This window comes from Pinus tabuliformis, chromosome 4_2 (genome assembly GCF_031772625.1).
Source record: "Pinus tabuliformis cultivar Carrire ecotype Pingquan chromosome 4_2, CPIR1, whole genome shotgun sequence".
In the NCBI taxonomy this organism is placed as follows: domain Eukaryota; kingdom Viridiplantae; phylum Streptophyta; class Pinopsida; order Pinales; family Pinaceae; genus Pinus; species Pinus tabuliformis.
This window is the reverse complement of record NC_142304.1, coordinates 979,923,175-980,499,890: the sequence shown is the minus strand read 5'-3', so window position 1 is coordinate 980,499,890 and position 576,716 is coordinate 979,923,175. Positions and strand designations below refer to the sequence as shown.

General features: G+C 39.3%; 1 protein-coding gene and 1 pseudogene across 3 annotated transcripts; both read left to right on the top strand.

Annotated features, from left to right (window-relative positions):
* The first annotated feature begins 134,901 nt into the window (after nt 1–134,901).
* Nucleotides 134,902–508,543, top strand: LOC149172951 (coilin-like). Of its 3 annotated transcripts, XM_089424466.1 has the most exons (14): nt 134,902–135,373; nt 169,141–169,205; nt 216,397–216,681; nt 249,993–250,310; nt 251,414–251,731; nt 293,332–293,404; nt 351,755–351,829; nt 352,135–352,294; nt 365,971–366,002; nt 438,060–438,260; nt 438,767–438,838; nt 438,945–439,097; nt 439,198–439,489; nt 507,927–508,543. In XM_089424466.1, the coding sequence occupies exons 1-14, from the start codon at nt 135,173–135,175 to the stop codon at nt 508,232–508,234; spliced, it is 2,553 nt and encodes an 850-aa protein (XP_089280592.1). In that variant the 5' UTR covers nt 134,902–135,172; the 3' UTR covers nt 508,235–508,543. The 3 variants fall into 3 exon arrangements, with proteins under 3 accessions (XP_089280592.1, XP_089280593.1, XP_089280594.1); XM_089424467.1 differs by lacking the exon at nt 251,414–251,731; XM_089424468.1 differs by lacking the exons at nt 249,993–250,310; nt 251,414–251,731.
* Nucleotides 176,688–201,084, top strand: LOC149172952 (developmentally-regulated G protein 3 pseudogene; annotated as a pseudogene).
* Nucleotides 508,544–576,716: the final 68,173 nt, after the last annotated feature.

Sequence of the window (576,716 nt, the reverse complement as noted above, 5' to 3'; positions counted from 1 at the left end):
TAATACCTTTTGTTTAATAAATCTTTAACTGTGGTCACTCATAGGGTGATTATCAGATCATGTGTGATGCTTTATTCTGCTTTTACTGCATTGTCTAATAAATTTCTGATATATTGGTTAAAGTTCAATGCATGATAAATTGGGTAAATCAAAATTTCTCTGCATATACGTTGGTTGCCTTAAGTACAGTCGTGTATACACGCTAGTTCACTTAGCTGAAGTAGCGTATACAAATCTGTTTAGAAAATTAAATTATTGATCTGATAATACTAATTCACCCCCCCCCAATATTATTTCCAACAATTGGTATCAGAGCAGGTCCTTCGGAAGAAGCTTGATCGCTTGAAGGGAGATCCATCATCATGAGTAATCAAGAAAGCATGTGATCCATCAGACCGCCAATCTTTAATGGGAGAAACTTTTTTTATTAGAAGATAAGAACCACAACCTATCTACAATCTCTTGGAACAGATGTCTGGGAAATCATGGAAGGAGGATATACATTTCCATTAGCAATTCCTACAGATACGGCAGGTAAAAAGCAATATGAAACCATTGCTAGGGCTTTCAATACATTATTGGGAAGTCTATCACAATCAGATTTTGTCAAAGTTGTGCAGCTCAAATCAGCCAAAGAAATATGGGACAAAATCATTCTAAGCTACGAAGGAGACTCTCAAGTAAAACGTGCTAAACTGCAAACTCTCAAAATTCAACATGAAACTCTTAAGATGCACAATGATGAAAGTATAGCTAGTTATTTCTTACGTATAGATGAGGTTGTTAATTGCATGAAGAATCTGGGTGAATAGATAATGGAAGTTACGTTAGTTGAGAAAGTTTTAAGATCCTTGTCTGTGAAATTTGAATCAAAAGTATCTGCCATAGAAGAAAAACAAGATCTACAGACTATCACTGTGACACAGCTTCACGGAATCTTAACTTCCTTTGAGATGAGAAAAGGAGGCCCATCAGGTATGAGAGAAGCCACATTTAAAGCTTCAGCAAAAGGAAAGGAAGAACTCAATGAATCAGGACATATTTCAGAAGAAGAAGATGAAGTAAACTTTGTCAAGAAACTTCAACAGGGTTCCAGAAGATTTAGAGGTAAACTTATTAAGTTATGGTATGTCCTATGCTTATAACAGTTTACTTATTTTTCTTATTATATTCCCCAGATTAGCAATCACATGTACATAAATTAAAGTGCAGATAGAACATTAAACGATCGACAGAAAACAAGCCAAGACAAGAGACACAAGATGTGGCGGCTAGCCAGGGACAAACCCCACAATGTGTGGGGAAACCCTTTGATCAAATCTTCTTTTATCTTCAATAATTCAGTAGAGAGAAATAGTACAATAAATCTGATTCATATCAGTAGTAGCAAACCCTATATCAGCAGCATCAGCATTAGCAGCTTCATTATCAAACTAGGGCGGACGATATCTCACAAACCGACCGTCGGATTGACTTCATTCAACGACCAAAACTTGCGGCTTCCAGAGGAGGTTCAGATCAACCTATAACGCAGTTCAGATGAGGAGATCTTCTAGGCCACATAGGTCAATCTTTACTTCTGCAGTTGCAGCTTTAGTTTCAGTAGTTTCCAGCTTCAAACTAGGGTAGTCGATATCTTGCAAACCGTTCGTCGGATTGACTTCATTCCACCACCAAAAGTTGCTGCTTTCAAAGGAGATCCAAATGGACTTACAACATAGTTCCAAAGAGGAGATCTTCTAGGCCATGCAGGTCAATCTTTGCTTCTGCAATTGCAGCTTCAGGTTCAACAGCTTCCAGCTTCACATGTGTGAGAGAGAGACCCATTTCTGCGCAGTAGAGAAGAGACTCATTTCTGTGCAGTAGACAGAGAGAGAGATGTGATGAGAAGAGTGAGTGCAAATGAGGAAAATTCCTCTTATATTTATACACAACGTTGGTGTTTGAATAGATGCGATTGTTGGGCTTCTGAGCCTACATGGGTTGTAGGTCGGCTTGATAATAATTCCATAATCAAAATAAATTCATATCTCCATGAATACTTATCAGAATTGGATGATATTTATATCAATCCTACACCTCTTGACGAGAGGAATCTAATAAAAATATTATCAGCCATGAATAAAATGATCCACATGAAGTTTTTCCCTGGTTGCCAATTTTAACACTCCCTCTCAACCAGGGAGAAATTCATCTGCAATCTATCTATCAGTCGTTACTATTTATCCATCAAATTCACTGCCCTGTACAGCCTGACCCTTGCCCTGCTCTGCTCTATTCTGCCTATTCTGCTTTGTCTTGTTCTGCCCTGTACTGATCGGTACTGTTTTGCTCTATTCTGCTCTGCTCTTACATTGTTCTGTTCTGCTCTGCTTTTGTCCGAATTATGAAGAAGAAGAAATGATCGAGGATGTATCATACTGAATCAAAGTCAGTCTCAGAGTATGTACCACTGGTTCCAGTCCAGTCTCAACCAACCCAAAGTCAGCTTCATAGTGAGTACAACTCCACTGGTCCTAGATCAGTATCATCCTCCACTGACTCAAAGTCAATCTCAGAGTGCGTACCACTGGTCCAAGACCAGTCTCAACCAACCCGAAGTTAGCTTCATAGTAAGTACCACTCCTACCACTGGTCCCAGACCAGTATCGTAGTCTCAGAGAGTGTACCACTGGTCCCAGACCAGTCTCAACCAACCCGAAGTCAGCATCGTAGTATGTACCACTCTCACTAGTCCCATACCAGTACTGCACTGACACAAAGTCAATGTCGAAGTATGTACCACTGGTCCCAGACCAGTCTCAACTGACCCGAAGTCAGCGTCATAGTATGGTACAACTCCTACCACTGGTCCCAAACTAGTATCGCAGTCTTAGAGAGTGTACCACTGGTCCCAGACCAGTCTCAACTGACCCGAAGTCAGCGTCATAGTATGTACCACTCTCACTGGTCCCAGACCAGTACTGCACTGACACGAAGTCAGTCTCAGAGTATGTACCACTGGTCCCAGACCAGTCTCAACCGACCTGAAGTCAGTGTCATAGTATGGTACAACTCCTACCACTAGTCCCAGACCAGTATCATTGATCCCATATCAATGGAGGTCATCCTAGCATAGGGAGTACGTTAGATACAACGATGCGTCCATCGGTACTACTATGGTCCCTAACTTCATTTCCCTGCTCATTGATCAGATGAGAGGTACTTCCCATGAGTCCCAGACTGCATGGGTAAGATGCCTCGACAGGAGAACTAATCAATCCTATCCTCACAGAAGAACACATCAATCCTACTACAATCGCCATGGAGAACACATCAATCTAGGCCACCATGGAGAACACATCAATCCAGGCCTCACAAGAGAACACATCAATCCTACTACAATCGCCATGGAGAACACATCAATCCAGGCCTCACAGGAGAACACATCAATCCTGCTACAATCGCCATGGAGAACACATCAATCCAGGCCTCATAGGAGAACACATCAATCCTGCGACACAGGAGAGCGAATCATCCTGTTCCACAAGAGAGTGAATCATCTTGTCCCACAAGAGAGTGAGTCATCTTGTTCCAGTGCACACCACCATGGGAGGGTGAGTCACCCTATGGTCGTATGTTTCTCCAGTAAGAACTGCAAGCCCTCAGAGCTCCCAGAGCTCAATGTATGCAACATGCAGGACCCTTGTACAAGGTTTTCTTGACGACTCCAAGTCGTTTGGGAAAATCACAAATTAGATCTTTCCTCAGGGCTTTGACAAAGTGTATCAACCTGTACATCATCTTAATGCGATGGAGCCTCCTTGTTCATCGACTTACCATATCCCAAATGATGTCTATTTGTTGGAGCAATCGACAAATACGAGATTCCTCAATAATCGAATCCCACCTCTGGTTGTTACAGAGAATTACAATGGTATGTGTTCAAACAGCTCACTGAAGAGCTTCCCCAACCAAGCAGCTTCATACAAGATCATACTTGTAGATATGTATATGGTCTTGGCGGTGCTTATGGCAACCGACTTCTGCTTCTTACTCATCCATTATATCGAAGCAAAATCCAAAGAGAAATAGCACTAAAAAGTGCTCCAATGATCCTCCACACTACCTGCCTAATTAGCATTTGAATAATCATGCAGTTTCATATTTCTGGTAGTGTATCTAAATCCATTAATAATTGTGCCATGAAGATATCTTAGAATATTCTTGGCATCAATGTAGTGAGGCTCAACCAAATATGAGCTCACAGTGCTAACTGCAAAACATATGTTTGGACGGAGGTTCGCCAAGAACATCAACGTGAATGAGTTTTTTGAAACTCAGAGGCATTTCCCAAATCTGGTCCGACATCACTACCATATAACTTCTAAAAGTTAAGATCCTTGAGGTAGTCACAGGCTTGCAGTCCATCATACCAAATCTTTCCAATATCTTTACCACATATTTTCCTTGAGATAGGAAAATTTCCCTTGGCTTCTGCCATACTTCAAGTCCTTGGTCCTTCATTTCAAATTCAGAAGCCAACTCCCTCTTACATTTGTGAATGAGAGGGTCTGCACTTGTTAGAAAGAGGTCATCCACATATAGCACCAGTATCAGAGGCTTGTCATCTTCAACCTTAAAGTAAAGGTTAGGATCGACTTCACTCCTAGTGAATCCTAGCTTCATCAAGTAGTTGTCGATCCTCTCATACCATGCTCGGGGTGCTTGCTTCAACCCATAGAGAGCCTTCTTCAACCTGCATACATGAGATTTTCAATCATAAATCTCAAATCCTTTGGGTTGCTCCATGTAGACCTCTTCTTTGATAGAACCGTGCAAGAACGTGGTCTTGACATCCATCTAATGTAGGTTCCATCCTTGTGAAGCCGCAAGGGCTATGATCGAGCAGATGGTCGTATATATGGCAACGGGTGCAAATATCACATCATAATCTATACCTTCCTTCTGGGAGAAACCACGAGCAACAAAACAAGCCTTATACTTTTCCGTACTTTCATTTGTTGCATGCTTTATCTTGTAAAGCCATTTAGAAGTGACAATGGTCTTGTCCTAGGGTCTGGGAAGTATTCTCCATAATAGACTTATATTCTTTGGTCATAGCATCCTTCCATACTTGATGCTTGACGACAACTGAGAATGATGGAGGCTCATTTTGTATGATCGTGCTCATGATGGTCAAGTATCCCTGATACCTATTAGGTTTCTTACTTTCACAGAAGGTTCCTCGGGGTGCAGCATGTCCTTCAACATCATCAAGTATCCCCCTAAGCCATGAAGGCCTCTTCCTAGAAGAGGAAGGCTCATGTGGATCCATGGGTTCTTCTACATCAAGCATTGATTCATCATCCTTTTCTTTCGGTTCCCTGGTGTCGGCTTCTTGAGAGCTCCTCAAAGTCAGAAGATTGTTCACCTTGCTGAGAGCCATTTCTTCATCAAAGGTGACATCATGACTAATTACGACTTCCCTTTGACCGGCTACATAGATTCTATAGCCTTTAGTATTTTCACCATAGCCCACGAAAATTCCCTTCTTTCCAGATGCACCCAATTTATTTCTTTTCTCTTTTGGCAAATGAAAATATACAGGGATTCCAAAAATTCTAAAATGAGAAACATCTGGTTTCTTACCGGTGAACTTTTCTTCAGGAGTCTTGGAACCCAATGCTATACAGTAGTGTTTGTAGTTTCAGCCCATAGAAACTTCAGAAGTCTTTGATCATGTAGCATGGCCCGGACAGCTTCCACAATCGTGTGGTTCTTCCTTCCTGTCACACCATTCTGCTCAGGAGTACGTGGTGTAGTATTCTCCCTCTTAATGCCAGCCTCAGATATGCCTGAGTGAACCAACTGTAATATATTGGAGGTCTTGCTTTGGCTTGAGGGGAATGGTCCCCTTTTGAGCTTTCCTTCGGCACATCCCGGACATACACCTTCTTTCTCTACTTGGAATTTGGGCATCCCTGTTACCATCTGTCTTACATCGGGTAGAGCTTTGTAATGAAGGTGGGCAAACCTCCGATGCCAAAGTTCGGACTGAAGAATTGTGTCATAAGACATGACACCTAGCGGACTTCCATCGACCTGATATAATGAATCAACACTAAACCCAAGAGTAAAGGCATCTTTAACATTATTTTTCCATATGCATACCTTGCCATTGCTGAAGGTTACCTTGTAGCCTTTATCTTCCATTTTCGAGATGGAAACTAAGTTCTTTTTGAGGTCAGGTGCATTTAATACATCTTAGACTTTCTAGCCTTCTTGAATGGTTGTACCCTTCCTCGATCCCCAGCTCTCCTCTTACCTTTGCTGTTGAATTTGTCATTCCTTTGATTTGTCATCAAAGGGATTTTGATCATCATCCCGGTGTGAGTCCTTTCTATCAAGGCACTCCCTTGCATAGTGACCCGCTTTATCGCATATGTAACATCATCCTTTTCTTCCACCCTTAGTTCCAACCTTTCCTTTTGATTTAGTCCCGAAATTATTTCTTTTCTTAGCATGAGAAGAAAAGGTAGCAGGAGGACCTTTAGGCATGGGCATTTCTTGCTCTTCTACCCTTGTTTCTTCTTGAATGCATCTAGCCGTTAATTCCTCGAAACCAAGAATTACATTATAGTTCAGAAGAGTAGTCTTGAACATGTACCATTCGGATGGTAATCCTCCAAGAGTCGTGAGTGCCATTTCCTAGTCTATCATAGATTTCCTTGGAGGTGTCCAGTTCAGAGATGTAGGCCACCAAGTGCTTGTCGATAGAGTCTCGGATGATCTTCTATTTTGACTTCTTCAGTTTTCCATTTGTTCCATGCAGCAGTGGATGCATTTGATGGAGGCTCAACAATATTGCCTCTTACATGGTCCAGCACTCCTGGATCTTCTAGGGTTAGATCGATAGACATCTTCCATGCGTGATAGTCATCTTTCTCATGGAGCTTGTCTTCAGCAGGAAAGAGTGTTGAGGACCCCATAGTTCTTTTAGGATAGCCTTGCCAATCTTCTCTTCGGTGATTGCTCTTGCTCTTGCTCGGGATTTGTCTTCACCTCAGCTTTGATACCATGTTAAGTTATGGTATGTTCTATGCTTATAACAGTTTACTTCTTTTTCTTATTTTATTCCACAGATTAGCAATCACATGTACATAAAGTAAAGTGCAGATAGAACATTAAACGATCGACAAAAAACAAGCCAAGACAAGAGACACAAGATGTGGTGGCTAGCCAGGGACAAACCCCACAATGTGTGGGGAAACCCTTTGATAAAATATTCTTTTATCTTCAATAATTCAGCAGAGAGAAATATTACAATAAATCTGATTCATATCAGTAGTAGCAAACCCTAGATCAGCGGGAACAGCATTAGCGGCTTCATTATCAAACTAGGGCAGACGATATCTCACAAACCGACTGTCGGATTGACTTCATTCCACCACCAAAAGTTGAAGCTTCCAGAGGAGGTTCAGATAAACCTACAGCATAGTTCAGATGAGGATATATTCTAGGCCACGTAGGTCAATCTTTACTTCTGCAGTTGTAGCTTCAGTTTCAGCAGTTTCCTGCTTCAAACTAGGGCAGTCGATATCTTGCAAACCGTTCGTCGGATTGACTTCATTCCACCACCAAAATTTGTAGCTTTCAGAGGAGATCCAGATGGACCTACAAAGTAGTTCTAATAGGAGATCTTCTAGGCCACGCAGGTCAACCTTTGCTTCTGAAGTTGCAGCTTCAGGTTCAATAGCTTCCAGCTTCACTTGTGTGAGAGAGAGACCCATTTCTGCGCAATAGAGAAGAGACTCATTTCTGCGCAGTAGACAGAGAGAGACATGTGATGAGAAGAGTGAGTGCAAATGAGGAAAATTCCTCTTATATTTATACACAACGTTGGTGTTTGAATAGATGCGACTGTTGGGCTTCTGAGCCTACATGAGTTGTAGGTCGGCTTGATAATAATTCCATAATCAAAATAAATTCATATCTCCATGAATACTTATCGGAATCGGATGATATTTGTATCAATCCTACACCTCTCGATGAGAGGAATCTAATAAAAATATTATCAGCCATGAATAAATTGATCCACATGAAGTTTTGCCCTGGTTGCCAATTTTAACAAAACTACCTTTCAAATGTTTTGCTTGTGGTAGAGTTTGTCATTATGCTACCAAATGTCCTGATAAAGATAAATATGATAAAGGGAAGGAATTTGCAAAATGGAATAGAAAACAAAGTGTAAGTAAAAAGAGTTACTATACTCATGAAGATAGCGATGGTTTATCAAATAGTGATGAAGATGAAAATAGTAATGACTATAGACTTCTAATGGCTTATGAAGATGATAATTTTTGGGATGCTTTAGAAGAAGATGACCTTAATGAAGAAATCTCTAAACTCAAAATCTGTTTAGAAGAAAAGAATATGATTATAGATACCTTGACATACCAACTTGCTGAAAGAGAAAAACACAATGAAAAACTAGAATGTGAAATTGTGGGTCTAAGAAAGGATCTTGAGAAAACAAAAGCTCTCAATCTTAGATTTGCTAAAGGATCGGAAACCTTAAATGAAATTATCAAAGTGCAGCGTTTTCCTTTGATAAAGACAGGTCTTGGATATGCTGAAGAAGCATCTCAATCACAGAAGTCGTCAACCTCCACTAAAAGCTATCTTGATGCAGCAAAGAACAGTGAACAGTATGAAAATCGTCAACAAAGGCATAAAGCAGATCACCAGGTAAATTAGGCTCAATTTACTTCAAGGATGAACAGACTCCACAACCAACCTTAGGTAAATCATACTCAATTTGCTTCAAAGATGAATATCAATAGAAACTACAATCACCAAGTCAATAGATTCGATAATCACAAGAACTTCTTTAATGGTTATTGTTTCTCATGTCATAATTTTGGACACAAAGCTGCTCAATGTGTTGCTTACAAGACCATCATGACTAGAGAAGCACGAAATCAAAGGAATGTGACAGGGATCAAGAAAAGTTCCTATAATAACTTTTCTCTTCTTGAAAATGAAATAGAATGCTCAATCTGTAACAACTTTGACCATGAAGAATATGAATGCAGGAGTAAATTTCGGCAAATATCTCAAAAGGAGCAAACTCCATTAAATCCCAAACTATGGAGAAAGAAAGAACCGCAAACAGAAAGATGTGGTATAGCCTTGTATGCAGAAGGATAAGAAAATCAGTGATACATCGATAGTGGATGCTCAAAACACATGACAGGTGACAAAGAAAAACTTCACTCATATAATGCCTTAGAAAAGGAAAATAATGTCTCATTTGGAAATGACACTCCTGCTAAGAAAAGGAAAATAATGTCTCATTTGGAAACGACACTCCTGCTGTCATAAAAGGTAAAGGCTCTGTTTTCTTGAAATTAAAGGTTAAAGCTGGGAATGTTACATATCTTGATGGTCTAAAGCATAACCTGTTGAGTGTCAGTCAAATGTGTGATCAAGGAAATTAAGTGGTGTTTTGATCAAATGGATGTGTTGTTCGTGAGCTTGATACAGGAAAAACCGTGACCAAATGTACAAGAACTCCAAACAACCTATACATACTTAAGGGAGGACAATAACAGTGCTATCTAAGAAAAAATGATGAAAACTGGCTATGGCACAGAAGATTGGGATATCTAAGCATTTCTCGAATAAGAAAAGCATGCAGATTCCAGGTTGTTCGTGATCTTCTAGATATCAGCATTCCTGAAAATACAATATGCAAACCATGTCAATTCAGTAAGCAAACCAGATCTCACTTCATTAAAAAAGAAGGATCAGCTAGTAAACCTCTTGAACTTGTTCATATTGATTTATGAGGACCATCAAGGAAAAAGTCACCTCGTGGAGAAGAATACTTTACATTGTTCATTGATGATTTTTCCAGAATGTGTTGGATAGGTCTTCTAAAGCATAAAGATGAAGCATTTGAAAAATTCAAAGCCTTCAAAGCTTTGGTTGAAAATGAATCAGATAAAATCAAATGCATTAGATCTGATCGAGGAGGGGAATTTACCTCGGATGAATTCTTTGACTTTTGTGAACAACATAGAATAAAAAGGTAGCTCTGCACTGCAAGGACTCCTCAGCAAAATGGAGTGGTAGAAAGAATGAACATAATTGTTCAACAAATGGCTCAAGCTAAGCTAGATGAATCTGGAACTCCTGCAACCTTCTAGGGTGAAGTTGCATTTGCCACCATCACTACTCTCAACCAAGAAAATGTTCGAGTAAACAGCACTCAAACTCCACATGAACTTTGGTATGGCAAGACTCCTACTGTAAAATACTTTAAAGTTTTTGGAAGCAAATTTTACATCAAAAGGACTGACGAAAAACTTGGTAAGTTTGAACCCAGAGTAGATGAAGGTATTCTTGTTGGTTACTCTTCCCGAAGTAAAGGATATAAATGTTATAATAAAAGACTTGGGAAAATTATTGAAATTATTGATGTTGTAGTTGATGAAGCATGCAAAAATCCAAAACAGATAAAAACCAAAGATTATGACAATGAAGAAGATGGGGATTATTTTCCCACATCAAATCAGAGGGATTCTGAAGAAGAAACCAATGAAGCACTATAAGAAGAGATAACAGTAGAAGAAAAGACTTCGTCCAAGTATGCTTAAAAAAATCATCCAGAAACTCAAATTTTAGGGGAAAAAGAGGCAGGTGTACAAACTAGAAGAACTATTACAAAAACCTCAAGCTATCTAGCATTACTATATTCCACCGAACCTCAAAATGTAAATGAAGCATGCAAAGATGAATGTTGGGTCAAGGCCATGAATGAAGAACTTGAGCAAATTGAAAAGAATAATACTTTGGAATTAGTTCCTAGACCTCATGATAAGAATATCATAGGAACTAAATGGATATTCAAAAACAAGTTGAACGAAAATGGAGAAGTTACTAGAAACAAGGCCAGACTTGTTTGTAAAGGATATGCTCAACAAGAAGGTATAGATTTTGAAGAAACTTTTGCACCTGTTGCTAGACTTCAAACCATAAAGATGTTTCTTGCTCTTTCTAGTTTTCAGAAATTCAAAGTATACCAAATGGATGTAAAGTTTGCCTTCCTTAATTGTAATATTCCTAACCCAGAATATTCCTCAAACCCCAGCAAAAACTCCAACCAAATATGTGCAAATGATATAATAACCCAAAAGTGATAAAATAACAGTGGAACGGCGTATAATAATGTAAACTGGGAATATAAGCAGATCCACAAGAAATGCAGTGAGAAATTCTAAGCCATTTTATTATATTAAGCAATAAATGACTACAAGAGGTGATTAGACATATGGTACCTTGACTTGCACAAGGCAAGTGAAGAAATACTCTCAGAATGACGAATGGCCTCTCTACGTGGACGCTACTACTGCTGCTAGAAAACAAATGATGATTTGGGGCTGCTCCCCTCCTCAGAAAAAGCTGAAACTCTGGATTCAGGCTCTACTCAAGAAACCCAAAAAGCTTTCCTGGAATGGCCTCACACTGATCTGCGTCCTAGCTGCTGGAAAACTGTCGTGCTACTACTGCTGCTAGAAATCGAATGAGGATTTGGGGCTGCTCCCCTCCTCAGAAAAGGCTGAAACTCTGGAATCGGACTCTACTCAAAAAACCCAGAAAAACCCAAAAATATTTTCTGAAATGGCCGACCCCCGAAAATCACCCCCTTGGGATTCTGCGCAATTCCTCAAAAACGTTGATGAAACTGCTGCTGAAATGCTAATGAAACTGCTGCTAAAATGCTGATGAAACTACTGCTAGAATGCTAATGGAAATACCTTGCCCGAGCAGGCACTCGAAGTCCCCCGAGGCTAAGGGTGAGATCTTCGAACGGAGACACTCAATGCACTAAACAATGCTGCAGACTAGCTAAATAGCTAGCGTGCTCTAAGTCGAAATGACTATCACAAATGCTCATAACTAGATTGATCAAAATGAGGGGGCTCCTCTCTCCTTTATAGATTTTGCCTCAGTCAATCCCAAGGCTTACCTCCTCCTGTGTGATTCCTCTCTTGCCACGTGTTTCTTCCCTCCTGTGTAGTCCCTCCATGTGTCTGTGTGGGCTCCATTTTTGCTTACCCCTTTGGCCCCCATTGCCTCCCCTCTAAGTCACAACGTTGTGCTACTAGGAAGTGACTTTTTATTCTAAAATTGAGTTATGTCCCATGTCCTCACTTTTTTTTTATTTACAAATAACTATAGAAGGCAAAAATTGAACAAAATTGAATATTCCAATTAGCCATGGCTAATTAGGAATATTACAGTCTCCCCCGGAAAAATGTTGCTTGTCCTTAAGCAACTAAAGTGATGGATGTTGCAAGATCTTCTCACTCTCCCAAGTGGCATCCTCATCCGGCAAATTCTTCCACCTCACCAAGAATTCCCGAACCGTCCTGCTCCGCAATTGCCTCTCCCTCGTATCAATGATAGCCTCCGGCTGCAATATCAAATGCGCCTCATCATCCATGGGTGGTAGCTTATCTATCACTCTCACCTGCTGCCCCAGTCCCTTCTTCAGGCATGATACATGAAAAATGTTATGAATCTTGCTGCCTTGGGGCAACTCCAACTCATATGCAACCTGTCCAATCTTGCGTATCACCCTATATGGCCCATAAAAGTGGGGCTTGAGCTTCTCAACCCCCTTCTGCTTCAGTGACGACTGTCGGTATGGCTATAATCGTAGGTAGACCATGTCCCCTACCTCTCCACCGACCCTTGTCGGCATACAGCTTCTGTTGGTTCTACATTGTAGCCATGTTATCCTTGAGAGCTCGGAGGATATCCTGACTCTCTTGGATCCAAATCTTGGCTCTAGGAGCCTTGCTATCACCAAACATCATGTCAGCAAAAGATAAAGGATGATACCCATATAAGGCATAGAATGGTGACATACCAATGGACATGTGATGTGAAGTATTGTAGCAGTACTCCCCTAGATGCAGCCACTTCAGCCATGCTCGCTGCTGCCCACTGACATAGTTACGCAAATAGCCCTCCAGCCACTTGTTAACTATCTTTGTCTACCCATCCGTCTGTGGGTGATAATTGGTACTCGATGTCAACTCCGTCCCCACCAACCAGAAAAGCTCTTGCCAAAACCCGCCCATGAAATGGCTATCCCTGTCACTGACGATGGTCTTAGGAAAACGTGTAGCTTGAAGATCTCTCTGAAGAACAGCTCGACCACCTGTGCTGCTGTATAGTGTGCGGATATGGAAAAAAAATGTGCATACTTTGTTAGTCGATCAACGAAGATAAAGATACAATCCTTTCCCTATACCATGGTCAACCCTGTGATGAAGTCCATCGAAATACTCTCCCATTTCCCCTCCGGAATGGGAAGAGGCTGCAATAAACCCGTGGGATGGCTCATCTCTCCCTTGTTCCTCTGGCAAACATTGCACTCCTGGATGTGTTGGAGTACGTCCTCCTTAAGGCCCTTCCATGAGAATCTCTCTCTAATGACCCTGTAGGTTTTGGTAAACCCTTGATGTCCTGCCAAAGGTGAATCATGTGATGCCCAGAGTATCTCTTCTTGAGCTGATACCCCTCAGTCAAGAAGATCTGGTCCCTGTAATAGATGATCTCATCGACCACCCTGTACCTGTCATCTGCCACCTGCCCATCCAGAACCTCACATGCAAACCTGTCCTTGGAGTACTCTACTAAGAGTCGAGCCCTCCAATCTGTATCCAAGCTCATAAGAGACAATGTGGCTGGTCTACGTGAAAGGGCATCTGCTACCATGTTGTTCTTACCCTTGACATACTCAATGTCAAAGTCATATGCTTGGATCTTACTGATCCACTTCTGCTGCCTCTCCTGTAGCTGCTTCTGCTCCAAAAAGAACTTGAGGCTGTTGTGATCAGTCCTCACCCTGTAGTCGATGCACATCCTCAATGTACCGTCCTTCTTTTTCACCAACACCATAGAAGAAGCAAAAGGACTTGTGCTCGGTCGAATGTGCCCAAGAGCTAGCAACTCCTGGATAGCCCACTCAATCTCATCTCGATAGGCCTTGGGGTGCCTATAGGGGGTGGTGATCACTACCTGGATGCCTTGCTCAAGCTCGATAGTGTGCTCAAACCCCAGGTCCGGTGGATTTCCTAGCGGAATCTCCCCAAACACTATGGCATACCGGTCAAGGATGGATTGTATCTCTGGATGTATCGTTCGCCCTGTAGTCCCTACCTTTGATGCATGCAACTCTACTACCCACTCTATGTCTCCCTTTCGGAAGACTGCCTCCATCCGATGAGCCGAAACAGTCTGAGGTGGATATCTGTGTTGTCCCCGTATCTTCTCATGCCTCCCTGTCTTCTCATCATCCCACTCCATCTCGAGGGTCTTCCAATCTGTAGTGACCTTCCCTAGAGTGATAAGCCACTAAACACCCAGTATCATGTTGGTGTTCGGAATATCGACCACGAAAAAGTGGTCAGTTAATGTGTAGGTGCCCATCGTCACTGAAAGCTCTGGAACATGACTAGCACACGTCATGGTCTGATCTCCTGGGACCAAGACTGAAAACCCATCAAAGCTCTCTGTCTGTATACCTCTCCGCTCAACCATCTGTGCATCGATGAAGTTGTGGGTGGCCCCACTGTCAACCAAAACTAATACGCGCTGGCCACGTATTGTCCCTCATACGCGTAGTGTCAGATACTTGGGAACTCCTTGCAACGCTACAAGGGCCCCTCCCGTGGGTGCAAAAGATGCACCACCTGCTGCTGGTGGTGGAGGTGGAAAAGGTCCCTGTATAGCATGGTTATCTCCTGCCTCCACATCCTCCTCGTCATCTTCTTCTCCACTACTCTCGGAGAATACCTAAATAAAATGTGCTTTGCTAGTAGCACATCTATGTCCTCATGCCCATGGCTCCTAACAGGTGAAGCACAACCGCTGCTTCTTTAGCTCCCTCCTGTCATCGTCGTCAAGTTGTATTCGTCCTGGATTCCTCTTTGGAGGAGGAATCCTCACATCCTTCCCCTTAGACTGAAAAGTTTGTCTCTGGGGGTAAGGTGTCTGGGTCTTGGGGAAGACATCGTGTAAGTCTCGGGTCTTGTTGATAGCATCCTGGAGTGTGGCTGGTTTAGTGGATTGGACTAAACCCCGAAGTGGCTCTGATAACCCCTCAACATACATATAGACCCTCTATGCCATGGATAGGTCTGACACCATCACAGAGACCCTCAAGAAATCTAGAATGTAGATCTCTGGGCTTCTTGTCTGTTTGAGCCTTGTTAGCTCAAAAAAATGCTGCTCTGGATCCCTCCGATCAAATCGCTCCATCAGTCTCCTGGTAAACTTGGCATATGCCGTCATTGTGGAGTACCCTAGTGTAACCATCCCATGAAACCACCAATCCTGGGCCTCACCATCCAAATGCAATGTTTCCAACTTGATGGCCTATGTCTCCGACATCTAGTTAAGCTGGAAATAAATGTCCATCTTCTCCACCCAAGACTTTGCCGAACTGTTTGATGAACCATCAAATGTAAGCAAGTGGAATCTACTCGGTGCAGGTGGGTGTCACCATCATGGTAATGTCGGTACCCTCTATAATGGTCCCGGGGTTTACTATCCCGCTGGAGATGAACAAAATCTCTAAATTATAGGGCTTCCCTAAACTCCTGCCCATAGGCCTAGTACTCTGCAAAATAATCACCCATATGTCTGGGCTCTGCCTCTTGCTAGGCTATGGCCCCCATGTTGGCTCCTAAGAAAGTGGGCATGGTAGAGCGTATAGGGGCATGTGAGGCCACCTGCTGTGCAGTATCACGCTGCTCTGGAAAATGGTGGGACGCACCTGATCCCTCACCAATCTGAAAAACTCGTGGGCTCTCACGTTGTCTGGCCTCTACTGCCGTGAATCTCTGCCCCATCACCTCAATCTGCCTTGATAGATCCTGCACTTATTTGAGGAGAATATTTATGCAAATCTCTTCTCGTCATCATCTGCCATCCGATCCTCCTGCTCTGCGTCCACCACAGGCTCCTCCTGTTCTGCATCCACCACCATAACATAGTCTCCCTCTCTGTAGGTATTCTTCAACCTATGCCCAGTGTCTCTGTATCTCCTACCTCTGTAACAGATATAGGGTTTTTCCCCCGGTGTCATAGATTGCTAGCTCCACAGGCTGAGCCAGATTTATGCTCTGATACCACTGTAATATTCCTAACCCAGAATATTCCTCAAACCCCAGCAAAAACTCCAACCAAATATGTGCAAATGATATAATAACCCAAAAGTGATAAAATAACAGTGGAACAGCATATAATAATGTAAACCGGGAATATAAGCAGATACACAAGAAATGCAGCAAGAAATGCTAAGCCATTTTATTATACTGAGCAATAAATGAGTACAAGAGGTGATTAGACAGATGGCACCTCAACTTGCACAAGGCAAGTGAAGAAATACTCTCAGAATGACAAGAATGGCCTCTCTGCATAGATGTTGTTGTTGTGTTATTGCTGCTGCTAGAACACAAATGATGATTTGGGGCTGATCCCCTCCTCAGAAAAAGCTGAAACTCTGGATTTATGCTCTACTCAAGAAACCCAGAAAAACCCAGAAAGCTTTCCTGGAATGGCCTCACACTGATCTGCGTCCCAGCTGCTAGAAAATTGTTGTGTTGTTGTTGCTACTAGAAATCGAATGAGGATTTGGGGCTGTTCCCCTCCTCATAAAAGGCTGAAACTCTGGAATCAAACTCTACTCAAAAAACCCAGAAAAACCCAGAAAGATTTTCTAAAATGGCCAACCCCCGAAAATCACCCCCTTGGGGTTCTGCGTAGTTCCTCAAAGACGCTGATGAAACTGCTGATGAAATGCTGATGAAACTGTTGTTGAAATGTTGATGAAACTATTGCTGGAATGCCAATGGAAATACCTTGCTCGAGCAGGCACTCGAAGTCCCCCGGGGCTAAGAGTGAGATCTCCGAACGGAGACACTCAATGCACTAAACAATGTTGCAGACTAGCTAAACAACTAGCGTGCTCTAAGTCGAAATGACTATCACAAATGCTCATAACCAGATTGATCATAATGAGGGGGCTCCTCTCTCCTTTATAGCTTTTGCCTCTCTCAATCCCAAGGCTCACCTCCTCCTGCGTGATTCCTCTCTTGCCACGTGTTTCTTCCCTCCTGCGCAGTCCCTCCATGTGTCTATGTGGGCTCCATTTCTGCTTCCCCCTTTGGCCCCCCTTGGCTCCCCTCTAAGTCACAACGTTGTGCTACTAGGAAGTGACTTTTTATTCTAAAAATGAGTTATGTACCCCATCCTCACTTTTTTTTTTATTTACAAATAACTGTAGAATGCAAAAATTGAACAAAATTGAATATTCCAATTAGCCATGGCTAATTAGGAATATCACATGAATATCACATTAATGGAGACTTAGAAGAAAAAGTCTATATTGAACAACCAGAAGGATTCATTCTTGGAAATGATGCAAAACTTGTATGCAAATTCAAAAAGGCTCTCTATGGTCTAAAACAGGCTCCAAGGGCCTGGTATTACCGTCTTGACAAATATCTCTACCAACAGGGTTTTTCAAAGGGGTCAGTAGATAGCAATCTATATACAAAGATTGACACTGATAAATTGCTAATAATTGTTGTTTATGTTGATGATATCATTTTTGGTAGCAATGAAGAATCCATGAGTCAAAATTTTTCTTCAGTAATGCAGCAAGAATTTGAAATGTCCTTGCTTGGTGAACTTACCTATTTTCATGGTCTACAAGTTCAAAAAATAAAGATGGTATTTTTCTTTCACAAACCAAATATCTCAAACAGATCTTGAAAAAGTATGGCATGGAAGATTCTAAACCAGTATGTACCCCAATGGTAACAGGATGCAGTCTCAGCTCAAATGATGAATCAATAGCAGTACATCAACCAACTTACAAATCCATGATTGGCAGTCTACTTTATCTAACAAGTAACCGACCTGACATCACGCATGCAGTAGGAATATTTGGAAGATTCCAATCAAATCCAAAGTAATCACACCTTCAGGCAATCAAAAGGATTTTCAAATATCTTCAAGGAACACATAACTTTGGTTTATGGTATCCTAGAGATACAAATCTTACTCTTCATGCATATACAGATGTAGATTGGGCAGGAAGTGTTGATGATAGAAAAGGCACTAGTGGTGGTGCATTCTATATGGGTTCCAGGTTAGTGTCTTGGTTCAGCAAGAAACAAAGTTCAATTGCATTATCTACAGCTGAAGTAAAATATGTGGCTACTGCATCTTGTTTCACACAACTAATTTGGATGATGCAAACCTTACAAGACATTCAGATCACATGTACTCCACCCATCTCCATTCTATGTGATAATACAAGTTCCATCGGTATTTCAAAGAATCCATTCATGCACTCCAAGACCAAGCACATACCCATCAAATGTCATTTTCTACATGAACAAGTGCTTGAACAAAAGGTCAAATTGGAGTATGTTCCCTCCAAAGAATAGGTTGCTGATATATTCACTAAACCACTACCCAGAGAGACATTTGAATATCTCAGACAAAAGCTGGGAGTAGTTGCTACATCATCTTGATGTTAAATTCTATTTTTCAGAGAGAGGTTGTTATACACGAGTTTCATGAAGCGTAGTCGTGTACATACGCAGTTTTATGTGGGCATAGTCGTGCATATGTTGGTTTGAGGAAAAGTAGTGGGCCTGACTCAAAAAAAAGGGGTCTGCTATGGCTTTGTCAATTATCCGCTTTGTTTGATGATGGTTACAATCTGCTAATAACATGTAAAAACATATTGGTCCTCATAAAGTTGTTGATAACTTGATGTATATCTGATTGATGATGATGCTTTGATATCTCTTACTGACATATGCAATGATCAGATCTGACAGTGAACAGGTGGAACAGGTTCAGGGGGAGAACATGCTATGCTTCTAATAAAGCATTGTTGGCATTATGTTTAGAAGTCTTTGGTACCTAATCAGTGATGATGAGTTCTTACTTTATGATGATAGGTTGATACTCACATATGTTGATTATCATGGTTGATGATGTTCCCTAGTGATGATATAATGAAGGTTCTTGTGGAAAGATCATGCAGTTCTTGATAATGATGTCTATGGTGTTTTCACATACATATGATATGATGAGAATGATTTTGTGCTACCACTTAGAGATATGACATATGCTTAGTTGATTCATGGAAGGTTATGATAAGGCTCTTTCTACTAAGGAAACAAAGCAAGTTGATCTTGATGAGATCAAGAGGATGAGTTGATATATGTCGACATACTTTGACACAGGTTGATGATATTTTGGGAACTAATGATGGACATATACAGGTTGCTGGTCTGGATGTTGTTGACAGATGTTGCTGATGGTGCAGATCATATGATAGTTGCTGATGACTATCATGGTCTTTTTTAGATATTTGGTCTCTGTTATATATGTCATGCATATCATTTAATGTAAAGGTCATGAAAATACCTAATTTGTAACCCCACTATGCATGGGATGGATGATGTAATGTTTCTTGTTTTTTTCATGTATAAACAATTTGGTATATCCCCACTTGGTTGGGAGATGGATGTATGTATGAGTCATTGGTGATAGGAAGGTCATTGGTGATGTATGTATAGAGTTAAGTTATTCTTTTAGAAAATATTTTTGCAGAATTTGCTTGTGCTCAGGGGGAGCATGGACTCCGTCATGGGAGCTCAATCAGTACACTTCAGCATATAAGAGAATTCAGCATGTACTCAAGGGGAGCATGACCCTTTGCCCTTGATGTAAAAGGGGGAGAGTGACTTGGTGTTGTTAATGCCATCAAGTCCAAAGGGGGAGATTTTTGGCATTACGATACAGGTATTGTCCTCGATGGCAACTCACTCAGATGAAAGATCATAGTACAATAGGTTAACAGCAAAGAATTACAGATCAGTCTACACAGAATGAAGAAAGAGAGGTATACGCAGGTTCACCTTGACCAAGGTGCGTATACACATAGGTTCACTGACCACAAGTAGCGTATACGTACACACGCACTTTCACAAAAGGAAAAGCGTGTATACCTTGGAAAAACTAAGTTTTTGGTCCATGGTATTTTGATCCATGGTATTGGTCCAAGGTATTTGGTCCGAGGTATTGACCCTAGTTATTGGTCCTAAGTGGTTTCGGTCCATGGTATTGAGAAAGGCCTAAAACTATAAAAGGATGGGAAGATCATTAGGCCAAGGTGTCCAAGTATCAAATATCTAATGAAGTGTGAGATCTATTATGCAGGTTATTGGCTTATGGTGTTGTGCTTGATCTGAGACAGGGATGAACCTTAGCGGTTGAAGGAGGATAAGATCTAATGATGGATCGAGATCTTAAGGCTTGAAATGAACTATCTTTATATGGTTTGATCATGTTTATTCTAGATCTATATACTGACGCATGTGTTGTTCTGTAAATATTATGATCATGGTATAATTGAAGTCTGGAATAGTTGCAGAATTATAAATTAATATTTGCAAATGTATACACTGGTTGGCTTTGAGAAAAGTGCGTATACACGCAGGTTCGACACATGGAAGTAGCATATACCTTATAAAATATGTTTCAGTTGTTTCTATTTACTGTTGCAGAATTCTGGGTTCTAGTTTGGGTTCTGGTTACTGCATTCTGGTGACAGTATTCTGAATGATCAGATTGATGGGTTGTTAAAGTGATTAATTGATTCGGTTGTGGTTGGTTTAGAAAGTGATTGGTTGATGCAGATGTATTTGATGATTGAATTACAGTTATGATGTTGTTGATGGATCTAGTCTGAAAATTTATGAAATGTGGTCCTTAGAGGAAGAAAGAAGGTCATAGCCTTATGTAGGTCGCAACCTACATACTAGTAAACATATCGGCTAGTACAAGAGTTAGGGGGTTGTAGCTCCCTTCTAGTAGAAGCTGGAGAATGAGAGAAGGTTGTAACCTTCTGCAGGTAGAAGCCTGCGTATTGGTATAAGTCTGCACCAATACAAATTGTAAACAAATTTTCTTATTATTAAAAGAAGACAGAGACGATAGCAGCAGGTGGTTTTCACCCACATTGGGTTTCCACCTTATATCTTGGTGTTCATGTGTGTTGCTTATGTGTGATGCTTTATTCTACTTTTACTGCACTGTCTAATAAATTTATGATATACTGGTTAAAGTTCAATGCATGATAAATTGGGTAAATCAAAAGTTCTCTGCATATACGTTGGTTGCCTTAAGTACAGTCACGTATACATGCTAGTTCACTTAGCTGAAGTAGCGTATACAAATATGTTTGGAAAATTAAATTATTGATCTGATAATACTGATTCACCACCCCCCCCCCCTCTCAGTATTATTTCCAACAGATTATGATTTACAGTGACAATAAGAGTTGCATCAAACTTTCTGAAAAAAAAAATAGTTTTCATGATCAGTCCAATCATATTAATATCTGGTATCATCATCTTCAAGATTGTGTGCACAGGAGAATTATGTTGTTGGAGTACAATCCCACGGAGGAGCGGGGTGCAGATATTTTGACAAAGGCATTGTTGATCCAGGTGGATATTGGTGGCCACCTGCCAAGTCCACCTGGACCCCCACCATTGTCTTTCTCAGCATTTTCAGTTTCCTTAATTGTAGCACAACTTACTATTTTTAGCAGTTTTTCGGGTCCTGAACTTCCGGAGCCGTTTTGAGGCCCTAAACGACGTTTTTTGGGGAATCCAGGGACAGCACGAGTCCATGGAATGGACTCGTGTTGCCCGTTCCAACAATGATAGTGCTCAGATAGATCTTTCTAATGAGCTATTGTGCGCGTCAAACGGAGATCATATGCCAAAGTTACGACCCCGGGAAGTTGATGTACCAACTTACCCCCAAACGGGGCCCACAGTTTGGTGTTTCATCTCCTAGGGTTAGGTTTTGGAATGTTAAGGGTTTTTCCATTGTTTCTCAACAATAAATAGGCCTTCGAGCCTCATTGTAACACAGTTCAGAGGCATGTAGCCATCACATCTCTTCTCAGAGATAAGCTACCATCGCCCTAGCTAGTTTATTGCCATTTCTGTTTGTAAGCATATTTCAGTATTTTCCATTAATGAAATGAAGTATTATTTCCGCTGCATCTTCGTGTATATGGTTATCTCTGTAATTTGTTGCGTTCCTGTTTAAATCCGGATCAGTGGTATCAGAGCGGTCTGCTTTTTCTCTGTTTTTCTTTGCATGTCCCCAACAAGGTCGGGATATAAGGAGTTAGGGCTTGAACTGGTTGAACCTTTGCAAGACCAGCCTCGCAAATCCCGACGGCCTCCCATGGCGGACGAGAAGAAAGACGAGGGGGCAGGAGATCCCATCAAAATCTTGCTCGAAGAAGCGCTCGAGCGACAACGGAACGCAATGATGGACAGCTTTGCGCAGATCCTTCAGCGGCTACCCAGAAGCGGCGCATCGGCTTCCAGTAGCTCCTCTGGAAACGCCAGACCCTTTAAGGTACAAGTTAATTTTGAAATCCCCATATTCGAGGGTCAGATAGACGCCGATGCCGTAGATAAATGGTTAAATCTGCTAGAGGGTTATTTTTCTGTTCATGAATTTTCGAGTCGGGAAAAGATTGTTTTTTCTCTTCTCAAAGCAGCCCCCCACGTCAAGGACTGGTGGGAAACCTACTGCGAGCAGAAGGATGAAAGCACTGGCTCACTATTTTCAGCCGCACCCACCTGGGATTCGTTCCGGGATGCCATCAAGGAGCAGTACTACCCTGTCGGAAGCTATGAGGATGAATACATAAAGTGGACCACGCTGCGGCAGGGAAGGGACCAAGACGTGCCGGAGTTCACCAATCTTTTCCATACCCTTCGCACAAAGTTGGGTATCAAGGATTCAGAGCAACATTTGATACTCAAATACCGTGGCTGCCTGCACAAGTACATCCAGGAAGAAATATAGTTCCTAAACATCCCCTCGCTCGGCGCAGCATACCGGTATGCCGTCAAGGTCGAGCAGAAGTTTAAACAAAAGAAGCGAGACTTTGGATCTGCGAATCCAAAGCAGGGGAAAGGTGCCCCTAAACCACAGAACAAAGGACAAAGCCAAGGCGGGACAGCCCAAGACAACCAGCCGAAGCTGCAAGCAAAGAGCAACGCCGCGAAGCCGAGAAAGGACACTGGAAAATGGTGCGAGTTCCATAAGAGCTCCACTCACAACACAAGTGAGTGTCGGGCCAAGCAGTCACTGGTGGCTGAGCTAAAGGTTTCAGAATCAGATGCATGTTCCGACTCTGAGTCAGAACCCGATAAGGGGTATGAAAAAGGGAAGCAGATCATTGATGCGGATCCCAGCGCCACTGTTGCTACCGCAAAGATCCAGAAAAATGAACCCGAAGATCCAGAGGAGGAGGAGCGTCTCTTCCACTCCCAGATGTGGGTAAAGGGCTCCCCAATACAGTTCATTGTTGATAGCGGGAGTCAAAAGAACCTCATTTCGGCAGAGGTCGTGAAGCGGTTGGGCTTACCGACCACAGCACATCCACAACCATACACCATTGGGTGGCTTCACCAAGGGCGAGATCTTCGCGTGAGCCAGCAGTGTCGCCTTCCATACAACATCAAGCCCTTCACGGATGAGGTATTGTGTGACATTGCTCCCCTTGAAGTTTGTGATGTATTACTAAGACAACCATACTTGTGGAAGCGACATGCTGTGTATGAATCAAGGCCCCGTGCTGTTATTATTACATTGGGAAATAAGTTGTTCAGGATACCAGAGGTAGCACCACCTGCCGCCATCTCTTTGATTACTGCAAAACAATGCAGTAAGATCATTTCCAAAACCAGGAAATTTGTTTTCCTGATGATACGCCCTCAAGGGAAGAAGAAGACAGTGGTCGCGGCCTCCAAACGGGGTCCCTCTGCACGGCAGCTACAGATGGACAAGATTGTGGAGGAGTACGAAGACATCTTCACCTCCCCGGCAGGGGTTCCTCTGCACTGTCAAGTCAAGCACTCCATCGATCTGACCCCAGGTGCGCCGCTACCCAATGGACCAATTTATCGGCGCTCCGTTCTGGAGAACAATGAAATCAAGAGGCAGATTCAGGAGCTCCTGCAGAAAGGTCACATCCGTCCGAGTTCTTCACCCTGTGGGAGCCCGATAGTGTTGGTACAGAAGAAGGATGGGACGTGGAGACTCTGTATTGACTATCGGGCGCTGAACAAGATCACTGTCCGTAATAGGTACCCGATCCCACGGATTGATGACCTCCTAGACCAACTAAAGGGGGCGAAATATTTCAGCAAGATCGATCTGAAGTCAGGATATCACCAGGTACCAATTGAACCCTCAGATGTGTGGAAGACTGCCTTCAAATCCAAGGAGGGCCTCTTCGAATGGTTGGTCATGCCTTTCGGATTGACGAATGCTCCTGCAACCTTTATGAGGCTAATGGATGACATCTTGCGGCCATTCACCAACTCCTTTGTAGTAGTATACTTGGATGACATTCTGATCTTCAGCCAGAGTTGGGAAGAGCACCTCCACCACATCCGACAGGTTCTCCAAACACTGCGGCAACACAAGCTATGTGCCAATTTGGAGAAATGCACTTTTGGCATGACCGAGGTTCAGTATCTGGGATACATCATTGATGAACAGGGGGTGCATGTCGATCCAGCCAAGGTCCAAGTCATTCGGGATTGGCCCTCTCCAACCACTCTAACAGAGCTCCGCAGCTTTCTAGGTCTTGCCAACTTCTATCGCAGGTTTGTGTTGGGATTTTCTCATATTTCTTGGCCCTTGAGTCAAGTCACCAAGGGTGGGGCGAAAGCAAAATTCTTTTGGTCTGAATCTCAACAGAAGGCATTCAGGGAGTTGAAGGATCGCCTCTGCACGGCACCAGTGCTCGCGTTACCAGATTTACAACAACCATTTGAGGTCGAGACAGATGCCTCTGACTATGCTATTGGGGCAGTCCTTACTCAACATGGACATCCAGTGGCATATCACAGTGAAACACTTTCAGACACAGTCCGGAAGTACCCCACTTATGATAAAGAGATGTATTCCATTGTACAGGCCTGCCGACAATGGAAGCATTACATTTTGGGGAAGGAAACGGTCATCCACACAGACCACCGACCTCTGCAGTTCATACAGACCCAAGGGAAATTGCAGAATGATCGCCATCAGAAGTGGTCTACATACCTGCAACAGTTTCACTTGAATATCAAGTATAAAAAGGGCAGCACCAATAATGTTGCAGATTGCCTCAGTCGACCACCGATCATGGCGCTAACCACCATGCTCAACTCTTGCGGGCACGAGACTTTGATTGGCCACTTCTCTACAAAAGCGACCCAGAATTCGGCCACACATACCAGACACTCTTGGAGGGTCGGCAGGTTGCAGATTTTCACCTCCAGGATGCCCTATTATGCCACCTCGGTCACCTTTGTGTTCCTTCAAGCGAGCGTGCCAAGATGATTTGGGAAGCACACTACAGTCAGGCTGCTGGGCATTTCGGGGTCGAGAAAACAGTGGCAGTACTGCAAAACTATTTCTATTGGCCGAATCTTCGACAGGATGTTGGGAAGTACATCTGATCATGTACTGCCTGTGCCATTGCCAAACCGACCATTAAGAAGCAAGGCCTCTATACCCCGTTGCCTACCCCTAGTCGACCTTGGGAATCCATCTCCATGGATTACATGTCAGGCCTTCCTTCCACTAAGCATGGAAATGACTGTGTTTTTGTGGTCGTCGACAGGTTCTCAAAGATGGCCATTATGATGGCCTGCAAGAAGAATATCACAGCAGAAGCCACTGCTAAACTCTTCTTTGAACGAGTGTGGGTGCACTTTGGGATCCCACAGTCTATCATCTCAGATCGGGACAGTCGGTTTCTCAGCACCTTTTGGTCCAGTCTCTGGTCAATGCTGGACACCAAACTCACGAAGTCCACAGCCTTCCATCCTCAAACTGATGGCCAGACAGAGGTTGTCAATAGGATGATTGTGCACATTCTGCGCATGTATAACTCAAAGCATCCACGCACATGGGACGAGAGCCTCCCCTACGTTCAGCACAGCTACAACCGAGCTCTTCACAGCTCCACTGGCCATAGCCCTTTTCAGGTGGGTTTGGGATTCCAGCCACTATGCCCCATTGATGTGGCCATGCCACTTGCAGCTACTCACATGAATTCAGCTCATGTCCAGTCCGAAACAGATAAGGCCACCAGCTTCATTGAGCGCATCCAACATATTCGCCAGCAGGTCCATGACATTCTTGAGAAATCAAATGCCAAGTACAAGCAGCGACATGATCAACATCGGGTGCCACACAAGTTTCAGGTGGGCGACAAAGTCTGGTTGCATTTGCAAAAGGAACGCCTTACTGGAGCCTATCGGAAATTGAGACCACTCCGATATGGTCCTTACACCATTACTAAGGCTATGGGAGACAATGCATTTGAGCTCAGCATTCCCCCATTCCTTGGCCTGCACCCAGTATTTAATGTGGACCACCTTCGGCCATACTTTCCACCATTGCTAGACACATCTGACATTGCAGAACAGCTCAAACCCACAGAATTAAATCCAGATTGCATGGAACAAGCTGCAACTGATCGGATCATGGACACACAGATCAAGAACACTCGCCAACAGAATATCCAACTGTATCGAGTTGTCCAAGCGGGCCAACTCCTTCAGCAGGGCAAGTGGCTCACCAGGGAACAAGTTCAGCAGAAGTTTCCTCATCTCATGGAGGAGCTCAACGCAATGGGGACCATTGCTTCCTAAGGGGGGAGGAATGATCCAGGTGGATATTGGTGGCCACCTGCCAAGTCCACCTGGACCCCCACCATTGTCTTTCTCAGCATTTTCAGTTTCCTTAATTGTAGCACAACTTACTATTTTTAGCAGTTTTTCGGGTCCTGAACTTCCGGAGCCGTTTTGAGGCCCTAAACGACGTTTTTTGGGGAATGGACTCGTGTCTCCCGTTCCAGCAATGATAGTGCTCGGATAGATCTTTCTAATGAGCTATTGTACGCGTCAAACGGAGATCATATGCCAACGTTACGACCCCGGGAAGTTGATGTACCAACTTACCCCCAAACGGGGCCCACAGTTTGGCGTTTCATATCCTAGGGTTAGGTTTTGGAATGTTAAGGGTTTTTCCATTGTTTCTCAACAATAAATAGGCCTTCGAGCCTCATTGTAACACAGTTCAGAGGCATGTAGCCATCACATCTCTTCTCAGAGGTAAGCTACCATCGCCCTAGCTAGTTTATTGCCATTTCTGTTTGTAAGCATATTTCAGTATTTTCCATTAATGAAATGAAGTATTACTTCCGCTGCATCTTTGTGTATATGGTTATCTTTGTAATTTGTTGCGTTCCTGTTTAAATTTGGATCAATTGTCAAGATGCAAATTCAAGTTTCACAGAGGAAGGATCGAAGTAGCAAATAATCCCTTTTTTATGGAGAGGGAGTGTTACAAATAGCAACAAGAAATTCCAATTTAATTTGTCCTTAAATTAAATTGTGAATTAAATCGAAATTCTATTCTCATAACAACTTGTAATAGTTAACTAAGTTAAATTGACTTAGTTGACTTAGGAAATTCGAGTTGGAATTCTATATAGAATGTAGAGTGATCCCTAAATTTTAGGAACCCAAGTTGAGTTCTTTTGAGTTGTAATTAGATAGCTCAGTCTAACTAAGTTATAATTGTTGAATTGAGACTTCTGTGATCCATAACAGTTATAAGAAGAGCTTCGGCGTAAATCACATATAGAAAGACCTTTGTCGACGCGTTTCGAACCAGCAAGTGTGGCTCATCGTCAGGACAAGTTGAAGAAACAGATCCAGCTTTGCATGTTAAATAGTCTGAGCAGGGCCTCCAACAGCTATCTAGATCAACGGCTAGCTTTGACTTAGGGACAATCAAAAAGTCAAATTGATTATCTAAAGGAAGATAGTTAATGACCAAACCTATATATAGATATATAATTATATAAATGGAATAATTTTAGAAGGGGTTTACGTTATTAATTAGTTATAAATGTATAATTTAATAATTAATTTTTTTTTAATGGGAATTAGTTAAATTGAAGACCCAAAAAAATAGCTAATAATATATATATTCGTTAATAGATAAATAAATAAATCGATAAAAATATATATAAAATTAAAAATAATAATAATATATATAAATTAGTTACGAAAAAAATAATAATAAAAAATAATAATAAGAAAGTAAAAATGATAATAATACTAATATATATTTCCTAATAAATCAATAAATCATAAATAATAACAATATATAAAAATGAGTTACGAAAAAATAATACAATAGATAATAATAATAATAATATATATTCGTTAATAGATAAATTAATTAATTAATTAAAATATATATATAAATTAGTTACGAAAAACCAATAAAATAAATAAATAAATAATAATAATAATAATAATAATAAATATTTGTTATGACTATAAATACCAATATCAATCAGGGAAAAGGGAGCGACTCAACAATAAAAATAAGCAAATAAATAAATAATAATAATATTAATATTGTATATTCGTTAATAGATAAATAAATTAATTAATTAAAATATATATTAAAATATATATAAAAATAATATAAAATAAATAAATAAATAGTAATAATAATAAAACTAAGTAAATAAATATTAGTTATGAAAATAAATACCACTATCGATCAGGGGAAAAAGGAGCGACAAAAATAAACAGGAGAAGGACTGGAAAGAGTCCAGAGCAAGAAGGACAAACCTAAGGAGATAGGAAGGCTCCAGGGGAACGACGAAAGCGAAAAAGACGAAAGAGGGGGGGGAGACTAAGATGAAAGGGCAGGGATCCAACATCTAATTATCTTCCAGCCATCATCTCTATTGAGATTGTTAGGCCTTTTTTCGATCTCAATAGCTTCCCTAAGTTTACGATGATGGAACTAGGCAACTTTGGCAATAACCTTAGCCTCCTCAATACAAACGTGATGCTTGATCTTATCCACATGCTCTGCTAGCACTGAAGACTTGGTTCTCCCATGTCTTAGGTCAGGTGCATGTTCACTAATCCTCTGATGGATGAAGCGCCCTGTTTCCCCGATGTAGGGGGTCCCACAAGAACAAGGGATCAAGTAGACACCCTTTATGTCCTTGGGGTTAACAGGATCTTTAACCGATCGGAGGGAATTAGGAATAGTTTTGAGGGGTCTAAATGTAGAGGGAATATCATACCTCTTAAGGATCCGAGCAATCTTGTCTGTGGTTCCTTGGACATATGGAAGGTGGACACCTAGTCGACGCTCCTTAGGTTCTTTCCTAATAACTACATTTCTAGATGCTTTAAGGAAAGCCTTCTGACCTAGGCGCCTACTATATCCATTTTCCACAAAGACATCAAGGAGATGAGATCTCTCCTTATCAAAGCTCTCATTATCAGAAATCCTGAGGGCACGAGTTGCGAGGGTGTTAAGGACACCCATCTTCTAAGCAGGGAAATGATGGGAATCGGCATGAAGATACTGCTCAATATGCGTTTTCTTCCGGAACACAGAGTGGGAGAGATAGTCACCCTTATTCTTAGAAATAAGAATATCTAGGAAAGGGAGGCAACCATCGACCTCTTTCTCCATGGTGAACTTAATGGCAGAGCACTGACTGTTGAGGTGATTGAAGAAGTAATCTAGCTCCTCTTGGCCATGGGACCATATGACGTTAATGTCATCCACATACCTTTTCCAAAGCTTCGGAAGGAGACGAGCCGAGGCTAAAGCTTTGGCTTCGAAATCTTCCAAAAAAATTCGCAACAATCGGGGAAAGGGGGGAGCACATGGCAACACCACAGGTCTGCTCAAAGAATTCACCCTCGAAACAGAAGAAAGTGGAAGTGAGACAGATCTCAACCAGATGCGCGGTATCGGGATCTGTTAGGTGATAGATCACTTCCAAGGCCTCCTTTATAGGGATGCAAGTATAAAGAGAGACCACATCAAAGCTGACGAGAATGTCCTCAGGGTCAAGCCTAATATCCTTAAGCTCCTTAATGAAGGAAGCAAAGTCTTTAACGAAGGACTCAGTGCGGCCGACAAGGGGCTTAAGTTTAAGGGCAAGGAACTTAGCAAGAAGGTAGGTTGGACCACCTATGGTGTTGACGATAGGCCTCAGAGGGGCCCCTTCCTTGTGGATCTTAGGTAACCCATAGATCCTAGGAGTAACGGGACTGCTCTCAATGAGTTTGTGGCACAGGGAACCCACCGAGCTACTAGACTTGATGGCGAGAGCCACTGTCCTAGAAATCTTCTTCAGAGGGTTCTTGGGAAGTTTTTTATAACTACCACTATTGTGAAGATGATCTAACATCTTCTTACGGTAATCATCCTTGTTAAGGATGACCGTAGCCCCTCCTTTATCAGCCTTCAGAACGACAATATCTTCGTTCTGATTTAAGGATTTCAGGGCAGAGAATTCCTCATTGCTGAGGTTCTTCCGAGGGGGCTTAGCCTTTCTAAGGACGACAGCACAATCCTGCCTAATAGTGTCCTTGATATTATCCGGAAGATCTCTAATCCCGTATTCTACGTCGCAAATAATGTCATCCACCGGGATGCTTCTAGGGGCAAGGGCAAAGTTTAAACCCTTGCTTAAAAGGCTAAAAACAGAAGGGGAGAAAGAAAAACTAGAAAGGTTAACAACCTTATTATTCCGAGAAGAAGGGGGAGGAATAACCGGGTCCACATTCAAAACCTCATTGTTATCAAAATCCTTGTTATTGTTAAGAAAATCTTTATCATCATGGAATAAAATATTATTATTAGAATCACTTAAACTGTTATCCGAACCAATATTATTCATACTATTAATAGAACAAATATTATTCATACTATTATTATTATTCTCATGTATAACATTACAAATATTGTAATTCTTACTATTATTACTATTCTTATTGTTATTATCCTTATATGAATAATTACTAATATTATTATTCTTATTGTTAATAAGAGTCATATTATTATCCTCATGTATGATATTACATTCACTATTAATAATATTATTATAATCATTTTTATTACAATTAAATAACTCATTGTTATTATTATATAAACCGTTAATAATATTGTTATAATTATATGCCTCATTATTATTAATATCTATACTATTGTTGATATTACGATTCTCATAATTCTTACTCAAACTATCGTCCATACTATTAGTATTCTCCATATTTACGATATTACTATTATATAAATCGTTATTAATAATCATATTACTATTATAATCAATATTACTATACCTATATGACTTATTAAAAATACCGTTATCGTTATTATTATAATGGTTATAATTATTAAACGCAGGATTATTACAGCCACCGGAAGGAATGACTCTGCGGACAGATGGCTCCCTGCACACGGAAAGATGCAAACGCCCAGGCATGCTCGAAGGCGAACTTTCATTACGGCTGGCAATGCCACAACACCGGTCATTGGAGCCCTTGCTGGCAGACGACCTCTTGCATGCTGACTGATGAAAACGATCAGGTTTATTCGAAGGCGAACCTCCCCTCCGGTTAGCAACGCCACTGCACCTGTTACCCGAGCATTGAGGTGGATCATACTCACTCGAAGGCGAGACAGAACCATCCCTCCGGTCAGCCACGCTACCATTCCGGGCAATCGAGCAGTGAAGCAGATCCAGCGAAGGAAAAACTGAAAATTCACTCCGGTCAGCAGCGTTATCTCTCCGGGCAATCGGAGAGCAGCGTGGGAAGCTCTGCAACAAACCCTGATCTTGAGAGGGAGAGACAAAACCTTCTCGGTCTGCAGCACTACCATTGCGTTTATGATGAACCGGAGAACCTGAGGGAGCCGCGCACTCAGGAACCATAGTGCAACCAACTTGCTTGCAGCCATGGAAACCTGAACCGTCGAACGAACAATCTCAGACGAGCCAGATTTCTGGATGACAGGCTGATCCGGAGAAACAGGGGGATAAGCCACGCGAGAATCGCATGAAGGATCCGCTTCGCAAACTGAAGAAGGGGCAGGCCCAACACTGCCAACAGAAGGAGAGCAATACGAAACGGAATGAGCAGGCTGCCTGGGATGAGGCGAAGGAACAACAGAGCGCTCCCCAGAGGTCCATTGACCTGCTACGGGAGAGGAGAAAGACACCCAAGAACGGAGGGCCGATTTTTGACCAGCAGAAATGCGGCTCATGGAAAAATCATCCGCTGATTCACCACCAGTAGATTTCCGAGCTAAACTCTGAAACTTCGCAGCTTGCTTTTGTCCCCTGATCTCCTCCAAACGCAATGATTTTAATGCAGAACATGCGTCTATTCTGGCCCACAGGGAGGGGGAGATCAAGTTCGAAAGCTCCAAGTGCAAACCCAGAAGATCATGAGAGAAACGACAGAGGTCTCTCCTGACCCTGTTAATTTCAGATCTCAAAAGCGCAAGGCTGGCTTTTACGAACACCCCATGGTTAGAAGGAGTGTGAAGGCGATGGCTGATCTGAGCGAAGAACGGGATAACTACTGAATCTCTGCACCTCTTCAGAAAAGCTAGATCTGTCTTCAACTTCGAGACCTGCAAGCGTGCCCGTTCAAAATGATGAACCTTAGATGTAATGGCCTTACCATGCAGGGAGTCAATTGTTGAATTGAGACTTTTGTGATCCATAACAGTTATAAGAAGAGCTTCGGCGTAAATCACATATAGAAAGACCTTTGTCGACGCGTTTCGAACCAGCAAGTGTGGCTCATCGTCAGGACAAGTTGAAGAAACAGATCCAGCTTTGCATGTTAAATAGTCTGAGCAGGGCCTCCAACAGCTATCTAGATCAACGGCTAGCTTTGACTTAGGGACAGTCAAAAAGTCAAATTGATTATCTAAAGGAAGATAGTCAATGACCAAACCTATATATAGATATATAATTATATAAATGGAATAATTTTAGAAGGGGTTTACGTTATAATTAGTTAAAAATGTATAATTTAATAAATTTATTTTTTTATTTTTATTTTTTTTAAATGGGAATTAGTTAAATTAAAGACCCAAAAAAAAAATAACAATAATATATATTCGTTAATAGATAAATAAATAAATCGATAGAAATATATATAAAATTAAAAATAATAATAATATATATATATTAGTTACGAAAAAAAATAATAAATTGTAAGCAAAACTTCGGCGAAAATCACATGATGAAAGACCTTTGTCGACGTGTTTCGAACCAACCAGTGTGGTTCATTGTTAGGACGATGAACCACACTGGTTGGTTCGAAACGCGTCGACAAAGGTCTTTCCTCATGTGATTTTCGCCGAAGTTCTACTTACAACTATTATGGATCACAAAAGCCTCGATTCAATAAATAATAATAAAATAAATAATAATAAGAAAGTAAAAATGTTAATAATACTAATATATATTTGCTAATAAATAAATAAATTATAAATAATAACAATATATAAAAATGAGTTACGAAAAAATAATACAATAGATAATAATAATAATAATAATAATAATATATATTCGTTAATAGATAAATTAATTAATTAATTAAAATATATAATAAAATCTATATAAAAATAATAATGATATATACAAATTAGTTACGAAAAACCAATAAAATAAATAAATAAATAAATAATAATAATAATAAATAAATAAATATTTGTTATGACTATAAATACCAATATCAATCAGGGAAAAGGGAGCGACTCAACAATAAAAATAAGCAAATAAATAAATAATATTAATATTAATATTGTATATTCGTTAATAGATAAATAAATTAATTAATTAAAATATATATATAAATAATATAAAATAAATAAATAAATAGTAATAATAAAACTAAGTAAATAAATATTAGTTATGATAATAAATACCAATATCGACCAGGGAAAAAAGGAGCGACAAAAATAAACAAGAGAAGGACTGGAAAGAGCCCAGAGCAAGAAGGACAAACCCAAGGAGATAAGAAGGCTCCAGGGAAACGACGAAAGCGAAAAAGACGAAAGGGGGGGGGGGGGGGGGGGGGGGATACTAAGATGAAAGGGCAGGGATCCAACATCTACTGATCATCCAGTCGTCATCTCTATTGAGATTGTTAGGCCTTTTTTCGATCTCAATAGCTTCCCTGAGTTTACGATGATGGAACTAGGCAACTTTGGCAACAACCTTAGCCTCCTCAATACAAACGTGATGCTTGGTCTTATCCACATGCTCTGCTAGCACTGAAGACTTGGTTCTCCCATGTCTTAGGTCAGCTACATGTTCACTAATCCTCTGATGGATGGAGCGCCCTGTTTCCCCGATGTAGGGGGTCCCACAAGAACAAGGGATCAAGTAGACACCCTTCATGTCCTTGGGGTTAACAGGATCAAGGATCTTTAACCGATCGGAGGGAATTACGAATAGTTTTTAGGGGTCTAAATGTAGAGGGAATATCATACCTCTTAAGGATCCTAGCATTCTTGTCTGTGGTTCCTTGGACATATGGAAGGTGGACACCAGAACGAAGATATTGTCGTTCTGAAGGCTGATAAAGGAGGGGCTACGGTCATCCTTAACAAGGATGATTACCGTAAGAAGATGTTAGATCATCTTCACAATAGTGGCAGTTATAAAAAACTGCCCAAGAACCCTCTGAAGAAGATTTCTAGGATAGTGGCTCTCTCCATCAAGTCTAGTAGCTCGGTGGGTTACCAGTGCCACAAACTCATTGAGAGCAGTCCCATTACTCCTAGGATCTATGGGTTACCTAAGATCCACAAGGAAGGGGCCCCTCTGAGGCCTATCGTCAACACCATAGGTGGTCCAACCTACCTTCTTGCTAAGTTCCTTGCCCTTAAACTTAAGCCCCTTGTCGGCCGCACTGAGTCCTTCGTTAAAGACTCTGCTTCCTTCATTAAGGAGCTTAAGGATATTAGGCTTGACCCTCAGGAAATTCTCGTCAGCTTTGATGTGGTCTCTCTTTATACTTGCATCCCTATAAAGGAGGCCTTGGAAGTGATCTATCACCTAACAGATCCCAATACCGCACATCTGGTTGAGATCTGTCTCACTTCCACTTTCTTCTGTTTCGAGGGTGAATTCTTTGAGCAGACTTGTGGTGTTGCCATGGGCTCCCCCCTTTCCCCGATTGTTGCGAATCTTTTTATGGAAGATTTCGAAGCCAAAGCTTTAGCCTCGGCTCGTCTCCTTCCGAAGCTTTGGAAAAGGTATGTGGATGACACTAACGTCATATGGTCCCATGGCCAAGAGGAGCTAGATCACTTCTTCAATCACCTCAACAGTCAGTCCTCTGCCATTAAGTTCACCATGGAGAAAGAGGTCGATGGTTGCCTCCCTTTCCTAGATATTCTTATTTCTAAGAATAAGGACGGCTATCTCTCCCACTCTGTGTTCCGGAAGAAAATTCATACTGAGCAATATCTTCATGCCGATTCCCATCATTTCCCTGCTCAGAAGATGGGTGTCCTTAACACCCTCGCTACTCGTGCCCTCAGGATTTCTGATAATGAGAGCTTTGATAAGGAGAGATCCCATCTCCTTGATGTCTTTGTGGAAAATGGATATAGTAGGCGCCTAGGTCAGAAGGCTTTCCTTAAAGCATCTAGAAATGCAATTATTAGGAAAGAACCTAAGGAGCGCCGACTAGGTGTCCACCTTCCATATGTCCAAGGAAACACAGACAAGATTGCTCGGATCCTTAAGAGGTATGATATTCCCTCTACATTTAGACCCCTCAAAATTATTCCTAATTCCCTCCGATCGGTTAAAGATCCTGTTAACCCCAAGGACATGAAGGGTGTCTACTTGATCCCTTGTTCTTGTGGGACCCCCCACATCAGGGAAACAGGGCGCTCCATCCATTAGAGGATTAGTGAACATGCAGCTGACCTAAGACATGGGAGAACCAAGTCTTCAGTGCTAGCAGAGCATGTGGATAAGATCAAGCATCACGTTTGTATTGAGGAGGCTAAGGTTGTTGCCAAAGTTGCCCAGTTCCATCATCGTAAACTCGGGGAAGCTATTGAGATCGAAAAAACGTCTAACAATCTCAATAGAGATGACGGTTGGAAGATCAGTAGTTGTTGGATCCCTGCCCTTTCATCTTAGTCTCCCCCCCCCTCTTTCGTCTTTTTTGCTTTCGTCGTTCCCCTGGAGCCTTCCTATCTCCTTAGGTTTGTCCTTCTTGCTCTCGACTCTTTCCAGTCCTTCTCTTGTTTATTTTTGTCGCTCCTTTTTTCCCTGATCGATATTGGTATTTATTATCATAACTAATATTTATTTACTTAGTTTTATTATTATTACTATTTATTTATTTATTTATTTTATTTTTTTTATATTATTTTTATATATTTTTTAATTTATTTATTTATTTATCTGTTAACGAATATACAATATTAATATTATTATTATTTATTTATTTGCTTATTTTTATTGTTGAGTCGCTCCCTTTTCCCTGATTGATATTGGTATTTATAGTCATAACAAATATTTATTTTTTATTATTATTATTATTATTATTATTAATTATTATTATTTATTTATTTATTTTATTGGTTTTTCGTAACTAATTTATATATATCATTATTATTTTATATATATTTTATTATATATTTTAATTTATTTATTTATTTAACGAATATATATTATTATTATTATTATTATCTATTGTATTATTTTTTCGTAACTCATTTTTATATATTGTTATTATTTAAAATTTATTTATTTATTAGCAAATATATATTAGTATTATTATCATTTTTACTTTCTTATTATTATTTATTTTATTATTTTTTTCGTAACTAATTTATATATATTATTATTATTTTTAATTTTATATATATTTTTATCGATTTATTTATTTATCTATTAACGAATATATATTATTATTATTTATTTTTTGGGTCTTCAATTTAACTAATTCCTATTAAAAAAAAATTATTAAATTATACATTTTTAACTAATTAATAACGTAAACCCCTTCTAAAATTATTCCATTTATATAATTATATATCTATATATAGGTTTGGTCATTAACTATCTTCCTTTAGATAATCAATTTGACTTTTTGACTGTCCCTAAGTCAAAGCTAGCTGTTGATCTAGATAGCTGTTGGAGGCCCTGCTTAGACTATTTAACATGCAAAGCTGGATCTGTTTCTTCAACTTGTCTTGACGATGAGCCACACTTGCTGGTTCGAAACGCGTCGACAAAGGTCTTTCTATAAGTTATAATCAGTTAAACTAGTTATAATTGTTGGAAGAACTAGTAGGAGGTCTAGTAGTGGGGTAGTGCACCAGCGCATCCTCAATGCCACACTAGTTAACTGAAGATCACTCATAAATAACTCATGCATGACCGAATTGAGATTAGAGTTCAGGGACAATGTACTATCAGTGGTATAATTTTCCGAGTTGTACAAATAGTGCATGCAATCAGTTTAGGGCTTATGGATGGATTGTGCAGTTATGGAGAGTGGATTTCCCAATTAAATACAAGCTAATTCTCTCATGAATTTCGCAAGGAAGTAGGGGCTTGGCAAGTAGCAGAATTGGCTAAGGGTTGGCTTGAGCTAGCTTGTGAAACAGAGAGATAGATTGTACTTGTGTAGGAATTGTTTGAGTTGAACAAGCATTGTATTTTATTCTCAAGTCTTTTGGTTAATGCAATATAGATATTCAGGGTTTTCAACAGTTGCTTTCCCCAGAGAAATATTGTGTTATGTGTGATTGATATTCTTCCTTTTATGCTTATTGTTTTCATAGATCAATTTTGGTTTATGCTGAAGAGCAGAGTAGATTTTTGTCTTATGTTTTAGCATATCACATAAGTTATTGAATCTACAAGTATAAATCTACAACAATAATGATTATAATTATGCCTTCATTCAATCTCATTAGGCAATTGGAATTGCATGACCTACTAGGGCTAAATTTAGTAGTCGCTATTGTTAACTAAGAGAGTTGAGTTAACACAAAGTCAAACTACTTAACTAAACTCATATCTATCTCTATTTTAGAACTAGAAATCATTTAACTGGCATACACTAGAGTTAACTTCACTACATAGCTAATTTTAGCCATCAACTAGTCCACAACTCACTGCATGCCATCTAATTCGAATTAACTAACTATAACTAAATGATAGGCCACATCACACATGTTAACTAAAAGTTAACTCAGGCAACTATGAGACTGAATTCAAATTAGAATCTTTGACTAAGGCACAAGTCAAAGAAGCCATTCCTTGATACATTTTGATTAACACAATGGGGGGCACATTGGCTCAACCCAACAGGTCATCTTACTATGATCAAATTTGTTCTAGCTTCTCTCCCCCTTTATCAATTCTATGCTATGTTGGGCCTTGTCAGGATTTACTCCTCTATGAATCAAGAAATCCAAATATTCTTATGGTAAGGGAGGAATTCCAATTACAAGAAATTCCATATAGTTAATTGGAAAACTATGTGAATTCAAAAATATCCAAGTCGTCTAGGAATAAGAGACCCATCTATCACGAATTTAGTAATGGGAACCAACCTAGCTTCATGGTTGGTTTGTGGCTCATCTAGTTGGTAGAAACAAGTAATACATCAAAAATTCCTTAGTGGTGTAAGAAAATCATGCATTTCTATACACCCCCCATCGCGGTACCATTAAGGGAGGCTCTCAAATTTGGAGGTTGATATCATTTGTAATTCTGTTAATTATCTCCAAGCTCACATGGATCCATGGAAATGGAAAACTGATTAATTTTTGGTTTCATAGAATTACGAGACATCATCCATTGAAACAACATGTTTCCTTTATTCCTCTCTATGAGTGGATGGTTTCCCTAAAGAAAGGTACCATGTGGGACATTTTGAACTCTTCTCAAGATGTATCATGATCTAACTAGAAGTTTCATGGTATCCCTCCTAAACTTGTTTCCTTTATTAATGAGTTGGTTGCCTCTCTCTCAGGACAAACCCTCTCTCATAGATTTGATGTAGATGAGCATAAATGGGGTTTGTCTTTATATTCTTTCAAAGATGGATATTTATCTTCCTTAAAGGCATTCCCCAAAAGGGAAAAATATGGTATTCAGATTCTTAAATGAAAAAAAAAACATTTTCTACTGGTCTTTAGCACCAATAAAATTCTAACAACATAAAATCTTAGTAAAACGGGAATAATTGACCCATTGAGGTGTGAGCTCTATAGCTCATTTGAGGAAAGTATTTATCGTTTATTCTTATAGTGCCCTTTTTCCAAGTAAGTGTGGCATTTGGCCCTGCAACATCTAAATCATTAAGCCAGTTAGTCCCTCAACATTCATGGCCTCCTAGGGGACTGAGAAAAATGTTACTTAGCTAGCTTTAATGGTAAATATATCTTCATAAGAGTTTGAATTGGACTCCTAAAATTCATTTGTTGGAAGATCTAGTCAACAAGAAATAAATCTATATTTGAGGAAAGATTAGATCAACGCAAAATAGCAGGGTCAACCATGACATTATTAAGGGAGTCTTTCAATTATAAAATCTACGGATGCCAAAAATTTAGATCCTATGGAATCAGAACAGTGGATGGTGCTTGGTATCTAGTTAGATCCTTACTCAACCTCTTCAATGCCAAAAAATTGATATTTAAGGCTCCCCTCAGAGGATTTTACAAAATGGCTCTCCTCGTAGAGAAAATATATCATTTCTTTTAATGCAGCATCCAAAAATAATCCAAAGGTGGAAAGATTTTGGAAGGGTGATATTTCACCCGAAAGAATAAAATGAGCAGACTTGCTCTTGGGGATTGGGTATGCTTCTAATAACCAAGCAAAGGCATAACCTTTATTTCAAGGGCTTAGTTGGGCATCCACGATGGGCATAAGCAACTTTATTGTTATGGGATATTTTATGATTATCCTTCATCATTCCATGGAAGGATCTTATCCTAGGGATATCAAGCTCAAAATAATATTCAAAAGAAAATTCCACCTTATCGAAAAGGTCTTTATTCACTCAATGTTCCATATTCTGAGAGTCAACATCACAAAGGCAAATGAGCTAGCTAAACAAGGGGAAAATCTAGCTAAGTGAACGTTATAATTAATGGGATCATTACTCAAATAAACATTCCCTAAATTATGTATTTATGGCAAATTAAATCTCATCTTCCCTTAGTACATGTGGCACAAACATACACTAGCATGGATAACTCATTTATTATGTACTTGATCTTGGAATTATCCACACTTAGCACTTGCAAGGGTATGTCTTTGTCAATGGATTCGTTTTTGTCTTTGATTTTTATCGTACATGGTTCAAGGAAGGACATGATAGTCTGAGAGGGTACTTGTGTGAGATTTTAGTGCTCCTCCTTGTTTGGAAAAGTTGTTGATGCTCTCACTTGAGGAGAAACCCATCAACACACTTCCAATTTGGCTCTCCTAGCATGGGATGACATGGAATTATGGTTTATGACGGTTTTAATGACAATAGATGGAAGTTGAGATCAAATTATGGTGGAAATTTGAAGTACATGGAGTCTGTCTCATGGTATTTGTCAACCTAGTTTCTTGAAGTTAATACATGCCATGAGAGACCTCTGCTTGTGACCCATGAGAGAGGTTATTTTCTTTAGGGGATTAGATTTATCTTTGTTGGATTGAGCATACTTTATGGGTTTCCCTTGCACAACAATTCTTGTATGTTGGGGGTTCTTTGGCCTTTGAGGCTCTTACAAGGGTTTTGAAATGACATGGAATCTAAGTAGGTGTAAGACACCCTAAGCTTTATAGGGAGGTTTTCCATGTTTCACATATTATTTTCTTCTCCTTATTTTATCCTTTGCGCTATGTTTTTTATGCCTTGTGTATGCTCTATTTTCATTGGACTATGTATGCATCGTTTTCGTTGGTATGTGTATGTAGTCAGTGCATAAGTATTAACGGTTTGGTCGCTCTAGCTTTTGAGGCACCTTTAGGGGGGTTACATTTGATTGAAGATTCAACTAATACAAGGTCGAAGGGTGGAATAGAGAGTGGCATAGCATGGGTCATCTTTGCTCCTTTTGAACTGTATGCCCATATTTGCATAATTTTGAGTTTTGCATGCTTTTCTCTATATCAATATTTGTGTTGGTGATCTGATAATGAGACCTAAGACAATTATCAAGGTATTACAGACTCAAGTGCATGGGTTTGCCTATGTTATTTTATGCAATAGATCGACAAGATTGTGAAATACACAGACAATGAAGCAGTAAAGAAGCATAATAGACAACATACATAAACATAGCAAATTTAATAAGGAGTTCACCCAATATTCCTGGGCTACATCTCTTGGTCCAGCCTTCAGTGATGACCTCTCTATTATCTCTTCAAACAGAGTTTTACAACAATATGAGCTCAATTTGAGACTCAACACACAACAGATACAACAGCAAGAGTTTGCTTGAACCTCTCAAGCCTCTCTGAGTACACAGACTCTCTCAATCACTCTCTGCCTCTATCTTTGCTATGTCTCGGCACTGCCTTCCATACAGCTTGCTCAATTTGCTCTCTGTATATGGCTTTAAAGCCAATCTACTCTGCCCGTTCATTTCCACTTCTCGGCTCTCTGTCTCCCGGCCTCTGTCCGCTCGAATCCCTCTTCAAGTGTTAAACAATCATTGCATAACGCATTAAGGGGAGGTGGCCACCTATTCTGCAATAGATGAGTGCATCAGGCATTTGAAATCCCTGAAACGGTCGTTCTCTATTTACACAGAGAAATACATTTAAATTGTGAAAATCCACCAAAACATTGTTCATCCAGACTTCAAATATTCTGAATCCGCCTTATAACTCCTATTGAATCCGCCTATATATCGATATAGTATATCCACCATTGATCTGGGAGATCCAGATACAACAGTCGTGTTTCATTTCGAGTGGCTCTTTCATACGAGGGTTAACCACCTGATGAGGGTAGTTTTCTCTCTCCTTAGCTTGGACACGTGGCGGCCATCGTATGGGATTGGGCGGAGCCCAGCCCAAACCACTTACCACCCTTAGCCCGCCCGAAATCCCGCTCATATCATGATTTCCCTTTGTATTGAAAATACATTAAAAAACATTGAAATTACCACTTATCGAACTTGAAATCATATGTAACAGTATTAATAAACCCTTTCGATTCTGTAACATCACATCGGCGCATTTTCTTTGGTTTTTAGTTTATTCAACGAAAATGCGATTTACAAAGGAAAACTCTGTTTCTCAGATCTCAAATCATATCACACATCATTTATAATTGTAATTGGGTCTGGCAATCACATCGCATACATGTGAATGCCCCGCTCCATTGTGTTTCTCTGATTGCGATATTGCGATGCGATTAATCGCAATCACATATCACTCATGCCCCGGGCCATTGTAAGCGCTCTTTGTATTTTCCGATAGCGATCCTGCGATGCAACATGGGTTGTCGATCTACGAGCTTCATCAACGGTCCTCATTGACCCCGCCAATCATTATCACAACATTTGTATAGTCTCTGCTAATATCTGATGATTGCCACTGCTGATTGTGATTCGCCGATCAAATCTGGATCGTTGATCGGCCAGATCTGACGGCTACTGTGCATTCACTATTCAAGCCTCTGCTACTCTATTTTTCAACGTTTTCTTTGTGTTTTTGGCTCCCGATAGTGTTTTCTGTTGTTTTGTGAAGGTTTGATTATGCGATACTTTTGATCTTTTAGAGGATTTTTGAAGACTTAGAGGGTAAATGGATCGATTTTGGATCACGCCTTCCCACTGAAAAAGGATTTTGGACCACCAAAAGTTGGTTTTCAAGCATCGCTCAAGTGAGGATACAGCTTCCTCACTTTCCCAATCTCTATCCATTTTTCACTGCTGGGTTTTGAACCTTTGAGTCCAATTCTTAGGTACTCAACATCCCCTCTACACGTAGTCCTCACCTTCCTGTCCAGAACTGTATCTTCCTGCAATTCATTGAGATATTCAGGCAACAAATCATCAATAGAAGGCAATTAATTTTTCTCTTCGGGATCTTCAATTAATGAAGGTTCAAACAGTCTTAAAATTTATGCATTTATCACTGAATAGATGTGCATGTATGCTAACAAGTCAAGGCGGAAAGCGTTCTCACCAATTTTCTAAAGTATCTTGAAAGGCCCATACCTTATTGGCTTCAGCTTCTTTCCTTCACCTTGCATTCTGTCTTTGTTGATATACAGCCAGACTTGATCACCAACTTGGAAGCTATGCTCCATCCGATGCTTATCATGCCTTGCCTTGTACTTGGCTTGGCTCTTTCCAGTTTTTCCCGCACTGCCTGGTGAATTTATTGGATCTGTTCAATGAGCCTAGTTGCTTTGTCCACATCGTTGTGTCCATCAACCGCTATATATTTTTCAAAGACAAAATCCAAGGGAGACCTTGGTATAAAACCAAAACAAGTCTCAAAAGGAGATCTCTATGTAGAAGAATGCTTAGCACGGTTGTAAGCATGTTGCACATAACATAAATGTTCATCCCAAAGCTTGGGATGCTTGCTGCAATAACCCCTGAGCAACTGGATCATTGTCCTATTGACCACCTCTGTTTGGCCATTTGTTTGTGGATGAAAGGTTGTGCTCTTCTTCAGTCTGGTGTCCATCAATTCCCACAGACTTGACCAAAACTTCCCAACAAATCGAGAGTCTCGATCAGATATAATGGAAGTGGATAACCCAAAATGCACGCAGACATGCTGAAAGAACAACTTTGTTGTTTGTTTAGCTGTAATCTGCTTGTTACAAGGTATTAAAATACACATTTTACTGAACCTATCCACAATAACATATAAATAGTCATGACCTTTTCTAGATTTTGGAAATCCCCCAACAAAGTCCATGGAAACACTTTCCCAAGGACAAGAAGGAACCCTTTTACATATCTAGAAACTGTTTCATGCATTTTTTGCCAATAGCAGAATCTCTGTAGTTGTGTAACTGTTTTACTTACACCAAAATGACCTGATATCAGAGAAGTATGTGCTTCCCAATCCAATTCTTCTACTTTTTTGCCATTACATAAAGTTGCATATACGTCTTTAAAATCTATATCTTGAGCATATTGTTCAATGTAGCTTTCATGCATTACTGAGTTATGCTTAAGTATAGTAGATGCATTTATGATTGGTCTAGACAACATATCTGCAACTTTATTGTGTATGCCTTTCTTATATCTGATGACTAGATGAAACTTTTGTAGGAAACCCATCCACCTATAGTGTCTTGATTGTTGCAATTTAGTTTGTGAGTGAAAATACTGAAGTGGTTGATGATCAGTGTGTATAACTATCTCTTTGCCCATTAAGTATTGTTTCCACCTTTTCACACTATGTACTAATGCATACAATTCCTTATCATATGTGGGATAATTAACTATTGTAGAATTAAATGTCTCAAAATGATAGCATATGGGTTTTACCATGTTGCATCAACACTGCTCCCATGGCATAGTCATTGGCATCTGTTTCAATCTCAAATGGTCTTTGAAGATCTAACAATGCTAGTATTGGTGTTGTACTAATTTTTTCTTTCAAGGTGTCAAAGGCTTTCTGTTGTTTGCCTCTCCACTGAAACACCTTTATCAATCGTGTCAAAGCATGTAAGGGAGACGCAATTGAGGAAAAGTTAGCAATAAACTTTCTCCAATATTGTGCTACTCCTAGGAAGCTTCTAACTTCTGTAGCAGATTTGGGTTTAGGCCAGTTTATAATGACTTCAGCCTTAGAGGGATCTATCTTCAATTCACCACCCCCTACAATATGACCCAAATAATTCAAATATTTTTTTCCAAATTCACACTTTGATAACTTAACATAGAGATTTTTTTTTTCAAAACAACTAGAGTCTGCTTTACATGCTTCAAATGTTCTTCCCATGTTTTACTGAAAACAAGAATTTCATCTAAATATATTGTTGGAGAGGTAAATCCCCTCTACGGATAGAGGCGATCCCTACTAGCCCAGAATGGGTCTAGCAACAATCAATCAATGCTACTGTGCAAGTTCCTAATTGCAATTAAAAGAGAGGTAAAGAACACCTACTTGGATTCCAATGCTATTGTTTGATGAAGAGATGCCGCTCTCGCTCCTTCGCTCTGGCTGGTCACGATCCTCCACGATCTTCGTGAATAGATACCTGCACACACGAAGAGAAAGACAAACACAAGCGTGAAATCTAATAAAAGCAATTATACATCAGTCAGAAAGGATGTAATTCACATTAACCATTACAAAGACAAATGAGAATGGAACCATAACAGTAGTCATCTATTATTAAATCAATAACAGAGAAAGGTACAACCAATGTTCTAACGCTGAGTCCTTCTCTTGAGGGTCAAGCCAGCAAGTCTCTTAAGCATTCACCCTTGGAAGTAGATTCTCCCAACACAAAAGCTCTCTCTCACACAAGCAATACTCACAACCTTCCTTAAGCTTCCTCTAGCAAAACCACACTTGTCACACCAACTACCTACTAACAGCAGCAATCCAAGCACTATGAATTCCACACTATCCAAACTAGCTGCTCACGGCAATGGTGGAGGTTTAAATAGGAGAAGGAGTCTCCTTGAATGGTGGGAGGACAAGCTTATCTTCAAGGAAGGTGGTTCCAAATGACGAACAGACATGCCATAGAAGGGAGGGTGACACGCACAAGGCCAACAACCAAGTCTGGAACCATCTGGAAGGCTGGCTGTTGGAACAAATTCGCCCAAACTGGATCAGCGCGGGTGTAACACTAAATTGGCGCGCTGGCAGCGCATCACAGTAACAGAGAAGGTTGTGTTAGTGCGGCTTAATATTATCATAGGATGCGCTGGCGCATAAAATTCGACCAGCGCGGGAAACCCGTGTGCTTCTGCGCTGGCAGCGCATCAGTTACACTATAAGCCGCCTGTCAGCGCAGTTATTTTAATAACAGACGCACTGATGCAATAAACTTTGGCAAAGTGGGTCTTTTGGCCAGTTTAGAGAGCATGAGCATGGTGCATTTGATTTCATGGGACAGTAGGGAGGCTGACAGGGAGACAGTGACAAATTACCGCGTAACATATACAATTACAAAATCATCAATTAAAGGCCTGAATACATCATTCATAGCTCTCATGAAAGTGGCAGGGGCATTAGTTAAGCCAAAAGGCATAACTAGCCACTCATATAGCCCTTGCTTTGTTTTGAAAGCAGTCTTCCATGCATCTTTTTCTGCTACTTTGCCCTTATGGTAGCCACTACGCAAGTCCAACTTGGAAAAGTAAACAACCTCTTTCAGCTGATCCAATAGATCATCAATGCGAGAAAGGGGATAACAATTCTTTTTCATTATTTTATTCAGTGCGCTGTGATCAATGCACATCCTCCACGAACCATCTTTATTTCTCACCAACACGATTGGAGATCTGCATGGTGATGTGCTTGGTCTTATGAACCCTTTCTCGAGAAGCTCTTGTACCTGCTTATTGATCTCTACATTCTCTAAAGCGGATAACATGTACATTCCGATGTTAAGCAATGTAGCATCTTGCTACAAATGAATATCATGTACAATTTCCCTTTTTGGTGGCAGACCTTTAGGTTCTTGAAATAAGATATTATATTCTGACACAAGTTTTTCTAAATCAACTTTCTGTTTAGCATCACAGCCCTCAAATACATTGGTTTTATCAGGTTTCTTTTCCTTTACAACCATCAGTAAAAAATTCTTGCATGAATTTACAATTCTTTTCATCTGCCCTGAGTTTATGAGAGTATAATTATTCTTGAGTTTATGAGCCCTTACAATATATTCTATTCCATCTTTGGTGAGTTGATACTTATTTTCAGTTCTATAGAAAATGGCTTTTCTATCATACAAGTAAGGACTTCCTAAAACAATTCCACATTTATCCAAGGGAACGATATCTAACTCAACCTCATCTACAAATGTTGACCCAAAAGAAAACCTAAGTATACATTGTCTACTCACTTGTAGCTTTGCTTTATCACATATCCAACCTAATGGATATGGCTTCTTGTGAGGTGTGGTTAGTAATCCCAGATTCTTTACAATTGCTTCAGAAATCAAGTTTACTTGTCAGCCACTAACAAATAAAATATCAATCTTTTGATGCTTGGAAATAACTCTAATATGAAAAAGCTCATGTCTTTTCCTCTCATTTTCTTCATTATCAATAGTTTGTGTAGAATTACTAGTAGATGCTTCAGAATTTTTACCTTTTATACCTGTAGCTATGATTATTGTTTCATCACCTGAGTCTGACCCCAAATCCTTCTATATAGAAGCAGCATTCTTCTTCTTCTTGCCATCGAACTTCTTGGGTTTCAGCTCCGAATGCAAAGACTAGCAATGTTCATCATCATTTCCATCCTTCTTGCAGTGAGTGCATGAAGGTTTGGCCTTTTGTACAGCATTTGCCTTCCTCTCTTTCCATTTCTACTTCCTCTTTTCCTTGTTCTTGCTTATAGTGGGTTTTGATGATCCCCCAATCTCTGGGTTCACATTCTTGCCTCTAGCCTCTAGAAGTGTAGCCTGAACAGATACCTCATCTATGCTAGTAGGGTTAAACATGAGAATGGTGTGCCTTAAATAACTATGCAGACCACCTATATACTTTAGCAAAGTTTCAAGTGAGTCTAAAGAAATGCCTAGAATCAAAGCTCTTTTTCTAAATTCCTGGGTATAGCTTTGTACACTTTTCCCTTTTAATTGGCGAAGAGTTTGCCAACTTATCATAGCTTGCTACATATAAGCTAGTGGATAGAATTGTTTTTTAATGACAGAAACAAATTCACTACATGCATAAAGAATTATACCATGCTTCTTCAAATCAACTTGTGTCCTGCCTTCCCACCAGACTAAGGCAATTCCTCCAAGGCAAAGGCTGGCCAGCTGAATTTTACCCCTGTTTGAATCAATGTTATGCACCCTGTAATACACATCAATCTGTCTAATCCAGTTATCTAGCTTTTATGCATTTAATTCTCCATCAGATATTGGCAAATCAAATTTTACATCTAACTTAATCAAAGATGTTTTCTTCTTTTTATTTTCAGGGCTATCAGGAGGTGTGGATAGAGGAGGCTCTTTTCCTTTCCCCTTGCCTTCAGAATGGCCATCTAGAAGAGTTTCCTCGGTTCCTTTGTCTTGTTTGGAGGTTGAAGTATCTTTACCTCGACCTTTCTTAAATTCTCGATACATCTCTTCTACCATGGCTCTCATGGTCATGAAACTGACCATGAACTGAGAGTCTGATTTCAAGGGAATTTCTTTTGTCATTTTCCTCCTAGGATAGATTCTACCAATTTCTGGGTTAGCCTCAACCAATTCTCCTTCTCCTAATTTGAACTTTGACCTAGTTAGCATGCAACAATCTAACACAAGCTTGTCTAACCTTAGCAACCTAAAGCTCTAATACCACTTGATCTGATAATGAGACCTAAGACAATTATTAAGGTATTACAGACATGTGCATGGGTTTTCCTATGTTATTTTATGCAATGGATCAATAAGATTGCAAAATACACAGACAATGAAGTAGTAAAGAAGCATAATAGACAACACACATAAACACAGCACATTTAATAAGGATTTCACCCAATACTCCTGGGCTACATCTCCTGGTCCAACTTTCAGTGGTGACCTCTCTATTATGTCTTCAAACACAATTTTACAACAGTATGAATTCAATTTGAGACTCAACACATAACAGATACAACAGCAAGAGTTTGCTTGAACCTCTAAAGCCTCTCTAAGTACACAGACTCTCTCAATCACTCTCTGTCTCTATCTTTGCTCTGTCTCAACACTGCCTTCCATACAACTTACTCAATTTGCTCTCTGTCTGTGGCTTTAAAGCCAATCTGCTCTGCCCGTTCATTTCTGCTTCTCGGCTCTCTGTCTCCCGACCTCTGTCCACTTGAATCCCTCTTCTAGCATTAAACAATCATTGCATAACACATTAAGGGGAGGTGGCCACCTATTCTGCAACGGATGAGTGCATCAGGCCTTTGAAATTCCTGAAACGATCGTTCTCTATTTACATAGAGAAATACATTTAAATTGTGATAATCCGCCAAAACACTATTCATCTGGACTTCAAATATTCTGAACTCGCCTTATAACTCCTATCGAATCCACCTGTATATCGATACAGTATCTCCACCGTTGATCTAAGAGATCCAGATCCAACGGTCGTGGTTCATTTCGGGTGGCTCTTTCATATGAGGGTTAGCCGCCCAATGAGGGTGGTTTTCTCTCTCCTCAACCTCGACACGTGGCAACCATTGTATGGGATCGGGCGGAGCCCGACCCAAACCACTTACTGCCCTTGCCCGCCCAAAATCCCGCTCTATCGTGATTTCCATTTGTATTCTAAATACATTTAAAAACATTGAAATTCCTGCTTATCGGAATTGAAATCATATGTAACAGAATTAATAAACCCTTTCAGGTCCGTAATATTGCATCAACGCATTTTCTTTGGTTTTTCATTTATTCAACGAAAATGCGATTAACAAAGGTAAACTTTGTTTCCCGAATCTCAAATCATATCAAACATCATTTATAATTGTTATCGGGTCTGACAATCACATCTCATACAGTGTATGCCCCACTCCATTGTGTTTCTCTGATTGCAATATCACGATGCGATTAATCGCAATCGCATATCACTCATGCCCCGGGCCTTTGTAAGCGCTCTTTGTATTTGCCGATAGCGATCCTGTTATCCAACGTGGGTCGTCGATCTGCACGCTTGATCGACAATCCTCGTTGACCTCGCCGATCTCTATCGCAACATTTGTATAGTCTCTGCCGATATCCACCGATTACCACTACCAATTGTGATTTGTCGATCAGATCTGGACCGTTGATTGGCCAAATCACTAAACTAGATATTAAAATCAACCAAATGGAGCATGAGATGGTTGTCTTGCGAACCTAGATTGAGGACATGAATCATAGATTAAGCTGGAATAAACCTTTGCATCTGGGAACTCAGTTTGTGTTAGCTTCAAGTACATCCCATATTTGAATTTAACAAATCCTACTCAGCAAGTTGACCCTCACCATGGGGAGGGAAATAAACTTCTATGACTTTGTGAATGAAATGTAAATTTTGTCAGCTTTGGGAGTTTTTTAGTTAATATATAAATGGAACAATGCATGGACCAAAGTCCTCTTGAATAGGTACAATCTAGATCTAAAAAGGACAATAAAATAATTCATCTTTTTGACCTACTATCCAATTTTTTATCAGGCTTTGATATATGTATATTTCATGTATTTGTTGTGACCCCAACACAATGTTTCAATACCAGTTAAAAAATTAATGGATGTAATCATTTTTCAATTACATTTTAGGGTTACACGAGAAGAAATGTATTCATGAATTATTCACTAAAATGGAACAATGATGAATTATAACTTGATCCATATTAGTTTGCAACGCCATTTTTCAATCAATAAACATGAAAATAGAGTTCATGGCCTATAACATCTACATGGATGGTTGCATTGGAATTTTGATTTCACTTAACATGCGTTTGTCAATGATTAGTATAGGGCATGTGATAGGTTTTTTTATGTTCCTAACTTAGCTTTTATTTTAATTAGTTGCTTAGCATATGCAATTATCTTTTTGTTACAAAGAATAAATTTGATTTCATTATTTCTCTACACATCTTGTTTTTGTTACCATCATAGATTAGTTTTCTATTTGGTACATGTTAGTATAAGTCTTTTCAGCCTTCCTCCAGTGATCAAATATGCTCTTACAAAGTGGTCTCAGAGTTTCCAAGTCAAATTTTGTCATTTCAAAGAGTTTTCAAGCAAAATTTGGTCACTAGGCATTAGGTCTAGGGTTTGCCTTAACTCCTTCTAAAGTTGTCAAAATGTCGGTCCATGTCACCATTCAGCTGAGCCTATCATCATTCAGAGGGTTGTCATTATTATGTCAGTGTCGAATGAGTCATTTTACACCTTATTCATGCTTCAGTTGTGCCTAGGTAAGGTCATTTCCCTCTCCTAGGGTTTTGAAAGCTAATATCTCTTGGACGGTCAAATCGTCGGCAAAACTTGTTTCCTGATGTTCATACACCTTCCCCTATCCTTAAAGTACCTTATAAAACACTTCCCATCCCTTAGATCCGCTAAAATCCTCATTTTTGCACAAACCCTAGTTTCTAGCTACAACTTGGCAATTTTCTAGGTTTGGCCTGTGTTTTGCCCTTTTAGACCCCTTCCACTCACTCAATCTCTGAGATTCCACTTTCCCCTACTTCCTAACATCCCTCCCTACTCCCAAAAATGTCCTCAAGAATTTAGAAGCGCCCTATCCCCTTCATTTCGCTTCATTTCGACAAAATTCCTTGTTTCACACATCGGGACAAGTTTCACTCAAATGATGTTTTAGAGCAATCCAAGATGAATTTGGGGAAACTGAGAGAGGTTTTTGTCCAAAACATGCCAAGGAAGAAAAACCTCCTTATTCTTTTGCACAGGTGTCATGGTTTGAGAGAAATGTCAAGAATACCGTTGCCTCAGGAGAATCAAAGACACCTCTGAAGTGACCTTGGGAAAATCAAGTTTTCTCCTAGATTGGTGGGCCAAATGATTTGCTTGATGGGTAAAATGATAACTATACACAAATATATTTCCAATGAGCTATCATGGGCTAAATTTGGGGTTGAGGAAGGCATTCAAAAGTTGACTGCAACAGCACTCTTCCTTGAGGCAGCCTCATTTGGCACTTTTTGACCAGTCTTGGGAGATTTAATTTTTGACAGGTCAAATCAACTCCAAATTGAAAAATTCAAATTGGGTTGGAAATTAGACTCAAATAAATTTCCAACGAGCTATTGTGCGCCCAATTCCGACACCGGCAAGGCCTCCAAAAGCCTCCTGCAAAAGCGCGACCCGTTGGGTGGTGCGCGACCCGTTGAGAGCTCTTCTGCAGTTCAAAAAATCAACATGCGCGACCCGTTGGGAGGGGCGCGACCTGCTGAGGATTTCTCCACAGAAACTTGCCAGTAAGCTGCCAAATGACCCCAAATCTCTTCAAGGTTGCAGGTAGGCCTCTGATTATCAAAGTATTTTGCTTGATAGAGAAAAATGAGCATGGGAAATGTGTTTTAATGCCATCAAGTTGAAATGAGAAGTTCATGTATATTTGCTTTAAAAATGTCAAAATGAAAGTAGAGATAGGGTTTTGTTTTGATGCTCTCAAGGTTATCCCTTTCACCCCCTGAGGTTGTTCATGAGGAGGGAAGGCCATCACAGTAGCATGATATTCTCGAGACCAGACATGTCAGCTCTCCTCCATTGGTCACTTATCAGAGAGGCCCGAGGGCCTTATTTGCAGCAGCTAGGCGAGTACTATCTCCACAGCAGGTGGAAGGGGTCTCGCCTTCATCACCAGCTCAGCGAGTGTTATCTCCACATCAGGTGGAAGGGGCCTCGCTTTCTTCACCAGCACAGGTACTACAGAGGGGTAAAGAGCCCATGATTCATGAGGGTCCGGTGATTGATCTTGAGGCCAGTTCTCCTAGCCGAGAGGCAAAGGAGATCATTCAGCATCTCAGGGCTGAAAATGATGCTTTTCAGAAGAGACTTTAGGGTACCCAATGGACTATCACTTACCTAGAGCAGCGGAACACACAGCTAGAGGAGGAGAAGGCACTTGATGAGCTATGGAGGATTCGTAGCGACCGAGTCTTGAACCGTAGGAGGCCCGGTGATCCATTGCCTGCTGACCGAGAGTCACTGCTCATTCAGGAGAATGCCCACTTGGAGAGGTTGTTGGCTAAGGCCAACCAAGAGAAAAAGCTGTTGAGAAACATGAAGAATCACTATTGGGCAAGAATGCATGTATGCAAAGCCAAGATGAAAATGTTCCAAAGGAGGTTGTCCGAGGCTCTTAGGCGGAGGAAGAAGACCAATCCACTCCGTATCTTGGCTGAGGCATCCCTCAAAGATCATGGCACTCACTAGCATCAGCTACAACACAAATCCCAAAAAATTTTGAAAATTTTGGAATTTTTTGGAAATTTACAGGTTTTGGCTTCTCAACGGGTCTCACCCCGGTGAGACCCTTTGTCATCGTAGCTCCGTTTTGCAAAAACTCAACATTTCTAGATTTTTCATGCGAAGTTACACATGCCTATGGATGGACTTGAGTTTTTATGGGGATTTGGGCCTCCAGAAGGTCAAAATACAGGCAAAATTTGACTTTCTGCCCCTTTTTTGAGTTGCAGAAGCAGTCTTGGGAGAATTGACTTTTGACTAGGCAAATGACCTCCAAATCCAAAAATTCTAGTTGTGTTGGAAAGTAGACTCAGAGACCTTTCCAACGAGCTATCCTGCACCTAATTCTGACACCGCGAAGGCCTCCAAACAGAGCTCCAAATGCGCGACCCGTTGAGGAAATGTGTGCGACTCGTTGAGGAAACTTTGCCAGATTTGACCAGTTCAGCCCAGAAAACGCAGTTTGGCTCCAGTTTGACTTTTTGAGGTGGATGGTGGTCCTCTTGGATGTAATTGTGACACTTTTTGGATATTTTTACTCTTGTTTAACTCTTCTAGAAGATTCTTGCATGTAAAGGGTAAAAATTGAATGTATGAACTGGTTTCCAAGTTTATAGAGGCAAGTTGTTTTGACTGCCTATTTTCTAGTGCTTAGTTTAGAAGTGGTTCAAACAGCTCCTGGGATAGTGAGATCGACCCATGGAGGCAGGGAAAGAGGTTAGATCATCTATATTATTTACTTTCTTGCTCATTTTCATGGTTGGACTCTTGAGGGAGAAGCTATCATTGTATTATCACTTGTATCTCTGCAATTTTTGGCTAAGGAAGACCAGGGTTTTGCAGTCATCTTTGGGATTCTTGTGGACTCATGTCTTGATGGTGTGTTTTTTCAGGTTCTTGTAAGCTTTTTTATGTGATTCATTTCCTTTCTTTACTGCTACACATTTAACAAATGAAGTGTTAAAGTATGAATTCATGCTAGCCATGCTTTGCTTTTAAATTTGTTTAATTTCAATGTTTTCTTCTGTCTAAAGAGAATTCAAAGTGATTGTTTGCTCTCTTTAGCTCCTCATCTTTCATTCCTCACCATTCATTTCAGTTAAAGGCATCAATACAGGCTCCTACCTCGCCCCAAAGACCCCTCTACAGAAACTGTGTCAAATCCTCGCACCCTAAATTGCAGCTCCTCAATTTGCCACCAAAAACCCCAAAAATCCCCAAATCAACCTTTATAATCAGTTTACTAGCCTAATATCATTGTTACCTTGTTGGTCATCTCATCCTATTGAAATATCTACCGAGTTTGACCGGAGAGAGCCTTCTCCTGCCCCGTAGGGCTAGCTACGAGGTTGAATGGTTTGATGTAGCTTTGAGGTTTGCCTTTCTCAGCCTGAGGTGAAATTTCAAGTGCTAACAGTACATACACCTGCTTGTGCTCTTAGGAATTTTCAATTTTGATTATTAGGTTACTTATGATTTGACCTAATTGAGTTTTCCTTGATCTAATGAAGGATGTCCATGCATGAGCAAGGTTGTTGGAGTGCCAAAAGAGAAATCATCTGACTCAATTCATGAGCTTGTTTTTCATAACCACAAGTTTGGTATGTTGTAATTCAAACCAGGAAATGTTCAAACATGTATATATTTATTTATTAAAATATTTGTATTTTTTCATAGTGTTTATTTAATGGAACAGAAGTGTAGAGTTGGAAGTAGATTTAAAAGATTACTATTAGATATGCCTTTTAATGAATATGTTACTACTCAACCTTTGGAAAAATAAAAGAGAATACACTACCTTTCGGATATGGTGTCAAAACATATAAAATTTAACAAGAATTACCACTATGGCCATAACCACAAATCATGGATTAAAACTTCAATTCATTGCAATTTAGAGATTTTCAATTCAAAATTGGCATTATTATTTTGACGATAGAATAATGACGATCTCAAACTTTAGTGAAGCTAAGCAGAGTAAGATCGAGGTATATTAAAGACAAAGATAAGAATGTGTTTTTAGTTCAAATTTATAACTTAGTCCCACTTTGTCTTCTAAACCCAATTTATTGAGACTTAAGACTATGAAATAGAGAAATGTGGTGTTAGGGGAAATTTGATTTCAACAAGAAAAATTGAAACTTACAATATCTTAGCCAATTGTTGAAACTTTGCTAGAAAAACATGACTTCCGGATTTTGCACAAAAACGAGCCCTTTCCCTAAATTTTGCATGAACATTTAGTTTCTTTTTTGTGCATGTTTAAAGAAAATTATGTACATAGCTTGCTTTTATTTTTGGAATAACGCTTTTGTTGATAACATGCATGAATGGCTTGCCATTGAAAATTATTTTATTTCTTTAAATTATTTGTGGCTTTCAATAATATCATGAACCTATAATATGATTTTCTTATTGAACTTTGAGTTTTTAAGTTGTTTCTAATTTTGTAAGAGTATTTTGTCTGTCCTTTCATCATCCTACATCTAATATCTCCAATTTTTTCTAAAGTTTATTAACTTATTGCACACTCATAAGTCATCATCACTTGTTGTGCATCTCTTTTGTTTAAAAAGAGAGGAACAAATTATGAAAACATTTTACAAAAATCACTTGATAATGCTCATATCAATGGTGGAACTTAGAACTATCTAGGTGATCGAGTTCCTTTATGACACTAAATCTCAAGTTGTCAATTAATGAACTAGTTGGCCAAAAGGGCTCCATTCACTTACATTAATATTGACTAGCCTTGTGGATGGGAACAGTCTAAACAATCACACATAAGTTATACATGTCTACCGACAAACATAAGGAAAAGGGAGTTGTGCTTGTCATTACTCAAAAGGAGAACAAAGTGTTTTCTTATTGTTCATTTGGAAATTCTACTCAAGCATGTATTCAATGGTCAAATGGAGAAAGAGAGGGCAATCAAAATTATTGTAAATTTAAATATAATGAAGTCCTCTTGGAGAAAAGGGATGAAATTATGAAAGGACAAATAATATAATTTGGAAGGTCAAGAACATGAGAGGATAAATTTCTTGATTAAAATTGAAACTTTGACATGGGCACAAGGTTGAGAGTAGTGATTTTGTAAATGGCCATAAATGCTAGAAATTGAAAGGAGAAAGTGTCTTTTTCACTTTGGGAAATTCGTAATGAAGATAAGCCACCTTTGGCTAAGCATTTTGTAGAGAGATTTAATTCTTACGTTTCACATGACATGGACTATTCATGTGTATTTGTCAAGTATTGGGGTTATTGTAAGAATGACCTTTACATTGTATGTTATTCTCATGCTAGAGATTACATTTTTTATTTTTATTTTTCTAAAAAGTGTTTGTTTAAGCTTGTAGGCATAGATCCATGATTAGTTTCTTAATATTAAACGTGTTCTAGGTTTTGCAACTATTTACCCATATTCCTACTTTTACTTTCGTAGTCAACTTATTGATGGGTGTAATGGCAGAGACATGCTTGGCTTTGTGTTTGCTTCATTAGTTCTATTAGTGTGTATGGATGCTTGTAATTGCATTCATGCATTTTAGATTAGTTTCCTTTTGATCAAATTATAAAACCCCAATCAGTGGGTCAAGTTGTAATTAGTAAACCTTAAATAATTAATGACTATCAGGCCAAAATTCAAATGGGTTCCCTAAGCTGAATGGAGAGCATTCTAATTAAAACTTCTCACCAGTATGATCCATTTATTGTTAGGTAGGAAATTTTAGCCATTAACAAGCAACAACATAAACACACACCCTCACGTCAATGTCCCACAACATAAATGCACTCCCTCACCCTGTACCCACTTGAGAGGTGAGGCTACACACTTTTGTTGTTCATGGCCTCACACCCCCACACCCATCGTCATAGAAGGTGAAGGTGTGAATTTGCATTTGTCACACCCTCAACACCCACCCTCCCTGGGATTAAGGTGTGCACTTGTGTTGTTGCCACCCTCATACCCTCAAACTTAGGGAGGGTGGATGGTCATGGGCGAGGGTATGAGAAACACAAATTCATACCCTTGCCCATTTCTTTTGTGAGGGGGTTGCACTTAGAGGTAAGGGAGTACATTTTTTTTGTCCACATTGTTACACTCCCTAACTCAATCTCAGTGAAATTCACACCTCAGCACTAAACATCCAACCTACATAAGTGCGGGGGTGGACATTTGTGTTGTTGCAACCCACTCTCACAGGGGGTGGGGGTGTAAGCAGTGAAAATACACACCCTCACCCTCCCTCAAGAGTGAGGATATACATTCGTGTTGTTGCCACCCAGTCACTGTGGAGGTAAAGGTGTGAGGAACACAAACAAACACTGTTAGGTCCCTATAATACTAGTGTATCCCCCTTATTGTTATTGTTAGTATAGCCCCCTTATTGTTATTGTTAGTATAGCCCCCTTATTGCTATTTTTAGGCCCCATATAAGCCCACTATTGTTATTGTCGTGCCCTTACATTATTATTGTGGTGTGCGCTCTGACTATATTGTGAACCCTTAAACTCCTATATATAGAAAGGAGGTCTTGTCATTTGTGTCATCCAATAATTGTTAATTTATGTGATTTAAAGGAGGTTTACCCATCAAAGAGGTTGATTTCCAAGTCATTTATCTATCTTTTCTTCTATTTTGTGATCTGGTTACATAGCATTTGGTATCAGAGCTTTGGATTCTAAGGTTTCGTTTTTTAAAACCGGTCATCTTGGAATTTTTGCTATTACGTTTTTTCTACAAGGCTTTAGAAGCTGAAATTTCGACCACATGGATTTGAAATATCAGTGAACTTCATGTAGATATTTCATATCTTTGTTTTTATATTTTATGAGATATCGCATAAAGAAGTTAGGGTTTTTGTAGGCTCCAGAATTCAATCTCAAATGGGTGACCTAGGGAAAATCATTATAACTTTCTCTTTGAGCATTGGATTTGAATTTCATAAGAATTAACCAATATTGCACATAATGTAGTTTTTCATATATCATTTTTAGGGCCGAAGGTCAAAACAATGACAGTGGCATTATGTACAATTTCGCTCTACTAAACTAGTCTATAATCAAGTCATCATGGGAGATTGAAATTAACTTGTTCTTAAAGAATCCAATCTCAGTTTGACTTGTGGAGTTGGAAATAAGACTCAAAGGGCCACCATAGGACAAACTTTCATACCTTGGAGATCCGAAATTACAGAGATACAACCATTTCAATGTCGACCTCCTAAAAAGAAAGAAAAATGTGTGTATTTTTAAACATCTTGCATAACTTTTGTTTGAAAAATTAGTTTGGAGTTATTCAAAGGGCATAGTGAAGCATAGATATCATTTTTTGATTCCAAAATTCCTCGAAACAAAAAAAATGGACACGCCTAGTAAGAAATCAGAAAGCTCTACTATGATCCATGAAGAAGAGGAATAAATACAACATGATATATGAAAATTATGAGACCAAGTGCAACAAATTTCACACTCACAAAAAGTAACCAAAAATGAAATAGAAGCTAAGATGGATGGTTTAGAAGCAAAAATAAAAGGCAACATGGAAGGCTTTAAGGATGTTTTAAAAGCATATATGGGAGTTTTAAAGTAGATATGGATGCGATGAATGCCAAATTCGAAAGGTTGACAAAGTTGCTGCAAGAAAGTCTTCCCAATGGTGACAAGGTAATCCATGAAAATCATGATGAGGAAAAAATGAATATGAATTATGATTTTAGAGACTCCAATGTTGGGTTTAATACCCACCACATTCCAAAGATCAACATGAGGAAGTTTGATGGCAAGGATCTGATAACATGGATACTACACATGGAGCAATTCTTTGATTTACATGATGTGTCGCACACACAAAAGGTACGCATTGCATCTTTCTATTTAGAACAAAATCAATTTGTTTGGTATCTATGACTTTATTCTCATAAATCAATTGTCACTTGGATAATTTTTGCGGAATTATCGATAGCACATTATGAGGATACAAAGAGCAATACCTTCTTTAGCCAAATAAATCTCAAACAAAAGGGTTCAATGGAAGAGCACATTCAAGACATCCAATGATTGCATAGCAAGGTAAATGATATTCCAGAGGAGCATAGAATTGATGTCTTCATAAGCACTTTAAAGGATAACATCCAACATGAGATTCGCCTTTGGGAACCTGATTCATTGGAGAAAGCATTCAAGGTGGCAAGAAAAGTTGAAATAAAAATCATGGCAACAAGGAATTCTACCACTCACAACTATAAAGATGGAAGTGTTGTTGCTCCTAGCCTGCCACAACCTACAAGGTTGACACCACAACAACTAGAGGAAAAAAGAGAAAAAGGGATTTGTTACAGTTGTGATAGCAAATACACTAAGGGTTTTTTGTAGCGGCTACAACCACCGTCCAAAATTTTGGCCTCCACCCAATTTCAGAGCCTCCCTTGAGAGTTTCACATGATGACTACACACACTTGAGTTCACTCTGTGAGCTCATGTTAGTCTTTGAATCCACCCTACTTGTTCATTTCATCCAAGTTTTTGCATGTTGATATCAATTTCATGCTTGCGACCATGTTCTGGTCATGCTCAAGGTCTTCACTTTGTGTGTACATGTTGTGTTCATTATGAAAACATCTATCGCACTCACACACAGAGTCACATTCACTGTCGCGCAAGCGTCATCACGGTCAACCAACAATCAATCACAAGTGTTGCGCTTGTCACTTACACCGTCGGTTAGTCATTCCGAACATGTGTGTCTGGATGATTTGATTCGTCTCGTCGTCGATTCATGTAAGTGTGTGTGTTATGAAACCAGCTCACAATAAGATAGAAAAGAGAGATAAATGCCTTATAATTTAGCCTCTTCGAGGGGGAAACCTCCTTTACATTACACAAATGAACAATTCTTGGATGATACAAATGAAAAGACCTCCTTTCAATATATAGAAGTCTAAGGGGTCATAATATAAGCAGAGCCGACATAACAATAATAATGTAAGGGCACAACAATAACAATAGTGGGCTTCTATGGGGCACAATAATAACAATAAGGTTTCTACATGGGAACAACAATATAGTAAGGGGGTTGAACTAATAACAATAAGGGGTTACACTAGTATTATAGGGACCTAACATGCCCCTCTCCTTCAAAAGGTGTTGTCCTCAATGCTTGAGTAGTTTTGGATGCTTTTGTATAAAATTATCATCCTTCCATGTGGAATCTTTAGCGGGTAAGTTCTTCCACTTGATGAGATACACTGAAATTTATCGTTTTCGCGGCTATCAATTTCTTGTTTCTGGGACTGCTTCAGGTTCCAATATGATTTTTCCTTCCTCGTCAAGTTCTAGCAATATTATTAGAACTGGGATCTTCTGTAACTTTTGAATCAGTTGCCACACTTCTTCGTCCTTCTTCCATTCATCCCTTGCTTCATTTATCCAATCTGGTTGGATAATAGAAGTAACACAAAACAATGCTTCCACATCCTCATCCTTTCTTGAGAGTGCATCTACAACAACATTTTGCTTCCCTTTTTTGTAGAGGATTTCAAAGTCATAACCCAAAATATTTGTGACCCATTGTTTCTGTTCTTCTGAAGATAACCTTTATTCTTAAAAGTATTTGAGACTATCATGATCCATTTTTATCTTGAAGTGTCTTCCCATCAGGTAAGGTCGCCATTTCTTAAGTGCAAGTAGTATTTCCAACATTTCCTTCTCATAAATATCTTGCTTGAGGGACATGTGTTTGTATGGATTTAGCCATAAAAATACCCAATCGCCTACATCAAAACTTCTTTCACTGCGATGTTGATTTCCCTGTTGTTTCATTCAATTCTGTAACAAAGTGGCATTATCGTTTAAAAGTTGGAGAACTTGTTGTTGATGCTCAATGTGATCTTTCACTACTTGAACCTTTTTCTTCTTGATATGTCCTTCTATATTGAGGGTTTGAGGAATGGTAATTTCTGCCAATGCATCACAAGATATGTTCAGATTCATTTCTTGATGCTCGATGTGATATTTCACTTCTTGAACATTTTTCTTCTTGATATGTCCTTCTATCTTGAGAGTTTGAGGAGTGGTAATTATTGCCAATGCTTTACAAGATATGGTCAGATTCATTTCTTCTTTCTCTGGGGTCGGTTCCTAGTGTATGTCCTCTTCTTTTGGCATTTCTTGATCCTTTTCTTCCTCCTCTTCACAATCAATGTAAAATAATTTCTTCTCAACACACTTATGACCTTTAATGTATTTGTTATCACAGTCGTAACAAAGCCCTTTTGCTCTTTTTTCTTCCAATTTTTGTGGTGTCAACCTTCTAGGTTGTGGACGGCTAGGAGAAACAACACTTCCATCTTTATAGTTGTGATGGGTAGACTTCCTTGTTGCCATAATTTTGCTTTCCACTTTTCTTGCCAACCTGAATGCCTTCTCCAATGAATCAGGTTTCCAAAGACGAACCTCATGTTGAATGTTATCCCTTAAAGTCCCTATGGAGACATCAATCCTTTGCTTCTCTGGAATATCATTTTCCCTATATTCAATTTTTGAAAGTCCTCAATGTGCTTTACCATTGAACACTTTTGTTTGAGATTTATTAATTGGCTAAAGAAGGTGTTTCTCTTTGTATCCTCATAATGTGCTATCATTTCCTCTGTGAAAATTAACCACGTAACAAGTGGTTTACGAGAACAAAGCCCTTTATACCATAAAAATTGATTTGGTTCTAAATATGAAGATGAAATATGTACCTTTTGTAGTAGTTGCACCTCATGTAGATCAAAATAATGCTCCATCTGTAGTATCCAATTTACCGGATCCTTGCCATCAAACTTCCTCATATCGCCTTTTCTTGATTTAAGGAGCTCGATCTTGAAACGATTGTAACTCTGTAATTTCATATCTCCAAGTTTTGAATTGCGTCTTATAATAACACTCTGAGTCCTCTTACTAACCCCGCAAGTCTAATCAAGATTAGATTCTGCAAGGAAGAGTTATGTTGAATCTCCTAAGGTGACATGATTATATAATGTTTCAGTAGAGCGAATGTGTATGACGTGCCACATGTCACTGTTTCAATCTTCGGATCTAAAAAATATACAAAGAAAACTGTAGTATGTCATCTTTCTATAACTTCTTACGAAATTTTAATCTAGTGCTCAGAGAGAAAGTTATGACGATTTTCCCAAGATCACTTATTTACAATGTAATTCGAGAGTCTGCAAAAACCCTAACTTCCTCAGATTATATCTCCGAAAATATAGCGATACAGATCTGAAATTCGGATCTAAGCTTCACCAATATTTCAGCTCAAATGGGTTTTAATTTTAGAATCTAAAACTTCGTAGAAAACAAATAAGAGCGAAAATTCCACAATGACCTGTTTGAGATGGAATTTTGGAGCTTGCAAAAAACCATAAATTCCTCAGATCATATCTCTGAAAATATAGTGAGATAAGATCTAAAATTCGGACCCTAAGTTAAGACCGATTTATTCTCAAATGGGTTTTTTTTAAAGCTTCTGAAACTTTGTAGAGAAAACGTTATAGTGAAAATTCCACGATGACCTATTTGGAGCAGCGAAACCCTAGAATCCAAAGCTCTGATACCAAATGATATGAAACCAACTCACAATAAGATAGAAAAGAGAGATAAACACCTTAGAATTCAGCCTCATCGAGGGGGAAACCTCCTTTACATTACACAAATGAAAAATTCTTGGATGATACACATGACAAGACCTCCTTTCTATATATAGGAGTATAAGGGATCATAATATAATCAAAGCCGACATAACAATAATAATGTAAGGGCACAAAAATAACAATAGTGGGCTTCTATGGGGCACAATAATAACAATATGGTTAATACATGGGCACAACATTATAATAAGGGGGTTGCACTAATAACAATAAGGGGTTACACTAGTAGTATAGGGACCTAACAGTGTGTTTGCAAGATCACATATGCATCTTTAACTCGTTCACACACTTAGTCATTTTGTTGTAGTTCTGACGACTGGACTCCCCTCTAATAGCTAGACCATCATCCCTCCATCAACTCGATCAAATGTCACCCAAAACAGCGTAGAAGCACCAAGCAAGTCATTTCAAGTTGCGCTTCCTGCAAGCAAATCAATCAGCCTTCATGCTGGTTAACTGGAGTGTTTGACCTGGCGCTACCCGAGGACTGACTCCCCTAAAAAATTGTGAAGAGGCTGCAGACCTTGCCCGCTCCGCTGGCTGAGAAAATTGTGTAAATAGGCCAGACAAACACCCAGTACCCATCCCTGTCTCCCACAAAAAATTGCACAGTTTTTCCATCTAAGCCTCCTGATAGTCGGCCAACTGTTCACCAACAAAATTGTGCAATTTTCATGAACAAGCCCTTTGTTGCCCAGCAGTCTGCTCAGCTCAGAAACTGCGCAGAGGTGATCAGCAGGCCAGCCTCCCAGCATCAACCTAGTTTTTCCCGCCAACAGCTCCTGGAAGCCGACTGACAGTTCCCCTTAGGAATTGCGTAGTTTTTGTTGCCAGTGGCTAAGAAACTAATTTTCAGTTCCCTCCAGCAATTGTGCAATTTTTCTACCAGTGTCCCGACAGCCACATGCCATTTCCCTCCAGGAATTGTGCAGTTTTGGCTGCCAAGCTCCCACTACCCGCTCGTTCGGAAATTACGCAAGTTTTGGCTGCCAAGCTCCCACTTCCCACTCGTTCCGAAAATTGCACAGATTTGGTCTTCCCAACCTTCCCGCAGCCCGAACTGTTCCTCTCAAAAAACTACACATTTTTTCCCTCTATCTGAACCAGACCCCACGAACAGTCACTGTCGCTCCAAATTTCCCATCTTCATCACTCGGTGAATCTTGCGCAGTTTTCATTAGCAGTGCCCAGAGCCTCCATCCCGCCTTGCAACCTTGTTACATCTCCCGCTCACCTACATCCGAAATGATCATGTATCATGGTAGACTAGGAGATTTTTGGATTTGATGTCGTCTCGTCATAAGTGACTGCAGGTACATGTACACAAACAAACATGGTGCAATGACAAGTAGGATGAACGAAGGGAGCACATGCAGAAGGACAGGTTCACCAACGAACAAACAAGCGATGCATCCGAAGAAATGAGATCGCAAACTGATGATCATGCAAAGATGTGTTCGCGGACAGATGGACGACCAAACATGCAAGATGTGCTCACGGATGGATGGACGGATGAACATGCACCTTTCATGAACAGACGAACATGCACCTTTCGCGAACAAATGAACTTGTCAAGCCTTTTAACATACAAGTAAGGAGCAATGTGCAAAAGCAACATCAATCGAACCAACGACCATCGAAGACTCCGCGCACTTTGCCATGCAGAGGTGAAGTTGTGACACACCATGAGGACATCCATAACTTAGCAACACTGCAGCTCGACATGCACACCAGCAATAGCACGAATGTACCAGCAATGTCATGTCAAGTCATGTCATGAGTCATGTCATCCACATCTCTACTATGGGCCTTACTGTCAATCAATGTAATGTAACATGGAATTCCAAGAGACCCACTTGTCGTAAAAAGAGTCATGTAAATTCGAAAAGTCATGGAAATCAAACAGTCATGAGGGTAGTCAAATAGACACAAGGTTAAGTTTCACCCGTGGCTATAAATACCCCCTCATTTGTACATACAAAGTACTTTTCACCTCAACTCCTCCCACATAGCATTGAGAGTCTGTAACATTTTCTTTTAGGAGTAAGTAGTGGCTCTAACCCCCTGCCCACGGGGTTATTGATGTATGGTGTAACGATGTGTCTTGGAACTTTCGCTTAATTCAAAATCCTACTAATAGGCCAACATGTCTTCACACATGTATTGTAATTGTTGTAAGACTAATCTTGAACACTTGTAATGCACGTTGCTTTAACTTGTGTTTAACACTTGAACTCATTCACTTGTTGTAATACATAATCTATTAATGAAAATGTGTTGTATATGACATTAACGCTATCATGCACGTGGTGGATACCTCCCCAGACATCAGATAGGCCTTTCACATAAAACTGGCTATAACAATCATTGCACTCACGCGGACTCGTCCACTGAGTGTTGTACATGTTATCTTACCTTGTGTTTTGTGACTGTCACATCTATGTGGATTGTTCCTACAGAAGTTGTGCATGTCCTGTTGTTTTGTGTGTTCCTAGCAAAGTTGGGGCTTCCTCCCGACCGACTTGGGACTCACTCCCACCCTCTCCCTCTACAGTGAAAGAACCATTGACACAAGTGACACTAGAAATCACCAAGCACACGAACCTAGTTCTTGAAGACAAAGGAGACCACTCTCCTGTGTTGACAAGAAAGAGTTGAGGGAAATCTTTAAGGTAATGGAAATCAGGCCATCATACCAGATGGGACTCCCACACCAAATGGTGTGAGGTATAGTTGGGACTTCATACTGGGGTGATCCCATGAATGTTAGCGGGTCGAGCACCATCAACAGGGTCATAAGTGTGTTGAGAAGATATTATTTTACATAGAATGTGAAGGGGAGGAAGAGAAGGAATAATAAACATCACAAGAACATGATCTACATCGGGAACCAACCCCAAAGAAAGAAGAAATGACTCCGACCATATCTTGTAATGCATTCGCAGGAATTTCCACTCCTAAAACTCTCAAGGTACAAGGATATATCAAGAAAAAAAGGTAATATTGTCGATCAACTCTCGTAGTACCCATAATTTTATCCATTGTAAGATAGCCAAGGAATTGAATTTCTTTCTATGTCCAACACCGGAGTGTCAAGTGATGGTTGCAAATGGAGGAAATATAAATTGCCTAGGGAAGTGTTATAATATCAATCTAACCATGGGAGAATATGTATTGAATAGTCCAATGCTTTCCATTCCAATGTGCGGTGTTGCTTTTGTATTACAAGTCCAATGGATGCAATAATTTGGGGCGACAGCTTTTAAATTTAAATAACTTTCCCTGAAACTTTCTTCGAAGGAAAGGAAATTGAAATAAGAGGCATTGCAGGGAAACCAGGGAACATAATCAACTCTAATGGCATGACAAAGATTTTTAAGAAATAACAATAAGGGATAATTGCACAATTATGCTCACTAGATGTTCAAATATCGAAATCATCAATTTCTCCACATCTCCAATGAACCTTGGACAATCACAAGAACATGATCTACATTAGGAACCAACCCTAGAGAAAGAAGAAATGACTCCGGCCATGTCTTGTAATGTATTCGGAAGAATTTCCACTCCTCAAACTCTCAAGATAGAAGAATATATCAAGAAAAAAAAGGTAATAGTGTTAATCAACCCTCGTAGTACCCATAAATTTATCCATTGTAAGATAGCCAAGGAATTGAATTTCTTTCTATGTCCAACACCAGAGTGTCAAGTGATGGTTGCAAATGGAGGAAATATAAATTGCCCAGGGAAGTGTCATAATATCAATCTAACCATGGGAGAATATGTATTGAATAGTCCAATTCTTTCCATTCCAAAGTGTGGTGTTGCTTTTGTATTATGAGTCCAATGGTTACAATAATTTGGGGCGATAGCTTTTAATTTTCAATAACTTTTCTTGAAACTTTCTTGGAAGGAAAGGAAATTGGAATAAGGGGCATTGCAGGGAAACCGGGGAACATAATCAACTCTAATGGCATGACAAAGAATTTGAAGAAATAACAATGAGGCATAATTGCACAATTATGCTCACTAGATGTTCAAACATCAAAATCATCAATTTCTCCACATCTCCAAAGAATCTTGGACAATCATTCCATGATATTTGAGACTCCCAAAGGCCTGCCACCTATTCGTGATCATGATCATGTTATGTACTTTATTCCAGGAAGCGTTCCTCCAAACATCAGACCTTATAGATATCCTTATGCCGAAAAAAGTGAAATTGAACGTATGGTTGCAGAAATGCTACACGTTGGTATAATTCAACCTAACCAAAGTTCTTTCTCTGCTCCAATAGTATTGGTGCACAAGAAAGATGGATCATGGCATATGTGTCTAAATTATAGGTGGATTAACAAGCTCATTATTAATATCAATTTCCCATTCTTGTTATTGATAAATTGTTGGATGAATTACATGGAACAATTTACTTCACCAAGCTAGATCTTCGTTTAAGATAACATCAAATTAGAATGAATACTGAAGACATTCCTAAAATAACTTTAAAAAGTCATTAAGGTCATTATGAATTTTTGGTCATTCTTTTTGGCCTTACTAATGCACCTTCCACGTTTCAAGGTTTGATGAATTCCATTTTCAAAACCTTCCTTAGAAAAACTGTGTTAGTATTTTTTTATGATATACTAATCTACAACAAGTATTGGAAGTGTCATGTTCAACATGTTGACAGGGTGCTCAAACTATTGGAAGAGAAACAATTATATGCAAAAACCTCCAAATATTTTTTGGAGTAAAGGAGGTGGAATATTTGAGTCATATTGTATCTCATGAGGGTGTTAAGGTAGACCCTAACAAAATTAAATCCATTGGGTGGAAATCCCCACAACCCTAAAGCATTTTCGAGGATTTCTCGGGTTGACAAGGTATTTGTCACAAGTTTGTTAATAAATATGGGAGAATAGCAATGTCTCTAACAACATTACTGAAGAAAGATGCATTTTCTTGGACTCCGGAAGCAACTAAGTCCTTTGAACATCTTAAAGAGAAAATGTACTAAGCACCAGTCTTAGCTACACCAAACTTCACAAAAACCTTTATTGTGGAATGCGATGACTCCAAAAATGGAATTGGTTTTGTTTTAATGCAAGAAGGAAAACCCATTGCTTTTGAAAATCATCCAATCAAGGGAAAGTATTTACACAAACCTATTTATGAGAAGGAAATTTTGGTAATACTACATGCACTAAAGCAATGGTGACTTTACCTAATGGGAAGACACTTCAAGGTAAAAACAAAACATGATAGTATTAAATACTTTTTGGAACAAAGATTGTCTTCATAAGAGTAGAAAAAATGGCTCACAAATATGTTGGGTTACAACTTTGAAATCATCTACAAAAAGGGAAGAAAAAAGTTGTTACAAATGCACTCCCAAGACAGGATGAGGACGTGGAAGCATTGCTATGTGCCATTTATATTATCTAACCTGATTGGATAACTAAAGCAAGGAATAAATGGAAGAATGATGAAGAAGTGTGGACACTCATTCAAAATTTGTTGCAAGGTCCCAGTACATCTGATACATTTATTTGGAAAAATGATTCATTATGCTACAAAGATCACTTATATCTATGTAAGAATTCTCAACTCAAACAAAAGATTCTTTTGGAATTGCACACCTCTCCCTTAGGAGGGCACTCACGATTTTCAAAAACTTACCATAATGTCAAGAAGGAATTTTTTTGGATGGTTTTAAATATGATATTCAAAAGTTTGTGGTACAATGTTTGATTTGCAAAAAAAAAAAAAGTTGAGAGAATTAAGACCCCAGGTCTGTTACAACCTTTAGTCATTCCAAGTCAGCATTGGGAGGAGGTCTCAGTGGATTTGATCACCGGTTTACCCAAGTCCAAAGGAAAGAGTGCCATCATGGTGGTAGTTCATAGACTTACAAAGCATGCACACTTTTGTGCATTATCTCATCCTTTTAAAGTAAGTACAGTTGCTAATGCATTTATGGAAACAATTCAAAAGCTATATGGAAACCCAATGGTTCTTGTAAGCAATAGAGATCCCATTTTCACTAGAAATTTTTGGATTGAATTATGTTCTTGTCTTGGTACTCAATTAGCTCATAGCTCATCTTATCATCCTCAATCTTACAGGCAAACTAGGATAGTGAACAAATGTTTGGAAGTAATATCTTCATTGCTTTGTATCTCATAAATAAACATAATGGGTCAAGTTGTTACCTTTGGTTGAATGGTGGTATAACACTTCCTTCCATACTACAACAAAAATGACCCCATTTATGGCACTTTATGGATATCACCCTCCGTCCATCATGTTAGTATCCTATAGTCATAGTAGTCAGAAAATAACTTTTGTCTTTCAAATTATTTGTCAAATGTATAAATGTTTGCTATGATCTCGTGGAAGATCATGCTTGAGGTCTTAGGTGGAGTAAAAATTTTATTAGTCATTGTAAATATGCCAATATGTTTCAAGATTTACAAAGGTAGTATTTTTATCCCAAGGGGTCAAGTTAGCTAGGCCTAGGGGTCAACTTAGTTAGGTATAGGGGTCAAGTTAGCTAGGAATTTTAAGTTCAAACTGTAATTATAGACATCAAAATTTTCTCTCAGCCACCTTGTGAGGTTATTTACATTGTTTTCTTCATACAATATTTCTCAGATCTCCATTATTCCCATTAGAAGTTCGTTGGTAGATGTGTTTGGTTCTTGCACAAAGGAGGCAGGGGAGGTGTTGCACTTTCTTACAGGTGTTGCATTTTTTGTTGTAGGTGGAGGTTTGAGAGATGGAAGCTTTGTATAATGAAAGAGGGTTTCTAAGAAGGAAGTTGATGTTGTCCAGGCATTTTCACACATGCTGAAGTCATCAAGCAACCCACAGATTGACCGGAGATACTTCAACCATGGAGCGTTGCACTTATGCGCTACGTTTTCACACAATCAATGTATTTTCACCATATATCCTAAAACATATACCTATTTTCCATGAAATTTGTATACGAAATGTATGGAGGTAAGATTAATAAACCCACTTAATTTTAGGTCAAAATGCATCAAGGTTTCTGAGATACGAGGCACCAAAATATAAAACCATTTTTGGATTTTATCGATATCCGTGAGTCAGATTTGGCTCCAATTTTTTGTGGAGAAGGGTAATAATGATATTAAATTTCTGTCAAAAATGCAGCTCAACATGACCTATTGTTTAGGAGATATTAAATAAATATCAGTCATTATCCTTCTCTACTGCATTTTGGGTGTGGATATGACTGCTTAGTATTTTTCTATGAAGAAAGGCTTGAATGAGGTATGTGATATGATAATTATAGTTCTAGTATCATCATCAGTTTGTGAATATTTATTACAAACATCTTCACCACTTAAACCATAGAAATGAAAATGGCACTGCTCTTTTGTAGCAAGCGCAGTATTTTTTCCCACTGGAGGTTTTATCATATTTTGAGGTATTTTATGGTAAAGATGAGTTTTTTCTGGGGAAGGTGACCATGTACAGGTTCATTTTCATGTTTTGGAGACATTAATAAATTCAGAAACTGACCACAAGTACCTAAACCATCAAGCACTGTGTTTATGCCTTGCTGAAGAAATTGCATTGCATTTCTAGACAGAGTTTTGTTTGAACAACTTATCTTGGTCAAAACACCATGTAATTTTTTTTTAAAGTGTTAGTAATTGTAATAACTCCACCAGTAACACATGAACTCATTTTGAGGCTAAGAAGTCAAAAATAGGTCAATTTTGGTGGAGTTTGCAAAAACCCAGCAAGGACTTGCTGCACTTTTTATGTAGTCTTTGCTATGATAAGGTAGTGGAATTTTGAAGTTTTGATTGCAATAAGAGGAGTTATATGAATTTTGCAACACTTATATTGAAGCCTCCAACATTTATCCCACAAGAAAGTCATCATATGTTCATAATTTTGAAGGCGTTGCGAAAGGTGATCGTTTTGTTGTGAAAGTGGGGGTTAGTCAATAAGGAGGTCTGCAAGCACTATGAAGCCCATCTCAGAGGTTCTGAACCATCACAAATACACTTTAAAGACACCCATTTTATCCATTTTGTTAGAGGAGGGTTGCAACCGTACAGAACATGGAGGGATACTTCAACTTGCTACAAAATTGGTTGATGCACTACGAAACTAGACAGTCATCACCATTTCACTTCATATTTTGAATTTTTGGTTTCTAGAAGTAGTTTGGACCATGTGGATAGGTGTAATATTGTTTTAGGAGGTGTATTTAATGTTTATTTGCAAATATTCCAAGTTGGTGATGTTTTAGGCATAGATTGGTTGTAAGTAAAACCACTCCTATTTTTAAGTATATGGATATATCTAGTTAGAAGTTTGTTTTCTTCAATAATTTCGACCACCTAGAGTGGGATATCCAACCCCATGATGTATATAGAGATGAAAAACATAGTAAATGATTTTTTTGGTCATATTAAAGAGAAACAAATTTTATGCACAATATTTTTTGAAAGGTTTGCGAATGAATGAATGAAAGACAGAAGGTGATTTTCAGGGATTCCTGCTTCTCTATTATTGTAAGTTTGTTTTATGTATTTAAATCTCCTTGTCTTCTTGCTTGGAAAAACCAGATTTTTAACTCAAAATTCATCTTAATTGTGCTCTGATTTTAGTTTTCCCAAGTAATTTGTGTTTTCCTCTTAAAACAACATTCGTTATTTATCTATAGCTTGATATTCTTTGTTTGGTTTCCATTTTTTCTCACACTCACCCTCCTACAATGAATTAATTCCATCACCAAGACTGCCTACCTTTCCCGTGTGGAAAAACCCTTTCTCTTTTCCTCTTATCACTGGGAAAATAATAAATTTGACATGAATCCATGCCCAATGGACCTATCTCCTTTCTTAATAGCAAACCTTTGAAAAATAGACCTTATTGAGCACCATACCTAGCCTAATATCATACTAGTTGAACAACCTAAGTGAGAGAGCCCTCTCCAAGGCTAGAAGGGCCAGATTCTAGCCTAAAAGTGGTATGTGGTTACCTATGTTATCCTTTTTCAGCCTAAAGGAAATTACAAAGTGCTAACACATCACATCATCTTTACGAGAGAATTCTTAGGTTTAAACAGTGGAAGATCACATCGAGCATCAACAACAAGTTCCTCGACTCTTAAAGGATAACCTCACTTTGGCACAAAATTGAATGAAACAACACACAGATCAACATTGCAGTGAAAGAAGTTTTGGACGTAGGCGACTGGGTATTTTTACGGCTCCAACCATACAAACAAATGTCCCTCAAGCAAGCTAAGAAGGATAATAAATTATCACCCAAGTACTATGGTACTTACAAGGTGTTGCAAAAGATTGGTACTATGGAATACAAATTAGAGTTGTCTGCATCTTCTCGACTATGCCCAGTTTTCCATGTTTCATGCTTAAATAAGGTTATCAGTGACAAGTTCTCAGTTCAAACAATATTGCCAGAACTTGACAAAGAAGGAAAAATCATATTGGAGCCTAAATCAGTCATGGAAATAAGAACCTGAAAGATACGGAATCGATCATTTTCAGAGTATCTCATTAAGTGGGAGAACTTGCCTGTAGAAGATTCCACATGGGAGGATGAAATTTTTATACAGAAGCATCCAAAACTACTCAAGCGTTGAGGACAACACTTTTTTTGAAGGAGAGGGGCATGTTAGGTCCCTATAATACTAGTGTAGTCCCTTTATTGTTATTTTTAGTATATCCCCCTCATTGTTATTGCTAATGTAGCCCCCATATTGTTGTTGTTGTGCCCTATAGAAACCCACTATTGTTATTATTGTGCCCTTACATTATTATTGTGTTGTAGGCTCTAATTATATTATGACCCCTTAGACTCATATATACAGAAAGGAGGTTTTCCCATTTGTATCATGCAAGAATTGTTCATTTATGTGATGTAAAGGAGGTTGCATCTCGAAGAGGATGATTTTCAAGTTGTTCATCTATCTTTTCTTGTGTTTTGTGATATGGTTGCATAACACACACCCCCTCTCATAAGAATTTGTGTTGTTTCCACCCACTGTCAAGTGGGTGGAGTGTGTGAGTAGTGCAAATGCATACCCTCACTCTCCCCTGGGTGTGAGAGAGACTTGCACTTGTGTTTTTTCCATCCATTCTCATAGGGAGTGAGGGTGTGAGTAGAAAAAATGTTCAATTTCACCCCTCTTAGGAGGGTGAGGGTGTGAATTTAACCACCCTCGAGGGAATTGAGGGTGTTCAGACACTGTCAGCCCTATGGAGGTTGGCAATAACACAATTTTTTACACACCCTCACCCCTTTATGAGGGTGGAAACAACACATTTATTTGCACACCCTCACTCCCATCCACTTAATGGATGAGAGTGTGCATTTCTGTTGTTACGAAAGTGCACACCCTTTGTAACAACCCCAATTAAAAATACATGTAATAAAATTAATAAAGGCAAAAAATAAGACCAAGGTCACGGAACATGTATTCCAAGCTGAATGTTGGGAAAACACATTGTGATGGGGATCACTCATGATTAATTTATGGCTATGGAAATTGGCAAAGGCAAAGAGACATTAATTGACATTTATTTATGAAAATAATGGAAAATAGGAGGAAAGGAAGGTGAAAGGTGTAACAACCATGGGTTAAAAATCCATGTAATAAAGTTAATAAAGGCAAAAGAAGACCAAGGTCATGGGACATGTATTCCAAGGTGAATGTTGCAAAAGCATCCTAATGGGTGTTCATTTGGTTTATTATGGCTAAGGGGAAATTGGCAAAGGCAATGGTAAAGGCTTTGGAAAGGCAAGAGGCATTAATTGGCATTTCAATTATGAAAATAATGTAAGTTAGGAGAAAAGGAAGGTGAAAGGTCACAGGTTGCATGTGAGAAGGAAAATGAAGGGAAAATAATGGAAACTGAAGAAAATAGAGGTCTTATTGATAAAAAGGCTTATGAGGATCAGTTCACGACCTTTTTTCGGTTTAGATTTGGAGCTCTCTCTCTATTCTCTCTACTCTCACATACTCTTGCACACTTAGATCAATCTTAGAGCACTCTGGCATTGGAACAAGGAAAGCAAAGGGAAGCAAGGATCAAGTAAGGAAAAGGTTGGATCAAGCGGCTACAACGGGATTACTTGCAGGTATCAAGTTGCATGTATGATTTCCTTATTAGTTTTAGCATGCATGGTACATTCATGTGTGTATTTGGTTCCCTTATTGCCATTGGCATAAGTTGTTCCAGGTGTGGAAGTGGTTTTCAGCCTTGCCTTTCCATTTCCGGATAGCCATGGTGTGATGGGGTCTTCTCTTATTTGGTTGATCTAGATTATCGGATGGTTTCGAAACTAAGTGGGGTGGTCTTAGGAAAAATCATAAGGCCTAGGAATCACTAGACCCGTAAAGGTGGGATTACGGTAAAGCCTAGTTGTGTATACCCTCGTTGGGCCTAGGAATCCTCGGTCAGCAAATGGCAGGATATATGATAAAGCCTAAAGGGTGGAGAAAGATAAATTACTCACAGTTTAAGTGGAGAGATCCAAAGGCATCCATGCTTGTATAGGCCTAATGATCCCTGGACTAGTGTATGGTGGGATTGTGGTAAAGCCTGGTAGTGTATGTTTCTTGTTTGGGCCTAGGAATCCCTTGGCTAGATATATGGCAAAGGTTGGTTATATTGGTGTTTATGTCAGGCCTAGAAATCCCAGACTGGTTTGGTGGGATATGCGGTAAATCCTGAGAAGCATGGTCGATTTTGTTGTGAGTCCCATATTGGAATATGGCAAGGGGGTGATTGGCTAAAAGAAAGATTTGTTTCAACCCAATCTATGGTTGGGTGGTACATGGAAGTCCTTAACTTGGTTGGATTTGCATATGTTAATAAGAGCTCTTTTCCTCTTGTGTATTATGTGTAAATGTGCTTGTATTATGTGATTATAATTGTTGTTCTATCATTATTACTATTTTGGTTATATGTTGGTTATAAGCATGGTTTTATGACATACTTGAGTTATGGCCCTCATCATGTTTTGATTAGTAAATGAATGGTTAATGAATGCATGACCTAATAGATGATATTTCAACTATTATGAGAGGACATCAGACCTTCTTGACGATTCTCAGATAAGTATGAGATCCCTATGCTCAAATGTGTAGTTATGACCTGTACATTCATGTTCATGATGTGTTGGACGAAATGTCTGCCATGATTAAGATGAGTAAGGTCATGTCCTTGTTCAAGTTTTGCATTTGAGGCCTTGTCTTCTTGTTATTTATCATTTCTGATAATTTTGTCAAGTTCTGGGTCGAGGCCTGAGTCCTAGCTCTGAAAAGGTGGCTCAGAATTCAAAGTCACTAGCACATAACTACCTAGAAAAGACTGCAGTCACATGGAGGCCTTGCTATGGGAGCGAGTTGAGGGTTTCAAACACATGGAGGGCTTGTCATGGGAGTGACTGGGGGTCTAGTTTGTTGAAAAATAACTAGGTTCGGTCTTCATAATGACATGTGTAATTGTGATTTTATGTAATTGATGAAAAGAAGAAAAATAAAATCATTATTGTAATGCTTGTCTCATGGGTTTCATGAGCAAGAAATTTTATTTTTAGTATGACTCCCATTGTGAGTCCTTAGGATTGGTGATAGAGTCAAACTGAGTCAATTTCATGTATGAAGGACCCTTCTTGAGCATGTTACATCTTGTAAGAGTCATTTAATAAGTATGCAATCCCTCTAAGACCAAGCACAAAAGCTCTCTTTGAAATCAGCTATAAAATGGAGTATATAACCTACTTAATGGACATGTCAGCTCACCTGCACTCAAGTCAGCGCATTATGCTAGGAAAAAGCTATTTATTATCAGCTCAGATTCCATTCTAGACACATATTTTCGGTCTTCGGTTTGAAGTACAATAGAAAGTGTGAGAAAGAGAATTAGTAGCCTCTCATCCAACATTGGAAGAAGGAAGGAAATATGAACTAGTTTGGAACTGTTTTTGGTTATTTGTACTCACACATGTGACTAATATTAAGGGCTTTGTAGTAGGGTTTACACATTCAACAAATAAGTCAAGAAGAAGGTATTCATACCAGCATACATGCTAGCCGAAGTCACAAAATAAGTCTCCTAGTCAAGCGAAAAAGAGAGTTATCTCCAAATAGCCCACATGTGTAAATTTGCAAGGGTAATGATAGGACAAGAGTTCCAGTTCTATGGAAGAGACCGAAAACTCTATAAGTACAGATAGTTTGACTTGTGTTGACTATAGAAGGAGGAAAGTGCTACAAGGTTGTTTCAAGAAGGATCTCATCAAGGAAGGTTTGTGGCTTGGTCTTGGAGTGGAATTTAGTTCAAGGGTCTTAATCTTGGTATTCATCAATTGGAATCTCTATAAGAAGAATTTGTTCGGGTTTTCCTCTCAAAGAGTGAGATGTTTTGGACCTGGCTGATAGCTTGTATTCTGTGTCTCTTATCTCTTTATGGTTTATGCATTGGTAGTTGTTTGATAAGGAATAACACTAATAACCTAAGTAAAAGAAGATCTTAGTCTAAAAGAAGTAAAAATCACTCACAATCAATTACTAATAGAAGATAAATCACTTAATATTTATGACCTAGATTTCTAAACATGGTATCAAATCAAAGGTGACAAATTCAAGGAAGGTCATCTTATCAAGGGACACTCAAGGATAAAATCTCGAGGAATGCATAAAAGAAAATATCATCTTTAAGACAAGATCTACAAAGGAATCATTATAACCCTAAATCGAAGAAGGAGTCTACAAAGAAGTCTTGGGATCCTCATCAAGAAAAGAAGGGCAACTTGAAGAGATCTACGAATCAAGGTCCTTACCATTGGAGACATCACCAATAAGTCATCATTCATCTTCATCAAAGGATCCAAAGAGTTCTCACTCTCTGTTGGATCAAGGATCACTCTTGAAGAAAAATACCTTTATCAAGGAGAAGTTTTATACTCTCTATATCATCATAAATGTCAAGGAAGCAACAAGGAGAAAGGAGAATCCTATCAAGTAAGTATATGACCTTATATGAATCTATCAAAATGTATTTTTGCACGGAAAGCAACAAATTGGTTGGGCTTCAAACTATCTTGCATGGAAGAAAAGGACAGATTCTAAATCTCATTGAAAATTAAGTCATGGATCGTGTCAAAGGATATATCACCAATCCAGGAGAATAAGATGCTCAAGAACTTGCAAAGTATATGAAAGGGGAAATTAGGGCTCAAAGCATTCGGTTACTCCTTATTGTTATTAGTACAACCCCCTTATTATATTGTTGTACCCATGTCGTCCCCATATTGTTATTCTTGTGCCCCATAGAAGCCCACTATTGTTATTATTGTTCCCTTACATTATTAATGTTATGTCGGCTCTGATTATATTATGACCCCTTAGAATCATATATATAGAAAGGAGGTCTTGTCATTTGTATCATCCATGAATTGTTCATTTGTGTAATGTAAAGGAGGTTGCCCCCTCGAAGAGGCTTATTTCTAAGGCGTTGATCTATCTTTTCTATCTTTTTGTGAGCTAGTTTCATAACATTTGGTATCAGAGCTTTGGATTCTCGGGTTTCATTGCTCCAAATAGGCCATCGTGGCATTTTCGCTATAACTTGTTTTCTGTGACACATAAAAAAATAAAAAATAAAAGAAAAAAAAAACCATTTGAGAAGAACTCACTTGAACCTCGGGTCCAATTTCAGAGCTTGTCTCGCTATATTTTCGGAGATATGATCTAAGGAAGTTAGGGTTTTTGCAAGCTCTAGAATTTCAAATAAAACAAGCCATCGTGGGATTTTCGCTATAATTATTTCACTAAGAAGTTTCAAAAGCTAAACCAAAAACCCATTTGAGAAGAAATCGGTCTTAACCTTAGCTCCGAATTCAGATCTTGTATCACTATAGTTGCAGAGATATAGTCTGAGGAAGTTAGGGTTTTTGCAGATCCCTGAATTACATTCCAAACAGGTGACCTTGGGAAACTCGTCATAACTGTCTCTCTGAGCATCAAATTGAAATTTAGTAAGAAGTTACAGAACCAGGACAGAATTTAGTTTCTTGTGTATATTTTTCAAATCCAAAGGTCAAAATAGTGACATGTGGCACTTCATACAAGTTCGCTCTTCTGAAAAGGTATATAATCAGGTCATCTTGGGAGATTGTGGATAACTCTTTCTTGGAGAATCCAATTTTGATCAGACTAGTGGCATTGGAAAGAGGACAGAGAGGGCTACTGCAAGTTGCAATTTCGGAAATAGAAGAGCCGAAATTACGGAGTTACAGTTATTTCAAGATCGAGCTCCTAAAATCAAGAAAAATCGAGATGAGGAAGTTTAATGGCAAGGATCCGGTAAATTGGATACTACATATGGAGAAATATTTTGATCTACATGGCATACCACTGTTACAAAAGGTATGTATTGCATCTTCATATTTAAAACAAGATCAATTTTATGGTATAAAGGGCTTTGTTATCGTAATCCACTTGTTACGCGGTCAATTTTCACAGAGGAAATTATAGCACATTATGAGGATACAAAGAGCAACACCTTCTTTAGAGAAACACCACAACAATTGGAAGAAAAAAGAGAAAAAGGGCTTTGTTACAAAGTGGAAAAAAAAATTATGGCAACAAGGAAGTCTACTCCTCACAACTATCAAGATGGAAGTGTTGTTTCTACTAGCCTTCCACAACCTACAAGGGTTACACCACAACAATTGGAAGAAAAAAAGAGAAAAAGGGCTTTGTTACAATTGTGATAAAAAATGCATTAAAGATCATAAGTTTACTGAGAAGAAATTATTTTACATTGGTTGTGGAGAGGAGGAAGAAAAGGATCAAGAAACATCAAAAGAAGAGTATATACAACAGGAACCAACCTCGGAGAAAGAAGAAATGAATCCGACCACATCTTGTAAACCATTGGAAATAATTACTACTCCTCAAACTCTTAAGATAGAAGGACACATCAAGAAGAAAAAGGTTCAAAAACTGAAGGACCACATCAAGAAATAAGAAATGAATCTGACCATATCTTGTAGTGCATTGGCCGGAATTACCACTCCTCAAAGTATCAAGATAGAAGGACATATCAATAAGAAAAATATTCAAGAAGTGAAAGATCACATCTAGCATCAAGAAATGAATCTCACTGTATCTTGTAAAGCATTGGAAGAAATTACCACTACTCAAAATCTCAAGATAGAAGGATATATCAAGAAGAAAAAGGTTCAAGCAGTGAAAGGTCACATCGAGCATCAACAACAAGTTCTCCAACTTTTAAAGGATAACGCCACTTTGGTGCAGAATCGAATGAAACAATAGGTAGATCAACATTGCAAAGATTTTTTTTTTGATGTAGGTGATTAGGTATTTTTACGACTACATCTCAAGCAAGCTATTTATTAGAAGGAAATGTTGGCAATACTACATGTACTTAAGAAATGGTGATGTTACCCAATGAGAAGACACTTCAAGGTAAAAATGGATCATGATAGTCTTAAATACTTTTTAAAACAAATATTATCTTTAGAAGAACATAAAAAATGGGTCACAAATATGTTGGGTTATGACTTTGACATCATCTACAGAAAAGGGAAGAAAATTTTTGTTGCAGATGCACTTTCAAGAAAGGATGAGGATGTGGTAGCATTGTTTTATGATATTTTTATTATCCAACCAGATTGGATAAACAAAGCAAGGGATGAATGAAAGAAGGACAAAGAAGTGTGGCCACTCATTCAAAAGTTGCAGAATATCCCAATTCAAACAATATTGCTAGAACTTGAAGAGGAAGGAAAAATCATTTTGGAACCTGGAACAATCACAGAAACAAGAACCCGACAGCTACGAAATCGATCAGTTTCAGAGTATCTCATCAACTGGAAAAACTTACCAGTTGAAGATTCCACATGGGAGGACAAGAATTCTATACAGAAGCATCAAGAACTACTCAAGCGTTGAGGAGAACACTTTTTGGAGGAGAGGGGCATGTTAGGCCCCAATACTACCAGTGTAACCCCTTATTGTTATTAGTACAACCCCCTTATTATATTATTGTATCCATGTGGTCCCCATATTGTTATTATTGTGCCCCATAGAAGCCCACTATTGTTATTTTTGTTCCCTTACATTATTATTGTTATGTCAGCTCTGATTATATTATGACCCCTTAGACTCCTATATATAGAAAGGAGGTCTTGTCATTTGTATCATCCAAGAATTGTTCATTCGTGTAATGTAAAGGAGGTTTCCCCCTCGAAGAGACTTATTTCTAAGGCATTGATCTATCTTTTCTATCTTTTTTATCCTTTTTTTTGAGATCGTTTCATAACAGATTCTCATTTAATCCATCAAATATCTTCTCATCCCATATGTATCTAAACTCAAAACTTCAAAAGAAATCTATAACAAACTCGTAGAGTTGTATTCTGTAAGCACTATTGGAGAAGTCATCTCATGAAGACAGTAACTCTACAAGTTGAATATGTCTAGGGAAGACGGAATAACCTCATACTTTATGAGGATAAATGAGATCCGGGATCAATTACAAGATCTAGGAGAAGTCATGTCTAATAGTGAAATAATTACAATTGTATTAAATGCACTACCGGAGGAGTGGAGTAACTTTACTTCAAATATTCATGGGAAGAAAGAAGCTACTCCATTCCAGTATCTATGGTAACTATGTAAGATTAAATAATCTAGAGTAAAGGCCAAATCTGATGTGGGGGAAACTGAGCAAAATCAAGTTTATGTTGCAATGACAAAAAGAAAGAGAAAATTTCGAAAGTTTGGTTCTTGGAAAAGCAAAGGGACATATATAAAATTCAATGTTATGGGTGTGAGAAATATGGACACTACAAAAGATATTGTCCGAATGTCAAGAAGGACAACAAAAGAGGAAGAGAATCCCATGTCACCAAAGAAGTAGAGGAAGTTAAAAAGAATAAGTCCAAGAAAGAGGAAGTAAGCGATCTCTATTATAAAGATAGTATTCCTCACCTAAGTTCTTTTCAAATTCCTAAGCCTTCTATTGTAATATATGGCTATCATGATTCACTAAATGGGATGCATCAAGGCATCATAGAAGCATTGAAAGCAAGAGCTCGGGACATCATCGTAGAGAAGCATGAAAGATGGTTAGAATCTATGGAAGTCAAGGATATAAGTCTTGGGAATCTCATTGGGAACATAAGTGGAAAGGTCATCTAGTACAAGTTTTATCATACATATGTCAAAAGGAAACATATGTTGATGGGGATACTCTTGATCCTCAAGATTCTCTGCTGGAATCTTCCTCGAAAGGTTCATTGATCATGAGGAAAGGCAAGTGTTTCATCAAGAATTCCAAACTTGTGGAATTCATGGGATGGTGGTATGATGACATAAAAGGGAAGCAAATCAAGGGATTGGGGCTCTTTCAATCAAGGAAGTTTTTGTAGGAATTCTGGATGACCCAAAGAAAAAATGAGGTATGTATGCTTACATTTGATATTATGAAAGTCAAGTCATATGGTTGCAGGTAAGATGGATCAATGCTCTATCTTGGGAGCATGATTAAAATAAAGGATCTTGATCTGAAAATGGGGCACTTAGGCTTCTTTGTCTAATTTACAAGAACCTTTCCCACTTCCAAAGCTTAAATATTCCCAAGTCTTTATGATTAACCAATTGCGGAATTAATAAATGCTTGAAAATATAGGTGTATGTTTATGGTTGTTTTAAACTGTTTATGTGTTGTAAATTTTGTTGTTTATGATGATATAACATACATATAACAATAAACAATGCAGCCATAAAACAAACAAATAAGACAGAAATTTAATTAGGAGTTCACCCAAAACTCTTGGGCTATGTCTCTATGAGTCTGGTCAACTTAGCTAGGCTCTCTGGGATTATGGAAAAGTCCTTTTACAAGCTCTTGGCTCAAATCCACTATTTTACACAGAAAAATGGGCTCAGGACACCATATCTCCTTGGCTCTTGAAGCTTTCCACTTTCTGGCTCTCGGCATTCGCTCTGGCTCTTGGCTCTGGCTCTGGCTCTGGCTCGTGGCTCTGGCTTTCCACTTGACCTCCAAGTGACTCCCTCGGCTTCTCTTCACGTTTGCTTTTTTCTCTTTCTGCCTCTTTTTCTTCTGCCCCTCTCCCAATTGAGGTCTCTACCTCCTTTAAGGCACTGTTTTTGGCTTTTCGGCTACCTCAAGTGTTTCTTTGCGATTCATTATCCCTCTGCGGCTCTACGGCTTCTATGCTCCATGTCAGTTAGACTGGCCTTCTAGCTCTGCAGCTCCGTGGCTTCAAAATGAATCATTTCCTATAGAAACGCCTGCTTGCAGCGTGGAATGATGAACAAGAGCGGTTACAGAGGTTTCGGGGCCTTTTCATAGGCAAAAACCTGAAAACTGAGAAAAATCCATTACACAGAGTTTTATGAAAAATACACTATCAGACGTGAAATTTGGACGTTAAATTCCATTCAATCGCCCCTAAAATCCCTATCGGGTCCGTCATTAGGCAGTATATCGCATCGCATCAGTTTATTAGACAAAATCCCAAATACACGGGAAAACGATGAAAAACCCAACAAAATTCTTTTTATTAGACTTAAAATTATATTGGAATCGCCCTAAAATCACCTCACGTCCACCTTTGGCCGTTATCACACTCCCCACCGTCGATATGGGTGATCTCTGATCAACGGTTGATATTCGATCTCGGGTGATTTAGGAGAAGGGATGTTACCCGCCCAAAAAAGCGGTTTTCCTCTCTCCTCTGCCAGCCACGTTTCGACCAGTGTGTGGGCTCGGGCGAAGCCAGCCCAATATCGCTTTCCGCCTAAGGCCCTCCCGAAATCCCACCTTTGTGGAACTCAAATATCATGCAATGTGTTTATAATTCCCTTTCAGGTCCGCTTTATCGCTTCGGGCAAACTCCTTTGTATTTCAGCTTTTACACCAAAAAGCGTTAATACACAGAAAGTCCCTATATGGCGGAGCTCAAAACTTATCGAACCGCACCAATAAAGTCCCTCGGGTCCGACGTTATCACCCCTTTTACATCGCTCGTCGCATAGGCCCAAGGGTTTGTCCCTTGTCTCATGCCATCACCGATGTTGATCCGCCGATATCGACGATTAGAATATCATATTGCTCGGGGTCCCGCCATCGAACACAGGCCTATCTCCGACCCGATATGTCGGGGATCAACAATCAAGGGTTTCTCCCCTTTCTGCTTAAGTCCGTCTTTTGGACCTCCTCCAATGCGATTTCCATTTATAAGGGTTTTTTTCCCATTTTAGGGGATTTTGCCTCTTTATCCAAAGAATCAAGGGCATCTTCTTTCTAAGAGAACTTCTACATTCTAAGTTCATTTTTGCCCATTCAAGTTGCAGTAGATTCAGAAGGAAAAGATCTCTGTAATGGGGCTATTTCCAGGAACTTCCCTGTACTTTCATTTTCCTCTGTGAGGAACATTTAGACTTAGGAGTCTATCAAAAATCCATTTTGGATCACGCCTTCCCACTAAAAGAACTTTTGGTCTCCAAAATATTGATATACTGATCTGAATAGTAAATGAGAGTAGCAGCACCCTCTTCTTTCAGCCTCCATACACTTGCCTTGCATAGTGCCTCTGAACCAAAGCCTTTGACCACTTTCCTTCCTGGATATGTTGGTCCTCTTGGGAAGAACTGCCTTCCTCCTTGCTTTCCTGTAGAACTCCTGCTGAGATGGTCATAGAAGGTAGTTTGGACTTCTATTCCATGATCATTGATCCAAGGTGGCTCAAACAAATGTGAAGTACACCTGCTCCACAAAATTTTCATTTGTGCCTATTTGAAAAGCTGTCAACAACCATTGTAAACAACAACAAAAATACAGACAACAACTGGATGGTCTAACTCCTGCTTCAACAAAAGAAACATATTTCACATCTTGTGAACACCTCCATGTCTTACATTTGCATACAAATGATGGACTAGACAACAAGCCCACAAAACATGCCTTTAAAACAAATGACCCTTCAAGTCAAGCATGTAGAAGAAAAGACCAACAAGACTCTTTTTCAAAAGATGAAACACTTCATCATTATCTCCATCTTGGAGACCAAGTTAACTTCTCCCAAGTCAACATTGCATCACATGCATGTCAAAGCAATCAACCCTACAAGTTAATTACACATACATGTTCAAAAACAAGGAAAACATCAATATCCCTGTGTCCATGCACATCATGCTCATGCATGTATTTCATCCTTCAACTTTCACTTAAGTACATTGTACTTTCGAAGCTGAAATGAAATATAATGTTGCAGCAATAAAGTGAGCCTCCTACTCAACTTCACCTTCTTCGTAAAATCCTGCAACTTGTATCTCATCAACAAAGAAATGCAAATATATGCATCAATAGACATGCAACCTTATTTGGATAAGAACTCTAACGATTTCTCACCAATCCCTTTCAAAGGTACTACCTTTGCCTGCACATCAGCATCAACATGTGAATCATCCTGAGACATATCATTCATGGAATCTTCCTTCCCATTTCTACCATCTTCTTTTTCCACTTTCTTCAGCTTTTGTGGAAGCATTGCTGGATTCAAAGTCCAACATATTTCAGAAAGATGCCCTTGCTTATGGTAGTGAGTGCAACACATGTGCATCCTCTTGACAACATGATTTTCCTTGTCCAATGGACCTTTGGCTTCTTGCTTATTTCCCTTCAATAGTTTCCTGTATGTGGCCATTCTCTTCCAACATCTAGAAACATGATGGTTATCCAAACCACAAAAGGAACATGCAATTCTTTTCCCATATCTATGAGGAAATTTATCATGCTTTGCTAAATCAAAAGGAAGATGATTAGAACCAGATTTATACCTGTCTCTTTCACCTTTATTGCCTTCATGAGGAGTTGAAGCAAATGAAGAAGTGGCTCCCTTTGGAACAATATCAATCTCTTCAAGGCTGTCAGAGTTTCCGCAACTCTCTGGTTCAAGTGTGTGCTTCTGAACACCTGCATCCTGCAAATGATGTTTCAAGCTATTACATTCCTCCTGAATACAATCTTCACACTTTGCAATACAACTCCTTCTTGGAGCTGTTTCAATGGCCTTCATGGCAACTTTAGGACTCTCTCCATAAGACTGTCCATAGCCAAGACCCAAATACTTATGCCTTTCCTCAAACATTATTGGCTCAACAATACCTTGTGCATGTCTACCCAAGCCTTTTACTTCATAGCCCATCTTGGACATTAGCTTGGAACCTATGCCTCTAGTATGTTTTTCAAAAGAACCAATATAAGCCTTCTTAGAAGATTTTGAAGACGGACTGGAATGGTTTACCTCTTCTTCAAGTTGATACTTGACCAAGGCTTCTTTGGCAACAAAGAGTTGTGACTCCAACTCATGCATCCTTTTCAGGTTCATATTTGCAATATGAAGTTGCCTCTCCATTTCCTTCAATTTGTCAGAAAGCAACTGCTTCCTTCATGGAATTCAACTACTCTCTAAGTATGTTGCTCTTCCTTCCATCCTCATACATTTCTCTCACCATGTCCATCATGGTGGACAAGTCTTGCTTCATGTCTTCATCAAAGACTCTTGTGATGGAGGAATTTGAGGATACACTTGTAGAAGTTGTCATTATGCAAAAATGAACAAAGAACTTCAAACAAGATTATAAAGAACTTATTCAGCAGCCTTTTCCAACAAACCTCTTGTGCTCAAGGATTGCCTTGAGGTCCTCTGGGATAAGAAGAATGCCTTCAATCCTTCTTCCTTCTTGTCCTTCCTGGACTGAGCTATCAATATCTTTCCCTTCACCTTTGCAAACTCAAACAATAGTTAGTCTGCAACAAGCATACATTCAATCAGACAATCAATCTTTGACTGCCCAAACACCTTTCAAACAAGCAATCTTTGCTCTGTCAATCAAGCATTCTAACATAACCTTCTTTGAAGGTGGGTTAATCAATCTAAAGATCTGATACCACCGGATCTGAAAATGGGTCACTTAGGCTTCTTTGTCTAATTTACAAGAACCTCTCCCACTTCCAAAGCTTAAATATTCCCAAGTCTTTATGATTAAGCAATTGGGGAATTAATAAGTGCTTGAAAATATAGGTGTATGCTTATGGTTGTTTTAAACTGTTTATGTGCTGTAAATTCTATTTTTTATGATGATATAACATACATATAATAGTAAACAATGCAGCCATAAAACAAACACATAAGACAACAATTTAATTAGGAATTCACCCAAAACTCTTGGGCTACGTCTCCGTGAGCTCTACTCAACTCAGTTAGGCTCTCTGGGATTATGGCAATGTCCTTTTACAAGCTCTTGGCTCAACTCCATTGTTTTACATAGAAATAATGGGCTCAGAACACCATCTCTCCCTGGCTCTTGAAGCTCTCGACTTTCTGGCTCTCGGATCTGGCTCTGGCTCTTGGCTTTGGCTCTAGCTTTGGCTCTTGGCTCTGGCTCATGGCTCTGGCTTTCTGTAACTTACATCTCTCTAGATTTTCATTTGACCTCCAAGTGAATCCCTCGGCTACTCTGCACGTTCGCTTTTTGCTCTTTCTGCCTCTTTTTCTTTTGCCCCTCTCCCAATTGAGCTATTTGCCTCCTTTGAGGTACTGTTTTTGGATTTTCGACTACCTCAGCTGTTTCTTTGTGATTAATTATCCCTCTCCGGCTTCTCTGCTCCCTGTCAATTAGACTGGCCATCTGGCTCTGCAGCTCTGTGGCTTCAAAATGCATCATTACCTGTAAAAATGCCTGCTTGCAGCATGGCATGATGAATAGGAGTGGTTACAAAGGTTTCAAGGCCGTTTCATAGGCAAAAACCTGAAAACTGAGAAAAATCCATTACACAAGGTTTTTTGGAAAATACATTATCGGACGTGAAATCCCATTCACTAGCCCCTAAAATCCCTATCGGGTCCACCATTAGGCAGTATATCGCATTGCACTAGTGTATTGGACAAAATCCCAAATACACGGGAAAATGATGAAAAACCCGACAAAATTCTTTTTATCGGACTTCAAATTATATTGGAATTGCCCTAAAATCGCCTCGCGTGCGCCTTTGGCCGCTATCGCAATCCCCACCTTCGATCTGGGTGATCTCCGATCAACGGTCGATATCCGATCTCGAGCAGCTTAGGAGTAGGTAGGTTACCCGCCCAAAAAGGTAGTTTTCCTCTTTCCTCTGCCAGCGACGTGTTGACCAGTGTGTGGGCTTGGGCGAAGCTAGCCCAATACTGCTTTCCACTTGAGGCCCGCCCGAAATCTCGCCTTTGCGAAACTCAAATATCATGCGCCATGTTTATAATTCCCTTTCGGTTCCGCTTTATCGCTTCGGGCAAATTCCTTTGTATTTCGGCTTTTACACCGAAACGCGCTAATACACAGAATGTCCCTTTATGGCGGAACTGAAAACTTATCGAACCGTGCCTATAAAGTCCCTCAGGTCCAGCGTTATCACCCCCTTTACATCGTTGTGATGCGACATTGCGATGTGATGTATCGCAATCGCTCGTTGCATAGGGTCGCGGGTGTTGGCATTATCATTCTGGTATGGCTCTATGTTACAGGTGTTATACTTGATGGCAACTCTCTTAAAGTGGCAATGCTCTGTTCAGGCTCTCAAAATGTTGGAAAATAAGAGGTACACAGGTACACCGTACAAAAGCTGTGGACCCGCAGGAATATCATAGATAAAGTGCGTACATACCCGCAGGTTACCCGTTCATGAGGTGCGGACCCCCAGTTCACTCACTTCAAGGCAGAGAAGCGCGCTCACGTGGGGTTTCTTATATTTGGCCCGTGGTATTTAGCCCGCCGTTCTTAATTCTATGGTTTTGGCCCGTGGTATAGGATCTAATTTAGCCCCGGTTTGGATCCCTTGTATTGGTTATTGATGGTTTTGTCCCATGGTGTGAATAAGGGCTTGACTATAAATAGGGAAGGAGATCACTTGGCTAAGGTATCTTTTGCAAATTGAATATCTTAAGATCTGAAATATTGGGTTATCAGTTTAAAAGCTTGATCTATATAAAAGTGAAGTTGAAAGTGAATCTATGAAGTGTGATCTCTCGGGCGCATGATCAGATCTGGGCATCTGACTATCTGTGGTACACTGGTGGACTGCCAATTTGGCCCTAATCAGAGGTTCGCAGGTAATTAACTGTGCAAGTGCGGGGGTACGCACAGCAGAGGAAGGCGCAGTGCGTGGGTACGCACAACAGAGGAAGGCGCAGTGCGTGGGTACGCAGAGCAGAAGAAGGCGCAGTGCGTGGGTACGCAGCGCGATAGAAGGTTCAGGTGCGGAGGCACAGTAAAGATACGCGGCGCGACAGAAGCCGCAGGTGCGGAGCTACAGTAGAGGTACGTGGTGCGATAGAAGCCGCAGGTGCGGAGCTACAGTATATGTACGCGGCGCGACAGAAGGTGCAGGTGCGTAGATACGCAGTGCAGCAGAAGGCTCTCTGCGGGTATACGCAGGGGAGCAGAAGGTGAAGTGCGGAGCCACGCAGGCCAGATAAAGAAAAACTGCGGATCTGTCTTAAAAACATTTGTTGATTATCTTTTATCTATTGCTGCAGAGTTCTGGGTTTATATTTCTGGTACTGTCTTTCTGTTTACAGCATTCTGAGAAGTTGGGTGACTCTTGGTTGATTGTATAAGGAGTTTGGGTAATTTGCAAATTTATGAAAAGTGGTCCTTGAAAGAAAAGAAGTAGGGGGTTGTAGCTCCCTTCCAGGAGAGACTGGAAAACGAGAGAGAGTTGTAGCTCTCTGCAGGTTGCAGCCTGCGTACTGGTAAAGGACTGCACCAGTACAAAACCATTGTAAAAGGAGTTTCTAATTTGAAAGAAGATAGAGACATATTGCAGCAGGTGGTTTTCACCCACATTGGGTTTCCACCTTATATCTGGTGTTCTTTGGTGTGACTATTTGTTTTTCTTGTTCATGCTCATTATTTTATGGTACTGACATGCAAAAATAATTCAAAGTATAAATAAGGAAGAACTTGATAATACTGATTCACCCCCCCCCCCTCTCAGTATTATTTCCAACAATTGGTATCAGAGCAGGTCCTTCAGAGAAGCTTGATCGCTTGAAGGAAGATCACTCATCATGAGCAACTACGAGAGGGAAGCATCAATCAGGCCACCAATTTTTGATGGGACAAACTTCAATTATTGGAAGGTAAGAGTTACTGCCTATCTTCAATCTCTTGGTACAGAAGTTTGGGATATCATAGATATAGGCTACACTTTTCCTTCAGCTACTCCTACAGATTCGGCCGAAAAGAAGAAATATGAAACAAATGCTAAAGCAGTCAATACTCTGCTAGGATGCTTATCTCAAACAGAATTCGTGAAGGTTATGCAATATAAATCTGCAAAAGAAATATGGGACAAGATTGTCTTGAGCTACGAAGGAGATGAACAGGTAAAGCATGCTAAACTTCAAACCCTCAGGATTCAGTATGAGAATCTCAGAATGTATAATGATGAAAGTGTGGCTAACTATTTCCTTCGGGCAGACGAGATTGTTAGTTGCATGAAAAACTTGGGTGAAGAAATAAAAGAGGCTATTGTGGTTGAAAAAGTTCTAAGATCATTGTCCCCCAAGTTTGAATCTAAAGTGTCTGCAATAGAAGAAAAGGAAAATCTACGAACTCTTACTATGTCTCAGCTACACGGAATCCTAAATGCCTATGAAATGAGAAAGGGAGGTCCATCAGACAGAAGAGAAGCTGCTTTCAAGGCTTCAGGTAAAGGAGACTACTATGAAGCAAGTCACGTGCCAGAAGAAGAAGAAGAAGAATCAAATTTTGTCAGAAATCTTCAACGAGGTACTGGAAGGTTCAGAGGTAAGTTACCTTTTAAATGCTTTGCTTGTGGAAGAGTAGGTCATTATGCTGCGAAATGTCCTCATAAGGATAAGATTGACAAAGGGAAGGAACTTGCTAGATGGAACAAGAAACAGAATGCAAATAAGAAAAGCTACTACACTCATGAAGATAGTGATGGTCTATCAAATAGTGATGAAGATGAACGAGGTAATGACTATAAACTTTTAATGGCATTTGAAGATGATGATTACATGGATGCTATAGATGTGGATAGCTTTTGTGAAGAAATTTCTAGACTCAAGACATGTATAGAAGAAAAGAATAGGATCATTGATACCCTACAACTTCAAATTGATGAAAAAGAAAAATATCTTGAAAAGTTAGAAGGTGAAATTGTTGGTCTTAGAAAAGAGATTGAGAAAACAAAGGCTATTAATCTTAAGTTTGTCAAAGGATCTGAAACTCTGGATGAGATCATCAATGTACAATGTTCTCCTCTAAACAAGACAGGTCTGGGCTATAATGGAGAAACTTCTCAAGCATCCACCTCAAGAAGTTATCTTGTTGCAGCAAGAAGGAATGAGCAAAAGCACAATGGAGATCACCAAGAAAAGCAGGGACGAATTGCAAACAAAGACTATCAGGGGCAATCCGTCTTAAGGGTGAACAAAAGATACAACCAGCCACAGGTAAAATATTCTCAATTTGGTTCAAGAATGGATGACAATAGAAATTACAATCGTTTGGCCAGTAGATTTGATAACCGCAGAAGTTTATTCAATGGACAATGTTTCTCTTGCCATAACTTTGGTCACAAAGCAGCTCAATGTGTTGCATATAAAACAATCATGACTAGAGAAGCTCAAAAACAAAGAAGTATGACCGGGATTACAAAAAGGACCTATAACAACTTTTTGGCTCTTGAAAATGAAGTTGAATGTTCTATTTGCAATAACTTTGGTCATGAAGATTCTGAATGCAGGAGCAGGTTTCAGCAGACAAAGGAACAAGCCTCAAGCACCAAAACATGGAGAATAAAGGAACCACAAACAGAAAGATGTGGGATAGCATTTTATGCAGAGGGATAGGAAAATATATGGTACATTGACAGTGGATGTTCGAAGCATATGACAGGTGATAAAGAAAAACTTGAATCATATTCTGCTTTAGAAAAGGGAAAGAAAGTTTCTTTTGGAAATGATACTCCTACAACTATAAAAGGAAAAGGCACTGCTCAGTTAAAAGAAAAAGTCAAAGTTGGAAATGTTTTGTATGTTGATGGATTGAAGCATAATCTTCTGAGTGTCAGCTAGATGTGTGATCAAGGAACCGAGGTGATATTTAGATCAAATAGATGTCTTGTTCATGATCTTGATACAGGTAAAACAGTGATCAAAGGTGAAAGAACTCCAAATAATCTATACATATTTGAAGAAGGACAACAACAATGCTATCTAAGCAAGGATGATGAACACTGGTTATGGCACCGGAGGTTGGGGCATCTAAGCTTTTCACAAATAAGGAAAGCATGCAAATATCAGGCAGTTCGTGGTCTTCCAGATATCAAAATTCCAGACAACACCATATGCAAATCATGTCAGTTTGGAAAGCAAACCAGAACTAACTTTCCGGAGAAGGAAGGATCAGCTAGCATGCCTCTTGAGCTAGTACATACAGATGTATGTGGTCCATTTAGGAAAAGGACACCTCGAGGAGAAGAATACTTGATATTATTCATTGACGATTTCTCCAGGTTTGTCTGGTTAGGACTTATGAAGCATAAAGATGAAGCATTCGAAAAATTCAAATCTTTTAAAGCCTTGGTTGAAAATGAATCAGGATACAAAATTAAGTTCCTCAGATCCGACAGAGGTGGGGAGTTTACCTCAAATGAATTTTTCGATTTCTGTGAAGAACATGGGATAAGAAGAGAATTCTCTACAGCTAGAACTCCTCAGCAAAATGGAGTGGTGGAAAGAATGAACAGAACAGTCCAACAAATGGCTCGTGCTATGCTTGATGAGACTGGAACTCCCGCAACTTTCTGGGGTGAAGCAGCATATGTTGCGGTTGTTATTCTCAACAAAACAAATGTCCGGGTGAACAGCACTCAAACCCCTCATGAGCCCTGGTATGGTGACACTCCTTCGGTAAAGCACTTCAAAATCTTTGGGAGCAAATGCTATATTAAGAATACTGATGAGCAACTTGGCAAACTTGAACCTAGAGCAGATGAAGGCATTCTTCTTGGTTATTCTCCACACAGCAAAGCATACAAGTGCTACAATAAAAGACTTGGAAGAATTGTTGACAGCATTGATGTAGTGGTTGATGAGAAGGGATACATTCCTAGGCAAGTAAATCACCAAGATATCGAAGAAGATGAAGACTACCCTCAAAGACAGAATGATGAAGAAGAAGAACCTCAAGAAGAACCAAAGGAGCAGATAAGGATAGAAGAGAAGACTCCATCCAGATATGTTCAGAAGAATCATCCAGAATCTCAGATTTTAGGGCAGAAAGAAGCAGGTGTACAAACAAGAAGAACAATTGCAGAAGCTTCAAGCTATTTGGCATTACTGTCTTCCACTAAACCACAAAATGTGAAAGAGGCATGCAAAGATGAATGTTGGGTCAAAGCAATGGATGAAGAACTTGAGCAGATCGAAAAGAACAACACTTGGGAGTTAGTTCCTGGACCAAAGGATAAGAATGTTATAGGGACAAAATGGGTCTTCAAAAATAAATTGAATGAAAATGGAGAAGTAATTAGAAACAAGGCCAGACTTGTTTGTAAAGGGTATGCGCAGCAAGAAGGAATAGATTTTGAAGAAGCTTTTGCTCCTGTTGCAAGACTTGAGGCCATCTGAATGTTCCTTGCTCTCTCAAGCTTTCAAAACTTCAAAGTCTTTCAAATGGACGTGAAATCAGCCTTTCTGAATGGAGACTTGGAAGAAGAAGTATACATTGAGCAGCCAGATGGTTTCATTCTTGGAAATGATCCAAATCTTGTATGCAGATTGAAAAAGGCTCTCTATGGTCTCAAACAAGCTCCAAGGGCTTGGTACTATCGATTGGACAAATATCTTCATCAACAAGGTTTTTCAAAAGGATCAGCAGATAGAAATCTTTACATAAAAGTTGAAAACGACAAATTGCTAATACTTGTTGTGTATGTAGATGACATTATTTTTGGCAGCAATGAAGAAGCTATGAGTCAAAGCTTTACCTTGGTAATGCAGAAAGGATTCGAAATGTCCTTACTGGGAGAACTGACATATTTTCTTGGTTTGCAAATCCAACAAAAAGAAGGAGGAGTCTTTTTGTCTCAAACCAAGTATCTCAAGCAGATTTTGAAGAAATATGGCATGGAAGATGCAAAACCAGTATGTACACCCATGGTCACAGGATGTAGCCTCAGTGCAAATGATGAATCAGCAGCAGTGCATCCACCAACTTACAGATCTATGATTGGAAGTCTACTTTATTTGACAGGTACCCGACCAGACATCATGCATGCAGTGGGAATAGTTGGAAGATTTCAAGCAAATCCAAAGGAAACTCATCTTCAGGCAGTGAAGAGAATCTTTAAATATCTTCAAGGGACTCAAAATTATGGCTTATGGTATCCTAGAGATACAGATCTCACACTTCATGCTTATACAGATGCAGATTGGGCAGGAAGCGTGGATGACAGGAAGAGCACAAGTGGTGGTGCATTCTTTATGGGTTCCAGATTAGTATCTTGGTTCAGCAAGAAACAGAGTTCGATTGCCTTGTTTACAGCTGAAGCAGAATATGTTGCTGCTGCATCTTGCTGCACTCAACTCCTTTGGATGATGCAGATCTTGCAGGATTTTAATCACTTGTACACCACCTATCTCCATCTTATGTGATAACACAAGTGCAATCAGCATTTCAAAGAACCCAGTCATGCATTCAAAGACCAAGCACATACCGATCAAGTATCATTTTATCCGGGAACAAGTACTTGAACAAAAGGTCAAGTTGGAGTATGTTCCTTCTAAGGAACAAGTTGCTGATATACTCACCAAACCATTGCCCAGGGAGACCTTTGAATACCTCAGGCAAAAGCTGGGGGTTGTTGATGCATCATCATGTTGTTGAATCTCTTCTGATTGATGGTTGTACGCAAGGTTCATCTGGGGTATATGTGTACATTTGCTGGGTTGCGGATTGGTCGAAGATCGAATGGCACAAGTTCAGGGGGAGCATATAATGCATTGTTGGCATTATGGAGAAAGTACATCATGGATGCTGGTCTGAATATTGTTGCAATATGTCTCTATCTCTTTCATGGTCATTTATGGTGTTTGGAGGATTATGGTTCTTCTTTGCAAATCTGAGCATGTTCTTAGGGGGAGCATAACCCTTTGCCCTTGATGTCAAAGGGGGAGATTGTGAAGATCTTGAGGTTGCCATCAAGTCCAAAGGGGGAGATTGTTGGCATTATGATTCTGGTATGGCTCTATGGCAACTCTCTTAAAGTGGCAATGCTCTGTTCAGGCTCTCAAAATGTTGGAAAATAAGAGGTACACAGGTACACCGTACAAAAGTTGTGTACATACCCGCAGGTTACCCGTTCATGAGGTGCGGACCCCCAGTTCACTCACTTCAATGCAGAGAAGCGCGCTCACGTGGGGTTTCTTATATTTGGCCCGTGGTATTTAGCCCGCCGTTCTTAATTCTATGGTTTTGGCCCGTGGTATAGGATCTAATTTAGCCCCGGTTTGGATCCCTTGTATTGGTTATTGATGGTTTTGTCCCATGGTGTGAATAAGGGCTTGACTATAAATAGGGAAGGAGATCACTTGGCTAAGGTATCTTTTGCAAATTGAATATCTTAAGATCTGAAATATTGGGTTATCGGTTTAAAAGCTTGATCTATATAAAAGTGAAGTTGAAAGTGAATCTATGAAGTGTGATCTCTCGGGCGCATGATCAGATCTGGGCATCTGACTATCTGTGGTACACTGGTGGACTGCCAATTTGGCCCTAATCAGAGGTTCGCAGGTAATTAACTGTGCAAGTGCGGGGGTACGCACAGCAGAGGAAGGCGCAGTGCGTGGGTACGCACAGCAGAAGAAGGCGCAGTGCGTGGGTACGCAGAGCAGAAGAAGGCGCAGTGCGTGGGTACGCAGCGCGATAGAAGGTTCAGGTGCGGAGGCACAGTAAAGATACGCGACGTGACAGAAGCCACAGGTGCGGAGCTACAGTAGAGGTACGCGGCGCGATAGAAGCCGCAGGTGCGGAGCTACAGTATATGTACGCGGCGCGAAAGAAGGTGCAGGTGCGTAGATACGCAGTGCAGCAGAAAGCTCTTTGCGGGTATACCCAGGGGAGCAGAAGGTGAAGTGCGGAGCCACGTAGGCCATATAAAGAAAAATTGGGGATCTGTCTTAAAAACATTTGTTGATTATCTTTTATCTATTGCTGCAGAATTCTGGGTTTATATTTCTGGTACTGTCTTTCTGTTTACAGCATTCTGAGAAGTTGGGTGACTCATGGTTGATTGTATAAGGAGTTTGGGTAATTTGCATGTACTTGATAATTATTCTTGGATCCAGTTTGAAAATTTATGAAAAGTGGTCCTTGAAAGAAAAGAAGTAGGGGGTTGTAGCTCCCTTCCAGGAGAGACTGGAAAACGAGAGAGAGTTGTAGCTCTCTGCAGGTTGCAGCCTGCGTAATGGTAAAGGACTGCACCAGTACAAAACCATTGTAAAAGGAGTTTCCAATTTGAAAGAAGATAGAGACATATTGCAGCAGGTGGTTTTCACCCACATTGGGTTTCCACCTTATATCTGGTGTTCTTTAGTGTGACTATCTGTTTTTCTTGTTCATGCTCATTATTTTATGGTACTGACATGCAAAAATAATTCAAAGTATAAATAAGGAAGAACTTGATAATACTGATTCACCCCCCCCTCTCAGTATTATTTCCAACAGCGGGTCCATCCTTTGTCCCATGCCATCGCCGATGTTGATCCGCCAATATCAGTGATCGGAATATCATATTGCCCAGGTCCCGCCATCGAACACAGGCCTATCTCCGACCTGATATGTCAGGGATCGACAATCGGGGGTTTCTCCCCTTTCTACTTAAGTCCGTCTTTTGGACCTTCTCCAATGCGATTTCCACTTATAAGGGTTTTTTTGCCCATTTTAGGGGATTTTGCCTCCTTTTCCAAAGAACCAAGGGCATCTTCTTTATGCGATAACTTCTACATTCTAAGTCCATTTTTGCCCATTCAAGTTGCAGTAGATTCAGAAGGAAAAGATCTCTGCAATGGGGCTATTTCTAGGAACTTCCATGGACTTTCATTTTCCTCTGTGAGGAACACTTAGACTTAGGAGTCTATCAAAAATCCATTTTGGAGCAGATCTCCTCCCTCAAGGGAATGTGGGAATGCATGGGCCACACATTCACTAGATGAAATCAACATAATATGTCCTCATATAAAGTATGAGGTGGTTGACAACAATTGAGGAACTTTCATTGGAAGCTCTTTGGAATGTTATGTGTAAAAAAAATGAAGGAAGAAATCATGGAATATGAAAGCATGGTAAAGGAAATAAACATCTGGAAGACCAAGAATATTTCACTAAGATATCTCCAAGAAATATATGAAGACTCTAACGGAGTTTGAAAAAGAAATGACCCTTGATAATAGATATCTTTGGGAGATGTGTCAATATGTATGCCAGATGCTATTGCAAACTAAAAAGTGCCATGATGAAAGACCATCACAAAGGTAATGTTGATTTTAATGTTTATTCCTTTATTTTTTTGAATATCTGGATGGGTTTATCCAGTGCTTTCAAGGGAAGATCTATGGATGTCTTCCACCACCGACACACATGTAGTAGTATGAAATATCCTTAAGTAAACATGGCATGAAGAAAGTAGCATGGCATAAAGGAAGGCCGAATATGGATTGATGGATCACTTTCCTATGATGACATGGCGTACTCATGGATGAAAGTGATGAATGGTCAGTGCCCTATGTAGAACTCCCAAACATGAAGACTCATAGATAACAAAATGAAGTTAATGACATAGTGAAGAGGAGTTCTTTAAGCAGTTGGTTGTCCCATTATCTCCACCTTAGGAGTTGTTGTAGGTCCCTAATTAAGAGGAAGCCTAGAAACAAGTTTCTTACTTGGAAAAAACTTGAAAATTCCTAAGCCAAGAGGGAGCTTAGGTACATTCCTTTCGTAGGAATGAGTACTTTCCTTTATTGGCATAGATATGACCTCCCTAATTAAGAGGGAGAGATAGACACATCATTCTTGTCTTCACTTGGGAAGACAAAATGGAGGATTGGGTAAACATTTGGCATCTGATGCTCTTTGAGGATGTATTAGGGTATTTAAGATAAGAGTAGTCATTGAGGACCAATATTCTAATCAAAATAAAGGATCTCCTCCATCGAGGGAATGTAGGAATGCATGGGTCACACATTCACTAGATTAAATCAACATAATATGTCCTCATATCAAGTATGAGGTGGTTGACAACAATTGAGGAACTCTAATTGGAAGCTCTTTGGAATGTTACATGTAAAAAAAATGAAGGAAGAAATCATGGAATATGAAAGCATGGTAAAGGCAATAAACATCTGGAAGGCCAAGAAGATTTGACTAGGATATCTCCATGAAAGATATGAAGACTCTGATGGAGTTTGAAAAAGAAAGGACCATTGACAATATATATCTTTGGGAGATGTGTCAATATGTATGCAACATGCTAATGCAAACTAAGAGATGCCATGATGAAAGACCATAACAAAGGTAATGTTGATTTTAATGTTTATTCCTTTATTTTTTTGAATATCTGGATGGGTTTATGCAGGGATGCTAAGGGAAGATTTGTGGATGTCTTCCACCATAGAGGCACATGTAGTAGGATGAAAGATCCTTAAGTAAACATGGCATGAAGAAAGCAGCATGGCATGAAGGAAGGCCGGATATGGATTGAGGGATCACTTTCCGATGATGACATGGCTGACTCATGGATGAAATTGATGAATGGTCGATGCCCTATGTAGAATTCCTAAACATGAAGACTCATAGATAACGAAACGAAGTTAATGACATAGTGAAGAGGAGTTCTTCAAGTAGTTGGTTGTCCCATTATCTCCACCTCAGGAGTTGTTGTAGGTCACTAATTAAGAGGGAGCCTAGAAACAAGTTTCTTACTTGGAAAAAACTTGGAAATTTTTAAGCCAAAAGGGAGCTTAGGTACATTCCTTTTGTAGGAATGAGTACATTCCTTTATTGGAATAGATATGACCTCCCTAATTAAGAGGGAGAGATAGACACATCATTATTGTCTTCACTTGGGAAGACAAAATGGAGGATTGGGTAAACATTTGGCATTTGATGCTCTTTGAGGATGTATTAGGGTATCTAAGATAAGAGTAGTCATTGAGGACCAATATTCTTTAAGGAATGGGAATCCAAGATAAGGATAGTCCTGGTGGAACACACCCTGAGAACCTGGGTGGGGTATTTTTTGAGAGAGACAATGATGAGGGTGTCTTTACATCATTGGTCTCGACAACATTGTGCTCTGGTCTTGTGGAGAGATAGAGTTGCTAGTCAAGGCCTTGATATGCAACAATGCTGGTTGATATGATGTTGTACAGATGGGTTACCAATTCGACTCTTATTATGACAAATTCTTTAGATTGAGAATGACCAAATACCAATAAGAATATGAGTTGCCTTTAGTGAGACTTTTTGGAAGCTTTTCCAATGGGTTTTTCCAATCTAATTTCTCTAAAATCCAACATGAATTTATTGAAATCACAAGCTTGATGGGTAACCCCTACATAGTAAAAGTTATGTAGGGGATTTTTAGGGCGTTGAATCCATAAATACAGTGAAAAAACCAATTTAAATAACACAAATCAAGATTTAACCTCAAAATTTTCAGCTAGATTCTAGCACCGGAAAGTCCAAAAAGTCGCACTAAAGACAACTCCTTAAGAATACCTCCTTAGTTAAGAGGGAGTGTTGAAAAGTAACTAGGTTCACTCTTCATAATGACACGTGTAATTGTGATCTTATGTAATTGATGGAAAGAAGAAAAATAAAATTATTATTGTAATGCTTGTCTCATGGGTTTCATGAGCAAGAAATTTTATTTTTAGTGTGACTCCCATTGTGAGTCCTTCGGATTGGTCATAAAGTCAAATTGATTCAATGTCATGTATGAAGGATCCCTCTTGAGCATGTGATCCGGATTTAAACAGGAACACAACAAATTACAGAGATAACCATAAACACAAAGATGCAGCGAAAATAATACTTCATTTCATTAATGTAAAATAATGAGATATGCTTACAAACAGAAGATGGAAATAAATAGCTAGGGCAATGGTAGCTTATCTCTGAGAAGAGATGTGGTGGCTACATGCCTCTGAACTATGTTACAATGAGGCTCGAAGGCCTATTTATTGTTGAGAAACAATGGAAAACCCTTAACATCCCAAAACCTAACCCTAGAAGATGAAACACCAAATTGTGTGCCCCGTTTGGGTAAATTGGTACATCAATTTCCCGAGGTCATAGCTTTGGCATATGATCTATGTTTCACACATACAATAGCTTGTTAGAAAGATCTATTCGAGAACTACCACTTTAGGGCCTCAAAACGGCTTTGGAAGTTTAGGACCCGAAAAACTACTAAAAATAGTAAATTGTGCTACAATTTAGGAAGAAAAAAAAAGAGACAGTTGTGGGGGTCCAAATGGGATAGGTGGGTGGCCACCAACATCCACCTATACCATTCCTCCCCCCTTAGGAAGCAATGGTCCCCATTGCGTTGAGTTTCTCCCTAAGATGAGGAAGATTCTACTGAGTTGGGTCTCTCGTGAGCTGTTCTACAATCTCTGATGTGTCCAGAAGTGGTGGGAAGCATGGTCGACGACAGTCCACATTGAACACTCGGTGCAAGTGAAGGAATGGAGGAATGTTGTGCTTCAAAGCATTGTTTCTCGTAGCCTTGGTACTGATGTAATGACCATGTCGGAGTGGTTTGAGTTTCTGATGGGTTCTGGTAAGGCGTTCTCTCTGCAGATGTAAACAAACTTTGTCGCCCACCTGAAACTTGTGTGGTACCCCTGTGGGTGAGGAGAAGTTGTTCCTGAGTTCTGTCATGACTGTATCCCTTTGTGGCTGCTTCTGCATGGAGGAACCCTTTGCGACGGTCATGGATGTAGCAATGATCTTCCCCTTACTTTGGGAGCGAACCAGACATAAAATGAATTTCCTAGTTTGGGAGATGAGCTTGCTGCCTTTCTTGGCAGTGATCAAAGAGGTGGCGACGGGTGGGGCTACCTCTAGTATCTTGTATAATGAATTATCCAAAGAAATAATGACAGCTCGAGGCCTTGACTCATACACAGCATGTCAACTCCACAAGTATGGCTGGCCTAATAGTACATCGCAAACATCCAGAGGTGTAACATCACATAATACCTCGTCTGCGAAGGGCTTGATACTGTAGGGAAGGCGGCACTGCTGGCGAACTTTGAGATCTCTTCCTTCGTGAAGCCACTTGATACTGTACGACTGCGGGTGTGGTGTAGTCAGTAGGCCTAACCACTTCACGAACTCTACTGAAACGAGGTTCTTTTGGCTACCACTATCGACAATGAATTGCAGCGATGAACCCTTCACCCACATCTGTGAGTGGAAAAGACGCTCCCCCTCCTTTGGGTCTTCGGGCTCATTCTTATGGATCTTGGTGGTGGCAACAGTGACGTTGGGCTCCGCATCAATGATCTGCTTCCCTTTTCCATTCCCCTTGTCAGGTTCTGACTCGGGGTCGGAACATGCATCTGATTCTGAAGCCTTCAACTCGGCCACCAGCAACTGCTTGGTCTGACACTCACTTGTGTTATGAGTGGGACTCTTGTGGAACTCACACCACTTTCCTATGTCCTTCTTTGGCTTCGTGATGTTGTTCTTTTCTTGCAACTTTGATGGGTTGTCTTGGGTCACCCCGCCTTGGCTTTGTTGTTTGGGATTCGGATCTGCAGATCCAAAATCTCACTTCTTATGTTTGAACTTTTTCTCGATTTTGACAGTGTATCAGAACGCTGTGCAGAGCGAGAAGATGTTCAGGAACTCCATCTCTTCCTGGATGTATCTGTGTAGGCAGTCGCGGTATTTGAGTACCAGATGCAGATCAGAATCTTTGATACCCAACTGTGTGTGAAGGGTATGAAAAATGTTTGTGAACTCTGGCACATCTTGGTCCCTTCCCTGCCGCAGTGTGGTCCACATTATGTATTTGTCCTCGTATCTTTTGACAGGGTAGTACTACTCCTTGATGGCATCCCAGAATGAATCCTAAGTGGGTGCGACTGAAAATAGTGAGCATGTGCTTTCATTGTTATGCTCGCAGTAGGTTTCCCACCAGTCCTTGACATGGGGGGCTGCTTCATGAAGAGCGAAAACAATCTTTTCCCGACTTGAAAATTCATGAACAGAAAAATATCCTTCTATCAAATTTAACCATTTATCTACGGCATATGCATTTATTTGAACATCGAAAATGGGGATTTCAAAATTAACTTGTACCTTAAACAGTGTGGCATTTTTCAGAGTAGCTCTTGGAAGCCAATGCATCGCCTCTGGGTAGCCACTGAAGGATCTACGCAAAGCTATCCATCATCGCGTTCTTTTTCCGCTCGAGGGCTTCTTCGAGCAAGATTTTGATAGGATCTCCTGCCCCCTCGTCTTTCTTCTCATCTGCCATGGGAGGTCATCGGGATTTGCGAGGCTGGTCTTGCAAAGGTTCGACAAGTTCAAGCCCTAACTACTTATATCCCGACCTTACTGGGGACATGCAAAGAAAAAGCAGACCGCTCCGATACCACTGATTCGAATTTAAATAGGAATGCAACAAATTACAGAGATAACCATAAAGACAAAGATGCAGCGGAAATAATACTTCATTTCATTAATGTAAAATACTGAGATATGCTTACAAATAGAAAATGGAAATAAACAGCTAGGGCGATGGTAGCTAATCTCTGAGAAGAGATGTGGTGGCTACTTGCCTCTGAACTGTGTTACAATGAGGCTCGAAGGCCTATTTATTGTTGAGAAACAATGGAAAACCCTTAACATCCCAAAACCTAACCCTAGAAGATGAAACGCCAAATTGTGGGCCCCGTTTGGGTAAATTGGTAGATCAATTTCCCGGGGTTGTAACTTTGGCATACAATCTCCGTTTGATGCGTACAATAGCTCGTTAGAAAGATCTATTCGAGAACTACCAATTGGGGAAGGGAAACATCAATCCATGGACACATGTTGCCCCCGGATTTCCCAAAAAATGTCGTTTAGGGCCTCGAAACGGCTCTGAAAGTTCAGGACCAAAAAAACTGCTAAAAATAGTAAATTGTGCTACAATTTAGGAAACTAAAAAAAACTTAAAGAGACAGTTGTGGGGGTCCAAATGGGATAGGTGGGTGGCCACCAACATCCACCTGGATCAGCATGTTACATCTTGTATGAGTCATTTAATAAGTACGTAAGCCCTCCAAGACCAAGCACAAAACCTCTCCTTGAAGTCGGTTGCAAAATGGACTATATAACCTACTTAATGGACATGTCGGCTCACCTGCACTCATGTCGGCTCATTATGCTAGGAAACAACTATTTATTGGCAGCTTATATTCCATTATAGACACATATTTCTAGTCTTGGGTCTGAAGCACAATAGAAAGTGTGAGAAATATAATTAGTATCCTCTCATCTAGCATGGGAAGAAGGAAGGAAATACGAACTAGTTTGGCATTGTTTTTGGTTATTCGTACTCACACGTGTGAATGATATTAAGGGCTCTGTAATAGGGTTTACATAATCAACAAATAAGTCAAGAAGAACATCTTCATACCAACATATATGCTAGTCGAACTCACAAGATTAAGTCTCTTAGTCAAGCGAAGAAGAGAGATATCTCCAAACAACCCACATATGTAAATTGCAGGGGTACTGATAGGACGAGAGTTGCAGATATGTGGAAGATACTGAAAATTCTAGAAGTACAGATAATTTGACTTGCATTGAATATAGGAGGAAAGTGCTACAAGGTTGTTTCAAGAAGTATCTCATCAAGGAAGGTTTGTGGCTTGGTCTTGGAGTGGCAGATATGTCAAGGGTCTTGGTCTTGGTATTAGTCAATTGAAATCTCTATAAGAAGAATTTGTTCGGATTTTCCTCTCAAAGAGTGAGAGGTTTTGGCCATGGCTGATAACCTATATTCTGTGTCTCTTGTCTCTTTGTAGTTTATGCATTGGTAGTTGTTTGATGAAGAATAACACTAATAACCTAAGTGAAAAAAGATCCTAATCTAAAAGAAGTAAAAACCACTAGCAAGCAGTTACTAATAGAAGAGAAATCACTTAATCTTTATGCCTTAGATTTCTAAACATAGTTCAATTAAAAAGCAAGTTAACTTGGGGGTTGGGCACCTAAAGTGGCTGGTTAGCCCTTGGGGGTCATGTAGCTCATGAGGAAGGTCAATTTGGTTTTTGATTTACCAATTCCACTTCGTTAACTATACATGGGGAGTTGAATCATATCATAATAACTCTTCGTCACATGTTTACTCGGTGGACTAATTAGCTTGGGTAAATGTGGAAGGAGAGTGTTACAGAGTGGTATCAGAGCATGGTTCACCCTTAGACTCGATGGGCAGAATGTGGTTTTCATGCATACATGTCAGTTGCATATGTGTTCATTATACTTGTGGTGTATGTGTTTGTTATGTATAAATGGTGGTAGTCATTGTTACAATTATGTTGTCATGTAGAAGTTGACGATGTTGTTGTTGGGATGTGTTTGTCATGAATGCATGTCAATTGAATATGGATTTTTTGTGTATGTTTGTTGTCTATGTGGATGTATGCATGGATTGTCATGGTTATAGTTGTTTTTCATGAGGTCATGACTGAGATGATGTTGATATATTGTTATGATTATGATTATACATGTATCATGCTAATCTGGTTGATCTTGCAGATGAGATATCCTCCCTTGAACTATATAGAGGTATGTTGATTATGTTTATATTTAGATGATATGGTAAACTTGCAGGAGGAAGATCAAAGATGACTAGCAAGATGGTAGACTATAGTTCCTGAGATTCTCCCTATAGATCCGATGAGAAACATGGTGATATGCACTCTCCTGATATAGCAAACACTTTGAGAATTTTGAAGGAATAAATAAGAAGTTGCAAGGTAGATAATGATAGGATCATTCAGGCACAGGAGAAACAAGCAAAGGTTAATGCAGTCATCCTTCAAAGTTTGTCATGTTTGCAGAAACAAGGAGCGCTTTGGATCAGTCACAGACAAGAGGACAAGAGTAATGGGGCATATAGTAGTCGGTCCCATAGTGGGCACAGGTCGGATAGGGATGACATGATAAGAGATGGCATATTATTGGATACACGTGCTAAATGAGGCAGTGGACATGGGATTTACTCTAGTTTTGGTTCCAACAGGTATCATGGTCATCATCGTTATCATCCTTATAGGAGAAGCAACAAAGGATATTTGTTGGATGAGTTCAAGAAAGACAAGCCACCTACATTTGATGGAGAAATTCTTTAACTACTCTAGTCTACGTCCTAGCTATCCTAATCTATACTGCAGATATTAAACATCATATATGAATTCCAAGTCTAAATGAATCAATTATTGGTTCATATAAGAACAAGGTTGCATTAATACTTAATTACAACCCAATCATTCCCACAGGAATACACATTCCATTTATGGAAGAGGAGCTTGCAACTGAGGTCTAACAGAGTTTTGAGTCAGCAACCTTTCATGTTTTAACCATCATATTGAATCACATTCAAGTAACCAGGCGTAACCATGAACTGTAAGTTATCAATATGCACAATACGAATATACATTTGCATTTATACCAATGACAACCTTCTGATCAAAACACATGATAAAAGAGGAAAATCCATCTAAAAACACAAGCTCTTTATTGAGCTACATAGTCTTTCTTTATTCCTAATAATCAAAGCTGTCCTTCCCAAACCCAAAGGCCCCTTCTCATCTTCGGAGGTAATACTTATGCAAAAGCCTGTGACTCTCGGTATTTCTTGCCTCTTCATCTCCCCCCCTTGTTTTCGATATACAAATTGAGTATACAGAGATAAGATCGTCAGCGTAACTGCTGACATGTAGAAGGCATATCTGCTGGAGCGCTTCATCCCCTGAGGAAGTGAACAAATGTTAATAAAAAGGGTGAATGTGTGTCGCCTCCTCATGATTAAAACCGGGACAACTTCGCTTTCAGAATGCACAGGCAACGCGTGGGATTCCGACCCGGAATGCCTAAGGCCGGATCTTTAAACATAATGCTTTTGCATACATGAATCTTTGAATCCACTCCTGCATCCTTTACTTCTCACCTGTAGAGATAATTATCATTAGCTTCATGATTGTGAACAATATAACAAAAATATTCAAACAAAACATAAACACTGCCTTCATTAACTTTTATAAAACTACGGGAAACAAGTGTGAAAGGAACGGATTTACGCATGAAACACATGTAACACACAATTTTCCCGCTTAATCCATAGGCTTGCCATGGTTTTCGATGGCTTCACTTAATCACAATCGGGTATCGGCCCCTCCGTGGGTCACAATACCCATGCCTTCCACTTCCCTGATGTGCAATTGCACTATCGAGACTCCACATGCGCGACTTTTACACTAAAAACCCGCTCCCTTTATTATATTGGGAATTTTGGAAAACACGAGAATACAAAGAAAATCCCGCTCCGATCACTTAGGCCAAACCTCAAATTTTATGTATCGGGGCCTATAAATATCGTCGGGTCTGGCATATCACATATCGCAATATGCACAAGCTTGGGGCTCTGCCGATTGCGATATGCAATATGGTCCTGGACCCGGAAAAGAATAAATAAATAAATAAATTTTATATATATATATATATATATATATATATATATATATCTATATATCTATATATCTATATATATATATATATATATATATATATATATCATATTTGATAAGCTCGGCGGGTCCGCCATATCGTCGCGCACATTGTGTATAAGGCCCGGGCTCCGCCGATATGCGATATGGCCCCAGACTCGATATACGTATAAAGTATGGTTAATAATGTCGTTGGGTCCAAAATATAGTGACACACATTATATATAAGCCTTAGACCTTGGCCGATACGATATGCGACGGGGCTTTTGACCCGATATATATATATATATATATATATATATATATATATATATATATATATATATATATATATATATATATATATATATATATATATATATATATATATATATATATATATATCGGGTCAAAAGCCCCGTCGCATATCGTATCGGCCAAGGTCTAAGGCTTATATATAATGTGTGTCACTATATTTTGGACCCAACGACATTATTAACCATACTTTATACGTATATCGAGTCTGGGGCCATATCGCATATCGGCGGAGCCCGGTATATATATATATATATATATATATCTATATATATATATCTATATATCTATATATATATATATATATATATATATATATATATATATATATACATATATACATATATATATATATATATATATATGTATGTATGTATATATATATATATGTATGTATGTATATATATTGTGGTTTATAATGCCATCGGCTCTGGTGCCTTATGGTATGCGTTATGTGCAAGGTTGAGTGCGATAAGCAAAAAAGGGATGATTTATGCATGTTTGTGAAGTCTTTCATTGCACAGAGTTAAAATGGAAATGAGGTGTGATAGAAGGTTTTGTGTGTTAAGTACACAAATGACTATAGTGAGGGTGGGGTGATTATGCGTGCGGGCATAAATGTACTATGGATGCTTATGAGGATTTGAAAAGTCCTGATGAAGGGAATGAATGAAGGGCTAGACTGGGTCATGAATGAACCATGCAGCCAAGATTTATTCAAGGGGCTCAACCATTAGGAATTGAAAATTTGACTTGCCATAGAGTTAAAATCACTGGGATGAAACAGATCATTTTTTTTAACAAGATCGGGTACTTTTATATTATAAAAAGAAGTAGGACTAGGTCCTAGTACATTTCATAGGCAAAAGGTTTATTTTGGAGGTGCAAAATGGGAGCGCAGTCCCTACCTCGACATAAAAGCCTTTGTTTCTAGCAAACTGATGGAAAAGATACTTATATTGACGAACATACTGACCAAGAAGCAAACAGAAAGTACAAAACATAGGAGGATGAGAAACAAGATGATCACCAAAATTGGTTAACAGATTCCTCAGGGTATTGGCCCTTCTTTTTGCTGTAACGAGAGGAGGTTTCCCCCTACTCACTTTGATTCAGAGAATTTATGTAATCCACAGCATCCTCGAGATGTTTGCACTTATCTTTCAAATCTTCGATCTCTACTCTTTGTTTCTCTATCTCCATTTGTTTATAGTTATTCACACTCTTCATTTCTCAGCGAAGGTCTTTAAGTGTTTGGATGAAACGGCCGATCATGAATCTATTGGCATGACACAGGGCACAACTGTCATGTTTCTCTACCTTTTCTAAAGGAATACAAGACATTTTGATGGGCCTCGTAGCTGTGCAACTCTTCTAATCACTAGTCGTTTGTTGGATGTCTATGTGCTTGTTGTTGGGGTGGTTTGCGCAACTTTTTCTATGAGCTCTATTTTTTCTTCTTTCAAAGATCCTTTTGGTATACCAGTTATTCTGGGATCTCTCACTGATGCTATGATAGAACCAAATATTCTTCTGAGAAGATATCAGGCACCAACAGAAGCTGATACTAAAACAAAAAAAGTAGCTAGGAAAGTGAAGGGGAGTCGTGCGATGACAGGGCGAATAAGAAGCCCAGGTCTTTTGGTGTAGATAAGGAGCAGATAAATTTAGAAAGGCAAGGATACGGGCTAGGACCGAGAGGAGAATAGAATGGATGGCAATCAGTTGGGAGCGGGACAGAGTTACAAAAGAAATATAAAAAGACAGAGAGGAGAAGTAGGAGAGCTGCCGGAGGGTGAGGCACAAGATATCGACAGTCTGTAATCTTCTCACAGTGAAGAAGCTACGAGTAAGAACTAACTGCACAACAGGAAGAGTGCTATCAGTTAAATCACTAGTGAAAGAAATAACCTTACTCTTACCTCCTTTCGAATCCTGCAAGTTGTAGTTACTACAATCATATCTAGCCATTCCTACTTCCTAAGCCTGAGAGTCTGCGCGCTTAGAGAGCTCTCTCACCATTGCTGCATAATGAGTTATCCGCTAGTGAATCCTACTATCTGAGTGCTGCTTATAAGCTCGATTGAGCACACTCTTCTCGTGACTTTGATCAAAGTTCTCGGAAGTGTCCTCCCCAATAACATCATTACACAACTGACTGATCAGGACAGTGAGGGCGCCTCTGCTATTGATTTGACTAATACCAAAATTGTGTTGATCCCTGGGATGGATTTTCCTCCAAAACGAATCCCTGTGCAAATCATTCTTCCTGCTGAGGATTTTCCACACTGCTCTAGGAGGATAAGCTGAGATATTTTTGTCAGTCATGTGATGGGAAATCGCATGTTGATTGTGCGTATGAACTGTTGCCTCCATTTGTTTTATTTGATTAACAATACTTTGAACCTTAATCCCGTCCAAAAGAGATGATAAATCAAGGGATAGATTTTTCATATATCTCTTGGTTTTCTTTTACTAACCCGGTCCTCCTATTCACTGCCTTGTTGGCAAGCGAATCAGCTTCTTGGTTGTGAGCTCTTAAAACATGCTTAAAGATGATATTTCCCAGAAATTTGATATTGTCTAATATTCTTTGTCTTATTTTGTTTAGAGCCTGATTTTTAAATTCTCCACCTGTTTCCATAGCAGCAATAATTATTGTTGAGTCGCTAATAATGATGGGGTCTTTTACCTGGAGTTTTTTAAGGATGTTGGTGCCTAATAATAGACTATAAGCCTCCGCCTTATTATTTGTCATAATCCCAAGCCCCCATTCATAGGAGGAGATGACTTCGCCTTTCTGATCATAAATTACCCCGCCAACCCCTGCTCTGCCAGGATTATTCTTTGAAGCACCATCAAAGCAGAGAATGTATTTGTTTTGGTTTTTGATCCAATTCTCTATCTCCTTTTCATTTCCCTGGAGCTTCCAGCCTCTAGCTCTTCCTCCTATCTTTACTAACGATTGATTCCTTACAGAGAAATCCAAGAGGATTTTATTATACCACACCTTTTCTTCATGCTGCCAACTATTTTGATCCACACTTAGCACACCATTGGCGCTAATCATCTCCACAACTAGCCCCCAAGTTTTGGCTAAGATGGACCCTGAGTTTGGTTTTTGACCTTTGAAGATGCAATTGTTCCTTGCAAGCCAAATTTGCCAGCAGAGGGCAGAGGGAAGACACTTCCAAATGTGGATTATGGCGGATTTATTTTGCTTTGCGTATGGATAACTTTACTCCCAATTCTTATTTAATGTTGAAAGTTGATCAAAAGTATCACTGGTCATCTCCAGAGGACTTGTGACTTGTTTCCAGCAGTACCTTGCAATGGTACAATTTAAGAAGAGATGTTAAGTGCTTTCTTCATATTTTTGACATAAAACACACATGGAGGGCCCTTGGATACCTTTTTTCCTGAGATTTTCCGCTGTGAGGATCTTACCTTTCAGAAGAGTCCAAGCAAAAAATTTGATTTTAGGGAGACATTCATTCTTCCAGACAGCTAGCCAGAGACTCCAGTTATCATGGTTGTTGTTGTTTTGAAGAAAATTATAGCTAGATTTCACTGTGAACTTTCCTCCACTTGGGTCCCAAACATAGCTATCTTGGATCCTTTTGTCTATAGGGGTAGCTCCAGCATGAATAATCTTCATCTCATCCCACTGGTTTTTCAATCTATTTGGGAGAGGCAGCTCTCTCCAAGCAGTACATCTATTTTGGTCCCACTATGAAATAGAGTAAAGAGAGGTTATGCCTTTGTCAACCATCCATTCTTTTAGACTTCTCAAGTGATGGCATTGATTCAAGGGAGCTGTACCCATGATTCTATCATTCCAAATGGCAGTGTCTTTCCCATTCCCCGGATTCTTCAAAATATGATCTTTGATTTGAGGGATAATTTTTTTATGAGTTTCCACACTTGGGTGCACGGACGATCTGAGATCATTTCAGTGAGGATCTTTGAATGCTGGCCATTGAGGTATTTTTTTAACAGAGCTTCTACCCACCAGTGGTCTTTCTCATTTAGCATTCACCAAACGAGCTTGATGCCAAGAGCCTTATTTGTCAAGCTCGGAATCCTGATAGAGATTCCTCCTTTTTTGAAGGGGAGGGTCACTTGATCCCAGCGAACAAGGCTGAATTTTTTTGAGTCTTGTTTCCCTCCTTGCCAAAGAAAGCCTCTCGTGATTAACTCCATTTGTTTATGTATGCTAGCAGGTGCCAAGATTATGGCATACTGGTAGATAGGTAAGGTTGAGAGGAGAGCTTTGATTAGAATAGTTCTACCTGCTAGGTTTAACCACATCGTCCCCCAGCTTTGAAGTTTCCCTCTCATCTTTTCGATTTGTTTATTCCAAACCTCTGTCTTAACCCCTTCTTTTGCCAGTGGTAACCCAAGATAAATGAAGTGGCCCCATTTCCGCTGAACCGGAATATCCATGATTTGAGAAATCCTCTGCATTATATTTATTGAAACATTCCAAGTGTATATTCTGCATTTTTTGTTATTTAGCAGCCCTCCTGAGATAGCAAGGAAGGCATCTAAGACTTTCTTAAACCTCCTAGTAACAATACTAGAGGCTCCACCAATGAGAAGAGTATCGTCCACAAAAAGCGAATGATTGATTTCTTTAACCCCTCTGGCTATGCTAATGCCAGTGATTTCTCTTTTTTTTCTTTGGATTTCAAGTTGAATACTTAAAGTTTCCGCCATAAGGATGTAGAGGAACGGTGAGAGCGGGCATCCTTGTCTCAAACCCCTAGTGCTGCGAAAATAACGAGTAGGCCTCCCATTGATCAATGAGGTTGTCCAAGGATTTGTGATGCACTCCATTATAATATTGATGAACTTGATGGAGATTCCAAACTTTTGGAGAACTGGCACAAGATAATAATGGTTAACTCTATCAAAATCATTGGCCATATCCAGCTTTATGACCATACCTTTTTCATTTCTGTGGATGCTGCTATGAATGGCTTCCTGAACAAGAATTACATTATCAATTATCTGCCTTTTGGGGACAAGTCCGCCTTGGTTTTCAGAGATGATACTAGGCAGAATTTTTTTCAGTCTATTTGCCAAAATTTTTGTAATGATTTTATAGGAGGAGTTACATAAAGAAATGGGCCTAAATCTATCAAAAGAGATAGGATTTGGCTCTTTTGGGATGAGTGCCAAGTGAGAGGCTTTAGTGTTTTCTCCCATTTTGTTTTTTTTGAAAACATTTTTGATCATTCTAACAAAATATTTTTTTATTATGTCCCAATGATTCTTGTAGAAAGCAATGGTGAAACCATCTGGCCCAGGAGCTTTGTCCGGGTGCATGCTCCAAGTTGCCTCTCTTATTTCCCCCTCTGTAACCTCCTTCTCAAGTTCAATGTTTTGTTGTCCATTGATTTTGCTGCTGATTTGCTGAAGGAAATCAACGTTGTCCGCTTGTTGGTCCCCTACTGTTAGGAGGTTTTTATAGTAGTTATGGGCTGCTTCTTTAATTTCCTCCCTCTCCTTTATTTCCTTTCCTTCAACTTGGATCTTGTCTATTTGATTGCCCACTCTTCTTATCTTAAGATTGTTGTGGAAAAAGGAGGTATTTTTGTCCCCCTCTTTTAACCAAAGACATCTAGAATTTTGCCTCAATTCCTCCTTCTCTTGTCTATTTTGTTTGTAAAGCTCCAAAAAAATTTCTTTTTCATGAGCATGCTCTTGCTCGGTGATTTGTTGATTCTCATTTTCCTTGCTCCATTTCTCAAGTTTCTTTTGTAGCTCAACTTTTTTATTTTTCTCTTTAAGAGCGTTCTCTCTTGCCCAAATTTTTATTTTTGCTCTTAAATTTTTAAGTTTGGTTTCCTAAACAAAATGTGGGGAGCCTATGACATCTGTTTCGCAACTTTCCTTTATAATCTTGCTGAAATCTTCCTTGTCATCCCAAATTTTGTTATATATAAAAGGGATTGGCCCATAGTTCTCCATTCTATCCAAAATCAAAACCACCAGCTTGTGGTTGGAGGCTGAAGCGTGCATTATCTTGCCTTTGATGGACGGGAATCCTGTTGCTATATTCTCTTGAATCAGAATCCTATCAAGTCTTTCCTTTATATTTTGTGCTCCTATTCTTATATTACTCCAAGTGAATTTCCCATTACTTGGAGGTATGTCTAGAAGTTTGTGTTCTTCTATAAGATCTTCCAGGGCTACTCTAGAAGGATCATTGAAATAGTTTCCTCCCAACTTCTCTTCTATGTTTCGAATCAAGTTTAGATCACCTCCTATAACTAAATTGCTTCTTTGGCATTCTTGTGCTTCTTCTTTTACTGATTCCCAACATAGTGCTTTGTCTCTGTAATGATTTGGAGAGTAAATATTTATAAAGGTATACTCTTCATTTGTGCTTTTGTTTTTTAGATCTATCCTAACCCACCAATCGTTGAGTTTTTGTTTGATGAGTTCCCATTTCCATTTGTTCCATAACATGCCAATACTACCTGAGGCTCCAATGGAGTTTGTAGTTGTTCCTTCAAAACTTTTTTGATTCTTCATCAATTTTTGAAAATCTTGAGTGCTCACTTTGGTCTCTTGGATCATAAGAATGTCTGGTTGTTCCTGCTTTATTAAGTCTCGTGCTACATTGATTTTGAGAGCGGAGCCCAAACCCCTGCTATTCCAAGAGACCAAAATCATTATTTACTCGATTTATGATGAGCTTCGGCCTTCTCCTTCTGCTGATTTTTTTCCCCGCTTCCCTTTTGTTTGCCCAGGAAAGAATCCATTGGTTGTTGGGTGCCAATAGCCATTTCCTTTACTGCTACCTCATCTCTAATTTCTTTGTTGGATTTCCTTCTTGCTTTTTTTTGGCTGCTCCGAAGTGTTGTTGGATTCTTTGACTTTATTTCTTGTGAGGATTCGATCTATGGTGGGTGGGGGGGATGACAAGCTTTGAATGGGGGATGTGATGATGGCTAGAGTTTTGTCTTGAGTGGGGGAACGTGGGGATGTTGGTTCTTCTTCCAGAAGTTCGAATGGGTTAGGCGTCGAGCATACTGGCGGTACCTTGTTTAAGGAAGGAATAGAGGTTGTGGCAATATTTTCATGAGGTTGTGTGGGGTTGGGGGCAACTTGTTTGTTGTTAGTTTTCTTCCTCTTTACTTGTTCCCAAGTGTCTTCGTGTGCTTCTACATTCTCAACGATCTCTACTTCTTTTATTTTGCTGCATCTATTTGAAAAATGACCATATTCATGACATACCTTGCATTTGAATGGGATTTGCTCGTAGTCCAACTGCTGAATGTGAGTCCACTGATCCACCTTGATTTTTATTGCCTCCGGCAGCCCTTTCCCCAATTCCACTTCCACGCAAACTCTGGCACAAGCATGCATATTATCTTTTGTTTCGCATATGTCTATATACTTGCCAACCGCATTTCCAATTGCTTTGACTGAATCGTCGCTCCAAAAATGAAGGGGGAGGTGTGGCAATCTGACCCAGACCGGCACAGCACTTGGGACGTCCATCTCGGGGTCGAAATCTAGAGACCATTTGTTCAAATACAAGCCTCTTGAATCCATAAAGTATGGTCCATTTCTGAATATTAGATTCTGGTCTTCTTTGGTTTCGAATAGAAACGTGTAATATCCCCTTCCACAGAACCTGATAGCTATTTTCCCTTGTATAATGGCGCTCCAGTTTCTCTCCACCCATTTTTGGACCGCTCTAGGGGAGGGCCACAACCCTGTAAATTGACCAACCAGTCCTCTTTCAGATAAAGAAATTGTAGCTTTCCTAGGGAGACTTGGAGGTAAAGAGATCTCTGGTATGTCTACCAATTTTTTTACAAATTTGCTTGCTGTTGGCCTGGCTTTTGGAGCTCCATTCTCGGAGATTAGTGATGCAAAAGCTGCTTCTTGATCCTCAAAGCCTTGCTGAGAAAAAGAGTCTTCCCCTGCCAAGAGAGGCATGATGAAGAGAGGCCCTGCAGCAGGAGGCTGCCAAGGAAAAGAACGGGGGCAAGAGGCTACCCAGACTGTCGAGAATCCACTCTAGAGGGCCGATGTCAGGCTTGAAAAGGCCTAGCAGCAGGAGGCTACCAGGTGGGGGAGCTGCAAGAGGCAGCGAAAGCAGGGGGCGGCTAGGTCAAACCTGTGCGCGCTCTCTCACTCTTTGAATCTTTGAAATAGATCATTAGGAGAGATGAAAGATTAGATTTCTAAGGGACCTATTCAAAATTGCTACCAAGGAAATTTTTAATAGGGTGGTGGTTGTGGCCACAGCAAATGGCGAACCGCTGGGTGAACCAGTTATCTCTGTTTCCAAATAAACCTTGGATCAATAACACATCAGGGTATTAAGATAAACTTGAAATGTAAACTGTACAGATGGATAGGCATGGGTTCCACTTCAACATTAATTGCTTCAGGTGGGATAAAGACAAATAGCTTCTACTGACTGATGGGGCTTTGACAAGCATTCTCCAATGGTAGCATTATGGGATTCATTGACCTTTCCTTTACCTATTTCCAACTTTCAAAATCCTTTTAGGGCCATCACTGGTCTGCCAATACTGTTTTAGGTGTGTACCTCAGCTCTTTATGTAGATATGTTTATCTGCACTTTGTATAAGAATTTCAGTGCTATATTTCATATGATTGAGTGGGGCGCAGTCATGGATCATGCCATATTTTTAAACCACTTAACCAAAGTTGGGCTTGTTGTGTCAACCGGTACTCTGAGCCCAGCACCAGTCCCTACTCTAACCGGCTTCCCAAACAACCTGTTCTTCCAGATTGGCACAAGGACTTGATATTTCATTTTCTTTTAAATAAGTCCTTCTAGTTTCAAGCACAAGGACTAGAGCACAATTGGATTTTCCATAGGGTTTATGATAGTGAGCTTAGCCCATGAAAGGAGGTATACTTGTAGATGACAGATATTGGGGAATTTAGTGTGGTGGATGGGACCAATGGAGAATAATTGCAAACCTTACAGGCAAGTATGGTCTAGCTCTGAATGGAATTTACAGTCCAGCTGTAGTTACACATTTTTGTTTTATAAAGATGCCCCTGCATGCTCCAGATATCCAGGTTATCAACGGGTCTTACCAGTTCTTAACAGATGCCAAGGAGTGGCTTTGATTTGAACTCCACAGCTCATTTTCGAGCTCTCGTGGGCTTATTGAAAATTTGTTTGATTTGCAAGATAATGATGGGTTTAGAAACAACAGAATTGTTAGTAGGTTAATGAGGAAAGGAAAGGCTGAATGTGGTGAATGAGGGCAAATCTGAGAGGTAAAACGAGGCTGGAGGACTGAAATCAGTTGGCTGAGAAAGGACTGTGATTCAAAACAACAGGAAAATAAACTTTGTAGAAAACAAAAGGAAATGACAGAAATACAATTAAACTAACAGCAAAATGAAATGAACTCTAACCTACTTAGGAGGTAACCACCATGCGGTGGCTACTAGAAGTATCTTTTCAGATGCTGGCCATTAACAGGGATTTTTTCAGTCTCTCCCTGTAACGTTTTCAACCTGTAAGTTCCTTGACCAATTTTTTCAAGAACATGGAATGGGCCCAGCCATAAGTGTTGGAATTTCGTGTGTTTGCCTTTTGGCTCACCCAACTTGTCCCATTTCAGGATTAACTCCCCTACTTGGAAATCTTTATTTCCTGCCAGATGATTATCAAACCAATTTTTTACAATCATTTGGTGATTTTTGAATTTAATTCTAGCTCTATCTCTTAATTCCTCTAGCCTCATTAGTTGGTTGATCCTTTCTTGAAGCAAGGCTGACAGGGTTCCTCTTGAAGCTTGGGAGAGCTGTAAGGAGGGAAGGGTAACCTTTGGAGGCAAGATGGCTTCCTTTCCATAAAAGAGGAAGTATGGGGAGTTTCCTAAGGCCACTTTAGGGGTGACCCTATCAGCCTAAAGGGCATTTGTTAGGGCGTTGTGCCAATTCCTCTGGTTGTCAACGACGGACTTACAGATTATGTGGATAAGGTTTTTATTTGAAGACTCTGCAACTTTGTTTTCCTGGGGGTAATAGTTTGTTGCATACCTTATGTGGATTGATTTATCAATAGTAAAGTCAGTCAATTTCAGTGATGAAAAGTAAGAAGCATTATCAAATATGAGAGCGTCAGGGATGCCATACCTATTGATAATGAATTTCCCGATGAATGATATTACCTCATCTTCGTTCACCTTCCGAAGTGGGATGGCTTCGGTCCATCTGGTGAAGTAAGCGGTCGTTGTGAGTATATACTTATGTTGTTGTGAAGAGTTTGGAGTGATCTCGCCTATGACGTCTAGGCCCCATTGTTGGAACGGTCGATAAATCATAACAGGCCTAAGGGGAACATCAGGCTTTCTTTCTCGTCCTGAGGCAGTTTGACACACCTTACATTTGCGAGTGTGGGTATGCGAGTCTCTGAACACTGTGGGCCAATAATACCTAGCTCTTAATATTTTATGAGCAGTGGTCTCTCCGCCATAGTGACCACCTGCTAGGCCGTTGTGCATTTCTTTCAATACATGGTCGGCCTCATCCTTCTCCAAAAACCTCAGCCAGACTCCATCATGATATTTTGTTGTTGTTGTTGTATAAGATGCTGTTGGCCAAATGATACTGATTAGATTTCAATCTGAGTGCTCTCGTCTGTGATGTATCCATGTGTTCAGGACACGATCCCCGCACTAGATAGAAGCGTATGTCATAGTACCACGACTCAGGATCCAAAAAGGCTTCCGACGTTTCTCGCTCATACATCAGTGCTTCATTGCTCCATAAGGGCTCCACCTTGAGTTCCATTTGTGCAAATTGCATGCTCAACGTTTCTGGTTCTTTGGACGCCCCTTCTTTGTCCGTCAAGGCTTCTACCGCTAGCCTGCAAAGTCCTGCCCTTGAACTATCTGTGTCGGCTTTATCTCGAGGTCGAACTCTTGAAGGGCAGTTATCCAATTCCCTCTTCATTCACCCATCGCCTTCTGCACGAAGAGGGCTCATACAGCAGGATGCGGAATGATTATTTTGGTCCTGGACTTTAGTAAATAAGGGTGGAAATGCTTTACAGCCTTGAAAACTGCATAACCCTATTTCTCCACGTTTGGGTAGTTGAGTTCTGCCCCTTGGAGATTAGAGCTCATATATGAAATAGGGACTTCGTTGCTTTTGTTGTTTTTCTGAGTGAGTATTGCGGCATATGAAACATCAGAATCAAAAGTGTACAAGAAGAATTCCTTGTCGAAATCAGGGTTGACCAATGCAGGGGCTTCAGCTATGGCTTCCTTGATTCGCTGAAATGCTTTCTTGGATTCATCACTCCATTTATACACAACGTCTTTCTTCATAATCAGCTGCATGGGGCACACTATTTTCACGAAGCCTGAGACAAATTTTCTAATGAAATTAATCCTCCCAAAGAAATATTGCATGGCTTTCTTATTGGCAGGAGGTTGTATTCTCATGATGGTATCTATTCTTTCGGGATCAATAAAAATCCCTTCTTTAGAGAGGATATGATCCAGTATTTTCCCCTCTGTGACTACAAAGATGATTTTCTTGGGGTTCAATGAAATTCCATACCTTCGGCATCTTTTGAAAATCTGTCTCAAGTGATAGATATGATCCCTTCGGTGATATGAATACACAATGATGTCATCCATGTAGACCACTACTGATCTATTAATCAACCCTCGGAAAGCTATGTCCATATCTCTCTGGAATGTGGCGCCCGCATTGATGAGTAAAAGGCATTTTACAATATGTGTAGGTGCCCCATTTAGTGTTGAAGTTTGTTTTAATCTGATCCCCATGAGATACCAATACTTGATTATATCCTGAAAACCCATCTAATAGGGACAACATTTCAGATCCAGAAATGCACTCAAGGATGTGTTCCATAGAAGGGACAGGATAGATCCTTTTGAGATGCTTTGTTCAGGTTTTTGAAATCAATACACAGCCTGATGTCTCCATTTTTCTTTCTTACTGGCATGAGATTGGCTACCTAGCGGGTGTGTCTAACTAGGAAGATGATTTTGGCATCCAATATTTTGTTTAATTCTTTATTCACCAATGGTTCTAGGCTTGGATGTATCTTACGCAACTTTTTTTGGTAGGGCCTGGCCTCCTTTTCCAAAGGGATTACATGCTACATAACACTGGTATCAAAGGTCTTTAGGTCTTCATATGTCCACGCAAAGACATCCTTATAGTCTTTAAATAGCTTGACAAATGCAGCCTTTTCTTGTGGAGAGCACCCAAGGCCCAGATTGACATTTTTCGGGTCTTCTTTGGTCCCAAGGTTAACCGTTTCATACTTCATGGACGAGCTATGCGTTTTGCAGTTAGTTGGTTTCTTGAATTTATCATGCAAGTCATACAAGTGCTCCATCTTAAAAACTGATTTGGGAATCACATTGGGCTGATCCTTTTCCTCATCTTCCCTCTCGTCCATAAGCCTATTGTGTTATCTCTTGTCAATAACTGCATTCTTGAATGTCTCCTCACAATGCATGAACTCAAGGATTTTCTCATCATCTTTGAACACCTACCAATTTGAGATGTTATCAGGCACAGATGGTTTGAAAATCAATTCAACATAACATTTATTCTTCTTTAATCTGAAATCAGGCAAAAGTTTAGCAGCCATACTAGCCATCAAATCAACATCTTGGTTTTGCCTTTGAGGTATGTATGTGATATTAAAATAATAAAAACTATCAATTAAGTTCCATGCCTTATATTGGTACCTTACCAGGTGTGGTGAATTGCAATGTATCCTTTTCCTTACCTGATCCACGATTATCTATGAGTCACCAAAAACTTTAAGATTTTTTACATTCATATCAATGGCTTTCTTCAGGCCTTGCAGCAAGCCTTCATATTCTGTTGTATTGTTGGTGCATGCAAACTCCAACCGGTTGGCCATCAAATGTTGGTTCCCTTGTGGGTCAATGAGAATACTCCTAGCACCTGCACCTTCAAGGCAGTTAGAGCCATCAAAATAGAGTGTCCAGAAAATATAATCTAATGTTACATCAATTGAACTACTATTTAAGCAATTAGTCTTATCATCTACTATAATACATGACAGTTCATCAGTTGGATTATGGGAGGGAATTTCCAACTGTGTGTATGTCAAAGTTTCTTCAACTGTTTCTGCATGGAATTCTCCAAAACAAGTTTCTATGGCACAAACATTGAAACTATAATTCCCAAGGATGGAGTTGGTAAACATTACAGGCTCATTAGGACCATTCAGTTCTGTTACCACATACTTCATGTATCTTTCTCGATCAACCCTCAACATATCACCTTTTCCCTTCTAAGGCAACAAGAGATGGGACCAATCAATTAAGAAATATCCATTGAGTTTTGTTGACCAATCCGGATTAAGCAACATTCTGTAGGCCTCGGGTATATCGACTACCACTATATCAATGACTTGTGTGTAATGTGGTTTAGCAACTATCCGAATCAACACATCTTTCAATTCTCCAATTACTTTCACATTTGTCTTGTCCAATTGCATAATTCGAGTCCCGGTTTTCTCAAGTATTGCATGTAGTCTTTTAGCAACATCATAAGGCATCACAGTGGACGAGGCATCGAAATCTACCAGGCAATTGTGTACGTTCATGTTGAGGATTTCAAATTTGATAAGGAAAGGTGGGGTCATAGATTTTGATTTTCTCCTTATCATGGCTGCACTGACATCTTGGGGGTTTCAATTCATTTTGGACAGAGTGGCTTCCATAGCTGATGGAATTTGGGATGCAATGGAGGTGTTAACAGGTCTGGACACCGACTTCTTGGCTTGGCTGCTTAGGACGGTGGGAGTTTTGGAATTTCTCTCATTCATAACTTTCAAGAGAAAATCTCTTTGCTGCGTTAATTTCAGCAAATTGAAGTATGTGATATTCGCCCTAGATTTCTTAAGATCATACACAATATTGTAATCAATGTTATAAACAGGATAGGGCAGAGTAAACATACCAGTTTTTCCATTCTTAGGTGGGGGTTTACCATCTTGAGTAGCCTTCGTTGCAGTGGGAGATGCATTTTCTTTCTCTAGAGGGTTTGCCAAAGGGGTATTCTTGGATTGACCACTGGGTCTACTATTCTCAACAGGAACATTGGGAGCAGGTGCCTTCACAGGGCGGACATCTTTCTTGGTCTAATCTACAAGCTTCATCACACCTGCAAGTGGCCCTTTTCTTCGTGTGTGGATTTCATTAGTGTGGATTTCTGCCATACTGTCTCCTTGGTCATAATTGTTCTCATTTGTATAGAAATCCCACAGTACGTTGATTTGGGATTCTTCTTCCAAGGGCTTTTCTACTTGGTATTCTTCCTCATCTTCTTGTTCTGGCTCTAGCTCCATTATACGTTCTTCTTGGTTGAGAAGCGATCTGATAAGAGCCAGCTCTTCTGTGTTTAAATTCCCTTCATTGGGTGTAGCAGGCAGTGCAAGTGGACCATGGTTGTCTTCTGTCTTCTTACAATAGAAAGGTTTGAAGGGTTTTCTATTGTTATACTCTCCTCCATTCCCGCTCATACTCTCTCCAGAATTCATTTTCATATCGATGACTGTATTTGTCAGCTTCTTAATGATCCGATGCAAATCTACTACATTTGTGGTATCGTTTTCCTTACCTTCAGCCCCTTTGTTATCTCTCCCATTATTCTTCTTGGATGCTTGAGAGGCTTTATTTTCTCCGGTTGTAGGGTGGCATGTTGTGAGACTGAGCATTTCATTCTCGACTTTTACTGCTTCATCGATAGCACCTTGTAAGGTTTGTGCGCTACTCCTTTTGACCCACATTGCAGTAGGGACAGGGAGAGCAATGATGTAGAATTCCATGAGCACCTCTTCTGTAGGTCTGGCGGTGGCTGGGATTCTGTTGAATAAGGTGTTGAACCAGATATTAAAATCTTTAACCTTTTCTTTGGTTTCCATTTTCAAACGGGATAGTTCTAGGACTAAGGCAGCTTGTCATCGCCATACTTATCTAAAAACCCCTGTTGAAAGGCAACCCACGAGGTGATCGATCCAGTTCTCAAGCTAAAGTACCATGTGAAAGTGGCACCAGTCAGGGTAAAAGGGAATAGGTGACAACCTATATCTTCATCAGCTACCCCCAGTATGCGCACAACTAGGGAAGAACGAATTGATATGGTTTTCAACGGTGTCTCCCCGCTCAGGGTCGAATTTAGGCAGTACCTTTTCTACATTCTTGGGTAAGGGATGTTGCTACCCAGGTATAGCCATGACATCCTAAGCGAGCCAGGGAGGCAGTGCTCTCGAAGGAGGTGGGAGTTGGTTTCCACCTGGTGGAGGAACATTAGCCATATCAAGGATAGGGATGTTCTGGTTGAGGGCTTCTTCGTTAGGATTTTCCAAATCAGGCCAGGGATTGCCTTCAGACGGGGAATCCTCAGGGATTTCTTCCCAAGGAGAGTTGATACTCTGCAAAGAATCAAGCACAATATCTTCAAGAGAAGGGGTTGCAGACGTTTCTTCGTTTATGTGATAGACCCTTGGCTTTCTTTTTGCTATCGGAGGTAATGACTGAAAGATAGGGAGCTGTGATAGGGAACGAGCATAAGCCCGAGTAAGTCTTCTGACTGGTTGTTCCTGAGTGACAGGATACTCCCACAATGTCTCTTCTTCAAAATGAGGCTTTTCTGAAAGGGAGGAGGGGTGTTTTCGACCTTCACAATCCATGTATTAATCTTCTTGAATCCATACGTGGCACTTATAGATGAAATCTTGAAAAGCTGTGGATGACGGTTCAGGCCCTCCTTCTAGCGCCAATTTGTTGACATGGCAAATGTTCGTTATGCCAACAAGGGGAACTAACCCGATCACATACCCCAAGTAGGCCTACTTTCGTTTGGGATGGCTAGTTCCAACAAGTTTTAAGGGACCCCGTGAACTGTAATAGAGGTTGAAAGATTGCTTCTAGGAAGAAGGCTTCAATTAAATCAACTGACTAAAATAGCTAACCACTCTGTATTAAGTCCTATCTACACTTCCTTTAACTACTCTAGTTTATGTCCTAACTATCCTAATCTATATTGCATGAGCATGACAAAGGGATATTAAACATCATATATGAATTCAAAGTCTAAATGAATCAATTACTGGTTCATATAAGAACAAGGCTGCATTAATACTTAATTACAACCCAATCATTCCTACAGGAATACACATTCCATTTATGGAAGAGGAGCTTGCAACTGATGTCCAACAGAGTTTTGAGTCAGCAACCTTTCATGTTTTAGCCATGATATTGAATCACATTCAAGTAACCGGGCATAACCATGAATTGTAAGTTATCAATATGCACAATACAAATATACATTTGCATTTATACTAGCGACAACATTCTGATCAAAACATGTGATAAAAGAGGAAAATCCATCTAAAAACATAGGCTCTTTATTGAGCTAAACAATCGTTCTTTATTCATAACAATCAAAGTTGTCCTTCCCAAACCCAAAAGTCCCTTCTCATCTTCGGAGGCAATGGTTATGCAAAAGCATGTGACTCTCGGTCTTTCTTGCCTCTTCATCTCCCTCCCTTGTTTTCGATATATAAATCGAGTATACATAAATAGGATCGCCAGCGTAACCGCTGACACGTAGAAGGCATATCTACTGGAGCACTTCATCTCCCGAGGAAGTGAACAGATGTTGATAAAAAGGGTGACTGCGTGTCGCCTCCCCATGACGAAAACCGGGACAACTTCGCTTTCGGAATGCACAGGCAACGCGTGGGATTTAGACTTGGAACACCTAAGGCCGAATCTTTAAACACAATGCTTTTGCATGCATGACTCTTCGAATCCACTCCTACATCCTTTACTTCTTGCCTATAGAGATAATTATCATTAGCTTCATGATTATGAACAATATAACAAGAAATGTTCAAACAAAACATAAACGCTGCCTTCATTAACTTTTATAAAACTACGGGGAACAAGTGTGAAAGGAACGAATTTACACACAAAACACCTGCAACACACAATTTTCCCACTTAATCCATAGGCTTGGCACAATTTTCACTTAATCGAAATCGGGTATCGGCGTACCCATGCCTTCCACGTCCCCAATCTGTGATTGCACTATCGGGACTCCACAGGCGCGCCTTTTACACTAAAAGCCTGCTCCCTTTGTTATATCAGGAATTTTGGAAAACACGGGAATACAAAGAAAATCCCACTCCGATCACTTAGGCTAGACCTCAAATTTTTTGTATCGGGGCCGGCATATCGCATATCGCAATATACACAAGCCCGGGCTTCGCCAATTGTGATATGCGATATGGTCATTGACCCATATATATATATATATATATATATATATATATATATATATATATATATATATATATATATATATATACACACACATATATATACATATACATATATATATATATATATATACACACACATATATATACATATACATATATATATATATATATATATATATATATATATATATATATATATATATATATATACACACACATATATATACATATACATATATATATATATATATATATATATATATATATATATATATATATATATATATATATATATATATATATATAGATATCTATATATATCATATTTGATAAGCTTGGAGGGTCCGCCATATCGCCGCACACATTGTGTATAAGGCCTGGGATCCACCGATATGCGATATGGCCCCGGACCCGACATACGTACAAAGTATGGTTAATAGTGTCATCGGGTCTGGAATATAGTGGCGCACCTTATATATAAACCTTAGACCTTGGCCGATTGCGATGTGCGACAAGGCTTCAGACCCGATATATATATATATATATATATATATATATATATATATATATATATATATATATATATATATATATATATATATATTGTGGTTTATAATGTCGTAGGGTCTGGTGCCTTACGGTATGCGTTATGTGCCAAGGTTGAGTGCAATAAGCGTAAAAAGGATGATTTATGCATGTTTGTGAAGTCTTTCATTGCAAAGAGTTAAAATGGAAATGAGGTGTGATAGAAGGTTTTGTGTGTTAAGTACACAAACGACTATAGTGAGGGTGGGGTGATTATGCATGCGGGCATAAACGTACTATGGATGCTTATGGGGATCTGAATAGTCCTGATGAAGCGAATGAATGAAGGGCTAGACTGGGTCATGAATGAACCATGCAGTTGAGATTTATTCAAGGGGCTAAACCATTATGAATTGAAAATTTGACTTGTCATAGAGTTAAAATCACTGGGATGAAACAGATCATTCAGAGAGATGAAAGATCAAATTTCTAGGGGACCCATTCAAAATTGCTACCAGGGCAAGTTTTAATAGGGTGGTGGTTGTGGCCACAACAATTTCATGTGAGAAGGAAAATGAAGGAAAAATAATGGAAACTGAAGAAAATAAAGGCCTCATTGATAAAAAAGGCTTATGAGGATCAGTTCACAACCTTTTTTAGTTCAGTTTTGGATCTCTCTCTATTCTCTTTACTCTCACATACTCTTGCACACTTAGAGCAATCTTGGAGCACTCTAGCATTGGAACAAGGAAATAAAAGGAAGGGTAAGGAAAGCAAAGGGAAGCAAAGATCAAGAAATGAAAAGGTTGGATCAAGCGGCTACAATGAGATTACTTGTAAGTATCGAGTTGCATGAATGATTTCCTTTTTAGTTTTGGCATGCATGGTACATGCATGCGTGTATTTGATTCCCTTGTTGTCATTAGCATGGGTTTTGCCAGGTGTGACAATGGTTTTTAGCCTTGCCATGCCATTTTTGGATAAACATGGTGTGGCAGGGTCTTCTCTTACTTGGTTGAGATGGATTGTCAGATGGTTTCGAAACTCAGTGGGGTGGTATTAGGAAAGATCACAAGGCCTAAGAGTCCATGGATCGGTAAAGGTGGGATTGTTGTAAAGCCTGGTTGTGTATACCCTCGTTGAGCCTAGGAATCTTGACCGATAAATGGTGAGATATATGGTAAACCCTAGGGGGTGGAGACAGACAAATTCCTCACAATTTATGTGGAGAGATCCAAAGGAATCCATGCTTGTATATGCCTAATAATCCCTGGACCGATGTATGGTGGGATTTTGGTAAAGCTTGGTAGTGTATGTTTCTTGTTTGAGCCAAGGAATCCCTTGGTGGGATATATGGTAAAGCCTAATTGTATTGGTGCTTGCTTCAGGCTTAAAAATCCCTGACGTGTTTGAAGAGATATGCGATAAAGCCTGAGAAGCATCGTCGATTTTGTTGTGAGTCTATGCTTGCAATATGGCATGGGGGTGATTGGCTAAAAGAAATATTTAGTTCAGCCCAATCTATGGTCAAGTGGTATGTGAAATTCCCTGACTTGGTTGGATTTTCATATGTTAATAAAAAATCTTTTCCTCTTGTGTATTATGTGTAAATGTGCTTGTTATTATGTGATTATAATGGTTTGTTATATCATTATTACTATTATGGTTATATGTTGGTTATAAGCATGGTTTGATGACAAATTTGAGTTATGGCTCTCATCATGTTTTGATTAGTAAATGAATGCATGACCTAATAGATGATATTGTAGCTATTATGAGAGGGAATCAAACATTCTTGACAATTCTCAGATAAGTATGAGATCCCTATGCTCAAATGTGTATTTAAGACATGCACATCTCATGTTCATGATGTTCTTGATGAAATTCCTGCCCTGGTTAGGATGAGGCAAGTCAGGTCCTTGATCAAGTTTTGCATTTGAGGCTTTGTCTTCTTGTTATTTATCATTTTTGATAATTTCATCAAGTTATGGGCAGAGGCCTGAGTCCTAGCCCTGAAAACGTGGCTCAGAATTCGGGGTCACTGGCACAAATTTGCCTGGAAAATTCTACAGTTGCATGGAGGCCTTGTTGTTTGAGCGACTGGAGGGTTTCAGTCACATGGAGGTCTTGCCATGGGAGAAACTAGGGGTCTAGTTAAGTTAAAAAGCAAGTTAACTTAGGGATTGGGTACCTGGAGTGGTTGGTTATCCCCCAGGGATCTTATAGATCTTGAGGAAGGTTAGTTTAGTTTTTGGTGTGTCGATTCCACTTCGTTAACTGTACATGGGGAGTTGAATCATATCATAGTAACCCTTCGTCACATGTTTACCCCGATGAACCGGTTAGATTGGGTAAATGTGAGAGTAGGGTGTTACAAAAGGTCACATAATTGCATGTTAGGAAAATTGAAGGAAAAATAGAGGAAAATGAAGAAAACAGAGGCCTCAAATAAAGGGATTTTGAGGACCAGTTCACAACCTTTTTTCAGTTTTATCTTGGAGTGATCTCTCTCTATTCTCTCTCACACACACTCTTGCACACTTAGAGTTTTCTTGGAGCATTCTTGGAGCACACTGGATTTCGAAAAGAAGGCAAAGGAAAAGTAGTAAAGTGAAAGGGGACAATGAGATCAACAACTAATTTGGGTTGCTTTGCATGTACCAAAATGAATATATGTTTACTAGCTAGTTTGGGATGCATGGTGTATGCATGTGGTTATTTGGTTATGATCAATCATTGGCATAGAGAATTGTCTGGATTGACAATGGTTTTGCCTAGCCTTGCCATTTCCTGGATAGCCATGGTGTTGTGGGTTTTCCCATTTGTTTTTATGATCAATGCTCCTTATGGTTGTGGGTTGAGTTATTAGTTCCTGGAGCCTTGGTTGTACAAATGCTTTGGAAGCCCTAGAACAACTTGGGTTGAATTACTAGTCTTGGAAGCCTTGGTTGGACAAACACTCTGGAACCCTTGGTGGTTGAGTTACTAGTCCTAGAGCCTTGGTTGGAAAAACAATCTGGAGCCCTGCGAGAGTTGTGGGTTGAGTTACTAACCCTAGAGTTGGGTTGGAATAAATGCTCTAAAGCCCTATACAACTTTGGTATAGACTGTGATTAGTGGTGTTCGACTGTGAGGTGGAATCATTGGTTGTGGGTTAAGGCATTTTGACCTTTGGAAGTGATCCGAACTTAAATAGGAACACAACAAATCATAGATATAACCATAAATACAAAGATGCAATAGAAATAACGCTTCATTTCATTAATATCAAATAACTGAAATATCCTTACAAACATAAATGGAACTGAACTAGCTCAGGCGATGGTAGCTTATCTCTAACAAGAGATGTGACATCTACATGCCTCTGAATTGTGTTACAATGAGGCTTGAAGGCCTATTTATTATTGAGAAACAATGTAGAACCCTAAACATCCAAAAAGCTAACCTTAGGAGATGAAGCGGCAAAACTGTGGGCCCTGTTTGGGTAAATTTGTACATCAATTTTGGCATACGATCTCCATTTGGCTATCATAATACTTTGTTTCGAAGATCTCTAAGAGTAGTCTGAAAACGAACTAATAAAATGGTTTGGGACTTTTTTGGTCTCTTTGTTTTCCCTAAAAATGTCTATTAGTTCGTCAAAATGGATCTGGAAGTTTAGGACCCGAAAAACTGCAAAATTAGTAAGTTGTGCAATAATTAAGGAAATTGAAAAGGAACAATGGTGGGGGTCCAAGTGGAATAGGCAGGTGGCCACCAATATCCACTTGTATTAGTCCTCCCCCCTTAGGAAGCAATGGTCTCCATTGCGTTGAGTGCCTCCATGAGATGGGGAAACTTCTGCTGAACTTGGTCCCAGGTGAGCCACTTGCCTTGGTGTAGGAGTTGGCCAACTTTGACAACCCGATACAGTTGGATCTTCTACTAGTGAGCATTCTTGATCTGCGTGTCCATGATTTGATTAGTTGTGGCTTGTTCCATGCGGTCTGGGTTTAACTATGTTGGTGTGAGTTGTTCTACAATTTCAGATGTGTCCAACAATGGTGGAAAGTATGGCCGAAGGCAGTCTACATTGAACACTAGGTGAAGACCAAGGAATGGTGGAATGTTGAGTTCGAAGTCATTGTCCCCTAAGCCTCGGTGATGGTGTATGTTCCATATTAGAGCGGGCGAAGCTTGCGATGGGGTCCAACGAGGCTCTCCTTCTGCAAATGTAGCCAAAGTTTGTCGCCCACCTAGAACTTGTGCAGGACCCGATGTTGATCATGGGGATGCTTGTACTTAGCATTGGCTTTGTCCAATATATCATGGACTTACTAGCGGACGTGTTGAATGCCCTTGATGAAGTTGTTAGCCTTGTCAACTTCATACTAGACGTGAGTCGAATTTTCCTGAGTAGCTACAAATGGTATGACCACACCAATGGGACATAATGGATGAAATCCCTGCCCTACCTAAAAGGGGTTGTGCCCCTTTGAGCTGTGGAGAGCTCTGTTGTATCTATGCCAGACATAGGGGAGGCTTTCATCCCATGTGCGTGGATACTCCAAGTTATACATGTGCATAATGTGTACGATCATCATGTTGATGACCTCTATTTGGCCATCAGTTTGGGGATGGAAAGTTGTGGACTTAGTAAGTTTGGTATCCAAAATTGAACAGAGACTTGACCAAAATGCACTTAGGAATTTGTTGTCCCGATCTGAGACAATGGACTATGGGATCCTTAAGTGTACCCACACTCACTCAAAGAAGAGCTTAGTAGTGGCCTTTGTTGTGGTACTCTTCCTACAGGCCGCCATAATGTCCATCTTAGAGAATCTGTCGATGAGCACGAAAGCGCAGTCGTTGTCATGTTTAGAAGAAGAAAGGCCCGACATGTAATCCATGGAGATGGATTCCCAAGGTTCACTAGGAGTAGGAAGAAGAGTATATAGGCCTTGCTTCTTGATGGTTGATTTGGAAATGACACAGGCATTGCAGGATTTAATGTACCTCCCAACATCTTGATGAAGGTTCGGCCAATAAAAATACTTCTACAATATTGCCACTATTTTCTCTACTCTGAAATGTCCAGTGACCCAACTATAGTGTGCCTCCCAAATCATCTTTGCACGCTCGCTTGAAGGAACATAAATGTGTCCCAGGTAGCATAATAGTGCATACTAGAGGTGAAAATTTGGAACTTTCTTACCTTCCAGGAGTGTCTGGTATGTACTACCAAATTCTGGATCGTTGTTGTAAAGATGCGTCCACACCGCAGTCTCATGCCCATAGGAGTTGAGCACAATGATCAATGCCATGAATGGTGGTTAGATGATGTAGTATGGAAAATTATTGGTGCTGCCCTTATTGTACTTAATGTTCAAATGGAATTGTCGTAGGTATGTGGACCATTTATGATGGCGATCGTTCTACAACTTCCCTTGTCTCTGTATGAACTGCAGGGGTTGGTGGTCTGTGTGGATGATCGTTTCTTTCTCCATAATGTAATGCTTCCATTTACGACAAACCTGCACAATGGAATGCATTTCTTTGTCATAGGTGGGATAGTTTCAGACTATGTCTGAAAGTGTCTCACTGTGGTAAGCCATTGGATGCCCCTACTAAGTAAGAATTGCACTAATAGCATAGTTGAAGGCATCTGTCTCAATCTCAAATGGTTGTTGCAGGTATGGTAATATGAGCACTAGTGTTGGGTTTCAGACCAAAATAAATTTGCTTTTGCTCCGCCCTTGTGGCTCGACTTAAAGGCCAAGTGATATGACAAAACCCCAATATGAACCCGTGTTATAAATTGGCAAGGCCCGTAAAGCTGCAGAGCTCTGTTAGAGTGGTTGGGGCTGGCCAATCCCAAATGACTTGTATCTTAGCTGGGTTCACGTGCACACCCTGCTCATCAATGATGTACCCCATATATTGAACTTGGGTAATGCCAAAAGTGAATTTCTCCATATTGGCACACAACTTGTGTTGTTGCAGGGTTTAAAGCACTTGTTGAATATGGTGGAGGTGCTCTTCCCAACTATGGATGAAGATCAAGATGTCATCTAAATACACCACCACAAATTCATTGGTTAAGGGTCACAAGATTTCGTCCATCAACCTCATGAAGGTTGCGGGGGCATTCATTAACTTGAAAGGCATGACCAACCATTTGAAAAATCCCTCCTTCGATTTGAAGGTAGTCTTACACACATCGAAGTGTTCGATAAGCACCTGGTGATAATCGGACTTCGAGTCAATCTTAGAAATATTTGGCCCCCTTGAGCTGGTCCAGAAGGTCATCAATCCATGGGATTAGGTACCTATTCCAGACAATGATCTTGTTTAGTGCCCAATAGTCAATACAAAGTCTCTAGGTCCCGTCCTTCTTCTACACCAATACAATCGGGCCCCCATAGGGTGATGAGCTTGGCATAATGTGCCCTTTCTGCAACAACTCCTTAATTTTCCTCTTGATCTCATCGTTCTCTAGAACAAAGCATCGATATATTGGTCCATTGGGTAGCGGCACGCCTAGGGTCAGATCGATGGAGTGCTTGACCTGACAATGCAAAGGTACCCCCGTAGGTGAGGCAAAAATATCCATGTACTCCTCCACGATCTTGTCCATCTGTTGCTGCTGTGTGAAGGAGCCCTGTATTGAAGTTGTGGCCATAATCTTCTTCTTGCCCTAAGGGTAAATCATAAGGAAAACAAATTTCTTGGTCCTTTGCAGAGATTAAAGAGATGGCAGTAGGCGGGGCTACCTCTGGTATCCTGTAGAACTTGTTTCCCAAAGTAATAATCACAGAGCGAGGTCTAGACTCATATACAACATGTCGCTTCCACAAGTACGGTTGTCCTAATAATACATCACAAACCTCAAGAGGAGCAACATCACACAATACCTCATTCATGAAGGGCTTGATGCTGTAGGGAAGGCGACATTGTTGGCTGGCGCAAAGATCTCGTCCTTAGTGAATCCACCCAATGGTGTACGACTGTGGATGTGTTATAGTTGGTAGACCCAACCGCTTCACAACCTCTGCTGAAATGAGGTTCTTTTGGCTCCCGCTGTTGACAATGAATTGCAATGGAGAATCCTTCACTCACATTTATGAGTGGAAGAGGCGTTCCCCCTCCTATGGATCTTCAGGCTCGTTCTTCTAAATCTTGGCAGTGGCCATAGTGGCACTGGGATCCGCGTCAATCATCTGTTTCCCTTTGTCAGATTTTGACTCAGAGTCAGAACATGTGTTTGATTGAGAAGCCTTTAGCTCGACCACCAGTGGCTGGTTGGCTCGAGACTCACTTGTGTTGTGAGTGGAGCTCTTATGGAATTCACACCATTTTCCCATGTACTTTTCATCTTCGAGCTATTGTTCTTTGCTTGGGGCTTCAGCAGGTTGTCCTGGGTCGCCCTGCCTTGGCTTTGTCCTTTGATCTGCAGTTTGGGGGCGCCTTTCCGTTCCAAAGTATTGCTTCTTCTGTTTAAACTTTTGCTCGGTCTTGACAACATATTGGTACATCATTCCGAGCGAGGAGATGTCCAAGAACTCCATCTCTTCGTGGATGTATATGTGTATAGTTCCGGTACTCGAGTACCGAATGTCGCTCAAAATCCTTGATATGCAACTTTGTTCGAAGTTTATGAAAAACATTGGTAAACTTGGACACGTCTTGGTCCCTTCCTTGTTGAAGCATGGTCCACTTTATGTATTTATCCTCATAGCTCCCTAAAGGGTAGTAATGCTCCTTGATGGCATCTTGGAATGAATACTAAGTGGGTACGACTGAAAATAGTGAGGGTGTACTTTTTTCCTTCTTCTCATAATAGGTTTCCCACTAGTCATTGACGTGGGGGGAGGCTATGAGAAGTGCAAAAGTAATATTTTCCCAGCTGGAAAAATCATGAACAAAAAATTATTCTTCTAACAGATTTAACCATTTATCTATGACATCCACATCTGTTTGGCCTTCAAAGATGGGGATGTCAAATTTAGCTTGTACGTTAAAGGGTGCAGCACTTCCAGAGTGGCCTCTGGAAGAAGATGTGTCACCTTTGGGTAGCCACTAAAGGATCTGGGAGAAGTTGTCCATCATCGCATTCCTCTATCGCTCAAGGCCTTCTTCGAGCAATATTTTGAAAGGATCTCTTGCCCCTCATCTTTCTTATCTTTCGCCATTGGAGGTCGTCGGGATTTTTGAGGCTGGTCTTGCAAAGGTTCAACAAGTTTGATCCCTAACTCCTTATATCCCGACCTCGTTGGGGACATGCAAAGAAAAACAGAGAAAGAGCAGATCGTTGTGATACCACTAATCCGAACTTAAATAGGAATGCAACAAATCACATATATAACCATAAATATAGAGATGCAACAAAAATAACACTTCATTTCATTAATATCAAATAACTGAAATATGCTTACAAACAGAAATGGAAATGAACTGGCTTGGACAATGGTAGCTTATCTCTGTGAAGAGATGTGGCGGCTACATGCCTATGAACTATGTTACAATGAGGCTCAAAGAACTATTAATTATTGAGAAACAATGGAAAACCCTAACACATCCAAAACCTAACCCTAGGAGATGAAGCACCAAAAATGAGGGCCCCGTTTCGGTAAATTGGTACATCAACTACCCGGGGTCGTAACTTTGGCAAACAATCTCTGTTTGTCTATCATAACATCTCATTTCAAAGCTCTCAAAGAGGAGGCCGAAAACAAACTAGTAAACTAGTTTGAGACTTTTCTGCTCTCCATTTTCCCTAAAAACATCTTTTAGTCCCTCAAAATGGCCCCGGAAGTTTAAGACCCAAAACACTGCCAAAAATAGTAAGTTGTGCTACAATTAAGGAAACTGAAGAGAAACAACGGTGGGGGTCCAAGTGGAATAGGTGGGTGGCCACCAATATCTACTTGGATCAGGAAGCCCTGGTTTGGTTATGTTTGGTTTATTCCATGAGATCCCACATTCATGCTTGGAATATGGCGCAGGGGTGATTAGCTGAAGGAAAGATTTGATTCAAGCCAGTGTATGGTCGGGTGGTACGGGGGCGTCCCTGATTTGGAGGATTTTTCATATGTTAATAAGAGTTATTTCCTCTTGTATTTCATGAGTATTTATACTTGTTATTATGTAGCTTTGATGGTTGTTCTATCATTGTTATTAGTCTGATTATATGCTGGTCATAAGTATGGTTTTATGACAAACTTTAGTTATGGCCCTCATCATGTTTTGATTAGTAAATGAATGGTTAATGAATGTATGATCTAATAGATGATAATGCAACTATTGTGAGAGGGCATTAGACCTTCTTGATGATTCTTAGATAAATACGAGATCCTTATTGTTTACATATGTAATTATGAGCTGTAGATTACATGTTCATGATCTGTTTGATGACATGTATGTCATGGTTAGGTCTGATTAGGTCAATTTTTTGTCTAAGTTTAGTATGGAAGGCCTTGTCTTTGTGTCATTTATTGTTATGGAAAGTTTCATTAAGTTTTGGGTAGTGGTCTGGAGACTAACCTTGAAAAAGTGGCTCATATGTTGCTGTCGCAAGCAAAAAACTAGGAGAAAAGGACTGCAGTCTCTACCTTGCAGGCTTATGCATGTGACTGGAGGGTTACGACTGAATTTCTACAGTGTTGTGCCAACGTTTGGGAGTCCAGCTCACTGAAAAAAAAGTTTAACTCAAGGTTTGGGCACTAGGAAGGGTGGTTTAGCCCTTAGGGGTCCTGTAGCACTTGAGGGAAGTCATTAAAGTTTTGGTGTGTCGATTCCACTTCCTTAACTACACCTAGGAGGTTGAGTCATATCATAGTAACTCCTCATCACATATTTACCCTCGTAAACCAATGAACTTGGGTAAGTGTGGGAGGAGGTGGTTACACCTCACCCCTCAACCTCTACACATCCATTGCTCACTATTTATGTTTCATCATTTATCCTAGTTTTTCATGAGCATCAGAAAATATCTCTTTATCTACAAAATTTGAGTAACAAACATAACTACAAAATGATTAATTAATACTAATATGTAAAAGATACTAATATATTTTACCTCTAATTATCATTCAAATAAATGTAAATCAAGCAAACAATATAAATAACTCTAATTTACACAACTATCAAACTAACACATTTTACTTATATTTATTCCAAACAAATTGCAATAAACACCTATAATACATTTGCATATTATAGGTACTAAAAGGTATAAATTACAAACAAAAATTAATAAATTGGATAAATATAAATTACAAAGCCATGAGTTGGATAAATATAAATTACAAAACCATGAACTCTAACAAAATCACGGCAAAAAGTAATAGATTAAATAAATATTAAGTATATAATCAAATCCATCCACTAAAAACTAATGGGTTATTAAGTTATAGAATTAATATAAAATAATTATATATATTAAAGATTTAATAAATGAAAATATATGTAGATAAAAAACCCATTAAACATTATAATAATAAATAAATAATATATATGAAGATGTCCATTTATAACTTAAATTAAAAAATTATTAATAAATAAATGAAGTGCCTTAGCGGGGTTTTTTTAATGGTGCAATCATAAGTATATTTTAAACAAAAAGAAATTACAATCTTGTTAGAAATATATTTAACAAATAAAACATTAATACTTAAATATATTTGACATATAAAATAAAACTAAAAATTATGCTATTTTTAAAATCAACTTAGATCCATCTTAACTCTAAATGTACCGAGTGTAGAGAACAATTAAATCTCTTGACATATATTTTTTTAAGCAAAAAAAATCAAATCTCTCCATACTATTCAGTAAATAAAAATAAAAATAGATATAAACCTTTTTATCTCCCAAAAAAAAAACAATTAAATCTAAATTTAAGATATCTTTTTAAATATTAAACTTAAAAACTTAAGTTAACCTAGTCACCAAAATGTCCAAATACCTCCTCTTTTATTCATATATGAAATTGTTCCAATGTACCACAGCTTCTCGAGGATGGGCCTCAATACCCTTTTACATTGTGATGTGAAAACCATTTTGAAATTCAAATTGCAGAGGAAACCGTGGCAATAAAAATTCCTGGAAACTATAGACGGTTGGGACGCAAAGCTACAGAATTCATTCATGTGCCCAGAATTCATTCGGAGATGCGAAGTGTTTGTACGAGAATTTATATGAAGGGTTTTGTTTAATCTCACACTCGGCGTTATTGAACCAAAAGAGCAGCAATGGATGACGCAGCCGCAGTTCGGAGGATCCGTTTGATATTCGAAGATCAAAATATGATAAGCAGGAGGCAGAGATCAGAGGGATTGGAGCAATGCTGGATGATTGTGAAGCCGTACTTGAAGACTATAGCTGACATTGCAGTTGATATTTCTTTTACATTCCAGCTTCATCGCAGTTGCCCTCATGGCATTTTGCTTTCGGTAAGGGTTTCTTTCCTAAAGAAACTTCCGTTGTTTATATCTTATATGTCTTGATCATGCAGGTCACAAGTTAATTTAGACAGGAGTTAACTGCAAAATGCTCCGTCATAGCTCCATAGAAATGCATATGTTGAAAATTGTTGCCAATGGCTGAAGCTTTGCAAAGTATTGTCAAGCAAATTGGATTTTAAATTTTCTTGATTAGAATTCAGATTCAGGTGGACAACTTAATGTCTAGTTAATTTTCATTCAGTGGTTAGCACCTTTGAATAATAGTCTTGAAATTTGAAGGATTATATTTAAAAGGCTAAATTGAATTAAACTTAGACCTGGGTTTATTAGCGTGTACAACAACGAGGCCGAAGCATTAGCTCTGCATCGAGGCTTTTCCATCTTGTCTGAAAAATGAAAAATGAGTTAAGAGAGTTTCCATAGTGGGGTATTTCATAATTCTCATCAGATCCTTCTATTTTATTCGACTTCTAACGAGCCTCAAGCCTTGCTGGGTTGTTCAAAGGATCCTTGAAGTCACACAGGAATTCAAGACTATTGAATACTTCCACGTCTTTCTTGGGCAAAATATATTGGTGGATGCGCAAGAAAATTGCGGGGTTCGATTAGAGTAAGGTGTTCGAGAGGTGAATGGAGGGGCCACGTTTTGCCACCCCAAGTTTTAACGAAGTCCATTATGCGATGCATCCGCTCAACACATGTCTTAGCATGCAAGACCGATGGAACGAAGAATTACTACTCTGGGATATCTCCGTTGGTCCCCGCCATCTCCCGGAAGCATTTGCCTTAGTGAACAGTACGAGGGAATCAAGGAGTGAATACGAGATATGGTCGACTCAGCCTTAGGAACTACAGGTTTTGTCAGCCCTTTATGGAGATTTCCGTTTCATTTTTGATCGTTGGTTGTGGAGGAGCTGCCATTATCAGTTAACTCTGTCATTGGCGTTGTCTCCCTTGTCCTAGTTGTAGTGGTGGATTTAGCAAAACTGGTAACTCTCTGCTTCCTTGTATTTTCGATGTTTGGCGTCTTGTTTGGTGGTTTGATTGACAATGGTTTTATTTATTTGGCTCCTAGGTATTGGGACAGTGGGAGTGGTATCTTGTGGGTGGCCTGGACTGTTCTTGCTGGCTGCCTTAGTCTTTCTGTTCTGCAATGTCAGGTAGGTGCATCGTCACTCTGGTTGGGTTGAGTCATCGTGATGGCACAATGTTGTTGCTGTTGGGGTTGATGTGTGCTTTTTGAATTGGAAGGATTACATTGTGGGTTGAAAAGGTTCGAGAAACAGAATGTGAAATTGTAGTGTAGGATGATGAATTGGAAAATAAGATGGAACAAATGGAAAGACAAATTTGCCCAGAATACTTAGAAAAGAAACAGGGCTTGGGCCATTTGTGTTGTTGATAGAACTAATAATATATTAGAGGTTGATGCCTTGATGGAAATCTATAGAGGGAAACACATGGAGCTTTGTTTGTAGGTTTAGGCTGTATAGATGCAGATTAGTTGGATAGTAGCTCATGTTGGTCTTCCTTTGGAAATTACCATAGCTCCTTTGTTGAAGGTGGGAGTCCCCTCCCTTCAATTAGCCTTGGAGGGTAATTGGCACTTTAAACTTTAGTGTCCCTCGATGCTAAAATTGGAATATGGTGTAGGTGCTCTTAACCCTGCTGCTGATTTTGAGGAGGGGTGTTAATTTTAGTTAACAATGGTATGTTCTACGCTTAGCACAATTACTTCAATGTCCTTTAGGAGCCCAATGACAATTTCCAACAGCAATCATATTAACTATTAATCACATTGATAGTAATTGTAGATAGAACATGAAATAACAATATGTAGAAGACAAGCCAAGAGAAGAGGACACTAGATTTGGCGGATGCTAGGGAAAAACCCCAAGATGGGAAAAATCCTTTGATCAATTCTTCTTATTATTATATCAAATGTTCAAGAGAGAGAGAGAGAGTACAAAAAGTCAAAATTGACTTGCCAAATCAAAGTCAAAACAACCCTGTCAAATCTGCAGTCAAATGCAGTCAAATTCAGCCCTAACCAGAAAGTAAAAAATGGTCAATGCAGCCAAACTTGGCCTTATGGAGTGGTCAAAGTCAGCCCAAAACAGTCACAAAGTCAGTGGTCAAACTTGGTCAAATTCTGCCTTGAAAGTCTGTGGTCAACCTGCAATTTATCTCTGCGGTCAAAGTGCTCAGATCACCTCGGTTTTTGTGTCGAATAGTAAGGCCTGCCCAAAAGAAAATTTCCCAAAAGTTTGAACTCAAATTCTGCCCAGAAAGTCAAAGTCAGTGCTGGTCAAACTGCAGGAGAGTTCTGAAATTTTCGGCCCTGTAATTCTGTCCTGAAATTCGTCCTCCTTGCCACATGTGTGAGAGAAAAGATATGCCCGATAGCTGTACGAACCAATGAGAGAAAGAGAGAGAAGAATGTGTGAGGTGAGATGATGCCAAATGAGGTTTGAGGTCATTTATATTTATACAAGTCGTTGGGTCTCAAGGGACATGTCCATTGGGCTTCATGAGCCTACATGATGATGTGGCCGACCTTGACAATTTGCACATGTGTGGGCATAAATTCAAAAACACATTTTTGCTTGTCCAAATTTGACGATTTTTAGGTTCATTTTGGCCCTCTTGAAAAGAGAAATTCAATGCAATCATCGTCTCCATCAAATGAGTTATCCAATAGTGGAATTTGGCTCTAGTTGCCAATTTTAACACTCCCTCTCAACTAGGGAGAATTTCGCTTGCCAATCCATCATGCCATCCTGTCATCATGTAGCATCTCTGCATCTCATCTCAACTCTGCTGAACAATGATGTAATAGTGAAGAAGAATTGATCGAGAGTGAGTCACAAGACCTTGCTACTCTCCACTGACAAAAGTTAGTCCAGGGTAGAACCCCAATCAGATTTGATCCCAGATCAAGTTGTCGAATGTCATGCATCCTAGACATAAGGAGTACAGCGATACACGATGCGTCCATCTGTAGTGCTATGGTCCCTATCCACTTTTCCCAACTCATTGGCCAGATGAGAGGTACTTTCCATGAGTCCCAGACTACATGGGTAGGATGTATGCTGGGACATCTGCAAGAGAAGGTGAACCACTCATCCCATGCATATATCATCAATCGTAGGGGAAGGTGAACCATTCACCTTACTCACATGTCAACCATCATGGGGTATAACAAGGGAAGGTGAACCACTTACCCTGTACACAACGCACCTATGAGGGAAGGTGAACCACTCACCATATAGTCGCTCATAGCTCCAAGAAGTACCCCAAGCCCCTAGGAGCTCCTAGAGCTCAATGTCCAACTCAAGTGGGACCCTCATGGGAGGGTTCTTCCACGAATCCAAGTCTCTCTTTGAAGGCTAAGAATTTGACCTTCCCTGAGGGCTTTGTGAGGATGTCTGCAACCTGCTCATTAGTCTTGATGTGTTGGAGCCTTATTGCTCCTCATTGTACCATATACTAGATAAAGTGGTACCTGATATCAATGTGCTTGGAGTGGTCGTGGAACAGGAGATTCTCTGAAAGGCGAATCCCACTCTGGTTGTCATAGTAGATCACGATGCTATCCAACACGTGCTCAAATAGCTCACTAAATCGCTTCCTCAACCAAACAACCTCACAACAGGCCATGCTAGTTGCAATGTATTCGGCGTCAGTGGTGCTTAGAGCAATCGATTTTTTCTTCCTGCTCATCCAAGAAATTGAAGCAGACCCCAATGCGAAGCAACATCCAGACGTGCTCTTGCGATCCACCACACTGCCAGCCCAGTCAACATCAGTATATCCATGTAGCTTCAAATTCCCGACAGTGTATCTTAGACCATAGTTGATTGTGCCACAAAGATATCTCTAGAGATTCTTAGCAACAATCCAATGTATGTAATGAGGCTCAACCATAAATTGTCTCAACGTATTCCCAACGAACCATATGTCTGGTTGGGAGTTTACCAAGAACATCAGGATCCCCACAAGTTGTCTATATTCGGAAGGATTTTCCAATTCGGGCCCAACAACACTTTCGCATAGCTTCTTGAAGTTGAGTTCCATCGGAGTAGACACAGACTTGCAATCCACCGCCCCGGATCTCTCTAGCAACTTCACAATGTATTTTCCTTGAGAAAAGAAAATCTCACCTGGTCATCTACATTATAAGGTTATCCCTACTCTTAATCAATTTGTTCATGGCATCTCCAATATGAAGTCAGATCAAGAAGGTGTGTGCAAGGGTTGCTCTTTGGGAAAACATAGAAGAAAGCCATTTCCGAATAGTGAAACTAGGTCTAAAGAGATATTAGACCTCATTCATTTTGATGTGTGTGGGCCCATGTCTGACAAATCACTTGGAGGTCATCTCTACTATGTAACATACATTGATGACCATTCTAGAAAGACATGGCTCTACCTTCTCAAAACAAAAGATGAAGTATTTGAAAAGTTAAGGAGTTTAGATCCGAAGTGGAAACCCTAACTGAAAGAAAGATAAAACTCTAAGGTATTACATGGTGGTTTCCCCTGTGCCCCCCATGCGAGTGTTAACCCACGGTAGTCTCGGGAGGCCCTGGAATTGTGCTGTTCAAAAGTGGTTTCTTGTTAAATGATGGTCCCATGGTGGTCTCGACATTTCCCACAATCTCGCTGGGTTGTAGATCCATTCATTTCTGCGATCATGACATTCAAAAGTGGTTGTTCGTTAAATGAAGGCCCCACACAAGGAAAGGCCGAGAATATTTATTGAAAATTTTGGGTGGATGAAGGAAATTTGGGGTTGCAATTGTAAGGAATAATTCGACATCAACCTCCATCCTCTATGGAGATTAGTTGACACCACCCAATATTGATGATATTGCCCAATTCAAGCCTTAAAATATGGTAGAAAAATCTTAACATTTAATCAATGATTTTGATTTTCAGTGAAGGGTAAATTTTTGCTAAGGCCGCAACAAAGGAGTTCAACAATCAACACCACCAACATTGGGGTACATATAGGGCTTTGTGCTCTTGATTAAATACCAATCACATATCCTCATATGTGATATAATCCATTGAAATGCCACGATCCCATCGATCTTGAAATTTTGAAAATCGTTGAGTTTGTTGAATCTTGAATGGGACAAGTAATTTTATTTTCTTCATATCAAGTCTGATGAGGTTGGAAGTTTGGAACCACTCTCAAACATCTAGAAACAATTAATGGTAATGTTAAAATTTTACTTTAAGAATTTAATATTATCATTAGGGAGTGTTCACGGTGCGCCTAGGGAGCGTTTGGGGAGCATGTACGGGACCATGGTTTGACACTTGGGAGTGTGATGGTTCCAAATTTCTAGGGAGCATGAAAATCAAGGCATAAGCGTGGCTCTGTTTGGGAGTTTGCTTTGAGGGGCCTTCCTATAACGCTCTTGCTCAGAGCAAGGTTTTGGGGTTTAGAGAAGGGTGGGTGGGATGCATTCTACAAGATTAGTCCATACTCAACATCCAAGGTTGAAGGTGGCAAATACCTAAAGAAAGTTATGAGTCAAATTTTCATCCCTAGTCTTCGATTTCCTTTGATTGTAACCCCTAAAAAGTTACACCACAGTTCTGTTGACTACTTTTGTTTGTCCAGCTATGGAATGTTGTAGATTTCTTCAACTTAGTGTCCATCTTCTCTTAAAGCCTAGTCCAAAAGACATTGAGAAATCTGGTATCCCTATTTGAAATGATGCTCCTTGGTATCCCAAAGTGCATGTAGACCTGTTCAAGGAATTTTGGAAATTTAAATCATAAATTATAAATGATATATGAAAAATTATAATTTCTATAATTTTATTATAATCAATAAAAATAAAAATTCACAGCAATATTCCATTTGAGAAATCTCTATCCCTATTTGAGAAATTTGGTATCCTTATTTGAGATGTTTCTCCTTGGTATCCCAAAGTGCACCCAAACCTGTTCAAAGAATTTTGGAAATTTAAATCATAAAATTATAAATTAGATATATGAAAAATTATAATTTCAATAAAAAAAATTCACAGCAGTATTCCATTTGAGAAATCTGGTATCCCTATTTATTATAATCAATAAAAATAAAAGTTCACAACTATATTCCATTTGAGAAATCAGGTATCCCTATTTGAGATGATGCTCCTTAGTATCCCAAAGTGCACCCAGACCGATTCAAAGAATTTTGGAAATTTAAATCATAAAATTATAAATAAGATATATGAAAATTATAATGTCAATAAATTTTATTATAATCAATAAAAATATATTTGAGAAATATGGTATCCCTATTTGAGTAATCTTGTAACCCTATTTGAGATGATGCTCCTTCCTATCCCAAAGTGCGTCCAAACCGGTTCAAAGAATTTTGGAAATTTAAATCATAAAATTATAAATTAGATATATGAGAAATTATAATCTCAATAATTTTGTTATAATCAATAAAAATTAAAATTCACAACAATATTCCATTTGAGAAATCTGGTATCCCTATTTGAGAAATCTAGTATCTTGTTGAACTTGTCATCTGCCACAAATAAATAGCCATGCCCCTTCTGAGTTATTGGTAAACTACCCACAAAATCTTTGGAAATGTTTTTCCAAGGTTGAGAGGGTGTAGGTAAGGGATTCTATAGGCCTTGTTTTCTATTTCTGGGCTTGCTAGTACAACATAGTATGCATCCTCTAATACACTATGCTACATCTTATTGCATTCGGGGCTAATGCACAACTTTGTAAGTTAACAACTATGTTCCCGACACTAAAATGTCCTACAACCTTGGAGGTGTGAACCTTTCTGATAAGCTACAATCTTCCACCTTTAGGAACACGAAGCTTGTATAACTTCTATAATAACCTATTTTGGAGATGCTAGTTTGCCTTAAAGTCAATTTCTTCTGCATGAATTTCTCCTTGCAGCTACTGAAACACCTCTTTGAAGTCCTCATCTGTTGTGTAATCCTCTTCTATGCATCGTGGGTGAAAGGCTCCATGTGCACACAGGTTTCTAATGCTGTAATCTTAGAAGTGGGTGGCCTTGAAAGAATGTCTCCCATCTTATTGGAGTCTCCATTCTTGTACTTGATGACTAGATGAAATTGCTACAAAAACCACGTCCACTTGTAATATCTGGTTTGCTTAAGCTTATTCTAGGCTTTCAAATACTACTGTGGTTGCTGATCTATGTGGATAATGATCTCCTTGCCCATCAGATAATGCCTTACTTCTTCACAACTTGCACTAGGGCATGGAGTTCCTTATCATAAGTAGGGTAGTTTAAGACCCCCTTGTTGTCGCTGGGATCAACGCCCTCCAAAATTTTGCTCACACTTGAATTTTGGAGCCTACTGATGATCTTATGATTTGTCGCTCTATGGCTACTCCATGATCGTTCGATGTCTTGCAAAGTGTTCAAATCTTCTTCCTAGTTTTAAACTATCAAGTCACTTGCACACACATACTCAGTCTTCGATGAGTTCTTGAGTACACTCCCTTTATGCAAGCTTGAATAGGCATAACACCATCCATCAAGACGGTGCTTGTGCGGTGTTAAACTCATGTCGACAGTCAGCGTGCACTTTCTTTGACAATCTTCCTCACTTTGGTTGCCATTGTACTTATACTTCAGTGAGTTTCTCAATTGTCGCTTTTGTGTGCCTCTGTGTTCACAAGTGTCGCTTCACTTTCGCGGCTATCACTCTTGCTTATTGTTGTCTTAACAAGTGTCATACTCATGTTATCTTCACTCTAGCACGTGTTGCCTTCAATTTATTTAGCTTTTGCAAGTGTTGCTTTGCTATCATTGCAAGGTGTTATTGTGTTCATGAGTCCCGTGCATTCCCCTGGCCATTGCATCAATGGCATTCATGTGTGTAATCCATGTTTGAGTTGTGATTGGATGCATTTCTCTCTTACTCTATTAGTCTTACACTTAGCCATTATGAGGCCCTTTCTTGGTCCTACTGTTTAGCGCAATTTGTAGAGGCATTAGCCTTATTACTAGGTAATGAGTAGCCTATTCATGAGCCCCATTGACATATCTTTTCTATCCATACTTGTGCACTAAGTATTTTCTAAGGTCTCCTCCCTCTCATAGTGCATTAGTACTTTCACGGATAAGTGGTCTAGCCTTTTGCTGCCTTCTTCATTGAAAAAGCGCACTCCAAAAGAACAAGGACCCTCTCTCCTCTAAAAAGTGCACTTTGGACAAACAAGGACCTTCTTGCCCTCAAAAGCGCATTTTGAGAGAACAAGCGCACTCCTTCGACTCGAATATTTGGGCTCTCCTTGAGTGCATGGCACACTCACGAGGCATGAACCTTCTCCTAGAGCGCATGGCGCACTCATGAAGCGCGATGCCTTAGAGCGCATGGCACAATCACAAAGCACGAAGCTTCATCCTTCCCTTTGAGCACATGGCGCAATCACGAAGCCTGAATACTTCACTTGAGCGCACTCCTTTGACACGAAGAACTGTGCCTTCATTGACCCCATAAGCGCATCCTGAAGGCTTGTGTGTTTCCCCTTCGTCTTTTTGGCATGCACCCTTGTGTCCTCCTTGAGCGCATGAGCGCACCACGAAGGCTTGAATGTTTTCCCTTCTTCCCTTCGGCATGCACCAGTGCGCCTTCCTTGTCCTTGAGTGCATAAGCGCAACTTGAAGGCCTGAAGGCCCGAAGCTTCACTCCTTTGTCTCTTCGGAGTGTGCCCTTGCGCCCTCTTAGTATTTTTGAGCGGATGAGCGAACCTTGAAGGCCTGAAGGCCCGAAGCTTCACTCCTTTGTCTCTTCGGAGTGCGCCCTTGCGCCCTCTTAGTCTCTTTGAGCACATGAGCGCAACTTGAAGGCCTGCAGGCTTGAAGCCTCACTCCTTCGTCTCTTCAAAGTGCGCCCTTGCGCCCCTTGATGCCCTCTCTTACTTGCTTGAGCGCACAAGCGCACCTTGAAGGCCTCTTGTGAGCCTTTATGAGTTTGACTGCGCCCTCTTAATCAAGCCTTCTTCTTTTAAGTTTTAACTCTCTCAAAGGCCTATTATGAGCAGATCATTCCATGACCTAGGTAGTGATAAAATAGATCTTTTTAGACTGATTTCTCCTCGTCATGAATGATTTTCATTGGCAAGAGTACCTTCCTAGCTTGACAAGGTGATGCTCAAGTGCAGATCACAAGGAGAAAGCATAAAGAAACACCTGCAGAGAAGAAACACCAAAGATAGCTGTCATGGAGAGATGGAGCAGATCATGGACCGAAACAGAAAGAAGATATTGCATGATGACTCAGAGGATTCCAATGTTGATCCAAGACCCTTTGGAGGGTGAAGATAAGCAACAAAGTGGATCCTTCATGAAGATGAAGCATAGATTAGATCTATCATCAAGAATGCAAGATGAAGCAACAAGGAAGACAACTTGGCATTGCCACCTCATCATGAAGTCCATGTCATCATTGTCAAGTTGTAACTTGTACAAGTGTCATCATAGTGGTCAATGTATGTCCATGTGTCATGCCACATCATCATGTGGAATGTAATGATGTATTCTCAAGAAAAGGACAAAATGTAATGTGTGGAAGTCCAAGAGTCATGTGGAACATGAAGAGTCACTTAGTCATATATGGACAAAATGTCTTTAGGAGAAGTCCAAAAGTCATTTAGAAGTTCAAGAGTTGCATAGAAGTCCAAAGGTCATAATTGAAGTCCAAGAGTCATGAGGGTAACTCAAGAGTCATGGGGATATGAAAGGTCATCCCCCTTGTTATAAAAGCAACCTCATAACTCAAGCAAAGGGCTTTTGGAGGCTTAAGCTTTAGAGTGCTAGTCTTGGCTTCTTTACTTGTTGTGGGAGAGAGAACTATTTTTTGGAGAAGCAAGAAGTGACTTAATGTTCCACTATTGTAACTAGTGTCTCACTATTATAACTGTGTACTTGGATCTTTCACCCTATAATTGAAGCTCAATCCAACACATTTTCATGGATGTATTGTGAATGTTTTAGGACTATTCTTGAGATGTTCACGGTATATGTTGTGTTCATATGTACCAAGGAAATTGAACTATTTCCGTGGCCTTGGTGCTTATCTTGTTGAAGGTGTGTTGTATGTGGTTTAATGATCGTTTTGTCTATGTGAACTACTTCGCTATATAACTAACAAATCTTTCTTTTCTCGTGTGCCTCTCTTAGGTTAGTACTAATACTTCCTTCTAGAGGCTCACTTTTGTCTCCCTTCTTGTGAAAGTCTCCTTTTACACATTACAATCGGTGTTTCACAATGTCGACTTGCTTGTTTAAGTTTTATGTATATAGTCTCTTATGTTATTCATTGAAACCAAGGCGAACCTTACAATTATGGTGGCCGGGCTAATACTCCGGATGGGGCTCCTACTCCAAACGGTGTGAGGTCTAATTGGGTTTTCACATCGGGGAGACCCCTTGTATCTTGGCGGTATCTAGCACCGTCAACATTTTGGTGCTAGAAGGAGGGCCAAATAACAAGTTGTGCCCTTTGAGTATGTGTTGAATCTCTTATCTTTAATTGCTCATTCTCAAATCATAATCTCGAAGTGTTTTTCTAACCTATATCCTGGTAAACTTTCAATCTTTGCAGAGTTTTTTCATGTCTTGTCTCAATTCAGGTTTGATGGCAAGGGTGGTACCTTTTTTTCCAAACACATAAATGATTTTCTTGGGCTTTGTAAATATCTTGAAGTCAATGATGAAAATGTTATGTGTATTCTATTCACCCTCACTCTTTTCATACCTTACCATCTGCTTCCATTCATTCTTTTCGTCAATTTCTTAAGGAGCCTCATCAAGCTTTTGATAGATATGATAATCTAGATGTTTATAAAAGAATTAATCGACTTAGAATGGAGCCTAATGAATCATTTGATGATTTTGCTGGTAGATTTCTTCACTTATGTTATGAGTTTCCTGAAGAAGATATGGATTGGGATTTCTTTAAGCGAAAGTTTGAACGTTTGGTTCGGATTTCTTTGAATCAGTGTGAATCTAAACCCCTAGATGTTCCTCTTTCCCCAACTTTTGTAAACTGTGAGACACCTCTAATCTCAGAGGAGGAACCTATTGTTCCTTGCCCTCCTTTTCCAGTATCGATTTGGGTGCCTCCTCGTGACAATGTTGAAGTTGGGAAATCCAGAAATTGAATTCTTGATCCATCTCCTCAATCTTCTTCCGCTTTCCATGGTTTAGATCCAATGGAGGAAACCTTGGAATGGTTCATGAAGCCTCATGTAAAGGTTCATACTTCCATTCCTCAGGATGATATTTACACTCATAACTCTAGTCTTTAATCTAATTTTGATCCTTGTTATCCTTTATCTTCTTTTTCTCATAATCCCTTGCCCCCTGATACGTTTGATCAATCTCTTCCAAATCCAATTAGTGATCGGTTGCAAGGTAGTCATGTTTCATAGGTAGAGGAACAACAAGATGAGGATTCTTTCGATCTTTCTTCTTTTTTTCTTTTTCTTTTCAGAATCCTCCATGTGAAGATAATGTTCACCCATCCTTTTGTCGATTTTTGAATCTAGCAATCTCGATGATGAATCAAATAAAGCCAATTTGCTTAATCAGTCTGAAGTCTTGGACAACCTTCATTCTGTTAATTCTGACTTTGTTGTTGTATATAATGGTGGTTGCCCAAGTTCACCTTTTGATCTTTTGGTCTCTCAAGAAGACTTTGTTTTGAGATATTTAGATCTTGAATCTAATTTGGTTAAAGAAGATGTTTTTATTGAAAGTTCCTCTTCACCTCACTATCCCTTGTGTTCCACCTTTTGTAAGGCATTAACTTGTGATGGGGATACTCCATCTAATGATTTGGATTCCGAATTGACACAAGGTAGTGAGGTCATCCATGAGGAAGATGAAGGTAAGAAACTTATTAAGTATCCATTCCATTCTTTATCATTTATAGTCTTGCATGAGGAGAATTCCTTAGTTCAAATTGCTCATGATATTTATCCAATCTACCCATCCTTGGATGCTCAATTAGAAGAATCTTATTACTCGAGTAATTTGTTTGCCGAATATATAAAGTTTAATCTAATTAGTAATGTAGATGGCTTCCAACTTGATACTAGTGATCTTGTTGCAATCATTGATGGCAGTTCTCCAAATACCATGCATAATTTGATTCAATCTTCAAAATGCAATTCTACAATTCTTGAAAGTCTCGGGACTCACCAAGGAGTCGAGGCACTTCAACTTCTGTTGATAGTTATGTTAGATGCTCGTGACTTTGGTAAGGGCCCCGAACCAAATCAGATTTGGATATTCTCGCAAAATTCTTTTCTTTGCCTGGTCTCATTGGATGTAAATCTAATGTTCCACCAAGTTTTTGGGACGTGGGGACGAGGAAGTGAGGATACGCAGGAGCATCCTATGCAAAAGCTCCCTACCAATTTTTAGGAAATGTAGGGGGATGTTGGGGTCTTAAAAACTTATAAATATGGAATATATTGTTAATTTTGGGTATGTTCTATGCTTAGAGCAATTTCTTTCAATTTTCACCATTAGCTCAATATCTTTTTTAGATTAGCAATCACATCAGCATTATAGTAAATTGCAGATAGAACATAAACATAAATCAGAAGACAAGCCAAGACAAGAGGACACAAGATGTGGCGCTAGACAGGGACAAACCCCAATGTGGGGAAACTCTTGATCAATTCTTCTTATATGTTCTTCAATAGTTCAATAGAGAGAGAGAGATAGTACATTTACAACAGAAGTCAACACTTTGACTTAGCTAAATAAGAGCATAGATCATCTCTAATAAGATGATACATGAGGTAGCTGAACTAAGTTGAAGACATGCTGTTTTAACTGATTCTCCATGGTGACTCCATTGCCTTGCTGCACCTATCATTGTGCTGCTCATCATCATGCTACACCTCACTGTGCTGCACCCATCATCACTATGTTGCATCTCATCATGCTTCATTAATCATGACTGTACCCATCACTGTACTGAATCATGTACCATTGCTGTCCCATGTGCCATTGCTGCACCATGTTGCCACACTTCTGTCCCATGTGCTTGCTGCACCATGCTGCCACACGACTGCCCATGTGCTTGCTGCACCATGTTGCCACACTGCTGTCCCATGTGCTTGCTCCACCACGCTGCCACACTGTTGTCCATGTGCTTGCTACTGCTATGTGGCATTGCTGCTCCTATGTGGCATTGCTGCATCATGTAGCCATTGCTGCTGTCCCACTGTTAGCACTGTTGTGCCTGCACTTCTGGTTAGGGCATGTACCACTTCCCTTAACCCAACATACAGTTAGCAAGACTAGCCCTCTAGTGTTGCAGCCAACCTTGGAGAGGCTCCTCCTATGCCACGTTGTCCTCTTAAGGGTCTGTCCACCTCAACGCAGCCCTAGAATAACTCCAACAACTTGCTATGGCCTGCGACCTAACTTTGCTGTAACTTTCAACCTCCTTAACGTGCCCAAACAGTTACTAAAATTCAATCATTTTGCTCCTCCTCTACTTGGCCTAGCAGCTTGCCCTTTCGGCCCTAGATACAACCTCTTTCAGCGTTAAAGACAGTCACCAAACTCGGCCACTTATAATAGACCTCTTCCATGCTGTTCCTTGACCCTTTCTGTTTGCTGTTAGGGCTTGTATTGAGCCTCCTCCTAGACTGCATCTAGGGCATATTATAACACCAGCTTGTGGCACTTGTTGTACTGCGGCTAGGGCTTGTAGAGACCTCCTCTAAACAACGTATAGGTTTTCCTTAGACAACCTATAGAAGGCTTCTCCTAGCAGCGTAGATAAACCCTCCTTCCAACACTCGGTCACCTGAAGCTGACCTCCAACGTCCCTTCAAACCCTCGCTGGCCTGTCTTCCTTACTGCGGCTAGGACAACTTGTTTAGCCTTTCCTCTCGCGTCTAGGGCTTCATCCTCCTAGATTTCTCTTCCACTAAAACCCAAAGCGAGTGGAGAGAAATCAAGAGTGAAGTGTGTGTGAAATGACTCTCAAGTCATCTCCTTTTATACTAAAACGTTGAGCACATGTGGGGGTTATTTGGTTGCTAGCCGACCTTGACGAATTGGCCCATAACACAAATAAATTCATATCTCCATGAATAGTTATCGGAATCGAATGATCTTTAGATCAATCCTATACCTCTCGATGAGAGGGATCCAAGAAAAATATTAGTTGCCGTAAATAAGATGACCCACATGGAGTTTGGCCCTAGTTGCCAATTTTAACACTCCCTCTCAACTAGGGAGAACTCCATCCACTGATCCATCTGCCAGACTGTACTATCTCTGCCATCAGTGCATTGCATTGCTCTACTGAACCATGAAGAAGAATAATTGATCGAGAATGTCTCATACCATTCTCTACTGACCCGAAGTTAGTCCCATATGAAGAGAGTGTGTCATACCACTCTTATTGATCCCAGATTAGTTCCAAAAGAGAGTGAATTATGTCACTCTTACTGACCCAAAGTCAGTTCTAATTGATCCCAGATCAATATCAAAAGAGAGTGTCTCAAACTACTCATACTAACCCGAAGTTAGTTTCATTGATCCCAGATCAATATCAAGAGAGTGTCTCAAACCACTCATATTGATCCAAGATCAGTTCCAAGAGTGAGTGAGCTATATCACTCTTACTGACTCGAAGCTAGTTTCAATTGATCCCAGATCAATGGAGGTCATCCTAGCATAGGGAGTACGGTAGATACAACAATGCGTCCATTGATAGTACTACTGTGGCCCCTAACCCCATTTCCCTACTCATTGACCAAATGAGAGGTACTTCCCATGGGTCCCAGACTGCATGGGTAGGATGCCTCGACCGGAGAACCACTCATCCTGTCCATAAGTCGCCACGGGGTATCACAGGGGAAGGCTGAACCATTCATCTTGTACACAACACATCATTAGGGGAGGGTGAGTCGCCTTATGGTCGCTTGTTGCTCCAAGAAGTACCCCAAGTCCCCCGGAGTTCCCATAGCTCATTGCATGCATCATATAGGACCCTCATTAGAGGGTCTCTCAATGACTCCAAGTCGTTTTGGAAAGTCACAAATTTGACCTTTCCTCGGGGCTTCGATAGAATGTTTGTGACTTGCACATCAGTCCCAATGCAATGGAGCCTTCTTGCTCATCGATGTACCATATCCCAGATAAGGTAGTACTTGATGTCTATATGTTGGAGCAATCATAGAATATGGGATTCCTCAATAATCGAATCCCCCTTTGGTTGACATAGAAGATCACGGTGGTATCCATCATGTGTCAAAGAACTCACTGAAGAGCTTTCGCAACCAGGCAGATTCACACGAGGTCATACTCGTAGCTATGTATTCGGTCTCAACTTCCTACTCATCCAGGATATCGAAGCAGAACCCTAAGAGAACCAGCACTCATAAGTGCTCTTGCGATCCTCCACACTACCTGCCCAGTCAGCATTCGAATAATCATGCAGCTTCACATTTTCGGCAGTGTATGTCAATCCATGAGAGATTGTGCACCGAAGATACCTTAGAAGATTCTTGGCACCAATCCAGTGAGGCTTAACCATATATGAGCTCAACACGCTAACTGCAAAACATATGTACAGACGAAAGTTCACCAAGAACATCAATGCGAATGAGTTTATGAAACTCAGAGGCATTTCCCAAATCTGGTCCGGCATCACTACCGCATAACTTCTGAAAGTTAAGCTCCATTGAGGTAGTCACGGGCTTGTAGTTCACCATTCCAACTCTGGAATCCAACTCCCTCTTACTTTTGCAAATGAGAGGGTCTGCACTTGTCAGAAAGAGGTCGTCCTCATAAGGTGCCAGTATGAGAGGTCTATCATCCACAACCTTCAAGCAAAGGTTTGGATTGACTTCAATCCTAGTGAATCTCAGCTTCTTCAGACAACTATAAATCCTCTCATATTAAGCCCGTGGTGTTTTGCCTCAAGCCATAAAGGGCTTTCTTCCACCTGCATACATGAGATTCCCGATCATGAATCTCATGAGGGGAATGGTCCCCTTGTAATATTTTCCTTCGGTACATCTCAGACATGTACCTTCATGCTCTTTTTGAATTCAGGCATCCCTGTCACCATCTGACTCACATCAGGTAGGGCCCCATAAAGTAGACCTTCGGTGCTATAGATGAGATGTGTCAACTGACATGGTCCCCAATGGACTTCCTGCAAATTGATACAAATTGCCAACCTTGAACCCATGAGTAAAAGCATCTTTGAAAATTCTATTTTCAAACATGTACCTTTCCATCTATGAATGCCACCTTGAAACCTTTGATTTCCATTGCCGAAATGGACACCAGGTTCTTCTTGTGATCAGGTACATAAAAGAGATTCTTGTAAATGAATCAAGTTACCCTCATTCAATTGAGGGGTAACATTCCCTACACCCTTTCCGGGATAGGTGGCATTGAGTCCAAGTATAATCCCATGATTGTTTCCATCTCTACAAAATTAGGGCACCCTTCTATTCGATGAAGTGCCTTGAAGCACTACAATCAATAAGCCAGATTCCCAAAGAGTCTGGAGGAGAGGGCCAATATAAGATCATGTTGCTTTATCTTACCAAAGACAACATTTGATTCTTCATAACTGGAGTTCCTTGCTTTCTCTGAAGAGTCGACCGTTTCCTTGATGACTTGCATTACCTGTCATTCCTCTGATCATTGAAGATGTCCTTGGAATGATTGTTATCCTCACCAAGTGATGTATCCCTACCATTCAGACACTCCTTCGCATAATCGCTGAACTTATTACAAACAAGGCATCTGCCTTTTCTTCTACCCTTAGATCTGGTCTTCCCAGTGAAGTGATCTTTAGGTAGGCCATCAGAAGCTTTCGCTGCGCCACTTGGATAATATTCTCTACTTCGACTTCACCCTTGGTGAATTTGAAGAGGGATGAGGAATCCATTGATCCTTTTGTCCTTTCCCAAATGTCTTCAGCGATTGCTCTTTCTCTCTTGCCTGGGCTTTGACTTCACCTCAGCTCTGATACCATGTTAATTCGAGGTATGTTCTATGCTTAGAGCAATTTATTTCAATTTTCACAGTTAGCTCAATATCTTTTCCAGATTAGCAATCACATCAGCATTATAGTAAATTACAGATAGAACATAAACATAAATCGCAGAAGACCAGCCAAGACAAGAGGACACAAGATGTGGCGCTAGCCAGAGACAAACCCCAATGTGGGGAAACCCTTGATCAATTCTTCTTATATGTTCTTCAATATTTTAGTAGAGAGAGAGAGAGAGATAGTACATTTACAAAAGAAGTCAACACTTTGACTTATCTAAATAAGAGCATAGATCATCTCTAATAAGATGATACATGAGGTAGCTGAACTAAGTTTAAGACATGCTGCTTCAACTGATTCTCCAAGGTGACTTCGCCACCTTGCTGCACCTATCATTGTGTTGCTCCTCATCATCATGCTGCACCCATCATCACTATGCTGCATCTCATCATGCTTCATTAATCATGATTGTACCCATCACTGTACTGCCTCATGTACCATTGCTGCAACATGCTGCCACACTGCTGTCCCATGTGCTTGTTGCACCATGCGCCACACTGCTATCCCATGTGCTTGCTGCACCATGATGCCACCTGTCCCATGTTCTTACTGCACCATGCTGCCACACTGCTGTCCATGTGCTTGCTGCACCATGCTGCCACACGACTGTTCCATGTGCTTGCTGTACCATGCTGCCACATTGCTGTCCATGTGCTTGTTGCTGCCATGTGGCATTGCTACTCCTACGTGGCATTGCTGCACCATGTTGCGATTGCTGCTGTCCCATTGTTAGCACTACTGTGCCTGCACTTTTGGTTAGGGCATGTACCACTACCCTTAACCCAACGTACAGTCAGCAAGACTAGCCCTCTAGTGCTGCGACCAACCTTGGAGAGGCTCCTCCTATGCCACGTTGTCCTCTTAAGGGTCTGTCCACCTCAACGCAGCCCTAAAATAACTCCAACGGGTTGCTATGGCCTGCGGCCTAGCTTGCTGTAGCTTTCAACCTCCTCAACGTGCCCAAATAGTCACTCAAATTCCAACGTTTTGCTTCTCCTCTACTTGGCCTAGCAACTTGCCCTTTCGGCCCTAGATACAACCTCTTTTAGCCTTAAGACAGTCACCAAACTCGGCCTCTTGTAGCAGACCTCTTCCACACTGTTCCTTGACCCTTTCTGTTTGCGGTTAGGGCTTGTATTGAGCCTCCTCCTTGACTGCGTCTAGGGCATATTATAACACCAGCTTGTGGCACTTGTTGGACTGCGGCTAGGGCTTGTAGAGACCTCCTCTAAACAACGTATAGGTTTTCCTTAGACAACTTATAGAAGGCTTCCCCTAGTAGCATAGATAAAGCCTCCTTCCAGCACTCGGTCACCTGAAGTTGATCTCCAACGTCCCTTCAAACCCTCGTTGGCCTGTCTTCCTTACTGCGGCTAGGACAACTTGTTTAGCCTTCTTTCCTCTTGCGTCTAGGGCTTCATCCTCCTAGGTTTCTTTTCCACTAAAACCCAAAGCAAGTGGAGAGAAATCAATAGTGAAGTTTGTGTGAAATGACTCTCAAGTCATCTCCTTTTATACTAAAACGTTGAGCACATGTGGGGGTTATTTGGTTGTTGGCTGACTTTGACGAATTGTCCCATAACACAAATAAATTCATATCTCCATGAATACTTATCGAAATTGGATGATCTTTAGATCAATCCTATACCTCTCAATGAGAGGGATCCAAGAAAAATACCAGCTGCCGTAAATAAGATGACCCACATGGAGTTTGGCCCTAGTTGCAATTTTAACATATACGATATGTCATTGAAATTTTATAATGTAACTGTCTTTATCATTATATAATATGTAACACTTACACCGTGAAGGATAAATGATAAATCGATGAATCATATAACTGAAACAAATTTAAAACGAAAAACATGATATCATATAATCATACATCATACATCATACATCATACATGAAGTTTGTAACTGTATGGTATAACTACTAACAATGTACAATGAAAATAAATGTTTAAAGTTTTAAACCATATTGAAGTTCCAATTATGAATACTGAATATTGAAATAAAAGTCAACTCTGATACACCAAGAGTCCAACTGTGATACATCAGGTGTCTTCCTATGCTCAAGACGTAGGGCACTGTGCACAACAACTAACTTCTCAGCTCTTCTAGAGGTAAGCTTGTTTCCTCTTGATAGAGTGGATGAAGCTATATGTGGACGAGTTCGTCTTGCTGCGGAGGAACTAGCAATCTGAGACAACAAACACATAGCTAGATGTTTGAGCTTTGGAGCACCATCCCCATGCTTCCTCCACCAACCAATCGGGTCATCATGGGCTAGATCTATGCGATCTGCCCGAGCACCACCTATGTTGAAGGGGCCACTAAGATATGCAAGTTGAACAAACTATCTTCGAAATTTTTCCCCCTCCTCCTCACTGTACATCTTCACAATTACATCTAGGAAGTCATTCTTTACCTCAGGATCATCAATAGGAGGCACTCTCCCAGGCCTTTCAACATAAATACCATTTTGGGTTTAATGCATATGCTGCCATGTGCAAAGATGTGTTCATGCGATCCCACCTACGTTGAATGATGGGTCGAATTTGGGATGAATAGAACTCTAATGAGGGCTCCCTTTGCTGAATAACTTCCTTCACACAACCCAACATGCTATCAAAGGTCTCATAGATTTCTTCAAGACTAGGTGCATTTGAATCAATGCAATGAATGACCTCCACAATAGGGGCCAAGAATGACACCAAATAAGAAAAATCTGCCCACCAATCATTGTCCAACACCTGAAGCCCGACCTTCTTCCCCGAGTCTGTCTTTGATTCTGACCACCTTCCCCACTCTGGACTCACAACCAAGGATTGTAGTGGTGCTTGTACCTTTAGCATCCTCTCCAATAAGAGAAAATAGCTAGCATATCTAGTATCGGTGGGCTTGAAGAATTCCTTTCCTGTGTGAGCCCTATACATGGCCAAGGAGGTGTGGTGGTTGTAGATAAACATCTGCACATCTCTAGCAGCTGCCACCAAGTCTGATATCCACCGAATTTTTCAATGCGTTACTAAGTGCATGCACACAAGAAGGAATCCAAAAAAATATGTTGATACTTGCTTTGAATCAATAATCCAACTGATCTGCATACTGCTGTTGCATCTGTCACAACCTGCACCACACTATTAGCCCCAACATCCTCTATAGCTTCTCAAAGAAGCTTAAATTGGAAAGATGCATCCTTGCGCTTTCCATAACAGTGAACAACTTTAAGAAAGAACGAACCTTTTGCAGATGTCACTATGATGTTGATTAGTGGGCATTTTCGGATGTCAACCCATCCATCCATAACAATAGAGCAACCAAACCTCAACCTTGTTTGTCTCATTCTCTCTTTTTGCACATTAATTTTGGACACTTGTCTATCTAAAATTGTTGTTCTTAGCTTATGTTCTTCGGGTGGTACATATGAAGGCCCTATTTTTGCATTTGCTTGGACCATTTCCTTGTAATAATGAGAATGAACAACATGGAAGGGAATTCCATTAGCAAAGATAAATTTTCCAAGTGCATCATCTGTGTCATCTCGATCTAGAACATTGTACATCCTAGACACTGTAGCACCCATTGCACAAGAATGAGATGCACTAGTAGAACCCTTTGTCTTTTTTGATGAAGCACTGGATGGAGGCATATTTGTGCATGGATCAACATTTTTGCTAGAAAACAATCCTTTTCCATTGGCTGCCCTTTCTAGCCTCCAAAGTTGCTCTCTTTGAGCTGGATTCAGGTTCTTTGAGGGACACATATTGACTCCTTTACCTGTAATAGCCAAAATATGTTGCTTCACCCTGGTATAGTTGCCAACAAAGTGATGCCCACAAATATTGCAGACCCAATCACATGAGCCACCACCAACTTTTGGATTTTTTTTGGAAGTTTGGTTACATAGATTAGAATTGGTTTTAGAGGATTAAATTTTCCCTTCGCAAATTTTGCCGGATCTCTTGGTGGGCCTTCAGAATCTACACCATGCAAAGGCCTATTCTGATTTCTTGCCCTTCTGTGATTGCTTTCAATTTCGTCTTGTGCATCATGTTGCTGTCGTTGTTCCTAGAATAACTCTGACTCATAGTTGTAACTTGTAGGCTGCAACAAGGGTTTTAAGTTTTAACTTTTCAATTTTGAAATTTGAATTGATTTAAAAATTAAAACAATAAAATTATAAATATTAAATTTTAATAAAACTTTTATGCAAAATTTGAAAATTACACAGTGATTCAGTATTCCTAGTGATTACTAGAACTACAGGAGTAACTGAAGTTTGAAAATTTAAAGATAAAAATTAAAAAATTTACATAGTTGAGAGTGTTTACTTAATGTGCTAAGTAATGGCTTTGTAAGTTTGTAAGCAGTCGTTTGTGTTCACCATTTAGTGGCAGCAGAGCAACTGCTAGCAACAACGACGATCGAGAGCAGTAGCAGCCACGACAACAGAGGTCAATGGGCAGCAGGAGTCGATGGGTGAGGGTCGCAACAGTAGAGGTTGATGGGGTTAATGGGCAAAGGTCGACTAAGAGGGCAATAAGGGTCGATGGGCAAGGGTCGCGACAACAGAGTTTGATGGGGTCAAGGCGACAGAGGTCGATTGGAGTCTGAGAGCAGCTGCGTCAGTGATCAATTGAAGTTTGAGAGTAGTCTTCGATGGTCGATTGAAATCTGAGAGTAAAGGTCGACTAAAGTTTGAAGTCGAGTGCGTCTTCGATGGTTGAACGTGGCGGTTCACCGAGTGATGGTCGAGTGCGTCATCGTTGGTTGATGGGGGATGGTGCAGTGGTTCATGGATGATGACTTCCAAGTTCCAATGATATCATGAAAGTTGAAACAATGAAATTAAACCCTTCTTGATGTTCTTAAGAATTAGAATTAGATTTTTCTTTTGTTTTTTAAAAATTGTGATTATGTCTAAGGAAATGATCCCAAACGACCCCTTTTGCCTAGGAAACGACCCCATTTTGAGGAATCGACCCTTTATAATTTTCCGCATGTACCCTGTTTTTTGGGAGCGCAGGGAAACTATCCCCAGTCAACCCCAGGTCCCCGGAGCACAAGGGAGCCAAGAATCATGACCCCCAGGTGGGGGGACGCGACCTCGTGGAACACTATGTAAATCCCTTCTTGAAAGATGTTTGGTACTATGAACATAGTTTTTCTAACTTTCAAGATTTGGTCTTCGATCGGATTGAAGGTTTTATTTCAATTGATTTATCTTCATGGAAATCTCTTATATCAAACTCAGGTTTGGAATGTATACCTTTCATGGATGAGCAAAGCTGTGAAGTTGATCATTCTAAAAATTATCTTTGGCCGAAGGATTCATACCTGTCACATTCTTTTGAAAGTAATCAACTCCTAATCCTTCTTGTGAATATTCTGATACTGATTATTTTCTTCATGGCACTAGATATCCTCTTTAGTGTCAATAAATGTTGGTGCTATTTGTTGAATCGATTTCAAACTGATTTATCTTCATCCTCCATTGACCGAGAACCTTGCGCCTTAATCGATTTATCTGATCATGACAACTGCCATTCAATTGATCATTTTCCCACTAATATATCCTATGATGGTTGTTGTACATCAATTGATATTTATGGTTTATCATCTCAAAATTTAGACACTTGTCAAGTAGTTGAGGCACTTCAGCCTCCGTTGATGGTTATGTTAAGTCCTCACTATCTTGACAAGCTTTCTGAATATGATCAAGTTTATTTTCCCTTCCAAGATTCTCATCCTGATTCCACACCATTAAGTGAAAATTCTTTCTCTCAAGGGTTTCAAGATCATCAAGAGTGTTGAGAAATCTAGGGCATTAGCATTAGGTGATTTCTCTTCTATTAGTGATTGTTTTGAATGCGTTTTACTTGTTTAGATTAGGATCTTCTTCTTCTTTAGATTATTAGTGTTCTTCATCAAACAATAACCAATGCATGAACATAAATAGGCAAGAGACAGAATGTAGACTATGAGCCAGGGCCAAAACCTCTTACTCTTTAAGAGGAAAACCCGCAGAAATTCTTCTTATAGAGATTCCAATTGATGAATACTAAGACCAAGACCCTTGACCTAGTTGCCTCTCCAAGATCAAGACACAAGTCCCCTTCCATCATTTTGTTTATTCTTTTTTGGTTCCTTCTACTTCAGACTTCACACCATATGAGATTACTGTAGTCATGAGATGACATTGAACTGAGATCACCGTAGGGATAAAAACCTCTTCTTTAACAGTAGCACCGAATCATAGCTACATTGGGACCTTCTTCATGAGTGGCACCGAGACCTTCATGAGATAGTGGGGAGACATCACTGTAATATCACCGAAACTTCTCTCGCTGTATCGAAATTGAGATTCACTCTTAACTGTGAGACAATACCGAATTTGTTTGCTGCAATTTAGTACCCTGATTTGAGTTCCTTTACCAAAACATTTTTCTGCATTCCTATCTAAGCTTGCTTTTGTGTTTGACCTATGAAAATCTCAGAGATATCCAGACCTTCTCACTGTGCCAAAGATCCGAAATTGTCTTCTGTTCTACCCATCCAAAAAACTTAGAGATACATGCGAATCTCTCTGACTATGGAATAGGCTGAGGTGGATATATATATAGTAGTTTGTTTGTATATATAAGCCGACTTGAACTAATGAATAGGTGTGTCTCCATAATGAGGAGCCGACAAGAGTTTGTCACCTTGTTTAGAAGCCGACATGAAGAGAGGATTTTGTGCTTGTCGTTCGAGGGCTATATAGACTCATATATAATTGACACATGCCCAAGAAGGGCTCTTCATACATGACATTGACTCTTTGACTCTAATGACACATCCTAAGGCTCTCAATGGGAGCCAACTAGATAAAAGCTCTCACTCATGAAACCCATGAAACCCATGAAACAAGGCATTACAAAAATAATTTTAGTCTCTTCTTTTCATCATTTACAAAGATCATAATTACGTGTCATTATGAAGACCGAACCTAGTTACATTTTACAACACTCCCTCTTAACTAGGGAGGTATTCATAATGGTACTTGGTCATTCTCAAACTGAAGAATTTCCCATAAGAAGATTCAGATTGTTAACCCATCTGTCTAGCATCATATTCATCAACATTGTTACATAGCAAGGCCTTAACTAACAACTCTATCCACATGATCAGAGCACAATGCTGGCGAGATCAATGATCCATAGACACCAAAATCATTGCCTCTCAAGGTACATACTCCACCCAGGTGTTCATAGAGTATGACCTTCCATTGGACTATTCTTATTTTGGGTAACTACTCAAAGAATATTGGTCCATGACTACTTTTGCCTTGAATGCCCTACCACATTCTCAAAGAGTATCGAATGCCAGATGGTTACCCAATCCTCCATCCTTTCTTCCCAAGTGAAGACAAGAATTGAGTGTCTATCTCTTCCTCTCAATTAGGGAGGACATATCAATTCCAAGTATGGAATTTTCTAATTCCTACGAAAGGAATGTACCTAAGATTGCTCTTGGATTAGGAATTTCAGGCTCCTTAATTTGGGACCTACGACAACTCCTCAACCAACTCCTCCGATGTCATGAATTTCTTTGTCAAGGAGTCTTTCTCTTTCGTAGCTTCTTTATAGGGCACATACCATTCATCACTTTCATCCATGCGTCAGTCATGTCGTTATTCCTTTCACCAGAAAGTGATCCATTGGTTTTCATTTGACTTTGCTTCATGTCATGCTGCCTTCTTCATTTCCTTTGGAAGGATCTAACATTCTTCTACATGGTCCTTGGGGAAGACATCTATAGTTCTTCCTTCAGCAGTCCTGCATAAGCCCATCTAGTTATTTGTTCAAAAATAAAGAAATGAACACTTAAATCAAAATTAACTTTGTGATGGTCTTTCATCATCACATCTTCCAGTGTGCATCAACATCCTGCATATATGTTGACATATCTCCCAAAGATATCCATTGTCAAGGGTCTCCATCTTTTTCAGAGTTTCATTAGTCTTCATATCTTTCCAGGAAATTTCCTAGTCAAATCTTCTTGGTCTTGCGGATGTTGATTGCCTTTAGCATGGTTGCATATCTCACGATCTCTTCCTTCCTTTCTTCACATATTTCGTTCTTAGGAGCTTCCAATCAGAGCTCCTCAATTGCAGTCAACCACCTCATACTTCATATGAGGACATATTATGTTGATTTCATCTAGTGTGACCTATGCCTTCCTTCATCCTTTTAGAGGACAAGATCCTTTTCCCTTGATCATGCTTCTCAAGATAGAAGTAGTGATCCATGTTACCTGCAACCATACAACATGGCATTATAGTATTGAATACAAGCATACATACCTCATTTAACTTTAGGTCATCTAGGCTTCTTTCAACAACTTCCTTGATTGACAAGATCATCAACCCCTTGATCTGCTTCATCTCTTATGTCATCATACCATCATCGCATGAATTCCACAAGTTGGAGTTCCTGATGAAACACTTGCTTCCACTCTAGATTAGTGAATCTTCCGATGAGGATTCCATCAAAGAATCTTGATGATCTCACATATCCTTATTCAACAAATATTTCCCTTTTCTCTTATGTATGATGAGACTTGGCCTGAATGACTTCTTCCTCTGATCTTTCAATGAGGTCACCAAGAGCTATATCCTTCAAAGTTGACTATCATACATCCTACATGTTTCTTATGGTGATGTCATGAGCTCTTACTACTAATGCTTTTCCTCTTTCTTTGATTTCCTTCTTTCAACTTCTTCGGTGAAATGGACTTCTTTTCTATTCTTCTTGTTATTGCCCTGCTTGAGTTTAGGACGTTCTTTCCTGTAATGCTCATAGTATTGAATCTTAGCTATGTTTTTCTTTCCTTTCGATCAAATGTCTGAATCCTTTCTTCAACACTTTTGCCCACAATTTGTCATCTCCTATCTTTCATAGAAACCACAAGTTGTTGAAGGGCTTCTTATCCTCACAGACATTTGTTACCTTGTTCATTAATTAGAGTATGAAGATTATCTCATCCCAAATCTTGCAACTTAGATCTTATGATGACAACCTTTTATCTTTTGATACCTTCAATCTGTGTAGATCAAATCTAAGTGATATGACTTGCTTTATTGCATCTTCAGATAGTTCTACGTGATTATCATATAAATCTCTTTGATGTCTCCAATATTGCTAAAGAATCCCTTTCCATGTATTCAGAGGAGACATTTTCATTGATATGTTCAATGACTTCACTATCTTCGATGACTATGTTTATCATCCTTTTTCCATGCAAGGAATTTCGATGACCCAACTAACTAATAGATATCCTTGCAAAAACGAAGTCATTTTACCAAATTTGATTATAGAATAAAAGATACTTACTTGACAAGTGAAGATGAAATCTTCAACTTGATCACTTTGATGGTGGATGAAGAAGATGTACTAGTGCGCCTTTTGGATGTTATTCTTCTAGATAAAAGGCCTTTCTTCAATAAAGGAGATTGCTCCTTTAATGATGTCAATGCCTTTAGATCTAGCTTCCTTTGTTGATGGTGATTGATCAGGATGTTTTGATGCTTCCTCGGATTATCTTCTTCAAGGATAAGGATGAGATCCTTACTGCAATGATAGGGAGCTTGCCTTATAGCTTTTTAAGATAAAGATACTTTGACTTCTTTGGTGGTAAATGAGTGTAGATCATAAATGCTTCTAGAGTTTTGACTTTCTCCAAGATGATGTGATCTTCGTCTTTAAAGTACCTCGAGCTATCTTGCTTTGTCGATAACTTGATGAGGGCCTTTGTGGTCTTTTAATAATGAATCAAAGGATCCAAACTTTTGCTGGTGTAGACTACTTCATCAATCTTGTCGATCTAGGGTTTGATTCTTCAATGAGATCTTGAACTTTCGCTTTGATATCCTGCGACTTGCTTTGATGCCTTTCTTGAAACTCGATCCTTGAGTGTCTCTCTGATTGCATGCCCTTTTCTTAACTTTGACACCTTAGCTCTGATTCCATGTTGAGAAATCTAGGGCATTAACGTTAGGTGATTTCTCTTCTATTAGTGACTGCTTGTGAATGCCTTTTACTTGTTTATATTAGGATCTTCTTCTTTAGATTATTAGTGTTCTTCATCAAATAGTAACCAATGCATGAACATAAATAGACGATACACAGACTGTAGGCTATGAGTGAGGGCTAAAACCTCTCACTCTTTGAGAGGAAAACGCACACAAATTCTTCTTATAGAGATTCCAATTGACGAATACCAAGACCAAGACCCTTGACCTAGTTTCCTCTCCAATATCAAGGCACAAGTCCCCTTATGTCTTCTTGTTTATTCTCTTTCCGTTCATTGTACTTTAGACTTCGCACCATATGAGATCACTGTAGTCATGAAATGACATTGAACTGAAATCACTGTAGGGATACAAACCTCTTCTTCAACAGTAGCACCGAATAATAACTACATTGAGACCTTCTTCATGAGTGGCACTGAGACCTTCATGAGATAGTGGGGAGACATCACTGATCACCGACACTTCTCTTGCTTTATTGAGATTGTGATTCACTCTTGATTGTGAGACAATATCGAATTTGTCTGTTGCAATTTAGTACCCTTATCTGAGCTCCTTTATTGAAACATTTTTCTTCATTCCTCTCCGAGATTGCTTCTGTGTTTGACCTCTGAAAATTTGAGAGATATCCGAACCTTCTCACTGTGCCAAAGATCCGAAATTGTCTTCTGTTATACCCATCCGAAAAACGTAGAGATATATGTGAATTTTTCTCTGACTATGGAATAGGCCGAGGTGGGTATATACAGTAGTTTGCTTGTATATATAAACAGAGTCGGCATGAGTTTTTCACCTTGTTTTGAAGCCGACATGAAGAGAAGACTTTGTGCTTGTTGTTGGAGGGCTATATATACTCATATATAATTGACACATGCCCAAAAATGGCTCTTCATACATGACATTGACTTTGACTCTAATGATACATCCTAAGGCTCTTAATGGGTGCCAACTAGATAAAAACTCTTGCTCATGAAACCCATGAAGCAAGGCATTACAAAAATTATTTTAGTCTCTTCTTTTCATCATTTACAAAGATCATAATTACATGTCACTATGAAGACCGAACCTAGTTACATTTTACAACAAAGAGGAATGTTTTGAATTTCATGATCCAATCTATCACCAGTTAGAAGCATCTTACTAAGCAAGCCCATTTGCTAAAAACAAGTTCTGATCTCTCTTGATGTTTTGCTAAGGATGAGAATACAAGTGCAGATATATTCACGAGGAGCCATCAAGGTTTGTTTGTTTATGATTTTCATTGAGAAGGTAAGATGGCAGGTCGGGTAAAGTCAAGTGATATGACACATCTTTCTTCCTTTAAGGAAGACCTTCAATGTTTTGTGCAAGATTTTCAAGCTTCCGTCTTTTTTGTTGCACATTATTATATATCGGTTGTAATTGCTCTTATCTTTGTGTTTTCAGGTTGGGAACAACAACGGTGGTTTCATTGGAAAGATCATTACACTTAGCCCTAACCTTCTAACTGATTAGGTTAGGAGTAGGCTTAGTTGTATTTAGTTTCCCTTGCATCACATCCACCCTCTATCCTGCTCTCCATTGAGTCTTTGCATTTGCTTGTTTTCTTGTTGTATACTTTGCATGTTGTTTTATGTTCCGCCTCCATTTGCTTGGTTCTTTTGGTTTTGTTTCGTTGTTTTGTCATGTATTTTCTTTTTGTTTGTTCAATAAGACTTTGCATGAAAGATGCTCCTGTTTGGCTCAAAAGATAATGTGGCAGAAACTTGAAAAGGGCAATTGTGATGACGAATAATGCTTGGGTAATTTGTTACCTCTTCTCTATCTTGGGTTTGTATATCTTTAAAGTCCATGATGTCTGAATGGAAAATGTGATCCACTCAAACGGAAAGCCTTTGGTCAAACTATAAAACCCGTATCTATTCTAGGATCCTCATTCCTCAACTCGGTATTGTAAGTAAATAGTGATTTTCTTACTGATCCAGTGAAGTCGAGAAAGGATAAAGGGAAAATGTAAAGCGAGCAAACCAATATCGGAGGTTATCTAAATACTTGTCTGAAGGGGCAACCTCCTCTGCTCTCAATAAGTGGGGATCCCTCTTCTTCCCATTGAAAATAATAAGTTCCGAAGCACAATCCTATTAAATAAATAAATAAAGGGTGAAAGAAGAGAAAGGTTCCTATGCAGGGAGGTGAAGTAAGTGACTTCGTTGAGGTATTGTCCAGGCTTGCTGGCAGCGAAGTAACGCTTGTGCTCTTGTAGTGACTCCCGGGTATTGTCCAGGCTTGCTGGTAGCGGAGAAATCCCAGAGATGAAACTCATACTCTGAATATCTTAAACTCGCATGCATATATTTCCCTTTCCTAGACCGAAACAATTGTGATTTGGCAGGCCTTGATATGTGCTTAATTGAGTAAGGGAATGGAGGGGACTATATCTCTAACTGGGTTAAGTAGGGAATCCAAGGTAATCCGCAAGATGAATCAATACTTCCTGAAAGACTGAGACCTTACACTTAGAGAATTAAACCTAAACAGAGAAGTTGGAGTTCTACCAGTGTGTCACTAAGTGTTGTCGCTGCAATCAACACCCTCCAAAATTTTGCTATTCCACACTTGAATTTTGGAGCCCATTGAGGATCTTATGATATGTCTCTCTATCGATACTCCATGATCGTTCGATGTTTTGCAAAGTGTTCAAATCTTCTTCCTAGTTTGAAACTATCAAGTCACTTGCACACACATGCTCAGTCTTTGATGAGTTCTTGAGGACACTTCCTTTATGCAAGTTTGAAAAGGCATAGCAATGTCTATCAAGACAGTGCTTGCGGTGTTCAACTCATGTCGACAGTCAGTGCGCACTTTCATTGACAATCTTCCTCACTTTGGTTTCCGTTGTACTTATACTTCGGTGAGTTTCTCAACTGTCACCTTTGCGCGCCTCTGTGTTCACAAGTGTCGCTTTCACTTTCGAGGTTGTTGTCTTAATAAGTGTCATACTCATGTTATCTTCACTCTAGCATGTGTTGCCTTCAATTTCTTTAGATTTTGCAAGTGTCGCTTTGCTATTATTTCAAGATGTGATTGTTGTTCATGAGTCCTGTGCATTCCCTAGGCTTGCACCAATGGCATTCATGTGTGATGCATTTCTCTCTTTTACTCTATTGGTCTCACACTTAGCCATTTTGAAGCTCTTTCTTGGTTCTATTGTTCAGCGCAAGTTGTAGAGGCATTAGCCTTCTTACTAGGTAATGAGTGCAGCCTATTCACGAGTCCCATTGAGGTATCTTTTCCTTCCATACTTGTGCATTAAGGCTTTTCTAAGGTCTCCTCCTCATAGTGCATTAGTACTTTCGCGGATAAGTGATCTAGCCTTTTGCTTCCTCCCATAGTGGAAAAGCGCACTCTAGAAGAACAAGGACCTTCTCTCCTCTAAAATGCGCACTCTAGATAAACAAGGACCTTCTTGCCCTGAAAAAGGCACTCTGAGAGAATGAGTGCACTTCGGGACTATGAGCGCACTTTAGGACTATGAGCACACTTCTTCGACTCGAAGAATTGTGCCCTCCTTGAGCGCATGGCGCACTCATGAAGCATGAAGCTTCATTCTTTTATTAGAGCACATGGTGCACTCACGAACCACAAAGCCTTAGAGCACATTGTGCAATCACGAAGCACAAAGCTTCATCCTTCCCTTTGACAACCCTTTTTTTTCAAGAAAAAACCATTATATTCAATATTTCAAGTGTGAAATCAGATTATACATCTAACTTTCTTTAAGAGACTCTATAGCAAGTACCTGTGACTTAAGTACTGCATCATCCATCCTATATCTACCTTATATACAGTCTTCTTTGGTTCCAAACAAGCAACCTTTACATAAATACAACAGATCCTATCAGATCTTCTTCAGCATAAACAACATCGAAATGAAACAAACGGACATCACATCTTTTCTTTCAGCTTCAGTAATTAATATAGTGAACATTCCAGAACAGATATCTGGACTAATGCCTTAAATTTCTGAACGGATAAAGACCCTTTCTGCATAGACACTGCTTCTTCGGATAGCTGATCAATGCTTGTGTTTAATTATTTGTACATGCGAGCAAAATAAATATTACCAAAATGTAATATAATTATGTCAAGAAAAGTGAACGGACTGAATTAAAGAAACATGAGTTATCACTAGGCTAATATTAATACCTTAGTAATAATTCACATGTGGTGGGCTATTAGAGGAGAGTAGACTGACCTACTGTGAGAGTACTAAATTACTATAAATATGAAAATATAAGACCTTATTTCACATCATTTCACCATAACTTTTTCTTGAATATGTTCCCTGCCATTTCTTTATACTTCAATCTTCCAATTTCAATACAAATCAATGGATGAGAAATTATTTTAATGGATAAATTTGAATAACTTTTGTGATTGCATGTGATGTCACATGTATGATATAGAACCTATGATTTTGGGGTCCATTGTGAAGATCTATGCGCTGGTGTAGATAGAATTCAATTCTATTTTCTAAAAAAAAAATACAATACTTGAGCACCTTTAATCCTTTTCAGGGATGTTTTTTAAGAACAGTATTAGTATTGCAACTATTGTAACAAAGTATTCCTTGCCCTCTCATTTATATCAAAAAATTATTATTCATGTTCGTAACAAAGAAGATTATCGAGTTAAATGCATCATCATAAGCCTTATTTCGGGCATTAGAATTTGAGATCATATACTAAATTAACTCCATGTCCATTGATCATTTCTTAGTAATTACCAAAGCGAGTTTTTGTAAGGAATCTTGTATAGTAATTGACGTATGCTCGTATGATATTGATGATAAGGTTGCTATGTATACTATTGATTGTATTTGAGCAAGCTTGTCAAGACAAACCTCTGAGATATAGTTGTTTGGTAGTGGTTGAGATAGCCATGAAAAGCCTTAGTCAATTATGTTAAATGAGTGATGATAGATGTGACAAGTTGGTGGAGCCAAAATTAGTGAGCTAAGACCATTTCAGTCTTTATCTAACGAAGAATGGCGATTAATTGGCACTAAATGTCTGAGTTGCATTTGTTTAGGAGGCTTTTTTATGGCCATACTCTATCCTCTCATTTGAGGTATCTGGTGGGATGGATAGTTCACCAATTTCCTACAATTGTTTCATATTTTGACCTACATATTCATTTTTTGAATAGATTCTAGTCTTTCCTAATTATATCTTCGAATACAGAAAGCATAAGATAACTTGAATTGCTTTAGTTCATTTTTTGAATTTACTGTCCTAGTCGTTAACACATAATGTTTTAGTTCTCTTTTGTGTGGAAGAATGAGTTTAAATAACAATTTTTAGCATTTGATCAATGCTGAAGATCATTTATGATTTGATCAAATTTCATTTGTTTATTTTTTTAAGGAATTGACTATTTTAAAGTTTGCTTCATTTATATTCTCAAGCAAGAACTAATACTTGAGTTATACCTCACAAAATGACATGTCGGCAGAAAGTCTTTTCTAGGTTTTAACCTTGTATAGATAATACCTGCAAACAAATTCTTAAAACTAACACAAAAGATACAATGGCAATCACATAAAATATACACAAAGATTTTTTCTCTTGGAACCGAAAACCGGGAAAACCACATTGATTTTTCATTATGTTCCTTTACAATGTTACAATACATTATATACATGCCATAACATTCATAAACACCCAATCCATTAACCCTGGATTACAATAGAACTGTAGAACCTTTGACCGGATCTATAAAACCATGCACAAAACTACGATGCGTTCGAAAACCGCTTGTTGTAAACTGCTGAAAACAGATGCAAAATAATGCAGAAAGCAAATTTAACCATGCACAAAACTACCATGCGTTCGAAAACCACTTCTTGTAAACTGCTGAAAACAGATGCAAAATAATGCAGAAAGCAAATTTATTTAGAGGAGGAAATAAAATTACTAACAACAATAAAACACATTAAACATCCAAACATAGCACCATGTTTGCCTTAGGGAAACTTCAACTCTGGGCAAAAACCCAGCTAACGAAATTCCATTAGATCCCTTGGCCAAACCCTAGTCAAGCCGACCAAATGAGCCTTTACGGCTCACTTTCCTTGACCCATTACAATAGAGTTCCTCCCAGACTTTTAAAGGCTTCATTACATGAATTCCATGGGCACAAAACTATGAGCAATGAAAGAACCATGGGCCCAAAACCACTATTGTTGACTTTGTCAACTTTGACTCTTTCCTCGAGTCAAGTTTACATAACAACTTTTCTTAACTATTTTGGTTTTAATCTTTATCTCATTATAGAAGGTCATCATGATGTAATTATTATGTTAACATAGTTTAGATTTAATTCTGTTGATTTATAAAATGAAACTAATAGTCCATTTACTACAAAGAATGAGATTTTAGAATAATTTGTATTATGATGTTAGATATATGCACTTGGCTTTTGACTTTGTATTTCCATTGAATTTATCTTTATTTTTTTTACCCCATGTGCAATAATTTGGTATTTTATGATTTTGACGAAAATCCTTATTGCTTGTTGTAGATGGAGGGATTCACCTTGCCATCCTCTCAACCTACATGTATTTTGAAGGACAAAGATATTGTTAGGTAATGTTTTTTTCGTGGAATAAATTACTTGTAACTTTAAAAGAAATTTTTTTAGTTTTTATTCTAATAACTTTGACAAATGTTATAATAATTTCAAATGAATGTTTTTGTTACTAATATGTTGAATATATAAAATGGGTTTGCTAGGAGATCTTATAATTTTCATGACAACACCATTGGAAGACCAATGAGGCACAAGTCGCAAAGCCTTGTAGGCCATGTGGATGATGATGTATATGGTATCATAGGCCTTTTGATGGTCAGCCATGCTTGGTGCCTTTAGTCTCCACTCTCAATTCCTTTTGTCTTGGATAGGATTGGAGGCCTTGAGATGGATCAACTGGGACACATGGGTTATGGGAGCCATTTGTTTTATATGGGTGATCACATTATTTAGGGCTTGTTTTGCCCATGGTTAAGCGCACCTATGTCTTTCCCACATGGTCATGTGTCATAGAGTTTGTATGCATCTCCTTGGTCATGGTACGGTCTCATGGTTCACAACATAATTTATGTTTCTCAAGACACTTCATGGATACCAATGCATCGGGCCCCTGGGTCCAAAATTTGATAAGGGCTCATTTTGACGAGCATGATGAATACTTGACATGCGATGTTGAAGTTTTTGCAAAAGAAAGATATTCCAAGCAAAATTCAACCTCCAAAAGGGAATGTGGGCATAGTATTCCACAACAAAAACTGGCAAAGCATACTTTATGTTGCATGTTCTATATTTTACATTGCACATGGTGCATGGAGCCTCCTATCACTAATATAAACCACCTAGAGCTTAAAAGAAGCAAAATGTTGGACTTCTAAGGCCCATGCAAGCCAAATTGACCTCTTCTAGCCAACACGTGGGAGTAGGAGAGATGGTCAAATGGCAACGTCCTAATTCAAAGATAGTAAGAAAATGACTCCTTGGCATCTCTGAGATGAAAAGTGCCCTTTCCAAGCAAAATCTTGGCCAAATCACCCAAGGTGTTGCTAGTTAAGGAGACACTCACACGTGTGGGGGTCAAACTAGCCCTTGGGTCAAAGAACAATCAAAAGTTGGAATGTTGGGGCTACTTTCCTCCTAGTCATTGCCTATTCAACCCACATGTGGGATTCCAAGCCATAATATTGCCATAAACGAATTCTTTTTATGTTGATTTTTTTCCTAGTCAAATAATTATTATTTTGGGGAGAGGGATCTGTTAGCCATTACAAAGTATATAAGGCTAAATTCTCTGCCCAAATAGGTTGTTGTTGAACTATAAATCATTATGCATTTTAATAAAATTTTCTTTCTAGTGGAAATATTGTTCCAATTTTTTTTTTTTTTTCTCTTTTAGCTAATGTTGTAAGAGACCTTCATAGAATAGATACAAGTTTTGTAGGTTATTGCAAGGCTACTCCATGGATACATTGAGGGACAAAGTCGTTAGATGGAAGGAGATGTCAAGGCATTAGACTTCATTTCCTCTTGTTGGTATAAAGTGTTTGTCAGGCCCAATTGCCAGACAAATCCTTATCACGGGTTCCTTCAATAAGGGAGCAGTGTCATTTTCTGCCATAGTTGACCTAGTGGTTGGAGACTTCTCTCGAAGTGGGATCTTTTTGTTGATTTTTTTGTAGCATCGAGAGCAGTGTCATTTTTTTGAAGGCTTGACTAGCGTTGACTAAGCTGGGATTTTGACAAGGTTTGATTGGTGAATAGACTTGGATTTTGGCATGGAATTCTAGATGGCTCTCTTTATGATCTTACTGTCATTGGATTACTGTTGAGATCTTTTGTGTATATTTGCTTAATGATATATGTGACATAAGATGACTTGATTGGAAATCATTGGAAGTAATTATTAGATCCGAAGATTTGTTTCTATTGTGCATTATTGTATAAAATTCAACTTTAGTCAGCGCAAGAGACAAATGTTCAACAACTTCTATTTCTCATGTCTCAAATTGGAAGACAAGGAAGCTAATCTAGAACCAGAAGGAGCTAAGGAGAAAGCCTCAAGTTGTGTTGAGAAATCTAGCGGCAACTAGATTAGGTGATTTCTCTTATTTTGATAACTACTTGTGATGTATTTTTACTTAACTTGATTAGCTTTTTATTTCACTCGATTATTATTATGTTTTTATCATCAAAGAACTACCAAACTATGAAGATCAAATAGATAAGAGGACACAAAAATGTAGGCTACAAGCTAGGGCCAAAACCTCTCCTCTTGAGGGGAAAAACCACAAGAATTCTTCTCTTCTTATAGAATGTTCATATGACGAATTCAAGACATAACACCCTTGTCAAAGACTCGTCCAAGACCAAGTCCAACTTCTCCTTCTTCATGAACTTTTCCAACTACTTTGACCTAGCAATTTCTAGCATTATGATGTCCCCATCCCCATAACAAAGTCTGCTAGCCTAAAGTGGTTCCAATAGGCTAAAGCAGGGAAATATTTAATAAGGGGACTTAATTTGCCTATGGAAACTTTATAAAGTGAAAAAAGAAGAAAGGGTGATATTTCCTAGGCAAGTTAGAAGTCACTTAACTTTATAAAGTGAAATATCATAAAGTGACTTTATAAAAGCGAACTTAAAAAAGTAAAATAGAAGGAAAGGTGAAAGGCAAACCCAAACTCATAAAAGAAGGAAAATGAGGATACTCTCCTCATTCGTGCTTCTTGGTGAGTTTGGAGAAAGAGCTCTTGGAGAGAGTTGGAAGGAGAAACTTAGGGTTTGGAACCCTAGCCTCCATAGCAGACTTCAGTGTTGCAACGAGACACTCTAGTTTGGGTTTTGAGAGTGAAATCACTTAGATTTCACGATTGCGCTCAATGTAGAACAATATTTCCGAAAATAGTTAAGGTATTCATGTGTTATCAGTTGATTTTAGAAGTTTACTTGGTATTTTCTATATCATTTTGCAGGCGGATGAATGGCCATGAAATGTGAGCCTTGGGAATCGAATTTCAAGATTAAACAAAGGTTGAGTTTATACTGGAGGGTTGTCGAATTTCAAGATTAAACAATGGTTCGATTTCACCATTTGAAGGCAGTTCGAGTACCCAACTAAGAGCCATTCCTTTCTTAGGTGTTGAACGAGTCTCTTTGCCTTTTGAACAACGTATTGGTAACAAACTTGGGTTAAGTAATTGGGGGGGCCTACCTAATGTCATAACCAGGTAGTGTGTACATCTTCTGGGCTGCATATAAATGTCTGAGTCAAGCATATCACTAGTGGGGTCTATTTCCTGTGGTAACTAGATCCCACACTCAGTTGCTGGACGTGAGCGCCTCTACCTTGTACATGGGTGTTGATAGTCAAATTTTTGGATGGTTTGTGTACCCTATCTGATACCTTGGAGTCGATTTTCAAAGTGGAGGCAACTACAACTCTTAGACAAGACATGCTACTTATGGCTGGACGCGATACCCTTTCTGTGCCCTCTCTTCACGCCTAGAGCTATGTGTCATTCCAAAGAAAGGTTCTGTGTGGCTTTTGAATTCAAAGGCCGAGATTTGGAATAGATTAAGGGCATATCAAATCCCACTGTTATTAGAAAGTCAGTGCTGTCCGTTCATGTAGTCGGGCTTGAGCTAGCTGGAACGTGATATCTCCTGCAGTGGCCAGTGACTTGACATTATATCAGGTTCTATCTCTTCATGTATTACACTTTCCTAAGAAGATTTGATAAATGATATTAGTGGACTGATATATAAATAGTTGTTGGGTTTGTAATATGAAAGTTTAAGGCTTAAGATATAGCCAGTCTAGCTTGTGTTGATGAATATCTCTAAATATTTATTTTTCTGAGTTAATATATGGAACAATGACTAGATTGATGCGTGGTCTTAATTTTGTCCTCATTATGTATGGCATTTTAGATGGAGAAAATAAATTAATATGTACAACAAAAGGCCCACAAATTGTTTGAAGAAATACTTCATTGAAAAGCTCGCCATAAAACTCAGAAATTTACTTGTCACTTGGCACTTTTCCAAGTTTGGAATTTTACAACAGTTTTGACCCAACAACTTCTAGCAACTTTGACCCAACAATTTCCAACAGCATGGACCCAACAACTCCCACTGACTTCCGGCAACTTCGACCTAGTGACTTCCAGCAACTTCAACCCAGTGACTTCCAACAACTTCGACCCAACAACTTCCAACAACTTCGACCCAACAACTTCCATCAACTTCGACCCAACAACTTCCAGCAACTTCGACCCAACAACTTCCAACAACTTCGACCCAACAACTTCCAACAACTTTAGGCTAGCAGCTACTTTAGAAACCCTAACAAGAGAGAGAAAGAGGTCCAAAACTCCGATCTTACTTATCTTCTTCTTTTTCTTGATTTTCGTCCTTTTCCAACTTCTTTCTTGAGGAGATCAAACTTCTTCTTGCTTGAATGAATTGTTCTACCAAATGAATTCGAGATTCCCTTATATATAGGCTTCTTATGAGGCCGAATTACTGTCCCTGAGGTTGACTTGATCCTTCTTGTAGGCCGACTTGTTTGACAAGGTCTTGGAGGGTCTTTATGACACTTTTGACTATACAAAAAAATTTCTTTACAAGATACAACATTCCCAAAGGGGTCTTACATGTATGACAATGATTCTTTTGACTTCATAATTCTATGACAAACCTAGAAGCACTAAATGGGTGCTTGACCTACAAATATATTTATCTTGAGCATGAAACCCATGCATCAAGAATGACAATAATGAATTTATTTTCTCTTTAATATCAAATTTATAAAATCATGATTACAATAGACATTATGAAGACCGAACCTAGTTACACATTGCAACAAGTTCTTAGTTTTCCTCCTAAGTATCTTAGTTCTCAAGTTGGGATCGTGTTTGTCTATTCTTATATATTGATTGTGGAAAAGTTGATCTTGAGATTTCATGTTTTTTCCTCCCTTACATTTTGAACCTTATTGGTCCTATTCCCAAAGACGTTTGCCTAAATATGTATGCTTGAAGTCTAGAAAAGAACTATGAAATGGAGAATAAGGTAGCAAAGACTGTAATGGAGGAGATGCAGAGGCATTGTTATTTGTTTTGTAAAAGCCAAAATCTATTGGAGTTGAAGTACACAGATAGGACAATGAAATACCACTCAATATGGAGAATTGTCAAATGGCAATAATTCTGAGAGAAAGAATACCATAACATTTGAGAGTTTGTCCTTTGTTGGATGAAGAAGGAAGAGGCCACCAAATTTTGAAAAACAGGGCCAAAAGGCCACAGATTAGTGGACGTAAGTAGGCAGAAAGGCTTGAAGCCCGGAGACAGAAGTTAGAGAAGGCCGCAACCTGTTTTGAGGCTAGGCCCCAGGCCTAGAAAAAGGATGAAAGGCCTCAGACCCTTGAGAAGCAGGGCTGAAGTGCCTCAAGTCAGCTAAGAGACTAGTGTACGTAAGAATGAGGTTGCTGTTCAGGAAGGTGGTTTGCTGAGTATGTAAAGGATCTAATCCTCTATGGATAACACAACTAAAAGATTGTAGAGGAAGGTTGATTGGCAAAGAAGGTAGTTTGTGGACAACTCTGTGAGATTAAATAATAGTGACATTGATTGTGATAAAAAAGGAAGTTACTTTAGAGCCAAAGGGAGTTGAGGAGAAGCTTCCCTCACCTACTTTTATACAAGAAAGGAGATTCTCATGTTCACAAGTTGTTACCTATATCATGATTTTGATGTGATTATACTTATTCACAAATGGTCAGTGCTCTTCAAAGGTTTGAGATGTCGTGATAACATCTTGTGATGAATCAGAGAAATAATTATTTCAAGAGACAATGATTGATTCTGTAACTATAACGCGTATAATTTGCACATGACAAGTTTGATGAAGTTGCAAAGGGTATCAATAGGTGCCCTTATGCTTGTGTGGTACAACAGATTAAAATCCTAGGGTTTGTAAGATAAAACCCTAGAGCAAGACCTAGAGTGTTAGATGCAAGTGGAGTTGGTGTGATGTTTGCTTGATTTATCTCCTTGATAGCATGAGGATAACTTGGTATTGATGCTATCTTGAATTTTAGCCTTTGGTGTGGATAGGTAATTCGATGAGTCCACAAGATGAAGAAACCTTACATCTTATGCATAAAAAGGAAAGCAACATGCATCAATAAATGATGTTGAGGACGAGGATGGGCATCCACCTCAGAAGAAGACAAGAAATCGAAGTTTAATGATATTGCAGATCAAGAGGGAGTCGACAATTATGTACAACTCTCAGTAGTTTAATCAAAAGATAAGTAATTCATATCCTTCTCCCTTGATTCTTATTATTATTTTATTCCTTAGTCAACCTCTTGTCGTTGTATTATTTTTTTTGCTTGGTTATAATTGTTTCTTCCACGACCTCCTAAATAAGGTTTGCAGGTACATCGTGAAGGTTGCCAAGGCAATGATTCTAGTAGCATAAGGAAAAACAAAGCAAAGTTTGTGACAAGAGGGTTCTCCAAGTAAGAGGGAGCAACTATGATAGAAGGAATATATTACCAATTCAATAGAAGGAATTGCTTACAAATTTAGCAAAGGATTTGTGTGATAGAGGGAGCAACAGTGGCAGGAGGATTTGCTTCCGTGACAGAGGGAGCGACCAAGACTATCACAAGAAAACCTGCTTCAGTGTTAGGAGTTTGGCCTCGAAGATTGAAATGAAGAATTTTGGCAAATGCACTATTTCATGGGATTGAAGATTCATATTTATTGAATCCCACGATGTATAGGCAGTTGATTAGATTCATGAAGTACTTGGTTAACACCGAACTAGATATTCACTTTGTAGTGAATGCCCTAAAGCAGTTTATGGTTGAGTCGGCACACATACAGTGGATAACAACAAAACATATGGTACCTATATTGTACAATTGGATGTGGTTTGAGATGTCTCATGAGGTGAAGTGCATCTTTGTAGGAATATAACAAGTCATGAAGCAATGAGGCATCAGAAGGCAGAAGGACACGACTGGGTCTCTTCATTCAAGACATGATGCAAAGAGGAGCATTAGAGATCTACTACATATCCACAAATGAGTATATTGTGGACAAAGATGAGCTTAGTTTGATGTTGAATGTTCCCCTCATTGGAAGGGAATTATGAGGTCTTTTGCAGGATTGAGATGACCATCTCTAGAGTGTCCTCCCAGTTGAAGCTGGTAAACTAGGGTGTTTCTAGATTACTAGGAATTTGGAGCTTCCTCTTCAGTTGGACCTGAGAAATTTTGTACTGATAAATTATATAAGAAAAGTGTTTGGTGGTTTTTCTCCCATAAGGGTTTCCAACTAAATATTTCTTGTGCACTATTCTTGTGATGTGTTGATGATTCTTGTTTTGGTTTATTGCTAATGCTTTGAAAATTATTAATTAACTAATTGCAAGTGAAACACTGATTCACTCGCCTCTCAATATTTCCAACAATTGGTATCAGAGCAGGTTCCTTCACAAGTAGTCTAACCACTAGAAGGGAGATCATGGATTGCACAAAGAATGGAGTTCCAATATTTAATGGACAAAACTATGCACTTTGGAGTGGAAGGATGAAAGCATATGTGCAAGCACAAGGATATGATGTTTGGCACTCTGTAATGACTAGATATAAAGAACCCTTGACTCCTCCAACAGATGATGCAGGTAAGAAGCTTTATGATAGTAATGCTAAAGCTAGGAATGTTATTTTGAATGGCCTAACAAAGTTGATGTATGTTAAAGTAATGCATTGCACATTTGCAAAAGAAATTTGGGATAAGCTTGAAAATATATATGAAGGGGAAAAAAAAGGTCAAGGAGGCTAAGCTTTAAACCTTAAGAGGAAAACTTGAGAAGTTGAAAATGAATGAAGATGAAAATATTGCAGCTTATTTTCTCTAGGTTGATGAAGTAGTAAACACCATACAAGGATTAGGAGAACCAATGGAAAACAAGATGGTTGTTCGAAAGATACTGAGATCACTTTCGATGAGATTTGATGCTAAAGTATCAGTGCTAGAAGAAAGATCGAACTTAGAAAATGTCAACATGGACGAGCTGCATGGAATACTTACAACCTACGAAATGAGAATAGAGCAGGAGAATCCATCTAAGAGAGAAGCAATTTTTACTGCATCTAAGAAGACAGGGAATTGAAAATGTTTACTGCAAATATTTGTTAGAATTGAAAATTTAAGTTGTGTAGTTTACACAATCCAAGTGCCTAAGGGGAATTTCAGGGCATTGTATCCATTTATGCATTCAAAAATGCAATTTAAACAATGAAAAATTACACATGACATATATATATATATATATATATATATATATATATATATATTTGTATATATATATACACACATATATATATATATATATACATATATAGATCCATCTTAACCACCGATTTATGAAGTATAAGAGGGATTAGGTCTCTTGAAGTGCAAACCTTTTTTCAAGTTTTACACTTTAAAAGAGGTTTGTATGTCAAGATATTTGATCCCTCTTGGTGCTTGGTAGATCTGTGGTTAAGATGGATCTAAATTGGTAAGTCCCTATTTGAAACTTGTTGGATATTTTCCACCTTCACCTTTAGAAGAGGTCTAGAATGTTAAGACATGGGCAACATGAACTTTGGCAGATTGAATTGAAATGATAGCTTCTATCTAAGGCTAAATGGTAGTCCAAGGAGAAGGTAGAGGAAAAATTTCCCCATCTCATTCAGTAAAAGCTTTTGGGGGCCAAAAGCCTCCTAAAATGGGGAGGTATGATCCAGATTGGGTCGATATACTATTTGTCATCCATCTTGATGCCACTAAATTAGCTTGCAGGGTCATTGTTTTGGCATTCCTAATTTCGAAAATTTAGGGTGAAAAACTTTAGGAGCCATTTTGAGGCCTTAAATGACCACTTTTTGTGGTCCCAACTTTACTATGGACCTAGATTCCTTAATATACACACTAATACTTTTCCAATAATGCAAGAATCACCTCAATTAGTGTTTGTTTGAGAAAGTTATACCTCCTGGAAGTTGGCTTATCTTAATTGACCACCATAGTTTGAGAGGATGCCATGTCAGCGCTTGTTACTCATGGAAATGGGGCTAGCCACATGGGAATTATGAAGAAGCCTCTAGAAGGGTCTAGTTGTAACTCATATTAAGGGTTGAATGAGCCAGATGTTGTTAAAGAATCAAGGGCAATTAGATGTAGTGTGATTCTTCTTGACTTGATAACAATTTGTGGAGTCTTTTTACATTTTCTTGATAGCTTAATCTTCTTCTTCTTATTAATGCATGTGTGTGTACTTCATCAAACTGCTACCAAAAACATAAGAACAAGAACACAAGATGTTGGCTTTCTGCTAGGGCCAAAACCTCTCTTCTCTTGAGAGGAAAACCCTTTGGTAAATTTCTTTTATTGAAGCTTCTTATTGATCAATGCCAAACCCTAGACCCTTGACAAGAATATCCTCCAAGCACAAGTCAAGTCCTTCTTCCTTCCTGCACTTTGTTCCCCATCACTTTGTCCTTTTTCTTCCGGCACTTCGTTCTTCTTTCAACTGTTGGTAGACCTTGTTATACTTGCTCTAAAGGAGACACCTTTGATGAGACCCTTTCCTTGTGATGATCCCTTCCTTCTTTATTGACCACATGAGCTCCTTCTTCAAGGTGTAGGTGTAGACTTGATATGATTGCCCCACAACCCTAAATTCTCGCATGTGTGGTGGTTTACTTGATGTTGTAGGCTCTTTTTCTCCTTCACTTGGGTGCCCTTCTTCTTCGCTTGATTGGGAGGCCTTATAGGGCTAGTTTACTAGCCCAAATAGTGAGGTATATCAACTGTGAGTTTTTGATGTTATGACTACATGGAACCTTCCTTTTTTCCTCGCACGTGTCACTATGGCTACCCTAGAAATGGTCCTTTTAGGCTCGGTTGTGTACCCTTCTTCTTCGCTGCACTTGGAGACCCTTTCTTCGTCCTTCGTTCACCCTTTTCTTGGCTTCTACCTTCGCTGATTTCAGAGATGGATTGCGTTGTCTTTTGAGGAGTGGACAACCTCTATATATAGAGGACTGTCCCTCCTTTAGGTCGACTTGAGGCTCACGTGACATATATAATTCAGATTGCTTCTTTGGTGGTGTCGTTGCATGGAGGAGATTTGTTGACTTTGCTCGGAGGTATTCTTTTAACTCTAATACATAAAATATACATGATGTAACATGCCCTTACGGTCTTCCATAATTTATTTTGACTCTTTGACTCACCTATAACACTTTAACATGTGCTAGACCTATTTCAATGAGCAAGAAACTCATTGAGATATTATAAAAATAATATTTCTTTTCTTGAATAAATACAAATATCAAAAGTACAATTATGAAGACCGAACCTGTTATATTTCCTTCAACAGATGTAGCCCCTAGTTGGTTATTTGGCAATGTTATAATCCGGTTGCTAGGAGGATAAGGGATTCCATTGTGCATTTTTGATCCATAGATAGGTAGGGTAGTTGTGTGTGTGTGAGAGAGAGAGAGAGAGAGAGAGAGATGGTTTATGTAGCAACCCACAAGTATGTTTATGTTATTTATGTTCATAACACCCTTGGAAAATATTCTAAACAATGGTTAGAAAGAATATAGATGCATAAGGACTTTCAATAATTTCCAACAAATGAAAATGAGAGGCACCCTTCATATATTGATAATGAAGCTCCTCAACACAAGGTGTAAATACACCGTGCTAGCTCAAACCATGAGGGAAAACCATTAGTTCAAGTGAAAAGCATGAGCAAACTATAATAAGTGGGCAAAATCCACGCTCATTATCCTCGAATACAAGAGTCCCTTACAAAAAGTGGTCAAATGTGCAACAAAGGGTCACACGTGTGGTCTAGAGGGGCTAGGACAAGTGCTCCTTTTCTAAAATATGCCAACATCTAAGAGATGAATGAAGAAATGATCAACAATTGGCCCAAATACTAGGGCACTCCTCCAACTAACTCCCAAAAGTGTGAATATGATCATCTCAAGATGTAACAAACTGCACATGCATGACATCTTGCCACACGTGGGACACCCAAGGTAAGCATTCAATGTCTCATTGCACTTGTGGCTCCTCAACTAGGGAATGTGGTCAATGCCACATCACTTGCAACAAATTTAACAACTTGTGACCACTTCCTAGAAGTCCTTAAGCATCTCAAACAAGCTCCCACGCGTGGTCCAAGGTGGAATAATTATGTTTGCAATTGAGTGAAGGTGTCCAACTGGGTTAGGGGGCCGTATTTGTAGGCCCATATGGAAATTGTTAAGATGTGGCATCAGTATCATTGCTTGATGCATTGTCTTGGATTCCAATGTGAGGCACATATGCTAATGAAGTACACATGGATCCGAAGAAAAATGACATAGATCCCAATGTCAATAGATATTGCCAAATACAAGTATATGGATCCCAATGTAGTGCCACAGATCTTAAGGCATGGTGCATGGATCCCAATGGAAGGAGCCCACTTGTAGTGTTGCGTCCAACTTCTTGGTGAACCAATAGGTGGTGTATTTGTATGTGTCATGTCCTAGGAAAAAGTGTATTTCCCAAGTCCCTAAGTAAAAGGTAGGTGATGTGATGAATAAATATGGAAGGGGGAAGGGGGAAGGGGAAAGGTTCATGTGATGACCCTCAAAGTCATATGATATGATATATAGGTCTTATAACTTTGATTAACTAACTTTGAAGAGCTAGGAATTTATTTATATAGGCTTTAGGAGGGAGGTTACCATTGGCCTCACAGTGAGGTGGCATTGCTCAATTTTTACATTTTTGGCTTTTAACTTTATTGGCTCACGACCTCTAACCTTTTTGGCTTTAACGGCTTCAGATTTCTTCATTCAAAGCCTTTTTGGTCATCTTTGGCAAGTCAAACATGAATGGAAAAGTCCTTTAATGGAAGGCATGGAGTGAAAAGGGGAAGGTAGAAAGTGTTAAGTATAGTTAGGATGTGGAAGACCCTTCCTCAACTAATGTCTGAGTAGTACAAATTGACCTAGAGTTAACAATACTTCTAAAGGAATATTATGCCCCCCATGGTACGAGAAGGCAAATGGTGAATCCTACAATATTATGAAGTGTTGTTGGATCTCATTTAGTGTTTACCACTTTGATGGCATGACTTAGAAGATATAACACCACATCCAAGTAGGAAACCAATGCATGGAACATCGAACAGAGCATACTAAAAACAAAATGTACCATCCATAAGTGCATTTGTCAAATTGAGAAGGAAGGGTGGTGTTGATGGTGCTGGATGCCACCAACATTCTAGGGCCAGAATGTTGACGGTGCTAGATACCACCAACATACAGGGGATCTCCCCAATATAAGGTCCCAACTAGACCTCGCACTGTTTGGTGTAGCAGTCCCATCCAGAATATGAATTGACTACCGTTTACTTAAAGATATGCCTTGGCTTTAACTGTTAGAATGAGAGAGAAGCGCAAATGTCCTTTTGAATGAGAAAGCGAGTGCGCCTTGTGAATGTTCAATTGCAGATGTATCAAGGTTCTCTTACTGCAGAGGGGAAAATAAAGTGAGCCTCTAAGAGAGAAGTAATAATACTACCCTAATGGAGACACACATGAAAGAGAAAGGCTCGTCTGACATCAAGCGAAATAGTTCACATAGATGCGACGATCATTATAAACATAACAACACATTTCTAATAAGTAAGCACCGAAGTCACCAAAATAGTTCAATTACTCCAATATGTATGAAAGCAAACATGAACCATAAACATTCAAAGAATAGTCTTAGAAACATTCACAATCCATGTGTGAAAATGTGTTGGCCTGGAAGGCTTTGATATTAAGCAAAAGTCCCAAGATACATAAATACAATGAACACCACTAGCTCCAATAGTGGAGCATTAGAGCCACTACTTGCTCCCCAAAAGTACTAACTCTATCTCTCTAATGCCTTGTGGGAGAAGCCAAGGTTAAAAGTCCTTTACATGAGAAATGAGGATCTATTTATAACTTGAGGCATGACCTTTCATATCCTCATGACTCTTGAATTTCCAACTTCTAGTGACTTTTGGACTTCTACAAACTTTGAAATTCCAAATGACTTTTGGAATCACACATGACTTTTGATATTTACGTGTCTTTTGGACTTCCATGACTCTTTAGTTCATACACAACTCTTGGACTTCCACTTATTTGTCTTTACAATGATTACAACAATACATCATGACTTCCACATCATCATGTGATGAGAACGTGACATGTCACTATCTTTGATGACTGGGACTAATAGTGACTAATGACATGGACTTCTTCAGTGGTGACATGGTTGCCACTTGTATCTTTGTTCTTCAAACAACTTCGATCATTGATGTCTCTACCCTCCAAAGGGTATTTGATGTAATGGAGTGTTCGGGGTGCTTTGGTCATCAAGATCCAAGTGCGTTCTTCGTTCTTTCCATGCTTCCTTTGTTTGTTCTCTTTGCCTAATCTTCCTCATATGTGCTTGCCATGTTCTTGGAATACCTGTATCTGCAATCACTCATGACAAGCAACCGTCGCCCTAGAAATCTCCTATTCTACCATGTTTTATGCAAATTTTCTGTTTATGCCTTTTTAATGCACTCAAGAGGGGCAAAAGGAGGCTTTATGGCTTCGACATGCGTTCATGCGTTCAAGAGGGGGCGACAGTCAAGGTAGGGCGCATGGCGCAAGTCTGAAGGACATAGGGGAAGGCTTCGGGCTTACCAAGTGCGATGTCCACTCAAGGGAGAGATGGAGGGCGCAAGGCGCACTCTTGAAGGCTGAGAGGAGGAGACTTAGGGTCTTAAGGGTGTGCTCAAGAGGCCTAGAAGGAAGCATGACGCAAGTCTGAAGGTTGAAGGGATGGGCTTCGTGCCTTCGGGGTGTGCTCATGCACTCAAAGGGTCAGGAAGGCGCATGGCGCATTGGGGAAGGTTGAAGGGTGAAGCTTAAGGCCTTCAGGGTATGCCTATGCACTCAAGAAGGGTGCACTTCTTCGAGTTGAAGGAGTGCGCTCAAAGGAAGACTTAGTCTCTTGAAGGGCGTAGTTCGAAACATGGAAGGGGAAAGAGGCTTAAGGAGTGCGCCTTGCACTCTTGGAGGGCGCATGATGCATTTCCGAACAATGGATGATTCCCCATCAAGGCTTCAGAGTGCGCCCTTACAATGTTGGCAGCATTCAACACCGTCAGTAGGTGGAGCATCTGATATACCATAACTAAGGACAATCATATATATGAAGGAGAAATTGAGAGAACTATTTGAATCTGAAGGGATTGAGTAAGAAAACTTCTGCAATTAGCAACATAAGACCCCTGAGGTCCCTTGGTGGATAATAGGGCATACAAAAAGGTTTAATTTTTTTTGCGACAATGATATCATCAAAATTGCGTGCTTCCATAATCTATCAAAATTGGCACTTCTTTCTTTATGGTTCCTTTGAGTTTTAGGATCTTAGGTTCCATTTTTCTTGTTTTTGTAGCAAACAAGATCAAAGGTTTTTTGTTTTGTTTCTGGAGTCCTAGAGATTATTGATGTTTTTATGTTTAGGTGGAGTTTATTTAGCTATAGGTTCTTTTATGTCTTCTTTTGGGCCTATAGGTTTCTTTTGTAGCAACACTTCTTCTTTCTTTTGAGGTTGCTTAGTGCATGTGATTGTAGCTAATGTTATTTTGAGTGTGGTTTTGTCATCATCAAAATCCAGACTATCTTCTTCATAAAAAATCTTTACTTCTTTTCCATCTATGATGTTGCAAAGTTATAATTGGTTTGATATGCCTTTGTGGTCATATGACCAATTTTCCTACACATTTGCGACAACTATTGTCCTTATCTATGAATCTCAAATTCTCATGTTTGTTGCCCTCGCTTTGTTGTGTAATGGCTAGAATTTTCTTCATCCAAAACATGGTGTTGATTTGGATAGTTTAGGTTGTTACGGTGAACCATGAAGGTAGGGTTCATGTTCCCCATTGTCACCTCTTTCATTAGTCTCATAGAACCTTGATAGTTGTTTTGTTAGTTTATTTTCAACCAGTGTGTTTTCTTTCTAACATCATCTATAGGGATAATATTGTACATATCTATATTGGTCCTTGTAACATGTTTTAGTCTATCTATGTAAGATTGTTTCGATTGCTTTCTTGTTAAACTTGGTAGTCAGCACTCATGTTGCCAAAATTTTGCATTCATGGGCATTCTTGTCAACAACACTCTATGACATAACTAGGTTATTTTTGGAAACATTTATTTTTCCTTGATATTTTGAAATTTAAAAATAAAAAATTTCAAATGTGTCCTAGTTAAAAGGAAACATTAATTATTTCTGATTTTTGTCACATTAACGAATTATATGCAAGCCCATTGACATGCATAGAAGGGATTTTAATTTTTGATGTTGCCTTGTACGGTTTGTAGTTCAAAGTAATAATCTTCTTTGTTCATCCATATTGTGATTTCACTTGTTTCATTGCCCTCTTCACATTTCCATTTTAATCCTTGGATAACCTTATGACAAACTGGGGAGAATAAATGGTTGGGCATTAAGTCATGTGTAAACTAGTGTTGATGGAAAATTTGATTGTGGGGTTGTTGGGTTGTTGGGGTGTACTTATTTGAGTTAGATGTGTTTGTAGGGGTAAATGTTGAGTTAGGTGATGGATTTTTATTTGCCACTGATTGTGCCGAGAGAGTTTGTATGGGATTTCTCACACCTTGAATTGAATTCTTGGTATTTGTTATTTTATTTTCAGCCAATGACATCAGGGATAAAAGACATCAAGTGCATACATCTAATTCGAGACACAATGTGTAGATTTATCAAGTGAGCTACAAGAATGTCAAGGAGAAAGCTTTATTGTTTAAAAACTGAGGTAGAAAAATATCAAGAGAACGGTTAGGTATCACAAATTCAAGATGTCGAGAAGGAAATCAACAAAAACTTATCAAAAAAAGATAAAGAAAATTCTCAAGTAAGGAACTTTAATCAATGGTTGCTTGAACAAATCAAATGTTAAAAATATGAGAAAATTTGGAGAATCAAGATCTTAAAAATAAATTTGATGAGTTAGAATGATGGAGAATTTTTTTGTCTAAGGAATGTGTTGTAGCCACTACAACAACACCCAAAATTTCAAATCTATATATATGTAAATTTCAAGCCCACCTATGCTGTTCAATGTCTTAACACATGTGGCCTAAGCTTTCGGATCCTGATTCTTCTTCATCATTAGGGTTTTCAACATTTTCATCCAATCAATTTCGCAAAAGGTCCTTTGGTATTGCTTCTCTAATCATGATTTCATATTTGAAAGTTACATTGTTTTAAGAAGCTGTAAGTACTATTCTTATACATGTCCTATATGTTTAGGTCTTGGGTGAAGCTGTGATTTGACCATAAGACTCACTCCATTAGAAGCAATTCTTAATTGAAAGTTGACACTACCAGGAGAGCGACATTTGAATATACATCAGGGTTCACTAGTGATCCATTTACAACATTGCAAAATGTCCCAAGCTTCGAGAGAGTTGTTTATGAGGCATTGTTGTAGGGAGACAAAATGGCAACAAAGAAACCCATTTTATCCATTGCAGAAGATGGGCATCAATGAATTTAAATACAATGCTGTAGCAGGATCATTCATCGTTGTTTTACCAAGGTTTTGTTTCCATGTTATATACCCGAGCCTCGACAACTGCGTCGTTGTAAATTGTAGCTTCCCAAAATGATAGAATTTTAGGTTCCTTCCATAATCTTATGGCTTGACTACATTGAACAAGGGACTTACAGCAATGTGTATAAAGCTCGTGATCTTGATAATGGGAAAATTGTTGCACTGGAGAATGTATGTTTTGACAATTTTCTATTGAAAGTATGCGATTTATGGTACATGAAATACTGGTTTTATGCAATCTTGATCATCCAAACATTGTCAAATTGGAAGCTGGTTACTTCAAAGTGTTATGCCCATAGTTGTTCCTGCTGGCAAGAAAGCACATATTGTGGTTAAAGGCCATAATCTGACGAGTTCAACCTCAAAGATTCTTTGTTCCTTTTAAGGGAACCACATAATCCAAGAAGCTTAAAATGAATACGTACAAGATATTGGTTTTCCATTCCTTGATGGAAGCGATGATTTTGAGGGATGCACACAGGTCCTGTGTCAGAGTTCTTTCTAGTCCTCAGAGAATGTCATTGGCAGCTGCTTCATTGAGGTTGAAGGCCGTGATATGAGTGGCAATTTCTTTGTAGTCATAGTGGTAGAAGAAAATGTTTGCGCTGAAATTCGCACACTAGAGAGGCATATTGATATGCCTTTTAATAGCAATCAAGATGTCACAAGCCAAAATCATGATTTACAACTGAAGATAAAGACACAAGCAATAAAATTCTTTCATCTCAATTGAACCTTGGCATCTCATGCCTGATTAGATTTTCACCTATTCGGTTCAAATGGTTTGTTGAGTATGGAACTGAAGACTGGTGCCCAGTAGTGTGGAAACCTTTGGACATTCTATTCAGTAGCAATGTAAACAATGCTAATTAGTTGGCCATCACCATGCTGAGTGAAGTTGGTATTCTACATATAGCCGTGTGTAGAAATTGCAGGGCAACAATGGAGTTTCTATCTATTGTCCAAAGGCCACCGTTCTTAAATTGAAATGGTTCACAAAAAAATTGTAAAAAATGTGATGCCTGAACATGTTAGCCTTGACATTCTCGAGCATTTGTCTCAGAAACAAAGCAACATAAGAGTGCCAGTTTTTGCACCACGTTCAACTTCACAAATGTGAAAGAGAGTGCAATAGCATCATACACCAGAGTAGAGAGATAAAATTGTTTGCATTGAGGCCCTTATGGATGGTGTTATTCCAGCAAGAGGAATTTGTGGAGGAAGAATCTGCAACATTAGTGAATGAACACATGTTGTTAAAAGACAAATATGAAAATCACCCCTAGGTGACAAGCAAACATCAAGCAAAATCCTTAATGGAGGACCTTGAGAGGTATCAATACTGTTATTGCATAATTTAGCAGGTGTCCTAGTAGGGGTTCCAAAGGGACTACTAATGGATCAAGTGGCAACAATGGGGCAAGGAGCCACTGTCACCTCAGTCAATGTCCCTTCCTCTTTACGGAATTTTAGCAAAATGTCCTGGTATAGGGAAATCACTAGAATGATGGGATCAATAACGATGCACAATGTGATTTCCAGTGCCCATTCAAAGGAGAGGCTCAGATAGGTTGCTTGCATTAGAAGAAAAAGAACGGCTCTCTAAGAAACGCATGAGGGAAGGATGACCTCAAGTTTAGGAATATTAAAAAATGATCAATGCCTAAGATCAAAACATCCAAAATCCCTCACTTGTGATTGATGTGTTTATACTAGGGTTCAAAGTGTGGCAAGGATGGCTCATTCAATGGAAAAATTCAATTAAAGTGTGAGCTTTGGGAGAAGCTATGGTGACATTCCACGAAGCCCCTTGAGAGACATATATAAGAGACTAAGGGTTGAGAGATATACCTTGGTAAAGGCTCATCCAATGATCACCCATAATTAAAAGAAAAGTTTTTGAATGATGAACTACAAAATGCAAACCTTCAAGAAATCCCCAAGTCAAAGGAGCTTCAAGGGTTCCCTCTTGGTGTGATAGCTAGGGCATCAATTTATTTGAAATTCCTCCTTTAGAATTCGTTCAAAATTGGATGATGCTTAGAGGAGACATAAATGAAGAAACTTGTCCGAACGAAATCATGAAATTTTTCCTCCCTAAAATTTCGCACCAAGCGCTAGAAAATATCCTTATCCTTAGGGGACAAAGAAAAGAGGAAGAAAAGACGTGAAAGAATGATATTTAAGTAAGTTAATGTGATCACCAAGGATCTAGGACCAATGCCTAGTCTATTGGGAGAATGGAGTCAGGAATGAGATTGATTTAGGGTTTTGTACTATCAAGGAGCCTAATTGCAGCTTCACATGCCCTAATGAAGCAACTATCCAACTACAACAAGGATTTATACTTAGACTTGTCAAATAATGGAGTTTTAGGGTTAAGTTTTCAAAGACAACCCCTAGGAACATTCACTTTTTCGTGCCCCACAAATAACACATGCAATAGATAAAGACTACCAAAGTGATACAATATTTTCGCATAATTTAGAGCACAAGCAACATCATGATGCAATATTCCATACATTAAACATATAATGAAGATTTCACTTAAAAGTGAAACTTACATGTTAGAAAAAGTACATCCATCCATCACAATTGCAAGAGAGAAGCTCCAAAATAGAATAGCATTAACCCAAACATCAAAATGCTTTAAAGAATCTCCAATTCGTCCTTCAGTAGCTATAGCGAAATTCTAGAAGAAAAAATGATCCAAATCCAACTGATGATCAGTTACAAATGAGGCCTCGCTTGTATTTATATGAGCGTTTAATATTTCAATGGGTCTAATTAGCCTAACAAACCCCTAAAAGTGTCTCTAATGTGCAAAATAACACCTTAATTGGTGACAAGGCCACCAAATAGCTCCATAACATGAAAAATAAGCCTCTCAGGAGGGCCGAAATATTAATACAATAGCCAGGAGGGTTGTTGGAAGGCCTAGTGAATTCAAACATGTGCCAAAATGGATGGAGGGGCTCCAAAAATAGTGATGAAGGAGGTGGCCCCTTGATCTCCAAGCAAATCACCTATGGTGAGCCCAAGTGGCTATGGGGGCACAAAAACATCCTCATGGTTCTCCAAGGGATCAAACAAGCCTGTATCCCATCTGTAAGGGCTGGAACAATGATGCAAGCCATCCCTTTGTCTCCTTTGTCTCCCATGGTGAGACACATCTTCATTTGGGCCCTGGAACAACTGCCAAGTGTGTAGCCGACTGGGCAAGGTGGTCTAGGTACATCATCATCGTTAAATAAATGGAACACGAGCGAGCATTGAGTGGAGTTGAATGGTCCCATGATGTGGCTATTTTCTCTTTGCTATAGTGGAGGCCCATGGCTCTCTACGCTCACCCTACAAATGCCAATATGACCCTCTAGAGGGCTTGGACCCCGTACAGGGAGACCAAACCCCAAGATGAAGAACCACCTGCAATCCTGTATATGATCCAATGTGTCTCCTCACCTTCCAGTACAACAAGTCATCAATGAAATTGAGTGAATGAGCTTACAAATCATGGAACCAAGTGGACATTTCATAGTGGCATGCCCTTCCATAATGGGCTTTACAACATAGAAGTGTCTCCAAGTTCAAGAAGGAGGTTAATCAAGGACCCTATTAAGTGGTTTCAACTTCTAAGGGAGTGACAGGGACGTGGTACATCCCTTAAGTGGCAGTTGTCCCGATATATAATGATGGAATGGAGTGGGACGTCAGGGGAAGGCTCCAAGCCACATGCCATAGTACAAGGGTAGCCATGACGAGGGAAGCCGACACTTGGGTGTATGAATGTAGGAGAGAGAAATTGTGGTACATAAGTCACCTTGACCTTTGTTTTTCCACCCTTCTTCATATGCCTTTTTCCTTTTATTGATTTTTCTTATAGATAACTCCTCGAGGCTCCAGGGGATGAGAGCATGATGTGAATGATGTACTAGTGAATACCAGTGTTGTTAAAATCGCGATAAAATCGCGATTTTTTCACCTTTCCGCATAAAACGCGATTTTTATCCCAAAAAATCGCCGGATTTTTTTTATAGCGATTTTTTTCGAAAAAATCACCGAGGGCGCGGGCAACGGGCTTTTAATAGGGAAAAATGAATTTTTTTTATGTCATTTGACTGTCGCCGCGCGGAGGAGGAGAAGAGCTGAAGGAGAAGAGCTGAAGGGTTTGGGTCGACTTTGGGAGCGAATCCAAGTGTTTTTAGGAGAAATCCAAGACAAGATCACCAATTTGTCCATGAAAACGGTATGTAGATTAATTTCTTTTTGTTTTGCTTCTTTAAAAACTTTGTTTTTCATTGTCTTTAAAGAATTTTTTGTAATTTTTCATTGATTTGGGATGGGTAATTTGTTATGACTATGAGAACCAATTTTTTATTTTTATTTTTTCATTTTTTTTAAACATTGTTTATGTTTTTTGAATTTTCATTGTTTTTTGGCATTTGCCATTGGCATTTGGTTGGGTAACTTGGGTTTGGAAATTGGGATTTTGGAAATAATTAACTTGTAATTTTGTAAATGCTAAATTGTAATTTGTATTATGTAATCCTAAATTCCTATTTCCTAATCCTTATTTTTCCATAGGTTTGCAAATTCAAAATTCAAAAACAAACATGCCAAGGAAATTGGATCCTTTCTGGGAATTGGTGAACCTAAAGCTCCGAATGATAGACAAAACTTGAATTGCAAGTTGTGTGGAAAGGAGATAAGCGGGGGGTGTACAGGTTGAAGTTCCACCTTGCACAAATCCCTGGACGTGATGTGGGGCCCTGTATAAATACAAATCCTGAAATTATCCAAAGAGCCATGAGAGCATTGGGAGAATCAGAGCACACTAGAGAGGCCAAAGAAGAACTCAAAAGGCAACTAAAAAGGTCAGCTGAAGGAAGTGGGCCAAGTGGCACTGGTTCTACTGCAGCGTCAGTCAATCCGGTAGCTGCATCATCATTTTTTGTTCCTCGAACCACACCTGGTTCACAACCAACTATCGGTTCAATGCTAAAAAGAACTGAAAAAGAACAAGCTGATAGGTTGATGGCAAAATTTCTCCTCTGGAGTGATATTCCTTTCAGCATTGTAAGGAATAATCCATTTTTCCAACCTATTGTTGATGCTATTGCCAGTGTTGGCCCGGGGTACAAAATCGCTTCTCTTCATGATTTCAGAGGCCGGATTCTTCAAGAGGAAAAGCGTGACTGCACCCAAAGATTGGAGGATTTTAGGGCATCATGGGCACAAACAGGATGCACTGTTATGTCAGATGGTTGGACTAACCAAAAGGGGAGAACCCTTATAAACTTCTTGGTTAGTTGTCCCAAGGGGACTATGTTTATCAAATCTATTGATGCAACTCATCAAATCAAAGATGCAAGAACTTTATGTGATTTGCTGGATGTGTTTATTTTGGAGGTGGGTGCAGAAAATGTTGTCCAAGTCATAACGGACAATGCTGCAAATTATGTTGCTGCTGGTAGAATGCTTATGGACAGGCATCCTACTTTATTTTGGACACCTTGTGCTGCCCATTGTATTGATTTGATGTTAGAGGACATAGGGAAAATTCCCTTTGTCAAAGATATTGTTGACTCATCAAAAAGCATCACAAAATTTATTTACAATCACACATCTGTGCTTAGCTTGATGAGAAAATGCACCAACAACAAAGAGTTGGTGCGCCCCGCCATTACACGGTTTGCAACGAGTTTCATATCTCTTCAATCCCTCTTGAATTCTATGTGGGATTTGAAGAGAATGTTTCTTTCAGAGGAGTGGCGTGCTTCGTCAATGAGCCGCAAACTAGAAGGAGAGGCCGTGTGCAGACTAGTTTCATACCAGAAAGACTTCTGGGCGGGAGTGCAGGAGGTGTGCGCTGTTACTGAACCTTTGGTAAAGGTTCTTCGGTTGGTTGATGGTGAGAAGCCCGCAATGGGCTATTTGTATGAAGCCATGGACAGGGCCAAAGAAGCCATTCGGTCCTACTATGATGATAAGGGAGATGATGGGTTTCAGAGACAACTCCTTCTATGGGAAGTGATTGATGAGCGATGGAACAACACACTCCATCGTCCCATTCATGTTGCTGGGCTTTTCCTGAACCCTGCATTTTCTTATGCATGTGGGTTTGATTTTGATGCTGAGATCGTGGATGGATTATTAACCTGTGTCCAGAAGATGGTGAGATCTCCAGAACAACGTATAGAGATCTCTAAACAAATTGAGACATATAAGATGTCAGGTGGCACATTTGGCTTTGAGATGGCTGTCACTGATAGGACGATTAAAATGCCAGGTATTTTTTAGTTTGTACTTTGTAACTTTGTTTCAAATTTCATTGTCTCTTCAAATTCCATTTTTTTCTTATGTTTATTTAAAATTTTATTTGTAATTTTGTTGTAGACGCATGGTGGAAGATGTATGCTGGCAGAGTACCCCTTTTGCAAAAGCTTGCCGTACGCATCCTCAGCCAAACATGCAGCTCCTCGGGATGTGAGCGCAATTGGAGTGTATTTGAAAAAATACACAACAAGAAGCGCAATAGGTTAACAACTTAACACTTAAACATTTAAAATATTGCAAATTTCCAAATAAATTTTTGAATTCATTAAACAATATTTTTTTTATAATATTAATTATTAATTATTATTTCATGAACTTTGTACAGGTTGGAGTCCCATAGACTTAATGACATGGTCTATGTCTACTACAATCTTCGATTGTGGGTGAGGCAACTAGAGAAGACACCTGATATGGATGCCATCTCATTGGATGGGATTGACACCACTGTTGAATGGAGGGTTGAGACCGAGAGGCCTCTCATGGATCCCACTAATGATTGGTTAGTGCAGGATGAGGGGGAGGAGGAGGAGGAGGAGGAGGAGGAGCAGGAGCAGGAGCAGGAGGAGGAGGAGTTGGAGGAGCAGGAGGAGGTGACACCGCCTACCCGGGCTACCACTACCACCAGTAGAGGACGTGGTCTCCGTCTACCTACAGTAGTTGCTACTTCTACTTCTTCAGCTTCTAGAGCACGTCAGACTCCACTGCCATTTCCACCAGCACAGGCACCAACATCTTCATCTAGGGGGAAAGGGAAAGCAGTGACATTTTCTCGCAAGAGCGGCAGAGGAAATCAATAGGATTAGAGTCTTAGACTTTCATTTTATTGTATATGACATTATGACATGATGAGATACATTATCATATTTTTTGTTGATATTTTGAGGCTGAGTTGGGACTCAGGACTTACTATTCAGGACATGATTCAATGTTATGTGTGATTTTAGCGCTAGAAATGATATTAAACATCTTATATATTAGTTTTTTTATCATATTTATGTGTCAATGTATTTATTTTATGTTGTAGATGGTTTAGATATTAAAAAAATTGAAAAAAAATGAAAAAAAATGAATATTTTTGTGCCAAACGTTTTTTTCTCGCTTTTTTCCCGCTTTTTTCCCGGCGCCGATTAAATCCCGCTCGCGCTTTTAACAACATTGGTGAATTCCCCCACTTAAGGTTGGGTAGTTCATCGCCCAATAGGGCTTGGGACAATCATGGGTTCCTTAATGATGTAGGGGGCTCATATAGGGACTCTAGGAACGAGGTTGATGGCCATAATGAGAGAGGGTAGAGCTCATGTTTGCTTTTTCCCACGTGCTAAATTTATATGTCCTAACCATGTTTTGCATCTTATGGTATATTTCTTGTTGGGAGTGGCCGAATTATGCTTTTTACTTTTTTTTAGCTGCATCAACCTTCGAGGCATCGTTCCAGGCCTGACCCAAAGTGTGGACAAGGGGAGGGGGAGGTTAACTCCTTGTGGACCTAATGGATAAATGTGGACCTGGATGGGAAATATGGTGAAAGGGGTTATAATGTGGTGGTATGTGGTGTCGGGAAACGGGACCAGGCAACCAAAGTCGAGATTTCCCATGTAATGCCATTCCTAAATATAGTAGCAAGTAAAGGAGATCCCACGGGACTAGGATACACGGTTAACCAACAAGTTGGACAAAGGAGACGAGAATGACTTCATCATAGGGAGTTTCAAGTCACAAGTGTGGGAGACAGCGCAGAGGCAACACAGAAGGGCTCACACTGGGGTTTGGACGACCAGTTTGCTGAAGGCAATTCGTGCCAGAGATTGCCTGTAGGAGAAGGAAAATTCCTTAAGTATTTCACGTAGATTTGCTTGCTGTGGATTGCCAGTTTTAGGCATCCAGATTGTACTCAATTTTCACTGCTGCATAATAATAAAACCCTCATCTGCTGCGTCGGTTTTCCCAAGTTGGGTTTTTTCAGGGACTTTTGTCCAAAACCAATTGTGTTATTTTTAGGTGGTGTGTGCTAGCATTTCTCAGTTTCCAGCACATTATTTTTTCGCGGTATTTTATTTGTGAACATTGCAGTGTATTTATTTTGATATTTGCCTAGCAGATAAATTGTTAATTAATTAACAATTAGGAGAAACAATATCAATTGCTGCAATAGGATTCCAGTTTGGAATTTTCACATGGTATCAGAGCGCAGTTGATCAGCCGAAGAGCTTAGAAACAAAAGAGAAGGAATTTCATTGCTCACTGTGGGAAGCAGGCCGAAATTCCCAAGGGCAATGCAGTAATTCTGCTAAGAGGCCGAGTTACTTGTGGAGGTTCGATTTTTCTAAGTGGGGCAGAAAAATTCGATCGTACTAGATCGATTGATTCCAGAGGCAGATAGAGCAACTAAGATTTTTCGTGAGCAGATCTCTAGATATATGCTGTGGTTTTGGTAGCAGTTGGCTAGAGCAGAGCCAATATCGGGGTGGAAGAGAGAAGAGCACACACAAAGGGAAAATTTTCCTCAGGGAACTTCTAGTCTCAAGAAGTTCGACTTTCCTTGCAGATCGACAGTGGTTGTGAGCAGAACTTCTCACTCTAGAAGGGAGTGCGAATAACAGAGTAGCAGTTGAGCGGAAGGAAAGAGAAAGTTTTCGACAGATTGTTGAGATGGCCACTGGTGGGCTGTCGTGATCAGGACAGGTTGGATGGAGCTTCCAACTACGTCATCTTCCTTCTAGATGAATATGGCCTAAAAGCCTATATTGGTGCAGTGGTAGCAGTTCCCACGAATGCAGATCAGCTAAAAGAGTACAAAAAGGAGATGACATAGGAGAAGAGGTTGATTCTAGACAGAGTCTGGGATCATATTGTCTCACATATAGCGGCCAAGGGAACAACCAAAGAGATGTGGGAGACACTCTCCACGCTATGCCAAGGTACTTCTAAGCAGCGAAAGATGTACTTAGAGGAGAAGCTGAGATGCACTAGGATGTAGAAGGGGGAAGGCATAGATCCCTTCCTCACCAAGATTCAGGAGGTTCGAGACCAGTTGTCAGTTGTTGGGGCAGCGCCTCAACCCACAGAGCTAGTGCGATTGGCACTCAACAATGTCTCAGAGGAGTGGCAGGTATACATCCAAAGTATCTTGGGTAGAGATACCTTGATAAGGTGGGATAGGATGTGGGCCGATTTGTAGTAGGAGGAGTTGAGGCGAGCTCTATTGAAGAGCTCCATCAGTGGCAGCAGTAGCAGACATAAGATGGTGAAGGAGGAGGAGAGTGTGGCCCTCGCATCTAAGGGTCCCAGTCAGGGACAAGGGGAACAAAGGAAGAAGAAGAACCTACTGAAGGTCAAGTGCTTCAGGTGTGGTGAGCTTGGTCACTATAGTACCCATTGTCCTCTTAGGAAGAAGGACAAGGAGGAGAAGCAAAACCAACTAGCAGCTTCAACAGAGATCGATAGTCTTTCCTCCAGGCTGGAGGAAGACTTCGCAATGTTTGCAGATATACCTCTAGGAGTGAGGTGGGGTGACTTGGTACTGTAGCGCCAAATCGCTACAGATGGGGAAGATCCTTGAGGAGTCCATCTCATGGATCAATTCCTTTCTACGGGGGCCCACAATATTCAATAGCAGGATGGATCAATGACAGTTGATGCAGTCAGATGCTAGAGTGACAGTTGCAGAGACTCGTAGTAGTCAGATGCTGGGGAGCATAGTGTAGAGTTGTCAGCAGTGCAGTTGGCACAATGTAGAGTCAACAACAACGCAGATTCTTCAGTGACAATGCAGATACTAGCTGCAGTGAGAGACTCGGGTGACAGATACATTATATTGATCACTGTTGATTCAGTATTTTGGATGCTTTTCAGTTGCAGATGTTGCAGTTGCAGCAACAACAAATGAGAGGGAGTTGCAGTGCAAATGTAGTGTTAGCAGCAGTTCAGCAGGGTCAACAACATAGATGCAGTGTATATCAGAGTTGTGCAGTGGTTGGTGGGCAGTATGGCCAAACATCAACAACGTGATAGGAGATGATGCAGAGATAGGGTGTGCAGTGGCACTAGAACACATTCCTCTCTAAGAAGTGTTAGTTTTTGTAGCATTAGATGTGTTCTAGCCTTGAAATTTTGTGGATAGGCTAGAATACATGAGATCTCCAAAACCCAACAATCGTTTCTGGAAATTCCGCCTAGAAATGACTTAATTAGATTATTAACCAATTTTTAATTATTTCCTGAGTCTAAACTTAGGGAGTATGGTTAATTAATCAGTATTAATTAAGTCAAGGCCATTGATTAAGTTTTAATCTTGGCCGTTGGTGCTCCAACAAAGGATTATAAGAGGAGGCCGATGTGGTGTTGGAGAAAACACTTGAGAGGTTCGATTTTTAAGCAGATCGATTTCCAGAGTAGCAACAATTAGTTGCGGAAGAGATAGGTAGAGATCAAAGTAGTGAGAGAGGGGCAGGGACAGTGAGTCCGGAGGAAATATTTCCAGATCCAGAGAGGCAGCAGCAAGAGGGGTAAGTTATCCCACAGAGGCAACACAACGATTCTATGCAGTAGCTTCAACGAGGAAGATCGATTTTCTGGTGAGAAAAATCGTTCTCAGTTGCAGAGGTCGGGCAGAGGTTCTAGAAGGTTGGAAAGATGATTTCCTCAGCAGCTGGGGGAAGAACGACTTCATCAAAGGTAGTTTCGGGCTACATGTGTGGGAGACAACGCAGAAGGGCTCACACTGGGGTTTGGATGACTAGTTTTCTTAAGGCAACTCGTGCTAGAGATTGGCTATGGGAGAAGGGAAATTCCCTTCAGTATTTTGCGCAAATTTTTTTGCTATGGATTGCCAGTTTTAGGCATTCGAATTGTACTCAGAGTTTTCATTACTGCATAATAATAAAACCGTCATCTGTTGCACCGATTTTCCCAAGTTGAGTTTTTCCAGGGACTTTTGTCCAAAAACAATTGTGTTATTTTTAGGTGGTGTGTGCTAGCATTTCTCAGTTTCCAGCACATTATTTTTTTGCAGTATTTTATTTGTGAAGGTTGCAATGTATTTATTTCGATATTCGCCTAGTAGATAAGTTGTTAATTAATTAACAATTAGGAGAAATAATATCAGTTGTTGCAATAGGGTTTCAGTTTGGAATTTTCACACTCAGGTGGTAGAGATGGTGGCACATTGAGCTATCTAGTGGCTACAAGGGGTTTCTAACTGCCTACTTAAGACAATGTAGGTGAAATTTTTCTCTTATGGATGTCACCCACAAGTGGTGGGTAACAGGGAATCGGAACTTCTATGAATGTGTTGAAAGAGATGCAACATCTTCGGTCTCAATTGCAGTCATATTTGGAGACCAATTCTCCAAGATATATCGAGAAACGACTTTCATTAACACCCCTTAATCGCAAGTCGCATTTCTAGTTCGCAAGTGACACGTCAATGTGCTCTAGAAATGTGACATGCAACCTCCCTTATCTCCATCGCACGCGATAAAGTCACTGCTCAATTCCTCATTGTGATCTCTTATTCACTGGGCACGTGATCGTTTCGCCTACCCTTTTCCATAATTTCTTCAATGCACATTTCTTCTTATTTTTCTCGTGTCCCATCCTATCATTCTCATGCTAAGAATCTCTACCTTTTGTTCCTTGATCGCTGAAATCAAATAAGTTTTAGCTTAAAGACTATGTGAATCGTCTTGTTCTATGTTGCACCCCTATCAATGGTTCAAAGTTTAAAACACCCTCCATCCAATCATGTAATTCAAGCCCTATATCTGTCATACGAAGCTCATTGCCTTTTATCGCAAGTTGTGATACGATTTGATTCGATTGGTTTTATACAGGAATTCAGATTTGCGACTAGCGTAGGTAATCTCTGCCCCTTCAGGTTGCAAATCACGTCCCTAATCCCTAGTGCCACTACGAGTGAATTATGCGACCCTTGCTTGTTCTCTCTCTTTCTCGTGGGATCCCTAGTCATGTTTTTTCATCACAATCATAACCCCAAGATGCGACTTGTCATTGTGAAAATTCCTAATACTCAAGGAACCCCTACTGCAACAAATCTGAATCTACTTCAACTACTTGATTTTAATACACATTCATCAAGTTATTCTCTGAATACTGAAGCAAATTACTTTTGTAGCCTACACTACTTTAAATTTGATTTACATGAAACAAGGAAACTGAGCAAAAAACAAGATACATAGGACACACTTGTTTTTGTACAAAATAGTCCCTAGAAAAACCCAATGCGGGAAAGCCAGTGCAGTGACTCTGAGGATTTATTATTATGAAGGAGAAAATTCTAAGTACAAATCTAGGATGCTCAACTAGCAATCCTTTATAGAGAAAATACTGGACAATAGACTGGTGAATTGATCTCACCCTGTCACTGGAGAATCAGTGACTGATCCGTAGCTCTGGGAGGCTCTGCGTCACCTTCTGATGGTCTCTGCATCAAACTGCATTAGCTTGGGCAGCTTTTGCGTCACCCCTCCTGGGTATTACGCTGCTTCTTTGCTCTGGATCCTTCGCTGGTAAGAAATCGTCTTTCCTGCCTCCCAGTCTCACACCCTTGCTTCTGGCAACTGAAATTCAAATTCCCTTTGCAGAAACTCAACTTCTCTTCACTGATTGCGCTGCCTCTGTGTTAGCACTGCGTATGTTAGCGTCAGCCCTCCTTTGGACGTCTTTTGTCCTCTCTCTGCCTTGTACCCTTTGGAAAGTCCTCCCAGATTCTCACTGCCCCTCAGCTGCAAGATCTTCCCAATCGATTTTCCTCCTGAGAACTTCTCACTTTAGAAAATCGATTTCCTCAATCTGTGTGTGTGTCTCTAAATGAACCCCAAGCCTCCTTATACTTTTCTCGTTGAGACTTCAATGGCCATGATTAAGTCTCTAATCAACGACTAAGATTAAAACATGACTTGATACTTGATTAATACCCATTAATATTTTAATTTTCCTAAGTTTAGACTTAGGAATCCCATTAAAAATATTAATTATTTTAATAAAATACAATCCAAGTGGAATTTAACCAAACGGTTTTTGGGTTCTTTAGAACTCATGTGCCTTAGCCTCTCCACCAATTTTCATGGCTAGAGCACATCTGATGCTACCAAAAACGAACAGTGATGCAACTTCAAATTGCGATTAAGAATAGGTCGCAGATCACACCGATAACTTGCAGTGAGGCTACAAATTGAAATTGTGAGTAGCCTTGGTTTCAAACCCTGTTTCAAGTCGCACTTCCACTCACCAGTAGCACTATTATCGCAATTTGTGACTTGCACCAAAGCTTGAAAGCGTGCTACAACGGAGACTACTCTTCTTGAAATCACACATCTTTTGGTTAAAGTGGCGTTGCATAGTACAACTTTTGATAGTAACGCACAGGTCGAAACTATATCCCAGGCCTTTATATAAAGAAGGTACCACCAATATATTTCATACATCTATCGTTGCCTTCCAATGAATAGTTCATGCATATGTCACGGCTAAAGGCAAAACCAAGGCATATTTGGCAACCAAGGCACTTAAGAACAAGGATGAGACTAGGTCCCATATGACAAAGGCCAAGTCAAAAGAAAACAACGATAGATATATATATCAAACAATGCGATGAAGATATATATATATACGACGGTCGCAGTTGTATTTTCAATGGTGAAATAAGGGTTATACCATTTCAAAAGGCATATGATAATGCCATTTGAATGCTACAAAAAAGCTTTTGTGGAAGACGTCTACTTATTGGTGTTGAAGGAGCCCTTGCACTGCTTGCTGCATATAATATGGAAAAAAACACAAAAAAACAAGGCTACATCTCATCATTTGTGTTTACTAAAGGCCTAGCTTGCTAAATTACGACGATAAATTCTTGCTCCTCCTACAAAATGAGGAGGAGGTGCTGGTAAAGGCTTTGATGTTACTAAAAGTGGAGATTCTCGTGTTGGACTTGTGGGGTTTCCATCAGTTGGAAAGTCTACTCTTCTGAACAAGTTGACAAGTACCTTCCTTGAGGTGGCATCATGTGAATTCACCACTCTAACATGCATTCCTGGTGTTATTCGTTACAGAGGTGCAAAGCTATAATTACAAGACCTTCCAAGAATCATTGAAGGTGCAAAAGATGACAAAGGGAGAGGAAGGCAAGTTATCAGTATTGCAAGAACTTGCAATTGTATTTTGATAGTTCTTGATGTTATCAAGCCCATTACTCACAAGCACATTATAGAAAAAGAGCTTGAAGGATTTGGAATCAGGTTGAACAAGGAACCTCCTAATTTGACATTTAGGAAGAAGGACAAGGGTGGAATAAATTTCACATCTACTGTGGCCAACACACACCTGGACCTTGAGACTGTTAAGGAAATTTGCAGAGAATACAAGATTCATAATGTTGATATTTCTCTTCACTATGATGCAACTGCAGATGACCTTATAGATATGATTGAAGGTAGTTGCATATATATGCCTTGCATTTATGTTGTTAACAAGATTGACCAGATAACTCTCGAGGAATTGGAGATTTTGGATAAATTGCCTCACTACTGCCCAGTCAGTGCCCACCTGGAATGGAATTTGGATGGCCTATTGGAGAAGATATGGGAGTACTTAAATTTTACCTGAATATATACAAATCCCAAGGGATTGAATCCGGATTATGAAGGTCCTATTATTCTTTCATCTAAATCATGAACAATTGAAGATTTTTGTACTCGAATCCACAAGGATATGTTGAAACAATTTAAATATGCATTGGTATAGGGTTCTAGCGCAAAACACAAACCACAAAGAGTTGGGAAGGATCATGAATCAGAGGATGAGGATGTTGTTCAGATTATAAAAAAGATATAAACATGGAGAGAATCCTGCATTGGATAACGAGATTGTTGCCCTAATCGAGGAGCCAATTCTTTCAACATATGATTATGATATTGGTAGATGTTGGAAACTAGATTGAAAACCCAAATGATTGAGCTAAACTCTTTTGATCTAGAGACCTTTGATGGAAAGGATACTTTCCTTGATATCTTAGATTGCTTTTATTACTTTGAAGCTTCACCAATTGTCTTGTATTCAAAGAGGTGAAGTCTAAACCAGAATGTTGACCTACGTTTTCTTAGTGGTAAACGAAATATGTCAGCTGAAGTGTCAAAACAAACTCAAATTCCAACATATGGATACAGTGTGCTTCATGAGGTTTATAATGCGGAAAGACACCCATATTTCAGTCCACTAGGGGATAATTTGGGATCTCTATATTGGATGCAAGAACAATGGATCAATGATGCTAGTAATAGCTTTGCAGAGTTATTTTGCTGTTATATTCTTGTATATCAATCTGCAAACATATGCCTTCCTATATTTGACTTCAAATGCCAAGGTTTGTTCTATATAGACTTCTTCATCTATAGTGCCATTCAGAAACACAATCTTGACATCCATTTGGTGGATGTTCCATCCCATCGATGTTGCCAGAGAGGCTAATGATCGAATCGTTGTATATCTTGCTGTTGGAGCAAATGTCTCTTCATAGTCAATGCCTTCAAGTTGAGAGAATCCTCTAGCCACAGATCTTGCTTTATACTTATCTATACTTCCATCAGCTGCATGCTTGATCTTATAGATCCACTTGGAAGTAACCACAGATTTGTCTTCGCATCTAGGTACGATCTCCCAGACTCCATCCTTCATTATAGATTGATACTCTTCATTCATGGCATCCTTCCATTATCGATGTTCTATAACCTCTTCAAAGGTGGATCGTTCTGCTTCTATTAATTTTGTCATGTATGCAGCATACCCAAAATATTTCTTGGGTCTCTTACGTTTTCTAAATGATCCTTGAGTTGCCCCATGACCTTGTGCATCAAGTAGTGTGGATTTCAACCAATTAGGTCTTTTCCTTGTTTCTGGAATGACCACGGGTTGAACAGGTTCACTAGGCCCTTCTTCCTCATGGTGAGATCCTTCTCCTTCCTTGTCAACTTCTTCCTCAAATATCGGAAGTTCTTCGTCATGAGAATCTATAGAAAGTTCTTTTGATTTCTTGAATGCTATACTCTCATCAAATATGACATCATGACTAACTTCAATGTGGTGTCCATATTTCTCACAGATTCTATTGGCTTTCGATGAGTTACTATACCCAACAAATATACCTTCACACTAGAAGGATCTAGCTTCTTTCTTTTGTCCTTCGGTATATGAATATACACATGACACCCAAAGATTCGGAGATGATCTATAGATGGCTTCTTCCCAGTGAAAACTTCTTTGGGAGTCTTGTTATCTAGATATTTGTGAGGACATCGATTTTGAATGTAGATTGTTGTCTTTTTTGCTTCACCCCATAGAAACTTACGTAGATCTTGGTCGTGTAACATTGCTTTTACACTTTCTTCAATGAATCTGTTCTTTCTTTTTGCAACTCCATTTTGTTCGGGATTGTATGGAACTATCAGCTCCCTCTTAACCCCCGACTTCTTATGAATGCTATAATCTCTTTGGATGTATATTCTCCTCCATTATCAGATCTTAGTATCTTGGTTATTCTTTTTGTAAGGTTCTCCACTTTAGCCTTGAATTCTTGAAATTTTGTAAATACTTTATCCTTGGTTTTCATTAAGTAAACCCAGGTCTTTCTTGAATGATCATCTATGAATGTGACATAGTATAGATGGCCTCCAAGTGATTTTGGAGTCGTAGGGCCACGCACATCAGAGTGAATGAGATCCAAGATTTCTTTCAACCGCGAAGCACTGCTTCCAAATGGTCTCTTGGTATTCTTGCCCAATGCACATCCTTTGTAGACTCCTTCATGATCCTCCTTCAAATTTGGTATTCCATCTACCATGGAATTTAGAGTTGGAAGTATTTTGAAATGTAGATGACCAAACCTTCGATGCCAAAGCTCACATGGACTAATTTCAGTGTGAACTAGGGCTTGGTTTATGGGAGATATTAATCTATAAAGCCTTCCTTCTCGGATACCAATAACTTTTGCTTGATCTATGCTTGAACCTTTTGCCCAAACAACTACTTTTCGATCAATGAAGGCTACTCTATCTCCTTTGTCTTCTAAGCTTGAAATATAAAGTAAATTTTTGTGCAAACCTGGAACAAATAGAATGGATGTTGCTTCCATCTGCGAGCTTTATGGAAGTTGATCCAATGCCTTTCACTGGATAGCTTTTGTTGTCTCCAAGTTCCACGAAGTAAGCAAATTTTCCTTTTGATAAGGTCTTCAATTGGTGGGAGTTGCCAGTCATGTGACTAGATGCACTAGTATCAATTACCCAGATGTCTTTGTCTTGTAATCTCCCAGAGAGAGCCGAAAAGAGATTTTCATCTTTTTCTTTGAATGATAACTTCTTTGAAGAGAATAAGAAACTTCATGCTTCTTTGATACCTTTCTTGAGATGGCTTGCAATCTTCTTGATGACCTTCTTCATAGTAGAGGAGATCTTCATGATGCCCTTAGAAAACCTCCCTCTGATACCATGTTGAGAATTTAGTAGGGCAATGAATATGTTAATTCTCTTAACTTGATTACTGTTTGTGTTACCTTGTACTTATTAGCTTTTCTCTTTATTATTCCAATGTGCAATACATAAAAAAACTACCAAAACAATAAGAACAATGACACAGTATATAGGTTGCAAGCCAGGGCCAAAACCCCTCCTCTTGAGGGGAAAACCCGTAAATCTCTTCTTATCTTTCAGATCTTTCAATTGACGAATACCATGACCTAGACTCAGACAAATACCCTCCAAGATCAAGTCTACCACGACCTCCTGTTGCAATATCTTCGACCTCCAAGTAGATCCGAAATTTTGCTCCCCAACAACTGATGCAATTGCTGCTGCTTCTTAAGGAGACCTCGATCTCCCTCTAATAGCCTTCCTCTTGACTTCGATTGCCTTGACTTGAGTCCTACGACTAGTAAGATGCCCTAAGAGACCTTCATTGGCCTTTCTTTCTCTTCTGCTTCCAAAATCGAACCCCAGAAGATCCCAACGCAGAAACCCTAACTTCGCTCTTCTAGAAGAATAGAGAAGACCAAAACACTTTGACTTCTTCGACTTCCTCTTCTTCACACTCCCTTCTTCGACTTTACTTTCTTCTGCTTCTTCGCATAAGAGATGAGTGAGTATATGATCCAAATGGAGGACGAGTTCCTCTTAGGCTCCTTCAAGGGTGGACGTGGCTCTTCATGTAGGCCGACTTGACATCACATTAGGTCGACTTGATCTTTGAGGTGTTTTGACACTTTCAAGACAAAGTAATTTTTCTTTTATAATTTACAATGTGCCCATAGGGTCTTCCACATATGACAATGACTCTTATACCTAGGACAAACCCTAGAAGCACTCAATGGGTACTTGACCTATAAAATAAAAGAACTATAGCATGAAACCCATATTTCGATAATAATAATAATTTCTTTTTCATTTTATATTTACAAGCATACATTTCATACTAATGAAGACCGAACGTAGTTACACATTTTTCAACATGTTTGTCATCCATCCCGATGCATTTGGAGTGGGAAAAGTGGAGGAATCAACTCAAAGGACTGTTTTTACCGGCGATACCTAGCTTGGTGAAATGAGGTCTGAAATTTTTTGAGAGCATTTTGAGCCATGAAACGACGTTTTTTGGGGGGAAAACTTCGCTGCTTTAGCATAGCACCTTTTCGTGCTATTCTACACGTAAAGATCTTTCCAACGACGCAAGAAGCGCGTCAATCGGAGTTCGTATGCAAAAGTTATGCCATTCAGAAGTTGACCTTCCTGTTTTCACACCTATAATTTGGGAGGATGCCGCGTCAAACCCCATTATTCATGGAAAATGGGCTAGCCACATGTTTGTGATGTAAAAGCCTCTAGAAGAGTCTATATTGTAACTCTAGTTAAGAGTTGATGTAGTCATACTTAACCACTAGTAGGCTCTCGGGCTGTGTTATAACCGAGCCACTAGGAGGAAGAGGCATTCCATTCTTTCGGGAGCCTTTTGTTACATAGTTGAGCAATGATAACTAAGAGGGATAGGAGGTAGAGCACACAGGGAGGATTTGTGCACTGTAGCAGCCCACGAGCCACAAGCTTTACTTCTTTGTACCTGCAACCATATTTCTAGACAGAGAAAGAGAGCAAAGCGGCCTCACCTTCCAATTGAGTTTTCTTCTGAACAGGTTTCTCAGAGCATATTTTGTGTTGTATGTGTGTGTGAGCTTATATTATCGTTGTCTATTTTTCTGCATAATTTCCATTCGCATGCATGCACTAATTACAGTGAAATCTTCAGATCTTAAAGTTTAATAAAACTGTAATAGTGTAGAATCTCATATTTTTAATACAATATTATCAAATATGTTGTGACGAACTGTCTAGTGGAATATCCACGACAATTTACAGATCATATTGGTATCATAGCAGGTTTCTTTGGGTATTTTGTGGAGTTTGCAGGGGATCTAGATCAACGGGGCTAGAAAATGTAAAACCCTAATCATGGTTGACGAATATATAAATGAAACTCATGAACCTGTAGAGGTGAGGTTTGCGCGGTTGGAACAACAAGTCGCAGACATCAATTGCAATGTAAACCTCCTCATGGCGGCCTTGAATAATAAGCTGGGGATATTTGGAGAATATGGGGGTTTGAATGCAGAGGACAAATTAGAATGGGGATCAGAAGATCGGGGAGAAACAGAGAACCAGACTGTGAAGATCGGGGAGAAACAGACAATTGTCCAAAAATAACTGTGTCGATGTGATTGATTCTTATACATATATTTATTTTTCTCTGGGTAATTGTGTGATAACTGCAGTAGAATTTATTTTAATATTTGCTGAAGGAATTTCGTAAATAACTTATTGAGAATAATAAGTAGTTGAAACTTGAAATAAATCAGTTGCTGCAGTGATAGAATTTCAGTCTAGAAATTTTCACATGGTATCAGAGTAGAGATCCGACAATAGGAAAGGAAAATCGATTATGGGTAAAGAGCATGATGCATAGCCATCCAGTCGTGGGGACTCGCGCAAATTTCCAGAAGAATGCACAAGGGACAAATTTTCGATGTTAGCTTCCAGATTGGAAGAAGAAGCCGCTTGCTTTGCAAGCTCTGCCTCCTTGGAGGTTTGGTATCTAGACAATGGAGCTTCCTGGCATATGACAAGAATCTAAGAGTGTTTTTCAAATTATTAGGAAGAAAGAATGAATTTTCAGATCACCATGGGGAATAAGGCAAAGTGTACTCCAGTAGGAAGAGGTACCATAGTTTTTCAAACCGAAGCAGGAGAGCGACTTTGGGCAACCAATGTGCTGCATGTGTTGGGATTGGGGATGAACTTACTTTCCATATCTCAACTTTAGAACAAGGGCTATGGCGTTTTCTTCATTAAGGAGAAAGTATATGTCAAACACCCAAGTTGGAAAAAGAAGGCTCAGATTGGAATCAGAAGTAACAGGTTGTATAGGTTACAGCTAGAATCACCAATGGCACTGATAGGCAGTAATGGAGACAAAGACTTGAATGAGCTATGGCACAGGAGGATGGGACACTTACACCAGGGGGCTTTGAGAATTCTCAGGAAAACAATATCAGGAGTTCCTGAACTAAGTACTGAACGGGTTGGATGTATGCAGAGGGTGTGCCTTGGGCAAGTATGCCAAAGTTGTGTTTTCCAGAAGTAACAATGGGGCAAAGAGTGTGCTAGGATTGACACACTCAGTCATCTGCGAACCAATGCCCACAAAAGCTCTTAGTGGTGCCGGATACTTCATCACCTTCATCCATGACCATTCTAGGAAGACTTGGATCTACTTTCTGAAAACCAAGGATGAGGTTTTCGGACGATTTAAAGAGTTCAAGGATCTAGTGGAGAATGTGACAGGAAAGAAGATAAAAGTGTTGCACTCGGACAATGGTGGAGAGCATGTTGACAAGGACTTCACTGATTTTCGCGCTAATGAAGGCATCAAAAGAGAGTGGACATCTTCCTACAATCCGGAGTAGAATGGAGTGGCAGAAAGGAAAAACAAGACTATTGTGGAAGCAACTAGGGCAATGCTATATGATCAGGATATACCTAAATTCTTGTGGGCAAAAGCATGCAGCACGACAATTTATGTCCAAAATAGGACACTTCACAGGGCATTGGGCAAAATAACTCTCGAGAAGATCTTCACCAGGAAGACAGCTGAAGTCAGGGATTTCGAGATATTTGGGAGTTTGACATATTGTCGTATACCCGAAGAGAAGAGAAAGAAATTAGATCAAACTGCTAAGAAAGGATATCTTGTGGGATATAGCAAGAATGCTAAGGCATATAGAGTCTATCTTCCAAGGAGTAGGAAGGTAGGGGTTCGACGGGATGTAAAGTTCATGGAGGATAGAGCTTTTAGAAAATCCCGAGAAATTCCTTTGGAGGAGTAGTCAAAAGACGAGTCGTTGGTCAGACTACTTCAACCAGCGGAAACTAGTAGCAGAAATCCTCCTGAAGACAAGGATTCAGAACAGGAGGAGTCTCAGGAAAAAGAGGAGTTGACAAATGTACCTACTACCAGTGGAAGAATGAGTTGGGAACTCTGACAGATTCTACGGGATGCAGAAGACTTCATTGGAGCACCTAGGAATAGTAGAAGGGAGTGAAGACAGCGAAACAAATATCAGGCCTTAGTAGCTCAAGTTGGGGAGCCTTCTAGTTTTCAGGAGGTTGGTCAGCATCAAGTATGGGTGGATGCTATGGTGGAGGAATACAACTCTATAATGGTCAATGATGTCTGGGAAGTGGTACCTAGGCCTCAGGATAGATCAGTGGTAGGTTCGAGATGGATCTACAAGGTCAAATATGTTGCAGACGACAGTGTGGAGAAATACAAAGCCAAGTTCGTGGCTAAGGGGTATGCTCAGAAGGAAGGAATAGACTACGAAGAAACCTTCGCCCCAGTAGCCAGGTATACTTCTATTAGGACCATGATATCTCTTGCAATGCAGATGGGGTGGGAGATTCATTAGATGGATGTCAAGACGACATTCTTGAATGGGGTAATAGAAGAGGAAGTATACATCGAACAACCAAAAGGTTTTGAAACACGAGAGAAAATCTCATGTATGCAGATTAAAGAAAGCGTTGTATGGGCTAAAACAGGCACTTAGGGCATGGTACGGTCGAATTGATGGCTACTTGCAGAAAATGGGGTTCGTCAAGAGTGACACCAGACCCTAATCTCTACTATCTGGTTGTAGAGAATGAGCCTCTAATCCTATTGTTATATGTGGACGATCTCTTCTTGAGAGGATCATCCAGGCTCATCAAAGACTACAAGAAGAACCTAGCCACAACATTCGACATGAAGGATTTGGGACATGCGTTATTTTCTGGGGTTGGTAGTTTGGTAGCAGAAGGGTGAGATCTTCTTGGGACAAGGGAGATATGCTACTAAAATCTTGAAGAGATTCAGGATGCAAGACTGTGGACCTATGGCTACTCCAATGATCACCAATCGGAAGAAGATTGATGCATGAGAAGATAAAGATGTTGATCCCACCTTGTACAAGCAGCTTATAGGGTCCCTGATGTATCTGGTCAATACCAGGCTAGATATTTGTTACTTCGTCAACACCCTCAGTCAGTTCATGGTAGAACTTAAGAGGGCGCACTCGGCAACAACCAAACATTTTCTCAGGTATATACAAGGAACAATCGAGCATGGACTATTGTACACCATAGGCAATGACATCAGGCTGAGTGGGTTCACTGACGCAAATTGGGCTGGAAGTTCAGTAGATTGGAAAAGTACAATTGGATACTGTTTCAACATTGGATCAGGAATGACCTCCTAGTGTAGTAGGAAACAAAAATCCGTGGCTCTGAGCTCAGCTGAAGCAGAATATATGGTAGCTAGCACAATTTTGTGCGAAGCCATATGGCTTAGAAAATTGCTTGTGAATTTATTCAGGAGAAGGATGAAGCAACTAGGATCATGTGTGATAATCAGAGTTGCATCAAGCTCTCTGAGAATCTAGTATTTCATGATCGGTTGAAGCACATTGATATCAGGTCTCACTTTGTCAGAGACTGTGTCCAACGAGGGGCAATACAGTTGAGGTATACTCCTACAGGAGAACAGGTGGCAGACATCCTCACCAAGGCTCTAGGAAGAACAAAGTTTGTTCATTTCAGGGAGAAGATGGGGATGGTAAAGAATCCATTTCAGTAATGGATACGTATCAGAAGTTGCAGTGCAACAATTAGTAGTGGTAGTACTATGGGCAGCATGATGCACCATGTTGAGAGGGATCTGCAGTACAAGAGCAGCAGTGGCAGTGTCATGGGTAGCAGTACAGGACGCAGTAGTTTAGGGGATGTGAGGCAGCAAGCTAAGCATCAACATAAGTACCAATGTGAAAGATCAATGTGATGTTTCTATAGTGAAACATTACTAGAGAACATTCCTTGCTAAGAGGGAGTTTTGATTTTTTGTAGGATCGGATGTGTTCTAGCCTTGAAATTTGGAGGAGAGGCTAAGGCACATGAGATCTCCAAGACCCAGAAATCATTTGGGAAGTTCCATCCGGATGAGGAGTTATTAAAATAATTAATATTTTTAATGGGTTCCTAAGTCTAAACTTAGGAAAATAAAAATATTAATGGGTATTAATAAAAATAAGGATGAGAAGCTTCTAAGAGACGAGGATCAAGTTTGTTTTAATCTTAGTCGTTGATTAGGGACTTAATCTTGGCCGTTGATTCATCAACAGGAAAAGTATAAGAGAAGACTTGTGGGCCATTTGGAAACACACCAGCAAATACTCAGTATCTCAAGGAAATTGGATTCTCAAGGAAGAGGAGATCGATTTCAGAGGGAGTTGCAGGGTGGAGGAATAGGAGGGCTTTAGCAGCAGGTAGTGATCAAGGAGGAGGTGATGCAAGGGTAGTGAAAGACAACACAGAAAGAGAGACGCAGTCCAGAGGAGAGACGCAGAGCCTACGCAGGCTGACACAAAGGGATGCAAAGCCACTCAGAGCCATGCTGGGTCAATCAGAGTGATGTAGGGGTGACGTAGAAGTGGGAGCAGGGTCTCCAAAGTGTCAGATGATCGTAGAGGGAAAGTCTTAGGTGTTTTCTTTCAGGTTCTCTGTAAAATCATTCCTTGTGAAAGCAATTGCTGCTTAAGATTAATAAAGCCCTCATCTGTTGCACCGATGTTCTCGCATTGGGTTTTTCCGGGGACAATTGTCTAAAAATAACTGTGTCAATGTGATTGATTCTTGTGCATGTATTTTTTTTTCTCTGGGTAATTGTGTGATAACTGTAGTAGAATTTATTTTAATATTTGCTGAAGGAATTTCGTAAATAATAAGTAGGTGAAATAAATAAGTTGCTGCAGTGATAGAATTTCAGTTTAGAAATTTTCACATATCTGGCGTATGTGATGGGTGGAGGAGAGCTGAAGATAAATCCTTCCAAGATGGAGGCCATCATGAAATGCCCAGTGCCTAGTTTTTGAGGTTAGGAGTTTCATTGGGGAAGCACAATATCCGAGGAAATTCATAGTCTCATTTTCAACAGTAGCAGCACCGCTCCATGCCATAGCAACAAGTAGCAAGAGTTTCCTGTGGGGAAAAGGTCAGCAGAGGGCTTTTGAGGAGCTAAAGAAGAAGATCAGTCAAGCACCAGTTATGGCATTACCAAACTTGCAGTGATCCTTTGAAGTGGAGACAAATGCGAATCGATATGCTATGGGAGCTATCTTGATGCAGGGAGGAAGGCCTATATGCTATCATTCTGAAGTATTTCATGGGACAACCCTTAACTACCCTACCTATGATAAGGAGCTCTATGCCATGGTGCAAGTTGTGAAGAAGTGGAAGCACTATCTGATGGGAAAGGAGACAATAATCCACACAGATCTCCAACTGTCACAGTACTTGCAGGCCTAGAGTAAGCTAGAACACATCGAGTATTACAAGTGGACAAGGTTTTTATAGCAATTTCATTTAGTGATCAAGTATAAGAAGGGCAACACATAAAAACAATTTGACCGACATGCTTTCAAGGCCACCCACATCGAAGATTACAACTTTGGGGACTCTTATGCACATGGAGCCATTCATCCATGATGCATATAGAGAGGCATATTCAGAGGATGAGGACTTCAAGGAGGTGTATTAACAGTTGTAGAGTTAGAGTCATATGCATGATGGCGACAACACCGTTGACTACCATTGCCAGGATAGGTTACTCTAGAGGCTAGATAAGCTATGTGTTCCTAAAGGTGTGATTGCAGCTGATTAGAAAGGCTCAGACCTCCAAGGTTGTAGGGAACTTTGGTGTAGAGAAGGCCATGGCTAACTTGCAGAGGTATGTGTATTGGCCCAGGATGCAAGAGCAGGTAGCTAGGTTCATAAGAGGATGCATGCTTTGTTGTACCAACAAGCCTAGCAACATGGAACAGGGTCTATTTCATCCCTTACCTGTACCTACTCATCCTTGGGAAGGCATTTCCATGGACTTTGGGGGAGGTTTGCCAACAACCAGGAAGGGAGATGAGTACTTGTTCGTGGTAGTTTACAATTTCAACAAGATGTGTGTTTTGATGCCTTGTAAAAAGACCATCAATGAGCAAGAAGCAATAAACTTGTTCTTTGGATAGGTTTGGGTGCACTTTGGGATACCAAGGAGCATCATTTTAGACAGGGATAAAAGATTTCTCAATGCATTTTGGACTACATTGGGAGAAGATGGACATGACGTTGAAGAGACCTACAACATTTCATCTAGAGACAGATGGGCAGACAGAAGTAGTCAACCGGACTTTGGTGCAACTTCTAAGGGTATACAATCAAAAGCATCCGAAGACTTGCGATTAAAATTTGGTTTATATACAACATTCTTACAACATAGCAGTCCACGCTTCCACTTGAAAGTCCCCATTTGAAACTTGTTTTGATATTTGCCACTTTCACCTTTGGATATTGCATATGGTAGGAAGCAGGGAGGAGTGAGGGAAAATCTTACAGGAGATTCTTTGAGGGTTGAAAAGTTTATAGAGAAAATTAGGCAAATCCATCTACAGGTACAAGAAACATTGCAGAAGTTGCAGGAGAAGTATAAGTTCATGCATGATCAACACAAAACAAAGAAATCATTCAAGGTGGGAAACAAAGTATGGTTACAGTTGATCAAGGAGATGTTGTAGGGCCTGGTAAGAAAATCAAGGCTTTGAGGTATGGTCCCTTTGAGATACTGGAAAAAGTGGGTGACAATGTCTATCGACTTAGTTTACCACCATATATGCACATTTACTCAGTTTTGAATGTAGAGAATTTGAAACTCTATGAGCCTTCCATGCTAGATCAGGACGAGGAACTGATCCTACTTTCTGTGGAGGATTTGGCACCAGATGCCCAAGCAGAATTAACAAAAGATGCAGTTGCAAAAGAGGTCCAGAACTACACGACAAGGGCAACATGACATTTGGCAGATTGGATTGAAGGGACAACTTCCAAGCAAAGCTAAATGGTACACCAGAGAGAAGGTGGAGGAAGAATTACCTCTCCTCATTCAGTATAATCGGTTTGGGGATCAAAAGCCTCCCAAAATGGGGAGGTGTGATCCGGATTGGATCATTATATTGTTTGTCATCCATCTCGATGCATTTGGAGTGGAAAAAAGTGGAGGAATCAGTGCACGGGACCTTTTTTACCGACGGGACCTAGTTTGGCGAAATGGGGTTTGAAACCTTCCAAGAGCATTTTGAGGCATCAAAGAACGTTTTTTAGGGGTTAAAAATTTGCTGCTTTAGCGCCACACCTATTCATGCTATTCCAGACACAAAGATATTTCCAACGATGCAAGAAGTGCGCCAATCAGAGTTTGTATGCAAAAGTTATGCCACTAAGAAGTTGACCTTCCTGTTTTCATACCTGTAATTTAGGAGGATGCCACGTTAGCCCCCATTATTCATAGAAAAGGGGCTAGCCACATGTTTGTGATGTAAAAGGCTCTAGAAGAGTCTATATTGTAACTCTAGTTAAGAGTTGATGTAGTAAAACTTAACCACTAGTACGTTATCGGGTTGTGTTATAACCGAGCAACTAGGAGGAAGAGGCATTCCATTCTTTCGAGAACATTTTGTTCCATAACTGAGCAAAGATAGCCAAGAGGGATAGTAGGTAGAACACATAGGGAGGATTTGTGCACTGTAGCAGCCCACGGGCCATAGGCCTTACTTCTTTGTACCCACAGCCATATTTCCAAGCAAAAGAATAGAGCGCAGCGGCCTCACCTTCTAGCTCGGTTTTCTCCGAAAAAGGTTTCCCAGAGCATATTTTGTTTCTTATGTGTGTGTGTGTGAGCTTATTTTTTCGTTATCTATTTTTCTGCATAATTTCCATTCATATGCATGCACTAATTACAGTTAAACCTACAAATCTTAAAGTTTAATAAAACTGTAATAGTGTAGAATCTCAGATTTTTTATATAATATTTTGAGATCTGTTGTGATGAACAATCTAGTGGAATATCCACGATAGTTTACGGATCAATTAGTCTGCTTATCTCTATCACTTAGAACCGAAACAACAGACTTATGGTCCAAAGAATAAAGATTTCTGCACAATGGAGGAAGGCGCTCTGGGGAGATGGTCATCGATTGAAAGAGCTAGGATGCCTTTACGAGCCATCTACAAGCACGAGGGCATATCCAAAGCGGTGGTCTTCGAAGAGCTAAGTGCAAGATAGGGTGCCTCTCTCTCGATAGCAGAGTCTTTGTAAGCCCTGACTCTATGGAGGAAAGAGACCAAGCAGAAAAGGACCTCAAGGCAAAATGGATGGACCCCAAACTCTGCCTGAATAATGGGCCGCAGATTGTGTGTTTGCAGCAGATGATTCTTCGGAGAAGCAGGGTTTGGACTCTCTCCATCATGGCCCAATCTTACTGTAGTAAATTGGGCCCCCAAATCTTGGAACCATAGAGGACCTTGGGTCTGATAATGGCCTCAATGAGGTTTAGCTTGGACGAAATGTGCTGAAACTGTGCCTGGTAGTGGTGATGAACAATGCTGCTAATTATGTGGCAATGGGTAGTGCAATGAGGAAAATCATAGGAAACAAAGTGTTGGTGCATCTTGACATCACATGATTCACAACCAATGTCATTTCTCATCAGTACCTGCTCGCTTGTATGTCGGTGGTAGAGATAATTTTTATTTTTGATCATTGGATTTGTAGTTCTGTTCGTAGGAAGCCTAAAAAGGCATGCTTTTGTGAAACTACTATACCAAGATTACTTATAAGGAGTGGAGGAGGTATGTAAAATTAGTGAACCTTTTGTATAAGCTCTTTGCTTGGTTGATGGTCATAAACCGATAATGGTCTACCTATGTGAGGCTATGGATAGGACAAAGAAGTTTTCGTTAGTATTGAAAGGACAAGTGTGACAAGTCTTACATGATGATTTATCATTTGATTGAAGAAATAATGGTTCAAATTGCTCCAGCCATCCCAATTCATGTAGTAAGGTTGATGGAGGAGTCCTAACATGTATTTAAGGGTTGTTGCCAGATACATATGAATGTGTAAACATACAAAGTCAGATGAAGACGTCTAGGAGAGCTATCAGGTTATTTGGATTTGAAATAAATGTCCAGGGAAGGAAAACTACAATGCCAGGTGGAAATTAAATTTTAATAACGAGTTTTGATGGTCTTTTTTGTTTTGTTTGATTTTCTTTCCTACTTGGTTATGGACGATGATGTGATTTATTTATTTATTTTTCCCTGTACAAGGCAATGGATTTGGACAAAGAAGCTATTTGTTCTATTGTGAGGACAAATGTTATGAGGCATATGATAGATCCATGCTGATTTGGCATTTGATTGATGAACTATGCAATGAATTGCTCCATCATCCCATTCATGTAGTAAGGCTGTACCACAACCCCACATTTTACTTTTCTGTGATTTTAATGTCAATGGTAAGGTTGATGAAGGAGCCCTATCATTTATTCAGAGGTTGGTGATGGATACATGTGAATGCTTAATCAGGTGAGCTATTGGATTATTTGGATTTGACATGGCAATCCAGGCAAAGAAAACTACAATGTTAGGTGTAAATTAAATTTGAACAAGAAGTTTTGAAGGGTTTTTTTGTTTTGTTTATTTTTTTTCCCTAACTGGTAGTGGATGGTGATGTAATTTATCTATTTTTCTTATTTGTTGTAGATGTTTGGTGGAAAAACACCAGATTATATAAATTTGCCATTTATGTTGAGTTCAACATGTGTTTTGGATTGTGAGCACAATTAGACTGTATTTGAAAAAATGCACTAAAGAAGTACAACAGGCTGGAATATGAATGGTTAAATGTTAGTGTCCTTGTTTACTACAATCTTTGACTGTGGGGGTGAGGCAGTTGGAGAGACTGGTTGGTGTCAATACAATTTGCTTGGGATGGCATGGATCCCATGGCTGATTGGGTGGTGTAGAATGAGAAGGAGCAGGTGTGAAGATTGGATATTGTAGAGCAACCAATAGAGAAGTAGATTGAGGAAAGTTAGACACCACCCTCAGTGCCAACACCACCACCAGAGGTTCAGCTCTAGACTAATGGTATCCCACTACTAGGGCAAGACCCATTACCTTCGTCCATAAAAGGGGTAGAGGAAATCGATAGTAGATTGTAGCTGGATTATGGGATACATTTGATGGAATTTTAAATTGTCTAATCAGTTTTTGAGTTTTGACTTAACACCACAAAACAATTAATGTGGTTTGTGTCATTTAACATGTAATACATCTTATATATCTGTCTTCTTTTGATATTTACGAGGCAACATGATTATATGATGTTACTTTATATTTAAAAAAATGAAAAAATTGGATATATTTGTATCTAATAAAGCTTGTCAATATTTGCTGATATTTTTCCAATTTTATGATAACATGAGTTCACGACTCCCACTGATAAATTGTTGATAGCGATATTTTCAACATTGGTTTGTAGAAATGTGGATTTGTTTTTTCACATAAAGAAGAGCACATTGTATATCAAAGTGTGCAGTTGTGTGTGGTTTTTAGTTGCATAATATGAATTTTGAAGAATAAGTTGGAACATTCAGTTGACAATAAATCTCTGTTTTCTTCTATGCAGTGTGATTAAGAAGAGTGATGCATCTGAGAAAGATATCTTAACTAATGAGGGGCTTGAGAGTATAAAAGGGTCTGAAACAGTTGGAGAGAAACTGCCTGGATTTGGTGGTGTGAAGCTTCTTGCGATAGATGAGTTTGAGAAAGAAGCTGGAGGCTATCAAAGTGAGCGTGAAGACTATGGAACCAACTCTGGAGATGGTGGTGGAAATCAGGCAGAAAAATTTTCAATTTCAAAGGAGTTTTCAAGGAAGAAAAGGAAGCGATCAGAACAAGTTCAGTGCTCAAAGTATGTTTTATTGTTTCTGTGTGAGAGTAACTTCATCTCCTTTCACCAAGCAAGATTGTTGTAATTTTTTGATGACAATTTCTTTCTCTCTACTATCGCTCAATTTTTCCATGGAAGTCTTTGCTGATTTGTCTTAAATGTGGTTCCTACTTGACTTTTGATCTAAATGTTTTGATTTTGATTTTGGTCCATATTTTTTCTTCAATTATTCATCTAGCTTACCCATTGCATCATTTTTTTTTATAGGCTGGTTATATTATATAGGGCATAAAATTTTAAAACACAAAACCCATATTATATGATAGGCAATCTGGGATCTAAAAATGCTTTACTGCAAAACTATTTCTTATATTAGCTTTATTTTCATATTTGTAAGCTGAATAGCTTTTCTACGTAGTCATGGCATCAACATCATACCAATGTTGTGAAAATTGCGATTGGGATAAAATTGGCAAGGGTTTGAAAAATGAAAAAATCACAAAAAACGGAAAAAAAATCAGTAAAAATCGACAAAACATCGGCAAAATTAAAAGAATACAAAAAAAATCATTTTAGTATCTAAAGCATCCACAATTTTTTTGATGATTTTTACAAATTTTTGGCATTTTTTACGATTTTATCCCGACTTTTTCATTTTGGAAAATATCTTGGCGATTTTTGCATGAATTTTTGGCGATTTTGTCGCAATTTTTTCTTTTTGGAAAAAATTACCAATAAAATCTCCACGCGGAAAAATTCACTGTTTTCGCAACATATCATACCTTTTAAGTTTTATGGTTAGCAACTTTAAAATTTCTAAAGATCTAAGAAGTATTTTGAATATGCAACACTGATGACCATTCTCGTTGATACCGAACCTTCCAACTATGAGGATGTAACTAGCCAACAAGTTTGGAAAGTTGCTATGATGGTGGAGTACCAATTCATCATGAAGAAGGATGTACGAGAAATTGTGCCAAGACTTGAAAGGGAGTTAGTGGTGACGTCCAAATGGATATACAAGATTAAGCATGCGATGGATGGTAGTATTGACAAGTACAAAGTGAGATTCGTGGCTAGAGGATTCTCCTAGAAAGAGGGAGAGGATTACGTTGAGACATTTGCCCCTGTTGCCAGGTACATTTCTATTAGATCTATTATTTCTATTGCTTTTTTTATGGGTTAGAATTTACATCAGATAGATGTAAAGACTGCTTTCCTCAATGGTGTGATTGAGGAAGCAGTGTACATTAAACAACCTCAAGGTTTTGAGATACATGGGAAGGAGTCTCATGTTTGTAGATTAAAGAAAGCTTTGTACGAACTGAAGAAAGCACCAAGAGCCTGAAATTCTCGAATTGATGGTTACTTATCATAATATCAAGTCTTGGTTTCTGCAAAAGTGATGCTGATCCAAATCTCTATATCAAGGTTGAGAAAAATGAATTTGTGATTCTATTGTTATATGTTGACGACTTATTTTTGACAGGTGTAGAGAAGCTCATTGTTCAATGTAAGAGGGAGTCGGCCTCTGAATTTGATATGAAGGATCTTGGCTTGATGCACTACTGTTTGAGATTAAAAGTATGGAAGAAACCTTGTGAGATCTTCCTTAGGCAAGGGAAGTATATTATCAAGATCCTTCAGAAGTTTGGAAAGATGAAATATATTTATGGCAACTTCCATGATGACTAATCTAAAGAAGTTGAGAGACTTTGAGCCAGATTTGGTCGATCCATCCATGTAGTGGAAATTGATTGGCTCCTTGATGTATTTGGTTAATACTAGGTCAAATATTTGTTTTGTAGTGCCCCTAATCTCGACTGCAATCTTTCATTTTTCCGACCGTCAATCCTCACTGCCTTGCGTTGCCCAATCGTCGCTAACTAGACACCTGCTCTTCGCTTTGGTGCCGTCTTGTTCTCTCCTCACCAATCATGCTGTCCCCTCGAATCATCACGTCCACCACTAATCACGGTCATAGTTGTTACTTATAAGTTAAATATATATTGAATTATATAACTTAATATATAGTCCATTATAAATAAAAATATATATATTGAGAAAAATAAAAAATCAAAGGACCATTGATAAAATCATTGACAAATGCTCAAATGGAAACTAAATTCAGAAATGAAGGAAGGACAATTTTCTTATAGGGGTATTTTAATCACACGTCATGAGTTAATTATAAGAGGGGCCATCCAAGGGAAAAAAGTTAATATCGCTATTAGTACAAGCAACGATGAAAATTACATAAATATTAATCTGGCGAATCGACTATTAATTTCAGATGCCAATGTAGGCGAAACAACAAATATTTTTGGAAAAAATATGAAATTAATGATTTACAAATAACAGTAGATCATTATGAGTACATATCTCAATTTTGTGTTGTAAAAATGTATGACAGAGAGGTTGACATAATTCTTGGTTAACCTTGGTTTAAAGAATTGGGTGCGTTCATGTTAAACATAGAGATTTTTTTGATGTTTTCTTATAAGGGAAAAATGATCACATTTTGAGACATGACAATGAAGTCAAAATCGATAATGTTCTCATCAGAAGACTTTAAAGATGTTACGAAATTGACACCTCAAAACAATCAAAACACAATATCAGAGAAGCAAAAGAGCTTGAGGATGTAATATCCAATAAAAATGAAAAAAATTCTTGTTTAAAATATCATATCCAGAAACTACTTGCACATGCCAAAAAGTGTAAAACTAAGAAGCACAAGTTAGAACAAGAAAAAGAAAGTTCCGACAAAATTCTATCAAAGAAAGGAGAGGAAAATTTATGCTTAAAAAACAAGATGAGAAGTTTGAATGCCGAAGTAAACTCGACTCAAAAAGGAGGAACTGTTATGTCTCAAAAATCATAATCAGAGTCTACTCGCTTAAATTAAGAAATTAAAAAATGATAAGAAATCATTGAATAACAAATTATAAGAATTTATCACGAAATAAGTGTCGAAGTCTTCAGTCCACATTCAAGAAAAAGATACGAACACTGATCCAATCAATATCACAACTCAAGAAAATGACAAACTAGTTGAAGGAAAAACATATTTAGATGTTGTAGTTCAGACGGTGGAAATTCCAAGTGAATATTTTGTAACCAATTCAACATCATCACCTGAAGTAAATCAAGAAATTGCCACACACATGATAAGGGAAAGTCAAAACAAAAGAACTCCTTATCAACATCAGAATCACAAGAGCAAACATTTCAATCAATCTTATATATATCACTCAGAACATAAACAACAAACTTATGTTCCAAGGAATACTGAAGTTTATGCAATTTGGTCCTGTGATAACAATTCATCACAAGTTTCTAGTCACTGCAAGATTCCACAAAATATTAACTTAGGATGGTCAGATCCCTTCCCAATTTGGAAATTTTATTTATCACTCCAAGGATCTTATCATCTTGTGTCAACGAAGATGACAACTCGAACAATACCAAAAAATGCACATAGATTACAAGACAAAGAAATCGATGACACGCGTTGTCAGCAATAAGTTTTGAGGACAAATCTTTTTGAAGAGGAAGGCAATGTTATGAATAAAATATATATAAAATAATACAAATAATAATAATAATAATAATAATAATAATAATAATAATAATAAATAATGATTAATTAACTAGTAATTAATTAATGAAGAGGCATGTCCCTAAGGACATGACCGTTGGTGAAGAGGTATCTGTCTAGGTATATAAGCAGACCTTCAGCCTCATTGAAATCATCTCATCAACTCTTTTATATAATATTCAATATACAAATACTTGTCCTACAATGGATGTCTTTGTCTTCGAAGTATTCTAAAGATTATTGCTGCGTATACGAATTTTGTTCGTTACGTTGGTATCATACCATTCCTCTGAGTATACAAACTTTGTTCGTGCTGGTATCAGAGCATTCCTCTAAGCATACAAACTTTGTTTGTTACATTGGTATCAGAGCATCTCTCTGAGTAGAAGAACTTTGTTCGTTACATTCGTATCAAAGCATTCCTTTGAATATATAAACTTTGTTCATTACATGTCATTCAATTATTTTCTCTTGGCACCATTCAGATCACACACAAGACAAGATATATTCTGTTGATCTAGACGAAGAAGACAAGGAAAAGGAGAACGAAGTTGATCTAGCAATCCAACATCTTCTCTATCTATTTGTGCTACCTTGCACGTGGATTTGTTCATCTTCCGTGACCTCACAGGTGTGACAAAATGGCCAAATTTCTGAGCATGTCAGAGTAGTAGGATCGAGATTTCTGGGTGTAGAAGTAGGCTGAATTTCGGCCCTAGCAGATCAGACCAAGAAGTATTTTTGGGCAGGAGATTGTAATATTCCAACTAGGAAATAACAGTGAAAATCAAGAACACACCCTAAGCTACAACAATTGAAAATTTAAACATGCATTCAAAATCAGTAATTCAATAAAAGAGGCAAGGAAACTGAGCCATTTCATTAGTATTCAGAAGTTGAGTACATTATATAGCAATATAAATAGAACCTAGGCTTGCTACTACAAGCTACGCAAAACCCAGGTGAGAAACTTATGGCTTAGGTGCTGGAAATGTCTCTCTAAAATATCTACGTGCTACCTAGAAAATACAACCGCTGCGACTGAAGAGGTTTTGGAGTTTCTGTTAATTTTAGGTATGTTCTATGCTTAGAGCTTAGCTCAATAACTTTTTCAGATTAGCAATCACATTGGCATTAAATCAAATTGCAGATAGAACATAAACATAAATTGCAGAAGACAAGCCAAGACAAGAGGACACAAGATGTGGCGCTAGCCAGGGACAAACCCCAATGTGGGGAAACCCTTGATCAATTCTTCTTATATGTTCTTCAATAGTTCAACAGAGAGAGAGAGATAGTATGTTTACAACAGAAGTCAACACTTTGACTTATCTAGATAAGAGCATAGATCCTCTCTAAGAAGATGATACATGATATCAGTTGAAGGCATGCTGCTTCAACTGATTCTCAAAGTTGACTCCACCTATCGTTGTGCTGCATTTCGTCACCGTGCTGCACCTCACCGTGCTGCACCCATCATCACTATGCTGCATCTCATCACACTTCATTAATCATGATTGTAACCATCACTGTACTGCATTATGTGCCATTCCTACACCATGTTGCTGTACTGACCTATGCTCTGGCTGCACCTTGCTTGCTTGTTGTCCTTAGCATGCTTGCTGTTGCATGCTAACTGTCCCAGTTTCGGCAGTTCCCAGCAGTTCCCACAGTTCTCGGCAGTGCCGACAGTTTCGGTAGTTCCCGACAGTTCCCGCAGTTCCCAGTAGTTCTCGCAGTTCGCGGTAGTTCCTGGTAGTTTCGGCAGTTCCGGCAGTTCCCGACAGTTCCGGCAGTTCCCTGCAATTCCGGTTGTTTCTCGACAGTTCCCTGCAGTTTCAGCTTTTGCCCTTTGCATCAGCTTTCCTGGCAGTTCCGGCAGTTCCGACTGTTCCCGGTAATTCCGGTTGTTTCCTGGTAGTTCCGACAGTTCTCGGCAATTCTGGTTGTTTCTCGGCAGTTCTAGCTTCTGCCTTTTGTGTCAGCTTTCTCGACAATTCTGACAGTTCCTGTAGTTCCATTGCATGCTGCTCTCCTTCGGAGACAAATGCTCTAACAGTTCCCGGCAGTTCCGGTTGTTCCAGCAGTTCCCGACAGTTCCGGTAGTTTCGGGCAGTTCCGGCAGTTCCCGGGAATTCCCGAAGTTCCCGACAATTCCAGTTGTTTCCTGGCAGTTCCGACAGTTCCCGGCAATTCCGGTTGTTTCCCGGCAGTTTCGGCTTCTGCCCTCTGCGTCAACTTTCCTGGCAATTCCGAAAGTTTCCGACAGTTCTGACTTCTACCCTCTGCATCAGCTTTCCTGGCTATTCCGGTAGTCTCGGCAGTTCCTAGCAGTTCTGGCTGTTCCCGACAGTTTCGGCTTCTGCCCTCTGCATTAGCTTTCCCGGCAATTCCGACAGTTCTGGCTTCTGCCCTCTGCGTCAGCTTTCCTCACTGTTCCGACAGTTCCTGACAGTTCTGGCTGTTCCCGGCAATTCCAGCTTCTACCCTTTGCATCAACTTTCCCGACAATTCCGGCTTTTGCTCTCTAGATTAGGGCAATGTTATTCCTGAGGATCTCTCCTCCTAGTAAAACCCAAAGACAAGAGAGGAAGAGATCCCAAGTGTGTTGAAATGACTTGAAGGCCACCTCTATTTATACTAAAACGTTGAGCACATGTGGGGTTTATTTGGTTGTTGGCTGACCTTGACAAATTGTCTTATAACACAAATAAATTCATAACTCCATGAATACTTATCGGAATCGGATGATCTTTAGATCAATCCTACACCTCTCGATGAGAGGGATCCAAGAACATTATCAGCTGCCATAAATAAGATGACCCACATGGAGTTTGGCCCCAGTTTCCAATTTTAACACTCCCTCTCAACTAGGGAGAACTACGTCCATTGATCCATATGTTCGATTGTACTATCTCTGCCATCAGTGCCTTGCACTGCTTTGCTCTGCTCTGCGGAACCATGAAGAAGAAGAATTGATCAAGAATGTCTCATACCATTCTCTACTGACCCGAAGTCAGTTCCATATGAAGAGAGTGTGTCATATCACTTTTACTAGCCCAAAGTCAGTTTTATTGATCCTAGATCAATATCACAAGAGAGTGTTTCAAACCATTCATACTGATTCTAGATCAGTTTCATTGATCCCAGATCAATGGAGGTCATCCCAGCATAGGGAGTACGGTAGATACATCGATGCATCCATCGATAGTACTACTATGGTCCCTAACCGCGTTTCCCTGCTCATTGATCAGATGAGAGGTATTTCCCATGAGTCCTAGACCGCATGGGTAGGATGCCTCGATAGGAGAACTAATCATCATGTCCATAGTTGCCACGGGAGAACTAATCATCCCGTCCCACAGGAGAACTAATCATTCTGTTCCACAGTCGCCACGGGGTATCACAGGGGAAGGTTGAACCTATCATCCTATACATAGCGCACCACCAGGGGAGGGTGAGTCACCCTGTGGTTTTATGTTGCTCCAGCAAGTACCCCAAGCTCCTTAGAGCTCCCAGAGCTCAATGCATGCAACATGCAGGACCCTTATAAGAAGGTCTCTCAACGACTCCAAGTCATTCGGGAAAGTCACAGATTTGACCTTTCCCCAGGGCTTTGACAAAATGTGTGTGACCTGTACATCAGTCTTAATGCGATGGAGCCTCCTCGGTCATCGACTTACCATATCCCAGATAAGGCAGTATCTGATCTCTATTTGTTGGAGCAATCATCGAATACGGGATTCCTCAATAATCGAATCCCCCCTCTGGTTGTCACAGAGAATGACAATGGTATTCATCATGTGTACAAATAGTTCACTTAAGAGCTTCTACAATCATGCAGCTTCACACGGGATCGTACTTGTATGTATTTGGTCTCGACAGTGCTTATAGCAACAGACTTCTGCTTCTTGCTCATCCATGATATCGAAGCAGAATCCAAAAAGAACCAGCATTGAGAAGTGCTCTAGTGATCCTCCACATTGCCTGCCCAGTCAGCGTTCGAATAATCATGCAGCAATTTCATATTTCTGGCAGTGTATCTCAATCCATGAGAGGTTGTGCCCCGAAGATATCTTAGAAGATTCTTAGCACCAATCTAGTGAGACTCAACCAAATATGAGCTCACCATGCTAATTGCAAAACATATGTCTGGACGGAAGTTCACCAAAAACATCAACGCGAATGAGTTTATGAAACTCAGAGGCATTTCCCAAATCTGGTCTGACATCACAACCATATAACTTCTGAAAGTTGAGATCCTCGAGGTAGTCACAGGTTTGCAGTTTATCATTCTTCACATCCGGAATCCAACTTCCTCTTACTTCTGCAAATGAGAGGGTCTACACCTGTCAGAAATGGGTCGTCCTCATAAGGTGCCGGTATGAGAGGTCTATCACCCACAACCTTCGGGTAATGGTTTGGATCGGTTTCACTCCTAGTGAATCTCAACTTCATCAGATAGCTATCAATCATCTCTTACTACACACGGGGTGTTTTGCTTCAAGCCATAGAGGGCTTTCTTCCACCTGTATACATGAGATTCCCGATCATGAATCTCAAACTCCTCAGGTTGTTCCAAACCTGTGGACCTGCTACGTGAGGCGAATGGTCCCCTTATAAGATTTTCCTTCGGTACATCTCAGACATGTACCTTCATTCTCTTCTTGAATTCAGGCATCCCTATCACCATCTGTACTCACATCGGGTAGGGTCCCATAGGTAGACCTCCGGTGTTATAGATGCGATATGTCAGTTGACATGACCCCCGATGGACCATCTTGCAACATGATACAAATTGCCAACCCTGAACCCATGAGAAAAAGCATCTTGGAAAATTCTATTTTTTAACACATACCTTTCCATCGATGAATGCCACCCTGAAACTTTTGACTTCCATTTTCGAGATGGACACCAGGATCTTCTTGTGATTAGGTACATAAAACAGATTCTTGTAAATGAATAGAGTTACCCTCATTCAATTGAGGGGTAACATTCCATACACCCTTTCTGCGATAGGTGGCATCGACTCCAAGTATAATCCCGCAGTTGTTTCTGTCTCTACCAAATTCGAGAGAGCACCCTTCTATCCGATGAGGTGCCTTGAAGCACTACGATCAATAAGCTAGATTCCCAAAGAATTTGAAGGAGAGGGCCAATACAAGATAACGCTTCTTTATCTTATCAAAAACAACATTTGATTCTTCATACCTGGGGTTCCTTGTTTTCTCTGAAGAGTCGACCATTTCCTTGATGACTTGCATTACCTGTCATTTTTTGATCATTGAAGATGTCCCTGGAATGATTGTTATCATCATCAAGTGATGTGTCCCTACCTTAGACACTCCTTCGCATAATGGCCGAACTTATTACAACCAAGGCATTTGCCTTTCCTTCCACCCTTAGATCCGGACTTCCCATTGAAGTGATCTTTAGGTAGGCTATCAGAAACTTTGCTACGCCATTCTGATAATATTCTTTGCTTCGACTTCACCCTTGGTGAATTTGAAGAGGGATGATGAATCCATTGATCCTTTTTTTCCTTTCCCAACTGTCTTCGGTGATTGCTCTTTCACTCTTGCTTGGGCATTGCCTTCACCTTAGCTCTGATACCATGTTAATTTTAGGTATGTTCTATGCTTAGAGCAATTTATTTGAATTTTCACAGTTAGCTCAATATCTTTCCCAGATTAGCAATCACATCAGTATTAAAGTAAACTGTAGATAGAACATAAACATAAATCGTAGAAGACAAGCCAAGACAAGAGGACACAAGATGTGGCGCTAGCCAGGGACAAACCCCAATGTGGGGAAACCCTTGATCAATTATTCTTATATGTTCTTCAATAGTTCAACAGAGAGAGAGAGATAGTATGTTTACAACAGAAGTCAACACTTTGACTTATCTAGATAAGAGCATAGATCATCTCTAAGAAGATGATACATGAGATCAGTTGAAGACATGCTGCTTCAATTGATTCTCCAAGGTGACTCCTTCACCTATCGTTGTGCTGCATTTCGTCATCATGCTGCACCTCATTGCGCTGCACCATGCTACACCCATCATCACTATGTTGCATCTCATCACGCTTCATTAATCATGACTGTACCCATCACTGTACTGCATTATGTGCCATTGCTACACCATGTTGTTGTACCGACCTATGCTCTGGCTGCACTTTGCTTGCTTGTTGTCCCTTGCTTGCTTGTTGTCCCTAGCATGCTTGTTGTCCTTAGCATGCTTGCTGTCCTTAACATGCTTGATGTTGCATGCTAGCTGTCCCTTGCATGCTAGCTGTAACTTTGCATGCTTGATGTATTTGCTTCTAAGTACCATACAACTGTCCCAGTGTTAGTTAGCTCTCCCTTGCATGCTGCTCTCCTTCGGAGACAAATTCTTTGACAGTTCCCGACAATTCCGACAATTCCGATAGTTCCTGCTGTTTCGACAGTTCTCAACAGTTTCGGCAGTTCCCGACAGTTTCGACAGTTCTCGGTAGTTCCCGATAGTTCCAGCAGTTCCCGGTAGTTTTCGGCAGTTCCCGCAGTTCCCGACAGTTCCCACAGTTCCCGACAGTTCCGACATTTCCCTACAATTCCGGTTGTTTCATGACAGTTCCGACTGTTCCCGGCAGTTACGACTATTCCCGATAGTGCCCACAGTTCTCGGCAGTTCTTGGTAGTTCTCGGTAGTTCCCCACAGTTCCCGGAAGTTCCCGGCAGTTCCGACAGTTCCCGATAATTCCAGTTGTTTTCCGATAGTTCTGATTGTTCCTAGCAGTTCTGGCTATCACTTTGCATCAGCTTTCTCGGTATTTCCAACAGTTTCGATAGTTCTCGGCAATTCCGGTTGTTTCCCGGCAGTTCTGGCTTCTGCCCATTGCGTCAGCTTTCCCGGCAATTCCGGTAGTTCCTTGCAGTTTCGGCTTCTGCCCTCTGCGTCAGCTTTCCTGGCTATTCTGACAGTTCCTGGTAGTTCCGACAGTTCCCGACAGTTCCTGCTTCTACCCTCTGTGTCAGCTTTCCCCGCAATTCCGGCTTTTGTCCTCTGCGTCAGTTTTCCTAGCTGTTCTTGATAGTTCCAGCTTCTGCCCTTTGCATCAGCTTTCCCGGCAGTTCCAACTTCTTCCCTCTAGATTAGGGCAGCGTTATCCCTTAGGATCTCTCCTCCTACTAAAATGCAAAGACAAGTAGAGAGGAAGAGATCCCAAGTGTGTTGAAATGACTTGAAGGCCACCTCTATTTATACTAAAACGTTGAGCACATGTGGGGTTTATTTGGTTGCTGGCCGACTTTGACGAATTGTCTTATAACACAAATAAATTCATAACTCCATGAATACTTATCGGAATCGGATGATCTTTAGATCAATCCTACACCTCTCGATGAGAGGGATCCAAGAAAAATATTAGCTACCATAAATAAGATGACCCACATGGAGTTTGGCTGTAATTGCCAATTTTAACAGTTTCTGCCCACAAAATTGCTCGGAAAATTCTGCAAAAATAGACCGGAGCCCCTCACACCAAACCCAGAAAAACCCAGAAAGATCTTGATCTAATTCTAGCTGACCCAGAGAGCCCCAAAAAGTGTGAATTACCTAGACAATCTAGTTTTGCGCATTGCAAGAGAATCACTAGTGAATGTGGCTCAAATCCCCCATTGGAATCCCTGCAAAATTCCTCTATGGAAATAGCTCACTTCTTTAGGCCACGACTCGTGCAATCTCTACTCATCCAAACCCCATGCAGCCTATGCACACACCCAAAAATAGAAGAATTCGACCCAACAAACACCCATTACTTCAACTCTGCAAAAAGGTACCAATCTCTACCTCCAACCAAGAGAAATAGTCCTGCAAATGCCCAAAATCTCCAATTAAAGGAAGCTGCTCCAATTAGCTAATGCGAACTACCTTCTGCGCCCCAGGGAACACGCCGAACTCGGTGAAACTTATGCAATTAATTAAAGGGAAGCCCTAAATTAGACTCCCAAATTCCTCACTAGGGAGACAGTCAAAGTTCCCTGAAATGAGGGTGGAATTTTCGCTTAGAATTCGTGTGCTAAGCAACACTTCTCCTCTTGTGCTCAATAACTCCAAGAGTTCAATACACCCCTTTTTTCCGCAAAAGGGGATAGTGCCTGATCGGTGTGTCCGTGCCGTCCAGCTATTATCATTAGCTTGATCATCATGTTATAATGTAAAACCATTCTGCATGCATATGATGTAAATAAACTCAACAGATCCGTGTCGTGTATGTAATGGCCTTGGTAAATCAACTTTTCTGGTGACGATCTACATTTTGGAAGGTTTTTTGTCTCACTGATCCATTCTCAGATGGTCGACAAAGTTTTCCTTCAGCCTTACTCCAAAGTCGGAATGAATTTTGTCACGGAGATCTCAGACGAATCTTAGTGTTCTAGATCGAGTCTATGTAAAAATAATTTGGGAATAATCCTAACTATTTGGTTAGGTTATTCTATTACAAATTGCTTGGTCTGCTAGATTATATTTATGTTGCAGAAATGGGTAGTCTGTGAGAGTCTTTTACAAATGGGTTTTCCCTCGTATGATGTAAAAAATATGAAAATCATGATGTAAAGTGTCTTGAGGGTTGGAAAAATAATTTATCTCCTCATAGGTTAATTAATTAAATTTTCTGGCAAAAAATTAATTAAAATCTTAAGCCAGAAATTTAATTAATTCTAGGTCCTAAGTAAATTTAAATTATCCAAAAGTAAAATTCGTCTGTTTTTGAAAATTAAATTTTAAAATGTCCCGGGCTATTAATTATTTTGCCAAATTTTAAACCTTTGATTCCTAGGGCGTTAAGTCAAAGTCAAATTTTTAGGGAAATTAACTCAATTTTTTATTTTCGATTAAATTAAAATGCATTTAATTAAAAATTTCGAATTTCCCCAAATATTTAAATATTACGACGGATGAGATTAAAAGAAATTTTAATCTTAATTAATGGTCGAGATTGCTTTAACGAGGATCACTCGAACTAGTAGTTGGGTGATTTATCTTTAAATAGGAGGTCATTTGTTAGTCAATTCATCCGATCTTTGAGTCGCTTGCTTAGCGAAAAGCTCTTGTGCAATCTTTTTCCTTGATAATTAAGAAAGACTTTGGGGTTAAGTTTGTTGGTGTTATTCTTCATGGGAATACTATAAGATGTGTTGTTATCATGCATAATATTTTCTAAAGCCATTGATAATAGCTTCTAAAGAGTGATTTGATTTCATGTATCTTGCTCAGTTGTTGGGGTTTGAATAATAATCTAAATTTTGAACGTAATAGCAGGTATCTCTATTTGTATGAGTTTTATTATTATTTTTTTGCTCTATTTTTAATGGTTGGATTTAGTTTTGTAGGAAAATCTTGATTTTAAATCCTTGGGCATTAGGGAAAGTTTTTAGTTGGACCAACCAACTCGCGATCCGTGTTTTCTGAAGAGCTCAGTAAAATTAATCCCAGGTTTATCATAAGATTTTTTTTTTGTTGGTGATGCATGAAGGGTTTCGAGTTAGCACCTCCTTAAAATTTAAAAATTTAATTTTGTGTGTGTGAGATTGATAGATCTCGTTGTTGAGAGCCTTAGAGTATCAGATCTGGGAGCGGAGTTGGACTCATACTCTTCAGATCTGATAGATCTACCATTTTTGTGCAGTTAGTAAATTCTGTAATTATTTTCTAGTATGGGTTTTTCTAGGTTTTAGTTTTTATCATTGTATATATCGCTTGGGTGTTTTCTTGTTTTCGTGCAGCTATAGATCTGAGGAAGAAATTTGTGTAGAGTTCAGATCTAGGCCCTGGAGGGTAAGATCTGGATCTCTAGGGTTTATTCACATAATTTTTCAAGGATATTATTCAAATTTTTTGCAGTCCAAAGGTTTAAAATTTTTTGGATCTGGAAATTTTCATAAAGGGTTTTGAGTTAGCACTTCCTTTAAAATTTAAAAATTTAATTTTTTGTGTGGAAAATTAATAGATCTGGCTATTGAGAACCTTACATTATCAGATCTGGGAGCGGAGTTGGATTCATACTCTTCAGATCTGAGAGCGGAGTTGGATTCATATTGTTCAGATCTGATATATCTACCATTTTTGTTCATAAATCTGTAATTTTTTTGGTCTTCTGACATGGATTTTTGGGTTTTTTTTTGTACATATAGGCTCTGGGATTTTTGTTTTATTTTTATCTCAATTTTATGACTTTGTGTTTTGATTTTGATTTTTGATTTCATTTAAAAAAATATGTTAAAAAACATTAAAAATCTAAAAAATTTAAAAAACATTTAAAAATCTAAAAGGGTTTAAAAACATTTCATTTTTGTGACTATGAGATTACTAAGGAATTAAATCATAAGAAGACTTACACTTTTGCATTTAAAAGATTAAATTTTTATGTGGCCTATGGCCCATTAAAAAATTTAATTTATTAAAGTCATTTTGATTTTATTATCTTTGGCCACATTAAAAAAATTTCATTTCACCACATTAAATTAATTGCCTAAGGAATAATTAAATTGTTAATCTAAAGTTCTTTGGTGTCCTTTCGTGGTAATGATTTCTCTATTGTCGGGTGCGATTGATGTTGTAAAATCATTGACTATTGGAGAATGATAAATTATTCTAGATCTGGGTTATTAATGAAAATCATTTTTAATCTAGAATCATCGCTTAGCAGTTAATTTACATAATTCTTCATGAGATTTAGTTGCTAGAACATATTGCAGTTTTGGGCGTTTACATTTAATCGTTCATGATCGTCACTATTTGTCACATTTATAAATTGATTATAAATTGCCCTGCATAACTTGTTTTTTTATTTAGTCTATGGTTAATTGAGTATAAAGGCATTGGTCTATAATCATTTATATCTTGTGGTTGTGTCTTATTTTATTAAGATTTATCTATTTCGGGTAACTAGGACTTGTTTATATCCGTCAAGTTGTCCATTTTTAAGTCTCATAGAGCCTGTGTTTCACAGGCTATTCTCATTCATTCACCTTAGGGACTACCCCCTTGACTTGTTTAGGAGAGAGTTTAAACAGAGTGAGTGAGGATTAGAGTGACAACGCTTATTCTGAGTGTTGTTGCGTTGCCTAGACACTTTGTGGGACAACATTTTTTGGCGCCGTTGCCGGGGATAGAGTTTTTTTGTCCTTGGTCCTTACGACATTTTTCTAATCATCTCATCTTTTCCGCCATTCATTACTCGTTAAGTGGCACAACATTATTTGGCGCCATTGCTGGGGATGTTTTATTCTTGGTGTTTCAATGACATTTCCTCATCATTCTTCTCATTTCTCATCTCTCATTTGAGTTGGCAAAGCCAACACTTCTTGGCATTGCCACCAAGAACCAATTTATTGGACCTTCGCTTTACGACATTTCATCTCATTTTTCTTACGTCATTTCGTCTCTCCATCCTAAGTCTCATCATCTGTCATCTAATCCTCTCATCTTCACTTTTTGCACCTGGACATTTTGGACTGGTTTCCTGTTCGGGTGGCGACTCTACTTATTCATTCATTTAATCCAGACAAGGAGCCTCCCCTGGATATCCATTTGCCTCCATCCACTAATTTTTTCGGTTTCACCTTTACTCTCTATATGAGAGATTCATGCTCAGGTGGCAACTCCACTTCTTCCATTTCTTACAAGAATTTCTGCTAGAAGCTCGCTTCTTGTGGATGTTTTGATTTTTTTGAGCAGGGATCCCTCTCTCTGATATCGATTTGGCCCATCTTAATCAGATCATCATGGATTATGACTTGTTTGCTCCATGTGATTTTACTAATATTTACGGAGCTCCGCATGGTTATCCTTTTTTTTTTGGTGACGCCATTGATGAATTTCATCCTTTTCAAGTTGACAATGCTTTTACTGCCAAAACTCACCCTCAGAATGTCAGCCTCTGTATAAGCAAATGTCTCCCATATTCTAAATATGAAGATGTGAAGATGATTTTCATTCTTGCCTTATTTGGAGATGTTTTTGATTGGTATGTTAATTTACCTAATAACACTTTTGATTCTCTACAATCGATCATTGATGCCTTTGAAGATAAATATGGAGATAAAGACAAAGTCAAGGAAAAAGATGAAGTAAAGAAAACTATAAAAGTTGAAAATGATTTTAAAGAGTTAATTCAAATGGTTAAAGACATACAGTTAAATCAGGCTCAAGTAAGCAAGAATGCAGAAGTTAATCAGGCTTAACTTATTAAAGATATGTAACTTAATCAAGCGACATTAACAACTGATCATGCCAAGGAAATTAATTCTATGCAAAGCAAGTTATTAGCCCTAGAGGAAACAATGACGATCATGGAATTTAATCATTCAAATCAATTGACTGCCATGGAAGCAAATTATCAAGAAGAAATAGGTTTGATTCAGAACAGGTTGTCAACTATGGATGAAAAAATGACCATCATGAGATTCGACTATAATAATCAGTTGGCTACCATGCAAGCAAATCATAAGAAAGAGATAAATTATATGTAAAACTGCTTCATGGGCATGAAAGCAAAGAATAATAAAATTATGAAGGACAAAGAAGCTCGTCAAATATGTCTTCAGAATAGGTTATTGACCATGGAGGAAAACCATGCCAAGGAAGTAAGTGCTATGAAGGTCGAACACTCTAACTAGATGGCTGCCATAACAATGGAAAAGATACAGGTACAAAAATTTCAGCATCAGTCAAAGGATGAAAGGAACAAGGAAACATCAACAAATCATAAGCCTCTCTGTCTTCTGCAACGAACTCCATGTTATTATGAGGAGGTCATTTGTTCCATTGGAAAGTGGCTAATTGAAGTTGACCTGAATAAAATGGAAATTAATAAGAATCAGGTTGATGCTCACATGGTTGATCCACCAGTCATAACAGATCAGGTTCATAAAGAAGCGCAGGTCACATAAGTCTTGAACATTCCAAATTTTCCATATGAGCATTTTTCGGATCAAGAAGGAAGTTGTACGCCGATCGCATCATCATCAACATCATAGCCTGCCTGCCACAAAGAAAAAGCGCAAGAGAAAGAGAATGAGAAAGCGGTTTGATCCATCAAATGGACGCGAGCAACTTGATTTTCGGATAGGAAAAAGTCCTACCGTATGCAAGATTGGACTTGGCACATCTAAGAAACAACCAACAAATTTGCCTGAAAGCAGACGAATGCTCAGCGTGCACTACATTGAACGCATCTAATGCCATGGGTCATCCTTTGTATTGTATTCCTAACTCTACACCTTTTTATTTCAGTATTTTATTTTTGTAGATAGATGTTTTTCATGTTATTAAGATAATTAATAAGTGAAGAGCTTATATCTTTCTTGTGCTTAATGTTATATGATGATTTTTGGATGGACGCTACTTATGTTATAGTGTGTTGCGTGGATGCAAATTCTAGATTCTCACAGTCCTCCTGTGCAACGTGTCCCCATGTAGAGCTAGGTGTTGACCACTACGTGTCAACGACCCATAGCAATACACCATTTTTTTCGCAAAAGGGGATAACGCCTTATCGATGTGTCCGTGCTGTCCAGCTATCATCATTAACCTGATCATGATGTTATAATGTAAACCCATTCTGCATGTATATCATGTAAATAATCTCAGTAGATTCGTGTCGTGTATGTAATAGCCTAGGTAAACCTACTTTTCTGGGGACAATCTATATTCTGGGAGGTTTTTTGTCTCACAGATCTATTCTTGGATGGTCGACAGAGTTTTCCTTCAACCTTACCCCAAATTCGGAATGAATTTTGTCACTAAGATCTTAGGCGAGTCTTAATATTCTAGATTGAGTCTATGTAAAATTAATTTGGGAATAATTTTGACTATTTGATTAGGTTATTTTATTACAAATTGCTTGGTTTGCTGGATTATATTTGTATCGGAGAAATGGGTAGTCTGTGAGGATCTTCTACAAATGGGTTTTCACCCTTATGATGTAAAAAATATGAAAATCATGATGTAAAGTGTCTTAAGGGTTGGAAAAATAATTTATCCCCTCATGGGTTAATTAATTAATTTTTCTGGAAAAAATTAATTAAAATCCTAAGCTAGAAATATATGTAATTCTAGGTCCTAGGTAAATTTAAATTCTTCAAAGACAAAATTTGTTGGTCCTTAAAAATTTAATTTTAAAAGGTCTCGAGGCTAAGGTAAATTAATTATTTTGCCAATTTTTAAACCTTTGATCCTTGGGGGTTAAGTCAGAGTCAAATTTTTGAGGAAATTAACTGATTTTTTTTATTTTTTATTTTTATTTTTTATTTGAGTTAATTAAAATGCATTTAATTAAAAATTTCGAATTTCCCCAAATATTTAAATATTTCGATGGTTGAGATTAATTTTTTTTTAATCTTCATCAACAGTTGAGATTGCTTTGACGAGGATCACTCGAACTAGCCGTTGGAGGATTTATCTTTATACAGGAGGTCATTTGTCAGTTGATTCATCCGACCTTTAAGTCGTGTGCTTAGCGAAAAACTCCCGTGTAATCATTTTCTTTAATAATAAAGAAAGACTTTGGAGTTAAGTTTGCTGTTGTTACTTTTCATGGGAATACTGTAAGATGTGTTGTTTTCATGCATAATTTTGTCTAAAGCCATTGATAATAGCTTCTAAAGAGATTTGAGTACATGTATCTTGCTCAGTGGCTGGGGTTTGAATAATAATCTAAATTTTGAACGTAATAGTAGGTATCTCTATTTGTCTAAGTTTTATTATTATTTTTTCGCTCTATTTTTAATGGCTGGATTGAGTTTTGCAGGAAAATCTTGATTTTAAATCCTCGGGCGTTAGGGGAAGTTTTCAGTTGGACCAACCAACTCCCGATCCGTGTTTTCTGAAGAGCTCAATAAAATTAATCTTGGGCTTATCATAAGATTCTTTTTGTTGTTGATGCACGAAGGGTTTCGAGTTAGCACCTCCTTAAAATTTAAAAATTTAATTTTGTGTGTGGGAAATTGATAGATCTGGTTGTTGAGAGTCTGATTATTAGATCTGGGAGCGGAGTTGGACTCATACTCCTTAGATCTGATAGATCTACCATTCTTGTGCAGTTTGTAAATTCTGTAATTATTTTCTAGCATGGGTTTTTCTGGGTTTTAGTTTTTATTATTGTATATATCGTTTGGGTGTTTTGTTGTCGTGCAACTATAGATCTCATGAAGAAATTTGTGTAGAGTCCAGATCTAGGCCCTGGAGGGTAAGATCTGGATCTCTGGGGTTTATTCACATAATTTTCCAGGGATATTATTCAAATTTTTTGCAGTCCAAGGGTTTAAAATTTATTGGATTTGGAAATTTTGCAAAGGGTTTTGAGTTTCACCTCCTTTAAAATGTAAATTTTGAACGTAATAGCAGGTATCTCTATTTGTTTGAGTTTCATTATTATTTTCTCGCTCTATTTTTAATAGTTGGATTGAGTTTTGCAGAAAAATCTTGATTTCAAATCTTTGGGCGTTAGGGGAAGTTTTCAGTTGGACCAACCACTCCCGATCCGTGTTTTTTTAAGAGCTCAATAAAATTAATCTTGGGCTTATCATAAGATTTTTTTGTTGGTGATGCACGAAGGGTTTCGAGTTAACACCTTAAAATTTAAAAATTTAATTTTGTGTGTGGGAAATTGATAGATCTGGTTGTTGAGAGCCTGATTATTAGATCTGGGAGCGGAGTTGGACTCATACTCCTCAGATCTGATAGATCTACCATTCTTGTGCAGTTTGTAAATTCTGTAATTATTTTCTATTATGGGTTTTTCTGGGTTTTAAGTTTTTATCATTGTATATATTGTTTGGATGATTTGTTGTCGTGCAACTACAGATCTGATGAAGAAATTTGTGTAGAGTCCAGTTCTAGGTCCTGGAGGGTAAGATTTGGATCTCTGGGGTTTATTCACATAATTTTCCAGGATATTATTCAAATTTTTAGTAGTCCATGGGGTTTTTTTTTTTTTTTTCTTGGTAAAACTATGCTAATATATTATGTACAGAAGACAAAATTTACATCATAACAAAACAGAGAGAACCAGGCTCTGGGAATATCATCCAGGAGCAGCTGAGGCCAATCAAAAGAGCTAGCCCACGCAGGGGCGTCAAACAGAGAATCTAAACCATCCAAAAGAGCTAGCCCACGCAGGGGCACCGACCAGAAATCTGAATTATCCCACGCAGGGGAGACGAACATTATCTAGCCCATTAACGAAGTTTCTAGGACACAAACAAAAAGCACAGAAGCCAAAACTAAGCTAATACAGACAGCGTTAGAGACTAGAAGACCAGACAGAAGAGCCATGTAAACCTTGAGCTTGGGCATCGCTATTCGTCCATTTGCACCTCCTCTACCCGACACCAACCGTAAGCCTCCCTTTCAGCAGCAGTGGGGGCAGTGTCTTCTGCTTCGCTGGTCCTCGCCCTCTGATCCAACATGCTTTTCGAGACATTCTCCAGGTCTGAGGCAGGATCCTTTACTTCTTTCTCCGGGCCAGTATCAGGATCCTTTGCTTCTTGCACCTTGCTGTCAGCTTTCCCCTGCCCATGTTCATCCAGAGAGTCATTGTCTTCCTGGGAATTTTCAATGAACAGGACCAAAACGTGCGCACTAATCTGGGGGCTGTTCATGGAACTGCTAAAGTTGAAAATAGCAGAGCCGAAGGCGGGCAAGGAAGCCGAGCTCGATGCACCAGCGTCCATGAATTGACTTGAATGAAGGGGATTAGCTCCAGTGGAGCGAATGTTATGGCAATGACAACAGTGGGCGGAAGTATCAGCAACGTGACTGCGAGAGGTTCCTCCCCTGGAAGTGCCTCGACGGCTAAGCATACGCTGTCGAGGTCTCACCATCCTTACAGGGGTCGAGGAGAGGAAATTCAAACAGACCACGGAATAATCCAAACAGACAGCGTGAGGAACAGACTGCGGAATAACCCAAACAGACAGCGAGACGATCCCAGCGGAGACGGAGAGGCAGGGCATCTGAGATTGCAGAGACCTGCCAGAAGGAAGAACCAGCAACATTCCCTGACCTGACGCAGCGACATGGTTTATAGCCTCAGCTACCTCACCTTGGAACGCGCCCGCCATAACTGCAACCTCCACTTGAGCCGAATAGCCGTGCAGGGCATTTACTATGCTCTGCTGCAAAGACTTATACCAGCTGCCTATAACGCCTGTGCCAGCCTTAGCTCCGACGTCTGCCACGTGATGGCGGATGGCTGACATGTGGCCTGCGGCAAACTCCCGTCCCATCCTAACTAACACCCGCATCCGGGGAGTAGTCCATGGGGTTAAAATTGATTGGATTTGGAAATTTTCACAAAGGGTTTCGAGTTAGCACCTCCTTTAAAATTTAAAAATTTATTTTTTTGTGAGAAAAATTGATAGATTTGGCTATTGAAAGCCTTAGATTATACGTAGTTGGACTCATACTCCTTAGATGTGATAGATCTATCATTTTTGTGCATAGATTTGTATATTTTTGGTTTTCTGACTTGGATTTTTGGGGTTTTATTTATTTTTGTATATTTGGGTTCTGAGTTTTTTTTGTTTTTTGTTTTTATGACTTTGTGTTTTGATTTTTATTTATTCATTTTTGATTTCATTCAAAAATATTTTAGAAAATATTAAAAATCTAAAAATTTAAAAAATATTTAAAAATCTAAAAAGTTAAAAAAAATTCATTTTTGTGACTATGAGATTACTAAGAAATTAATTCATAAGAGGACCTACACTTTTGCATTTAAAAAATTAATTTTTTATGTGGCTTATGGCCCATTAAAGACTTTAATTTATTAAAGTCATTTTGATTTTATTATTTTTGGTCGCAGAAAAAAAAATTCATTTTACCACACTAAATTAATTGCTTAAGGAATCTTAAATTGTTAATCTAAAATTCTTTGGTGTCCTTTCGTGGTAGTGATTTCTCTATTGTCAGGTGTGATTAATGTTGTAAAATCATTGACTATTGGAGAATGATAAATTATTCTAGATCTGGGTTATTAATGAAAATCATTTTTAATCTAGAATCATTGCTTAGCAGTTAGTTTACATAATTCTTCATGAGATTTAATTGCTAGAACATATTGCAGTTTTGGGTGTTTACATTTAATCGTTTATGCTCGTCACTATTTGTCACATTTATAAATTTCCCTAGATAACTTGTTTTTTATTTAGTCTATGGTTAATTGAGTATAAAGGCACTGGTCTATAAGTATTTATATCTTGTGGTTGTGTCTTATTTTATTAAGATTTATCCATTTCAGTTAACTAGGAGTTGTTTACATTTGTCAAGTTGTCCATCGTTAGGTCTCTTAGAGCTTGTGTTTCACAGGCTATTGTCATTCATTCACCTTAGGGACTACCCCCCTTGACTTGTCTAGGAGAGAGTCTAAACGGAGTGAGTAAGGATTAGAATGACAACCCTTACTTTGAGTGTTGTTGCGGTGCCTAGACACTTTGTGCGACCACAAGTAGAGTTGCAGATTTTGATTGGGCTGAATCATCTATTTGGAAAGTCAATTTTGACTTTGATTTTGTATCATTGTACTCTATTGGATATTCTCTCTCTGCTGAACATTTGAAATTTGATAATAAGAAGGATTGATCAAGGGTTTTCCCCATCTTGGGGTTTTTCCCTGTCTTGAGCCAAATTCTTGTGTTCTCTTGTCTTGGTTTGTCTTCTGCATTTTATTGTTCATGTTCTATCTACAGTTACTGTCAATGTGAATGTTATTGCTATTGAAAATTAAAGTGGAAATTATCATTGGGATAATAAAAGGACATCGAAGTAATTGTTGCAAGCATAGAACATGCCATTGTTATCTAAAATTAACACCAGAGAGCCAAAAAAAGTGTGAATTACCAGACAGTCCAGGTTGGCGCGCACTATCACTGCTAAATGTGGCTCAAATCCCCCACTGAAATGCCTCTAGAATCCTTGTGGAATTCCTCTCTAGAAATAACTCACTTCTTCAGGTCAGAACTCCAACAATCTCTTGGCCCAACAAACACCCTCTACTTCAGCCTTACAAAACGGTACCAATCTCTACCTCCAACCAAGGAAAAAACTCTTGCAAATGCCCGAAATCGCCAATCAAAGGAAGATGCTCCAATCACCTAATGCAAACTACTTTCTGCGCCCAAGGGAACACGCAAAACTGAGTGAAACTTATTCAATCAACTCAAGGGAAGCCCTAAATTAGACTCCCAAATTCCTTGCTAGGAGACACTCGAAGTTCTCTCAAATGAGGGTGGAATTTCCATTCAGAATTTGTGTGCTAAGCAACACTTTTCCTTTTGTGCTCAACAACTGCAAGAGAGTTCTATCTCATGAGATAGATAGGCAAAAATATGAAGAATGAGAGCCTCCTTGTGTTATTTATAAGTGCTGGTCTCTTCTCCCTTGGTGGGCCTCAATCTCCACTAGTTCGCATCTCCTCCTCTCTCGTCTAGTGCAAATTTTTCATGTGGTTCGAACCCCTTTCCTTCTGGCCCCCACATTCCACTAGAAATCTAATTTTCCCTTTTTCTCTAATGCCATAGCCTTCTTTTCTCCAAAAATTAAGTGGGGTCTACTCACCCACTTTTCCCAAGTCACTAAATCATCTAATTGTCAAAAATGCAAAAATGGAATATACTTAGCAAATATTTTATTTAGTGGGGATATCACACAGATTTTGTGAAGAGGGCAGTTTGACCAGGGCTGCTTGACTTGAAGAATTAGAAGTATCTCTGTTGAATTGAATTGAATTAAAAGGAAAAGGTTGCTGGGTTTTTCTCCCAAGTGAGTTTTACCAGGGTAAATCTTGTGTTGTTTTGTGCATCGTTGTCTCACTGTGATCTCTATTGTCCTATTGCTTGTTATGGTTGAATTTCTGAAGTATAATTGCTTTGTGGTTAACTGAAAGTACATCATTGGAAGTAATTATCAGTTTAAGAAATTAGTGCTTGTATCGTATTGCACTTGAAAAATCAACAAGGAGTGTCTGAGAAAGCCCAGAAGAGTCGAAGAATTGAAATAACCTCTGCAGCTTTGGGGATACATTCAGTATATGAAGAAATTTGTCAATTTCTGGGATGATGGTGCTTGGAGTAAACATTGCACTGGTGGATTTCTGTTAAAGGGCAAGTTAAGGGTTCCATAGATCTTAAGTTATGTGCCAAAGGATTTTTTATAGTCATTTTCATGCACATTACAAAGGGAAGAACAAAAAATGCTCTTTGATGCGGGACATAAGAAATACATGTCAGTTCAACATAGGTAGAATCGTTTGGTTCATGTTCTTGTAAGATCAACACAGGTAGTCATATTTTGGTACTCAAGCATTATAAAGCAAACTCCAGTGACCCATGATTATTTAGGTCTTTGCTCAACCTGCCTGCATGTACTCAATTTTGAAGGTATATAGAGAGGGTGTTATGCCATGTCCCTTGGCTGCTACTGAAAATAGGCTGTCTAAACAATTTGAGGTTCATCCTCCATGGTCTGTGAGATTTCAGATGTGGCATTGCCTTGTTTAAGCTATGCTTGAATATTTTAGAGCCTGGGATGGGGGAGATCCCTGTGTATGAACATATGATGTGCTGTGTCTAGTGCCAAAAAAAGGAAGAAAGAGATGACTTAAAATAATAAATAAGAAAATAAACAGGCATAGGTGCATCTTAACTACAAATATTTTAAGCACTATGTGGTTTGCACCTAGGTTTTTTTCATTTCTCTTGGCACTTTATTAATACAGGGTTAAGATGGATCTATGCTAGCTTTTGCTTTTTTGAAGTCCGTTCTTTTTCTTTTTGAGAATAGACATCGGATGTTGAATTCTTTGCATCTTATTTTATAAATGTTGCCCATGTACGTTCACTGTGATCTATATTGTCCTATTGCTTGTTATGGTTGAATTTCTGAAGTATAATTGCTTAGTGGTTAACTGAAAGTACTAAAGGTAATCTTTACATCATTGGAATTAATTATCAGTTTCAGAAATTAGTGCTTGTATCCTATTGCACTTAAAAGTCAACAAGGAGTGTCTGAGAAAGCCCAGAAGAGTTGAAGAATTGAACTAACCTCTGCAGTTTTGGGGATACATTCAGTATATGAAGAAATTTGTCAATTTCTGGGATGATGGTGCTTGGAGTAAACATTGCACTGGTGGATTTCTGTTAAATGGCAAGTTAAGGGTTCCGTAGATCTTAAGTTATGTGCCAAAGGATTTTTTATAGTCATTTTCATGCACATTACAAAGGGAAGAACAGAAAATGATCTTTGATGCGGGACATAAGAAATACATGTCAGTTCAACACAGGTAGAATCATTTGGCTCATGTTCTTGTAAGATCAACACAGGTAGTCATATTTTGGTACTCAAGCATTATAAAGCAAACTTCAGAGGTCTTTGCTCAACCTGCCAGCATGTACTCAATTTTGAAGGTATATTGAGAGGGTGTTATGCCCTTTCCCTTGGCTGCTACTGAAAATAGGCTGTCTAAACAATTTGAGGTTCATCCTCCACGGTCTGTGAGATTTCAGATGTAGCATTGCCTTGTTTAAGCTATGCTTGAATATTTTAGAGCCTGGGTTGGGGGAGATCCCCGTGTATGAACATATGATGTGCTGTGTCTAGTGTTGGAAATAATAATACTGAGAGGGGGGGTGAATCAGTATTATCTAGCAATTTACCAAATCTTCCTTATTTGATTTTTTGAATTATTCTTGCATATTAGTACCATAAAACAATGAGCATGAATAAAGAAAATAGACAGTCACACCAAAGAACACAAGATGTAAGGTGGAAACCCAATGCGGGAGAAAAACCACCTGCTGCAATATGTCTCTATCTTCTTTCAAGAAATTCTTTTTACAATGATTTTGTACTGGTGCAGTCCTTTACCAGCACGCAGGCTGCAACCTGCAGAGAGCTACAACTCTCTCTCGTTTTCCAGTTTCTCCTGGAAGGGAGCTACAACCCCCTACTTCTTTTCATGAAGAATCAAATGATCAACAAGTATACAACAGATACAGTCTACTACAGATATCAGATCAGTAATTACAGAAACAACCCAGAACACCTTATGAACAGAAATATACAGTCAACAGATCATCTTAAGACAGGGACGCATATTTTCTTTCTGTGGCCTGCGACTGGACGCAGTATACCTTATGCTGTTCTGCGTGCAGACGCACTGTTCCTCTTTTCTTTTCTGCGACCGACGCACCCAGCAATACTATCGCGCCGCGTCTTTCGCTTCAGAGACGCACCCAATACCACAGTCGCGCCGCGTCCTTTGCCTCAGAGATGCACCTGAGCCTTTACTGTACTGCGTCCCGGCGCACTTTCCCTTCACTGAATCTGCGTCCCTTCAGATATAGAAGATAAGAGGACTTCAGAACCAACCCAAACACTCAGATCCACAGATCTGATCATGCGCCATATAGATCATAGTCCATTAGAAGATTCGCCCTTATAGATTTGGACTAGATCACACCAAGAGATATTCAACCAAGATGATACTCAATCCAAATGAACTCCTTTGCTTTATATAGGCAAGCTTCTCCCCAAAGCATGGAACAATACCACGAGCCGACACCATAGAAACACAAAACCGTTGGATAGATACCACACAAGAAACCCCCACGTGCTTTTCTCTGCCTTGAAATGTGTGCACTGGGCGGACGCACCTCCTGAACGGCTGGCCTGCGTCCCTGGACGCGGGTTCTGCATGGTCTACCTGCGGGGACGCACTTGCTGAACATATCTCCTGCGTCCTTCTTGATTTATCACCTGAATGAGTTTGCCATCAAGGACAACACCTGAATCATAATGCCAACAATCTCCCCTTTGGACTTGATGGCAACCACATAATCTTCAGCTTCATCATTCTCCCCCTTTGACATCAAGGGCAAAGGGTATGCTCCCCCTATGCTCATGCTTCTCCAGATCTGTAACCAGAAATCCATCATGAAGGAGATAGAGACATATTGCAGCTATTTCCAAGATCTCCTTCTCCATAATGCCAACAATGCATTATGTGCTCCCCCTGAGCCTATACCACCAATAGGAAGATGATCAATAGTAAGATGATGCATCAACAACCCCCAGCTTTTGCCTGAGGTATTCAAAAGTGTCCCTGGGCAACGGTTTGGTGAAAATATCAGCAACTTGTTCCTTAGAAGGAACATACTCCAACTTGACCTTCTGTTCAAGTACTTGTTCCCGGAGAAAATGGTACTTGATTGGTATGTGCTTGGTTTTTGAATGCATAACCGGATTCTTTGAGATGCTGATTGCACTTGTGTTGTCACATAAGATAGGAATAGGAGGTGTACAAGTGATTTGATAATCCTGCAAAGTCTGCATCATCCAAAGAAGTTGGGTGCAACAAGATGCAGCAGCAACATATTCCGCTTCAGCTGTAGACAAGGCAATTGAACTCTGTTTCTTGCTGAACCAAGATACCAGTCTGGGACCCATAAAGAACGCACCACCACTTGTGCTTTTCCTGTCATCCACGCTTCCGGCCCAATCTGCATCTGTATAAGCATGAAGAGTGAGATCTGTATCTCTAGGATACCATAAGCCATAATTTTGAGTCCCTTGAAGATATTTGAAAATTCTCTTCACTGCTTGAAGATGAGTCTCCTTTGGATTTGCCTGAAATCTTCCAACTATTCCAACTGCATGCATGATGTCTGGTCGGGTACCTGTCAAATATAGTAAACTTCCAATCATAGATCTGTAGGTTGGTTGATGTACTGCTGCAGATTCATCATTTGCACTGAGACTACATCCTGTGACCATGGGTGTACATACTGGTTTTGCATCTTCCATGCCATATTTCTTCAAAATCTGCTTGAGATACTTGGTTTGAGATAAAAGGATTCCTCCTTTCTTTTGTTGGATTTGCAAACCAAGGAAGTATGTCAGTTCTCCTAGCAAGGACATCTCAAATTCTTTCTGCATGACCGAGGCAAAGCTTTGACTCATAGCTTCTTCATTGCTGCCAAAAATAATGTCATCTACATACACAACAAGTATTAGTAATTTGTCATTTTCAACTTTTATATAAAGATTGCTATCTGCTGAACCTTTTGAAAAACCTTGTTGATGAAGATATTTGTCCAACCGGTAGTACCAAGCCCTTGGAGCTTGTTTGAGACCATAGAGAGCCTTTTTTAATCGGCATACAAGATTTGGATCGTTTCCAAGAATGAACCCATCTGGCTGTTCAATGTACACTTCTTCATCCAAGTCTCCATTCAGAAAGGCTGATTTCACATCCATTTGAAATACTTTGAAGTTCTGACAACTTGAGAGAGCAAGAAACATTCGGATGGCCTCAAGTCTTGCAACAGGAGCAAAAGTTTCTTCAAAGTCTATTCCTTCTTGCTGCGCATACCCTTTACAAACAAGTCTGGCTTTGTTTCTAATTACTTCTCCATTTTCATTCAATTTATTTTTGAAAACCCATTTTGTTCCGATAACATTCTTATCCTTTGGTCTAGGAACCAGCTCCCAAGTGTTGTTCTTTTCGATTTGCTCAAGTTCTTCATCCATTGCTTTCACCCAACATTCATCTTTGCATGCCTCTTTCACATTTTGTGGTTCAGTAGAGGAGAGTAATGCCAAATAACTTGAAGCTTCTGCAACTGTTCTTCTAGTTTGTATACCTGCTTCTTTCTGTCCCATGATCTGAGATTCTGGATGGTTCTTTTGAACATATCTGGATGGAGTCTTTTCTTCTATTCTTGTTCTTTCTTCTGCTTCTTCGTGAGGTCCTTCTTGAGATTGTTCTTGCGGTTCTTCTTCTTCATCATTCTGTCTTTGAGGGTAGCTTTCATCTTCTTCGATGTCTTCACGATGTATTTGCCTAGGAATGTATCCCTTCTCATCAACCACTACATCAATGCTGTCAACAATTCTGCCAAGTCTTTTATTGTAGCATTTGTATGCTTTGCTATGTGGAGAGTAGCCAAGAAGAATTCCTTCATCTGCTCTAGGATCAAGTTTGCCAAGCTGCTCCTCAGTATTCTTGATATAGCATTTGCTCCCAAAGATTTTGAAGTGCTTTACCGAAGGAGTTTTACCACTCCAGAGCTCATGAGGAGTTTGAGTGCTGTTCACTCGGACATTTGTCTTGTTGAGAATAATAACTGCCGCATGTGCAGCTTCACCCCAGAAGGTTGCAGGAGTTCCTGATTCATCAAGCATAGCACGAGCCATTTGCTGGATTGTTCTGTTCATTCTTTCCACTACTCCATTTTGCTGAGGAGTTCTAGCTGTAGAAAATTCTCTCCTTATCCCATGTTCATCACAGAAATCGAAAAATTCATTTGAAGTAAATTCCCCACCTCTGTCGGATCTGAGGCACTTAATTTTGTGACCTGATTCATTTTCAACCAAAGCTTTGAAGGATTTGAATTTTTCGAAAGCTTCATCTTTGTGCTTCATAAGTCCTAACCAGACAAACCTGGAGAAATCGTCAATAAATAATATCAAGTATTCCTCTCCTCTAGGTGTTCTTTTTCTGAATGGTCCGCATACATCTGTATGTACTAGCTCAAGAGGCATGCTGGCTGATCCTTCTTTCTCTGGAAAGTTAGTTCTGGTTTGTTTTCCAAACTGACATGATCTGCATATGGTGTTGTCAGGAATTTTGATATCTGGAAGATCGCGAACTGCCTGATATTTGCAAGCTTTCCTTATTTGTGAGAAGCTTAGATGTCCCAACCTTCGATGCCATAACCAGTGCTCTTCATCCTTGCTTAGATAGCATTGTTGTTGTCCTTCATCAAATATGTATAGATTATTTGGAGTTCTTTTTCCTTTGAGAACTGTTTTACCTGTATCAAGATCACGAACAAGACATCCATTTGATCTGAATATAACCTCGGTTCTTTGATCACACATCTGGCTTACACTTAGTAGATTTCTGCTTTAGTCCATCAACAAACAAAACATTTCCAGCCTTAACATCTTCTTTTAAAGGAGCAATACCTTTTCCTTTTATAGTTGCAGGAGTATCATTTCCAAAAGAGACTTTCTTTCCCTTTTCTAAATTAGAATAAGATTCAAGTTTTTCTTTATCACCTGTCATATGCTTCGAACATCCACTGTCAATGTACCATAGATTTTCTTGTCCTTCTGCATAAAATGCTATCCCACATCTTTCTGTTTGAGGTTCCTTTATTTTCCATGTTTTGGTGCCTGAGGCTTGTTCCTTTTTCTGTTCTTGTACCTTTCTTTCCGGAAACCTGCTTCTGCATTCAAAGTCTTCATGTCCAAAATTATTGCAAATAGAACATTCAACTTCATTTTCAAGAGCTGAAAAGTTGTTATAGGTCTTTTTTGTAATCCCTGTCATACTTCTTTGTTTTTGAGCTTCCCTAGTCATGATTGTTTTATACGCAACACATTGAGCTGCTTTGTGACCAAAGTTATGGCAAGAAAAGCATTGTCCATTGAAGAAGCTTCTGTGATTATTGAATCTACCAGCCAACTGATTGTAGTTTCTATTTTCATCTATTCTTGAACCAAATTGGGAAGATTTTACCTGTGGCTGGTTGTGGCTTTTGTTCACCCTTAAGCTGGATTGCCCCTGATAGTTTCTGTTTGACGTTTGTCCCTGCTTTACCTGATGATCTTCCTTGTGCTCTTGCTCATTTCTTCTTGCTGCATCAAGATAACTTTTTGAAGTGGATGCTTGAGAAGTTTCTCCATTATAGCCCAGACCTGTCTTATTTAGTGGAGACCGCTGCACACTGATAATCTCATTCAAAGTTTCAGATCCTTTGACAAACTTGAGATTAATAGTTTTTGTTTTCTCAATTTCTTTTCTAAGACCAACAATTTCACCTTCTAATTTTTCAAGATGTTTTTCCTTTTCATCAATTTGAAATTGTAGAGTATCAATAATCATGTTCTTTTCTTCTATACATCTCTTGAGTCTAGTAATTTCATCATAAAGGTTATCCACATCTACAGCATCCTCATAATCATCATCTTCAAATGCCATTAACAATCTATATTTATTACCTTGTTCATCTTCATCACTGTTTGATAAGCCATCACTATCTTCATGGGTGTAGTAGCTTTTCTTATTTGCACTCTGTTTCTTGTTCCATCTAACTGGTTCCTTTCCTTTATCCTTATAAGAGCATTTTGCAGCATAATGACCTACTCTTCCACAAGCAAAGCATTTGAAAGGTAGCTTACCTCTGAACCTTCCAGAACCCCTTTGAAGATTTCTGACAAAATTTGATTCTTCTTCCTCTTCTTCTGGAACATGACTTGCTTCATAGTGATCTTCTCTGCCTGATGCTTTAAAAGCAGCTTCCCTTCTGTCTGATGGACCTCCCTTTCTCATTTCATAAGCAGTTTGAATTCCATGCAGCTGAGACATAGTGAGAACACGGAGATTTTCCTTTTCTTCTACTGCAGATACTTTAGATTCAAACTTGGGGGATAAAGATCTTAGAATCTTTTGAACTACTATAGTCTCTTTTATTTCTTCACCCAAATTTTTCATACAATTAACAATCTCATCTACCCGAAGAAAATAATTAGCCACACTTTCATCATTATACATCTTGAGAGTCTCATATTGAATCCTGAGAGTTTGAAGTTTAGCTTCTTTTACCTGTTCATCTCCTTCATAGCTAGTGATCATTTTGTCCCATATCTCTTTTGCTGATTTGAAGTGCATGACCTTCATGAACTCTGTTTGGGATATACTTCCTAATAGAGTACTGACTGCTTTTGCATTTGTTTCATACTGCTTTTTCTCAGCTGGATCTGTAGGAGTAGCTGAAGGAAAGGCATAGCCTGTTTCTACAATGTTCCAAACTTCTGTACCAAGAGATTGAAGATATGCAGTAACTCTTACCTTCCAATAATTGAAGTTTGTCCCATCGAAGACGGGTGGTCTGATTGATGCTTCTCTCTCGTAGTTGCTCATGATGAACGATCTACCTTCAAGCGATCAAGCTTTTCTGAAGGACCTGCTCTGATACCAAATTGTTGGAAATAATACTGAGAGGGGGGGTGAATCAGTATTATCTAGCAATTTACCAAATCTTCCTTATTTGATTTTTTGAATTATTCTTGCATATCAGTACCATAAAACAATGAGCATGAATAAAGAAAATAGACAGTCACACCAAAGAACACAAGATGTAAGGTGGAAATCCAATGCGGGAGAAAAACCACCTGCTGCAATATGTCTCTATCTTCTTTCAAGAAATTCTTTTTACAATGATTTTGTACTGGTGCAGTCCTTTACCAGCACGCAGGCTGCAACCTGCAGAGAGCTACAACTCTCTCTCGTTTTCCAGTTTCTCCTGGAAGGGAGCTACATCTAGTGCCAAGAAAAGGAAGAAAGAGATGACTTAAAATAAAAAATAAAAAATAAACAGCCATAGGTGCATCTTAACTACAAATATTTTAAGCACTATGAGTTTTGCACCTAGGTTTTTTTCATTTCTCTTGGCACTTAATTAATACAGTGTTAAGATGGATCTATGCTAGCTTTTGCTTTTTTGAAGTCCGTTTTTTTTCTTTTTGAGAATAGACATCGGATGTTGAATTCTTTGCATCTTATTTTATAATGTTGCCCATGTACGTTCATATATGGGGATTACTCCAACCCCAAGTTGTAATAGTGCCTTGCTACTCCGCTTGCCAAGTAATTCCATGATTGAGGCACATCCTTCTTGTTTCTAGGTTGCCAGTATATCAGGTTGTTGCTCCCTCCCATGTGCAGAATAATTTTGTGGACAAGAGTGCATTTCCATATTTCCTCCCTCTTCTAGGGGTTTGTTGACCTTGGATGCTAGAGGAGCAGAGCTTTCACTTCCAGCTGTATCTCATAGACCTGCTGCCTGTTTTCAGTCTGAGCCATTCCCTATATGACATTATCAAGCTCAATGTTGGTGACTTTGGAGGGATTGATGTGAATACAGTTTTGCCCATTGGTTCAAACACTGACTAAAACCATCTCTTTTTTGAATTTTTAACTTTCCACTTCTTGTTTGGTTGGCTTGCATTCTCCCGTGACATCATTTGTTTGCATTCTCCTGTGACATCATTTGTTTTCCATGTCTTCCTCTACAGGGCTGTTCTTTACGTCCTTGTCCAGGGTTCTGGCATTGTGGCATTGGCCCCACTTCTATTTGTTACTATGTCACATACTTTTCTTTTCAGGAGGTGTTGCCTTAGGCACTCTTTATTTTGCTCTTATTATTATTTGGTGCATTTTCTGAGTGTCCTTGATATCATATGGTCATTGGTGAACACTAACTTAATTTCACTTGAGTCTATTTGTCTGTGTTATAGTGCCTTTTTCAGTGCTACCTTAAGAAAGCAAGAAAATTGGGACCAGCATTCTTCTAATGGTGAAAAATAAATTTAATTTTTTTATTTGGCATGTAAAATACACAAATTGGCAGTATGTTGGCCATTCCTAACAGTAACAACATTTCAAACATTCTCAAAGCCAACTTACTTTCCACCATGTAGCCTAGTCTGCTTGTTTGGAATATTCCTTTATCAAAAATGGAAACTGAGTACATAGACCAGTGAATATAGATTTTTATTTAGATTTGAGAGTAGAGACTCTATCAAAATCTGTGTTGTGCTTGCTATTTATCCTGCAGTTTATCCCTTCTTTGTACACATAATGATTGCTGGGCGCTTATCTCTTTTCTTTGGCAGGGGGGGAAATTCCATGGATGAGAACCACAGTAATTTTCTGCAGGTTGCTGCAGAAGTTAGGGATGATAAGCATATCCACAAGAAGCATAAGAAAGAAAGGCCATACAAAGAGATGCACTGTGACATTGTAGAGGATGAGAATAATATTAGAGCCATTCAAACAAGAAAAAAAGAAGCAGAAGATCATGATACTTTGCAGTTGAAAGAGCATAAATCAAAGAAGAAGATAAAAGATAAAAGTGCGAAATGTTCGAAGATACCTAAAAATTCAGAGAAGTTCCTGCAAAATGATCTTATGACAGAGGGATGTCCTGAAAGGTGCACAACCTTCTTCTATGTCCAGGATTATTATGTGCTGTATAGTTTAAAATTTTAAAGCCATCGGATGTTGAATTCTTTGCATCTTATTTTATTGATGTTGCCCATGGACGTTCATAATATCATATATGGGGATTACTCCAACCCCAAGTTGTAAGAGTGCCTTGCTTCTCCTGTTGCCAAGTAATTCCATGATTGAGGCACATCCTTCTTGTTTCTAGTTTGCTAGTATAGCAGGTTGTTGCTCCCTTCCATGTGCAGAATAATTTTGTGGACAAGAGTGCATTTCCATATTTCCTCCATCTTCTAGAAGTTTGTTGACAGAGCACTCACTTCCAGCTGTATCTCATAGACCTGCTGCCTGTTTTCAGTCTGAGCCATTCCCTATATGACATTATTGAGCTCAATGTTGGTGACTTCAGAGGGATTATGTGAACACGGCTTTGCCCTTTGGTTCAAACACTGACTAAAAGCGTCTCTTTTTTTCAACTTTCCACTTCTTGTTTGGTTGGCTTGCATTCTCCTGTGACATCATTTGTTATCCATGTCTTCCTATACAGGGCTGTTCTTTACGTCCTTGTCAAGGGTTCTGCCATTGTGGCATTGGCCCCACTTTTATTTGTTACTATGTCACATACTTTTCTTTTCAGGAGGAGTTTCATATGGTCATGACTCATTGGTGAACATTAACTTAATTTCACTTGAGTCTATTTGTCTTTATTATAGTGCCTTTTTCAGTGCTACCTTAAGAAAGCGTGAAAATTGTGACTAACATTCTTCTAATGGTGAAAGATAAATTTAATTTTTTTATTTGGCATGTAAAATACACTAACTGGCAGTATGTTGGCCATTCGTAACAGTAACAATATTTCAAACATTCTCAAAGCCAACTTACTTTCCACCATGTAGCCTGCTCTGTTTGTTTGGAATATTCCTTTATCAAAATGGAAACTGAGTACTTAGACCAGTGAATATAGATTTTTATTTAGATTTGAGAGTAGATATACTATCAAAATCTATGTTGTGCTTACTAGTTATCCTGCAGTTTTATCCCTTTTTGTTCACATATTAATTGTTGGGCGCTTGTCTCTTTTCTTTGGAAGGGGGGGAAATTCCATGGATGAGAACCACAGTAATTCTCTGCAGGTTGCTGCGGAAGTTAGGGATGATAAGCACATCCACAAGAAGCATAAGAAAGAAAGACCATACAGAGAGATGCACTGTGACACTGTAGAGGATGAGAATAATATTAAAGCCATTCAAACGGGAAAAATAGAAGCAGAAGATCATAATACTTTGCAGTTGAAAGAGCATAAATCAAAGAAGAAGATAAAAGATAAAAATGAGAAATGTTTGAAGATACCTAAAAATTCGGAGAAGTTCCTGCAAAATGATCATATGGCAGAGAGATGTCCTGAAAGGTGCACAACCTACTTCTATGTTAAGCATTATTATGTGCTGTATAGTTTAAAGCCATTAATGCTGTTAATGTATTGATAAGGTTCCCTCGAGTTACTGATATGTAATGGAGTTGTTCGTTCCTTTTCTTTATGCATTTTCTTGTTGGCATAAAAGGAACTTGCACATGACCTTCATGCGACCATATTGTGCCCTAGAACCCAAAATTATATTTTGGGGCCAATTTTTATTTTGATGTTATGTTTTTCTCTTTTAATGTTCTTAAACCATATCGACTTTGACTTATATCAGGTCATCTTGAATTTTGGTATATTTACCACTGACTCTATGTGCTTGATTGCAGTCGTTATTTGGTTAGGTTATGCTTAGTCATGCTTTACATCAGCATTTTTGTGATTTGATGATAATGCTCTCTTGAGAGTATTTGACATCTGTTTCATTCTTGAAGGGTGGATTTGCTATGAATACAATTTATATAAAAATAATGTAAATATAGTAATAATTAATTAGTGAACATTAACTAGTGATTAATATCGAAGAGGCATGTCTCTAAGGACATGACCATTCGTGAAAGCGTACCTACCTAGGTATATATATGCGACCCTCATTTGTAAACATCGTCATCTTACTTGTATTCAAATATTCTTATATATTATTACTTATCCTATAATGGATATTTACATATACCAGATCTTCTAAGTATTTTGCTGTGTATACGAACCTTGTTCGTTACATTGGTATTAGAGCATTCCTTTGAGTATATGAACTTTGTTCATTGCGTTGGTATCAGAGTTGCCGCAACAAGCCGTCGCTTGTGCAAGCAACCCACCACTGCTACTAACATTGCATTGCTCTAGCTGTCGACTCTTATTTTGCGTTGCCACAATTGTTTTGAGGACCACTGCAATTGTTGTCGATACCCTTGCCATTGCCCGTACAAGTTGAAACTATTAAAGGTTGATCGTCGTGTCAATTGACCTAAGATATATATATATATATATATATATATATAAGAAGTGAACGTCAGGTAACTAAAAATTGACTTAGACATGTGGGTTAGCAAAGACGATGAAAAGATCGTATCTCTAGCTGTCTCTCCCACCATTGCTGCATACCAGTTTAGTCGGGTTGTGATCCCAATTGGATCATTATATTGTTTGTCATCCATCTCGATGCATTTGGAGTGGAAAAAGTGGAGGAATCAACTCACGAGACCGTTTTTACTGGTGGGACCCAATTTGGCAAAACGGGGTCCGAAATCTTCCGAGAGTGTTTTGAGGCATCAAACGATGTTTTTTAGGGGTAAAACTGTGCCGCGATAGCATCACACCTTTTCATGCTATTCTACACATAGAAAGCTTTCCAATGGCGCAAGAATCATGTCAATCGGAGTCCGTATGCAAAAGTTATGCCACTCAGAAGTTGACCTTCCTGTTTTCACACCTATAGTTTGGGAGGATGCCGCGTCAGCCCCATTATTCTAGAAGAGTCTATTTTGTAACTCTAGTTAAGAGTTGATGTTGTTAAAATTAACCACTAAAAGGCTATCAGGCTGTGTTATAATCGGGCCACTAAGAGGTAGAGGCATTCCATTTTTTCGAGAGCATTTTCTTCCATACTAGAGCAAAGATAGCCAAGAGAGATAGGGGGTAGAGCACATAGAGAGGATCTGTGCATTGTAGCAACCATAGGCCATAGACATTACTTCTTTGTATTTGCAGCCATATTTCCAGATAGAGAAAGAGAGCGAAGCGACCTCACATTCTAGCTGGGTTTTCTCTCGAAAGGGTTTCCTAGAGTGAATATCTTGTGTATTATGTGTGTGTGAGCTTATTTTGTTGTTTTCTACTTTTCTGCTTGATTTACTTTTACATGCATGCACTAATTACAATTAATTTTACTGATCTAGAAATTAAATAAAACTATAATAGTGTAGAATCTCATATTTTAATATAATATTATCAGATCTGTTGTGACGAACTTTCCAGTGGAATATCCATGACAGTTTACGAATTAGGCTATTGCATTTTTGATCACCATGGGAAATAAGGAAAAGTGTACCCCCGTAGGAAGAGGTACTGTAGTCTTTCAAATCGAAGCAGGAGAGCGACTTCGAGCAACCAATGTGCTGCATGTGCCAGGATTGGGGATGAACTTACTCTTTGTATCTCAACTTAAAAATAAAGGCTATGAAGTTTTCTTCATTAAGGAGAAAGTATATGTCAAACACCAGAGTTGGAAAAAGAAGGCCTAGATTGGAATCTGAAGTAACAGACTGTATAGATTACAACTAGAATCTCCGATGGCATTGATAGGCAACAATGGTGATAAAGATTTGAATGAACTATGGCACAGGAGGATGGGACACTTACACCATGGAGCTCTGAGAATTCTCAGGAAAACAGTATCAGGAGTTCCAGAACTAAGTACCGAACGAGATGATGTATGCAGAGGGTGCGCTCTAGGAAAGTATGCCAAAGCAGCGTTTTCCAGAAGTAACAATAGAGCTAAGAGTGTTCTAGGATTGATACACTCAGACATCTGCGGACTGATGTCCACAAAATCTCTTAGTTGTGCCGAATACTTCGTCATCTTCATCGATGACATTCTAGGAAGACTTGGATCTACTTTTTGAAAACCAAGGATGAGGTTTTTGTTCGATTCAAAGAGTTTAAGGCTCTAGTGGAGAATTTGACAGCAAAGAAGATAAAAGTGTTGCGTTCAGACAATGGTGGAGAGTATGTTGACAAGGACTTCACCGATTTTTGCACTAGGGAAGGCATTAGAAGAGAGTGGACAACTCCTTACAATTTGAAGCAGAATCGAGTAGCGAAAGGAAAAACAGGACTATTGTGGAAGCAACTAGGGCAGTGCTTTACGATCAGGATATGCCCAAATTCCTGTGGGTAGAAGCATGCAACACAATAGTTTATGTTTAGAACAGGACTCCGCACAAGGCATTGGGCAAAATCATTCTAGAAAAATTCTTCACCAGGAAGACACTTGAAGTCAGTCATTTCAGGATATTTGGGAGTTTGGCGTATTGTTGTATACTCGAAGAGAAGAGAAAGAAATTAGATCAAACTGCTAAGAAAGGATATCTTGCTAAGTTGCCAGAAACGACTACCTCCAACCCCAAAATGTCGTTTTGTCGTTCTAGATCTGGATATGGATACGAAAGAGAGGAAAAACGTCGGAAAAACCTTTTTGATGCCGTTTTTTTTCATGGAAACGAAAAGTTTTTATCCCCACCATTTTTACAAGCGTTTTGTCAAAAAATCTTGCCATTTAAATCAAAACGTTTTAAAAAATCGTGAAACGTGTTGGCTAGAAAAAAAAGCGTTTTTTCGAAAATGACCCACTCTGCTCGTCGGGAACGATCGATTGTTTTAATTCGTAAAGTGTTCGATCGTATTTTTGTTGGAATTTCTAAGTCTAACTGTTAGAAATCCTTCCTGTACTTTCTTATTTATTTCTTCCTACTTGGTTCTGTTAATTAACAAGCTATTTACCATGTAAATACTGAAAATAAATACGAGTACAGTCTCAACACATACAGATCATCAACTGAAGGAAAAACAAGCACACAAGTGACATCGTTATTTTTGGACTAATGTCCCCAGAAAAACCTGATGCGAGAAAACCAATGCAGGTATTTAAGGGTTTTATTATTAAGTAGTTTCAGAATACAATCTGGGTGCCAGAAATGGCTCACCCAATAGAGAATGCCCTCGACAGTAGTACCTCTTAGTCGGAGACATATATCAGCCCCAATCTGCCCCATGAAATCTCCCAGCGTCAGCCTCTCGAGGCTCTGCGTCAGCCTCTAGGGCCTCTATGTCTACCACACTGGCCCTCCTCAGGTTCTGCATAGCTCTTGGCTGCCTCTACGTGGCCTCTAGCTGCCTTTGCGTCAACCCTCTCCCGGTTTTTGCACTAATGCTCTCAGTACTATCTTTGCCTCTTTGCTACTGCATTCACTGCCCCTTAGCTGCAACTCTGATCACTCCTTCGATTTCCTCAGCAAGCCCTGCCCTAGAAAATCGAATTCTTGATCAATTCGGTGTGTTCTCCAAGTGACCCTCAAGCCTCCTCTTATATTTTTCTCGTTAACAATTCAACGACCAAGATTAAGTCCCTAATCAACGACTAAGATTAGATCTGGCTTGATCCATGACGTTTGGACCATTCTAACTCAATGTTATATTAATTCACATTAATATTTTATTTTCCCTAAGTTTAGACTTAGGGACTCCATTAAAAATATTATTATTTTAATATCTCCCAGACTGGTTAGATTCGGCCCAAACCATTTCTGGGTTTTGGAGATCTCATATGCTTTAGCGTCTCCACCAATTTCCGTGGCTAGAGCACATCCGATGCTACCCCAAATCAACAATTTTTTATTTTTTTTATTATCACCACCGAACATGTTACATTAACCTAACCTAAAAGTGTCGGATATCCGCAGAGAGTCGGAGAGTTAAAACAATATAGCCATGGAGAGTTGAAACATTATTGTGTTTCATGTTTCATCACCGCTCGGCGCTGAGAACTATTGTGCAGTGTGTAGTTGTTGAATTGTTTCATCCGTCATCGCCGCCGAGAGACGGGTTTTACAGTTGACTTGAAACATCGTCGTCGAGACTTGTAGTTGTTGAACTGTTTCATCCATTATCGCTGCTGAGAGACTGGTTTTACAACTTACTGGAAACATTGAGAGTGATTGTTCTGTTCGAGCTGCTTGTGCTGTCGAGAGTGACTGTTTTGTCTAAGGTAAGTAATAAATAAGACTTTAAAGTTTATGGCAAATTTATCCTCAATAGCATGGTTTATATCCATAACTTATCACAAACTGAAGATCATAATATATTCAAGCATAAACAATCCCTTTCTGATTTAACATTAAAGAACACAGTGAATAAACAAACTAGTGGAACCTGGGACTTATTTCAGCAAGTAGCCTCCAAATATCAGTCACAAGGATATGAAGAAACCAACAAGAATAAACACCACAATATACTAAATCTGAGAGCTGATATATGTACATAAAATGATGGTAAACAATGATACGAAGAACCTGGTATACACAATGATATATCTTCAGTTTAATCATCAGTCCCTTGTGCAACTTCAAAAATTTTGACCTCAGGAAAATGACCCCATGTAATTTCTCTGCCTTTACCCTCTGCTACAACCACGAATATGTTACATGGGTGCACTTTTGATAGATTCAACGCTGCCATCTCAATACATATCAGTAGCACAAAAAAATGAGAGGTACAACCACTCGTCCTTATCAATTTACATGAGTATTTGTGCCTAGAGATGGTAAGCAGCCTAAGAGGGTTTAGAGTCACTGAGTTTGCAACAAAGCAAGCATCCAAATGTTTGATGTTCAGTTTATGAACTATAAATCGGTTCATGAATCATTGAATAGATTAGGGTTCCGGTTTGCTGTTCAGTTTGTTCATTTTTTCTAGGGTTTTCTTGGGATCTGAAAACTGAGATACATATTTTAGTTTTTTAAAATTTTAAGTTTGTAAATTGTAACTTGTTTTGAACTTTTGAAGTACATATATGATATTTGTCAATTTTCTTTTTCAGTTTCATTTACATCATCATCATCATCACCATTCATGGTAACTTCAAGTTCAGCCATTCATGCGGGAGAGGAAGTGGAACATGAAATTGAATTAGCCCCCAAAGTTGATCCAAAGTCACCACTTTGGAAATATATAACTACTGTTGGGAAGATCCAAGGAAGTGGATCATTGGCATGGGTTTGTAGTGAGTGTAAAAAGGAGTATAAGGGATCATACACACAGGTTAAAGCACATTTGCTTGGGTTAAAAGGCAATGGGGTTCGTATATGTTGTGGCCCACCTAAAGAGAACGAGACAGATGGAAATGGTTTAAGAAAGGCAAAATTTGCAAAATATGAGAGAGAACAAGGCGAGGTAGATGCTAAAACAAATGAGGCAAATCTTGCCTCCCATTTAAAACACCCAACAAGGTTGGGAGCATCTTCATCAGAGCCTCCACTTCATTATCATGGAATTGTTTGTTCAAAGCGGTCAAATTTGGGACTGCTTGAAAAGAGTTTTAATAATGACGCTCGAGAGATAGCAAATGTAGCTATAGCCCAATGCATTTATGCAAATGGTCTTTCCTTTAACCTTGTGCGATCTCCTTACTAGGCAAAGATGATAAAGCAGTGAATGAAGCCCAAGAGGGTACAAGAGCGCTGGATATGAGAAGGTACGCACCACATTGTTGGGTGCTGAAAAGTTAGATTTGGAGGCTAAATTAAGTCCCATTCGTCATTCATGGTTCATTTAAGGGGTGTCCATCATTTCTGATGGATGGAAAGATCAAAGAAATAGGCCTCTGATCAATGTGATTGCTCAGAGCCCACAGGGGGCAATGTTTTTGAAGGAAGTGGATTGTGAGGGGCAGATGAGAGATTCTCAATTCATTGCTAACATCTTGATTGAACAATTGAATTGGTGGGGCCTGAAAATGTTGTCCAAGTAATAACTGACAATGCAACAATGTGTAGAGCAGCAGGCCTAATTATTTAAGGCAAATATTAGCACATCTTTTGGACCCCTTGTGTTGTACATTCATTGAACCTCATGTTGAGCAAGACAGGGAAGCAAATTGAGTGGATTCGAGTTATTTTTGAAGAGGCAAAAGAAATTCAAGCCTTTATCACAAACCACCACATGTCCCAAGGCATCTACAGGGAATTTGCTAAGTTGGAGCTCCTTAAGGTACCTATACTTTAAAGTTTATTTAATAAATTCTAATTTTTGACTCTAAATTCAAATATTTAAATTGGATTCTCAAATGTCATGATTTGTGAATCATAATAGTTATTCAATCAAATTATGGGTTTTAATTTGTTGAAATTTGAAACATTGGCAATTTGGCACTTGTAGGTTGCTAAGACTTGATTTTCTTCTCACATCGTAGTCTTAACAAGGGCCATGCAGGTGAAAGATGCATTACAATCAATGGTATGCAGTTCTCTTTGGAAGCAATGGAGGCAATCCCAATCTGATAGAGCACAAGCATTGAAACTATTGGTTGTTGATGATGAATGGTGGGATAGGGTGGAGTACCTCTTGGCATTTACTAAGCCAATTGTGGATTTGCTCCGTATGTTTGACACAAATATGCCTAATTTGGGAGAGGTGTATGAGGGCATTGATTCCATGATAGAGAAGATAAGGTTTGTTATAAATTCCAACGAGAATGACCTAGATGAATTCTTTTACAGAGAAGTAAAATATATATTGACCAAAAGGTGGAACAAGATGTCCACCTCATTGCACCTTTTAGCCTATGCAGTGAATCCAAAATATTATGCTGCCTAGTTGCTAAGTGATCTAGAAAGAACTGCACCAAACAAAGACCCAAAAGTCACAAAAGGATTTAAAAATGCTTTTAGAAAACTTTTTGTAGATCCCGAAATTGGGCTTCAAATTTGTGCACAATTTTCTCATTTTGTGGGATCAGAGAGTTGGGTTTGTGATATTGAGTGTATGCGGGACAAGACCAGATTAAGTCCAATTAAGTGGTGGAACTTCTATGGTGGGTCACTTCCACATATCCAAAAATTGGCCATCAAGATCTTGTCACAGGTTGCTAGTTCCGCTTCAGCAGAAAGGAACTGGAGTACATAAGATTTCATCCATTCGGTGAGGCGAAACAGATTGGGCTCTAAGAAGGTTGATGAACTAGTATATGTTCATTCAAACTTTCGCTTTCTATCACATGAGAGAGATGAATACAAATTTGGGCCCACCAAATTATGGGACATGGAACCAGAGTTGCCTGACATGGATATGACATTGAATTCCATGTGTCATATGAATTTGTTTGATGCGGAGTCACCAATAGGTGGATCTTCAAGTGGACATGGTAGCAATGTTCCCAGTCCCACTTCTAGAGAGGATGTGGAACCTTTTAGTGGCATGCATGAAGACATATTTGATATGTAAATGTAATTTATGATGGTGTTTTAACTTTTAAACTTTTGAACAACCATATGAATTATGAATAATGATAGTAGATTGTCAGTCATAGTTCATTTTGTACTTTGTACTATGTAGTAATTATTATGCATTATTAATTTTGGTAATGATGGTGTAACTTGTCATGTTGATAACTTGATGATTGAAATTTGAAACAAAAACTTGATGATATGTTGAATCATGAATGTTATAATAATTGTTAATGATGATGACAATGTTTATGCTGAATTGATGATGATGAATCATGATAGATCATAGATGATAATTGATTATGTATTTTTAGTCTTTAGATCTAATCTAGACTCTAAAATATGAATGGTAATATGAAATTTTTATTATATATATATATATATATATATATTTATTGTGCCGTTTCCTGTCGTATCGTATCCAGATTTTTTGAAAATTTGCCGTATCCGTTTCAAACCCCGTATCCGTATCTGTTCCTGTGCAACTTAGATATCTTGTGGGAAATAGCGAGAATGTTAAGGCATATAGAGTCTATCTTCCAAGGAGTGGGAAGGTAGTAGTTTGGCCGGATATAAAGTTCATAGAGGAGAAAGCTTTCAAGAAATCCCGAGAAATTCTTTCCGAGGAGCAGTCAAAAGATGATCTGTTGGTCCAACCACTTTGACCAGCAGAAACTAGTACCAACAATTCCCCTAAAGGCAAAGCTTCAGAACATGAGGAATGTCAGGAAGTGGAAGAGCTGATAGATGTACCCACTACTAGTGGAAGAACGAGACGAGAACTCCGACAGATTTTATGAGATGCAGAGTACTTCATTGGTGCACCCAGGAATGATAAAAGGAAGCGAAGATAGCTAGACAGATACCAGGCCCTAGTAGCTTAGGTTGGGGAACCTTCTAGTTTTCAGAAGGCCGCTCAACATCAAGTATGGGTAGATGCTATGGTGGAGGAATACAATTCTATAATGGTTAATGATGTCTGGGAAGTGGTACCTAGGCCTCAGGATAGGTCAGTGGTAGGTTCGAGATGGATCTACAAAGTCAAATATGCTGTAGACAGCAGTGTGGAGAAATACAAAGCCAGGCTTGTGGTTAAGGGGTATGCTCAAAACGAAGGGATAGACTACGAAGAAACCTTCGCCCCAGTAGCCAGGTATACTTCTATTAGAACCGTGATATCCCTTGCAACACAGATGGGTTGGGAGATTCACCAGATGGATGTCAAGATGACATTCTTGAATGGGGTGATAGAAGAGGAAGTATACATTGAAAAACTAGAGGGTTTTGAGACATATGAGAAGAAATGTCATGTATGTAGATTAAAGAAAGCCTTGTATGGGCTTAAACAAGCACCTAGAGTATGGTATGGTCGAATTGATAGCTTCTTGTAGAAGATGGGGTTCGTCAAGAGTGACGTAGATCCTAATCTCTACTATCTGGTCGTAGAGAATGAGCCTTTAATCTTGGTGTTATATGTTGATGATCTTTTTCTGACAAGATCATCTGGGCTCATCAAAGACTGCAAGAAGAACCTAGCCACAAAATTCGACATGAAGGATTTGGGACAAATGCATTATTTCTTGGGGTTGGAAGTTTGGCAGCAGAAGGGTGAGATCTTCCTTGGACAAGGGAGATATGCTACAGAGATCTTGAAGAGATTCAGAATGCAGGACTGTAGACCTATGACTACTCCAATGATCACCAATTGGAAGAAGATTGATGCATTAGAAGACAAATATGTTGATCCCACCTTGTACAGGCAACTTATAGGGTCCCTGATGTATTTGGTCAATACCAGGCCAGACATTTGTTACGCTGTCAACACCGTCAGTCAGTTCATGGTGGAACCCAAGAGGGCGCACTGGGCAATAGCCAAACACGTTCTCAGATATATACAAGGAACAGTCGAGCATGAACTATTGTACACTGAACGTAATGACATCATGCTGAGTGGGTGCACTGACGCAGATTGGGCTGGAAGTTCAGCAGATCGGAAAAGTACAATTGGGTACTGTTTTAACATTGGATCAAGAATGACCTCCTAGTGTAGTAGAAAACAGAAATCTGTGGCTTTGAGATTAGTGGAAGCAGAATATATGGCAGCTAGCACAGCGTCATGCGAAGCCATATGGCTTAGGAAATTGCTTGTGAATCTATTCAAGAGAAGGATGGAAGCGACCAGGATTTTGTGTGATAATCAGAGTTGCATCAAGATCTCTGAAAATCTAGTATTTCATGATCAATCAAAGCACATTGATATTAGGTGTCACTTTGTCAGAGATTGTGTCCAACGAGGGGCAGTACAGTTGAGGTACACTCCTACAGGAGAACATGTGGTAGACATTCTCAACAAGGCTCTAGGAAGAACAAACTTTGTTTATTTCAGGGAGAAGATGGGGATGGTGAAAAATCCATTTCAGTAGCAGAAATAGATAGGTATTGAGAGTTGCAGTGCAGCAGTTAACATTGGCAGTGCTATGGGCATCATGATGCAACATGTTGAGAAGGAGCTGCAATACAAATAAAGTAGTGGCAGTGGTAGTGTCTTGGGCATCAGTACAGGAAGCAACAATGCAATGGATGTATGGCAACAGGTCAAGCATCAGAACAAATGACCAATGCGGAGGATCAGTGTGATGCTTCTATGGTGAAGCATTGTTAGAGCACATTCCTCGCTAAGAGGGAGTGTTGATTTTTGGTAGCATCAGATGTACTCTAGCCTTGAAATTTGGTGGAGAGGCTAAGGCACATGAGATCTCCAAGACCCATAAATACTTTGGAGAAATTCCACCTGGATAAGGAGTTATTAAATATTTAATATTTTTAATGGGTTCCTAGGACTAAACTTAGGAAAATTAAAATATTAATCGGTATTGATAAAGATAAGGGTGAGAAGCTTCTAAGAGATGAGGTTCAAGTCTGTTTTAATCTTAGCCGTTGATCAGAGACTTAATCTCGGATGTTGATTCATCAACAGGAAAAGTATAAGAGAAGACTTGAGGATCATTTGGAGACACACCGGTAGATACTCATTATCTCAAGGAAAATCGATTCTCAAAGAAAAGGAGATCGATTTTAGAGGGAGAGTTGTAGGGTGGAGGAAGAGGAGGGCATCAGCAGCAGTCAATGACTAAGGAGGAGGTGACACAGGGACATTGAGAGATAGCGCAGAGGGAGACATAGTCCAGGGGAGACAACGGTCACACAAGCTGACACAGAGGGACGCAGAGCCACATAGAGTGACGTAGAAGTAGGATAAGGGTCTCCAAGGTGTTAGAAAGTTTCCAGGGGAAAGTCTTAGGTGTTTTCTCTTAGTTTCTCTGTAAAATCATTCCTTGTAAAAGATTAATAAAATCCTCATCTGTTGCACTGGTTTTCCCACATTGGCTTTTTTTGGGGACAGTTGTCCAAAAACAACTGTGTTGATGCGATTGGTTCTTGTCAATTGTGTATGTTTTTCTTTGTGTAATTATGTGATAACTTTAGTAGAATTTATTTTAATATTTGCTGAAGGGATTTCGTAAATAACTCATTGTGAAGAATAAGTAGGTGAAATAAATCAGTAGTTGCAGTAGAATTTCAGGTTAGAAATTTTCGCAGTCAGTTCACAATTTCATTTGCGAATTGAACGAGACAAGTCCAATAGAGATGCAATCATATCACTGCAATATACAACGTCACTTCTGCCATCCACTGTGTAATCACTGCCATCAAGGGTGTTGTCATATCCGTGTCACTGTTAATCCAACAAGGTCACTGTCTTATCGAATAGGGTCACTGCCAATCAAAGATACTACCCTCCTATATCATAGTTGCTGTGATCAAAGTCATTTTCATATCAAAGATACTGCTATGTAGGATCACTTGCCATCATATATCATGGTCACTGCCTTATAGATCATAATCATCATTGCCAAATCAAGATAACTGTTATGCAACTAGATTACTGTCATAATCATGTATCAAGATAATAGGGTCACTTTCATTGTATCATAAGAGTCATGTCACATGTATCACGGCCTTTTATAACACAGAGATATAAAAACAATGTCATACCTTGAGTGTAGAAATGATGCCCCACAAAGATGCCATAGATAGAAGCGATGCCATACATCAAAAGTATTTGACATTTGATGCCATTGTGGGTTTGCTATGCGAGACCATATGTGGAGCTATACGAATCATTGTTGGTTTGCCATGCGAATATGGAGCTATAGATTGTTTGCCATGCGAGTCTAGAGCCATAGTTTGTCTGCCATGCAAGTCTAGAGCCATAGTTTGATTGCCATGCAAGTTTGGAGCCATAGTTTGTCTGCCATGCGAGCCTGGAGCCGTAGTTTGACTGTCATGCAAGTCTGGAACAATAGTATGTTTGCCATGCAAGTTTGGAGCCATAGTTTGTCTGCCATGCGAGTATGGAGCTATAGATTGTTTTCCATGCGAGTATGGAGCTATAGATTGTTTGCCATCTGAGTCATAATATAGAGCTATAGTTTGTCTGGCATACAAGCCAATGTATGTCTACCATGCGAAATAATGTGATACATAGTCATTAATATAATTACTCAGAATAAAGTCGCTGAGAGACGAAAAGCCATAAAGTACATGAACGATGCCAAAAGTGAGCACTATAGTGAGCCAGAGAAATCATAGTAGTCGTAGCGATGCCAAGCGATGAGGTCGATCGATGCCATAAAGCATGATGTGTCGAATCACTATAATCTTGAGCCAGAAATACGAAACCATATATAGAACAATGTCATTGATGCAATGTATTGTCATATGAAATGACACTGCGTATGGAGAGAGTGCCAGAGATGAAATTGAGCAAGCTACAGAAATATAGTTGCGCTACCCAAATAAAAAATATCAAACCATAGTGATACGATGCAATGCAGACCACTGTAACGTATGATCAACCAAATGCGGAACACAATATCTATCCATTGAACCACTGTAAACTATAATTGAGCCATAGAAGTGAAGTGCGAGTCACCATAATAGAAAAGAAAAACATAAATAAGAAGTGCGAGCCAGTGAGACTCAAGGAGTGCGAGCATAGAAAACAAATGCGACCTTGAAGCGAGCCCCGTCAATGAGAAAAGCAAGCTAACAAAAAATCACACGATCTCATATTTTTTTGATCTTCAATGAATCTATATTTATATTAAACTATGGGGAGTCATTTGTGTTGAAGAATGTAACTAGGTTCGGTCTTCATAAATTGTATTTGAGTCAATGAAATGTTTTATCAAAAGAAAGAATAATTATGACTTATGAAAGCATGGGTTTCATGGTTGGGTCATCATGTCTTAGGTCAAAGTCCCCATTGAGGACTTCTAGAATTTATATTGAGTCATTAGAGTCATTGTCCATTTAAAGAGACCCTTTTTGGGCTTTTGTATCACGTACAAAGAATTATTATTGAGTCAAATAAGCTATTTGTCACCTCCACACCAAGTCGACCTCAAGGAGATCAAGTCGGCCTTTAACAAAGTAATTCGACCTCACCAGGAGCCTATATATTGAAGTAGTTCAAATTCATTTGGAGCACTCACACTCACAAGTTTGATATCTAAGAGAAGAGCAGAAAACATGCAAAGTCGCTGGAAGAAGGAAGATCGAAGTTTTTGAGTTTGCCTCTCTCTCACTCGTGTGGATTTATTGGGATAGTTGCTGGAGGGACGAAGATACTGTTGTGTCGAACTTGTTGCTGGGCTAACTGTGGGGTCGAAGTTGTTGGTAGGCTAATTGCTGGGTTGAAGTTGCTGCTGGGCTAACTGCTGGGTCGAAGTTATTGTTGGATCGAAGTTCTGTTGTTGCTACAAGTTGTTGTTGCTAGGTTGAAGTTATTGTTGATAGGGTTATCATCTACAAAAGGAAGAAAAGGCTAACTTGGTGTGGAGGAAGGCTATGTCTTGGTCAAGAGTCGTGGACTATCTTGTGAAGTTATTAAGGAAGAGTTGTTGATTGGGTTTTCCTTGTTGAAAAGTGTAACTAGGTTCGGTCTTCATAACGACATGTAATTATGATTTTATGTAATGAGATGTAAAGAAAAATAAAATTATTATATTGACTTGCTTCATGGGTTTCATGAGTAAGGGATTTTGTTTTGAGTCAAGACTCTTGTTGACCACTACGTCTCAACGACCCATAGTAGCTCACCCCCTTTTTTCGCAAAAGGGATAGCGCATGATCAATGTATCCGTGCCGTTCAGCTATCATCATCAGCTTGATTATCATGTTATAATGTAAACCCATTCTGCCTGTATATGATGTAAATAATCTCAACAGATCTGTGTCATGTATGTAACGACCTAGGTAAACCTACTTTTCTAGTGATGATCTACATTCTGGGAGGTTTTTTGTCTCACCGATTCATTCTCGATGGTTTGCAGAGTTTTCTTTCAGTCTCACCCCGAAGTCGAAATGAATTTCGTCACTGGGATCTTAGGCGAGTCCTAGTGTTCTAGATTGAGTCTATGTAAAAGTGATTTGGGAATAATTCTAACTATTTGGTTAGGTTATTTTATTACAAATTGATTGGTCTGTTAGATTATATTTGTTTCATAGAAATGGGTAATCAGTGAGGATTTATTATAAATGGGTTTTCCACCTTATGATGTAAAAAAATATGAAAATCATGATGTAAAGTGTTTTGAGGGGTGGAAAAATAATTTATCCCTTCAGGTTAATTAATTAAATTTTCTAGCCAAAAATTAATTAAAATCTTTAGCCGTAAATTTAATTAGTTCTAGGCTGTAGGTAAATTTAAACTCTCCAAAGGCAAAATTCGTCGGTCCTTAAAAATTAAATTTTAAGAGGCTTAAGGACTAAGGTAAATTAATTATTTTGATAAATTTTAAATCTTTGATCTCTGGGGTTAAGTCAAAGTCAAAATTTTGGGGAAATTAACTCAAATTTAATTTTTCAGTTAATTAAAATGCGTTTAATTTAAAAATCCGAATTTCTTCAAATATTTTAAATACTTCGACGGATGAGATTAAAATAAATTTTAATCTTCATCAACGGTTGAGATTGGTTTGACGAGGATCACTCGAACTAGCTGTTGGAGGATTTATCTTTAATTAGGAGGTCATTTGTCAGTTGATCCATCCGATCTCTAAGTCGTGTACTAAGCAAAAAGCGCGTGTAATTTTTTCCTGGATAATAAAGAACAACTTTGGGGTTAAATTGCGCTGGTGTTACTTGTTAGGATATTCCGACACATAGGAAATAGTTAAGTATAACTTGGTCTAGTATAGAGTTAGGTAAAGTGTGTTTCTTTACTATGTACATTTTGTAACTTACAATCCAACGGTCACGATATGTAGTGATCTGACGGTTCATTCTCTCCTTGGTATTACCGACACTTGATCCGTGGCTTAGCACCCGATTGGTCCATGATTTCTATTTAAAGAGCATGGAGGGTCATTTATAGGTTAACTGTTCATAAGAGAAGCTTATGTAAAATTTCATTCTTTTATTAATAAATTGCCTGAAGTGGCCGCGTTGGCTCAGGCCGTGGATTGTTTCCCTCTTTGAGGGTTTTAACCACGTCAAAATACTGGTGTATTGATCTGTGATCTGTTTGTGAGCGGTGTCCTTTGGTGTTTTGTCTGAGGAACTTACCCTGTAAATTCCTACAAGGTATCAGAGCTATTTGAGGGACGTGTCCGTTGGTGATCCAAATCTGAAGCCGGTAGAACTGCATCCGATTGCCGTTTCCTAGATCTACTGTTTCTGACTACTTTTGGGCTGAGAGAACTGCTCTATTGTGTTGGGAGCATCTGTTCCAGTGAGGGACCCCTTTCGTTTCATGCGAAAAGGTTTCCGGTAGCCCTGGCTACGTCATTTTTAAGATCTGGAGGTATACAGTGTTTATTTGCAGTTTACATTTATTTTCTCTCTGTTTATTTCGGTTTCGGTTTATTTAGCCTTTTTTATTACCAGATCTATACCTTTCATTTCTGTGTATGCTCTGTGCCCCGCGACTCTGTGCGATTTGGGCAAATCAGAAACAGAAAGGAAAGATTTTTCTCATGTGTATGCTCTTTTCCGCTGCGCCTTAGTGTGATCTCGGAAAATCAGAAACATTGAGGAAAATATTTAGTTTCCAGCTAAAGCTAACTTCGAGCCACAAGGTTCGTTTTTTTTTTGTATATCCGTGTTGGATTTTGGGTTTTTTGTTTTGTAGGGAAAAAGAGCTTTCTCAAAGCAAGCACGAAACCCAAAGCTTCAACCCTCCTCTCTCTCTCTCTCTCTCAAACTTTTTGTTTAGCTCACTTGGTCCAAAGCTAATTTATGAGAGTAGAGGTCTTGAGTTCAAGTCTCCTTTTTGTGGGGGCGGATTTTTCATTTCCTCACTTCGTCGGCATCTTCATCAAATTTTCTTCAAAAAGCCATAACTTCTTCATCCGGAAGCCATTTTCAGAACCGTTTTTTTTGAAACAACCTAATTTTTCGAGATCTTTCCATTGAAACACTTAGTTTCAGTATCTATAGCTTCAGTTTCTGTTAAAATGGAAAGTCTATGCCAAGTTATTCTTGACAGCACCAACTACTTCCAATGGTGGTCCTACATTGTGGATTTACTTAGAAGTAAAGGTCTCTACAGAATAGCCTCAGGCCAAAAAACCAAACCGAAAGATGAAGATAAGGCAGCTAAATGGGAAAATAGGCAAGATCAAGCACGTGGGTTGATAGGGATGTCTATTTCTCAAGATCTTAGATTCCATATTACAGAACTTGATACTCCTGATGAAGCATTGAAATAGATTACTAAAGTTTTTGGAATAAAAAATGAACTTAGAGCCCATCAACATGAAAATGAGTTGCTTACATTGGACCCCAATAATTTTTCTTGCATTGAAGATTTTTTGTCCAAGTTCAAGACCCTTAGACTTCTCTTGGAAGGTGTTAAGGTTAAGAAAGAAGATAGTAACCTTATCTATTCCATTCTTGCTAAGTTGGGACCAGCCTACTCTGTGTTTGTTTCCACCTTCCATTCTACAAGAGAAGCCTTCATTTCCTAAGGACAAGACTACAAATCCCCTTCCTTTGATTCTTTTTGTGATTCTTTAATAAGAGAACAAGAAAAACTCTTACACCTTGGTCTTCTTAATCTTGGAAACTCTTCTAAGAAAGTGTTAGCCGCCCAGCGGCAACCAAATCCAAAGAATCCTAAGAAGTTGTATCCTAGAAGGAATGGTCCTAAACCAAACAAGGGTCCTAAGCAATTTCAGCCTCAAAATGAAAAATCATTTCAACAAAATGATAAGACAAATAAAAACAAAGGGAAGAAGACTGATAGACATTGCAACTTTTGTAATCGAGATGGCCACTTAGAATCCAAATGCTTTAAGAAGATGGAAGCCTTGGAAGCAGCAATGAAGAAGCATAATATCCATTTGGAGCACTCTTCAACTTCAACTTCATCTTCAGGAATGGCACTTTCTGCATGTGGTTGTCAAGCATCTCGGTCTTCTTCTCATTCTCATGAGTGGCTCATTGATTTTGGAGTTTCTTATCACATGGCCAAAAACAAAGCCATGTTTTCTTCTTTAAATGATTGTGACACCAAAAATATATATGTTGGTGATGATAGATCTCTTAGTGTTGTAGGGACTGGAACTGTTCATATAGACAATGGTCAATTTAATGATGTATTATGAGTTCCAACCTTATCCTGCAACCTTCTATCTGTATATTAGATAACTCATTCAGGGGAAGGTAAAATTGTTGAATTTTCACCTCACGATGTTGTAATTAAGGACCTAAGAGATCCTAGACAGATTTTAGCTACTGGCATTGCTGATGATTCTACAAGGTTGTATAAGTTTCACAACTTTGGGTCATCAAATCTTCCCTCGGTATTTGTTGCTCATAATGATGAAGTGAACAAACTTTGGCATGAACGATTTGGTCACTTAAACTATCGCTCTCTTCAGAATCTATGTAAATAAAATGTGGTGACAGGTCTTCCAATGGTATCTTGCAGAGATGGTGTTTGTTCCGGATGTGTACTCGGAAAACATCATCGGGACAGTTTTGAAAAACGTGCCTTTTGGCACGCCTCAGCCCCTTTACAGCTCGTGCATAGTGATTTATGTGGTCCACTTCCAGTTGTTTCATTCTCTGGCTACACGTATTTCTTAACTTTCATTGATGATTTCTCCAGACGCACTTGGGTATGCTTCTTAAAACTCAAGAGTGAAGTATTTAACATGTTCTTGGCCTTTAAGGCCTTTGTTGAAAAACAATCTGGACATCAAATTCTTAAGCTAAGATCTGATAATGGCGGAGAATATGTTAACAACAAATTCATCAACTTTTGTACTAAGAATGGAATTCAAATGCAACATACCATTCCATATACTCCACAACAAAATGGTGTAGCTGAAAGGAAGAATCACACCTTAAAGGAAATGGCTAATTGTATGCTTCAATCTAAAGGACTTAGTCTTAATTATTGGGCAGAAGCAATTAACTGTGCAAATCACATAATAAATCGCACTCCTACTAAGGTTTTAAAGTATATCACTCCAGAAGAAGCATGGAGCTCAATTAAACCAGATGTAAGTCACTTTTGTGTTTTTGGAAGTGAAGCATGGGCCCATATTCCAGATGAGAAATATAAAGCTTTAGAACCTAAGAGTGAAAAATGTATTTTTGTTGGATATTCTGAAGATGTCAAAGGATATAGACTTATTCCGCTTAAGTCCAAGAATGTTATCATTAGAAGAGATGTAAAGTTTGCTGAAAATATATCGGCCTACGAGCCTAGTTCGGCGGATGTGCCACGTCTTCCTATCTCTTCTACTTTTGAGAATATTTCTTCTTCAGATGATGAAAGCGAGGATGACAATCCTCCCCCACCTTCTCAGGATCCTCCTTCAGCTCCCCAACTTCCAAAATGGGTTTGTGCTACTCGGGATGCAACAGGTGATCTTGCCGGTGATCCTACAGATCAACGACGTACACGTTCTCAGTTCGATAGAGCCTCTTCTTTACTGGCTCAAGCTTCAGTGAATTATGATCCTGACACCTTTGCAGAAGCTTCAGGCCATCCAGATTGGGAAGCAGCTATGAATGAAGAATATCATTCATTATTGGCAAATGATACATGGGATCTTGTTCCTCTACCAAAGGGACAAAAACTTGTTAGATGCAAATGGGTTTACATAACCAAGTATGGACCAGATGGGAAAGTTGATAAACATAAAGCTCGTCTTGTTGCTAAGGGTTTTTCACAAGTTGAAGGCATTGACTACACTGAAACCTTCTCCCCTGTTGCCAAAATGAACTCTATCCACCTTGTTCTTTCCCTTGCTGCCTCTTTCAAATGGGAAGTCCATTAGATGGATGTTAAATCCGCCTTCTTGCATGGGGACTTGCATGAAGAAATCTATATGGAACAACCTATTGGCTTTATACAAACAGACTCCAGCCTTGTATGTCTGCTTAAGAAATCCCTTTATGGTCTCAAGCAAGCTCCTTGAGCTTGGTATGCCAAAATGGATAACTTTCTTTTAGAAAATGGCTTTTCTAGGTGTCATTCTGACAATACTGTCTACACCAAGAAAGTGGGCAAGTCTCTTATCATTCTTGTTCTTTATGTTGATGATCTTATCCTGACTGGTAGTGATCCCAACCTTATAAACCATGTGAAGTCTAGCCTTAAAAGGAAGTTTGAAATGACAGACTTAGGACATTTACATTATTTTCTTGGTCTTCAAGTCTTGCAATCCAAGGAAGGTATTTCCCTTTCCCAGTCCAAGTATGCCTGTGATATTCTACGCCATTTTCACATAGAAGACTGTAAGCCAGCCCATTCTCCCTTTTAGTCTGGAGTCAAACTTTCAGTCACTTGTACTTCTCTTGAAGTTGATGCTACCTTATACCGTCAACTTGTAGGAAAAATTTTGTATCTAACTCATACTCGTCCTGACCTTTCCTTTGCTGTTGGCCTTGTTGCTTGGTTTATGCAAAACCCACGTGAAAGTCATTGGAAAGCAGCTAAAAGAATACTTCGTTATGTTCGAGGTACAGTTCAGTTTGGGATCCATTACAGTGCCGAAGCATCTCCTCTATTGGTTGGTTTCACTGATTCCAATTGGGCTGGTGACCCTGATGATCGGAAGTCTATTGCAGGTTATGTGTTCACTCTTGGTTCGGGACCTATTACATGGGCTTGCAAGAAACAAGGTGCCATTTCTCTTTCTTCAGCAGAAGCAGAGTATCGTGGTGCCGTAGAAGCCAGTAAGGAAGCCTTGTGGCTTCGTCAGATCCTGGCAGAGTTTGGCTTTTAGCAGCAGCATCCGACTACACTTTGGTGTGATAATCAAAGAGCCATTCAACTATGCAAAGATCCAGTCCAACATCAGCGCAGCAAACACATTGAACTGCACATGCACTTCATCAGAAAGCTCATTCATGACCATGTTCTTGAAGTGCAATATTGTTCAACAGATGATCAAGTTGCAAACATCTTTACAAAGGCTCTCACAGAGGCGAAGTTTACTAAACTTCGATTTATGGTTGGAGTTCAGGAAGTTGTCACTAAGGGGGGATAGGCTCTAGTGCCTCCTTCCTTCTCCTATTGTGTCATATTTGTAAATCCTTCAATCCTATCCCAAGTTGTTCTTAAGGGGGGGTGTTAGGATATTCCGACACATAGGAAATAGTTAAGTATAACTTGGTCTAGTATAGAGTTAGGTAAAGTGTGTTTCTTTACTATGTACATTTTGTAACTTACAATCCGACGGTCACGATATGTAGTGATCCGACGGTTCATTCTCTCCTCGGTATTACTGACACTTGATCCGTGGCTTAACACCCGATTGGTCCATGATCTCTATCTAATGAGCATGGAGGGTCTTTTGTAGGTTAACTGTTTATGAGAGAAGCTTATGTAAAATTTCATTATTTTATTAATAAATTGCCTGAAGTGGCCGTGTTGGCTCAGGCCATGGACTGTTTGCCTCTTTGAGGATTTTAACCACGTCAAAATACTGGTTTATTGATCTGTGATCTGTTTGTGAGCGGTGTCCTTTGGTGTTCTGTCTGAGGAAATTACCCTGTAAATTCCTACATTACTCTTCATGGAAATGTTGTAAGATGTGTTGTTTTCATGCATAAATTTTTTTTAGCCATTGATGGTAGCTTCTAAAGAGTGATTTGAGTACAGGTATCTTGCTCAGTCGCTGTGGTTTAAGTGATAATTTAAATTTTGAATGTAATCGCATGTATCTCTATTTATCTGAATTTTATTATCATTTTCTTGCTCTATTTTACTGGCTGGATTGAGTTTTGCTAGAAAATCTTGATTTTTTAGATTCTCAGGTGTTAGGGGAAGTTTTCAGTTGGACCAGCCAACTGCCGATCTGTGTTTTCTGAAGAGCCCAGTTAAATTAGATCCAGGCTTATCATAAGATTTTATGTGTGATATACAAGGGGCTTTGAGCTAAGCGTCTCCTTTAAAATTTAATTATTGTGTGGAAATTGATAGATCTGCTGTTGAGAGCCTTAGATTATCAGATCTGGGAGAGGAGTTGGACTCATACTCCTCAGATCTAATAGATCTACCATTTTTGTGCATAGATCTGTAACTTTTTTTGGTTTTCTGACTTGGGTTTCTGGGGTTTTATTTATTTTTGTATATCCAGGTTTTGAGTGTTCTTGTTTTCAAGTATAGGTTGCAGATCTGAAAGTGAAGTTTGATTCGAAGCCAGATCTAGGTCCTTGAGGGTAAGATTTGGTCTCAAAACCATTTTCGTAGGGGCATTATTTTTGCAGTCAAAGGGTTTGAAATTTTTGTAATTTTGGATTTTTTTTTTTCTTATTTATTTATTTAACAAGGGTTTTACTGATAAATCTGAAGCAGAATATATCAACTTAATCGGAAGTTTCTCAGAAAGTATTTCAAGGGTTCATTGAGTTACCATTTTCCTCTCTGTTTGCTACATTCAAAATTTCTTTTTCTCCAAAAAATTTCGAAATCGTTTTTCAGTGTTGCTGCTTGGGGTTTCTCCTCATTCTTTGATTCTTGAGCCTGCTACCATCATTCCTCGCTGCTTGGACCTGCAATACGGCCCCACGTCCTTGCAAATCTGCAGTAAACCTTGCATTGCTACCCTTTTCTCCTTCAATCTTCAAAACCGCATTCTCATCTGCCCATCTTCTTCCTCTCATGTGAGTTCGTCCCTCATCTCCCCTCCATTTGCCCATCTCCAACTCCAACTACAAATTCGTATATCCTCCTTTCCTTCCCTCTGCTCCTCGGCCCTCTTTTCCTAACCCATGCCTTTCTCTGTCTGCTCGATCTCCTACGTTGCCTCTTCGAAAATCCTTACCTGTCCGCAACCCTCCTTGCATCATTTCCTTTTCCATCACCCCTCCATCGAGTTGCTGCCACCTGCGTGAGTTCCTCGATCTCCTTCGAGCTCAGCTCCTTCACCACTGCCAAGTCCCCCCCCCTTGACCACCTACGTCCCTCTTCGTCGCTCCATTCCCTCATTACCGTCTCCCTTTGCTCCTTCAAACCCTGCAAAACAAACCTGCTGCCAGGACCTGCGTCAAAGTCCTCATCCGCCGTCGAGCTCCAACTTGCATACAAACAAAACTCTTTGTTTTTTATTTTCTTTTTGTTTTGGTTTTCGCTTAAGTTTTTTTTAAGTTAGGGTTTTAGCTTTTGTAATAATCCGATTTCATTTTTTTAATAAAACTTGGGGTTAAACTCATTTCATTTTGAAATTTCGATTTTTTTTTTTAATTTGTTTTACAATTTTGATTTGATTTTTTAATTTTGATTTTCATTTAAAAAATATTTAGAATAACATTCAAAAACATTAAAAAATCTATTTTTTTTTCATTTTATGTAACTTTAGAATTGCAAAAGAAATAATTCGAAGGAGGAAATTTGAGCTAGGGCCCATAAAATTTTAATTTTGACTAAGCCCTTTTGTTTTAATTTTTAGTCACATTGAAAGATTTTGATTGCTTCATTTACCATTCAATTAATTGCCTAAGGAATAATTAAAATGCTAATTTAAAATTCCTTGGTATTTTTGGTGAAGTGCAAAATCTTAAATTTTCGTGGTTTCTCTATTGTCAAGGTGCTATAAATGTTTAAAAAATCATATTGACTGTTGGAGAAAGATTATTTTGCTAGATTATCCTGTATGCTAAAGTTTTGAGCATTTAAAATTTATTGTTCATGATTGTCACTTTACCACATTTATAATTTTGCTCTGGATAACTTGTTTGTATTTAGTCTATGGTTAATTCAAATTAAAGACACTGGTTTGTAGTCATTTTTATCTTGTAATTGTGTCTTATTTTGATATATCTATCGCAATTGACCAAGATTTGTCCTAAGTTCATCAAGTTGTTCATTCTTAAAATCTCCTAGATCCTGTGTTCCACAGACTATCCTCATCCATTCACCTTAGGGACTACCCCCCTTGACTTGTCTAGGAGAGAGTCTAAACAGAGTGAGTAAGTATTAGAGTGACAACTCTTACTTCGAGTGTTGTCGCGGTGCCTAGAAATTTTGTGCGACAACAACTCCCATTCAGAGTCTTTAAGATTTATTTGTCATCTAGTCATAAAATGTTAGAGTCATTGTCATGTAATGAAGTCATGTTACACTTTGTAGAAGAGTCAATCTTGTCTATGTAAAGTATCCTCCAAGAACTTGTCACCTGTCCTCTTCAAGTCAGCCTACAACGATGGAGAAATTGCTAGATGAAGTCGGCCTAACATCAAGTGAACATGTTAGCCTAAAGGACGTGTGTGGAGGTGTATAAATAGCCTAACTCGACCTCCATTAGAAGCAAGTAACTCGACAAGCTTTTGATCAAAGAGAAGTGCGAGGAAAGGGTGTAGAAGAGAACTGCGAAGAAAGGGCAGTGAAAGACATTCTTTTGGGGCAGCGAAAAAGGTATTCTTCTAGGCAAGCGAAGAAGAGGTTTCTTTTGGGCAAGCAAAGAAGAGGTTTCTTTTGGGCAAGCAAAGAAGAGGTTTCTTCTAGGGCAAGAAGGAAGGATTCTTCTGGGAGATTGAGATAGAAGATCTAGAGACCGAGATTCTCTAGAGGAAGCCGATGATAACATAGAGATCGAGATTCTCTACAAGAAGTTAAGAAAAAGTAGTGTGAAGGATAGAGACCGAGTTTCTCTAGAAGGAGTCGAGGAGAACAATTCGAGATCAAGTGAAAGGAAGAGGCAGAACATCAAGGTTTGTGACAAGGTTCTTTGGAGGATACTAGAGTCAAGGGTCTGTGTCATGGTCTTGGTACTTATGAATTGAAGATCTAGAAGAAGAATTTTGATCGGGTTTTCCTCTCAAGAGGTGAGAGGTTTTGGCCCTGGTTGAGAAGCCTCCGTACTATGTCACTTGTCTTTTATTGTGTATATTGGTAATTGTCTTGATGAAGAAAACTTAATAATAACATAACGAAGAAAATATTATAAGCTAAAGTAAAAGTGTATCACAAGCAATTATCAGGCAAAGAAATTGTTAACTTTGAAATGCCCTAGATTTCTCAATATTCCTTTGGATAGGGGTTTTTCCCTCGCTGTCTGCTTACATCTGGTGTCTATGATGAAAGGGTGTAGAAGAGAAGTGCGAAGAAAGGGCAGTGAAAGACATTATTCTGGGGCAGCGAAGAAGGTATTCTTCTAGGCAAGCGAAGAAGAGGTTTCTTTTGGGCAAGCAAAGAAGAGGTTTCTTCTAGGGCAACGAAGGAAGGATTCTTCTGGGAGATTGAGATAGAAGATCTAGAGACCGAGATTCTCTAGAGGAGGCCGATGATAACATAGAGACCGAGATTCTCTACAAGAAGTCAAGAAGAAGTAGTGTGAAGGATAGAGACCGAGTTTCTCTAGAAGGAGTCGAGGAGAACAATTCGAGATTAAGTGAAAGGAAGAGGCAGAACATCAAGGTTCGTGACAAGGTTCTTTGGAGGATACTAGAGTCAAGGGTCTGTGTCATGGTCTTGGTACTTATGAATTGAAGATCTAGAAGAAGAATTTTGATCGGGTTTTCCTCTCAAGAGGTGAGAGGTTTTGGCCCTGGTTGAGAAGCCTCCATACTATGTCACTTGTCTTTTATTGTGTATATTGGTAATTGTCTTGATGAAGAAAACTTAATAATAACATAACGAAGAAAATATTATAAGCTAAAGTAAAAGTGTATCACAAGCAATTATCAGGCAAAGAAATTGTTAACTTTGAAATGCCCTAGATTTCTCAACATTTTGGATAGGGGTTTTTCCCTCGCTGTCCGCTTACATCTGGTGTCTATGATCTTTGTGCTATTGTTTTGGTAATTGCTTGATGAACTAAAGATAAAAGAAGAACATAAGAAAACATAAGAATATCACAAGTAATTATCAATTTAAAGAAAATCTTTCTGCCTTTCTAATTTTCTAACATTGTGTCAGAGCTAAGGTGAAGAAGGGAAAAGGGCAACTCAAAGATCTATTGAAAGGAGTTTTAAGAGGTTTGAATAAAGGTCATCAGAAGGATCATATAAGAAGTCAAGTCTACCATCTTCAAGGACAATGTCTAACTAAATGAAGGGAGAAAACAAACTAGAAGGACCATCTAACTATAGGGCATGGAAGAAGAGGATAAACCTCATATTTGAAAAGAATAAAGTTTTGGATCTAGTGAAAGGAAAGGTAAAGAAGCCTACTAATGGGTCAAGTGATGTAGAGAAGGCAAAATTTAGGGAATCAAAAGTATTGGGTATGACACTAATGGTGGATGGAATAAAGGATAACCTCATCCCCTATATATGCAACATAGATTCCACTCAAGAAATGTACGAGGCATTATCCTAATTATTCACTATCAAGAATCTTGGTTAAATAACAAGTCTTAAGAATGAACTAAGATCTATAAATATGACAAAAGAAGACACTAAGGCATCCTTCTTTGTGAGAATAGCTAGATTAGAGATGAACTCCAGGCAATCGATGAGATAGCGCCGGAAAAGGAGCTTGTAATCACTGCACTTTAGGATTACCAATGTCATGGAGTGCCTTCTCATCAAGTCTCAATAGTTGGAAGGAAACTCCTACATTCGAATAGCTATGGAATGCATGCAGTCAGGAAGAAGTAAAAATTTCTCTAGTAAGCAACAAAGAGAATGAATAGGAGAAAGTGTTGAATGCCTATTCCGCTCATCACAAGAACAAAGGAAACTTCAAGAAGTCCAAAGGGCCTAGAAGGAAGATAGACCTATCCAAAATCGAATGCTACAATTGTTGCAAGATTGGTCACTATAAAAGTGATTGTCCTGAGAATCCAAGAAATAGAAAGAGAAATAGAGATCATGCAAATGTTGTTGAAGAAGGATCTAGAAAGAAGCAAAAGACTAAAGAATAAAAAATAAAGGAACTATTAAGTCCGACTCTAAGTTTTTGAATTGTTTTGTACTTCGATTTTTAGTAGTTGTAGGTTTAACATGCTTTGGAAAACATTGTTGAATTGTTTTGTTAAAGTTATAGGTATCCCTATTAAGAGGGAGCCCTCGCCACTTTTCCAAAGATAAGTATCTTGCTCCTTGTATTATCTTTCATCTTTGGTTTTCCTTTTCTTACCTAGATGTGTTTACACTAGATGCTAATAACATTTCTTTTATGTTGTTTAGGAAAAGCTTGTTGATATGCTCAAAATCAATGGAGAAGACCTCTCAAGACAAAGCATAGAAGTTCTATTGGAATTGATGTCCCATAAAGTTTGTCTAGAAAACAACTGAAAGGTATGTTTTAGATCATAAGCTACCTTCTCTTGAAGATAAAGGTACATTCACTCATTCTAAACGAATCTACTTTACATTACTAACAAGTGTTATGTCTAGGACCTTTGAATCATAAAGATTCTTGTTTGGGAGATTAATCATTAGATTGAATCTACCCTCATTAAAATCATTATGTTTGTGGAACCCTAAAAGGTTCCCTATAATGCCCTAATCTAAGGGTATATCGATGCTAATGTGAAAAAACCTAGTCTACTTAAGGTTACTGATGAAATCTAGAAAATACTGTTCTTTTGATGTTTAGGGTTTTGATGGTAATGTCATGTTTGGAGTCTTGGTATTGTTATGGAAACCCTAGTCCTTTAGGGTTGGATGGTAATGTGTTCCTAGACCTTGAAGTTTTGGTAAATTAGGGTTTGTAAGTAAAACCCTTATGTATCAAGAGTTAGCTCCTAGGAATGAATCCCTAGGTAAATGTTTGTCTATATGATCAAAACCCTAGTCTGATCTAGATTGTTATATGTCTGACTTTAAATGTATTGATATTTGTGTCTTGGGTTTGTCCTATATATGTTATGATATGCTTGTGCATGATTATCCTAGATATGTATTTGTGCTAACCTATTTGTTGATAAGTTCTAAGGTTTGTAACTAAGCCCTAGTAGAAGTTTGATGTTCTAGTATATGATGTGATGATATGATAAGATCTAAGATTTACAAAAGGATTGGTCATATTGATTGTGTTGTGATTGGTTGACATCTAAGATTTAGTGTCTCCCGCATACTCCATACCATTGCTCCTGCATGCTCCATACCACACTGCTTGTTGACATACCTCCCTCTGCTGTCATACCTGTCACTACCGACCTGACTCCTCCTGTTTTAATATATAATTGCCATACGTTATATTGCCATATAACATATACTCCCTCCCGGTCATAACGTATTCTCCAACTCCTGATTTTTAATAGTTGTGGTTTTAATATATAACTGTGGTTCTAATATATAACTACCTCCCACGTTGTCCCATTATACCACACTGCCCCATACCACACTGTCATAATATATAACTGTCTATTCCATATGAGTGGTGTCCCTATCTCATATAACACCCCCAAATAATACCTCCCCCATATACACCCTCCCCCATATACCACCTCCCCAAAATAATACCTCTGTCATATATATAAAACAAAATTGTATTTTTTACACAAATTACCACTAGAAGTGCATTTTTTGCCAGCAGAAGTGCAATTTTTACACAGTACACACATTTAAAATGCATTCATTGATATCTATTGTTGGTGTTGTTCTCTTTGGAAAAGAGAACTATCCTAAATGGTCACGGAAGATAAAACACATTCTCATTTTCAATGAGTTGTGGAATGGAGTTTGTGTAAGAGATGGAGATAATGAAACCGCAAAGCCCACCTCAAATAAGCAGATTTCCATTTGGGAAAATAAGAACAACAAGGCCTATGCCTTGATTGCAGCATCTGTAAATGAAGAGGTGAGTCACCATATTTTACCATTTTCAAATGCTTTTGAAGCTGTACAAAAGTTGAAGGAATTGTATGACTCACACTTTGAACTTGAAGTTATCTAATTGATGATTAAATTGTTTAGTTTGAACTAAAAAATGATGACCCTCTTGCTTTAGCATCAGAAGTAAGATCCATTATGCATGTTGTAAAAACCACTGGTGTTCAAATAAACATTCCTCTCGTAGCTTATGTCAAGGCATTATATCTCACCAATTCAAATTATCTTGAGTCATTGCAAGCAAGTGGAAACCTCAAGGAGATTGCCTTTGACTCCCTTGAGAAGAAGTTTTTTGAGAGAGAGAAGTATTTGGGAAGAAGACTTCTCCCCAGTCTTCTGAAGAAGCTATGTGTCTTGCACATAGAGAGATGAATCCTGCACAAGATTTTTCTAGAGGAAGAGGTGGTCGAAGAGGAAGAGGAAGAGGAAGAAGGAATTTTAGAGGCAAGGGGGGGACAGACAGTTCCAAGGAGAAAAGTCTGATCTTCATTGCATATGTTGCAATAGAGATGGACATGATGCATCCACATGTAAGTTGCCTTGGGACAGAATTGAGAAGGAAAGAAATGAAGCCAAAGGTAAAACCAATGACAAAGGGAAAGGTAAAACACCCGAATCTGCTCACTATGTTGTGGCACATTGTAATATTGGAGTAACTGAAGACTTGTTTAATGCTTCACTTGCTTCTTGGAAAAATGATTGGTTGCTTGATTCAGGAGCAACTTGCCACATGACTTTTAGAAGAGAGTTTTTTGAAGAATTTATTGACAATGTTGATGGAGTAGTATACTTTGCAGACAAGTCGAAACTCAAGCCACCAAGGCTTGGCATAATCAGGCTCAAACTGCCTGGTCTTCCATACTTTCTTCTGCATGATATTCTATATCTACCAGAGCTGAGGAGAAACTTGTTGGCTTTGGTCCACATCCGCCAACAAGGACACTCCATTCATATGTTTGATGGCAAGGTTGAGGTCAGAAAAACATTAGATTACTCACTTGTCACGACATGGATAAAAGAAGAAAGACTTTTGCAGTTGCAAGGTACCTCTGCTAGTGCACATAACTTCTCATACAATTCTCATTATGATGAAGGTACATTTCCATCAAGTCTTTTATGGCATGCTAGATTTGGGCACTTGAATTATGACAACCTTCATATGTTGAAGAAAAGTGGTGTTACTGGTTTGCCTACAATTCTTAGGAAACTTAAGCAATGTGATGCTTGTATCTTAGGAAAGCACAACAAACAATCCTTTCATGATTCACATTCCAGAGCACATAGAAAACTTGACCTTATTCATTCAGACTTATGTGGCCGAATGCCTGTTCCTCTACGAATGGAAATAAATATATGATGACATTTACTGATGACTACATTAGAATGTGTTGGGTTTATTTATTGAAGAACAAATATGATGCTTTTCAAACATTCAAGAACTTTCATGCATGGATTGAAAATGATGCACAATCTGATATTGGCTCTATTCGCACTGATAATAGAAAATAATACACTTCAAATGAATTTGAAAACTATCTTCGCCAGCATGGGATCAAACATCAAACAATTGTGCCTTATGTGAAAATTTGGAAACCCGAATCCTATTACAGTAACTGGAAATAATTCTCTTAATTGGTAAATTATTTTTTAACAATTTTTTTATTGTTTGCTACAACAAATACTGCAATATATTGCACACTTTTGTGATCAAATATCTATGTTAAGGGTTGCTATATCTATGTGTAAATTGTAGGCAGGGCCGAGCCCCTGTAACATTTTTTTAGTAGGGATGAAAGGTTGCAAATGGATGGCAGACAAGCTCAGATTATAGTTGGAATGAGGGCGAGTATCCGTAGAATACAACGCTGAAGTTTCAGTGGGTAGGGCTGCATATGGATGGCAGACAAGCTCAGATTATAGTTGGAATGAGGGCGAGTATCCTTAGAATACAACGCTGAAGTTTCAGTGGGTAGGAGTAGGAGTTATGCTGGGTTTGAGGTCTGCAAATTCACTGAGGAAACCCTAGATGCAGAGGCTGGTATTTTAGGTTGAAATATCAGTCTAGGTAATGCACAGACCGTGGAGTATTAAGCTCAAATATTGGCATCAAAGGTATGTTTTTTGATTGGTATTTTACTAAGTTGATAAAGGTACAGTTGGCAGAGAGTTGATAGTAGCATATGTATAGGTATGGGGGGTTGTTGAAAGGGCAATGATCCTTAACAGTGATATTTTTTTCTCTGAATTGAGATACCTGTGCTGGCAATGATACTTGTGATGACAATATGGTTGTAATATTGATATATGATAGAGTAACCTTTGATATGGTAGTTGTTGGAAATTATGAAGACCTGTAGATTAGAATTTATTTTGCTTATTGTGATAATTACTTGTGATGCTAGTTGGTTCTTTATTACCTCTTTAGATTTGTTCATCAAGCAATTACTAAAACAATGAAGATCACAAAGAGACAAAGTACACAAGATATAGGCTCCAAGCTAGGGAAAAACCCCTCCAAGGGGAAACCCAGAAAAAAATGCTTCTCTTATTTAGAATCTTCTTACAAAACAGACTTCCAAGACCCAAAGACCAAAGCCAACAAGCCCTCTAATCCCTAAGCCAGTCCCTAGCAAGATCTTCCTTGAGATATCTTCAGAACTTAGATACTGCTTCCTTGATGCTGCAACTTTGGCCCCTGCAACAAAATTTCGATCCTGCAATTTCAGCCTTCTCCAACTGCTTCAAAGTTTCGGCCTCCTGCATCTAGCAGCTTCATAAACACTAGCGAGAGAAGGAAAGAGATTCTTTGATAGAGTTCAACTTCTGCTCTTCTTCATCCTCCCAACTACTCTTCTTCACCATCGCTATTGCAAATCTAACTTGCTTGAGATAAGTAACCAAATGAGTCGAGCTTCACTCCTTTATATAGTCTTTCTTGAGGGTCGAATAATGAATTCCCTCCCTTTAGGCGGACTTGATCTGCTCCTTGGTGTTGGGCTTATCCATGGATTTTTCTTGAAAAATAAATATTTTTCTCATTACAATGAGTCCAAATTGGACTATGACACATGACTAATATTATTATTTATCCTAGAAAGACCTAGAAGACCTAAAAGCACGAAGAACATGCTTCTGACTCAAAATTGAGTATGAAACCCATACTCCAAAAATAAAATATAACTTCTTTTTCTTTCTTTATAAAGAATATACAGTCATGATTACAATTACATCATAATGAAGACCAAACTTAGTTACAATTTTCAACACACCTTCTTAACTAGGGAGGTATTCATGGCACAAGGAATCTCAATCTTGAAGCATTCTCATATGAAGAGTTGTATTGATAAGCCATCTTTTGTCAAGCATCTTTATCATAACCAACACTGTCCCTGAAGGCCTTATCTGGACAAACTCATGTTTAATTATGAGAATTATGCTGGGAGGCTTTATGTGAGCTGCCACACTAACTCTCAACGCACATACCCCATTCAGATGTCTACAAGGTATGCCCTTTCAAGACTATTCTTATCTTGGATTCCAAAACTTGGATCCTCAAAGAATACTGATCCTCTTTGACTACTCTTATCTTGGATGGCCTACCTCATCCTCAAAGAGCATTGGTCATCAACTTCTTTGCCTGGATTCTCCAATCCATAAGAAGTTCAAATCTATATGCTTGTCCAATCCTCCAGACTCCATTCGTTTTTAATGGCCTTCACTAAGACTTACGATTGTTAGTCCTAGTCTAGTGCCTGACCCATAAAGACAAAAACTGTTCAATATCACTCCTTCTCGATCAGGGTAGAGATATCTACCAAACCAAACTTACCTTCCAGTTACTCAAGCTTCTTGTTTGGTAACGCTTTAGTCGATATCTCTGCTACCTGTTCATCTGTAGGTAGGTAGTGCTGCTCCAGAACTCCATCTCGTACCAAACTTCTAAAATAGTGGTACTTCTTGTTTATATGCTTCGTCTTAGCATGAAACACCGAGTCTTTCGTCAATCTTATGCATCTCTGATTATCACAATATATCAATGTAGGGGTAGGTGGTCCTTCAAACAAGTTTGATAGCAACTTCTTGAGCTAAACTGCTTCTCGGTAGACCTTGCTTACAACAACATATTCAACTTTAGGACTGCTCAATGCAATTGTATCCCGCTTTTTGCTTATCCATGAGACCATGGAAGATCCTAGGCTAAAGCATCCACCTATCGTGCTTTTACCGTCTGTTTCACTACCACTGGAATTTGAATCTATATATCACACATGTTGGACTTTACCGATGTACCGGGGGCAGTTATATATACTATATAGTCCCACGTAGATATCTTAAGATATGCTTGGCTGCAATCCAATGATCATGTTTTGGCTCCATATGAAATTGACTTGGGACGTTTACTACAAAACAAATGCCTGATCTTGTATTTACTAGATACATCAAGGACCCAATCAATTGTTTGTAGCAAGTAGGATCCATCGGACCAGATTTTGAACTCCTCAACTTCTTTAGATTGGTAATCATAGGAGTCATCATAGGCTTGCAATCCATCATGCCATAATTTTGAAGCATCTTGATCACATACTTATCTTGACCAAGATATATCTGTCCTGGCTTTTGCCATATTTCTAGTCCCAAATAATAATGCATAACACCAAGATCCTTCATATTGAATTTGGCTGCTAACTGCTTCTTGCATTCCTAACTGCTAATTGCTTCTTTGTATTTTTCCAGACTGCTGTCTGCAGCATATTTGACTTTGTAGAGCCATCTCGAACCTACAACTGACTTGTCTTGAGGCCTAGATACCACTTCCCAGACATTATTGACCATTATGGAACTGTATTCTTCCACCATAGCATCTACCCATACTTGATGCTGAACGACCTCCTGAAAACTAGAGGGTTCTCCAACATGAGCCACGAAGGCTTGGTATCTATTTGGCTGTCTATGCTCCCTTTTCTCTTTCCTGGGCGCATCAACAAAATCCTCTACAGCTCGTAGTATTTGTCGAAGTTCCCGGCTTGTTCTTCCACTGGTAGTGGGTATGTCTATCTACTCCTCTTCCTGAGACTCCACCTGTTGTGATACCTCTGGAGTTTTTCCTTTAGGAGAAATACTAGTGCTAGTTTATGCTGGTCGAAACGATTGGGCCAATGGATCATCCTTTGACTGCTCTTCAGAAGGCATTTCTCGGGATTTCCTGAACGCTCTGTCCTCCATGAGCTTTACTTCTCATCGAATTACAGTTTTCCTATGCCTCAGAAGATAGACTCTATATGCTTGAGCATTCTCGCTAAATCCCACAAGATATCCTTTTGCCGTAGTATGATCCAATTTCTTCCTCTTTTCTTTAGGTATATGATAGTATGCCAAAGTCCCAAATATCCTGAAATGACTCACTTCGGGCTTCTTACCGGTGAAGATACTCTCTGGAGTAATCTTACCTAATGCCTTGTGAGGAGTCCTGTTCTGGACATAAACAACCGTGTTGCATGCTTCTGCCCATAGAAAGTTGGGCATATCTTGATCATACAACATTGCCCTAGCTGCTTCAACAATAGTCCCGTTCTTCCTTTCCGCTACTTCATTATGCTCCGGATTATAGGGAGTTGTCCACTCTCTTCTAATGCCTTCCCTTGCGCAAAAATCAGTGGAGTCCTTGTCAACGTATTCTCCACCATTGTCTGAGCGCAATATCTTTATCTTCTTTCCTGTTAAATTCTCAACTAGAGCCTTGAACTCTTTGAATCGACCAAAAACCTCATCCTTGGTTTTTAGCAAGTAGATCCAAGTCTTTCTGGAATGGTCATCAATGAAGGTAATGAAGTATTCGGCACCACTAAGAGCTTTTGTGGACATGGGTTCGCAGATTTCTGAGTGTATCAATCCTAGAACACTCTTAGCCCTATTGTTACTTCTGGAAAATGCCGCTTTGGTGTACTTGCCTAGTGCGCACCCTCTGCACACATCATCTTGTTTGGTACTTAACTCTGGAACTCTTGTTATTGTTATTTCGAGAATTCTTAGAGCCCCATGGTGTAAGTGTCCCATCCTCCTGTGCCATAGTTCATTCAAATATTTTTCCCCACTGCTACCTATTAGTGCCATTGGAGATTCTCGCTGTAATTTATACTACCTGTTACTTCTGACTCCAATCTGGGCCTTCTTTTTCCAACTCGGTGTTTGACGTATACTTTCTCCTTAATGAAGAACACATCATAGCCCTTGTTTTGAAGCTAAGATACAAAGAGTAAGTTCATCCCCAATCCTGGCACATGCAACACATTAGTTGCTTGAAGCCGATCCCTTGCTTCTGTTTGAAAGACTACAATACCTCTTCCTACGGGGTACATTTTTGACTTATTTCCCATGGTGATCTAGAAGTTCATCCTTTCTTCCTGATAATTCAAAAAACATTCTTGTATTCCTGTCATATGCCAGGAAGCTCCGGTATCTATATACCAAACCTCAGAGGAGGCAGAACTTGCTAGGCAAGCGACTTCTTCTTCCAGTCTGGAAGCTAACATAGAATAATCATGATCCATGTTCTTCGTGCTCTCTTCTTTCTCTGGAGATCTGCGTGAGTCCCTCTGAGTTGATGCCCCGGCATCATGCTCCTGACTCATAGCAGATTCTTTAATCCTGTTGCCCGATCTCTGCTCTGATACCATGTGAAAATTTCTAACACGAAATTCTATTGCAATAACTGATTTATTTCTCCTACTTATTTTCCACAATAAGTTATTTACAAAACCCTTCAGTAAACATTAAAATAAATTCTACTGCAGTTATCACATAATAGCATAGAGAAAAGAACAATGATATACAAGCACAATAATCAATCACACCAACATAGTTATTTTTGGACAATTGTCCCTGGAAAAAAAATCCAATGCGGGAAAACCAGTGCAGCAGATGAGGGTTTATTTATTAATATTCAAAAACAGTCTCTTTACAAAGAAAGCTTCTACAGAACACTGAGACACTTCTAAGAGAAAACACCTAAGACAATTTTTCTCCTCCTCCTGGAGAAGTTTTGACACCCTGGAGACCCTCTACCCTCCTTTGAATTACTTTTGCATCAACTTGCATGAGGACTGCGTCTCTAGTTGTGCCGTCTCACTGATCTTCCCTCTGCGCTATCTCTCAGATGCTCTACGTCACCTCTTCCTCAGTCTCTAATTGATGTTGATACCCTCCTCTTCCTTCACCTTGCTACTCTCCCTTTGAAATCGAACTTCTTCTCCTTGAGAATTGATTTCCCTTGGGTTACTGAGTATTTGCTCGGTGTGGCTCCAAATGACTCTCAAGTCTTCTCATATACTTTTCCTGTTGATGAATCAACAATAGAGATTAAGTCCTTAATCAACGGCTAAGGTTAAAACAGACTTGATCGTTGTTTCTTAGAAGCTTCTCTCCCATATCTTTATTAATACCCATTAATATTTTATTTTCCTAAGTTTAGACTTAGGAACCCCTTTAAAAATATTAATTATTTTAATAACTCATCATTCGGGTGCAATTTCTCCAAACATTTTCTGGGTCTTGGATATCTTATGAATATTAGCCCCTCCACAAAATTTGGAGCCAGATCACATCCGATGCCACCCAAAATGAACACATCTCTCCCTCTCAAATATGGAGGACATATTCCAATAAAGGATTGTACTCATTCCTACAAAAGGAATGTACCTAAGCTCCCTCTTGGCTTAGGAATTTCCAAGTTTCTTCCAAGTAAGAAACTTCTTTTCAGGCTCCCTCTTAACTAAGGACCTACAACAACTTCTCAGGGGGAGATGATGGGACAACCAACTGCCTGAAGAACTCGTTTTCCTTCGATGTCATAAATTTCTTTTGTCATGGAGTCTTCATCTTTTGGGACTTCTTCATAGGGCACAAACCATCCATCACTCTCGTTCATGAGTCAGTCATGTCCTCATTCCTTTCATCAGAAAGTGATGTGTTAGTTTTCATCTTGTTTTGCTTCATGTCATGCTTCTTTCTTCATGCAATTTTTTTGAAGGGATCTTACATCCTTCTATATGGTTCTCTTGGAAGTCCTCTACAGATCTTCCCTTTGGTAGTCTTACATAAGTCCATCCAGATATTAGTTCAAAAATAAGAAACGAACACTTAAATCAAAATTACCTTTGTGATGGTCTTTCATCATGACATCTTCTTGTAGGTATCAACATCCTACATGTATGTTGACACATCTCCTAAAGATATTCATTGTCAAGGGTCTCCATCTTTTTCTGACTCCTACCAGAGTCTTCATATCTTTCTGCGAGATATTCTGGTCAACTCTTCTTGGTCTTAGATGTTGAATGCCTTCCACCTTTGTTGCATAGTTTATGATCTCTTGCTTTCTTTTCACACACTTCATTTCCAGGAGCTTCCAACAAGAGTTCCTCAATTGTAGTCTGGTCCTTTATGATTCATATGAGAACATATTATGTTGATATCATCTAGTGTGACTTATGCTTTTCTGCAGTCTTTTAGAGGAGGATATCCCTTCTTCTTTTGGTCATGTTTCCCAAGATGGAAATAGTGATCCATATTATTTGCAACCATATGACATGAATTTCATAATAACCTATGTAAGCGTACATACCTCATCTTTCCTTTGGATCATCCAAACTTTCTATAGCAGCTTTCTTTGAAAGAGATTTATCCTCTTAACCTGCTTCACTTGTTAAGTCATCATACGATTATCCCTTGAATCCCACGAGTTGGGATTCCTTATGAAACACTTGCTTTCTTTCTAGATAGGTGAATTCTCTTGATAAGGATTCCATCAGAGAAACTTGAGGATCTTTCATAACCCCATCCAACAAATGTTTCCTTATTAACTATTGTATGATGATCCTAGTCGATGATGACCTCTACTTCGTTCTATAAGTATCATTTCAATGAGGTTTCCAAGAGTTATTATTCTTTGTAATCAATAGAATTTCTTTAGACATTATTTCTGCTTCCCATGTCATGAACTTTTGCTTTTAATGCTTCTATCATGATGCTATTTTCTAATCTGATGCATTCTATCTTATTTACAGTGCATCCTATTTATAAATTACTAGTGGAAAGTACCTACTAGTGAAGAAGATCATCTCAGTCATGGCAGAGATCTTTTACTTCTTCCTACTTATGCTTCTTTGTCTCAGGTTCTTTCACTTCCCTAGTAATATGGGCTTCTTCCTTATCCCTCTTGTCCTTTTTACGTTTAGGACAATCTCTTCTATAGTGCCCAAGTTCCTGACAACCCTAGCTTACCTTAGCCATGTTCTTCCTTTTCTTTGGAGGACCAAAATTTCCAAATTTTTCTTTTCTTCTTGTCATAGCAGCACATGCTTGATTCTGCTCATTTGATACTACATCAACTTTTTACTTCAGCCTAGTTTCTTCGATCTTATAGAGTGACCATAGATCTTGAAATGGAGTAGTCTCTTTCTTCCCATATAAACTTGAAGTGAAGTTACCCCATTCTTCTGGTAGTGCATTTAGTACCACTCTGGTCATCTCTCTATCAGACATGACTTCTCCCATCTCTTGAAGTTGATCTTGAATTTCTGATATCCTTATGAAGTATGATGCTCTTCCTTCTTCCTTGGATAATTTTAGTTTGTAGAGTTCTTTCCTTAATGAGATTACTTCTCCTGCAGTACTTACGGAAAACAACTCTACTAGTTTGTCATATATAGCTTTTGCAGTCTACAACTTTGATACACACGGATTAGAGAGTCTTTTATAGATTCTATAAGAATCCTCTAGGCTGTCACTTCTCCCTTCATGAATCTAGCATGTGCTTGAGTATCTTCCTTTGGAGGCTAGGTTATCGACCCTTTGATATGATCCATGACCTCATTCTCAATAAGACTTAGGTCTGTCCTTTTCTTCCATGCAAGGTAATTTGCAGCCCCAACCAATTTATTGCTTTCCTTTCAAAAAGACATTTTTATATTATCATATATAGTCATAGACTTACTTGAGTGATTGTTGCTTGCTTCCTTCTTAATCTTGATGTTGAGAGAGGATTTGCTTCTTGAGAGATTGATGAGAGAGAGCTTGATTCACGATCCTTCTTGAATGTTCTAGTCTTCTTTCTTGAAGATGGTTTCAAGACTCTTGCCAGTGTAGATCTCTTCGATCTACAGTTTTGGTATGATGAAGATCTTGATTTCTTGCTCGGTGTTCTTTGAGTTGCTTTGATCCTTCTTTGAAGCCCGATTCTTGTGTGTCTACTTGCTTGAATGCCCCTTTTTGACTTCAACACCTAAGCTTCGATACCATTTTGAGAAATCTAGGGCATGAATAGTTAAATTTTTTTTTTGCTTGATAATTGCTTGTGGTATACTTTTACTTCTTAGCTTATAGTCATTTCTTCGTTATGTTATTATTGTGTTCTTTTCATCAAGACAATTACCAATATGCACAATAACAGACAAGTGACGCTGTATGTAGGCTTGTTAGCCAGGGCCAAAACCTATCACTTCTTGAGAGGAAAACCTGATCAAAACTCTTCTTCTAGATCTTCAATTGATGAGTACCAAGACCATGACAAAGACCCTTGACTCTAGTATCCTCCCAAGAACCTTGTCACTAACCTTGATGCTCTACCTCTTCCCTTCCTCGACTTTCTTCTTGGTCTCGAACTGCTCTCCTCGACTTCTTCGAGAGAAACTTGGTCTCTATCCTTCACACTGCTTCTTCTCGTCTTCTCCTAGAGAATCTCAGTCTCTATGATATTACTAGCTTCCTCTAGAGAATCTCGGTCTCTTGTCTTAATATTTAACTTCGGTCACCCAAAACAATTACCCTAGAAGAATCCTTCCTTCACTGACCTCAAAATAAACTCTCCTTTGCTATGCCCAAAGGAACTCTCCTTCTCTTGCCAAGAAGAAACTCGTCTTTGCTTGCCTAGAAGAAACTCTTCTTCGCAATGCTCAGAAGAATCTCTCCTTTGCTGACTCAGAAGAAACCTTCCTATGCCTTCTTCGCACTTTGGCTTGGAGCCTCTTATTTGCACTTCTGCTTGACCTTTTCTTCGCACTTCTGCTTGACTGAATGCTTGTCGAGTTGCTTGCCTCTAAGTGAGGCTGAGTGTGGCTATATATACACATGAACGCATGACCTTCAGGCTGACATGATCACTAGTGGTTAGGCTGACTTCTTCTAGCAAGTTCTTTCACCGTTGTAGGCCGACTTGAAGAGGATAAGTGACAAGGTCATGGGGAATACTTTACATAGACAAGTTTGACCTTTTACAAAGTGTAACATGACTTCATTACATGACAAAGACTCTTAAAATTTTATGACTAGATGACAAATAATTCCTAAAAGATTCTCAATGGGAGTCTTGACTTAAAAATAAAATCTCTTGCTTATGAAATCCATGAAGCAAGTAATACAATAATAATTTTATTTTTCTTCATTATATCTCATTACATAAAATCATAATTACATGTCATAATGAAAACCGAACCTGGTTACACTTTTCAACAATAATATCTAGTAAGTGTGCTTGAACTGATTCATAGGTGTGGTTGGGAAGATAATCGTAAGTGCACTGGGGCGAGGATGCAAACCAGGAACAAGAAAAAGAACAAAGATTTTATGGTTTTTGTAGGCTAAACCACATGTACTAGACAGATGAGGAAGATCTCATGAATGTATATTATAAATGAAACTTGGCTTTGTAGTTATACACAGCCTAAGAGGAGGGCATTGAAATTTTGGTTCCTTCACAATTAGTGCAAATTCCAAAATTTCACTTCAACCTTGAGGTTTCCTAGATCTATTTATGTAACATTCATTCTCAAGACAGCAGAATAAAATAAATACCAAAGAAGTATTCAATGGAATAATATTTCCAACACTTAGGGCACACATTCCAAGCATATAGCAGATCTAAAAATGCCTATCACAGCTGATTTATTACAGTCCTAAATCTTCCCGCTTCACATCTATATTTTTGTTAAATCACTTAGAAAAATCTGCTCAATATTATGTCAAAGGAACATGCATAACGCGTAGTAGAAACTACTCGTGCATCATGCAAACATAAGCTGAAAGTCAAATCTGCAAGTACACAGTTTGGGCAGCAAAGCATGGTTCTCATATGTATATAAGATGAAGTTACATGTATATACTAACAACCTAATTTAATCAGGTACATGTCATGCTCACCCAATCCTAGCGAGGGAAACCATATGAAAACCTGAGGGCCTAGTCAGCAGTTCCTCCTATTTAGGAATTACTTCCAACCAATGCTGGGCACCCCACCAAAGATCCACAACAAGCTAGCATGCGCATCAGCAAGTCTTCCTTGGCACCTACACTTGCACCGCACAAGTGTACAATATCTTATCCACATCAAACACTCCAAGTTGTATTGAGGTTTGCAATTGCCACAAAACCATAATCTTCTTCTCTCAATAAGTACAAGATCAAGTTTTCCCTTTACTGGTCTAGGGTTTATCCCAAGCCCTAAGTCTTCTTAGGGCAAATCTTAACCCTGATTTTCTTCTTGAATCTGCTTAAGAACCTTAGCGCTGAAGATAGAGAGTGCAAATACAATGAAGAAAGAGTATGATGAAAGAGACCACTTTGCACTCATATCTCTAATATAAGTGTGAGAGTGAAAGGATGAACAAAAAGTCGATATAGGCCAACAATAACAAAGTGAACCTTGTCCACACAAGTAACCTAACTAAACAATAGACAGGCCGGTGTGTGAAGCACTCATCTCTAAGTGACATGCCAGGTTCCAAAGTATGCATGTCCAACAAGCAAGTGCCCCAAGGTGATTGCTCTTCTAGTGTGTCCAATGCTCCTCCTCTAAAGGTCTTTGATGCTTCAATGCTTCATTCTAAGCCATGTGTTCGTCTGGTTCCACCACGCCTACATGACCTCTCAACCTAGCATGGAAGTAAATTATTTGAATGTAGAGAACATTTAGTATCTTTAGATTTAAAACTGGGATGCTCTTTAAGAATGTTTGGAAAAACAGCATTGCATAAACTTCTCATGTTTTCACTAACGGAAATTCTTTTTACAATTATTACTTCAAAATATATCCACATATCCAAGCTCAATCTTGTAGAAGAGTAAACTAGCTTCCATTTGAATTGTGACTTTAGGTTTTGAGTGAGGAATTTATATTTGATGAAGATTTTCCTATTTGTTGCTTGCTGTTCCTTAATGTGTTGTTTCCATTTGGCTTTCTAGGTTGTGATTCCAATTTTTTTCTACTCAGTAATTAGAAATTTTCTGTTTCAGCGAACATGAGCAAGTTCAAGCACTGATCCCTGCAATGGAGAATGCTTCTGCACCAGCTCAAGTAGAAAGGAAGGTAAATTATTTTTGGAAATGACATGGATTGTTTTTTCTTCTTCCTGTGAGTGTTTTCAAAGATTTGTGAAGGTGTTCAATTTTCTTATTGAACTTGCAGAATTTGATTGGCATTCTGCTTTTTTTCTTGATTGGAGTGACTTCTCTTTTGTGTGGGTGCAAAACATCATCTATCATCTATATATATAAACTGTCACTTATATACAATTGCAAATATGCTTTTAGTAACTACAGCCTTCGATTTCTTTTGTAATATTGGTTACAATACAATTGGCCTTAATTTTCATCTTATCATTCTTGAAGTATGGTTACTTATCAATAGAAATGAGGGCTGTGGTTCTCAATGAAATTGCTTCAGTTGAATCTAAGTCACACAGCAAAACCACAACGGTTGAAAAATGTCATCTCAATAAATTAGTCAATCTGGTTTGATGATAAATGCCAAAACTATTTGGAGTGGATTTTGATGAGGTTTAGTCTGTAATTTCCTTGCTGTTTATAAACTGTGTTATGAAAGTAATCTACAATCTTTACTTTGTTTCCCCAGCTGATTGTAAACAATTCGTTGTTTGTTAAACTGTGCATTATATAAGTAATCTACACTTTTTACTTTGTTTCCCTAGCTCATTGTAGATAATTCCTTGAGGGCTTGGTCACACTCTATGAACTACCAAAATATGTAAATTTAGTTATAACATTAGGAGGTATGGTCAAATATCACTCTCCTATTTTTCACTTCTATAAATAGATGATGCGATGAATAGTGCACCACATTTGTACATTGCAGCCACAACTCTACTTGCATGCTTGCTCATTCTGTTGAGTTTGCTATTCTTGCATTTGAGTACTGTTTCGCTGTTTTATGTCGATATCAACTAGTATTAAACTACTAAGATTGAGGCCTTCCAAAGCTCTGCAATTCTACACGTTTGTGCTCCATTGTTTATCAAGAGCAAGAGTAAAATTCCCCATGGCATTGTTGAGGCAATGTTTGCAACCCGCCCTTTTGTCAAAATTCTATAGCATGTGCAGTAGAATACAATTTTATGATCTGATAATTACTTCCTAATGAATTTTCAAACGGTATTTTTCATGCCACTGTTATCATTGAATAATTACGCCCAGAAAATCTCAACTGTAAATGCAACAGAAACAATAAAGATCATAGAAAGATAGCCAGGCACAATAGACACAATATTTTTATCTTCGGAAACCCAATTTGGGAGAAAATCCAGTTATCTTTTCTTAAGGAGAAATTGCCTTTTTTAGCAGGCTTTACAAATCAGAAATTGTCTAGAAATCTGTGCCACCATTACAAGTCAAATCACAAGTCAAACTTGGTCAAGTTGCTGTTGGCCAATGCTGGTCAAACGAGTCAAAAGTAAACTTGGTCAACACTGGTCAAACTACAGCCTGTGGTCAAAGTCACATGTGCAGCCTATGGTCAACTTGCACATACAACTATGTTTAACTCTGCCCGTGGTCAAACTCAGTCAAACTCTCGAACATTCAGCTGCAGTCAAACCCATATACGTGTGACTGTATGAACTGCGGTCAAACCCATATATGTGTGGATGTATGTACTATGAACTGTGGTCAAACGTGGTCAAATCTTCACAAGTTCGACTATACGGATGCTGGTCAAACTCGCTCAAACCCTTCACACATTCGTCCTCCAAGAGAGAGATAAAATGATGAAGAAAAGATGAAACATGAACAGATTTCTCCTTAATTGAATTTCTCCTCCCCTAGAAAAGATGAATGAGCTTTCTATGTTGATGTAGTGTCTCCTCACATTCATGTCTATTTATATAGAGCTCTAATGTTGAGTGGAAACCAATTAAGAAGCCCCTCATCACAATGAACCCCTTCACTTATTGAGCCTACATTACAACTCAACATTAAAGTTTAAACTAGAATTGTTTATTCCACCAGTGGGTAAAAATCCCATTAAATAAAGAAATCAACCTGCTTGATAAAATATAGATCACTCCATCCCATACCAAGCAATGTGAGTACTTTAGGCCAATCTCCTTGAGGCAGACACCAAAGCGTATGGAAGAAAGATTGCCCCGGGCCATTCACCCCTAGCCAAATCAGCATGGCCCCACTGATGAATGTATCATTCTCCACTAGTCAAATCAACATGATCCTGAGGGAGAATGTTTGGCTGATGCTAAAAACGGTAGAAACATCAACACTCCGTCTCAGCGAGGGAGGACAATTTGCATCACACCAAGCTTCTCTCTGAGGTATACAAACTCCCCCCTGGACAAAGGCTTGGTGGGAATGTCCACAATTTGCTCATTTGTGGATATGTACAAAAGCTTCAATGCTCCCTTCTACACCATGTCTCGGATGAAGTGATATTTGATGTCATTGTGTTTCTCCCTGTCATGAAATACTGGATTCTTCAAAAGCTTGACATAGCTTTGATTCTCACAACGTATCAAGGTCATCTCTAAGGTTTGATTAAATAGTTCTACAAGAAGCTTTCAAAGCCACATTGCTTTTTGACTTGTGACACTGGCTGCAATATACTCTGCTTCTATTGTATTGAGTGTGACAAAAGACTGCTTCTTGCTAAACCAAGATATGATAGCTGATCCGAGCTAGTGCAACACCCCGAGTGCTTTTTCTGTCCACTGCACTCTTGACCTAGTCGAAATTAGTATATCCCTGCACCCTCACTTCACCACTTGAGACATATCTCAGACCATATCCAATTGTACCATGCATGTACCTCAACACATGCTTCGCTGCAACCCAATGTACATGCCTCGACTCAACCATAAAATTGTTGGAAAATCAAGAATCTTGTATATTATGTTTGATTTTCCTTGAGAATTACTTGTGATATTTCTTGGCCTTTATTACTTTTATTTCTTGTTCATCAATCAGTTACCAAAACAATGAATATCACAAAGAGACAAGGTAAACAAGATATAGGCTCCAAACCAGGGAAAGACTCAAGGGCCATAAATAGTACTTCTTATAGAACCTGTTCAAAATGGGACTTCCAAGACCTAAGACCAAAGCCAAAATTCCTCCCAAGCACCAAGCCAACCCACCAACAAAATCTCTTCAAACAAACTGGGTCCTTCCAAAGACAATGAAGATCAAAGCAACTTCACCTCAGAGTTTCGGCCTTGCAACAAGGTTTGCAACTTCGACTTGCAATTTCGGCCCCTACTATTCACATAGAAACCTTAGGTAGCTTCACACGCGTGGACAAAAAATGATGTTTTTCCCAAAAAACTTTCCTTTGACTTCTTCCTCTTCTTCTTGCCTTTCTCGCTCTTCTTTCTCTTTCACTATTGCAGATCGAACTTGCTTGAGTGAGTGATCCAAATGAGTCAAAGTCCCTCTTATTTATAGCCTTATGGAGGGGTCGAATAGGCCTCTTTAGGCCGACCTATCATTATTGTTGTTGAATTGGTCTTGGAGGATAATTTTTGTTTCTTGACTCAAAAAATAGATATTTTCTTTTGTTACAATGAGTCTGAATGGGACTATAATACATGATAAAAATTCTCCTTTGACCTAGAAAGTCATAGAAGCATGAAGAACATGCTTTGTCCTAGAATTAAGGGAGATCTTGACCAAGCAGGCCTCCTTCAAATTTTAGGAACGATTACTTGCTGCACAGGCTCACTAGGACCTTCGACATATTCTTGAGATGATGTAGGATCTTGATCATTGTTGTCCCTCAAGATATCCTCAAAATTGGGTATCCCTTCTTCATCAGAATTGACCGGAATATCTTTGGATCTCTTGTAAGCCACATTTTCATCAAAGATTACATCCCTGTTTACTTCAATTTGATGATCCTCTTTAATATAGATTCTGTACGCCTTTGATGAAGCACTATAGCCAACGAAGATGCCTTTCATACTGGAATGATCCAACTTCTTCCTCTTTTCCTTTGGAATATGTATATAAACAAGATATCCAAATATTCGAAGATGATCCACACTAGGATTCTTTCCTATAAATGCTTCTTCTGGAGTCATGTTGTTGAGAATCTTATGAGGACTTCGATTTTGCAAGTAGACAATTGTTACACATGCTTCTCCCCATAAGAATTGAGGGAGATCTTGATCATGTAGCATGGCCCTAACACATTCTTCAATTGTTTTATTCTTTCTTTCAGCCACACCATTCTGTTTAGGATTATAAGGAACAATTAGCTCCCTCTTAATCCTTGCTTCCTTGCAAAATGCTATAAGCTCTTTGGAGGTATATTCTCCACCATTGTTAGACCTTAGGGTCTTGATCTTCCTTTCTGTCAAATTTTCTACTTCATTCTTGAATTCTTGAAACTTCTTGAATACCTCATCTTTGTTCTTGAGGAGGTATAACCATGTTTTCCTTGAGAAATCATTGATGAATGTCACATAATATTGATGACCTCCAAGAGACTTTACTGCCATAGGACCACACACATAAGAGTGTATGAGATCTAAGATTTCCTTTGATTTGGTATCACTTCTTGCAAAGGGCTTCTTTACATTCTTGCCTAGAGCACATCCCTTACAAATTCCTTCATGTTCTTCCTTCAATTCGGGGATGCCATTGACCATTTGATTTAGAGATGGCAAAAATTTGTAGTGAAGGTGTCCATACCTTCTATGCCATAGTTTAGAAGGGCTCACATCTAAGTGAACTAGGGCTTGAGGGAGAGGAGTAAGTAACCTATACAAAGTTCCCTCATGAATCCCAATTATCCTTGCATGATCAATACTAGAGTCCTTTCCCCAAACCAAAACTTTGCCATCAACAAAAGCAATTCTATCACCTTTATCTTCTAGACAAGAAATAGAAAGTAGATTTTTCTTCAAACCTGGAACATATAGAATATTATTGAGATGAATGCTCCCACTAGTCTCTAGCTCCAATGAGGTAGATCCAATTCCCTTCACTGGATAGCTCTTCTTGTCTCCAAGTTCGACTGAATGAGAAGAGGTTCCTTTTGATAGAGTTTGGAGTTGATTGCATTCACCTGTCATATGTCTGGAAGCTCCACTATCTATAACCCATACATTATCATCCTTGAAAGTGCCAGAGAGAGCAGAGAAGAAACTTCCATCCATCACTTCTTTTGCTAGCTTGGAGATGATCTTCAAGATGCTTTCTTTGATAGTCACAACGAGGTTCCCAAGAAACTTGAAACCCTTCTTCATAATCCTTGCCATTGAGAGAGTGCCAACTAAGATGTGATCTTCAATCTCCTTCTTGCACCTTAGCTCTAATACCATGTTGGAAAATCAAGAATCTTGTATATTATGTTTGACTTTCCTTACTTGATAATTACTTGTGATGTTAGTTGGCCTTTTATTACTTTTATTTCTTGTTCATCAAGCAATTACCAAAACAATGAAGATCACAAAGAGACAAAGTACACAAGATATAGGCTCCAAGGTAGGACAAAACCCCTCCAAGGGGAAAACCCTAAAATATTACTTCTCTTCTTATAGAATCTATTCAAAATGAGACTTCCAAGACCTAGGACCAAAGCGAAAATTTCTCTCAAGCACCATGCCAAACCACCAACAAAATCTCTTCAAACAAACCAGGTCCTTCCAAAGACAATGAAGATCAAAGCAACTTCACCTCAGAGTTTCGACCTTGCAACAAAGTCTGCAATTTCGACTTGCAATTTTGGCCCCTGCAACTCACACATACCTTTCTTCGACTTCTTCCTCTTCTTCTTGCCTTTCTCGCTCTTCTTTCTCCTTCGCTATTGTAGATCAAACTTGTGAGTGATCCAAATGAGTCAAATTCCGTCGTATTTCTAACCTTTTGGAGGGGTCGAATAGGCCTCTTTAGGCTGACTTGGGCTTGGAGGATAATTTTGCTTTCTTGACTCAAAAAGATAAATATTTTCTTTTGTTACAATGAGTCCAAATGGGACTATAATACATGAAACTTCTCCTTTGACCTAGCAAGCCCTAGAAGAACGTGCTTTGACCTAGACTTAAGCATGAAACCTATGCTTTTACAATTAATATTTCTTTTTCTTTTTCTTCTTATATACAAAATATACAATGTCATGTTTAAAAAGGTCATTATGAAGACAAAACATAGTTACATTCTTCAACAAAACTGGCTTAGGGTGCTCACTGCAAAGCAATATTTGGTATGGTGTTAAGCAGGTGCATCAAGGATCCAATCAATTACCTGTACATAGTGGGATCCACCAAATCTAAATATGAAGTGGAATCACTCAACTTCTTCAAATTTGCCACCATAGGTGTAGACATGGACATGTACTCAATCATATTGAATCTTCTCAAGATATGAATTGTGTACTTCCCTTGTCCAAGGAAGATCTCACTTGGCCTCTGCCACACCTCCAATCCAAGGAAATAATGCATCAAGCCAAGATCCTTCATCTCGAACTTTGAAGCCAATTCCCTCTTGCACTCGACAATGAGCTTCTTTGCCCCATTAAGGAACAAATCATCAACATATATCACCAAGATCAAAGGATCACTAACAACAACCTTGTAGTAAATGTTAGGATCCACATCACTCTTGGTGAAGCCCAAACTCATCAAGTATCCAAAAGTCTCCTCATAGTCCTCTCCCTCTTTCTGGGAAAGCCCTCTCGCCACAAACCTTACATTGTACTTCTAGATGTTGCCATTTGTTACATGCTTGATCTTATAGATCCACTCTGAAGTCACTACTGACTTCCCTTCTGGTCTCATAACTATTTCTCACACATAATTCTTCATGACGGAATGATACTTCTCCATCATGGCATCCTTCCAAACCTGCTGGGCTACTATCTTCTCGTAATTGGAAGGTCCGGAATCAATGATGTGGTCTGAAATCAATGATACCATATAACTCCAGAACCTCTATGGTTGTCTCTCTCCCTGAAAGTGTCTTTGGGAGCTGCATGCTTCTTTGCATCCTGCAGAGTGTCACAAAGTGATGCTGGCCTCTTCCTGGTCTCTGCAACATCTCTAGGTGGGTCCATTGGATCTACTGCTCTACTAACTCCTCTTGATAGTCTGAAGGATGAACATCAGGACTAGACGTATCTGTACCCACATCTTTTGGAGGCTCCTGCTCCTCACTATCAATCTCCATATGGGACTCTCTAGACCTCCTGAAGTTTACCTCCTCATCAAAAGTAACATCCCGACTAACCTCAATTTGATGTTGCCCTGGAATGTAGATCTCGTAGGCCTACAGAATCTTGTTGTTTCCCACAAAAGTACCCTTCTTCCTCTTATCCTTGGGCACATGGATATATATTGGACAACCAAAGATCCTCAAATGACTAACCTCTAGTTTCACTCCTGTGAATGCCTCCTTAGGAGTCTTGTCCTCCAATATCCGATGAGGACTCTTGTTTTAAACATAAATTGCTGTGTTGGATGCCTCTGTCCATAAGAACACGGGTAAATCCTGATCATGAATCATCGCTTTGACAACCTCCACAATGGACCTATTCTTACTTTCCGCAACTCCATTTTGCTCAGGGTTGTAAGGAACTATCAATTCCCTCTTTTTTCTTGCCTTCTTGCATAAATCACTGAAGTTTTCGAAAGTATACTCTCCTCCATTATCTGACCTTAAAAACTTGATCTTCTTTTCTTGTCAAGTTCTCTACCTGAGCCTTGAATTCTTAGAACCTATTGACGACTACATCCTTGGTCTTCATGAAGTAGATCCATTTCTTCTAGGAGAAATCATCAGTGAATGTCACATAGTACAAGAAATCACCCAAGCATGATACTGTCATTACTCTGCATACATTTGAATGTACTAGTTCCAAGATCCCCTTGTACCTACTATCATTGCTCCAAAAAGGATCCCTTGGTATCCTTGCCAAGTGCACAACCCCTGCAAACACCCTCATGCTTTTCCTGGAGCTCTGGAAGACCTGTGCCCATCCTTCTCAATGCTGGCAATACCCTGTAGTGCAGATGAGCAAATCTCCGATGCCATAACTCACATAAACTTATACTGTCATGTACCAATGCTTGGGCTGGATGTCCTAACAATCTGTATAGTCCTCCCTCTCGAACACCAATTACTCCTGCTGAGTCTATGCTTGAGCCCTTAGGCCATACAAGAACCTGACCATATACAAATGCAACTTTGTAACCTCTACCCTCCAACACTGAAATAGAGAGCAGGTTCTTCTTCGATCCTAGTACAAACAATACATCTCTCATGTGTAGAGAATCTCCAGACTCCAGTTGAAACGATACTGTCCCAACTCCTTTCATTGCATACTTAGCATGATCTCCAACTTCCACCTGCAATATTGAATCCTTCTCTGTCAATTCTATGAGAGAATCTTGTGAACTTTTCATGTGCTTAGAAGCACCACTGTCCACCAACCAACTATTGTCTGTAATAGTGCTTGAAAGAGTGGAGACACAGAAATATTCTTTCTAAAGTCCATCAACAATCTTATCCAGTTTAGATTCCTTTGTCTTCTTCTGTGATAGACAGTAACAAACATAATAATAAATAATAATTAATGAAATTGTGTAAAGGTCTGTCTTAAGACACATCTCTTCATATGAAAGGGCATTTTGCCAAATATTTATAATGAGACCCCTCATTTGTAACATCATCCTATTATTCTATATATATATATATATATATTTTACAATACATTTTTAGTACAAACATCATATTGTTTTTTTACTACAGTGGTATCAAAGCTATTTGACTCTCTAGCCATTAACTGCTGCACAACCGTCCATTAAGCTTACGTCCTAAAATCACGGAAATGTATTCCCAAGTAGTATTGGATGACCATAAAACTAATCGAGAACTATTACTGGCAACGAGAGAAATACTTGTAAAATTGCTAAAGCTCCTTGAAACACCAACTTCAACACCTACAAAAGAAGCTGACCTTATTGTCAAAAGGGATGAAATTATTGAAAATACAACACCTGAAGGTGTAGAAGCTATAGATGAGACTGAATCTAAGGACACTATTGATTTGCTCAACTTACCATCATTCGATGAATTGAATTTAGCTGTTGATACTTTACTTTCCATTTATACCCATAGTGTAAATGATTGGAATTCTGATGCTGGATTATTTCCTTAGATGACATACGTAGTATGAAAGGGAATTCTTTCCCTTGTGGTAATTATTCTGATTTTGTTAATTCTAATAATCATGATATCCCCATCTGGCAAGATTATAACGTGAAACAAGAAAAGTTTAAACCTATAGAAAACAGGGATGAAGAACAAAATGAGGATAAAGTAAATTGTTGGGATTAATATTATGATGAAATTCAATCTGCATTTACACTGGCTGATAAAGATGATGACTATGAAATTAATGACATTCCTACCCCCTTAAGGGATAGGCAAAGACAAAAGCAATTTGAAATTTTTATTGCTGGACTTGATAAAGAAGCCAATGAAAAGGATTTGAAGAAAGTTTTTGGTGCAGTTGGTGAAATTAAGGAAATACAAATGTCCAAGAAGCCTACATCTCAGAAGAATAGGGGTTTTGCTTTCATACGTTATGAGACTATCGAAGAGGCAAAACGTGTTGGAAATACTAGGAGGGGGTGAATCAATATTTCCTACTTCCATTAGTATTTTAAACTTGTCAGAGCATTAAACATTATTAACATTAGTTAAACATAAATAATCATTAACACCATTCACCAATGCATAGAGATTTTTAGATGGAAAACCTTCCGGGAGAAAAACCTCTAAACGCTTCGGAATATTTGTCTTCAATATGTACATTAGTAGGAAGCTTTAACTTCCCTCATTTTCAGCTACAACATGATAGATGCACCAACACCCTGTTTACCAGTGGCTACTGGAAGGACACTGCAACACCCAGGGTTACAGGCTCCAACTTGAAGGATGCTCCAACACCCTATTCACCAGCTGTTACTGGATGGACACTCCAATGCCTTGCACAAGCTCTAACCTGCCCTAGCACTACCCTACCACCCTAAAGTGTTTTTGCGCTTCGACCTGAACGAGAATCCCCTTTCTTGCCTCACACCACCTAACGACCCTACTCAGCAAGTTGCCACTTGCTTAGAAAGCTGCAACTTTCAACTCACCACGACGGACCACATTTGGCAATTTTCAGACTGGATCCATTTGAGCTCAATATCAATAAAACAAACTAGTGAATCTGTCAATCTGCAATACTGGCACACGGTCGTCAGCAACAATACCAATTCTTTCTGCTCAAAAGATCAAACCCTAGCAACTTATATCAATAACCAACTTAGTCCTCATCTTCTGGAACTTCTAGTTGTAACAACCCCAACTGGCCAAACTGACATTATTAGCCACTGTAATCATTAATCCTGGTGTTCTTGCTGTCAATACCCATTATTACTGAAAAGCTACCCCTGCCCCTCTCAATTTCATCAATCTTATCAATCAGATCCCCTTCTTGGGAGATGTTTTGTCATTGAATCAAAAACCTGTATGACCTATTCATGCAAAAACTAGATTATGCACATAAAATATTTATCACCAGGGCTTCTCAAAAATCCACCTCTGACCACTGATCACTCTGCATTTTGCTGAACTCAATTCTGCTCAAGAATGACCTCAAAACTTAATAGAACATTTAAAATCATATATCAAATTAATCATTAGACAAATTCCCATTTCAGGGCATGCTAGACAAAATGGCCACCATCTGGTGATGATGCTACAAAATTTCCTTCTCCAACTAACTATTTATTCAACAAAAAATAAAGTTAATTTGATCTCGACAAAGATCGAATTGGTGAACAAATATGAATAGCGTGAATGTAATTTAAGCATGGGGTCCACATTCAAACACTGAAATATATTGCAACCATATAACTTCCAAACATCATGTATTTAATTATAAATTTTGTTGATCCACCTGTCTTAGCGCATATAGCATGGCCATATGAAGGATCACTGTGTCAGTATTTACTTCCAATTCAAAACTTTATAAAACTATGTGTTCCCAGTCCTGCACTTGCTCCAATCCCACGACTTCTGCAACAATTGATCTGTGGGCTAGGGTTTCTTTACATGCTCTCCTCCATGAGAACTTAGCATTCACAAAGAACTTTGATTTGCGGCCTTTGGATATTTCATTTTTGGGAAGACGCATAACTGTGCATCACTCTTACGCACAAGCAGAGCAAAAAATATCAAAACACTTGTGAAGAATGTGGGCAGGAGCGAAATGCACATGGTCTTTGAACGATACAGTCGATACACTAGATCAACATTACACGGGCTTCAATTTTGATTGTGAGGTCAGATGCCTTACTTCTTTTGGGACCTGAAGTATCGCTCAGAGAACAAACCCTTGATGAATGCCCCCGACTCTTAAATACTTCAGAAATTGTTTTTGCATTCAATGTACAAAGAGCACGCTAAGTGATACCTAGGCATGCTTTAGAACAAAGTTTTATAAAACACCAATTGATGCATCCATTTGAGGAGAAGTGGAGCCCTTTTTATAATGGTGAGAGAAGCTTCTTGAAACAAAGGAGGGAAGCCAACTTAAGGAGGGAAAGATAAATTAGGAATTTGAATTTCAAAATTTAATGTTGGAGCCAAAATCCTTTAGGGGCAAATTTTGATGTATAATAAAAGATTTTCCCTGTAGTTAAACAAAATGATTTTAACAATAATTAATTAAGGCTTCTATGAAACATCCTTTTATCCCTATGAGATGAACCAATGATAAGCTGCCACATCATCTTGTATGGGGGACTTTGACCACAAGATGGGGATTTGACCTTTCGAAGGTCAAAGCTGTTGAAGAAAGTGTAACTAGGTTCGGTCTTCATAATGACATGATCTTTGTAAATGATATAATAAAAGGAAATAAATTATTTTTGTATGCCTTACTACATGGGTTTCATGAGCAAGAAGTGTCACTAGGTAAAAGACTTCTTCTTGATGTCTTTAGGATTTTATTATTATGTCAAAGAGTCATGTCATGTGTAGAGAAGCTCTTTAAGAGCCTATGTAAAATGTATTTATGTGAAAGCAACCCTCCAAGACCAAGATCAATCCTCCATTAGCAAGCACAAGAAGTCTACAACCAAAATGAAACAGAGATCATCATGTCGGCTCCAAAAATGAATTAAATATGTAATTACAAGTCATGTCGGTTCATGATTCACGTCGGCTCAATATAGAGGCACAAACCACTATAAATACCCACTTAGGGTCAGCGCAAATCATACAAGAAGAATTCGCATTTCTCTGAGATTTCGTGTGAATATGGGTGCAGGGATCCGCAACCAAGAAGATACAGAACTCGCATTTCTCTGAACTGCAGATAGATACGAGGTGCAGGAGGGAGATCTTGGTTGGGTATAAGATCTCAGAAGGCCTCATCAGATGCGTAATGATCATAGTGAGGAAGGATGATAATCCCCTTCTCCTTGGTGATGTACCTTTCAACGAAAGGAAACATAATCATTACCTCTCGGTGATAAAGAGATCTCCGGAACCCTACAAGAGCACTAACAACCTCAGCATGATCACAACATGCAGAAGTCTCAAAGGATGTCACGCTATAGGAATCAGATATACCTCCAACAATCTTGGCATTCAAATGATGTAGTAATATCTCTGTTACAGTCTCAACATCATAAAAGGAAGTGACAATGGTTACATTGAACAATGAAAATCCTACAGGGATCAATGTTGAGGATCACGGTGATCCCACAATAGCGTATAGTTGTTATCCCTCTCGAGATACCCACAACTATAACGATAACAACTCACTCTCCTTGTTGACATTCCAGACAAACACAGTATATGATGACTTGTATCACAGTTGTATACTCGGTAATCACTGTGTTGTTGAATATAATCACAACCTTAATGTATTAATGATAAGGAAGGATCTTTGTGATATACACAGTCCTGTTCCTAGCATGTAGAATTATGGGATCATGATTTTGATATCTCAGTGACCTCATTGTTTCAATGGTACTGATGTGAATGTACATCAATGATGATCCCACACGAAAGGAACAACAAGTGAAGATGTGTTAGCAAATTAAATTCTAAATTGCTGTAGACCGTATAATACACCAGATTGCTGAATGTAATATATTTATTATTAATTGATATAAAAATGAATGATGCTTACAAGGCTGAGGCGGTGCTCCTTAAATAGGAGTTGACTGGCTGTGCCTAATCAGAGAAACATGCCCCTTGGGGACAGATGTCTCTTCATTTAACTAATTATTTGCTAATTAATTGGTTATAATTAAATATTTATTTATTTAAATAATATTTTAATATTTTATTTAATTGTTATGATTTTAAGTTCATAACATTGCCTTCCCCTTAAGATGCTTTGTCCTCCAAGCATAGGTAGTCCTGGGTGTTGATGCATGAAACGTTTTGATTTCCAAGACGAATCTTCCTCTCGTAACCTCTTCCATTTGATGAGGTATTCCTTTATTATCTTAGAACGTAAAACCTTTTCTCGGGTAGCGAGTATACCTTTAGGTTCAAGGACTATCCTTCCTTCTTCAGCGGTCTCTGGTATTTTTGTTTTTGTGCTATTTGGTTCTAATACTCTTTTGAGACTTGATACGTGAAAGGTATTATGGATTCGGCAGTTTTTCGGTAACTTTAACCCATAGGCTACACTACTTATATTTTTGATTATCTGATACGATCCATAATATTTAGGTGACAATTTATGCTTCCCTTGCATTTTAGTGATAGTTGCCTATAAGGTTGGAGTCTAACAAAGACCTAATCTCCCTCCTCGAACTCTCTTTCAAAACGGTGTTGGTCGGCTTGTTGTTTCATTCTATTACGGGTCATGGCTAGATTTTCTTTTAGTAAGTTGATGATCCTTTGACTTTATCCTAAGTGGTCTTTAACTAATGGTACCCTAGAATCAAGGAGTGCAAAGTCCTTCCACTTGGGTGGCTCGTAACTATATAAGGCTTGGAAGGGTATCATCTTAGCTGACGTGTGGTACGCAGTATTATACCACCATTCTGCTATGTGTAGCCACTGTGTCCATCCGTTTTTTTTATCTGTAACGAAACAACGAATAGATGTTTCCAAGCATTTATTAACGATTTCGGTTTTCCCATCTGTTTGGGGGTGATAGGCCGAACTCATATTGAGGGATATTCTTGCTTGATGGCAGAAATCCTTCCAAAATTTCCCTTTAAATCTTGCATCTCTATCACTGACTATGACCCTAGGAAACCCGTGTAGTTTGTAAATGTTTTTACAAAACACATCAACAATTTGTTTAGTTGTGTCAACCTTTTTAATAGCCATAAATTGGGCATATTTAGTGAGCCGGTCGACTACTACAAATATTTTATCCTTTCCGTCAGATATAGGTAGTCCTTCAATAAAATCCATAGAAATCTCCTCCCACTTCTGATTTGGAATGTGTAGTGGATGTAGCAATCCTGGAGTTAGAACATTTTCGCTCTTGTTTGTTTGACAAATATCACATTCTGCAACATATTTTTGAATTTCCTTGCTCATACCCTTCCAATAGAATGACTGTCGGATGTTGTAGTAAGTCTTGTAGAATCCAACATGTCTGGCTGTTGGTGAATTGTGAGACTCCTTTAGTATTTTCACCTTAAATTTGGATGTGGGTGTTAGGTAAATTCTCCCCTTGTACCATAAGATGTCATTTTTCCACTCGAAGTTGGTATACTGACTGATATTGTTAATCATGGAGTCACAATCCTTATCCTTGGCATATTCGGCTCGTATTTCGTCCAACCATTCTAGAACAACTATCATGGTGGCACATGTTGTGTGATCGTCATCTTTACGTGAGAGTGCATCAGCTACGACATTCTCCCTTACCTTCTTGTGTAATATTTCTAAATCGAAAGCTGATAACTTCTCCATCCACTTTTGTTGTTCTGTTGATAATGTCTTTTGCTGAAGTAAGAATTGAAGACTGTTGTGGTCGGTTCGGATTGAAAATTTACTTCCAAGAAAATACTGGCACCATTTCGTCAAAGCGTATATGATGGCGAGCATCTCCTTTTGGTATGTTGATTTTAAGCCTTCTCGTTTATTAAGTTTCCTACTGTCAAATGCTATAGGGTGGTTGTCTTGCATCAATACTGCTCCAATTCCAAACCCAGAAGCATCACATTCGACTACGAACGGTTTGGAGAAGTCAGGAGTTGCTAGTACTAGTGTGGTTGACATCACTTCCTTTAATTTCCCAAAACACTTATCTACTTTGTTTCCCACTTAAAAACATTTTTCTTTAACAAATTAGTTAGGGGTGCTGTCAGATGTGCGTATTTTTTTTTATAAATCTTCTGTAATACCTTGTTAAACCCAAAAATCCCCTCAGCTTAGATATGTTCTTGGGTTTGGGCCATTCTTTGATTGCCTTGATTTTCGTGGGATCCACTTGGACTCCTTCCCTTGCTATAATATGACCTAGGTATTCAACTTCCTTGTGCCGAAACGTACATTTTGATAGCTTGGTGTAAAATTGGTTCTTTTCTAAAACAGACAACACTTCTTCTAGATGTTTGAGATATTCTTTCCATGTCTTACTGTAGACTAAAATATCATCGAAGAAAACTAATACGAACTTCCTAAGATAAGGGTGAAAAAGCTCATTCATGGTTGCTTGGAAGGTGGCTGGTGCATTTGTTAATCCAAATGGCATGACCTTGAACTCGTAATGCCCTTCATGAGTCCTGAACGCTGTCTTTTTGACGTCTTCTAACCTTACTCGTATTTGGTAGTAGCTTGATCTTAGATCTAACTTGGAAAAATATTCTGCACCGTGTAATTCATCTAGCATTTCATCAATGAACGGAATCAGAAACTTATGTTTAATAGTGATTTTGTTTAAGCCTCTGTAATCTATACATAATTAGAAAGATCCGTCCTTCTTTCTGACTAATACTATGGGTGCAGTGTATGGACTTCTACTCTTTGTAATGATTCCATGCTTCAACAAGTCTTGTATTAAGTGTTCTATTTCTGTCTTGTGGTGATGGGGATAATGATATGGCTTAACATTAACTGGTGTTGAGTCTGGTTTTACTTCGATAATGTGTTCAATTTGCCTTTCCGGGGGTAACTTCATTGGTAGATCTTGGAAAACCTTCTCGTATTTCTGGATCAAGGATGAAATCTCTGATGGTTGATGAGTCCCTTCTATCGATAATAATTCTAGGTGCTAACATTGTGCAACAAACGCTGGTGCCCCCTTGCGAATAAGCTTCTTCATTTGTTGAGCGGAGATGACTTGTGTTGGTGGTGCCTGAAACCCGAACAAGTGATATTTCTGTCCATCCCATTTGAATCTAATGAATTGTTTTATGTGATTTGTTGAATATGTGCCTAGTGTTCTTAACCATTGTACACCCAAAACAACATCTACTCCTCCTAGGGGAACCGTATAAAAACTAGACTCCATTGCATAGTCGCTTAATTGCAACTTAACTTTATGGCACTTGCCAACTCCATCTATACGCTTTCCATCTTCTACCATAACTTCCAAGTCTGCTACCGGATAAGCAAAGATGTTCAGTCTTTTTGCAACATTGACATCTACAAAGTTGTGCGTACTTCCTGAGTCCACCATAACAATAACGCTTTGCTTCTTGATGTGACCTTTAAGCTTCAATGTCTGTGGTTGAGCTATCCTTGTGATGGCTGCTATGGAAATTCGTGGCATATCATCTTCTGATTTTGGACTATGGTTTGCATTTTCTTCATTGTCCTCTTTGTCAGAGCTGTCTTCTGAGGATTTCTCTTATTGTTCAGCTTCACAGTTGTATAGTTTTTGTGTTGTGCATTTGTGTCCTGCATAATACTTGTCTCTGCACTTCCAACATTTTCCATCCTTTTTTCTTTCGACATTAGATTGTTGTTTTCCTTCACTTCGTAATCGTGGTGGAACGTACTTACTAGTATTTTCTGACGAGGGTTTACCTACCTTTCCCTTGGAAGAGTTTTTAGTCTTGTCGTTGTTTATATTTTTGCTCTATAATTATGGTTGCATGTTTGGCCTCCTCAATAGTTTTGGGTTTATGCAATTTTAATTCTTCGCGAATGTAATCTTTAAGGCCACAACGATACATTTTTAGTAGCTCCTAATCTGAAAACCCTCTCTGCCTTACTGCTAATACTTCCCATTCATGAGTGTATTCACTCCTTGATCCTTTTTGCTTCAGGTGAGCAAATCTCTTGTAGACATCATCCTCCTCCTCGTCGTGAAACCTTTTTAACAAAGCATTTTTGAGGTTTTGCCAATTGAATGAGTAACCCATGCATTTAGATGACCACCACAAAAACCAATCGTACGTTTCTGCTTCTAAGTAGTTGGATGTAGTCGCGACATTTTCTTGTTTGCCGAACGGAGGGTTTGCTAAAAAAATTGCATCCATCTTATTTACCCATACGACAACGCCTTTAATGTTCTTACCATCATACTTCAGTAATTCATTTTTTATTTTAAGATGGTTCCTTTCGGAAGAATGAGCATAATATTGACTTCCTTTGAAGTGAATTTGGGGTATTTGTTGCTTCTCACGCCTCAAGAAGTCATGCTCTAGAGAAGTCTACCCTTTTGGAGTCTTGGGACTCTGTGTAGCTGTAGGTGGATCGGTCTCTCCGAAGTGTTGGCTTATCAAGTTTTTTAAGAAAGAGATATCGTTGGCCATCTGGTCCTGCTTACTAACTGACTTCTTGACATTATCCAGGCATTTATTCAACTTGCTGATGTCCTCTTGAACCTTTTTCATATCGTCGTTGTTGTTGGCCGCCATTTTATTTTGTTTTTTTCTTGAAGACCCAATTTTTTTTTTCTTTTTTCTTTTTAAAATGAATAATAAGTTGGTTTTTTATTTATTTATTTATATTAATAAGATATATATATATATATATATATATTAATAATAATAATTTTTTTTTCAAATTAATTAATTAAATGAATAAATCACAAATATATAATATCATTATATATCAAATATATATTAATTCTATATACGATGAATAGAAATATTATATAGTTCTTTTATTTTTTTAACGAGTCAATTTGATCGGAATTTTTTTGAACCGGTGTTGTCTTGACCTGACCTCACCACGATTGCGATGTTTTAACACTGTGGCTCTCCGGCTACGTCAACCTCAATACCCAGCAGACGTCTTCCACCAGTGGAACCCAATTGCGGATCTCGGGGCTCAGCTTTGCTAGCAGAAACTGAGCACTCCCACCATGGCCTTCCTTGGTGGCCAACTGCCCCATGCATACGCTGCCTAAGTTGCTGATTTAGCAATTTTTTCCAAGCCTGTTTTCAACGGCCGACCGTTCCTTCCTTCGTTCAACTTGGAACCTACGGACACCGCTCGTTCAGGCCGTAACAGTGAAATAGCCGAACATGCCGGAAATGGGAGGCCCGTAGGGCCTAACGGCCAACAAGCTGTCGTGGGTGTCACCAGACAGAATCTGGCTCTAATACCATTGCTAGCAAATTAAATTCTAAATTGCTGTAGACCGTATAATACACCAGATCGCTGAATGTAATATATTTATTATTAACTGATATAAAAATGAATGATTTTTACAAGGCTGAGGCAGTGCTCCTTAAATAGGAGTTGACTGGCCATGCCTAACCAGAGAGACATGTCCCTTGGGGACAAACATCTCTTCATTTAACTAAATATATGCTAATTAATTGATTATAATTAAATATTTATTTATTTAAATTATATTTTAATATTTTATTTAATTGTTATGATTTTAAGTTCATAACAAGATGCAACAGTAGTGTGATGACATTGGTATGGTAGCAGTAATGATGATGATCTCAATGAAGACAAGAGATCTTAGTGACATGATGAAAAGACAATAATGAAGATCTTAGTGATGCAACAGTGATGGCTTCAATGGTGCATCGATCATGATGATCTCAGCAGTGTTCGAGCAAGAGGATTGATGTCTTGGTCTTGGAGAGGCAGAATGTGTCAAGGGTCATGGTCTTGGTATTCGTCAATTTGAATTTCTATAAGAAGAATTTTGTGCGGGTTTTCCTCTCCAAGAGGGAGAGGTTTTGGCCTTGGCAGAAAGCTAAATACTTTGTGTTCTTGTCTCTTTTATTTTTGGTGGCATTTTGATGAAGTAAACTGTCACACTAATAATAAAAGAAAGATCAAGCTAAAATAAATTATATAAATACTTCACAAATTGTTATCATGTTAAGAAGAATCAATCTAATTTCTGAATGCCCTAGATTCTTCAACATGGTATCAGAGTGATTGGGTTCAGAAGTCAAAGGAAGGGTAGAAAAGAGACATTCAAGGATCAAGTTTCTACAAGACATCAAAGCAAGCTAAAGGATATCAAGATCTACATTGCAGAATCAAACCCTAATCGTGATCAAACCCTAGATCAAAGGATCAGTCTTCAACAACAGTATTCAATAACAAGGGTTGCTGTCTATGCAATCAAGGAGACAATATACAACAACAAGACCTTTTTAAAGCCTCCAAGACTCTCATCAAATGAAGCTCAAAGGACCTCAAATCGAAGTCTACATCAACTCAAAGAAGGTCCTAGAAGCAGTCTTGATCTGAACTACAATTGAAGGAAATAAAGCATGAACATCTTCAGAGGATCATTTCCTTACCCTAGAAGGAAAACTGTCAAGAGAAGCAACAAAGTATTCAAGAAGAAGTCCTCATACATCTTCTTCTACCAGCATCAAAGCAATCAAGGTGAAGACTTCATCTTCACAATCAAGTAAGTATCTTTTCATTCTGTAATCAAGTTGGTTCTATGACTTCATGAATGCAAGGAGATCTATAGATAGATAGGTCATCAAAGGTCCTTGCATAGAATAAGAAGGATTGACAGAATCCTTATGGAGAAAAGAAGTCAGTAAACAGGTCTCCTTTGAATTCATCTCTATGTAGCAAGAAAGGAGACAGATAAGAAATATATAGAAGATATATTTTCTGAAATAAAGTGAAGAAGGAATCAAAGAATGAAGAAATATCTTCATGAGACGAAATTTGGGAAAAATGATGAGTAGATAATCATCATTGATATTGATAAGCAAGGTAACAAATATCCATGAACAAGAAGGTTACCTCAATCAACAATTTGTAGCCTCTATGCCAGATCACATATGGGGTTAATTAAAAATTAATCAGATCACGTATCGTTTGATTAATTTTTAATTAACCCGACTCCGCTGAATGATCATGTATGGTTTGATTAATTTTTAATTAACCCCACTCCACTAAATGATCACGTCACCCGGTCCCCGACGGTTGACCCTACCCTCAGCTCGGATATCAACCACGACTGTAGCCCAACTCGGCCATAAAAATTGATGGCAGTCGCAGGTCAACGCAAAGATATCAACCACGACTGCAACCCAACTCGGCCACAACAATCGATGGCGGTCGCAGGTCGACCCTCTGCGTGGATATCAAACCACGACTGCAACACCAATGCAAATCGACAACTGTTTAGAAAATCTACGACGACACGATGACTGGCGGTTTCAGTTTGGCGTATGCTTAATTGACTACAGTAAATTTTCTCCCCACGCTGTTTTTCGTCCACGTGTTGAGCACAAGGATTTCAGCAGTTCTTGCAGCAGCAACCATGGAGCAGGCCGAGGATTAGAGGCCATAAGGCCTGAGAGCGAGTGGACTGCCTTGGTCATCACCAGACGGTTTTCCCTCTGATACCACTATTAGAAATTTAATTCTAAAGTACTGTAGGCTGATAATAAAACACCAGGTAAATTTTGAATGTAATAAGTTTATATATATCTGATAAAAACTGAATGATGTTTACAAGGCTGAGGCGGTGCTCCTTAAATAGGAGTTGACTGGCCGTGCCTAATTAGAGAGACATGTCCCTTGGGGGATTGATGTTTCTTCATGTAACTAATTATTTCCTAATTAATTGATTATAATTAATAATTTATTTATTTAAATAATATTTTAATGTTTTATTTAATTGTTATGACTTTAAGTTCATAATAGAAAGGCAAGTTGAAAGGACTCAAATATGTGCAGAAAGGAAAGCCAATACAAAATAGTACTATTGAAGAGGAGCTCATATCGCTGGAAGGGTGGAGGAAGCTAAAGAAAAGGACCAAGGAAAGAGGGAGTAACAGACCTCTAATATAAATGAGATGGTGTCCCTCATAAAAGGATCCTATCATAGGCTTCAAAATCCCTTGCAGATATGACCATGATAATAAGATGCATTGTGGCATCATGGAAGCATTGGAAACAAGAGCTTATAATATCACCATGGGAATCATGAAGGACAAAAATCCATGGCAATCGAACATGAAAGACATAGCTCTTGGGAATCTCATTAGGCATTAAAAGAAAGGAAGAAGTCATCCAGGTTAAAGGAAACATTTGTCAGATGGGGATATGCAAGATCCTGAAGATTCTCTGATAGAAACCTGAAGACTCCATTCTTCAATTTCACTAGGCTCCTACTTGTACTTCACCAAGCACCAACTTGGTCTTCTTGAGGTTTCGAATCCTCTATGGCTCCAACCTTCTCCACTAGTTCAAGCTCCAACCTGGTCTTCTTGAGGACTCCAATCCTCTAGGACACCAACCTTCTCCTTCAATTCTTCAATATAGGTACAAATGGTTCTTCAAGGCTTCCAATATATTTTGCAACAAGCCTTGATAATCTTAAAAAATTCCCTCAATTAATCTCCAATAACCCTTCGTTCATTAATGACAACTTTAGCATCCACAGAAGGTGTCTCCAAGACTCTTCATGATACCCAAACAACTTCCTTCAAGGTTACTCCATGAGGGCCTTGTTACCCACCATGTTGAAGTTTCTAATTTTACTTAGTTTAGAAACCCTTCATACACTTTATTTGATTTATTCCTACCTACTTGTTATTTTTCCTTAACAAGTCATTTACAAAGTAAATACTGAAAATAAACACTAGTGCATGCTTAACATATCACAGATCAACAACTAAAAGAAACAAGAACAAACACACCACATGACACCATTATTTTTGGACTAATGTCCCCAGAAAAATCCAATGCGGGAAAACCAGTGCAACTATCTGAGGGTTTTCTTATTAAGAAATATCAGAGTACAATTTGGGTGTTGAAACTGGCCTACCCAATAGAGAATTTCCTTAGCAGCTATACCTCATAGTTTGAGAGAAATCTCTTGGCTGAAACCCCGGAAAATATTTCCGGCAGCTTTTCAGCACAAAACTGCTCTGCAACCCCAGCGTCTGCCTAATCTGGACTGCGTCAGCCCCTCTTTGTCTCACGCTGGCCCTGCATCAGCCTTTCTTGGCCTGTGTCAGCCCCAGGAGGTCCTGCGTCAGCTTTCTAGGCCTCTACGTCAGACACACTGACCTTTCTAGTGCTTTGCACAACACTTGGCTACCTCTGTGTGGCCCTGTGTGAGCCCTTGTTGGCTCCGTGTCACTCTCCTTGGTTGCTGCGCTGCTCTCCGGACATAATCTTTGCCTTCTCTATTTCTCTGTACTTAATGCCCCTCCGCTGCTCTCCCGATCACTAATTCTATCTCTTTTAGCAAACCCCACTCTAGAGAATAGAATGACTGATCACTCTGGTGTATTCTCCAAGTGACCCTCAAGCCTCCTCTTATACTTTTCCTGTTGACATATCAAAGGTTAAGATTAAGTCCCTGATCAATGGCTAAGATTAGATCTGGTTTGATCCATGTCTTTTGGACCATTCTAACACAGATTCATATTAATACACATTAATATTTTGTTTTCTCTAAGTTTAGACTTAGGGACTCCATTAAAAATACTAATTATTTTGATATCTCTTGATCTGTTTAGAATCTGCCCAAACCCTTTTTGGGTATTGGAGATCTCATGTGCCCCAACCTCTCCACCAAATTTCGTGGCTAGAGCACATCCGATGCTACCCGAAATCAACACTCCTTAGCGAGGACTGTGTTCTAGCAATACTCCTCATTGAGTATTACTCTGATCATCCGGCATCAGTTTCTGTGCTGATGCTAGGCCTTCTTGCCCAACATCCTCTCCACTGCTGCATCTTGTACTGCTGCCCATGGTTCTACCACTGCCACTACTGCATCTATACGACAGCTCCCTCTGCATCCGTGCTGCTGCTGGTCCTTCCTCCCAAAACTGCATCTGCACTGCACCTCCTCTCATCATGTTGTATCGTGCTGCCCACTGCTGCACTGCAACTTAGTTACTGAGAAGTAAGTAACCGATCTTCAGACTGACCTCCTTGTTGGGATAGAGACACCCACTGATGCTGAAGCTCTCTCTGCTGCTGACAAGTGCTCCCTCTCTCTGACCTCTGTGTTGCTGCAACAACTCCCTGCATCTCGCACCATTGCACACCTCTCTGTGCCTTCCTACACAGGTGCAACACTCCTGTGCCTCTTGCACTACTGCAGCGTGCTAGCTCTGCACTGTCTCGGGACTCCTGCACTGTAGCTCTCTCTATCGCTCCATCCGCATTTGTCTCACCCACTCAGCCAGTGCTGCTATTCTTCGTCGGGGCTCCCGTAGCAAGGTCTAATCCAAGAGGCTAGGTACCTCAAGGATCCTGCCCCTCATTGCATGTAGTCCGTTTGACTACAACTCGATGTCTCCGCACTTCCACTCAAATGGTACATGTGCACTCATGGCACAATGATTGTTTGCCAAAACTTCCTTCTCTGCCCGTGCTGGTGCTGCCTTAGTCTCGGAAGACTCTCCCTTACTCTTCTTCCTTGGACACTGGGTCGCATAGTAACCCATCTCCCCATAGTGGAAGCACTTGAACTTGGAGAGATCTTTCTTCTTCTGCTTCTCCTGCTTTCCCTCAGATGATAGGGCCACATCTTCCTCCTCCTGCTTGACTTTGATCCCCTTGTCGCTGCTACCCATATTTGACTACTGTCTGATCTCTTCCCAGCGAAGAGCTGCCCACATCTCGTCCCAAGGTGGAAGTGTCCCTCTGCCCAGTATACTTTGGACAAATACTTCCCATTCTTCTAAGACAACATTCAGGGTTGTCCTCACCATCAACTCCTGATCCAATGTCGCCTCTATAACAGTCAATTAATCTCCGATCTCTTTCACTCCTCCGAGAAAGGTGTCAATCAGTGCTCCCTTCTTCATCTGATATGACCTCAACTTATTCTCAAGTAGCATTCTTCTCTACATAGAAGTATGTTGGTACAATTTCTTGAGGGCCTCCCACATCTCATATGCTGTTTCCTTCTCGGCAATGTGTGGAACTACATGGTCCTTGACCTCATCAAGGACGATGCACTTGGCCCTCACCATTGCCTCTTCGTACGTGTAATTATCATTGGGGTCGACTAGGACAACTATTACCTTCAAGGCGAAGTTCTTGACATGATTCCTTTCAAGCACTGATAAGATTCTAGCCTTCCAGACTGAGAATTTCGATGCTGCATCCAGTCTATCCCGGTCTCTTGCCCCGTGTAGTGCCATGACGCTCCTCTACTTCCCTCCTCGAAGTTCTTCGTTCGACTCCTCTGAGTCTTTACTTCTCGTCTGGAAGTTCTCTTCTGGACTCTCTCTGAGTCCTGATTTCCCTCCTGGAAATCCTTCTGCCGCTTGTTGGGATGCCCCCTACTCTGATCGTCTTGTGCAACTGCACTGCTGATCCGGGTTCCTCGGCTAGAAATCCTAGGGAACAACTCTGGCCTTGCTCTGTCAGGTACTGTTCAGACTACATTACCTCACCAGCTCCACTTTGCAATATTCCTGCAGCCTTCTAAACCCCAACAACTGCCTCTCTGTGAACTGCGTCAGCCCCTCTCTGCCTCATGCTGGCTTTGCATCACCTCGGATGGGTCTGCGTCAGCCTTGAAATGCCCTGCATCAACCCTTTGACCCTCTGCGTCAGCAACGCTGGCCTCTCTGAGGCTCTGCGCAGTTCCCGACTTCTTCTGCGTGGTTCTGCGTCACACTTCCTTGGCTTCTGCATTGCTAGAAACAACTTCTGTCACCTCGGGACAACCATTTTTTGCTGCTATTGCTCCGCTTGGCTGATGTGTTCTAGTCCTCCTGTGATTTGCAATCATGCTCTGATACCATGTTGAAGTTTCTAATTTTACTTAGTTTAGAAACCCTTCATACACTTTATCTGACTTATTCCTACCTACTTGTTATTTTTCCTTAACAAGTTATTTACAAAGTAAATACTGAAAATAAACACCAGTGCATGCTTAACATATTACAGATCAACAACTAAAAGAAACAAAAACAACACACCACATGACACCATTATTTTTGGACCAATATCCCCGAAAAAAACCCAATGCGGGAAAACCGGTGCAACTATCTGAGGGTTTTCTTGTTAAGCAATATCAGAGTACAATCTGGGTGCCGAAATTGGCCTACCCAACATAGAATTTCCTTAGCAGCGATACCTCACAGTTTGAGAGAAATATTCTGGCTGAAACCCCGAAAAATCCTTCCGGTAGCTTTTCAGCACAAAACTGCTCTGCAACCACAGTGTCTGTGCAATCTAGGGTGTGTCAGCCCCTATCTGTCTCATGTTAGCCCTGTGTCAACCTTTCTTGGCCTGCGTCAGCCCCAGGAGGCCCTCCGTCAGCTTTCTGGGCCTCTGCGTCAGACACGCTGGCCTCTCTAGTGCTCTGCGCAACACTTCGCTGCCTCTGCGTGGCCGCGCGTGAGCCCTTGCTAGCTCTGCGTCACTCTCCTTGGCTGCTGTGTTGCTCTCTCTGCACAATCTCTGCCTTCTTTGTTTCTCTGTACTCAATGCCCCTCAGTTGCTCTCCCGATCACTAATTCTATTTCTCTTAGCAAACCCCACTCTAGAGAATAGAATGACTGATCACTCTAGTGTATTCTCCAAGTGATCCTCAAACCTCCGCTTATACTTTTCCTGTTGACATATCAACGGCTGAGATTAAGTCCCTAGTCAACGACTAAGATTAGATCTGGTTTGATCCATGTCTTTTGGACCATTTTAACATAGATTCATATTAATACACATTAATATTTTATTTTACCTAAGTTTAGACTTAGGGACTCCATTAAAAATGATTAATTATTTTAATATCTCCTGATCTGTTTAGAATCTGCCCAAACCTTTTCTGGGTATTGAAGATCTCAAGTGCCCCAACCTTTCGACCAAATTTTGTGGCTAGAGCACATCTGATGCTACCCAAATCATCACATCGCTTGTGGGTGGCACCCATAGGAGAAATTTTTCTCCTATATGGTCCTCAGCTGGCAGGTAGTCGCCCTTTGCAGCCACTATATAGGTCGATGTGCCACCATCTCCGCCACTTGAGCTTGCCATTATGGAACCTCGCCCATATGTGATGATCGTATGTTTGAAGGTGGGCCTTCCAACCCCGAAGGTATGCCTTTTCATTATGTAGTTCGGTATCTTTGCTTACTTATCATGGACACTTCTGAACATGGATTAGTGGGAGGATTCAGCGGAAAGAGTGGGTTTGGTTTGTGCTCTTGTCTCCTTGTCCAATTTGGTGGTTAACCTTGTATCCTAGTCTAGTGGGATCTCCTTTATGGGCTACTAGATTTAGGAGCGACATTACTTGAGAAATCCCGATTTTGGTTGCATGGTTCTGCTTCTGGACATCACATACATCACTCCCCTCTGCTCATTATAACCCCTTTTCACATATTTCCCATTCGGGTCCACATTTGTCCATAGGCTCCGGAAGGAGTTAGCCTCCCCCTCCCCTTGTCCACACTTTGGTCGGGACTAGGACAATGCAGCTAAAAAGAAAATAAAAAGCATAATTTGGCTACTCTCAACTGGAAATGTAACATAAAATGCAAAGGATGGTCAAGATGTATAAATTTAGCATGTGGGCAAAAGCCAAACATGAGCTCTACCCCCATTATTATGGCCATCACGCTAGTTCCTAAGGTCCCTTGTATTACCCCCCTACATCATTAAGGAACCCATGATTATCCCAACCGCTGGTGGGCGATGAACTGTGCAACCTTAAAGGGGTATTCATTGCTTCATCATTCACATCATGCACTCATCCCCTGGAGCCCTGAGTAGTTCTAAAAGAAAAATCAATAAAAGAAAAAAGGCATATGAAGAAGGGTGGAGAAAGAAAGGCGGGGTAACTTGTGTACCATGATTGCTCCCTCCTACATTCATACACCCAAGTGTGGGCTTCCCTTAACTTAGGTACCCTTGTATAATGGCATGTGGCTTGGAGACTTTCACAAAATTAAAAGGTAATTTCCCAAGTACGATGGTAAAGACCATAAAGGTGCCATTGTGTGGGTAAATAAAATGGACGCCATCTTCGGAGCAAACTTGCCAATAGGTGAACAGGAGAGGGTCATCACTGCATCCAACAACTTGGAAGCTGAAGCATATGATTGGTTCTTGTGGTCCAACAGATGTGAAGCTCGCGCGTTCAATTGGAAATTTTTTGTGGAAGCTTTGCTCAAAAGGTTCCATGATGAAGAAGAAGACAATGTTTACGAAAGGTTCGTTCACCTCAAACAAAAAGGAACTGTGAGCGAATACACCCACGAGTGGGAAGTATTAGCTATAAGATAAAGAAGGTTCGCTGACGAAGAGTTGCTAAAAATGTATAGATTGGGCTTAAAGGGTATATTTGAGAAGATTTAAAACTATATAAACCCAAAACCATTGAAGAAGCTAGACATGCAACAACAATTATTGAGTGAAAATATACTCTCCAGAAAACACCATATGCCAGTAATGAAAAATCCAACAACTACTCAAAAGGGAAGGCAAGTAAGTTGTCTTCAGAAAACACTGGTAAGTACATTCCACCACCAATGCGTGAAGGAGGAAAACAACAGTCAAATTTTGAAAAGAAAAATGATGGCAAATATTGGACATGTAGAGATAAATATTCTCCAGGACACAGATGCACTATGCAAAAACTTTACAATTGCGAAGCAAAACAAGAAGAGGAATCTTCAGAGGATAGCTCTAACGAAGAAAACAATGAAGAAAATGGGACTCCTAATCTAGATCCAGAAGACGAGAATATGCCAAGAATTTCTGTGGCAGTTATCACAAGGATAGCTCAACCACAAACATTAAAACTTAAAGGACATATTAAGAAGCAAAAAGTTATTGTGTTAATAGATATAGGAAGTATACACAACTTTATAGATGTCAATGTCGCAAAAAGTCTGAACATTTTCGCCTATCTCGTAGCAGATTTAAAAGTTATGGTGGCAGATGGGAAATTATTAGATGGAGTAGGAAATTGCCATAAAGTTAAAATGCAACTAAACGAATACGAAATGGAGTCTAGGTTTTGTACGGTTCCTCTAGGAGGTGTAGACACCATCTTAGGAGTACAATGGTTGCAAACACTACGGACGCATTCTGCAAATTACCTAAAACTGTTCGTTAAGTTCAAAATGAATGGAAGGAAGTATAAGTTGTTTGGATTCCAAGCACCACCTACCCAAGTCATTTCTACTCAGCAAATGAAGAAGCTTATTTGCAAGGGAGCCTTGGTATTCATTGCACAATGTCAACAGTTAGAACTGTTATCGATGGAAGGGATTCACAAACTTTATGAAATTACATCCCTAATCCATAAATATGACAAGGTATTTCAAGAATTTCCAATGAAATTACCCCCTGAAAGGGAAATTGAACATATCATTGAAGTCAAACTAGATTCCACACTGGTAAATGTAAAACCATATCGCTACCCCCATCATCATAAAACAAGAATAGAAAGACTAATACAAGATTTGTTAAAGCACACAATCATTACAAAAAGTAGAATCCCATATTTTGCACCAGTAGTATTAGTTAGGGAGAAGGATGGATCCTTTTGGTTGTGTATAGATTACAGAGGATTAAGCAAATTACTATTAAACACAAATTCCCTATTCCATTCATTGACGAAATGCTTGACAAACTCCATGGCGCAAAATATTTATCAAGACTAGATTTGAGATCAGGCTACTATCAAATTCGAGTGAGATTATAAGACATTGGAAAGACTGCGTTCAGGACTCATGAAGAGAACTATGAGTTTAAGGTAATGCCATTTTGTTTAAAAAATGCACCAGTCACCTTCCACGCAACCATGAACTGTTGATTTGGGGTAGCATCGGATGTCCTCTAGCCACGAAAATTGGTGGAGAGGCTAAAGTGCATGAGATCTCCAAGACCCAAAAATGATTTGGGCAGAACCTAGCTAGTTTGGGAGATATTAAAATAATTAATATTTTAAATGGGGTTCCTAAGCCTAAACTTAGGAAAAATAAAATATTAATGTGAATTAATATAAAACTGAGTTAGAATGGTCCAAAAGTCATGGATAAAGCCAAATCTAATCTTAGATGTTGATTAGAGATTTAATCTCAGCTGTTGCCGAGAAAAGTATAAGAGGAGGCTTGAGGGTCAGTTGGAGAACACACCGAGTTGATCAAGAATTCGATTTTTGGGGTAGGGCTTGCTGAGAAAATCGGACGAGTGAACAGAGTTGTAGCTGAGGGGCAATGAATACAGTAGCACAGAGGCAGAGATAGTATCGGGAGCATCAACGCAGAAGTCGGGAGAGGGTTGACGCAGAGCCAACTAGAAGCCACGCAGAGGTAGCCAAAGGCCACGCAGAGGCAGCTAGGAGCTGTGCAGAGCCTGAGGATGGCCAGAGTGGGAGACGTAGAGGCTCCAGAGGTCGACGCAGAACCCCGAGAGGCTGACACTGGGCCAAATAGGCTGACGTTGGGCTAGAGAGGCTGATGCAGACCCTAGACGCTGACGCTGGGAGATTTCGTGGGGTAGATTGGTGCTGAAGAGCTGGATAGGGTGACATAGTCCCTATAAAGGTGACAGAGAGCAGCAAAAGTGTTGCAGTGTTGCTGTGGGATCGTTCCTCTTGTGATTTAGCCGGAATATTTGTCTTCGACTGAGAGGTACTACTGCGGAAGGCATTCTCTGTTGGGTGAGCCATTTCTGGAACCCAGGGTGTATTCTGAAATGGCATAATAATAAAACCCTCTGAATAGCTGCACCGGTTTTCCCACATTGGGTTTTTCCAGGGACATTAATCCAAAAATAATGGTGTCACCGTGTGCTTGTTTACTTTCAGTTGATGATCTGTAGATGTTGATACTGTACTTGTATTTATTTTTAGTATTTACATAGTAAATAACTTGTTAAGTAATTGGACAAGTAGGAAGAAATAAATCATATAGTACAGGTAGAATTTCTAACAGGTTAGAATTATAAATTCCAACATGAACGAACTCTAACATCCTTACTTGCGAAAATTTGTATTAGTCTTCTTTGATGATATCCTCGTCTACAACAAAACGTGGAAGGAGCACCTCAAGCATCTAGAGGAAGTACTTTTCGTATTGGAGAAGAATCAATTTTACGCCAAGTTATCAAAATGTACCTTTGGGCAAAAGGAAGTTGAATAGCTGGGAACGTAATTTATAGGGAAGGAGTCAAAGTGGAACCCATCAAAATTAAAGCGATTAAAGAATGGCCCAAACCCAAGAACGTGTCAAACTAAGAGGATTTCTAGGTTTAACTGGATATTACAGAAGGTTCATAAAGAACTATGCACATTTGACTATGCCACTAACGAACTTGTTAAAAAAGAACACTTTCCAATGGAGTAACTATGTAGACGAATACTTTGAGAAACTAAAAGAAGTGATGTCAACCACACCGGTACTGGCAACTCCATATTTTTCAACACTATTCATGGTCGAATGTGATGCTTCAAGATTTGGAATTGGAGCCATATTAATGCAAGACAACCATCTTATAGCTTTCGAAAGCAGGAAGGTTAACAAAAGGCAAAGTTTGAAATCAACTTATCAAAAGGAGATGCTTGCCATCATACACACTTTAACTAAATGGTGACAGTACCTACTCAAAAGTAAGTTCTCAATCCGAACTGATCACAATAGTTTTCAATTTCTACTTCAACAAAAAAACATTATCAACAGAACAACAAAAGTGGAGAGAGAAGTTTTAGGCATTTGACCTAGAAATACTACAGCAAAAGGGAAAGGAAAATGTCGTAATTGATGCACTCTCACGAAAAGAGGAGGATCACGCAACATGTGCTGCCTTGGTAATTGTTCCTGAATGGTTAGATGAAATACGAGCTAAGTATGTCGAAGATTTGGACTGTGGTGCTATGATTGAAAATACTAGTCAATATGCCAACTTTGAATGGAAAAATGACATATTATGGTAGAAAGGTAGAATTTATCTAACTCCATCATCCAAATTTAGAATGAAATTTCTGAAGAAATCTCACAGTTCACCAAGAGCTGGACATTTTGGATTCTTCAAAACGTACTACAACATTTGACAATCGTTCTACTGGAAGGGTATGAGTAAGGAAATCCAAAAATATGTTGCGGAATGTGATGTTTGTTAGAGAAGTAAGGGTGAGAATGTCCCAACTCCTAGTTTACTACATCCCTTACATATTCCAAATAAAAAATGGGAGGAAACCTTGATGGATTTCATTGAAGGACTACCTATGTCTAATTGTAAAGACAAGATGTTTGTTTTAGTCGGCAAAGTCACCACATATGGACACTTCATGGCAATCAAAAAAACTGACACAACTAAGCAAATTGTAGACGTGTTTTGTAAAAACATTTACAAACTACATGGTTTTCCCAAGGTTATTGTCAGTGTTAGAGGCACAAAATTTAAAGGCATTTTTTGGAAAGATTTCTGCCAGCAAGCAAGAATATCTCTCAGCATGAGTTCGGCTTATCACCCCCAGACAGATGGTCAAATTGAAGTTGTAAATAAATGTTTGGAAACATATCTCCGTTGTTTCATCACTGACAAATAAAATAAATGGTCTTAGTGGCTACACTTGGCAGAATGGTGGTACAATACCACCTATCATGCTTCAACTAAATGACTTTCTTCCAAGCCCTATATGGCTATGAACCACCTAGGTGGAAGGATTTTGCGCTGCACTATTCTAAGGTTCAAGCAGTAAGGAACCACTTAGAAGAAAGCTAAAGAATTATTAACTTGTTAAAAGAAAATCTAAGAGTGGCACGTAATAGAATGAAGCAACACACCGACCAACACTGCACCGAAAGAGAGATCGAAGAAGGAGATTGGGTGTTTGTTAGACTTCAACCCTATAAGCAGTTATCTTTAAAACAACAAGGGAAAAATAAGGTATCTCCTAAATATTATGGATTATACCAAATAATAAAAAAAATAAGTAGCGTGGCTTATGGACTGAAGCTACCAGATAATTGTCGAATCCACAACACATTCCACGTATCAAGTCTAAAAAAATTACTAGGGTGAAATCAAACAATTGAAACAAAGATACTCGAGACTGACGAAGAAGGAAGGATCATCTTAGAACCTGAAGGCATACTCATTACCAGAGAGAAGGCACTATGATCCAAGACTATTAAGGAGTACCTTATCAAATGGAAAAAACTACGAGAAGAAGATTCATCATGGGAGACAGAACGTTTTCTCCAGCGATACCCAACATTGCCTATGCTTTGAGGGCAAAGCATTTTTTTTAGGGAGAGGAAATGTTATGAATAACATATTCATATATAATAATAATAATAATAATAATAAATAAAATAATAATAAATGAATAAAATATTCATATATATATTATAATAATAATAAAATAATAAAATAATAATAAATAAATAAATAAAATTAAATTAAGTGGCCCAATTAGTTTTGAAACGACACTTATGTCAAAAAGACATGTCTTTACGCTGGTGGCCAGTCAACTCCAGAACCACCCAAGCCTTGTAAATCATCTTCTATCAAATAATAAATTATAAAATATAGTATGTTTTATATAAATGAATATCCAAGTGGTATATTCCGGTGATCATAAGTTTCTTGCTTCAATCATCACTTGGATTGGATCATTCTCTCTCTTGAGAATTTCACACTTTTTCTTGGAGGATGATGAATTTTGATTTGTGGATTGGACTTTCTTCTTGTAGAGCTTCTTTATTGGCAAAATGTGTTGATGGTTGGATATGTTCTCTTACATGTAAATACACACATTTAATCCTATTCTCGTTTTACTTTGTCATATGCATTGGAATGGGATTTTCGCTATACTAGGGCTAATTGCTACTGTGAAATTGTGGAATTATTGTTTCTATATAACATCTCTCAATGTATGGGCCATGTATGTTGAATGAAATCTCCTAGGGATAATTCTACCATTGAATTTATCTTGATAAGCCATCTCTCTTTGCAAAGCGAATTATAAAGCTTTAAGGTCACTTCTTCTTGCTCTAAAGGCCAAGCGAACTAGTCCTCGAGGCCTCCTTGACCGAGAAACGAAGTCCTTTCTCATCATTCTCCTAGACTCCATTCTCCCCAAGGGAATAGGCACTGGTCTACCAATATGTGGTCACTCAAAGAACCATTTTTCTTCACCTTTCCCTGTTCATTCTAGGCCTAACCACGCTGAGCCACCCAGGGCATCATTTTATCGACGAACTAGCCATAGAAAAAGTTCTGTCTTCTAGCCCCTACTGCGCTGGTGTGTCCTCAAGGTTTCCTCCAAATTCAAAGAAATTCAGATGGTGGGATTGTGAGATATCCCAAGCCCTAGCTCTAAGATCAAACTTTGCCCTGGTGTTCCCTAGGCTAGTACCTCATAGGATCAATTTGACACCTTTAGGTGAAAACTCTTGCTTTGATCCTTTCCCCTTCCTTGTATGGGTTAAGAACATCATTGGTTGCTAAACTCCCCCTACCCTTAGCCTAGGTTAGGTCCACTTTGTCCCGTGTGGCCCCCATCCCTCTGAAAAGTTAATTCTTCAAGAACCACTTGGGAAACCAAGTTCGATAAGGATTTTAGGGATTGGGAAACTCCTTTGCAAGACACACTCCTTAAACCTAGCCCTTAAATTCTCACCTCCTTCTCCTAGAAAGCTTTGTATCTTGCTTGAATGGCAAGCAAGCACCATTCTTAAAGACATTTTAGGAAAATGATCATTAATGTTACTTCACATTCATTTATTGATTCATCCTTTGCAAGTGACTTTCCATATACCGGGGCTCCTCCCATCGGTGAAAGTCCATAAAGAGTAGGTAGTCTTAGCTGAGGTGACAATGGGATAAATCTCCATTGTTTCCCTTGATCTAGCAGTTGTCCCTTTAGGAACCCCTTTTAGGCCCCCTGCTAGTTTGAGCAGTGACAGGGCCCATGCAACATTGGAGCAGATTCTTGAGGTCAATTCTATCTCAGCGATATCAGTTGTTTCCAACATGTAAAACCCTGGTTTATATATTATAAATAAAGCTGAGATTATTTTTGCTCATTATTGTTATTCTAAGTTGCACGAAGCGCCGAAACATTTTCGAGTTTATGAAACAGATATGTTTAGAAACGTCACCTCCCAAAAATAGAAATGTCGGTTGAAACATCGACTGAAACATCATATATGTTTATATATATAAAAAGAAATTTATAAATAAGTGAAAAACACATTATCTTGCAAGAAAAAAGGGAACAAGACCCTGTTATGAATATAATTCATATAGAAATAATAATAAATTTAAATATAAATTTAATAATAAATAATAAGTAAATCAACAAATGGTTAGTTAGTTAGTAATGAAAACGCATGTCTTAGAGACATGACTATTCGTGAAAGGGTACTCACCTGCCTATATATACAGGAGCCTCATTCTTAATTGTAACTCACCTTACATCAATTCTTTATACAATATACAATCTAGCCATCAAACTCCATCTACCTTGTTGTCATGTAACTGAGAGCGTTTCGCTATAATTTTTTTTGGAGTTTCTCCATTCGCTGATTCGTCAAAAGACCTTGACCATCCAAAAAAAGGGGCACAAGCAACAACTCGACCCGCGCAGCCAACATATCGATAGCCCCTTGCAGCTGCATTCAATAGCCCCCGAGCTGCTAAGACATGACTCGACAAATCCCACCTCAGATGTCTTCTCATTCGCTGCCGTGATCAACTAGAGGAACCACATATTCTAAAACCAGTCGAACGATTCATCATACACACCCAACCCATCGTCATGCTGCCACCACCATGTTGCCACACCTTTCCTCACTGTTCGACTATGTAAATCATATAATTTATGTTCATAACAACTTGCTCTTGTCGACGTCCTTCGACTGCCACAACGTCAACTGCCACCGTCTCATAGTAATCACTGCCTCCTTTATTGCTTCCACGCTGCACGATCTAGGCACCAGATATAACGAATGTCGCCACCACCGTGTCGCCACACATTTTCACTCTGTCCGACTGTGTAACCTTGCCACTCTGCTCCAATCGTGGTGTGGCATTCCAAAACTACCCCATGATGTTACCATTGCGGACATTCCATCCACCTGCTGACGTAGTTACGCAGATCAATAGTCAAACCCGCGTCAAAATGGTGTGACCCTTCCCAATTTGAACCATTCAATTATCTTAACTATATAGTATATAAAGTTACTATATAATAAATTATATAATTAAATGTTTTGGAGGGTTGTTAAACCACAAATATATATATATATATATATATATATATATTCCAAATTGTTCACATATAGAAAAAAATAATTATATTATAAATTACAAAGTCAAAAGGAAATAAAAATTAGAAAGGGAAGGAAGTTTTTAATAATAAAAGGATAGGGGTTATTTAAATAAAGTTATTAAAAGGAGTTACACAAAAAAGGGTTGAAGAATCAATAAAAGTTAACGGGGTTGCCTTTAAACCCAAAGTTTAGCGACAAACACAAAAGAAAGTTCATCACTGAAGAAAGATAGAGTCTAATTTGAAGATGAATAGAGAAACTATGGATTCCATATGCAACTCTACATTTTGGACCAAATGTCCATTTTGTGGAGCAGGAGACCAGTGTTTATTGATTTTTTAAAATCGCACAATACCTTGTCCCAAATGTCGAAGATCATTTACTTTAGAAGAATATCAAGATAGCGCCTAGATACAAATTAAAAAATTAAAAGAAGAAATCGCAAAACTTCAGAAAAATAATCAAGCATCGAAAAGAAATATAAAGATCTCCAAGATCGGTTTCATGAAAAATCAACAGAAAACAACAAAGAAATTTGGCATCTAAGAAACCACAATGAGAAACTTCTTGCACAAGTCAAAAAGTGTAAAACTAAGAAGCACAAGTTAGAACAAGAAGAAGAAAGTTTTGACAAAAAATTCAACGACAACCTACCAAAGAAAGAAGAGAAAAGTTTATGCTTAAAAGTCCTTAACAAAAAATTATTAGAACAAATCAAGTGTTTAAAAGATGAGAAGCTTGAAGGCCAAAATAAAGTTGATTTAGAAAATGAGCAATGCTTACGTCTCACGAATCATAACCAAAATCCGTTCAAACAGTGTAAAAAAACTTAAGGACGATAAGAAATCATTGACGAATAGGTTCTGTTATGAAACCAACTCAAGAAAAGATAGAAAAGATAGATCAACGCCTTAGAATTCAGTCTCTTCGAGGGAGAAACCTCCTTTACATTACATAAATGAACAATTCTTCGATGATTCAAATGACAAAACCTCCTTTCTATATATAGAAGTCTAAGGAGTCACAATATAACCCAGCCGACCTAACAATAATAATATAAAGCCACAAAAATAACAATAGAGGGATTCTGTGGGGCACAATAATAACAATATGGGGATAATAGGGGCACAACATTATTAATAAGGGATGCAACTACAATAGTAATGGGGTAATCACTAGTATTATAGGGACCCATGTGGAATCTTCAGCGGATAAGTTCTTCCACTTGATAAGATACTCCGAAATTGATCGATTTCGTAGCTGTCGAGTTCTTGTTTCTGTGACTGCTTCCGGTTCCAATATAATTTTTCCTTCCTCGTCAAGTTCTAGCAATATTGTTTGAACTGGGAGCTTGTCGTCTATAACCTTCTTTAAACATGAAACATGGAAAACTGGGTGCAATCGAGAAGCTGCAGGAAGCTCCAATTTGTATGCCATAGTACCAATCTTTTGCAACACTTTGTACGAACCATAATACTTTGGTGATAATTTATTATCCTTCTTAGTTTGCTTGAGGGACATTTTCTTATATGGTTGTAGCCGTTGGAATACCCAATCACCTACATCAAAACTTCTTTTGCTGCGATGTTGATTTGCCTGTTGTTTCATTTTATTCTGTGCCAACACGAGGTTATCCTTTAAGAGTTGGAGGACTTGTTGTTGATGTTTGATGTGATGTTCCACTGCTTGAACCTTAGAATTTTCTCTTAAATACGATGTGATGGATGGTGGCTGATATCCATAAAGTGCCATAAATGGGATCATTTTTGTTGCTGTATGGAAGGAAGTGTTATACCACCATTCAACCAGAGGCAACCATTTGACCCATTGTGTCTGTTTATCAGATACAAAGCAACAAAGATATTCTTCCAAACATTTGTTTACTATCTCAGTTTGCCCATCAGATTGAGGATGATAAAATGAGCTATGAGCTAACTGAGTACCAAGACAAGAAAATAATTCTGTCCAAAATTTTCCAGTGAATATGGGATCTCTGTCACTTACAATAATCTTTGGGTTTCCATGTAGCTTTTGAATTGTTTCCATAAATGCAGTGGAAACTGTACTGGCTTTAAATGGATGTGATAATGCACAAAAGTGTGCATATTTGGTAAGTCTGTCAACTACCACCATGATGACACTCTTTCCCTCAGACTTAGGTAAAGCTGTTATAAAACCCATTGAAACCTCCTCCCAACGTTGGCTTGGAATGGATAAAGGTTGTAATAGACCCGGTGTCTTAATTGTTTCAATTTTATTTTGTTGACAAACCAATCATTCCGCCACAAATTTTTGAATATCCGATTTAAGGCCATCCCAAAAAAATTCCTTCTTAACCCTGTGGTAAGTTTTTAAAAATCTTGAGTGCCCTCTTAATGGAGAAGTGTGCAATTCCATAAGAATCTTTTGTTTTAGTTGGGAATTCTTACAGAGGTATAAGCGATCTTTGTACGATAAAGAATCATTTTGCCAGTTAAATGTATCAGACGTACTGGAATCTTGTTGTAACTTTCGAATAAGTGCCCACACTTCTTCGTCATTCTTCCATTCCTCCCTTGCTTCGTTTATCCAATCTGGTTGGATAATAGAAATGGCGCACAACAATGCTTCCACATCCTCATCCTTTCTTGAGAGTGCATTTGCCACCACATTTTGCTTCCCTTTTTTGTAGATGATTTCAAAGTCATAACCCAACATCTTTGTGACCCACTTTTGTTGCTCTTCAGAGGATAATATTTGTTCTAAAAGGTATTTAAGGCTATCATGATCCGTTTTTACCTTGAAGTGTCTTCCCATTAGGTAGGATCGCCATTTCTTATGTCCATAGAGTATTGCCAACATTTCCTTCTCATAACTAGTTTTGTGTAAAAACTTTCCCTTGATTGGACGACTTTCAAAAGCAATGGGTGTTTCATCTTGCATTAAAACAACACCAATTCCATTTCCTGAAATATCACATTCCACAATAAATGTTTTTGTGAAGTCCAGTGTAGCTAAGACCGGTGCTTGGCACATTGCCTCTTTAAGATGTTCGAAGGCCTTTGTTGCTTTTGGAGTCCATGAAAATGCATCTTTCTTCAATAATGTTGTTAGAGGTGCTGCTATTCTTCCATAATTCTTAACAAACTTGCGATAATGCCCTATCAACCCGAGAAATCCTCGCAGATGCTTTATGGATGTGGGGATTTTCCATTCCTTAATGGCTTTAATTTTGCTAGGGTCTACGTTAACTCCTTCATGAGATGCAATATGACCCAGATGTTCCACCTCTTGTACTCCAAGGAAACATTTGGATCTTTTTGCATATAATTGTTTCTCCTCCAATAGTTGTAGCACCCTGTCAACATGTTCAACATGATCCTTCCAAGACTTGCTATAGATTAGTATATCATCAAAAAATACTAACACAAATTTTCTAAGGAATGGTTTGAAAATGGAATTCATCAAACCTTGAAATGTTGAAGGTGCATTGGTAAGGCCAAAAGGCATGACCAAAAATTCATAATGACCCTCATGAGTTCTAAATGCTGTTTTTGGAATGTCTTCAGTCTTCATTCTGATTTGATGATATCTTGAACGAAGATCCAACTTGGTGAAGTAAATTGATTCATGCAATTCATCCAATAATTCATCAATGACTGGAATGAGAAACTTATCTTTAATAGTGAGCTTGTTGAGCTCCCTATAATTTGGACACATGCGCAATGATCCATCCTTCTTGTGCACTAATACTACTAGAGCAGAGAAAGAACTTTGACTTGGTTGAATTATACCAGCCTTTAGCATTTCTGCAACCATACGTTCAAATCTATCTTCAAATCTGCCATGTCTGTCTTCAAATCCGTCTTCAAATCTGCCATGTCTCTCTTCAAATCTATCTTCAAATCGATCTTCAAATCGTCCATCTTAGCTTCCACGCCCTTTATCTTAGATTCCATGCCATTTATCTTAGCTTCTGTTAGCTTTTGTGAGAGTGACATTTGTTGCACTTGTTCTTGTAATTTTGATATATCATGTAGCATTTCTTCCTCTTCTTCATGAGTCATGCTAGAGCTTTCAGGTTGCTTACTAGGTGTTTGCATTTTCTTTCCTCGGGGCATCAGTTACCGATAATAATGCTCTACTATGCCTTTTGAATTCCTTCAAAATAAATTTTCAAACCAAGCTTAAGCAAAAATTTTAAAAAATCTACACACCTTTTTTCACTTTGTAGGAGCTCGATATTGCCTCTGATGTATCTCTGTACTTTCTGATCATCCAGTTCTGAAATTGCGACCTGCAGTAGCCCTCTGTGTCCTCTTTCTAATGCCACCAGTCTGACCCAAATTGGATTCTCCAAGGAAGAGTTATGCGAAATCTCCCACAGTGACTTGATTATAGACTAGTTCAATAGAGCGAACTTGTACGACGTGCCACGAGTCACTGTTTCGACCTTTGGTTCTGAAAAATATCTACAAGAAACTACAGTCCGTCCTCTTTCTGTAACTTCTTACGAAATTTCAATCTGATGCTCAGAGAGAAAGTTATGACGATTTTCCTCAGGTCACCTGTTTGGAATGTAATTCAGAAGTCTGCAAAAAGACCAACTTCCTCAGATCATATCTCCGCAAATATAGCGTGAAAAGCTCTGAAATTCGGATCCAAGGTTCAGCGCGATGTCTTCTCAAATGGGTTTTTTTTTTAGCTTCTGAAACGTCGCAGAAAAAAGGTTACAACGAAAATGCCACGATGACCTATTTGGAGCAGCGAAACCCTAGAATCCAAAGCTCTGATACCAAATGTTATGAAACCAGCTCAAGAAAAGATAGAAAAGATAGATCAACGCCTTAGAATTCAGCCTCTTCGGGGGCAACCTGCTTTACATTACATAAATGAACAATTCTTCGATGATTCAAATGACAAAACCTCCTTTCTATATATAGGAGTCTAAGGAGTCACAATATAACCTAGTCGATCTAACAATAATAATATAAAGCCACAAAAATAACAATAGAGGGATTCTATGGGGCACAATAATAACAATATGGGGATAATAGGGGCACAACATTATTAATAAGCGATGCAACTACAATAGTAATGGGGTAATCACTAGTATTATAGGGACCCAACATGTTCGAAGAAATTGTCGCAAAGGAAGCATCAAAATCGCTAGATGTAGTAGTCCAAGTTGGGGAAGAAGGAACAAACATCGATCCCTCTAATCTCATAGTTCAGGCAAATCCAAATCCTATTGAAGTAAAGACGTACTCAGAGATTGCTGTTCAAACAACGAACACTCCAAATGAGGATTCAGTAATCAATTCAACAACAACAATGCTTGAAGGAAATCATGAAACTGCCATAAAAACATTAGATGAAGTTCAAACAAGAAAAACTCCTTATCTACATCCGAATCACAAGAATAGACATCTTAATCAATCTACAAAGCTGTATCACTCAGAACATAAACAACAAACTTATGTTTAGAAGAATACCGAAGTGAGCTCAATTTAGTCTACTGATAAGAATTCATTACAAGGTTCCAGTGATCAGAAGATTCCACAGAAGGTTAATCTATGATGGTCCGCTCCGTTCTCAGTACGACAATTTTATATATCACTCCAAAGATCATATCAACTTGTATCAACAAAGATGATCGTCTCGAGAAGAGAAGGCATTCGTAGCAAATAAAAGATCAAGTCCTTTCATCAACAAGCTTTGAGGACAAAGCTTTTTGAAGGGGAAGATAATGTTATGAATATAATTCATATAGAAATAAATATAAATATAATAATAAATAATAAGTAAATTAACTAATGGTTAGTTAGTTAGTAATGAAAAACCATGTCTTAGAGACATGACTGTTCATGAAAGGGTACTTACCTGGCTATATATACAGGAGCCTCATTCTCAATTGTAACTCACCTTACACCAATTCTTTATACAATATACAATATACAATTTACAATTACTGTCCTATGATGGATGTCCTTGTCTACGAAGTATTTTAAATATTTCCACTGCGTGTACGACCAATGGCATTGTACTACCTGTGTAACACATTTTGATTTTGATGACTTATGAGAAAACTACAGTCTCTTGTCTTTCTCCTATTGGATCATTGATGAAATACATATGTATTATGATTTATCATTTATGTCACAATTGTATTTGTATGCATAATGTTACTTTGTAAAACTTACATCTAGATGAAGATCTATATTTGAATCAATGAATTTGTATCATGAATGATAATTTGTGTAAGAAATATCTAATTTTTAATATTATAATAATAATAATATATAACGTGTCCTAACGTGTCATGTTCCGGGGGTTCAACGTGTTCATGTCCGACACTCGAATCCCTGTGTCCTTCGTGTCCCGTGTCCCCATGTCAGGTGACTTAGCTCATATCTATTGGCAGGGAGTATTTGCTGGAGTTGAAGGCCAAAGACAAGCCACATTTTTGACAATCGAAGTTCTTATACTTGAGCACATTTGTGGGTCAATTTTCTCTGTGTAGTAATGCGTTTCGAGTCAAAGGCTGAGTTCTTTACTTCATTGTTGGATGAGTTATTCTTGGTTTTTGGGCTGAGCATCGGAGATAGAGAAGGGGTGGTATTACTTGTGCGTTGGTGGAGCAAGCTTCCTTCTTATTTGCTGGCTGTACCCTCTCCGTCCTTGTTGGTGTATTCTCAAGTGTATTCTTGATCCACGAGTTGAGTATTTCTGTAGACAAGGGACAACATATTCCACACCCATAGATGACTAAGTTCAAAGTTTTAATGGGTCGAGTTGGTACTAGAATGTTGGGCGTATTTCCTGTGGGTGAGATTTGATGTTTTTGTGGCCAAATTTCTAGCCAAAAGGTCTATAAATCTGCTAGTGTGTGTGGATTGATATCGTTGGTAAAAGAGGCCGATTTATGGTCAATCTCTTGTAGACAAGTTTGTTGTAATTTCAGAAAGAAAGCATTGATATTCTGATGGTTATCATGCTGGCAAAACATATCAGGTTCCTCTATTTCTTTATGTCCCGTAAACTCTGTTGATAAAAGAAGATATTGTTGAGATTTCTAAGTTTGACATCTTAGAAATCCCCACTGCATTATGTGGTTTAATTTCTCCTACTTGTTTATTCCATTAACAAGTTATTTATAAATATAAATTCCGAAATAAACAAAAATGCAACTTTAACTCATATACAGATTAACAACTAAAATACTGAGACAAACACACAAGGGACATCGTTATTTTTGGACAATCGTCCCCGGAAAAATCCAATGCGGGAAATCTGGTGCAGCAGATATGAGGGTTTTATTATTATGCAATTTTTGAATACAACTAGGGTGCAAAAAAATGGCTCATCCAACAGAGAATGCCCTTGGCAGAGGTACCTCTCCTCGGAGACAGATATTTCGGCTGATCAATCAACGGATGAATGATCCCACAACAACTATGGCAACTTCCACTGCTCTACGTCACTCTGATAGGGACTGTGTCACCCTCTCAACTCACCAGCACTCAGTATGCACCACAAAAATCTCTCTGCACTGCCTCTTGGCCCTGCCTCAGCCCTCAGACCCACATTGGCCTCTTCAGCGTCTGCGTAGCTCCCAATTGCGTCTGCGTCAGCCTCTCCAGGCACTGTGCTGTCTCTCTGGCACTATCTCTTCCTCTTTGCTATGTAGTCTCGGCCTCGTGCTGAACTGCCCCTTGATGCCACTGATCACTAACTCGATTCTCTCAGCAAAACCTCGCTCCAGAAAATTAAACTGACTGATCAATTTGGTGTATCTCCAACTGACCCTCAAGCCTCCTCTTATACTTTTCTTGTTGAGTCTTCAACAACCGAGATTAAGTCCCCAATCAATGACTAAGATTAGATTTGTCTTGATCCATGTCATTTAGGACATCTCACCTAGTTTTATATTAATACCCATTAATATTTTAATTTTCTTAAGTTTAGACTTAGGAACCCCATTAAAAATATTAATTATTTTAATATCTCACCAACTGGGTGGAATTTCCGCAAACCATTTCTGGGTCTTGGAGATCTTATGTGCCTTAGCCTCTCCAAAAATTTTCATGGCTAGAGGTCATCCGATGCTACCACAAATCAACACTCCCTCTTAGCGAGGAATGTGCTCCAGTAATGCTCCATCAATGAAACATCACACTGATTCTCTACACTGGTGCCTGTGCTGATGCTTGGCCTGCTACCTCACATCATCTGCACCGCTGCTTCCTGTACTACTGCCCATGACACTGCAAATTCCATTGCTACATCTGTACTGTAGCCCCCTCTCAATATGCTGCCCATGCTGCCTCTAGCACTGCCACTGGTAACTGTTGCACTGCAACTCAGTTACCGAGAAGTAGGTAACTGACTTCTCCCAAATATTGACATCCCAGTGACTCTGGAAGCCACGTGAAACTGAAGCTGCCTCTGTTGCTATCCTGTGATCCCATTGCTGCCACTGCGTTGTTGCATACAGCTATGTGCCTCTCGCACTACTGTAACCTCTATACTGCGCTGCCTCAGATTTTTGCACCCAAGCACTTTCTTGTTGCTCCACTACACTTTGCTCCACCCGACATCTGTCATTCTGCTACTATCATTAAGGTCTCCCGTAGTCGGATATGATCCAAGAGTTTGGGCACCTCAAGGATCCTGCCGTTAGTTTGTAGTCCTCTTGTCTACATCTCGATGTCTTTAGAGGTGCATGAGCACTCATGGCACAATCGTCATCAATCTCGACCTCTTTCTCCGCCTTAGCTGTCGCTGCCTTGGAGTCGGAAGCCTTTGCCTTGTTTTTCTTCCTGGGACACTGGGATGCATAATGTCCCAGCTCCTCACGATGGAAGCACTTCACCTTGGAGATGTCATTCTTCTTCTTCCCTTGCTATCCGTAGATGCCAGAGTCGCATGCTCCTCCTCTTTCTTGATTCGACTTCCCTTGCAACTACTCCCTGCTTTGGTTAACCTCCTGATTTCTTCGTGGCGAAGAGGTGCCCACATGTCCTCCCATCCTGGAAGAGTAGCCCTGCCAAAAATACTTTGGACAAATGTTTACTACTCCTCGGACACTGCATGGAGGGCAGTCCTCACCATGAACGCTGGATCCGGTGTAGACCCTACAGAAGTAAGTTGGTCACGAATCTCCTGTAATCTGAGGAGGAACGAATCTATCTGCTCTCCCTTCTGCATCTGATACGATCGCAACTGATTCTCCAATAGCATCTTCCACTGCATGGAAGTGCCCCGATACAAGGTCATCAAAGTATCCCACATCTCCTTTGCTGATTTCTTTTCAACAATATGTGGTATGGCATGATCTTTGACCCCGTCTAGGATCATGCACTTCACCCTCGCCATTGCATCCTCATACTTCTCTTTCTCAGCTAGGTTGGCAGGGATAGTCACCACTCTCGAGGCAAAGTCCTTGATGTGATGTTGATCCAGGACTGTCAAGATCCTGACCTTCCAGATGACAAAGTTGGAAGCCTCGTCCAACCTGTCCTGATCCCTCAATCCGTTCACTGCCATTTCTGCTCCTTTTCTGGACTCCCTCTTGAGTTTCGACTTCCCTCCTGAAAATCTCCCTCTAAGTCATGATTTCCCTGCTGAAAATCCTCCCGCCAAATGTTGAACCGCTCCTCTCCAATCCTCCTTGCAACTACAACTCGGATCTGGATTTCTTGGCTAGAAATCCGTTAAGGTAGCGACTCCCTCTACCTTGGTTTTGTCCCCTTAGGTACTGTTCTACACCAATAGAAACAACACCCCACCAACTTCTCAATCACAATCTGCCCATAGCTACCCAAGCCCCAGGAACTGAAGAAACTGGGCCTTTCAGGCTCACGCAATCTTGACAATGGAAGAATCTGCTCCTCTTGGCCACATCGTCGATCCTTCCTGGTTGAGAAAGATGACCAGGCACTGCGTAGGTCTGATCTGCCCTCCTCTGCCTTTGCGCTGACCGTCCTCCTGGCTTAAATTGATGAAGCAAGCCCTCTGCGTCACTTCTTCTCTGCTGCTTCTTCTCTTGAACAACGCTGTCTCTAGGGACAGCTGCTACTGCTGCAATTTCTCCAAATTACTGCTGGTGCCTTCAGTTCTCCTATGATCTGCAATCCTCTGATACCATGTTGAAATTTCTAATTTTGACACGTTAGAAATCCCTATTGCATTATCTGGTTCAATTTCTCCTACTTGTTTATTCCATTAACAAGTTATTTATAAATATAAATACTGAAATAGACACAAATGCAACCTTAACTCATATATAGATCATCAACTGAAATACTGAGACAAACACACAAGGGGCATTGTTATTTTTGGACAATTGTCCTCGGAAAAACCAATGCGGCAAAACCGATGCAACAAATATGAGGGTTTTATATTATGCAGTTTCTGAATACAACTAGGGTGCCAGAAATGGCTCACCCAATAGAGACTGCCCTCGACAGTAGTACTTCTCCTCGGAGACATATATTCCGATTGATCAATCACTAGATGAATGATCCCACAACAACTATGGCAACTTTCAATGCTCTGCGTCGATAGGGATTGCGTCACCCATTCAACTCACCAACACTCAATTTGCCCCACAAAAATCTCCTAGCGCTGCCTCTTGGCCTTGCGTCAGCTTTGCTAGCCTCTCCGCAGCTACTGAAGCCTCTGCGTCAGCCCCTTAGCTCTCTGCGGTTAGCCCTTAGAGCCTCTGCGTCACCCACGTTGGCCTCGTCGGCCTCTGCGTAACTCCCAGCTGCCTCTGTGTCAGCCTCTCCATGCACTGCGCTGCCTCTTTGGCACTATCCCTGCCTTTTTGCTATGTATTCTCGGCGTCGTGCTGAACTGCCACTCGTTGCAACAGATCACTAACTCGATTCTCTCAGCAAAACCCTGCTCCAGAAAATCGAATTGACTGATCAATTTGGTGTATCTCCAACTGACACTCAAACCTCCTCTTATACTTTTCCTATTGAGTCTTAAACGATCGAGATTAAGTCCTTAATCAACAACTAAGATTAGATTTGGTTTGATCCATGTCATTTAAGACATTCTCACCCAATTTTATATTAATACCCATTAATATTTTAATTTTCCTAAGTTTAGACTTAGGAACCCCATTAAAAATATTAATTATTTTAATATCTCACCAACTTGGCAACTTCTAGTGCTCTGTGTCGATAGGGACTGCGTCACCCTCTCAGCTCACTAGCACTCAATTTGCCCCACGGAAATCTCCCAGCGCTGCCTCTTGGCCTTGCGTCAGCTCTGCTAGCCTCTCGGCAGCTACTGAAGCCTCTGCTTCAGCCCCTTAGCTCTCTGCGGTTAGCCCTTAGAGCCTCTGCGTCACCCATGTTGGCCTCGTCAGCCTCTGCGTAACTCCCAGCTGCCTCTGTGTCAGCCTCTCCATGCACTGCGCTGCCTCTTTGGCACTATCCCTACCTTTTTGCTATGTATTCTCGGCGTCGTGCTGAACTGCCACTCATTGCAACAGATCACTAACTCGATTCTCTCAGCAAACCCTGCTCCAGAAAATCGAATTGACTGATCAATTTGGTGTATCTCCAACTGACACTCAAACCTCCTCTTATACTTTTCCTATTGAGTCTTAAACGACCGAGATTAAGTCCCTAATCAACAACTAAGATTAGATTTGGTTTGATCCATGTCATTTAAGACATTCTCACCCAATTTTATATTAATACCCATTAATATTTTAATTTTCCTAAGTTTAGACTTAGGAACCTCATTAAAAATATTAATTATTTTAATATCTCACCAACTTGGTGGAATTTCCCCAAACCATTTCTGGGTCTTGGAGATCTTATGTGCCTTAGCCTCTCCACCAATTTTCATGACTAAAGCACATCCTATGCTACCACAAATCAACATATATACCTATGTGTACCTTGTATCAAAATTAGCTATTAACATTGATGATCTGAGGTCTGGTTATACAAACATGTCATTGTGTGTTGATTCCAAAGACAAAAAAACCAAGAATTGAACCTACAGAAGTATACTCACAATATGTTTGACAAAATCTCTCACTGAAGAAACCCACTAAACTCAGAAAACTCAGCGGTGACTTTGGGAAAATTCCAAGTGGAAATCTTACAGATTGGACCTCTAATTCATGCAATTTTGGATTAGATTGCTGTAACCTGTTGTTTGCTTGCATATTATTCATTGCTGGGCTGCATTTTCACTCTTATTTCAGTCCCCTAGTTCATAAACCCATGGATCCATCTTTCTAGTGTGTTTCCATGCTTTTGAGTTGCTTCAAAGACACTCCAAACATGTTTTTTCTGCGTTATTTTACAGATATGTAGGGGTAGGACAGAAGCAATCTTGTCCAGATTGGGTTACAATTCAAGTGGTACTAAAGGGTAAATGGTCTTATTTGAATTTTGTGCCTCTCTCTCTCAAGCTTCCAAGGTAACCTTTTATTGAGTATTTTGAGTGAGTTTTGCTAGCTGGTTTGTTTTTTCAGCAGTAGAATATTATATATCAGACCTAGCATTTATTTCATTTTAACTCTTAAGCTTCATCACATTGAGTGTTTATAGGCAAGTCTTCTAAAATCGTTGGTGAAGTGTGTAGTTTGGGATATCTCCCGTGTCATGTGATATTCTAGGAGTTGGCCTAAAGTGAGATGGGAGTGCACTGAGGTGACAGTGGGTGCATCTCCTGTGTGCTTACTATTTAGTACCTTGACCAGACCTTGCCAAGGCTGCTAATTTAGGCGGTAACAAAGCCCAAATGGTGTGGGTGAGAGGGGACATCATTGCTTCACTCTGAGGTCACTTCTGAACGTTTTTAAGAAGCTATCCATGGTTTTGATGTTGGTGTCAGCTGCACTAACTTTATATATTGACTTATATATATGTGTGTGTCTGTACACTTATATATGTTTGTGTGTGGACGAACCTCATTCGAATCTTGTAAGGTCTCAACTGATGTAAAGAACCATCTCTGATTCTATAAAATATTTACTGAACTGTTCATCTATTTTAAGCTGTCTATCTATTTTAAACAGAGTATGGAACTTTAAAAATTCCTGTTCTAATTTATGCATAAACTTCACATAGCTAATTGCTTCAATTAATGAAAAGTACTTACTTGGTCTGCTGCGAATGTCTGCTGCGGATGAGGTGTTTCAGAACCCCTCCAATTTGCTCCCATTTACCAAAAGACCAAAACCACCCTGCCAAACTGAACAGAACCTCACTAAATCCAGTAAGCTTCTTAGTTGAAGTAGACTGTTCCCCCGTGCTCAGAACCTCAGACAATCAACACTCTTCTTTCCTGTGAAAAATTTCAGTTTTTGATCCTCCCCCTTCCCTTCTTCTCTCTGGTTTATAAACTGATTCTTGGCAGTGGCCGTCCTTCCTCCAACACTCACCACTTCATTTCCTCATGACACCGTTCCCATGTGTCATGTGTATTCCTTTTAAAAATATATTGATTTTTAATTAACATTTGATTTTATTTTAATATAAAGGTTAGACTTACATTAAAATACTTTATCATTTTTATTATTTTATTAATTTGGTTAATATAATTTATTTAATATTTTTTTATAAATAGGTCGTTACAAATCTTATCTGAAAATTTGAATTCGAAGATAAGCAAATTAGTGCCGAACCTGAACTTAAACCCGAAGAGTGTGACTTAGTCCCACATGGCTGAAATGGAGCTGTCATCGATGGTTACTGTGTGATGGCAATGATAGATGTGAGCAATGCTTGGATTGACCAGTGTTGTTAAAATCGCGATAAAATCGCGATTTTTTCACCTTTCCACATAAAACGCGATTTTTATCCCAAAAAATCACCGGATTTTTTTATAGCGATTTTTCCGAAAAAATCGCAATTTTTTCAAAAAATCGGGATTTTTTCGAAAAATCGCGCTTTTTTTCGAAAAAATCGCCGAGGGCGGGGCAGCGGGCTTTTAATAGGGAAAAATGATTTTTTTTTATGTCATTTGACTGTCGCCGCGCGGAGGAGGAGGAGAAGAGCTGAAGGGTTTGGGTCGACTTTGGGACTGAATCCAAGTGTTTTTAGGAGAAATCCAAGACAAGATCACCAATTTGTCCATAAAAACGGTATGTAGATTAATTTTTTTTTGTTTTGCTTCTTTAAAAACTTAGTTTTTCATTGTTTTTAAAGAATTTTTTGTAATTTTTCATTGATTTGGGATGGGTAATTTGTTATGACTATGAGAACCACTTTTTTTATTTATTTTTTTCATTTTTTTTAAACATTGTTTATGTTTTTTGAATTTTCATTGTTTTTTGGCATTTGCCATTGGCATTTGGTTGGGTAACTTGGGTTTGGAAATTGAGATTTTGGAAATAATTAACTTGTAATTTTGTAAATGCTAAATTGTAATTTGTATTATGTAATCCTAAATTCCTATTTCCTAATCCTTATTTTTCCATAGGTTTGCAAATTCAAAATTCAAAAACAAACATGCCAAGGAAATTGGATCCTTTCTGGGAATATGGTGAACCTAAAGCTCCGAATGATAGACAAAACTTGAATTGCAAGTTGTGTGGAAAGGAGATAAGCGGGGGGGTGTACAGGTTGAAGTTCCACCTTGCACAAATCCCTGGACGTGATGTGGGGCCCTGTATAAATACAAATCCTGAAATTATCCAAAGAGCCATGAGAGCATTGGGAGAATTAGAGCACACTAGAGAGGCCAAAGAAGAACTCAAAAGGCAACTAAAAAGGTCAGCTGAAGGAAGTGGGCCAAGTGGCACTGGTTCTACTGCAGCGTCAGTCAATCCGGTAGCTGCATCATCATTTTTTGTTCCTCGAACCACACCTGGTTCACAACCAACTATCGGTTCAATGCTAAAAAGAACTGAAAAAGAACAAGCTGATAGGTTGATGGCAAAATTTCTCCTCTGGAGTGATATTCCTTTCAGCATTGTAAGGAATAATCCATTTTTCCAACCTACTGTTGATGCTATCGCCAGTGTTGGCCCGGGGTACAAAATCCCTTCTCTTCATGATTTCAGAGGCCGGATTCTTCAAGAGGAAAAGCGTGACTGCACCCAAAGATTGGAGGATTTTAGGGCATCATGGGCACAAACAGGATGCACTGTTATGTCAGATGGTTGGACTGACCAAAAGGGGAGAACCCTTATAAACTTCTTGGTTAGTTGTCCCAAGGGGACTATGTTTATCAAATCTATTGATGCAACTCATCAAATCAAAGATGCAAGAACTTTATGTGATTTGCTGGATGTGTTTATTTTGGAGGTGGGTGCAGAAAATGTTGTCCAAGTCATAACGGACAATGCTGCAGATTATGTTGCTGCTGGTAGAATGCTTATGGACAGACATCCTACTTTATTTTGGACACCTTGTGCTGCCCATTGTATTGATTTGATGTTAGAGGACATAGGGAAAATTCCCTTTGTCAAAGATATTGTTGACTCATCAAAAAGCATCTCAAAATTTATTTACAATCACACATCTGTGCTTAGCTTGATGAGAAAATGCACCAACAACAAAGAGTTGGTGCACCCCGCCATTACACGGTTTGCGACGAGTTTCATATCTCTTCAATCCCTCTTGAATTCTATGTGGGATTTGAAGAGAATGTTTCTTTCAGAGGAGTGGCGTGCTTCGTCAATGAGCCGCAAACCAGAAGGAGAGGCCGTGTGCAGACTAGTTTCATACCAGGAAGACTTCTGGGCGGGAGTGCAGGAGGTGTGCACTGTTACTGAACCTTTGGTAAAGGTTCTTCGGTTGGTTGATGGTGAGAAGCCCGCAATGGGCTATTTGTATGAAGCCATTCGGTCCTACTATGATGATAAGGGAGATGATGGGTTTCAGAGACAACTCCTTCTATGGGAAGTGATTGATGAGCGATGGAACAACACACTCCATCGTCCCATTCATGTTGCTGGGCTTTTCCTGAACCCTGCATTTTCTTATGCATGTGGGTTTGATTTTGATGCTGAGATCGTGGATGGATTATTATCCTGTGTCCAGAAGATGGTGATATCTCCAGAACAACGTATAGAGATCTCTAAACAAATTGAGACATATAAGATGTCAGGTGGCACATTTGGCTTTGAGATGGCTGTCACTGATAGGACGATTAAAATGCCAGGTATTTTTTAGTTTGTACTTTGTAACTTTGTTTCAAATTTCATTGTCTGTTCAAATTCCATTTTTTTCTTATGTTTATTTAAAATTTTATTTGTAATTTTGTTGTAGACGCATGGTGGAAGATGTATGGTGGCAGAGTACCCCTTTTGCAAAAGCTTGCCGTACGCATCCTCAGCCAAACATGCAGCTCCTCAGGATGTGAGCGCAATTGGAGTGTATTTGAAAAAATACACAACAAGAAGCGCAATAGGTTAACAACTTAACACTTAAACATTTAAAATATTGCAAATTTCCAAATAAATTATTGAATTCATTAAACAATATTTTTTTTATAATATTAATTATTAATTATTATTTCATGAACTTTGTACAGGTTGGAGTCCCATAGACTTAATGACATGGTCTATGTCTACTATAATCTTCGATTGTGGGTGAGGCAACTAGAGAAGACACATGATATGGATGCCATCTCATTGGATGTTATTGACACCACTGCTGAATGGAGGGTTGAGACCGAGAGGCCTCTCATGGATCCCACTGATGATTGGTTAGTGCAGGATGAGGGGGAGGAGGAGGAGGAGGAGGAGGAGGAGGAGCAGGAGCAGTTGGAGGAGCAGGAGGAGGAGGTGACACCGCCTACCCGGGCTACCACTACCACCAGTAGAGGACGTGGTCTCCGTCTACCTACAATAGCTGCTACTTCTACTTCTTCAGCTTCTAGAGCACGTCAGACTCCACTGCCATTTCCACCAGCACAGGCACCAGCATCTTCATCTAGGGGGAAAGGGAAAGCAGTGACATTTTCTCGCAAGAGGGGCAGAGGAAATCAATAGGATTAGAGTCTTAGACTTTCATTTTATTGTATATGACATTATGACATGATGAGATACATTATCATATTTTTTGTTGATATTTTGAGGCTGAGTTGGGACTCAGGACTTACTATTCAGGACATGATTCAATGTTATGTGTGATTTTAGCGCTAGAAATGATATTAAACATCTTATATATTAGTTTTTTTATCATATTTATGTGTCAATGTATTTATTTTATGTTGTAGATGGTTTAGATATTAAAAAAATTGAAAAAAAATGAATATTTTTGTGCCAAACGTTTTTTTCCCGCTTTTGCCGATTTTTTCCGCTTTTTTCCCGGCGCCGATTAAATCCCGCTCGCGCTTTTAACAACATTGGGATTGACTACTTATCTAGATTTTAACATGACATGGCACAAGTGGATACATATATATGAGACAAAGCTGACATCTCTCTCTCTCTCTCTCTCTCTCTCTCTCTCTCTCTCTCTATATATATATATATATATATATATATGTTTGTGTGTGTGTGTTGACGGTGTTGTCGCACAAATTGTCACGACAACGCTCAGACCGGGGGCTGTCACCCTGATCCCCGATCTCTCCGTTTAAGCCTGTCTCCCGCGGCTAAGGGGGGTAGACCCTGTAGGAAAATGGATGACCAACTGTGAACCAGTTGGGTTGGGAGACACGAAGGGAAACCAACACTAAATTGATTTTATTAATTTAATGGACCAGTGCCTTATGAAATGAATGAATAAACGATTAATTGTCAGATGCTGCAGGAATATGAACTCATTAACAATCGTTTACCATCAAACAACTCAAACAAAAAATTAACTTTTACCAAATGCGAGATGATCGATAAAGGCTTAATGATACTCTAGCAGTTAAAAATTCGGAAGATAAAGTGCTTTTAAATAACCACGTAATTTTAACCAGAGATCACATTCATATGGCTAATCTTTGAATGATCGTTCAAGCATATTTAACGACACGAAAACATTAATCCCACATCAAAATTTAGCCTCAGCAGAAAAGATATTGAGCCAAGACTGAAAATGACAAAAATTTCCAAGAAAATATTTTTTATATTTTTCAAATGAAAATGAAACTTTAAGTCCAAAAATTGAACTATACAAAAAAAAGGAAATTTTTTTGTTCTTTTTATTTTTTTTTATTTTTTACTTCTAAAATTAATAACTCAAAACCTAAACTATAAGAAAAGAAATTTTTTATGTCTTTTATAACTTTATAATTTTTATGAATTTTATGATTATATTTTAAAATAAAACTTGAAATTAGAATTCAAACTAAAACTAAAGTAAGCAAAAATTAAATCTAAATTTAAGACTAAAGCTTTAAATCTAAAAAAAAGAAAAAAAAAATTAACAAAATACAAAGCTAAAACCCTAACTAAAGCCTAAAGAAATTTTTTATTTTTTATTTTTTAAACAAAAATTTAAATCTTAAACAAAATTAACTAAATCTAAAATTTAGAATTCAAATATCCAAAATTTAAAAAGAAACATCACAATCGTAAATTCTAAAATTTATGTATATTAAAGCTGAAGTTAAAATTTATCTAACCCTAAACTAAACTATGATCTAAATGTAATCAAACCAAAATCTAAAGTAAACTCCTGAAATTGCATTTACGCTGAACCAAATAATAAAAAAAAAACGACGACTTCTTCCTACGCAAATGGAGAAGAGATTTACGCATAAACCATTCAACCTTTCCACGCACCTGGCCCGTGTATTGGAAGATTTTTATATTTGTTTTAACTGTTTCATGTGCAGTGCATGCATCGATAGTCGGTGTGATGGACAGAGTTTGCAATGAAGCGAATGCGCAAATTGAAGCCGACAAGCAGTTGCAGGTGCGGATTGAATGCCTGGTCTGCGCTGAGGGAAACGTTTTGAAAGAGGATTGTATTGATGGGAGCCAGATGCAGCTTCGAAGGGTCGAATGGCAGCCAAAAAAAAGCAGATGGAGCAGTGACGCGAGGAGGGTTCAGCAAAAACGCGGGCCTGGATGCTATGATTCCAGATTTGAAAGCAAAATGCGATTTTAGACTGCGTAGGAGGAAGATGGCAGCACACTGGTTATGCTGAGAGCTGAATGCTGCCCGACAGAAAAATGATATGTGCGTTTGTGGGTTGCTGAAATGGAACGGAGGATTGAAAAGCAGTGTAAAGAAAATGGTGACTGCAGTTTGCAGGGAGAACAGTAGATGAATAACACAGGGGTGCGGGTTTGACAGCGGTGAATGGAGAAGTGCAGATCCAAAAAAAATTTCGAATTTTTTCCCAAAAAATCTGAAGACTCCAGGCAACAGTAAACAGATTGCCCAGAAAAACCACTGAAGCTCTCCACAAAATCAATATTTGAAATTCCCTGCTCCAAATTTGCCTGATAAAACCCTGCAAATTTCTCAAAGCCTATACCTGCAAACTGCAATGACAAAGAACCGAAAACCCAAAAATGATATGTGCATAAAACAAAATTAAAACCCTAGATCAGCTAAACAACATTTACAACTTTTGACTCTTAAACAGCCAGATTTATCAATAATCAACAGTAATATTATCAAAATTCCAGATTTACTATGAAAAACTTCAGAAACCTCTCATGCAATTCAGAAAAACAAACTTAAATGATAAACCCAGGATCGAAACTGGCTGGGCTCTAAAAGAGAATGCTTGCGGGAGTTGGCTGGTTCAGCCGAGAACTTCTCCAAACTCCCACTGATCTTCAATACGGTTTTCCTGCACAACGCACTTCAACCATCAATAAAGAGAGAAAAAACAGTATTAGATCTCAGATGCAATGGAGATACCTGCCATTATTTCAGAAATTCTAATACCATTCAAATCCTAGCAAGTGAACAAGATACCTGTGTTCAGCAATACTCTACAATAAGCTGTTATTAATGGCTGAAAATGAAAATATGCAGAAAATAAAACAGCTCACAGTACTTCAAGAGAGTAACACTACCAAGATTTCAACCCCAAAGTCTTTCTTTATTAGCACCAGGAAAAGTTTACAAGAGAGCTTTCTTCAGCACAAGACTCACAGATCCAATCTGATCTCAAATGACCCCTAGCACCCTATTTAAAGGAAAAATTCCCAACAGCTAGTTCGAGTGATCCATGTCAAAATGATCTCGACCGTCGATGAGGATCAAGATATCTCTTAATCTCATCCGTCGAATTTTTAATGCATTAAAAAATTGAAATTTTGCATTTATTTACTCAAAAATATTATTATTTTATTATTTTTAGGTTTTTACTTTATTTTATTATTATTATTATTATTTTTTTTTTTTTAATTTTTCAATTTTCAATTTATTTTTAAATGGATTCTCGAACTTAGCCTTTGGAAAAATCACCTAGGACCTAGGACTTAGGACTTATGAGGGGATTAAAACATTTTCTAACCCTCAAGACACTTTACATCATGAATTTTACAACTTTACATCTCAAGGGGGAGAACCCATTTGACATAGACCTTCATAAACCACCCAGTTCTGCGACACAACTATAATCTAGCAGATTAACACACTAGGATTCTCCTAAGATTCTAATGACAAAATCCATTTCGGCTTTGGGGTTAGGCTGAAGGAAAACTCTGCCGATCATAGATCAATGAGACAAAAAACCTTCCGGAACGTAGATTATCACTAGGAAATTAGGTCCACCTAGGCAATTTACATACATGACTCATATCTGCTAAGATTATTTACAATTCACACATGCAGACTGGGTTTACAACATAATATGATCAAGTCGACGATGACTGTCGAATGACACGAACATGTCGATCAAGCGCTATCCCTTTTGCGAAAAAAAGCGGGTGTACTGCTATGGGAAGTTGACACGTAGTGGTCAACAGACGGACCTAATGTCAAACCTCATTCGAATCTCAACCAAATCAATGCCAAACCCAAACTCGAGCCTTAATTGTGTGACTTAGTCCCACATGGCTGAAATGGAGTTGTCATTGATTTTTACTGCATGATGACAATGATAGATTTGAACAATGCTTAGATTGACTGCTTATCTGGATTTTCGCATGATATACCACAATCCCAACACAGTGGATACATATATATGTTATGTTGCACGAAACGGGGAAATGGGCACGGGTACAAAACATGAACCCCCCAAATTTTGGAAACAGGGAAATGCAAAATCTATATATATATATATACATATATATATATTAGGACATTTAAGAAATAATGTGCAATCATAAAGCATATATGATACATTCTTATTTATTACAGTATGATTAAATTGTCAATTGTCAATGCATAAACTATAAGTCTCTAAATTTACAGCACATTTACTCATGAATGATCACATAATGAAAATAGCAATATCCAAAATCAGCCACGAGAAATTTCTAATTTCTTGTCTCGTGCTTGATTGGGAGTCTCCTCCTACATAGTCGAACGACCTTAATGCTCTTGATTAAATACAAGTTCCATACCTTAGTAACCTACGTGCTCTTGATTATTGGGAGTCTCCGCTACATAGAGGGGTTGGTTATCTTGATTAAATACAAGTTCCATACCCTAGTACATGACAAAATGCAATAAAAACATTGCAATCCCTCCAATCCCGAAATCCTGAAAAGCAGATAAGTCTGTTGGATTTTGAGTGAGATCTAAAATTCTACTTCTCCATATGAAATCCAATGAGGGCGAAACCACTCACAAATATCCCGAGTCATTTCATGGTAATGTTAAAAATTTAAGTAAAAGGATGAAAATGAAAAATAAAGGAAAATGTCACTTTTACTCTTAAGTAAAATGATGAAAATGAAAAATAAAGGAGAATGTCACTATTATTCTTAAACATTACCATGAACTGCATATCAACACTAGGGCCATATGCTTGAACATCAGGGTGCCCCACTCAAAACAATCCTCTTTTTTATAACTTGAGAGGCATCTAGAAACATCCATAAGATTATTTAGTCACCCAATAAAAAATTAAAAGCGAAAAAAAAATACAAGAAAAAATCAAGTTAGAAGAGGAAGCTCCGCCGTATGGCCTGGAAACTCGTTTTCTAGCTGCACTGGCCACGTTTCCTCCTCGACAAATGGACCAGTACGGCCGGAAATGAGTTTCCAGGCCGTATGGTACGAGTTTCCTCGTTTCCGTTTTGTTTTTGGCCGGAAACGGACCCTTCTCCAACGTTTCCTGCAACTTAGTATATATGTGACAGAGCTGACATATCAGATTTGAAATGCATGATAACCTTTGCAAAAAAGAGTTGCAATTCTTCATAGTGAATATTTGGTGAGTTCAGGGAGAAAAGAGTTATCTTCTATAAACGGATGAGTTCATATCCAATAAACTATCTAGTTGCATAAAATAAAATATCAGTTCATATCCTTTGAACTGTCTAGTTGCATAAAATAAAATAGAGGTTCTGTGATCTTCTAGTCCAGTTGTGAGATATGCCAGTTTAGTACTTGATTTTGTTAAAGGGCATATGTGTATTACCTTAATGTTTGTAAACTTTTTCTTTTTCCTTTTTTTTTTTTTTCTGTCAAGAGCCGATTTTAACCTTTAATTTTAGTTAGTGTATGCCGTAATTAAGATATTTCACAAGTTTTCTGGACAAGGGTTGTATGGATTAAAAGGAAATACATTTTGTAGGAATTAGTATGTTACACTTAAATTTTACATTCATATCATTTATGTGAATTTCTTTACTGGTTTATACTTTAGTCCTAGGAACTTTTTGAAAGCTTTTTCTTTCATTTGTTTGATCTCCGCCAGTCATGCAATTCACTTACACTATTTGTCCACATCAGTCTCCAAGTAGAAGTGCAAAGAGGAAAAAAGCAAAGAGACGTTGGCTACGAGAACAAAAAGCTAAAAACCAAGAGGTATGTACTACACTTACATTGGGAGGTTAGGTATGTACCTTAGTATAAAAATTAATTTGTTACTCTTTTTCCTGTGGTGTCTAATCTGAATTGTTGATTTTTCGCTGTTGCTGGCAAGTCATTATCAGTAATCTGCATTACCCTATAGTACCTATTCAGCTATGATATACTTTTTCTTTATTTGACTTCTCCCAGTTGTTAATAAAAGGGTTGTTGTAGATGCTGGGTTTTCCTTTTTGCTGTGAGTTTATCATATATATATATATGTTTAGCATATATCAGTTTCTTTTGTTTTGTGATTTCAGTTGGTTCAGAAAAACAGCACCCTTGACAACCGTTTTTTCTCCAAATGTGAGAAACTTCAAAAATCAAATCAAGATGATGATGCTGAAGCTGAAGCTGAAGAAGAAAGCCTTCCTGTAATAGTGAGACCTGGACATATACGTTTTGAGCCCATTAACAATGGTGAGATTTTGCTATTTTTTGCTGTTGCGAGGTTTCTGTTGTGAGCAGATTTACTGTTTACTCTTGATTGACATTGATATTTGCAATAGAAGATGTATATTGAATACTTGAATAATCAATTGATGATTGCGTTGTTCTCATGATAGTATGCCTTTATAGGCATTTACTGGTCATGAAACTGAATAGGTGTGAGCTATGACACTTCATTGAATGTTGATTAATTATTGGCTATTAAATATTTATTATTATTATTTATTACATTTATTATGTTTATAACAGTTTTTCTATTTGTAGTCACACTTTATCTTTCCATGTGTCTGCTTATCAGAGGGTGCTATTTGTCACTTTACTAAGATGGAGAAAACATGTGTATGAAATTTGTAGGGAGGTAATTGAAACATCGGATTAACATGTTCTGGATACAGGCTTAGAGATCTCATTTTTGCCCAAGTTGTAGAATGGCATGATATTGACCATGTACTATGGCATTGGAGAAATTTTGAGGTCTAAAATGGGCCTCCTAAAGAATATTATAAAATAACAGTGGAAATAATAAAATAAGATAAGGTTACCTCATGAAGTTTTGGAGGGAAAAAATGAAAGGCTACATTTTAAACTCGTATTTTCAACTTATCTCCCTATGATTTTACTCAAATTTCAAGTGGGAGCATTTGTCGCGGAATTTAGTTTTTCATCCAAGGAGTGCCCATGTTACATACTTTCAATGGATCCTACTACACGGAAAATGTGAAATACATGAAAAAACGTGATTGATGTGCATGTAGCGTACTTTCAATGGACCCTACTACACGGAAATGTGAAATACATGAAAGAACAGGAGTGATGTGCATGTTGAATACTTTCGATGGACCCTACTACACAGAAAATGTGAAATACATGAAAAAACGTGATTGCACATCAATCACGTTTTTTCATGTATTTCACATTTTCCGTGTAGTAGGGTCCATTGATAGTATGTAACATGTGTTGAAGAATGTAACTAGGTTTGGTCTTCATAATTGTACTTGAAGTCAAAATGTAATATATTTGTCAAAAGAAAGCAAAAATAACTTTATTATTATTTTAAATTGACTTGTTAAAGCACGGGTCAAAGTCAATTTGTTTATTGGTCAAAGACTCCTCCATCAAGTCTCCTTTAGTCTGCATCAAATGGATCATCATCAATTCGGCTACAGTCAAGGGAACACATGTCAGCCTACACAAAGACATATCTCTTCATAATGATCATGTCAGCTCATTTATGATGGTCAAACCACTATACATACAAAGCTAGACTTAGCATAAAATCACAGAAACAAAACTCGCAATTTTGGAGATGTTTTTTGGTGATCTCAGAGACATGTTTTGGTATCATTTCAGGGAAAATCTCGGATCATCTTGGTGCAATCACAGTAAGCTACTTTAGATCAGTTTGGTGAATGCGGATTGAGGTTCAGTGCTACCATCATTTCGATGCTACCATAGTTTGGTGCTATTACAAGATGATTTTGCCACAGTGACAAAGTCTAGGTACACAAAGTTTCGATGCTACTACGGTGACAAGGTCTAGGTGCAGAAGGTTTCGATGTGACATGGTCTAGGTGCAATGAAGAAGGTTGAATTCGGTGCTATCACAGTGATAAGGACTCAATGCTCACACAGTTTCAAGGATGACTTGATGGAGGATGTCTTGGGTCTAGATTGTAAGGGTCTTGGTTGTCTCATATTTTGAATCTACATAAGAAAGAATTTTGATTGGGTTTTCCCCTAGAGTGAGGTTTTGCCCTGGCTGCGAGCCTACATCTTGTGTCCTCTTCTATTTATTGATTGGCCTCTGTCTTGATGATAATGAAAAGATAAATTGAATGAAAGAATAATAATAATAACCCATCACAAGATAATGTCAGGATAAGAGAAATCATTTTACTGCCACCTGTTAGGAACATAAAATTGTATAAAATAAAATAAACATAAATAAGTATAAATAATAAATAATCAAGTAATAATTATGTTAAATAGTCATTATTTAATTGAAAAAGCATGACTAAGAGACATGCCCAATCGTGAAAGGATACCTGCCTAGTATATATGCTAGTCCTCATTGTAGCATTCAACATTACTTGTACTTTATATATCTTTATATATATATATATATTTATTTATTTATTATTACAAATACCTCATGTATTTTAACATATTAAGTCAACAAGCAATAAGTTTTGTAGCTTTAGTGGTATCAGAGCCATGTGAGACTTTGAACATTATTCGCCGAAAAATATAACCATGCGTGTCTTTGAACGTTGTTCGCCGCACAATATGCCATTACGTTTACATCCTGAACTCATTGAGCGGTTTAGTAAAATTCAAGAAAAGCTTCAGCAATGGGAAAAATCATATGCAGAAGTTAAAGCATGTCTAAAAGAAATCGATAATAAGGAAGATAATAGCAATGGAGAAACGAAACAAGGTGAAGCAGGAGAAAGAGATTTTGATCAGAATGATGATAATGAAAATGATATCAATCAAGATGAGGATCCAGATGAAGTTGATCTTAATGTCAAAGAGGATGAAGTTATTGAAAATACAACACTTATAGATGTAGAATCTATAAAAGAGGATGTAAATATAGTTGTAGAGGATGAAGATATCAAGATTACTGATTTTGTTGATGAGCAAATAGAAGCAAAGTTGGGGAAAAACGTAACAGACAGACTATGTTTTTGAATTTGGAAGATGTAAAACGATATGGTCCAATCAAGACACCAACTTCAAAAAGGAAATCTTCAGTTCAATCACCTTCTGCTCATTTGCTAAGGGAGAATGATCGCTCTTCACATGCTCCATCTGATGGGTCAGTAGATAAGCAGGGTTGGCTCAATATTAAAGATTAGAGACAGGTAGATTCATCAATTAGTGAAGGATGCACCATGCTTGAAATTCAGGATCCCAAAAGGACTGACTACATGTCTGAAGACTCTTCAGTTGTACAAATGTCTAACACTGAAAATATTCTAGGGTGAAATGTTGTGCCGTGGACCAAAAGGATGAACTGTAACTCAAAACTATAGTTGAAGGCTTACCACAACCTATACGAATTCAATGTTCATGGGAACAAGGACTAGAACAAAAACATGGGAAAGGGCAACAACTTCTGAATCAAAAGTTGACAATAGTTTCAGGTCCAGCAAGGGACTCATTGGATCAGAGGCCTGCTGGCAAGAAGCATCTGTCTGCATCCAAAAAGTAGGTACTTGGCAATGCATCATATCAGGACACGTCTATTGAGCGCCTTCATCGAGAGGTGACAAGTGGAATGTTATGGCATCATCCAGGTGAGATGGAGCTCTAGTGTGTGCCTGGTAGGTTTGAATCTGCGAAGGGATATGTGCGCATGTTTGAGCCTTTGTCATTTGAGGAATGTCGAGCACAATTATACAACACTTGGGAGGAGCTTTGTGATGCAGTTTCTAAAGATGCATATTCAATGGTTTGTGTCAAAAGTGTTGACAAACGAGAAAGAGGTTGGTATGACATTATAGTTATTCCGAGTCCCAACACATGAATACAAGTTTTCATTCAAGGATGGTGATGTGGCGGTATTATCTACACCAAAGCCAAGACCAGTTAGGTTTAAGAGGATCAGTTCTGGGAACACAAGTGATCTTGAGGCTAAAGGTGGTGATCTAACTGCTAGAGTAGCTGGTACTGTTTGTAAATACTCACCAATTGATACTTGTGATCTTGATGGAGCTATTGTTCATTTCTATGTGGGCGATGCATTTGATCATAGGAGCAAAGCAAATGATGATCATATTCTAATAAAATTTCAGGTTTTACAGAATATGGATCAAAATCTGTATCCTATGCTACATAACCTTTATCCTAAACCACGAATGCTTATATGTGCTTCGTCGAATGCTGCTACAGATGAGTTGTTGCAATGTGTGCTTGATCGTGGTTTTATTGATGGAGAAATGGAATTACAATAGGATACCTTCATCCAATAGTTTGAGCTCGTAGATTGCAAAGCCCTAAACCACGAAGACACCTCACAGTAATGTGTTTGTTTACCAAGGAAGCCAACCATGGACGACCAAGAGCAGAACTCAGAAATTACAGAGAGAACTGAAGAAGAAACTATGCAGAAGAGTCCTGAGATTGTGGAAGTTGCAGACGATGAGGCACTCTTAGTGGCGAGTTTCGAAGAAGGGTCCTCCCCTCTATGAAAATTGAACATGGAATCTCTGGTTGTTAGTATTTCCCTGTTAGGGAATCACGAGTCACGACAGAGGAAGTGAGAGGCCTGAATCCCAGTTTTGGCTAAAACACCAGCAAGTACTGAAAGAAGGCACCGAAGGGCAAGGAGGCAAAGCAAATATATTGATCCAATCGACCTGCATCGTGTTGGAGCTCTCAGCCTAGAGGATGATCCAAACTTTCAAGGCACTGTAGTAAATACAATTTCGAGATTCCGATCACTCCTCTCGGCCAACAAACCCTGAATTGGTCGCGATGGTACAAATCCGTACGATGACTGGGTGTATAATGATATATTAATACAAGCTTCCGCTGCTGTCCACGCTGCCACGACGCTAACCTCTACCTTGTTGACGCCTCATATTGTAAAATCGACCACAATCGACATCGCTAACGTCCACCACTGCACCAACCATTGACATTTGATAACTTAATACTGCTGCATACGTTGTGTCCTTCGTAATCCCTTTTTGAAATACAACTAAAATCGATATATATATATATATATATATATATATATATATATATATATATATATATATATATATATATATATATATATATAACTGAGTATTTCGATGAGACAAGTGTTTACATTAGCATCTTGAAGTGTATCCACATAATGAGTGAGTCCGCATTCGGTGGTGGGAAGAGAATAAGTGTCTTGTTGGTCACCCGATTTTATTTCAGGGGGTTGAGGGTGGGCCTGGGCAGGTGAACCTTGACCGAAGAAATAAAGGTGAAGATTATAATATTATACCCAATGTGAAATCCAATACGCAAATGCTATTGTGGCTAGGATGCTAAATAGACCAATCTTATATGGTATGCCCAAAGAAAGATTACCACCTTATGTTGTATTCTTGTAGCTTGCATAGAGATAACCAACAACCAGAGGAGGAAGGGATGCTAAAGCTACGATTGCTAAGATTGCTGGTACAACTAGATTGGATCAATGTCTTTGGCTTTTAGGCTTAGCAGGACCCTCGCTGGATGGGATAAGGAAAAAATGGCAGGTTGGGAAAAGAAGATACATCATGAAGAAAAGAGTGCATCATTCATTCACAAATAGATTTATAGAAACTTGAAAATAAAAGAGCAAGGTAAGCATAAACCCTTCTATTCATTCAATAAGACAACAAGAAAGAATTTGCAAGAAAGAACCATAATAACACGCAAGAGATATATTGCTTCAACCAGTGGGCTACACTCTTCGGTTGTAATTTTGTTCAACATCCTCAAGAGAATTTGAAAATACAATGAAATAACAGGAGGGACTCTCTAATCTCAGCCTTGAACACATTGCTTTTTCCTCTTACAAAGACCCATAGGTCATGTCTATAGCAGAAGAAATGAAAGAGGTCAAAAGGGAACGAAAGAGTTTATGTTGTAGATCCTGAGAGCTCTATCCATAATTTACCAGCATTTCGGTATGACCCCATTGCCCAATCCTTTTGTCTTGTGTTTACCCTGCTCTTATAGTTAACATGTCTTGTTGATGACTCATGCCTGGTTCCTCACTAGCATGCATGAGGGAATAATCAGAATGCCCATTATCCATCATGATCATTGGAGAGACAGTAGTTTGTTACAATTGTATAAGAGAATATTGATGAGATGTCTTTGCTTATGCAATTAGCCTTGTCTCGTCTTAGAGACATAACTCCACAAGTTAGGAGAGATTTTCAATTCTATTCGGTCCAAGCTATGAAGCCACTTAGTCAGGAAGTTCCATAAATTCCCCCACGGTACTTAGCTCTTGCATTCTCAAGCATTGATTCTGTATCTATCACCACCCCTTTTTGTCCTCCCATTTGAGGGTCTAGTCGATTGCATGGACTGACAAGTGATGCTTTATATACTGAGCTTGTTTCTTTTGCATAAGAAACAGGGTTGCGATTAGTGGAAGACACTTTTTTATTTCCCCCCAAAAGGAGAAGTTATAGTAGATGTATACCTTTGCATGCACCACGTGACAATATTTCCACTGGTGACCTTTGGTTTGACATATTTTTCATCATACTGCTTCTCCCCCTGCCTCCTCTCCCTTTGTGAACTACTGAATATGCCAAGATAAGGTGGCTAATTTAAATTGGAATTTTGCGGGTTATAATATTGGAATTTATGCATCTACTAACACGATGATAGATTCTAGTTTTATTTGAAAATCCAACACCTTCCACTAGTTCCTTGGCCTCTATCTTAATTTGAATGATTTGTTGCTACAACACATCGACTGGCTGCTCCCACTTTCTCACAAAATGGGTCCAATTCTGAGTTGTGTCACAAAAGTTCTTGGCTTTTTCAACCGTGACTATGAGATTCTCCTTCATTTGTTGTACACCCTTTGGTTGGGGACAATGTGAATGTGCCCATGAAGTATTTTCTCAGATTCTTTGGTAGCCTTTATAAGCACTCTGGACTTCTATCAGCTTCCTTTGACCTTTTCTAATTGTTGCCACAACTTGTTTCACTTGATTCGCTATGTTAGTTAACTGGGTCTTAGGTGCTAGTTCGCTAATGGATTCCATCTTCTTTCCACAGGGTGGGCCACATGTCAATGAACTAAGATCTAACTGTCTTAGCCTGATTTGTCAATATCTCTTTAGCCCGATGTGCAACGTCCCTTTCGATTAAAACATCATGTAGATGCAACTGTAATTCTTTCTTTTTTCTTTTTAGTTTTGTTTTTTCCCTCTTGATCTATAGTAGTATATGGCTGAGCTTTACCATCATGATGGAGTGTTTCCTGACTAAGTAATCTATAGGGACCTGGCCTACATCTGAGGGTTGGAATGCCTACGAATGCAGTGGAGTTGTGGGATCAATTCTAGCGAATAGTGGCACCGGTAACATTGACAGGTTTGGATGACTTCGTGCTTAATTATAATCCTGATCCACCCAGGCACCCAAGTGAATGGTCATTTTTCTAATCCCTTCTTGTAGATTAGTCCCTGCTCCTAGCTTTGCTATTGATGGATCAAATGAGTCAGGGCCAACAACTGGATCGACATGTTATACGGGATATGGATCATTGTTGCACGAAGCGGGGACATTTTCTGGAAGAGGGGACGCGGAAGCATCATTTCCCAAAAATCTAAGAAGCGAAGCATCTACTATATATATATATTATATCTTTTTGCATTTATATTAAAAAAACATCCAAAATACGAAATTAGTTGTAGAAGACATGAAAACATGCATATTTTTACATAAATCAAGATAGATATGGCATCCATTGTACATCACCGATTAATTATTCCAGCATCAACCATCTACAATCTAGATTCCTCTTCTCTTGTCTAGCCTTTGCCTCTACTTCAATTCTATAGGGATTTTAGTCAACATTGCCTAATTTTGAGCAAACAACTTAATCCAAGCCTTATAATATAGTAGAAGAAAGCTTAACATGCCTGATCAATGATTTTGACTTGAGTGAAGGGTACATAATTGCTAAGGCCATGGCAAAGGAGTTCAACAATCAATAACACCAACACTGGGGTACCTATAGGGCTTGGTGCTCTTGATTAAATGCCAATCACATGCCTTCATACATGATATAATCCAATGAAACACCATAATCCCATTGATCTTGAAAACTATTAAGTCTGCTAAATTTTGAATGGGTTATGAAATTATATTTTCTCCATATGAAGTTTGATGAGGTTGGAACCACTCTCAAACATCATGATTAATTTCATGGTAATGTTAAAAATTTAAGTAAAACGATGGAAATGAAAGATAAAGGAGAATGTCACTTTTACTTAAATTTTTACGCAGGTCAGCAAGAGGCTGAGGCAAAGGCCAGAAGGGCCAGTGCTGAGCTTTAGTTGTGTCGGAGAGGGTTTCGTGGGACAAGTTTTCTGAATACCTGTTTCTGAATATAGAAGTATTGTTATCGTGTATTTTTGCTTTGTCGGGTGAGCCGGTTAGGCACGTTGTTGTACTCAGAAAGACTGCTTAATAATATAACCCTCAGAATAGGTGCACTGGTTTTCCCGCATTGGGTTTTTTCGGGGAAATTTGTCCAAAAACGGTGTCACTTGTGTGCTTGTTTTCTTTCAGTTGATGATCTGTTGATGTTGCAACGGTATTGTGTTTGTTTTAGTATTTAGATGTTTTAAATAACTTTTTCATAATTTACAAGTAGAAGAAATAATCCAGTAGAATACAGATTAATTTTCTAATGGATAGACTTAGAAAATTCAACACACAACCTTGCAAGGAGAAAGGCTTTAAATTTTAGCAAAATCAATGATTAATGTATGAGATTTTCAAGCCTTAAATTTCCTTTTAAAACAAATTCAGAGATCCTTCAAGAAAATAACGGTCAGATTTGAGATGAAGGAGAGGCTTTTTGAAGCGATTAATGTGTGAGATTTTCAAACCTTATATTTCCTTTTAACACAAATTCAGAGATCCTTCAGGAAAATAATGGTTCAGATTTGAGATGAAGGAGAGGCTTTTTGAGCACTTGGCCTGGGAGAAAAATCTCTCCAAAGCCTGCAGATTTCTCCAATTAGTGGCCTCCAAAAAATAAGCCTTGAAGATGTTGATTCCTTGCCCAAAAAATTGATGAATAAAACCTTTAAAATTAATCGGTTTTCTCTACAAAACCAAGGGTCAAATTAGATATAAAATAAAAGATCAGGCCTAGAAAGCTTACGACCCTCTAGAAATAATTTGCAAAATTAAACTTTCCAAAGGCTAGATTTGACCTTGAAACCCCTTAAATTTCATGCGACCTAATAGATCCGCCTCCCAATTTTTTTTTGAAAATGAATCATCAAAACATTTACTTGTAAAAGCCTTGGAGGACCATGATTTGGCCTCAGACCCCTTAATTTTTTTTATTGCAATTTAAAGAGAGGCCTTTGGGCCTGTGACTCAAGGAAACATGGGTCAAAACCCTCGCGACGACCTTGGATAAGCCTGCGGCTCTCTAAAAGGACCCTAAACCTTCTTGCACATCAAACATAAATCCTAAATAAATTGCTACAGGCCTGCAGATCAGAGATAAGAGGCCAAAAAGAAAACTCTACGACTGCCCAAATCTGCATTTAGTGATTGGGGCCTTACTGTAGAACATATGGAAAACCTTTTGTGAGGGTTTGAGGAGCAGATCTAATCAATCACTCGGGAAAAAAAGGACCAAGTCGATCCACTTGCAAGATAAGATTATGTGAATTTCCAAGGTGAAACCATCTTTGTGTGAGCTTGATCTATGCGAGCCAAGTGAAAGAAAACAAAACACGACAAGATGAACAAAATTATATTTACAAGAGGTTAGATCTATACAAGGGTTAGTAAATTTGCACAATAAAAAAATTTACAATATATGTGCAAAAATATTTACAATTAATTTACAAGGCTAATCTAAGGGTATGAGGACACCTACGCACTTAGATTAGTTAATGAGCTCTTCAAGTAGTAGAGATTCGATAAGAGTACTTGAAAACAATTGAGATAAGGCTGTAAATAGATTATTTTGGTGGAATAAAAGGTAAGAAACTCGCATCAAAATGTCTTATGATAAGCCCTTGAGAAGTCCCGTTATGGGTTCTTAGCTTCTATGTGTCAATGAGATGGATGATTCAAACAAAAATTACTCCAAATGCTTGACTCGAGTACTTAGTTGATTCAAACAAGAATTTCCCCAAGTGCTTGATGTTTGATCAAAAAAATGATTTTCTACACAACTTTGAAATATTATGTTAGATTCATGGGGATTGGATGACATAGTGAGAAGGAGCTCTAGTGGTTCAAGCAAGAATTCACCAAATCTACCCAATCAACAATGTTTCCCCAATTCAAATAGAGGTGGAAAACAAGCAACCAATGAATCCAGATGGCTAATGAATATAACAAATTAAAACAATAGTGGAAATTAAAAGCACATTAATTAGAATACATTACCATAACAGACTGAAGACATAAACCACAACTTTGCCCCCAAAGACTTTTGCTTTTATTAATAAGAGAAAACATCATAGAGCTTCCATAGCCAATTACACCATCCAATGATGTTACAATGAGGAGCTTCAAGCTAATTTATAGAAAAATGAGAGATCTAGATCCCCCTCCAAGTGGAAAATCGCTGGTTTCAACGAAGTGCACAAATTTGACTTGATCCTAGAGAATAACAACTAGTTGAAGATTAATCCATGCCAAAATTTAATCTTGACCTTTGACCTGGAAGAAAAAATTCGAATTTGTTGAAGAAGGCTTTGATCTTCGTCAAACAATAATTTTTTCGAATTTTCTCCTCGAATAATCCTCCTTCACTTAACCACCATGGTCCAATAGTTCAATTTTCCTTAAAAAATTGATTTTTCCCTTTAAGCCACAAAATATTTTTTCTTGAAATTAGCTCATCCAATTTAACCACTTGGACCAAAAAAATCGATTTTCCTTAAGTTTATTTTATTTTGTTATTATTATTTTTTATTTATTATCTGGCCCAATGAATTTTTTGTGGGATTTTTCTCCTTTGGAATTGTGTCCTTCAAATTTAATCTTCCTCGGAAAAGTCCGTTTTTTCAAAATTCATTTTCCCACTACGAGAGAATTTTATTTTCTCTCATTTTAATTTTTTGACTAATTTTGGTCTAATTATTTAGCTATTTTTTGCTAGAAAAACAAAATAAAAATAATTTGAGGGGATAGACATAATTTCAAGCCTCAAAAATTTGTCTAAATAGAGAGTTGAGGTGTAGAGGTTCTAATTATGAGTACTCCTACCCCCATCAACATTTTTCAATTTACAGCAAAATAATTATTAAAATCATGACTAGTGGGAAACTTTAATAATTAAAATTAGACACTTGGACTTAACCAAATTCTGCAAGCCTTTTAGACATGATCTAGCATGATAATTTATTCACCTTAGACATCACCATTGTGTCCCAACTCTAGCTTTGGGATACGCTTGGGAGAAAAACTTTGCTAATTATTTGATGTTTAGGTTAAAAAACCTCCGTAGAGTGGAACTCTTTGCTAAAAATTCTTATGCTTACCTAGATGTTTTACATAGCTTTATAAACATACTAGAATAATTTTTTACATAATGGCTCACAAGGCTGCAGAATTTGGATTATGTGACTTTGATAATCTACTAAATAATGATGATGAATTTTGGATGTTTGAATGCTTGAACATAAGAGAGAGAGAGAGAGAGAGAGAGAGAGAGTAGGGGAGAGGGAGATAATAAGGGAGAGAGAAATGGAGAAGGGTGGGTACAGAGAGAGGAAAGGGGATGGGAGGGAGCGTAAGAGAGGGGAAGGAATATGGAGGGAAGGAGGGTGTGAGAAGGCAAGTACAGAAGAGTGTGAGGGTGAGGGTGAAAGAAAGGGAAATAGGGACATATAGAGAGGGGGAATGAAGGAGTGAGGGAGGGAGAGCGAGAGAAGGGGAGTGAGAGGTAGTGGGAAAGAGAGAGGGAGGGGGTCGAGGAGGGAAAAGGACAAGGTGTTAGAGGGAGGTGGTGAGGGAGAGATAAAGGGAGAGGGGTAGGTAGAGAGAGAGGGAGGGGTGAGGATAGAGAGGGTTAGGGGGAGGGTGAGAGAGAGATTGCGAAGACAATGGAGGGAGAGTGAGAGAAACGAGGAGAGGCGGAGCAGGGGAGAGGGAGAGCGTGAGGAGGAGAAAAGGAGCTGGAGAGGGTGAGAGAGAGCTCTAAATAGAGCCAAAGAGTGAAGGGTAGGAAGAGAGAAATTGGGGTTAGGGAGTGTGAAGCAGGGAGAGAGAGAGAGTAAGGGAGAGAAAGGGGGAAGGGGTAAAATCAGAGGTGAGAAAGAGCTCTAAATAGAGGCAAAGAGTGAAGGGTAGGAAGAGAGAAATTGGGGTTAGGGAGTGTGAGGCAGGGAGAGAGAGAGAGAGGGAGGGAGAGAAAGGGGAAAGGGGTAAAGTCAGAGAACATGTTTGCAATAAACGTCTGTCAATAATCCAGATCACCCGTTTATCCATGTTAGAATGCCCAAACATTAAGTAAAAAAACATGATTGCAAAATGGTCAAAGTACTTGTTGAGTGGTGACCAACCCTCTTTGAAAAGGAATGCTTGATGGTGAGAGATGAGAGGTGTCTATCCAATGCAAATTGCTGAGTAATGTGGCATATCGTCATATACTGAACAACTATAGTGCTGCTGGCTGCCTGGCTGTCCACAATAGGAGACTTTTTTTCTCCTATGGGGTTAACCACTTGTGGTGGATATCATGTCCAATTAGTTGTAAAAGACATGAAAACATAGATTTAAACTAGATTAATGATGATCATTAAAGCGTTGACCTTTTGGTACACATCTGATATCAATCATCTCGCAGTTATAACATTGCTCCATTGGTAGACGCCTTTGAATTTTGTGCTTCCGACTACTGCATCCACCTCCGACAGACTTGTATTAAAGTTCAAAGACTTTTGGATTGTAGAGGAGGACATTCAATGCTCTGAATATTGATATGATGTTCCAATATATCAATAACTGTTTTAGAATTTAAATTGTATGTATCACGATGTGATTTGTGTAATTGCATCCATACATGCAATATAAATCACGAACCTTCCATATTTGGTGTCTAGTAGTTTGTTTTTGCATTCATGTGTATGGATATATAAATGTTGAATATTTCATGTATATTTTAATTTTGTGGAGTAAATCCTGTGTTGAAGGGCTGGTTGAATGACTGTCAACCCCGAGTTGAAGGGCTTGCTGAACTGAGTCAAAGTTTAACTACTTTGAGCTGAGGTGGAGGGTCCTAGTGACTTCTTAGTTTCTTCATTAATTGCTTTGAGTTGCCTTGTTATTGACTAATTTATTCTATTTTTTCTGTTATTGGTTTCTTAAAATTTCAAGGATGATGACTGAGATTTCTTATCTGGTATAAGACTTCATTGTTTAGTTTCTGTAATCTAGCAGGAGCTTTCTTAAAGATTATTTATTTGTAGTACACATTCCAGGGCAGTTTCTCGTTGTATAGTGTCCAAGACTGATACTTATCACGATTATGAGTAGTGTGATTAGAGTGGTGGTAGGATAAGAGTGAAGACTATGTTTATGATACTTAGGGCTGTTGACATATTGTTTATAAAATTTGTGGTTTGCTAGTGACATTCCATTATGTAGTTACAAGTGTTGGATTACAGCTTATTTTATCACTGAACTCTTCCAAGGACTGTAGATGCATTCAAAATATTAGATTGTCTAAATGAAGATTTGAGATATGTGATGGTAAGTTAGGTATGGTAGATTTTGTCTTTTGATCAGTTCCAATTTTGATACTTTCAGGTAATAATTTGATTTCCAGATGATGATGCGAACTTATGATATGTCCTTTATGAATATCACTCCAATATCTTGCCTTTATTTTCTGTTTTTAGATTTCTTTTCTTTACAGCAATAGTTTCTTTTTGTGGATGCAGAGCAGGAGAGCCAGGGCATTCAAGGTACCACGGTAAGATTTGCATGTCTATTTTTTGCAAGCAAGTTAAATATGTAAATGTTGGTTTATAATTGGAGCTTCTAATCTCTATATGCATATATTTTTATTTATGAATAATAGTTTCTGACCTTCTGGGTCTTTGATTAGTTGCATTGTTTATTTTTTCTCTTGTGCCTCTTTAGATCTTGGGAGCTTGTAAATAAGTATGGTTTAAAGGTTGCTATCACCTTGTAAATCATGGTGCTTTTGTCAAGTCTTGCATCACTTAATTTTTCTAATGTCTAAGTCACATCAACGTAAATATATCTTTTTTTGATGGAGTTATAAAGTGAACATTATGTTGCATCTCTCTTTGGTTAAATGGTATGGGTGCTAAAAACTAAGTTGCACTGAAACAGATTCAGATACGGGGTTTGAAATAGATACGACAAATTTTCAAAATATCTTAATACGATACGGCAAGGAAACGATATATATATATATATATATATATATATATATATATATATATATATATATATATATGTTGAAATTTCTAAGTCTAACCCGTTAGAAATCCCTACTGCATCCTCTGGTTTAAATTCTCCTACTTGTTTATTACATTAACAAGTTATTTATCAATACAAATACCGAAAATAAAAACAAATGCAGCCTTAACTCATATACAGATGATCAACTGAAATACTGGAACAGACAAACAAGGGACACCGCTATTTTTGGACAATTGTCCCTGGAAAAACCCAACTTGGGAAAACCGGTGCAGCAGTTCTAAGGGTTTTATTGTTATGTAGAATTCATGAGTACAACTAGGGTGCCGAACTAGCTCGCCTGACAGAGATTTTTACAGGGCAGTAATACCTCTTCTCGGAGACAGATATTCATCTTCCCAGCACTAGTCTGCCCCACGAAAATCTTTCCAGTGCTTCTCCTAGGCTCTGCTTCAGCACTGCTAGTCTCAGCGTCACTCTTGAACCCTCTGCATCAGCCTTCTGCCTCTTTGCGTCAACTCTCTGGCCTTCTGTGTCACCACGCAAGCTCCTCAGCGTATGCGCAACCACTAGCTATCTCCACATTGCTCCTGTTGCCTCTGCGTAGCCCCTCTGCTACTGCGCTGATCCTCAGGCACTATCTACCTCTCTGCTATGTACCCGCTATCCCTCGTTGCAACTCAGATCACTTGTTCGAATTTTCTCAGCAACCCCGCTCGAGAAAATCGAACTAACTGATCAATCTTGGCGCATCTCCAATTGACCCTCAAGCCTCCTCTTATACTTTTCCAGTTGAGTCTTCAACGGCCGAGATTAAGTCTCTAATCAACGACTAAGATTAGATTTGGCTTGATCCATGTCATAAAACATTCTCACCCAGTTTTATATTAATACCCATTAATATTTTATTTTTTCTAGGTTTAGACTTAAGAACCCTATTGAAAATATTAATTATTTTAATATCTCTCTAACCGGGTGGAATGTCCCCAAACCATTTCTGGGTCTTGGATATCTCATGTGCTTTAGCCTCGCCATCAATTTTCATGGCTAGAGCACATTCAATGCTACCCCAAATCAACACTCCCTCTTAGCGAGGAATGTGCTCTAGTAATGCTCCACCACTAGACATCACACTGATCCTCCAGCACCAGTTTCTGTGCTGATGCTTGCCCTGCTGCCCAACATCCACTGCACTACTGCCTCTTGTACTGTGGCCCATGGCTCTGCCACTGCCACTGCTACATATGTACTGCAACTCCCTCTCAAAACGTTGCATCATGCTGCCCATAACACTACCATTGCTAACTGCTACACTGCAACTCAATTACCGAGAAGTAAGTAACTGATCTACTCAACTACTGACATCCTTGTTAGTTCGGAAGCCTCCTAATGCTGAAGCTACCTCTGCTGCTATCCTGAGCTCCCTATGCTGCATCTGCGCTGTTGCAAACACCTCTGTGCCTCTCGCACTGCTGCAACCCCCACTCTGCTGCTACAGACCTTTGCATTCTGCATCTTGCTTCTACCCGGCATCCGTCATCCTGCTATTGTCATTAGGGACTCCCGTAGCTGGATATGATCCTAGAGTTTGGGTACCTCTAGGATCCTACCCCTCATATTCTATAGTCCTCCTGACTACGGCTCGATGTCACCCCACCTCTTCTCTAGAGGTGCATGAGCACTCATTGCACAATCGTCATTGGTCTCGACTTATTTCTCCACCTTAGTCGGAGCTACCTTGGAGTCAGAAGCCTCTCCCTTGTTCTTCTTCTTAGAAATGTTGAAGTTTATAAGTCTAACAATTAGAAACCCTACATTTATTTTCTAATTTATTCCTTCCTACTTGTTCTGATTAATTAACAAGTTATTTACCATGTAAATACTGAAAATAAACACAAGTACATGCTCAACACATTCCAGATCATTAACTGAAGGAAACAGAAAGAAGCACACAAATGACACCATTATTTTTGGACTAATGTCCCTGGAAAAACCCAATGCGGGAAAGTCGGTGCAATGATTTAAGGGTTTCATTTATTAAGCAATTTCAGAATACAATCTGGGTGCCAAATCCGGCTCACCCAATAGAGAAAAATCTCGACAGTAGTACCTCTCCTTCGAAGATAGACGCTCTGGCTGAAACCTCGGATAAACACTCCGACAACTCCTTAGCTCCAATCTGCCCCACAAGAAACCCAAGCGTCATCCTCTAGGGACTGTCAGCCTCTTCTACCCTCTGCGTTAGCTTTCCCGACAGTTCCCGACAGTTTCGGCTTCTACCCTTTGCATCAGCTTTACTGGCAGTTTCGGCTTCTGCCCTCTGCGTCAGCGTTCCCAGTGGTTCCGGTTGTTCCCGACAGTTACGACTTCTGCCCTATGTGTCAGCTTTCCCAGCAGTTCTGGTAGTTCCCGGCAGTTTCGACTGTTCTCGACAATTCCGGCTTTTGCCCTCTGCATCAGCTTTCTCGGCAGTTTCAACAGTGTTGGCAGTTCCCGACAGTTCCAGCTTTTGTCCTCTGTGTCAGCTTTCTTGGCTGCTGTGTTGATCCTCCCGTTACTATCTCTGCATCTCTACTTCTGTATTCAGTGCCCCTCAGCTGCAACTCCAGATCACTCTCTCAACTTTCTCAACAAACCCAACCCCAGAAAGTTGAAAACTTGATTTCTTGGTGTGTTCTCCAAGGGACTGTCAAGTCTCTTATACTTTTCTCGTTGACAAATCAATGGCTGAGATTATGTCCCTAATCAACGACTAAGATTAGATCTGGCTTGATCCATGACTTTTGGACCATTCTAACACAATTTTATATTAATTCACATTAATATTTTATTTTCCCTAAGTTTAGACTTAGGGACTCCATTAAAAATATTAATTATTTTAATATCTCCCAAACTGTTTAGAATCTGCCCAAACCCTTTCTGGGTATTGGAGATCTCATGTGCCTTAGCCTTTCCACCAAATTTCGTGGCTAGAGCACATCTGATGCTACCCCAAATCAACAGGGAACTGGGATGCATAATGACCCATCTCCCCACAATGGAAGCACATTACCTTGGAGATATCCTTCTTCTTCCTCTTCCCTTGCTGTCTCGTAGATGCCAGAGTTGCATCCTCCTCCTCCTCTTTCTTGATTCGACTACCTTTGACACTACTCCCCACCTTGGTCAGACTTCTGATCTCTTCTTGGTGAAGAGATGCCCACATCTCTTCCCATCCTGGAAGATTAGCTCTGCCCAAAATCCCTTGGACAAATGTCTCCCACTCCTTGGAGACTGCATTCAGGGCAGTTCTCAACATAAACTCCTCATTTGGCCTGGCTCCTATGGAAGTAAGTTGGTCACGAATCTCCTGCAATCTGAGGAGGAATATATCTATTTGATCCCCCTTCTGCATTTGATTCGACCGCAACTGATTCTCCAACAACATCTTTCTCTGCACGAAAGTGCCATGATACAATGTCATCAAAGTATCCCACATCTCCTTTGCCATGTTCTTCTCGACAATATTTGGTACAATATGATCCTTGACCCCATCAAGGATTATGCACTTTGCCTTCACCATTGCATCCTCATACCTCTCATTATAAGGTGGGTCGACTGGGATAGCCACGGTTCTCAAGGCAAAGCCCTTGTTGCGATGTTTATCCAGGACTGCTAGGATTTTGGCCTTCTAGATGACAAAGTTGGAAGCCCCGTCCAACCTGTCCTGATCCCTCAACCCATTCACTGCCATCTCCGCTCTTCTTCTGAACTCCCTCTGAGCCTCGACTTCCCGCTTGGAAGTTCTCTCCTAGACTCCCTCTGAGTCTCGAATTCCCTCCTGGAAGTTCTCTCCTAGATTCCTTCCGAGTCCCGATTTCCCTACTAGAAAACTTCTCGCCAACTGTCGAACCACGCCTCTCCAATCCTCTTTGCAACTGCAACTCGAGTCTAGATTTTTTGGCTAGAAATCCGTCAAGGCAGTGACTCCCTCTAACTTGGTTCTGTCCCGTTAGGTACTATTCTGCTTCGACAACAACAACACCTCACCAGCTTCCCAATCCACAATCTGCCCACAACACCCTAGGCCCCATCAACGAAAGAAACTGAGCCTTCTAGCTCTGTGCAAATTTCGACAAAGGCTGAATCATTCCTTTGGCCAATTGCGCCAAGCCTCCTTGCTTGAGTAGGATGACGAGGCTCTTTGTGAGCCTCTTCTGCCTCTCTCTGCCTCGGTGCTGGCCCTCTCTTTGGCTCAAAATGATGACGTAGGCCCTCTGCATCCCTCCTTCTCTGCTGCCTTCTGCTTAGGAGCAGCTCTATCTCTCGGGACAACTGCTAGTGCTGCAAATACTTCCAATTATGCTGGTGCCTTCAATCCTCGTATGATCTGCAATCCTCTGATACCATGATGAAATTTCTAAGTCTAACCAGTTAGAAATCCCTACTGCATCCTCTGGTTTAAATTATCTTAATTGTTTATTACATTAATAGGTTAGGTTATTTATAAACATAAATACTAACAATAAACACAAATGCAGCCTTAACTCATATACAGATCATCAACTGAAATACTGGAACAAACACACCAGGGACACCGTTATTTTTGGACAATTGGCCCTGGAAAAACCCAACTTGGAAAAACCGTTGCAATAGTTTTGAGGGTTTTATTATTATGCAGAATTCTTGAGTACAACTAGGGTGTTGAACTGGCTCACCCAACAAAGATTTTTACAGGGCAGTAATACCTCTTCTTGGAGACAAATATTCAGCTTCCCAACACTAGTCTACCCCACGAAAATCTTTCCACTGCTTCTCCTAGGCTCTGCGTCAGCCCTGCTAGCCTCGACGACACTCCTGAACCCTCTATGTCAGCCTTCTGCCTCTTTGCATCAACTCTCTGGCCTTCTGCGTCACCCACGCAGGGCCCTTAGCCTTTGCGCAGTCACTAGTTGCCTCTACGTGGCTCTTGCTGCCTTTGCGTAACTATGGCTGCCTCTGCATGGCTCTTACTGCCTCTGCGTAGCTATGTCTGCCTCTGCATAGCCCCTCTGCCACTGCGCTGATCCTCAGGCACTATTGCTGCCTCGCTGCTTGTACTCATTGCCCCTCGTTGCAACTCAGATCACTTGTTCGAATTTTCTCAACAATCCCGCTCGAGAAAATCGAACTGACTGATCAACCTTGGTGTATCTCCAACTGATCCTCAAGCCTTCTCTTATACTTTTCCTGTTGAGTCTTCAATGGCCGAGATTAAGTCTCTAATCAACAGCTAGGATTAGATTTGGTTTGATCCATGTCATTTAGAACATTCTCACCCAGTTTTATATTAATACCCATTAATATTTTAATTTTCCTAAGTTTAGACTCAACAATCCCATTAAAAATATTAATTATTTTAATATCTCTCTAACCAGGTGGAATTTCCCCAAACCATTTCTGGGTGTTGGAGATCTCATGTGCTTTAGCCTCTCCACCAATTTTCATGGCTAGAGCACATCCGATGCTACCCCAAATCAACACTCCCTCTTAGCTTTTGTGCTTTAGTAATGCTTCACCACTGAACATCACACTGATCCTTCAGCGCCGGTACCTGTGCTAATGCTTGGTTTGCTGCCCAACATCCACTGCACTGTTGCGCATGGCTCTGCCACTGCCACTGCTACATCTGTACTGTAACTCCCTCTCAACATGCTATATCATGTTGCCCATAGCACTACCACTGCTAACAGCTGCATTGCAACTTAGTTACGGAGAAGTAAGTAACTGATTTACCCAACTACTGACATCCTTGTCAGTTCGGAAGCTTCCTGATGCTAAAGCTACCTCTGCTGCTATCTTGTGCTCCCTCTGCTGCCTCTGCGCTGCTGCAAACACCTCTATGCCTCTCGCACTGCTTCAACCTTTGTGCCTCTCGCACTGCTACAACCCCTACTGTGCTGCTATAGACCTCTACACTCTGCATCCCGCTTCTACCCGCCATCCATCATCTTGCTATTGTCATGCAGGGCTCCTGTAGCCAGATATGATCCAAGAGTTTGGGTACCTCAAGGATCCTGCCCCTCATATGCTGTAGTCCTCTTGACTACAATTGAATGTCACCGTACCTCTTCTCTAGAGGTGTATGAGCGCTCATGGCACAATCATCATCGGTCTCGACTTCTTTCTCTGCCTTAGCCGGAGCTGCCATGGAGTTAGAAGCCTCTCCGTTGTTCTTCGTCCTGGGACACTGGGATGCATAATGACCCATCTCCCCACAATGGAAGCACTTTACTTTGGAGATATCATTCTTCTTCCTCTTCCCTTGCTGTCCCGCAGATGCCAGAGCTGCATCCTCCTTGTGCTCTTTCTTGATTCGACCACCTTTGACACTACTCCCCGCCTTGGTCAGCCGTCTGATCTCTTCTTGGCGAAGAGATGCCCACATATCTTCCCATCCATAGGGCGGTTCTCAACATAATCTCCTCATCCAGCGTGGCCCCTATGGAAGTAAGTTGGTCACGAATCTCCTGCAATTTGAGGAGGAATAGATCTACCTGCTCCCCCTTCTGCATTTGATACGACTGCAACTGATTCTCCAACAACATCTTCCTCTGCACGGAAGTGCCCTGATACAATGTCGTCAAAGTATCCCACATCTCCTTTGTTGTGTTCTTCTCGGTAATATGTGGTACGACATGGTCCTTGACCCCATCAAGGATTATGCACTTTTCCTTCGCCATTGCATCCTCATACCTCTCATTATTAACTGGGTCGACTGGGATAGCCATGGTTCTCAAGGCGAAGACCTTGATGCGATGTCTATCCAGGACAGATGACAAAGTTGGAAGCCCCGTCCAATGTATTCTGATCCCTCAGCCCATTCAATGCCATCTCCGCTCTTCTTCTAGACTCCCGTTGGGTCTCGACATCCCTCGTGGAAGTTCATTCCTAGACTCCCTCTGAGTCTCGACTTCCCTCTTGGAAGTTCTCTCCTAGACTCCCTTTGAGTCCTGATCTCCCTGCTGGAAATCTTCCCACCAACTGTCGAATTTCTCCTCTCCAATCCTCTTTGCGGTTGCAACTCGGATCTGGATTTCTTGGCTAGAAATTCGTCAAGGCAACGACTCCCTTTACCTTGATTCTGTCCTGTTAGGTATTGTTCTGCGTCGACAACAACAACACCCCACCAACTAACCAATCCATAATTTGCCCACAACTCCCAAGGCCCCCACAACTGAAGAAACTGAGCCTTCCAGCTCTGCGCAATCCCGACAAAGGCTGAATCACTTCTCTGGCTAACTGCATCAAGCCTACCTGCTTGAGTAGGATGACGTGGCTCTTTGTGAGCCTCTTTTACCTTTGCGTTAGCCCTCTCTCTGGCTCAAAATGATGGCGCAGGTCCTCTGCGTCACTCCTTCTCTATTGCCTTCTGCTTAGGAATAACTCTGTCTCTCGGGACAACTGCTACTGTTGCAAACACTTCCGATTACATTGGTGCCTTCAATCCTCCTGTGGTCTTCAATCCTCTGATACCATGTTGAAATATCGAAGTCTAACCCGTTAGAAATCCCTACTACATCCTCTGGTTTAAATTCTCCTACTTGTTTATTACATTAACAAGTTTCTTGTAAATATAAATAATGAAAATAAACACAAATGCAGCCTTAACCCATATACAAATCATCAACTGAAATACTGGAACAAACAAACGCCGTTATTTTTGGACAATTGTCCCCGGAAAAACCCAACTTGGGAAAACTGTTGCATTAGTTATGAGGGTTTTATTATTATGTAGAATTCTTGAGTACAACTAGGGTGCCGAACTAGCTCACCCAACAGAGATTTTTACAGGGCGGTAATACCTCTTCTCGGAGACAGATATTCATCTTCCCAGCATGAGTTTGCCCCACAAAAATCTTTCCAGTGCTTCTCCTAGGCTCTGTGTCAGCCCTGCTAGCCTCTGTGTCACTCCTGAACCCTTTGTGTCAACCTTCTGCCTCTCCATGTCAACTCTCTGGCCTTCTGCGTCACCCACGTAGGCCCCTCAGCCTCTGCGCAACCACTAGCTGCCTCTGCGTGGCTCCTGTTGACTCTGCATAGCTATGGCTACGTCTGCATGGCTCCTGTTGCCTCTGCATAGCTATGGCTGCGTTTGCGTGGCTCCTGCTGCCTCTGCGTAGACCCTCTGCCACTATGCTAATCCTTAGGTACTATCTTTGCTTCTTTGCTATGTACTCACTGCCCCTCACTGCAACTCAGATCACTTGTTCGAATTTTCTTAGCAACCCCACTCGATAAAATTGAACTGATTGATCAATCTTGGTGTATCTCCAACTAACCCTCAAGCCTTTTCTTATACTTTTCCTGTTGAGTCTTCGATGGCTGAGATTAAGTGTCTAATCAACAGCTAAGATTAGATTTGGCATGATCCATGTCATTTAGAACATCCTCACACAGTTTTATATTAATATCCATTAATATTTTGATTTTTCCAAGTTTAGACTTAGGAACCTCATTCAAAATATTCATTATTTTAATCTCTCTCTAATCGGTTGGAATTTCCCCAAACCATTTTTGGGTCTTGGAGATATCATGTGCTTTAGCCTTTCCACCAATTTTCACGGCTAGAGCACATCCGATGCTACTCAAACAATATATATATATATATATATATATATAGATATATATATATATATATTACCATTCATCTTTTAGAATCTAGATTCTATATCTAAATATACATAATCATCACCATGAATTTAACATAGACAAATCATCATCATTAATTCAGCATAAACATTGTTATCATCATTAGTGATTATTATAACATTCAACATATTATCTTTTTTTTTGTGTAAGTCAGATTTTTGTATTAAAAGGAAAATATGATACAAAACAGCTGCGGCAGCGGCCAACGGGCCGCTGAACCACAAGCCAAGCGTCCGAAAACTAAAAAGAATGGACAGCACACCACACAGGGCGGCAAAGAACCAAAAGACCTGAGAAAGACACTGGTTAACTAGAAGGATCTGAAACAGATCCCAGCAGACAAAATGGTCCGCCGGAAAGGATAGAAAATCCACCTCGGCTACCAAGAGAGGAGAGTAAGCGAACAGAGCTGAACTGAGAGAGAAACAAGAGAAGAGGGATCACGATCAAAACCGAAGATTTTACACAGCGAGGGTGGAATCATTTGGTCGACCTTTTTTCCCTTTCTTTTTACCAACTTTGACCCAGCCAATTGGACACTGTTGGTCTTGCACGATTTGTAAACTGCGTTGGGCTGAAGGCGAGAGCTCCTTGTCTGACTCCGAAGGAGAAGACTCATGAATTCGTTTCTGAGAAATGGGCGGGACCGTTGCTTCTTCGTGCCGAGCCGAAGGAGTTACCTGTTCTGGTGTTTCGTCCATGACTTCCTCATCTTCCTCCTCGATCTCTTCATCTGAGCTAGAAAAGACATCCATTGGGGGAGGATCATGAGGTTTCCAGCTTTTGGATTTTGGCTTGGCGTTGGCTTTCTTTTTTGGGAAAGGCATTGAAGGACAAGAGCTTTGAAGGTGCCCTGTGAGATGACAATTCCGGCAGCGGAAAGCTGTGTTCTCAAAATCCAGGGGTTGAGTCCAGTGGAAATCACCTATTTTGAGAATGATCTGATCAGGAAGTCCTTTGCTTATGTCTATTTCTGCGCAAATTCTGGCGAATGTATACATCCCTTTTAACCCTCTGGCGGCATCTGTGTTGAGGTAGCGGCCTAAGGAGTTGCCGATAGCTTCAAATACAACAAAATTCCAGAGATGCGCTGGAAGGTTAGGAAGTCTGACCCAGATGGGGAGTTTGGTGATGACTGCTGTGGCGGGATCGAACTCTGGGAACCATGGGGTGAGGAATAGACCCGCAGAATTCCAAAACCAAGGGCCTTCAGTTAAGACTCTTTGGTAGTCCTCACTGTCACCAAACACAGTTATAAAGAAGCCTTTTGAACAGAGAAGAACCCTGCAATCTTTGGTCCAATTAGCGTGAATCCATTGGTACAAATCTGCTGTGCGAGGCCAGAGACCATTGAACCTGCAGATGATGCCATACTCAGCAAAAATCTGGTGTTGCTTATCCAGCAAGGGATGAGTTATTTCAATGGATGGGGTTTCCTCCAACTTGTCCACTAAGAAGGGTTTGGGAGCTTGATTTGGAGGCGCCTTATCCTTGGGCTTCTGAGAATGGACGGCATCTTTATAGGAAAAAGCAGCAGCAGAAGAAGACTGACCACCAGCTCCCCCTCTCAAACGAAGGGACAGCGTGATGGATGCATTTCTTTGAATATTATAACAAGACAGGGGGCAGGAGTCCTCCAGTTGTTTACCTTCAAAAAGGAGACGCTGAGAGGCTGCTGGAACACCCATTTGACTTTCCAGGAGAAGCTTGAGGTTCTGCACTAGATCTGAGGATCTCACCCATTGCAGCAAGGATTTACCGGAAAGGAGTACTATTAGGATCTGAAATGGTTCTGAGATATCTGTTTTCTGCTTGTTGCTGTAACCCTGATGGCAGAGAAGACTGGTGCATGCATATCTGTCAGATGGCACATTCTGTTCTGGTTCCTTTGGTTCCTGTTCATAAGGGCAAACCAAAAATCTCTCAGAGTTTATCTTGTTTGGACGTGCAGCTAACATTCAACATATTATCATCATCATTAGTAATGTAATAAAAAATGCTACAACCATGATAAATGGTATTTGTCTTCCATGCATGGAAATTAAAAGGCTCATGGGATCATTGGGATATTCCATCAAGACCTATTTGGACATTTCAATCTTCTCAACATTAGCTTGGTCTCTTGACTATATGCAGGCAAGAGAAGATTTGTTATATTGGAGGGATTTATGAAATCAAGAGCAAAATCAATGACAATTAACAAAACCTTAACCAAACTGAAACTTAATCACTCAAATAAATCTCTTTATGAAGACATTCATCAAACCCTTATGTTTGCATTTTTTAACATTTATTTTTGTATGAGTAGTAAGAATCCTTGATAAATATATGGAGTGTTGTTGTTTCTAAAGATTTAGAAGAGACATTATGAGACTGTGTTTATAGTGAGTTTATTTGCAAATCGGATTTGTTCATTTTTATTATTTATTTATGCCTATATAAATTTTCACTCTTTTTAACATTTTCAGGGTGGATTTTGATCACGATTTTCATGGATTCGTTTCCGGATTTCTGGAAATGGATCCCAAAAAAATTAAAACCCTTGGAAACGTATCCAATTCCAAATCTGAAGTTTCCAGTTTTTTGAAACAACACAAAAATGTTCTTTATAGCGTTTCGGACAAGGATCGAATCTGTTTCCATTTTGGAAACAAGGATCTGTGTTTCTAGCAAATTCTTTAGGCATTTCCGGTAACTTAGGCTAAAACAAATCAGTTGTAGGTCCTAATGATTGGTTTCTTGATTGTGCATTGAATGCTCACTGGGAGATGACATAGGTGTTGATGGATTGTTGTTACCAGTGTTGCAAACATCTCGATAACATTCTAATTTTATTGTGAAATCACAATGTTTTGGCCTAGCCGATCTTTGCTGATTTTTACCTATATTTTGGTGGTATCTTAATTTTTCCGATGATTTCCTATTTTTACTGATATTTTCTCAATTTCTGTGAGTTTTTTGTTTTCTGGACCCTTTCTGATTTTGTCCTAATGTCGTTGTTTGCAACATTGGTTGTTAATATGTGTTAGCACTTGGTTTTTACCCTTGCGAAAATTAAATTATGTGATGAATCGAGTAGCATATAGGAAAATCTGCTCGAAGTGTCTCTAGCAATTCTCCTCTGTTTGGGCTGGTGTGTGTACCACAATTTGTTTGATGGAAGGGCTTATCTTAGGTTTAGGGATAATCAGGCTCGAATTGATGACTTCCACCATGTCAAGGTGACACTCTACCACTGAGTTATATCCCTTCCCTACTCTCATATGGAAGGAGAACTGACTTATGAATAGTAGCTTACGAAAGGGTTGAGGGTCTCAACATAACTCACAATTTTCTCTTGAGCAACTTGAAGCCAGACAACCTCACTGGGTGTCCCTAGCTTTAGTGCTTTTTGTTTTCACTTATAAATTTGCAAAATAACATAGAAAAAACAGGAAACTAATGGCTGTTTGACCAGCAAGTTAGTGGCCAAACAAATTTGTAAAATTCTTGGAGTTTGATGTGTGGAATAATCTCTAGCAAATCAGCTTTTTGTATGGAAGACAAAGTAGATAGAAGGCATATTTAAATGACAAATTTTACGCAAAAGAATAGCTTAAAGCTTCTACTAAATTGCACAAGGTATCAAAAACAAATCTTTATTCCACAAGAGCCAAGAGGTTGGCTGCACCAACATGACTATTACAAACCTGAAGACAATAATATTTTGACATAACAAATTACGAGATAGAATAGAGAAGAAAGAAGAAAATAATGGAGACAAGAGAGTAGTGGTGATGCTGGCTCGAGACAATTGCATTTGTGAGCTTGGCCTCCACTTGTTTTTGTAATCCTTTCCTCTTATAATTCCTGCAATTCGTATAGGCGAATTAGGAGGTTGAGCTACCCAAAATTGGCAATCAATGCACACTTGAAAGTGGATGTAGAGTTAAACTTGCCATCCATTGAACTGAACTAGAGTGGAAGAACTGAGTAAAGTGGAAAATGCTTGAGTTTAATTGAAGTATTTTTGAGTTGTCACAAAATAAAAATATCATTGATCTCAACCCCAGACCCTGTAATAATATTAGCCATAGTCGCATCATGTATCTGCATCCTTTCTTGTCTGAACCCGGTTGCATCCAAACTTGTTTGCGTTCTCTCCATCGGTCTCGACTACAACTCCATTCACGTCATCTGCCTTGGCCTCGATTGCGATTGTTTGCATTCACACCCTCGGTAACGATTGTGTCCATGAGGGTTTTTTCTCTATCTAGCTACCTAGCTCCATGATCTAGCTTCAGCCCTGACCCTGTGACACTACTTCCCGACCCCACTCCATTATCACCTACAGTGGAAACTCCATCCACCATTTCCCATGAGCTCAACGTTGCTCCTTGAAAGCCACATTAGAGTTTGAGTTTTTGAAGGTGATTGTAAGGTGTTTCAAGCAGGGTGGTTAGTAGCATTGTGGATATAGGAATGGAGGAAACCTCACCGTCACCATTTTAGGAAACCCTTAGGAGTTAGTAATAAAGACGGTAGATAGGGATTCTATGGCCCCATTATTATTTCCATGGAGCAGGATTTTTCTTACTTCTCAAATCAAGAGCTTGCTACGAAAGGTAGACTTCTTTGAAAATGAAAACAAACAACTCCTTTTGGAGGTGATCAACATCATGCATCTGGTTTCTGTAATGAAAACACATGCATCTGGTTTCTCGAATAAAAACATAATAAAACTTGCATTTATAGAAACAGATTGAGAATTTGCTTGCACTCCAAAAAGAAATTAAAAATCTACAAGAGGAGATGTAATCATAGTAGGCCATATTTAAACAAGAGACAAAAATTCAGCAACAAACACGTTATTGTTGGTTTGAAGTAGTTCGGAAAAGTGAACAATCTCCCTTGCTCACTATGGTCGAAGGGTTGGTACAGGAAAAAACGAAAGAGGAATGCATTCACTGAGCCTGGGAGATCAATTTGAGAGTTTGTGGACTCCCCCCCTCTCATGGCCCTTTCCAACCCATTACAACTAGGAACCTATTTACGTTATGACACATTAGATTTGAATGAGATTTCCCTTGAGCACACATTGATGGGCGCCAACTCCATGCTCTTCCTCTGTTTTCGAACACTCGAAGACCAACTTAGAGACCCACTGAAATGTGGATAACCCCATAGGAGAAAATTTGTCTCCTTCTTTAGATAACCATCTAGCCAACAACCCTACATTGCTCATTACATGACATTATGACAGGATCCTCCACCATTTGCATCGATTACATATCTCTCTCTCATTTGGCATTCCTCTTGAAGGAAGGTAGGTCATCTTTCGGCAGGTACTTTAACCAACTTGCAATCATGTGCTTTTACTTAATGTTTCAGGTATTCTAATATGAATAAAGGGGTGATCTGGATGATTTACCGATCGCGATAAACTTGTTCTCTCACTTCACTAGGGAGTTTAGTTTTTTACCCTAGTCTAGTGGGACCTTATCTGAGGCCTTAGGATTATAGAAAGGGGCACTACTTGGGGGACTTGGATTGAAGTAACATGTCCATGATATTCCATACTTAGCACTTTCCATGATTCTAGATTTCATCTCCATTCGTTGGGCTTGTGTTCTTTAGTTCATTGGAATTGACTCTCGTTTATCATCTTCTTGAGCTTGGGTTGGAAATTTTTCTATGGAAGTTGATGCAACTAACAAAACATTAAAAGCATAAAATGGCCACAATGAAAGAAAAATAAAGTTAAAATATAAAAGTTGGCCCAAACATTAATTAGTGTGTGGGTAAAAGCTTGGCATGAGCTCTACCCAACTCATGAGCCATCACCCAGTTGCTTGAGCACTTGATGCTCCATGACATAATAAAGCAATTCTTGCATGTCCCAACTTTGATGAGCAATAAAATGTCTCATCATTAACGGGTAAATAAATGTTGAATAATTAAAAGCAAGCTTGGGCTGCTAAGCTATGCTCCTAGTCGCATTATCCAAAAGAAGTAAAAGGTGCACCAAAGGGGTGGAAAAGGCAGGTCGAGGAAAATGGTAACTCATGCCATGATTGCTCTCTCCTAACATTATACACTCAAGATGATGGGCCTTGATCAACTGGTTCCATGGCTATGGTACGTTGGCTTGGAGTGCTTTCCATCCATTGCCACAAGCACCTATGCATTGAAGAGTTGACCTAGGAATTATCACTTCTCCTTAGGGGATGGAAGCACCTAATAGGGTTGACCAACGAGTGATCCCTAACACATTATTTGGGACTTGGTCTAGTTAGATATTTGAAGGTGATCTTAGTTTGAAGTGTTATTATGCCCCTAACATTAAGTATGGTCCACTAGGATGCATCTATGGTCATTGTCCCTAATGATTGGTCACTTTCATTTGATCTTGAGATGGTTTTGCAAGGTGGTCCTTCACACACTAACAAAGGACTTTGAGGGCACCCTACATCACTCCACTACACAAAATGCCTAAGCTATTTTGCACCTTTTAGAGAGCATTGATGACCTTGTAGATGCAACATTGCCCCTCTAGAGCAGAGTGTTGGGCACTCTGATGATTACACAGGATGATGGACACCCTAAAGCACCCCCAAATATTGAAACGTTGGGCCCCTCTTGCTTGGTGTTGGATTTCTTGATGTTGTACTTGTTACCCACCAAAAGTGGGTGACCCCATAGGAGAATATTTTCTCCTAGATTTGTCTTTAGTTGAAAACACTTGACAATCGCTAGTGTAGCCGATATATTATGCCATTTGATCTATGCTCCCTAAGCCAGTTGTAAGCCTCCTTGCCCATTTGTCGAGAGCGTATGTTTGAAGGCAGGCCATCTAATCCTAAAGGTATGTTTTTCATTGTGCAATCGAGTGCTTATACTTGTTTTTGCTTGGGCACATTGGGCATGGATTATTGGGTGACTTGGAATAAGGAAGGGTTTTGACTGTAGTCTTGGTCCCTCACCTTAAATGGGGGGTTAATCCTCAATCCTAGTCCTATGGGATCTCCCCTATTGGCTTACAACTTCTTTAGAAAGGTCACTACTTGGGAAACCTCGCTTTTGGTAGCGGGATTTTGTCTTCGCATTTCACATTTTTCACACTCCTTTGTACATTACAAGCCCCATTTCATCATTTTCCCTCTCTGGGTCCATAAGGTATTGGTATAACCCCTCCCTATTAGAAAATGTAACTAGGTTCGATCTTTGTTATGAATATAATATATATAAAAATAATATAAATGTAAATAATAATAAAGATTATAATAATAATAAATTAAATAATAATTAGTACAGAAGGGGAATGTCTAAGGGGACATGACTGCTCATGAAAGGGCACTTGCCTAGGCATATAAGCAGACCCTCTTTTGTAACATGGCATCATCTCATATCTTTTGTACATTTTTATATAATATATTATTAGTCATATCATGGATATTTACATATATCAAATCTTTTGAGTATATTGTTGCGTATATGAACTTTGTTTGCTATGTTGGTATCATAACTGTTCAATCCTTTGGCTGCTCAACCACTGGACAAAACCTGTCTGATCTGGCCTTTGAACATTGACTATTTGTTAACTTCATTGCTGTCACAATTCAAGCATTTCGCTACATAGTTGGAGGTTCTCCATTCTGCTAGATTCATTGTCAAGTCTTTGGCCATTGAAAAAAAAATATATATTAAAAAAAGAGTCAAGAAAAAGAAAAAAAAGAATAATAATAAAATAAAGGTTATACTAGAAAAAAATTGGAAAAAAATATCAAAAGAAAATGTTAAAAAAAGGGGGAAAATATTTTATAATATAAAAAAATTAATAAGGGAAAAAATAATTAAAAACTTGTATTAAAAAAAAATTACATATAAAAAAACATTAAAATAAAATTATTAAAAAAATAGCTGATTGGCAACCCCCACATCACCTGAGTCCACCTGCTGCACGCACGCTTCAAGTCGTCACCATCCCGATCTCCGTGCCGCCCCGTTTCCCTGTTGGATTGTCATACCCAATCTTACCATGCATTATTTCGCCGTCAAAGTCAAGATTAGTGCAACGATTAGGCCAATGTGCCGCTTGACCACCCTGCACTGCCATTAATTGAATCACTCATCACTTCGCTACACCAGTGTCTTGACTACATTCACAACCAATTGCTACAACTGCACCCACTACTAGCTCCAACCACCTGATCAGTGCACACATCGCCCACGTCGTTCTAGCCTCAACATTCGAGTACAATCATAGTCGATGTCCTCAAATCCCTCAGCCCGAAGGTATAAATTTTTTGTTTAAGCGGAAGGTTGATCCTCGTTCGAACAGATATTGTTAGTGAGGGGTCCTTAACGCCAAATTGATTCCATTGCAGAATGGCGTAACCATTACAGGCAACGATTAGTAATTCAAATTAAGATTCACAAATGAAAAAATAAATAAAAACCCACATTAGTATAGAATAGTCGATAATCATCATAATAGCGTTGGAAAGAATTGAATGGATGTAGTGCGAAACATTGTGACCTTCAATAAAAAGACGCGACTCTCCATACTTACGAGAGATCAACTAAATTTATACCTACCATAAATCATTATAATTGGAGTGACAAAGAAGACAAGTCATTAAACGTATTTATAATTTTTGATTAAAAAAATAAAAAAAAACAGAAAGTTATAAGATATTTAAAGGGTTGCTATATGAAAGAAAAAATAGGTTTATTAAAAAGAACGAAAAAAAAGGCCACATATTATTTATTAAAGAATATAAATTATAAAAGTATATACATTTGATTAAATGTTATTAAAAAGGGTGTTAAAATTACCTTGAAAAACAAAAGGTTATATTTAGACCCCTAAGCTCATCCCCATAGAGCAAATGGAGTCTAATTAAAAACATAATGGGCGGAAGATTTCCAGAACCCTCATTAAATTATGTTCCCTTGTTATTTAGAATTAAAGGGACTTTGCATAAAAAGATATCACTATTTTTATCTCTCCCATCGAAGAAGAAAATTATATAAACCCTAAGCTTGCTAACCAATTGGTTATTCCCGAGTCAAATGTAATAAAAAATTAGATCCTTGGGATAAAAAACAAAATGACAGAACCAATTTACAATTAAACTTTGGGGATTATACCTTTATATCGCAATTCTCAGTTCGATCCCTATGAAGGCATCAAGGTGACATTATTTTGGGTTCACCCTGTATGGAATCACTAGGGTTTTTTATCATAAATACGAAAAAGAGGTTTTTGACATTTTCATATGAAAAGAAAAAAATAATGCTACAAGATGTTGCATTGAAACCCAATTCTGTAACACCAGAAAACATACAAGATGTCTCAAAAGTAATTTTTCAAGAAAGTAAAAAAGTGACGCAAAATATGCAAAGGGAAGTTGACAAAATCACCACTGACAAAAATGAAGAAGTTACTCGCCTCAATGACCACAACGAGAAATTATTGACGCAAATTAAGAAACTTAAAAATGACAAGAAATCATTGAAAAACAAACTAGAAGAACTCAACACGAAAGATGTATCAAAGTCTTCAGACGTAACCGCCCTAGTTGAAGAAAAATGAACAAATACCGGTCTAGTGAATATTAGACTCAAGAAGATGACAACCTAGTTGAAGGGAAAACATATTAAGAAGTGGCAGTTGAAACGATGAAAAATCCAAATAAAGAATTTGTAACCAATTCAACAACAATAGTATCTGAAGAAATAAAAAAGTTGTCACAAACATGTTTAAGGGAAATCAAATCACAAGAAGTCCTTATTGACATCAGAATGACAAGAGCACAAAACTCAATAAGTTTGCGTATCTGTATTATTCAAAACAAAAACAACAAACTTATGTTCCAAAGAACACTGAAGTTTGCACAATTCAATCTGGTGATAACAATTCATTACAAATTTCTAGTAATCGAAACATTCCACATAAGATTAATCTAGGATGGTCAGATCCATTCTCAGTTCGACAATTTTATTTATCACTCCAAGTATCTTATCATCTTGTATCGACGATGAAGACGAATTGAAGAATTTCAAAGATGCGAATAGATTACAAAGACAAAGAACATATGACACGCCTTGTCAACAATAAGCTTTGAGGACAATTTTTTTTTTGAAGAGGAAATTAATGTTATGAATATAATTTATATAAAAATAATATAAATGTAAATAATAATGAGGATCATAATAATAATAAATTAAATAATAATTAGTATTGAAGGGGCATGTCTAAGGAGACATGACCACTCATGAAAGGGCACCAACGTAGGTATATAAGTGGGCCCTCATTTGTAACATTCTATCATCTCATATCTTTTGTACATATTTATATAATATATTGTTAGTCTATCATGTATATTTACATATTTCAGATCTTCTGAGTATATTGTTGTGTATATGAACTTTGTTTGCTACAACATTCATAATGATCTTCGTACCTATATCATTTTAAATTTATATGTTATGTAAAAGAAAAAGAAGAAAAAGTTTATTATTATTATTATGTTATTAGATAAGCATGTTCGTCATGCTTTTAGGTTTTCTCGAGTCAAAGAGTTAAAGTCATATTTGGACCTATTGTAAAGAAAATGGAAAAATAATTTTTAAATATGTAATTTGGGTCAAAGCAAGTTGGCCCAGCCCTAAAGGACATGTCTATTTGCATGCCTCTCGATAGTATAAATAAAGGATGATTTGAGCTCATTTGAACACACAATTCGCTCAATTGGTTATGAAATTTCGCAGAAGGAGGGCCAAAATGAATTTGGAGAATGGTTTGTGGAAATTCTTCCTCATCACACCTCTTGATGAAGATTTGTCGTTGGTTTCTTGTTGTTGATGGATTTACTGTGCCAAAGAAGGGTTTGACTTGACATCTAGAAGGCTGGTATTTTTCTGTGGTGATGGGTCTTGGTTATCTCACTTTGATCTGATTCTATAAAAAGAGAATTTTTTGGGTTTTGACCTTGGAGAGGTTTTTCCTTGGCTTGGATCCTATATCTTGTGTTCTTTTGTCTTCCATGATCTTCATGTTTTATTATGGTAAGCTTGATGAAGGAAGGAAAACATAATAATAATAAAAATGCCAACAAGCTCACAAGTAATTATCATGTAAAGAGAAATCTAATCTAAATTGCAAGCCTCCCGATTTCTCAACATGGTATCAGAGCTTTGATTTGGAAAAAGGAGGCCCGCAGATGATTGTTTTAGCTTTTATTGAAGTCTGAGGCATTCTTGTAAGTACTGGATGATCTCCTATAGCTATACCTCTAAAGGTTGAACAAGATTTTGGGCATAACGAATAACTATTGGGCAACTTGCATCACCATTGTATGAACAATAAAGAGGGGCTCTATGGACTACCCTTTGAAGTGACTTATATACAAGTGACTCGTTTGCACTTGCCATGTTTTAGATGAACTCTGTGAAGGTTTGCATTTGCTTACGCTACATAGTGGCTTGTTGACTCTATGGCTCACTTTACCTCAGTGAATTAAATTCGTATGAACCAAGACTCTTTACGTAAGCCTGCTCTAAGGAGGATTACAATTGGCTCGCTCTGAGATCATTACAAGATTCTGTGGCTCACTAGCTCACATTCTCTGTGGCTGTAACTGACATATTCGCTCACAACACTTATATTATTGTGGCTCTCTATGCTAAGGTTTGAAGGCTCACAATCTCTTTCAAAACTCGCATTTGTAATCTCAGGTCTCTGGTTCAATGGCTTACTACAAGGGTTCACAGTAAAGTTTATAAGGATCACAGTGGGACACTATATATCTGTGGATTGCTCGCATGCTATGACTCAATTCTATGGATCATTAATTGTAACCACCTGGTTCGTTGATTTGGCCATGAAGTCCGATTGACTCATATGGTTATCTTTGAGGCCCACTTTGTGGCTCAAATATCTAAGGCTCATGACATCGCATTCCTATGGCATTACCTTACATCACGATGGCATTACATCTTAGAGCAACATGATCTATGCTCGGTGACTCACATTTTTGTTCCAGTAGCTTGTGGCTAGATATATATTTGTGGCTCAAATCTACAATTACGTATATATTTATTTGTGGATCATTACAGTATGCATCAAACCAATACAAAGAGGTATGACTTATTATTGTGAATTCTCTGGCTTTCTTGACATTTCATATATGGCTTACACTGTTCTCTTGCTCGCACTATAACATCACATTGTTATAACAATGGATCACTATATTTTTTATGTGGCTCGCATGCAATTCTGTTATATTAGTGGTCTGTTTGTATGAATCGCATATGATGGAGATTGTATTCTGAAGTGGCTACGCTCCTCTGTACATTGAAATTACTATGGCATCACAATTGTAGCTCAGATCGCGTGGCATCTCATTGTCTTGTATCTTGTGGCTCTCCTTGTGTATAGTGGCTCGGACTTTCTCAGCGACATCGCTCATACCATGGCACGTATCCATCATTGTAAGAAAATGTCGTGACAATAAGACTATGATAACAATATAATAGATGGATTAGAAGACATCCCATGGTCTAGTTTGATGGCATCCTGTAGGAATGATATTTCGTAACAAAAATTTATATGCAAATCTAAGGCCCATCTCTGTATTTGAAGTAATGAGCACGATCCTTCTTATATTTAAAAGAAAATCAAATTTCGTGAAATGATTTAAGTGAAATTGAAAAGTGACAAAGAACCTAACTCAAACATGTATCAATAGTATATCTACAGTAACTTGGAGACTTGATGATTGGACTTAGTCTTATATGACAATGATTTAAAGTGCAGTAAGATAATGACATATGGCGACAATCAACATATGAAGACAAGCGATATGTCAAAACAACAATATGACATAATGTTCTCATTCCACCGGTGGAAGTTTGATATCTTGAGAACTGAATTCATCTCTATGACAATGGACTAAAATTTATGAGGAGTTGAGGCATCTTTGTTGAAAGATGTCGGCACTTGAAAAGGTAAAGTTGCAAAGGTATGCGCATTTCATAGTATGTATTAAGTTCTCTAGAGAGTCATTTGAAGAATAAGGGGTCTAAAGTTTGATGATATGATGTAGTATCATTAGGGTTTTGTAGCATCTTGATAACTATGAAGCTGCTTGGGTCTTGAAGACTCTTGGTATTTAGGGTTTCTTAACTAACCCTAGGAACGAAAAACCCTAACCCTAATTGGTTGTTCCCTCTAAGGGATGAAGTGATATCTGAGGTTTGCAAGCTGGATGTTCTTTGATATTAATAGATCTCTAAACCCTAACAAGAGTTTTTATTAAACCCTAGCAAAAGATGGATTAAGATAAAACCTAGGGTTGGATGTTTTCATTAAAAGTAAAAACCCTAATAAGGGTTAGGTCAAGGAGTATCTAGAACCCTAGAAATACCTTTTGAGAAATCATGGAAACCCTAGATTGATAAGATTGACATCATGCTCCTTTCTTCATATATTTTGCTTGGTTGTACTTGTTGATGATCGCAGGGACATAGTGAAGGCAGTTCAAATTGTGGAAGCAAGATGAGAAGGATAGAAGAACAAAGTAAAGCAAAAATCGTGCTTGATGATGACTTCATGAAAATGATGACCATGATGGAAAGAGGGAGCTGCAAGAACCCTAATGATATTGAAACTTCCAGTTGATGAGTTCGTTCCAAGAACATATTAATGACTAAAATGATGAAGCAAGACCTTGTTACAATATGATGATAGAACGTGCAAAGGAATGATTGACTTCAGAGGGAGCAAGTAGCATAATTTGACACCTTGATTTAAGGCCATTATGATTTGGCAAATCCGATAATGATGATTTAGATATGATTTGGCTCCCTTGAACTTCATATTGCGGAAGTATATGCAAAGGCTGGAAGGATAGTAGTTGATATATTTTGTTGGATGATATTGATGTACTTACAATTGTGTGATTTTATCATAGAACATATGGATTTCATGGATAACATTATTGATGGCTTGAACAAACATGAGAGCTGAATTGATATTGGAAAGCAGAAGCATAACTCTATGCTAGTAGTTGTGAGAAAGCTCAGCTCCTTGAAGAAGATGAATGACCCAGTTGATGATAAATTTGTATGATGATTGATGAGATTCAGAAAGATTGAAATTTGATATGACGTGATGCTGTTACGATCCGAGAAACCCTATCATGAACGAATTTAGAAGGTTGAGACTCAAGTATGATATAATCAGGGAACTCTGCAACTCCAACTATATCTCCATGGAAGAACTGGTATGTATTGATGATGTATGAGACCAGCTAAGGTTTTTGATGATGTTTCCCTGATTAAGAGGGAGTAAGAAATCTTCTCCATGTTTGAGGAGTAAGGACCTCCTCCGTGGTTTAGAGGGAGTGATGGTTGACACTATATTCTCTTCTCCATGTGTGATGCATAAGGCTAGGACTAACAATCGTACGTCTAGTGAAGGCCATGGATGGATAATAAAGAACGGAGGATTGATAAGCATCTGGGATCCTTAAGGATTGGGAATCTAAGAGGAATTTAAGATAGGAAGTAGTCCCGTGGACCGACACTCTTTGGGGTTCTGACAGGGTATCCAAGATAAGAGTGGTTGAAGAGGATTGATATTCTTTGAGGATTAGGAATCCAAGATAAGAATATTCCTGAAAGGACATACTTGGTGAACATCCGGATGGGGTATGTGCCTTGAGAGGCTGAGGTGTCCATATGTGTGCCTCCCATCATTGTGCTTTAGTCTTGTGGAGAGTTAGAGCTTGTCAAGTTAAGGATTTGATATGTTGAAATCTCACAATGATGGTTATGATATTGATGCTTAAAGATGACTTTATCAATCAGACTCTTCTTATGATAATATGACAATTTGAGAAGTATCCTTGTACTGGTTATGGACTTATGAATACCTCCATAGTTAAGAGGGAGTGTTAGAAAATGTAACTAGGTTTGGTCTTCATAATGATCTTTGTACCTATATCATTTTATATTTTATGTAAAAGAAAAAGAAGAAAAACTTTTTTATTATTATTATTTTATTCTAAGATTTCTTGAGATAAAGTCCTATTTGGACCTATTAGCCCTGAGGTGCACTGCTGCTATTTTAATGGAAATGTCTCCAGTTTTAGCTCCGATGGTCCACGTCTCCTCTTGCTCCGCTTTGGCCATAAGCCAGACTTAAAAAATTATACACTCGTGCTCATAAATATCGGCGGGCCCGCTCTTAGTTAATCTCCTTTTCGCTGCGCTCTCCATTCTCCGATCCCCGCAGTCGATCTTCCCACTGATTTGACGGTCCACACTTCATCCGACTAATGATTTACGTCACCTACTCCGACCAATCACCACCATTAGATCATTTCCGCCAGATCTAACGGCTATCGCGCATATCGCTCGGGAAACAAGCGAGAGGGATACCTGCCCGATAAGGTGGTTTCCTCTCTCCTCCTCGTTGCTACGTGTCACTTGATGAGTGGAATCGGGTGCCAATCCGAATTACCACTTACCTCTTGTGATCTTGCCCGAAATACCACCTTTCGCTTTCAAATCCACCGATGCGATATCAATTCCTCTATCTCTATGATATGATCCTGTCCATTGATCATATCAATCCAACGGCCCCGTATCCCACTTCCCACCAGTCACCCGGGGAGGAAATTTGTTGCCTCTGTCAGTGTTTTTTGACAGTCAGACAGTTGAACTAAAATAACAAAATATATGGTTGAAAGGGGAAAAAACGACAGCACGATGTAGTCGAACTAACAAAAATGGTCATGGAACGTCGCTGGCACGAGCGAGTCACCGGACAACGCGGAAAAATTACCAGAATATGGTTACTGTGTTGTTAGAAAAAGAGACCTCTGAGCTCATGTTTGTCTAGTTATGGCATCAAGTAGTTGAGAAGACAGAGGGGATAGATTAAGACATCTCGAGCCTCAGAGGGTTTGAAAGCATTGTAAAAAGCCTATAAATGGTTGAAAGTTCGAAGTATAAGGGGTTCAACTTTCGGAGACTGTGGATACTCTGTTCCTCCCAGCGTCTCACCTTCATTCCAGTAATACAAGCTTCTTTTGCTGTTACATGTTCAATTCCCATCTCCTCCTCTTTTCTAAGCTTGCGCTGGAATAGTTTATTCATGTTTTCTTCTGTATCTAATGCCAGATAACTGCCATCTTATCTCTGCTTTGATAAATTAGATTTGCAAGTTTCATTTACTTTTTGTAGCTAGCCATTCATATGTGTTTATGTATGTATTTGCTGGTACAGTCAGGATTCTCCATCTATTCATTGAATATATAAATTATTGGTCATTAGTGGTCGAAAGCCTTGTCAAGCTGAGGGTGTTCATGCATGTCTTGAGTGAAAACAGAGTTTAACAATCATCTGACTTGATCCAAACCCCAATCCATTCCAATAGTTTAGAGAACGATATTGAAGATTTATATGTTGCCAGGCATTTCCGAGCTACAACCTAGGAGAGTTTCCTGGGGTGCTAACATAATTGGCGCCATTGCCGGGGAGAGGAGACTGAAGCTCAGCTTCCGTAGAGGACGACACAGATCCAACTTTGATGTTAGAGAAAGTCTGGACACTATTTGGGTTGTAGTCATCTATCTGGCGACTCTACTTGAGGACGAACCTCTTGGCAACTCCACTCCATAGTTCTGGCTCAATTTGTGAGGCATACTTGGAGAAATCCTTAGGAGCCACGAGTTGACCCAGTACCTGACCCTGAAAAAATCATCAAAGAAAGAAAGGCGTTGCAAAAAGGAGAATCAGGTTCAGGGACTAAACAATATTCTATTATCTCTTCAAGAAAATCCTGTAATAGAACCAATACATGTTGAGAGTATAGCATCTAATACTAGCAGAGAAGAAAAAATCTTAGAGATTCATAGAGCTCCTTATTCTTTAGGTTCTCCTTTCGTTGTAAGCCCAAAGGAAGCCTCTCCTCCTATCCATCATACTCCTTTAGTCCTATCAGTCACTCCTCAGCCCTTTGTCATTCAGGCTTCCATTACCCTTATAGCCACCACAGTTATGGCAACACCTACCAAAATGGAAAGAATCATAGCTGCTAGGTATGGACCTCTAGTACTGTCCACTCCTTTAAATGCCATGCCTACTGGAGAGTATCAGAAGTATATGCCTAAGTTCATTGGGATTGAAGGTGTTACAACTGAGGAACATCTTGAATCATTCTATAGCTATGATGATAACTTGGACATTAGTGAAGATGATGTATGGATGAGAGTCTTTGTCCAAAGTCTAGATGGAGTGGCTAGAAAATGGTTCAGAGAACTGACCCCAAGGTCTATAGCAGATATTGAGGCTTTAGATGATACATTCCTAAAGCATTGGGGGGATAAGAAGATCTATTCTACTACCACACCGAGTTTGGGAACTTAAAGAGGGAAAATGGTGAGTTGTTGTCTGATTTTAATAAGATGTTTAACCGCATGTACAACAAGATACCAGTTGAAGTAAAACCCACCACCACCTCTGCTAAACTCACCTATGCCAGTGCCTTTGATTATGACTTCTGTCTACTGTTGAGGGAGAGACAATGTGCTACCTTGGCTGATATGCAGGATGCAGCCTTGGAAGTAGAATCAAACATCACGGCTGCAGAGAAGCTCAAGGGGAATGTTGATAGAAGGAGACAGAGGGCGAACCTTCATCATCTCCATATCCCAAGATAGATAAAATGACCAAGATGATAGAGTCATTAGCCTCTGAAATCTCCAAATTATAGGTTGAGCAGCACCCTGGCAAAGGAAGAGTTCCTAATATCTTTGCTCCTAGAAATCCAAAATCCATATAGAAGAGCTAATGAGCAGTTGCAGATTCTGCAAAGAAGCAAAGATGCCAATGAAGACCAAAGGGTGAAGACCCCTTCCCAGAATGTAGTCATTGAAGAAGAGCATTTTGAAGATGATGATGAGATCCATTGTCTGGAAGACAAAGGCGGTGCCTCCTTTTTGACCTTAGCGGCCTATGAAAAGTCATTATTCAATGACCAGATCAGCCAAGAGTGGGATGGTGGAGCTGTTTTGCAAACTGATGATCAACACAGATATGATCTAAGGTCGAAGATGAATAATGCCAAGGAAACTCCTGTTCAGAGAGCCGTTGTCCCTGCAATACATCAAGCTATTAAGCGGAAACGACCACCAGTTGATCTCATCATCCTCAAAGCTCAAACTCACGAGGTAAGAGGCCTTGACAAGTCTCCTTCTCCTTTCAGTTTTGAATCAGAAATTCAGAAGCTAAGCATACCTATACCTCTGATTGAACTAGTGAAGAATGAGTCCTTCAAGAGATCTATCCTCAAGGCCCTTGAGCCTAAAGCCATCCAAGCCTCCACTGACTATGTAAATCTGCGAGACGATAAACCAACTGTTGTTCTCAGCCCAATGATTGAAAATTGTGATGGCAACTCCCCATCATTCTATGTCTCTTTGACTATTCATGACAAAATCCTTCACAACTTCCTTTTGGACACAGGAGCCAGCCATAATCTAATGCCCAAGGCTATCATGGATGAGTTGGGTCTTGACATTACCAAGCCTTACCATGACTTGTTTTCTTTTGACTCTAGAAAAGTGAAATGTTTGGGATTAATCAAAGACCTAGCCATCACCTTGTCTCAGTTGCCCATGAAGAGCATGATGATGGATATTGTGGTGGTTGTTGTAACCCCCAAGTTTGGCATGTTGCTTTCCAGAGATTAGATCAAGAGATTAGGTGGAACATTGCAAAATGATCTGTCCTATGCTACTGTCCCAGTTTTTGGAGGGGAGAGTAGGAGATTATATAGAGAAGCTTAGTTGGATTATATCATCAGTGATGAAAGGAATCCCACTAATCATCCCATCTATGCTGTCGACACTAATTTTGGAGCTTGTATTCTTCAGAGTGAAGAATCCCAGTTGGCCTCCATGCAGCTTAGGAAATCGGTTTGCGAGTTCACAAAGGAAGAAGGCCCACAAATTTGGGACATGTTCTTTGATGGAGCTTGCTCTAAGGAAGTTGTAGGCGCAGGTGTAGTCCTTTTGTCCCCCACACAAGAATGCATTCATTTATCTTTCAAGTTAACTTTTCAGGTCACAAATAACATAGCAGAGTATGAAGCCTTGATATTGGGCTTAAACGCTGCTAAAGAAATGGGCATCAAAGGTCTGAAGGTGTTTGGAGATGCAGACTTTATCATTTAATAGGTGAACAAAACTTTCCAAGCAAGACATCCAAGGTTGAACGCATACAAAGATGATGTATGGAAGCTCAAGGGTTCTTTGAATAGTTTCAGGATTTCTTACATCCCTAGAATGAAGAACCAGCGTGCTGATTCCCTTGTTGTGTCTGCTAGCACATTTATTCCTCCTTTGCTTGCTAAATTGACTTATGAAGTTCAGGTGAAATATAGACCATCTTTGCCTGACAATGTCATATACTGGAAAGTTTTTGAAGATGATGATGAAATTAATAGGTTTTTACAAGTCATTGATGAATTTTCTGAAATGCACATTGACCAAGAAAACGAAACCATTGAAGAATGCAACCAGTCCAAGCTAAAGGACGAGATTGGTCAAGATAGCATTGTTCAGCTGCCTAGTAACCATATACCCAAAGGATTGGTGCCCCTAGAGAAGTTGTTTGATCATAATGATGTACCTTATAAGCCTGCCAAAAAAGAAAATGAGTCTGCAGTTCATAGACATAATGTAGGGAGTCCAGCCCATCCAAAGTACATAAATCTGTCCACTCACTTGTCTTCTACCCAAAGTTTTGAGTATTGCACCCTGATGAAACAATTTGTTGATATTTTTGCTTGGGAGTACAATGATCTTAAGACCTATGACACCAACATCATCTAGCATAAGATTCCACTGGAGAAGAACACCATCCCTTTTAAGTAGAAATTAAGACCTATCAGCCCTCTCTTATTGCTTTTGATTGAAAAGGAAATCAAGAAGCTGTTGGATGCCAAGATCATAGTTCTCCTAAGGTATTCAAAGTGGATAGCTAACCTTGTGGTAGTAAGAAAGAAGAATGGAGAAATCTGGCTTTGTGTTGACTTCAGGAATCTAAACAAATGCTCTAAAAAAGACAATTACCCCCTGCCTAAGACGGAACACTTGCTGCAAAAAGTTTTAGGGGCTAGAGTCATGTCTTTCTTAGATGGATTTTCAGGTTACAATCAGATCACTGTACATCCAGAAGATCAGGAAAAGACCGCCTTCACTACTCCTTGGGGCACTTTCATGTACTCCAAGATGCCTTTTGGACTGATGAATGCTGGGGCTACTTTTCAGAGGGTCATGGACATAACCTTTGTGGGAGAGAAGGACAAGTTTGTCCTTATTTACCTTGATGACATAACAGTCTTTTCCAGCAGTCACAAGGACCATTTGCAGCATTTGAAGAAGGTGTTTCTAAAATGCAGACGGTTTGGAATTTCTGTGAACCCAAAGAAGTCACAGTTTTCTCTAGAAGAAGGCAAACTTCTGGGACATATTGTTTCTACTGAAGGTGTGAAGATCGATCCAGCGAGAGTTCAAGCAATTCAGACATTGTCCATCCCAAGGTCAAAAAGGGACATTCAATCTTTCCTAGGAAAGATTAACTTTGTTAGGAGGTTTATTCCAAACTTTGCAGAGCTAGTGAAGCACATCACTTCCATGCTGAAGAAAGGATCAGAAATAAAATGGACAGATGGTGCAAGAAGCTCTTTTGAAGCCATCAAACAAGCTATCATGGAAGCTCCCACTCTAATCAGTCCAAATTATACTAGGGAGTTTTATATCTTCTCTTTTGCCTCTTATGATACACTTGCAACAGTTCTATTGTAGAAAAAGGATGAAGGTGTAGAGAAACCTGTGGCCTTTTTCAGCAAAACTTTGAGGGACGTTGAACTAAGGTATGACCTTATTTAAAAACAAGCTTATGCTCTCATAAAATCTTTAAAGGCATTCAGAATTTATATTTTGCATTCCAAAGTGGTTGTGTATGTACCTTCAGCCTTAGTAAAAGATGTCCTAACTCAGCTAGATATTGATGGAAAGAGAGCTAAATGGATTGCAAAATTCATAGAGTTCAACATAGAGGTGAAGCCCATCAAGCTTGTCAAAGGCCAGGGCTTGGCTAAGCTTATGGCTGAGGAAAATTGCATTTTGTTAGACATCAATTGCTTGGGTTCAAATTCAGGTGGTGAGTGGACAGAGGAAGCAGCAGAAGAGCAAGAGCAGAATCAGTCTTTGGCCAAAAATGTAGCCACTTGTGAATGGTATTCCAGTGTAGTTCATTTTTTGCAGAAGCTTGAAGTCCCTCCAGGGCTTAGCTCAAGTCAAGCCCGGGCCATTAAGCTCAGATCAGCCAAATTCTGCAGTAATAAAAACCTGCTTTATTAGAAAGACCCATCAGGGATCCTCTTGAGATGTCTAGACAAAGGACAATCTGTGGAAGTCATGCACCAGTTCCATTCTAGCATCTGTGGAGGGCATCATTATTGGAAAACCACAACCCACAAGATCTTGAGAGCTGGGTATTATTGGCCTATTCTGTTTTCTGATGTGTTTTATTTTGTGAAGTCTTGTGACAAATGTTAGAGGTTTGCAGGAAGACAACAACTAAAATCTATGCCCTTGAAGCCAGTACACGCCAATGGTCCCTTCCAGCAGTGGGGCTTGGACTTCATAGGTGAGATCAATCCACATTCCAGTGGTCATCACAAATGGATCTTGGTAGCCATTGATTATTTCACCAAATGGATTGAGGCTGTACCCACTAAAAATGCTAATCATCAGGTTATCACTAGATTTGGTTGCCCAACCAAACTAGTCACTGAAAATGCAACAACTTTCAGGGCAGAAGAATTGGTGGACATGTGTGAATCCATGGGTATTCAATTGGTGCATTCTACCTCATATTATCCTCAAGGCAATGGCCTGGAAGAATCATCTAACAAGAGTCTTGTAAGGATAATCAAAAAACTGTTGGAGGACAACAAAAAGAACTGGGATTCCAAGTTGAAGTTTGCACTATGGGCTGACATAGTTACCAACAAGAAGTCCATAGGAAATTCTCCATTTAAGCTGGTTTATGGCGCTGATGCTATTTTTCCTATCTAGCTGATTCTCCCTATGGCCAAATTCTTGCAAGAAGAACAGGATGAAGAGAACGACATGGCGAGGAGAATGAGTAACTTGGTTGAATTACAGCAGATCAGAGAGCAACTGGTTGAGAAGTCAAGAATTCATCAGAAGAAGATCAAAGAAACCTTTGATAGAAAGGAAAAAATGGATAGTTTTTAGGTTGGTGATTGGGTTCTCAAATGGAATGCATTGAAGGAAAAGAAGGGCAACCATGGTTAATTTGATGCCTTATGGACAAAACCGTTTGTCATTGCTCAAGTTCAGATGAACAATACTTTCATTCTGCACAATTTGGAGGGGGAAGGTGTTTTTGATGGCCTAGTCAATGGGCGATTTTTGAAACCTTACTTCATATGAGGCTTTAAGGCCTTAATTTTGTAATAAGTTTTCTCAGTTTTTGTTTTTTATGCAAATAAACTCCATGCCCAATGGAACACTAGGAGATAAGTTTGTTTTGGTTGTTACTGGAAAGGCAATGGTCTGTAGTTCTTGAAACCTCACAGGGAGGCTTTCATCCCCAGAAGGAGACAGTGTTAGCCTTGAGGTACACTGCTGCTATTTTAATGGAAATGTCTCCTGTTTTAGCTCCGATGGTGCACGTCTCCTCTTGCTCCGCTTTGACCATAAGCCAGACTTCAAAAATTATACACCCGCGCTCATAAATATTGGCGGGCCCGCTCTCGGTTCATCTCCTTTCCACTGCGCTCTCCATTCTCCAATCCCCGCCGTCGATCTTCCCATTGATTTGACGGTCCACACTTCATCTGACTAACGATTTACGCTCACTCGTTTCGACCAATCACCACTGTTAGATAATTTCCGCCAGATCTTACGGCTATCACGCATATCGCTTGGGCAACAAGGGAGAGGGATACCCGCCCGATAAGGCAGTTTCCTCTCTCCTCCTCGTTGCTACGTGTCACTTGATGAGTGGAATCGGGTGCCAATCCAAATTACCACTTACCTCTTGTGATCTTGCCTGAAAACTACCTTTCGCTTTCAAATCCGCTGATGCGATATCAATTCCTTTATCTCTGTGATATGATCTTGTCCATTGATCATATCAATCCAACGACCCCGTATCCCACTTCCCACCAGTCACCCGGGGAGGAAATTTGTTGGCTCTGTTAGTGTTTTTTGATAGTCAGACAGTTGAACTAAAATAACGGAATATATGGCCGAAAGGGGAAAAAACAATAGCACGATGCAGCCGAACCAACAGAAATGGTCATGGAACGTCGCTGGCACGAGCAAGCCACCTAACAACGCGACAAAATTACCAGAATATTGTTACTGTGTTGTTAGAAAAAGAGACCTTTGAGCTCATGTTTGTCTAGTTATGGCATCAAGTAGTTGAGAAGACAGAGGGGATGGATTGAGACATCTTGAGCCTCAGAGGGTTCAAGAGCATTGTAAAATGCCTATAAATGGTTGAAAGTTCGAAGTATCAGGGGTTCAACTTTCGGAGACTGTGGATACTCTATTCCTCCCAGTGTCTCATCTTCATTCCAGTAATACAAGCTTCTTTTGCTGTTACATGTTCAATTCCCATCTCCTCCTCTGTTCTAAGCTTGCGCTTGAATAGGTTATTCATGTTTTCTTTTGTATCTAATGCCAGATAATTGTCATCTTATCTCTGCGTTGATAAATTAGATTTCCAAGCTTCATTTACTTTCTGTAGCTAGCCATTCATATGTGTTTATGTATGTATCTACTGGTACAGTCAGGATTCTCCATCTATTCATTGAATCTATAAACTATTGAGCATTGGTGGTCGAAAGCCTTGTCACACTGAGGGTGTTCATGCATGTCTTGAGTGAAAACAGAGTTTAACAATCATCTGACTTGATCCAAACCCCAATCCATTCCAATAGTTTAGAGAACGATATTGAAGATTTATGTGTTGCCAGGCATCTCCGAGCTACAACCTAAGAGAGTTTCCCGGAGTGCTAGTAGGACCTATTGTAAAGGAAAAGGAAAAACAAATTTTAAATATGTAATTTGGGTCAAAAACCGTTATAGATGCCAAGTTGGCCTACTCGCCAAGTCGGCTCAACCCCAAAGGAAATGTCTATTTCCACTCCTTTGGACAATATAAATAAAGGATGATTTGAGATCATTTGTACACACAATTCTCTCAATTGGTTATGAAATTTCACATAAGAAGGATGGTCAAAATCTAAAGTTGGAGAAGGATTTGTGGAAATTCTGCCTTTTCATATCTCTTGATAAAGATTTGTCGCTGGTCTCTTGCTGTTGATGGATTTACTGTACAGAAGAAGGGATTGACTTGGCATCTAGAAGGCTGATAATTTTTTGTTGTCATAGGTCTTGGCTAACTCACTTTGATCCGATTCTATAAGAAGAGAATTTTCTAGGTTTTGACCGTGGAGGGGTTTTGCCCTGGCTTGGAGCCTATATCTTGTGTTCTTTTGTCTTTTGTGATCTTCATTTTTTATTATGGTAATTGCTTGATGAAAGAAGGAAAACATAATAATAATAAAGAGACTCACGAGTAACTATCATGTAAAGAGAAATCTAATCTAAATCGTAAGCCTGCCAATTTCTCAACTCTCCCCATGTCCACATGTTTGGGTCGACGCTGGAAATGTTGCCCCGAAGGTTGATGCAACTAAAAAAAGGTTATATCATGGCCACAAGCTAGAAACAAAAGAAAAGAATATTTTAAAAAGTAAAAGATGGCCGGGACAATATATTAGCACATGGGAAAAATCCAAACATGAGCTCTACCCCTTCCTTATGGCCATCACCCTAGTTCCTAGGGCTCCATGAGTGCCCCCACATCATTAAGGAACCCACGAATGTCACAACCCCTATTGGGTTATGAACTGCCCCACCTTAAGGAGGTAATAGTTGTTTATATCATACACAACTTGCTCTCATCTTCTGGAGCCCCGAGCATTAATAACAAAGAAAAATCAAGAAAATGCAAAAGGAAAATGAAGAAGAATGAAAAAACAAAGGCCGGGGTAACACAATTATTCCTTCCTACATTTCTACACTCAAATATGTTGACATCCCTCATCATTACCATCCTTGAACCCATGGCATTTAGTCTTGAGACCCCTGTGTCCCAATCCATCTCATCATTATCTACATGACCCTTGTCACTTGAAGGATGTACCTTGGACCTATCTTTTAAGTTTTACCTTTAGGGGTTAGGAGCACCTAATATGGTTTTTAATTACCCACTCCTACCTAGGGAGGTAACATTATTACATGTTCAAAGGCCCAAATTTGGAAGGGAAGCCCATTATGAAGTCTCATTTTATGCCCCTGATTAACAAGCTTGGTTCACTTAGATGCACTAATGAATTATTGTACCTGATGGTGAGGAAACACCTTGGAGCTTATTTGTTATTGGCAGGTGGTTTCATCATGGGTTGGTCAACTTAACTAGGGTCCAAGCCCACCTGAGGATCATATTAACGTTTGTAGTGATGCATTGAGAACCGTGGGACTCCATCATGTGTATTAGCATCATTTCATGCCATGGGCACCCTCAACACTTTTAATAGTTTGTTCATTGCCCCACATTATTTGCGAGATGATGCACTTGGACCAACATGACCCAATCAACTTAGCAAGATCATGGCAGTTGATTCAAGGCCTAGAGGACGTTTGTCTCATCCGTGGGACATGGGAGGGAAGGCATCATTATTAGAACCCTCATTTGGAGCAATCTACATGCTATCTTTCATCAAGAGACCCATGAGACCAGTAGTTGTGCCCCATGACTACCTTGGAGCACCACATGATGACTTACATAGAGATTAAGGGGCCATTCCCTTAATCATCATACATGGAGCACTCTCTCTCATCATGGCACTTGGAGGATTCAACGAGGCCGTCCAATGGCTCATTTTCATCATGACGTCATCATTTTGGCTCACTTATGGATGGCTTTTTCATAACTTATGGTAGGCTTTGTTGTTGTCCAAACCAACAAGCCTAGTAAATAAGCTAATGCTAGAGGGAACAACAACAATTTGGGAAAAAGGCCTATTGTCACCACAAGATATTGTTGAAAAGTGTAACTAGGTTCAATCTTCATAATGACGTGTGTAATTGTGATTTTATGTAATTGCTGTAAAGAAGAAAACAAAATTATTGTTTGTAGTACTTGAATCATGGGTTTCATGATCAAGCAATTTTACTTTAGGTAAGGTTCCCATTCTGAACCTTTAGGTTTTGTCACCAAGTCATAAAAGTCAAATTTAGTCAACATCATTAATGAAGGACCCTTCTTGGGCATGTTACATTTTTGTATGAGTCATTAAAAGAATAAGAAGGCCCTTCAAGACCAAGAAAAAGCATCTCCTCAAGTCGGCTACAAGATGGAATAAATTATCTTCACCAAAGGACATGTTAGCTCACCCTCACTCAAGTCGGCTTATATGCATGGGTAAATTACTATATATAGGCAACTCGACTCTCATTTGGAAGCAAGTAGTCCGGTCAAGGATAAGTTTGCAATAAATAAGTGTGAGGATCATAGAAGGAGACCTATATCCAAGTGAAGGAAGGAGGAACATAATTAGGATAATTTCAGATTTGTTTTTGGGATAATCTACTCCACATGTGCGAGGAAAGGGTGTTGTCCACTGCAAAAGAAGCCAAGTTCTTGTTGTGATACTTGTAGGTCAAAACAAGGAGAAGATCAAGGTGCATTACAAGCTGAGTTGCCAAGGAAGAGACCTCCAACTAAAGCGAAGGAAATCAAGGCACAAGAGAAGGTCATTTGCATGTGCTAGGGTTTCTGAATTAGGGCCAAAAAGGGTTGTAGGTTTGAAGCAGTGTCAAGGAAGCAGAATTCTGAAGGGTAGCTGAGAAAGAGGAAGGAGCAGAGGTTTGACTATCGTTGACCAAAGAGAAGAAGAATCTCATAAAGGAAGCTCTGTGTCTAGGTCTTGGAGTGGAAAATAGGTCAAGGGTCTTGGTCTTTGTATTCATTAATTGAAGTCTCTATAAGAAGAAGAATTCATTTGGGTTTTCCTCTCTATTGGGAGAGGTTTTGGCCCTGGCTGATAGCCTATATTATGTGTTACTTGTCTCTTTATGGTTTATGCATTGGTAATTGTTTGATGAAGAAGAACAATATAATAACATAAGTAAAAGAAGGTCCTAATCTAAGAAGTAAAAAGAATTTAGAAGCAATTATCTATCATAAAGAAATCACCTAATCTTGATGCCCTAGATTTCTCAACATGGTATCAGAGCTAAGGTGACAAAGTCAAGGAAGGGCATCTTATCAAAGGACACTCAAGGATCAAATCTCGAGAAAGGCATCAAAGCAAATCTAGAAGATGATCTTGGAGTCAAGTTCTACAAAGAAGTGTCAAAACACAAGATCGAAGAAGAAAGTCTACACCAGCAAAGAAGTCTTGGAATCCTTAAGACATCTCAAGGGACTATTAGTTTTTCTAGCATCAGATGTGTTCTAGCCACGAAATTTTGTAGAGATTCTAGAATACATGAGATCTCCAAAACCTAGAAATCGTTTCTAGAAATTCTGCCTAGAAATGACTTAATTAGGTTATTAACCAGGTTTTAAATGTTTCCTAAGTTTAAATTTAGGGAATATGGTTAATTAATCAATATTAATCAAGTCAAGGTGAGAATATTTAGAAACACACACGGATCGATCGAGAGATGATCCTAGGCATTGATTAAATTTTAATCTTGGTAGTTGGTGCTCCAACGAAGGATTATAAGAGGAGGTCGATGTGGTGATGGAGAAGACACTTGAGAAGTTCAATTTCTTGGCAGATCGATTTCGAGAGTAGCAACAGTTAGTTGCCAGAGAGAGCTAAAGATTGAAGTAGTGAGTGAGGGGCAAAGATAGTGAGGTTGGAGGAAGTATTCTAGATCCAGCGAGTGCATTTGTAGACAGGCAAAAGAGCCACAGAGATGCTGATGTAGGGGCAACACAACAACTTCTAGAGGCAAATTTGATTTGCTGAGAGGGATTGACATCTTCAGTTCTAGAGCCCGGGAAGGAGTCCCAGAGTGTCGGAGAAGCATCTTTCCAAGTAGTAGAGGGAAGAACGAATTCATCAGAGACTAGTCAGAGGCTTGACGTCAAGCGGGCTACGCAAAGCAGTGCAGAGGCTAACGCAGAGGGTTAGAGGGCTGAGTTTTTGAATTCAAGTTATGTCGGGGATTGCTTGTGCGGTGAGGAAATTCCTCACTAGACTTTTGCCAGTATTTTCTCTGTAGGATTGTCAGATTTCAACATGCAGTTGTACTCAAAGTTTGTCACTGTTGCATAATAATAAAATCCTCATCTGTTGCACCGGTCTTCCCAAGTTGTGTTTTTTGGGGGAATTTTGTCCAATTGTGTTATGTTTATGTGTGTGTTAACATTTCTTCCAACATTTTGTTCTTCCGTCGTTTTATTTGTGTAGATTGCAGTGAGATTTATTTAGTATTTGCCGTAGCAAACTGCAAATATATTGTTAAATAAAATTTTTAATTAACAATTAGGAGAATAATTTCTAGTTGCTGCAATAGGATTCTAGTTTGGAATTTTCACAGAGACCACAAAGACCCTACTCAAGTTGAATGACTTATACATCAATTTTCTTTCTAGAGAAGCAAGATCAAAGACGTTGTCATCATTGTCAAAAGTTCCAAGGTAGTTTCCTCTTGTTGAAGCAAGGACCTTACCATTATAGATGGTCATCTAGGATGCATAAAAAAGTCATCATTGATCATGATCAACAAGGGCATCTCCATTAAAGGATCTAAAGTGATCTCCTTCTTTGTGAAGTCAAGGTTCACTATTGAAAGAGACCTATCCTCATCAAGGAGAAGTTCTCTATCATCTATATTATCATCAAATTCAAGGAGGCAGTGAGTGGAAGAAGTATCTTCACAAGTATATTTATGTCTGAATTTGTCAAAATGTCTTTTTGCAAGGAAAGCAGCAAATTGGTTGGGGCTTCAAACTATCTTGCATAGAAGAAGAGGACATACCTGAATCTCATTCAAAATGAGGTTATGGATCATGTCAAAGGATCTATCACCAAACTAGTGAAAGAAGATGCTCAAGCACTTACAAAGTTTATGAAAGGGGAAGTGAGGGTTCAATGGATTCTCATAGAATCCATCAAGGATCCCCTCATTCCATATGTATCTAAACTCGACACCTCAAAAGAAATATATGACAAATTGGTAGAGTTGTTTTTTGTAAGCACTACAGGAGAAGTTATCTCTCTAAGGAAAGAACTCTACAAGCTAAAGATATCGAAAGAAGAAGGAATGGGCTCATACTTTATGAGGATCTCTAAGATAAGAGATCAACTTCAAGAACTGGGAGAAGTAATGTCTGACAGGGAGATCACTACTAGAGGAATGGGGTAGCTTTACTTCAAACATCTATGGGAAGAAAGAAGCTACTCCATTCTAGGATCTATGGTCTCTATGCAAAATTGAAGAAACCAGACTAAAGGCTAAAACTGATGTGGGATCAAGTGATCAAAATCAAGCATATGTTGCTATGACAAGGAGAAGAGGAAAATCTAGGAAATTTGGTTCTTAGAAAAAGAAAAGGAACATGGCTAAGATTCAATGCTATGGATGTCAAGAATATGGGCATTACAAAAGAGATTGTCCTAAGCTCAAGAAGGACAATAATAAAAGAGGTAGAGAAGAAGCCCATATCACCGAAGAAGTGGAGGAAGCTGAAAAGAAGAAGTCCAAGAAAGAGGAAGTAAGAGATCTCTATTATGACTAAGGTAGTCTTCCTCACCTAAGTTCTTTTCAAGTTCCTATTGTAAGATATGGCTATCATGATTTACTAAGAAAAATGATGGGATGCATCATGGCATCATAGAAGAATTGAAAGCAAGAGCTTGTGACATCATCATAGAGAAACATGAAATATTTTCGAAATTGAAGTCCATTGCAGTCACCCATGGAAGGATATAGCTCTTGGAAAGCTCATTAGTAACATAGGTGATACTTAAGGGAAAAGAAAGAAAAGGTCATCTAGTATAAGGCTCATCGTATATCTATGAAAAGGAAGCATCTGTTGGATGAGGATACTCAAGATCCTCTATTGGAATCTTCATCGGAAGGTTCACTAATCAAAAGGAAGCAAGGGTTTCATCAAGAATATCAAACTTGTGGAATTCATGGGATGATGGTATGATGACAAAAGAGGTGAAGCAAATAAAGGGATTGAAGTTCTTTCAATCAAGGAAGCTGTTGAAGGAAGTCTAGATGACATAAAGGAAAATGAGGTATGTATGCTTACATTCGATATTGTAGAGTCATGTCATATCGTTGCAGGTAAACATGAATAACCGCTCTATCTTGAGAGCATGCTCAAAAGAAAGGATCTCCTCCTTTAAAAGGATGCAGGAAAGCGTGAGTCACATACTGTCTAGATGAATTCAACATAATATGTCCTCAAATGACTTATGATGTGGTTGACCGAGATTGGTGGAACTCTGATTAAAGGTTCTTGGTAGAAAATGTGTGAAGAAAGAAGGAAAGAGATCGTGGAATGTGCAACCATGAAGAAGGCAATCAACATTCGAGGACTAAGAGATTTGACTAGGATATCTCCATGAAAGATATGAGGACTCTAATGAAGTCTGAAAAAGAAAGAGACCCTTGACAGTATATATCTTTGGGAGATGTGTTAATGTGTATGTATGATGCTGATGCAAACTAGAAGATGTCATGATGAAAGACCTTCACAAAGATAATTTTTGATTTAATGTTCATTCCTTTATTTTTGAATGACATCTGGATGGGCTTATGTAGGGCTGCCAAGGGAAGATATATGGATATCTTCCACCCATGATGTCCATGTAGTAGGATGAAAGATCCTTAAGGAAACCTAGCATGAAAAGGCAACATGGCATGAAGGAAGGAAAATAGGAGTTGATGAATCACTTTTTGATGAAAGGAATAATGACATGACTGACTCATGGATGAAAGTGATGGATGGTCTGTGTCCTGCGAAGAAGTTCCAAAACATGAAGACTCCTAAATAAAGAAGAGAAGTTCATGACATCGTGAGGAGGAGTTCTTCAAGTAGCTAGTTGTCCCATCATCTTCACCAGAGGAGCTACTATAGGTCCCTAATTAAGAGGGAGCCTAGAAACAAGTTTCTTACTTGGTAGAAACTTGGAAGCAAAATTCCTAAGCCAAGAGGGATCTTAGGTACATTCCTTCATTGGAATGAGTATGTCCTCCCTAATTAAGAGGGAGAGATAGACACATCATTCTTTCTTCACATTGGAAGACGTAATGGAGGATTGGGTAAACATCTGACATCCGATGCTCTTTGACGATGAGTTAGGGCATCAAAGATAAGAGTAGTCGTAGAGGACCGATATTCTTTGAGGATTGGGAATCCAAGATAAGAATAGTCCTGGTGGAACACACCTTGAGAACCTTGGTGGGGTATGTTCTGAGAGAGACAATGATGAGGGTGTCTATACATCATTGGTCTCGCCAACATTGAATCTTGTGGAGAGATAGAGCTGTTAGTCAAGGCCTTGCTATGTGACAATGCTGGTTGATATGATGCTAAACAAATGGGTTACCAATCTGACTCTTCTTGTGAGAATTCTTCAAATTGAGAATGTCCAAGTACCCAGTTTGGATTATGAATACCTCCCTAGTTAAGAGGGAGTGTTGAAAAGTGTGACTAGGTTCAGTCTTCATAATGACATGTGTAATTGTGATTTTATGTAATTGATGTAAAGAAGACAATAAAATTATTTTTTGTAGTACTTGAATCATCGGTTTCATGATCAAGGAATTTTATTTTAGTTAAGGTTCTCATTGCGAACGTTCAGGTTTTGTCATCAAGCCATAAAAGTCAAATTGAGTCAATGTCATGTATGAAGGACCCTTCTTGGGCATGTTACATTTTTGTATGAGTCATTAAAAGAATAAGAAGGCCCTCCAAGACCAATCAAAAGCATCTCCTTCAAGTCGACTACAAGATGGAATAAATGATCTTCACCAAAGGACATGTCGACTCACCCTCACTCAAGTCGGCTTATATGCATGGGCAAGTCACTATATATAGGCAGCTTGACTCTCATTTGGAAGCAAGTAGTTCGGTCATGGATAAGTCTGCAATAAAGAAGTGCGAGGATCATAGAAGGAGACCTATATCCAAGTGAAGGAAGGAGGAACATACTTAGGATAATTTCAGATCTATTTTTGGGATAATCTACTCCACACGTGCGAGGAAAGGGTGTTGTCCACTGCAAAAGAAGCCAAGTTTTTGTTGTGATACTTGTAGGTCAAAACAAGGAGAAGGTCACGGTGCATTACAAGCCGACTTGCTAAGGAGGAGGCCTCCAACTAAAGAGAAGGAAATCAAGGCACAAGAGAAGGTCATTTGCATGTGCTAGGGTTTCTGAATTAGGGCCAAAAAGGGTTGTAGGTTTGAAGCAGTGTCAAGGAAGCAGGATTTTGAAGGGTAGCCGAGAAGGAGGAAGGAGTAGAGGTTTGACTATTGTTGACCAAAGAGAAGAAGGATCTAATCAAGGAAACTGTGTCTTGGTTTTGGAGTGGCAAATAGGTCAAGGGTATTTGTCTTGTTATTCGTCAATTGAAGTCTTTCTAAGAAGAAGAATTCGTTTGGGTTTGCCTCTCAATTGGGAGAGGTTTTGGCCCTGGCTGATAGCCTAGATTATGTCTCTTGTCTCTTTATGTTTTATGCACTGGTAATTGTTTGATGAAGAACACTATAATAACATAAGTAAAAGAAGATCCTAATCTAAGAAGCAAAAATCATTCACAAGTAGTGATTTATCATAGAGAATTCACCTAATCTTAATTCCCTATGTTTCTCAGCACCTATGCCCCCTTCTCTTCTCAGATTTTCATTGTCAGGAGTCCTAGTATCCCTCACTTATGATTAATGTCTCTATAATAGGATTCAAAGTGAGGCAAGGATAGGTCATTCAATGGAAAGGTTCAATTAAAGTATGAGCTTTGGGAGAAGCTCGTAAAATTTTCCACAAAACTCCCTGAGAGAAATACTATACAAGACCGAGGTTTGAGATATTTGATAAGTCAAGAGTTTATCCAAGGTCAAGATAGTCAAGAGAAAAGGTTTTGATTGATTGACTATTAAAGTACAGGTCTTCAAGAAATACCTAAGTTGAAGGGCAACATCAAGGGTTACCACTTGGTGTGATGGCTAGGGCATTAGTTTTCTTGAATTCCACCATTTGAAATTCTTTCAAAATTTGCAAATGCCTAGAGGAGACACTATAGAAGTGTTCCATCCAATTAGAATCCCGAACGCACTCCTCAAGGGAATTTCGCATGAAGCCCTAGAGAGGGTCCCTTAGCCTTGTAGGGATGAGGAAAGGAGAGAAAAAGAGGTGAAGAAAAGTGATTTTTTATGAGTGTGATCACCAAGGATCCTAGAACCTAGTGCCTGCCTATTGGGAGAAATGGAGTCAAGATAAACCATGAAATGGCAACTTCGCTCTTCAAGGAGGCCTAGAAGAAATTTTGCTACCCTAGATGGATGCAACAACAAAATGACTTCTAGACTTTTACACTCCAATGACACTTGTTGTGGAGTTTCAAAGATGCAAATTAAATTAATCCTTTGGGAACATTCATTCATCCAATAGTTTTCATTGCTACAAACAATTCACATTAATTTGGGCGCATTTAATCACCATAAGAGAATTATTCCATGCATTACACATTCATTAAAACAAAAATAGACTAAGTCACCTGACACATGGACACGAGACACATAGGACACGAGGATTCAAGTGTCTAACATAGGCACGTTGACCCCCTGGAACACGACACGTTATATATATTAAAAATGAGATATTTCTTACACAAATTCTCATTCATGATACAGATTCATTGATTCAAACATAGATCTTCATCTAGATGTAAGTTTTGCATAGTAACATTATGCATACAAATACAATTGTGATAGATTCATCAATGATCCAGTAGGAGGAAGACGAGAAACTGCAGTTTTCACATTAAGTCATCAAAATCAAAATGTGTTACATAGGTAGTAGCAACGCCGATAGAAAATAGAAATAGGCTAAAAGCAAATACAAAACAACTACAAGTACAAGACAGTAGGTAGCTCATGAGTCATCAATCATCATCATCAGAATCAACATCACTATCATGGTCACCACTACTCTCCTCTGTTACATCATCCTCCTCTGTATCCAATGTCATCTCTGCATCTGCTGGTGTGGGGGATGACCCCTCAACAATATCACCACCATCAAAAGTGTCAGGATCCAACATTGGCTCATTAAGATCCAAGTTGGCCAATGCCAACTCAACACTACTGTCCAAACCCATATCATCAGGAAAGACATCCCACATCTTTGTCTTTCCCTTCAACCACTCATCCCTTTGATTCTAAATAAGATGAATCGCCTCCAAAATGCTCCCAAACCCTTTGCTATTCGTTCCCACTCAACCGCAACAAAAGAGACAAAGAATAGTGAGGGAGGAATGACCCAAAACCAACCTTGATGGGACATCGAATCAAGGGACATGACCAAACATGACTAGACATGACCGGACATGATCGTGACATGCTCAAACACGATCAGAGGACACGTGTCCCACTGAATCGTGTCTGATTCGGCCGATTTGGGACTCACAAGGGGTCTAGGACAAATCCTATTTCTTAGGAAATATAGTATCATATAGCACTTACAAGACAAAGAAGAGTATATCCATCCACAAGGTTGTCAAAAAGAAGCTCCAAGAATGCCAACAAAATCATCCAAACATCATAATTCATCAAAAACATCCAAAATTTCGTCTTCTACTGCAAGTCTGAATTCTCTTTTAGAGAAGTCAAAGATCCAAAGTGTGATGATAAGAGTGAGGCTAGGCCTCCTGTATTTATGCATGACATGAGTTCAAATATTAAAGTAAAAACCCCTTCTATGCCTAAAATACTAAGTAAGCTGCCCATGGTTACAAGGCAACCATGATAGCTCTATAAACAAGTCGAATTAGCCTTCTTAGGCCACACTAGGTTGATGTGGAGGCCTAGAAGGGCATCGTTGAGGCCTCATGTACCAAAAATGAGAGTGATGGCCTCAAAATCGATGGACAAGAGGGGGATGCCCTCCAAATGCTGCATAACATCTCCAAACCCCAAGTTGGGCTCTCTGGGCTCCAAGTGGGTCTCATGGTTCTCCAAGTGGCTCAAGATCAAGTCGATGCTCTGTCAGTGAGGGCTAGAAGACGACACATGTCCTCGCATGTCTCCCCAGAATTGAAAAAAACCTCCTTTGGGCCTTGGATCAGCTGCCAAGTCTTGGGTGCAATGTGTAGTCGGTTGGGCAATGTGGTCCAAGTGCATCATCATCTCTGTGTGGCTGGGGCATGAACAAGCAATGTGGTGGTGCTGAAGAAGCCCATGGTGTGGTAATCAATGCTTTGCAATGATGGAGGCCCATAACTCTCAACTCTCACCCTATAAGCGCCATTATGACCCTCTAAAGGGATTGGATCCCACATACAGAGGTTAAGTCGAAGATGAAGACCCACCTGCAATCCTGTATAAGATCCTATGTGTTTCCTCACCTTCCAATACAATAATTCAGTGGTATAATCGAGTAAATAAGCTTGCTAATCAAGGGCAGAAATGGAAGCTTCATATACAAGTGTACAAGTGTTACCTTGCCTGACATGAGACGTTAATGAAGGACCCTATTTGGTGGTTTTGACCTCTAAGGGAGGGATAGGTCCATGATACATCCATCAAGTGGCAGGTGTCACGTGAAATAATGATGGAACATAGTGGGGGCAAGAGGGAAGGCTCTAGACCAAATGCCATAGTACAAGGGTAGCTATGATGAGGGTAGTCCACACCTTGGGTGTATGAATGTAGAATGGAGCAATTTTGGTACATGAGTTACGCCGACCTTTGCTTTTCCACACTTCTTCATATGCGTTTTGCCTTTTATTGATTTTTCTTCATTTTACTATTCGGGGCTTAAGGGGATGAGACCATGATGTGTAAGATGTAGCAGTGAATTCCCCCTTAGGGTAGAGCAGTTCATCACCCACTGGGGGTTGGGACAATCATGGGTTACTTAATGATGTTGGGGGCACTCATAGAGGCCCTAGCAGGGTGATGGACATAATGATAGGGGTTGGAGCTCATGTTTGGCTTTTGCCCATGTGCTGAATTCTTTTTTCTTGACCATCTTTTTCATTTTGTGATACATTTCCTTTTGTATGTGGCCATATTATGTTTTTATCTTTCTTTTTAGGTACATCAACCTCTAGGGCATTGTTCGAGGCCTGACCCAAGGTGTGGACAAGGGGTAATGGAGGCTAACACCTTGTGGACCAAATGGACAAATGTGGACCCAAATTGGGAAAATGTGAAAAGGGCTTGACATGAGCGGAGGGGAGTGAGATATTTTCTATTAGGAAGCAGGACCACACAACCCAAAATATGGATTTCCCATGTAGTGCCACTCCTAAATCTAGTAGCCAATAAATGAGATCCCACGGTACTAGGATGTAAGATTATCCCGTAGGGTGAGGTAAGGGAAGAAATGTACAGTCAAAATCCATTCTTTTTGTCGAATCCCCCCGCCAATCCATGTCCAAATGTGCCCAGGAGCAACAAGCATAAGCACCCAATTACATAATGAAAAATCATACCTTCAGGGTTGGAATGCCCACCTTCAAACATATAGTCATGATAGATGAGTGAGGGATACAATAGTTGACTCGAGTTGTGGAGAATAGTAGCACATTGAGCTATTAGGTGGTTGCAAGGGGCTGCTGTTTGCTGACTGAAGACAAATCTAGGAGAAAATTTCTCCTATAGGGGTCACCAACTGGTGGTGGGTAACAAACTTGTCACCAAGACTTGTATATAGCACATTATTTTATAATTTTGGGGGCTAATTAGGCTAATGGGTCTCATTTGTGAGAACTCATAATCATCGCATTGATCTTTCTCTTGTAAACAAATTCACACTTTTTCTTTGGACGCTAGTGAAGATTGTTAGATGCATTTTGACATTTGGAGCTGAAATTTTCAATCTTCTTTGGAGCTACTTCATGATTTGTGGCTAGATATATCATATTGTCATCTTGTAAGTGCTTATTGTTGAATGTTTTTCTTGGAGTCTTGTCTAATGTATGGAATTGGTGCAACTAGTTAATGCCCTTATGCCGTAATTTGTTGAATATCATTTTGGAAATCTATTTGGCTGGCAATTGCATATGTTACTGATTGCATGACAAATGATGAATGCTCCTAGTGGATGATATTTTGTCTTTCTTCCACGAAACTCCATAAAACTTGAGTGGATAAGTGTTAAAGGTTGGTTGCTATGGCATCGATTTTTAGCCTCCTCAAGGATGGTTTTGGCTAATTTTAAATCATCTAAGACTCAATAGCCCAAAGGACAAGGCAGTAGTCCAAGAGGTTTGGTGATCAACTCTTCTCTTCTCCATATTTTTTCTTCCTAAATTCCGGTCCCCTAAAGGTAGGGCGGAAATCTAATGCTTGCAGCGAAATATTAGGGAGGTGATTTTTCAGGAATCCAAGAGTCTGCACATCAAGCTTAGGGTCTAGGCTACCTATGCTCCATGTTTGGTGGGCATCCACCTGAGTTTCATCCATAAAATATCTTACCCTAGGTGCTACTCCAAGAGAGAAAACCCAAGTCTTTCTCTCTCACCTTGGGGACCTCTTTGAGGATTGTATGAGCTTGGTATTCATTGGAATAAACCATAGGAAGCCCTTTCTCCTCCCTTGCCTTGACCTAGCAAGAACTTTGGATGTATTTCTTCCCACGATTATTAATAAACACCTAGGTTTAGCACAAGTCTTTCTTAGGTCTCTCAAAGAGAGAGCAAAGGCCCCTTGAGAAGAGTTAAATCATCACATAGAGCTTCTTTTGGAGTTCCTACCTCATCTTCTAGAGTCTTGACATTAGGAATACCTATTATCATCATCATATTCAAAACCCTAGGTCTTGATCTCTAAAATCCTTTCTTGAAGTACCTGTTTGCTTCGTCGAAGCAGTGAGCCATTTTTGTATCTCTCCTTGAATGGGCTTTGTGGAATAATTCACACCTAAATCATTGATTTACTCATTCTAAGTGATTCCCTTCTCACCAGGAATCGTCCCATCAGTGAAAGTTCCTAAAGAGTAGAGGACTTCGACTGAGGTGACAGTGGGTCATTGTCCCATTGTTGTCACTTGGTCTAGTAGTTGTCCCATAGGTTTCCCTCCTTAGGGCCCTGCTAGATTGTGTGGCAATAGTACCCAACAGACTCATGATGTCCCAACGTTGGCCTTGACATTGTTTGATAGGCGTTACTTGTTTTGGAGTCCAAATGATGATGCTCATCCCTAGAATGACAAGGGAGGACTTGTACTGAGTCTTGGAGCCCCAACGTTAGAGAGAGAAGGTGCCACGTCACCCATCTAGCCGTTGGGAGTGTTGAATTTTGTAGATATGGTCGGTCTTCATAATTTATGGTTTAGCATTTCAAATATATGTAATAATAAATACAAGACATGTTTTTCATGTCAGCTTCAAAAAGAGGGAATTTTGAATTTCTAAATTTGAATTTTTGGTTCCAAGAATATCAAGTTGGCCCAGCGTATAGAGGCACCCATTCGACCTCCTAGAAGACTATATAACAACTTCGACCTTCTCCTCAAAAGTCAATTCAAATCTCTTATTCTCTTCTGTTCACACGTGAAACAATGGACCAAGATTCTTTTATGGGTAGATTGCGATGTAAAAATTATTTAATTTTAGGTTAATTAGTTGAAAGGACATGATCATAAGATCATGCCCTTTCCCAAAAAGGTGCCCATGGCAGTATATAAGCCAGGGACTCTCACTGTAAATAATCATCATTCAAGTAGTTAATAAATTATATAGGTTTTCTATCATTTCTAAGTCGATTCTCTGCTTGCAATGCATAGGTTTCTCTATGTTCCGTCCATGTTCCTTCCATCCTCTGTCATCCCCCCCCTCCACCCAGCTGCTAGCCATAGATGCCATTGATCAGCTGCCTTGTTTCTTTGTAGTCGTCCAGCTCATTTTCTTCAAATCGACCCTATCGCTGCCATACACACTCCCAGCTGTTGGCTTATCACTGTTCCACCGCTGCATGTTCTCGCTTATCCTCCACCCCGATTCATCGTGTCGCTTGCCACTTGGTCACCTGCTTCCTAACCATTCACCTGCCACGAGCATCTCCCGTCTATTGTCGATTGTTGTTCTACTCGAAACTCGACTCCCGTTGACCATCATATTTCCAAACATCAAGTTGTTCGTTTAACTTTATTACATTAAAATTATAACTATATTGTTATATTAAATATAGTTATAAAAAATAAAAATCTTTATAATTATTAAATTATATGGTCAATATTTATATAGTTTATAATAATAATGATTATTTAAAAAAAGAGAAATTAGGGTAAAGTTAAGAAAAATGGTTAAGATGGATAAATATACACTACCACATACCCAATCAATGTCGATCGCTGATTTTAATAAAAGATTGATAGATCTTGAGACTAAGGTTATTGGACATGCCGAAAAAATCGAGGAGCTCCAAAATACAATGAAGAGAACAGAAAACTAGCTCATGCATAACAATAATGAATTTTGAAAAGGATCATGCGATCCTTTCAAATAAGGTTGATTGAAATCATAATCAAGCAATGGCGATGTTGAACTGTATTTACAAAAAGTTGAAAATTAATCCTAATCAAATACCCCAAATAATGAAGCTACTCAACTTCTAAATTCTTCAGATACGTCAAACTCATCAGACTTGCATCCAAACCCTTAGTCTCCAAAGACATCTTCCATGCCCAATCAACAAAATAGTAACAAAATTTTCAAAATATGCAGCTCTGGAATCAATACTCAAATATACAGTTTTTGAATCGATACCCTTTTTTCACTCCACCAATTGCTACATATCAACGAAAGAAAAGCTTGAGGTCTCCAAATTTGACGGTAATGAGAAATGCAGTGTTGCATGGTTCAATAAAGCAAAAGGATATTTTGAGATTTACAATATTGACAATGATGAAGAAAAGGTCAGGCATGCATCCATGCAAATGGAAGGCGAAGCATATAATTGGTATATGTGGTGGAAAAATATGACGTTATCAATTGGAATAAATTCAAAAATGCATTTTTTAAGAGGTTCCACGGTGTCGCTGAAGAAGAGTTTTTCTCAGCACTCACCACGCTGCAACAAAAAGGAGATGTGGACGAATATACTAGAGAATGGGAAACTTTAGCTGCACGAGCACCTGGATGATCTGAAACTGTTACGAATATAAAATTATGTAAAATAAATGAATATAAATAATAAATAATCGAAATAATGACTATTTAAATAGTCATTAGTTAAGTGAAAAGGCGTGTCTAAAAGACATGCCCAATCATGAGTAGGCCCTCATTTTAACATTCAATCATCCTTGTACATTTCATATCATTAATAAAATATTATTTATAAATACATACGTGTATTTTTACATTAAAGTCAACAAGCTACAGTTTTGTTGCTTTAGTGGTATCAAAGCCATGCAAGACTTTGAATAGTATCCGCCGGACAATATGCCGTTAAGTTTTCACCTTGAATTCATTGAGCAGTTAAGTGGAATTCAAGAAATGTTTCAACAATTAAAAAAGTCATGTGCGGAAATTACATCATGTCTAAAGGGAGAATACATTGACATGAAGGAGACTAACATTAAAGAATGTTCTAACCAAGAAAATGATGCTGAACAAGATATTGGAGAAGTTGAAATTGTAGAAAATCAAAATAATGAGGATGATGAAGAATATGTAGAAATCCATAGTAAGGAAGATGATAGCAATGGTGAAGAAATGAAACAAGGTGAAGCAATAGATGATTATAATGTTGAAGTTGAAGATGTTGCAAAAAATGGTAATGAAATTGATATTGATTTTGAGGAAGACAAAGAATATGTAAATATAGTTGATGACTAGAAAGATTGTTTAGTTTTATTTGAGATTACTAGTCATGGAAGAAGTTTGGGAAACCTTGAAAATGTTGGAAATAGCAATATTACAGATGGCTCAACATCATTAATATCTCTTGATTCAAGCAAAATTGTGAGACATGATAATTATTAATAACTCAAAGTCTGAGATATGTTGCAAAGGAGATGGATGAAAACCCAGAATGAGACACCTCCTACAAGGGTGAATCCTTCAGTGTTACATTCGTACCGGCAGAAATGGGTATTGGGCCTATGGCTAACAACATTGGACCACCAAGTTATGGAGAAGTTTCACAGCAAGTCAATACAGGGAGTGACAATCATAATATGAGTGAGACAGGAAACCCAGGATCACATATAAATGATAGCCATGATTAGTTTCCTGTTGGCCTGGAACACATGTTGGCATCCATAGTTGCTGCTAGAACCGATAAGGAAGACTGTTATGGGGGTGTAGAGGGAAGTTGTTGTTGGCAAGGAACAATTGCTAAATATGGGATACCCATTTGCAATGCATGACACATTTCAATATGAAAAAAAATTGAAACTAAAGTCCCTGAAGTAGTAAATTGCTCAACAAAGACAAATATGGAAATGGATCAAAACCCCCATATTCTCTTCACATCCTTAGTTTTCTACCATACTTCGACTGTGGAATACCCTGAGTATTACACTCTCTGCCTACGGGTTTACAACGATGATGCAAACACTGTGTGGAATTTTTTGGTACCGACGGTCCCTCAAGAATTAGGAAGTCATATTAAATTTGTGAACAAGCGCATATATTCCTACACTACCCTGAATGACAACCAAATGGCGTACAACGTGAGTGTGATGGATCTAAGAAAGGGAAACATTCGGTGGAAGAAATTCCCGCAATTGCCTTTGAGCCAAGTCTTGTTGAATTGTTCCTCCTTTGACAATGGCGTCTGCTGTTCAATTCCCCACCAAGAATATCATTGCTTTCTAATTGTTATGGTGTTGGTGGCGCTTTTGATTCGACGTGTGGTGGATAATATTAGGGTGTTGATCCTAATGTGTGTGTCAGTGTGTTGTATCTTTTGCGTTCTCTTCTGTGGTGGTTGTTTTGATTGTCATCTTCTTTCCAACGGTGGCGCAATGGGAGAAGGTCATCGCTCGCCTGCTCGTTCTACCTACTGCACCGCCTCTGGTTTTCGTCCTGGTGATTCATGGAAATGGCGGGTGTCTGCCTGTTCGATGTCAAACCAGAGGGTTACCTTCCACTTGCAGTTTCGACACTACTGTCAGCGTTGTTTTGCTACTCGTCAACCCACGCAGGCAACCATCGAGCCACGTAGGCAACCGTCTTGATCCTTGCTAGTTCTGCTCCTCATCGAACAACCATACAATCGCCCCCAGTTTATGTCCCCACTACTCGGTCCATGTTTGATAGTCAAACAATCATGTCACTCCACGTGACGACTCGATTCGCTATACGACTTGTAACATATATAAACCAATAATATATACAAGAACGAGGAAAAACAAGCAAGAATGAGACAACTTGATTCCCCATCGACACCATTTACGAAAGAAGATTCCTTTGTTATGTCATCCCATTGTGCAGGCCTCTGAATTTGTCGTCCATCCTCTTGCATCCATCCTCTTAGACTTGCAAAGGCTAAGCGGTCGTCCTTGAAAGAAATCAAAAGCTCACGACGTTGGAAATTATCTGCGAGTTTTTCGCAGACTCCGTCGTTGTGGATATATAGTACATAATACTATATAGTTTGGTTGATATATTATTTGGTTACATAATAATAATACAGTGTTCCATGGGGATGCGTCCCCCAGGGTCGGATGCGGGCACCCCTCGCACCCCACGCATCTAGTGCGGGGGGATGTGTGGGGAAATGTTTCTCCACGCCCCCCTTTTGGGGAGATGCGGGGAGACACAGGGGGGGACGTTTCCCTAGTATGGGGGACGCTTGGGAATCCACCCTCAAAATGGGCTATGTGTCCCCCCCTTAAATTTGCTTGTAAACAATGATTTATGATAGGGAAAACCTAGTATTTGACCATATTTCCCTGCTAATGCTATGCAATTCATTGTAATGTTAATTCTTAAAGTAAAAGTGACATTCTCCTTTATCTTTCATTTTCATCCTTTTACCTAAATTTTTAATATTACCATGAAATGACTCAGGATGCTTGAGAGTGGTTCTGACCTCATTGGATTTCATATGGAGAAAGTAGAATTTTAGATCTCACTCAAAATCCAGCAGACTTAACAGCTTTTCAAGAATTCAGGATTCGATGGATTGCAATGTTTCCATTGCATTTTGTCATGTACAAGGGTATGGAATTAGTATTTAATCAAGAGCACCAAGCCCTCTATGTATTTTTAGAGTGACTTTTAGACTCATCACTCCATTGTTTTTGAGTTTTAGCTATATCAATTTACTATTCCAAACTTTAGATTTCAATATCTATTATAGTCTATTTTTCTTAGTACTAATTAGATTCTAAAATGATGAATGATGAATTTAAATTTTAAATCAATTTAGAATCTAAAATGATGAATTTAATTTTTAAATCAATGTAGATTCTAGAATGGTGAATCTGAATAATGAATATGGATCAGAGTACTTCATTATTGAATCTCGTGGTCTATGGATGAATCATGTATGTATTAGTAAGGATGATAAGTATGGATCAATGTATTTCATTATTTAAGTCAAATATGTATGTATTATTGTATTTATGCTTTCATTATAGAATATAAATTTGACATATATATATATATATATTAAAAAGGAAAGAAATTATATACCCCTACGCCCCCCTGTCCCCCCAAATTTCCCTAAAATTTGAGGGTTCTCCCACACGTCCCCTTTGTGCGTCTCACCGCACCCGCGACTCCCCATCCTAGAGTCTTGGTGGAACATTGTAATAATATAATCAAATTAATTTAATTATAAAAAAATTATTATTATTATTATTATTGTTATTATTGTTTAATTAATAATAATAATAAAAATGAAAAGGAAAAGGATAAGTGTAGATTCCATAATATAATTACCGATGATTTACACATACCGAAATGACGTGGACAAATGAAGAAACTAATAGCAGATTAAGCTTTGAGGACAAAGCTTATTGAACGAAGGGGCAATGTTACGAATATAAAATTATACAAAATAAAATGAATATAAATAAATATAAATAACGAATAATCAAAATAATGATTATTTACATAGTCATTAGTTAAGTGAAAAGGCACGTCTAAAAGACATGCCCAATTATGAAATGACACCTGCCTAGGTATATAAGCAGACCCTCAGTGTAACCTTCAATCATCCTTGTACATTTCATATTATTAATAAAATATTATTTATAAATACATTTGTGTATTTTTACATTAAAGTCATCAAGCTACAATTTTGTTGCTTTAGAAACTCGTCTCATTCAATCATACATACGATACTTAAACCCCATTTCCAGGGTGAACTTGAGCTTCATGACATCACTTCTATAGAAGAAGCAAGACAAAAATCAAAAGATGCTGAAAAGAAGCATGAAAAGATGCAGTGGCCAAATGTTGAAAGAGTATATGCAAGACGAAGATTTCCCCAAACTGCGAACTTAGATAATGCAAAATATGTTCCACCAAATCTCCGTGAAGGAGAAAAAACTAACGTGGAAATGCAAAGAATGAAAGAAGGTAAGTGCAAACTTTGTGGCGAAAAATGGAATCCTAAACATAGATGTGCTAAGGGAAAAGAAACCAAGAACCTGTATACATGTGAAGCAACCAATGATTTAGACAGTGAAAGATCAGACGTAAAGGAAATTGAAGATTCTCCACAATTTTCTCCAGAACCAGATATCAGGAATATTCTGCAAGTGTCATTATCGTCCAAGACATGTATATCTCAACCCCAAACATTAAGTTAAAAGGACATATCAGAAAGAGCAACGTAATGGTTCTAGTCGATACTGGTAACACCCACAACTTTTTGTACTCAACTATGGCAAAAAGGCTTAACATTTTTGAATTTCCTATGCCCAACATGAAGGTTATGATTGCTGATGGTAAGAAATTGAAAAAGTAGGGAAATGCCATAAACTCAAATTACATATTCAAGATTGTAATCTAGAATCTCTGTTCTCCTTTTGGTTGAAGGAGGAAGCAGAAAAGTGTTTCGAAGACTTATAAGAAATTATGTCTAATGTGCTTGTATTAGCAACTCTTGATTTTTCAAAACCATTTATAATCAAATGTGATGCTTCAGGTTTTGGTATAGGAGCAATATTGATGCAAGATGGTCATCCAATAGCTTTCGAAAGCAGGAAGCTCAATAAGTGAGAACGTCTTAAGTCTACATGCAACAAAGAAATGCTCGCTATAATGCATGCTCTAGCCAAGTGGAGGCAATACCTTTTGGGAAGTAAGTTCTCCATATGAACATACCATAACAGTCTCCAGTACCTCCTCCAACAAAAAATGATCTCTGAAGAACAACAAAAGTGGATTGAAAAAATTGTTGCTTTTGACATGGAGATATTACATAAAATGGGAAAGGACAATGTAGTGGCAGATGCTCTTTCCAAAAAAGATGAAGAAACATCCTTGTTTGTAGTCTCAACTATAATCCCAGAATGGCTTCATGAAATCCGTGGTGAATATGCAAAAGACCCAAAAACATGTGCTATAATCAATAATCCTACTCAAAATCCAAAATTCGAATGGAAAAATGATATTCTATGGTATAAAGGGAGAATTTACCTAAGCCCTAACTCTAAATTTAAGTCCAAGGTCCTCAAATAATTGCATGACTCGTTTTCAGTAGGACATTTAGGGTTCTTTAAAACCTACTATAATGCACATCGATCTTTTATTTGCAATGGAATGAGTAATGACATTCAAAATTATGTAGTAGAATGTGATCAATGCCAAAGGAATAAAAGTGAAAGTGTTAAGAGACCTGGCCTACTCCATCCCTTGAATATTCCTAATCAGAAGTGGGAAGTAATATGAATGGATTTATTAAGGGATTACCCATGTCGGATGAGAAGGATAAAATTCTCGTTGTAGTCGATAGACTCATAAAATATGCACACTTTATAGGGATGAAGAAATCAGATTCAACAAAAGAGATCGCTGAGATATTTTGTAAAAATGTTTACAAATTACGTGGTTTTCCCAAAATCATTGTTAGTGATAGAGATGCCAAATTTAAAGGGGATTTCTGGAAGGAACTGTTCAAACATGTTGGGGCATACCTCGACATGAACTCAACATATCATCTCCAAACAGAGGGACAAACCAAGACTGTCAATAAATGCTTAGAAGCTTACCTTCGTTGTTGTGCAACAGATAAACAAAATAAGTGGGCTCAGTAGTTACACCTCACTGAGTGGTGGTACAATTCAAAATATCACACTTCCGCAAAAATTACTCCTTTTCAAGCTTTGTACGACTATGAACCTCCTTAATCGAAGGACTTGGCTTTCACCGAATCTAGAGTTCTATTAGTTAAAGACCATTTGGAAGAGACCGAGAAAATCCTTCAAGCATTGAAAGAAAATCTAAGGAATCGCATGAAACAACAGGCTGACCAACATAGGTCGGAAAGAGAATTTGAAGTTGGAGAGCGGGTATTTGTTAAGCTTCAACTTTACGAACAAGTATCCCTACAGTAGAAGGTTAAAAACAAGATGGCGCCGAAACTCTATGGATCATACTAGATCAACAAAAAGATCAACGAAGTGGCATATAGCTTAAACCTTCCCGATCATGTATCTTGTCTTAGAAAAGCATTAGGAAAACACCAATCAACACAAACTACCATGCCAATGTTAGATGATGAAGGCAATCTCATTCTAGAACCAGAGGGAATCATCACTACCAAATAGAAGAAGTTACGTTCACGAGTAATTAAAGAATACCTTATCAAGTGGAAGAATCTACTAGAAGAAGAAGCCTCTTGGGAGACAAAATCATTTCGCCAGAAACACCCGTTGTTACCTATGCTTTGAGGACAAAGCATCTTTCAAGAGGGAGGCGATGTTATGTAAAAAAAATAAATTTAATTTTAAGTTAATTAAACGAAAGGGCACGATCATAAGATTATGCTCTTTCACACAAGGGCGCAAAGCATCTTTCAAGAGGGAGGCGATGTTATGTAAAAAAAATAAATTTAATTTTAAGTTAATTAAACGAAAGGGCACGATCATAAGATTATGCCCTTTCACACAAGGGCGCCCATGGAAGTATATAAGCTAGGGACCCTCACTGTAAACAATCATCATTCAAGTAATTAATAAATTATATATGTTTTCTATCATTTCTGAGTTTTTATGCTCCATAGATCGAGTTTATGAGCAAACCTAATTATTTGAGGCAGACCAAGTTCCCGGCAGACCAAATCTTCTAAGGCAGACTCGATCTTTGAGGAAGGCCAAAATTCTTTCTGGTAGAAGTGCCGAAATTCTTGAGGCTACTTATTTATGTTTGACCTATTTTTGGTTATGGTCAAGTCTAACCTTGTTTTGATTGAAAAAGATCAGATTGTGTTTCTTGTTGAACTGAATAATTTCTCTAAGAATGGGTTGTTGGGATTTTCCTCAAGTGGGTTTTCACAGGGTAAAATACTTGTGTCTTTTGTTTGGCTGTCTTTATATGATCCTTTTGGAATTTTTGTTTCTATTGTTGAGATTTTCTATGTAATTGCTTTATGATGAATGTGAACACAAGAAATATTATCATAAGAAATCATTAGAAGTAACTATCAGAATGAAGACCTTTGAAAAATCAACATCGTATCAGAGTTGGTTAAAGAGAAGCCACTAAATGTAAAAATTTCTGTTTTCCCACCCTGGTTTTCAGTTTCACCTTATTTCTCCCATGTAGTTAAATGCCCATTCCCATAACCATACATTTAACAGACTGAAAAAAATAAATATGGCTGAAAACACAAATTCTGGAAAATTTTCAGAATGCTAGAAATTGCAGAAATAAAAATCAGCAATTAAAAACAGCCATTAAAACACATTAAAACACTGATATTTTTGGTCAACTTGACCCTGGAAAAACCCCCTACAACTCTTGGGGAAAACCAGTTTGAGAGCTCTTCTTTATTTCTGAAAATTGCCTTTTTACAGTGAGAATTATTCAGCAAAAAATCAGCAAGCAAATGTACAACTTATCTCCTTTCCCGTGCCTCACAACAATCTGGAAATTACAACAAACAGGACAGCAATAAATGCTGTACGACCTCCGTTTTGTATGCAGAAAAATCAGCAAACTGCTCCTCGATGTTTGTGCAAAAGTCTGCCTTTCACTATGTGCTGAATCAGCTGTACAAATCTGCTCAACTGCTGCCTTGGAATGTGTGCCAAGCTGCGGTCTCCTTCTCCTTCCTGCTCAGAAATCTCTCTTGCTCTCTTGCTCTCCTTCTCCCAATCTGCTCATGAAAGAATGAATGACCTTTTCCTCCTTTAATATAACTCCAAGTGACTTTTGGGTGATCCAAGTGACTTTTGGGTGATCTCTAAATCCAATGGCTGAAATAGATTTAGATCAATGGTTGAGATTAAATGCTCATTTAAATTTCACTTTCTATTTTTGAATTCACCCCACTTTAATAAAGACCCACTTAGCCATTTATTTCCAAAGTCACTTTTCCTTTCTAATTTTTCATTGACTTTATAAAAGTCATTTTAAAATTAGACTTAATAACTTTATCACTTAAAGTCACTTTTAAATTAGATTTAACTTTATAAAATTATAAAGTCACTTTAGGAGAAAAATTAAATTCTTTTGGACACTTTTCCCTAGGCCAAAGATCAAAGCCTAAGGGAACCACCTGTCCTCCGGTACCAAATTTCAACACTCCCTCTTACCGAGGAAGGTGTTCCTCACCACACCCATCTTGTCTCTGAAGTAGACATGCTTGCCCCGTGGTAAGGCTTTGGTAAGGATATCTGCAACCTGCTCATCAGTGGAAATATACTCAAGCTTCACAACTCCCTTCTGAACATAGTCTCTGATGAAATGATATCTGATCCCGATATGCTTTGACCTGTCATGAAATACTGGATTCTCCGTGAGTTTAATGCAACTCTGATTATCACAGTAAATCACTGAAGGTCTCAACGGCTGACCAAATAAGCCAAACAACATCTTGCGAAGCCAGATAGCCTCACAACTAGACTGGCTGCCATATACTCTGCTTCCGCTGAACTCAATGCTACTGACTGCTGCTTCCGGCTGAACCATGACACTACTGCTGAACCCAACCCAAAACAACACCCTGAAGTGCTCTTCCTATCAGAAGCACAACCTGCCCAATAAGAATCAGTGTATCCTGCCAATCTCACTCCATCTCCTTGCCTGTAGTCCAGACCATAATCCACTGTCCCCTGCAAGTACCGCAAAATGTGTTTTGCAGCCACCCAGTGAACCTTCCTAGGCTCACACATAAACTGACTCATCGTGTTGACTGCAAAACAAATATCTGGTCTAGTGTTGACCAAATACATCAAGGAACCAATCAGCTGCCTGTACAATGTGGGATCCACCAACTCGGAATCCGAAGCATGAAGCTTCTTCCAGTTGGTGATCATCGGTGTCGACATGGGTCTACAATCCTCCATGTGGAATCTGCTAAGGATGTCCACAATATACTTCCCCTGCCCCAGGAAGAAATGCCCCTCCTCCTGCCACACCTCCAAACCCAAAAAGTAATGCATCAAGCCGATGTCCTTCATCTCAAACTCCGCCGCAAGATCTCTCTTGCAGTGCTCTATGAGTCTCTCTGCACCTGTAATGATCAAGTCATCCACATACAGCACCAGAATGAGAGGCTCCTCACCAATCACAATAAAGTAAAGGTTCGGATTTGCCTCACTCTTTGTGAAACCCATCCCCTGCAAGTATGCATCTATCCTGGAGTACCAAGCTCTGGGAGCTTGCTTCAGGCCATAAAGGGCCTTCTTCAATCTGCACACATGGGACTCCTTCCCATGCACCTCAAAGCCCTGTGGCTGCTCAATGTACACCTCCTCCTGTATGAAGCCATTGAGAAATGCGGTCTTCACATCCATCTGGTGGATCTTCCAACCCATCTCTGCTGCTATCGATATAATGGAGCGGATCGAAGTATATCGAGCCACGGGAGCGAAGGTCTCCTCATAATCAACTCCCTCTACCTGGGAGAACCCTCTAGCCACAAACCTCGCTTTGAATTTCTCAATGCTGCCATCTGCAGCATGCTTTACCTTGTAAAGCCATCTGGAAGTAACCACGGATTTGCCCTCAGGCCTCGGCACCACCTCCCAAACATCATTCTTCATGATAGAAGAATACTCCTCCTGCATGGCCTCTCTCCAGACCTGCTGGCTAGCTGCCTCCTCATAGCTAGAAGGCTCAGAGTCAAGGATGTTGGTAACCATCGCCATATAGCTACAGAACCTCTCAGGTGGTCTACTCTCTCTGACCGGCCTCTTCGGCTCAGCAACAGATGTGGCATCTCTCAAGGTGTCCTGAAGCCACTTGGGCTTCCTCTTCCCTGAGCATGCTTCTCCCATAGGAGAATGAAACTCCTCCTCCTCATCACCATCAGTAGCCTGAACTCCTGACTGTCTGTCTGCTGTCCTCCTGCCTGCACCTGAACCTGTAGAAGCTGAGGTACCGTGTGAACTGTCCATCAGTGGACTCCCTAGTGAACTGCTCTGTGAACTGCTCTGCATGCTGCCCGGAGCACCACCCCTCTGGCTCGGCGAGCCACTGCTCACTGATGGACCTGACATCCTCATAGATGTACCTCCGGATCCTCCTGATCCCTGCCCACTGGATCCTTGCGACTGACTCAACTGCTGCTGAGGGTCTGGCTGATCTAGATACTCTAACTCCCGTGACCTCCTAAAGGCCCTGTCCTCCTCGAACTTCACATCCCGTCTGACAAAAACTCTCCTCTGTGCAGGAATGTAAATCCGAAAGGCCTTTGAGGTCTCACTGTAGCCCACAAAGATACCCTTCTCTGCGGTGGGCTCTAGTTTGGTCCTCTCCTCCTTGGGTATATAGGAGTATGTAATGCATCCAAAGATATGAAGATGACCAAGATCAGGTTTCTTCCCAGAGAAAGCCTCCTCAGGAGTCATGTGCCCCAAGGCACGATGCGGACTCCTGTTCTGCAAGTAAACAGCTGTGTTGCAGGCCTCTGCCCACAAGAACAATGGCAACCCCTGATCATGTATCATGGCTTTGGCAGCCCCTATGATGGATCTGTTCTTCCTCTCTGCAACTCCGTTCTGCTGGGGGTTGTAAGGAACAATAAACTCCCTCCTAATGCCTGCCTCCGCACAATAGTCAACAAACTCTCCAAGGGTGTACTCTCCTCCATTGTCCGACCTCAAGGACTTGATCTTTCGACCTGTCTGAGTCTCCACAAGAGCTCTGAACTCCTGAAACCGCTTGAAGACCTCACTCTTGGTCTTCAAAAAATAAATCCAGGTCCTCCTGGAGTGATCATCAATGAATAACACATAGTACTCATATCCACTCAAGGAAACATGAGACATCCGACCGCTCACATCGGAATGAATCAAATCAAGTATCCCCGTCGCTCTGCTGTCACTGCTGGGAAAAGGGGATTTGGCAAACTTGCCCATCACACAACCTCTGCAAGTATCAAAGTGATCAGTACTGAAATCTGGCACATCTGTAGTGATCTCCCGCAATGTCCTTAAGGCTCCATGATACATGTGTCCCATCCTGCGGTGCCAAATCTCACACAGCTCAGAACTGCTAGCTCTGCTGTCGGTACTACTGCTCAATGCCAAAAGGGGCTGGAATGCAAACTTGTACACCTTTGCATGGCGTACACCTATCACTCTAGCTGAATCAGCTGGAGCGTCCCTGGGATACATCAACACCTGTCCTCCCCTGAACAGTACCTCATATCCTCTGTCCTCCAAAGCTGAGACGGATATGAGGTTCTTCCTCATCCCTGGCACATAAAGAACCTCTGACACCTTCAAGGGAGGTTTGGACTCCCTCTGAAATGTCACTGTCCCCACCCCGACTGCTCTAACAACTCTGTCATCACCGAGTACTACCTCAATGTCAGTGCCACTCTCTGAAAGCTCTGAGAAGTACTCCCGGACTCCTATCATGTGACGTGAAGCCCCACTGTCCACATACCAGATACCTGAAGATGCTCCGCTAATTGAGGGAAAAGCATGCTCCCTCTGAACCTGTGTGGCAGGTGATCCTGTACTAGAGGACTCACACGTAGTGAACGCAAACTCTCGGTCAAAACGACCAGCAAAGTCCTCAATCTCTGCTGAAGCTGCCACGTCCTGGTTCTTCCCCTTCTTCTTCTTCTTCTCCGGACACACAACTGCATAGTGTCCCATCTTTTGACAATTCCAACACTTCACCTTGGAGTAGTCCTTCTGTGAGTTACCCGGTTTACCTTTACCTTTGCCTTTGCCCCCACCACTGCTTGTGGAAGCCTGCTTCTTCCCTTTGCCTTTCTTGCCTCCTGCCACCAGTGCTACGTCCTCATCCTGCTCAACTGGCTTGGCTGCCCCAAGCTGTCTTTTCCTGATCTCTGTCTGAATACAATCATCCCAAAACCTCTCCCATGTGGGAAGGGTCTCACGTGCACAAACCCCATCAGCAAAGTTCAACTATGAACGGGGGAGGCCATTCACTGCAATACGCACCAACTCAGTGGATGGAATGGCCTCTCCAATCGCTGCCAACTCATCTCTCACATTGGTAATCTTTGTGAGATATCCAGCTGCACTATCATTCCCCGTCTTAATGTTCTTCAGCTTCTCCTTCAGGACCATCTTCCGGTTCTCATTGGTACTCTGGTAGAGATTGGACAATGCTGTCCACATCTCATGGGCATTGCTCTTTCCTCTCACATGAGGAATGAAATGGTCTTTGATTCCGTCTAGAATCAGCCTCTTACCCTTATTGTTCTTCTTTTTATACTCAGCCAACTGAGTAACATCAGTGGGCACAACAACAGGGTTCTGTGCGGTATGCCCCATGATATCCCAGACTTCCGCCTCCTCAAAGATACTCTGCATTCTCTCCTTCCAAACGCTGTAATTCATATGCCCATCCAACCTATCCTCCACCCTCAATCCCAATGACATCCTGCTGTCCTAAAACTGAAAAATAGCACTGCTGTAGTAAAGATAAAACTGTTGTTTATGAAAAAATCAGCTTGCTGAAATTTTCTGAGTGAAAAATCAGCAACTGTAATTTTTCCTTTTGCTGTCCCAAACTGCCCTTCAGCACTCAAGCTCTGATACCATGTAGAAATTTCTGTTTTCCCACCCCGGTTTTCAGTTTCACCTTATTTCTCCCATGTAGTTAAATGCCCATTCCCATAACCATACATTTAACAGACTGAAAAAAATAAATATGGCTGAAAACACAAATTCTGGAAATTTTTCAGAATGCTGGAAATTGCAGAAATAAAAGTCAGCAATTAAAAACAGCCATTAAAACACATTAAAACACTGATATTTTTGGTCAACTTGACTCTGGAAAAACCCCCTACAACTCTTGGGGAAAACCAGTTTGAGAGCTCTTCTTTATTTCTGAAAATTGCCTTTTTACAGTGAGAATTATTCAGCAAAAAATCAGCAAGCAAATTTACAACTTATCTCCTTTCCCGTGCCTCACAGCAATCTGGAAATTACAGCAAACAGGACAGCAATAAATGCTGTACGACCTCCGTTTTGTATGCAGAAAAATCAGCAAACTGCTCCTCGATGTTTGTGCAAAAATCTGCCTTTCACTATGTGCTGAATCAGCTGTACAAATCTGCTCAACTGCTGCCTTGGAATGTGTGCCAAGCTGCTGTCTCCTTCTCCTTCCTGCTCAGAAATCTCTCTTGCTCTCTTGCTCTCCTTCTCCCAATCTGCTCATGAAAGAATGAATGACCTTTTCCTCCTTTAATATAACTCCAAGTGACTTTTGGGTGATCCAAGTGACTTTTGGGTGATCTCTAAATCCAATGGCTGAAATAGATTTAGATCAATGGTTGAGATTAAATGCTCATTTAAATTTCACTTTCTATTTTTTAATTCACCCCACTTTAATAAAGACCCACTTAGTCATTTATTTCCAAAGTCACTTTTCCTTTCTAATTTTTCATTGACTTTATAAAAGTCACTTTAAAATTAGACTTAATAACTTTATCACTTAAAGTCACTTTTAAATTAGATTTAACTTTATAAAATTATAAAGTCACTTTAGGAGAAAAATTAAATTCTTTTGGACACTTTTCCCTAGGCCAAAGATCAAAGCCTAAGGGAACCACCTGTCCTCCGGTACCAAATTTCAACACTAAAGGGACTTGAAGAAAAGACGAGTTTATATCCCTGTGTGAGAAGCATCTCTTCCCTAGCACTACTTGTGTTTGGACTAGGTATGCAAGAGGACTGAAGTTCTAGTTCAAATTTTGGCTGTGATTAAAAGGAGGCCCTCATACGATGACCAATTATGGTTTTAAGAAGGGCTAAAGCCCTAAGCTTGAATTTTTAAGTATGGATAGGAATTCTGTGGCATTAGTGTGAGTAGACCTCAGTGCGAATTAGGCCTCAGTACTAGTAGGCCTTAGTGCAAGTAGGCCTAGAAGGAACCAAGAGAAGCCTTAGTCCTAGTTTTAAACCTTAAAATTCTAGCCTTAGTCTTATATTACAAGGTTGAAGGATGTCAAGATTAGGCCACAAAATAGACCTAAGCCTGAAGTGCTTTAGTCAATAGAAAACTCAGCGAAATTGTCCTTTGTTGAAGCTTTTCCTTGGCCCAGCCTATAGAGGCACGCATTCGGAAGACTATATAATGGCTTCGACCCACTCCTCAACAGGCAATTCCGATATCTTAATCTCAAATGTAGGAGAAAAATTTCCTCCTGTGGGGTTACCCATTTTGGTGGGTAACAATGGCCATATTTAAGACTGTGTGGTTGTATTGATGGTAAGTCATGGCAACATTTTAGCTCTTGTTTGAGGAGATCCTGTCATTTAGTTTCCTCAAATGCACAAATATAGAGTTATTGTCACATATGATTGATTTTGATGAGTGATTAATCGTAGCGACAATGGCTTATTGGAAGTTTTTTGATGCTTCTTTGCATGTGTGATGATGAAAGACACTTTGATGATGTGAGGAAAATATTGTCACATATGTGATGTTTTGGAGCATTTGTTTACTCCCTTGAAATGCTCTTGGTGATATTCAACACTCTTGCCTTAATAACATTTTTATCTGATCACTCTCAACTTCAAAATGTCTCTTGGTTTGCATGCTTGTCGAACTCCTGCTTTAATAACAACATTTATCTAGATCAATATTGTATTTAACATTCTTTCCTTTCCCATTGCCATTGTAGTTTCTTGGAGATCGTTCTTTGACAGAGCTAATTGCTCATGTGTAAGATCATCTATGAAAGTATTTTTCGGCTTTTTGCTGTTTTGAAGAGGTTTATGTAACAATTTTTTGGTTTCTTAGAGATGATGGAGAAAGACAGTCTATTGAGATCTTGTTTGCACATTGTTAAAGGTCAAGTTATTGTCATCATTGCAAATTGTTATGTTCCCTATCGCTACCTTTAGTAGCCCACTTATGGTGTCAAAGGTTGTCAAATTATATCATTGTTCCTTTTTTGTGCCCATACATGTAAATTGAGGAGGATGTTAGTGTTATGGCGATGATCTTGCCTTGGTGACCTTTGTGCCCATTTAGTGCCCATCACCTAGTCCTCTTAGGTTACATTAGTTGCTGTATATTTTAGTGTTGGGCTTCTTTCTAATATTCATGTTGGTTAACATTTAAGATACAACTGAGCTAGGTTTTATCTCCCACTCTTAATGCCTATATATGGGATCTCTCAACCTCATTTTGATTATCATGCATCATGCATGATCATGTAATCATGTAGTACACATTAGTGTACTATTTTGGGTGATGGATTTCATTGAATATCATTAGGTATAATTGTACTCATGCATATACTTGTTTTCTTGGGTCTTAACCTTGATTATTATGTATGTATATTAATTGTTATGTTCATAATTTACACAGGTCAAAATGTCGACTACATTTTGGTCTAAGCTTATCATGTAGAGTGTGCAGTGTGTACATTATTATTTTGTAGATGTACTAGGGGAATTGGCATATGATAGTAAATGTGTTGAAAATTAAAACAAAACTAACAATAGAATAAGAGTTTGCATCCCTAGGTTTGGATAAGAGATTGACCTTGATGATTGAGAAATTTAAAATTGGTAGTTAGAATCAAATTGGGATAGGTCTTGTCTGTGACTAGCTCTTGAAGTTTCAGTGGTAGCAGTTGGAGTCAAGCACATGATGATAATTCTATATAAACTCAAGCTATGTATTTGTTACTTGTTATTCTTATTCAATATCCTTGGTTGTATAGTGCATTAGTTGTTTGGTAGCAGATGAGGATTTTCTGATTTATGATATTATGTTGTATGTGTGAAAATTCTATTACTGCAACCACTCATTTCTTTTACCTACTTATTTTCCAATAAGTTATTTACAAAATCCCTTCAGTAAATATTAAAATAAATTCTATTGTAAATATCACACCATTATACAGAAACAAATACATGCACAAGAATCAAACACATCAACACAGTGATTTTTTGGACAATTGTCCTCGGAAAAACCCAATGCGGGAAAACTAGTGCAACAGAAGAGGATTTTATTAATCAACTTTTATTGAGTACAACTAGGGTGCCAAACTGGCTCACCCAACAGAGATAAAACCTTCGACGTTTCTCCTAGGCTTAGCGTCAGTTCAGCTAGCCTCTACGCAACTCCCAGATCCTCTACGTCAGCACTCTGCCTCACTGCGTCAACACTTGGCCTCTCTACGTCACCCACGCAGGCCCTCCAGTCATTGCGTAGTCCAGCTACCTCTGCGTCCACCTCTCAGATCTTTGCATTGTTCCTCTAGCACTGTCCTTGTGTCTCTGTTACGTACTCGCTACCTCTTGCTGCAATCCAATCTTCTAGTTCGAATTTCTCAGCAAGTCCCACTCCAGAAATCAAACTCATTAGTCTCGCTCAGTGTGTCACCAACTGACCCTCAAGTCTTCTCTTATACTTTTCCTGTTGATGAATCGACGACCGAGATTAAGTCCCTAATCAACGACTAAGATTAAAATAGACTTGATCTTCGTCTCTTAGAAGCTTATCATCCTTATCCTTCTTAATGCCCATTAATATTTTTATTTTCCTAAGTTTAGACTTAAGAACTCATTAAAAATATTAATTATTTTAATAACTCTTCATTTGGATGGAATTTTCCAAAACTATTTCTGGGGTTTGGAGATCTCATGTGCTTTAGCCTTTTCATCAATTTTCATAGCTAGAGCACATCTGATGCTACCCAAAATCAACACTCCCTCTTAGCGAGAAATGTGCTCTAGTAATGCTCCACAACTGAACATTAGTCTGATTATTCGACACCGGTCCCTGTGCTGATACCTGGCTTGTTGCCCAACATCCTCTGCACTACTGCATCTGTACTGCAACCCCCTCTGCATCCGTGCTGCTACTAGTCCTTCCTCCCAACACTGCATCTGCACTGCAACTCTCTCTGCATCTGTCCTACTGTTGGTCTTTGCTCCCAACGCTGCATCTGCACTACAACAACAGACCCATTTCTGCTACTAAAATGGATTCTTCATCATCCGCATCTTCTCCCTGGAATAAGAAAACTTTGTTCTTCCAAGGCCCTTGGTAAGGATGTCCGCCCCTTGTTCTCCTGTAGGAGTGTAACTCAACTGCACAACTCCTCGTTGGACACAGTGTCTGACAAAGTAACACTGAATATCAATGTGTTTTGAATGATCATGAAATACTGGATTCTTAGAGAGCTTGATGCAACTCTGATTATCCAACATGATCCTGGTTGCTTCCATCCTTCTTCTGAATAGGTTTACAAGCAATTTTCTAAGCCATATGGCTTTGCACGAAGTTCTGCTAGCGGCCATATATTCTGCTTCTGCTAAGCTCAGAGCTACAGATTTCTGTTTCCTACTACACCAGGAGGTCATTCTCGATCCAATGTTGAAACAGTACCCAAAGGTACTTTTCCGATCTACTGAACTTCCTGTCCAATCTGCATCAGTAAACCCACTAGTGTCTGATATCATTTCTTCTGGTGTACAAGAGTCCATAATCGACTGTCCCCTGTATATATCTGAGAACATGTTTGGCTGCTGCCCAGTGCGCCCTCTTCAGTTCCACCATGAACTGATTGAGGGTGTTGACAATGTAACAAATGTCTGGCTTGGTATTGACCAAAATCCTAGATACATCAGGGACCCTACGAGCTGCCTGTATATGGTGGGATCAACATCCTTGTCTTTTGATGCATCAATTTTGTTCCAATTTTGTTCCAGTTGGTGATCATTGTTGTAGCCATAGGCCTACAGTTCTGCATCCTGAATCTCTTCAGAATTTTTGTAGCATATCTCCCTTGTCCAAGGAAAATCTCCCCCTTCTGCTGCCAAACTTCCAACCCCAGGAAATAATGCATTTTTCCCAAATCCTTCATGTCGAATTTTGTGGCTAGATTCTTCTTGCAATCCTCGATGAACCTGGATGATCCTATCAGGAAGAGATCGTCCACATATAATACTAGGATTAGAGGCTCATTCTCTACAACCAGATAGTAGAGATTTGGATCTGCGTCACTCTTGACGAACCCCATCTTCTGCAAGTAGCCATCAATTTGGCCATACCACGCTTTAGTGCCTGTTTGAGCCCATACAAGGCTTTCTTCAATCTGCATACATGAGACTTCTTCTCATGTGTCTCAAAGCACCAAAGGTTTCCACTCACAAACAGATCGCAGATCAATACACCAGTACTTTTGACGTGGTTAAAACCCTCAAAGAAGGAAACAGTCCACGACCTGAGCCAACGCGGCCACTTCAGGCAATTTATTAATAAAAGAATGAAAATTTACATAAGCTTCTCTCATGAACGGTTAACCTACAAATGACCCTCCATGCTCTTTAAATAGAGATCATGGACCAATCGAGTGTTAAGCCACGGATCAAGTGTCGGTAATACCGAGGAGAGAATGAACGTCGGATCACTACATATCGTGACCGTCGGATTGTAAGTTACAAAATGTACATAGTAAAGAAACACACTTTACCTAACTCTATACCTAACTCTATACTAGACCAAGTTGTACTTAACTATTTCCTATGTGTCGGAATATCCTAACATTCTGGCTGTTCAATGTATACTTATTCTTCTATTACCCCGTTCAAGAATGTCATTTTGACATCCATCTGGTGAATCTCCCATCCCATCTGTGCTGCAAGAGATATCATGGTTCTAATAGATGTATACCTGGCTACTGGGGCTAAGATCTCTTCGTAGTCAATTCCTTCCTTTTGAGCATACCCCTTAGCCACAAACCTGGCTTTGTATTTTTCTACACTGCCGTCTGCAGCATATTTAATCTTGTAGATCCATCTCAAACCTACCGCCCATCTGTCTTGAGGCCTAGGCACCACTTCCCAAACATTGTTCACCATTGTAGAGCTGTATTCCTCTACCATCACATCTATCCAAACTTGATGTTGAGCGGCCTCCTGGAAACTGGAAGGCTTCCCATCCTGAGCTACTAAGGCCTGATATCTATTTGGTTGTCTTCGCTCTCTTTTATTGTTTCTCGGTGCACTGATGAAATCTTCTGCATCCTGTAGAATCTGTTGAAGTTCCCGACTCGTTATTCCTCTGGTAGAAGGTGCATTTGTTAGTTTCTCTTCCTATGATTCTTCCTGTTCTGAGGGAGAATTCTTGGCTTCTGCTGGTTGAAGTGGTTTGACCAACAACTCATCTTTTGACTGCTCCTTGAAAGGCATTTCTTGAGATTTTCTGAAGCCCTTATCTTCCATGAACTTCACATCTCGTCGAACTACTAACTTCTTGCTCCCTGGAAGATAGATTCTATATGCCTTAGCATTCTCTCTATATCCCACTAGATATCCTTTCTCTCCAGTTTGATCTAACTTCTTCCTCTTCTCCTCGAGTATACGACAATATGCTAAATTCCCAAATATCCTGAAATCGCTGACTTCAGGTGTCTTCCCGGTGAAGACTTTCTCTAGAGTGATCTTGCCCACTGCCCTATGAGGAAATCTATTCTGGACACATAGACTGCCGTGTTGCATGCTTCTGCCCACAGGAATTTTGGCATATCCTGATCATACATGATGGCCTTAGTTGCTTCCACGATAGTCCTGTTCTTCCTTTTTGCTACTCCATTTTGCTCTGGATCGTAAGGAGCTGTCCACTCTCTTCTGATGCCTTTGCTAGCACAAAAATCAATGAAGTCCTTATCGACATATTCTCGACCATTGTTTGAGTACAAAACTTTTATTTTCTTCCCTGTCAGATTCTTCACCAGAGCCTTGAACTCTTTGAATTGACAGAAAACCTCGTCCTTGGTTTCCAAAAAATAAATCCAACATTTTCACGAGTGGTCATCAATGAAGGTGACAAAGTATTCAACACCACTAAGAGCTTTAGTGGACATTGGTCTGCAAATATCTGAGTGTATCAATCCTAGTACACCCTTGGCCCTGTTTTTACTTCTAGAAAATGTTGCTTTGGCATACTTGCCAGAGCACATCCTCGGCATACATCATCTCATTCTGTACTAAGATCCGAAACTCTTGTTACAATTTTCCTGAGAATTCTCAGAGCCACATGGTGCAAATGTCCCATTCTTCTGTGCCGTAGTTCATTCAAATCCTTGTCTCTGTTACTGCCTATTAGTGCCATTGGTGATTCTAGCTATAAGCTGTACAACCTGTTACTTATGATTCCGATCTACACTTTCTTTTTCCAACTCGTGTGTTTGACATATACTTTCTCCTTAATGAAGAAAACGTCATAGCCCTTGCTTTGAAGTTGTGATACGGAAAGTATTTTCGTCCTACTCTTGGCACATGCAACACATTGGTAGCACATAACTGCTCTCCCGTTTCTGTTTGAAAAACTATGGTACCCTTCCTTACTAGGGTACACTTTGCCTTATTCCCCATGGTGATCTGAAAATTTATCCTTTCCTCCTAATAATCTAAGAAACAATCCCAGATTCTTGTCATATGCCAGGAGGCTCCACTGTCTATATACCATACCTCTGATGATGCAGAGCTTGTTACACAAGCACCTTTTTCTTCCAATCTGGAAGCCAACTTAGAGAAATCGAAATTACTATCTCTTGTGCAATTTTTTGAAAATCTGCCCAAGTCTACTGACATAGATGCCCCTGCATCATGATCTCAACCCGTAATTGATTTTCCCTTCTTGTCTCTAATTCCTTCCTCTGGTACCATGTGAAAATTTTATTATCGCAACAACTAATTTATTTTTCCTACTTATTTTCCAATAAGCTATTTACGAAATCCCTTCAGTAAATATGAAAATAAATTCCATGATATCACACCATTATACATAAACAAATACATGCACAAGAATCAAACACATCAACACAGTTATTTTTTGGACAATTGACCCCGAAAAAACCCAATGCGGGAAAACTGGTGCTGCAGAGGAGGATTTTGTTAATTAGCTTTTCTTGAGTACAACTAGGGTGGTGCCAAACCGGCTCACCCAACAAAGATAAAACCTTCGATGTTTCTCTTAGGCTCAGCGTCAGTCCAACTAGCCTCTGCGCAGCTCCCAGATCCTTTGCGTCAACACTTTGCCTCACTGCACTTGGCCTCTCTGCATCACCCATGCAGGCCCTCTAGTCATTGCGCAGTCCAACTGCCTCTGCGTCTTTCTGAGTGGCTTTGCGTTTGCCTCTCTGATCTTTGCGCTGGTCCTCTGGCACTGTCCCTGCCTCTATTATGTACTCATTACCTCTTGCTGCAATCCAGTCTTCTAGTTCGAATTTCTTAGCAAGCCCCGCTATAGAAATCAAACTGACTGGTCTCACTCAGTGTGTCTCCAACTGACCCTCAAGTCTTCTCTTATACTTTTCCTGTTGATGAATCAACGGCTGAGATTAAGTCCCTAATCAATGGCTAAGATTAAAATAGACTTGATCCTTGTCTCTTAGAAGCTTCTCATCCTTATCTTTATTAATACCCATTAATATCTTTATTTTCTTAAGTTTAGACTTAGAACTTATTAAAAATATTAATTATTTTAATAACTCTTCATCTGGATGGAATTTTTCTAAACGATTTCTGGGTTTTGGAGATCATGTGCTTTAGCCTCTCCACCAATTTTCATGGCTAGAGAACATCCAATGCTACCCCAAATCAATAATATGAATGTGTTTATGTTTCCCAATATTTCATTGTTAGAAAGTGCAAAACTTTCTACTTCTAGCAATTTTTTGATCAGTGTTAGCAGGCCTGTTATTTCTTTATTGTTGGTGATATCTGAAGCTTGTTGCATGGTTTTGGTGTAGCCTGACACAGTAAAACATGATTGAGTGCTTGGGTTGTAGATGACTTGCAAATGTTTGCCATTGTTTTCTATCAAGTCAGCTTATGCTGTCATCATTTTATAATTAAAACTGGTAGATATCGTTTTCTTGGCTTTTGCTTAGTTGGCCAATTTTGTGATCTCATGTATTGTGCTGAGATATACATATCTAAACGTTTTTATTGTTCTTGCAGCCAGCACTTCATTGGAATGGGATAACTAACAAAAGGCGAGGTCAGAACTGGGGAAAAGAAGGAAATTATCTCCATAGTGTAGAAGGCTGTGCTTCTCCAAAAGAACAAGAGATATTTTCCTTACACGATGGGGAGGAAAGAACCTTTAATCAGTGTCCACTTGAGTTTGACAAGCTTCCTAGCATGTCGGGCGTGCCGCAGGTGGTATTTACTATTCATTGAAAGTTTGACATATATATGTGTTTTGAGTCCAACTAATGAGAGTGTTTGGCCTTTTGGAGAATAGACCAGTTTTCTATTGGAAATGTTTTAGTCATGTGCTTGTTTGGACAACAGAATTATTTCAGATTTCTGCTTGTTTCTCTTTTTCTTCTTTTCAAAATGTTTACATACAAGCCCATAGGAAGTATAAATTTGGTATAGATATATGTAATTGATATTGGAAAAGCTGCAAGTTCAAATTCAAATTTTAGTAATGTCCAATATCCATGAATGACCAAAATGTCAGTGAGACTTGACTGTAAAACATGCACTAACTTCTATAAAGGGACTGTATATTGCATCTTCCAACGGAGAGAACAGTACAAGTGAAGTTAACTGTAAATCTATTTCATCATTTTCATGTGTTAAGGATAGTATTTTCCACACATTCAGCCTGGTTCTTTCATAACTGTAGATTGATGAGCATTATGTTATTGCTAGGACAGGAAGGCGACATAATTGCATACCGTTTAGTGGAACTATCTACTTCATGGTGTCCAGAACTTTCTAGTTTCAGAGTATGTTCTCTTGCATGTATCCTGGCTGCTGGGTATTAATCATAGTGGTTTTTCCATTCTGCATTTTTCTTCTATAATTGTTGCTTAAATAACTGTCGTTTTTCAGGTTGGCACAGTTGCATGGTATGACTGTGAATCCAGTAAGATCAGATTGACACCAGTTTCAGAGTATCCTTTTCTATTCAAGAATTCTCATGGTGAAGAAGAAGATGCTGATCAGACAGGCATCTCACCTTACAATGACGATGGGTCGTTAGATGTAAAAAGTCTGTCCCTCTGTTAGTTCTATGATCTATCAATAGCAATTGTTTTTTAATGAGTGATGACATTTCCTGTAATTTTTGTTGTAATCATTACAGATAGATTTTGCATCACTTGTTGATGTCCGTTGGGTACATCAGCACAAGCCCAGTTCTGAACCAATTCATACTGATGGAGAAAAGAAAATCTTTAGTAATGATGCAAGTACTGGAGTTCCAGTTGCTGAGGAACCTAGAACATTAGCAACATATGCAAATGGTCAGAGAAATCTGAAGGGTGATGCCAACAAAACAAACTTCCCAATCATTGAAAAACTTGCAACTGGAACACATTTAAATGTGGAGATAAATTCAAAGGGAGACACGACAAATCCTCCAGCACATACTGAAGGTAATAAGTACAGTTTTGGTTTCTTCTGGGGTAATTTTTTAATCTCTAGTTCACTAAATATGGTTAATTCACGCAGTTTTATTTCAGATTATCAGCAGTATTATTACAATACCAATATCCTTGCTATATGTGACTGATTTCCTTTAATGTTCTATAAATCTTTACTCTTTTGAAAGGCCACTAAAACATGCCTTAGTTGGATTAAATATAAAAATTGGTCAAAATATGATAAATTCCAATTATTACTGGAGCAGAGCTATAATTCTACAAACGTAAAAACACACGCGTATTCACTCTTCACTCGCCCAATCTAGTAAAACAGTTGCAATGACTTACACAGAGGGTATGTGTTGAATTGTGTAGCCTTGGAGGTACTCCACAAACCTAAGAGATGGGTTTGTGAAAAGTTTGGTCACAAAAGGGTTTGTGGGCAAAGAAACCAAGTAGAGGGGTTTAAAATCTAAAAAGAAATTAAAAGGAAAATTATTAGTTCCTAAGTCTAGAGAACCAAAACCCCAAAGTCTAGAGGGTTTCTAAGAGACCAAGGTTACTTGGGAGCAGGAGCGAAAACGGGGAGTGGAAGTGGGGGCGGAGCAACATTTTCAGAAGCTCCCGGTTTGGGAGCGTTTCCGGGAGCGTTTTTTATATAATATATAATTTTTTATATTTTGATGCATATATGTCAACAAAAACATATAGAATGATGAATTAGATATAAAAAACATAAAATACATAGATTGAATCATATAACAACAATCATCTAGAAGCTATAATCTTCATCAATGACGTTGACAAGTTAGTAACATACAACGTATTGAGTCTCATGATTCATCAATCTCAAAGTTTCAAGCTTTCAAATTCAATATATAACATTTATCATAATTGATCACCAAAGTTGTACTTGTAAGTTAAGTGTACCCATTACAACAATGAATATCTAAAATGAAATGAAACAACCTTCAACTTTCACGAAGCATTATATTTATAATTCATTACCAATGAGTTATAATTGCCAACCTCAAACTTTAAACTTAAATTGTCATATATTGTTTACAAAAAATATCATAATAAATATGAAAGAGTCAACAATTATTAAAACTACTAGAAAGTAGAAAAGACAAGTAAATCTATTATTTACAACTTCCTCTTGCCATGAGAAATTTTTAATTTCTGAGCAGGTCCTGGTGGTCTTCTAGGAATCTCCTCCCGCACAGTTCCATGACCAGAACCAGAAGGCACATGCCTTCCACATGAGGATGTACATGAAGGCGGCAATAACAAAGGAACAAGACTTGGAACTCGAGCACTGGCACTGCTACTGGATGGTGTGGTGGCATGGTTGTTGTTGCTTCATTTTCATCTCTCATAAGTTCTGCTTCCAATTGTTCAAGATGTATAGTGCCATCCTCCAAATTATCGTCCTCTGGGTGGTTGTCGCAAATTTTATATGTTGGATCCTCATAAGCTCAATCACAATAACGACTCGACAATATCAAGTTGTAGTGCACATAAACTAAGCTTTCTGCCCGGTTTTCATTGAGTCTGTTTCTTCTCACATTATGTATGACGATGTAGGCGCTCCAACACCTCTTTGCAGAAGAAGTATTTACAACCTGTGAGAGAATTGTTTTTGTCAATTTTGGCAAAAGTCCCATACCGCCATATGCTTCCCACCATGTGAGAGCATCAAATCGTTGAATTTTCTAAGTCTATCCATTAGAAAATCATTATGTATTTTGCTGATCTATTTCTCCTACTTGTCTAAATTCTTACAAGTTATTTAACATAGTTAAATACCAAAATAAACACAATACATTCACAACATCTACAAATCATCAAATGAAAGAAAACAAGCACACAAGTGACACCGTTATTTTTGGACCAATGTCCCCGGAAAAACCCAAGGCGGGAAAACTGGTGCAATTATTCAGAGGGTTTTATTATTATGCAGTCTATTTGAGTACAAATAGGTTCCTAAACCGGCTCGCCCGACAGAGAAAAATACACGACAACAATACCTCTATATCCGGAAACAGGTATTCAGAAAACCTGTCCCACGAAACCCTCTCCGACACAATTGAAGCTCAGCGTTGGCCCTTCTAGCCACTGCGTCAGCCTTCTGCTGACCTGCATCAACCCCAGGACCCTCTACATCAGCCCTCTGAGGCACTGCGCAGCCTTTGGGAGCCTCTGTGTCACTCCCTCTACCCTCTGCGTGGATGACGTAGTCTCTCTAGGCTCTGCATTGCCTCTGCTGGGCTCTGCGTAGCTTGGAGTGGTTGTTGCTCTCGCTCTCTCTGCTTCTGTGCTGGTCTCCCAGTATTGTCCTTGCCTCTCTGCCTCTCACTCACTGCGCCTCGCTGCTGATCACTAATTCAACTTTGCTTAGCAACCTCACTCTAGCAAAATGAATGACTGATCACTCCAGTGTATCTTCCTATTGACCCTCAAACCTCCTCTTATACTTTTCCTGTTGGTCCTTCAATGACCGAGATTAAATCTTCAATCAATGGCTAAGATTAGATTTGGCTCGATCCATGACTTTTGGAGCCTTCTAACCCAGTTTTATATTAATATCCATTAATATTTTATTTTTCCTAAGTTTAGACTTAGTAACTTCATTAAAAATATTAATTATTTTAATATCTCCCAAACCGGTTAGAATCTGCCCAAACCATTTCTGGGTCTTGGAGATCTCATGTGCTTTAGCGTCTCCACCAATTTTCATGGATAGAGCACATCCGATGCTACCCAAAATCAGCACTTCCTCTTCGCGAGGACTATGCTCTAGTAATACTCCATACTGAGTATCACTCTGATTATCCAACATCGATACCTGTGCTAATGCTAGGCCTCCTCACCCAACATCCTTTGCACTGCTGCATCCTGAACTGCTGCCCATGGCCCTGCCACTGCCACTGCTACATCCATACGACAACTCCCTTTGCATTTGTGTTGTTGCTAGTCCATCCTCCCAACACTGCATCTGCACTGCATCTCCCTCTCATCATGTTGCATCGTGTTATTGCACACTGCTACTGCACTGCAAATCAGTTACTGAGAAGTAACTAACTGTTCCACCCAACTTCTGACATCCCTGTCAGGCTAGAAACACTCCTGATGCTGAATCTCCCTCTTCCGCTAACAAGTGCTCCCTCGACTGACCTCTGCGCTGCTCCAACAACTCCCTGCATCTCGCACCATTGCACACCTCTCTATGCCATCCTGCATTGGTGGAACACTCCTGTGCCTCTCGCATTGTTGCAACCTGCTAGCCTCACTTTGTCCGAGGACTCCTGCATTGTAGCATTCTCTGCAGCTTCATCCGCATCCGTCTCTACCCACATTCGCTAATCCTGCTACTCCTCTTCGGGGCTCCCGTAGCAAGGTATAATCCAAGAGGTTGGGTACCTCAAGGATCCTGCCCCTCATCGCTTGTAGTCCATCTGACTACAGCTTGATGTCTCCCCACTTCTTCTCAACTGGCACCTGAGCACTCATGGCACAATCATCATTCTCCTCGACTTCTTTCTCCGCCCTTGCTGGCGCAACCTTGGACTTAGAAGCCTCTCCCTTGTTCTTCTTCTTAGGACACTGGTTTGCAAAATGACCCAGTTCCCCACATTGGAAGCACTTGACCTTGGAGAGGTCCTTCTTCTTCCTCTTCTTCCGCTTTCCTGCAGATGCTAGAGCCGCATCCTCTTCTTCCTCCTTCTTGATCCTGACCCCTTTGCGACTACTCCTCGCCTTGGTCAGCCATTTGATCTCTTCTTGACGAAGAGCCGCCCACAGTTCCTCCCAATCTAGAAGACTCATCCTACCCAGTATGCTCTAGACAAATACTTCCCAATCCTCTGAGATTGCGTTCAGTGCGGTCCTCACCATCAATTCTTCATCTGGCGTGGCCCCTATGGAAGTTAGCTGGTCACAAATCTCCTTCAATCGACCGAGAAAGACATTTATCTGCTCTCTCTTCTGCATCTGGTATGCCCTTAGCTGATTCTCCAGGAGCATCTTCCTTTGCATGGAAGTATGCTGGTACAATGTTTTCAAGGCGTCCCACATCTCCTTTGCCATTCTCGGCAATATGTGGTACCACATGATCCTTGACCCCATCAAGGATGATGCACTTAGCCTTAGCCATTTCCTCCTTGTACCTTTCATTAGCTACCGGGTCAACTGGGATAGCTATCACTCTCAATATGAAGCCCTTGATGCGACGTATGTCTAAAATGGACAAGATCCTGGCCTTCTAGACCACAAAGTTGGATGCTCCGACCAGCCTATCCTGATCTCTCAGCCCATTCACGACCATGTTGCTGCTTTTCTTTCGACTTCTCTGAGTCTCTCTACTCCCCCCTGGAAATCCTCTGTTCGACTCCTGCTGAGTCTCGATTTCCCTCCTGGTAATCGTTTTGCCAACATCAATTTGCCCCACTCCAATCGTCTAACACTGGTCCAGATTCCTTGGCTAGAAATCCGCCTTGGCAACAACTCCCTCCACCTTGGTTTTGCCCTGTTAGGTACTGTTCTAACCACAATAGCCTACCAGCTTCGCTCTGCAAATTACCCACAGCCTCCTATGCCCCAACAACTGAAGGATTGAGCCACTTGGCTCTGCGCAATCCCGACACCGGCAAATCAGCTCCCTCAGCCAACTGCGTCAGCCCTCCTAGCCTCTATGTTAGCCTGATTCTGCCTCCCTCAGCCTCTACGCTGCCTCTCTTTGGCCTAGACTGATGACGCAGTCCCTTTGCGTCACTCCTTCCTCTGTTGCCTTTTGCAAGGATCAACTCTGTCACTTGGGACCGCTGAATCTGCTGTAAATACTTTGCTCGACTAATGCCTTCAATTATCCTATGATCTGCAACCACACTCTGATACTATGTTGAATTTTCTAAGTCTATCCGTTAGAAAATTGATCTGTATTCTGCTAATTTATTTCTCCTACTTGTCTAAATTCTTACAAGTTATTTAACATAGTTAAATATTGAAATAAACACAATACAGTCACAATATCTACAGATCATCAACTGAAGGAAAACAAGCACACAAGTGACACCGTTATTTTTGGACCAATGTCCTCAGAAAAACCCAATGCGGGAAAATCGGTGTAGCTATTCAAAGGGTTTTATTATTATGTAGTCTATCTAAGTACATCTGGGTGCCTAAACCTGCTCACCCGACAGAGAAAAATTCACGGCAACAATACCTCTATATCCGAAAACAGGTATTCAGAAAACCTGTCCGACGAAACCCTCTTCGACACAATTGAAGCTCAACATTGGCCCTTCTAGGCACTGCGTCAGACTTCTGCTAACCTGCGTCAGCCCCAGGACCCTTTGCGTCAGCCCTCTGAGGCACTGCGCAGCATTTGGAAGCCTCTACGTCACTCCCTCTGCTCTCTGCATGGATGACACAGTCTCTCTGGGCTTTGCATTGCTTCTGTTGGGCTCTACATAGCCTAGACTGGCTGTTGCTCTCGCTCTCTCTGCTTCTGTGCTGTTCTCCCAGTATTGTCTCTGCCTCTCTGCCTCTCACTCACTGCCCCTCGCTGCTGATTGTTGATTCAACTTTGCTTAGCAACCTCGCTCTAGCAAAATGAATGACTGATCACTCTGGTGTATTTTCCTACTGACCCTCAAGCCTCCTCTTATACTTTTGCTGTAGGTCCTTCAATGGCTGAGATTAAATCTCTAATCAATGGCTAAGATTAGATTTGGATTGATCCATGACTTTTGGAGCCTTCTAACCCAGTTTTATATTAATACCCATTAATCTTTTTTTCCTAAGTTTTGACTTAGGAACTCCATTAAAAATATTAATTATTTTAATATCTCCCAAACCGGTTAGAATCTGCCCAAACCATTTTTGGGTCTTGGAGATCTCATGTGCTTTAGCCTCTCCACCAATTTTCATGGATAGAGCACAATTGATGCTACCCAAAATCAACACAAATCTATCTCTATCTTCCATTGCATGTAAAGAACCAAACAAACCAGTGCAACTGAAGTATCTTCCTAATTCAAGACATAGATTAGCACACTCCTCCCTGTCAGGTACCAACTTGTCTAATGTTTGCATATATCCTGTAGATACCTCTTGTTCTGTATGGGGTTTGACCCTAACCCCACCCCCAGGTGCAGGTTGTGCAACCAAGATGGGAAGTAGCATTGCGACATAAGGATATATGCCAAGGCATGTAGTGGAACATTAAGTTTATTCCAACGTGCACACACACAATTGTGAATCAGTGTATACAAGTTGGGATCATCTTTCTGAACAATATCTTTTATTTGCCCCAACATGGCATCGATCTGCTCATACACCTCCCCAATCACTGGTTTATTTGTATCTGCATAATGAATCATGTGATAAATGGGCTTGGTGAATTCCAATTCTTGCCTCATACGTGCCCAAAACTGATTATCAAGAGCGGTCTCCTCCACGTGTTCAAAACCTTGCTTGTCAGTTGTGTTTGTAGTCCTTTCTTTTAATACCCACCAGTGTGGACTTGATACCATGCTGGCTAATGACTCTCTTACCTTCAAAAGGCACTTGAAGGTGAGGTAATAGCTAGCAAATCTAGTCTTCGCAATCTTCAACAACTCCAATCTTGAGTGATTGCGGAAAAGCCCATGGGTATTGCTATGATTTGTAATAAATTTTATCATTTGTTTGTCTCTCTTGTACAAATCCCCAATCCATTTGTATTGTTGGTTTTTTTCTTAATAATATCATGCATCAAAAGGTTCATTGTGTGAACCAAACACCTAGACCAAAATATGTTGGGGTATTTATCCTCAATAATTGCTCCTGTTGCCTTACAATTAGCAGCATTATCAGTGATGACTTGGATGACATTTTATGGCCCAATACGTTCAATTGTTTCAATTAATGGTTCTACAATGTTAATGTTGGTCTTGAACTTCTCTGCGTAATCATATGCTGAAAGAAAGATGGCACCACTAACAGACACAACAAAAACACTTATCAATGGCTTGCCTTTTACATTTGTCCATCCATCAGATATAATGGATACCCCATGCTCAGTCCAAAAATTTGTCATTCTACTGAAAGCATGTGATATTTTTGCTTTTTCATTATCACGTCCAATAGTTCTAGCTTTGTCATACCCAGGGCTCTTGTATCCTTTAGGGGCATCATTTATGGCAGAAACCATTTCATGCCAATAAGGTGACTGAAGAACATTGAATGGTATCCCACATGCATAGAGAAACCAGTAAACTTTTGAATCCACATCATACCTACACCCTTCATCAAGGGAATTTGATATGGTTCTACGCCTTAAAAAGATGTTTGGTGACCCTGTGCTTCCATATCCACTGCCATGGGAGGATGCTGAAGGAGTTCGTTGTGCATGTTGATGTGATTGTGAGCTTGGTTCAAAGAAACCCTTTGATTTTTTATATTTGTATTGGGCTTCCTCCTTTTCCCTTATGTATTTGGTTCTATCTATTGCTGGCACACTTGCACAAGTTTTGATTCCTATTGCTTTATCTTCATCCCATGGAATTTTCCCACAGAGGTGCCTTCTGGCATAGGTGTATGAATCTGTGTAAGTTTTGTTGCAGTGGGGGAAGTCAAATTTAGTGGTTCCACCCCCTTTACCTGGTTCAGGCCTAGAAACATATTTCCACAATGGGGATTGGTCATGTTTATTTTTTTGGGATGAATCATGTTCACTCTCTTCCTCCTCACCAAGGTATTCCTCTCCGGGGTTTTCATCAAATCCACTATAACCCACTTCTTCATCCTCTTCTTCATGATCAACCCTCTTTCTACTCTCCAACATCATAATAACCAAAACATGAACCAAGAAGAAAATGCCAAGCCATATAACAATGATGTTTGAAATTTGAAGTTTTGAATCTGCAAAAAAATGGAATGGGAAATAGAGAAAATTTGTATTTATTTATTTAGCAATGAACATAAAAGAAAATGCTAGATTAGAGTGTAAGTCCTACCTCTTTGGCCTTCAATCGCAAGTTCCAATGTCCCCTTGCTAGCTCCTCAAGCTCGTCAAAGCTTCTCTCTCACCAAGGTTCTCTCTCCAAGCTCCAAACTCTCTTGCTCTCAATGGATGAAGTGAATAATGGGAGGGAAGAGGGTCTATTTGTTTTCCCCTCCTCCCCTTTCCCTCCTTTTCCTCTCTCCTCTCTCCTTTCCCTCCCTTTCCTCACTCCTCTTCACCGCGCAGACATTTTTTGCACCGGACGGGAGCGTCTTTTCAGAGGGGGAGCGGCCAGGAGCGATCGCTCCCCGATTGCTCCCCCTTTGAAAAAAATGCTCCCAGAGCGTACGAGAGCGGTCAATGAGCAAACGCTCCTGACCGCTCCCTAAAACACTCCAACAAAACCAGGGAACCTTTTTTTTCTCGGGAGCGCTCTCTCGACTCGCTCCTACCTGGAGCGCGAATTAGGATTGGAGACGTGGGGGGGGTGCAATCCCCCGTAACCTTGTAAGAGACTAGAGGAGAAGCTATTTAACGAAGCCTAAGAAAAGGGTAGAGGCGATCAAGTGACAGGGAGCTCATTTGATCAAGGAGGGAGGTTGAGATGTAGCCCTAAAGAAGGCTGAGCTAGGAGGCCGAGTAGGGCTACTAGTAAGGGCTGATCTAATCCATAGGTGCAACATCCTCAAGTGGCATCGAAGATGATTTGTTCTTCCTCAAGGAGCCGCAACAATGAAGGAAGATCTGACCCAAGTTTGCCGAGCATGTGGAGGAGGTCAATCAAATTTGCGGCAACTGAGTATTAGTATGGTTTCTGTGCTTGAAACCCAGGAAAGGCAGATCTAATGAGACCTGAGATCCATGTTTTGTGGAGGAGAACGACTGGAGATTTGTAAGGAAAGGCTGAGCCCCTAACCAATCTGGAAAGGAGGCCATAAGGCCTATGCATTTGTAGAGATAAGTGTTGTTTCACCTCAGGATATAGTGTAGAATAAGGAGGGCTCATTGGGTTATGTTAAGGGTTGCTATAGGACTAGATTGTGTAGCCGTAGACCCTAGATTGCAGGCTGAAGGTTTTGTTGTAGTAAGAATGACAGAGGATAGGCTGAGCATGTGTTGAGGCTTGTGGAATGGCTGCAAGAGTTCAGATGACGTGGAGGAGAGTTGCTCATTGGAGGGGCTGATCCTAAAGTATGTAGAACAGCAGAAGCTTTGCCCCAGTTGAGGGATTCTTCAAGGTCAATTTCAGATCTCTAGTTCTGCTCCTATGTAGCCAGTCTCTGTGCACAAAGAGTGAGGGATCTGACCCTCAGGAGAGCTAAATGTATCTCAGTTTGTAGGGCCACATTCCTCTAGGGTTGTGCAGACATATCAAAATGAAAATAGGCCATAGATCATGCAAATAGGGCAGATGTGCGAGTCTGACTTGTAGAGAAGAAGAGCGTGGTTAATGTGATGAGAAGGATGGCCTAAGAACAGTGAGGGTGTTGATTATTAGTGGCTGTTCAATTGTGCCCTAAGATTTGAGCAAGATTATTGAAAAATTTAACTAGTGTCGGTCTTCATAATTGTATTTGAGTCATGATGTAATGTATTTGTCAAAAGAAAGAAAAGTAAATTTTATTATAAAAGAAATTGACTTATTAAATCATGGGTTTTTTGCTTGGGTCAATGGTTCTTAGGTCAAAGCCTCCATTGTTGGCTTCTAGAGTTTATGTCAAGTGTCCTTGTCCATGTCATAATTTAAAAGACCCTTCTTGGGCTTCATCTATCAAGAAAGAATTTTATTTTGATGTAAAATAGGCATTTTAGGTCTCCTCCACCAAGTCGGCCTCAAGAAGGACAACTCTGCCTCATCAAGGGAATTCGACTTCACACAAACACTATATAAAAGCAGTAGTTCGACTCATTTGGAGCACTCTCACTCAACAAGTTCGATTTGCAGTTGCTTGAGGCAAAAAAGATAACAAAGTTACTGGAGAATGATTGAAGAAGCTGGAAGACCAAAACCGAGTTCTTGGGCAATCTATCACTCACATGCGCGAAGTTTCTGGATTGTCGCTGGGCCAAAATTCTGAAGTTGCTGAGGTCGAAGTTTTGGATTGTAGCTGGGCTGAAATTCTGAAGTTGTTGGGGTTGAAGTTCTGGATTGTAGTTGGGTCAAAATTTTGAAGTTGCTGGGGTCGAAGTTCTAGATTGTAGTTGGGCCGAAATTTTGAAGTTGTTGGGGATTGAAATTTTGGGTTGTTGCTGCACTAGAGCTGCTGGACAAGAAGAGACTGCTGAAGTTTGCTTAATCATATTGGAAGGATGACTTGGTGGAGGAGGAAGGTCTTTTAGGTCTAAGATCTTGGTGCATCTCAATTTGATTTACTAGTGGAAGAGTTTGACCGGGTTTTCCCCTATAGAGGGGTTTTAGCTCTATCTTGTTGATTTTTGGTAGCATTGGATGTGCTCTAAGTCCCAAATTTTGCATGGAGGCCCATAAACATTTTTTTTTTAAATTATTAATTATTTTTAATGGGCCCTAAGTCGAAACTTAGGCAAATAATATAATTAAAGGGTATTAATATAAACTGTGGGTGTAACTTCTAGAAGATGACGAGGATCAAGCATAAATAATCTTAGCCATTGAGTAGCTTCTAATCTGGCCGTTGAATGTCAACACAAACATTATTTAAGGAGGCTTGAGGGTTGGTTGGAAAAATGTACAGAGAGTTCAGAGAATCAATTTTCTGAAGCAGAGCAGCTGCTGGGAGATTTTCGATAGTGGGCTATTGTAGTGAGGGGCAGGGATAGTTGGGTTGGAGTATCTTCTCCAGGACCTAGGATATGCAACAGAGAGGCTAAGAGACACCAGGAGGAGGCAGCGTAGGCCCAAGAGGGGTTGACGCTGGGCGAGAAGGGCACACGCAGAGCTTGACACTGAGCCAGGAGGGCTCACGCAGACACTGTGCAATCTTCATTGCAAAAGTCCGAGTTTTCTGGGGGAGTTGACATTTCTAAGTCGGGAGGCCTGGAAACTGCTCCAGAGGGAAAACATTTCCCAGTTGAACTGACATAGAGCCTTTTAAGGTTGACACAGGGTCTACATGGAGCCAAAATAGAGATAGTCAGGGACAGTTGGTTTAGCTACTAGAATAGCCAGGATTTGTCGAGTAGAGTGAAGTAATCTCACTAAGGTTTTCTGCCAGTTTATTTTCTCTGTAACTAGATTGCCGGAAGGGCATCCAGAGTTGTATTCATAAACTACTGCTTAATAGTATAAAACCCTAAGAGTTGTTGCATCGGTTTTCCCACATTAGGTTTTTCTAGGGACATTTGTCTAAAAAATATTGTCACTTGTGTGGATTTTTTCTCTATTGTTTTGTTCTTCTTTTGGGCAAATTAATTAATTAAGTGAAGGATACAGTTGTATTAGCTTCGATATTTGCTGTAGGAAGCAGTAAATAATTTGTTTAAGTAATTAACAAATAGGAGAAGTTTAATCAGTTGCTGCAGTAGTAGATTCGGGTGAGGAGTCTCGAATTTTCACATGGTATCAGAGCTAGTGTAGGTAAAGCAAGAAGAACAGTGCCAAGGAACCCAATGCTAAACAGAAGAGGGAGATCGAAAAAGCTGCAGGAGGCCGTAGCTCGAAACCCCAGAGGGTTTACGCAGTCCTAGCCGGAGGGTTGATTTTCGTGGCAGTCTCTTTCTAAGTGAGTTGACAGAGAGGAAGGACTCCCAGTTCGAAAGTTTGTCGTGGTAGAGGGAGCAGCGCTGAAGCCTCAGCGTGAGGAGAAGCTGGTGGGACACAGTCTTTTCTGCAGGCAATTTTGCTGGGCAAAAAGATGTTATAAGAGAAAGAGGAGCACAGTGAGGGAACTTTTTCCTTAGTAAGACTTCCTGCCAAGATGTCTGTTTTCTCATTAGCTAAGCAGCAGCAGTGAGAAGCAGAGAGGAGATTTTCAACATTTGTGGCAGAGATGGAAACCAGTGGATTGAGGGATCAAGATAGGTTGGATGGAGCATCCAACTATGTCATTTGGAATGCTAGAATGTCGTTCCTTCTAGATGAGCATGCCCTCAAAACATATGTCGACAGCGTTGTGCCTATGCCTGCAAATGCAAATCCATTGAAGAAGTACCAAGATAAAATGGCAAATGCATAAAGAATGATCCTCGACGGAGTGAAGGATCATGTTGTCTATCACATCGCTAGCAGAGGGACTGCTAAGGAGATGCGGGATGCGTTGTCTATGCTATATCAGGGACCTTCTGAGCAATGAAAGATGTACTTGGAGCAGAAGCTGAGATCTCCTTAGATGCAGAAGGGGGAGCGTGTGGATCCATTCCTCACGAAGCTTCAGGAGACCCGTGATGAGTTATCTGCTATGGGGTCTACACCTCAAGACTCAGAGTTGGTTAGACTGGCCCTCAATTCTGTCTCAGTTGAGTGGCAAGTCTTCGTCCAAAGTATCCTGGGCAAGGCAACTTTACCAAACTGGGATGAGATGTGGGAAACTCTGAAGCAAGAGGAGTTGAGGAGAGACTTGGTCAAGTGTAAATTTGACGGAAGTAGCAGCAGTGGGTCGAAGCCCAAGGAGGAGGAGGATAATGCAACCCTTGCATCGAAGGGTGTTAAAATTGGACAACTAGGTCCAAACTCCATGTTCTCATGCTCAGATTAAGAGGCTAATATTTTTGTTGGATTCCTCTTTCTGAGAGGTGTAAAATCCATATAAAAATAGTCTTAATCCGATGAGCAGAACTTATATTTTGAATTTATTATTCTTAATAAATTATATGTGCAAGGTCAGCCAGTTTTGTAATGTAGGCTCACATGCCGAACAGATGTGTCACACACCCTCATTGATGGATATATATACAGGAAAAGTTGGAGAGAATTTAAACACAACACAACTCACATATTCTCATCTACTGGTTGGAGGGTTGTTGTGACACATGCTGGGCTGGCTGACCAAAGGAGACTTTGCTGGTTGAAGCATCCTGTTGAACACATTCATTTTTTTCTTGTTTCTGATTTGTCTTCTGTAAGATCTGCTTATATGTTCTATCTGCATTTTGCTTATCTACTTGTATGATTGCTGTGAGAAAAGTGAAATTGCTCTTAGCATAGAACATCTACAAAACTTTACATGGTATCAGAGCTGAGGTGAAGAAAAACTCTATCTATAGCAATCATCATCGAAGAAAATGGATTCTTGAGTGATCTCCTCTCCACGTCTGGGTTTTTGGAAGGAGAGAACCAACAGATACGCTGGCCCAAGGGTGATGCCCTAACCGCAGGAAGCCGCAGTCATATAAGGAAAAACCGCAGTAAGGTTAAAGGTTAACATGTGTTCATATAAGGGACAACCGCAGTAAGGCTAACGTAGCTGCAGTCAAGCCGCAGTCATGTCTTACAAGGAGGTCTGGACGCAGTGCAAAAGGAGACCTGTAGCTGTCAAGAGGAGTACTAATACGCAGTTGAAGAAATAATGAAGCCGCATATAAGTAAACACAGGACATAAAGAACAGTTATGATACGCTGTTCATATATCCAATATTGTTTATGTTGTATACGCAATATGGAACCACTTTATACGCTGGGAATGGTTATACGCAGTCAGAGCCGCAGTCCATACATATATACGCTGGAATAATGAAGCCGCAGTCCATACATATATACGCACAGTTAATATAGCCACAATCTTTGGAATGAAGACGCAGTCCATACATATATACGCACAGTTAATGAAGCCGCAGTGAAAACCTATGTGCAGTCACGGAGACAGTCATATGAACTCCGATACTTCTGATATTTTGAAGAACAGTTACATGATAAATGTCGGAACTCTGTCCACTATAATAATCATACTATTAAGGGAATGAAGCAGTAGTGGAGCCGCAGTCTAGAACGCAGAAATCACACATGCTAAATCACGCATGGAGAAGCAGGCCCGCATTAGGGTATGACTGCACCTCGACGGGGGTATTAGGTACAGTCATGACCAGAACTCGAAGGTATGATGAGGAATGCAGACATGGAGACATTGATGCGATGTAATGAGATATGCTGACATTAAGACACTAAGTAACGTAGCATAATACTGTTATGCATACGCTGATATGTATACGCAAACGCTAAAATCTAACGCAGTTATGGCATACACTATTCTTGAAAGACCTAGCCGCAGTTCATGAAGAGATACATGGAGACATATACGCTGTCCACAGTTCATGAAGAGATACATGGAGACATGTACTCTGTCCGGAAGACATACATCCACGCAGTCTACGCTATCATGAAGTCAATATACGCTCAGGTATGGAAAACCTATACGCTGGGCAGGAAATGAAGAAATCCACGATGGATCCGTTGTCACATCACGTTGATCATCCAATGTGATGCCTGAAACATCAGCAGCCCTAAATTGGATCCGTTGGAATCATTACACGCAGCCAATGTGATGCCTGGAACAACTGCTGTCATAAATTCATAACACACAGTTAATAAAGGGTCCATACGCAGTCATGAAGATACCCTTACACACAGTTCATATATATGGTGTTCAACGTTGCTCATGTTATTACACGCTGTTCATATGTATATACGTTGTTCATGTTATGCACAGAGATATCCATATGCAGTCATAACAACTATCAAGGTATGGGGCTGTTATAAATTCCTATAGCCGTAGTCATGCATACATATATACGCTGGGGTGATACAAGTTATACGATGTATGCTCATATATTCTAAACTATGCTCATGACAAGGTATATGCTGGTTATGGCAATAAATATCTATGCAGGCAGAAGGACGTATTATCATTAGGATGCAGCTATGATATAATGATGCATGGGCAGTATGAGAAGTATGATGCATATGGGTAGTATGAAGCAGCATAAGGCATATATCATGTGCATCATAATGAATTAGATCATGTGTATGGGTAGAACAATGATGCATGGAGCATGAACAACATCATAGTAAATATAATCATGAGAATGGTACAATTGTGATGAATGATGCAACGGGCAGCATCATGATGGTGCTTCACAGTTAAAGGCAGCACATGATGAGCAGCACTATGAGATCATGTGGATGGCAGGACAAATGATACATGTGTATGTAAGGGCTGTGCTGAAGGAAAACATACAAGGGGACCTTTCCCCTCAAGTGTCACAAAGACATCTGAGATATTGCAACTGGTCCATTCTGATCTTTCCGGTATGTTGCCTGTAACATCCCTGGGGGGATGTTCTTACTATATGACATTTACTGATGACTTCTCTCGCAAAACCTGGATATACTTCTTGAAGAAGAAGGATGAGGCTTTCATGTGGTTCCGTACCTTCAAAGCCTTGGTGGAAAATATGACCGGAAAGAAGATCAAGATTTTGAGGACTGACAATGGCACTGAATATGAGTCAAATGAGTTCAAAGACTTTTGCAGAGAAGCTGGCATTAAGAGCGAGACTACCACTGCATATACTCCTGAGCAGAATGGTGTTGCTGAATGCAAGAATAGGACTATTGTGGAAGCTGCCCGTGCCATGCTATGTGACCAGGGTCTTCCAAAGTTTCTGTGGGGAGAAGCTGCAAATACTGCTATGTACATTCAAAACCGATGCCCTCATTCCGCTTTGGACTCCAAAACTCCCGAAGAGTTTTTCTCTGGTAAGAAACCTGATGTCTCACATTTTAGAATTTTTGGATGTCCTGTCTATTTTCATGTGCTGAAAGAAAAGAGAAGCAAGCTGGATGCTACTGGGAAGAAAGGAATGTTTGTGGGCTACAGTGAGACTTCTAAGGCATATAGAGTCTATGTACCTGGTCAAAGGGAAGTAGAGATAAGCCATGATGTCACTTTTGACAAAGATGCTTCCCTGAAGAAAGTAGTAGATCTTCCTAGATCTGAAGAAAACCATGAAGAAAGACCTGGAAATCTGGAAGAACCCCAGGATGAGACTATGCCTGATGTTGAAGGGCAAATGGACCCTATTGATCCTTCCCCTTCTCTAGGAAAGAGGCCATCATGGCTCAGGGACACCCTCGAAGATGCTGAGGGTCATGCTGCCCCAAGGGGAACATTCCAAGAAAGCAAGAAGCCGTGTAGATACCAAGGGTATCTAGCTGCCATGAGTACTATTATACAATCTGAACCTGGATCTTTTGAGGAAGCCATCAAGCATCAAGTCTGGAAGGATGCTATGCATGAAGAATATGAGGCTATTATGAAGAATGATGTCTGGGATGTGGTCCCGAGACCGAAGGACAAATCTGTTGTCACCGCTAAATGGCTCTACAAGATTAAACATGGATCTGATGGGTGTGCTGAAAAGTTTAAGGCAAGATTTGTTGCCCGTGGCTTCTCTCAAAAGGAAGGAATTGACTATGACGATATATTTGCACCTGTGGCTCGATATACCACCATCCAATCCATCATAGCCCTTGCTGCTACGCAAGGATGGAGTCTTCATCAGATGGATGTCAAGACCGCTTTTCTGCATGGTGCAATAAAGGAAGAGGTGTATGTAGAACAACCTCTGGGATTTGAAGTTCAAGATCGAGACACTTATGTCTGCAGGTTGAAGAAAGCCCTCTATGGGTTAAAGCAAGCACCCAGAGCTTGGTATGAGAGGATGGATAGTTACTTGATGAAGCTGGGCTTCACTCGAAGCAATGCTGATCCAAACCTTTACTTTAAGGTTGAGGAAGGAAAGCCTCTCATTCTAGTGTTGTATGTGGACGACCTCTTCCTGACAGGTGATGACCCTCTCATTCATCAATGTAAGAGGGAGCTTGCTGCTGAGTTCGAGATGAAAGACCTAGGACTGATGCACCACTATTTCCTAGGCCTGGAGGTCTGGCAGAGACCTGGAGAGATTTTCCTTTCTCAAGGAAAGTATATTGTGAAGCTTCTAGAAAGATTTGGGATGGTGGACTGTAAGTCCGTGTCGACACCAATGGAACTCAACTTTAAGAAGTTGAGTGGCAGCGCTGCAGGGCCTATCTTGGCCAATCCTACTGAGTATCGTCAACTCATAGGAGCTTTGATGTTCTTAGTGAACACCCGTCCGGACATATGTTTTGCAGTGAATACTTTGAGTCAACAGATGGTTGAGCCTCATCATTTTCACTGGGTTGGTGCCAAGAATCTTTTGAGATATCTTCGGGGCACGATAAACCATGGGTTGAGATACACTGCCGGGAGTGTGATACTCCGGGGATATACTGATGCCGATTGGGCTGGCAGTGTGGTGGATCGTAAGAGCACATCTGGATGCTGTTTCAATCTTGGTTCTGCTTCGATCTCATGGATGAGCAGGAAGCAGAAGTCGGTGGCTTTGAGCACCACGGAGGCCGAATACATTGCTGCTAGTATGGCCTGTTGTGAAGCAGTTTGGTTGAGGAAGCTCTTTAGTGAGCTGTTCCAACATGTGCTAGATACCATTGTAATACTCTGTGATAATCAGAGTGGGATTCGTATGACTGAGAATCCTGTGTTCCACGACCGATCCAAGCATATTGATATCAGGTACCACTTTATCCGGGATATGGTACAACGAGGCGCCGTAAGGCTCGATCATATAGGAACTGATGAGCAGGTCGCGGATATTCTTACTAAGCCCCTGGGGAAGGTCAAGTTCCTAACCTTCCGTGAGAGTCTTGGTGTCGTGGAAAGACCCTATGATGTGGGTCCTGTTGGACGATGAGCTCTGGGAGCTCTGGGGGGCTTTGGGGATAGCTTCTCGGAGCTATAAGCACTCATAATGCTTCTGCCCCACCCTTGTGATTATTGAGCTGGTTCGCCACTCATTTAATCTGTGCCCAGTATGCATCCTACCCATTGAGTTCAGGGCTCATGGGAAGTACCTCTCATTTGGCCAATGAGGTGTGGAAAAGCTAGAGACTATTAGCAAAGACTAATGGACGCATCAGAGATTGCCGTACTCTCTATCTAGGATGGCATGGTCCAACCACTTGATCTGGGATCAAGATTTGTGAGGTCTGGGACCTCTGGACTGATTATGTCAGTCGGGGAATGATGTCTTTGTGACTGACCCACTTCTGTTCTGAAATAAAGAAGCCAACAAAGCAAGTTTCGGCGGGATGACTCACGATGTTAATTGCACTAATAGATGGAGTTCTCCCTAGTTGAGAGGGAGTGTTAAAATTGGACAACTAGGTCCAAACTCCATGTTCTCATGCTCAGATTAAGAGGCTAATATTTTTGTTGGATTCCTCTTTCTGAGAGGTGTAAAATCCATATAAAAATAGTCTTAATCCGATGAGCAGAACTTATATTTTGAATTTATTATTCTTAATAAATTATATGTGCAAGGTCAGCCAGTTTTGTAATGTAGGCTCACATGCTCAACAGATGTGTCACACACCCTCATTGATGGATATATATACAGGAAAAGTTGGAGAGAATTTAAACACAACACAACTCACATCTTCTGATCTACTGGTTGGAGGGTTGTTGTGACACATGCTGGGCTGGCTGACCAAAGGAGACTTTGCTGGTTGAAGCATCCTGTTGAACACATTCATTTTTTTCTTGTTTCTGATTTGTCTTCTGTAAGATCTGCTTATATGTTCTATCTGCATTTTGCTTATCTACTTGTATGATTGCTGTGAGAAAAGTGAAATTGCTCTTAGCATAGAACATCTACAAAACTTTACAAATGGACAACAGGAGTAGCGAAGACGTAAGAAGGACGTCTCGGAGATAAAGTGTTTCAGGTGTTGTGGGATGGGTCATTACGCAACTCAGTGTCCACTTAGGTGTTGATTTGGGGTAGCATCGAATGTGCTCTAGCCATGAAATTTGGTGGAGAGGTTGGGGCACATGAGATCTCCAATACCCAGAAAAGGTTTGGGCAAATTCTAAAAATCAAGATATATTAAAATAATTAATATTTTTAATGGAGTCCCTAAGTCTAAACTTAGGGAAAATAAAATATTAATGTTCATATTAATGTGTATTAATATGAATTTGTGTTAGAGTGGTACAAAAGACATGGATCAACGCAGATCTAATCTTAGCCGTTGATTAGGGACTTAATCTTATCCGTTGGATTGTCAACAGGAAAAGTATAAGAGGAGGCTTGAGGGTCACTTGGAGATCACACCAGATGATCAGTGATTCTATTCTCTAGAGTGGGGTTTGCTAAGAGAGATAGAATTAGTGATCGGGAGAGTATCTGAGGGGCATTGAATACAAAGGAACAAAGAAAGCAGAGATTGTGCCGGGAGAGCAGCATAGCAGCCAAGGAGGGTGACACAGAGCCAGAAAGGGCTCACGCAGGGCCACGCAGAGGCAGCAAAGTGCTGCGCAGAGCACCAGAGGGGCCAACGTAGCTGATGCAGAGGCTCTTGAAGCTGACGTAGGGCCTCCTGGGGTTGACGCAGGGCCAACGTGAGACAGTGAGGGGTTGACGCAATCCATATTGGGCAGATGCTGGGGTTGCAGGAGCAGTTTTGTGCTGAGGATTTGCCGGAAGAGTTTTCCGGGGTTTTAGCCAGGAGATTTCTCTCAAATTGTGAGGTATAGATGCTATGGAAATTCTCTGTTGGGTAGGCCAGTTACGACACCCAGATTGTACTCTGATATTGCTTAATAAGAAAACCCTCAGATAGCTGCACCGGTTTTCCTGAATTGAGTTTTTTTGAGGACATTGGTCCAAAAATAATGGTGTCATGTGGTGTGTTTGTTCTTGTTTCTTTTAGTTGCTGATCTGTAATATGTTGAGCATGCACTAGTGTTTATTTTCAATGTTTACTTTGTAAATAACTTGTTAAAGGGAAAATAAAACAAGTAGGTAGGAATAAATCAGTAAACTTAGAAACTTCAACATTAGGAAGAAGAACAAAGATGAGAAGCACGATCCAAAGGCTGCACTCGTGAAGATCGAGAAGGAGGAGTTCGCCATGATAGTTGAGATACCTCCAGGAGGGAGGTGGGTTGATTTGGAGCTGTAGTTCGAAAGAGCTACAAATGGGCAGGATCCTTGAGGATCCATCCTCTCTGATCAATTCCTTGCTACGGGAGCCCAAATTAGAAGTAGTAGGATGGATTAGTGTCGGATGGTGTCGAGGAGTGTCAGAGAGACAGTTGCAACAACTAGGAGGGTGAGAGACTGAAAGATGCAGAGCAGCGTTGGAAACAGTGCTGATGGCACCGAGCAGAGGTCAGCAACAACGTAGAGACTAGCAACAGTCAGGTTCCAACATTCACATGGTATCATATTGAACACAATTAGTTCAGTAATTTGGGATGCTTTTCCATCGCTGCTGTAGTAGCAATAGTAGTTTGTAGTGCAAAAGCAGTTGGCAATGGCAGTGGCAGTGTTAGCAACATCACAGATGTAGAAATTCAGAGGGAGTTGCAGTACTGATGCAGTGTTGACAGTGGTAGGGTCAGTAGCAGTATAGATGCAGCATTTGCGTAGTGGTTGGTGGACAACATGTCAGACATTAGCAATGCAGAGGGAGATGTTACAGAGCAAAGTGATGCTTCAACAAGTTGCATTGCTAGAGCACATTCCTTGCTAAGAGGGAGTGTTGATTTCTGGTAGCATCAGATGTCCTTTAAGGCTCAAATTTTGCAGGGAGGCTTATGCACATGTATTCCAAAGAACCCAAAAAGCGTTTTGGGAAATTCCACCCAAAAACAATTTTATTAAAATAATTAATTATTTTTAATGGGCCCTAAGTCTAAACTTAAAAAAATAAAATAATTAAAGGGTATTACTATAAACTGTGGGTGTAACTTCTAGAAGAAGATGAGGATCAAGAAGAAATGATCTTAGCCATTGATCAACTTCTAATCTAGGCCGTTGAATGTCAACGAGATGATTATTTAAAGAGGCTTGAGGGTCACTTGAAAAAATATACAAAGAGTTCAGAGAATCGATTTTCTGAAGCAGAGCAGCTACCAGAAGATTTTCGATAGTGGGCTATTGCAATGAGGGGTAGGGATAGTTGAATTGAAGTATCTTCTCCAGGACCTAGGATAAGCAACAGAGAGGCAAAGAGACACTAGAAAGAGGCAACACAGACCCATGAGTGGTTGATGTTGGGCCAGAATGGCCCACATAGAGCTTGACGCTGAGCCAAGAGGGTTCACGCAGAAGCTATGCAGTCTTCAACATAGAAGTTCGAGTTTGCTGGAGGAACTGACATTTCTGAGCTGGGAGGGCTGGAAACTGCTACAGAGGAAAAATGTTTGCTAGTTGAGCTGACGCATAACCTTTTGATGCTGAGGCAGGGCCTACGCAAGGCCAACATAGAGATAGCCGAGGACATTCGGTTCAGCTGCGAAACAGCTGGGATTTGTTGGGTAGAGTGAGGTAATCTTACTAAGTTCTTTTGCCAGTTTATTTTCATTGTAACTGGATTGCCAGAAGAGCATCCAAAGTTGTTTTTCTACCAATTTAATAATATAAAACCCTCAGAGCTGCTGCACCGGTTTTCCCGCATTGGGTTTTTCCAGGGACATTTGTCCAAAAAACACTATCACTTGTGTGGATTTTTTCTCTATTGTTCTGTTCTTGTTTTGGGAAAATTAATTAATTAAGTAAAGGTTGTAGTTGTATTAGTTTCGATATTTGTTATAGGAAGCAGTAAATAATTTGTTTCAGTAATTAACAAATAGAAGCTTAATTAGTTGTTGCAGTAGTAGATTCGGGTAAGGATTCTCGAATTTTGACATGGTTGAGTGCCTATATCTCGTGTCGTTGATCTTCATGCTTTGTTTTGTTGATTGCTTGATGAAACTAAGATAAAAGAAGTACATAATAGAAGCTAATAAAACTACAAGAATATCACAAGTAATTATCAACATAAGAAAATCTTTCTGCCTTTGTGATTTTCTAACAAGGATGAGCCAGATACTAGGTAGAACATCAAGCCCTAGATCAGAGCGTTGCAAGAGGGCAACTTTAGTGGTAAGAGGGAAACCCCCAAGCTCTAAGTTTGATCGTTAATGGAGTAACAAGAATGATAGTAGTCGGTATGTTGAAGACCTTATGAGTTGGCAGCCTTGATGGACTAAGGAGCAGCTAGAGGGCATATCATGTTGAGCTATGATCGATGACCTAAAGGATTTCTATAGACTGATAGAGGAAGATTGAGGTGTTGCAGATTTAGAGGCAAGAGGTGTTGGCATTGATGGCAACTCACTCACAAGTCGGTTCAGTTTTGATGGAAGGCAACCCACAGTGTAACAGATCCATTCAGATGTAACAGGTTATTGGTACAAAAGAACAGGAAGATGGAACTAAAGTCTACTAATCAGAATGAAGAAGTTGAAGGTAAAGGATGGTGAAAAGTAGTTTAAGATGTATACGCAGGTCCACTTAGTCAAAACATTGTATACATGCAGGTCCACAGAACAAATAGAGTGTATACGTATACACGCACTCATGTAAGAGGAAAAGTGTGTACAGGTTGGAAAATCAATGAATTTCAAGAGTATAGAATACCAGGGGTCAATACCATGGTATTAGCCCACAATATTGAGTGGAGTAACGACTATTTGATCCTGCCCAAGAATACCACGAGTCCTAAATGGTTTTGGTTCGAGGTGTTGAGAAAGGCCAAAAACTATATAAGGAGGAGAAGATCATTAGGCCAAGAAGTACAAGTGAAAAGGGTTTCTAAGGAATACTTTTGTCTGAAGTATATTTTATGTTGTAAGGGCTATGTTGGTGATTTGATTTGACATATTGTGTGCACCTTGAATTCAATGTTGGATTAGGATCATGAAACCTGAAATGACTTATCGTTGAATGATTTGATATTGGTTGGGCTAGATTTGATTGTGTACACCTATTTCATTCTTTAAATTTCATAATTTGAGTTTGTCTGAAGTCTGGCATAGCAGCGAAGTTATGAGTTAATATTTGCAGATCTATACGCTAGTTCGTCTCGGTAAAAGCATGTGTACACGCAGGTTCTACTCTTTCAAGTAGCTTATACAAAAGAAAAGCCTATTCTTCAAGATCTGACTGATCTGTTTGATCAGTTCTGTTGTTTTACTGTTGTCTGTCAATGAAGTCTTCTTAGCTGTGAATGTAAAACTGAATGCATAAGGAGTTTGATATCTGATTGATTGATTGTATAAGTGAGAAGGGTGATCTTTGCGGCCTGTGTAAAGCTCTGTAAATTGACAGTAGATGTTCAGTATATTGCTGGTTGGTACAGACTTGATTCAAAAGTTGATTAAAGGAAGTAGTGTATACACGCAGGTTGGGTTTAGTAAAGTAGCGTATACATTCTGATGTATGATTTTTGAGGTTGCAGCTGGTTCTGAATGATGATGCAGGTTTCTGGGTTCAACACAGTGTTCTGGTGACAGTGTTCAGATTAACTGATTGTTGGTTGATGTAGTTTGAGTTTCAAAGTTTCTGATGGGTCCAGTATGGAAATTTGATGAAATGAGGCCTTGATGTATATTGTTGTGTGCCAGGATTATCCAGTTTGAAAATTTATGAAATGTGGTCCCTGGAAGAAGAGCGAAGGTTGTAGCCTTCTGTAGGCTAACGCCAAGGTACTAGTAAACACATTGGCTAGTACAAGAACTAGGGGGTTGCAACTCCCTTCCAGTAGAAGCTAGAAAACGAGAGAAGGTTGTAGCCTTCTGCAAGTGGGTGTCTGCGTACTGGTATGAGTCTTCACCAGTACAAGATTGTACACAAATTTTCTTATTATTAAAAGAAGATAGAGACGACAGCAGTAGGTGGTTTTCACCCACATTGGGTTTCCACTTTAAATTTTGATGTTCCTGTGTGTTGCTTATGTGTGATAGTTTATTCTGTTTTTACTGCACTATTTAATAAGCTACTGATGCACTGGTTATAGATCAACACATGATAAATTAACTAAATCACAAGTTCTCTAGGTATACGTTGGAAACACTAATCACAGTAGCGTGTACACGCTAGATCACTTCACAAAAGTAGTGTATATAAATCTGTTTGGGAAATGAATTATTGATTTGATAATACTGATTCACCCCCACTCAGTATTATTTCGAACAATTGGTATCAGAGCAAGTCCTTCAAAAGAAACTTGATCACTTGAAGGAAGATCTTTTAAGATGAATAATCACGAAGGCGTGGACCCATCAAACCACCAATCTTTAATGGGAGCAACTTAGTATATTGGAAAATAAGAACTAGAGCCTATCTACAATCGCGAGGAGTTGATGTTTGGGAAATTGTGGAAGGAGGATATCAATTTCCAGTAGCAATTCCTACAGACTTTGCAGATAAGAAGTTATACGAAACCAATGGCAAAGTTGTCAATACATTATTGGGAAGTCTGTCAGAATCAGAATTTGTCAAAGTCATGTAGCTCAAGACAACCAAAGAGATATGGGACAAAATCATTCAGAGCTACGAAGGAGACTCTCAGGTAAAACGTGCTAAGCTTCAAACTCTTAGAATTTAGTATTAAACTCTTAAAATGCATAGTGATGAGAGTGTTGCTAGTTACTTTTTACGTATAGATGAGATTGTTAATTGTATAAAGAATATGGGTGAAGAGATAAAGGAAGCTACTTTAGTTGAGAAAATTTTGAGATCTTTGTCTTCTAAATTTGAGTCAAAAGTGTCTATGACAGAAGAAAAACAAGATCTTCAAACTATTACTGTGACTCAACTCCATGGAATCCTAACTACCTTTGAAATGAGAAAAGGAGGTCCATCAGATGTGAGAAAAGCCGCTTTTAAAGCGTCAACAAAGGGAAAAGAAAAGGAAGAGCACAATGAATCAGAACACATTTCAAAAGAAGATGAGGTAAATTTTGTCAAGAAGCTTCAACGGGGTTCTGGAAGATTCAGAGATAAGCTACCTTTCAAATGATTTGCTTGTGGTAGAGTCGACCATTATGCTGCCAAATGTCCTCATAAAGACAAATATGAAAAAAGGAAAGGAATATGCAAAAGGAAATAGAAAACATGTTGTGAATAGAAGGAGTTACTATACGCATGAAGATAGTGATGGTTTATCCCAGTGTTGTTAAAAGCGCGATTTAATCGCGCTTTTTCCAAAAACGCGCGCGTTTTTCCCTTTGCCGAATAAAACCCGCGTTTTATACGAAAAAAGCGGCAGTTTTTTTATAGCGTTTTTTTCCGAAAAAAGCGCGCTTTTTTGAAAAAGCGTGCTTTTTTCGAAAAAAGCGCGATTTAAATTGAAAAAAGCGCCGAGGGCGCGGGCAGCGGGTTATAAACTATGAAAATCGATTTTTATTTTTTCATTTCTGACTGTCGCCGCGCGGAGGAGGAGGAGACGCCTTGTGGAGAGGAGCTGAAGGGTTTGGGTCCACTTTGGGAGCGAATCCAAGTGTTTTTAGGAGAAATCCAAGACAAGATCACCAATTTGTCCATAAAAACGGTATGTAGATTAATTTTTTTTTGTTTTCCTTGTTATAAACTTTGTTTTTCATTGTTTATGGTTGAGAAATTTCATATGGGCACCATTTTCCTTTTGTTTTTAAAGATTTTTTTGTAATTTTTCATTGATTTGGGATGTGTAACTTTGTATGACTATGGGAACCAATTTTTTTTTTTTTTTTTTTTCATTTTTTTTAAACATTGTTTATGTTTTTTGATTTTCATTGTTGTTTGGCATTTGCCATTTGGTTGGGTAACTTGGGATTTTGGAAATAATTAACTTGTAATTTTGTAAATGCTAAATTGTAATTTGTAATCCTAAATTCCTATTTCCTAATCCTTATTTTTCCATAGGTTTGCAAATTCAAAATTCAAAAACAAAGATGCCAAGGAAATTGGATCCTTTCTGGGAATATGGTGAACCTTTTGCTCCGAATGATAGACAAAACTTGCATTGCAAGTTGTGTGGAAAGGAGATACGCGGGGGGGGGGGGGGGGGGGGTGTACAGGTTGAAGTATCACCTTGCACAAATCCCTGGACGTGATGTGGGGCCCTGTATAAATACAAATCCTGAACTTATCCAAAGAGCCATGAGAACATTGGGAGAATTAGAGCACACTAGAGAGGCCAAAGAAGAACTCAAAAGGCAACTAAAAAGGTCACCTGAAGGAAGTGGGCCAAGTGGCACTGGTTCTACTGCAGCGTCAGTCAATCCGGTAGCTGCATCATCATTTTTTGTTCCTCGAACCACACCTGGTTCACAACCAACTATCGGTTCAATGCTAAAAAGAACTGAAAAAGAACAAGCTGATAGGTTGATGGCAAAATTTCTCCTCTGGAGTGATATTCCTTTCAGCATTGTAAGGAATAATCCATTTTTCCAACCTGCTGTTGATGCTATTGCCAGTGTTGGCCCGGGGTACAAAATCCCTTCTTATCATGATTTCAGAGGCCGGATTCTTCAAGATGAAAAGCGTGACTGCACCCAAATATTGGAGGATTATAGGGCATCATGGGCACAAACATGATGCACTGTTATGTCAGATGGTTGGACTGACCAAAAGGGGAAAACCCTTATAAACTTCTTGGTTAGTTGTCCCAAGGGGACTATGTTTATCAAATCTATTGATGCAACTCATCAAATCAAAGATGCAAGAACTTTATGTGATTTGCTGGATGTGTTTATTTTGGAGGTGGGTGCAGAAAATGTTGTCCAAGTCATAACGGACAATGCTGCAAATTATGTTGCTGCTGGTAGAATGCTTATGGACAGGCATCCTACTTTATTTTGGACACCTTGTGCTGCCCATTGTATTGATTTGATGTTAGAGGACATAGGGAAAATTCCCTTTGTCAAAGATATTGTTGACTCATAAAAAAGAATCACAAAATTTATTTACAATCACACATCTGTGCTTAGCTTGATGAGAAAATGCACCAACAACAAAGAGTTGGTACGCCCCGCCATTACACGGCTTGCGACGAGTTTCATATCTCTTCAATCCCTCTTGAATTCTATGTGGGATTTGAAGAGAATGTTTCTTTCAGAGGAGTGGCGTGCTTCGTCAATGAGCCGCAAACCAGAAGGAGAGGCCGTGTGCAGACTAGTTTCATACCAGGAAGACTTCTGGGCGGGAGTGCAGGAGGTGTGCGCTGTTACTGAACCTTTGGTAAAGGTTCTTCGGTTGGTTGATGGTGAGAAGCCCGCAATGGGCTATTTGTATGAAGCCATGGACAGGGCCAAAGAAGCCATTCGGTCCTACTATGATGATAAGGGAGATGATGGGTTTCAGAAACAAATCCTTCTATGGGAAGTGATTGATGAGCGATGGAACAACACACTCCATCGTCCCATTCATGCTGCTGGGCTTTTCCTGAACCCTGCATTTTCTTATGCATGTGGGTTTGATTTTGATGCTGAGATCATGGATGGATTATTAACCTGTGTCCAGAAGATGGTGAGATCTCCAGAACAACGTATAGAGATCTCTAAACAAATTGAGACATATAAGATGTCAGGTGGCACATTTGGCTTTGAGATGGCTGTCACTGATAGGACGATTAAAATGCCAGGTATTTTTTAGTTTGTACTTTGTAACTTTGTTTCAAATTTCATTGTCTCTTCAAATTCCATTTTTTTCTTATGTTTATTTAAAATTTTATTTGTAATTTTGTTGTAGACGCATGGTGGAAGATGTATGGTGGCAGAGTACCCCTTTTGCAAAAGCTTGCCGTACGCATCCTCAGCCAAACATGCAGCTCCTCAGGATGTGAGCGCAATTGGAGCGTATTTAAAAAATACACAACAAGAAGCGCAATAGGTTAACAACTTAACACTTAAACATTTAAAATATTGCAAATTTCCAAATAAATTTTTGAATTCATTAAACAATATTTTTTTTATAATATTAATTATTAATTATTATTTCATGAACTTTGTACAGGTTGGAGTCCCATAGACTTAATGACATGGTCTATGTTTACTACAATCTTCGATTGTGGATGAGGCAACTAGAGAAGACACCTGATATGGATGCCATCTCATTGGATGGGATTGACACCACTGCTGAATGGAGGGTTGAGACCGAGAGGCCTCTCATGGATCCCACTGATGATTGGTTAGTGCAGGATGAGGGGGAGGAGGAGGAGGAGGAGGAGGAGGAGCAGGAGCAGGAGCAGGAGGAGGAGGAGTTGGAGGAGCAGGAGGAGGAGGTGACACCGCCTACCTGGGCTACCACTACCACCAGTAGAGGACGTGGTCTCCGTCTACCTACAGTAGCTGCTACTTCTACTTCTTCAGCTTCTAGAGCACGTCAGACTCCACTTCCATTTCCACCAGCACAGGCACCAGCATCTTCATCTAGAGGGAAAGGGAAAGCAGTGACATTTTTTCGCAAGAGGGGCAGAGGAAATCAATAGGATTAGAGTCTTAGACTTTCATTTTATTGTATATGACATTATGACATGATGAGATACATTATCATATTTTTTGTTGATATTTTGAGGCTGAGTTGGGACTCAGGACTTACTATTCAGGACATGATTCAATGTTATGTGTGATTTTAGCGCTATAAATGATATTAAACATCTTATATATTAGTTTTTTTATCATATTTATGTGTCAATGTATTTATTTTATGTTGTAGATGGTTTAGATATTAAAAAAATTGAAAAAAATGAAAAAAAATGAATATTTTTGTGCCAAACGCTTTTTTCCCACTTTTTCCGCTTTTTTCCCCCTTTTGCCGATTTTTTCCGCTTTTTTCCCGGCGCCGATTTAATCCCGCTCGCGCTTTTAACAACATTGGTTTATCCAATAGTGATGAAGATGAAACTAACCAAGATTATAGACTTCTCATGGCTTATGACAATGATGATTTTTTGGATGCCTTAGAAGAGGAAGACTTTCTTGAAGAAATCACTAAACTCAAAATCTGTTTAGAAGAAAAGAATATGATCATCGATACGTTGACACACCAACTCACTGAAAGAGAAAAACACAATGAAAATCTAGAATGTGAAATTGTGGATCTAAGAAAAGAACTTGAGAAGACAAAATCTCTTAATCTTAGATTTGCTAAAGGATTTGAAACCTTAAATGAAATCATCAAAGTTCACCGTTCACTTCTGATAAAGACAGGTCTTGGATATACTGAAGAATCATCTCAATCACAGAAGCTGTCAACCTCCACCAGAAGCTATCTTGATGCAACAAAGACCAATGAACAGTATGTCAATCGTTAGCAAAGGCCTAAAATTACTCATCAGGTAAATCATACCCAATTTACTCCAAGGATGAATATCAGTAGAAGATTCAACCAACAGGTAAACAATGCTAAAAGATTTTATGATTGTAGAAACTTCTTTAATTGGCAATGTTTTTCGTGTCGTAACTTTGGGCATAAGGCTACTCAATGTGTTGCTTACAAAACCATCATGACTAGAGAAGCATGAAATCAAAGGAGTGTAACAGGAATCAAAAAAAGTTCCTACAATAACTTTTCTCCTCTTGAAAATGAAGTAGAATGTCTGATTTGTAACAACTTTGGTCATGAAGAATCTGAATGCAGGAGCAAATTTCGGCCATCACTTCAAAAGGAGAAAACATCATTAAATCCCAAGCTATGGAGAAAGAAGGAATCTCAATCAGAAATATGTGGCATAACTTTGTATGCAAAAAGACAAGAAAATCAGTGGTACATCGACATCGAATGCTCCAAACACATGACAGGTGATAAAGAGAAACTTCATTCATATAATGCTTGAGAAAAAGAAAAGAATGTTTCATTTGGAAATGACACTCCAACTATCATTAAATGTAAAGGTTCTATCTTCTTGAAAGAAAAGGTTAAAGCTGGAAATGTCATGTATGTAGATGGTTTAAAGCATAACTTGTTGAGTGTCAGTCAAATGTGTGATCAAGGAAATGAAGTTGTGTTTCGATCAAACGGATGTGTGGTTCGTGAGCTTGATACAAGAAAGACCGTGATCAAAAGAACAAGAAATCCAAACAACTTATACATACTCAAAGGAGGACAACAACAATGCTACCTAAGCAAAACAGATGAAAACTGGCTATGGCATAGAAGATTGGGACATCTAAGGTTTTCTCAAATAAGAAAAGCATGCAGGCTCAAGGCAGTTCATGATCTTTCAGATATCAGCATCCTAGAGAATACCATATGCAAACAATGTCAAGTCGGTAAGCAAACCAGAGTTCACTTCAATGAAAAAGAAGGATCAACAAGTAAGCCTCTTGAACTCATCCATATTGATTTATGTGGACCAAAAATGAAAAAGTCAACTTGTGGAGAAGAATACTTTATTTTATTTATTGATGATTTTTCCAGGATGTGTTGGATAGGTCTACTAAAGGATAAAGATGAAGCATTTGAAAAGTTTAAAGCCTTAAAAGCTTTAGTTCAAAATGAATCAGATCGAAAAATCAAATGTCTCAGATCTGATCGAGGGGGAGAATTCATATCAGATGAATTCTTTGACTTTTGTGAACAACATGGAATAAAGAGGCAATTCTCCGTTGCAAGAACTCCTTAGCAAAATGGCGTGGTGGAAAGAATGAACAGGACAATTCAACAAATCGCTCGAGCAATGCTTGATGAATTTGGAACTCCTGCAACTTTCTGGGGAGAAGCTGCATTCGCTGCCGTGACTATTCTCAACAAAGCGAATGTTTGGGTAAATAGAAATCAAACTCCATATGAACTTTGGTATGGTAAGCCTTCTACTGTAAATCACTTTAGAGTGTTTGGAACAGAGTTGCAGGAATCGCCCCCCCCGGATCCTAGGCCGGAATCGCGTCCCGTACGGAAGCGTTCCGGAAGCGCCAGCAGAAGCGCGATTCCATTTTGGACGAAGCGCGGTTCTGAGTTTTTGGAGCGATTCCTGGTTTGAACACATTTCAAGTTTGAACAATTTCAAGTTTGAACACCTCCGTGACCTCTGCACAAAATTCAAATAACAGAAGATCTCAATAATTCCCACGCAATTGTCATCCTCCGTCGAGCTGGTTCCCTGTATGATCGATTTCTGAGAGGTGATTTAAACGCCGGGCTGTTAGCAAAAAGACGAATCGGTTTATCATCAGGTGACAGGTCTTCTCGTCCAGTTCCCGCTGGCATTCACGTTGGCGTATCAGCCCTCGATCTCGTCGTTCTGGTCCTTGCACGCTATTTGATCCATCGCGTGGTTCATTTGCGTGGGCATCAAAATAATTCGCCTCGGCAGCCAGGTAATGTATGAGTGGTGATGCGTTTTCTTCCTTCTATCAGCGTTAAAAGTTGCCTGCGTTTCTCTGTTGACGGCTAGGTTTTCTCTGCAATATCGTTCAAAGCCTTCGATCTTCATGCGTTTGGATTTACTTATCATATATTTCATGATTATCGTATAGTTTCGGACTCTCATCGTTTTTTTTTATGAGTTTTACTTTGTTCCTTTTTAATCTTAGGGTAGATTCATACAAATGAAATAAATGGGTTAGCGATTGTAAATAGATTTTAATTTATTTCTAGTTTAGTTTAGGTTTTCATATGTGCCGTTTGAATAGTTTCATTTAGTTAGATATAAATTCACAAAAATCGAAAATCCATATAGTCTGTTTTAGATATGCTTTAGATTTTTTTTGTTATATTTAGATTTTAAATTTTTGAGTTTTCATTTTAGTTTAATTTTGATTTGTTTTGATTTTGTTCTTTTAAAATATATATTATGAAAATAAAAAAAATATATATATAATTTAGGTTTTGTTTTATATTTTTTATATAGTTTAGTTTTAAGCTAATTTAGTTTTAGAATTTTAATTATTTTAGATTTTTTATGTCTTCTACAATTAATTTGGTATTTGGGATGTTTGTTTTGAGTATAAATGCAAAAAAATAAAAAAAAATATATATATATATATAGCAGACGCTTCCGCGGACGCTTCGCTTCCTAGATTTTTGGAAAATGACGCTTCCGCGCTCCGCGCTCCGCGCTTCCGCTTCGCTCCTGCTTCGTGCAACATTGGTTTGGAAGCAAATGTTTCATCAAAAGGACTGATGAAAAATTTGGTAAGTTCGACCCAAAGCAGATGAAGGAATTCTTCTTGGTTATTCATCCAGAAGTAAAGGATACAAATGTTATAACAAAACACTTAGGAAAATTGTTGAAAGCATTGATGTTGTAATTGATGAAGCATGCAGAAATCCGAAACAAATGAAGTCAACAAAGGAATATGACAATGAGGAAAATGGGGAATGCTTTCCCGCATCAAATCAAAATGATATAGAAGAAGAAACCAATGAAGCACTAGAAGAAGATACAACAGACAGGGAAAAGACTCCATCCATGTATGTTCAGAAGAATCATCCAGAATCTCAAATTCTAGGAGAAAAAGGGGTTGGTGTACAAACAAGAAGAACTCTTACAAGGACCTCAAGTTATCTAGCATTACTATCCTCCACCGAACCTTAGAATGTAAATGAAGCCTGCAAAGATGAATGTTGGGTCAAGGCCATGGATGAAGAATTGGACCAAATTGAAAAGAATGATACTTGGGAATTAGTTCCTAGACCTCATAATAAAAATGTTATAGGAACAAAATGGATATTTAAGAATAAGCTGAATGAAAATGGAGAAGTTATTAGAAACAAGGCAAGACTTGTTTGTAAAGGGTATGCTCAACAAGAAGGTATAGATTTTGAAGAAACGTTTGCGTCTGTTGCCAGACTTGAAGCCATAAGGATGTTTCTTGCTCTTTCTAGTTTTTGAAAATTCAAAGTATATCAAATGGATGTAAAATCACCTTTCTTATTGGAGATTTAGAAGAAGAAGTTTATATTGAACAATCAGAAGGATTCATTCTTGAAAATGATGCAAAACTTGTATGCAAGTTCAAAAAGGCTCTCTATGGTCTAAAACAGGCTCCAAGGGCTTGGTATGACTGCCTTGACAAATATCTACAACACAACGTTTCACAAAAGGTTCTGCAGATAGCAATTTATACACAAAGGTTGAAAATGATAAATTGCTAATTATCATTGTTTATGTTGATGATATCATGTTTGGTAGCAATGAAGAATCCATGAGTCAAAATTTTGCTTTAGTAATGCAACAAGAATTTGAAATGTCCTTACTTGGTGAACTTACTTATTTTCTTGGTCTACAAGTACAACAAACAAAATATGGTATTTTTCTTTCACAAACCAAATATCTCAAGTAGATCTTGAAGAAGTACAGAATGGAAGATTCTAAACCAGTATGTACTCCAATGGTAACAATATGTAGTCTCAGTTCTAACAATGAATCACTAGTAGTAAACCAACCAAATTATAGATCTATGATTGGGAGTTTGCTTTATTTAACAAGTACCAGACCTGCTATCATGCATGCAGTAGGAATTGTTGGAAGGTTCCATGCAAATCCAAAGGAATCACATCTCCAAGCAGTCAAAAGAATTTTCAAATATCTTCGAGGAACTCAGGACTTTGGTCAATCGTATCCTAAAAATACAAATCTTACTCTTCATGCTTATATAGATGCTGATTGGGTAGGAAATGTGGATGATCAAAAGAGTACTAGTGGAGGAGCATTCTATATAGGTTCATGGTTGGTGTCTTGGTTCAATAAGAAACAAAGTTTGATTGCCTTATCTACAACTGAAGCAGAATATGTGGCTGCTGCATCTTGCTGCACACAACTACTTTGGATGATGCAAAAATTGCAAGATATTCAGATCACATGTACTCCACCCATCTCCATTTTATGTGATAATACAAGTGCCATCAGTATTTCGAAAAATCTAGTCATGCACTCGAAGACCAAGCACATAGCCATTAAGTACCATTTTCTATGAGAACAAGTGCTTGAACAAAAGGTTAAATTGGAGTATGTACCCTCCAATGAACAAGTTGCTGATATATTCACTAAACCGCTTCCCAAAGAAACATTTGAATATCTCAAACAAAAGCTGGGAGTAGTTGCTGCATCATCCTGCTGTTAAATCTAGTTTTCAGAGGAAGGTTATTATATGCGGGTTTCTGTGGCTGAAGGATCATATATGTTTTTCTGACAGAAAAACAGTGGGTCAAACTTTGATATGGGTGCTCTGTCTGATATTTATGATTACAGTCTGACAATATGCTTTGTTCATTGATTTTTATCTGACTGACAAAGATGCCTTGATAAATGACTTGTTGACAATGCACAGGTAGCACAGGTTCAGGGGGAGCATTAGCCTTCACACACATTTTGCATTGTTGGCATCATGGTCGCTGAGTTCAGCTATGGCTTTAGATACTTATATCATTAGTTGCATAAGTCATATAAAGATCTAGGGTGTGATATGACTTCTTCTATCATGGTCTATATTTCAATGAGTCCTATTGGACATATGATGTAATTTGTATCCCCACTTTGCATGGGATGGATAATGTAATAATTGCTCTATTTTTGTCATGTATAAACAATTGGTATATCCCCACTTGGATGGGCGGATGAGTCAAATATGATGTATCCCCACTTGGTTGGGTGATTGATGTATGTATGAGTCATTGGTCATAGGGAGGTCATACTCAGTTGAGTTATAGAGTCATGTTATTCTTTTGAAACATATCTCTGCAGAGTCCGCGTGTACTTAGAGGGAGCATGGACAAGATAATGTATATCAAAGGGGGAGAATAACTTGGTCTGCCCTTTGCCCTTGATGTCAAAGGAGGAGAGTATTTTGGTGTTGCTTGTTATCTCTAACAATTTCTACAACTTGTAGTAATCAACACTAGCATGGTTGCCATTATGATACAAGTGTTGTCCTTGATGGCAACTCACTCACGGGTCAATTCAGTTTTGATGAAAGGCAACCCATAGTGTAACGTGCCGATTCAGATGTAAAAAGGCATTGGTACAAAAGAACAGGAAGATGGAACTAAAGTCTACTAATCAGAATGAAGAATTTGAAGGTAAAATATGGTGAAAAGCAGTTTAAGATGTATACGCAAGTCCACTTAGTCAAAACAATGTATACACGCAGGTCCACAGAACAAAAATAGCGTATATGTATGCACACACTCCTGTAAGAGGAAAAGCGCGTACAGGTTGGAAAATCCAGGAATTTCAAGAGTAGAGAATACCAGGGGTCAATACCATGGTATTAGCCCACAATATTGAGCGGAGTAACGACTATTTGATCCCGCCCAAGAATACCACGGGTCCTAAGTGATTTTGGTCTGAGATATTGAGAAAGGCCAAAAACTATATAAGGAGGAGAAGATCATTAAGCCAGGAAGTGCAAGTGAAAAGGGTTTCGAAGGAATACTTCTATCTGAAGTATATTTCATGTTGTAAGGGCTATGTTGGTGATTTGATTTGAAATATTGTGTGCACCTTGAATTCAATGTTGGATCAGGATCATGAGACCTGAAATGACTTATCATTGAATGATCTGATATTGGTTGGGCCAAATCTGATTGTGTACACCTGTTTTATTCTTTAAATGTCATAATTTGAGTTTGTCTGAAGTCTGGCATAGCAGCGAAGTTATGAGTTGATATTTGCAGATTATACATTGGTTCGTCTCAATAATAGCATGTGTACACGCAGGTTCCTACACTTTCAAGTAGCGTATACAAAAGAAAAGCCTATTCTTCAAGATCTGACTGATCTATTTGATCAGTTCTGTTGTTTTATTGTTGTCTGTCAATGAAGTCTTCTTAGATCTGAATGTAAAACTAAATGCATAAGGAGTTTGATATTTGATTGATTGATTGTATAAGTGAGAAGGGTGATCTTTGCTACTGCTTGTGTAAAGCTCTGTAAATTGACAGTAGATGTTTAGTATATTGCTGGATGGTACAGACTTGATTCAGAAGTTTTATGTTTCAGTAGTTTTGAAGGGATACGCAGGTTTGATTAAATGAAGTAGCGTATACATTCTGATGTATGATTTTTGAGGATGCAGCTGGTTTTGAATGATGGTGCAGGTTTCTGGGTTCAGCACACTGTTCTGGTGACAGTGATCTGATTGTTAAGATTAACTGATTGTTGGTTGATGTAGTTTGAGTTTCAAAGTTTTTGATGGGTCCAATATGAAAATTTGATGAAACGAGGCCTTGATGTATATTGTTCTGTGCCAGGAGCATCCAGTCTGAAAATTTATGAAACGTGGTCCCTGGAAGAAGAGAGAAGGTCGTAGCCTTCTGTAGGTCATTGCCTACGTATTAGTAAACACATTGGCGAGTACAAGAGCTAGGGGGTTGCAACTCCCTTCTAGTAGAAGCTGGAAAACAGGTGAAGGTTGTAGTCTTCTGCGGGTGGGTGCCTGCGTATTGGTATGAGTTTGCACTAGTACAAGATTGTAAACATATTTTCTTATTATTAAAAGAAGATAGAGACGACAACAGTAGGTGGTTTTCACCCACATTGGGTTTCCACTTTAAATCTTGGTGTTCATGTGTGTTGCTTATGTGTGATGGCTTATTGTGTTTTTACTGCACTGTTTAATAAGTTTCTAATGCACTGGTTATAGATCAACACATGATAAGTTAACTAAATCACAAGTTCTCTGGGTATACGATGGTTTCACTAATTAGAATAGCGTGTATACACTAGTTCACTTCACAGAAGTAGCATATATAAATTTGTTTGGGAAATGAAAAATTATTGATATGATAACACTCATTCACCCCCCTTCTCAGTATTATTTCCAACAAGAGGACCCGCCACATGTGTTCAATGCATGTGGACTGAAAGGGATGAGCATGGCCACCATTAGCAAGTGGGTCAAGTGTTGTCTTGTTTAGGGTAGATTGGTTGTCAAAGTGGTTGACACCAAGTCCTAGTTGTATCTTGGTATCACAGTTGTATGTAAGGGCCATGATCCTTGGTACAAGAGCCCTAGGACTGTTGTATTCTAGATTGTAATATAACATGTAGTGGGTTTGAAAAGTTAAAAATTGTCATGTGCATTAGTTGATTCAAGGATGTGTGTAAATTCTGCTATGCAAAGTAGTATCATTGTGGTATTTGAGTGTGTTTGTGTTAGATACTTTAAGATTCAAACTAGATTCTGATGTGCTGTGGAAATTCAACAGTACATGTTAAAGTGAGGAGCTGCCCAATAATTGTTAGAATAAGTAACACTCAATAATACAGGATTCCTAAAAGTAAATACTTTGTTGAAATGTAATAAAATCCTTGATGTTAATATTTTTAATAAACTGACATTAGTTCATTATTTTTTTTTAGATATTACATCTACCTAATTTGTAAAATAATGGGGGATCCTCATTATTGTATCAATCAATGTTACTCTTATTGTGTTGGCAAATATGTTGTCGAGGGTCTAGAGTATATTTTATTGGCAATATTGGGGAAAATATTGGCAAACCTAAAAAAAATAATTCCTTTATTTTTTTTTTCCCTTAAACATTTAAAGCAACAACATCGCCAAAGAAACACACTGCCACATAAATATGAAAACAAAACTTATTATGAGATGTATAAGATGTTGATAGATACATCACAATTGATTTTGAATTGTGATCTCTGTCTTGAGTCTTTAAGTCTAGGCAGGTTGATAAAAAATCACATAAAAACAAAAATAAATGTATCTCATGATCATCATCCTAGTCATCTAGATACTACAATTATGAATGCACTAAGGAGTCATTCACTGTTAAGGGATTGTTTCAATTTGAGGCATGCTATTCAACATCAAGTCTATTGGTGCTATGGTTCCTGTTGTCATACATAATATCTAGGAACTGCTACAACGACTTAGATCGGGGGCTATCACCCAGATCCCTAATCTCTCCGTTCACGTTGTCTTCCAACAACAGGCTAAGGGGGGTAGACCCTCAAAAATGGAATGAAAGAGAACTAGTTGTGAACCAACCAGTTCGGGAGACAGTCAAGCAACCAAATACTTGTTTTAGATTTAGCAAGACCTATATGATTCGATTAGATTTAAATGATTGATACCAGTGCCTTATGGAGCTAACTATCTTGATATGAAATTTAGGACATAGTAATTGATGAACAATTGCTGCTTGGATGAATAACTATCTTATATGAAATGCAGATCTTAAAACTAATGTGAGATGGAAGAATCTTGGTTAATTTTAGTTGTATACCTATCTAAGTTTTAACCCTTTGATCCTTTCTATATTGGGCCTGCTTTCGTAGTAAGTGGCAGAGAGAAGATAAGGTGAAGCACACTAAGGTGTGATTAATGATACCTCTCCTGAAAATCTAACATACAGCCTGCAGCGCTACAGAGCATTGTGGCTCTGACGACTGCAAGGTCACCATTTAAAGTACTATTAAAACTAGGCTTCTCAAGCAAATATGGATAGGTACCTATATTTCTATCGACCAAGCTTATGCTTGGAAGTAAATTTTAATTATGCAAGGTTAACTTTATATGCAAATGCACGAGACGATTAGAAGATGGAGCAAGATGAAGCTAGATTCAAGGATTGAAAGCGCTTATGTCACGATCTATTTCTGAGTTATATGGCAAAGCCTTTAATTTCCAAAATAAATATTCTCTTCACTATACAATGATTGAAAGATAAGCCACTTAAAACATTGAGCTCAACAATGTGCTTAAAATGTCACAGTTTAATTAAATCACAAACTTATCACTTTAGTTCATGCAATTATAGCTCAGAGAACAAAATTTTCTTCACAATTCTTCAATATCACCCTCAAGATAATGCCAATTATATAGATGCTTAAAATACTCAATGTAGGAAATGAAAGATATGCAATTTTCCACAAGTCCATGATGGAGTATTCAATAATTATTTGAAAAAATTCTCAAAATTAATTATTTTGAAATATCCAATAATTTGAAGTAAATAGACCCACACTTAAAGCAATTAAAGATATTTAAAATCTAATGCTAATGATTATGAAAATTTGCATGCAAAAGGCTTAAGCACTTAAATTTTGAAAATCAATTACCATGAAAAACCGTGAAAAACCATGAAATTAAAACGCTAATCAGATAAATAGCAATTCTGGAATTAAAATGACTTTCTTAAGTAACTCCAATTCATTTTTTTTTTCCTATAGTCAAACTTTAGAGATACTAAAAAGTTTAAACTGCATTGACTATAAAAAAAATTACCATAATTTTTTTTTTTAATTTTTTTTTTTTTAAAGTCTTGTTACCACTCAAAACCAATAGGGGACCTAAATGGGATTCCTAAGAGGGCAACTGCTAGGTCAAGAGCAATGGTGGAGGCTTAGCCCACTGTCACCACGACTAATTCTCCCTGCTCTTTATGGAATTTCACTAATGGGAGGGGTCCCAGTAGTGTAGTGATCTCTTTGTAAATTAGATGTCAATGGAGGTGAGGATGTGACCCTAAAAACCCTTTCCCAAGGATGGAGTGAGGAATGGAACTTGATTTCTATTTAAGCAAGGGACTTGGTCCACCAGGGGTAAGGGGCGAGGATTGGAGGGTTGAGGGAGAAAGGATAGGCTTATGAACAAGTTTCTCAATCCCTATAATCCTTGGAAACCCAGACTCCCAAATGGTCTTTGACAAATAGTTTTTATTAAGAAGTGGGACCACACGGGGCCAAGTGGACCCAACCCAAGTTCGGGGATGAAATATAGCAACCAATGATGTTCCTATTCTAGACAAGGTGAGGGGAAAGGACCAAACAAGAATATTTATTTCAAAAGGTTGTATTGATCCTATTAAGGACCAGCCTTGGGGATACTTAGGCAAAATTCAGTCCTAGAGCTAGGGCCTGGGATTCCCAGAGATTCCACTGTTAGAATTGTCTCAAATTTGGAGGAGAGGGAGGGGACCCAGTAGCCTAGAGGAGATCGAAAGTTTTCCCTGGGCCAAATGCTGGGAAATTGATGCCCTAGGTGATCTATTGGGGCTAGACTTGGGGAAAAGGGGAAAAATGGTGAAATGAAGGTTAATATGTTCACCCTTTTAAGGAAGCAATGCCTAATTCACTTGGGGATATGGAGTCAAGGATGCTAACGAGTAAGAACTTGGATTCTTGATCAAGGAGGCCTAGAAAGTCAACTTCATCCAAGGTAGATAGTAAGAAAAGAAAAGTGACCTTCAAGCATTTATACTTTAATGCAAATGATGCAAGCTTCTCGAGATAAATAATTTCTAGGACATTTCATTTATATAACATTAGCCCATACATTTAAATAGCTAAAACATGCTCAATTCCACATTTCAATAATGCAACACCTAGCGCTAATTTTAGCAGTATGCAACGACAAGACTAATAACAACAAAAGTCACTTACAACGTTATAGAGTATATCCAACCAACAATTCGTTTGCATAACAAAGCTCGAAGACAAGAGAAATAACCCAAATCTATACATCAAAATTCATCCATCTCCAAAAATATCCTCCAAGGAAAAAGTGCGAAAATTCTCTATGATTAGAGAGATACCAAGTCAAATGATGATACAAATGAATGTATCTAACATCAATATATAACCTTTTAAGGAGTTTGAATTAGCCTATGGGCCCCTAAAGATAAAGTAATGTGCAAATAATAACCCTATTGGTGACAAGCCCGCCAAACTAGCTCATAAATGTAAACATAAGCCTCACAAGGGGCCAAATAATTATGTATGCATGCCGTAGGGCCCTCCAAAGGCTCAATAACATCCTAAAGTGGCATATTGAGGAATAAATTCCTCAAAATATGATGGACACGGGGGTGACCCCTTGTTCTCCAAGTAGTAGACTTGTGGTGCTGTCAATGGGTCTTAGGGCACATCAATGACCCCATGGGTCTCTATATGAATCCAAGATGCCTGTAGATCCCTTGCAATGGTCCAAGTGGTGGAATGAATCTTGTCATTACATTGTAGAAGTGTTAAGACGCCTACCAATGGTGTGGGGCTCCTGTGGGGGCCTGCTGAGCATAGTGTACCAATTGTTATCACTCTGAAATTTCTTTTGAAGTTAGTGAAGAAAGAAATGTCAAAGGTAACCACCAACCACTTTTGGAGATCAGGACTTAGCCTTCTTGATGCTCAGAGAGGGCTCTCTCTTTAAGATTTAACTTTGTTTTAGTTAAAATGATTTTAGGCTAGTTATTGCTGCACTTGGGTTTTGGTTTGAATTTGGGTGGTGGGATCACTTACTTAGATGAACAGAGGTTTTCTTTTACCATTGGGCTATGGGGTCGAATGTCAGACAAACAAGAATGGATTCAGTTCTAAAAACAGTGTCTACAGGGCAAGATAGATGAGTTACTATAGATCTCAAAGGCTAAATGGTGAAATGGTTTCAAATCGGATCCAGGGAGCAATTAAGGGTTCCCTGGGCCGGACTCTGGAAGGAATGAAAGAGGTCAACTAGGATGGGAGAGCAATTAACGGTTCTCAAATCCGGGTATCAGAGGAAAACATGTAAATGACTAACTGTGCAAAACAGAGTGTACTTCAACAAATTCTGAGTGATATTTCTAATTAATTCATTCAAATTTAGAACACATTTAAGATTATGAAACACATAAGAAGGTAACAAAATCAAACAAAGAAGATACTTCACTAAAAATAGCTCATCTCATGAATCCTATAGTGAAATGCTTTTATTACTTGCTCCAGTCTATTGACTTGAAAGTGGTACAATCACCCTTAGGTTTAAGATCAAAATAACTCGACAAATGTAAAATAATCCACCCTAATACTTCGAATTATGAAGTATTTATACAAAAAGAAATTACAAAATATCTTAAACTGTATTGAGAACTAATCTAGGAAAAAGAAATATCTTTGTGCAAGAAGATATAGACAACTATTGAACTGCTTCTTGCTATCCTTGTTATTTAGGTTCTGCTAGCTTTGCTCTTTGACCTTTTTCCCTTTACGTTGCTTGGCTGTTTGGTCTTTACGCTGGATGTCATATTTACTTATGACCTTTCACCTGATACACTCTCATCTGATACACGTTAACCTTGCTGACCTGTCAATATCCTTTTACTGTGCTCTTTTACTTTTTACTGTAGACTTATATTTTTACTGTGTTTTTCCTACAGTAAATCATAAAGTTTTTGCCATGTCTCCTCATCTACTAATTGGATATTGAGCATCTTTCTGTATATTTCATCTACCTCTATATATTTGGCAAAAGTAGGCTTATTGACAAAAAGGTGTTTTACCTCACGCTGGAGGTAAAACAAGTTTTCAAAAGTTTGATATAACACTTTGCCTGTTGGTATGCCGTTCATGGATGAAGTATTTACCTACTCTCTGGCCACTTCCTTGATCTTCTTATTGTAATCCTCATGTGTCATTAACTTATCATTTATAACTAAGGGATTTGGTAATTCCTTCTAGCTCAAAAGTTCATGGATTTCAAGTTCTTGCAGCTCATACTTATTCTTGGAGTTGAGGAAGTGAATGATCTTTGCAGCTTCCTCTGGCATATCTCCAAGTTCTTCTTTGACTCTTTGAATGGCTTCTGTAGCCTGCTTTATTAAATCAATTTGTTCAAAAATAACTTGGATGGATGGCCAAATATCAGTGACAGAGTCAATGATATTGGCCCACTATTGCTCTTTAGCCTTACTTATAGGTTCACTTAGTGTCAGTTCTTTCTCCAAGCTTTTGACTCTTTCTGTCATCCTTGTAGCCTTTTGCTGTTCTTCTTTATGCATAATTTGGGCAAGTCTGCAACCTGTCTCAAGGTTGGTGACTTTCTCCTTAAGTCTGTTCATCTCAGTGGTCTGAATGGACATTTCTTCCATTACTTTGACCAACCTGTTTGCTTCATCATCTGTGGAGCCTGTTGCTGATGTAGTTGGTGTAGATGCCGGTAGTGCAGTGGCCATTGGAGTAGTGGGAGCTAAGGATGCTGCCAAAGTAGAAGGTACAACAGTGGTAACTGTTGGAATGATAGTTGCAGGAGCATTATCAATATTGTCTTGTTTGAGTTGAATCAAGCTATCCAACTCTTTCTCCATCTCCTTTAACTGATCATTCAGCTGCAACACTAAGTCCATCATTTCCTCATGATTGGTCTGGCTTTCCAGGACTTCCTTTGTCTGTGGGTGTTGTAAATGAGGCAGCTTGAGTTGTTTCTTGAGGGCTGCTATATCCTCATTCTTCTTTTTGATCAGTTGTTCAGCAGCCTTAATATCACTTGGGTCATGGCCAAGTTCAATGACCAAGTCCTCCAATGACTTTATCTTGGTGTCTTTGGCCTGTGAGGAGGCCTTCTCCAATTTGTATTGGGTTGTCACATTATCCAATGAATCTTGCAGCTTGTAAGCAGCCATGGCCTTTGCTGTGAGGGTGGAGTAAATCATTTCTCCAGCCTGCTTATGAAACTCTATTTGATCAATGGGATGAACATCCCTGGCCAACACCTCAAAATTAGTCTTCTTGTAATTTGCTGAGGTCTTTGGTTGCTGTATAATGGGCTACAAAAATGACACCTACATTTTTCCTTCTTTGATGTCAAAGGCTGACATCAATCTGTTTTGGTTTGGTGGTGTAAGCTTGAGGTATTTGGCATATGTCTCTGCTTTCAACTTTTCATTCCTCATCTTTATCTCTTTGAATCTGTCTTTGATATCCTTTTCCTTGTCAGCTGGCCTGACAAAGGAAGAAACCTCCATACTCTGTTGTCTCTCTATCATCTGTGTGTTGGAGGTTGATGGCTGCTGTGTTTCACCTGATGCAGTTGTTTCTGTTGTTTCTTTACTTTTCTGCCACATTGCCTCAGTGTCAATTATTTCCTTTGATGCAATGTTCTCCTCCTGTTCAGACACAAGATTCAACTTGGGCCTTTTATTTAGCTTAAACAGCTCATCTGTAGTCTCCATGGCAGAGCTGGATGCCTCCTCCCTGTTCCTCTTAGGATTCTTCTCCTCATTGGCTGGGGTTTGTATGACAGGAGGAATGTTCATTGGCTCTCCTAATTCCGGAACCTGCAGGAAAGAGCTCTGGTCAAATTGCTTTTCTAGATCAATCAATGTGTTCTCAACATCCACAACTGTGCTGTCCATATCAATCAATGTGTTCTCCACCCACTCAAACTGGTTAGCAAATTGTTCAATGTCAGGTCTTAGGTGGTGGATGTAAGGTCCCAACTTGACCTTGAGTCTGAGCTTGTTTATGACCCCATGAGGGTCATAGTGCCAGATGAAACTGTTTCTGAATTTCATTTGTTGAAGTAACCTGTCGGCCTCTGGTCCAACCTCTCTGTTGTTGCAAATGAATGGGCTCAATTGGTTTTTCATATTGAACTATGTTTTCTTCCTAGCAAATAGGAAGTGGACTTCATCAGAATTGATGATTTGTCAGAAATATTCAAGGGAAAATATCCTCTTAGGGAGGTATTCGAGCAACTTATAGGGGGCTAGCTCACAACCATAAATTCTGATCTCAGTGTGGTTTTGGCACAAGTACCAATCTCCCACCTTGCTATTCTTAGCCAATTGCAACACCCTCTTGATGTCCTGGCTAATTCTAGGCTGAGTACTAGAAGTCAACATGTTCATGACTGGGTATACAAAGGAGTCTATGAAGTCTTTGTATGTAAATGCTGTTGGAAACTTCTGGACCAAGGGTGTCTAGTAGATGACTGATCTCTCCTTTCTCTTGGTGTCCAACTTCTGGACACTCACAGGGAACTTGTCTGTCTGGTAATACAAAAACATATAAAACAACACTGAAGAGTATTTGAAAACTCTTTCAGTGGGCAGTCTGGTGAATTGTTCATGCATTCTGTCTGCAATGAACTGAGCATAATCATACATAATAGCAAGAGGCTTGCTTGGAGTGAAAATGGACAGAAAGGCCATGATGACCTCATCCACATGCTCATTTGATGTGTATCCTAGGATGCATGAGAGCATGGTGATTATGCGCCTACCAGTCTCTGAAAAATGGTGGCAGCATAGGGTGGAGTGTCTGTAGGAGTATGGCATTCCTCAATAATGGAATTTTGGAAGATTTGCTTGATTTTGAAAAGGGCTAGTGTGATGTACAAGTCAACAGGTTTCCAATTTACAGAGGGGTTTGATTAGGGCTAGGCTAGATTTGCAGCATCTGGTTGATAGACTCTGGTGTAATGGTGAATAGCAACTCATGGTTTGGGGAAAATATAGCCCTTTGGCTTGGGAGATAGCAGTCATGAAAAAAATGTACAATATTAGGCAATGGGTGAACTTCTGGGAATGTATACTTGGGTAAATTGGATTCCCAAAGGTGAATGTCATCTACATGGTTTAGGAACCTATCCTTACTTTAGCAGTGGATTTTTAGAGGGTGGCCTGGAGTAGCAGTGTCTTTAATTTGGAAATCCCTGTCTGTTAGGGCCAAATGGCTAATGTCCAGGTGAGGGGTTGATACAGGTCTGACATCCAGAGAGGTTTGGGCAGCCATCTTTAGGATAAATGCGGTAATAAGACTTATATAGGGTAAAGCAATGAGGTTTTGAATAGTCAGGTGCAATGATAAGGTAATGGCAATTTGCAGGATAGGAGTTTGGGTATTCAGGGGGGGAAATACTCTCAATTCAGGGGAAAATCAATTAAACTGAATTAATTTGACGTATGAATTCACTGTAAGTTTTTGAATTTGAGAGGGTCGTTCTGGTTTTTTTGTCAAAATACTTGGAATTTGTGGTTTAGGTTGCAAATTGGTTTTGATGGCGGCTGCAGAGGGTAATGTGGCTTCAGGTATGCTCTGGTTGGTCGAATTGGGCGTCTGGGGCGTATTCCAAAGGTACTTGGCAGTGGAATCTGGTTGCAGAAGCTCAGGTGTGCAGGAAGGCTTAGGAAGCTTTTGCAGAGCAAAAAGGGTAAAAATGGGGGTCTACGGCCTTTTAACCGGCAGTGGTTAGAAATTGGCATGGAAATTCATCATGAACAGTGGGCGGTTTCTGCTTTTGGCGGGGCGATGGTTTGAGGGGCCATTGCACCGCTTTTGGCAGGCGGGCGGTATTTTCTTGAGAGCACGCGAGTTCACACAGCGCTGCCATGTAGCCAAAAGGGGTCTAGGCAAAACCGCTCATATCGCGTGCTCTCGGGCGGGTAAACTTCGGGAGGTGAATGGATGTGATATGGATGCGCGTTCTCAGATCTAGGGGTGACAGGTCAGACGGTTATTGCGCGGTGAAGTTGCACGGTGGGAAATTGGGGCGGAAATTAGCGAGGCCCAAGGGTTAATTACAATTGATTTGTAATTAATTTATGAGTAATTGCAGGATTAAAAATATAATGAGCGGGTGATATGTAGCGGGGTTAGTTTACTGCACCAGGGTGGTGGGTTAAACAAGTTTTGTCGGGAAAATGGTGAATCGTGGGGTTTAACCTAATAATAATGCGGAAGGGGGAATAATAGTTAGGATAAGGGGTTTTTATAGGGTTTTTGGGAAAAATAAGGAAATTAATAAGGGGAAAATGATTTTTTGTATGGGGAAAGGGTTTCACACTAGGGAAAAGGGGTTTTTGGGTAGGGGAATGAGTTTGGAGGGTAATTTGCTGGGAAAAAGTGTGAAACCAAGGGGTAGGGTTCAAAATGAAGGGAAAAGGTGTTTTCATAAGAAATGAAGGGATAAAAGGGGAAATTAGTATGTAGTGGGAGGTGAAATGAAATGAAGGGGAAGTTATCAAAATCAGCTTGTGACCATCTTTTCTCTTTCATAACTGCTCCTGCACGTTGAAACACATGATTAAGCATGATGAATGTGCTTATGCTTCAAATAGCTTATATTTCTGCAACTTTTTTTCTACTTACCCTAACATTTTTTCTCCACTTTGTTGGGTGCATTTAAGCTAGCAAACCCTTTCTTTCCTTTTTCTTTTATGAAACAAACTATCTATTTCTAACCTTATATCTTCCAATGGCTCAGATTAAACTTATGAGCACATTTTATTTCTCTACCTAACTACTGATCTGCCAAGATTAAACAGTTTGGCTAGATCTTTATTCTTTAACTATAAACAAGAAATTTAAAGCATGAAGTATTCAAGATTAAACAATTTGACTATCATGGGTTGTGGCATGTATGACAAGCTGCATGCAACCATTATTTTGGACAATAAAGTAAAGAGTAGTGGCACTTGGACTTGCACACTTTCATGATCTGTTTTTGTTTGCGGTTCATATTTTTTCATTTTTTTGTCCTTTGATATTTCTTTTAGGACATATCCTCTTTACATTTTTTAATTTTAATATGGAAAACATTTGCAGAAAGCAAAGGTATGTACAATATTACAAGACTTAACCACAGTCAATTCAAAATTATGAATCTTATTATTGTAGGACCCTAGCACCAATCATGTCACCATTGTCCCAAAAGTAAATCACTAGTAGTATTTGAACATCCATGAAGATATGTGGAGTGTTGTCTACTGTTGTGGAAGCCCATGGTTCTCTATGCACACCCTACATGTGCCAATGTGGACCGTTGGGGGTCAGGATCCCATATAGGGAAGCCAAATCCAAATGGAAACCATCTGCAATCCTGCATAAGATCCAATGTGTCTCCTAGGCTTCTAGTACAATCAATCATTAGAATAATCGGGTAAAAGAGCTTACAAACCATGGATAACAAAGTGGGCACTTCATAATGGCATGCCCTTCCGTAGTGGGCTTTGGCATGTGCTAGTGTTTCCAAGCTACAAAGGGGGTTAACCGAGTACCTTATTAGGTGGTTTGAAGGGGATAATATGTCCAAGGTACATCCTTCTAATGGGAGTGGCGAGTGACAAATAAGTGAGAAGGAATAGGGAATAAGAGGGACAACCCTGAGCCACATAATGGGGCATAGGGGTAGCTAGATAAGGGGAAGCCCACATCTAGGTATGTAATGTATAGGAGGGAGAAATGGTGGTACATGAGGTGCCCTAGCCTTGATTTTTCCACTCCTCTTTATATGCCCTTTGCCTTTATGAATTTTATTTAATTAACTGCTTAGGGCTCAAAGGACAAGAGCTTGATGTGTATAATATAGCAGTGATTACACCCTTTAAGGTAGGGCAGTTCATTGCCCTCCAGGAGTTGGGACAATCATGGGTTCCTGAATGATAAAGAAGGTTCATCTAGGGCTGATGGAACCAGGATGATGGCCATGGATTGGGGTAGAGCTCATGTGTTAGCTTTTGCCCACGTGCTAATTATTTTTGTCCCGACAATCTTTTGCATTTTGTGGTACAATTTCCTGTTATGTGGCCAATTATGGTTTTTCTTCTTTTTTTAGTTGCTTCAACCTTCGGGGCATCATTCTAGGCATGACCTAAGGTGGGGCGAGAGGATAGGGAGGCTAGTCCTATCTAGACCAAGGTGAGAGAAATTATGAATGGGGTATAGTGAATGGAAAGGGAGTAATATGTATGGGTAAAGGAGCGGGGCCACACATCCAAAGTCGGGGTTTCCATAGAACCAAATGGTCAAGAAAGGAGATCCCATGGGACTAAGATCCAAGGGTAACACCGAAAAGAGATCAAGGAGACAAGAGTACAAACTAAGCCTACTCTTTTTGCTAAATCGCCCCATCAATTCATACCTAGAAGTATCCATGTTAAATAAACCCAATATTCAATTATCAAATGACAAGACATACCTTTAGATTCAGGAGGTCCACCTTCAAACATACGATCAATACAGGTGGGTGAGAAACTACATGGCTGGCTCACGTGATAGAGAAGTGGCACAATGAGCTAGTAGGAGGCATCAAGGGGATGCTAGCTGCTGGCTGAGGCTCATCATGGAGTGTTAAAATTGGCAACTAGGGCCAAACTTCATGTGGGTCATCTTATTCATGGTTGATAATATGTTCATTAGATTCCTCTCAACGAGAGGTGTAGGATTGATTTAAAGATCATCTGATTCCGATAAGTATTCATGGAAATATGAATTTATTTTGATTATGGAATTATTATCAAGCCGACCTACAACTCATGTAGGCTCAGAAGCCCAATAGTCGCATCTATTCAAACATCAACAGTTGGGTATAAATACAGGAGGACTTTTCCTCATTTGCACTCACTCATCTCATCACATCTCTCTCTCTCTACTGCGCAGAAAAGAGTCTCTTCTCTACTGTGCAAAAAAGGGTCTTTCGCTCACATGTGAAGCCGGAAGTTACTGACACTGAAGCTGCAACTGCAGATCCAAACTTTGTCCAGCGTGGACCATCAAACCTCCTCTTCTGATATGCGTTGTAGGTTCATCTGAAATTCCTCTGAAGGCTGCAACTTTTGGTGGTGGAATCAAGTCGATCCGACAAATCATTTGCGAGATATCGACTGCCCTAGTTTGAAGGAAGCTACTGAAACTGCAGAAGTGAAGTTTGACCTGCGTGGACCAAAAGATATCCTCATCTAAACTGCGTTGTAGGTTCATCTGAACCTCCTCTGAAGGATGCAACTTTTGGTGGTGGAATCAAGTTGATCCAACGGTCGATTTGTGAGATATCGACTGCCCTAATTTTGATGATGAATCTGCTAATGCTGATGCTGTTGATCTAGGGTTTGCTACTGCTGATATAAATCAGATTTATTGTACTATTTCTCTCTACTGAATTATTGAAGATAAAAGAAGATTTGATCAAAGGGTTTCCCCACACATTGTGGGGTTTGTCCTTGGCTAGCCGCCACATCTTGTGTCTCTTGTCTTGGCTTGTTTTCTGTGGATCATTTAATGTTCTATCTGCACTTTACTTTATGTACATGTGATTGCTAATCTGTGGAATATAATAAGAAAAAGAAGTAAACTGTCTTAAGTATAGAACATACCATAACTTAACATGGTATCAGAGCTGTGGTGAAGACAAAGCCTGAGCAAGAGCAAGAGCAATCACCGAAGAGAAGACTGGTAAGGCTATCTTAAAAGAACTATGGGGTCCTCAACACTCTTTCCTACCAAAGACAAGCTCCGTGAGAAAGCTGACTATCACGGATGGAAGATGTCTATCGATCTAACCCTAGAAGATCAAGTAGTGCTGGACCATGTAAGAGGCAATATTGTTGAGCCTCCATCAAATGCATCCACTTTGCCAAGAACAAATGGAAAAATGGAGAAGTCAAAACAAAGAAGATCATCCGGGACACTATCGACAAGCACTTGGTGGCCTACATCTCTGAACTAGACACCTCCAAGGAAATCTACGATAGACTGGTGAGTTTATTTAAAGTCAATGATGCAAATCAAGTTTTGTTTCTTAGAAATAAGCGGAGGGAAATCAAGAAAGGTAAAGATGAGAGTATGCAAGCATACTTCTTGAGAATCACCGAGATCAAGAACGATCTCCTATCTATTGGGGAAACTATTACTAACAGGGAAATGGCACTCACAACTCTTGGAGGATTACCATCCGAATGGTACGTGTTCAGGACTACACTTCTGGACAATAATGTAATTCCTGGTTTCGAGGAATTAATGGCTAGATGTGTTCAAGAAGAAACAAGTGTAGAAGAGCAAGAAATGCCCTTGCCGAAAGGTCCTCCTGTGGCTTTTTCTTCTCATGCTAAGAAAAGAAATAATTTCGGGTCTAAATCAAAAAGAAAGGCTGGACCTAAGGGTGGAAGAAAAGGACGATGTTACATTTGCAATAAAGCAGGTCACTATGCAAAGGAATGCCCCGATAGAAAGGACTCTCGCCGAGATGATGATCAAAATTCCTCCCATGGCAATCAAAGGAATGACAAATCTAATAGCAGAGGTAAAAGGAGTGCTGGAAATCAAGGAAGTGGACAACTATTCAAGAAGGCTAGAAATTCCAGGTATGAATCTAACACAGTTGACAATAAGTAGGCTGAATATTAGCTACCAACTGCCCTATCTACCTCTGCTCCTTTGGACTCAATGGGAATTTGGCTCATTGATAGTGGTGTCTCAAGACACTTCACTGGTTACAAAGAAGTACTCCATAATCTGGTAGAGAAAGAAACTAACTTGGAAATTGTGCTTGGAGATGACATGAAATGCCCCATGAAAGGTGTAGGCAATGTTTCTCCCAAATTGAATCAAGGTAATACGATCCACTTATAAGATGTATTATATGTACTTGCTCTAAAAAAGAACCTAGTATCTATCTCGACAATGGAAGACAAAGGCTACAAGGTAACCTTCAGCGATGGCAAGGTACGTATATGGAAAAATAATGTTAAAGATGCTTTCACTCTTGGGTTTCGAGTTAATTCTTTATATCAAGTCGATGCAAGTCCGCTAGGTGTCATGTCTTGTGACACAACTCTTCAGTCCGAACTTTGGCATCAGAGGTTTACCCACCTTCATTACAAAGCTCTACCCGATGTAAGACATGGTAACATGGATGCCCGAATTCCAAGTAGAGAAAGAAGGTGTATGTCCGGGTTGTGCCGACCCTCTCATTCTCAAATGTAAGAGGGAGTTGGCTTTTGAATTTGAAATGAAGGACCTAGAATTGATGCACTATTTCCTAGGAGTTGAATTGTGTCAGAAGCCAGGGGAAACTTTCCTATCTCAAGGAAAATATGTGATGAAGATGTTGGAAAGATTCGGTATCATGGACTACAAGCCTGTATCTACCCCGATAGAGCTTGACTTCAAGAAGTTAAGCGGTAGTGTAATTGGACCTGTTTTACAAAATGCTACCAAGTATCAGCAACTCGTCGGAGCGTTAATGTTCTTAGTGAACTCCCGTCCAAATATATGCTTCGCAGTTAACATGTTGAGTCAACATATGGTTGAACCCCACCACATACATTGGATTGGTGCCAAGAATCTGTTGAGATATCTTCGTGGCACAATCACTTATGGGTTAAGATACACTGCCGGAGATGTGAGACTATTTGGATACACAGATGCTGATTGGGCAGGCAATGTGGAGGACCGTAAGAGCACTTCTGGGTGTTGTTTCTCCTTGGGATCTGCTTCGATATCCTAGATGAGCAGGAAGCAGAAGTCGGTGGCCTTGAGCACCGCTGAAGCAGAGTATATTGCTGCTAGCATGGCCTCTTGTGAGGCAATCTGGTTGCGAAAGCTCTTTAGTGAGCTGTTTGGATTTACATTGGATACCACCATGATCCTTTGTGACAACCAGAGTGGGATTCGTTTGTCAGAGAATCTCGTATTTCATGATCGCTCCAAGCATATCGATATCAGGTACCACTATATTTGAGGTATGGTGCAACAGGGAGCTATAAGGCTCCAACATATCGGTACAAATGAACAGGTTGCCGACATTCTAACTTTCCTAACTTTCCGAAAACAACTTGGAGTTGTTCAAAGACCCTCCAATGAGGGTCCTGTATGATGCATTGAGCTCTAGCAGCTCCAGGGGGGTGCAGGGTACTTCTTGGAGCAACGTATAACCACAGGATGATTCACTATCCCCTGGTGGTATACATGTACATCCCGTGGTGACATTGTAGCAGGATTGATGTGTTCTCCTGTGAGGCCTAGATTGATGTGTTCGCCATGGCGATTGTAGCAGGATTGATGTGTTCTCCTGTGAGGCCTGGATTGATGTGTTTTCCATGGCGATTGTTGTAGGATTGATGTGTTCTCCTGTGAGGACGGGATTGATTAAGTTCTCCTGTCGAGACATCCTACCCATGCAGTTTGGGGCTCATGGGAAGTATCTCTCATCTGATCAATGAGCAGGCAAATGAAGTTAGGGACCATAGTAGTACTGATGGATGCATCGTTGTATCTACCATACTCCCCACGCTAGGATGAGCTCCATTGATCTGGGATTAATGGTACTGGTCTGGGACCAATGGTAGGAGTGGTACATTCTATGACACTGACTTCGGGTCGGTTGTTACTGGTCTGGGACGAGTGGTACGCACTCTGAGACTGACTTTGAGCTAGTGGATGATGTTACTGGTCTGGGACCAGTGGTAGGAGTTGTACTCATTATGACGCTGACTTCGGGTTGGTTGAGACTGGTCTGGGACCAGTGGTACATACTCTGAGACTGACTTTGAGTCAGTATGATACATCCTCGATCATTTCTTCTTCTTCATAATTCGGACAAAAGCAGAGCAGAACATAACAAAGCAGAGAAGAGCATAATAGAGCAGTGTCATATATATCAGTACAGGGCAGAACAAGACAAAGCAGAACAGACATAATAGAACAGAGCAGGGCAAGGGTCAGGCTGTACAGGGCAGTGCATTTGATGGATGAATAGTAGCGACCAACAGACAGATTGCAGATGAAGTTCTCCCTAGTTGAGAGGGAGTGTTAAAATTGGCAACTAGGGCCAAACTTCATGTGGGTCATCTTATTCATGGCTGATAATATGTTCATTAGATTCCTCTCGTCGAGAGGTGTAGGATTGATCTAAAGATCATCCGATTCCGATAAGTATTCATGTAGATATGAATTTATTTTGATTATGGAATTATTATCAAGCCGACCTACAACTCATGTAGGCTCAGAAGCCCAACAGTCGCATCTATTCAAACATCAACAGTTGTGTATAAATACAGGAGGACTTTTCCTCATTTGCACTCACTCATCTCATCACATCTCTCTCTCTCTCTCTCTCTCTCTCTACTGCGCAGAAAATAGTCTCTTCTCTACTGCGCAGAAAAGGGTCTCTCCCTCACACACATGTGAAGCCAAAAGCTACTGAAACTGAAGCTGCAACTGCAGATCCAAACTTTGACCAGTGTGGACCATCAAACCTCCTCTTCTGATCTGCGTTGTAGGTTCATCTGAACCTCCTCTGAAGGCTACAACTTTTGGTGGTGGAATCAAGTCGATCCGACGGACGGTTTGCGAGATATCGACTGCCCTAGTTTGAAGGAAGCTACTGAAATTGAAGCTGCAACTGCAGAAGTGAAGTTTGACCTGCGTGGACCAGAAGATCTCCTCATCTGAACTGCGCTGTAGGTTCATCTGAACCTCCTCTGAAGGATGCAACTTTTGGTGGTGGAATCAAGTCGATCCAACGGTCGGTTTGTGAGATATCGACTACCCTAGTTTTGATGATGAATCTGCTAATGCTGATGCTGCTGATCTAGGGTTTGCTATTGCTGATATAAATCAGATTTATTGTACTATTTCTCTCTGCTGAATTATTGAAGATAAAAGAAGATTTGATCAAAGGGTTTCCCCACACATTGTGGGGTTTGTCCCTGGCTAGCCGCCAAATCTTGTGCCTCTTGTCTTGGCTTGTTTTTTGTGGATCGTTTAATGTTCTATCTGCACTTTACCTTATGTACATGTGATTGTTAATCTGTGGAATATAATAAGAAAAAGAAGTAAACTGTTATAAGCATAGAACATACCATAACTTAACATGGAGAAACAAAAATTCCCATAGGGATATCACTCACAAAGTGGTGGGTTACAAGTCCCAAACACTTGTCACAAAAAACCCAACAAGGAACTTTAGATTAACAAATTATATCATTCTTTTGGCAAATTTAATGTGATAAAGTTGAATTAAATTTTTGTCTTAAATGGGCCAAAGGCCATACATAAAAATAAAATTAAATCGAATCGCAAAACGAAATTTAATTCTCTTTTTTAAAAGGCCAAACCCTAAAGATTTGAAATGAAAATCGAAAGAGGGCTTTAAGGTAAAAAGAAGGAAATTTTGATTTTATTTTTCTTTTTATTGTTAAGTGATTAAGCTAACCCTAAAAAACAAAATCAAATGAAAGTCAATGAAAGAGGCAAGGTTGAGGGGCTGAAAGGCAACACCAGAGAGTTTGATTGCAGGTTAGGTCGAACAACGAGGAGGGAGAGCAAGAAAATGATGCGGGAAGAGAAGGAAACGCAGAGTAGTGGAAGAGAGGAGCATGCAGTGGTGAAGGGAGTTGAGGGAAAAAGATGCAACAAGTTGGAAGCGCTGGTGCAGAAGAGAGATGAACTCACGCGAGGAAGTGCAAAACACGAGGAGGAAGGGACGCACGGGAAAAGGGTAAGGCTTGGGGGCAAGGAAGAGGACGCAAGTTTGAGGAGCTGCGAGGAGGAAGAAACGTTGAGGAATGGAGGAATGAAGAATGCAGAGGAAAACAAGCAGAAATATGAGGGTTATGTGAGAAGAAGGACGCAATAGGAGAGGACTGCGATTTGGCAGCAACAAAGGGAGAAAACACAGCAAGGAAAAAGGATTTCGAGCAGAGGAAAAGAAAGGAAAAACGTAGAGAGCTTAGCAGTGAAATTTGAAGGGTTTCAAAGCAGCAAATGGTAGCCCAAGAACCTTAAAATATTTCCTAGAAATTCACATTTTAAACTGATATGTTTCTGCTTCAAATTTGTTCTCAGAAAAACTTATGAAATCCTCAGATCTAAATTTGAAACCCTTAAAAAAGATTTCTCTGAATAATCTTCCTTACTAATTTTTGCTAAGGCCAGATCTTTCCCTCCAGGGTCTAGATCTGGCTCCAAATTAAATTTTTCCTTCAGGTCCGCCCTTGCAAAACATAAAACAAAAATACCCAGATCTCGTTATATACGAAAAATAAGTAAAACCCCAAGACCCAATTAAAAAGAATCTCAAATCTATACAAAATAATTATAGATCTATACAAATGAGTTATAGATCTATCAAATATGAGGAATATGAGTCCAACTCCGCTCTTAAATCTGCAGATCTAAGGCTTTTCCTAGCCAGACCTATAAATTTTTGCGGAAGTTATAAAAAATATTTAAAATTTTTAATGAGCTACTAGCCCAAAAACACCCTGCAGAAAAATAGATCATTAAATAAATCCTAAGGCTTTGATCAAGTAGGCTCTTCAGAAATTATGCTTTGAGAGTCGGCTGGTCCAATTGAGGACTATCCCCAAACGCTCAATTAAAATTCGAATGATTTTCTGCAAACACTAGATCCAACTGTCAGATCAAGTCGAGAAATAAAATAACACTATAATTTTCAAGAACAAGAGATACCTGCTAATTAAATCAAATTAAAATTATTACCCGAGATCCAATTAACTGAACAAGATACCTGTGCACAGATTATTCAATGACAACTATTGGTTGACAATTTTCAAATAATATTCAGCAGAAAAATTTAAAACAATATTACCATAAATTCGAGAAAAGGAACACCACCATCAAATGAAACCCTAAAGACTTTTGCATTATATTCCAGAAATAGTACAAAAGAGCTTTGAGAGCTTAGTACACGATTCAAAGATCAGATAGAATAGATTGACATCGACCTCTAATTTATAGATAAATTCTTCAACGACTAGTTGGTTTGATCCCTGTCAAATCAATCTCGATCGTTCGTAAAGATTTAATTAACCTTTAATCATCACCATCGAAATTATTTATTTTTTGAGGAAAAATCGATATTTTCATTTAATTAATTTTTAATTAACTCAAAATTAATTATTTTGAGTTAATTTCCTCAAAAAATTGACTTTGACTTAACCATTAAGGCCCAAGGGTCCAAAATTTCTTGATTTCTTCAATATTCCCTTGGTCGGGGACCTCCAAAAATTGATTTATTTAAAACTCACGAATTTACCTTTGGAGAATTTAATTTTTCGTAGGACAATTAATTAAATTTCTGGCTTAGGATTTTAATTTAATTTTGCCAAAAAATTTATTTAAGTAACTTATGAGGGGACTAATAATTTTTCCAACCCTCTAATATTTAGCCATGATGTTTAATTATGAGGGACCATGCATTAACTATTTTTTACATCAAGATATTACAATTTAATACATGAAGGGGGAAAATCCATTCTTATAAACCCTCAATTATCTACCCAATTCTGTGACTCAAAATATGATGTAGTAGATCAAGTAATTTGTAATAAAATAATCTAGCCAATTCGCTAAGATTAATCCCAAATTACTTTTACAAGGACTCGATAAAAAACACTAGGGCTCACTCAATATCTTAACGACAAAATCTACCCTAGCTTTGGGGTGAGGTTGGAGGGAAAAACTCTGTCGATCATTTGTGTCTAGAGATACAAATGAATCAATGAGACAAAAACCTCATAGGATAGAAATCGTCACCAAAATACTATGCTTACCTAGGTTGTTACATACATGATGGTCTTACTAAGATCATTTACATTATAACCATGCAGAATGGGTTTACATCTTGAACAAACTGTCGACTGATGATGAAATCTCAATGATGCGAACACTTGAACATGATAGATTCCTTTTGCGAAAAAAGGGGAGTACTGCTATGGGGTTGTTGACACAGAGTGGTCAACAATCCCTCCTTGTTTTTAAGAGAAAGTGTTTCTGGCAGAATGTTCAAGACATGATATCAAAGATATCTTTCATAGGACACCCTCATGTGGGTCACATTTCTTTATGGTTTAGAGGTTTGTGGACCATGTTACTGCAAAATCTAGTAGGCCTAGTGCAAAGCCACACTAAGCAACCTAGGCCTTATGGAAACAAAAGATCAACCAGCACTGTCACCTCAGTGGCCTCTCTCTAGCTATTTTAGTAGTGGATGTTATCCCCACAAGGGAGGCTTCCCTAAAGAAATCACCCAACAAGATCTTCAACAAACAAGGGCTCAAGGGTGTTAGAAGGTATAATAGACAGGGAGAAGGTGTTGTCAAGACCTTGATGGTTGTGACATGAGATACAAGCAAGAAAGCACTCTTGCAACCAAATCCAATAAACAAGAAGAAAGCTGCTATAAACTAGGGTTTTATTTATAGGCAAGTTTACAACATGCAAAAGCATAAAACATCTAGGAAAGACTCTGTAAGCGATAGATTCAATATAGAATCAAAGGCTATCAAGAGGTAAGGTAGGGAAAATGAAACTTTTGTAGTTTTTAATGGTTTAAGATGCATAAAACATTAAACTAAGCCTAGATGTCAATCCTAATTTGGGGATAAAGATGCAATAAATGCTAGATTTGTGCTATTAACTTATTCAATGCATTTTTTTATCAATGGAACAATGAGATATAGGTGCAAATTAACCATAACATGAAAATTATAACCAAACCATAACCCTAGCTACCAGGAATTAAGAAAATAAATAGAAATTTAGGATGATCACCATAACTAGATTAGCGCCTTCTCTGAAATGGGCAATGGAGTCAGTTAGGGCAAGGTCTATGATAGAGGACCTTGGATGAAGAGGGTGGAAGACTAATTTTCTTTTCTTAGAAACTGCAACGACTTCTCTATATGGAAGATTTAAGGTGAAATGCATAAATCAAGCTCCCTTGATGGGTTCTTACAAGATAAATTTTATAGACCATAAAGAATCAATATTTCAAGAAAGATATTGCACCTTTTAACATGGAACAAATAAAAATCTTAATTTCAGCAATATAGCATGCAAAATGGAAGGTAATGGCAATAAAGTTACACAATCCCAAACAAGTCTCTCCATTCAAAAATATACCTCCCAAGACAATTCACTCTACTAAATATCCATTGCATCCAAGAGAAACGTACAAGAGAGGTAGTGCGCACTTCTCAAGTGGAAATTAAGTGAGTGAATGTAAAACGGTACAAAATGAAAGTGACTTCCCTTATATGAGGCCTTGTTGCACGACTCTTATAAGACCCCTGAGTACCTGCGGGTCTTGACGGGTTCTATAGCAAGACAGGTCACTGGCATAGGGTTTGTGGTCTCTACCTGTACTCGTCCAAATCTGCATAGAACCTGTCTACTCCTATTGAACCTATGAAAAACCACATGTGACCTACATACGACTCGTGGAGTCACTCAAAATTCGTATTTTTTTTATTTTTTATTTTTTCTATTCTGTTTTTTTTGGAGATTGTATTTTTTATTTTTTTAAATTTTTTTTCTTTAATTTATTGTGTATTTCGCCAAGTCTTATATGGGTCATTCACGAGTCTTATACAAGTCACCATGTCAATAGTCAAACGAATCTTATACGAGTATGAGTCGTGCAACATTGATATTAGGGCAGGGAAACCAAGTCACTTTTCATAATTTTACAAGAGAAAGCCCTACAAGTTTGCTTCAGCGTACGTCTAGGCCTAAAAGTCATAACTTGACCTTAAGATAGATTTAAAACATAATAAATACACCACATCTCCCACACGTGTGGGAATAAATGTTTTCCAACATGACGAATGGGAAATCTCCATGAAACAAGTGATAAAAGGGTTCATGAGTGCTCCTCACTCCAAGGCAATCATCATAATGCATGGGTGTATCTTCGAGTAACATTTCCTCCACCATGGCATCATCTCCAAGAAGGCTCATCTCACCCTTGTAAGGCGTGCATGGATGACGTGGCAAGATGTAAGGAAAACATTGGTATCTTGGTATTATGTGCAAGCTCTCCCAAGTCATTTCAATGATCTCCTTCATCATGAAAAGGCAATGCCCATCAAATAGGGTCAAGGCTAGCTTGGGGGCATCCTGGGTCCATCTGGGCACATCATGAAATAAGTCAATGCCTTGGCTTCCTACTACATGGTTTCAACATTTGGAGGTGTAGCAAGGGGGCTGCAACCATGTGGAGGCTCCTCAGAGCCTAACGTTCATCTTAGTAGGGAAACATTAGGGTTGCAAGATTATCTTGTTGTTTTATCATGATACTGGTGTCTAGGATATTATCTTACAATCATTAACACTACCAATCCAAGTATCACAACAAGACTACCTTGCAAAAAAAAATAATATACAACAATAAATCTACTAGTGGACAAAATATATGCAACTTTTTACAAATTTAATTAACAACCCAACTTCGTTGTATTAATCAAACTGATAATGCAACAGTTTCATGCTCCCGTACCAAGGATAATGGCCCTCATACATCTAGTAGTACAAGAATACAAGAACAAGATACAATGACAGTTTAGCTGATGCAGTGCACAATCACAATTGCTTTGCTATATCTTGAACACACTATAGATCCTTCACTCCTGTTCTACAACACTACCTTTATCAATGGTCTTGGTCCTTTAGGTCACTGAACAAAGCTCTCTAATCTACCCTCTAGCTGATTATAAGTCCATCTACAACCAACAAAGGGTCTTCATGCTTACTAGTTTCTCCTTAGTCCTTCAAGGCCACAACTTCTTGCCCATTGTCATTCCTCAACTACTTAGGGACTTCTTCCTAGAATTGTCTTCTTATGCTGCTCCAATGAAGACATAGGGAAGGATGGATGCCACCTATCACAGTCAAATGTCTCTTCTCCAAAAATGAACTTGGGCTATCTAAAACTGCTCCTCTGGCTGATCAGACCCTAGCTTCTTCAATCCTCTACCTCATCTAGTAGCCACCTTCATCCTTCAAGATGTTGCACTTAGGGCCAGCTTGGTACACTCTCTCGCTGCCCTCCTACAGTCCTCAAGTGTCCAATGCCAAACCAACCAAATTGTCCAACCTGGACACTACATCGTCTTAGCATTAAAGCCGGCTTAAATACATCAACATACCTTCATATCTGACTGGTGCAATTACTGTAGCCTCACTCATTGGTTAAGGCATCAACACAAACTTGTTTCAACCCTCAAAATTTGCTCCAAAAGTCCACTAGAGGATGTGACCTTCCTTCCGTTACCTTTTGCTCCTATTCGCTGGCATCTGGATTAGTTTCCATCTAGAAAAGGGAGTGTCTCTCAACACTAGAAATCTCCTATATCAAGTGTGTAGTTTCTTCCTTTTCATGGAGAATGTTGGAGCATGTATGAGATCCTTGTCAATGCTTTGCGACTTTTGGGTCCCTATAATACTAGTGATTACCCCATTACTATTATAGTTATACCCCTTATTTATATTGTTGTGCCCCTATTACCCCCATATTGTTATTTCTGTGCCCCATAGAATCCCTCTATTGTTATTTTTGTGGGTTTATATTATTATTGTTAGGTCGGCTGGATTATATTGTGACTCCTTAGACTCCTATATATAGAAAGGAGGTTTTGTCATTTGAATCATCCAAGAATTGTTCATTTATGTAATGTAAAGGAGGTTGCCCCCTCGAAGAGGCTGAATTCTAAGGCATTGATCTATCTTTTCTATCTTTTCTTGAGCTGGTTTCATAACATTTGGTATCAGAGCTTTGGATTCTAGGGTTTCGCTGCTCCAAACAGGTCATCGTGGCATTTTCGCTATAACTTTTTTTCTGTGACGTTTCAGAAGTCGCAAAAAAAACCCATTTGAGAAGAAATCGCACTGAACCTTGGGTCCGAATTTCAGAGCTTTTCACACGATATTTTCGGAGATATGATCTGAGGAAGTTGGTCTTTTTGCAGACTCCTGAATTACATTCAAAACAGGTGACCTGGGGAAAATTGTCATAACTTTCTCTCTGGGAATTAGATTGAAATTTCGTAAGAAGGTACAGAAAGAGGACGGACTGTAGTTTCTTGTATATCTTTTTCAGAACCAAATATCGAAAATTGTACACGTGGCACTTCATACAACTTCGCTCTTCTGAAAAGTCTATAATCAGGTCATCTTGGGAGATTGTGCATAACTCTTTCTTGGAGAATCCAATTTGGATCAGACTGGTGGCATTGGAAAGAGGACACAGAGAGCTACTACAGGTCACAAATTCAGAACTAGATGATTGGAAATTACAGAGATACATCAGAGGCAATATCGAGCTCCTACAAAGTGAAAAAAGGTGTGTAGATTTTTTTAAATTTTTGCTTAAGCTTGGTTTGAAAATTTATTTTGAAAGAATTCAAAGGGCATAGTAGAGCATTATTATCGGTAACTGATGCCCCGAGGAAAGAAAATGCAAACACCTAGTAAGGAACCTGAAAGCTCTAGCATGACTCATGAAGAAGAGGAAGAAATGCTACATGATATATCAAAATTACAAGAACAAGTGCAACAAATGTCACGCTCACAAAAGTTAACAGATGCTAAGATAAATGGCGTGGAAGCTAAGATGAACGGCATGGAAGCTAAGATGGACAATTTGAAGATAGATTTGAACACAAATTTGAAGACAGGCATGGCAGATTTGACAAATTTTCTACAAGAAATACTTACTAATGGTGAAAAGGTAGTAAAGGAAACTCATGATGAAAACAAAAGAAATGTTAATCATGATTCCATAGACGCTAATGTTGGATCGAAGAATCACCATATTCCAAAAATCGATATGAGGAAGTTTGATGGCAAGGATCCCGCCACATGGATATTACAGATGGAGCAATTCTTCGATCTCAATAATGTGCAAAACGCACAAAAGGTACGTATGGCAACTGTATATTTGGAACCAAATCAGTTTGTATGGTATCAATGGCTTTGTTCTCGTAAACAATTTATCACTTGGGCAATTTTTACGGAAGAATTGATAGCACATTATGAGGATACAAAAAGCAACACTTTTTTTAGCCAATTGATAAGTCTCAAACAAAAGGGTTCAATAATGGAGCACATTGAGGAGTTCCAAAAATTGAACATAAGGGTAAAAGATATTCCAGAGGAGCATAGGATTGATGTGTTCATAGGGTCTTTAAAGGATAATATCCAACATGATGTTCGCCTTTGGGAACCTGATTCATTAGAGAAGGCATTCAGGTTAGCAAGAAAAATGGAAAGCAAAATTATGGCAACTAGGAAGCATACCACTCACAACTATAAAGACGGAAGTGTTGTTGCCCCTAGTCTTCCACAACCTACAAGGTTGACACCACAACAATTGGAAGAAAAAAGAGCAAAAGGGCTTTGTTACAATTGTGATAGCAAATACACAAAAGGTCATAAGTGTGCTGAGAAGAAATTATTCTACATAGATTGTGAAGAGGAAGAAGAAAAGGAGCAAGAAAGGTCAAAAGAAGAGGATATATTCCAGGAACAAAGCCTAGATGAAGAACAAATAAATCCGACCATATCTTGTAATGCATTGGCGGGAATTACCACTCCTCAAACCATCAAGATAGAAGGACAAATCAAGAAGAAAAAGGTAATAGTGTTGATTGATTCAGGAAGCACCCACAATTTTATTCATTGTAGGGTAGCAAAAGAATTGAATTGCTTCCTATATCCAGCACCAGAGTGTCAAGTGATGATTGCAAATGGAGGAACAATAAATTTCTCTGGAAAGTGCCATAATATCAAGCTATCCATGGGAGAATATGTATTGACTAGCCCAATGCTTTCCATTCCAATGGGAGGTGCTGATGTTGTACTAGGAGTCCAATGGCTACAATCCTTGGGTACAATAGCTTTTAATTTTCAAGAACTTTTCATCAAATTTTCTACGGAAGGAAAGGAAGTTGAATTAAGGGGTATTGCAGGGAAACCAGGAAAGATAATCAGCTCTAATGGCATGACAAAGCTTCTAAAAAAGGAGCAAAGAGGTGTAATTGCACAATTATGTTCGCTAGATGTTTCCACATTGGAATCATCTATTTCTCCAGATCTCCAAAAAGTCCTGGACAATCATTCCAAGGTATTTGAGACTCCCAAAGGTCTCCCACCTATGCGTGATCATGATCATGCTATTCATCTGATTCCAGGAAGTGTTCCTCCAAACATCAGGCCGTACAGATATCCCTATGTCCAAAAAAGTGAAATTGAACGTATGGTTGCAGAAATGCTAGAGGCTGGTATAATTCAACCGAGTCAAAGTTCTTTCTCAGCTCCAGTAGTATTGGTGCACAAGAAGGATGGATCATGGCGCATGTGTCCGGATTATAGGGAGCTCAACAAGCTCACTATTAAAGATAAGTTCCCCATTCCTGTCATTGATGAATTACTGGATGAATTGCATGGATCAATTTACTTCACCAAGTTGGATCTTCGTTCGGGATATCATCAAATCAGAATGAAGATTGAAGACATTCCGAAAACGGCATTTAGAACTCATGAGGGTCATTATGAATTTTTGGTCATGCCTTTTGGCCTTACCAATGCACCTTCAACATTTCAAGGTTTGATGAATTCAATTTTCAAACCATTCCTTAGAAAATTTGTGTTAGTATTTTTTGATGATATACTAATCTACAGCAAGTCTTGGAAGGATCATGTTGAACATGTTGACAGGGTGCTACAACTATTGGAGGAGAAACAATTATATGCAAAAAGATCCAAATGTTTCTTTGGAGTCCAGGAGGTGGAATATTTGGGTCATATTGTATCTCATGAAGGAGTTAAGGTAGACCCTAGCAAAATTAAAGCCATTAAGGAATGGAAAATCCCCACATCCATAAAGCATCTGCGAGGATTTCTTGGGTTGACAGGGTATTATCGCAAGTTTGTTAAGAATTATGGGAGAATAGCAGCACCTCTAACAACATTATTGAAGAAAGATTCATTTTCATGGACTCCGGAAGCAACAAAGGCCTTTGAACATCTTAAAGAGGCAATGTGCCAAGCACCGGTCTTAGCTACACCGGACTTCACAAAAACCTTTATTGTGGAATGTGATGCTTCAGGAAATGGAATTGGTGTTGTTCTAATGCAAGATGAAAGACCCATTGCTTTTGAAAGTCGTCCAATCAAGGGAAAGTTTTTAAGCAAAGCTATTTATGAGAAGGAAATGTTGGCAATACTCCATGCACTTAAGAAATGGCGACCCTACCTAATGGGAAGACACTTCAAGGTAAAAACGGATCATGATAGCCTTAAATACTTTTTAGAACAAAGATTATCCTCTGAAGAGCAACAAAAGTGGGTCACAAAGATGTTGGGTTATGACTTTGAAATCATCTACAAAAAAGGGAAGCAAAATGTGGTGGCAGATGCACTCTCAAGAAAGGATGAGGATGTGGAAGCATTGTTGTGTGCCATTTCTATTATCCAACCAGATTGGATAAACGAAGCAAGGGAGGAATGGAAGAATGACGAAGAAGTGTGGGCACTTATTCGAAAGCTACAACAAGATTCCAGTACTTCTGATACATTTAGCTGGCAAAATGATTCGTTATGGTACAAAGATCGCTTATACCTCTGTAAGAATTCCCAGCTAAAACAAAAGATTCTTATGGAATTGCACACTTCTCCCTTAGGAGGGCACTCAGGATTTTTAAAAACTTACCACAGGGTTAAGAAGGAATTTTTTTGGGATGGCCTTAAATCAGATATTCAAAAGTTTGTGGCGGAATGTTTGGTTTGCCAACAAAATAAAGTTGAAACAATTAAGACACCGGGTCTATTACAACCTTTATCCATTCCAAGCCAACGTTGGGAGGAGGTTTCAATGGATTTTATCACAGGTTTACCCAAGTCTGAGGGAAAGAGTGTCATCATGGTGGTAGTTGACAGACTTACCAAGTATGCACACTTTTGTGCATTATCACATCCATTTAAAGCCAGTACAGTTTCTACTGCATTTATGGAAACAGTTCAAAAGCTACATGGAAACCCAAAGATTATTGTAAGTGACAGAGATCCCATTTTCACTGGAAATTTTTGGACAGAATTATTTTCTTGTCTTGGTACTCAGTTAGCTCATAGCTCATCTTATCATCCTCAATCTGATGGGCAAACTGAGATAGTAAACAAATGTTTGGAAGGATATCTTCGTTGCTTTGTATCTGATAAACAGACACAATGGGTCAAATGGTTGCCTCTGGCTGAATGGTGGTATAACACTTCCTTCCATACAGCAACAAAAATGACCCCATTTATGGCACTTTATGGGTATCAACCACCATCCATCACATCATATTTAAGAGAAAATTCTAAGGTTCAGGCAGTGGAACATCACATCGAACATCAACAACAAGTCCTCCAACTCTTAAAGGATAACCTCGTGTTGGCACAAAATAGAATGAAACAACAGGCAGATCAACATCGCAGTGAAAGAAGTTTTGATGTAGGTGATTGGGTATTCCTACGGCTACAACCATATAAGAAAATGTCCCTAAAGCAAGCTAAGAAGGATAATAAATTATCACCAAAGTATTATGGTCCGTACAAGGTGTTGCAAAAGATTGGTACTATGGCATACAAATTGGAGCTTCCTGCAGCTTCTCGATTGCACCCAGTTTTCCATGTTTCATGTTTAAAGAAGGTTATAGGCGACAAGCTCCCAATTCAAACAATATTGCCAGAACTTGACGAGGAAGGAAAAATTATATTGGAACCGGAAGCAGTCACAGAAACAAGAACTCGACAGCTACGAAATCGATCAATTTCAGAGTATCTTATCAAGTGGAAGAACTTATCCGCTGAAGATTCCACATGGGAGGATGAGAATTTTATGCAGAAGTATCCAGAACTACTCAAGCATTGAGGACAACACTTTTTTGAAGGAGAGGGGCATGTTGGGTCCCTATAATACTAGTGATTACCCCATTACTATTGTAGTTATACCCCTTATTTATATTGTTGTGCCCCTATTACCCCCATATTGTTATTTCTGTGCCCCATAGAATCCCTCTATTGTTATTTTTGTGGCTTTATATTATTATTGTTAGGTCGGCTGGATTATATTGTGACTCCTTAGACTCCTATATATAGAAAGGAGGTTTTGTCATTTGAATCATCCAAGAATTGTTCATTTATGTAATGTAAAGGAGGTTGCCCCCTCGAAGAGGCTGAATTCTAAGGCGTTGATCTATCTTTTCTATCTTTTTTTGAACTGGTTTCATAACAGCGACCTTGTGACTGTCTGACAGATTCTTGTAGCTTCAACACTACTATCTTTGATTTCATCCTTTGAAGAGTGTTCACTAGCAACATTTTCATACTTGATTGTCTATGCCTTGTTTTGCACCATGTCATGATCAAGTAATTAATGTTAAAGTTAATCATTTACCTACTTTTCAAGTGGGTGATCATTATAAATTTTGTCCATCTTTTGTATATCATTTGGCCCAAGTGCGTATTAAGGATGTGTACATTTATTTTGCTCTAGTCCTGTAGGTCAATCTCAAAAGGGAGTGCTTGCCAAGGTCTAGCCAAATTATGCAGAACAAATTATGGCTCTTAGAAAACCCAATTAGAGGCATTCCTCAAGAGTCCATAGTTATGGGTATTAATAACCAAAAAGATAATCCCCACTCGCAAACACTGGAGGTAAAATACAAGGCGCAACAATGCATGGAGAAGATACACAACATTATTACTCTCATAGTGGAAGACATATTGAGATATTTTTGTTTCAAGGAAAGCGACCTCATGAAATTGTGGAATGCCTTGAGGGAGTGTCTCTTAGCACTAGAAATCTCCTATATTAACGGTCTTGAAACAAAGATATGTCCTCTCAAGCTCAGTGACTTCTACAACATGGGAGAGTATTTACCTCTTCTAATGGTCATGCTGTGAACCTTAAGGGGGGGGGTGTTAATGCATATAACATTAACTTATTTCCCTCTAGTGTACTAGTTTTGGTGTTACGTAGCATGTGGATTTCCTCTCGGTTTGGTAATCTATATGTGCACATTCCCTTTTACTTCTATGTTGTATTTAGTTGTTTGAGATGAAGTTTTCGTTAAGAAGCAATTATCATAACGTCCCTTCCTTGTTAGGACGTTTTCAACTTTCATCATGCTTTTTAGCAATTAATCCAAAGGTCTATATCCTCAATTGGGATACTTCCATGTTTAAGACATCTCTTTGAAATTTTCACGGGGGGCCAATATTTTTGAAAGTGGCATGAATAAACTTGTCACTATGGAGGGATGATCATAATGTCGCTTCCTTACCCCCAAGTCAACTTTTTGGGGGGGAGATGTAAGTGTATAGTATTGACTTAGGAGGGTATTATCACAATTGTTTCTTATAGTAAATTATATATGGAACCTCGTGCTCGCCGTATGAATGATCTTGTCATATCGAGTTACATAAAAGTCTTTATAATAGGTTTATTAGGCCTAGAAGCACTTGTCAATAGTGTCCAGGTTTTTTCTTTAGTAATCAAATATTCATTTTTTGAGTTGAGTCTTGCCACTATTGTTCCTCAAGGATTTTGTTTAAAACTTGACACGTGCTTGCCTTGAACTGAATTTTGCAGGGTCTGAGTTTCACAATTGGTTTAAATGATTTTGTAGCCTTGAAATGTGTCTTTTTCGGTACAAAACACGCTCAAGTTTTGGAGTGCATTTCCAAAACATGAAATGCCCATCAAAACATTATGAGGCATTTTGGCCATTCCAATTTGTGGTTTTGCATTGCTGGATGTTTGGGCATGGGAAATGGGGGCAGGGGGTGGGGTCTCATGCATATTTTTCAGCTTAGTGGTGGAGTCTATAATTTGATCCTAGGACTCAAATTGATTGATCATGACTAGAATTTGAGTCATTTCTGACCGAATGCTAAAATGCATATATCCAGTTTCAAAAATTCCATTGGTTTATTATGCATGCAGTTTTGGTAGTATTGGTGGGGCAACCCCTTCGCTAATATGGTGGTTCGGATACTGGTCGAGTCAAAATCAGTCTGTTCTATTGATAGTTAAGAAAAAGAAAAGATGTTCTGCACGGTACCTAATCAAAATTTGAAAATTAACTCCCAAAATTCCATGAATGTAAGACATGTATATTTTACATTGATTTTGTTTTCTTGTCCCTTAATGCTAGCCTATCATTTTTTTTCTTTCATGAATGGATTGTGTACTTTCTCAATTGTTTGCTGACATCTAACAACACAATTGTATGCGTTTTCAACAATGGGAGAGATAAATTCAATCTTACTCAAGCTAGGGCCAAATTTTTTATTTCCACATTAATAAACCCTACCATATATTTTGACCATTTTATTCTATCGTACAGGGGATGGAGAAATTGCGAGCGTCTGGCAAGAGATCAATCAGGTGTTTAGTGCTAAAAAAGCAGAACTTGCTCTTAAGAATGATCAATCCAAGATAGTAGACATGGAGGCTGAGATCACAAAAACCTTGAAAAGGTCTAGATCAAAAGGATTAAAAGATATCAGTCGACTTTCTAAACAGGGGACTGATGAAATGCCTAAACAGGACAAACAGGGGAGTGGGTCAACTAATCCAAGGTCTTTCAGAGCATTGAGGAATTGTGCACTTGGTCCCACAATCTCCCTGTTAAGAGCACAGAATACACTATAGGGACTATCTTAATTTGTGTAGCCCGTAAAAGAATTTCTGGAGCATGTAGAGAAAATGTATGAAAGTTTAGCGGCTGTGATCTATAAAGCTTTAGTGGATAGCTAGTTAGCTTGTTCACATCAACTTTATATTAGCTTTAAAGAAACCGATTATCCTTTTTTAATTAAAATTTTGGAACAGTACACTTTATAGCTTGGAATTTGTCTTAAATGCAACTTTTGGGTCTATTTTGCCAAATTCCTGTACACACTCATTTTCCAAGAGATGACTTTGTCTATTTTAAATAACAATGAATGTCCTGTTATATAATCCGAGTGTAAAATGCAATTTTACTTCTTTTTTTTTCTTAACTCTAAATTTGCAGCTTGCTAAATATTTGAAACCCCAATGTCTTCTGAGGAAAATGTGTTACAGGATAATTTCATGTTTCTTGAAATCCTTTGGATTTATCAAAGAGCATGAACTATTTTCTATACGGTGAATACCCCATGAACTAGCTACAAGAAACGACTTGCTTTGTTTACTTTATCTACTCTTTTCTGAGCCCCATGTTTTAGTATAATGATAAAAAAATGTGTTTCCCATACATTCACAGTATAAGGAACTGTTACATTCATGATTCATCTCTAGATTTAGAACACTGCTAAATCATTAACTGTTTCCATAGGATTTGATGTTTCACAATGGTCCTTGTAATGTAAATTTGCCTTTTTAAGGAGTTAGTAAATTTATATAGAATCACATTGCTTTGTATCTGTTTGGATCTAGTATTCCTTTTATGTTAAATAAACTCAAAAGCATTGCGTTTGGAACAAATTGATGTATTTGAATTTTGATTCGTTTTCTTCTAATACCCCTGAAAAGGACATCATGGACATTGGGTTCGGTTGGCCTTGTTTACTCTGTTGTCGTTCAACAATGCATAATTTGTAATCTGCTAATACCCCTGAAAAGGACATCATGGACACTGGATTCGGTTGGCCTTGTTTACTCTGTTGTCGTTCAACAAGGCATAATTTGTATTCTGCTAATGAGGTAGAGAATCATGCATAATTGATAAATAACATTAATTACTTTATGCTTATATTTGTTTATATGCAATGATTTCAATGCCTCAACATCAATGTAATACTTATTTTATAAATACATTTAAAAAGTCTTTTGGTAGAAATTACATAAGAGAAACTTTTGGCCGACATGTTTCGAATCAACAAGTGTGATTTATCATCTGGACCAGATGAAGAGGCAGACCATGTCAAAGGCTTAAATAGTCTTTTCTTAATTCATTATGGATCATAGAAGCATGAATTCAGAAAATGAATGTTACCATTAGTGACAAGAGAATCTAATTATTGCATATAAATGATATGGATTATTGGCCGCATTTAACAATAATAATAACCATCCATTTTCACAGTCGTGGCCATGTCAAAGAACAAATTGGTGCATTAGTTGTTATTTGTGGGACAAGGGAACTTCCTCTACACAATGATTCAACTATATAAGTCAATGGAGATGTATGTACTCTACCTCACTCTAGATTTGAACCTGAGGCCTATTATGAGGATGCAGAGGTTCTTAAGCATTAGACCCTCAAGTTCTAATATATAATTACATAACCTCAAACTTGCATTATAACCATGTCATGGTTTGTTTTCCCCTCCATCCATGATTGATTCCCATAGATGGACATGTTGACCCATTGTGATAAGGCTCGAAGAGTAGCTGCCCCCTTCTTTGGTGACACCTCAACTCCTGCTAAGTCATAAGCTATTGGTATATTTGGCTTGTGGGTGGTTGGATATATTCTTGGTGTCATAGTGGCAACCCAAAGATTTGATCTTGAGCTTTGCCTAGATTACTCTAGGTTACCAATTCACCATGGTTAAAAACAAACAAATCTGATCAAGTTAATGATGAAAATGTTATTTGACTAATTGCATTTTTTAAAGTAAAAATAGAACTCACAAAGAAATTAGTTTGGGTATCTCACACCTTTTATGAAAATAAAATGTGTTGCTAGTATATTAGATCATCACCCTTATTATTAATTACATTATTTAATAATGGTTGTAACTTTTATTTTAAAATTGAACATCCTTGCTCTTATATTTGAGATCTCTTGACTTCTCTATACACAAATGAACTGAGACTTCACTCCTATCTATCCCTTTCTTGGGTGGCTTGAAATAAATTGGCTGGGACTGCATTTACATGGGTCTGCACTAATTTAGTGGGTTTGCTATTGCAGTCTCTACAATTGTACATGCTAAACTTCTTCATAATAGAAATCAAACAAAGCAAGATGTAAAATTACACAATTAATTCGGCATCCTTCTAGTGCCATTATGTACCTTGGTATCTATTTGCCAAACTATAAAACCAGCGAATTTATGAAGCATCAAGCACAGACAATCAACATAAGTTTTGATTTGGTTTTTCCTAAGAATGGCCACATGCATGTACATTAACTTGAAATGTCTTTAGAAAAAGAAAATGGAATATCCTTGACCTTTAACATAGTATACTTAAGAGTGGTCAATCATGAAATGTATGTACATTACATAAAATGATTCAATTAGAAAAAGAAAACAAAATACCCTTTTTAGCACACAAGTATTTTGAACAATGACCTCTATTTCATCGCAAGGTTTCTATTAATTTTGCGTTACTATAATACTTTTATGTACTTTTGGTAGTGGTCTCCAAACTATAACATATGATAAAAAAAAATAGTAATAGACATCATTTTTGGGATTCAACTGCGTTAAGTAAGTCATTCACGTATGACCATTTCCATGAGAGATAGTCATAACTAACTAATTTCTCATGATCTTTTGAATAGTTCACTTAGCACTCATTGCGTTGGGTGATGCTCACAGGGGTGAATAAGTGGGATTGAAACTAGTGAAATGAATCACATAGCGTCAATCATCACTTCCAGTGGCTTGCACCTGATAACTAAAACTTCCTGGGAGATCACCCATCTCATATCGCCTCTGGTTCAAGTGCGCTTAACTGTGGAGCTTTTCCCACAATCAAGCCCACTTAGCTTGCTACTCCATTTGCAAAACCTTAGCAAGTATTGTGCCTCATGAACCATTCAAGAGGAGATCCCTTCACTTTTTTTGAATTTAAGTGTTAGGGGCTTTACGTAGTGCATTATATTAGATATCATTTTTGGGATTCAATTGCGTTAAGTAAGTCATTCATGTATGACCATTTCCATGATAGGTAGTTGTAACTGACTAATTTCTCAAAATCTTTTGAATAGTTCACTTAGCACTCATTGCTTCAAGTGATGCTCACAGGGGTGAAGAAACAAACAATATCGAACAAACTTGTTGCCACCTCACTTTCACCTCTAATTAATTTGGGAAAATTCTTCAACCCCACAAGGTGTGACTTGATGCAAACTAAGAGATAAAATTGTCACCTATTCCCAACTCTCTTCGTTAAAACTCTCTCATAGTTAAAACTAAGGGGGGGGTTGGGTCCCTAAAGAAGGTTGATTAAAGGAAATGTGAGTTTTTGTAACATTAAGGTTGAAGGAAAATTTTTCAAAAGTAGCATGATTCCATGATATGAACAAACACGTAATGTACATGAGCAATATTCAATAATTCATGCAAAAGATAAATAACATAAAGCTTATACAAAATGATTTGCTCAAAGTAAATAACAAGTACTTAAATCAAAATATATGATAAATAGAATAACAAGTACTTGCATGTAATAAATATAATATTGCACTTATAAGAAATGTAAGTAACTGGAGAATATTATCCAATAATCATGAGCTAAAAATCAAGTACATGCGAAAGTAACTTAACAAGTAAAGTAAAGATTGCAAAAATAAAAATCCACATTACTTGCAAAATAAGGGAAGTGGTATTTGAAGGATATACAATGTTTGCAAATGAGATTGAATAGATAAAAAGAAATATATTAATTGCAAAATGTAAATAATTGTTGCACTTTTTGAAAGAAATACTCAAATAATAAAAGATAATAGCATCAAAGAATAATGCGAATATCTATTATAACAAGTACATAAAACCAACAAAATTGCAAATTAATCTACAAGTGCTCAAAGATGACTAAATTAAAATGATATGTAATCTATCTAATGTGGAGTGCAATTATCTTGGTAAATTTTAAGTTAAATGCCTATTTACATGTAATATCGAACAAACCACATGTTGCCACTTCACTTTCAACTTTAACTAATTTGGGAAAATTCTTCAACTTCACAAGGTGTGACTTGACGGCAAACTAAGAGATAAAACTGTCACCTATTCCCAACTCTCTTCGTTAGAACTCTCTCATAGTTAAAACTAAGGGAGAAGGAGGCGTCCCTAAAGAAGGTTGATTAAAGAAAATGTGAGTTTTTATAGCATTAAGGTTAAAGGAAATTTTTTCAAAGGTAACATGATTCCAAAATATGAACAAACACGTAATATACATGAGAAATATTCAATAATTCATGCAAAACATAGATAACATAAAGCTTATACAAAATTATTTGCTCAAAGTAAATAACAAGTACTTAAATCAAAATATGATAAATAGAATAACAATTTCTTGCAAGTAATAAATATAAGATTGCAATTGTAAGAAATGTAAGTAACAATAGAATATTATCCAATAATCATGAGCTAAAAATCAAGTACATGCGATAGAAACTTAACAAGTAAAGTAAAGATTGCAAATATAAAGATCCACATTACTTGCAAAATAAGGGAAGTGGTATTTGAAAGATAGACAATGTTTGCAAATGAGATTGAATAGATAAAAAAAAATATTAATTGCAAATGTTAATAAATGTTGCACTTGTTGAAAGAAGTATTCAGATAATATCAAAGAATAATGCAAATATCCATTATAACAAGTACATAAAACCAACAAGATTGCAAGTAAATCTACAAGTGTTCAAAGATGACTAAATTAAAATGATATGCAATCTATCTAATGTGGAGTGCAATTATCTTGGTAAATTTTAAGTTAAATGCCTATTTACATGTAATCTTTCTCTCAATTGTTTTGAAACAAGTCTCTAGTGTGAGTTGTGAAGGGATACCCAAGAGAAGACGATTGACACTGTATTAACGATACATCCCCAGTAATATCCAACCACCTGATACCTCTAACGTTGCAGAGACTGTGACTTTGACAGTTGCAAGGTCGTTGTGTTAATCACAAAATAGGGTTTATGTTTATCAAGTTGGGCGAACGAGAGGGTCCTAAAAACCTTTCAACCAAGCTTATGCTAAAAGGTAAGTTAATTAAAGATGAAAATTAATGTTAAGAACACTTAAATGAGATGCATGCATGAATGTTTGTGTTTCCAAAGAAAGTGGAATAAAAGAAAATATTCAAGTAATGTTACCAATAACTATCAATGGAAATGAAATATGAAACAATTAGCATGATGTAAAATCACAAGTTCCGAAATATGTTTCTTGCAATAAAGTAAATTAGCTCCAAGTGAAATATCACAAGAAAATATTTGAAAAGATGATCATAAATAACCACAATGCCACATAAACATGGATTGATAAAAGTATTTAATCAATATTTCCAAAGGGACTTGTAAAAGCAAAGTAAGAGTTTAAATTTGGCAAAATGAAATGCTTTCTTGCTCAAATAAAAGTTGCATGTGTTGTAGATGGAATGCATAAGTATTGAATTAAATGGAAATGAAAAAATATAAATTAATCTCGAGCATGTGCTAAAGTAAATAAGACTGAGTGTTATATTAATCATGCACGAAATGAAATTAGCAAGTGAGACTAGTGAAAAATATTAGAGCTACTAATTAAAAAATTAGTCAATCCACACACAAAGTTTCTCCCTCCAAATGGAGAGAAGGGATGCCATGGAAAAAATATCTCAAACTCCCATAAAAAGAAACCAATCTTTTATTAATTTAGTTACAAGGAGATGAGAGCCCTTAAAAACCTCAACCAAGCTCAAAAAAAATCTTTACAATGAAAGTCTTACGCAATAGACTTTTCCTTGATGTGCTATTTGATACAAACGAAACTAAAAAGAGGTACTCAAATATGAAAATTGAAGACTTTTTTTAGATATAAAATCATATTTGAAGAGAGGAAGAATATGAGAGAGGTTAGTCTTCCTCAGGCCCATGGCCTAGAGAGAATAGTGTTGCCCTCAAAGGGAACTCGGCCTTACCAAAATGGAGTCTCAAATAACCCACAACCTCTTTGAATGCTAGCCTCAAATTGTGTTCCCAAGGTCCTGCAAACCTTGTTAAATGTTTTAAACAATGATTCCCACAAGGTGCCACAAAAACATGCTAGAAAGAGTTGTAAGATAAACCCAATGTTAGTTATGCAACTAATAAGAAAATTGTAAAATTATGTACAAAATAGTCTACAAAGGCTAAGCTAAAGAATATGAGAGGAATCTATTCTTTTCTTAGCTATCATTCAAGCTCTTAAGTAGAAAACAAACAATTATGAGCACAAGAATTTGAAGTAAATAATTGTATTGAAAAAAGTATGTTCGAAGTATGAGCCAAGGCAACAAGTCCCTGCAAGATAAATAAAAGACGAGGCCTTGAAAATTAATAAATGTGGGTTCTCGTTTTAGTATTTCAAGAATGGGTTGTTTGAGTGATTAAAATAGGAATCAAATTAGATGTGTGAGATATCTTGTAAATGTTCTCGAATAAGGAGGACATGAGTGGCTAATAATGACAAAGAGTTAGAAGTCAAATCCAACTCTTAAAGTAGTTCATGATTCGAGGAACAAAAGAGAGACTTCAGGAATTTAATGAGTTAGAAGTGGACATTGAGGATAGAATACATCTAGGAGTTGGTTCAATATATTAAGGAGTCAAACCAAGATGAATTGAACAAAACTTCCTGGCATATATGTAAGCCTACGGGCAGAAGGAGGAAGGGGGCCACTGATAGCAAAATATCAAGCCACGAGATAGAGAGTCTCGTTATGTAATCAACTGTTTATATGTTTATATACAGAGGAATTCAATTCTGAGTGTGGAAATGTGTTAATCATGTGTCTATTGATTGATTACTGTGTGAACTCGTAGGTTCTATAACAGAGGTTGTAGGTAGAGTCAAGGAAGAGTCCAGAGGAGAAGAACGAGTCAAGTGGTTTGTGATGGATCTTTGAATCCATTGAGAGATTAGTTAGAGTCCATAGTCAGTGATAAAAATCATAGAAATCAAGCTCAGGAGGGAGTCTCAACGGAAACAGTGAAGGAATCGAAACCTTTGAAGAGGAGCTAATTCCTGGAAGAACTGAAGACTTAGCATAAAATTAAGTAAAAAGGAGCGAGAAGTGAAGCATCGATGCTCGGTAGCTGTTGGATCTGGAAGATCAATGGTCCAAATGATGTCGCTGAGGAACAAAGCAAAATATCGCATCGGCGGAGTTTATTACTCAGTTTAAGTCTCGCAAGTATAAAACCCTACTTACACTAAAAGTGAGCGCAAAACATAGTCGGATTTAGAATCCGGACTTGAAATATTATAAAGAGTGGCTTACATCCTTATCGGGTCCGGAAGTTTGATCGGATCGACACTTTGAAGTGGTAAGAGTCCGACCATCGAGAAGAGTAATTGCGATAATGCGATGGATCCTGGACCGTCGGATCGAGAGTCCAGATCAACGGTCCAAAAGTGATCGCTTATCGCAGATCAAAGAGGCCAATGGACTAGCGACAATGGAATAGCTAAGGGTCGATACTCCGATAGCGATAAGATCAGTAATCAGAGGGATCAGAGGTCAGACAATCGGAGCAGCGGAAGAGTTAATATGGAGGAGCAGACCCGATGAGTTGATGAATGCGGGTATATAGTTTTGAAATCCGAATAAAGGGTTCATAGTGGAATTTCTTTTGTATTCCGTGAAAGTGTTGTGCGAGTAAAAAAGTGGTGTAAGCGGTCCGATAGTTGCATATCGGAGTCAGAGAGGTGATGATATGTGTGTGTGTGTGTGTGTGTGGGTGGTGTGAACGTAAAGGAGCCGAGTGCGATCAACGATAAGGGTGGTGTCTCGAGATCTATGCAGAAGTCATACGAAAGGCGGAAAAATGTATGTTTTGGAAACATTTTCCTTTGTAAATGGATTCTATAAGGAAACAACGCCGATGAAAGGTTTATACGTTAAAACATATATGAACCAAGGTTTTGAAAGGGAAAGGTTATATATGTGTGACTTAAGGGTTTATAAAGGTTAACGAAGGTTTCTACGGGGTGATAAAGTCCCGATAAGAAGGATATAATGGAAGATTTTAATAAATGGATAAATTAAGGCTTGAGGATTAATTTAACTCTGGATAGGAGGTTTAAGCGGGGTGATTGACTCCGATATAAAAGGAACTACAGCTAAAAGGGCCTTTACCATGTATGGTTGAAGATTTGACTCCTTTGTGAGTCAAATACTTGGGACAAATGTATTTATGCATGTTTATGCTTACTGTGAGTATGTGCGGAGGTAACCCTGCATCATAGTGTATCATAGAAGAATTGAAGTTGACACAATTGGTTAAAACAGAATGAAGAAATTCTATAGAAAGAATTGAAAAGAAAATTTGTTAAATTGTTTATGCAGGCAAGAGGAAGGATTAGATTCTAGTCTGATAGAAGAAGGCACATAGAGGTGATGTGTAGCAGAACTTGCAGATGCAAGAAACATAGGACAATCCATCCAAAGCACAGGTGGAATGGTGAAACAAGATCACGCTGAGATCTTAAAGGTGAGGTAATATGTTATGTTCTATTTTAAATTGAGAATGTGTGTTTATATACTAATGCATAGGTGACAACAAGAGAAGTTGTGAGAGGAGAACCAGATGTGTTCTTGAAGACAGAGTAAGGAAAATGCTTTGATGGAGAAGTGGCAGTGAACCTGAAGAATCCAACAAGAGATTTGACAAAGAGGATAGCTAAAGTGTTCTCAAGAAAGAGTGAGAGATTGTAGAAGCCTAGAAGGAGCAAAGGTGTTGCTCAAGAGGAGGTTCTAGATAGAGGACCCGTGCTTATGAAAATACTGAGTGAGGAGATCTTAGTGAGATAAGATTACAACAAGGCGGACTAGCTGTTGCAGAGGCTTGTTGCAGATGAGTGAGGAGCTCATGAAGAAAGAGGAGAAGAGGATGACTACTGATAGTCATAACAGAGGTTCAGAGAGAAGCCACAACAGAGGATATGAGAAGAAGAATGCGAAAGCAGATGGCAAGAGGATGAGTTAAAAGGAAATTGACAAAGACATTGCCAGTTAAAAGAACAACTCGATGCATTAAGAAGAATACTAGAGGAAAGGCAGAGACTAGGTTGGGTCTTGAGGAAGAAGCCAGTAAGGTGGCATAAATTGCAGAGAAAGCTACAACGTAGGCAAGTAAGGTGGTTGATGGAAAAACTCAAGGAAGTTGAGTTAGAAATGGAATAGTCCATTTGTGAACCAGAACAAGGAGAAATTATGGGATAAAGCGAAGATAAAGACTTGAAGACTGAAACTTCAAGTGAGGCCAAATGGTCACATGATTTTAAAACTGACAATTTGTGTATGTTTGCAGGTGAAACATGTAAAGAAGGACGATTTACTGATATTGTCATAAAAGAGGAAGAAGACAAGAAAAATCTAACTTCTGTGTTGGAAGAAGAAGAGATAGATAGGTATCATATGCAGTTAGAGAAAGATATCAAGCAACCAAGTGAAGGGCTTGAAGAGATTGAAGAGGGGACCATCGAAGAATTTCTTAATCATATGAAGGATTTAGAACAACAAGGAGATATGGTGGTTGAACCATCAAGTATGATCATAGAGTCTTATGTTTTTAAGACTGATAGTTTGTCTGTGGATGCAGAACAAATGCAAGAGAATGATAATGAAGATGGTGAGACAAGGATAGCTCTTGGGGAAGATAAACAACAAGAGACTGAAGGCAAGCTTGAAGAAGAGACTATGTTCGCTGAAAACATAGTAAAGGATCATTAGTTCACTATGATGATAGGCATAGTGGAAATAGCCATGGAAGCTGTTGAGGAAGAAGGACATCTACCGAAGGATGTTAAGAAGGAAGGAACCTATGAAAAGGATTTAACCATGGGGGGAAGAACATTAATAAACGAGTGTTTTGCAGAGGATAAACAATCTTTTGAAGTTGTTAGAAGTATGGAGAAGTATCTTTTAGAAGATAAAAACTCTGAAGTAAAGGAGGATGAAGAATGTCTCTTAAATGAGAGAAGCAATGACTTATTGCAGCATAAATAACTTAGGATTGGAGGTGATGGTGAAACACTTGCAAAGTGTCACAGAGAAATTGCATTGCTGGAAAATTCATAGTATGACAATGTGATTGCAAAAGAAGGAGTTCACTATGGTGGACAAGAGTAGGAAGACATCATTAGAACAAATGGTGTGGAAGAGAGATTAGTGGACAGTCTCATGAATTCTTTTGAGAGTTCAAATCAGCATACTGATGTGCTGACAGAGGAGAAGGAAACAGAGAAGCAAACTTAATTGTTGCCAAAGGAAGATAAGGCACAAAAGTCTTATGTCTTTAATTTTAACTAGTGTTTTTTGAGTGCAGTTTTTGTTGCAGATGCTGGAGGAAACTTGGCACAAATGAGCAGGCAAATAAAGATGAGAGAAGAAGATTCTATGGAATAATTCAATCCATGGAACAGAGATGCTCAATTACTGGAGAGAATGCTTGACAATCATGAGTCAATACAAGAAGAGATAACCATGAAAGAGGGTAAGGATGATAGGGAGGCAGTCAACATAAGAGTCAACATGGAAGTCAGCATAAGAGTCAACATAGAAGTCAGCATAGCAAGCAAAGCAAAAGTGGAGTAAACAAAGCAAAAGTTGGAGCAAGAATAAAAAAACAAGAAGAAGAACAACGAATTGAAGAACTAGTGGAAAACAACAACAACCTGAAGCAAAGAGAAAGAGGAAGAAGTAAGAAGCGAACATGGGCCAGTCCAAAGATGTACTGGATACAGAGATTGAAGAAATGTGGAAATTGATGGTGAAGCAGTCTAAATGGAGGAAAATGATAGCAGTAGGAAGAAAGATCAATCAGAACTTGAACCTGATTAACAAGAAGAAGAAGATGGAGCAGAAGACAATAGAAGTGCAACAACAACAAAGGAACCAGACGGTTGGACAGTTACAAAACAAAGTATGGGATTCAGGAAGACAAAGATCAGAAGATACATGATCAGGAGATCATGAATATTTTCTTCTTTGGGAGTCTGATGCAAGAGCATTCAACCCAAGAGAAAATCATTAATTAAGTAGACATAGGGGGTCATGTATTTTTAGGAAGTTGGATTCCTAAGTGATAAATTGATGTAATTTTTGGCTTTGAGTGATTAAAATAGGAATCAAATTAGATGTGTGAGATATCTTGTAAATGCTCTCGAATAAGGAGAACATGAGTGGCTAGTAATGACAAAGAGTTAGAAATCAAATCCAACTCTTAAAGTAGTTCATGATTCGAGGAACAAAAGAGAGATTTTAGGAATTTAATGAGTTAGAAGTGGACATAAAGGATAGAGTACATCCAGGAGTTAATTCAATAGATTTAGGAGTCGAACCGAGATGAGTTGAATAGAACTTCCTGGCATATATGTAAGCCTACGGGCAGAAGGAGGAAGGGGGCCACTGATAGCAGAAGATCAGGCCGCGAGACAGAGAGTCTCGTTATGTAATAAACTATTTATATGTTTATATACATAGGAATTAGATTCTGAGTGTGGAAATGTTTTAATCATGTGTCTATTGATTGATTACTGTGTGAACTTGTAGGTTCTGTAACAGAGGTTGTAGGCAAAGTCGAGGTGGACTACAGAGGAGAAGAACGAGTCAAGTGGTTCGTGATGGATCTTTGAATCCATTGAGAGATTAATTAGAGTCCACAATCAGTGATAAAAATCACAGAAATCAAGCTCAAGAGGGAGTCACAGCGGAAACAATGAAGGAATCGAAACCTTTGAAGAGGAACTAAATCATGGAAGAAGTAAAGACTTAGCGTAAAAATTAAGTAAAAAGATGGAGCGAGAAGTGAAGCATCGACGCTCAGCAGCCGTTGGATCTGGAAGATCAATGGTCTAGATGATGTCACTGAGGAGAAAAGCGAAATATCGCATCGACGGAGTTTATTACTTAGTTTAATTCCTGCAAGTATAAAACCCAACTTACACTAAGAATGAGAACAAAACATAGTTAGATTTAGAATCTAGACTTGAAATATTATAAAGAGTGGGTTATATCCTTGTTGGGTTTGGAAGTTTGATCGGATCAACACTTTGAAGTGGTAAGAGTCCGACCATCAAGAAGAGTGATTGCGATAATGAGATGGATCCTGGACCGTCGGATCGAGAGTCCAGATCAATGGTCCAGAAGTGATTGCTTATTGCAGATTGGAGAGGCCAAAGGACTAGCGACAATGGAATAGCTAAGGGCCGATACTCCGATATCGATAAGATCGGTGATCGGAGGGATCAGATGTTGGGAAATCGGAGCAGTGGAAGAGTTAATGCAAAGGAGCGTGTTAGCACTTGAATTTGGCTTCAGGTTCAAAAAGACAAAATCAAAGGCAACATCAAACCACTTAGCCTCGTAGCTAGCCCTACGGGGCAGGAGAGGGCTCTCTCCGGGTCTATCTCGGAAAAAGGTCTTCAAAGGGCGGAGATGACCAATAAAGAACACTGATTTTAGGCTAGTAAACTGATTGAGAAGGTTTGATTTCAGATTTTTAGGGATTTGGTGGAAAATAGGGGGAAAGCAATTTTGGGTGCGGGGATGGGACACAGCTTTTGCAGAGGTCTTTTTTGGGCAAGGTAGGAGATTGTCTTGATGCCTTTGATTTAAATGAATGGATGGAAATGACCGGTGAGGGGCTAAAGAGAGCAAGAAACCATCGAGAGTTCTCTTTAGACAGAGGAAAACATAGATATTAAGCAAACTTAAAGGCAGAGCATACAAATTATGAATTCTACCTTAACACTTCATTTACTTAATGTGCAGAAAAGAAAAGTGGGAAAATGATACACATAACACACTTACAAGTACATGAGAAGCACACCATCAACACAAATAACCACAGGAATCCCAAAAAGTGCTGCAAAACCCTGGTCTTTCCTTTGCCAAAATTGCAGAGATACAAAGTGTAATACAATAGAAGCTTATCCCTCAAGAGTCCAACCATGAAAATGACTAAGAAAATACATAATATAGGCAAGCTAACACCTTTCCTTGCCTCTATGGGTCGAGCTCATCATCCTAGGAGCTGTTTCAACCAATTCTAAACAAAGCACTACAATCTAGGCAGTCAAAACAACTTGCCTCTATAAGCTAGGAAACCAATTCATTCATTAAATGTTTGCTATTTCATGAATGAATCTTCTAGAATAGGTAAATAAGTGTCATGTCAACATGAAAATACATTAATTACATCAAAGAGGGTGAAAAATCCCATCACAAGTCAAAACTGGTCAAAGCTAGGCGAATTCCTGAGCTGTAGATGAAAAATTGAGAAAATGTGCTGATGCGTAGCACCCCAATCCTGAACGCGTAGCGCGCCTTTGAGCCAACTTTTGAGGAACTTCCCGGCATCCAAATGAGGCAAAAGTAGGCTTGTTGGAAATTTCTGGATGTCTACTTTCCAACCCAAGTGGAATTTCTCAATTTGGTGGTCATTTGCCCCTCCAAAATGGCAATCTCCCAAGACTGCTCCTTGTGTGTCCAAAAAGTGGCAGAAAGTCATTTTTTGCATGTTTTTTGACCTTCTGAGGGCTCAAAACCTGATGAAATGTCTTGGCCATTTCTGAGCAAGTGTAATTTGTCATGAAAAATCCAAAAATGCTGAGTTTTTGAGAAATGGAATTGCCCATCTTCAGGGTAGCGCGCGGTGCGCTACGCGTTCAGAGCAAAAACCTGTCTATGGCACAAAAAAGTCAAAATCGACCAAAATTTCTCAAAATTTCCTGAAATTTGAGCTGGAAGTGCATCATTGAGCACCATGATCCTTCAAGGTAGCCTCAGCCAAAATATGAAGGAGATCGGGCCTTTTCCTCCGTTTTAGTGCCTTGGCCAACCGTCCTTTGAGCACCTTCATTCTTGCTTTACACACATGCAGTCGAGTCCAATAGTGGGTCTTCATGTGTCAGAGCATGTCCTTGTCCCTGTTTTCCTTCGCTATCAACCTCTCTAGATGTGTGTTCACCTGAATGAGCATGGAGTTTTGCTCCTTAGGTGTCAAATCACCGGGTCTCTTGCGAGCCAAGTTTCGGTCTTCTCGGATCCTTCGCAACTCATCCAGAGAGTGTTCATCCTCTAATTTCTTGTTGCGCTGCTATAAATAAGTGATTGTCCAATTTGCCATCTCCAATTTTTGCTGCAACAAGTCATTTTCAGCCCTTAACTGCTGGATGATCTCCTCTGACTCTAGGCTAGGAGAAATGATATCAAGATCAACAACATCTATGCCTGGAACACCTGATGGCCCCTCATCAATCTTGGGCTGCTTGCCTCTCTCTAGTACCTGTGCTTCTGTCGAAAGCGAGGCCCCTTCCACCTGATGTGGAGATAACACTCGCTCTGCAGATGCAAATAAGACCCTGTGGCCCCTCTGATATGTAACATAAGGAGGAGTGCTGACATGCTCGGGCTCTAGAATATCAAACTGATGTGAAGGCCCTCCCTCATCATGGACAACCTCAGGAGGTGGCTGTGGCACTGTGAACAAGTCATGAGAAATAAAATCCTCCCATGGAATACCATGTTGTGCCAACTGATGCATGACCATCATCGATGTGAGACAAGGGGATGCAATGATTATGGATGATACAGAGAATCAGGAATGATTTTGCACTCTAAAAGGATTAACTCTTGAACATATTAGCGACACGACTCCAGAGTTTGGAAGATTTTGGATCCATAGGATCATAGGTCATGATGACATGGCACGAATCAGATGGAAAGGCAAAAAGTGGTAGCCCAAACCTAGGAAGGTCAATGATGAAGTGAGGATATCCCAACCCTGTTGTGGGGAAAAATGCCTATGCAGGACGATCCTATCCACTTAAGGTGTGATAGCGCCTTAGCAACAAACAAATACAGCTATTATGATTTCTTCCTTTATGAAATGTGAAAGAGGAGAGATCGGCAGACTTACCGTTGTCTTCCGGTCGTCCCTCGATCTAGATCCTCTTCTCTTTGTGTGTCCACAGCTACTTGTCTCCTCGCTTGCTCAAGAGAACAGCTACTTGAATCCCACGAGATCACAAGAGAACAGCTACCTGTGACAAGGGAACAGCTACTTGCGGCAAGAGAAGAACACAATACAAAGGCAAATATACATATTCATAAATGATTCAGGATTAGAGGTAAATCAAATACACTAATGCAATCATACAAAATACACCAGCATATAGGAAAGAATCAAGATAGCTTTATTGATAAGTAACAGGGTTCAAGAAGAGATACAACCCATAGGGCTCCAATCCAGCATCTCCTTCCCAGCAGAATGGAATTCCTTCTTCAGCTCCCTTCAAAGCATTAAGCACCCAATGTTCCCAGCCACAAACCAACAACAATTCTTTGCAATCACCAAATTCCAGCCTCTAGATCCCATGGAGGAGAGATCCATATATAGATGTTTGGAGAGAGGATGAGTCAGCTTGAGATCTGACTAGTGTCCTCTCCCTCTCTCAGTTCTTGAGTCCACTTGGAGGTTCTTGCTTCCACTTGGAGATTTGGAACCTCTTACTCATCACCAGTCGAATTCCTTGATGCAAGTGTCATTTTGGAAGCTTCCTGGGCATTGAAACATTGAGGAATGAGCCTGCCACTTGTCCAATTACGCTCAACGCAGGTAGCCTTTGTTGGAGTTGACATTCAATGCAGGTAGACAGTGGAGCAGTTGACATTCAACGCAAATGCTCAGTGGAGCAGTTGACATGATCCAGAATTGGCTTGTTTTTGAGTGTTTTCAGGTGGAGAACTTCTGTGAATTGCTGTGATTAGTTTGCCTTGTTCCTCTAGGGGTAGGAACAACATGTTTAGGGACTTTGGATCCCTTAGTTTATGGACATTTCATGCTCAATGCTGTAAGGCACAAAAATGTCTATAACAGTTGCCCCCTAAAGTATGAGGCCGTTCGTCGGGTGAAATGCTTTATCCAGGAGGGTCTGAAGTTCATCCATCTGTTGGGAAAAGACCTGTAATAAAATACAATACAACACATTATGATTCATACTGCTTTCATGATCTAGCTGAGGCGGGAATTCCCATGCTCAACTTTATAACTTCATTTTTGTACATAGCACAGACGATCGTCTGATGGTAGACTGATAATTTTGGCGAAATTATCATCCTTTGAGTAGGATGATCATCTGCTGCAATGATGTACATGTCAAATGTCTTTATTTTTCCTGAATATATATCACAGCCCGGATGGATGAAACTAGATCCGGGGTCTTCAAACTCGTTCGATCTTCACTCTAAGTACAAGTCGATCCATGTGAGGATTGCGCTGAAGTCGAACATGGAAAGACATCGCTTGATTACCGGTCAATGATGTAAACCGTTAACAAGCGCGAGAGGAATCACCGATAATGATAATGACCCTCAAGGTACTACAGTACAATTCACGTGGTGTGAATAAATGACTTGGCGTCGAACACCACGCAAAATCTTCTGGTCGAAGGTCATTGATGTATACCTGTCGCCGGAAGTGAGAAACTTGCCATTGAGGCATGCAAGCTTCAAAGTACTGAAGGGGTTGTTCCTAGATCAACTTCTTGGATAATGAGCTGATGTCGACAAGAAGCGATCTGTCAAAGGAGGGCCTTGATGAATCCCACATCAGTGACACGGAACGGAGCTAATGATTTTAATGGAGGTGAAAACGATCTGTGACATATGATTCAGGGTGGCGGTCATGAATAATGTATGGCAGTGGATGGGACCCGGTTGACTCTTTCTGAACGACTTCTCTTGAACATGTGGCGACACTGATGCGATGGATCGGTAGCATTACCCCAAAAATGGATGGTATGGCGAGACCATGGTGATGTGACCGGTGAATGAAACAACCCAACCCGAATGTGTTACGGAGGAAAAGTGTCATGTTCAAGAGCGACCTGCTACCATCAAAGTTTTCTTGATTTTTTCCCAATTTTCCCCAGTCATTACTGACCAGTACCTCTTTATTTTTGTCAAGCTTGAGGAGGATAACATATGCTTGTTCTATAACCTGCCCTTCAGGCAAGCCCATCGCTATGTTTTAACGAGCTTAGCGATAGTGAAACTCATTCTCGTCTAAAGACAAGTTTGTCGCTATTTAACAATTTTAACGAGTCTAACGACAAGGATAACTCGGTCCTTTTCATTTTTAGAGAGTCTGAAAAGGTACATAAAGTTAACTCCAAAATTCCTTTTTTGTCATCTAATCCCTTAAGTCCGAAAAAGTATAAAACAATACAGAAGGGATGAGTTTTCGATAATTTTAACGAGCCGAATAAAACAAGCGCTCGACCTTTTTGTGCAATAATCCCTCAGGTCCAAAAAGATTAAAATCTAGAGGAGGGATAGCTCTTCCTGTCCTTTAGCGAGCTGGAAGGCCAAGACTCGGCAATCTTTTCATATTTTACGAGTCAATTGAAAAGAGCTTAAAGAAGACTCGTCTTTTGAGGAACGAGTGATAAACAGGGATAGCAACTGATTCCAGGTACAGGTTGGAATTTTCCAATCACGGCAGTGTCACAAGGATGGCTAGGTGAAATCACTCTTCGTAGCTGTTCCTAAAAATGGGTAAACAATCATATGGGGGTGAACGATCGGCCAAATGAAAAGTGGAGGTGGCAGGTGCAAACACGACCAAGGCTTTTATGGCTGATAAATTTACGATCACGGTGGTTAAAGATGACTCTAGTCTCCTTCGATGTTTTAACGAGCCCGAAGTGACAAATGCTCGGATGGAATTTTTCTGTTATAAAGTCTGAAAAAGGCCAAAAGAAACTGCTCTGGAGATCTAGGCAGAGGGTGTGCCAAACTTTTCGCAAAACCGCTGAATACTTTTTAGGGTACGGGCAGTCAATCTTCGTGAATGCTGTGTTCACTGCATTGCGATCAGTAGGGCGGCCGACACGGCTTCCTAAGGATAAAAGATGTATGCCTATAGGGGTCTCCCAATATATACGCGACGGTACGTGGGAGAACAATCCGTACTAGCGCTACCGTCTCTCAGGAGGAATCACCTACCTTCTTCGAGATCGACAGTCACTAGGCTTAACGACGCCGGAACACGTCTCTGGCCTAGACCTCTATGTTGTGCGTTATGTTACAAAGCGTTGTTAGGTTCATTCAGTTTATTTTAGGTTGATCTTTTTAAAGTTTGCCTTTCAAGGTTCACCACGAGATGTATGATACAAATTCCTAAATGCAGTCTAAGATGATAAGCAAGCTTTATTATCTTTTCAACTTTGAAAATCCTAGCTACTAAGGGAAAAGAATAACACTATCTTTTCTCAAAGAGCAATCCGCACACTCTAATGCACTTTCCCTAAATCCAACATGCAAACTATCAAATGCAAAATGCACAATGCAGGTGTTTGTTTTCCACTTTCTTAGTATAAATGCCTACAAAGAAAGCTTTTTGCACAACTTTGAATTTGCTTTTACAATGATCAATACAAACAAGTTCACTTTCTTTGAAATCAACAAGGGTAGAAGAGATTACAATCACTTTGCGATTTTCGAAATAAAGACTTGTTTTGACACTTTGAAAGAGACAAATTCAAACCAATAAGCAAAAGTAAATCTATAATCAATCTGAAAACAACCAATGAACTCTCTTCTAAGATCACTATCAATCAGATCTGAATCAAAGGCTACAGGATGACTACTTTACTCATGCAAAGGAAAATTGTAAATGACGCCACAAACACATAAAAACATTCACAGTCTTTTTGTACAAAAAAGAGGCGGAATCTAAGCAAAGAAAAGGCTTATCAGACTGGTACCTATGCTGGTTAAAGGCTGCAAAAAACAGAGATCAAAACAGGGCAATAGAGGACAAAGAACCCCAGCTGCACAAGGCCAAACTGGTTCAGTGCAACCTCAACACTGAGGATTTGACATTCAACGCAGGTATCCCCTTCGGGACCTGCGTTGAAATGCAGATTGCCTTCACAGCAGCTGTGCTGAAAGAGAAACTCTCGTTTCCCTTGGGTTCTGGGTCATAAAATGCTCAAAAATCAACTGTTTCAGGCCAAATCAGAAACACAAGCAAGGTATAAATAGAGGGATGCTTTGAGAGGGTACTAAAGACTATCACAAGGATCATCAAACCATTTTTGGATCTAGTTTAGATCATAGACAAGTCCAACAACTGGATCAAAGCAGCGACTTTCTACTTTGCATCCGGGAAAGATGCAGTTCAATAGTTGCTGTCAAGTCTATGAAGTAAACAAATGACGGAAACACAAATGAAATGAATAAACAAGTTCTTCCCCAGCGGAGTTGCCAATTTGTTGTGGGGAAAAATGCCTATGCAGGACGATCCTATCCACCTAAGGTGTGATAGCGCCTTAGCAACAAACGAATACAACTATTATGATTTCTTCCTTTATGAAATGTGAAAGAGGAGAGATCGGCAGACTTACCGTTGTCTTCCGGTTGTCCCTCGATCTAGATCCTCTTCTCTTTGTGTGTCCACAGCTACTTGTCTCCTCGCTTGCTCAAGAGAACAACTACTTGAATCCCACGAGATCACAAGAGAACAGCTACCTATGACAAGAGAACAGCTACTTGCGACAAGAGAAGAACACAATACAAAGGCAAATATACATATTCATAAATGATTCAGGATTAGAGGTAAATCAAATACACTAATGCAATCATACAAAATACACCAGCATATAGGAAAGAATCAAGATAGCTTTATTGATAAGTAACAGGGTTCAGGAAGAGATACAACCCAAAGGGCTCCAATCCAGCATCTCCTTCCCAGCAGAATGGAATTCCTTCTTCAGCTCCCTTCAAAGCATTAAGCACCCAATGTTCCCAGCCACAAACCAACATCAATTCTTTGCAATCACCAAATTCCAGCCTCTAGATCCCATGGAGGAGAGATCTATATATAGATGTTTGGAGAGAGGATGAGTCAGCTTGAGATCTGACTAGTGTCCTCTCCCTCTCTCAGTTCTTGAGTCCACTTGGAGGTTCTTGCTTCCACTTGGAGATTTGGAACCTCTTACTCATCACCAGTCAAATTCCTTGATGCAAGTGTCATTTTGGAAGCTTCCTGGGCATTGACACATTGAGGAATGAGCCTGCCACTTGTCCAATTACGCTCAACACAGGTAGCCTTTGTTGGAGTTGACATTCAACGCAGGTAGACAGTGGAGCAGTTGACATTCAGTGCAGATGCTCAGTGGAGCAGTTGACATGATCCATAATTGGCTTGTTTTTGAGTGTTTTCAGGTGGAGAACTTCTGTGAATTGCTGTGATTAGTTTGCCTTGTTCCTCTAGGGGTAGGAACAACATGTTTAGGGACTTTGGATCCCTTAGTTTATGGAAATTTCATGCTCAATGCTGTAAGGCACAAAAATGTCTATAACAAACCCAACACAAAGCAGAAGAGTATCATGTTCAAGAGTGACAAGCTGCCAACACAACTGGTAAACATTTTCCATTTTCCCCCACAATTTCTGGCAGGTACCCCAATTGTTTTTTTATCGCAATCTTTAAGGAGATGGCATATGATTTTAATGTAAGTCCATCCTTCGGACAGATCTGACCTAGTAAGATTAATGAGCCCTAGGAAGGAGAATATCTTGTCCATCATGGTGATGAATTTGATGTTGTTTAATCTTTTAACAAGTCCAACAAATGAAAAACTCGGTATATTTTTCATGTTTAGAGAGTTTGAAAAAGGCATGGAAAAGAAAACTCCAAAAGGTCCCTTTTCATAAAGTTGTCTCTCAAGCCTGAAAAGGTAGAAAAAAATACTCGAAAGAACCTCTTGACCATGTCAGCTAAGGAGTACCTTTTTCGTAAATAGTTTATCCCAACCCGAGCAAGGGGTAAACGTATACTGGGTAAACGACATTTAGAAACCATTTAGGAGGTCAAAATGACAAGAACTCGACAATATTTTCGTGTTTTGAGAGTTGGAAAAGAGCTTAAAGTAGACTCCCCATTTTTGTTTTCTTTAACAAGTCAAAAAGGTAAAATTACTCGACAATTTTTTCATTTTATTTTTCACGAGTTGGGAAAAGAGATTAAATACTACTCTAGTTTCACATCACTACTGGCAAAACATCACCTGTCATTGTACAAGAAGCAAATGCATTATCCATTTCTATGGAAAAATGGCAAAAAATACTTTTTAAAACCCTAAAACATAGTGAAAAGCTTGTGAAAAAGGAAAAAAGTAAAACATATTTACCATTTACCTCATTCACCTCATTTGAAGAAATTTTTACCCACTTGTGCCTTAAATCTTTAGGAGCAGATTTCTGTGGATCCAGGAAGTTGATCGTCGAACTATTTGTTGTAGGTAAGAGCCGAGGCCTTATTCTCCGCATTGATACTTGTTTATTTAAGCATTTAATGTTAGGGTCCAACCCTAACCCCCTTATTTATGTAATAGGGTCAAGTCATAGTTGTTAAAGAGTCAATAAAGACCATATTAATAATTGTAAGTGGTTGACCCGCATTTAAAGAAGGGACCACAGTTAGTTGTAAATGGGCCGTGGTATTAGATAGATGGTATTAATGAGAACCATGGTATTGACCCATGGTATTGCATGTATGAATTCTATATAAAGGATAGAGACTCCCCTTGAGGAGTGTCATGTCTTATTTTGTAATTGAGCCCAACTCTTTGGAGGTTACCCCCTCGAAGAGGCAAGTGAAAATTGCTTTCCTTTCTGAATAATAAAATACATGTTGTTATTTCTTATTATTCTATGTTTTGGGTATATTTCTTCACATATTTGGTATTCTAGTATCTTCTCGCAGGTCAAGAGCATAATAAGTGGTATCAGAGCACTTTCCAGGGCTGGTGGGATCTCCACTTTTAGTAGATTTTTTTTTGCCAACGTCTTTAAACCATGGGATCTGTCATTAAGCACATAAAACTGCGGAATTGGGGAGGCATTCACGCAGGAAATACAAGAGGTGGTCATGCTTTTTGGACTCCCTTGTAACCCCTGTGGGTACTCCTTCGAGTAATAGCGCATTAGAAAAAACTGCACATGGACTGTATTCCAGGTACCCTCTGGGAATATCAGAAGCCCCCTAAGCTCTCTTGAAACCTTGCCATAGATAAACCATCGACCATCTTGCTACTGCAGTACACCAAGAACAGCACTCAGGGAGATTACTCCCGCCCGCATATGATAGGGTAGTTGGGTTGTACGGCTAAGGGTATGGTTGATCCTCCTTGGTTAGTGCCCTAAAAGATTAGGCCGAGTACTACTGTTGGACCCTTATGTATATTGCGATTTGTAGCACCTGACACTCCTTGAGACCATAGTTCCCTTGTCTCTCTCTAGATCACACATCATCTTTGCAAAATCAGATCTAGCGGGTTGGGTTCTATCGCAGCTGCAAAAATCAGTTCCACCATTCAAATATATCAGATTCGCCATTCAGATCTATCATATCCGCTAATCAGATCTATCAGATCCGCTAATCAGATCTATTAGAACCGCCATTCAGATCTAGCAGTTTGGGTTATGTAGCAGTCGCAACAATCAGATCCGCCATTTAGATCTAGCAGTAGGGGTTTGATCACTACCACATTCCTACTCATACTCTACAGTTGAGGGTTTTTCACCCTCCTGGGATACTTATAGGAGACTTAGCCCATAATAATCAGGTCGACGGGTTGAGCAAGGTGGTACCATTCACTTGTCAACGTCAAAATTTCGAGTGGTCCCAATTTTTTTTCACAGTAACAATAAGTGCACCGCATCCGTGCATGGTACAAACCAGAGCTCAAGCTATGGCCAATAAGAAGATAGACACCCTTGAACAAAAGTTGGAGGCATTAACGAAGCAGATCCAGACCTTAAATGACACAATCACAAAGGGCAAGTTAGGGGAACAATCAGAGGCATATAATTTTAATGAAAACCTTGAGGGTGAGTCTAGCCATTCTCTTCACTTCTATGGAAATCACCAACAGTCCTAGCCTTGACCACCCAAGTTGGACATGTATAAATTTGATGGCTCTCATCTAGCCATATAGCTAGCACAAATAGATAAATATTTCACATTAAATCGCATCAGAGATGATGCAACTAAGCTAAGTGTGGGAAGCCTGTACTTGGACCAAGAAAGATGGCAATGATGGCAGTGGCATCAACGTTGCTATGCAAGGACAATGACTTGGCAGATATTTTCAAAAGCCCTTTCTGAACACTTTGACCATGAATCTAACTTTTTGGGTCGTCTTACTAAGCTCCGACAGATAGGCATAGTGCAAGAAGATATTAAAGCCTTTGAAGCATTCGCCTTCCGCACAGGAGGTCTAGTAGAAGAATTCTACTTGGAATGTTTTATCAGTGGTCTCAAAGACTCCATACAAACCCACGTACAACTGCAACACCCAGTCTCATGTCTGGTAGCTTACAAGATAGCTCATGAAGTAGAACACACGTTAGCGGTCCAGTTGACTCGTAAAAATTTCATAGAAAAGGGATGGCCCACCCAGGTTCCGAGCATTACCCCAACACTTAAGGTTCAAAAGGTGTCACCAGCGGAAATGGTGGAAAGAAGAAAGGAAGTATTGTGTTACTACTGTGATGAGAAATACTCCTCGAGGCATAAATGCAAGGAACCCAAATTCTTTCAAATTGATGCTACTAATCACAGTTCTTCTGAGGAAGCCCCACCATCTGAGGGACCAGAGGAGGAAGATGAGGACAACTAGCCGGAAAATAAGATCCTAGCTACACCTGAAGAACCAGTTATCTCGCTTCATGCTTTGGCAAGAATTTCTTCTCCCCAAACTCTCAAAATCAGAGGTTTTATTAGGCATCGATCTGTAGCAGTCTTGATTGATAGTGGCAATACAGATAACTTTATTCATCAAAGAGTCGCTAAAGTAATGCATTGTTTTGTCAGAGCAATCTCTAATTTCTAAGTCCAGATTACTGATGAGGGGACAATGAAATGTGAAGGCTGCTATGAAAATTTCAAACTTCCAATGGGGGATTATCACCTAAAGACCCAAATGTTTGCCATCAACATGGGTGGGTGTGACATTGTCTTGGGTGCTGAATGGCTCCGCACTGTCGATCCAATCGCAATGGATTTCTAGGAGGTATATATGAGCTTTAAGCAAATAACCACACACATACCCTCCGAGGACTCTAGGCGGGTGCTCCTTCTATCATTAGCTCGCATAGGATGGAAAAATTGTTAAAAAGGGGCAACCATGGAGTTATAGCCCAATTTAATGCCATCCAGGCCTTCGAACCCACTTCTCTTCATATTCATTCTGAGATGCAATAGGTCTTAAACAACCATCTGCAGGTCTTTGACAAGCCCCATGAGCTTCCACCCTCGAGAGGTGAATATGATCATAGCATTACTTTGGTCCTAGGGGCACAACCACCAAATGTGTGCCCATATAGATATCCTTTCACCCAAAATAATGAAATTGAAAAAATCATCAAGGAACTCCTGGAATCTCGTAACATTCGTCCTAGCATTATTCCTTATTCATTGCCTATGGTCATGGTGCTAAAGAAAGATGGGGAATGGTGTATGTGTCCAGACTTCAGGGCTCTCAACAAGCTGATGGTCAAAGATAAATTTCCCATCCCGGTTATTGATGATTTGGTAGATGAACTAAATGGGGCTCAATTCTTTACTAAGCTCGACCTTCGGTCAGGCTATCACCAATTTCACATAAAGAAGTAAACATTCCAAAGACTGCTTTCTAAACTCATGAAGGCCATTATGAATTCCTGGTCATGCCATTTGGTCTTTGTAATGCCCCATCCACTTTTCAGAGCCTCATGAATCACCTGCTCAAACTATATCTCAGAAAATATATCCTTTTTTTCTTTGATGACATCCTCATCTACAACCTCACCTGGGAAAAGCATCTTCAACATGTAGATCTACTCTTGTAACTTCTACGGAAGCATAAATTATTTGTCAAATTGTCCAATATTTGGGCCACATTGTGGGGCATGAAGGTGTCAGGGTGGACCCAAAAAGATCCAGGCAATGCAGGATTGGCCTCAACCAAAGACCTTGAAGAGTTTGAGAGGATTTTTGTGTCTCACTGGCTATTATTGCAAATTTGTCCACAATTATGGTCGCATTGCTAGACCCATCACTCACCTTCTCAATAAAAATTCATTCCTCTGGAATGATGAAGTGCAATAGGCATTTATAGCTATAAAACATGCCATGTGTTCCACTCCCATATTGGCACTACCTGACTTCACCAAATCTTTTGTGATTGAGTGTGATGCTTCAGGTACGGGTATTGGGGCTGTCTTAATGAAGGAAGGTCAACCCTTGGCCTTCATTAGCCAACAACTAAGTGGGACAAATTTGGGACAATCTACATACAAGGAGGAGATGATGGCCATCTTACATGCAGTGGATACCTGGTGACCATACTTATTGGGGCGACATTTCCAAATCCGTACAGACCATCAAAGCCTTAAATATTTTTTGGAGCAACGCCTATCCTCGCCACAACAAAATAAATGGCTAGCCAAAATGTTGGGATATGATTATGAGATAATTTACAAGAAAGGACGCGAAAATGTCGTAGCAGATGCTTTTTCACACCAATTTGAGGAGGAAAGCACCCTGCTAGCAATATCTCTTCCCATTCTAGCGTGGATTGAAGAGGCTCACAAGGAATGGTTTTCACATCCTTCGTTCTCCCAACCCATTAATAAATTGCAGGCGGATCCAAATTCCACAATGGGCTACTCTTGACAGGATGAGATTCTTCGCTACAAGGACAAAGTAGTGATATCACCAACATGCACCCTTAGAAGTCGCATTTTGGCAGAGTTGCACTCATCTCCCACTGTATGCCATTAAGGGTTTTAGAAGACTTATGCTCACACTCGACGTTCATTCTTTTGGACAGGCATGAAAAAGGACATTCTTACTTTTGTAGCTGAGTGTGATGTGTGTCAATGCCACAAAGGAGAAATAGTCAAATCCCTAGGCACATTACAACCATTGCCCATCCTTGCCTCAATCTAGACAGAGGTTTCTATGGATTTCATTACTGGTCTTCCAAAGTCAAGCAACAAGATAGTCATCATGGTGGTTGTGGATAGACTTTCTAAGTATGCTCATTTTTGCGCCCTACCCCACCCTTTTACACCAAATTTGGTGGCTCAATCTTTCATGGACCAGATCTTCAAATTGCATGGCCTGCCCACTTCCATTGTGTCTGATTGTGACCTGATATTCACCAGTAACTTTTGGCAGGAACTTTTCAGGCTACAAGGTACCCAACTACAACTCAGTACTTCCTATCATCCCCAAACTGATGGTCAAACTGAAGTAGTCAACAAATGTCTAGAGACCTACCTCAGGTGTTTCACTTCAGAAAAGCAACATCTATGGGTACAGTGGTTACCTCTAGCCGAATGGTGGTATAATACTAACTATCATGCCACCACCAAAATGACTCCATATGAAGCCGTTTATGGTCAACTCCCTCCTTCACCTACTTCTTATATCTAGGGATGCTCGAAGGTACAAGCAGTGGATCAACTCCTACAGAAGTGTGCAACCATGCTGGCCCACCTCAAAGAGAATCTCCATTAAGATCAAAATTGCATGAAGCAACAAGCAGACCAACATCATTCAGAGCACAAATTTCAAGAAGGGGATCATATATTCTCGAGGCTGCAACCATATAAGAAAACATCACTCAAAGACAAGGGTTGTCAGAAATTATCTCCAAATTTCTACGGACTGTATCAAATACTTCATCGCATCAGAGAAGTAGCCTACAAGCTAGCCTTACCACCCACTACAAAATTCCATCCCGTCTTCCATGTCTCATGCCTCAAGAAAGTGGTTGGGAACCATTGCAGAATTCAAACCAGTCTAGCAGAATTGGATGAAGAAGGTTCAATCTAGATCCAACTTGAATAGGTTCTTGACATGTGAGAACAGCACGTGCGCGACTGCACGATCAAGGAAGTCCTCGTCAAGTGGAAAGACACCTCTCCAGAAGATGCAACCTGGGAACCAACCACTATTCTTCAGTAGTTTCCACATCTTCAGCCTTGAGGACAAGGCTATTTTTATGGGGGAGGGCATGTTAGGGTCCAACAGTAACCCCCTTATTTATGTAATAGGGTCGAGTCATAGTTATAGTTAGTTAAAAAGTCAATAAAGCCCATATTAATAATTGTAAGTGGTTGACCCACATTTAAAGAAGGGACCACAGTTAGTTGCAAATGAGCCATGGTATTAGATAGATGGTACTAATGAGAACCATGATACTGACCCATGGTATTGCATATATGAATTCTATATAAAGGATAGAGACTCCCCTTGAGGAGCGTCGTGTCTTATTTTGTAATTGAGCCCAACTCTATTGGAGGTTGCCCCATCGAAGAGGCAAGTGAACATTGATTTCCTTTTTGAATAATAAAATACATGCTGTTATTTCTTATTGTTCTGTGTTCTAGGTATATTTCTTCACATATTTGGTATTCTGGTATCCTCTCGCAGGTCAAGAGCATAACATTTAACCATCTTTTTAGGGTTTTTGAGGGGTTATTTGCAAAACAAATTCGCCCTCGGTCGGCGCATGATCTAGGCATGGGATTGCGTCGATTGGGGATTTTTAGAATGGGGGCTTGCCCCGTTGGTGCACTTGTTTTAAACACAGTCGCGCTGACGCAAAGAACTGAATTTTTTCGATTTTAACACAATTTTATTGCTTCAAATCAGATATTTCCCTTGCAAGAACTGATGTTAAGTTAAATGTGGGGTGTTTGCAGGAAAATCAAGGCACAAAAAGATGGTGATTGAATGGAAAGAACGTGAGAATGAAAGAATATATTCAATGGCCTTGGAGGATCCAAATTGTCTAGATGCATTAAGGAACTACAAGCTCCTCAAATTCTTTCTGACACCGGGCCTACGGGCTCAAACTAAGTTACTACAATATTTGATCAATCTATGGGATGTTAGACGAGAGGTATAAATGATCCATGGTCAAGAGTTGGAGTTGGAGACTTCAGAAATTTAATTCATTACTGAGCTATCTCGTAGAGGGGAACTAGTCCAACTGTATGCAGGAAGGCTTATTGGGGCGATTGTAAACATGCTGCTTGCCCAAAATTTCCTGGGAGCCCTAAAATCTACAAGCGGAAATATCGACATCATGACCATAAACTATCTCGTATTGAAGGTAATGCTCTTGACCATCAACCAAGTGGTTGGGGCTCAAGCACTACATGATTCAACAAATCTCGGTTCCAGTATGTTGTGGATTGCATGGTGCTCACAGTTTTCAACTGGGTGGAAGCCATGAAGATAAACATGAAAACGAAACTATCCAAGTGAAAAGTAGGGAACTTAAGGCAATTTGGTTATGGCTCTGTCTTGGTGACCTTCTTCCAGGAATTTCTTCATACGACCATGCAAAAACATCTTGAAACTCTTGAAAAATATGGGTATAAAGCTTGATCTCATCAGGAGAACAAGTTACCCCAATATGAATGTTTTCAATGATACCAGGTTTAACAGAAATGTCAATAGGCATCGTTTGGGTAATATTACCCATGTTACCTTCCGACCAAACTTCATGGGTCATGATAGGCGTCTAAAGTGGTTGGGTCAGGAAATGATAAGAAAACTTCTCAAGACATGTAGACTTGACTTCTTGGCCAGATATAAATGAGGAACAATGATGAGTATCATTCCAAGGTGCTTCCTCAAGAGACATAATTTCCATGATACTTTAATGAGTAGGAAACGTCTCGATTAAGGGATCATAAGAATCCGAAGAACTAAGCCAAGGAGATTGAGAATACACATCCAGATATGTACCCAAAGCAATGTGATCAGTAGATACCAAGTCCAAAGCCGAAACAATCTCCACATAGTTAATCTCAATAGGGCTTAACGACATGAAATCACCCCATGCATCAACTTGATCAAGAGGAGGAATGACCCAAGGATAAAAAATAATCGAGATCATGTTGACTGAGGCAACATGCAGAGGTGGGAGAGGAAAAATACCCATTAAGGTGGGATCTTTAAAAAGTAAAGCCCCCACACTCTCATAAGGAGCACCGGTATGCTTCACACAAGGAACATTGCTATTCGAGGAAGAAGAGGCAAAGAAAGACAATAGGTTGACCATGATGATTTTCCCTTAATGAGAAAAACGGAGCATGTGGAATAGAGAGGAGGCTACAACATGCATGGAATGGGTCCAACTCCACCCAAGTAGAAGATTATAGTTAGGATTTTCATCAACAATTTCTACTTCGACATTAATTGTCTTACCTTCTAAGGTAATGGCAAGATTAGGAAGGACATTGAATGGTCGAGAATCACGTCCATCAAAGGCTTCCAACGTCTTAGGTGATTGATTCAGGATAGGAGAACTTATTGCCTTCCAACAAGACACAGACATGATGCCGGTAGAAGCACAAATAAGATTGGAATCAGATGGATCAATACCTCCAATGGCCAACAGTAATGATTTGTGCTGAAAGGGACACATTTGAAGGAACTCAAGAGCAGACATAGCTTATGGCACTTGAGCATTTGGATTATACGAGGACTTTCATAGCACACCCCTAAAGGGTTGTCGTACAATAGCATCAAGATTAGGTCACTCGATATGGAGAGGACCAGAGGTCGACGAGATAGAGGAGGAAGGGGTACTTTCTTTTTCTTTCCCTTCTGTCAAGGTTTGATAATATTTAGATCTGGTAGCCACATTTATAGGTGTATGCATCATAAACACTTGGGAACTAGTGGAAATGGAAGATTGAGGTTGGTCTACCAATTGGGTCTATTGGGGCGGAAAGGGTTCTTTCAAGACAGACGACGTCCCTTTTAGCAAGTGACTAACTTCAGGTCGTCGGGGAAAATCCTTAGTGTAATGATCCTTCTCATAGATGAGGCATGGATACTTCGACTTTCTTTGAGAAGCATCGCCAGCAGAAGACTTTGGAGGGCCCTGTTTCAGGGCATCGACTTTGGCCTTGCATTTGTCCTTCTTTTTACCCTTAGAGGTTTTGTCTGTTGTGGTAGACCAAACAACATGAACCTTAGAGGTTTTACCAGGGCTAGATGCATTTTGAGAGGGACCATTGGAACTAGTGTTTGAGACCGATTTCTTCTTGGAAGAAGATTTCACGGGAGTCTGAGACACATAACTAATCACTCCATCAACATGAGGTGTATTCGGCGACTTCGATGCTGTCATATTTGATGATGGTCTTGGGGCATCGGGTAACATGTTATATAACATGCCAGATTGTGAGTAGATGAGATATAAATACTAGGTACGCTTGATGGCTTGCTATTGGGCGCGGGATCCCCCAAGGGAATTTTTGGGGCTTAAAGCCCAAATTTTGGTCCAATGTTGTAATTCCAATGTAAAGACTGTGCATTTTGTGGGCGTAGAGTGCATAGTTGTTAAAGATTCATAGGGTTGTCCACCCTTATTTTGATAATGTAATCTGGGCTGTAGAAGATCTACCCATGGTTCGCGGACCATGGAATTGTATAAATAGAGCAAAGCTCTAAGTAGTTAAGGGATGAATCAATCAACACAATGTCAAATTAATGAAGATGTAAGCGAGATATCTTTGAAGTGTAAGTCTAAATTTTGGGTCATAGCGTAGGTAGAGGCTTTGAAACTGAGTGCGTAAAGGCCTAGTAGTCCACTGCTGAGTGCGTAGGGTGAGTTGAGTTTGTAATCATCTAGAAGTATTAATAAAGAGAAGTTTCCTATCATTTATGTGTATTTATTTCCTGTTTATGCATATGTTATATCATGTATGAATTTTAGTTCTAATTCTTATATGATGCACAAATGTGCATAATTGTATTGGTTAAGTAAACGCAAGTAAGAACATTTGTTTATGCAAAGCTAACTAAGATTTGTTAATAAGATAAGTAAGATACCTAGCGTAGTTTAGGAGATATCACAGTTCACTGCCTTAGCAGCGCAAAAGGACCTCAACCCCTGGTTAGGGCTGTGCGGAAGCCGATTGTAACAATTTTCGAAGGTACTCAAGGGTAGGGAAGAGGGATAAGAAACTTGCGCGAAGGTAGGTATAGTTGGAACAAACCAACATCAAAACCATCTCAAGGGTGCAGAAACTTGGTTCCAACATCCCCCCATATTGCTTTAGGTGAGACTTCAGTCCGCGCTTCGTGAGCTGATGCCGAAAGGGCTAGTAGTGTAGGGATTTTTTTGGATACCTAATGTTGAACCTGTGTCAGACCCCATAAGCCAACAAATGGTTCCGTTGCTAGGATCGGAATCTACATAAGAGATGTGTGATGTTGTATCATTGGAATCCAACTAAGAAAGAAACCGAAGGCTAGTTGGATAGAAGAATTCACGAGTTCGCGGTGCAGGAGAACTGAAACCTGTGACTGTCAAAAGAACAATGGCTAGATAGCTACTTGTATACAGAGATCCACGAAATATTTCTTGCATCCTTCCCTAATGAGCTATAAGAGTGGATCGCGAAGCTAGCATATAGCCAAGGAAGGTGGAAACTTGACGATCCTATTGTGTGGACCCCAGAGCTAGTGCAAAGATTGGAAGCATTAGAGGATAAGATCACTCATGCCATCGATCATTGGCTCGATTGTATTATAGGAGGATTTGTTACCGAGTTCATGGTCAACACCTCAGTTAGCTATAGCGAGGTAGAGCGACGCTTTCTCAAAGGACCGCGAGGTAAGTATGTAAGGTCTTTGAATACTTGGATTAAAATGCTATTGTGTGAAAAGCGGGTTATGTAGTTACCTTGATGGTTGGGGCTACACGAAGTGGAAAGGTTTATAGGAACAAAGGAAATAAGGGTCCATAAAATAGCCCCTTGATTTCACCTTTGTGAGGGGATGAGGAAGAGCTCGTGAAGGTCTCTCTGCGAAGTTCTATTCATCTAATAAGACATAGAATTCCGCGAATCGGACCTCCATCCACACCACCACTAGCTTCACCACCATCACCTCCAACTTCACCCGTACCAACTCCACTACCACCGCGATTCAGTATGGAAAACATAGTGAAGTTTCCTGTGTTCAAAGGTTTGGGAAATGAGGATCCAGACCAATTCTGGTTTGTTGTAAGAGCTGTATGGGAAGCGCAAGGTGTTACAAATGATCATATAAAGAATGCAACAATGGTTAGTGCTCTGCATGATTACGCGTTGACTTGGTATATTAAGTACTCCGACAATAACCTAAATGCGAGAGTTGCAGATATCCAAACAACACTAAATAGAGAATTTAGCAGGCCTAAATCTGAAGTGCAGTCGATTGTGGGATTCAAAGAGACCACGATGCTACTAGGTGAGATGCCTTGGGAACTAGATTAGAGGCTGAAACATACGATTCGCAAAGCCAATATGAATTTGACAGATGGACAACATCACGAGTGGTTTGTAGCTTCGCTACTACCACAATTAAGGAGTGTGTTGTTGCAACAGAAGATAACAACTCAGGCAAAGGCCCTGGAGATTTCCATGACACTACACGAGACCCTGATGCAGGATCCTAACCTAGGAGTTTAATAGATCCATGCACAACTGAATAATCTATGCCTTGAGATGCAGAGTCTGAAACAAGACAGGACGGTTCAACCAAAATTTTGTGAAGAAGTATGATGCGTGAAATGCAAGAGTCAGGGTCATGATAAATACCACTGCCTGGTTTTTACAAATTACCTTGTAGGAGAAGGACTGATTCGTTTAATACCAGAAGCTCAAGCAGGACCTAGCAGGACGCCTTCTTTGTGGTGCACTATCTATCAAATAGTAGGAAAACATGCCATGGATAACTGGCACTTGTCATAGAAGTATATGCAAAATCCACAACAGTTGTTCTACAAATTTTATAGGTCAGTGGGACATGACGAGCGTACTTGCAAGAGCAATGAATTGATGATGGATAGAACTCCCACCTACAGAGTTCAGGCCGAAACGTAGCCCCTTAACCAGAATGCAGGGACAACGCAGACAGGATTTCAGGGGTGCGGACGAGGCCGAGGCGGAGGAGGACCTAGTAGAGGTCACAGACAGTTGATTTGCTATAATTGCGGAGGGTTAGGACACTATGCCCACGATTGCACTAATCCAATGCGCCTGTTGTGCAAGTATTGCATGTTGTTCGATCATGAGACAAAAGATTGTCCTACATTGATAGCTAGGATACGTGACAAAAGAGCACTACTGCCTCCCCCGAATCAAAACCTATAGATGATGAGGTCTGAGCCATGCAAGGAAGATCCGAATGTAAACATAGTGCTCTGAAGTGGAATCACAACAGGAGATGACAAAGGAAAACAACCGGAAGAGAGTACATGGGTTTGCAAAGCCCCGACGAAAGAAGCTGATTTTTATTTGGAGCACGCTTGAGAAACCTTCATGGAAGCTAAGAAGAGCTTCACTGAGGCCTCCACTTCAGGAAGAAAAGATAAGCCTGAGTCAGAGATGGACCCATTCATGCTAAAAACTTTCCCCTAAACCTGTATGAAGTTACTGCACGACAGCAAGGCTGTGAAAGGATTACAGGAACTTATCAATAGATGTGTTGGGACTACGCCAGGTGAGCCATGCGTAGTCCGCAAGATTGGAAAGCATAAAACAAGGACATGACATGAAATGAGACTCACCACATAGATCAGAGAGTACGAAATGGATCAAGTCATTCTGGATTTGGGATCAGATGTGAATGTGTTGCCGAAACAAACATGGGAGCGAATGGGGCAACTTGCACTGCAATTGTCTCCAATTCAGCTAAGGATGGCGAATCAACATAAAATAATACCCATGGGGTGATTGCAGGGAGTAACCGTGGATATTGAAGCAGCGAGCGCGTTGGCAGATTTTGAAGTCATAGAGATTGTTGACGACAACAATCCCTACCCCACGCTCTTGGGAATTGACTGGGCTACTGATATGAATGGGGTAATCAATTTGAAGAAGCAAAAAATGATCTTTGAGAAGAAATCACTGCACGTAATAATACCTCTGTACCCTGCTGAAGGATCACGCTATACAGAGTTGGTCCACGAATATGAGAGTGATGATGATATAGACTGCATCTACAGGATAATAGTGCGAGACCAAGATTGGGTGAATCCCACTGCAGATGGGTGGATTACATGGGAGCGTGAGAGATGTTGTACTTCAGATTTTGATGAAGAAATATAACGATGGAAGAATAGGTTGCGTGAAGTAACTACACTGAATTGTAATATGATGACCAGGTCATTGCACTGCGTGCCATTAGAGCTAAGAAATCTACCTACTTGTGATGGAATGAATGAGGTTGATGTCTTTTTGGAAGCATTTGAAAGAGAGGTGCCATAAAAACAATGGTTCCAAACCTTGGATTGCGCACTGCCTGCTACACTCGCAAGATGGTGGGGTACAGACAAGGGGTGTTTTGATGATTGGTGCGAATGTAGGAAAATGGTGTGGACATGATTTGGGAAGCCTAAGATGCCACTGATAGACAAGTATGATGGAAAAAATAATCTACACACACACCTAGCCAAGTGGATGTAGGCTTATGGAGAAAAACCACAACCTGAGTGGGCTCACCTATTTTTTCATACCCTAGATGTTATTCCAATGAATTGGTATGTAGAAAAAGAGCTTCGCCATGGGACAGGAGAATGGGATATCCTACGCAAAGCATTCATAATGACATTTAGTTTTGAGGATGGGTTTGATGGTATTGAGGAAGTGCTACAAGAAATGAAAGCAACCATCTTTAGGATCCCGCAGGATACTTTAGACCTGACGCAGCCTGAATGGGCTACTCAGCTTAGTTGTGTACTGGAATGTTATAATGTAACTGCTGAAGAAGAAGATGAAGATCCATGGAAAATTAAAATTCCAGATACAGAAGGCCATTATGAGGTTCAAGGACCATAGATTGAGAACCCTGATATAACCGCGCCAGTGAAGACTAGACAGGTGAACATTGGTACGGAGGCAGAGTCCAAATTCGCGAAGATTGGAGACTATTTGGATGATGCAATGGTGGATAAGGTCACTGAATTTCTCCGCGAATACTAGGAATTATTCCCTACCAAGTTTACGAATTTGAAAGGGATAATCGGAGATCTAGGGATGATGAAGATAACGTTAAAACCATACGCGAAGCTAGTTAAGTAGAGGCCTTACCGCCTAAATATAAAATACAAGGAGAAGGTCCGCTTAGAGCTAGACAAAATGCTAGCAACAGGCATCATTGAACCTTTGGAAGAGTCTTATTGGGTAAGCCCAATGGTGGTGCAAGAGAAGAAGCAGAAGGATGAGATAAGGATATGCATGGATCTTAGAAAATTGAATGACACTTGTGTGCATGATCCTTTCCAAAATCCATTCACAGATGAAGTATTGACAATGTAGGTGGCCAAGAAGCATACTCCTTCACTGATGGGTTCTCTGGGTACCACCAAATCAAAATCGCACAGGAGGATAGGAGCAAGACAACCTTCATGACTGAGTGGGGTTTCTTTCAATATACTATCATGCCGTTTGGATTGAATAATGTGCCAGCCATATTTTTGCGCATGGTTGTTGCAGCATTTAAGGAATATATTCATAAGTTCTTGGAGGTCTATTTTAATGACTGGATTGTATTTGGGCTGGTTAGGCACCATGTAGAAAGCTTGCATTTGATGTTGGATATCTGTTGAAGATACAAGATTGCGCTCAACCTAAAGAAGTGTTTATTTCTTGTTCCTTTTGGGAACCTATTGGGGCATGTGGTTTGTAGACAAGGGCTGATGGTAGACCCCGCAAAGATCGTGGTGATTCTAAACTTGGAAGTGCCAAGAAGTGTGAAATAGTTGCACACTACTCTTGGACATACAGGATATTATAGAAAGTTTATCAAAGGCTATGCCTAGATCATCGTGCCGATGGAAAAATTGTTGAAGAAGGATGTCACATTCTACTGGAATGATGATTGTAAGAAAGGCTTGGATATATTGAAAGAAAAGATGGTTACTGCGCTGATTCTTGTATTCCAGAACTGGAAGAAAGAGTTTCATGTCCATGTAGACACGTCATGTATAGCGCTGGGGGCAGTACTAACATAGGATGGAAAAGAAGGATTAGATCACCCTATCACCTTTGCCAGTTGCAGATTATCCAAAGCTGAGAAGAACTATTCCACCACTGAGCTTAAGGGACTAGCTATGGTGTATGTGATCTAGACATATCGACACTGCTTGCTAGGAGGTCACTTTAAGATGTATATGGATCACTTCGTGCTGAAGTACTTAGTAAATAAGCCCGTGTTGGGGGGGCGCATCTGCAAATGGCTTTTATTATTCCAAGAATACGATTTTAAAGTTGTTGTGAAGCCTGGACGATTGAACGCTGGACCAGATCACCTATCGCACATTGAGACTAGGGAGGAACCTACTAATTTAGAGGAAGGATTGCCTGATGCACAACTTTTTGTTGTGCATGTAGCAAATGGAAATTTTGAAGATACAATACAATTTCTAACAACTAGAACTGCGTCGAAAGGATACTCTGTCTAGCAAAAGAAGGAATTAGTGGTGTGCGCGGTAGATTTCTCTATTATTGCTAGGCATCTATACAAGATGGGGAATGAAGAAATACTATGAAGGTATGTACTTGAATTTGAATGAAGCAGTGTCCTTGTGGACGCTCATGGAGGCGTCGCGGGTAGATATTATGCAGGAAGAGAAATTCCGCAGAAGATTCTATGTGTAGGGTTGTGGTGGCCAACCCTTCATCAGGATTCAAAAGCATATTGCAAGGCATGTGATGTATGTCAAAGAACAGGTAGGCCATTACGGAGGGATGAAATCCCTTTGAATCCACAAATGGAATTGAAAACTTTCGAGAAGTGGGCCATAGATTTTGTAGGACCAATTTAGCCCCAAGGAAGGATAGGCATGAGGTATATTATCATTGAGACATAGTACTTGACTCGTTGGGTAGAAGCACAATCGGTGAAGGATTTCATGGGCAGAACTGTCGCGAAGTTTCTATTTGAAAATGTACTGACGTGATTTGGATGTATGAAGATCTTAATGAGTGATCGTGGTACACACTTCATGAATGAGATGATCAACACGCTAACGAAGGAATTTCAGGTGTATCACTAGAAGAGCACACTATATCACCCACAGGCTAATGAGACAATAGAAGCATTCAAAAAAGTACTAGAAACCGCGCTGACCAAGGAATGCAATGCACAACGAAGTGATTGGGATCTACGCATACCTACAACGTTATGGGCTTATCGAACAACATGCAAGAAGCTAACGGGACATACATCTTTTAGACTTGTATATGGAGTGGAAGCCATAATTTCTATGGAATACATCGTGCCTAGTCTATGCATAGCAGCACTCACAAGTATGACGGATCACGCAACCCTAGAGGAGAGGCTCGCGCAACTAGATGAGCTTGAAGAAGAATGATTTTTTGCTAGATTTCACTAGTAGGTCCAAATGTAGCATGAAAAGGCATGAAAAAATTGACATATTAAGTTGCGCACCTTTAAGGTGAATGATTTGGTGCTGATATATGATAGTAAGTTTGATAAATTTCTAGGGAAACCTAAAGTGCATTGGCTGGGGCCATATGTTATTCAGGAGATTACTGATGGTGGTGCGGTACAACTGGTAAAGTTGAATGGAGATCCCTTCCTAGGAAAAGTGAATGGAAGTCATCTAAAGCCATACATAGATGGCCTGACCATCTGACTAGCTAACAAAAGCACAGTCTTAGCACTCTAGGTAGCTAAAAGGAGGCACGGGAATCTAAACTACACTACCCAGGAGTTGCGCGATGTCAAGACTGCACGAAGTTGGATAGAAAGTGACTGTTAAAGTCACTATTCACGATTTGATGGTTGGTTTTAGGCCAAATGGAGTGGACGAAAGGCATTTAAGGTGAACTTATGGGTTAGATTATTGAAAATCTGCCACCAATCTAGCATTAATGGACCAAATGTGGGGGGGACAGTCGAATTCAAATTCAAAGGCACTATAAATTACAAGTGGCTATCCAGCGAAAAGCACTTGGAATTTTGAGAACTGAGTTGTTGTGCGCTCAAGTATTCATGAATCGAGACTTATTCGAGACTCTGAAAGTGAATTCATTTTTTGAGAAACTACCTGAGACACTGAAAGAACTGTGGAGTAGTGTTATGTCAGCACTCGAAGAAACCATGGAAACAAGAGTAGTGATAGTTGAGGTAGCCGCGTAGGATATTGCGGAAGTGGAAGCCCCAAAGAGCACTAGAATAATCGTTGAGGTCCCTAAATCACTATGAACACCGAGACCTAAGAAGGATAAGTAGGCCATGATACCGGTGCGTGTCTCGCCCAAAAATCTAGTAAGGACCAAGCTCAGCCTACAGGAAAAGGGGAAGGCCATTAATTTGGAGGCCGATGAGGAGGAAGAGTTTGAAGAAATCCTAGTGGAGGAGGAGGATGTAGAGATGGATGTTGAAACTCAAGGTGTGGACCTTATTACCCAGTTTCTTGAATATGTTCCTCTACAAAAGGGTAAATCTAAGGTTCCGAATGATATAGATGAGAGCAAGAGCTCTTTGCAAACTCCGCTACTCCCATACAATATTAGTTTTGAGGGAGCGCACCTCGGGTGGGACCCATGTTGAAATTTGAAGATTGGGACCTCACAGACCATGAGAAATTCTCACATTTAGCAACTGTGAAGCTAATGCACCAGAAGATAGATGCGACGACTAGAATGATTAAATTAGAGCAGCGCAAATGGCTTAGAGGTGTAGAGAAAGAAGGGTTTCTAAACTTGCTTTGGGTGTCGCATTACCACCATGCCCTAGTGATCATTTTCGTCATCAGGCAGCTGATCTTCTTGGTGCATAATGGGTGGTTGTGGCTAGAGGAGCCCATCCCCATCGTAGACCATCTAATTCACCAAATTACACAACTACCTTGCTTAGGGGAGGATCCAGCAAACATTTCAGAGGGAAAAGGTGGCGAGTTGGCTCTCGTGGAAGCGATGAAGAAGAAGTTTAAACTGGAGAATAAGAAGCGAGGGTATGCCATCTCCAACATCAACAACCCTATAGTTAAGGTCGTGACATAAATATTGAGAAGGAAGGTGATGCGGAAGTGTCGTGCAGATGAGGTGCCTGCGCCAGTGGTTGCACTAGCGGCGCAATGCCTAGAAGGGGTCCAATTCAAACTCGGTGAACTATCTATGTGGTGAGTTCCTTGCAAACTGTTGTGAAGCACGGGAGCAGGGAAAAGCATTTCATTATGCATGGCTCCTGTTGTCGATCATAGTAATGGCATGGGAGTTGCCTGAAGATAGCCAGTTCCCTTTGGTAGCATCAAAACTTCCAGAGGCAGGGAAGTACGCTTTGCTGTGGGTGACCAAGGATGCACAACAAATCAGAGAAAGCAAGATATTTTGGTTGCTAATGGAGATGAAAATTTAGATGGGGATCAATCACAAGCCACAGTTATCACCCATAGTCTACAATAGTTTGCAAAGCTTTGCAGAGTTCAAAGTATATTTACACCATGTATTCATCAGGGCACGGAAGGATCCTACGAAGACATGGCATGATTTACTATATTTGGCAAATGATGATGTGATATTCACAGTCCTTGAGTCTTAGCCGCCAGAGTGGCGTGCTCCAGCTGACTCCACAGTGGAAACAGAGACGTCCGTCATGCAGCGCAAGAAGGAAGAGACAAAACTTTAGATGGCGCAGCTGGTGGAGAGGCACAAGAAAGAAGAAGCAATGGTTAAGGCCCAAGCAGTGAACGATGCTGCGAAGTTGGTGGAGCAGCAAAAACAGTAGATGAAGAGCGCGAAGGACAGAAGTCACCTTCTCCCGAACCAGAGACAAAAATAAAACAAGGTGGTGCGGATCTGCAAATGACGTCCACCTAGCTCAAGCATACTTGACCATGAGAGCATACATTGTTGCACAAGAAGAAAAAAACATCAAAGATTTCATTCAAACCAATCACCCTCATTGAGGGGGATTTGCATTATATTGGTGAAACAGTGAGGGATGTCACCATGGAGGCCCTCCAGCAGTTTGAGGAACAAAAATAGTTGGTATTGGGGGTTCTCCGGATAGAAATATAGGAGTTATAGGTGTGCACTCCATAGGTTGGCACAATGTCCACCAACCTCCCAGTTGGCACTTTAGCTATGAAGGAAATGCTGCGCGCTAAGGTGACCAATATGATAATGCTACCAGATGGGGCACTTACTACAGAAAAGGAAGCTGACAGACCCATGGTGAATAGTTTGGAAGGGGTAGGGTTGAACATGTTTATGCTCCCCCAGGAGACACTCTACCTCTTACAGGATGGAGTCACCACAGAACTTTAGGCCAGGGTGAGTTGGGATATAAAGGTAATGAACGAGCAGCGCATGAACATTGAGAAGTTGAGCCTACAGTGAAACAAAGTAGTGGAGTAGAACAAACAGATAATGCAGGTTGTGGAGGAAGCCTACCGAATTGTCCCAGAGTTGGACATTCAAATAGAGGAATCGGTGGAGACACGCTTCCGTAAGTTAGCCACATGGGTGCGCGACGTAAGAGTAGAAATGACCAGGGTTCAGCTGGAGCTGAACCTGTAGATCACAGAACTACATTTGAAGGCTCAGTCTTCAAATCCACCGGAGGTCAGAGAATAGCGTACCACCGTAGTTACGACAATGCTTGCGGCGGTTGACAGTGCAGTGACAGACTTCATGAAGTTGTTCGAATAGTCGTTCAAGGTCCTAACTACCCTGAAGGAGGACCCGAATGTGGAGCACCTAGAGAGAGAGGCACACGAGCTGCAACAGAAATACGATGAGTTAAAAGGGACTGCATAGATGGTTTCCCTTACACAAAGGCTTGCACAGATGCAGTAGGAAAAGGCACTCAAGGAACATGTGGATGCCGCTCGGCACAAAGAAGCGGTCTTGAAAGCGTGCCTATAGCCATGGATCAACGAGGCTTATACAATTACAACCTCCATTGAATCAAAGCTCATGCAACTAAAAGAAACTCAAGAAAGGATTTAGGGCAACAATTCAATAGCAGTGGTCACCAAATAGTATATGGGGGAAGTCTAGTAGGCACCCGCTCAGTGCGTTGTTGAAGATGCAGCGATCCAAATAGAGCTGGGAGGTCTTCGAGCTACGATCTATGCACCTCTGGAGTGACTTCAGGACGAGTCACGACATTTATGTTGGGGGCGTATTGTGCACGGGATCCCCCAAGGGTTGTTTTGGGGCTTAGAGCCGAGATTTTGGTCCAATGGTATAATTCCAATGTAAAAACTCCGCATTTTGTGGGCACGGATCATGTAGTTGTTAAAGAGTCATAGGGTTGTACGCCCTTATTTTGATAATGTAATGTCGGCTATAGAAGATCTACCCATGGTCTGTGGACCATGGAATTGTATAAATAGAGCAAAGCTCTAAGTATTTAAGGGATTAATTAATCAACACAATGTCGAGGTAATGAATATGTATGTGAGATATCTCTGAAGTGTAAGTCTAAGTTTTGGGTTGTAGCGTAGGTAGAGGCTCTATAGTTGAGTGTGCAGAGGCCTAGTAGTCCATAGCTGAGTGCGCGGACCCCTGCAGCTGAGTGCGCAGGGTGAGTCAAGTATGTAATCATCTGGAAGTATTAATAAAGAGAAGTTTCCTATCATTTCTGTGTATTTATTTCATGTTTATGCATCTATTATATCGGGTATGAATTTCACTTCTAATGCTTATATGATGCGCGAATGTGTATAATTGTATTGGTTAAGTAAATGCAAGTAAGAACATCTATTTACATGAAGCTAACTAAGATCTGTTAATAAGATAATTAAGATACTCAGTGTATTTTAGGAGATATCTCAGTTCATTTCCTTAGCAGCGCGAAAGGATCTCAGTCCCTGGTTAGGGCTACGCGGAAGCTAATTGTAATAGTTCACGGAGGTACTCAAGGGTAGAGAAGAGGGATAAGTAACCTATGCGAAGGCAGGTATAGTTGGAATAAACCAACATAACAACCATCTCAAGGGTGCAGAAACTTGGTTCCAGCATCCCCCCATACTACTTCAGGTGAGACTTCAGTCCGCGCTCCGCAGGCTGATGCCAAAAGGGCTAGTAGTGTACGGATTTGTTTGGCTACCTAACGCTCAACCTGGGTCAGGCCCCATAGGTGCCAGTTTCATAGTGAACCGGTAGTTGGAAATGAGTGAGGAAAGCCATAGCGAGAGTGTTGAAGTCACTATAGGTAGCTCGAGGCAATTCGATGTACCATTTTGTTGCAACTTCTATGAGAGTCCACTGAAAAAGTCGTAGGTGGATAGAATCATTGACGTACGAATTTGAGGAGCACCAAAGGTGATATGTCATTACGTGGGCTTGTGGATCCTCCTTTTCTTTTCCCTCAAATTTTGGGAAATCATTGGGAACTTTCATAAGAACTGGGGGCCAGTAAGGCAAATGAAGGATAGGATCATTGGTGAGCCTTGTGTTGGAAATACAGAGAGGGGAGGTGAATCAATATTGTTTTTCAATTGTTATTTTTACTAGTTAAATAATTTATATTTAGAACACAAAATGAACAATAAGAATAAATGATTTTATTAATATAATCTTTATAATAAATCAGGTACAATATATATAAGGCTCCAACTTGTTTCCAAGAACCAACTTGGTCTTTTGTGAGGCTCCAACCTCTAGGGCACCAACCCTATCTTCTCAAGGCACAAACCTTGTTTTTAGGAGCATCAACTCCAAGGAGACCAATTCTTCCAATTATGAGGCACCAAATCCAAGGGCGATGACCCTATCTTGTCAAGGCACCAACCTTGGATTTAGGAGCACCAACTCCAATGACACCAATCCTTCCAATTTCATGGCACAACCCCAAGGGCTCCGACCCTATCTTGTGAAGAAATGTTTTGATTGTATTACACTACTCTCAAAATCTTCTTCACTATGTTCTGTCAATCTACAACTTCACTGCTACATCAATGACAACCTGTCTTCATATGAAGGAGCCTTCACAATTCTTCATATTGCCCAAAAAGGGTCTGCAAAGTTACCTCATGATGATTTCAAATAGCCATCATGATATACAATAGTCTTCACACAACTTCAATGTGTCTACAATGAACTACACTAAGCTCTACACAAAAACAACTCTCTGTTTCAAGCCTCTGTTCTCACTATCATGGTAAATGCTTTAGGGGTGACTGCTTCAGGAGTAACTGCTTTAGGAGTGACTTCTTTAGAGGAGTGAATGTCGTGGTTTCATATTGTGCGTTCAATTAAAAAACAAACCTGTTCATACTAAGATAATCTTCTTAGATCTGCAGAGCGACCTTTTGAATTGTTATCTGAATCACTATCAAACACAGGTATGCACTTTTCAATAAATAACCCAGTCAATAGAATGTTCGACCTTCAGATTCCTTCTTCTTCTACTGGACCTCTCGGCTTCCTTCTTCGCTCGCTCGACCTTCGACTTCCACGTTCGTTCACTCAACCTTTGGCTTCCTTTTTCCCTCGCTTTACCTTCAGCTTCCCGATCATTGGCTTCCTCTGTCTCTTCAAGTTCATGAGTTGTGAACTTCTTTATGCTATATTTTTATGCCTGAGATAGATACTTAGAATTGAAGCACTTTAACTCATTTCTATACGATGTTCACCAATACTCAAAATAGACGTTCATTTGGAAGGAGAGGCCAACTTATGGATATTCATCCAATTACTCATAAACTTGTTTTATTTACGGAGGATTTCATAGGAGAGACCGTACCCAATGAGGTCCCACATCCACGTCATCAATCACAATTGCAACTTTCGGAGGTCTGTAATCACAACTCTTAACATCACTGATATTCACATTGCTAATGAAACGAACGTGAAATAATGTTAAATAGTTGTCAATAGATCTGTTGGGTCCATAGCTCCATTTCAATAGGCAGTCTGTCGGGTCCACAAGTCTTATCGAAATCGCAATTTTAGTGTGACATTCCTTTAAGAATTGCAATGTGAAGGTTTTGATACAAAGGATGCGATATTACAATAGGGTGTGTTATAATGAAGCAATCGGGTCTGCAACTCAAATTATAATTGGAGATTTCAACATGACAAGGTTTTAAAAACTTGCAGTATGGAGGATGCAATATTTCTTTAGGGAATGTTTTAATAGGAGCATCGGGTCTCTAACTTATATTGCAATCGAGGATTTTAGTGGAACAAGGCTTCAATACTTGTGACACAATGGATGCGATATTGTATTGTGTGTTGTAATTGAGCGATCATGTCCGCAATGCATATCGCAATTGGGGTTTTGAGCAATGTTACATAACTTAATATAATGGAAATGCCGATAAAGTTCCTCCGATATGAATTCTCTGATGCGGTGTTTTACATGGTTTTATCCTTGGGTTCTTGCTCCTGTGACTTCTCTTCACTCTTTCACTCTTCCGATAGATGTTTCTCCTGTGGCTTATCTTCTTGTGACCTCCGATAACTCTGTTTATGCTCCTCTATTGTTTTCTTCCTATCGGTTCTTCTTGGGCATATATTACATGCGATACTTCCAATATGCCTCCTCCGATGTTTTCTTCTTTACTCCTTTGATATTTTTGTTGCTCTTTGTTCTTCCGATAACACTTACCCTTGGGCATATGCGATAACCTGCTTCCTTAATGGCTTTTGATGACCTCTTCCTCTTATTCTTTGGCTTCATGGCTTCTCCTCTTTACTCTTTCTCTTTCTCTTCTAATGGATTCTGATATCTTTCCTCCTCGGTTCCACTGTTTCTATTATGTCTGTATTCAATCCTTGGATCCTCCATGAGCAGTATTATGATCAATGGGCATCAATGGGAAACCGCACATGTCACGAGAATTTTCCATCACAAACACTGCCATATTGACATAAATGACAACCTAGATTAACAATCTCCCCCTTTGTCGTTGATTGCAATATTCTTTTTCTCTCCCCCTTTGACATCAATGGAAAAGCAGTGCATAAGGACTCCCCTTGTCAAACTGCTTCTGTTCTTTATGAATATAATATTTTTATGGGTATGTTACTCCCCATGTCGTGGTGCTCTTCTTTTTACTCAAGATAGAAGGATTGCTACCTCATCATCAAGTAGCACATTATCCCCTCTTCATGTTTCAGAACTTCTTCATAATGCTTTCAACAATGCTTAAATATGCTCCACTTCAATGCTTCAAAACAAACTCCAAATAGTCATACACCGAATGTCCAAGTCCATTTTTTTTTATGCTTCTACACTGTATTCTGTTGTCTCCGCAGTCAGAATTAAGAGGTCTTCACAGTCCGAATCAAGAGAAAATGCCACTGAAATTTTCATTCTCACTATCTTTATTCAAATCAGGATTCCTTTGTATCTCTATGCTTCTTCTTAAGTTGCTGAGCTATATTCGACAACACAATATTCTCCCCTTTTTTCTAATATCTAATCCTTGACTGTCTTTTAAATTCTTTCTACTGGTTGACAACTTTCTGCAGTGCTTAAATTATGCAAGATTCTTCCAACTGCTCTTGCTTCAAGCTCCATTCCCAAATGTGTCTGTTTGTTTGAAGGTTGCCTTTATTACTGTCCTTGATTTACACTTCCTCACATCATATCCCTGAGTCGAGACATTCAAATTCTGTAATACCAACAACATAGTTATTTTCCCTATTTATCTAGCATTGGATGGCCTTCTCTACTGCTCCAATTTATCCTTAATGATCAAGTGGAAAAACATCTTCAACAACAGTCCAAAGAATGGTTACAAGATCATGTTCTTCAATGTAGTGCTCCTGGGAAATGATCTTTATCAAAGAATGATTGTTAATATAGCTCATCAAGGATTTCATAAGGACCCTTTCACGAATAGCTTTTGCAATAATGATCAAGAATCACTGGCTCCCACTAACTGTATGCATCATCTCTTTTTTGTAGAATCCCATCATTAAACACTTAGAATATTAAGGATATCTTCATCAAGTCAACAACATGTGTTGTTGGCTGGAGAGTTCAGGAGATATTCATATTGTATTGACTTTCTCCTCCATACTTGTGTGACTTTCTTCTCAGGCATGGTTCTAGCTTGTGTAGGAACCCAAGTTAAGTTACAATCACGTGCCATATGACCAATGTTATGAAACTTGAAGCATTCTATGTTGTTCATGAATAAGATTTCATGACTTCTTCTTGAAAAATTACTTTTCGAATATTGTCGGGGACCATAATATTTATCTTTGTAATATGCCCTACAATATTTTGCCATGTGTCCAAATTTTGTACAAGCATAACAATAATCAAGAAATAAACTTTGGTACCTGGGAGATGGAGATTTCCTTGATGTACTTCTAAATTATTTCTACCTTGAGATCCTTTGATGATAATTATTGCTTCTCACATCCTTGACAACATTTGCATTTCTTCTTGGAACAGGACTGACTTCATTATTGCCTTGACTCTTATCTTTACCTTTGCTGAAATTGGGAGCATCAACATTTCTTTCTGACTTCCTCATATCCTTGTTGTTTGAAGCATTATCATTCTTTCTTGAAGATTCACCTGCATACCTGAGACCTGATTTATCAAATCAAGATCTTTGATGGCTGAGCATGTCATCCAAGGCTTGAGAGTTTTTCAAGAATTTGTCCATCCCTTCAACCTTTTTTCTGAGTGAGACAATCTCTTCTTCCAATCTTTCACAATCATTATTCTTCTTAGCAATTTGTTTCTCAAACTCTTCCTTGATACGTATTGCTTCATTTGATTCTATTTTAAGGGAGATGATTTTTGATTTCATTATGAAGATTTCTTCATTTTCCTTAGCTAGACTGCTCTCCATTTCTTCCTTGATCCTTGTAGCTTTACATGTTTCGGCCTTGAGAAGGTTGATGTTAGATTTTAATTTGAAGATTTCTCCATCCTTTGCTTTTAGTTGGCATATCATGGTGTTTCTCTCCTTTTCTGCTTCATCAACATGTCCTTCTATGATTGCCAATGCTTGCATTGTCTTCTCATCTCCTTGTGCTAATTTTCTTGCTTCTTGTAGTTGAGATTTGAGAGAGGAGACCTCTACCTTGTACTGACCAATATCTTCTTCAAGTTTGTTCAAGCTCTTATGCCTTTGTTCAAGTTGACTTGACAAGGTATCTTCCCATTTCTTTGCTTTATCCAATTAATTTTTCATGGATATGACTTCTTCATGATGCTTTCTTTTTCTTTGATGAAATTCCTTCTTAAGCTTGGCAAGCTCTTCATCCCTTTCTTGTAATTGAAGCTTGACAAGGTCAACTTTCTTCCTTGTTTGGTCTTGGTCACTAGCTAGTGCTTTCTTATTAAGTTCCTCATTTTCCTTTTTCAAATTGATAATCTCTTCCATGGCAGCCATAAGTTTAGTGAGGATATATTCTTCAAAGTCTTTTTCATTCTCTTCATTTTCTAGGTCTTCTTTAGCCTTGATGTCATCAATCTTATCTTCATCTTCCTTGATGGGCTCTAGCTTTTCTTCTTGTTTTCCATCATTTTCTTGACTAGAGATCATTTTCAATGCTCCTTTTGAGTGAAGATAATGAAGTTTGTCCCATATACCCTTTGCTGATGAACATTTTCCTAAATTGTTCTTGATAGAATCTGGTAGCCCATTCAAGATTGCCTTCATCGCTTTTGCATTGTACTCCTTGGATTCTTCATTCATTATGTTATCAGTAATTATTGATTCCCATACTTCAAAGCCTTGAGTCTTTAAGAAATTCCTCATTCTTTCCTCCAATATATCAAAGTTCCCATTGAACAATGGAGCCGCCACAAATTGATTGAATTTAATTTCGGTGATTGAGGGAGAAAGATCTTTGGAAGGATTGGAGACTTTCTTCCTTGGCATCGCCATTTGTGTTCTAATGACTAACCTTCAAGCTGTTAGGCATTGAGTGAAGGTACTGGCTCTGATACCAATTGTTGGAAATACTGAGAGGGGGGTGAATCAATATTCCTTTTCAATTGTTATTTTTACCAGTTAAATCATTTATATTTAGAACAAAAAATTAACAATAGGAATAAATGCTTTTATTAATATAATCTTTACAATAAATCAGGTATAAAATATATAAGGCTCCAACTTGTTGCTAAGCACCAACTTGGTATTTTGTGAGGCTCCAACCTCTAGGGCACCAACCCTATCTTCTCAAGGCACAAACCTTTTGTTTAGGAGCACAACTCCAAGGACACCAATCCTTCCAATTTTGAAGCACCAACCCTAATGGCTCCAACCCTATCTTGTGAAGGCACCAACCTTGGATTTAGGAGCACCAACCCTAAGGACACGAATCGTTCCAATTTTGAGGCACCAAACCTAAGGGCTTCGACCCTATCTTGCCAAGAAATGTTTTGATTGTATTACACTGCTCTCAAAGTATTCTTCACTGTGTTCTGTCAATCTACAACTTCACTGCTACATTAATGAAAACTTGTATTCATATGAAGGAGTCTTCAAAATTCTTCATATTTCCCAAATAGAGTCTGCAAAGTTACCTCATGATGATTTCAAATAGCCATCATGATATACAATATTATTCACACAAATTCAATCTATCTACAATGAACTGCACTAAGCTCTACACAAAAACAACTCATTTTTTCAAGCCTGTGTTCTCATTGTCACAGTAAATGCTTCAAGAGTGACTGCTTCAGGAGTAACTGTTATGAAACCAGCTCACAAAAAGATAGAAAAGAGAGATCCACGACTTAGAATTCAGCCTCTTCGAGGGGGCAACCTCCTTTACATTACATAAATGAACAATTCTTCCATGATACAAATGAAAATACCTCCTTTCTATATATAGGAGTCTAAGTGGTCCCAATACAATCAGAGCCTACATAACAATAATATTGTAGGGCACAACAATAACAATAGTGGGCTTCTATGTGGCACAATAGTAACAATATGGGCACTACATGGGTACATCAATATAAATAAGGGGTATAACTACAATAGTAATGGGGTAATTACTAGTATTATAGGGACCCAACATGCCCCTCTCCTTCAAAAAAAGTGTTGTCCTCAACGCTTGAGTAGTTCAGGATACTTCTGCATAAAATTCTCGTCCTCCCATGTGGAATCTTCAGCGGATAAGTTCTTCCACTTGATAAGGTACTCTGAAATTGATCGATTTCGTAGCTGTCGAGTTCTTGTTTCTATAACTGCTTCCGGTTCCAATATAATTTTTCCTTCTTCGTCAAGTTCTGGCAATATTGTTTGAACTGGGAGCTTGTCGCCTATAACCTTCTTTAAGCATGAAACATGGAAAACTGGGTGCAATCGAGAAGCTGCAGGAAGCTCCAATTTGTATGCCATAGTACCAATCTTTTGCAACACCTTGTACGGACCATAATACTTTGGTGATAATTTATTATCCTTCTTAGCTTGCTTGAGGGACATTTGCTTATATGGTTGTAGCCGTAGGAATACCCAATCACCTACATCAAAACTTCTTTCACTGCGATGCTGATCTGCCTGTTGTTTCATTCTATTCTGTGCCAACACAAGGTTATCCTTTAAGAGTTGGAGGACTTGTTGTTGATGTTCGATGTGATGTTCCACTGCCTGAACCTTAGAATTTTCTCTTAAATATGATGTGATGGATGGTGGTTGATACCCATAAAGTGCCATAAATGGGGTCATTTTTGTTGCTGTATGAAAGGAAGTGTTATACCACCATTCAGCCAGAGGCAACCATTTGACCCATTGTGTCTGTTTATCAGATACAAAGCAACGAAGGTATCCTTCCAAACATTTGTTTACTATCTCAGTTTGCCCATCAGATTGAGGATGATAAGATGAGCTATGAGCTAACTGAGTACCCAGACAAGAAAATAATTCTGTCCAAAAATTTCCAGTGAAAATGGGATCTCTGTCACTTACAATAATCTTTGGGTTTCCATGTAGCTTTTGAACTGTTTCCATAAATGCAGTAGAAACTGTACTGGCTTTAATTTTGCTAGGGTCTACCTTAACTCCTTCATGAGATACAATATGACCCAAATATTCCACCTCCTGGACTCCAAAGAAACATTTGGATCTTTTTGCATATAATTGTTTCTCCTCCAATAGTTGTAACACCCTGTCAACATGTTCAACATGATCCTTCCAAGACTTGCTGTAGATTAGTATATCATCAAAAAATACTAACACAAATTTTCTAAGGAATGGTTTGAAAATTGAATTCATCAAACCTTGAAATGTTGAAGGTGCATTGGTAAGGCCAAAAGGCATGACCAAAAATTCATAATGACCCTCATGAGTTCTAAATGCTGTTTTCGGAATGTCTTCGACCTTCATTCTAATTTGATGATATCCCGAACGAAGATCCAACTTGGTGAAGTAAATTGATCCATGCAATTCATCCAATAATTCATCAATAACAGGAATGGGGAACTTATCTTTAATAGTGAGCTTGTTGAGCTTCCTATAATCTGGACACATGCGCCATGATCCATCCTTCTTGTGCACCAATACTACTGGAGCTGAGAAAGAACTTTGACTCGGTTGAATTATACCAGCCTCTAACATTTCTGCAACCATACGTTCAATTTCACTTTTTTGGACATATGGATATCTGTACGGCCTGATGTTTGGAGGAACACTTCCTGGAATCAGATGAATAGCATGATCATGATCACGCATAGGTGGGAGACCTTTGGGAGTATCAAATACCTTGGAATGATTGTCCAGGACTTTTTGGAGATCTGGAGAAATAGATGATTCCAATGTGGAAACATCTAGTGAACATAATTGTGCAATTACACCTCTTTGCTCCTTTTTTAGAAGCTTTGTCATTCCATTAGAGCTGATTATCTTTCCTGGTTTCCCTGCAATACCCCTTAATTCAACTTCCTTTCCTTCCACAGAAAATTTCATGAAAAGTTCTTGAAAATTAAAAGCTATTGTACCCAAGGATTGTAGCCATTGGACTCCTAGTACAACATCAGCACCTCCCATTGGAATGGAAAGCATTGGGCTAGTCAATACATATTCTCCCATGGATAGCTTGATATTATGGCACTTTCCAGAACAATTTATTGTTCCTCCATTTGCAATCATCACTTGACACTCTGGAGCTGGATATAGGAAGCAATTCAATTCTTTTGCTACCCTACAATGAATAAAATTGTGGGTGCTTCCTGAATCAATCAACACTATTACCTTTTTCTTCTTGATTTGTCCTTCTATCTTGATGGTTTGCGGAGTGGTAATTCCCGCCAATGCATTACAAGATATGGTTGGATTTATTTGTTCTTCATCTAAGCTTTGTTCCTGGAATATATCCTCTTCTTTCGACCTTTCTTGCTCCTTTTCTTCTTCCTCTTCACAATCTATGTAGAATAATTTCTTCTCAGCACATTTATGACCTTTTGTGTATTTGCTATCACAATTGTAACAAAGCCCTTTTGATCTTTTTTCTTCCAATTGTTGTGGTGTCAACCTTGTAGGTTGTGGAAGACTATGGGCAACAACACTTCCTTCTTTATAGTTGTGAATGGTATGCTTCCTAGTTGCCATAATTTTGCTTTCCATTTTTCTTGCTAACCTGAATGCCTTCTCTAATGAATCGGGTTCCCAAAGGCGCACATCATGTTGGATATTATCCTTTAAAGACCCTATGAACACATCAATCCTATGCTCCTCTGGAATATCTTTTATCCTTATGTTCAATTTTTGGAACTCCTCAATGTGCTCCATTATTGAACCCTTTTGTTTGAGATTCATCAATTGGCTAAAAAAAGTGTTGCTTTTTGTATCCTCATAATGTGCTATCAATTCTTTCGTAAAAATTGCCCAAGTGATAAATTGTTTACGAGAACAAAGCCATTGATACCATACAAACTGATTTGGTTCCAAATATAAAGTTGCCATACGTACCTTTTGTGTGTTTTGCACATTATTGAGATCGAAGAATTGCTCCATCTGTAATATCCATGTGGCGGGATCCTTGCCATCAAACTTCCTCATATCGATTTTTGGAACATGATGAGTCTTCGATCCAACATTAGCATCTATGGTATCATGATTAACATTTCTTTTGTTCTCATCATGAGTTTCCTTTACTACCTTTTCACCATTAGTGACCCTTTCTTGTAGCAACTTCTTCAATTCATCCATCTTATCATCCATGCCATCAAATTTAGCATCAATCTTAGCTTCCATGCCATCCATCTTAGCTTCCATTCCCTTTATCTTAGATTCCACGCCATTTACCTTAGATTCCACGCCACTTATCTTAGCTTCTGTTAGCTTTTGTGAGCGTGACATTTGTTGCACTTGTTCTTGTAATTTTGATATATCATGTAGCATTTCTTCCTCTTCTTCATGAGTCATGCTAGAGCTTTCAGGTTCCTTACTAGGTGTTTGCATTTTCTTTCCTCGGGGCATCAGTTACCGATAATAAAGTTTTACTATGCCCTTTGAATTCCGTTAAACCAAGCTTACACAAAAATTAAAAAAAAACTACACACCTTTTTTCACTTTATAGAAGCCTGATATTGAATCTGATGTATCTCTGTAATTTCGGATCCTCCAATTCTGAAATTGCTACCTGTAGTAGCCTTCTGCGTCCCCTTTCCAATGCCATAAGTCTGAGCCAAATTGGATTCTCCAAGGAAGAGTTATGTAAAATCTCCCACAGTTACTTGCTTTTAGACTGGTTCATTAGAACGAACTTGTACGACGTGCCACGAGTCACTGTTTCAACCTTTGAATCTGAAACCCACGCACAAGAAACTACAGTTCGTCCTCTTTCTGTACCTTTTTACGAAATTTCAATCTGATCCTCAGAGAGAGAGTTATGACGATTTTCCCCAGGTCACCTGTTTTGAATGTAATTCAGGAGTCTGCCACAAGACCAACTTCCTCAGATCATATCTCCGAACCTATCGCGAGAAAAGCTCTGAAATTCGGACGCAAGGTTCAGCGCCAATTCTTCTCAAATGGGTTTTTTTTGCGACTTCTGAAACATCCCAGAAAAAAAGTTATAGCGAAAATGCCACGATGACCTGTTTGGAGCAGCGAAACCCTAGAATCCAAAGCTCTGATACCAAATGTTATGAAACCAGCTCACAAAAAGATAGAAAAGAGAGATCCACGACTTAGAATTCAGCCTCTTCGAGGGGGCAACCTCCTTTACATTACATAAATGAACAATTCTTCCATGATACAAATGAAAATACCTCCTTTCTATATATAGGAGTCTAAGTGGTCCCAATACAATCAGAGCCTACATAACAATAATATTGTAGGGCACAACAATAACAATAGTGGGCTTCTATGTGGCACAATAGTAACAATATGGGCACTACATGGGTACATCAATATAAATAAGGGGTATAACTACAATAGTAATGGGGTAATTACTAGTATTATAGGGACCCAACAGTAACTGCTTCAATAGTGACTTATTTAGAGGAGTGACTGTCGTGGTTTCATATTGTGCATTCAATTAAAAAAAAAACTTGAGCATACTCAGATGATCTTCTTAGATCTGCAGAGCATCCTTTTGAATTGTTCTCTGAATCACTATCAAACACAGGTCCGAGTTTTTCAACAAATAACCCAGTCAACAGAATGTTTGACTTTCGGATTCCTTCTTCTTCTGCTAGACCTTTCAGCTTCCTTCTTTGCTCGCTCAACCTTCAGCTTCCACTTTCGTTCGCTCGACCTTTGGCTTCCTTTTTCGCTCACTCGACCTTCGGCTTCCCAATCTTTGGCTTCCTCTGTCTCTTCAAGTTCACGAGTTGTGAACTTCTTTATGCTCTATTTTTATGCCTGAGATAGATACTTAGAACTGAAGCACTTTAACTCGTTTTTATACGATGTTCACCAATACTCAAAAGACATGTTCATTCGGAAGGAGAGGCCAACTTATGGATATTCATCCAATTACTCATAAACTTGTTTTATTTACGGAGGATTTCATAGGAGAGACTGTACCCAATGAGGTCCCACATCCATGTCATCAATCACAACTCTTAACATCATTGATATTCACATAGTCGATGAAATGAACGTGATATAATATTAAACAGTTGTCAATAGATCCGTTGGGTCCATAGCTCCATCGCAATTGGCGGTTTGTCGGGTCCACAAGTCTTATCGCAATCGAAATTTTAGTGTGACATTGCTTTAAGACTTGCAATGCGAAGGTTCTGATACAATGTATGAGATATTACAGTAGGGCGTGTTATAATGAAGCAATCGGGTCTGCTACTCAAATCGTAATTAGATATTTCAACATGACAAGGATTTAAAAACTTGTGGTATGGCAGATGCGATATTTCTTTAGGGCGTGTTGTAAGAGGACCATCGGGTCCGTAACTTATATTGAAATCAGGGATTTTAGTGTAACAAGGCTTCAATACTTGCGACACAATGGATGCAATATTATATTGAGGTGTGTTTTATTTGAGCGATTGGGTCTGCAATGCATAGCGCAATCGGGAGTTTTGAGCAATGTTACATAATTTAATATAATGGAACCACCTATAAAGTTCCTTTGATATAAATTCTTTGATGCAGTGTTATTACATGGTTTTATTCTTGGGTTCTTGCTCCTATGACTTCTCTTCACTCTTCTTCTCTTTCGATAGCTATTGCTCCTATGGCTTATCTTCCTATGACCTTTGATAAATTTGTTTATGCGCCTCTGTTATTTTCTTCCTATCGGTTCTTCTTGGGCATATATTACATGTGATACTTCCGATATGGCTCCTCCAATGATTTCTTCTTTACTCCTCTGATATCGTTGTTGCTCTTTGTTCTTTTGATAACACTTACCCTTGGGAATATGTGATAACCTGCTTCCTTGATGGCTTTTGATGAACTCTTCCTCTTATTCTTTGGCTTCATGGCTTCTCCTCTTTACTCTTTCTCTTTCTCTTCTGATGGCTTCTGATATCTTTCCTCCTCGTTTCCACTGTTTATATTATGTATGTATTCAATCCTTGGATCCTCCATGAGCGGTATTATGATCAATGGGCATCAATGGGAAAACACACATGTCACAAGAAATTTCCATCACAAACACTGCCAAATTGACATCAATGAAAACCTAGATTAACACCTTGACACATTTGACAGTTCCAATGTGGCCAAGAATGAAAATTTCATATTAAAAGGCATTTGGGGCCTCTAAGTAGGCATGGACTATGGAATCCATCCTTGTTGGTGAGGATTTTGACCCCATAGTGGAGGATTTTGTCCATGTGGCATCTAATTTTTTTCCCACTGTAGGATACCTTGCCTATAGGGAGGGTTCCATCCTGGATAGCCTTGATAAAGTCTTGCCATAGGTCGTTGATAGGAATATGGGTTAAAAGGTTGTTGAGCATGTTGACCTTAGACATAAGTATTTTTCACCTGCTTCCCATAGAAATAAGGATTTGAACCTGCTACCCCTGGACATAAGGATTTTGAACCTACTACCCTTGGACATAAGGATTTTGAACTTGCTGCCCTTGAACATACGGATTTTGAACCTGTTGCCCTTGGACATAAGGATTTTGAACTTGCTACTACAAGGTTTGACCTTGACCTTGCAAAGATTGACCTTGGCCCTGAACGGGCTGACCTTGCTGATATGCATATACGACCTACTGCTGCAAAGGCTGGCTTTGCTATGGAAAAGGATGCTGCAAAGATTGTCCCTGTGGCTGCAAAGGCTGGCCTTGTGAGGATGAAGGTTGGGAGGATTGTTGAATAAACTGTGTCTGTGGTTGCAAAGGTTGCTGCAACTATTGCAATGGTTTACCTTGCAGTTGTAGAAGTTTTCCTTGCTACTACAATGCTTTCCCTTGCATCTGTGAAGGTTTCCCTTGTTGCTGCAAGGGTAGTTAGATGTTCCTGGAAGTTCTCGAATTGAATCTTTCCATATCCACCAGGCACAGTAGATTGGCCGGTCTGAACATAAGGTCCATCTTGAGGAATGTAAGGTGAGGTAACCAAGGCTTGTGAACCATATGGAACATAAGCCGGTTGGAACAGAACCTGAGCCATGTATGGTTGTTGGTATTGGACGTTAACTAACTCGGATAAATCAACATGGTTAGGAATAGTGTCGTAAAAAGGTTGATTAATTCCAACCATGTGAGTTTGTGATCCACTCATATTGGTTTGGCCTAAAATCATGGAGATACTCGGGCCTTTCCCCCAGGTGGTGGCACAATATATCCACTTATTGGAGGGGTAGAAGAACCTACCGAGACCTTACTTACTGAGGCTGTCGGTTGAAGCGGAAGAGTAGGTTGAAACAATGAAACAAGAGGAGATAGAATGGTATGATGAACCAAAACTAAAGTGAGTGCATTTCGTACAATCGGTCGAGAGGTTGTGTTCTAGACAAATGGACCTAAGGTAGGCATGGTGCCAGAAGACCAGATAGGATTTCGATACAACAAGGAGGCACTAGGAGTGCCTGAAACCAACTAAGCTAGAGAGGTATAACCATGTGGTAATAAGGGCTCACTAAAATCAAGATAAATGTTAGATGTGATGCCTCTTTTGTAAGGAAAAACTTATGGAGGGAACTCATATGAGTGCCATCACCCACTTGAGGAGTGTGAGTGGCAGAAACTTTTGACTAACTTGGAGAGGAGACTGGGATTTCTCCTTCTGATTCCATAGAAAACAACCAGTGACAAGCTGAAGATGAACAAGGAGAAAAATCCAACGGAACACCATGTTCATCGTACAGACTATAAGGATGCCATGGAGATACCAAAAAATGGTATGTAACTAGTCCTTATGGGCTATCAAAAGTCTGCGGACTCTCAAGAGCCTAGATAGGATTATCATGGGACTCTGGGCTAGATTCATAAGGTAACTCAGTATCTAACAGAGGCAGACGAGAAGACAAAGGTTGAATACTCAGAACATTTCCAAGTTCAACACCTTGATTCTCAAGAGACTGCGGAAGTTTAGGGAAAACTTCTTCGGATGACTTTCCAAATGAAGGAGAGGAAGAGGAATGAGGCAAACCTGATGGTTCAACCACGATGACTTTATCTCAAAGAGAAAAGAAGATTAATTCATGGATTTAAAAAATATACTAAGGATATATTCATGATGTGGTCTAGAATAATACTATCAGAAATGTTATGTGATCGTGGGCAAAAAAAATTTAAGACACTAAAATAGACTGATTCCTTTTCATGTTTTAAGAGTCGAGAAAAAGGCAAAGATGAATCTACTCAATTTTGATTTGAACGAGCTCGAAAGGACAAGTTCTTGGGGATATTTTAAATTTAAAGATTCAAAAAGACCAAAATGACTACTTAGGATGATCTGGGCAAAAGGGATTACTAGGTAACCGTGAACTACAGAATACCTCCCAGAGAACCGAGAAGTATGGGAAGGAAATATCCCTGAACGATGTGTTCGGTGTATCACGTTTACAAGGCAGTAGACTTGACTTCCTGTGGATAAAGGATTGGAAACCTAGTGGGGTCTCCATTTCTATACGTGATGGTTCAGGGAGAACAAGTCCATACTAGCGCTATCTAATGCGGAAGCGAACGACAACTGCTAGGTTTAAAGACGCTAGAACACGTCTCTAGCCTAGACCTCTAAATGTGAGCATTTAGTTTCAATTGTGCCTTAGGTTAATTGAATATATTTTAAATGTTTATCTTGAAATTAATTCTCATTTTTTAGGCCCTATCAATGTCACCTGAAAAAATACTATGTGCAGCTATATGAGACAAAACCCTTTCAATTCGATGAATGCTTACACTAATTGAGAGAAGAGAAAACAATCAATGCAACAAAAAAAAATCAAAAGCAAGATGACTATTCAGTACTTCGTTTTTCAAAACAAAATAATGAAAATTCTTTCCACTTCCTTCTCTTCCTATCAAATGCACTTCAACTAGTCCTTTTAATAGTAAAAGAAGTTCATTTCATTGCACATGCTCATGATGATGCAATTATAGATTTTAATGATGCTAATCAATGCAACATATAAATTAATCAAACTAGAATGATGTATTTCCTTCAATGGAATGCTAAAATGAATCTTTCACATACACATTTCAATGAAAAAGTTTCAAACAGCCAAACAACAATAAAATGCAAAGCATGATAAAAGGAACTCCTTTCAATCCAAAAGCAAATATTCAACTGAAACAAACCGAGCAATGTGATCTATGCTTAGAAAAGAGATGTTCAACAAGAGAAGAGTAAACGAAACTTTTTCACATGTTCAATTGAAAACCAAGTGAGATAGATTCAAGGACTAAAAAACGAAATGCATGAAGTAGGAAACCAACAACTTGACTTGATGAGTAGATAAACAAATGAATGGAAAATGACCTAGATTCCCTAGGAACACAAACCACGCAATAAGTCAAAAAAATCAAGTAAGGCAATCTCAAATCAATCAAGCAAACAAATCAAGCTCACAAAGCATTCTAGCTAGGGAGAATAATTATACAAGCCAAGAATCAAAATCTACGAGGACAAGACACACTGGCAATGATTTAGGAGAAACCTTGATTTTCACCTACAAGCATTAGCATGACTGTCTAACTAGCAACAAGTGCCATAAGGGGCTATGACATGACTGTTCAAGGGGAATGTTATGAAACCAACTCACAAAAAGATAGAAAAGATAGATGAACACCTTATAAATCAGCCTCTTCGAGGGGCCAACCTCTTTTACATTACACAAATGAACAATTCTTGGATGATACAAATGGCAAGACCTCCTTTCTATATATAGGAGTCTAAGGGGTCATAATATAATCAAAGTTGACATAACAATAATAATGTAAGGGCACAATATAACAATAGTGGGCTTCTATGGGGCACATTAATAACAATATGGGGACTACATAGGCAGAACAATATAATAAGGGGATTGTACTAATAACAGTAAGGGGTTACACTAGTAGTATAGGGACTTAACATGCCCCTCTCCCTCAAAAAGTGTTGTCCTCAACGTTTGAGTAGTTCTTGATGCTTCTGTATAAATTCTTGTCCTCCAATGTGGAATCTTCACCGGGTAAGTTCTTCCACTTGATGAGATACTCTGAAATTGATCTATTTCGTAGCTATCGATTTCTCGGTTCTGTGACTGCTTTAGGTTCCAATATGATTTTTCCTTCATTGTCAAGTTCACATGATACTGTTTGAACTCAGATCTTCTACAACTTTTGAATGAGTTCCCACTCCTTTGGGCACATGGATATCTGTAAGGCCTGATGTTTGGAGGAACACTTCCTGGAATCAAATGAATAGCATGATCATGATCACAAATAGGTGGGAGGCCTTTGGGAGTCTCAAATACCTTGGAATGATTGTCCAAAACGTTTTGAAGATCTAGAGAAATACATCATTTTGATGTGGGATCCTCTAATGAACATAATTGTGCAATTACGCCTCATTGTTCTTTATTTAGAAGCTTTGTCATGCTGTTAGAGTTGATTATCTTTCCCGGTTTCCCTTCGATACCCCTCAATTCAACTTCCTTTCCTTCCCAAAAAAAATTCAAGAAAATTTCTTGAAAATTAAAAGCTATTGTACCCAAAGATCGTAGCCATTGGACTCCTAGTAAAACATCAGCACCACTCATTGGAATGAAAAGCATTGGGCTATTCAATACATATTCTCCCATGGATAGCTTGATATTATGGCACTTTCCAGAGAAATTTATGGTTCCTCCACTTGTAACCATCACTTGACACTATGGTGCTGGATATAGGAAGAAATTCAATTCCTTGGCTATCTTACAATGAATAAAATTATGGTACTACCCGAATCAATCAACACTATTACCTTTTTATTCTTGATATGTCCTTCTATCTTGATAGTTTGAGGAGTGGTAATTTCTTCCAATGCATTACAAGATATGGTCACATTCATTTCTTGATGCTCGATGTGATCTTTCAATTCTTGAACATTTTTCTTCTTGATATGTCCTTCTATATTGATAGTTTAAGGAGTGGTAATTTTGGCCAATGCATTAAAAGATATGGTCAGATTCATTTCTTTTTTCTTGATGTGATATTTCACTTCTTGAACCTTTTTCTTCTTGATATGTCCTTCTATCTTGAGAGTTTGAGGAGTGGTAATTATTTCCAATGTTTTACAAGATATCGTTGGATACATTTCTTCTTTCTCTGGGGTGGGTTCCTGGTGTATATCCTCTTCTTTTGATGTTTCTTGATCCTTTTATTCCTCCTCTTCATAATCTATGTAAAATAATTTCTTCTCGGCACACTTATGACATTTAGTGTATTTGCTATCACAATTGTAACAAAGCCCTTTTTCTCTTTTTCCTTCCAATTGTTGTGGTGTAAACCTAGTAGGTTGTGGAAGGCTAGGAGAAAAAACACTTCCATAATTATAGTCGTGAGTGGTGGATTCCTTGTTTCCATAATTTCGCTTTCAATTTTTCTTGCCAACCTGAATACCTTCTCCAATGAATTAGGTTCCCAAACATGAACCTTGTGTTGAAGGTTATCCTTTAAAGTCCCTATGAAGACATCAACCATTTTCTTCTCTAGAATATCATTTACCCTTATATTCAATTTTTGGAAGTCCTCAATGTGTTGTACCATTGAACCCTTTTGTTTGAGATTTATCAATTGGCTAAATAAAATGTTTCTCTTTGTATCCTCATAATGTGCTATCATTTCCTCTGTGAAAATTGACCACATGAAAAGTGGTTTATGAGAACAAAGCCCTTTATACCATAAAAATTCATTCGATTCTAAATAATTAGATGCAATAAATACCTTTTGTAATAGTGGTACACCATGTAGATCAAAATATTTCTCCATCTGTAGTATCCAATTTACTGGATCCTCGCCATCAAACTTCCTCATCTCACTTTTTCTTGATTTTAGGAGCTTGATCTTGAAATGACTGTAACTCTGTACTTTAGGATCTTTAAGTTCTGAAACTTCTATCTACAATAGACCTCTGAGTCCTCTTTCTAACTCTGCAAGTCTGATCACAATTGGATTCCTGAAGAAAGCGTTATTCCCAATCTCCCATGATGACCTAATTATAGACTAGTTCAGTAGAGTGAACTTGTACAACGTGCCACGTATCATGTTTCAACCTTAGGTTTTGAAATGTATACAAAAGAAAAATACAGTCCATCCTATTTTTGTAACTTCTTACAAGATTTCAATTTGATGCTCAGAGAGAAAGTTATGATGATTTTCCCAAGGTCACCTATTTAGGATTTAATTCGGGAGTCCGCAAAAACCCTAACTTCCTCATATCATATATCCTAAAATATAGTGATACAAGATCTGAAATTCGGACCCGAGGTTCAAACTAATTTCTTCTCAAATGGGCTTTTTTTTTTAGCTTCTGAAACTTCGTAGCAAAAATGTTATAGCGAAACTTCCACGATGACCTGTTTTAGATGAAATTCTGGAGCTTGTAAAAATCCTAACTTCCTCAAATCATATCTCCGAAAATATAGTGAGACAAGATCTGAAATTTAGACCCAAGGTTTAGCACGATTTCCTCTCAAATGGGTTTATTTTCTCGCTTCTGAGACATCTCTGGGAAAACATTATATTGAAAATGCAACGATGACCTGTTTGGAGCAGCGAAACCCTAGAATCCAAAGCTCTAATACCAAATGTTATGAAACCAGCTCACAAAAATATAGAAAAGATAGATGAATGCCTTATAAATCAACCTCTTCGAGGGGCCAACCTCCTTTACATTACACAAATGAACAATTATTGGATGATACAAATGACAAGACCTCCTTTCTATATAGGAGTCTAAGGGGTCATAATATAACCAGAGCCGACATAACAATAATAATGTAAGGGCACAATAATAAAAATAGTGGGCTTCTGTGGGACACAATAATAACAATATGGGGACTACATGGGAAGAAAAATATAATAAGGGGATTGTACTTATAACAATAAGGGGTTACACTAGTAGTATAGGGACCTAGCAGGGAACTCGCGTTGGTCGGTGCTACTGTTAAAAAATTAACAGTGCTGATCAAGGGATTCAAAGAAAAAATAAAAAAATTCGCAAACCAAGCCGGACCTATCACTCTAAACTCAAGAATCAAAGTAGTAGATGAATTGAAGTATAGATTACAAAAGAGAAAGAGTGAAACAAGAAAAGTTGTCACAAATCATGAAATTAACAACAATCCAAAGAGAGGAATGGATCCCCAGTATGGATCCCGAGTATGATAGCCAATTTGTGGAGTAGGAAGATTCTCTCTACAAACATAGACAATCCCTCTAATACCGGGGAGAGGTTCTAGCCACAAACAAGATAATATAATATTATTTCCCTTAGATTGAGATAAGATCCTACCTCTTGTATCGCTAATCCTTGTTTGATGAAGTCCTTGTGCCTTTGCTCCAGCGATCAGCTACTTAGTGTCAACAAGCACCTGAAACAATGAGACAAGAAACCAAAGCACACATGATAGCATACAAAAAATTTAACCTACTTAAGAGGCTAAGGAGTCATAAGCTATCAACTAACATATTCAATTGATATAGGAAACAAAATATCAGTTGTATTATTATGACAAAAATAAAGTTATAACCTTCACCTTAGTGTTGTAGGTCTCCTTCAATGTGTTCGGGTTCCAACACCACTGTTAGCATCTCATGATTCACCCTCAAACAATGGGAGTTCAAGGTTTCTTCTTCTTTGCTCCAAACCAAAAAAAACTACAAGCTTATTCTCCCTTTACAAACACAAACTAGAAGGCTAAAGCTCTCAAGATGGCTATCAAGATTTGTAGATTATTCCAGCCCTTTCATTAGCTATCTGAGGTTGGAAAAGGAGGAGTTTATATAGTTTGAGAGAGGGGAAATGGATCATCTTATGATGGGAGAGGCCTCATCCCTTTTGGTTTGTTCCATTTTGATAGGGGAAAGGAGCCCAAACAGTCTCTCTCGGCTCTATCTTGCTTAAACATTTACTAGACTTCCATTCACAAAGCTTCTAGACTTGGAAGCTTCAACTCCATTTTTAAAAACTTTCCAAAATAGGGTCATCACGGGTCATGAATGGATTACCAGAGCTATTTGGTGCTAGGCCTAGTGTTAGACTCTGCAAATCATCGTAGGGAAGACACTGAGTGATAGCGTTGGTCTTGAAAACTGAGTTTGAAGGAATATTATTGGAAATTTATGTAAGAGGGAAATTTTCTGTAGATGAAGAGGGATGTAAGGAAATGTTATTCATGACATGGAAACACATGAGGGTCACTGTAGAGGTCCTCCAGGATCAAGGAACGGGGAGTGTAGGGACAGTGAAAAAATGTTGTGTAACAGATATGGTCGGGTGGTGAATGCTCAGACTTCCCTAATTATCGTTGAACATATTGGTGATGAAGATCCAGGACCAGAATCCCAAGTAGCCGAGAATGAGTCAAATCAGAATTCTATCAAACAGCCCCTCCTCATTCTGGTGCTACCTAGGGCTACCCAACTGATCTGCCTTATTCGAAGAGAATAGCCTTGAGTAAAAAAAATCCTCAACCAGAATTTGAACTTTTAATGGAATTTCAAAGCATGTTTGTCAAAATTTCCTTACTCGAACCTATGAAGGATGTTCCTATTTATGCTAAGAAAATTAGAGAATATTGTTCCAAGAATCCTTGAAAGAAAACATAGGAGCCGCTTACCATTCATGTTATGGGAAAGCTGTTAGACATTATGCTGGGAAAATTTGTACCAATGAAATATTGAGATCCAGGGAACCCAATTATGATAATGCAGATTAATGGGGTTGATATCCCAAATGTACTAGTAGATTTGGGGGCTACAATTAATGTTATCACATCTGAAACTATGATCACATTAGGTCTACAAAATCTAAAACCAACTCCTATTGTCTTGGAATTAGCAGATAGATCTACAATAAGGCTGATAGGAAAATTGGAAGACATGATCATTTCAGTAGAGTCATGGCATTATCCCGTTGATCTTCTGGTATTACATACAAAATCCCCAGCTGGTGGTCACTCTCTGATTTTAGGAAGACCTTGGATAGCAACTACAGATGCCTATATAGGATGTCGGTCAGGAAATATGGTGATATCTAATGGGGAAAATAAAAAGAACCTTATTCTTTTCCTCCTTGCAGAACCAAGTTCATCAGGTAAAACAACATTTAAACAAAATTCCCTACCTTTAGAAGGGCCTAAAGCCGAAAGCGAGGAAACCATACCAGCCCTTACTATTATTCAAGCCCTATATTTTATAAATGAAATTAAAGATGATACTATTAATACTTTTATCAGTAGCCCCCATGTCATTTCTAATACAACTTGTCAATTTCTAGAATCTATTATGAGCTGTGAAACACAAGAAACTATTGAATTAGGAATTGAAGACGAAGGTATTCTTGTAATTGCACCCTATGACAATATCCCTATAGAAATTGAGCCAGGGAAGACATTAGATATTAACCCAAATCTTTCACCATCCCAGACCGAACATCTCATGAAAGTCCTTCATGAGCATAAGGAAGAATTTGCATGGGATTATATAGATATGAAGAGTATACCTACTGATTTATGCACTTATCATATATACATTAAAGAAGATTGTCAGCCTGTGAGACAGCTGATGGGTATACGACCAAAGTCCCACATTGACTAGAAGTGGGGAGGATCATGGGTATATAAGGATGGACAAATATCTCCATTGGTATGAGGCCTTTTGGGGTAAAGCCCAAAAACAAATCCATGAGGGCTTAGGCCCAAAGTGGACAATATGATACCATTGTGGAGATATGTGGTGTCTAGAGTCCTAACAAGTGGTATCGGAGCCATGCCCCGAAGTTAGCCAAGTGGATGAATTCTCGGAATGCCGAACGAAGGTGGTGGGCCCGGTAATATCATGATGGGATCCGTGGATGAGCTCGGTTAGACAGGCGGTGTGCTCCGGATTCTTCATGGACGTGTCCTGGTCCCAACACGGTGAAGAGGAGTTGACCTGGGAAGAGCAAGCTCTCGAGGCAGGTGGTGCTTCCATGTAAGGTGTGTGCTTCCAACGCATTGGAGCGGAGAATCTTGGTTGGTAGAGAGTGGACGGATGGATAATCATTTGAGGGGAGGCTTGATGGTCCTTTGTTCGAGGGGAGGATTGTTGGGTATACGACCAAAGTCCCACATTGACTAGAAGTGGGGAGGATCATGGGTATATAAGGATGGACAAATATCTCCATTGGTATGAGGCCTTTTGGGGTAAAGCCCAAAAACAAATCCATGAGGGCTTAGGCCCAAAGTGGACAATATCATACCATTGTGGAGATATGTGGTGTCCAGAGTCCTAACAACAGCCCCAAAGAAGAATGAACCCCACCTTGAAAAACATTTCCAAAGACAAACTTAAGAAGTAATTAGATGTAGGATTTATTTACCCTATATCAGATAGTCAATGGGTGTCTCCACTATTTATTGTTCCTAAAAAGAATGGTAAGTGGCAGATTTGTGTGTACTATAGGGAGTTGAACAAAAAAACCTTGAAGGATCATTTTCCATTACCCTTCATTCACCAAGTCCTTGATACCTTAGTTGGGCAGAAGTCTTTTTCCTTCTTGGATGGGTTTAATGGTTATAACCAAATCCGAATAGCTCCTGAGGACCAGGATAAAACCACTTTTACATGCCCTTAGGGGACTTTCGCATATCAGGTCCTCCCATTTGGTCTTTGTAATGCGCCTGTTACCTTCCAGAGGGAAATATTATGGATTTTCTCTGATCTAGTTGATGATAGTGTCGAGATTTATATGGATGATTTTACACCATATGGGGGATCATTTGAGGAAGGGTTGGCAAACTTGGAGAAGGTGCTTAAAATATGCATACAAATGCATGTTTCTCTAAGTACAGTTAAGTGTCATATGATGAGAGAAGAGGGCATAGTGTTGGGACACTTGCTTTCAACTGCTGGAATTCAAGTTGATCCAGCCAAGGTAGAGGTAATATTGCATTTTCCTGTACCAAAGAAACTGACGAAGGTACTAGTTTTATTGGTTGTGCTGGCTATTATAGACATTTTATATATTTTTTTTTTGGAATAGCATTCCCACTTTTTCAGTTGTTAACTAAAGATGCAAAAATTTTGTGGAAAGATGAGCATGAAGAGGCTTTTGCAAAAATCAAGGAACTAATCTACCAAGCTTCGATCTTGCAAGGTCCTAATTGGGAACTACAGTTTCACATCCAAACTAATTCCTCTCAAATAGAAATAGGGGCAGTTTTGGGACAACAAGAGGACAAGAATCCATATATGGTATACTATGTTAGCAAGAATTTGACACCTACTGAATTAAACTATACAGTAACAAAAAAGGTGTTTTTGGATATTATTTATGTTGTTAATAAATTTCGGCATTACATTACTAGATATCCTACTTTTGTGCATACTGACCACGCAACAATCAAGTACTTGATGAATAAACCTATAACTCCTGGGCGTGTCACAAGGTGGTTATTATTACTTGAAGAATTTGACATTACCATCATAGATAAACCAGGAAAGGATAATGTAGTTGATGACTTCCTCTCTAGATTAGATACTAATGATGAAGATACACCTGTAGAAGATAATTTTCTGGATGAATATGATTTTTCAATTTCTACTGACACTCTGTGGTATGCAGATATTGTTAATTATCTTGCTACAGGGAAGGTACCCAAGCATTTTTCATACAGGGAACAACAGAAGATCATTCGTCATAGCACCCATTATTCATGGATAACAGGATATCTATTTTATACAGGAATCAACCAACAGATCTGACGTTGTGTAGTAGAAGATGACATCTATGATGTCCTGAAGGCTTCTCATGATGGCCCCTGTGGGGGAAATTTTGTAGACAAACGGACCGGACATAAGGTGTTACATATGGGATATTGTTGGCCCCCCATCTTTCAGGATGCAAAATATTATGTCCAAGGATATGATAGCTTCTAGCGAATGGGTTAACCTGGTCGATTAGATGAAATGTCATTATAGACTCAAGTAGCCCTTGAACCTTTTGAGAAATGGACTATAGATTTCGTTGGCCCATTTAATCCATATTCACATCAGAAAGTTTATATTTTAGTTTTCATGGCTTATCTGACAAAGTGGGTTGAGGCTAGGGTGTTAGGTCCCTATACTACTAGTGTAACCCCTTAATAAAATTAGTGCAACCCCCTTATTATATTGTTGTGCCCATGTAGTCCCCATATTGTTATTATTGTGCCCCATAGAAGCCCACTATTATTATTGTTGTGCCCTTACATTATTACTTTTATGTTGGCTCTGATTACATTATGACCCCTTAGAATTCTATATATAGAAATGATGTCTTGTCATTTGTATCATCCAATAATTGTTCATTTGTGTAATGTAAAGGATTTTTCCACCTTGAGGAGGCTGATATAAGGCGTTGATCTATCTTTTCTATCTTTTTGTGAGTTCGTTTCATAACATTTGGTATCAGAGCTTTGGATTCTAGGGTTTCACTGCTCCAAATAGGTCATCGTGGAATTTTTGTTGTAATGTTTATTTTGCGATGTGTTAGAATCTAAAAAAAACAATTTTAGCCGAAATCACACTGAACCTTGGGTCCAAATTTTAGATCTTTCTACGCTATATTTTTGGATATATGATTTGAGGAAGTTAGGGTATTTTCAAGCTCCATAATTCCATCTCAAATAGGTCATTGTGGCATTTTTGCTATAATTGTCTTTCTACGAAGTTTTAGATTCTGAAATTAAAACCAACTTGAGCTGAAATCTTGGTGAAGCTCGGGCCCAAATTTTAGATCTTGTTTCACTATATTTTCAGAGATATAGTATAATACATTTAGGGTTTTGGAAATATCCTAAATTACATCCCAAATAGGTGACCATGGGAAAATCGTCAAAACTGTCCTTCTGAGCATCAGATTGAAGTTTCGTCAAAAGTTACAGAAAGAGGACGGTATGGATATTTCTTTATATCAACTTCAGGTCTAAAGGTTGAAACAATGACATGTGGCACTTCGTACAAGTTCGCTCTTCTGAAAAGGTATATAATTAGGTCATCTTAGGAGAGTGTGCATAAATCTTTCTTGGAGAATCCAATTTCGATTAGACTGGTGGAATTGGAAAGAGGACGTAGAGGGCTACCGTAGGACGTAATTTCAGAACTGGGAAA

Bases quoted from the DNA above. Each gene is read 5' to 3' on its own strand.
- LOC149172951 (XM_089424466.1), top strand. From the start codon at position 135,173: ATGGATGACGCAGCCGCAGTTCGGAGGATCCGTTTGATATTCGAAGAT. The intron at 135,374-169,140 runs GTAAGGGTTTCT...TGCTTGTTGTAG, and splicing joins CTCATGGCATTTTGCTTTCG to ATGGAGGGATTCACCTTGCC. The intron at 251,732-293,331 runs GTGCACAACCTA...TTTCTGTTTCAG, and splicing joins GCAGAGAGATGTCCTGAAAG to CGAACATGAGCAAGTTCAAG.